The 573,469-nt window shown below is 37.9% G+C and overlaps 7 protein-coding genes, 1 non-coding gene and 5 pseudogenes across 19 annotated transcripts; 6 read left to right on the forward strand and 7 right to left on the reverse strand.

Moving 5' to 3' along the window:
- Positions 1–573: 573 nt before the first annotated feature.
- On the reverse strand, positions 574–39,162 carry LOC123811228 (histone-lysine N-methyltransferase SETD1A-like). Its single transcript, XM_045827261.1, has 3 exons — positions 39,081–39,162; positions 20,666–21,298; positions 574–1,701 (listed from the first exon to the last, which is right to left on the reverse strand). The coding sequence occupies exons 1-3, from the start codon at positions 39,160–39,162 to the stop codon at positions 1,685–1,687; spliced, it is 732 nt and encodes a 243-aa protein (XP_045683217.1). The 3' UTR covers positions 574–1,684.
- Positions 17,026–17,214, reverse strand: LOC123812315. The gene has a single exon (XR_006784584.1). It is a non-coding gene; the product is annotated as a U2 spliceosomal RNA (small nuclear RNA).
- KMT2E (lysine methyltransferase 2E (inactive)) lies at positions 21,148–109,030 on the forward strand. 4 transcript variants are annotated; one of them, XM_045828323.1, is made up of 27 exons: positions 21,149–21,281; positions 43,400–43,472; positions 46,397–46,581; positions 68,280–68,394; positions 69,451–69,680; positions 72,962–73,042; positions 77,035–77,093; positions 78,213–78,385; positions 78,777–78,815; positions 81,729–81,959; positions 82,081–82,211; positions 83,234–83,351; positions 84,623–84,732; positions 88,339–88,603; positions 89,510–89,608; positions 98,401–98,565; positions 99,135–99,443; positions 100,925–101,179; positions 101,345–101,489; positions 102,032–102,282; positions 102,658–102,714; positions 102,851–103,414; positions 104,386–104,672; positions 105,455–105,543; positions 105,653–105,778; positions 105,989–106,086; positions 106,779–109,030. In XM_045828323.1, the coding sequence occupies exons 3-27, from the start codon at positions 46,511–46,513 to the stop codon at positions 108,282–108,284; spliced, it is 5,574 nt and encodes a 1,857-aa protein (XP_045684279.1). In that variant the 5' UTR covers positions 21,149–21,281; positions 43,400–43,472; positions 46,397–46,510; the 3' UTR covers positions 108,285–109,030. The 4 variants fall into 4 exon arrangements, with proteins under 4 accessions (XP_045684280.1, XP_045684279.1, XP_045684281.1 ...); XM_045828324.1 differs by lacking the exon at positions 43,400–43,472 and having other exon boundaries at positions 21,148–21,281; XM_045828325.1 differs by lacking the exon at positions 105,653–105,778.
- Positions 109,031–111,332: 2,302 nt separating this feature from the next.
- SRPK2 (SRSF protein kinase 2) lies at positions 111,333–354,792 on the reverse strand. Of its 7 annotated transcripts, XM_045828329.1 has the most exons (18): positions 354,620–354,730; positions 354,475–354,529; positions 258,229–258,292; positions 184,492–184,643; positions 155,876–155,984; positions 155,121–155,208; positions 154,800–154,887; positions 149,673–149,779; positions 137,256–137,421; positions 135,464–135,489; positions 133,755–134,001; positions 132,659–133,138; positions 127,322–127,422; positions 127,104–127,211; positions 122,348–122,417; positions 121,637–121,729; positions 121,165–121,257; positions 111,333–112,984 (listed from the first exon to the last, which is right to left on the reverse strand). In XM_045828329.1, the coding sequence occupies exons 3-18, from the start codon at positions 258,264–258,266 to the stop codon at positions 112,800–112,802; spliced, it is 2,151 nt and encodes a 716-aa protein (XP_045684285.1). In that variant the 5' UTR covers positions 258,267–258,292; positions 354,475–354,529; positions 354,620–354,730; the 3' UTR covers positions 111,333–112,799. The 7 variants fall into 7 exon arrangements, with proteins under 7 accessions (XP_045684285.1, XP_045684283.1, XP_045684290.1 ...); XM_045828327.1 differs by lacking the exon at positions 258,229–258,292 and having other exon boundaries at positions 354,620–354,792; XM_045828334.1 differs by lacking the exons at positions 121,165–121,257; positions 258,229–258,292 and having other exon boundaries at positions 354,620–354,792.
- On the reverse strand, positions 228,251–228,508 carry LOC123812071 (annotated as a pseudogene).
- Positions 332,779–333,639, forward strand: LOC123812073 (annotated as a pseudogene).
- Positions 336,153–348,256, forward strand: LOC123812076 (annotated as a pseudogene).
- Positions 354,793–396,940: 42,148 nt separating the features above from the next.
- Positions 396,941–397,512, forward strand: LOC123811964 (60S ribosomal protein L12-like). Its single transcript, XM_045828512.1, is given in 2 exon segments — positions 396,941–397,286; positions 397,289–397,512. Coding segments are annotated over 2 exon segments (495 nt in total). The 5' UTR covers positions 396,941–397,015.
- Positions 397,513–411,745: 14,233 nt separating this feature from the next.
- Positions 411,746–419,738, forward strand: LOC123811970 (annotated as a pseudogene).
- Positions 419,739–465,893: 46,155 nt separating this feature from the next.
- On the reverse strand, positions 465,894–528,902 carry PUS7 (pseudouridine synthase 7). Of its 2 annotated transcripts, XM_045828840.1 has the most exons (17): positions 528,675–528,795; positions 527,167–527,297; positions 518,062–518,494; positions 514,074–514,158; positions 513,839–513,940; positions 513,260–513,404; positions 506,365–506,476; positions 504,414–504,491; positions 489,164–489,292; positions 488,374–488,499; positions 482,723–482,784; positions 481,493–481,653; positions 480,266–480,392; positions 474,272–474,373; positions 468,026–468,155; positions 467,567–467,658; positions 465,894–466,983 (listed from the first exon to the last, which is right to left on the reverse strand). In XM_045828840.1, exons 2-17 carry the CDS (start codon positions 527,201–527,203, stop codon positions 466,847–466,849), a joined length of 2,058 nt encoding a protein of 685 aa, XP_045684796.1. In that variant the 5' UTR covers positions 527,204–527,297; positions 528,675–528,795; the 3' UTR covers positions 465,894–466,846. The 2 variants fall into 2 exon arrangements, with proteins under 2 accessions (XP_045684796.1, XP_045684795.1); XM_045828839.1 differs by lacking the exon at positions 527,167–527,297 and having other exon boundaries at positions 528,675–528,902.
- A 2,126-nt stretch (positions 528,903–531,028) lies between these two features.
- Positions 531,029–562,400, forward strand: RINT1 (RAD50 interactor 1). 2 transcript variants are annotated; one of them, XM_045828595.1, is made up of 15 exons: positions 531,029–531,177; positions 531,630–531,675; positions 536,969–537,153; positions 540,314–540,555; positions 547,148–547,321; positions 547,420–547,569; positions 548,083–548,239; positions 550,453–550,563; positions 550,656–550,881; positions 551,360–551,497; positions 552,914–553,113; positions 559,050–559,264; positions 560,027–560,207; positions 560,284–560,402; positions 561,464–562,400. In XM_045828595.1, exons 1-15 carry the CDS (start codon positions 531,136–531,138, stop codon positions 561,654–561,656), a joined length of 2,379 nt encoding a protein of 792 aa, XP_045684551.1. In that variant the 5' UTR covers positions 531,029–531,135; the 3' UTR covers positions 561,657–562,400. The 2 variants fall into 2 exon arrangements, with proteins under 2 accessions (XP_045684551.1, XP_045684552.1); XM_045828596.1 differs by lacking the exons at positions 531,029–531,177; positions 531,630–531,675; positions 536,969–537,153; positions 540,314–540,555; positions 547,148–547,321 and having other exon boundaries at positions 547,484–547,569; positions 548,085–548,239.
- EFCAB10 (EF-hand calcium binding domain 10) lies at positions 561,768–563,987 on the reverse strand. Its single transcript, XM_045828597.1, has 4 exons — positions 563,828–563,987; positions 563,140–563,304; positions 562,945–563,032; positions 561,768–561,842 (listed from the first exon to the last, which is right to left on the reverse strand). The coding sequence occupies exons 1-4, from the start codon at positions 563,943–563,945 to the stop codon at positions 561,806–561,808; spliced, it is 408 nt and encodes a 135-aa protein (XP_045684553.1). The 5' UTR covers positions 563,946–563,987; the 3' UTR covers positions 561,768–561,805.
- A 2,707-nt stretch (positions 563,988–566,694) lies between these two features.
- LOC123811229 lies at positions 566,695–569,449 on the reverse strand (annotated as a pseudogene).
- Positions 569,450–573,469: the final 4,020 nt, after the last annotated feature.

Consider the following 573,469-nt stretch of genomic DNA (forward strand, 5'->3'; position numbering starts at 1 on the left):
CTGGCTACTTAAACAGAGGTCAAATCACTTGTTGGGCAAACTAATGTGTGCATACAGAGGGACACCTTGGGTTTTAGGCAAATTCTAAATTCTATTAATCTCCATTAATATTTGTTAAACTTAGGTTGAATGGAGCAAGACTGACAATTTTGATAGCTTATACAGATATACCTACTTTCAAGATTTACAGTGTTTGGGGGGCATTTTAATGGGATGCTACTATTTGGCACTTGTATAAATTATGGTTCTAGGAACAGTGATACTTATACTTAAATTGAGTCTCTAAGGGCAAAAGAAAAGATAAATAACAAAGGAAGGCTGTTATTCCATCCTTATTTCTGCCTTTGGGTGCTTATATATAATCTTATTTATCACTCTAGCCGCTTGTAAATTACTACTCACTGCCTCTTTGAAGAGTAAGAATGATGAACACAGTAGAATGTTGGGACTAAATGCCATACCTCTTTTGTCCCTACGGTCATGAATAAAATTTCTTCCCACCTCACAATTCTTTGTTATCTGTATAGAAGGCAATAGAGTTACAGTTGTTCAAATGGAAAAAAGACATGCAGGTTATGATTATTACAGTAGCTTTATTAACGCAAAAGAAATGTCACAACACACTTAGGTACAATCTCATGACTGCTCTAATTGCCGGCCTTCATTATTTACACATTCTTGTAGTCTACTTGCTATATTTGAGCACACTTTAGCACAGAGTTCTTTATTGTCATCGATTTCTTGACATGCTTCTCTTATGCAGCAAATCATATCATCCATAGTACGTGGTTTTCGTGAAAAGACTTTATCTTTGACAACACCCCAAAAGAAGAAGTCCATTGGGGTGAGGTCTGGTGATCGTGGTGGCCATTCCACTGGCCCTTGTTGACCTATCCACCTGTTGGGTAATTGTTCATCAAGAAACTCATGCACTGTTATGGCACAGTGTGGATGAGCTTCATCTTGTTGAAAGAAGTAGTCATCATTATCATGTTGTCTCTGTAACTGTGGTAAAACAGTGTCCCTTAGCATGTTAAGGTAGAGATCATGGGTAACAGTTGTATGAAAAAAAATAGGTCCAAGTACCCCTTTACATGAAAATCCAGCCCAAACTGTAACCCCTGGCTCATTTACCTGTCCTTCTATCATTACATGGGGATTTTCTCTTGAATAGTAGACACAGTTGTGTCGACATACAGCACCTGAAAGTTTAAAATGAGCTTCATCAGACCATGTAATTTTATCAATGATGCTATTGCCTTGTCTTTCTTCATTGAGAACCACTTCACAGAATTGTAAACGGCGATCTGTATCATCCTCTAGTAACCCATGAAGCAATCTTGGTCGATACATTTTCAAACCTAAACGTTGCATAATACGACTCAAAGATCTACAGGAAATGCCTAACTCAATAGAAGCTCTTTGTTTTGATTTTTTGGGACTCTCCGTAAATGCCTGACTTACTAACATTTCATTTTCCTGGGTGGTGATACTGACTGGCCGACCACTTTTTGGAGCATTACAGATGGACCCAGTTTTATCAAATTTATCACGTATTCTGTAAATTGTTTGTCTACTTGGTGAAGGTGTATCAAATTCTTCAGCCCACTTCTGTCTAACCTTTTCAGCATTCTCTGTCTTCCAGTATTGTTTAAGTATCCACTTTCGTTGTTCGTTGGTTAAATTACCAGCCATCATAACCTAAAAGATAATCATAAGGACACAAAATAACAATAAGACAAATAATAAAATTAATACAATAGTCCTGACTGGTGTGGTTCAGTGGGATGAATGCTGGACTATGAACCAGAGGTCATTGGTTCAATTCCCACTTAGGGCACATGCCTAGGTTGTGGGCTAGGTCCCCAGCTGGGGGTGCGTGAGGCAACTGATCTATGCATCACTTGCACATAGAAGATGTCTCTCTCTCTCTCTCCCCCTTCTAAAATAGTCTTCAAAAAAATAATAAAAGGATAAACTTCTGCATACTCACAACTGTAGACTTGTTTTTTAATTTATTTTTTAGGGTGAAAGAGAGGGAGAGAAACATCCATCAGTTGCCTCGCATACCTCCAACTGGGGACCTGGTCCATAACCCAGACATATGCCCTGATTGGGAATCTAGCAGGTAACCTTTTGGTTCGCAGACCTGTGCTCAATCCACCAAGCCACACCAGCCAGGGCTGTAAACTTACTTTTGCCCACCTCTTAAATGCAACTGTGTTGTCTTTGTGCCTTTCAGATTATAGAATCCCATAGCTAAAGGCTAAGCTAGCACAATACCTTGGTTTTCTATGAATGAGATTTCTGTGGTTCCTATCTTCTAGCCAGTGAAACACAGCCAAGGCACTAGGCTTAGCAGTATCAGCAGGGGAAGACCTGGTTGAGCATTAACTTTGATCTAGGGGAAATTAAATTGTACATTTTCTATTACTGGTTAATATCTTCTGGATAATATAGTGACCATGGTGGGAGTTATTCAAGACTAAAAGATACCTGTTAGTATTCTCAGAAACAATCACAGAAATGCACAAAATCAGTTTGTCACCATCTTGATGAAAGAATGAGTTTTTTGTGCTGTTTACTGTATTTTTTCATATGTATCTCCACATACTTTGTCTATATTAGTGACTTGCTGAACTAATTTTTAGTTGTTTACATTTAGCTTTTATATAATTTAAAAATCAAAATGATTATTAACTAATCAAAGGTGGGGACTTCAAATATATGGATCAAAATACCCAACTTTAAAAAAATGTTTTGCTGAATTATGTATTTTTATTTAAAACATTTTTAATTTCTTTCAACTATAGCTGGTACTCAGTATTATATTAGTTTCAGGTGTCCAACAGAGTGGTTGGACATTTATATAACTTATGAAGTAATACCCCAACAAGAAGATACCTAACTTTGTTAATAAGCAAGTAGATGTCTCTCAGGCTAAAGGCACAGTAGACAAGTTGAAACACGGTATGTTAAAAAAAAAAAATGTCATTCAATTATGAAGACAAGACACATATCTCCTTGGCCAGTTCATTGCCTTCAAAGAGGCTGACCACTTATAAGTTTTATTACATTCATAGAATTACCTGGTGAACATGATATCAAAATATATGTGTGAAATTATGACAATACTGTATTTACTATCATTAGGACTGGAATGTTTTATATTGAAGTGGATTCTTTAAAAAGTCCTAGCTCATGACACCTAAATTCTTAAGATCTACTACTCTTACATTACTAGTATTAACTGAAGTGATGCTGCTTTCTACTCTGAGTTACACTTCTGGAGATTAAAGTCACTGGTTTCACCTTTAAGGGAAAACAGTAACCTTATAAAAGAACACATTGTCTAAACATCTTAACAATAATTAGTTGTAAAAGTAGTGGGATGAAATGTCACTATGTTTAAAATATGCTGATAGCTAGTTCCTCCCCTTTAAGGATGTTCATATATATATTAAAAGTGGGGAGGAACTTAGAAATAAGGCTTCTTTTTCACAACAAACTTAGACATTCCTACAAACAGACAGAGGTTCCTAGGCTAACAAGACTTGGCCCATATTTACTATAGAAAAAATGGTCAGTCCATCAGAATATTCTTAAAAAAATTATTATTATTTTTTTAGAGAGATGGGAAGGGAGGGAGAAAGAGAAGGGAAACAACATTCGGTTGCCTCTTGCATGCCCCCAACAGGGGACCTGACCTGCAACCCAGGCATGTGTCCCAACTGGGAATCGAACTGGCGACTTTTCAGTTTGAAGGATGATGCCCAACCTATTGAGGCACACCAGTCAGGGCTCTAAATTTTTAAAGAACAATTGATTTTGCTGTTCTGATAAAATTTCCAAGAAGAAATGTAAGAAATGGTTCAGGATTATTATCTCCAAGATTCTCAGGTTGGAGAGGTAAATATTACAATAATACTCCCTCCAAAAGAAATGGAAAAACAAACAAACAAACAAAAAAAACCAACAACAACAAAAAGAAGTACTGTCCTTGCACTATAGCTCTATATAGGCATTTTAGTGAAAAGCCTCATTCCATATTTTTCAAAGTAGCGTTTTCATGAAAAGTACCTGAGGATGAGAGGCTTGTAAAAATGCAGATTCCTGCATCACACTAAGTAGCTCAGCATATGGCTCTTCAGGAATTGCTACATTCTAAGAGAATTATGAATGATGATACCTACCATTTTATTTTGGGGAACACTGGGTGTGGAGCCCAGGAATGTATAGTTTAATAAGCTTCCCAGATAATTATGGTGATCAACTGGCATGAAGTATTTTAACATACCCAGAGCAGGAAAATTAATTAAAAAAAAATACAAAAACCCTTGGTAGCCATGACCTATAACCCTAAGTGTAAGAATTTGCCTCCAGTGAAAATTTGTTAGATATGGATGCCCAGCCAAGTTCTGGAAGTAAATACATTATATAACCAGTCTATTTTTCCATCCTCACCTGAGGATATTTTTTGAAAAATTGCGTTTATATAGAGAGGAAAGGAAAGGAAAATACATTGCTGTGAGTGAGGAACATTGATTGCTTGCCTTCTCATATATGCCCTGACCAGTAACTGAACCCACAATCTGGGCATGTGTCCTGATGAGGAATCAAATTCGCCACCCATTTGGTTTATGGGATGACACTCCAGCCAGCTGAGCCACACCAGGGAAGGCTCTACTAGTTCTTTATGTAAGTACCTTCAACTAACACTTAGAAATCTAAGAAATTTGTTATTTGTGTAACAGAATATATCAACTCGTTTAATGTTGCATATCTTAGAAGTAACTTTTAGTGCCAAACCTTCCCAAAGAATACAGAATGGCTTGTGTTTGTGTGTGTGTGGGGGATACTTGTTAGCACATTGATGGATTCAACTTTATATAAAAATGGGTATTAACAAAATAATCTGTTGATTATAAACAATTCAGGATTGAAGCTAAATAACTTTCCATGCAGAGATAAGCATCTATCCTGTTAAATTAGCCATAGGAAAGTTCTCTCCTCTAATGTATCTATGTTAAAGTACCTTTACAGTTATATTATTATACATTGGTAAAACACGTTAAACTTGAAAAAATAAGAATTTATAACCAAACATCAAAAGACAGATAAGAATCTTCAATTTGCCCAAAATAATTTGACACTTTTTGAGACGAGGTTTTTATCTGCAATGGATGAAGTACCAGTATATGTTTCACTGAGCATTGTTAGTCCCTCAATATAATTATGAGGGATGAAACCTAAGAACAGATGTCCAATTATGTTCCTGATTTTTTCCCCTAGAATAAGGATGGCTTTGCTCTTATGCACAAATCATTAACAATTTTAAGTTTCCTAACTTGTAGCTACAAAAATACATCTCCAACCCTTTCTTTCTCTTCACAATTTAAGTTTAGTAGCTATTTTGCAGACTTAAACTTACACCGAAAGAGACCTAATTAATTATTTTAAACATTTACTTGAGCATTTACCATGTCCTAGGTGTTAATGTAAGTACTATGCATTCATCTGAGGGAGACACACTGTTAAGTTAAATACTGTACTTTAGGGGCTCACATTTTATCAGGGTGAGGAAATTCTATATAGTTATAAACAAACTGCAATAAGTGCTGTCAATAGAGCTGGGGAAAAGGTACAGGGAATTATGAAGAACAATGGGCTTCTTGAAAAAGTACCAGGGAAAACTTCATAGAGGAAGACACTTGAACTGAAGGATGCATTCACAAGGCAGAGGGGGATATTCCATGGAGAGATGATAGTGTATATAAAAGAAAAGAGGTCAGAGACCACAAGGTAAGATTGTGGAACTGAAAGATGGAACTGAAAGCAGTAATAGAATGGGTGGGAGCAAAAAGAAGGAGCACTGGAAATTTTATTGGAAACAGGCAGGAACCAGATTACAGGAGGCCTGGTATGCCATCCTAAGGAGCATGGACTCCAATCAGCATTTCAAGACCAGATTCACATTTTAATAAAATCACCTTGAAGGATGACAGATGGATTAGAAGGACTAAGATTAATGCTGGAGTAGGCCAGGTAACCACACACACACACACCAACACCTCATTTATTTGGCAATTATTTGGGCAAATGCCTCAACTAATGGAGAGGCATCTGTGAAGGTGGGGAGGCTGATCTAGAAACAAAGTTAGAATGCACATTACTTAGGGACATAATGGGCACGGGTGTTAAAGGATAGTTTGTATTCCATTTTTAGTTAATTTACAAGCATTTTCCCATACCACTACAAACTAGACCATCTTTGAAGAAAGTGTTTTCTGGTAACACATGCTTATTGTAAAAAATCCACCTGTAAGCCTACATATGAACTAAGAGAACCACTGAAAGCATTCTACTTTATTTCCTTGACCCATTTCTACGAAACACAATATACAAAAGCCCCACAAAATTTTAATTGTTCTCATATTTTTACCATTTTTTGTAGTATGTTATGCTTTGAAATAGTTATTTGAAAATAATTTTAATGACTATTCATGGACTTACGTCTTTATTTGCTGTTAATAACAGTTTCAAAACCAACTGTTAGGTATGGTGTTGCTATTTAGAGAACTAAAACTGGCAACTACATTGGTTTCCAAATTTCTTATCATTTGATTCACTCAAGAACTCCAAGAGTCTGGAAACCAATGGATTTGATTCGCTCTAAAGCCCTGCCAACTCTTTCATTGTAGTTTGCCTCTCATATATACTGGATTGCTACATTCTTATCAAAAGACCCATAAGAGTTTCATAATTATTTTGCTTTGTTGAAAGCAACTTTGTTTAGACAGGGATACAGCATGTGAGCTCCCCATCCTCACCCTCCACCTTAATCATTTTCTTACAAAGACTCCTTTAAGACACCAGACCTAATTTATGAAGCAAATCTTGGTTTAGGAACAACAAATCTAAACTTCTTGTTGTGAAGCTATCTAGTTGCTGACTGCTACTAATATATAAGGGAGTAGTTACCCATACATCTTGACAAAGACTGTTTATTACAATTAACAATTACCCTGTTCTTGTTAGTACCTTTCTTCCAAACACGCAAAGCCTTCTGGTACACAGTGTCTCCTTAATGTGTAGTAACAACAGAAATAGCAAGCAAGGAAGTAAGTTCTACTAGCGAATGGAGAGGGATTACTGGATGATCTCTGCTGACTGCAGTTATAGTAATTATGGAGGTTACGTGTGGTGGTTAAGCCCTTTCATTTCATTCCAAAGGGCATGAAAAATCAAACTGTAAAGGATGAAACTACATTCAAATAATTGGTGATGTCAAAACTCTTTCTACTCCCTCAGTCAAAAGGGATCCATACTTTATACATTTACCTTCATCTGAACATCCCAGAGCACCAAGTTCTCTGGGCTGGCAGTAATTACTGAGTTGTAAAATACCAAGTTTTAGGACTGTTATGAAGAAACCCTTTACAACTAGAATTCCTTTTCAAAGAACTGAATTAAAAACACAAATGAATGCTTAGCTGTTCTCTTCTGATCTCTGTAAAGCCTTACTCCATAACTTGATTTTGTAATCTGGTTCTTTCATTTTATTTGGCTAATTTTTATTTTAAAGATATTTATTCCAGAGAACATATGACCTCTTTCACTGTTTTAAAAATGGAAGATGTAACCTAAATATCGATATTTTGGGGGAACATATGATGACAAGGGCTGACAGGGGAAAAAATTAAGTTTATGCATAGAAAATCAAGCAGTTGCTTCTTTTCTGCAATTAACTGATTATACCAAGCACCTGTATAGAAAACCTGAACATGTGTTTAAAGGGATTTAACCTTTTAAAAAAACTTATTACACTTTGATCTAGGCCTTCAATGAAACTACTCTCATAATTTAGTCCTGTGGTAATTCCTACATAGCTGACAGAGGAAAAAGGCAGAGATACACAAAAATAGCTGTATGTCATAGCTCTTAAGGTATTACAATCATTTTGATTTTCGTGACAGAAACCTCACTCTATTACTTCCAATGTTGTGTTTTTAATTTAAGAGAAACTATTTGGACCTAAAGCTATGAATTAGGAAGTTATCTACCCAAGTGCTATTTAAGGCCAGTTTACTTTGTAGCTCAATATGAGGGAAGTTTAAATCTTAATTTTCCTCTCAATTTAGTCTAACTGCTGGCCAACTTTACAGAGACTGAGGGCTTTCATAACACTTTGGTACACATCTGTTTGTAGAAGGGTATATACACTGTTGCATTAGCTGCATAAATTGTACCCAGGTGGGGAGGGCTGAAGGGCAGGATCGCTTTGTAAATTATGTTAACTGTCTAACCCAGGGGTGTCAAATGCATTTTCACCAGGGGGCCACACTGGCCTCATGGTTGCCTTCAAAGGGCCAAATGTAATTTCAACTCCTTAACAGTTAAGGAGTAGTTACACTTATACAGTCCTTAAATTACATTCAGGCCTTTAAAGGCAACTGCGAGACCGATGTGGCCCCCAGTAAAAATGCATTTGACACCCCTGGTCTAACCACTCTGCTGAATACCTGAACTAATGTAAAATATTGACTATCAACTGTAAGAGAGAAAAAAAAAAGAGGGAAGCCTACAGAGTATAGAGGTGGAAAAGAAGGAGAGAGCAGTAAGAATGGGAACCAAAAATTAGGGGTCTATTCCATGTTAATAATCCCTCAGGGGAGCAAGACAGTATACTGAAAACAAAAATGAATGACTTATTTAACATTAAGCATTTATTAAGTGACTGGATTCATATAAGAATGGAAAAAAATTTGATCACACCTAGGAAAATCAAGTACTTAAATCTTAATTATCTCAATGGTTATCAATTTCCTCATTTGTAAAGAGGACCAGATCAAAAGTCTCTTTATCACTAAAAAGGCAAAGATAATGCAACTTTAGCAGACATATATTAAATATCAGTGGCATTCATTTTTAGCTAGTTCTGATCTTTACCTATCTGTAGATGTTTGAAAATTATGAATTTGATGTCTAAAGTGTTATATCCCTAAAAAAGAACCCCCCCCCAAAAAAAACCCAAAACAGTTTTAAGCACATAATACAAATATATACAAACCAGACACTTGTACCATATTTAATGATACAAGGACTTAGGTATTTATTAGAAGAAAACCTTAAAAATTCAACGTGAAACCTGTGTTTAGTTTCAAACAGGTCTTATGTTTTAGACGGGCTTCTTCTGTAAAGTAGAAAAACTACCAAGTTAAAAACCAATGAAGTTGATAAAACAATATGTGGGGAATACAGATATTTTGTAACTTGAAAGCACTAAATCAAACATTTATTTTTACTGTATCTCAAGGTTGATGGAAACTAAGTGGTCAAAATGTATAACATGGAAATTTCCCAGGCAAGAAATAATTCCAAAATAAACTAGCCATTTACAGAACTTTATATAAAGAAAAAAAATGATACCATACTATCATCTTTCCTCTTCAAATTCAGTAATTTCATTGGCTCTTACTATATAAGTTGCTTCTTTTAATAAGGCATACTCCCAGATCTATAAAGGGGTGAGATATGAATATCAAGTTCTTTTAAAATATACACTATAAATGCAGAGAACATCAAGTCACCTGGGAATTCCAATCAGCACTGTCTATGCATGACTATTTTCAAGTCAATCACTATAGCTTTCTTTTTTTCATTTTAAAGATTTTATTTATTTTTAGAGAGAGGGGAAGAGGAGGAGAGAAACATCAATGTGTGATTGCCTCTCATGTGGCCCCCTACTGGGGACCTGGCTGGCAACCAAGGCATGTGCCCCAACTGGGAATGGAATCAGCGACCCTTTCTTTGTTTGCAGGCCCTCGCTCAATCCACTGAGCCACACCAGCCAGGGCACAATCACTACTACTTTCTTATAGCAGTAGTTTTGTGTGGTCAGATAGTGTTCTGTTTAACACTAACATCTTGGTCATAAAAGAGTAACACACACGTTACACAGTCTGATTGTTATGATTTCTGCTGACTGCCAAAATGTGCATAAGCTGTCCTTAAAGCCATAAAAATGCATTTTACACAGGCATAATGAATTTAAGATGAACAAAAATGATAACCTGAAATGTGAAGTATTTTAATAGATTTTTTGGGCCTAGAATTTTGATAAGGTGTCAGGATGCAGCAAAAATACAAGTTCTGGCTTTTGCTATAAATAGGTATAAACATAGGGTGCCTGTGCTACATGGATTCTCAGCATAAAACTTGAAATGTCAGACTTCCCTTAAATTCATGTTTATTAACAGCAATGGCTATCAACCGAAATATTCTGCCATCAATTTATGCATCCAACTGACTTGCTAATATTACCATAAACTAATGCTAGAGCAAAATTTTCAGATACTTGGCATCAAATCAGATTATGTTTTGATAAAGCAGACACATATATGCCCTGCCTGGTGTGGCTCAGTGGATTGAGCGCTGGCCTGCAAACCACAGAGTCACCGGTTTGATTCCCAGTCAGGGCACATGCTTCGGTTGCAGGCCAGGTTTCCTGGTGTGGGGTGCATAAGAGGCAACCACACATTGATGTTTCTCTTTGTCTTTCCCTCCCTTTCCCTCTGCCTAAAAATAAATAAATAAAATCTTTAAAAAAAGACACATATTTGATAAAATAGGAACAAAAACTAACTGCCTATTGTATACCAGGAACTTTGCATATTTGCTACAAAGATGACACCACCTATCCAAATCTCACAGACTAACAGAAAGAAGCAATAACATGACTGTGATAGGTACAGAAATAACAAAGAAAAAGGGGATGTCTCATTTTCTGGTGATAAAGATAATTAAGAGTTTACTACAAATCAGTGATTAGTCCTGGATCTTTTATATCTCATTTAATCTCTAAGCATTGCGATGAAGCAATTAAAATTTTACCTATTCTATGGATTATTAAACTGAGGCCCAGAAAACAAACTACTTAACTTCTTAAAGAGGAAGAGCAAATATTCAAACTTGGGTCATTTTAACTTCAGTGGTGTCCATGAGGCTCATAAGGAAGAGCAAGGATCTTGCTTGTCATAGGGTATTTGGACTTGATCTTCAAATTGTTGGTGAATTAAGTGTTTTAAGCACAAAAAATTGTTTTAAAAAGATGTTTAATTACATGAATTAAGCCAAAAGGGTAGAACTATTAACCAAAAAAGGAAATATAGTGAATGGTACCTTGGCACTTGTTAATTCATTCTAGAACTTGTGATAAGTGCTGAAACCAATGAGTAACGAACAAATTCCCCACCCCCCCAAAATAATTAGAAATAATTCATGAAAGTTCCCCAGAACATTCACATTTTTAATGGACTAAGTAATGAGGTTGTTCTGTAATACAGAACCCTAAAACTAAAGACATGGATTTAAAAAAAAAAAAAGCAATAAATTACATATAAATAAAACTTCACTTCACTTTACCTGTACTGAGAGTTCCTGGAATAATGGGATGATGGTGAGGTGGAGGAGGAGGAGAAGGTGAGGGGTTAATTGTTGGAAGAGGAGTCCTCTTCCAAGATAATTTCAGATGCTCTCTCAGGGATTTCTTCTGTTTTCTGTCTCTTGGCTTCACTGAACACTGTTGGAGATTCGGATTTAGGGCGTTTCACTTAAAACCTATCAAGAGAAACTTGTTTTTGTCTATGTTTCAAAATGTTTCTAAAGTGTGACATTGTCTGTTCATTAAAGAGGTCCACATTTCGGCTTGCTAGGGCTTTGTCTGGGTGATACTTTTCCACAAAGTTTTGAACTTCAATCCATTTACTGCACATTTCTTTTATCAGTGCAGTAGATGCTTCCTCCCTTCCCTCCTCCTCATCTGAAGAAATTTCCTCAGCCACTATCTGTTGCTGCTTCTTTTGAAGTTCCTGTAGCTCCTTTGTGCTGAGCTCTGCTCTGTGCTCCTGTGCTAACACTTTAACATCTTCACCATTGACCTCTCCACACCTCGACATATGAATGCCAATTCTCTTTTTAAATTTATCAAACCATCCACGACTGGCTTTAAACACTTCAGTGCTTGCACCACTTGTTCCAGGCTTGTCTTTTAATAGATCAGCATGCAACTGCCTAGCTTTCTCACAAATTATTGCTTCAGAAATGCTGTCACCTGCTGATTGTTTTTCATTAATCCAGATATAAAGCAGTTTTTCAACTTCTTCCAATGTCTGTGAACGTTGCTTACTCACAGACTTTACACCTTTGGCAACACTAGCTGCTTTAATTGCTTCCTTATTTCTCACTATTGTAGAGATCGTCGTTCTCGGCATCTTGAACATTAGAGCAATATCAGTCACACCCATACCACTCTCATACTTAGCTATGATCTCTTTTTTCTTTTCGATTGTGGTTCTTATTAACTGCCTTTTAGGCTTAGTGGTATCACCCTTAACCTTTTTGCAACCCATGATTATCACTAAAGTGCACAAAAGTACAAGACAATAATGACGAATACGTGGGGGTTCTGTACTGTTGGTGAGCTACCATGAGATTGATGGGTCGACTTCTGTTTCATCCACAGAGAGGGGTGCCAAGTGACAAGCAAGCGATGAGTGATGAAACATTTTCTCTTGCAGGGCAGTGTTGTAACTCATACAAGTTTTAGCAAGTGTGCTGAGTCCCGAAACATTTTTTTTCTCGTCAAAATGCAACGAGTACAGGGTTTGACGAGTTCTGAAGCCGACTAGTACCGAGGTATGACTGCATAAGGAGAAAAGTTGAGAGAGAAAAGAAGTTGTTTTGAATTTGTTTAATTTTAAGTATCTATATTTAGTAGTTCTATCTGAGTACAGAGGTTATAAATTCTGAAGTCATCAATAGGTAAAGGTGTGGGAACTGATTAACATAATTGATGAAAAGGTGGCTGGGGACAACACTAGGAACAACCAAAATTAAGCAGAAGAAAGCAACTACAGTCACACCTCGGTACCCATCAGCTTCAAAACTCAGCAAACCCTGTACTCAGTTGCATTTTGATGAGAAAAAAATGTTTCAGCACTTGGCATTTGCTGGGGACTTGTTGCACTTGTTAGAACTTGTATGAGTCAGGATGCTGCCCCACAAGAGAAAAGTGCCTGGCAAGACAAAGTGCTCCATTGTTCAGTACTCATCAGTTTTGGTTTTTGGTACTTGTCATGAGTTCTGGAATGAATTAACTACGAGTACCAAGGTACCACTGTAATGAAAACAGGAAGGACAGAAGTAGCAAGTAGCAAAGGATATTAGTATATAAACCAAAAAGTTTTAATAAGGTATAGTCTAAGTAATTAAATGTTATAGGTTATATAAGACCACCCACATCTGGAGCACATTAAAATATAGAACTTTCACAAAATGTTAAAAAGGTAAATACTGTATTTTGCTGTGTATAATATGCTCCCATGTATATGCACACCCACATTTTTGTGCACATCATACATGGGATTATTATACCTATAGTATGTAATTATTATACCCATGCAAATGCACATCCTTATTTTCCCTCAAACATTTAGGCAAAAAAGTACACATTTTATTCAGTAAAATATGGTTATTACATATAATCTTTCATTATTTCCCAGGAATACCAAAATTTACACAGAAGGCTGAATTTGTAGGGGGAAAAATGGGGGGGGGGGGGGGACTAGTTCACTTTTAGTTAAAAAATCCAAAGGTGGCACAAGTGAACCCTTGACTTCAAATGTCATTGTTAGAATATCTCTTCTCCCAGCCATTTAATTTTCTAAAGTATTTTTCAATCACTCACTTGACATATCCTCTTTATCTTTTTAACTCCCATTTGCCCTTTAACTGGCCATAAAGTGAGAACATGAGAATAAAGACAGAAAGTAGCCACAGAATGTCTTGCATAATGTGGTTAGGTGTGTGTAGGACACTGAGATGTCTAAACTACCACATTATTGTTATCATATGAACCTGAGAAAAGTATTTTTGTGCCTTTTCAGTTTCCACTCTTGTACAGAATGATAAAAAGTAATTTGGCATTTCTTTCTTACCTACAAGTTTCTTCAGGAATGAGCTGTCACCTTAGGAAAGCCTTCTTTCATTAAACATTTAAATACTAGGGATTAAACTAAACTGGAGGAATAGATCCTCTCTTTTCCTAAAGACACTAAAGTTTATCAGAAAGACATTTGGAACCAGGCACTGGGCATAATGTATGGAAAGTATATGATAAAGAAGTTTAGAATTTCCTGCTAGGAGTTGCCAAATTCTGACCCTGCTGTAATAATTTAAGCATTTAACAAAAAAGTAGCAATTTCCCCAAATTTAGAGTTAAACCACCTCATGTGCTCACAAAGCATTTATGTAACTTTGCCCTTAGGAATCAAGTCACTGGTGATAGAAGCAACCTAGTTTGAGAGGGTTAAACAAGTACATGGTTTTCACAACTTTTCAAACTGATTTACACTATTTTACTTTCTATGGAGGAGGAAAACTTCCTTAGGTAGAGAATCCTACAATAAAGCAGAAAACTTGGCTCAAAAAATTTTCTACTCCTTATAGAATTTAATTTTAACAAAGACTTAAACATGCTACCTATCATTTTTGTGCTTTATAGAATCATCTAGTGAAAGGTATTTCTTAGAATAGTCATGAATAAAATACTACTATTCTTACTATGGCTAACCAGACACAGTTAAATATGTACCAGCATGTAATTTAGTTATTAAAAACAAAAACAAAAAGAAATAGAGTCCTTTCCTTTTCCTAGGTCTAAAATGTGGACATGCCAGCTTTCTTGCTGGATTTGTCCATTAAATCTACTCAGCTTTGACTTTCATCTTTGAAAACTACCAAATCTCAAATAATTATTTTTCTTGAAAGTCAGTCTTTTCTCATCTCTAGGCAAGCAGCATGAATGTTTCTGCAATGTCTTGTGTACCTCCTTAAAATCTATCATTCCTATTCTCTCATTCAGGCTCTTCTTACTTTATCTCAATTTCCCTCAGGAGAAATATAGGTAAGATTTAGAACAAGTTCTAACACACTTCACTGTCCTGTTGTCTCCATTCAAACACTATAAGCAAGGCAAGAAATACGAACTTTGGTGAAGTCAGGGAGTCAGCTGTTATCATTTAACTGTGATAAAGTATATGTAATAGTATCAAACATGTTTCTGGGCAGAAAGCACTCTTTGTGGGGGGTGAGGAGAGTCACTAGCAGTTAACAATTTCTAGTCTGTCCTTAAATCAAACTTCCCAATAATTCCCCTCCATTCTCAGTAAACTAGTATGAATTGACCCGATGTGGCATACCCTGCTAATTAAAACACACACACACCCCCACCCCCCCCAAACCTTGTTATTCCTCAGTCCTTGGAATTCCAACTGTTATAACCCTCACTTATTACCTAGTTATCTTTCCTTTCTTTCTTTGATGTTAACTGTCAGCAAAAAATCGAAGTGGCATTAAAATTTAAGCTAGGTTTAAAAGGGAGAATAAAGGCTGGGAGAAATCAGCAAGTAAATATTTAATAAATATAAAATCTTCAAAGGTTCTAATTACTGAGTTTATCTTGTCAAAACCCAACTGAAAATGTAAGGGGCTAGGAATTGTTTTGTGTGTTTTAGACATTGTAGGGATGCAAATTATGACTGAAATTAGAGCTGGAGGTTCAACCAGCAACTGGAGGAGAAAAACATTATAGTTTTAAATTTGAGACACAAGTATCAGTATACTTTGGGAGGGGCACTTTTCAGTTATATGAATCACTGTTTATTAACTAGGTTGATATACAATTATTTTGGACCAGTACCACATCAAAATTTGTTTATTGAAGATATATCCTATACCTCAGACAATGCTGACTGCCACTGTTTTGCGGTGTGTTTACAAAAAAGGATGAAACAAAAAACCCAAACCCAATTTTTTAAATAAAAGGTCCAATGCAAGATAAATGCTGCATACTTCAATGCTTATGGCAAATATATTCATTGAAGAAAAAGGCCATAAAATACTTTTTTTTTAAAAACAACAAAAAAAAATCATGAGCTCAAAATAGGAATAAACTAGTTACCCTCAAAATTTTGTTCTGTTTAAACCACCACTCACTTCTCCAAGCAAATGAAGGACCACTGGTAGATTTTACAGCTCTTCTACACTGGCTCTGCTTTTAGATTTGACACTGTGTTACACAGTAAAAGACCCTTTTTACTAAATCTACTGTTAAATCAGTCCAGAGAACGGTGGGCTCTATAAGCCTTTTTTTTTTTTTTTTGCTAGCTTATTTGCTTCATTTAGGTAGAAACAATACTATTAGTGTCTCCAGTTTCCAGATGAAATTCCATATTTGAAGATGTTTTAAACTTGAACTAAACATAAACAGTCAATAGGGAGACTATGGGCCTAATCTTTTTGGATAGCAGAAGGCAGGTAACTTTGAAAATGTTTTTTGAATACTTAGGAATAAATGTATTACTTCTCTCTTAAGAAAAATAATTTGAGTTGATTCAAGGTATCCACAACCCTTGAAAGTTTTCAATACTATTTATAAATATGGATTTCAGGTTTAGTGTTCATGTAAGGAACCCCTTGCTGAGGAAAAGATAGCATTTCACTCACTTTTCAGGAAGTTAAACTTATCAGGCTGTATACATTGTTTAACCCTAACATTTTAAAGTGTATTTAATGATTTAATTTCAAACTATTCTCAGATATAAATCTTTTCATTCCACATTTAGAGGACACTGAAGTCGGCTGGGGATGGAGCAGAGGAAAATTTCATGTAGAAACAAAATCCAATTAAGTCACAGATGATTCAAAATATTTTTACTTTGAACTTGGCACTAACCAATGACAAGAAAAGTGATGAAAATAATTAAACTCAAGGGCATAACAACCTGAGTCCTCCAATATCAGAGCAAGCAGTGCTACACACCTGGATAAACCCTAAATGCATCAAGGAATTATACAACCTACAAAAATCTCTGGTTTTACATACTGTTGGAATTCTGTAGGTTAAAATGTCCTCTCGATTTGAGAAATATGGATGTCGACTAAAATTAAGGCCAGTTTTTTTTCCCTTGGTACTCCATTCCCGTAAGTACTGCAATACCCTGTTGATATGCAGAATGGACAGAGCAAGTCCCTATTCCATCTCCCTGCTCCAGAAATATATTTAATATACTCTCCTTGGATAGAAAAGGTCAGATATGAAACTGATAAGAACAGATATGACACTTGATCTTAGCCAAAAGGCTGAGAAGCAAAAAGGCCAGTTTTTTTTCTTTCCATCTTTTTGGGGGCAGAACTATCTCTGTCCCATCAGCTGGGTCCAATTTCCTACCCATCTTTTAAGAGAAGACCTTGCCCCTGGCCTCCCTAATCTTTCATTTCTTCTCTAAACTCTGATGGTCAAACATTTTTTTTAAGTGAAATTATTTTACAGTTTGGACTGTATGGTACAATAGTAAAGTGTTATCAATCTCTAAAGAAGTGTGTACACCTGAATATCAACAAAGTGTCAAGCATTGGGTTAGGTCACCAATATAAAGACTGGCTTATTTTACTTGGAAATAGTGATTCAGAAGAGTTTCAGAGACAAAGGCTCAAGCTGTATTAACTAAAAGCAGGAAGAAGCACTTCAGACAGTTGTGAACACAGGCACTGAAGATATGAAATAGCACACTATTTAGAGATGGTATTCAGTTTAGCCCATCAGGGTTAGATTTGAAGAGTAATAGGGAAAGGAAGGTTGGGGCATGATTTCCTAAGATAATGAAATATGAGAAGTGAAATAAATTTTCTGAGAGAATAGGTGAAGAAAATTCTTAGGAATCAAGTACTAAGCTTAATGTTTTTTACAGGAGTTTAGGAAACCTGTGGCCCCTGTACATTCCATCTGAAGCTCTGAGATGAAAATGTAGGAATTATCCAGGAACAGGCACCAATGAAATTGCCGCCAAACATAAAAAGCAGTTAAGTTAGTCAAAGAAAGTTAGTAATTGCAAATAGTTATTTTCATAAGCTGCCTCTTTTCCTTATAAAGGCACACAAAAACTAGGAACTGTCTAAAAATTACATTAAAAAACCTGACATCATATTTACTCCCTCTTCTCTAAGCAAGAATAAAAGTTGCTGAGATGGTAGTTCAGACAACTCACATACAATAGACCACTGAAGCTATTCACGAGTCCTTATAGGAAAAACACCCATTTATATTCGGAGTGAACAAAAATTGATTAATCACTGGCTTTTCAGTTCATTCCCATTGTTAACTTCACTAAAAAAAAAAAAAGCCACAAAAATGAGGAAGGACTTAAGTATACACGAATTAATTAAAAATATCAATCTTGTTTTTAACCTACCAAGCCCACAACTAACATTAAAGGAACCAGCGCAACCTTAACCCTAAGTTAAACTTATCTTTTCAGGTCCAGTAAACATCTCCTGGCATCAAATAGGAGTGGCACTGTCAAAAAAAAACAAGCCAGGCTTCAGATGCAAACGTCCTAGCTGAAAAATTCCCAATTCTCGCAGACACTGGAGAATTATTTTAAATCTTCACTCTTTCAGTTGATGGCCTCTATACTAGCTTAGCCAAGTGGGAATAATCAAAATGAGTGTCTCTTACTGCATCTGCCAAGTTAGACCTTAGGAAATCGTGAACTGCTGGAGATCTTCACTTAGCAAGGTTTCAGAAACTAAAACTGAAGCTCACACTTCGACAAAAGTGATTTAAAGTAGTAAGTTTTAACGTTCATAATGGTGCAGGAATCTTAAAATTTACCTAGTGATTATAACTTCCTTTAAGAAAACTAGTTAAGAGGGCGACAGAACGACAACATAAAAGTATCGAAAACAGCTTTAAAACTTCAGATTACACTAGCAGTTTTTATTGCGTATTACTAATGATGCCTAAACTTAAACAGAAAAGCAAATACATTGGTAAGATTGCACATTGTTACAGAATATACAGATAAGAAAGATACGCGAAGAAAGTACGGATGGGAGGTACAGAAAGTTTGAAAAGGGCCCTCCAAATACCGATGACATAATTCCATGGTTTCTTGTCACTTTTAGAAAATTAAAAGGGGTTCCTGAGTGTTCTTTAAACCTGCTTCCAAATTTAGGGACCATTTCTTACTTGGATCTGAGAAACTGTACGTTTTCTCAGAAAATAATTGATACTCCTAGCGTTGTGGCCCAGGAGCTAGTCTCTCCTTTTCATTCAGTCTAGTGGCCCTCAAGGAGTCAGTTGCTTCAGATTTCCACATTAGGGACCTGCCACATTACGTAAGTATACTTTGCAAGGAGATAAGTAGATAACAAAACAGGGAGTCAAACCTCCTCCATCAGCCGTCACACCCGGTAAGGAGTGTCCCTCCGGGGGCTCCCCGCATTCCCCCCCCCCGCCCCCGTGTCGCAGCAGTAAACTGTATGGGGGAGGGGACGCACTCTCAAACAGTCATCTCTTCCTCTTCAGGCCGCCAAGGCCGACCGCACCAGTCTCCTCCGCCCAAGCCCTTTCCCCTCCCCCGCCCCAGCCTGGGACTGAGCCAAACCCCACAGGAATGCAGCCCAGTCACATGCGTTGCGGCGGCGGCGACGGCGGACGTGCCTCTCCCCCCGCGCCCCAAGGAGACCCAGCGCCATCTTGCCCTGACGCAGTTACAAAAGTCACGGAAAAAATTGTGTCTCCTCCTCCGCGCCAGCGCCCTAAAGTTCCGCAGAGGCCGAGCCGGGGCCCTCACCTCGCGCAGGGACAGGAGAAAATGTCAGGGAAGAGCCTTGAGATTCCCTTCGCCACTGCTTGGGTTCCACATCGCCGGGGCAGCAACGAACTCCACCGTCACTTCTCCCTCTCTGCCTTTGCAACAGCCTCCCCCAACCACTGTCGCCCTACCCGCTGCTGCAGCATGAGGTCATCGCTAGCCAATCACAACGCGCCCGACAAAACACATCAAGCGCTAATTGGCTGCATGAACCACCTCTGCCTCTCCCCACTCCGCCTACCAAAGGCTTCGGGTCGCAGTGAGGCAAGGACAAGACGGAAACCGCCATTTCGGGGAAAGACCCCGAAAACAGGAGCGGGAACCACCGTGCCATTTTAGTGGGGGGAAACCCAAGTTTTTTTATTTGGTCTTGCCCTTTTTTTCTTCGAGATAACCGTCTGCCCCTCCCCCATTGAACCAGTCACATAAAAAGAATTCCCTCTCCCGTCCCGCATTGTCCCGCTGGCGGGGAAGTCCGTCCCTGGGGCGAAAAGAAGTAGAAGACAGCGACGGGAACTGCAACGACAGCGTTTTACCCCGATACACGGTGGCAGGGAGGCGGCGCTGACGGTGGCTGTATTTTTCTTGCTCCTTCACCCCCCCGACCTCTTCCGTTTCTCGCTCCTCCATCAGGACGGCTCTGGCCTCGCCAGCTCCTCTTTTATCCGGTGCCCGGAGCCTGCGCACTGGATCCTTCTCAGCCCCTAGTGGGTGTCGATTTACACCCTAACCGAGTTCAAGCTGCACTGGAGGCCTGAAGGGGGGAGGGGGGGGGAAGGCGAAGACTGGGACTGAGGTGGTTTGAGGAGTGGGGGAGAGTGCATTGATTTAGGAGGGAGATGGGAGGGGTGGTCCTTCCCAGGGCCTACAGTCATTCTCCCACCGTGTCGTGGCGTACCCAAGCTCAACGATAGGGATAGGGAAAAGGGGTAAAGAACCAATCTCACCAAATACCGAAATTTCCCCAAACCTTCGGTGAATTGTTGAATGTATCTTTTGTGAAAAAGACATATTCTGTCCACTTCTCCGCCTCCCGTTGCCTATCTTGGGACTTCGAGAAATGCAACGGCTGAGGGCGGCAGCCCACAAGCAAAATGGCGGCGGGCACCTTCGTCCCCACCCCCTCTGCCCCTGCGGAGCGGGGCGGGCGGGCCCCGTGCACTGGCCGCCGCCGCCGCGGCCGCCGCCGCCGCCGTCGCCGCCGCGGCCGCCGCCGCCGTCGCCGCCATTTTCCCAGAGCAAGAGGCAGTGACACTGAGCGGGCGCAGGGGGCCGAATCGGAGACCGTACCTGAGCTCGGGAGCGGCAACAGAAAGGACATAGACACTCTGAGCAGCTTCGCCGTGGCCTCTGCGTTCCTATTGACTGCCTGAGTGCCCCCTCCCCTACCTCTCGGTTGCTGAAGAGGCTGCGCGCTGCTGTTTGGGGAGGGGGTGTGTGGAGCCGGGTCCTGTGTCCGCAGTGTCTGCTGTCGGGTGGTCGTCTGATCGTGGAGGTGTGGAGAGACTGCTTGGTGGTCGAACAAATAACGGGGTTCGGGTCTCTGGTGTGTGAACAGCACAGGTCAGTGCCTGTCGTCTCTTTGGGAGTTCATGGGGCTTAAGGGGTGAAGGGACGTGTGTTTCCAGGGGGAAGGGGCCTTCTCATCTTTATCCTCTCGGAGGGGGAGTCGACGTTGACTCTCAGATGCCTTGGTTGGGGCAAGACTTGGCTTATTTGAATAGAATTTATTCTTTCTCTTCCCTCTCCTTAGAAAGGGAGCATTATGGCGGGTTTTAGGGTTGGGGAAGGAGAAACTGGCAGTTAAACCCCCTTGAGAGTGGGAGTTAGGGAGGGGGTGTACTCCTCCTTGGCAGCGGGTTAAGGCTGCTTGGGTGAGGAGAGAGGCTTGTGACTGTTAGGGTTTGTGTCGAAGTGGTCCCGGTAGCTGCCAGCCCTCCCTTCCCTCCACCGCATCTTGTTCAGGTACTAAAAAAATATCTAGGCCTCATTTTCTTCTTCCATTTATTCACTGCCAGCCTCCGGTATAATTTTATCAGTACGAAGGGGGTTAAGAGAACGCCCTGGGTCTCTATCTCCCTTTGTGGGAAAACGAGACGGCTTCTCATCCTCTCCGGGAGAAGGTAAACCCGCCCCTGAGGTGGTCACCCCAGTACCCAGCCTTCTCAGTCTCCTCCCCCACTCCTGTTGTGGTTATCGCTGTCCTTTACTGTACCAGAGCCTTAGAATCCACAATATGGCACATTTCAGAAAAGCTTATTTTGACCAAGGGATCGGCACAAACACTGGCAGCAGGCACAGAAGAGAAACAAACGGTTCACTGTGCTAAACGGGGGAGGAGGGAGAGAAAAAACAATCCGGAGTGCCCTCTTCCACTGCCCTTAGTTTCGTGGAGATCCGTTTTTGCTAGACTGTGTCTTAAAAACGATACCATTTAAAGTCAAAGAAATCGCTAGAGTTAGCTTTAGAGTAAACCCCGTTTTTTCTGATTGCCCCTTTTTAGTGATGTGAATAACGTAAAGTGTTTGGAGTTCTGGAGACCTTGGAGAGAATTAGGTGAGGTGCATTAAGTTCTAGGCTGGAGATACCAATACCTAATTGGAAAGTAGTCCGTTTTTCCTTTTAATTTCCAAGATGGGGAGTAAAAAGTGAAATATCCCTCTTTTGTCCTTTACAGATTCTAAAAATGGCGGCCCCAGGCTGATGTTGTGGTAATCTAATCAGCTCGGGTCCTCCACACCCCATGCAGTGCGTTTGTCTGCAGCATATTACAGGCTTATTATGTTTACATGGAAAGACTGGGCTTTTTTTCTTCCCTAAACCGTTTACAAAAATGTGTTGATTTTACTGCAAATTGCAATGCTGTGTTTTAGTTTATTGATTTTATTGCTTTTTCCTGAGAGGCAAATAAAATGACACCACTTTGGGAAAAAATAACACTCAGGTAGTCTTAGAAATTTCAATAGTGAGGCTAGCTACTCTTAAACATGAAAAAAATTATTCGGGCACAAATAATAGTTTTTGTTCAGTTTAATCCAAGCATCTTTTAGTCAGTATACCAAAGTAAATTAAAATGCTTAATAAGTGTGTAAGGGCAACCTATTTTGTATGACTAGAGGTTTCAAACTAGAGTGAAATTGTTTTTCACCCATTTCTTGACCAATTTTGTGAATTTCAGCTTTTGTACTCTCACATTAATTTTTAGGGAGCTGTACAAACAAGCCTAAACCTGTTACTTCACAGGGTGTGGAGACGCTTGTTTTTCTCACTATTAAAGTTTGCATTCATTTTCTGCATATATTCCTTAAGACTTTTGTAAGCTAATTGTGTATTTTTTTGATAAAATGAAGCTCCATGCGTTGCTGTCTCTTAATATGTTCTTATGGAATACTATCATGATTATGTAGGTAAAGGTTTTAGTTCTTCATCCTCCTCACCCCCCACCACATGCCCATTTATCTATTATGGGATGTAGAATTTAGTCAGCTTTAATCGACTTTAAATAAAAGCCATACTGTATTAGGGTCTTGAATTCACTTTGTGCTAATTTCAGCATCTTATAGATTGAGGCAGAAAATTAAATGTCGTTGAACTGTATTTTTTAAAGTGTGAATGATGATTTCACCTCTTTAGTGGGAGGTTGATCTTTTTGGCCTGAACTAAGCAGTGAGATATGAGTGGGCAATTAATGGCATTTAATGACCATTCTGATTGTGAAGCAACTGAAAGATGAGTGCCTTTCAATCCAGTAGTACTTCAAAAGGTTGGAGAGTATACACCCTTTCATGATTCTCTTATTCTATTGTAAATTATGCTCTAAAATATTTACAGTGGAAAAGAGAATCATGAAGTTCATATATGAACTAGATTTACAAATTTCTATGCTGTAGATAACTGTAGAGATAACTGGCACAGGGAGTTTTATCATGGAAAACTAAGCACATAACCTTACTTAGAGTCTCTGAAATACTTCATTATAAAGTGAAATGTTGAGTTGTGTTGGGATTTGTGATATGCTGACTGATCATGTAAGTCTAGATCCTTAACTGTTGTGTCAAGATTATGCATTTTAAAGACTAAGTGGTTAAAAACTGTGGTTAAGAAGGTTGGTACTTTAAACTTACTATCTAATATGGGAAATTTAGTTAATGTAGCCATAGAAGGAAACACTGTGTATACCATGTTTTTCTTGAGAGTGACCTTGGTCAGGCCTAGACACGTAAAGCATTTGAACTTACTTGGCTTCAAACAACATCAAGTTAGAAATTATAAGAAAAGCTGCCTTCATTCTGCTAGTTTTCTTCATACTGGCTTGCTTCATTGCTTTGATTTTGTTTCTTTTTGTTTTAATGTTTTGGATCCTGTAAAATGAGACTTGCTTTTTTTAGTATATTGTACTTTATTTTAAATGGTTACTTTATAAATAACATGACTATAAATGTTTGGTTTTTATTAATGTACACCCCAGTTGATTATGCTTTATGTTAGGATTGTCGAGGTAAATTTTTTAAAGGGTTAGGCATTAATTTTGTTGCCAGAGTTTTGAAATGTTTGGTCCCTTGGGGGAAAACTAGTCAAATGGTCTTTGTTCTTAGGATAGTTGAGTTTCAGGGATTAGTTATCTGTTTAAGTGGATTTATAGAAAATCGTAATGTAATTGGAGAGTAAACTTTATTTTTAGAGACTACATTTTGATCATACTTCCCTTTTGTTGTCAGTATGAGTTATAGGATCCCCTTGATCTCATTTTAAGTTTAGAACCTTTTAGAGGGCTTCTCCATTTTTCTTCAGTTTTTCAGGTCTCTGATAACTCTCCTACAATTTTGGCTTCTCTGTCTGTCTTCCTCACAACTTCTAGTCAGAAATTTTTTACCATATATACCACAGCAAGTTCTAAGATGTTTTCGATCTAAAAATAAAGAAGTGAGGAGAAAGCCAATTAATGAGTTAGGAGAAATTCTTCCCAGCATACATACCTTAGTGGTCATATTAAAATTATAACTTCTTAAATTGGTTTCTTATTTCTAAGAATAATATATGTATTTTCATGCATCAAATTCTTAAACCTATGGTTTTATTTTTAAAAGTGATTATGTACATCCTAAAGCTCTGCTTTTTTGGGAATTCACTACTGGGAATTAAATGTGTACTGCCATTGTGTCTTTGAAATGTATACAACCAATTGTACTTTGAAGAGCTATCAAAAACTGCTTAAGAAATGTTACAATGGAATTTTCATAGAAGATGCTATATTTATTTTTAAAATATGTTAATAATGTGTAATAACTTTTTTAGCAGATGGTAAGTGCCCAATTTTTTGTTGAATTTAAAACTTTTGTTTAAGTGAACACATTTACATCTCAAACATTCATGGTGATCAGGGGACTATTTTCAATACTTGTATCCAGTGAGACTTTTTAATGTTGAATATAGAATTATTTTAACTTTACAGTAAGATCATTTTTGTTCACTGGCAAAATAAAAAGGATATGATTTGAGATGTTGCTGTATAAATGTTAGCTGGCTTTTCGTCTGGGTTTAATACTGCAGTGGCTCACTATCTCTTTTCTAACTTACACAAGTTGGGGGAGTATATAGAGACTACATTTTTATTAATATTGAAAGGATAATATTTTCTATTACTTAAAATTTATTTAATATGAAAGATTAATATTAGTGGTTAAAATTCTTTTTAAGTGCAGTAAATTTGAAGTAGATGGTATTTGACTATAAAAAAATTGCTGTTGCAACTAGTGAGTTTTATTAAGAGGTAGGAATTAACCAAAATAATTTTTTTTGTTATTGTGAACACTTATGCTAAATGCTACATTAAAAATCAAGTGCTGGTGACTCAGGCTTAGTTAAATTTATTTGTGTCTTCAAGGATATGAAAAGATTTGTATTAATCATTGGTAACTTGTGCTTTTTTACTTAAATCAGAGTCAAGAGAACAGTGGTCTTATGTTTCACTTAATATGAAATCAGTTTTTTCCCCTTATGGGGAAAAAATCAAATTTTTCCATAATCAAATTTCATAAATCAAATTTTATTCTTAGAAGTTTAGGAAAGCCATTTTTGTATTTTAGGTGAATTTTACAACATCAAAAATCTGATTTGGTTATTTACCTAAACCGTTTTGATGTTAGTCAATGCAACAGGTCAGTCACAGATTATTTTTAATTAAACATTTATTTTTGCATTTAAAACTCACATTTAAATTCTCAAATGTGAAATATAGGTTTAAGAAAGGCCCTGTTTACAGATCAACATGAGAAACAAATGATTGTGCAGCTTTCTTTATTCTAGTTATACAACTGAAGAAGAGTTTTCTAGCAATTCTTAGATGATTGCTCAATTACAGTTAATCCAAAGTAATAAACATTCTTGGTCCCTAAGTTTGTTATTGAGAAAGATAATATTGAGTAATCACACCTGTGTTATATAGCCTATGTGATTGCAGCACTTAAGGTCTGAGCTTGTGGCAGAAAGCAAAGTAATAGAACAGCAGGATTGAATTAGTTTTGGTTAGTAGTAGCTATACTGTAATTTTAAAGTTCAAGTTCACATAATTATGTTATCTAACATTCTACCTGAGACCAGAAAAATTTTTTATATCTGTGTTGACTTTTGTTTTCAAAGGATATTGAAAACATCATTCTTACTTAAAGACTTAAATAGAATTTACCCAGATTTCCATTTTTTCCACTGTTGGTCTAAGAATAAGGTGAAGCCTAGTGTCTGGTTTTTAGCATAAAGTGAGGAATGTGATTAGAAGAAGTAACATCACTTTTATGGTATGGTCAGGAAAATAGTTTTGTTTTTTCAGAAGTTCACACAGCAGGAGACTTTCTGTGAGAAAGATACAGTCTTCTAATATATATACTTTTTTAAAATTTTTTTTAGAGAAGGGAAGGGAGAGAGAAAAAAGGAAAGAAACATCTATCAGTTGCCTCTTGAATGCCCCCAACTGGGGACCTGGCCTGCAACCCAGGCAGGTGCCCTGACCTAGAATTGAACCAGTGACCTTTCGGTTCTCAGGCAGGCCAGCACTCAATCCACTGAACCACACCAGCCAGTGCTTCTAACAAGTTCTTATTTCACAGACTAATGATAAAATTTAATAGTTTCTACTTTTGAGTTTACAGAGAGACCTTGAATTGCTCATACCCGGTTTTGTGTTGTTTAAAGAAAGATAGGGTTCAGGAATTTGAAAACGCATTTCCTCTTCAATGATGTGCCAAAAGACGGGAAGATTCTTGATGTGAATGATTTAGGACTATAGCGATAAATTGATGGGGGAGTGGGGTGTGGTGTCTGAGGTTAGTCTGTCTGATACAAAGTTACTCTTCACCAAAAAAGATTGTTTCTTTTGGAATTACTTGTGTTTCTGCTTCTCTTTAAAGGAAGGTGTATAATTGGTTGAATTGACACAGCCTTGTTACATCTTTTCATTAAGCCCCTACCAAAACAATATTTGTTTTTATTAAATTTATTGGGATGACATTGTTTAATGAAATTATGTAGATTTCAGATGCACAAGTTTGTAATACATCAACTGTATATTGTATTGTGTGGTCACTACCCCAAGTCAAGTCTCCTATCACGATTTATCCCCCGCACACATGTGTAGACAGAAGATTAATTTAGGTACTATTTGTTTGGCACCATTTATTTCTGTTTCTCAAAATCCTGTTGTTAATAGGGTTTGTTTGGCTACCAGCAATAAATCAGCTCCAACTAGTTTAAGATTAGTTATAAGATTATAGGGAAATCTCACAGACTTTATTAGAAGAAAGTACAGTTGGGCCTCAAGAATTGGCAAAGTATCAGAGCCACTCACTATTCTCCATCTTGATCCTTCTAATTAACTGTGACTAGTTGGGATAGGGTGTGTATTTATGGTGTGTGTGTGTGTGTGTGTGTGTGTGTGTGTGGAGGGTGGGTTGTTTCCTTGGATGGACAACAAGAGAACGACACTTCTAATTCATCTGTAAATTAATGGCTTTTTTCACAGATGTATTTGGGAGGGGCTCTTAAACTAACTAGAATCAAACTGATGCTTCTGTTTATATAAAAATATACATATATATGTTGAGGGATGCTTTTAAAATAACCTTTTTTATTTTAATTTTTTTATTTTCAAATAATTTTAAACTTACAGAAAAATTTAAACATCCCTTGTACCCTTAACCCATATCTCTTTTTTTAACATTTTGTCACACTTGCTTTATTATTCTCTGTGCATAAATATAAACAAATTTGAGTCATTTGAGAGTAGATTGCATATTATCATGCCCTCTCACAGCCCTTAATACATTTCATTTGCATTTTGTAAGAACAAATATTTTAGGTATCCAGAGTAGTTAAATTCAGGAAATTTAGCATTGATATAACACATTAAATTAGTCTATTGTCCATCGTCCATTTTTATCAATGGTCCCAATTATGCCCTTTATTAGCAATTTTTTTTTCTGGTACACTAGCTACTCCAGGGTCACAGATTGCATTTAGTTCTGAGGTCTCTTTAATTTCCTTTAATCTGGAAGAGTTCTTTGGCCTTTCTCTGTCTTTTGTGATAGTGGCAGGCTAGTTGTTTATACAGTGCCCCTCATTTTGGGTTTGTCTAAGATTTCTTCATAATTAGATTCAGATTTTGCAGTTTTGGCTGGAAAACTAATAATATATGTGTTTTTGTCATCTTGAGGCACTTGATTTCTTTTACTCCTTACCCATATGTTCATTTTGATTGCTTGATTAAGGATTAAGTAGTTTCTCCATTGTCTATATCAGTGTTTCTTTTGTCATTATTAAGTACTTTCTGGGTAAATAGTTTGAGATTGTGTAAATATTCCATTCCTTGTCTCTCTGAGATTTAATGTCTATTGATGATTCTTTTCTGAGTAAGTTTTTGCTGTGGTGGTTACAAATATACCAGGATTTTTAGCAGTGGTTTGTTTCTGGGTAATTGGGATTGTGGAAGTTTTATTATTTTTTTTCTCTTCTGGTTTTTTTGTAATGCATGTGGGTCACTTTTGTAATCACAACAAGTAAAAGAAATTTTGAGGAGGAAAAGTATAGATAATTTAGATAGTATTTCTGCACAGTTGTCTATTTAAATGGGATTTAAAATAATTGTTTGAATGATGGTCTAATTTGAAATCCAGAACACAGAAATTAAGTATCAATACTTAGATTGTTAAATTATTTTTTAATGACATAGTTCCAGTTCCTCATTTAGTTTTTAGAATTATTGCTAAATGAGCCCTGAGTTATACTTGTTTAGGTTTATGATTTGCTACTAATGCTAGCAGTTTGATATCTAACAAAAGCTGAAAATATGTATTTTAATTATTGTGCTATTCCCCTTCCTCCATTACAACAATTCTTCAGGTTAATTTTTTTAAAATATTTTTTTCTGAAATGATTGAGACAGGCTCTTTATATATATATGTGCAAGTCATTTCTTTTTAAAAAGGGGTTGGTGAGATGGTACACTGAATACGGCAGAGCATCAAACATCTGTAACTCATAGGACAAGGTAGTATATATTTTTTTGAAACTTGTAATTAAAGAAATACATACCCATTGTAGAGAAGTTCAGAAGGACAAGAGACAAGAAACAGCAAAAACATTTATTTAGACTTTAATTACATTATAATGATACTTTTATGAATTTAGCATATTTGCTTTCAGTGATAGCAAAATATTAGTAGTGAATTTGGATGATAATTTGAATTTCATACTGATTCAGGCCCTGGGTAACATTGAATGAAAATTATTAATTTAATTTCTTTGGAATTTTCAGAGACTGAGAAGAAAACTTTGAGAATCGTGAATACTTGTAGAGTGGAGATTATTATAGTCTCTAAAATTTAAAATGTTGTGAGAAAATGAAGATAAAGCATATTTCAGAATAGTGAGTATCAATGAGAGAATACAGCAGATTCTTAGCATTTTATAGGTGTTTAATTAGCTTAAAAATTAGTTGAATCAACTGTATCTGTCTTAAGAGAATAAAAGTTCAGTTTGTAGCACTACCAAATCTATCCCATCATTTCCTTTTTAAAAAAAATGTATTGTGTGAGCCCTGGCTGGTGTGGCTCATTGGATTGAGTGCCTGCCTGCAAACCAAAGGGTTCCCAGTTGAATTCCCAGTCAGGGCACATGCCTGGGTTGTGGGCCAGGTCCCCAGTGTGTGGGGGGGTGGGGGTCAGGGGTCATAACCATTCATTGATATTTCTGTCCCTTTCTCCCTCCATTTCTCTAAAAATAAATAAAGAAAAAAAAAGTATTGGGTGAAAGGTGGAAAAACAAAAAACAAGTTCCATGATGAACTGTAGACTCTTCTTTTACACCAGAACCCCTGTCCTGGTGATTAAAGTTAAGAAACTAGAGTCAGAATGACTTGTGAAATATTTTTTTTTAATATTTCTCATTGTGGCCTTATTGTGCTTATTAAAATGAACATTCTTGGCCTCCCTTCCAGACCTACATAATTACATCTAGTGGGGCATTGAATTGGCATTTTAGTACTAATCTCAGCTGATTTTTACAATGTTCTAGCTCTTCCCTTTTATTTTACAAGTAAAGTGTGTCCCAGGGAGGTTAAATAAATTTCCCAAGGTCATACAGTTAAGTTGTGGTTGATTAAGGATTAAAATTTAGGTTCTCATACTTGATGCTTTATACTTTTCTAAGAAAACATGCTGACTCCCCCCTTGAGAAGCCAAGACACTATTTTTGGATCCTCTGAATAAGGGAGTACTGGTCTTTGTACAATATCATGTGACAGACCTTCTATATTTAGTGCTTCTGTACATTCCAATTCAAGATGATATGTTGGTTTTTCTAGAACCCATGTGTTATTTGGTAAAAAGTTTTGGATTGGAATTATAGCAATACAAATTAGGATCAAGTTGTGGTGAGCCTTGAATCTAGGATAAGAATATGGACTCTGGGAGAACTACTGTCAAATGAGCTTCGGGGAGTGACATACTGGAACATACTTATTTAACCCCCCCCCCCCCCATTTCTTAAGATTATGAAAGTAATGAAAATAATTCAAAGAGTACTTCTTAGAGGCAGTATTGCCTGAAACTTAAGAGTAGAAACTCTAGGGCAACACTGCTTTGGTTTGACTGTACTCACACCAGGTTGCACTTCTGTATGACTTTTGGGCAAGCTACTTACCTTTTTGTGCCTTAATTTCTTGATCTACAAAATGAAGATAATAATAGATTCTACCTTATACAGTTGTTTTGAGAATTAAACAACTTAATATGTATAATAATTAGTAGTAAGCTCTACAGCTGTAGACATGTAGCTGTTTCTAGAAGAGTCTGATTCCCATCCCTAGTGTTTCTCATATGCTGAATATGTATGTATACATACATATATGTATAAATATATATTTATTTTTTAAAAAATATTTTATTACTTTTAGAGAGGGGAAAGGAGGGAGAAAGAGATGGAGGGAAACATCACTGTGCGGCTGCCTCTCACATGCCCCCCACTGGAGACCTGCCCTGTAACCCAGGCATGTGCCCTAGACTGGGAATCGAACCAGCGACCCTTTGGTTCACAGGGTGAACCAAATCAATTGAGTGCAGGGTAGGTTGGCACTCAGTCCACTGAGACACACCAGCCAGGGCTAAGATATACATTTATATATATAATTTTTTATGGTTCTTTGTTGACTCTCTGACTTTGATGAACTTGGAGATTTCTAGTCCCCATTTTTTAATATATAAATTCAGATTTCTTTTTTTAATCTAAAACAGAATGGATCCTATGATATTCTGTAGCTCTATTCATTTAGTATTCTGGAAATCTAAAAGTTCTCTTTTAGAATCAGACTCTGGTTTGTACAGTGGGGTTTATAGGACCAGATCTAGTTGAAATGACAGATTTCGTGTCCCTGGAATTTAACAGATACGTTGAAGTGTCAAGATTTAGTAACTTTGTTATCTTAAGAGATTTAAAGACATTGATTTATTTTTAGAGAGAGGGGAAGGAAAGGAGAAAGAGAGGAAGAAAAACATTGATGTGAGAGAGAGACATTGATTGCTTGCCTCTCATATGTGCCCAGACTGGCTTTGTGGACCTTTGCTTTGTGGACTAGGCTCAACCAGCTGAGTCACACCAGTCAGAGCTCTTGTGAGATTTAAATTGTTCTCCTCTGCTAGGAATTATACTCTATGAATCCTGAAACACCAATTCAAAAGAATCTATGCACCCCAATGTTCACAGCAGCGTTATTTACAATAGCCAAGCGCTGGAAACCGCCTAAGTGCCCATCCCCAAATGAGTGAGTCAAAAAACTGTGGTACATTTACACAATGGAATACTACACAGCAGAAAGAAAGTAGGAACTCCTATCTTTCTCAACAGCATGGATGGAACTAGAGAGCAGTGAAATAAGCCATGCAGTGAAAGACAAATACCATATGATCTCACCTATTAGTGAAACCTAATCAACAAAATGAGTGAGCAAAATAGAATCAGAGACATAGAAATAAAGAACAAACTGACAGTGATGGGGGGGGTAGGGGGATTACAGGGGAAAGAAAGGGAGGGGTCAAGTCAGGGAACATGTATAAAGGACCCATGAACAAAGACAACAGTGGGCGGGGGTGCGGGAAGATAGAATATAGGAGAGGGGAGTGGGCAGGGCAGGGGAGAGCAATGGGGGAAAAATGGGGACAACTGTCATTGAATAACAATAAAATTTTTTGTTAAATTGTTGTTTTCTTTTGGACCAGTCTAATCCTGATAATAAAGTAGATTCATTGAGTGGCAAACAGTTAAATGCCCTCTATGTGAAGTATCCTGGTAGCTAGTAATTTTGGCTTGCTGACCTTGCACATATTTCCTAAGGGAAGTTACTGATAATTGTGTTGGCTAATATCCCTGGATCATTTTGTGGAGTTTTTAAGTTTTAGTCTTTAATTGTTTAGTGTATTGTAATCTATTTGCCTTATGTTAATAGTAACCTATTAGTTATATATTAATTAATAACTGCTTGAGTTTTGAATTCTGAGTTAAAACTGATGGATTTTTTAACTACTGGTTTATATTTTGATGCTTTATTTTGAAACAGCTGTTAGATGCGTAGTTTCCACAATTAAATCATCTACTTCACCCTATAACAAGCACTATATATGATATGTGTGATATGTATATATTACCTCTGAAGCTTAGAACACAGTGGCTAAGATCCCACCAAAGTTGAGAAGGAAAAGAAAAGTTGAGAAGGAAAGAGAGAGGGAAAGAAACATGGATGTGAGAGAGACACACTGATTGGTTGCCCCTTGTACACATGCCAACCGGGACTGAACCCTCAACACAGGCATGTGCCCTGACTGGGAACCAAACCCACGACCTTTCAGTTCACAGGATGGTGCTCCAACTAACTGAGCCACACTGGTGAGGATTCTGGCAAACATTTTTGATAAATATATATCCTATATATAGCTGGGCATAGGAAATCAATCAGAAATGAATATTTAAATCCAAGATGAATGGAGAGTCATAATGGGCAGGATTGACCCTTGTGGGATAACCACAGCTTGGGATAATAAGGGAAAGAGAAGCAATTAGGAGGGAAAAAAAGGTTCCAGAAGGAAATCAATCACTAACATTCGTCAGTGGCAGGTATTTTGTTTTGTATTGTTTTGCTTTTGATATATGTTCATGTTCATCTAAAAGGGGAAGAGGGAGATTGAATGTGTTAAAGAGTATGTTTTAATCAAGATCAACTTAGGTGGTATCTTAGGCACTGTGTTCAAGGCTCTAGAGCTATTTTACAGGGCCCAGCAGAAGTAATGTCTGCTCAAGTGTGGTTGGTAGAGTAATATGGGTATAATAATTTATAGTTTTAATTTGAATATTTCACCTAAAATGTCATATGGTGTGCTTTAGTGTGATATTGTTGTTACAGATTTACATGTTTATGATTTTGTAATAAAAAAGGGACATAATTTGTGCTGAACCCAGTATAAATATCTTAGTGCTTGCTGTTGGGTGAAGTAGATGATTTAATTGTAGAAACTATGCATCTAACAGCTGTTTCAAAATAAAGTGTCAAAATATAAACAGTGATTAAAAATTATACATTATTTAGGAGGTTACAAAGGGAAGAGATTAGTGTGGAGTAAGTTTTACAGCTGGAATAGTTTTTTGAATTAACCTGGTCAGATTTTTGTTTATAGATTAGGAAACAGTCCTCAGGAGGTTCATCTACTACAGACCTCAAAAGCTAGTTTTGTGGCATTGGTGTTTAAGTTGGGATGTCAAGAAGGTTTCAGGAAAGCATTGGTACTTAAGTGATCCTTGCAAGTTTAATAAGATATTTATTTGGTGGGATGGATATAAATAAAAATAACTTTAGAAAGTTTAAGCAAGGATATACCAATAGTAGGAAAGAAACTGGCATAATCAAGAGATTTATATATTTGAATAATATGGAATTAAGTTAACCTGGTAAGTTCCAAGATTAGGAACTTGACTGAGTACTGTGAGATACTATGCTCTTTTGAAGAGGGCAAAGTTAGGAAACTAGTGGGTTTGAATTATATGCTGTTCAGTGTTTAAGCAGCTGTAAAATAGAGCACTGAAGTGAATGTCCACCCCCTACCCCCCACCCCCTGCCTTTTTTAAAATAAGACATCTGGGTCACAGCCCAGACCTACTAAATCAGTATCTCTGAGGTGAAGACTAGGAATATGTCAATTTTAAACTGTGAACTTCAGGTACATGAAAAATAGCAGTCTGTGGGTCTGTGTTTGAGAACCACTGGTTTAAAGGTCAAGTTAGATTACAGAGAGACCACTTAGAAAATTATTCTGGTAGCCTTGGTCTGAGGTAAAATGTAGATGGATCAGAAAGATTTGTTTAAACTCTATTAGATTTGAGGTACAGTGTTTTTAGATAGGGAAAGAAGAAGACTCAAGTCCTCTAGTCTAAAAGAAATGGTTCAAAATAGTTATAGAAGAAATAGATAATTCTGGAGTATGAGTAGTATATTATTTTACTTGAGATTAGAGTAAAGATTGAGAGAATAAAAGTATTACCAATTTTGTTGTAGTCAAAAAGGATGCCTTACTTGGCAGCATACATATTTGAATGCAAAAAAAGCAAGAATAAACCACCTTATTAATAGTTTATATAAGAGCCCTGGCTGGTGTGGCTCAGTGGATTGAGTGCTGGCCTGTGAACCAAAGGTTCTCTGGTTCGATTCCCAGTCAGGGAACATTCCTGGGTTGCGGGCCAGGTCCCCAATAGAGGGTATGTGAGAGACAACCACATATTGGTGTTTCTTTCCCGTCTTCCTCCCATTCCCTCTCTCTAAAAACGAGTAAAAATCTTTTTAAAAATAGTCTGTATAAGAGATGTATGTGACTAAAAGGTATATGCAGGAATTTTGTTGTTTTGTTTTATTTTTAATTGCAACCAACTTAACACTACTTTTTTGGAAGAGTATTGTTTTCTTCCAGTGATATTTTCATACTTTTCTCCAGAAAGCCTTAGGCTTTTCATGGAACTTAACTGTTATGTGGAGGATGTGCAAGCAGGAACATACCCTTACCACCCTCTTTAATGACAGGCAGAAAAATATCATAATAAATATGAGGTACAAATGCTTTCTATACCCATTATCAGACATCACTAATCACTTGTGGCCTTCATTGGTAAAAGCATAGGAGATTAAACTATTTTTTCATTCTAGATTCAAAATAGATGCTTATATTTCTGTGTATGGTATCATTTGTAGGGAAGTTTCTATCAGTAGTCAAAAAAAGTTTGAAAGTCACCATAGTAATGTAATTTGTAAAATAAATTTGTAATTTTGAGGTAATTTTAGATTCACATGCAGTTGTAAGGTATAATACAGAGAAACTCTATGTATCCTTTGTCCAGTTTCCTCAACAGTAACATCTTCTAAAAACAAATAGATTCATGACCAGAATATTTTTTTGCCCAGATATTATATTTTTTATTGAATTTATTGGGGTGGGATTGGTTCATAAGACCATACAGGTTTCAAGTGTACAACTCAACAAGACACTGCATTGTGTGCCTGTCAGTCAAAAGAAAGTCTCTTTTTGTCCTCACTTATCTCCTTTGCCCACTTCCATCTACCCTCACCCCGTTTTCCCTCTCGCTGTCACCACACTGTTGTCTGTGTCTGTGATCATATATACACATATATATATTTTGCCTAATTTCGTCATCTTCTTTCATCCAGCCCCCAAACCCCGCCCCCGACAGCTGTCAGTCTGTTTCATGTATCCATGCCTGTTTCTGTTTTGTTTGCATGACCAGAATATTGACATTAATAATGACCCACCCATTTTTGTTCAGATTTCCCCAGTTTAATTTTTAGTTGGGTGTATGTGTATATTTGTCACATGTGTAGGTTCCTATATCCACTGCCACAGTTAAGATATAGAACAGTTCCATCACCACAAGGATCTCTGGTATTGCCCTCTTGTAACTATATTAATCTGTTTTTCTTTTCTATAATTTATCATTGAAGAAATGGTATATATGTGGAATCATATATAGTATATGACCTTTTGGGATTGGCTTTTTGCCCCCACTGAGCATAATTTCTTTGAGATTTATCTAAGCTGTTGTGTGTATCAGTTGTTTCTTCCTTTATGTTGCTAAGTAGTGTTCTTATTTTCCTATTTGGTAGTTACCACATAGAATATGGAGCTTCAGAATTTTCCTTTCAAGTATATAGAACATGCTATCTCTCATTTCTCCTGTTAATCTCCCTGACTCTGTTTTCTCCTACTATCTCAATCCCCAGCTCTCCCAGGTCTTCCGAAAGTACAATTCAAAACTTCCTCATGCAGATAACAATATTATCTTTTACCTGAAGTTTTAGAATCCATTAGGTATGTGGTGTTATACCTTATAGTGCTCCCTACCTTTTTAAGTAAAAGTAAATTTTTTGTGATTATTATGAGTTTGAAAATTCTTTTTCTTCTGCAGTTGTATGGTGAGCAGTATATTCTAAGATATATAGTTGTGGGCAATATGGCAAGTAAAAAGTGGGAATAGGTAACTTTTTTTTCTTTTTAAAAATCCTCACCTGAGGATATGTTTATTGATTTTTTTAGAGAGAGAGAAACATCGATGTGAGAGAGAAACATTGATTGGTTGCTTCCTGTATGTGCCCTGACTAGGAATTGAACCCACAGCCTTTTAGTGTACGGGACAACCCTCCACCCAACTGAGCCACCCAGCCAGGGCAATAGGTAACTGTTTCAGAATGAAATCACTTTTTTTAGTTTTATTCTTTGGTACATACAAAGACTAAACTCATTCAACAGTTTTGCATGTGTAGGAAAAAAATTGTATATTTATACCTGTAAAATCTGATCTAACCAGATTTTAACCACTGAATTGCCACTTGCATGAAAGTCCACATTTTACTAGATTTTACAACAGATTTTAGTGATCTCCAACACTTTGGGACATGACAAATGTTAATAAAAAATAATAGCAATGGTGCATAAGCAACTGGATAGTATTGAAATTAATTATGTTAATTTGAGGGTGTTTTAGGGTTGTGATGGAATATTCCAGTACTTTAGCTAGTTGCAGAATTAGGGTTTAGAATAGCTTCCCCAAAACCCTGGTAGAAAGATACTGCCTTAAAAAATGCAAACCAAATAGTTCACTGTATCATATTCATACATATATATTTTGAATTAATGGACTTTATTTTTTAGAGCAATTTAAGGTTTACCTCAGAATTGAGTGGAAAGTACAGACTTCCCATATACCTCCTCCCCACACACAGGCACAGCCTTGCCCACCATCAACATTCTTCATCGTTATGGTACATTTGTCATATTCAGTGAACCAACATTGACACATCCTTATCAACCAAAGTGTGTGGTTTTACATTATGGTTCACTCCTTGTGTTCATGTATTTTTTTTTTAAGGTCATTCTTCTTGATACTTTACTTTGATTCTAATATCAAATCTATAGTGAGCTTAAAGGTATAGTAAACTGGGCTACAAGGTAAACTGATATGGAGTTCTAAAAACTGGTTGATTTAGGAAAGTGCATCCTTCATTCTTGATTATACAGGGATGATTTGGTGCTTATTGGGTATTATCGTAAGGAGTGTCATTGGTTTATTTATTTATATTTAATCTTTATTGTATTTTTTCCATTACCATTTAGCCCACTTATAACCCCCTCCCACCAGCAATCACCACACTGTTGTCCATGTCTTGAGTCCTTTTTCCATTTTGCTCCTTGGTATATCCTTTAAAGAGTTTAATCTTATCAAGCCAATCTGTTTTGGCAAAAAAAAAAAAAAATCTGTAAAAAGGGTTTCAGGGTCTGTATGGCCTATGTACCGTATTTTGCCATGTATAATGCGTTCCCATGTTTTTGGCCCAAACTTTGAGGAAAAAATCTTTCATTTTCATTTTTTAATTCAATTTTTTTTGTTTATTTGTATTTAGGATTATAAATACAGGATTAGGATTACAACAGAGATTATTGTATTCCAGGGTATAATTTTGCATATGGACATCATCATTGCTTTCTAGAGTTATACTTTTAATGCATAAGCATAAAAAGAGAATTAAAAACATTTATATAGGTATGGAATTAGTACACTATAATATACACCCTTAATTTTCCCTCAAGAATTTGGGGGGAAAAGTGCACATTATACATGGCAAAATTTAACTGTTACTCTGTATACAGATTTTTAGCTTAAGATAATAACTGAAATGGTGTTTTTGGAGTTTGTAATAAAGAGGTTTGACTGTTGACTCCCCCTGCCTCCCCCAATGTTACTGAGTTGGCCAAAAATTTCATTTGGTTTTAAAGTAAAAATAAAAGACATTTTTCATTTTCTCCAATAATTTTGTTAAACAACATATTCACCATTTTGGTCTACAGCCTTCTGTCATCTTTTAGGCAACTTCATAATTTCGTCTTCCCCAATTTTTTATCTTTTTGAAGAAAGAACTGTTTAAGGTGCCTTTTGCAGTCTTCAGGGAATTGAAATGTTTTCCATTAAGGGAATTTTATACAGACCAAAATAAGTGGAAATCTGAAGGTATGGTGTCTGGTGAATACAGTAAATGAATCAGAACTTCCTAGCCAAGCTGTAACAGTTTTTGCCTGGTCATCAAAGAAACATGTGGTCTTGTGTTATCCTGATGGAAGATTACATGTTTTCTGTTGGCTAATTTCAGATGTTTTTCATTGAGTGCTGCTTTCAGTTGGTCTAGTTGGGAGCAGTACTTGTTGGAACTAATTGTTTGGTTTTCTGGACTGAGCTCATAAAGCAGACTTTCCAGTCCTACCATATACACATTACCTTCCTTGGATGAAGACCAGCCTTTGGTATGTGTGGTTGGTGGTGGTTCATTTCTCTTGCCCCTGGATCTCTTCTGTTCCATGTTATTGTAGAGTATCCACTTTCCATCACCCATCACAATTTGTTTTAAAAAACAGAACTTTTTGTTACATTTAAGTAGAGAGTCACATGTGGAAATATGGTCAAGAAGGTTGTTTTTGTTTTTTTTGGTGTTTTTTTTTTCACTTAAGTGGAACCCAAATATCGAAGCAATTAACACAACCAAGCTGGTGCAGATGATTTTCAGTGCTTGATTTGGATATTTTGAGAATGTTGGTTGTCTCCCGTGTGGTATAACATTGATTGCTCTCAATTAATGCCTCAAATGATTCCTGTCAACTTCACCTGGTCTGTCCGATTGTGGAGCATCTTCCAGTGAGAAATCTCCAGCATGAAACTTGGCAAACCACTTTGGACATGTTTGATCAGTCATAGTACCTTCTCCATACACTGCACAAATCTTTTTTTTTTTTTTTTTGAGTTCCAGTTGTGTTTTTACCTTTCTTAAAATAATAAAGCATAATATGCCAACAATGTTGCTTATTTTCTTCCATTTTCAATATTAACATGGCTACACAAGAATTCATCAATTTTGATGCTGGTTTTTGTTTTTTTTAATGCACGCTGACATGACAGCTGTCACAATACAATCTAACAATTGTTTTGAATAAGTTAAAGACAACTAAGGACCACTAGAGCCATCTTATGGAAAAAACCTGATTGAACTATTTGGCCAGCCCGATATTTTGTTAGTTTCACTTGTACAGAACAGTGGTTAGGCAGTGTGTAATAAAGAGGTTTGTCTGTTGCCCTGGCTGGGTGGCTCAGTTAGTTGGAGTGTTGTCTCCTACACCAAAAGGTTGTGGGTTCAGTTCCAAGTTAGGGCAGATACCAAGGTGCAGGTTGGTCCCTGGTCAGGGTGCATACAGGAGGCAACCAGTTGATGTTCTTTCTCTCTTCCTCCCCTTAACCCCCAGACTTGGTTCCTCGGTTCCTCTCTCAGTAACATCAGTAAACATTGTCTGGAATGGATCAGAACTTCTTAATAGTGTACTTGAACTTCATAAATATAATAAATGAGAATTGTTCTCTAATACTTATCTTTTAATGACTAAATATGTATGTAATTCTCAGAAATCTTACCTGGTTATCATAGAAAACACTTAAGTGCCATACACAATCCTTAAAACAATTCAGATATACTGTGTTCTATGATTATTCCTATTTACAAATGAGGAACTAAGGCTTCAAAAGAATAAGTAACCATTATTGATAAGTGACAGATTTTGAAAGCTGAATGGTTGTTACTTTGATACTGAATTTTATGTAGTTACAGTTGAGTGGAATTTTACTAAACATGATAGTGAAACTGTAAAACTTTTCTAATTAAAAACTTTTTAAAGATTGTATTTATTTATTTTTAGAGAAAGGTGAAGGGAAGGAGAGAGGGAGAGAAACACCAGTGTGTGGTTGCCTCTTGCACACCCCCTTCCGGGGACCTGGCCCGCAACCCAGGCGTGTGCTGTGACTGGGAATCAAACTGGTGACCCTTTGGTTCTCAGCCCATGATCAGTCCACTGAGCTACACCAGCCAGGGCAAAATAGTGAAACTCTCATAGGACAAGAAAATGTGCTTTTTGAACATTTATATATAGGTTTTCATTTTTCTTTTCTTAATTGAATTTATTGGGGTAGCACTGGGTAACAAATTTGTACAGGTTTCAGGTGCTCAGTTCTATAACACATTATCTACACACTGTATTGTGTGTTTACTACCCAAAGTCATGTCTCTGTCCATCAACATTTATCCCCCCATACCTTCTTCCACCTCCTCTCAACTCCCAAGGTCCACTAACAGTAACCTGACTATGAAAAGACAGATTTTTTTAGAGATTTTATTTGCTAAAAAAATATTAGTATAAGTTGAATTGGTGAAATTCTTTGTCTCCAGGGGCCAAATGGCTATTTAAGGGAGCCTCAAGTTAAAATTATTTTGAGTTAATATTTAAATGGGTAGATTGATGGTCTTTGCTTCACAAATAGTTCTGTTTAGAAGTAAGGGGATATACTTAAGCATACATTAGTAAATCTCAAATTTGGAGCATGGTTCCCTTAATTTATGGATTGTTTTTAATTCACTAGTGAGGTATGTGTTCCTGTCAATATATGAAATTTGAAGATCTGTATTTTTCTATTATGTGATTAGCACTAACCCTGAAATACTTTAAACACAAATTTTAGACTTGAAATCCATGCATCTCTACCTTTGCAGTGTTTTAATTCATTGTTATGGAATGTGTTTAAGTTTATAAGTAGATCGGGTTTGGGGGAGGAACAAGGTGGGTTTTGATTATGTTTCATTTAGTGTGCCAGATGTTCTGGAGTGAGACATTTATGTATTTATTTAATTTCTCCTCTTTTTGAGAAAGGCAGTTGTCAGTTTTTTACCCATAATTGTAAATTCTAGATTATTTATTTTACCAGTCATCTGGCAAATTTTAATTTCAAGCATACTAATGTGTTGGTTATGGAATCAGACTGCCAGGGGTCAAATCCTGATTCTACTATTTATTAGCTGTGGAACTTTATGCATGTTTAACCTCTCTGCCTTAGTTGTAAAATGGGGGTAATAAACATACAACATAGGCTCTTTGTAAGGATTAAGCATTGTAGCACTGAGTGTGTTAGAACTGTTATAACCTCAGTTGAGAAGGATTTGAGTATCAGGTTAGTGCTCATACAGCACTGTCTGATACTAATATTAATACTAATACCCAATTGGAGCTCATAATTCATTCCATTGTCAATCTTTTTTGGCTTTTTAGAGTCTGATATTTATTCCTTTGTTTTGATTATCCGGAATAATTCTGTTAATGTACTTGGACTAAGATTTAACTGTAAGATTATCAACCTAACTAACCCATTTAAGTTGAAGCCCAGAATAGTGAAGTGACTTTCCCAAAGTTTCATAGATAGTAACTTGGTAATAGATCCTGAGCAGCAAGTATTCTTTTTATTATACCTTAGCTACTATAAACAAAAAACCTTTTTTAAAAAAAGATTTTTATTTACTTTTTTAGAGAGAGGGGAAGAGAGGGAGAGAAACATTGATGTGCGAGAGATACATTGATTGGTTGCCTCTCACAATCCCCCAATTGGGGATCCTGGCCCGCAATCCAGGCGTGTGCCCTGACTGGGAATTGAACCAGTAACCTTTTGGTACATAGGCCAGCACTCAATCTACTGAACCATACCAGCCAGAGCTAAATAAAAAAATCTTAAATGAATAATGAGGGCAGTTTTATTTCTGATTTAAAATGAAGTCTCTGGTTTGTGGTCCCTTACAATTTCTTTCAACTTTCTTTATTTCATTTCTGTTAGTAGTTCAGCTCAAAATTAACCCACCTATTCTCTTAGTGATATATGTCCAAATACAAACATTGACTTAACTTTAAATATTTGTTGAGCTCTGGGTAAGGTGCTTATCAAGGACAGAAAGATGGTAATAACTGACCTTTTCCTCAAAGAGATTATTTTAGATTGGGCATTTTTATTTGTAATTTTGGAAGATAAAAGTCCTCATTTCCATCCTGTCTGCCTTTGGGTATCATATTAATCTTTTCAGCAATATATTTTTGTTTTCTGAGCTTTTTAACATGGCCATAAAAGCAGCTTTAGTCTTCCAGTCTTTCTGATAGTGTTTTTTTTAATCCTCACCTGAGGATATGTTTATTGATTTATTGATTTATTGATTTATTTATTGTGAGAGAGCAATAGAGACATTGATATGAGAAACAATCATCTGTTGCCTCCAGTATGCACCCCTACTAGGGATAGAACTCATAACCTAGTTACGTGCCCTGACTGGGAATTGAACTTGCAACCTTTTGGTGTATGGCATGATGCTCCAACCAACTGAGCCTCCCTGCCAGGATTGATAGAATGTTTTCTAGTTTAATGGCTTTCCTTGCCTCTAACTTGTTTTTCCTAATTTAGGGTTTTGTTTTGGCATCATTGCCAATGCTTTGCTAAATCTGTTTTTAATATTGTATTTTCCAGTTTGTTTTTTTGTTTGATTTGGTTTCTAGCTTTAATTGTTGCCTTTACTTGTGTTTACGTTTATATGTCTAAAAAAGTAAAGAATATATTTATCTTTTTAAGAATTAGCTGCTGTCTTTGTATGAGTCCCTTTGATTTTAGGGGCCACATTAGATGAAAGTACCTATAATTTTATGCCATTTAAAAACAGCTCAATACTCCTATGTTCACTTGGTTTCTAGGTCTATTCTGGATAGCAGGTTTTGTGAAGACATTTATTCTTTCTTGGACCTCAGATTTACCAGACATCTCATGGTATTTGCTTTTATATTATTTTTTAATGGCTGCCATTTATTCTCAATGTATTTTGTATATATTTTACTTGCCAGTTGGATAACCAGGAGTTTTTTGTTTTTTGTTTGTGTTTTTTTTTTTATTCACATACAAGATGTGAAAACTTTGTGCTAATTGTTTGGATTGTATTGAATTGGTTTTCCTCTAGTTGTACCTGTGTTATAAGCTCACGTTTTTTCTGTTTATTTCATTGGTTTTCTCTTTTTTCTTTTTATTTTTTTAAGGCACAATGATTTAACTCTAATGAATTTATGATTTTATTAAGTATCACCTGGGGTTTTAAACAGTGAGCTTTTTTGGCTGTAGAGTTTTTTGGTATTAATGAATATAGTAAAATTATTTGCCAATTTGTGGTCTCAAGAGACGTGACCCCTTGTCTTCTGATCTTCTTGTGAGTTCTTCCCTATTGAAGCAAACTCAGTCTGTGATTCTGTTTCACATATGGTGATGTGTCTTTATCCTGGGGATGACCTGTGTTTTTTAGAGATGCTTTTCTGTAGAGGTGTCATATAGTTGTTTTATAGCACTTAATTGTATAGGTTGATAACTCATTTGATAAATGAGGCCAGCACTACAGTTTTATTCTGGTGCTCTAATTCATTCACCAATCCTTTGTAGAGTGCCTGTTATGTCCCAGGCACTGTGTGGAGTTTGAGAGACAGGCAGCAATCACACAAATATAAGCCATTGTCTGAAATAGGCTTATGGCAAACTCTCCGCTGCTATTTAAAAACAACTTAATTGTAGTGTTTATTGAGGATTGTATATTTATTCAATATATACAAATAGGGTATGCTGCTAGTACATATTTAAAAAGATTCTTTTAGGTTGGAAATATTACTCAGTTACCTAAAAGAATGCATAATGATTTGATTTCTGCTTTCCTTTTTCTGCCTCTGTTTCTAAAAAAAAAAAAAGCACAGCTAAATATTTAACAACATATACCTAAAATACAAGATTTTCAATGAATTTAACATAAAGATAAGCTGAGTGAAAAATATCTACCATCTAGAAGCTACCAAAAGGAAGAAAAATATTTTTAAAAATTGCAGTTGTTACCTGTTGTTAGGTCCGAGCCTTCAGCATTTTAGAGAAACACATAATTATTTAATATTTGAATAGAACAAACTTAGAGTTTTGTATATGGCTTGCATTTTGTCATTTAGAAATTTTATAGCTTTGTGTAGGCTAATAAATATGGCTTTTATGAAGTAATTAATATGGTGATAAGTGCAGAAAAGAATGTAGGACAACTTTTTCTTTTTCTCCCTCTGCTTTGTTTTTAGAGGATGATTTTAATTTGATGGAACAAGCCATAAAAATGTGGCATGTAGAAACCATAATTACTTTGTTTTCAAAACTATTAGAAGATTCTCTTTAAATGAGAACTAGAGAGTTTTCCTATCCACATTTGTGTGTGTGTGTGTGTGTGTGTGTGTGTGTGATAATATAAGAGTAACTCTTCATATGTGGCTACTACTTACTGATTGCTAAATATGTGTAATGCAACATATGAAGTACTTTGCATTGGTTATTTTCTTTTTTTTCCACAGAAGCACTAAGAGGATAAATCCCCATTTTATAAATTAGGAACCTGATGCCTAAAGAGGTTCAGGGGTTATGTTTTAAACTTTTAGGTGCAATTGCCTATTATTATATATTTTTATAATAACTTGTAACCTAGTAGCTCTCCCTGAGTCATATATGGTTTAAAAGTAAAGACTAGTATTCTTGTGGAATTCAAACCACAATTACCACCTTGTTTTCCTATTTTGGTATTTTCCCTCATAAGGAATGAGCTCACAGTCTGCATCATCTTTCAAATAGGAATTAACCTGAGTAGGAACTCTCAAGTTTACTTGTAAATATTAAAGATAAATACAAGAACTACTATTTGAAGAAATTGCTTTTCAGCATTTCAGGTATAACATGACAGGGTTCTGACTGTTGTTCTTTTCATGTTTATAGGATTATCTCCATCTGTTTTGGTCCTGATTTGTACTATATCATTGCTGAAAAGATTTTGAGTAGTTATTTCACAAACTGTACATATAGCAAGTGTTATACAGTGAGTTTAGATTTTAAAAATTGATGTTGAAGTTGAATATATTTTTGTCATTATGGTAAATTTGTTTTACAAAATATCCCAAGCATATGTTCTCTCTAGAACTAATCGTCTGTGATAATGACATAGAGAACCCCCTCAATGTACATGTGTTTCTGTAGTATGGAAAATAGTCAACCATTGTAAAGCAGTTGGTTTTATTACAAATAAAATAGCTTTCCTTTTCTATATACTTAAATAATAGCATGGAATTGGTCCGAATCCTGTTTTATCTCTTAGGCTGAGCAGCCTTGGTTAAGTTATTTAACTTTTCTTGCTGTTGTGCTCCTCAGTGGCAAAATGGAGATCCATATCTCAGAGTTGTGGGGATTAAATAGATCATCCATGTAAAAGCTTAGTATGGTGCTTAGTCCATAGTAAGTACTCAATATTTGTTTATTTTTAGATCACACTGAATCAAGAAGACTTATTTTTTTTGGATACTAGTGCTATAAGAAATTACATTTATTTTTTAAAATGAATAATATAATATTTGTTTGTTTTTCATTAAGCAGTATAAATAGTGATCTTCCTTTTGGCAGCCTAAATTCATTTCCTAAGGAAGATTATGAATCATTTTTTTGACCACAGTCACATAATGTAATTCTAGGAAAATAAATATAGTAGAGATTTCCTGAGCATATTGTAATGTATATCAATATTTTAATAAAGAATGCTTTCCTTATGTTTTTTACTTACTATTAATTGTTATAGTATGACTGTTGCTGGGAATAGAAAGATGATTTTTTAAAACTTTTTGGTTCCCTTTTCTTTTAAACAGGGTTTGTGGATGCACTTAGATGTTTGCAATGAGCACTGTGGCTGGCATGCCCCAGTGTTTTGGATACCAATGCATAGGACTCCATAGTAATCGAATTTATCAGAGGCGAACGTCATGAGCATAGTGATCCCATTGGGGGTCGATACAGCAGAAACGTCATACTTGGAAATGGCTGCAGGCTCGGAGTAAGTATTTTAAGGTATTTTTGAATAGGGAAAGGCAAAATATTTCATACAGTTATTTTAGCATAACAAAGTAGTGCTTGATTTGCGTTTATATTTTTCTCATTTTAGACCCTTGGCTAAAATAAAATACCAGACGATTAAAGGCAAAAATTCCTTTAACTAAAATTATTTTATAATAACTTTTGAGTCAAAATGGTGTATCTTTTTCTAAGTCTTTTTTAAAAATGTACTGATTTTCAGAGAGAGAGAGAGAGAGAGAAACATCAGTTTGTTGTTCCACTTATTTATGCATTCATTGGTTGATTCTTGTATGTGCCCTGACTGGGAATTGAACTCAGAACTTTGGTGTATTGGGACAGTGCTATAACCAACAGAGTTGAAAAACAAAATTCCAGCCATTTATTTCTTTTTTCTTTTTCTTTTTCTTTTTCTTTTTTCATCCTTGACTGAGGATATGTTTATTGATTTTAGAGGGGAAGGAATGGATTCAGAGAGAAAGAGATATAATGAGTTGCATCCTGTACACACCTCAGCTGGGGATCTAACCTGCAACATAGGTATGTGCTCTGACTGGCAATCAAACCCACAGCCTTTTGGTGTATGGGATGATGCTCCAACCAACTGAGCCACCCAGCCAGGGCTCAAGCCATTTTTTAAAATAAGAAAAAGGGGATGTTTTCTGCTGGATGATGATTTTGATATTTTTTGCTTTTATGGGAGCCATTTCTAATGGATTCAGTGACAGGTTCTTACTTTGCTTCCAGGCTATTTGGTCTAGGCAGTTGTATGGATAGATTTTGTTTTATCTTGGGTTTGAATGACCAGCCACTTTGACACTAAGTTATTGCTGTGAAGATTGATTGATTATTTGTTTTTGGGAATTGTAAGGGATTCAAGTGATAATGTTAGAAGTTGAAGGATGGAACGATGGATATGTTTGTTCTCTGATTCAGTATATAGTTGCTTAATGGGACTCTTACTGACCAGAAAGTTAACTTAAGTTTTTTAAAAAAGGAAATTTATTTTAGGGTTGCTAGAACTGGTATATGGAAAGGATGAAAATTCTTGTTCTTTTGCTGGCATTTCCAGTGGCATAGAAGTATTTTTACCACTGCTTCTTATGCTGTCAGGAAAGACAGAGATGGTATCTAATATTCTTAAAATGTACTATACAGTTTATCTAACTGTATGATTATTGTAATTTTTAAGAGCCATTTTTTTTTGTGCTATGTATGAGTTATTTTTATTGTAAAATAATAGATTTCCAGAGCAGGTACTCTTGTGACAGTTGATTGCTGTCCAAATAGGGCCACTACTAAGAAAGGAAAGAACCTGGAAGCAGGGCTTGAGAGGCAAGGGCTTGAGTTCCAAGTCTGAAGTACTAGTCTTAATATAAAGCATCTTATAGATGCAAATCCATATCTAATAATAGTTACAGGCATTTATCAGTAATAATCAAGGATTTTTTTGCACCTTTGACAGAATTTTTTAAAATTAGCCTTTTAAGCAATTAATACAAGATAGAATTCATGAAATGTTATTTATATACTAGATAGTAACTTGTTTAGTACACCATGTGAGATACACATGTGCCTTCTTTGAATGTCTGATATGGCTACTATAAATAATTCATAAATTGAATCTCTTCATAAATTCAAGAAATTAAATTATGAAAACCATAAAATTATACAGTTAAAAGAGAATGAATAATACACAGAAAGAGACCAGTATAGGGAATAGTTTCCTACCTATTTTCTTTATTAAATATATTTATAAAGTATTAATGGAATATAAGTATGTTTTATATTATGGAGCCAAATCTTTTCTGATGTAAATAGGGTCATTTTTATTACAGAAAAATTATCAAGCTTGTCGGTAATTACAGAATGACTATCTTTGAAGAAGTATTTTGTTTTAGGAAATTTTGTTTTTGTATTCTGCATACAGGTGTATGCCACTTGGGCATAGTTCCCCCACTCAGTGCACACAGAGTATAGCTGGTAACAATTTTTACTCTGGGACAACCATTAGACTTTTTTGTTTTTTTTGGTTTAATTTATGAATTTTTAAATTCTCTTTTTAAATATAAAACCTGGGAGTTTGAAAAAACAAAACTTAAATCCTGGAAGCTTGGAAAAAACCATAAATCACTTTTTTCCCCTTTTGACAGAAACATAAAGCTTTTGGAGCTGTTTCAGAAAAGGTTTTTATTTATTTACTATTTATTTATAATTCTCACCCGAGGATTAGAGAGAAAGGAAGGGGTGGGGAGAGAGAAACATTGATCAGTTGCCTCCTGTACACACCCCAACTGGGGATGGAACCTGCAACCTACATATGTGTCCTGACTGGGAATCGAGTCTGCCACCTTTTGGTGTACAGAATGATGCTCTCACCCACTGAACCACCTGGTCAGTGTTGGTTTTATAAGAACCTTTGATACAATTAACATGTTGCTTTCTTTCAATTTCAAAAACACAATCAAAAGATAACTATAGTTGTGTAAGATGCAGACTGCTGGAGGATGGGGTGCATGGGACTTCCATGTACATTTCTTTGTAAACCTCCTGTGAAGCTACATAATTATTTGAAAGTAAAATGTTTTTTAAAAAGAGAAGATTACATTTTGTACTCATGTGACTATATACTGTTAATAATTATATGTTTGTTAGGGTTTTTTTTTAATCCTTGCCCAAGGATACATTTATTGATTTTTTTAGAGAGAGAGAGAGAGGGACAGAGACAGAGAGACATTGATGTGAGAGAGAAACTGGACCCGTATACTCCCCGACTGGGGACCAAATCCGCAACCTAGGTATGTGCTCTGACTGGGAATTGAACCCGAGACCTTCTGTGCACGGGAGGATGCTCCAACCAACCAAGCCACTCTGGCCAGGGCTATGTTAGTTACTTTAAAACAGAACAAAAAAAATTGTACTGCTAAAATACAGTGTATCACTAATAAATTACACTAATTTAAGATTTAGGAGGTACTTCTTTAGTTTTTGGAAGATTTTATTTATTTATTTTTAGAGAGAGGGAAGGGAAGGAGAAAGAGAGGGAGAGAAACATCAATGTGTGGTTGCCTCTTGCACCCCGCCCCCACCCCCAGGGACCTGGCCTGCAACCCAGGCATGTGGCCTGACTAGGAATGGAACTGAGGAACCTTTAGGTTGCAGGCCGCACTCAATCCATTGAGCCACACCGGCCAAGGCCAGGTACTTAGTTACTATTTATTGAGTGAATTAATGTACTGGACCAAATTTATACTCTTCTAAGGCTAAAAAGAAATTTTTTTTTTGATTACTTAGATTCCATCTAGTCTAGCTGTAGCATCTTATAGATAGGAAATTGAAGGTCTAGTTTAAGATCAGTGAAGAATGGATTTGTTAAATTGTTTCAGTATTTCCATATTCAGTAACATTTGCTCTTGGATTATTGTGTTTCTAAAATACAAGTCATTATTCTCACCAAGTCCAATTTTTTCTTTGTTACATACGTGTTTTCCTCTCATCACTAAGTTTTGAAAAGCTTGGGTTTGTTTTGGCTTTCCTTTAGAGTTAAGGAGCTTGTATTTTACTCCTTTTTCTTTACTACCTTGCTAAGAATTGACTTTTCCTGAATATTTGGACTAAAAAAAAGTTGTAAAATACTTGAGGAATACCTGATTAGTGAATATTAATAGGCTATGATTTAGGGATATCTGTTTTAATAAGAAGATTAAAATTTTGTTTTACTAGCCTAAGCTTTTTCTTAAGCAATTATAAACATTTTCATAGTCAAATTTAACAGATGTTTTATTTAAAAGTAACTTTTTACTATATATATATATAGATATAACAAATCAACCTAGACGTTGGTGAATCAACCTAGAAATGGAGAAGCCAGTGGCTATAGTTGAGACTCTAACATACCCTAAAAAGCTGCATATTAGCCACTCTTAGATCTCGGCAGGAAGCTTTGATGTCTATTTTGTTTGTCCTGAGATTTGAAAAATACCAGAACAACATACAGAGTAACGTAATGACTGACTGGTTTTTTCACTAGTATTTGGTGTAATCCTTGGTATAGTTGAAAATGTGAATGAGTAAGGATATATAGAGAAAACTATAAATATAGTTTATAGTTTTGAGTATAAATATTTTTAAAAACTTGATAAGCAAAATGATAACAACTGGAATACCTTTCTTACCAGGAAGCTATATTTGTCAAGTTTTTAAATTAACTGCATGTCCATAAATGAGGCTAATACTAGAAGTAGACTTTTTCCTTCTACATGCATTCATAGGATAATACCAACAATCCAAGAAATAGCACATTTTGGATCATCATTTATAAGCATCAAGTTTGTGGAGAATGGTATTCTAGAGGTTCAGGTTACAAAGGTGAAGTGTAAGCTTTTATCCTCACTCTTAAGGAAATTATAATTAGATGGAAAGTCAGAAGTTTAGATCAGAACTGTGTAGTAGAAATATAATGTGAGATATATGTATACTTTAAAATTTTCTAGTAGCCATATTAAAAAGGTTTTTAAAAAGTGAGAATAATTTTGTTAAATCTTTTATTTAACTGACTATATCCAGAGTATTATCATTTTAACATCTAGTCAGTATAAAAATACTAATGAAATATTTTGTGTTTTATTTTTCACACTAAGTGTTTAAAATCTAGTATGTATTTTATACTTCCAGCACTTGTCATTTTTAACTGGCCACATTTCAAGGGCTCAGTAGCATCTATGTGTAGTGGCTTACTGTATTGGATGGAGAAGCTGTAGGCTGAGGAATAAAGGGGTAGGACTCAGAGGAGAAGAGAACAGTGAAGCCTAAGCTAGTTTCAACAGTTGCAAAAGTGAGATCATAACAGTCTACCTTCTTCTGAATAAGAAAGATACAGATATAGCTATTATGTAGATGTTCTCAATTTATAGGTGAGGGGACTGAAGTCACTGAGCAGATAAATGGCAGAGGCAAAATTTAATGATGTGTTGATTTTAGGCCTTTTCTGTCACAGTTTCTTTACTATACTAATATTACAAAGAATGATTTCTCTAATGTAACTACCTTGTTTTGATGTATGGTTTTATATAAGTAGTAGTTTCAGTTTTAGAAGTAGTAAATTCAACATAATAAATGACTGTAATAACAATCATATTTTCAGGCCTTTGTACAAGATAAGGAATGTAAAAGAAAACCTAGAGTCTATTATCACTGGATTGGATAGGAAAATTGAACCAGAGGTCAGCTGTTTATGAGAATTGTATGTTTTTTATCTTCTATTCTTTTTTACTTCTTTACTTCTGTCATTCGAACCATCTGAATTCCTAAATTGATTAAATAAGAAAAAAAAAAAGATGAGAAACTCTTCTGGAGCTGGAAAGTGGGAAGAGATATAAATGGGGAATGTTACATTTCTTCTTTCCTAGACTTTTTTTGAAAGAAAAGCCAAATTGCTTTTCCCTCTCAGAGACTGGGAGCATGATTGCAAATATTGTATTCCCTTTAATATTGTTACTACCAAATATTCCTTGGTCTCATTCGAAATCATTATATTGAGCTTTTTATATAAGTAAGTGTGTTTTAGGATGAGATGGACAAATTAGTAAATGTGACATGTGTAAGTTAAAGGTGAACTATTTTGAAGGGAGGGCTCTTAGTACTGTGCCTGGCAATGTAGCATACGCTAATTTGTTGACTGAGAGTATTAAAGTGAGAGATCTGAGTTTTCAGTTATGTCTGCCACTGACATACTAGTGAGCCCTTTAAATTTTTTTTGAACTTTGTGAACTTTGGTATCTTTATTTGAAAAAGAGAGCTTGGATTGAAGTATTAATGTGATTCTTTTGGACTCCAAATTTCTGAAATTCATTTCATTTTCACCACTTGTGTTTTGCTGTAGTATTTGATAGTGATTTCAGTGTCACTAGAGCCACCTGCTGACAGAATTTATTAAATTGTTGAAGTGGTTGGGTGCTTTTAGCCTGAATTTATATGACTGAAGACACTAAAATATTTTGTGTATAATAAAATGTTTCTAGTAACTTATTTGTTCAATTTTCACTAATACTTAATATTTGTGTTTATGATTCTTTACACTTAATCCATTATCAAGAAACTAATACTTTCTGCTGCTTTTAACATAGTGATTTGCTTATCCTAATTAGGAAGTACTTCCACTTAAATGTGGTTTTGTCTTAATATTCCGAAAGTTTTTTTAAGTAATGTCCTAGCATTGTTTAGAACTATTCTTAGAATTATGCTGAATTTCTCATGTGTTTCATACTAATTTTTTTCACTTGTGATAGTGAATACAGAGCTCAGTATACCCATACAGTGTATAAGACCTCTTAATCTTCTCAGTAAAAAGTCAGGCAGGTATTATTCCTGTTTTACAAAAGAAATTCAGCTCAAGGAAATAACAGATTTACCTAAGGTTACATAATTAGTAAAAAGTAGAGGTAGCTGTGAACCCAGGGTTGCTTAGATCTAGATCCATGCTGCCACATAGGTCTGAAGAGCCAGGTTTTTGTTAAAGAGAGTTAAATGAAGTAAAATGCCCCATGTGATAAACTGAGGACATTTGTTAAATGAAACCTGGTATCCATTTAAAAAAAACTCCTTGTATGCTTGTAATGTATGTAATTAAGATGTCTTTGAAAAATAATAGGTTTATAACAGGGACAAAAGAAATGGAAAGTTTTTATCACATATCTGAAGAACCCATGTGAAGAACTCATGGAGATCCTTTATACCCATTACTGTTGGGAGCCAGTTTATCCATGTGCTATTATGATACCCAAGTGTGTGTTATTGAATATTTTAATATTAAAAGTAAAATTAGAGGTTTCATCTAAAACACTGGTATAAACTTCTCATTGAAATCAGACTATATTTTGAAAGTTTATACAGGGAAGAGATTAAATTTTTGATAAGGAAGAAGGAAATCATAAAAGTTCAATTTCTGAGGAATTACAGCTTATTAAATTATTCTATAAACTTTTTCCTCTCTAAATGCCTTTTAATTTAAGGAATAGCACTTTTCTATTTTTTAGATCTTCAGTTCACCTAACTTAAATGTCTGCACTAACCATGTATAATATGGCTTGGATGATAATTTCTGATGGCTTTTTAAAGAGTAAGGATTTTTTATATAAAAAATTAAAATTAAAATTTGTAAAGTGGCTCAAGAAAAATGTGGCAACATAGGTAGATTACTGTACAAAATGGTAATTGTTCTCTGTCTTCTAAGTTTTTGACAATAATTTAAAACTAAAACATTTTAAAATAGCCTGTTTTTGTTTTTCACAATGGAAATATTACATAAAGAAATAATTTTAATGACCAAAAATGTTCTCCATATTTATAAAGTTTGTGAAGTAATGAAAATTAAACTGGCATATATTTATGATAACCCGAACTCAAAGGCTTTGTGTAACTTCTTTATTGAAGTTGTATGTCGCTTAATAAAGCGACACATACTACCATTTTGTAATACAAAAATGAGGTAAAGCTATTTACCTTATTAAGTCACTAATCCATGGGCATAAATAGTACATTTCGAAGGTATAGTGGGGACAATTGAAGTTTGGTGGGGAAAGTACTAGACCAACTTAAAAGAGATCTGGGCTTTAATATTTTCTTTGCCATTATAACACCATGTGACTTAAAATTGAATTCATTTAACAAATGTAGAAACTGAGACCCAGAGGATTTTATATGGCATGTCCCAAGGATATACAGTGAGTTAGTGACAGTTAGAGCTTGAATCTAGAGTTTGTGACACTTAGATCAGTTATCTTGTCTCTGAAACTGGAGATTGGACGATACAATCTTTAAAATACCTTCAAGGACACTGTCTGAACATCACTTTTGAGCAGGATAGATTCTGTTTTCCTGAACAGTTCCTGTCCTGCAGCACCCTGTCCCACACCAAGCAGGACTTCAGTTGACTCTCTACCCCTAGCTTCATGACATCATTGTCTAGGGGTCTAGGAACTGCTCTCCACCCTATACCTATCTAGCCTCAGCAGGGACAGATCTACTGCCACCAGTTCTAGGCTAGAACAAATCTACTTCCAGTCTGAGAAAGGGAAGCGATACCCTGACACTCCCTTAGGGCCAGGTACAGACCAACCCTATCACATCTTTGTTCTACCTGCTTTACTTACCAAATCTTAGCAACAGCATTTTATATTCTCCAGGCCCCCAACATCACCTTATGGGTCTAGGTAGGGCTTGGGAGTGACTAATTTAGATTAAATCTTGACTTTTCTGTCAGTATTATCTGTGCTTCTCATTCCTGTAATCCCTTGAGCACTGTCTAAATTGTAGGGCCATTCAGATGCTTGAATCCTTTCATTGTTCTCCCTTTTATTCTTCCTCCTGCTGGGTATAATTTGGCTTTTATAGTACTTTTAGAACGCTAGTAGCTATTAGCATCTAAGCTAATGCATAGTTTTCAGGCCTTATGTTCTTGTTCTCTTAGTACGATTTGTTATATTAACTCTTTGTAGTTTTGACTTTGATGGTTTTTCTTTTAATTATAGTAAAATGCATTTAACATAAAATTTACCATTTTAACTATTTTTAAGAATATAGTGGCATTAAGTACTATCAGTGTTTTGTAGCCCTCACTACTGTGTCCAAACTTTTGTAATTCCAGACAGAAACTTTGTACTAATTAAACAGCCTCTTTTTTTCTCCAGGTACCAGTGCCTGGTAGCCTCTATTTTTATTGTCTGTCTCTATTTGCCTATTATAGATACCTTATATAAATGGAGTCATAAAATGTTTACTCTTTTGTTTCTGGCTTATTTCATTTAGCATAATATTTTCTAGGTTCATCAATGTTGTAGCATGTATCAGAATTCCATTGCTTTTTATGGCTGAATAATATTCCATTTGCCTTGTACAATTCATTGTCTACATAGAAGTTAATGTGATGTACCATATTTTGTTTATCTGTTCATTTATTGAGGGACAGTTGAGATATTTTTACCTTTTGGCTATTGTAAGTAATGCTGCTATAGATATTGGTATACAAGTTTCTGTTTAAATCCTTGATTTCAGTTCTTATGGGTATATAATTTAGGAGTATTGCTGGGTCATAGGGTAATTCTGTTTAACATTTTGAGAAATCACCATACTGTTTTCCATCTGGTTTTTATTTTTTAATCTCCTTTGTAAATGTTTCTTCTCCTGTTTCTTAAATATTTATGTTTTCTAGAAGTCTGTACTTAGTTTACTTTGTAAATTGTCCTGGAGGTTTCATTTACTTCTATAGCTTTCACTGTTTCCAACATGCTCATGATTTCCAAATTATCCTTAACCTAATTCTGTCTCATGTGCTCCACCCATGCAGCCCTCTGCATTACTAGGCCTTTTAATTTAGATATGACTATAAAGTGCATGTCTGTTGTAGAAAATACTGTTTTACTTTCTAGATTGTTTTGGAATTTAAAATTAAATTTAGAGCTATGGTCAACAAACTTTTTCTGTGAAAGGCCAGAGAGCAAAGGAGGCTAAAGGAGGTTTACAGTTGTGAGTATAGGAAACAGAGAGTTTATTCTTGTAATTATTTATTAATTACTGAATTATTTTCCATATGAACAACTATAAACCTACTTTTCACCACCTTGAATTTTACAGTTTTAGAATTACATAATACATGTAAAGGGCTATTGAACAAAATGTCCCTTGTATGTAAAGAAAAATCTTACACTATTTATGTGATTTCAATGAGTTGAATGCTACAGTTCTTTAAAGTAGCAGTTCTAGTTAGTGCCTATTTCAGGAACCTGGGTAACATACTAAAAGGCAGTAGGAAACCAGCAGAATTAAAACAGCAACTAAAAAAGGAGACAGATTGAAATTTATTACATATATTATCTGAGGGACTGTGTACCAACCACAGTAGAATACATTAGGACAGAATGTAGAAGCAGGAGGGATATAAAATTCTCCAAAATTAGAATTTTAACAAGTGGTGGTATTTTTACAAGTCATTGTATTTTCACTAGGATATTTTATTTTATTTTTTAATTTAATCTTTATTGTATTTTTCCCACTACCATTTAGTCCCCTTATATTCCTTTCCCCACAGCATTCACCAAACTGTTGACCATGTCTGTGAGTCCTTTTTCCTTTTTGCTCAATCCCTCTATCCCTAATCCAACCCCCAGCTGTCATCCTGCTCTCCATCTATGAGTCTGTCCCCATTTTCCTTGTTAGTTCAGTTCATTAGATTCCACATATGAGTGAAATCATACCATATTTGTCTTTCTCTGACTGGCTTCTTTCACCTAGCATAATATTCTCCGGGTCCATCCATTACTGTTGCAAAGGGTAAAAGTTTGTTCTTTTTTCTGTCCAAGTAGTATTCCATTGTGTAAATGTCCCACAGTTGTTTTATCCACTCATCTACTGATGAACATTTTGGGCTGCTTTCATATCTTGGCAATTGTAACTAATGTTGCAGTGAACATAAGGGTGCTTATGTTCTTTTGAATTAGTGTTTTGAGTTCTTTCATATATATTCCCAGAAGTGAGATAGCTGGGTCAAAGGCAGCTCCATTTGTAAAATTTTTGAGGTATCTCCATTCTGCTTTCTACATTGGCTGCACCAATCTGCATTCCCACCAACAATGTTCCCCTTTCTCCAATGTCCTAGCCAGCATTTTTTGTATGTTGATTTATGCATGATAGCCATTCTGACAGGTATGAGATGATACCTCACTGGTGTTTTAAGTTTGTTTTTCTTTGATGATTAACAATGTTGAGTATCTTTTCATACGTCTGTTGGCCATCTGTATGTCCTCTTTGGAGAAGTGTCTATTCAGGTCCTTTATCCACTTTTTAATTGGGTTTTTTTGGTGTTGAGTTTTGTAAGTTCTTACAAATTTTGGATATTAATCCCTTATCAGATGTATCAGCGAATATGTTCTCCCATACTGTGGGTTGTCTTTATATTTTGTGGATGATTTCCTTTGTTGTGTAAAAACTTTTTAGTTTGATGTAGTCCCATTGGTTTATTTTTTCTTTTGTTTCTCTTGCCTGGGGAGATATATTTGATAAAATATTGCCACAAGCAATGTGTGAGTTTGCTGCCTCTGTTTTCTTCTGTGAATTTTATGGTTTTGGGTCTAACATTTAAGTCTTCGATGCATTTTGAATTTATTCTTGTGTGTGATGTAAGAACATGATCTAGTTTCATTTTTCTGCATGTACCTGGCCAATTCCCCAACACCATTTATTGCATAAACTATCTTTAGCTCATTGTATGTGCTTGTTTTCTCTGTTGAATATTTATTGACTATAAAGTTGTGAGTTCATTTATGGGCTCTCTATTCTGTTCCATTGAACTCTGTGTCTGTTTTTATGCTAGTACCATACTGTTTTGATTACTATCGCTTTTTAGTATAGATTGATACTAGGTACTGTGATTCTTCTGACCTTGTTCTTTTTTCTCAGGATTACTGTTGCTATGTGGGGTCTTTTGTGCTTCCATGTAAATTTTTGAAATAATTTCTTCTAGTTCTGTGAGATACGTCGTTGGAATTTTGATGGGAATTGCGTTGGATCTATAGATTGCTTTGGTTAGTACGACCATTTTAATGATGTTAATTCTTACTATCCATGAACACAGTATGTGCTTCCACTTATTTGTATCTTCAGTTTTTTCCTCCAGTGTCTTACAATTTTCCAAGTACAGGTCTTTTACATTTTTGGTTAGGTTTATTCCTAGGTATTTCATTCTTTTTGAAGCAATTGAGAATGAGGTTGTTTTCTTAATTTCCTGTTCTGTAAGTTCATTACTGGCATATAAAAATGCATCTGGTTTCCAGTTATTAACTTTTCATCCTGCTATTTCGCTGAATTCATTTCTTAGTTCTTGTAGTTTCTTGGTGGAATCTTTTGGGTTCTCTATGTATAGTATCATATTATCTGCAAATAAAGACCATTTTACTTCTTCCTTTCCAATTTGGATGCCTTTTATTTTTTTCTTTTTCTCTGATTGCTGTGGCCAGGACATCTAGTACCATGTGGAATAGGAGAGGTGAAAGTGGACATCCCTCTCTTGTTCCTTATCTTACGGGGAATACTTGTAGTTTTGCCCATTGATTATGATGCTGGCAGTGGGTTTTTTATAACTGGCCTTTATTATGTTTAGGTATGTTCCCTCCATTCCCACTTTGCTGAGAGTTTTTATCATAAATGGCTGATGGATTTTATCAAATGCTTTTTCTGCATCTATTGATATGATCACATGTTTTATCCTCATTTTGTTTCTGTGGTGAATCATATTTATTGATTTGTTAATGTTATACTAACCTTGCATTCCCAGGGTAAACTCCACTTGATCATGATCTTTTTGATACATTGCTGTATTCAGTTTCTAATATTTAATTAAGTATTTTAGTGGCTATGTTCATCAGAGATACTGGCTTATAATTTTCTTTATAGTGTTTTATCTGGTTTTGGAATTAGGATAATGCTGGTCTCATAAAATGAGTTTGGGAGCCTTCCTTTCTCTTGAATTTTATGAAATAGTTTGAGAAGGCTAGGTGTTAGTTTTCCTCGGAATGTTTGGTAAAATTCACCTGTGAAGCCGTCCCGTCCAGGGCTTTTGTTTGTTGGGAGTTTTTTTTGATTACTGCTTCAATTTTACTAGGTGTAATCTGTCTATTCAGATTCTCTCATTCTTCCTGATTAAGTTTTGGAAGATTTTATGTTTATAGGAATTTATTCATTTTATTCAGGTTGTCTAGTTTGTTGGCATATAGTTGTTCATAATATTTTCTTAAAATCCTTTGCATTTCTTTGGTGTCAATTGTTATTTCTCCTTTTTTGTTTCTGATTTTATTTATTTGGGTCCTCTCTCTTTTTTTCTTGATGAATCTGGTTAAAGGTTTGTCAATCTTGTTTATCTTTTCAAAGACCCAGCTCTTAGATTCATTGATCGTTTGTATAATTTTTTTAGAGTCTATTTCATTTATTTCTGATCTGATATTTATTATTTCCTTCCTTATACTCACTTTGGGCTTTGTTTGTTGTTGTTTTTCAAGTTCTTTTAAGTGTAAAGTTAGATTGTTTATTTGAATTTTTTCTTTTTGAGATAAGCCTATAATGCTGTGAATATCACTTTTAGGATTGCTTTCCCAGTGTCCTACAGATTTGGGGTTGTTGTATCATCATTTTCATTTGTTTCAAGGAATCATTTGATTTCTTCTTTGATCTCATTGTGGACCCATTCATTGTTTAAGAACATGTTATTTAACTTCCATATCTTTGTGTGTTTTTCAGTGTTCTTGTGATTGATTTCTAATTTTATAGCATTGTGGTCAGAGAAGATGCTTGATATGATTTCAGCCTTGAATTTATTGAGACTTGTTTTGTGTCCTAATATGTGGTCTATCCTAGAAAACATTCCATGTGCACTTGAAAAGCACGTATATTGTGCTCCTTTTGGGTGAGATGCTCTGAAGATATTAGTTAAATCCATTTGACCTAGTGCACAGGTGGCAAGCACAAGGCCCAAAAGCTGAATACTGCCCCCTCCACCTTGTTTTATCCAACCTGGAACCTTGTTTCTACCCAGTGGCAGCACCGAGCTCTTGCTTAACTGTTAAGGAGTAGTTATATTTATATATAACAGTCCTACAGTTACATTTGACCCTTTGAAGGCAACCATGAGGCTGATTTGGTCCCCAGTGAAAATGAGTTTGACACCCCTGATCTAGTGTGTCATTTAAGGCTGCTGTCTCCTGGTTGATTTTCTGTCTGGAAGATCTACCCTTTGAAAATCAGTGTGATTTTGAAATCCCTGACTGTGACTGTATTTCTGTCATTGCACCTTGGGGAAGTTCAAAACTGTGGCATCCACATCAAGTGTTTATAGTTTCCCACTCCAGATGTAATTAATTTACCAATCAAGGGCCATTTTTGTTAATGTGCCTAGCAATACATGCAATTACTTTATCAGTTTTTTGGGGGGGGGAACAGAAGTAGAAAATAAACTGAAGGTCACAGTCACATGCAGAAGAGGAAAGGGTTTTGTTAAGCATTTACCCATACCCCTTTTTTTTTTGTAGCATTACCCTCTCCTTGCCGTTTATGGTGGTTTTTGTGTACTTGTCTCTTTTTGCTAACCTGCTGCTCCTCCTGAGATCAAAAACTCTTTGAGGAATATGAGTGTGTTTTATAATCCTTTATTCTTTCTAGCATCTAACAAGGTACCTTAAACATGTGGTGAGCATTATCATAGAACTAATTCTTGAATTACAGTTTGTGTGCTCTTTTGACTGTAAGGTAAGTCCACCAGAAAACTTAGACAAAAATTCTGTGAATGGGATTTATAGATGCAAACAAAGTGTAGGTTAAACTTTTTGGATGAAGTGATAAAAACACAGTGGTGCCCTCCAGCATTACTAAAGTTACTCTTATTTTTAATACCTATATGGCTTCTTTGAAATAGGTACTGCAAAATGATATATCTAGATTCATTCTTCAACTACTGAAAGGTTATTTTAATGGTGGTAAGATACAGATTTGAGAAGACTGAGTTAGCAGAAAATGGCAAATATTTTACTATGAGGTAAGGTCAGAAATACTAAGATAAGGTCATTTCTTGATTTTGGTATATAGTAAACTGCTATGTCAAGCAAAATGATCATCATCATGAGATGACTTTTGTACAGAACACTGCTAAATCCAGCTAATAATGGTCATTATCACTTTGTACAGAGTATATTATACTCATGACTAGAGTGTCCTGCCTGCCTGTCTGACATACCTTATTGAAGGAAAAAATGGATCTGAAGAAGGATAATTGATCACTAGCACTTAAGGGCTGTGTTATAATGATAGTTAATAGGATTGAGAACTGTGTCTTGTGAAACAGATAGTTCGGTGGAGGTATGAGTGAAGCCATCTATATGGATAGGTTCTTAGTCACCTAATCTTAAAACATAAAAACAACGAAGTGCCTTTTAGAGTGTTAAAGAGAGTAACTGAAGACAATAAAGTATTCCTTACAAAGGTTCTGAGTATAATAGTCACTTTTCTCCAAGGAGCACATACTACTTCGTAGTTCATCATGTTGGATAACTAGACTGTGTGAACAATGAATTTAATGCATTGTCAGATCTTGCTAATATACATAAACCCTACATATATACTGTATTAAGTATTCCATAAAATTATGTTGATTTTTCATTGACATGCTTAAGGCTTAACATACCTTTGTATAGTCCTTTAAAAATCTTTGAAGCCAGAAACTTTAAAATTATTAATTTAAAAACAATTTAAACATTTAAAATTTTTCTGCTGCCAATGACAGTGATTCCTTGCTTATCTTTTGTATTGAAATTAGGATGGTTTAAGCAGTTATTGGAACTAAAACGAGAATGTTAATCCCATTCTATTATACCATTTCTATCTATTTCCTATTTTGCTTGTAGTAAATCTTTTCTACAGTAATAGGTCCTTGACTCCTGGAGCTTACAATGTCATTAAAAGAGACAAGGAAGGAAAGTACAGAAAAGGAATGTATGTATATTACTTTGCGTTCCTATTAGATTAATGATACATAAATATACGATGTAACAATACAATTTATTTTATTTTCCTGATTAATGTCCTGCATCACCACGACATTAAATTTTGAATTTTGAAACCTTATTATAACAACATTACAGATTTATGGTTACACATTACATTTCTTGATGTAAAGTTTAGTGTTTTAGTATGTGAAAAATTCATATGTATGGCCCTGGCTGGTGTAGCTCAGTGGATTGAGCACAGGCTACAAACCAAAGGTTTGGCAGTTCAGTTCCCAGTCAGGGCACATGCCTAGGCTGTGGGCCAGGCCACCAGTAGGGAATGCTTGAGAGGCAGCCACACATTGATATTTCTCTCCCTCTCTTTTTCCTTCCCTTCCCCTCTCTACAAAATAAATAAAATCTTTAAAAAAATTCATATGTATGTATAGACTCAACTTTAAGAAAATATATTTTAAAAATCTGCTTTACAAAAGGGTTACAAAGGAACCACTTTATTTCAAGGCACTTATTTCAATATAATTTTGGGAGTTATAGGAGTATACTTTAAAATGAATAAACTTTATAAGGAGTTTACTTTGACACATATTTATTCCTCCATTAAATGATTTTAATATAACAATGATTTGATACTTTGCAAATTTAGTGATTTTTTTAGAATAGATGTAGCTAGACTCAGACTGAGAACCACTCTATTTGGAAGCTTGAATTACTGTGGAGGTAAGGTCTTAAAATAATTTAAAAGCAACTTCAGACTGAATATTCCTAATAATACCTGAGAGGTATTTCTGAGGAGATAAGTAGTTACACATCTGTATAATTCATAATAGTTGAGAAAATGCATTTTCAGATTCTTTGTATGATTTGAGCTTTATTCTGTATTGCTAGGAAGAAGGTGAAGCACAGGTATATGTAATTCCACTTTACAAATAAAAGTTTAAGTTCAGAAAGGTGAATACCCAGCTATATCCATCAAATGGCCAGCCTCAGACATATAAGTCCCAATTCGGTATTCTTTCTACTAGAGAAAACTTGTTAATTTTGATGGAGTCTAGGAGAGAAAATAATAAATGCGTGTGAGAAGGTAGTTGACAGCATGTAAGTAATAAATGAATAATACAGTAAATAAGTGCTATAGGAATCCATAGGAATTATAAAACTATGATGAGTTGAAGCAATCAGGAAAGTTCTCCTTAAAGAGCACTTTGAAGTGAGCCTTGAGAAAAGTGTTGAAATTAAAGAAGTGTTAAGAGAGATTCCACAGATAGAGGTTTAGAAATAGAAATACCCAGTACATATTCCTGATGTGGGAGAAAAGGAGATAGTAGACCATTCTTTTAGGTACCCACTGTATAAAGGACATTAAATGTAAGATTAAAAGAAAAACTTGGGGAACTTAAAAAATGTTTTTTAAATAAACAAATACAGCAGTAGGGAAAGCAGTATTACTCCCAAGTGGCCATTACTCAGCCTTAGGAGTATTCACAATTTTGCCAATCTTTTCTCTATTCCACAGTTTTTTTAAAGTATTTAAGAACAAATTCTGTGTCTTTTTAGTTATATATTGCAGTGTACATCACTAAGAGATAGGGACTTTTTTTAAAACCACAATACTGTTATCTCAAAGAACAATTAAGAATACTTTTTAAATATAAAATACCCTTAAAATACCAGTTTATTTTCAGACTTTCCTCACTCATCTCAAAAATGTGTTTTTGCAATTGGTGTGTTTAAATTGGGATCCAAACAGGATGCACATATTGTGTTTGACTGAAATATCTTTTGAATCTGTCTTTTGAATGTGCTTTTCATCTGTGACAACCATTTAGATTTGTTTTCCCTTATATCAGTTGAAGAAACTGGATCATTTGGCCTATAGAAGTTTCAACATTCTGAATTTGGTGTCATGTAGTATTCTACCTGGCATTTAGATCTAGAGATGATTAGCTTCAAATTCCCCACCCCCAACCTTTTCTCTCATTTTTCTTTTTAGCATGATATTTTCTATGTGGGGCTTTATACTTTATATTGTATGACATTAGGAGAGGCACATAAAACTTGATTGTCTAACTTCCAGTGAAGATAGGAATGATGAATAGGCCTTTATAAACCTTATCCTTTAAACAGCTTTCAACCTTTTTCAAGGTGTTAGTTTCTGTACTTATTTCTTGCCTAAATCTGTTTTTTGTTGAGGGTTGAAGATTGGTGATTTTTCTAATTTGGTCATTTCTTCTGCATTTATTAGCTGGTATGGAACTTCCAAAAGAAGCAGTCAGTACCCAAGTGTTGGCTTAGTTAACAAGAGAGTATACTACTTTATTTTTATTTTTATTTTTTTTTTAATTCCTCACCCAAGGACATGCTTATTGATTTTAGAGAAAGAGGAAAAGAGGGGTTGTGGTGGGGGCTGGGGAGAGATAGAAAGAAAGAAACATCGATCTGTTGCCTCTTGTACAGGCCCAGACCAGAGACGAAACATATGACCTAGGCATGTGCCCTGCCTGGGAATTGAACCCATGACTTTTTGGTTTGTGGGACAGTGCTCCAGCCAGCTCAGCCACACCAGCTAGGGCAAGAGCATACTTCTTAATTCAGTTTTAGAGCCAAGTTGCATATTAGAATCTCTTTTGGTGCATTTAGTTCCTCTACTTATGGGAAACAATTCAAAGTTTTGAAAAAGTGAGTTCATATACAGATTCTGGTGGTTTTGACCATTTGACCATACCTTATTGCTTATATATTGAGAATACTCTAATTGATTGTCATTTTTGAACAGTTTGAATTTACAGACTAGAATGGTATCTTTTGGGCAGTTTCATAGGTAAAAAGATTATCTTTTTGGGAATGATTACTGTCTTACTGATTTAAGAACATATACAAAGCAATATATGAATGAGTACAAATACCACACACTCTTTGAAAAGTGACATTGAAATTATGTAAGTGAAATTTTATTTATAGGATGAACACAGCACCATGGTTTATGTTTTGATACAAAATTATTTGTAGAAATAGAAATACCATGCTAATGTAGTTTCTTACTTGATGATAAATGCTGTACCTGTATATTAGCTGAGTATTTATGTGAATATATGTAAATTGTCTAGAGCACTGTAGCAACTTTTACACAAAATTTATTATTGCATAGTCTCTCTAGTCCTGTTATTAAAGTTTATTAAAAGTTTGTGATAATATTTCAGCAGATTTTGAGGAAAATTCCTATGGCCTGAATATAGTGATTTTATTAGTATGAATTTCTATTGAGCTGTTCATCAATACATAAATATGATAGGTTTGCTTGGATTTAATGAATCATTTTTTTATTGATTGGGCATTGGAATGATTTTTGCTCTTCACATCTAGTTTTCTATAATTAGTTTATGAGTAGTATTTCCCTGAACATCTCAATTCTGAGGTTCTTTAGTAGGGGATTACTTTCTTAGGATAAATTTCTAAAGATGGGAATACTCAATCAAAGGATACTTGACTTTGGTATTCATCACAGCATTGTTTTCAGATTTATTATGTTCTGGCATTGCAGAGCTTTGAGGATATTTATCAGCATGGGACTTTTAAAGAGTACTTCTATGGATATTTGTTGCCCTGTTACTTAAAGAAAAATGCTATCTTATGTTTCAGGAAAATCCTTAAAATATATCAAATTTTTTATATAATTGTTAACCTTTTAAAAATTACTTTTAGTAAGAAATGTCATTAGAAATGAGCATCTTGGTAAAGTTTCTCTGCCTTCTTACATTGCCAGCTTGTCAGTACCACAGCTTTAATTTGAATCATGAGGTTATGCAGGGCGTTTGTGACTTGTTTATATGCTTGCACTGCAAGTTTTATTTTTATTTCTAACTGTTAGTTACTCCATACTATCAAAGTTTTTGCCATACTCTTTAGTAATACATTCAGAGTTTACTCTAAATCCTTAAGAGTGAATTTTTCTGGCCACAATTGCTACACGTAGCTTTAATAATAGTAATGTAGGTCAGGAATTGCTAAAACTCCACTTCCTCCTCCTCCTATGTAATTTTTAAAGAATTCGGAAGGAATAAGATGTTGTAATCAAAGGTAGTTAGGCAGCATCTATCTATTTTATTTGCATTTTTCCCTTTGTTTAGTATATCTACTTCCAGGAATCCAGGTTGTGGAAATACCACCATGTATGCAGAACAGATACATGGAAGGGTGTACAATTGCAGTGATGTCTTTAACAGTGAAAAATAGAAACAATTAAATATCCAACAATAGGGAAATTGTTAAGCAAGTTGTGATACATTCATACAATGAAATAAGCAATTATTCCCAGATACATATTGACACTGAAAACTGGAAGAAGCAAAGTGTGAATCATATAGTATACATTGCCAGTTTTTACAAAACAACTGTTAGATATATTTATGAATAGGTTTAGAGGAGGATACACAGCATCTTAATATGGGTATGTCTGGGGTTTGGATGAAGGCATGGTCTTTCATTTTCTTATGTGCCTCTGTATTTTATATTATAAGCATGTATAATTTTAAAATTAAAAATATTTCTATTTAAAGAGAATGAATAGGTGAATTTTTAATACAACAGCATAGATATTAGGTGAGTACTTGTTTTCAGACTATTAGGTGAGTACTTGTTTTCAGAACATTTTGGAGACTCTTCCTTTGTAATCTCCTTCAGACCATTTTACAACCTGAGTTTGTGCCTCCCTCTCTCTACTGAGTGTAGCACACTGGGTCTCCCAGCATTGGCAACATGGAGCTAAGCTGAGACTGTGCAAGTAATGAGTAAAAGGCAGGCAGTATATCAAGAAGTAGTTGACTATAGAAATATGACGAATTAGAGAGTGTAATTGCATTAAGAAGTCTTAGACCATGAAGAATGCAAATTGTACTAAGTTCTACATAAAGTTTTGGATAAGAGATAGAATAAGGGTTATTATGAAGAAAAGTCATCTCAAGTGGTGGTTATTGGTAAGAATAAAGGCATGGAAATGAGTCATGTTGCGAGTATGCAAAGGAGAAGTTAATTTTAGTGTGAACTGTCCTCAGAAGTAGGTTCAGCACCCATGTTGATTGATAGAAATTACCGGAATAGGGCTCAGGAGGATTGATATGACTAAAGAAGTTGAGAGAGTGAGGTATATAAATGTTAGGCCAAGGAGCTTACAAATCAACCACCATGGGTGAGTTGTTACTACCAGTTGTATCAGTAGTTGGCCAAGTCACCATCACAACCATTACCAGGCCAGACCTGCTGATCTTATACTACCTAAGGCTGTTGCTTGTATTTTTTAATAAGCAAGCTTTGGTTTAGTGTGAGATTCCTATTTCTTAGCTTTACTAGTATTTCCAAGATTTACTGTATCTTTTCACACTATAACACGTACAGATGTTGCTTGACTTACAATGAGCTTAGGTCCTGATAAACCCTTAATAAGTTAAAAATATCATTAGTCAAAAATGTATTTAATATACCTGGCCTATCAAACATCATAGCTTAGCCTAGCTGGTTTCTATTGAATACATACTGTTTTCTAATGTTTGTAAAGTCGAAAAATCATAAATTGAACCACTGTAAATTGGGACCATCTGTAGTTTTACATAAGTGAAATGTATACTTCACATTCAAATTGGGGTCCGTATAGTCAGTGTGCCCTTAGTCCAGTTTAAATTATTTCTACCACTTTTACCTACCCTTATGCTTAGCATCCCCTGTATCACTGACTGTATTATATAACATTTAATCTTTAGTAATATTTTTTAATGATAGAGAAACTATATTTGAACTCGAAAGGGACATTTATTTTACTTAAGCAAAAGCTTTGTTATGATACGGAATTTAGATAGGATATATCTTATCCACAGGGTGCCTGTCTAGTATAAAAAATATTTTATTGGCAATGACAGAAGAAAAAAATGACTCTCAGTTAAAAAAAAAAAGGCAACCAATCGATGTTTCTCTCTCATATTGATGTTTCTCTCCCTTTCTTTCTTCCTCCTTTCCCCTCTCTCCAAAAATAAATAAATACCATCTTGAAAAACTTTGTGTATAGCCAATAAAATTAGTGTTTATAATTTTAAATTGATTAAAAGGAAAAGAATAAATGGAATTCTCCTTGATGCAACTTTTTTCCCTCCAGACCAGAATCTGTAGAAGCTAGCCCTGTGGTAGTTGAGAAATCCAACAGTTACCCCCACCAGTTATATACCAGCAGCTCGCATCATTCACACAGTTACATTGGTTTGCCCTATGCGGTAAGTGTCAAGCATTTCTCTAGAAGGGTATTTTTTGTATCTAGAGGTTGAAAGTATGTGTGTGGTATTAAGGTGTGCTTAAAACTGAGTACTTAAAAGGCATACTTGTTTTATACTAATCTAAACAGGTATATAATTTATAGTTTAATATTTCATTGTTCTAACTATTGAAGGGATTAAAATTTAAGGGGAACTCTTTAGAGGTGTTATTATTACTATTATTTTTATTTTGTGCTATTAGTAGCTTGGTGTTAAAGTCTATTCTTCATAAAAAGACTGTAGGTAGAATTGTACTATCTACCAATAATTTTAAGTTACAGAGTAATTCTTATAGAAAATGATATAGTTACCGTTTATTGAGCACTTATGTGCCAGACTCTGGTAAGAATTTTTACATATAATACCTCATTTAATCTACAGAAAAAACTTCATGAGATAGATATAATTTTCATTTCTACTTCATAGCTGAGAAAATGAAAGCTTATCTGAGTTAACTCATTCAATATTGCATAGCTAGTAAGAGGCAGAACTTAGATTGGAACAGTTGCAAAACTGGACACATATGTGATATTGAGGTACAATTATGAGAGATTTTTATTACCCTGGCCAGCATAAAAAACACTCAATTTTTAAAAATCTCCTATTAATACTTTATAGTGATAATGTCTTTTGTAGTTGTTTTGTTATTCTTTAGCCTCTTCATTCCTGAGTTTCTTGTTTTGTTTTCTTTACTTCTCACATTTTGCACCTTCTTTTATCTTGAAAGTGGAGATATGTGACTATAGGACTATGAGGATATCCTCTAATTTGGGGGTTGAGGGAGTGGAGTTTGAAGGAAATCATTATGAGGTGACCAAGGTTGTAGACTGACATTTTTACTTAGTAGTATAGTTTAATATTTAGTTTCACCAAGTCATTATTTTAGAGCTGTTATGGAAGAAATGGGCCAATTTCATATCTCTTGAATATTCAAATTAAGGATTGAATTTTAACTTGCTTATTAGCTCATATCATTGTTGAAATTACATTGTGCTGTATTTATGTTCAATAATCCAGGACCATAATTATGGTGCTCGTCCTCCTCCAACACCTCCGGCCTCCCCTCCTCCATCAGTTCTTATTAGCAAAAATGAAGTAGGCATATTTACCACTCCTAATTTTGATGAAACTTCCAGTGCTACTACAATCAGCACATCTGAGGATGGAAGTTATGGTACTGATGTAACCAGGTGTATATGCGGTTTTACACATGATGATGGATACATGATCTGTTGTGACAAATGCAGGTAAAATATTTCACACCACTAGTTTATTTTTGTTTAATGAATGCACTTTAAAATGAGACTTCTGCTACTATCATTGCAGTCTGTTTTGTTCCTAAAAAAGCCCCTATGGGAAAAAGCTATCTTAAAGTTGATTAGAACTCCTTATTATTAATGGAGTATTAGGCAGTCAGTTTTGATAATTATTCACATAGGATCACATCTCTCTTTTCACTCATGTAATAGTAATATAACTACATAACTAGTAGACAAGATAGAAATGAGAGGAGAATTGAGTCCTTTGTATTTCCTTTGGAATTATTTGTGCTGTGTAATCAACTGTGATTTTCCAGTTTGGGGGAAATTATACATTTTGATTGATGTTTGTTTGACCTGACTCTCTCACCTCCTTTTGACTTGAACCTTGCAGCACTCTGGAGTCTCCTTGAACCAGAACCACAGTCTCCCCTCCCCCAACCCTGGTTCAACCACCAAGAAAGACCTCTTCCCCTAGAGAAGGTGTGATTGGGACAGAAAGTGGGGCTTTGTTTTCTTTTTTCTTTCTTTTTTTGTTCTGTTTTTCTTTTTTTGGTGGGAGGGAGTTGGGGAGGATGGAGAGGGAACAGTAGGATTTCAGCTTGAAAGTTACTGAGTCCATCCCCCGCATAGTGTGGGAGTATTTAAGTAGTGCACTGTAGAAGTTAAGAAATTTTGATAGCTTTACAGAATTCCCTGGGTCTGGTCTTTATGGCATAGCTTTGTTACTTATTTGAAATAGTCCAGCATATATAAATATTTGAGTGTGAGTATAAATATGCATCCCACAGCCAAATATAAGTTAGTTTGCATTATTTTGTAATAGTGTTCCCATTTATTAGGTTAAGTTATTAGGGCTTGGGTGTTATTGATTATAAACATGCAGTTAGGGTTATATTTCCAAAAGTTCATTTACCTGTCTTTGCTAAAAGGGGAAAAGTAGCTTTAAGTGAAATATGAAATTTGATATCATTTTTAAGGGAAGTTTGTTACTTTAATATTTGAGTGACTATTAATAAAACCATATTGTGGTACTCTTCAAATTTAAAAATAAATTATCATTTCCTGTGACACCTGTCAGTACCATCAGCAGTCACTTAAGTAAATTTATTCATGAGGTAAATTTAAAAATAACCAGTATTAACTTGTTTTCCTCATTATTTTTAATTAGCTACTTATTAGAAAATATCAATTCATATTTTAACCAGTAATGTAAAAGTGGTTTCTTTCAACTGGTTTTGTCTAATGTGACAGATTACATACCATTTTCAATGTTTTTACTTTAATGCACAATCTAAACAGTGGTTTTTTGGTTTTTTTTTTTTGGTTTAATTACAACGATCTATATATAATATAGTTATCCCTACTAGAAAATAGTGAAATAGTCTTTAGGATTTATACTTATCTATAAATTTTTAAAGGACCAATTTACCCTTTTTGGGTTACTCAAGGTATTTGCTTTTCAGTGTTCTCTTTGTTAGGAATCTATTTTTTTATCATTCTGTTTTTCTGCTTCACCTGTAGTGTATAGCAGGGCTTAATCATTTCTCCTCTGTTCTCGTTTGACATTGCTTCTATGTATTTTCATGTTTCTGTTGCCCATACTCATCTCTTTCAAGTGTGACTCAGATCATTTACTCATTTTCTAGTTTTTTTTCTTCTGTTGTCTGCATGACATCATTGCTTCCCCCCCAAGTTTAAATTAGTAATTTGTTATTCTGACCATCCTTGTTAGGTGCTCTGCCTTTTGTTTTGTTTTGTTTTGTTTTTTTGCTTTCCCCCCACATCTTTGATATGTACATATCATTGCCTTCCACATTCTACCAGTTCTTGTCCCAAGGTTCTCAATTAAGAAGTGAAGAACAGTATGATAACTTTAATAGCTTTGTATGTTAGAAGTGGCTAATTACTATATAAAAGATTAAGGCTTTTTAGAAACAGGCATATATATCAATTTTAGACCAATCAAAATCTTGGCAATAAAATACAATAATAATAACATAGAGAAGTTTGCCTCAATCTAGACCATGTATTCCATTAAAAATAATTAGAGAACAGAGAACAGATTTAATCTCTGTCCTCATGGAATGTTTATTGGATTCTTTAACTTCATGTTCTCTGCCATCATTCTAGTTCTGTCTTTTAACTCAGGTCTGGAATTTTGCTAAAGCCTCTTGTTTTTTCTGCTTTCAGTTTTTTTCAGAAGTATTTTTTAATTTATTGATTTCAGAGTGATGAAGGAAGGTGGGGAGAGAGAGAGAAACATCTGTTCATTGTTCCACTTATTGATGCATTCATAGGTTGGTTCTTGTATGTCCCCTGACAAGGGATCAAGCCTGCCACCTTGGTGTATCAGGACAGCGCTCTAACCAACTGAGCTACTTGGCCACAGCTTGCTTTCAGTTTTACTTTTTTGAATTTACAGTGTGTATCATCAAAGCATCTAGTTATTACCTGTTGCCAGTTAGAGGAAATCTACACACATCTTGACATTCCAAGTCTTATATAATCTGACTACACATTACTAATCTGTGTTCATCCTTCTCTGTTTTTCAAAATGAACATTCCTCTTCATAGATGTTAAGCACTTTCTGGCTGTTGCTCCTCCTACCTGCCTACTTGAAGAAAACATTGCTACAATAACGAATCTTTTCTTCCTAATTTCCTAAACAAGGTTCTGTTTAAGTTCACTGTTCTCCAGGGTGCTTTTTCCATTAACTCCAAGTAGTGTGGCCTTCTCTACTTTGTGATTGCTAATATTTATAATGTATATATTTTACAGTTTAAAATTATATTTTCTTTACAAACTTTCATTATATATAATATCTTAAATTTGCCCTCTTTTAAAAAAGATTTATTTATTTTTAGAGAATGGGGAAGGGAGGGAGAAAGAGAGGGAGAGAAACAACAATGTACAAGAGAAACATCAATCGGCTGCCCCCACACTCACACCCCCAACTGGGGGCTTGGCCCTACAACCCAGACATGTGCTCTGACCAGGGATTGAACCAGAGACCCTTCAGTCTGTGGGAGGACGCCCTCCCTACTGAGCTACACCAATCAAGGGCTGTCCTCTTGGTTTTACATCTCAAAGTTTTATCTCCCTCAGGATCTATTTTAATGAATTTCTCACAGCACATTTTGGTACTTTTACAGTACTAAAGTCAAAGTAGGCACCTAAGTAGTAGTTAAATGGAATATCAGATCTTCATTGAAGGATGATTTTAAAAATACTTTATATGTTCTGCTGTTTTTTTTTTCTTTTTAAGTGTTTGGCAACATATTGACTGCATGGGGATTGATAGGCAGCATATTCCTGATACATATCTATGTGAACGTTGTCAGCCTCGGTAAGTTGTACATACCAATAAAATTGCCAATAATTTTACTTAGATAATCTTTAGTTAATAGAAGTTATGTATGGATTCTAGATTAAAAAATGAATGGATATGTTATCAATTCTAGATACACTTTTCATTTTTATGGGGTATTTTTTTTTTTGCATTCTGACACCTCTAAAATCAGGAAAAATCTTCCCATTGGTTTACTGTGTAGCATTTTTACTTTATTAATGATGCATAAAGTAATAGTGCATCTTCTAAGTGGTGGCATGTTTTTTCACTGGAATGCACTATGTTAAAGAGTTACTAGGAGGACATTGCCTTAGTTTACAGAATTTTGTAAATTGATACTATCTTTCCACCTGTTGCAGTAATGTGTTCCCCCTGACCCATTTTGGTGTTTTTAAAAAATCTTTTTATTATGGACATTTTAAACCTGTATAAAAATAAAATACTATAATGAACTTGCATATTTCCACCACCCTTCTTCAACAATTGTCAGCAATCTCTTTTCATTTATATTGCCATGTGTTTCTTCTCCCCTTCTATTTTAATGTAAATCCCAGATATATTATTCCATTCATATATATGTATTTAAATATATATTTATTTATGTATATGTATATAAAAGAATTATTTTAAAATAATCATGACCATAAAACCATTATCATACATGGAACAAAATCTATTATCTTTTAGCCACTGCTAAAATGCTGATTGATTGATATACATCTCCTAAGTCCAGAGTAATCTAAACCTACTCCTCTTACCCCACCAACCCCAGTCTCCTTTAAAGTCATTCTTTACATCCATTAATTTATTAAGGGTTGCACGTTAGTGACTTGTTAATTTTATTGCTCATCACTTATTAGCTGAAATATTTCTATAGAAAAACATGTCCCCATACTAACTGTTCAGTTCTTTTAAGGTATATTTCAATGAAGAAAGGCAGGATGGATGCTTTGGATTCTTAGCCTCTATTTACCAGTTTTTAGAATAATGAAAAAAGATTTTAAGTATCATTATGAACTCAGAGATTGAAATGTACTGGATGTCAGTCTATTAGATCTTTATTGATGTTCAAATTTTGCCCTATTTTTGGTTGATGGGAACTTCTTCAGGTTGGCTCTCGGGTCATTTTGACCGTACCCTAGTACTGCTTGATAGTTTTTGTGCTACCTGATAATGACAAGATGTCTCAAGCTTATCTTATACTTCTGTTCCCCAAAATCAGAATTGGTTTTCAAGATCAGAATCTCAAAGAGGTAGCCATGCTTCTTCCTATTAGATTGATCACTGTTCCCACATCTGTTTTAGCAGACAAAGCTAGGAAATGTTTTGTCTCTTTATTTTTAAGATAAAATACATCAGTTTATACTGATAATTGCAATTAAATTTCGGAATACAGGGAAAAGGAATACATTTTATTTAACCTTCTTTGTACTGAGATAAAGTTGGTATATAATGTTACGTAAGTTTCAGGTGTACCTCATTGTAATTTCACATCTGTATGCCACTTAACCATTTCTCTGTTTCATCTATATCTCCTTTTATCCTAGTTCTCAATAACACAGACATTAATGTAATTAGAATAGCATAATTACTGGTATTCACTTTCTTAATCCCATAGAACACAACAGTCTCAATTGTAGTAATGCCAATGCTAGTACCAACAATATGATTAGGTAAAACAGTTTAGATTTTTTATTCCTTAGTTTTCCCAAAGGATTTATTGTTAATTTATTGTATTTAAAGTCTCCTGAGAAAATTGTACTTTGTGGTTATAACACCAACTGGATACAGAGTTACGTTGATTTTATTAGTTTTATTTTGATTTTTAAAAATTAGACCTTCTAGTTGTAAATTCATATGCAGTTGTGAAGTAATAAAGAGATCCTGTGTATCCCTCACCAGTTTTTCCCAGTAATATCCTACAAAACTATCAATACGGTACAACAAGAATATTGACAAAAAATTTTCATCACAAGGATCCCTCATGTTGTCTTTTATAGTGATGCCAACTTCCCACCAGGAGGTGGGTAGTTGCCCCTCCCGTCCCTGACCTCTGGTATCCATTGATCTAAACTCAATTTCTGTAATTTGTCATTTCAAGAATTTTACATGAATAGAATCATACAGTTAGGACCTTTGGGGACTGGCTTTTTTTACTCAGTGCAATTCCCTGGAGAGCAGCCAATTTGCTGCGCACATCAGTATTTCATTCTTTTTTACCGATGAGTAGTGTTCTGTGGTATATATATATATATACCACAGTTTGTTTAACCATTCACCCATTAAAAAACATTGGGTTATTTCTATTTTTTGATTGTTACAAATGAAGTTGATAGGAACATTTGTGTATAGGTTTTGAACCTAAGTTTTGTTTTCTCTGGGATAAATGCCTGAGAGTGAAATTGCTTAGTCATATGTTAGTTTAATACGATATTATGGAACTTTTTTGTAGAGTAGTTGTACCAGTTTACATTCCTACCAGAAATATATGAGTAATCCTATAGTTGTTTTATTTTTAAGGATTACTTTTTATACTGTATTTCTGTAATTATATATTCGTATAATTATTCAAGAAGAGTCCCATCATTCGGAAGTCACATATTTAAAATAAAGTATATTCAAGTAAGTCTAATTTCTGTCCCTGTTCCTTGTACCCCCAAAATAACAATTTTTAAAAAATACCATTTTTCCATTGTTTTCTTACTAGAATCAGATATGTATGTATTTATTTGTATTCCCCTCCTTACCTAGGTAAGCAGTATCATATAGAGTTTTTGCCACATTTCTTTTTTTCTCTTAAAAATATATGCTGAAGATCACTAAATAGTATATAGAGATTGACTCATTTCTCTCTGTTGCTTCAAGGTCGTCCATTTTTTTCATGTACTGTAGTTTATTCATCCAGTCCCCTTTGAATGGACATTTGAGTTGTTTCCAGTCTTTTGTCATTGCAAATAGAAACAAGATTGTTCAATAAAAGGGCAAATATAAATGCAAAGTTTTGTTAGATATCACCAAATTTCCCTCCATTAGGAGCTGTACCATTTTGAATTCCCACCAATAATGGATAAGCATGTCTATTTTCCCAAGCCTCACAATAGAGTGTTTGACAGACTTGGATTTGCCAGTTTAACTAGGTGAGAAATGGTAATCTTAGTGTTATACTTTCCATTTCTTTACTATAAGTGAGGCTTTTCTGAGTGATTTTGTTTTACTTGATAAGACCAAGGATTTTTTGATGGGGTAAATATCTGTTGATGAATTCAGTAAGAGTTGGTTAAAAACTCACCTGTAGGTAGGGCAGTCTGTTGAGCAATTTCTGCTTATCTCATTCTGTGCTGACTAGGATAGTTATCAGTGATGCAATAGGATAGTTACTGTACATATCCTAGTAGACCTAAGGCAAGCCTGTTACTGTGCTGTAGGCATTTCAGTCTAGAGCCCTTATTCTTCCATCTAAAAATAATAATCTAGTGTTATTTGACCTCTAGACTAATAAGTTAGAGAGTAAAACATGAGGGAGAGAAGTAAAACAATTACTATTTATGATGTAATGTATTTTATGAGTAGAGGCTGGAAGAGGTTAATGAAATATTTTACTTAATTGTTAAACGTTTAGCATTTATTATTTCAAAAGTGAAAATAATTTTAGGCAAATGGTATAATGCAAATAGATTCTAATTTAGTATCATACATTTCTTTTAAGAAATTTAATTTGTAATTTTTGTTACATATGTTGCATTAACATTTTTTCCAGACTTGCTTTAAATATTAAATATTCAATTGTAGTGACTAAACTGGCATCAAATGCTAATAATGCTAGATCAAGTTCAGTGCAAGGCAAGGGATAGGACATATATTTTATACTGTTGGTTTTCCAGTGAGACTATTAGAGAATTTGTAAGTTTATCACATTAAAAACAAATTTGCTTTATATCTAAATTCACGAAAGTTTGATAAATAATAATCATATTAATATTTTAATGTAGGAGTTTGGATAAAGAGAGGGCGGTGCTACTACAACGTCGGAAAAGGGAAAATTTGTCAGGTGGGTGAAAAGGATCTGTACTGAATTAGGATTAGTGTGATTGAGAGAATAAGTGGCTTGCATATTTTTAGTTGTATGTAAACACTTTACTTGATGTATATTGATTATATATAATTTACCATCTCAAATACAGATTTTAAATGTGGAAACTAGAGGACACTAAAATAAAAATTTTAAATCATTCATAGCTTTCTACATATAGGTAACCTATTGATTTAAAGAAGTTAAAATATATTTGCTCTTCAGAAAGATGGGGATCCATCAGTTTATGATTTGGAATCATGTTCCTTTCATTTTTAGGAACAGAATTTAGAAGTATAACATTTGATACAACTTTCATTTTAGTTTAAAACATGTTGATGCCAATATAGGTGGTTTTTTGTTTTGGGGTTTGTTTTTTTTTTTTAAGTTTTATTTATTTTTAGACAGAAGGGAAGGGAAGGAGAAAGAGAGGGAGAGAAACATCAATGTGTGGTTGCTTCTCACGTGTCCCCAACTGGGGACCTGGCCTGCAACCCAGCCATGTGCCCGGACTGGGAATCCAACTAGTGACCCCTCAGTTCACAGGCCGGTGCTCAATCCACTGAGCCAACACCAGCCAGGGCAAGGTGTATTTGAATAACAAAAAGTTTATTGAACTACTCTTGTTTGATTGACATTTGAGTTATTTCTAGTATTTTTTGTTTTTAATACAAATAGTACCTTCAACAAAACCGTCTTGGATAAGTCTTTTGTCTTTTACCATTTTCTCTTTGGATTGATCCCTAGAAATGGGAGTGTTGGGTGAACAGGTTAGTGTACATACAATTTTTCTAGATCTGGCTACCTTTTGGAGTGAATTTTGAATTTCCACTGGCAATGTATGCTGTGTATTTCCCACAGTCACTCCAGCTCAGTGTGTTGTCAGACTTTTATATCCTTTCTAGTTTAATGTATGACTACTGACATTTGTAGTTTGCATTTCAAGGTATCTTAATATGAATGAAGTAAGTGAGGAAGTGAAAAAAAAAGTTTATTCTTCAGAAAGATGGATATATAATAGTTTCTCATGTGGAATGCTCTTTCATTGTTTGAAATAGAAGTATTTTACATGCATTAATTTTTATTTTGCTTTTGAAGATGGTGATACTAGTGCAACTGAGAGTGGTGATGAGGTTCCTGTGGAATTATATACTGCATTTCAACATACCCCAACATCACTTACTTTAACTGCTTCAAGAGTTTCTAAGGTTAATGATAAAAGAAGGAAAAAAAGTGGGGAGAAAGAACAAAACATTTCAAAATGTAAAAAAGTAAGTTTTCATTTTTCATTTTTTTAGATGAGTAAGAAAGTGGTGGGAGCTGAAAGGAATTTTACAGGAACTACTGTATTTTTTATATCCTTTCAATGTTTAGCAAATGTTTTTCTATGGTTGTAATGGTGATCACACAGAAAACTTAGACTTTTTGTTAGCATTATATCATAAGCATATTTCATGTTCTTACATAGTCTGTATTCTATTTTTAATAGCAGAATAGTATTCTGGTAGATGACTTTATTTACTTAAACATTTCCCTAGTTTTTGTGATATTGGTTACACCAAAGTTTTTGTTACTGTGAGACTTCAGTAAAAAGCTGCAGTAAACCGACTGATTCTTAAGTTTTAATTATATCCAAAACTCAAGAATTCCATTTTATTTCAGGCCTTTCGTGAAGGATCTAGGAAATCATCAAGAGTTAAGGTAAACATGTTAAATTTAAACCCTTAATAGCAGCTGTCAATTATTCAGGAGTTTACTGTTACTTGTTCATAATTTTTGTGCTTTTTTCATTTGTATGTAATTTCATTGCTTATTGTTTTTATCAGAATTGGAGCCATAGAGAATTCTAATCGGATAAATATACCACTCTGAGTTTATTAACACTGTTTAAAAACAGCCAAAATGAGGTGATATATCAGCAATTTCTAATATTAAAATTTTGAGTATCTGAATTTCAGTTATTGCATTCCATGTCCCCAGTACATTAGGTGTTAATATACTAGACATATGAATGCAAAATCACATTTGGAATTTGAAAATTTGATTCTTTGCATAGTTCAGATTCCAGTGATTTAGTTATCAGTTGTTATAAAATAGTATAAAATCATCATAGATCCACCATGTAAGACTAGTCACTTATATCTTGAATTAATTACAATAAATCCTCAATTTTGTAGATGCTAAGATTGCTGAAAGAAGCAAGGTTCCCCACCCCTGCCTCCCTCTAAGAGATAGGTTTGTGTTGAATCACAGAGGTCAGCTGTACAGTGTTACTATAGTTTTTAAATTAGGCAGTAAAGACTAGTGGGTTTTTCACATTGTCAGATGTTAAAATAGGATGTGGGGAGCATGTTACAGTATATCTGTTATTCACATGGTATGATTATTCATAATAACTATTCATAATAATTCATTATTTCACATGCCTAGAAAACAAACCATTAAACAGTTGTACAATGATTATTTTTGGGTATTTTCGTCTTTCTTAAGAATGTTAATGCATGGTGTCACTCAGCATACATTAAAGTTTCATGACATGTTCTTTGTATTACAGTTAGGATTTTATACTTACTATGTTAAACTTGGTTTTATGGTATTTTCTCTGACACAGAATAGATTTGAAAAAGTTTTTGGATTAAGCTGTTAGAAAAATTGGTACTCCAGCAATTCTCCTTTCTTCCCAATTTATCTAATCACTTCAATAGCAGGCCTAATGAGGAAGAAGCATATTTTACTTAGCTGAAATATTTTCATTTATTACATAGAGTGGTGAGTCTTTGCGCACTTTTAAAAATAGCTTTTTCTTACCTTGAAGATATCTTTAAAATCATTACAGTTTTAATCTATAATTCTCTAGCATTTATAAGGTTCAAGAAATATAGAAGAGCTGTATTAAAGATATACCATGTCAGTATAGAGGGTTTTTTTCGGGGGGGCAGCAGGGGGAGATGCAAAACAGAAAAATTTGAAAACTGGATAGATGTCTTTTAAAAAGCTGAGAGAAGACTTAACATGTAGTGTCTCATTTGTATATCTGTTCTATATCAAGTAATCATTATGGTGTAGAATAGGTAAGTACATAAAATATCAATTAGTGAAATCTATCCCCACCAAATAGTTGAGCAACTTACTATATAGTTGATGCCGGGGTTACAGATGTCAACTCCCTATGCAGTTAAAAATTCGAGTATAACTCTAGACTCCCCCAAAACTTAAGTTGTCATTTAATGTCCGAGGAGACTTGGTTCCAGGGTGCTCCACAGATATCAAGTCCCCTATATAAGATGGCATAGATCAGTGCATATAGTCAGGCCCCTGCATCCACAGACTCCCAACCATAGATTGAAAACAACATAGGTATTTATTGAAAAAAATCCACATATAAGTGGAACACAATTCAAACCTGTGTTCATGGTTCAATTGTAAGTTGCTTTACTGTAGAAAAGAATATGGAAGGTTGACTGATAGTAAATTTTAGTGTTTCTTTATACATGTAAATGTCTAACAGGATATATAAGGGTCTTTGTGAAATCTGTATATGATGTTAAAATTTCATTTATTTATAGATAATGTCAGTCTCTAAAATAAAAAATTTCACATGCTGCCTTTTAGGTTGTTCATATAGAAAAAAATTGTTTTTCAAAGTTTCATATTGTAGAAAGAAAACAATGAATAACATTTACACCTAAATTGAAATTTCACATGTTAAATGTTATAAATTTGAATTATGCTAGTAATAAGATAAAATATATGTTCTTGTTATCAGCATTAATTGATTTTTATCCAAAGATTGCAAGAAAGAGTTATTCATGGGAGTTCTGGTTTTAATAAATTTTTTAAATGTAACTGTGCTTTTCTATAAATTGCATCTCAGTGAAAAAAAATTCCCCATTTTGTTTTGTAACATTAAGAAGAAAGGCATTTATTCTTATCTTACAGGTTTTAATAGGGGCTATAGAGGAGGAGTAAGCACTTAAGCTTGAAGGTCCTTGCCCTCATTATGACCCTTGAATTTAGGCTATGGACCATTTTGATCATTTCACATTCTGTAAAAAATTCACATGTCAGATTTATACTGTGGACAACTGGAATTACACTAAGATATCAAAATACATTTTTGTTATAAAACGTTAAAATTTTAGTATATAAAAATAAGTTTATACTTAATATGCAGTATGCGTAGTTTACATAATAATCACACATTTATCCAGTTCAATAGAACTGTCAGTACAGAATAGATATTGTCAGTCTCTAAAATAAAAAATTTCATTTGCTATCTTTTTTTAACTATTAGCTGACAGTGACTACAAATCTTTGGGTTTGCAATTTTATTGATAGCCTCCATTAGCTACAGTAGTGACAATGAAACTTGAATTTCTACTATTCCAAGTTAACTCGGCTTTCTTTGGTTTTCCAACTCATGTTTGTGTAGCATGCAGTATAAAAATGTAGTAAGCTGCTCATTTATGGTCGTCTCTTCACTAGGACCAACTTAGCCTAATATCATTTCTAGTTTATATTTTGTTTGGATTGTTATTTATTTTGTGCATATTATGTGTGTACATATAAATACTTTAAGTCCAGATATTGATGCTTAGTTTGCTGTGATTTTAGGGTTCAGCTCCAGAGATTGATCCGTCATCTGATGGTTCAAATTTTGGATGGGAAACAAAAATCAAAGCATGGATGGATCGATATGAAGAGGCAAATAATAACCAGTATAGCGAGAGTGTTCAGAGGGAGGCACAAAGAATAGCTCTGAGATTAGGCAATGGAAATGACAAAAAAGAGATAAATAAATCAAATCTGAATACCAACAATTTGCTCTTCAAACCCCCTGTAGAGGTAAATATATATATCATTTGCCAAAAAGTAATAAAACAAAACCCTTTTTCTACTGTATATCTTAAGTAGTTAGATTAAAGGAATTCAGGTTTAATTAATCTTAATATTTCTCTGATTTTAGAGCCATATACAAAAAAATAAGAAAATTCTGAAATCTGCAAAAGATTTGCCTCCTGATTCACTTATCATTGAATATAGAGGGAAATTTATGCTAAGAGAACAATTTGAAGCAAATGGATATTTCTTTAAGAGGTATGTTCATTTATTTCTCCATAGTAGTTTTCTATTGTTATATATTGAATTTTGGCTATTTTAGCGAGATGCTCTGTTTATATGTACTTTGTTTTCATAAGTGATCATTTTATATTTAAAATTGTAGTGTAGTTGAACAGTGACCTTTGAACTATAATAAAACATAACATAAAAATGCAGAGATATATTCATCAGTCTCTTACCCATTTTTATTTTGCTGACACAAAAAAAAATCTACTTCAAAGATAAACTGCAGCAATATAGGTGTATGTTAATTAAAAACTAGATTACCTGAAATTAAAGGAACTGTATCAATCCAGGACCTTTCCTAATTTCTTACAATTGCTAGAACTTGAAAAGACCATTAGTGACTGTCACAGGCAAAAACCGCTTCCTCTTAATTAGTTTTGATTTGGTTTTACATCATTGCCACCATTTTCAACTTGCACTTTTCTGGGTGTGGAATGGCTTTGGAGACCTTTTCTGTGGTTTGTAATTTTGGGGGGAAATTGATGCGATCCTGTCATAGCCATGCTTTGCTGAGGTATAGAAGTATTATGTTTGTATCTCTAGGGAGATAACATTTTCTGTCTGTATACTAAAGTTATTAAAAATATTTCTTGTTTATATTTCTTGTTGTTTCTTGAGTTTTTACTTAAGATACAAAAGATATAGGGGACTCCTTCCCTTTTATGTAGCAGATTTGACTGAAATAGTTATAAATGAAACACTTAAATGCACTATGAGATGGGGACTTTAAAGCCATCCAGTTATGAGTACTTGCTTTTTATGTTTCTTTGTAAATTTGAGTTTCCACCTCCAATTAATTACCTTTGATTTATGTAAGGTTATAGGAACAGATAAAAATATTACTAGCATGAACTAACCTGTGGTTAAGAATAGGTTCTGTTATCAAACTGCTTTATAATTCAACTCTTGGCTTTACTACTTACTGTGAGTCTTTTAGAAGTTTCCTTAAATTCAAAATACTAATAGTTTATAATACATTTCTTTCTTTGTAGACCATACCCTTTTGTGTTATTCTATTCTAAATTTCATGGGCTAGAAATGTGTGTTGATGCAAGGACTTTTGGGAATGAGGCTCGGTTCATTAGGCGTTCTTGTACACCCAATGCAGAGGTAAGCTTATAGAAACCTTTTTTCGAGATCGGTTGGGGGTGTGTGCAACCTGAGTATTAACCCCCAGTACTTTGGGATAGCTTAAAAACACTTATTAACCATTGATGCATTTTATACTACAGCATCTTTCCATTGTGAAAAGTTAGGTGATACTGGCTTTGTACTCTTAAAAATTAATACTTTGCACATTAAAGAAATTGTGATGTTCCTTCTAAGAGGAAATATTAGAGCTTCTATTTATCCTAGAAGCTCTATAAATGTGGGTCAAATACATGTTCTGATTTGATCAAGATAGATAACAAAACCAAAAGCTGAAATAGCTTTTGTACATGCTACAATAAAATTGTGTTTTAATGTGGAAAAATACACTTTTAATTTTGTAGTTTTATAGTATTAGTTAAGAATGTGGATTTTGAAGCCAGACTTACTAGATTCATGCCTTCTCATTGACTAACTCAATTTACAACCTTGTCTATGCTTCAGTTTTATCTGTAAAAAGGAGTTGTCATGTAGAGTACCTAGAACAGTGTCTGTCGTAGAAAAGTATAGGGTTAACTGTACCGTTATTGCATTTTATCAAATCAAAGATACTGTCACTTTAAAAACTCCCAATTTCGGAAAGCATTATGCTAAGCGAAGCAAGCCAGGCAGTGAAAGACAAATACCATATGATCTCACCTTTAATAGGAACCTAAACAACAAAACAAAGAAACAGGCAAAATATAACCAAAGATACTGAAACAGCGGACAGGCTGACAGTGACCACAGGGGAGAGAAGAGGGAATTTCAGGGGACAATGGGAAGGGTTTACAGGAACAAATTTAAAGGACACATGGACAAAAACTAGGGGGAGGGTGGTAATGGGAGGGAGGGAAGTGGGGAGGGTTGGGAGGAGGGGCTGGCTTGGGAGTAAAAGGGAGAAAACTGTACTTGAACAATGATTAAAATAAAATAAAATAAAAAAACCCTCCCAATTTCAGAGATACTAAAAGGTGAAAAAATATGCATTGTAGAGTTGATGAAATATGGTTTCTTTTTAATACTTCATAGTGGGTTGTAGAGTTTACATCAAACTTGCATTGATGTTATCTTTTTCTCAGTTGATAACCACTGATTTATAGTTACAAGTCTTGTAATTAATGCCATATTTTCTATGTTGTATTTGTGAATTACTTTGAAGAGTTTTCAAAATTGTAGGATAAGATGCTTCTAAGGGTAGAAAATAACCTATAGAAATATCTTTTTATAGACGTTACTCTTTTAATTAACAGGTGAGGCATGAGATTGAAGATGGAACCATACATCTTTACATTTATTCTATACAAAGTATTCCCAAGGGAACTGAAATTACTATTGCCTTTGATTTTGATTATGGGAACTGGTAAGTTCAAATCTGTAAATACGTTATCTGTTGTTTCAAAATAGTTCCTTAATGTCCTCAAAAAACTAGTTTGTCTTTTTTTTTATAGCTTTTTATTTTTTTTTTATCATAAGACAAAGAACTTGAAAACAAGCAGTTTGGTATCCAGATCCATTACAGCAATGCTGCTTAGTTCTTTTATAAACTTTCCTTAATTACTATTGTAATGAAAATGCTAATGGAAATTGTGATTGGTAATCCTAATTCAGCCATACAACACTGACCTTGTTTTGTTTCATTTTTTTTTTAAAGATTTTATTTATTTTTAGAGAAAGGAGAAGGGAGGGAGAAAGGGTGAGAAACATCAATGTGAGAGAGAAGCATCAGTCTCTTTGTTGCTTCTAGTGTGTGACCTGACCAGGAATCAAACCAGTGACCTTTTGCTTTGCAGGGTGATGCCCAGCCAACTGAGCCACACCAGTCAGGGCAAACTTTCCCTTTTTGATTACTTTGTTTATGTAGAATTTCACTTCTATTTTTTATTTAAGTATAATTGGTATACAGTATTTTATTAGTTATATTAGTTTCAAGTGTTCCATATACTGATTCAGCATTTTTTACCTTACAATGTGATCAGCCCACTAATTCTAGTAATACATCATGCATACATCACAATATTATTGACTATTTTCCTTCACCTTTTTCACCTATCCCTCTACCCTCCTCCCCTCTGGGAACCATCCCTTTAGTCTCTGTATCTGAGTCTGTTTTTGCTTTGTTTTTTTATTTTTTAGATTCCATATGTATTTTTGATGAGTTTCCAAACTGTTTTTCATCGTCACACCAATTTGCAGCCCCAATGACAGTGTAAAAGGGTTCCCTTTTCTCCACATCTTCCCCAACATATTATTTGTTGATTTTTTGATAATAGCCATTCTGACTGTTGTGAGGTGGTATCTCACTGATTTGCATTTTCCTTCGATTAGTAATGTTGAGCATCTTTTCATACATCTATTGGCCATCTATATGTCTTCTTTCTTTGGAGAAATGTGTTCTCATGTCCCCTGCCCATTTTTTTATTGGATTTTTTTTTTTTTAAGTGTTGTGAGTTCCTTAATGTATTTTGGCTGTCAACCCCTTATTTGATATACCATTTGCAAATTTCTTCTCCCTTTTGGTAGTCTTTTTGTTTTGTTGATGGTTTCCTTCACTGTGCAGAAGCTTTTCAATTTGCTGAAGTCCCCATTTGTTTATTTTTGCTTTTGTTTCACTTGCTCAAGTGGACATATCCAAAAAGATAACACTCAGACTGATGTCAGATAGTTTACTACCTCTGTTTTCTTTCAGGAGTTGTATGATTTCAGGCCTTACATTTAAGTCTTCAATCCATTTTGAGTTTATTTTTGTATATGTTGTAAGAGAGTTGTCCAGTTTTCCCAACACTACTTGTTGAAGCTTTCATTTCTCCATTTTATGTTCTTGCCTCCTTTGTCCTTAAATAGAACTAATATTTTCTATACTTTTTAATTAAATGTAAATTATAATCTGATTTTGCATTCATCTTTTCTTGTTTATTTTGTGATTCGGTTCTATTGCTGATTGCAGCTCTAGTTCATTTCTTTTCAGTGTTGATGGTATTTGTCTATTCCACTATTGGTGGACATTTAGATTTATAAACAATGCTCCTATGGCTTGTTTGCATATATACATGTTCTCTCCATGGTGGGACCTACGGGTAGAATTGCTGGGTTGTAGAATGTGCACAGCCTCAGTTTATATTAAACGTAGGGGAATGACCAGTTCATATTCCCAGTTTTACTTACTTGCTCCACTTTACTGTAAAAGTTTAAAAATTGATGCTAATCCATGTGAAATGGCATCTTTTTATATTTTAAATTACATTATCCTTGATTATGAACCTAAGGATCTTTTAATCTGTGATTGTGGCTTTTCTATCTCGTGAATTGCCTAATCATCTCTTCATGTTTTCTGTTGGGTAGTCTTTCTCTTACTGGCTTCTGGGGCGAGGGGGGGCATTATAAGCATTTCAGTTCACTTCCTCCTATTCTGTATTTTATTTTTTAAATTTTGTGTGGTACCATATTTAAATTGCGGTAGTTTTTAATGTTCATTTTGGTTTCAGTCAATGAGAACTCTTCAGTATGCATCTCTATTTGATTGTTAGATTTATTACAATATTTCAAGTGTTTCCTTTTTGGCCCTTTCTCCCCTAGATGGTGGAAAATTTAAGAAAATGGCTCTGTGCTTATTGCTTTCAGAGACTGTATTCCATAATGGTTAATACAAGCTTTTTATAATCTGTCTGGTTTCCAATTCTAGCTTGGTCACTTACTAGCTATGTAACCTTGGACCAGTTTCTTGATCTCTTTGTGCCTCAGTACCTCATATATACTGTGAGAATAATACTAACCTTACGGATTTTTTTGAAGATTCAATGAGTTAACGTGTTTAAAAGTTCCCCACACAAAATAAGTAGCTTAATACACACTAGCTGTCGCCATCATTATTTGTACTCCTGTTATCCTGAAATCAAAGAAGACATCTAAAAAGAGTTTCAAATTAGTTCATATTAACACCTAATTTGGGGAGATGGGAGGTGTAGACCAGAAGTATTTGAATTCTCTCGAATTTCATAGAATTAGGCATTTTGACCTGTACCTTTCTACTAGTGTTGAAAGTGAATGAGTAGGAGTATTAGAAACTTGTGAAAGTCAATTATTTTTATTGTCAAACATTAAGCTACTTAATACATGCAAAGTGGGAGGCTTTTTTTTCTTGGCTTAATGTGGGTTTGGGTATTTAGTCTGTGTTCTAGATATGAACTAAATCTTGATTGTAGGGATAGAGATCAGAGCATTATGAAATATTGAGAGATGAAAAGTGTGGGCTCTAGACTTGGATCTGAATGCCATCCCTGCCACTTACTTATGAACTGTGTGACTTTGGGCAAGGTACTGTCTCTCTCTGTGCTTTAATTTTATCTGTAAAATGAGAGTAACAATTATCACTACTGTGAAGATGAAAGATAGTAATTTTTCAAGCTTCCATTTGAAAGAGGGAACACTTAAAGAGGGGCAAAAGGAAGTGTTACCTGAATTTTTTTTCAGGGTAGGTTTTTAAAGAAACCTGGTTATTGAAACAATTTATGAAGTATGAGAAAGACCAGTTAAGTTTTGGTATTTATTATATCTAGCATTTTTTAATTTAGGTCAAATTTAGGGTCAGTATTTTGTCATTTATATGATTGTATATACTTTATAACATTCTGGGGCCACTGAAATAAGTATGGTTTTTGCTTTAATGTGAGCCACAGTATCATTTTACTGAAACAAATTCAATTTTAATTTATTGGAGTTTTTTTTCCTATCAACCATTACTAGTTATCCTTATGATTACAATTGAAGGCCCAGAAATCAACTTTTATTACATTGCTTTTATAATAAAATTTTTGTGATAGTTACCAGGAATGCAAATTTAATGAAAAGGAAAGATTGTTTAGTTAGTAGTAGTAGTATACAATTTTGTGGCCTTGCAGCTTAAAATGGATTAGAAAATCTTATAGTTTTCTTATGTCTTGAATAAATATTTAACTGGTTCTCTTTCCAGTAAGTACAAGGTGGATTGTGCATGCCTCAAAGAAAATCCAGAGTGCCCTGTTCTAAAACGTAGTTCTGAGTCCACGGAAAACATCAACAGTGGTTATGAGACCAGAAGGAAAAAAGGAAAAAAAGAAAAGGATATTCCAAAAGAAAAAGATACACAAAACCAAAATATTACTTTGGATTGTGAAGGAACAACACATAAAATGAAGAGCCCAGATACTAAACAGAGAAAGCTTTCTCCACTGAGACTATCAGTATCAAATAATCAGGTACTGAACTGTGTGCGCTCTGCTGATTCTTAATGAAAGAAGTTAACTAAGAAAAATAATTTGTCATATTTGAACCTTTATGTAAAATGGTTTAAAATTTTTAAGTCCATTCTGTTATTTAATGAAGTACTTATAAATGTAAAATACAGATTCTGCTTGAATTTAAACAGTATTTGTTAAACTACTAAGAAACTACTCACCCAGCAAATTCTTACAGAATATAAGATTTAGCTAATACTGGGTATTTTAGAAAATTCTTCCAGATTGCAGTGTCCTTATATTCATAGTAAGTGTTTTTATTTAATACTTTAAGCCATAAAATTTTCCTTCCTTTAATATTTGGGACATACTACATCAGTGTCAGACAATTTTCTTAAAAAACAGAAGATAATTTGGGGGAAAGGATTTGGCCTACACTTTTGCCCTTTCAGGAAACACTTTGTTGTATGCTCTCTAAACAAATGGAAGGAGGGACCATTTTAAAAGTAAAAATTAAGTCATGTTTTTTAACCATCTCTGGGAATAATTTTCCTGAAGTTTTAAATTGAAAATTTATCAAGCACTTGGCATTTATAGATACTGGGTTTTATGAAATAATTTATGTTTATGTTTTGGGAAGAATATAAATGTAAGGCTATCCTAACATATTTGACCTTCTAGGCTCTATGGATAAGAACATTGACTAGAACTTATCAAAAACTTGACTAGAACATTGACTAAAGCAAACGTATTTGATTTTGAAAAACCTTGAAGGAGGAAACCAGTTTCAAATTTCTGAAATGAATTTAAGTAGGCTTATGATTTTTATGTAGAATTCATTGTGGTTGAAAGACCTTTAAAATAGTCTAGTGCCCTAGTTGTATCGAGAGTAGTAGTTTCCATAAATAAATTATTTCAATCTTTCAGGAACCAGATTTTATTGATGATATAGAGGAAAAAACTCCCATTAGCAATGAAGTAGAAATGGAATCAGAGGAGCAGATTGCAGAAAGGAAAAGGAAGATGGTAAGTTGGGAAGCTAGTAGCTGCTTCATGCTGTCACTTGGGGTTAGTGACAGCTGTTTTTTAATTGTTGCTGCTTTTAAGAGGGCTTGTGCAGTGTTCTTCTGTTTGAAGTTAGCAAACATCATATGCCACTGAACATTTGTTTGGCTTTGTCATTACCATTCAAGTTATTCCACTAATCTTTTGTATTTTTATTGATGTTCATTAGACACTTTAGAATGTATGGCATTTAAGAAATTTTTTAACTTTATGAAGCTGAGAACTACTAATAAATTTTAATTCCAGAGTAACCGATGCAAAATGTCTTTCATCAGCTAAAATGTATCATTTCTCTTAATTTACTGTAAAACAAAAATGAAATTTTAATAGCACCAAATAAATGGTTTATGCAAAAAAAAAAAACTTCACTGTTTGGTAGCTACTATTTCTGAAACACACCCCTATCATAAGGTTTTCATTAAAATAAGTTTAATATCCTTATATTTGAAAATATTTTATCTGTATTTTAACTAGGACAAGATATTTTCTCCATGTTTGTTTAGCAGTCAATACAATGTTTAGGCCACTTAAAGTATTATTGTATAGCTTGAAAGACTTGAAAATGACTTTACACAACTAATGATCTTAGTATGGGTTTTCTGCAGTCCCTTTTATTTTATAAGCTCTCTTCTTTACTGTTGTAGAGATTTTCATGCTGTATTCCATGGAATCTCAGGTCATATACTTAGGAGTGGGGTCTTTGGAAGTAGGTTATTATAGGCCTATTTAATATGTTTGTTTTCTGTTTTATTGTCTTGATCATTTCTCTTTTACTGATTCATCGTTGGTGTTCAAAATTGTGGAAGCAACGCAGAGCTGTTTTATAGCCTCAGGAATTAAGATAGAGATAGGAGAAAAGAAAAACAAATACAGGAGAGAATATTGGAGGAGGTTGGTTATTTAAACAAAAAGTTCTTCCTCTATGCAAAAGAATTATACTGTTTGGCAAGATTCAGTTACAGCTAAATCACCTCTGCCTACTGAAATTACCCTTTCTTGACTGGATTTTCACATTGTTCATTCCACAATTGACACAGTCTTATATTTGCACTAATTTTGCAGGAACTTTTGGAATACCAATTTAGGGCACCACTGGTTTCTGTATGAGGCATATGTCTGGTAGGAGGAACCTTTTTAACAAGTGGTTTTAAGGGCTATAACAACTGCTTTGAAAAATATGAAATTAAAAAACCTGGAGATTTGTTTTGTGTCCATATATTTTATTCAGATTTCATTGTCTGTTTTAAAAGTTTATATGACTATGGGGCTACTTTATATTTTTTAGAGGTAGAGAGGGAGAAACATCAATGTGTGGCTACGTCTCACACGCCCTCAACCAAGGACCCGGCCCACAAACCAGGCATGTGCCCTGACCAGGAATCAAACCAGCAAGCTTTTGGTTTGCAGGACAACACCCAACCCATGGAACCACACCAGTTAGTGCTATGGGGCTACTTTTAAAATATATTCTTCTATCAATGCTGAAGAAAGTAGTGGCACTTAGAACATCCTCATTTTCAGATTCCAGAAGAAAATAAACACACCATTTTGCTGATGTTGAACATGGTGGAACTTTGGATAGACAAACAAAAAAGCTTACTTGGGAATCCATTTTTGGTTCTGATTTGGCCTGTTAGGATGCCATGTTAATACAGAAGAATACTTCATTTTATATCCATTGTAGCGTATTTATTTTAATATTGTATCTCAGTGACCTGGCTGTGCAACTGAGTATTTTTCATAGGAATAAAATGTGGAAAACTTGAAAAGGGGTAAACATTTAGAATTTGATATTTTAAAGGGAGAAAAAATATTCCAAAATCTTGGGATTCTGGACCTATAAGCCCTCAAAGTCACTTGCTATATTATTTCTAATTGCTGCATTTGCTTTGATGTTTCAATTACAGAATTTTTAGATACTCAAATAAAAATGCAGAAGTATGCATCCTGGGATTCTTAACATTTGGTATGGTTGTTTCTCCCTGCCAAAACATTAGTATTAGTGAGGGCAAAAATGGTTGGTTTTGAAAGTTTAAGTAGTAATCAGCATTTATTTTTCTAGTGTTTGACTTCTGTATTGGTACTAGTCAGAAAGATAAGGTGAACTCATTAGCAGCTTATGTCAATCTGATTTAAATCTTCTCCTGTGATGGGTCACTTTATCTTTATGGGATATAACAGGAAATACTAGTTCTTCTGTATGTTCATGATTGGTATGTAGAAGGAGTCAGTCATATGCTCGTCACAGATAAATACCATTTGGTGTCCAAATTCAAACATACTAAAGCCCATCATTTTGTAGTATAGCTTTAACCATGTATGAAATTGTTGATTTGACCAGTTTTACCTACACAAATGGCAATTTCACATAAAACCTAATATTTAGCATTTTGCTCCATCTCCAAAAATTGCACCAGTGGATAGAAATGTGATAATAGCTCATAGCAGGTGGATCAGAGACCATTGCATAAACTAGGTGGTATTCATGATGGACCTTATGAGTAGAGTTTAACGTGAAGGTGAGCTTAGAGTTAAATTGTATGGAATTGAACAGATGGTTGTAATTCTCTAGGGGAAGTAGCCTGGAGGTAAAAATATGATAAATCATATTTGGCTGAAATTATATGGTGGTATTTGCAGAGGAAGGGCAGGCAGAGGGAGATAAGGTTGGTTGATTTCATGAAGGAATATTTATTCAGATTTTACTATATGGCCTGGGTAGAAAGCTATTCTTAACATTTTCTTTTTTACTCAATTATATTTTGTCTCTCCTTTTTCCCCTTAAAAAGTTGTTTCCTGCTTTTAAAAGTAATTGTGGCTAAATGGTATGGAACTGAAAACATGGTTATGGACATTTCATTTTTAGCTAGTAAGAAATACTTTTTAGGCAGTGGGTTGGAATTGACTTGGGAAGATTCTTATAATTAGCCTAATTAAGTTATTGCATTTGAAGCACAGTAGGCTGTTTATACTCACCCGAGTCCAAAACCAGGGCACTATTCAATAGACTCCCCCAGGTACATCTTATTAAAGGTAAAGAGTGTGTGTAGAAGGGGCTTAGATACTGGGAAGCTCACCTTGTTTAATTAACAAGTGATGAATTAAAATATAAAACCTTTAAAAGATTTAAGTTAAAAAGGCTTGTTCCTTCCCTCCATTTAAAATTAATAAAAAGAACCTTCTTTATAGTATCTTTAATCTTTCTTTAAATATCTTCAATATATTAAAATTTCAAAAAATTTTCCATAACCTTATGGAAAGACTGTCTTGGGAATGGAGTCTTGATTAATATTTGATGGGCTATTATGGTCAGATTGCCTAAATTGGTGTCCATAGTAGGTGGACCATAGTAGGTCCATAGTGGGATAGAAATTACAGGAACAAAAGGGATATGCAACCACCTAGGTATGAGATCTTGACCTTGTCAAGCAGCTAGGATAATCTAGAATTAGTTGTATTCTCACTAGAATATAAACTACATAAAACAATTTATAGTTTCATTGTCACAGACCCAATTCCTGTGGGCAAGTAGATGATCAGTAAATGAATCCACTGAATATTTTATATGGCAGGCATTTGAGGCAAGATATAGGCTTGTGAGTGTGAACTAAACAAACCTTCCTTATAGTTCACTCAGGTTGTGCCCTGAATACCTTGCCAGGATGCAGGATTCCTCATTATCTTGTCAGCCCTCATCCTTCACTTAAAAACTATTCCACAGAACTCAAATTTAGGATGTTTTGTGAAAAAGCTCTGTGGCCAATTGAGTTCAGTAAATGGCATACTATGTCCTCAACTTTGAGATTCCCAATATACATGGTGTGTTTAAAAACAAGAAATTGTTAGCATTTTCTCAACTCATACACCCTTGCAACTTTTTTTTTTGTGGTGACACCTTTTTTCTTTAAAAGATTTTATTTCTAGAGAGACGGGAAGGGAAGGAAAAAGAGAGGGAGTGAAACACTGATGTGAGAGAAACATCAATCTGTTGCCTCTCTCGTGCCTCCCAACTGCAAACCAAATCTGTAACCCAGGCATGTACGCTGACCGGGAATTAAATCAGGGACCTTTTGTTCTGTGGGTTGATGCCCAACCAACTGAGCAACTCTGGTCAGCGCTGTGGTGACACTTTTAACATCCCATAAATTTTTATTCCATGGAACACACAGTCTGAGAAAACACTATAGATTCCATGATGTTACCAATGCCTGTAGGAAGTGACATAAGAAGAGTAGAAGATGCAAAAGAAATTTTAAAAATAAAATTAGAATTTGTTGCTAGAAAAGTTATCTGATGACACTGTATTTATTATTCATCTTTTCTCGTCTTATAGCATGATTGAGTTGATGCTGATTACTGATTTTAATCTTCTAAGGTCCTCTTTTTCTCTCACCATAGTTTAGGAATTATATTTCTAAAGAGCAAAAGGGAACTTATTTTTACAAGTATTCTGTTCAAACACAATGAGGAAGTTTAGCTTTAGCTGCCCTGTAATAAAGATTGCCAGAATCTTGTTTAAATACTGAAAGTGATATGCCTTCCAATAACAATGACACATGCTTTATGTAATGTATACACAATTCTTAAAATTTTGTTTCCTACATACTGAGCACCATCTATGGCACTAGGTGAACAAAGAAAGCCAACATCCTTGTTCTGGAGAAGCTTTCAAGGGAGGATGGGGTGCAGGGAATAATAATATGAACATCAGATAGGAAAAAGTACCACAAGGATAAACTTAAACTTTATCATGTGGTAAAGAAATGTAGATACCGTCATCAGCCTTTCTTACTCTTTTGGAATGATTTTATTGGTAACCAGTCTTGCCTTTTTTTATTTTATTTTTAAAAAAGGTTTTAGTTACTTATTTTTAGGGGAAGGGAGGAAGAGAGAGAAACACTGATGTGTGGTTGCCTCTTGAGCGCCCCCAACTGGGGACCTGGCCCGCAACCCAGGCATGTCCCGACTGGGAATCGAACTGGCAACCCTTTCATTCACAGTACGGCTCTGAATCCACTGAGCCACAGCAGCTAGGGCGTATTTTCAAAAAAATGAATATAATCTCTAATCCCTATTCAAAAGGATAAGGAAAGTTACTTGAGCAAGGAATCTTCTAATTTCTCTAGTTCACTAAAGTCTGTAGAGTAGGATAATATGGAAAGTTGGCCCTGCCCTTTCCCCTTCATTTATTATTATTTTTTAAAGATTTTATTTTTAGAGAAAGGGGAAGGGTGTGAGAGGGAGGAAACACTGATGTGCAAGAGATACATCAATTGGTTGCCTCTCACACGCCCCCAGCCAGGGGCCTGGCCTCCAACCCAGGCATGTGCCCTGACTGGGAATCGAACCAGCAACCTTGCAGTTCGCAGGCCAGCACTCAGTCCACTGAGCCACACCAGCCAAGGGTTCCTTTCATTTAAAAGGAAGTTTTGTTGTTGCTGTTTTTAAGAAAGCCCCTTCCTGTCCAGTAAGGTAAAAAATTGAAGCACAACTCCCTAGATGATTGTGTTTTCCTTCTCAATCTTTACACACTACTAGTAAATATCCTGTGAAGGCTACTATGTATGGAACATCCACAGTATGTAAGCTTACATTTATTGAGTTTCAAATGACCAGATATCTTTAATTGGGATGAATTGTAACAACTTATTGAGTGAGGTATATTTTTTGTTTCAATATTATAAAAAATTTTAATTCATGTTCTGTATTATATAATCTTTAAACTATATTAACATTAGGTTTCTCACATTTGTTGAATAGGAGGCTTAGATAATCTCCACAGTTTTTTTCCAAGTATAAAATTGTATGAAGCCAAATCTGTGCTCTGCATTGAAGCAGATTTGAAATAAAAATTCTGAAAATTTTCCTTAAGTGATACAATCCTATAAAGGAATATTACTAAGCAGATATTTTTGCTTATAGGAAATTACTATATATTTGCTTTTGTATAACTATAAATTATGATGTGTCATAAAAGCAGCCTGTAAGTAGAGCTCAGTAGAGTCCTTCATAGTTTAGTTTAGCACCCAACACTCTAGCATTAACAGTGTTTCAAGAAATAATGTAGTATTCCTGAATGTCAACTGTATCTGATTCTAATATTGTCAGGGTCTCTATTGTCCAGCTCACAGTAAATAAAATGACTTTGAGGTGTGGACAAAGATTGGCTTGAAATGAGTCATGGTTATAGAATATACAGGTCTTAGTAGTAGCCTTTTGTGACAAGTATGACCTAAACTACATCAAGCACAGATGTCAGGGTCTACGGGCAGTCTGCTGGGATTAATTAGGACTTCAATCTCTCTAATTCCCTAAACGGCTGTTATTAGTTCAAGTTATATACAAAATTGTTATTTTCCTGTTAGATCTGCCACATGGGTGGTAAATTTTCAATCATTAAATAGATACTGCATATCTGGTTATGCATCAAAGAATGCAGTAGATGGAGTAATGAATATAGAAGCTAAATGACATGAACCTTAGGAATTTAAAATAAAAGTAGATTAAGTACACTGATTTTCCTCATGTAGAAAATCAGACATCATACATTTCCAACATTTGTGTTTTAAGATGAAACTGGATTAAAGCTATTAGGGTATTAGGTGCTTTCAGTTAACATTTGTAGTAAATGAGAAACAGTTAGGCTTTATTTTGTTTTATGCCGAGTGTCAGTGGCTGTTAATTAGAAAGAGTAAATCAGGAGCCAGGAAACTTGGATAGTAATTATGGCACTGCCTTTGAGTGAGTCACTCAATGCACATGGGCTTGGATTTCTTAAGCAGCATAGGACTATATTCAAGTTATAGGACTGTATTCAAGGACTGTATTATTTTTTTAAAGATCCTAACCAGCTCGGAAAGATTATGAGTTATCTCCAAATAAAGGATTTTGCTTTGACTATGAATTAGTTGTGTTGTTTGAAAGAGAGTTGAGTTTTTAATTGAATGAGTTTCGTCTTTCTACCAAATAGTTTTCTCTCTGACCCTCACATTCACCAATCCAAAAAAGTGAATACTGGACTATGTTAAGGAAACTACTTTTGGCATACATCATATTCATCATAGAAAATCCTGGATAATCATGATGTAGAACATATCTTCATTGGGTGCCTGGCTTGTAATTTTTTAACACATAAAATGATCCTTGCTAAGGCAAACTGAAGTTTGTTTCTTGAAGAATGTACTCTTCCCAGATGTAAAATTTTTTAAAGAGATAAACACAAAATAATAATTACTTTTGTCTCCCCCCCTCCACCCATCCTCATTGAACAGGAGGAGCAATTATGAAAATTACCTTTTTCAGTTACTCTAGATTTCTAAATTTAGGGTTTTAGAAAAGCCCTGATATATGGAGACATGGATTTTTATAGAGAGCCATAAAATAAAAGGCTTGGATAAAATGATTTTAAAAGACCAGGGAGGAATTTTCTAAGGAAGAAATTCAGCTGAAAACTCCCAGTTCTAGTAAAAAGACTTTTTTTTTTTAACTTGTGCTATTTATTTAAGATGCAGGTATGTATTTATGAACAAGTAATCTTACCTCTTTGGACCTGTTTCCTTACCTGTGAAATAAAAGGAGCAAGGATAACACATTTTGTGAGTGACACATTTGCAGTATGGCAATTTAACTACCTAGAAACTTATAGGTAATATTATAGTTTTGTTGACATACTACTTTGTTTCCTTACTGAATAACAAAGAAAAAGTATACAGAAGAGTAAGCAATAGGTTCCATTGTGTGTTTGATGCTTGCTTGCCTCTCTGCTTATAACTACTAGAACTAAAGCTCCCACATGGTAAAGACCATGCAGCCAGACCCCGAGTTTCTGTTCTTTCTCCCCTACATCAATGGCAACAGAGGAGGAAACACAAGGGATCTGAGCCTCACGACATGTTTTTTTGATGTGGAGAACTGGACAGCTGACAGACATGCTTCCAGTTTCTGGCTGAAACTGAAGCATTTGTCAGACCCGCTGGCCAAGTCTCTGGGTCTTAGTTTCACTATTTTCTCTCCAAAGAGAACTGATGCTCAAAGGAACTCTTCATGTTTCTCAGTCCCTGTCTTGAACTCTAAGTGTAAGAGAGCAGAAGATAGAGGAATGCCTTATTAGAATATAAGAGGGTAGCAGAGCCAAAGTAAAAGCAAAATTAACATGTATAGAATGCCTACTGTTTTCCAAGTACTGTTGAAAAACGTAATACCTATTTTCTACTTGAAATCAGTAACAATTCAGTAAAGTGTATTATACCTCACATTTTATAAGAGGCTCAGAAGGTTAACGTTCAGTTCCCTAGGATCATGAAGGTAATGACTGGTAAGAGCCATAATTTGAACCTGGGACTTCACCCCACAGTATCCTGCTACCACATGTCAATAATATATGCACTTCAGTTTATAGGAATTTAATCTTTTCAACATAGGGATTTTAAATCTTAAAAAAGGCAGACTTTTGTATTATTGAGGAAAACAATTTTCAGTTCGGTAAAGCAATATAAGATCTTTTTTGAGGCTTTCTGGTTTGCTTTGATTTACCTATAATCATCCAAGTGTTACGTTAATGTCAGAACTTAGCTGAGGTGTTTGGGAATCTGAAATACTTCAAAATGAATATAAATGTGTTTCCCCTGCCATCAATAGAAATGTTTTGCTAACAATATCATAAAATCTTTTTTAAATTTGCCATAAACATTTGGACTTTTGAATTTTACTTCAGAGCAATGATATTTATGTCATCTGAAATTTAAATTTCATAGACAAGAGAAGAAAGGAAAATGGAAGCAATTCTGCAAGCTTTTGCCAGATTGGAAAAAAGAGAGAAAAGAAGAGAACAAGCTTTGGAAAGGATCAGCACAGCCAAAACTGAAGTTAAAACAGAATGTAAAGATGCACAGATTATTAGTGATGCTGAAGTTATTCAGGTATTATTATTCAGATCCAGTTATATTTTCACCTTTAAACACTAATAAAATTTGCACACCCAACTTAATTACATTTATAAAGAATTTTTAATGTCTGATAATAGCCTTTCTTTTAAAAAAACTTATTTTGAGAGGGGGGAAGGCAGGGAGAAAGAGAGGAAGAGAAACATCAATGTGTGTGAGAAACATCAGTCAGTTCCCTGTTGCACGTGCCCCCACTGGGGACTGAACCTGTCACCCAGGCATGTGCCCTGACTGGGAATCAAACCTGCGACCTTTCTTTCAATTTGTAAGATGACCCCAACCAGCTGTTACAACAGAAATAATAGGGCTGGTGTTAGCCTGTCAATAGCATTTTTCAAATCCTATGAGAATTCAGACTTGAGACATAAGACTGCTTGTTTTGTTTTTCAGAGTAAGAATATTTTTAATTATATCAACTTAGTATATGTTGAAGTTCATAAGTTTGGGGAAGTTAGCTTCTGAAATACATTAGTGCTGTTAGAGTTTAACTTCTCACTTATGTAAGCATAGTGTTAAAAGTTCCATTCTGTTGTATTTTGAATTAGGAACAAGCAAAAGAAGAAACTGCTAGCAAGCCAACTCCTGCCAAAGTGAATAGAACAAAACAGAGAAAAAGTTTTTCTCGCAGTAGGACTCACATTGGACAGCAGCGTCGGAGACACAGAACTGTCAGCATGTGTTCGGATATCCAGCCATCTTCTCCTGATATAGAAGTTACTTCACAACAAAATGATATTGAAAATACTGTACTTGCAATAGAGCAAGAAACTGAAACTGCACTTACAGAAATAATTACTGAATCTGAAGTTCCAGCACTTAATAAATGTCCTACAAAGTACCCCAAAACAAAGAAGGTATGAATCCCAATGAACGTAAGAACTATTTCCTAACACCTGTCTTATGTTAAATATGTAACATCTCATAAGAAAGAGGCATAGTTTTTATACTTTTTAGCTAAGAATGAGAATTGCAAAACTATACAATCAGTTAATATAAACATTTGCATTACTGTTATGGAAGCAGTGATAATACTGAGTCTGTCAAGGCTTGGTTTTACTATTGCAATTCAGGATTTCTTTAAATAATTTTGCCTACCCTTTGTACTAAATTTACACTTACCAGAAGTAACTGGTTTTAGATGTTATTTCTTTTTGGGGTCTTTGTTTTTTTAATATATATTACATGCAGATTATAAGAATTAAATGTGAAGAAGTTCTGGATTTCCATAGAATATACTAAGAACATTAAAATTTATAAGAAAGAATAGTTTTGGACCAATTAATACAAAGATCTTTGAAAACTTACTGTCAAATTTAATGAAGCAGTTATGGGAAACTATTTACTGAAAACCAACCTGAGTATAGAAATAACAGAACATCTTTTGTGAAGCTTCTGGGTTTTTTTTTTTTTTTTCCATTTTCAAATAGAGTACAGTAGACTGGATAGAGCAGAGAGATAGATAATAAATGTATCCTCATACACTTCTGTATCAAAATACTTTCAAACTTGTCTTTGTTCTTAACAAATTCAGTACTTTGTAGGTACTACGAAACCATGAGGAGTATACTTAGTAAAACATCTAGAGTGAACCCTGGAGTACACTTTAATGGTAGGCCAGAGGGTTAGTTGGAGATAAGATCTAAACACAGTTCTGTTTCATTTGAAGTTTGTGTTCTCCTTACTGTCTCACAGATCATGGTCAAACCAACCATTACTTGTGTTGACAATGAGCAGTTATTTTTACCCACTTTTGAAGGACAAAAAGTAACAGAAAATTTTCTTTGTGATTTTGATTAGTGGAAGGAAAACTCATGTTTAAAAAAGAAGCTACTTTCTTGATTAGTTATAATATCATCCCTGCTTGTTAATTATTACCCAACTAAATGATTAGGAATTTAAATAAATTTATAGCACCACAGTCACACACCTTTAATCAGTAGTGATTGTCAATGCTGACAGCTTTTTTTTTTTTTAATGTATATGCACTAGTCTCATCTGGAGATTCTAATGGGCAGCCAAGTAGAAAAGCACCACCCCAAATGAGAATTTTCTAACAAAGCAATGTAAATTTTATACCTATAATAGAAGCAGTAACAAACCTAAATTTTGTGTTTATAAGATGGTGCTGAAGTGTCTTAGATTTTACTGTTTTATGAAAGTTACTGTATATTTTGTGTGAAAAAAAATTAGGATTAAGAGTAGTGGTAACCAAGGAAATGTACAGTGACGTTGATTTTGGGGGACATCATTTTAGGCAACACATTCATTTCAAATTGTGTATTAGAATATCGTATTGGAGAATCTGTATAGTGATCCAAATTTTTCTCTTCTCTAGCACTTGGTCAATGAGTGGTTAAGTGAGAAGAATGAGAAGACAGGAAAACCTTCAGAAAGCCTTTCAGAAAGGCCTCTGCGCATAACCACGGATCCTGAAGTGTTAGCTACACAGCTTAATTCTCTACCAGGTCTCGCGTACAGTCCCCATGTGTACTCTACTCCAAAGCACTATATTAGATTTACTTCACCATTCCTTTCAGAAAAAAGGAGAAGAAAAGAACCTACTGAAAACATTTCGGGCTCATGCAAGAAGGTAAACTTTTTTGGGATATAAAAATCTGTGATGAGCCCAATGTCAGTCTCATTGCTCACTACTATTCCTGGTAGTGAAACGGCTTTTGGAATCAGCTCTACAGTCATAGGCTATATAAACAGTGACAAATCAATTTCTTCTCATTTATTGCTTAATGTATTTCAGCGATGGTTGAAACAAGCTCTAGAAGAAGAAAACTCAACAATTTTACATAGATTTAGTTTATCCTGTCAAGAAAGATCCAGAAGTCCTACAGTCAATGGTGAAAATAAAAGTCCATTACTATTAAATGAAAGCTGTTCCCTTCCAGGTACCATTTTTTCAGTGTTGTTTTAATGTGAAGAATATGGCCAGATGTGTATTATATAAACAGGCATATTCCAGTTATTATGATATACTTTACAAAAGAAGCAGTTTATTACATATGTTTTCATTTCTGTCCTCTAACCTTTTGGATGAAGATAGGCATGAAAGCCTTAATTTGCAGTACCATTAATGTTGGAGCTAATGGTTGAATTTTTGGACTATATTTGACTTTTGGGTTGGCTGCTTTTCAGATTTAAAAAGTAAAAAGGATTCTTACAAATCAGTTAAATTAACATCTCTACTTCTAAGATTTCTTAGAGACCCCGTAGACCTGTAAGCCTTCTGGCAAGATAATGCATACTAACAGTAAAATTAATTATTTACTAAGTTGGGGGGGGTAGGGAGAGAGTGCTTCATATTAGTAATATATTTAAAAACCCTGAACTTGTTTGGGGATGAAAGTCATCATTATTACTATTGTTGAAGTTTTGATCTTCATAAGAAATACCAACAGTATTATTTCTTATAAATTCTTTCACCCAACAGATTTAACTACACCACTAAAAAAACGAAGACTTTATCAGTTGCTAGATTCTGCTTACTCAGAAACCTCCACACCCACTCCTTCACCTTATGCTACACCAACTCACATAGATATTACGTCCACGGACCCATCATTTGCCACTCCTCCACGAATAAAATCAGATGATGAAACTTGTAGAAATGGTTATAAGCCCATATATTCACCAGTTACCCCAGTAACTCCTGGCACACCAGGAAATACCATGCACTTTGAGGTGAGAAATTTAAAGAAAAAAAAATTAACCCATGGGGATGGGAATGTTTTAATAGCTTGTATTTTCTGACTTTAATAACTGGTTTAGTGAAATTAGAGTTTTTAAGAAACTAAGAAAATTTAGAGCATACAGTTATATAAATGTTAACTTTTTTGTTTACTAAAATGAATGTAATTTTCATCTTATTGATACAGAGGTCAGACTCAGTGACTGTATATCAAATTGACCTTAAAGCAAATAATCTTATGATAAATGGAAATAAAGCTTAAAACCAAAGTTTATGTACTAGTTTCTCATTTTGTTTTCATTTCTACAAATATCAAGGATTTAGTTACATATTTTAACTTTCAATTGTAATTATTTCTTTTTATATAGAATATTTCTTCCCCAGAAAGTTCTCCAGAAATTAAGAGACGCACTTATAGTCAAGAGGTAAGGGGTTGTTATTCAAGTATTCAAAAAGGTTATTTAAATTGGCGATTTTTCCTTAATATCGTTACTCTGCTTTAATAATTAGTATCAATCTCAAGATGTGGTTGTGTAACTTTTTTTTTTATTCTGTAAACAGGGATATGACAGACCTTCAACCATGTTAACATTGGGGCCTTTTAGAAATTCTAATTTAACTGAACTGGGTCTGCAAGAAATAAAGACTATTGGTTATACCAGCCCTAGGAGTAGGACTGAAGTGAACAGGCAGTGCCCTGGAGAAAAGGAATCTGTCTCAGACCTTCAACTGGGGCTTGATGCAATCGAGCAAACTGCCTTACATAAAAGCATGGAAACACCTACACACGACAGGACTGATTCTAACAGCCAACTGGAATCTTCTCACTCTGGACGGGGTACAATATATTCTTCCTGGGTAAAGAGTCCTGACAGAACAGGCGTTAACTTCTCAATAAACTCTAACTTGAGGGACCTGACACCCTCACATCAGTTGGAGGTTGGAGGAGGCTTCCGAATAAGTGAGTCAAAGTGCCTGATGCAGGATGATACTAGAGGCATGTTTATGGAAACACCTGTGTTTTGTACTTCAGAAGATGGGCTTGTATCTGGTTTCGGACGGACTGTTAATGACAATTTGATCGACGGAAGTTGCACTCCCCAGAATCCACCACAAAAGAAAAAGGTTACAAATTTAAAGATTTATAGTCCTTTTAATAGTGTTTTTTTTCATTCTCCTCCTGAGGGTAATAACTAGCTTTTATATGTATTATGTAAGGCATTCATATGGTTATTCAAGTTGAATTTTTGATATGTACATTTTTAAACCTTTTGTAAATGTCCAGTTAATTAGAAAATGTCAGCAGAGAAGTAAAACACTGTAGCCATGTGGAAAATTTCTTACAATGAGCATGGTTTCAGAGATCAAAATCTTGAGATGATTATTTTAACCAAAAGAGTAATCCCTACCAAATAAACAAAGTTGTATAATATTTGTGTTACCTTTATTTTACATAGAATAGGTAGTCTTGCATAAAAAAATGCCTCTTTCCACAGTATTACTTGTATTTTGAATAAGTATTATATAAATAATTCCCTGACTTACCACCATCATTCATTTGGCATACGTAGCAAGACAATTAGAATGCCTTATTTCAGAGGAATGGGAGAAACTACAACACATATTTTATTTGTTAATAGGCTTATTGCTTTATAAGTCAAAGAATTTTAGTGATGTGTGCTTTTAATTTTTATAACAGAGTCCAGTTGGCAACTTTGTGGGAAGCAATGTAGTATAGTGGAAAGAGCACGGGCTTTCAAGTAAGACCTAGGTTCGAATCCCGGCTCCAACACTCACCAGCTGTGTGACCTTGAGTGAGTGAGTTACTCAATTTCCTCATCTGTAAAATGGGGATGATAATATACCTATTTCATAGGGTTGTTGTGAGGATTAAATGAGATAATGTATGTAAATCATTAAATATAATGCCTGGCATATAGCAGGCATTTGATAATTATTATTATTGTTATTTGTTCAAAATCAAATTATTTTACATAATTTTCCTAATATAAATGTAGTAATTCTCTTTATAAAGAATAGATTGACTAACCTATAAAACAAGAATAAAAGATTTCCTTTTCTTTATCTTTCTTAAGGTTTCTCTATTAGAATACCGTAAAAGACAACGTGAAGCTAGGAAAAGTGGCTCTAAGACAGAACACTTTCCATTGGTTAGTGTATCACCTCAAGCAAGTGGAAACTTGAGCAACAATGGTGATGGGTGTGCCACCAGGAGTGAAAATGGGGAGCAGATAGAAAGCACTGCTGGCCTACCTTTACCAACACCAGCTACAGTTTATAATGCTTCTTCAGAAGAAACCAGCAATAACTGTGCAGTTAAGGAAGTTTCTGCCACTGAGAAGAATGAACCAGAAGTTCAGTGGTAAGCCTGTTTAAAAAACTAATTGGTAACTTGAAAACTACAAGTAGAATACCTTATAATTAAAATAGTCTTCATTATGTAAATATTTGAAGTATGCTATTCTGAAAAGAACAAGGTTTTGTTAATGTTTTTCTCTTAAAGATAAGCAAATAGAGGTTTACGGACATAATTTTCAAAAATCCTCTTCCAGTTACACATTTGTCTGCGTTGTTAAAGGTCCATTGTGTTTACTCCTGGACAGTTTTCACATAAAGATTCCTCTCCAAAGAACCTTTATCATAGTCTATATCTTGTAGTTTCTTTACCAATTACCTTGAAAGAACCAAGTATAGTGTTTCTTCAGTAGGAGCAGGTGGCTGTAGGAGGGTCTTGACAAAGGGCAGGAGACCACATTCACTTTGCTCCTTGGTCCCCCCTTGCCCCTGGGAGCTTCCTGCTGACTTTACGATTCAGACACAAGGTAATTTGTACAGTATATTTGGTAACCTGAAGTGACATTCTGAATGTTAATACACTCCCCTCCAACGCCCCCTGCTCCTTTTCACTAAGAAATTGATTAAAACAAAGGAATAGAGTCTGAGTACCTCAAATAAATGAGGAGAAAATCTCAGTTTTGAAAGCTGTTAAGGGGGTGGGAGGTACTGTTTTCAAAGCTGAACACCAAAGTTTTTTCCCAAAAGAACAAAAAGTCTTGCTCTAAGAGGGCATGTTTTGACCATCAAGGACAAAGAATAATCTAACTATCAGTAGCTTCTTTGAATTAATGATATTTTATTTGAAAGGACTGCCTCAACTTCAGTGGAGCAGGTGAGAGAAAGGAGTTACCAGAGAGCTTTACTTCTCAGTGATCACCGAAAAGATAAGGATAGTGGTAAGTGAGCTTGTTCTGTTGCCAAAAAGTGGAGTCAGCTAATCACTGTGCACCCTCGTTCTTTGCAGTTCTAATGTTCTCTTTGGGTGTGCTTCTGCTTCATCTCTAGGGGGAGAATCACCATGTGTCCCATGTTCACCGAGTCATGTTCTGTCTTCACCTTCATCTCATTCAAATCACATTCCCCAGTTGCAACCCAAGGGCCCAGTCCCTTCTTTCAGTGAACTAATGGAAGGTCAGTACGCAGATGACCTATCAGGGTTGTGGTTTTAAGTCAGAAAGGAGAGGGTCTTTATAAAAAGTTGGTTTGAATAGTAGAATGCACAGTGCTTCATAGTGTTAGTAAAAAGGCAATTTAACACTTACTATACTTTTGGAAAAGTATAGTTTTTTGGAAAATTTCATGGAACTTTGCACTTAACTTATACTTTTTTCTGCTTTACAGATCCTGATCCTGAAAACCTAGAACCCATGACTGTAAATGAATGTCCATCCCCAGATATTTCTCAAAATACTTGTAAAAGCCCTCCAAAAATGAGCAAGGTAATAACATTGACCTTCGAACATGGCCATTCAGAAAAGTGGATGGTAACATGCACACAGATTTTTCTGCTGTGTTAAATAATCAGTTTGTAATTTCTGGACACTTTTCCTGTTAATATTTGATTAAATTTTCTAATGCTGTAAATGTACTTCAGTAGATTTACATTTTCTCCAAGAATACTACCCCTATTTTATTGCTATTTAGGAAATTCATAGTCTTTTCATGAAATTCTCTAAAGATTACATTCATTTAAAATAAATGCTTTCTCCATCCTGGATCATGAAGATGTGATCATTTGTGAAAGATGTTACAACCAGAATGGTTTGGGGGGAATAGCTTTATTTACCCTAACCAATTTATCATAGGTTGGGTGTAGAGGTTTCAGTCATAGAATTGAAACTTGGTAAGTGTTTAGAGTTATTAGAGTCATTAGAGTTCTTCCACAGTTAAGTCCCCAAAACAGGTATCATTGCTGAGGGGAAAAAAGCAGGTTAAATTTAAAGATCATTATTTCCTTGTCTTAAATAAAAATTAAACCAGGAAAATTCAGTTAAAGCCTATTTATTACTATAACTTCTTGAATTACCTAAATATCCCAATCCTCTATAATTAACAAACTTCAATATATTTTATAAAACTGTTTCTTAAAGTTTATGTAAATAGTTTATATGATTTGTTTTTCTTTTCATAGCCTGGTTCACCGGGACCTGTAATTCCTGTTCAACCACATGGGAAAATACTCACAAAATCAGATTCCCAGTGGGAGGCAACAGGTATTGTGGCAGAAGCTGAGAATGGTGTTCACCTGAAAACAGAACTCCAACAAAAACAGCTATTAAATAATACCCAAGCACTTTCAAAGAATCATCCTCCTCAGCCACTTGCTCGTAATTCATCTGAGCAGCTTTCACAAAAGCTGTCCTCTGCACCAGTGAAGTTGCACTGTCCTCCATCACCTCATGTAGAAAACCCTCCAAAGTCATCTACGCCTCATACCCCTGTCCAGCACGGTTATCTTTCACCAAAGCCTCCTTCACAGCAGTTAGGATCTCCCTACCGGCCTCACCATTCACAGTCACCTCAAGTTGGAACACCTCAGCGAGAGCCTCAGAGGAACTTTTATCCAGCAGCACAGAACCTTCAAGCCAACACTCAGCAGGCAACTTCCGGAGCGTTATTTACACAGACACCCTCAGGACAATCTTCGGCAACCTATAGTCCGTTTAACCAACAAAGTCTGAACAACACAGCACCACCCCCTCCACCCCCTCCGCCTCCTTCTTCTTCCTATTATCAAAACCAGCAGCCCTCTGCAAACTTTCAGAATTATAATCAGCTTAAAGGTAGTCTTTCCCAACAAACTGTGTTTACATCAGGACCAAATCAAGCACTTCCTGGCACCACAAGCCAGCAAACAGTTCCAGGACACCATGTCACTCCAGGGCATTTTTTGCCTTCTCAGAACCCTACTATTCACCATCCAACTTCCGCTGCTGTTGTCCCACCCCCTCCTCCACCTCCACCTGCTCCAGGACCACACCTTGTACAACAGCCAAGTTCCCATCAGCAACACTCTGTAGCACATGTAGTAGGGCCTGTTCATGCTGTCACCCCTGGGTCACATATTCATGCTCAAGCTGCTGGACACCATTTGCCACCACCCCCTCCACCTCCTGGTCCTGCCCCTCATCACCATCCACCACCCCATCCTTCCACAGGACTCCAAGGTCTACAAGCACAACACCAGCATGTTGTAAATTCAGCACCACCCCCCCCACCACCTCCTCCGCCTTCCAGTGTTTTGGCTTCTGGGCATCATACCACATCAGCTCAAGCCTTACACCATCCACCTCATCAAGGACCTCCACTTTTTCCTTCAAGTGCTCATCCAGCTGTACCACCGTATCCCTCACAGGCTACACATCACACCACTTTGGGACCGGGAGCCCAACACCAGCCTTCTGGAACAGGGCCACATTGTCCATTACCAGTCGCAGGTCCTCATCTCCAGCCCCAAGGACCAAACAGTATTCCAACACCTGCTTCAGGGTTCTGTCCTCATCCTGGCTCTGTGGCTCTGCCACATGGGGTTCAAGGACCTCAGCAGGCATCTCCAGTGCCTGGACAGATTCCAGTTCACAGAGCACAGGTGCCACCAACATTTCAGAACAATTACCATGGTTCAGGGTGGCATTAAAATGGACTCCCAAAAACATTTTTTAAAAATGTTCCTGTAAGATAAACTGTATATTTCATATGTACCTGTTAAGGTACTTTTTAAAGCTTGTACATGAAACTTTGTATTAAAACAAATGAAAAACAAACACCAGTGCTCTTTCATTGTATCTTTCCCATTTTTGCCTTTTCAGATTCCTTTAAAAATGTGCTATTAAGCCAGTATTAGGTATCTTTATTTTGTAAGCAAACATTCCAGCTGTTTTCCTGGCAGAATTGATGCTACATTCTGTTGCAGTTAAATTCATTTAGTAAATGTTTTCTATATTATTTTATACATATGCATTAAGTACAGAGCTAAGCAATGGCAGTATGAGGATTTTCTTTTTTTCCTTCAGCAATTCTGTGAGTGCATCTTAGATATGAAAAATGCAATACAAATTTTTATAGTTTGGTGTGAACATGGCTCTTTTTGTTTTATCAGTTATTTGCAAGCAAAATGTAATTTAATGTATAGATGATTTTTAATGTCTTCTGACAAACTGTAAATACTGCATTTCCTTTGCGTATATAATTGCTTACAGCTTTTTTCATTTGATATATAGCATTGTACATATTACAAGTCTTTGCAAAACTGTGTGATCTTTGTGAAAGTAGTACAGTATATGGCCTTTAATTTTTTTTATTTTAAATATACTGTCACACTGAAGCACTGGTTGGGCATTTTAATTCATGTTAATAAATCACAATTATGTCAGTTTTACCAAATTGTCTTGTATAGCTTCTGAGATTGGGGTCTGTTTAAGCAAGTGCTTTTTTATGAAAGTTTTCTTTTTTTGGATACAGTTTATAAGTAGCCTTCCATTTTCTTTAGCAGCTACTACCTCAGTTGGACTGTAGCAAGATCAGGAGGCAGTAAGGACTGTTGTGTAATGTCCCTGCTTGTCATTCCTGCAGGAGCAAGAAACATAGGAAACATGTAAATGCTCCATATGTCTGCCCTCATGCAAAATGAACCCATACCCTTAAAGCATCACACAAGATATAGTTATACATCTCAATTTACACCAACTGTTTGACAATATGGAGTACCTGTCTAAATACACGGGAACATCTAATTTGTATGTTTTAAAACATGTCCTGTTGGTTAATCAAAATTGTTTAAAACCTTAAATTAACATTTACTGTCTAGCTATGACATCTGAAAAAGACATTTAAAAAATTTGGGTATACAAAACTGAAGTGTAAAGGCATTATTCTTAGATCTTTCAAGTGAAATGAAAATGGCCTCACAAGTGAATTTTACTGCTGAAATATAAAATGTTAGTAATTTTGGTAAAATAAAAAAATTCTTTTGTCCTCAGGAGGATTAAGTATAACTAATAGTAATGGCACTATTTGTGAACACTTTTTTCATCATCCAGTTACTTGACACAATTTTGCACAGTATACAAATACTGTGCACTGGAGAAGAAAAAAGTCAACAGACTAAAATGACTAGGATTTGGCAGTAATGTAAGTTATGTTTTACACTTCAAAGCTTCATTTCCTTTTGGAAATTAGCCTATGATAGTACATTAATACAGCTGCATTTAGGGATCAATCCTAATCAGCTTCAAGTTTTAAAAGAATGTGGGTTAACCTTACCATCATTGCCTTTATCAAACAAAAGTCTACTTTATCAAAAGAAGCACTTGGCCAAAAGGAAATGGCTCCATATCATCCATCCTGATAGTTTCTGACACTACAGCTAAGTTAAGCATAGTGAAGTATCAATATTCATCTCTTTAAAGGATTTATTCCTCACAAATTTGCCTACTATATAAATAATATATGCAGAATCTCTTCTGTTAACTGCAGATTTTTATTTAATTCTTTGACTCCATAATACTGTCCTTTACCTCAAGTACTGGCCTTTACCAAAAATTAAAGTTAAAAATATTCATGGAAGAAAAAAAAGTGGAATTTAAGAATTTCGACTGTTCATACAAATGGAAGCTCTCTACCTCTGTAGGAAGCAGTACTTAGTTAATTACATATGATCCAGGCACAGGCAGAAGCAGGTTAATAAATCAGTTTTCACCTAAAAATTATGCTTTTTTGAAGCTCTTATATCCTCCTTTTCTCTGCCTTTGGGCAATTCTAATTTCCAGACAGTCAGCTTCTGAACCTACTATAATCACATACATGATCCACTGCTTGTCATTTCCATGAAGACTCCACATGGACTAGAGGAAAAGATAGAACATTCAACTAAAATCACTGGACTGGCTATAGTGTTTTTCATAACTAGCAGTTCTCACTTAGCTTATATGCATTATCATTAAGCCACCAAGAATCTGCTAAAAACCATACTATACCTAATACAAATGTATATTCCTTATAGAACAATTGGTTTTTACATTGTAAACTAGTTAGGCTATTTTATCATAAAGGACAGATCTTACAAAATTCATAACAGTTTATTTTCTAACAGCTGAAACTGCATTAGATTAATTTCATTCAAGTGTGCTATAGCCCTGATAAAATTCTTTAGAGATTTACAGAAGACATAAAATATACTCTGTGGGTCTTATAAGAATGGTTCCAGTGGAAATGGTAGTCACCATCTGTCATAGAACCCACATGGTAACTCAAAGCCTCACTAGAAAAACTTAGAAGCACAATTCATAAATGAGGGTATGTATGATCCACCTCACACTGACATGTGATACAGTGCTAACTCCAAAGAGGACTATGTGTCTTATTCCCTCACAGTGAACACTGTTAGAAAATTTATAATGCTCAGTGTAATTAATGTTTTTCATAAAACAAATGAAAAAGGATCGTTGAAATTCTAGGCATTAAATCTATATACTACAGCATTTTTTCTAAATCCACATTCTATATCCTTGTAAGACAATGAGTAATTTCCTTGTATAAAGCCTACTTCTCATGTTACAGAACTACATTTCCTGCAGTGATAGTGCTGGTATTTCCTTTAGTTTTGGGTACACTACACTGAATGGATAGTAAATGTTGGTTCTATCGATTCAAATACAGGCCAATGACCAAGGCAATGTCTGGAAAAAAAACCTGAAAACACTTTAATTTTTAAAACAACCGCAAGCACCTCAAACAATGGATTGTTGTTACAACACTTGTTATCTTTTCACAATCTAGTTATTGCAAAGGCATATGGATAAATTGTTAATGGACAAAGTCAAGAAAAAGGAGGCACCTTAATAAATGTAAAATTAAAAAAACAACAACTGGCAGTCAATCCACTGACTCCTAAAAGAGGCTAAATATACCTTTTTGTATTACATTCTAAAATTGTATTGCCTACTATGGTTTGTGTCTTGGATTCTACAATTTTAAGGAAACGCATAAACAAAATTGTGTGCAACCTGCGAAGGGAAATCATTTTCTCAACTTCAGTGCATAGAAAGACAACCAAAAAGCTAGTAAAATTGGCTATAGTTACACACAAAAATGCCTATGGAATGTATGCGCTCACTGTTACCTCCAAAGTGTGCGTTAGTGTTCTTTCTGCCCATTGTGCACTGAAAATTGTATATACCATACCTTGGTTCTAGACAAATATGAGCAAGATTTTCCAAAAAATATATATATATTTTCATTCCACACACCAAACGTATTTCTCTTGTCCAGTTTAATCTATGTAGACTTTAACTTACAGTGTTTGCAGGAGGCAACACCACATGGTACCGGGCCATCTCATTTTTAAAGGGGAATTTCTCTTTTCTTTTAAAAGTACTTTTAAAATATGCAAAAATAGGAAGGGGAATGCTAAACTATAATACATACTTCAGAGTGGGAAGTATGTTTTTTCCTTCTTTAAAATGCCATATAAGGAATGACATAACCCAGAGCCACTTTGTTTAAAATCCCATGAAAAAGGACTGTTACGGAATGAAAAGTTTGTACAACTCCTTGGAGCTAAGTCTGCTACATGCAACTTAGGCTACAAAGCACTCAAGACTTGGTAGCTTTTCTGAAATTGGAATTCCCATCCTATATTTAATGGAAATTAACATTTACAGGGTGCATTTACATACACTATAATACAGGAATGATGTCCCTTTGCCAGAAGATAAAATTGTACATTTCCTTGCTATTTCTTGGTTCCAACTTGATAATTTCTTAAGATTGTAAATTATATAGTATTAGGCTAAAATATTTCTTCATAAATAGTTACAAAACCTGCCAAAACACAAGGGGGAAAGTTTTGTCGTTCAAAAAAACCCCTGACATTTGAATGTCACACAACACAAGAAACAATGCTTAGAGACGTGTTATTGTTTCCAGAAGAAAGTGGATCAGTAAACTACTAAGCTGAAGACAAAGGACTACCCTTCCCCAGGATCACAGTGCACAAAAGCAGAATGTCAAACAACAGTACCTCAAAGCAAAATAAAGGTCTGAGGATGAAGCCAGCTCACTTGTAATCCTGTTAAAAGAATGAGAGTCACCATTTAGGTCCAATGTACTGGGAAACATTTGCTAGCTCAGAATGCTGTATTTGTAGAATCTGCTAAGAATTCAACCAAGGGTGCCGAAGGCATTCGCCAGCTGAAGCGCGTTTTTCAGGAACCATTTCTAACATTGGAATCAGGAAATCTGTAAACTGTGCAGCATCTTCATGGGGCCACCCATACTTTTCCACAAGTACATCAAAGAGGCTCCAGGGCTTCAGCTTGGTGATGTGCCGCAGTTCTCCTACAGGGAAGAAACAGGCACTGTCAAGAGAGCTCCAAATCTGCATTTCCCATGTTCATTCCAGGCAGGCTCTTTTCAACGAAGCAGATACCTACCTGCTCAACACTATGCAACAATAAAGCCAGCCAGCTTTTCTCCTCAAGAACCATTAAATGTATCACCAAGTGTGTTATATTTCAAGTAAGCTCGTCAAATGTAATTAAATAGGCACTGACTTAAAAGGGCTAGTTCATTCACAAAAATTCTAGGTTTCTTTAAATAAGCAGAGCCCAGGATGTTTTCATTCACAAAGACTGAGGCACTCCCACTCCAGCTTGGTATCCTTTGCAACTTGCAAATTCTTTGGACCACTATTTCGCATGTTACCATGCAAAGAAAAAGGAATCTTTTCCTCTAGAACAGGCTATTTGAGAGAACTTCCTGTGATGCTAGAGATGCAGAACTTCATCTGTTCTGTCCAACAGGGTAGCTGCTCCCTCTGTGTGGCTTCTCAGTACTTGAAATGTGGTTGGTATGACTAAAGTTTTAATTCAAGTGTAAGTAGCCACAAGTAGCTAGTGGCAACTATACCAGACAGCACAGATCCATACCAACCTGAGTCAAATACCACTCATTTCTGCACATTGTAAAATCTAAGCTATCAGGGCATCAATGTGCAAACCTTGAAGTTACTCTTTTCAGAATGTGCTTAGCTGCAGTATATTATATATGTGACAGAATGACCAACAAGGCAGGAAATGGTTTGAAACTATAAAAGTCTTTTTCATAACAGGAGAAAAAGTTACCTTTTAGCCAAACTGCCATAGGATGTGTCATTATGAATAACTCATTTTCTCTGTTAGAAGTTTTTATAGGACACCCCTGCCCAAAGAGAAGCCTCATTGGGTGCCCCTCAGTGCCTGCCAAAGCAGCTTCCAAAGAAAGCTGCACCCCATTCCACATACCCTCTCGGGCCCAGAGCATGTCCTGCAACCAGCACAGAGCTGAAGCATGCCCAGCCCCCAGTGGGCACAGCCATGCGGGGGCCAGTTTCTCTCTCCACTTTCACCTACAATCTGACCAACACAGTGAATTTTCACAGTGATAGGCAGTAACAGAGACTCAGTTCTCTGCTTACAGGTCTTCTCGGGAGGCTTGGTTTGTTCTACCCACTTACTCAGCTCAATTTAGAAATACACTTTTCCTATAAAAGAACATCTCATAAAATTACAAACACAAAAGGAGAAATGACCTGTAATCCCAACCCACCAGGACTTTTTCTTTTGGCCTATACTCTTCCAATGTATGCGCTTATGAACTGCCATGTCTACTGAGTTGTAATCGTGATGTGCACAGAGTTCTGAATAAAAACATCTTTACAGAAAGTTTCTTGTTAAAGAAGCTGGTTATAAAATAAGCTTTCTGGCTCCAATGTGAGGCCTGGGGATGGAGTTAAGCTCAGCTTCCAGACTGCGGTCAGGCCTGGGTTTACAGTAGGGTAGTGGACCCGCCTTCCATGAGAACAAAGTCTGTGCAATCCCTGAATGTCCATTCCCTTTCCCCCACTTCTAGGAATCTGGCCTAAGGAAATAAAGCTGGCATCCACCACCCACCCCCAAAATATGCTCACTGCAAAATTATACATATGTTCAAAATTTTAAATGCTCAGTAACAGAAGAATGGTGGTTTGAAAAAAAACACAAGCAACCATGGTACACCCATTTGATGAATATTATTTACTACTACTAGATAATATGGGAGGAAATTTTGTGGTAAAATATTTGGTAGTAAAAGAAGTCAAAACTCTGTTCTACACACAATCACAACAGTGATCTTCAAAGTGCTCACTAAAGATATAAAGCAGGTGCCCCAAACACCAGCTTTATTATAAGGTTGTTTCTTTCTGCATTTTCTATAATGCAGCTCTATTGATTCTGTTGTTTTTAAAGATTTTATTTATCTACCTTCAGAGAGAGGGAAAGGGAGGGAGAAAGACAGAAACGTTGATGTATGAGAGATACATGGATCTGTTTCCTCTTGCACACCCCCAACTGGCCACCTGGCTGGCAACCCAGGCATGTGCCCTGACTGGGAATTGAATCAGTGGCTGGCACTCACTCCACTGAGCTACACGAGCCAGGGCTCTATTGATTTTATAGTGACTGTTCATCTCACCCAAGCAAGGATAAAGCAAACTGAGAAAGCTCTCACGTAACATGCTAAAACAAGCTCTCTAGGAAGAGAAGAGAGCTTTATTTATACTCATCTACTCTGACTTGGAATAAAGACCAGTACTTTTCAGGTTTGGGAATGAATGCAACTACTGAGAAGCACTATCTGCTCAGAACAACAAAGAAATGTAGTCCTGAAGGTGTCAGTTTTCACTAACTAAAATCCATCACGAGGCATGAAAGTATGCACAATCTTCAGTGAAGAGAGAAGTGGTTTACCCCAAAGATGACTTAAAATCTTCATAAGAATGATCTAAACAATTCAATTCTGAGAGGCTGTGAAAAACTATTGAGACCTAACTAGCACCACTATAAACTGACAAAAATATTACCCCAAACAACCTAAAATATCTAACATACTTTGACCAGGTAATCACACATAAAAAAACTATGCAAACATGCTGTCTAGAACAGGACAATATGCAAAATAATCCTAAACACCAGTAGGTACTGCATACATAATAACATTGCAATATAACAGAACACTGAATCGCCTCTGAAGAGAATATGTGGATTATGTGGACAGTTGGAAACAATACATAATGCCAAGAAAAAACAAAATAAATTTGCCTAGGCCCTATGATTGTAAGTGTACATTCTTACATGTAATTCAATGATAAGAAATGTGATCTTACAACTAGTTGAAGGGTACTTAAAAACAAAACCTAAGCCCCCAAACGTGTACACCTACCACTAGCACAAATGCCAAACCCAGGCTCATCTGACGAGCCAGGGCCTCGAGTCCCTTTACCAGCCCCAGCCCCTCGGATGACACACTAGAAACAGCAACCTGCACTACCACCGCTACTTACTATAAAAAATAAAGAAAGAAGATCAGTGGCTCCCTCACAAGGTAAAGAATTTTTGCCTTGACAATGTTTTCTCTTAGGAAAATAATACAAAGATTTGTTCTGCTGAAACAAATTTTGCAAGTATCCAGACACTTAATTGTGGCAGTCTGTGCTTTTTAAGCCATTTCCAGCCTTTCTCCCTTCCTCGCCATCAGCTCTCACACAAATGTGTACAAACAAGAGACTAACAAAGGTGCTCACCAGATGGGGGCCCTGCCACCAGTGCAGCCCTCAGCAGCCCCTGGGCTACGCTCTGGAGCAGGGTTACTTGGACAGGCCTCCGAAATGAGGAACTGGCCCTGGGGGAAGGCTCCTCCTCAGGAGCGAAGGCCTCGAGACTAAGACTGTATTTGCCATCCTAGATTATTAGGTTACTTTTTTAGGAAAAAGTTAAGCACTTCCACTATACATCTCGTAGATATTATTTTAAGAGATTTGTAAAGGGAAATATATTACTTTGCCCATGAAATGATAATATTCCACAATTAAACATACAAGCATTGAGGTTTCACACCACACATGGGGGACTACGAAGGCAAAGCCTGGTGCAGTGTTTAAGCAAATACTGGTAACTAGAGAAAACAACATAATATGAAATTTATTAAATTTCAATAGCACACACAGAAAGGAAACCTATCAGATAAATTTACTGGTACAAAGACACAAAACACAAAATTTGAACACATTCCTACAAAGTACATGTAGGTAAATACCTGAGTTCAGATTCTGTTTAAACTGTTATCTCCTCCACACACAAAATTTAACTCAAAATGGATCACAGACCTAAATGTAAGATCTAAAACAGAAAAGCCTTAGACGAAAACAGAATGAATCTTTGTGACCCTGAAGTAGGCAGCATGGTTCTTAGGTATGACATTAAAAGTACAGTAACCAAAAACAGGGAGAAAATTGGACTTCATCAAAATGAAAACTTTTGTATTTCAGTTGTCACACATGTGCATTCACATGTCCACACAAAAACTTGTACATGAATGTTCAAAGAAATATTATTAATAGCAGCTAGAAAGTGGAAACAACCCAAATGCCCATTAACTAGAAACCAAATACGGCTGGTCCACACAGGAATGAATGACGCACGGACGTGTTATTAAAAGGCTGTTATAAAAAGTTGGAACATGCCCTGGCTGGCGTAGCTCAGTGGATTGAGCACGGGCTGCGAACCAAAGTGTCGCAGGTTCGATTCCCAGTCAAGGTACATGCCTGGGTTGCAGGCCATGACCCCCGGCAACCGCACATTGATGTTTCTCTCTCTATCTCTATCTCCCTCCCTTCCCTCTCTAAAAATAAATAAATAAAACCTTAAAAAAAATTCTCTCCTTAAAAAAAAAAAGTTGGTACAAAACATACAACAAAATAACTTTAAAAGAATTCCAATGTGTTAATGTATACAATAAAAACAAGCATTTCACTAATAGGTCATAAAAAATGACAGGAATAAGTGGGATGAAGTATAATAGAATTTACTTGAACCTGTAGCAATAGTTTCTTTTTTACATTATGTGCTCAAATTAAAAAATAAATGAGTAAAATAGTAATTCAACCCTATGATCAGTTGTGGCTTATGGTTTGTTATTTTCCAAATCCCTTCACGGGGAGTTCTAGGCCACTACAGTCGGCCTCCAGGGCGCAATCACTCTCACACCCTGTCCTCTGCTGCCACTCTGGCTGGGGGTGGGGCCTTCTCCTGCAGCCCCAGAGCAGGTGGTGGGGCTAGTGCAGGTGAAAGCAGGTGCTCTGGGAAATGATGCCAGGAGGCAGGTGGGGGTGGGGGGCGTCCCTGGAGCCACCCCAGGCAGAGTGACACTTAGTGTTGCCCTGTTCCTAGCTCACACAGGCTTCCATCCAAAACAATGGCTGGATCCAGGTTAATGTTTTTAAATCGGATAACTAAATACTGACTTAAATGGCTTTTCCCCCCCGTAAGCCAGGCTCTGAGAACCCAGCAGGAACTCACACAGACCGATCCCTGCTCTCACAGAGCTCTGCTTCTGGGAAGAGCTTAGCACTGAGAAGGAAAACCAGACTTTTTATAACCCAGAAGTAATGTTTAAGAATAAGCTGCAGTTAAAATACTAATAGTTTAAAAGTTTCAAGACCCACTAATACGGAGAAACAGGTCTAGTTATTTCAAGAGTCAAACTCATGCTGAGATCAGTCCTAAGAGCCTGTCTGCACACCAGGCACCTAACAGGAAAGGGCCCGAATTATAAATGAGAAGATGTCCCTCAGCTACACTTGATTTTTAGCTTTCACACGCAGACTCAACTCTTGCTCCCTCGACTCACAGTGGGGAGAAATCTGCTTCCCACAGAGAGCAGGAAAATCTGTCGTTTACTCCGCTACAATGCTGGCTGCTTTCCAATGTAACGTTTGCAAAGTAATGGTTTTCAATTTTGCTTTTCTTGTTATCAGTTCTGGCACAAAGGTATTTTAGGGAAAAAATGTAAATGAATACCTTATCCCATTCTTTCCAAAATGTACACAGTATGTCTGGAAAGAGTCCAGCCACTGTTCATATAACAAGAACAGTTTGTGTGACATCAATATAACCTGGCAGCCAAGGAGAGTGGACTGGAATGCATGGGTAAACAATGATGACTTCACTGTACTAGTCAGTGGGGGTGGTAGACACTGTTGAGTGAGCATGTGTACTATGTGGCCGTTGCATTTGAAATGACTGGGCGCATAGAACAATGAATCTGCATCAGATTTTGCGTTAAGTTTGAACATTCCTCCACAGAAACTATTCAGATGATTCAGAAGGCCACAGCTATGGGCAACTGGTGATTGGCAGCTTCATCATGACATCATGCCTGCTCATGTATCATGTCTCATGCAGTTTTTTGACGAAACAATAAATCACCCAGGTGAGAGCCCCTACAGCCCAGATTTGGCACCCTGTGACTTCTGGCTTTTCCCAAAACTAAAATCACCTTTGAGAGGGAAGAGATTTCACACCTTCAATGAGATTCAAGAAAATTATGATGGGGCAGCTGACGGCAGTTGGGAGAACTGTGTGAGGTCCCAAGGTGCTAAATTTGGAGGGGACTGAAGCATCTCTATCCTACATACAATGTTTCTTGTATCTTCTTTGATAAGTGTCTCTATTTTTCATAGAGGCTGATACAAATGGCTGGATACCTTCTGGACGTGTCCCCTCCCCCTCACGCACGAAGCTTCGTTTGTGTGTAGGCCGGGAAGGGCACAGATCACACACATCACTCAGGGAGGCACGCCCAGACGCCTCTTTCATGCAACACATTATGCCCCTCAGCCTGAAATCTATTTTCATGATGGCCCTCATTCATCATAATATTCTTCCCATAACTTCTGTAAAAACCCTACCTCCCTTCTGATTTTCATTGTTATTATAGATAAACAATAATTAGGAAAAAACTTAAGCCCCAAATCCCAGTCATTTTAGGGGATTTCTTGCCAAATCATCAATTCTCCTTTACATCCAAAGGAAGGAAAAAAATGACTGTAGTTATCACAGTAACACCGAATCAGATGTTTTTGTCTGTCTACACCAAGAATGCTAAATGCATTTCAACTCCGCAGGTCACCTTTAAACAAGCAAGTAGGCAAGTTCTCAAGCGCATGTTCGATAATGACGTGTGATGGAACAGTAGGTTCTGAACAAGAACGTGAAGCTTCGTTTGTGTGTAGGCCGGGAAGGGCACAGATCACAAGTTGCCCCAGGTGCAAGAGTGCTGATGGAAAGGTCAACCTGAAAGCCCACTTTCAGCACAAAGGGCCACAGGACAGGGAGCTCTGAGCTGAAACCAATCCCCCATCCAGTATCAGTTCACTACGCATCAGTCACCGACCTGTCCTCTGAAGAAAGCCCTTGCCAAATGAGGTGAGGAGAGGGTGTCAGACCGACAGCTGCTTCTGAGCTGGAATTCAGCAAGTGCTGTCCCTGGAGGAGTGCAGCAAAGCCTAACAAGCATGACACCTCAGGGCAGCTGCCACTTAGGGCACAGATGACCTCAGGATGCTCAGAGAGGCCCTTACAGATAACTTGGGCCTGTGTGTGAGAGTTTGCATGTGGGGCGCAGAACTTTCTACCTTGCTCCTGTGACCCAGACTTGAAGAGCAGCTTCTGGGAACTGAAGTTAATGCAGTTGTCTGAAGAATAGTTTTCTATAACAATTTTTTTCTTGTGATAAGCCTTAAAAAAGTAGTAAGAAAATAACTGTGCCTAATTACATATGTCACAGGTTGTCCACCGGGTGGCCCCAAAAGCTGGGTGCTGTGGTGCGTGTGCTCAGGTAGGTGGAGCAGGAAACCACCATCTCTGCAGGGCTTGTTCCCAGGCCTCCGGTGCTTAACAGGAAGCGCTACTCTACAAGGATTCCTCACCTCACAGGAAAGTAAGAAGTCAGACTGGCGCTCCAAATCCAGCTACAGCAGGGGAGAAGGAATATCTGGGACTTGCAAGGATTTCTACAAACTCCATGTCCTGCTCACACCAACTTTAAAAGTTCTTTAACAGTGTGTCAACCAAAAAACAAATCTTACACTGAAAAGGCATGAATTAAGAGGGCCAGCTATGCTCACACAGAAGAATATGGCCCTGGGGAGAGGTTCTTTAAATATAACACAGAGTAAGGTACTGCAATGAGAGAACAGGATTTGATCTGCAAGAATGTGAGGCATGCAGGATCCCACAGGCTTACACCCTCTAGATCAAAGAGGATGTCAATGGACATTCGCTCGGTCCAGTCTCTAGGCCACTTCTGCTCCAGTGCAGAAACAATCTAGCTCCATGAGCAACATGGAAAAGGTAAAGATATGTTTAGCTGGTTTTTAGAAATCACTTAATTCTTTTTCATAAATAATACACAGACTGGTACTGAGAGCAGGAGAGAAGAGGTGTGGGATAGGTCGAGGGTTTTCGGGAGGCCATCTCTTACAGAATTCTCCATCCACAGACATCAGCTGGTTCACTCAGGCTGATTTCTTGGGAGCTGCTTTTAGCAGAATTCCCTGGTTGTAAAAGTCCAGATTTTTCTCCAATGCCCAAATGCAAAAGCATAATTTCTCCTTCTGGGAGAGGATTATGCTGAAATTAGTGTTGCATAAATACCGTTACCTTTTCTGGTGAAAAACTCCTTGGAATATTTCCCCAACATAGCGTATTTTCGAGGAACTTTCCCCAGCAGTTCAATGATCAATGCTATGTGATCTGCATTGGGAAACATTGCCAGCAAAACAGAAACACACGACAGTTTAATCAGTACACTGCATGCAGACACTGCCACCGCCCGCGCAGACAGAAACAGAGAGCGACCTGAACAATCAAAAGCACCGGCTCTGCCCTTGTGGCCGGATGCAGGCACCCAGTGGAAGAGGGCACTGCAGAGGAGCTGACGCACAGCACAGGGTGACCATGGCACTGGGCCAAATGCAGTCTTCCCTCTCAACTTTTAAATCAGCACAGGAATTCTGCTGGGTTGTTTTTTAAATTTAGGAGAAATGCCTTTGTCATCATTAATGCTGCAATCAGCAGCTGCTATTCCATTTCTGTCTGCATCGTGGCGCTTTTCAAAAAGAAGAGGTACTACCTCTGCGATTGAAGAATTCCCGAGAGTATTTTCCAGATAGAGCAAAGTGCCTCGGGATACTGCCTAGCAGCTCTATGATGTGGGCTATGTGGTCTATGGAGGAGAGAAAACAGGACATGGGAGTGGGAGGGGCAGAGGAAGGGTGGGGATAAAAGAAGAGGGAAAAAAATCGAAATTAGTGAAAACTCAGAAACAGATCCAAATCAACAATGTTTGCAGCACATCCATGCAGAGGCTTCTGGGACCGGCAGGCCTCAGGTACCACCTGGAGCATTACTAGCAACTGATGCCAGCTCACCCCAGGCCACCCCAGCATTGCAAACAACTAAGCATGGAAGTGGCCAGGTCTACAGATGGAATTCAAGTCAGAGTTCCCTGGTTTTCAACTCAGCTCCCAAAAAGGAGAGAAAAACAAACAGCAGCTCAGTGGGCAAAAGGACCACAGAGATATGGAGAGGCTTCGGGGCCTGTAGGGCCGGGGTGGCAGGAGGGAGGGTTCTCTGGGTGCTGCCCCTGCCTGGAGGCTCTGCCCATTCACTGCCAATGAGGGTGCTTCAAGCTCAAATGAATTAAAAAAAAAAGCAAGCATCGGAATTTGGTATTTGAAAACCAGTACGTAGCTCTGTTTCAGTACAAACACAACAATACTCTCCAGAACTTCAGGACCCTCAAGAGACCCAGACTAAAGCATTCGGCAGGCACACTACTCACCTTCATCTCTGGAATAGTCCTCTCCAGAATGCGGCTCAAACAAATAATCTCCCGTTGCCAGCTCAAACGCCTAGGACACAACAGAGGGCATGCTAAGCACTTCAGAGACTGGCTCCCGAGTCACCAAGTGTTTCTCCTTGTGTAAGAGACCTACATTTTATAAGGATCTGTATCAAACCAAAGAACCACCTAAACAGGCCCAACACCAAATTTATTCTTCCTTCCAGAAAGTTCAAAGATTCAGAAACAGTCTTACATCTCCTCTACTGAAGATGAAAGGGGCTAGGCACTCTCTTCATTTTGCAAGAGGCGAACTAGACACATCTGTGTACCCACAAGCAGCTGTGAGGAGGCCTGGCTGGACCTCTGCCCTTGGCCCCTAATAGCAGCACGAGGACTCAGTTCAGGCCCAGGCCTGTCTGACACCCGAGCCAGCCTTCACCCAGGGGACTAGCCTGGCCCCTGGACAATGGGTGCTGCCGCTCTCTTAAAGCCGAGACCTCCAAATCCTAGTAAACCCAGGGGGCTACTTTCAGCATCTCCTCATCATTGCATTCATTTCTGACTCAACAAAAGGAACACCTAAAGCCTGAGAAGCCCCTCTTGCTCTGTTCCCTGGGGCCTGGAGAAACCAGATCACGGTGCAATGCCTCCCAAGGAGGGCAAGGAAAGCTGGCTCCCTGGGTGACCACAGCCTGCTCCCAGCATACCAGAGTGGGGGAGGCCATTTGTCCCCACTTCCACCAGGTGTTCTCTCTCTCTCTCTCTCTCTCTCTCTCTCTCTCTCACACACACACACACACACACACACACACACACACAGGACTATGAGTTTAATTTGGTAACAATATATAGATGGCAACTGCTATTGCTCTGATCAAGTAGGTTTTAAAAACAAAACTAAACAGGATAAGCTAGATTCCATCTTTGGTTTTTACCATACTAACTTCTACTCTGTGTCAGCTCTTGCAATTCTGAAAGGTGCTGGGGGACTCACCTTCCACTGATGCCGGTGGATCCAGGACTATGGCGCTCCCCACCCCACCAGGCACTACCATCCCAACTCCCGGCCTGGTGAGCTGTCACAGCACTGACCTACTCTCCTTCTGTCTTTGAGCACACTGCGGGGGAGGCACCCCCGGGAAGGCTTGTCTACCTGCACTGAGGCCTTCTCCCAGGACTCTATACAAACCCCGGGTTGGTGCTCTGAGCCCAGGACCACCAGTACATGAACTCAGGATCCCTGCCCGAGCCACACCTGAGTCTGAGAAGGCCCTGGCCATGTCAAGTCTCAGCACAGGGTAAGGTGCTGCCCCGGTGCTGCAGTGCCTGAGAACGTCCTCACCTGGGGCCTCCCCTCTCCACCTACTAAGCAGTAAAGACACTGGGCCAATGCCAGGTCAAGGTAAAAAACCTCACAGTTGGCTGCAAGTCCAAGGGGAACAACTGGATTACAAACTGAATGGCGGGAAGAAATCTTCCTCACGTAGGACACAATCGATTTTATAACCATACAAGAGGAAAAGGTGAAATTTTAATGGGGAAAGGCCCAAGGAGCTGCATGGCAAGATGCTCCCAGGAGAAGGCCGGCTGCTTGGTAACCCTTCCGGGGTGCTTGCTCACTGTTCTAATTAATCTTCAAAAATATTTCAGGACCAACCTCTGCTCTCAGATTCTGGGGAGCTGTACATATTTCATGCAGCCTAACACTAAGATGTCAGCTGAGTCTTCTCTGAAAGATAACCATTTTGATTAGCACCCACATATTTCCAAGGAAATCCTTAAGTCAAAAGAGCCTATCAATGAAATGGTTGAAAAGATAAAGGAAGAGAACAGGATGAAGGCTCCTATCATGTTATCCAGTCCTGGTTCTCCGCAGAGTAAGGAGATTTCCTTGACAAACAGGACAGGCACAACAAGGCGAACACACATGACCTCTGCTCTTTGTGACCTAATTTTGTGCTGGCAGCTCTGAAGCCGTGAGAGAGGGCCCCTTTCCACTCAGTCAGTTACTCCCACTGCAACCTTGATAATTAGTATTTATTTTTAGTAATTGGGAAAGAACTTGGGATTCTTCCCTCTATACTTGGCCTGATGCCCTCAGAGGGCCTTCCCTTGGACCAACCTCTGCTCTCAGATTCTGGGGAGGTCCCTTTGTTGAAAAGCCCTGTCATGCTGAAGTGCCCTATTCTGAATAAATAAGGTCACCTGTGAGTAATGTGACCAGTGCTAAAGAAGGTTCGTGAAATCTGTCAGACGGGCTTTTCTTGTTTCTATGGCACTCACTCTGGCTCACGACGGAATCCATAAAAAGACACCTGGTCAGGGCCTCTGACACACAGATGCAGAGGAGCTGCCACCACCACCCATACAGAGTTATTACATCACATGCACTAGGCCTGGAGGGGCCCCGAAGCTTAAGAAAAGGAAAAAAGATTCAACACCTGCTGTCTCCCAGCGACTCTGCCTCATTTTGTTGTCTTCCCCAAGGGAGGGAGCTCTGCTCGGGCAGCACTGGAGGCCCTTCTGGGGAGCAGGGCGCTGCCACTGCAGTCTCCTGACGACCCAACTCAGGTGCAACACTCAGAGGGTGCTGGGCGTCATTCCAGTTTGGAATCATGAAGTTATATAACATACTGTTGTATTTTTAAATGTTGATAAAAAGGTAGGGGCGGGGAAACACTGCCTCATCTTTACCAGGTTCTCCAGTTGGAACAAAGAGACTCCCAGCCACGACCTTCAGGGATAAGGGATGAAAGTGCGGAATGAAGGCTTGCCCCTTCCAGAAAAATCGCCCTTTTGACAAAAATTAAAAAATTTGACAAAATTTTAACAACTCTCATGAGCAGCCCTGGGAGCACTGAGGGAGCTTATGTTTAATTTCCCGAGATTGTGGGGGTGGGTGGAGAGCTGGTGAAAGGAGACAGTGAATGCGCTTCCTCAGGAGTCACTGATATTCGCAGCAACAGCAGGAGCCCGCAGGACCAGAAACCGTGTGGAGGCAGGTTCTCATCTAACTGAAGGCAGGACAGAGGCTCTGGTGCAACACTGCACTGACAGCTCCTCCACTGTCCTACTACATCTGAGATCTTGTCCTATTTTTCTGGTTATATCACCAAAATTTAACACCCCAAATTACAGGCACAGGAAAGCAGAATTGAAAATGTTCTCAGAGTCTAATTCAGGGCGGCCCTGATATGGCCCCTTCTGTGTTGCTGGGGACAAGTCAGCCTTGAGCTCCCCCCATCCCGAAGTGGAACATCTGTCCCCTGCAGCTCGAAGTGTTCAAAGTGTTTCCTCTCTCTACTGACTGCCCCTCGGCTTCCCAGCCCCTCCGCCCTCCGGAGTCACGCAGAGTGACTCTATTCCTCTCCACAGTAGTCTCTACATTCAAAGAAACCACCCCATTTCCACCAATTCTTTTAAACATTCTTTTCCATACCCAGTCACAGCAGGGACTTAGTTTTTGATACTTACTGAAAAACTTAAATTTTAAAATTATCTGTCAGAGCAATATGGGAAGAGAAAGGCACAGTATTTCAGTTCTACTTGGCCATATCTGTTGCCTCATGATGCTAATTTGAAAGACACAAAATACCTACTTTTTTCATATTATTTTAGCACTATTAATAATGCTTTTACTTTAGCATTAGGGGACTAACAATCCAACAAAATCAGTTGTTATATTGGCCTTTGAATAACAGTATGTTTAATCATTCAGCATTTTTCAAATAAGACAAGTGCCAAGCTTCACACACATGCTCTTGTATTTTAACATCAAAAGAGAATTTGGGAAAAAATATGAAATAAGAGAAGCAGAAAACACTACCCTTATCATATCTCTCTCTCTCTCTCTCTCTCTCTCTCTCTCTCTCTCTCTCCTTTCCAACACAGGACTACAAAGCCCAGCCCATGAAGAGGAAAGTGCTGAACTGGCCAGGAAAGAGAAGCTGAAATGGGCTTGTGGAGGAAGGACCACTCATGCTCATCAATTCACACGAAAGAAGTGAGACAAAAGTGCACTGGTGGAGCCTGGGGAGAGTCTAGACACAACTACACATGTGTGATGCACAAAGACAGCAGTGAAGTGGACGACACACCGGGGCAGGCGGCATCCTGAGGCCCTGAGGAAAGATCGCTGTGTGCTCTGCGGGAGCAGACTCGGTCAGGGAAGCATATGCAGCTGCTGGTATTCCAAAGCGAATGGAGGGCCCACAGCAATAAGCCAGAATATTCTCTAGATTTTACTTCATAAAAGAAGAGAGATGAAACATTGGTAGATGGGTAATCCTTCCCTCTCGAATAAGGACATAAGGTCTGTCAGAGGATACCAGGAAGGACTACAGCCTTTCAGCCTCAGACAGTCACAGCTGTCTCATCTTCCTCTACAGCATGAGTGAAGGATGAAGCTGTGTGCAACCTGCAAGCTTTCAGGAACCAGAAGGCATGAGCTGAAGTCATTTTGCCACCACAGCAGAGGGTCTGGTTCTTAGGGACATGGGTGGCCTACACAGGGCCTCAGGAAGAGATCATCTCTGACAAGACCAAACCAAAGCAAACCAACTCAAGGACATGCCTGAGAAGAGTTCTTCCAATTCCGGAGACACCCATGGCAGCAACCTTCCCCTCACCCATTCCATGGCAGACACCTTCCCAGTGAAAAGCTTCAGGCCACATGCACCAGTGAGGCCACCCCATCACGAGCACTCAAGTGATGAGCCTTTACAGGGAAGAAAGTGGCCACGGCCATTCTTACCATACACGCTGTGCTCCAAATGTCAGCAGGTGTACTGTAACCTGCTCCTATTAAAACCTCTATGGATCTATACTGCCGTGTCTGGATATCTTCGGTGAAGTGTTTATGCTGAAACGGAACAGACTGCATTACATCGGAGAAACACACTAAAAACGAAATAAAGTATCTTCTAATGCATGATCACAACCAAAATGTTTTAGAAAGAAAATTCTACTTACCACCCAACAAGCATTTCCCAGGTCAGCAATTTTAACTCTAATTTTATCGGCATTCCGTGGATCCAGGGGATTCACCAACAGGTCGGCCGCCCGGGTTTTTGCTGGCATGAGCAAACAACAGGACAGTTAGTGCGTGAAATAAGTGGTTTGTGTGTGTGCACACAACGTTTGTTGGGCACAGAGCCTCCTTTTCTAGAAAAGCGAGGGCATGCTTATTTAGGCCTGGAATCCTGTAAGTTGAACTAAACAGAATGCAAGTCTGCAGTCTCCACCTCTGGAAAACACTGCACAGGAGGGAACAAACTGGGCCGTGCAGAGACCTCGCAGACACTGCCTTGCCCTTTTTCCTTTGTCCTTGATTCCTTCAACTCTTGGGTCAGCCCTGCCCCGCCCCCTTCTGTATGTTCCTAGCTGCTCACCTTACGAGAGCCCACTCCCTGACGGACCCCATCAGCTCGTTTGTGCGTCAGTACACAGAATGTAACAGCAGGGAGCTCGCTGCCCGGGGTGGTCATCCTTTCCGAGAGACACACTGTTCATCCAGCACCCACACCCCTGTCCCTCCCTCTGCTTGGGTTGGCCTCAAGGGTTAGATGGTGGCCGATTTACAAACACAGATTAAACTAATCAATCCTGGTTTAGCTTTGAACAAGAAATATTTCAGGAGAGGTTTTATGAGACAGCTTGGTTCTTAAGGGCAAACCTCTGAGCTCCTTCATGATGGTCCTGTCAAATAAGCAGGCCCCTCCCGACCCCAGCAAGGCCCTGAGAGGGTCTCAGCAGCAGGCCAAGGGCCAGGCTGCTCAGGGCTCCTGGGACAAATAGCTTCCCGCACAAGTTCAGACCAGGCCTGCACCAAGTAGTTAACCAGGGGCCAAGAGACAAAGAAAAATAACTCAGTGAGGCCCAGACAGAAATCCTGAAGTTCAGTTAGCACCTTCATCGAACCTCAAACTGACCTACACGCTCAGATTTCGGGAAAGGATGAGATACACCCATGGCTTTGCTTTTAGAATTCTGAAGTGGTAGTTAAAGACTAAACAGAAAAGTCCGCTCAATGCAGAACATTAAACGTCCTTTTGTTCACTCAAAGCTGGGAACTGCTAAAACGAACCAAACTTCCTTTTGGCTACATCTGTGCTGTAACGCTGCAGCACAGAAGGTGGCTGGCTCCTCTCACCCCATCAAGCAGGAAGGCCAGGCTGTGCTCACTGTTAGCAGGGCAGTGTGTAGACAAGGCACCCAGGACCCAGAGAACTGACACAGGTCCCCTGGAGGGGCCAGATGATGCAGAAAGAACTCTCGGTAACGTCTGGATCCTCTAGACCCCTCCCTCAGGCTGTGCATCAACCCAGGCTGGCCAGGCACACATGTTACCTTTTTGCTCTCTGCCCTATGTCCACTTCCCTCTTTGTAAAAAGACTGATCCACTATCAAAGGCCAGATAGGAGCTGAGAAGAAGAAACACAGAAAACTCAGAAATGAGAAGGAAAGTCCAGAGAGCTAGCCACACATGGATGCAAAATGTACAGGCTACATGGAGAATGGGTTGAGAAGAGAGTTCCAGGAGAAACATAAAAATGCTGACCCAATGGATAGATGGGCAGCAGGGAAAATGACTAAATAAATCCTCATGCCATGTGATCAAGGAAAATCAGTAGGCAGGAAAGTGAAATTTGAGGATTATGGAACTGGGTTCAAATCTAAGTTTCAACACTGACAAGTTTTAAGACTCTGGCAAATGACTTCAACTATTTGAGACTCAGTAAAAGGCAGGAAGAGGAAGGGATCACTCCACTCCTCCCTCGCCCCAACACACACTCATTCTCGTGCTCGCTCACTCTCTCTCCTACACAGGAGAGCCAAGGCTGCTCAGCTGGCCAGCTCCCGAGGTTCTACATCAGCCAGACCACCCGCCTCCAAGGCTGAAGCGTCTCACTGGCCAGTGAAGGACCAACTCTCCCCTTCATGATATGCTGTTATCCTCCTGGCTCAGGTTTGTAAATAGTGACACACCTCACAAACGGCACTATGGAATTTACCTTAAAAATGTAATTGTCTAAGAACATAGAGAAAGTGGAAGAGAATTTGCCTACATCTCTGACTTTCTTGTCTCGGTGTGATAATGACCTCTGCTAGGGTACTTGACTGCAATAGTCCAAAGAGCCCATTTAAACACAGGGACACTCGTACCTGCTGCGGAATCTGACCAACATTATCTTTGCACCGAGGAGGGAGTGGAGAGTGGGAAGAGAGAGGTGAGGAGACCTCACTTCAGGAAGGGCTGAGGACCTTAAGTCATTTCTGATAAACCAGTCTCTAGGTGATGTTGTGTTCAACCCACATGAAGCCACCGCCCAGAGCGGTGAAACAGTCACCCTCGCTTATCTGCAAGGCACTACCCTAGGCCTGCACTGATACTCTGCAGTTTAAACATCCTTACGTGGGAGGCAGGAGTAGCCTCACAACATGCACATTCAGCACAGGCCCAAGTAGCAAAACTAGAAGATTCAATGCCCAAATCTGACCCATTCATTCACCAAGTATTCACTGAATCCATTCTTTGTTCCAGGTGCTGTCCTGGCACTGGGAACAGTGTAAACAAGACATAAGAGGTTCCCCCACCACACCCCAAATACCCCAAATTGGGACACTCATGAACTGGCTGGGAATATGGGCAATTAAGTAATTACAATGACTCATATACCATGTCAGGTGGCTGTATATGCTGAAGAAAAACAAAGCAAAGAAATAAGATGGACAATGATGAGGGTGTTCAGGGAAGGTGTTTTCTGAGAAGGTATTCCTTGAGGAGAGGCCTGAATACAGGGGGGAATGGGGGAAGAAGCTCTGGGCAGAGGAGAGAGCAAGGACGAAGTGCACAGAGGCACAAACAAGCACACCGGTACTCTGGAGAAACTTGAGAAAGAAGCCAGTGTGGGAGGTGCAGAAGGAGCACAGGAGAGAGACAAAGGGGATGTTGGGAGAGAGGAGACGCAGCTGCCTGGGAACAGACTGGAGAGAGCTCATAAGCTTTAGGGAGCTCGCCTCTGGGTGCTATTCTAAGTGGGAATATACTGGAGATGGGGGTGGGAGGGAATGACAGAATGAGCTTTAAAAAGTTCTCTGTCTGAGCTGCTCTACAGAGAACAGCCTGGGAAGCAGGAGTCAAAGTGAGACGAGCAGGGAGCCTGTGTCACAGCAGCCTAGGCAAGGGCTAATGGTCACATGGGTCACTATCAGGTAAGAGTGAAAGGACTCAAAGTATACCAACATACTTGCAGGTAAGGCCAATAACACCACTCTGCTCCAGGGTCTTTGTCCTTCAGATGTGACGAGCCAGGATCCAGTCTAAGGCTATAGCAGCTAATAATCCAAGAGGAATCTTGCTTCCTCTTCTCAGCCTTCAATGGCTACCAAATTACTCTAGGGAAAAGTGCACATTTTTCTAGCCTGGTATGTAAGTTCTTCCTCAATCTTCTGGCCTGGTCTTTTCTTTAACTATTCCCTAATGTATACACTCTGCTGTAATGACAAGGATCTACACAGATTCTAAATAAAGCTTGTTTCTCTTGCCTCATATTCATATAATGCCAAGTGGACATCTACCAGCCATCAGGCCACACCCTTTCCATGCTGGAGGATGCCCATGGTTATGAAACCACCAGGCTGAAACCAGGACTGAGTGCCTCCAAACAAACGAGTGGATCAGGAGGTCCTGTCCCTGCTATGTCCCTAGAACTTAACAATACAGAAAACATCTGCTTGCTAAGAGACTGGGATCAGTGAAAATAAACAGACCTCCTATTTTTCCCTGATTCATGCAACAGACAGGGTGCAGGGGACGGAATGTGTGTTGGAGAGAATAAAACTTAGATTGTAAGTTTTTACAATCTAAGATTGTAAGATAGAAAAAGGTGGGAGAAAGGGAAGAATAGAAGAATATAACCAGCTATTACTGATTTGTTTGTTCATTACTCAACAAATATTTATCCTAGCATCACATGCTGAGGATATAAAGAGAAAAATACATAGCACTTTCAAAGAGTTTACATTCTAGTAAAGAGAAAGGTAATGGAAATGAATGACCACACTGTTAAGAAAGGTATGACCAGCGGAAAAAGAGGGGAAAGGGAACAGGCTGCCAGGGAACACAGGGAAGACTTGTGTTTGAGCTGCTACCTAGCAAAAAGATGAAAGTTTGCCAAAGGGATGGACAATGGATAAACAGGAGGAAGCATTCCAAGCCGGAGGAAGAGCATAAGCAAAGGTACAGAAGCATGAGCAAACATGCCCTATGCACACAGATACTCTTTAGTATGTCTTGCAAATAAACCAGGAAGAGGCTATGCTATCCCTGGTGACCAAAAGTGTCAGAAGCAGTGTGATGGTAGTGTGAGAATAAAGAAGACACACACGGAGGTGAGTTCTTCCTTAGATGAACCTATGTCCCAGGTGAAAGCATCTTGTAAGTACCTTTTAAAAGTTCTGCTCACAGTAGAGGTAAACAGGATGAGAATATGTTTACTTGAGTTAAAAAAACAAACAAACAAACCCACATCTTTAGGAAGATTCGCTACAGCCAATGAGTAGCAGAGGCAGCTCTGTAGGTCTCCCACCCGCTACAATGAAAGGGGCTGCAAAACTGGTTGGGCAAGTGGCAGGGCTGGCTCATCAACAGACTCCGCATGGGTTATAAACACTCTTGTCAGCAGAGGAGGTCCCTGAGCTTTCCAGTGTGGGACAGAACAGAAGCCCGATGCCCAGTGCTTGTACTGGTAGAGATATGTCATGTGGCATTTGCTCCCAAGTAAGGGTTTGATGTAAGTCACCATCACATGTAAATCTCTGCCACTTCCTTTAAAATTTCAACAGCTGAGTCCTATAATCAGGAACAGATATCCCAATAAAGACATCTCTTCCTCCATATAAACAAAGAGCAGGCATATACTTCCTTGAATAGAAATGAAACAAATCAAAAACTAAATGTTATACTACCAGATGGAAGTACAAATTATAAATTAAACTACCCATTCTAGAAAGCTACAGGTGTTAAGTTCTTAGACTTGGAAGATTCTGCAAATGTATCATGTCACTAACTAAATACAGAAACAGTGAGAGATGTTCAGAAATGGGATCTGATATGCAGAGGGCAAGGAAAAGTGGAGCAGAATCTATTTTTCATACATATTCAAGAGTACAAAAGTACAAAAATGAAAATGGGTAGTACATACATATAAGGCTTTACCACCTCTAGCCAATTCCCTTCACAGCATTTGTTAGGTGTGTGACACTCAGGCCACTGAAAGCAGATACCTGATGGGGAGGGACACTTACTCTTTGGCAAATCCCCAGTGCTGGAGGCTGAAACCGTCCTGCTTCGGTCATGGGACGGACTGCTCTCTTCATGCTCAGTAAGTGGGGATCCCTCGGAAGGTGCAGAGCCACAAGCCACAGGTTCTAAGGGCCCAGAGAACAGTGATGTGGAAAACTCTGGAAACTGTGACTCAGATATTTTATGTCGTCCATTTGGCAATTCCCCATTGAATTGTTCATAGGAGCTGCTATATGTGTAATCGCTTTCTGCATTTGGCTCATCAAGGTTGTATTCCTCAGGATTTGGGCAATCTTCTTCATCATCGTCTTCATCATCCAGCTGCTGTTCCAGTAGGAACGGGCCATTCTCAATATGGCCATTGGTTTTGGGTGATTCAATCCATGTAGGATCTATGTTCTCAAGTTCCTGTTCAACATCTTCGTCTTTCTCAATGTTTTCTTTCTCAGCATCTTCTTTCTCTTCCTGATCCTCAGCTTCACCTTAAAAAGTTGATGAGTTAAGAATTAGGATTTATTACTCTTCTTAACACAGTGGCACGAAGCACTTATCTCCTTCAACAAGAGGTATTTCTGAATGTGCTTAACATTCGTACTACATAGCAAACACAGCCTGGCTCTCAGGATAATGTCCTCAGGTTTTCAAAATCTCATTTTTCATTTGTTAAACAACTGGTCTACTCTTATTAGAAAAAGTTAGTTTGGGAGGGAAATGACTATAGTAGCTCCATTTCCATTTCTACCATCTCCTCTACAATTTTCACAAAAGGTTTCCTGGGTACATTACTACTATTAAGTAAAAGTTTAATTAAAAAATAAAAGGCAATCATTAGCATGACAGGGACATGGAGTTTCTTAGATATTTTCCATTTTTAAAAAAACTTTTGAAATATTAACATATTTCTGGCATACATTTTACAAATGAACTACCAGGCTGTTCTCCATATTCCCAAATAAGGAGTTAAAGAGAATCATCCTCATATCCCAAGCAACAGCACCAAGTCAACCTTGTGATGACCTGGGGGTGGGAGTGGGGTGAGCACCCTATTAATGAAGCCCCTGGGCCCTCTCCACAGCCCCTCCTTAGGATTTCACTGACCACTGTCGCGTGCAGTCTCTCCCTCAGCAGCCTCCTCTAATCCTGCAGTTTTTAGTTTCACCTCTGGGCGGTATTCATCATCTTGCTCATTGGAAGGTACAGCTGATGTGACATTTTCTTCTATTATTTTCCTTTCAGCTTCGCGCTCCAGTTCTTCTATTTCCTGCAGGCGCTTTTCCAGTAACTCAGCCTGCCTTTTCTGTTTCTTTTTCAGTTTTTTCTTTTTGTTTTTAGAAATTTTTCCTATCTACAACATGTTAAGAAAATACCACAGGTCAGATTGCTTATTTTGAAAGCACTACACAATAATATTAAGTGCAGACAGCATGGCAAATGCTGATACAGTCTGTTTTTCGGGTTTATTCAATTAAAATCACATGCGGGGACATGAGATCCACCTGGTAGCCAGGGTTACAATCAAACCAGAAAAAAAGGAACCAGTGTAATATCAAATAATTGGGACTGGGACTGCTACTAGGTCCTGCCCTCACAGGGATATATAGCTTAATTCCACATGAGTCTTTTTCATTCAAACTCTGAGAGTAGCTGAATATGCAGGGATACTCTACCCTTTAAACGAGAAGCACCTCTTGGAGTTTTACATACTGCTGCCTGTATACGAAGTAACAACATCCCCTCTCCTTACTGTCTTAGCAAGCTGTCTGTCCAAAAAGAAATGCCTGATGAAACGTGCATTTTATTCACGGCTGGTCAACAGCACTATTTGTGTTTGGGTCTCACACACTGGGCTGTTATCAACTGCCAAGACTGCATGAATATAAGAAATGAGCATATGAAGGAAAGGGAAAAAAAAGCCATTTCAGTCTGCCTTCAGTCACAGCCATCTGACTCGGGAAGAGCAAGCCTCCAGTTCTCACAGACTCAATGATCAAAAGGAGCTGTTGCAGGCACAGGAGAACCGTGGGAAATGGCTTGGCAAGTCGCAGCCCTAGTTGAGCAGGGGGGGCATCACTATTATAGCTCCCTCTTGTACTGGGACTTCCATTCCAAACTAAGGGCTGCTGGCAGCACTTGGAATTTTTGTACATTTCCTTTCAAATAATTTTGGTTCATAAAGCTCTTTTAAAAATTTGTAGGTGACCCATCAACTCAAGATATTCTATCCTCTTCTGGAACCAAGCCGAGTTTGGGTCTTTTGCAGTAGGATTTAATTCCAAGCAGCCTGCTTCGTTTAACTGGACTTACTGTTTTCACAGGACCAAAACATAGACAATGCTCTTTCATGCAGCTACTGGATGGAAAAAGACTAGAACAGCTTCAGAAATGCAGGTCATTGGGAAGCCAATGAGAAATAAGGTAAAGTGTTTCCAGAATAATCACACTTCAAACTCTACCTCTATTATCTCGCATCTCACCAGGCCTAGCCAAAAGTGCTCCAGAAAAGTATGTAAGGAAAATGTAAGTCCAACTTGGACAACTCCACTTGGAACACTAAAGACCAGTTCAACTTACCAAAACAGTGTGTCTCACACACTCAAGGATACACATCATTTGCAAACATACTTGTCTTTTACATTAATATACACTAAGATATCTGTGATTGAAAAAGGGACCAAAAAAAAAACAAACACCTACAACCAATTCCCCCAAACAACCCTTCAATGAAAAATTGTTACAGAAAGAAACAAACTATGTCAAAATTTGAAAAGTTCAATAATAAATAGGTGCTTTAAGTGTTAAGTACTTACAGGTTTCTGCTGTGGAGCGGTACTCACTAAAACAAAGTAAGACAAAATGACTGTTTAGAGGAAAATTGATACATATCTTTATGTAGGTAATTTGAATTGTAAGATGAAATAATTACAGTCTTTTAATGGCTATACAACTTCTATAACTGTTAAATACGAGAGCTTCTGATTCAAAGAGACTTGAAGTATGTTAATCCAATTCAAAGAAATGACTGGTTCTTTAAAAGCATAGCAGTAATTGTTCAATATAGACCATTTCTCTTATTTTTCTAAAATTAAATAACCATTGATTTCAAAAACAGCTATCCCAAAGCCCTGACTAATCATTTAAGAAAATGGAGAAGAGAACTCTTTGAATGAAATTTGTTTTATAAATAACGAAATAAACAATTTAGATGTACATCTATGTTTGAAAACTATTTAGCAAGTTTGTACAACTAAAGTAAATGAAATTCTGCAGTAAATATCCCAGAAATCAAATGACCAGACCATGCCAACCTCAAAAACTTGACAGACTATATGGTTCCATGATCTGAAAAAAACACCCTGATGGTAGCAAAGAAGATTCAGAGGTGCTGCATCTCCCAAGAGCAAAGGCAGTCACAGGGCTGTGGCCTTTAGCCTACACTCCTGCCTGACAACACGCTAGCACACACATGCCATGAAGAGAGGGTGCGAGCACAGTCTACAGTTCACTGCCATCATTACAGTAAGTGACAATCAGAAATAAAACTCCATATGCCAATACTGAAGGCACTTGGTCTTTTCCCACCCTGGGATCTTCTGTGACTGAGTCCAAATCCACCAGGTAGACTCTGACTGATGTTGCTATTCTAATTGGAGACTAGCAAGCATTCTAACAAACCTGAAGCCAGAAAAAAATCTGATGACTACAAGTTGGGTACACGAAACCTACTACTATATATATACTCTTCTGCAGAGAAGTGGGCAACAAACAAAAATGTTCAAGTGTAGATGAAGCAGCAGGTAAGGATTTAAGTGACCTTTTAAGGGAGAACAAAGTTAATTCAAATATTAAAGTATATGAGGTGGGACCCTAAAAAATGGAATTTATTTATTAGAAATTGTGTATTTATTCTTACACATTTAAATTTCAGTCACCTTCAAAGTACTCTCCATTTGATGCAATACACATACCAAGATGTTTTTTCCACTGCTCAAAATAGGTTTTTGAACTTATTGATTCTGATACCTTTTAGTGTTTCTGCCAGTTTTTGTTTCGCCTCTTCCACATCAGCAAAACAGTTACTTTTGAGGGACTTTTTCATCCAGGGAAACAAAAAAAATGCTCAGGCCAAGACTGGGTGAATCTGGGGCAATGGGGCAGGGTGGTTTGGAAATGCTGTTTTGGTCAAAGGCTGTTGAACACTCAGCTTGGTGTGATCAAGTGCACTGGTAAATCACCCATCATGAAATGAGTAACCGCGTTGAAAGTCTTCAGAAAATATTCACTGAGGCCGGACGGAGCCTCTCACAATAAAGCCAGCTGGTACACTGATACAGATGGGTTTCTATGACACTCACCTAGCGGGGAAGCCTGTATTATAAGGGCCTGTCCTCCAGAAGACAATTCTGGCTTTTTTGGGTCTCCCTTATAATTTAATTGAGATATCTTCCTTCTCAAGAAAAAAAGTCTAGCTATTTCTATCAATCAGGCTTTTACAAAAATTCCTGGTATGTACACATTTGCCTACAGTGCCTTCAGCGTACAATTTTGCAGGCTCTCAAATGTCTTCAACAGCCTGAAACAAAGCTGGCTTGGCTTCCTCACCTGCAGACCCAGAAGGAGGAGGAGCTCCGGCTTTCTGCCACTCAGTGGCCTCGGCTGCCATTCTTCTCACATATGCATCATCCACACACATCAAGATGTTTTCCGGCTTTATGTCAGTATGAATGATCTTGCACTTACTGTGTAGATAATCTAACCCCTGAAGTACCTGATGACAGTAAAATCAAGAGAGGAGATGAGTTATTTATACCTTTATTACTCAACGTTAATTTGTAGAATAGGTAATATTTGTCACAAGGAACAAAATTTAACAGAAAAGGATATTTAGTAAAAATACCCCCCACCCCCAGCTCTTTCCCACTAGTGACCACTGTGTATCATTCTGGAGATAACTTATGTTCAGAGTAACAAATGCATCTCTATATACATCTCTATGTACACTTTTTAAATAATGTTATTGAGATGTTAAATTACATACCATACGATTCACCCTTTTAAGTGTACTACTCAGTGGTATTTAGATGTACAATCAACACTTCCGTCACCCAAAACAGAAACACTGTACTCACTGGCAGTCACTCTCCATCCCCTCCAAACCCCCACAGCCTGGGCAACCACTAATGCACTTTTTCTCTTATTCCAAACATTTTACATAAATGAAATGATATCAAGTGGTCTTTTGTAACTGGTATAATATTTTCAAGGTTCATCCATATGTAGGATGTATCAATACTTCATCATTTCTTTTAATTGCCAAGTAATGTTCCACTGGATATACCAACTTGTGTCTAGCCATTCACTTGAAGGACATTTGGGGTTTTTCCACTTTTGGACTATTATAAATAGTATTGCCATGAACATTCACATACAAGTTTGTGTTGATACATGCTTTTATTTTTCTTCGGCATATACCTAGAAATGCAATTGTTGGGTCACAGAGTAACTCTCCACTTAGCAATTCAATGAATCGCAGAACTGTTTTATGTAGTGGCTATACCACTTTACATTCCCAGCAGCCATGTCTGAGGGTCCCGATGTCTTCATCACGGCCAACACCTGTTCTTTTTTTTTTATTTCAGTGACTACAGTGAGTAAGAAGGGTGTACCTCATTAATCTGCATTTCTATGATAGCTAATGATATGCATACATTTTTAATATTGTAGGAGAGGAGGTCCAAGTTTTCCTGGACTTACATATCCATTCAAGATGATTTTTTTTCAATTCTTTCCATAAACCATTATATTTAAAATAACGATCACGAGTGAAGGGGGAGACTTCTGGCAAGATGGAGGAATAGGTGGACGCACCGTACCTCCTCGCACAACCAAGAATAGAACAACAATAATTTACAGACAGAATATTACTCAGAACTGATAGATGATTTGTCTGAATGGAAGTCAGACAGCCAAGAAGTAGACCTGTACATCCAGACTGGTAGGGGACGATGAGCCCGGCGGGCGCAGGGCTGGCGCAGGTTGGCGGCACGCGGAGGTCGGGGAAAATCTGGCGCAAAATCGGCGCAACAGCCATCTGGGGCGCAAGAACGCAGCGGTGATCCCTGAGTGCGCAAGCTGCGGCTGGGGGACCCAGTGAGGTAGCGATTGTGGACCAGGGCAGAGCTCACAACCCAGGATCGCACAGAAGGGCTCAGCCCAGGAGAACGGAACTACCGCCATTGTCCCCTCCCATCCCTGCTCCGGCCCCCATATACAAAGTCACAATCTAGTGACTGGGGTGCCCAGCCCCGGTGAACATCTAAGGCTCCGCCCCCCCCACCGTAACAACAGCGACCAGACGGAAAAAAAAAAAAAAAAAGGATAGACAGGGAAAGACATAAGACATATTTCCAACAGAACAGATCAGTCCCCCAGGACTCATCCTTTTGAGCGACCAAGAAATAGCCAATCTATCAGATGCACAGTTCAAAACACTGGTGATCAGAAAGCTCACGGAATTGGTTGACTTTGGGTGCAATTTAGATGAAAGGATGCAGGTTACCATAAAAGAGATGCAGGAAGATACGCGGAGGAGAGCCAATAGTGAAAGGAAGGAATCTGAGTCTCAAAACAATACAGTGGACCAGAAGGAAGATAGAATCAACCAAGCAGGAAAGCATGATGAAATAAGAATTCAAAAAATCGAGGAAAAGCTTAAGAGCATCCAGGACACCTTTAAACGTTCCAACATCCGAATTATAGGGGTACCAGAAGGGGAGGAGCAATAAGTGGAAAAGTTATTTGAACAAATAATGATTTTTTTCAATTCTTTCCATAAACCATTATATTTAAAATAACGATCACAAGTGAAGGGGGAGACTTAGCAAAAGGAGAACTTCCCCAATCTGGCAAAGGGAACAGCCTTCCAAGAAATCCAAGAAGCTCAGAGAGCCCCAAAGAAGTTGGACCCAAGAAGAAACACACCAAGGCACATCATAATTACATTAGTCAAGGTAAAAACGAAGGAGAGAATCCTAGAAGCAGCAAGAGATAAGGGGACAGTAACCTACAAAGGAGTTCCCATCAGACTGTCAGCTGATTTCTCAAAAGAGACCTTACAGGCAAGAAGGGGCTGGAAAGAAATATTCCAAGTCATGAAAGACAAGGACCTACATCCCAAATTGCTCTATCCAGCAAAGCTCTCATTTAGAATGGAAGGGAAGATAAAGTGCTTTTCAGATAAGGTCAAATTAAAGGAGTTCATAACCACCAAGCCCTTATTTTATGAAATGCTAAAGGGACTTATCTAAGAAAAGAAGATAAAAAAAAACATGTATAGTAAAAGGACAGCAAACTCACAATTATTAACAACCACACCTAAAGTAAAACCAAAAGAAACTAAGTAAACAACTAGAACAGGAACAGAACCACAGAAATGGAGGGCACATGGAGGGCTAGCAGCAGGGGGGGTGGGAGGAGGAGAGGGGGGAAAAGGTATAGAGAATAAGTAGCATAGAATGTAGGCTGAAAATAGATAGGGGGAGGGCAAGAATAGTACGGGAACTGTAGAAGCTAAAGAACTCATAAGTATGACACATGGACATGAACTAAAGGGGGGAACGTGGGTGGGAGAGGGGGTACAGGGTGGAGGGGAGAGAAGGGGGAAATGGGACAACTGTAATAGCATAATCAATAAAATATATTTTAAAAATACCTAAAAAAATAAATAAAATAAAATAAAATAACGATCACAATAAAAAATAAAGAAAATAAAAATATAGATCATGTTCCTATGCATTAGAAATTGCAAATGCTCAATAAATATTGACATTTAATAAATATCATTCAAACATTTTAAGTCATACAGGGGTCTTGTCCACAATAGACAAGAAAGGGGGGAAAAGAGAAGCCAAAGATCAAATAACACGGCACTAGAAAGTGAGAGTTCAGAGGTTTCAAAAGGAAAATGGAAAAAGAAAGACCTGTCTCTCAAACAGGATGAAAATCCTTCAACTAATCTTTTTTCCCTCCTTGTCTAGCCCCACACTGTACTATCTGTTTGATACATAGCAATAAACAGAGTTCCCTGTCTTCATGGGGCTGATAGTCAATGCGTTATCACAGAGCTTACCATTTCATGCCAGGGGGATAGAAGGGACTGGCAAACAAAAAACAAAAACAAAACAAAAAAACAAGCTGAATCATAGGCACAGCAAACACAATATAATATGTGGATGAGTTCTGAATAAGCAGTGCCAGTAAATGTCAACGCTTTTCTTAAAGTATCTTTTCACCACTATCCCATCCTTCAAGTAGCCTTTATTTTTCCATTTTAGGATTTTCGCAGTTCTTGAGTTATTTTACCATGTGGGAAGCTGCACAGGTAAGAGTTCATGTGATTCACTATCCAAATGTGTTCATGGGCATTCTTTATGACAGTGAGGCACTCCAGAGGAGCAAAGTGTTCTCAGCAAGAATTTAAGATTCCAGATTTTAAAAATATTGCTATTGCATTCAACTGGACAAACTTCCCTTAAGAAGCATAGCTTATAGCACCTGACTGTAAAAACAAGCAAAAGAGTTCACCACTGAACAAATTAAGTTAATTAAGATAATGCAAATCATTAAAGGAAAGAAAACCATTAAGAGACATAGCATTAAAATACAACCTTGGTAGTCACACTGTTCCAAAACTGCTGCTCAATCATTCATTCACTGTGCAAGTTACTGCTAAGCTCATTCATTTACTGGGCAAGGTCTTTAAGCTATCTGACCTTCCATTTTCATGTCTATAAAATGGAGGGGACATATCTATTAGAAATAATCTGTGGGACACACAAAAACAAGGTATATCTTAGAGGAAGCTCAAAATAAGTGGTACAACTAAAGTAAGTCAGAAGACTTGTACTGACATTGACTAAATAACTATAACTCTGCTAAGTCACTTATTAAACTTCTCTAGTCTCATTTCTCCCATCTCTAATATGAACGGGCTCTGCTTGGTAACTTCCATGGTAGTAAAATTCCATAATCTGATTCCATAATTTCTTTTAATTCTATTTATTATACTATTTTAAAAAATCTTTAGCTATAAGCTAAGAAGAATGGCTTTATTTTTTAAAATGTCATTTCTGTTATCAGCCAGTGAAGTTAAAAGCACTAAAGCAGCCCAGAATCCTGAATCCAGCAATGAATAATCTTATAACCACTTACGCAGATTATGATGATGCAAAAAAAATTAAAATCAATGAATCAGGCTTCATGCTCAAGCATAGATTTCCTCTTGCAAATTATGAAAAACAGTTAAAGGAGCCTTACTTCATTTGTCAAATCATAGTTTTTCTTTCTTGCCTAAAACATACATACTTGGCCTCGGCAGCAGGAGGCAGCAGAGGCTGCAGAGATCCTTGAAAACTGAGACCAATCTAATCACAGATGGGCCAGAAACAGAGCTACATCCGCTTCAGAGAGTTAACACCCTCCTAGGGCGTGGGCCAGTTTTCTCCATGGAAGTCAGGCCTGCAGGGCAGCAGCCACGCAGAAGTGAAAGCAGAGCCCAGGGCTGGGAGCAAGAGAGGCCCAGTCCTTGGTCAGGAATTAACTAGCCAAGGTTGACAGCAAATTCCTTCTCTCAAGTTCAGCAGTAAAATAAGCAGTTTGGTCAAGACAGCCTCTAAGGTTTTTTTCTATACACTTAAGAACTGTACCAGAGATCATCTATTGCTGGTGTTAGCAACACAGATCTACTCTTTTCCACCACAGCTTGCTGGAAACAGGTCCCGTGGCCTTGCAGATAGAAAAGGAGGAGTAAGCTGAGAGTAATGTGGAGACTTCTCTCTTGTGTGTCTCCCTGGTCCTGCACATGCCCCATCCACAGCGATGCTTCCCCCAAATCCTAAACTGCAGAGAGAAACATAACCAGAGCAATTTTCCAAATTATTTTATGACTCCAGTCACAACATGGGGACTTTCTTCCTCCCCCCTGAACAAAGGACATGGTGTGGAGATCTGGCCTACCTCTCATTCTGTGTGGTAAGGCCTTGCTGATGCAGCTCCAAGGGAACCCCACCAGCAACCAGATGAATGGGCTGGGCAGCAGAGGCTGGCCCTGAGCAAGAGCACTTCAAGAGATACTGGTTCCTGGTAGACATGGAGGTGACACCAAAGGGACTCTCTGTAGCCCAGAAACTTTCTTACTAGAAAAGCTAAAGATTCTTACTAGAAAAGCATTAGATTCTTCTTCCTCACTAAGACAGATCTGAGATAAACTGTACACACTGCTTCTGACAAACATCACGTTAAACTGAATGGAGAAGTGTGGGAAATAGCTGCTACAATATGAGAGGACAAGAACTATATACTCCGACCCAAGTTTTAGTGGACACTGTCTTTGATCACCTAACGTGATCCTAAAATAGCCCTCCACACTCTGCTCTTTCTGACTAGTGAAAACTAATGAGAAAACCCAGCAGCTCTGCTTCTGAATATAGTCAGGAAAGAACATAAATCCACCGTGCCCAGCATTTAGGCTGCACAAAGTAATGAGTTGGGAAAGAGGCTTAACTCCATTGAAAGGGAGTGACTTCACCGTATTTGTTACTTGAGAACCCAACATTCTAAGGAGAATTCCTAGTAAAGAATTATGTATACCACCACACCAAACCATTCCAAGAATATAAATGTTTATCAATTTAAAATTAATCTTCTCAGCTAAAATTCAACAACATTGGCTTGACCATAATGAATTCACTGACAACTAAGACCAGTGGAATAATTAAAATGATAAGTAAATATTAAGTGTAGGTAAAATCCTTCAGTGACAACCGGAGAGTCAGCCTGCTGGGTGGAGCCACAGCTCTTGTTGTGTCTACAGGGTCCACTGCCCTGCAAGAGGAAGGTTTGGAAAACACTGTGTTTTAAAAGTCCCGTTAGCTTTCATATTGCAGCACATATTACAAATTATAAATTACCTCTTAAATAAAACTGAATGGCTATACTTTTAAACAATCGAATTGCCAGCCCTACTATTAAAGCAAAAACAAAAACCACTTACCACAGACACATGAATGCACACTTTTCACAAATGCATGCTATAATGGAAAATGCTCCCAAATCCATCTATGCAGACTTTTCACACATGAAAGACAGCATAGACGCAGAAGTTGTACACATGGAGTCCAACCTTGGCCCCAGCACACACGGGGACCGTGGGACCTGGGAGGCCTTCGTCCTGCCTGTGCAAGGCCTTCAGTGAGGTGCAGACAGCACCACCTGGGCCTCGTCAGGCTGTGCTGAGGACTAGCCAGCATAACACAAACAAAGCACTTACAACAGCGAGTGCCTGAAAGGGCATAACAAATGTCAATGACTATCATAACAGAAAATAAGAATAATTTAAAAATTCAGGTGACTTTGTAACAATACTGGAAAAACGAGCAGTTAGAAAGTCACCAAAATCAGGGTCTTGCCCTTATTAGCCTTCACTAAGTGGCAAGCAGTCACTTCTTCACAGGGTTTCTGATTTAAACCATAAAGTTTTAAAATGTAAGATGTCAGCCACTGTTTCAATTACATAAGAAAGTCAAAACTGCTCTTAAAAAACAGCAGAGGTGTTTAAAGAAAACTGTACCACAAATAACAAATACTGCCAACAAAAGCACTGCTTTTCCTCTTTCAGCTTCAAAAATAAAAGCTAGATATAAAATAGACCTCAATAAAGCTGACTTCAAAAGAAACAAAGAAATGAAAGCTGTGGGGCAAATAGACAACCACAGGACTCCACTCTTGAGGCCAGAGACACAGCAGGTGCCCGTGGGAAGGGGGCGGGCGGGGCAAGGCGCCACGCTGCCACCATAGCACACAGCACCGTCACCACATGCAGCCAGGATGGCGATTTTCTGACCGGGCACACAACGCCACCACGGTGAAGTGAGGACAGCTAAGCACTGATCAAAGCATTGATAACAGTGTATAGGGGGCCCTGGAAATGTAATCGATTTGTCATTACTTTTAGAAAATAAATAAGTGGTAACATTTCAAGCCTGTCAAATCACAGGTCAGCCATTCTATAAAGTCAGATTAAGAGGAACATGCACTTCGTCTTTCATTTAAGAAGCGACAGAGATGTGAAAATGACGACACATGACCTGTAACTCTGAGGTGCTCCGGATGCAGCTGGAGAGACATGATGGCTACTTGTTCTGGTCACAGTGCTGGATGCTTCTTCACACACTAGTCCCTCAGAATTAATCTCCACAAGAAAGCCACAAATTATGTATTATCATTCTTATTATACAAATGAGGAAGCAGACTCATAGAGACAAAGTAAAAACAGTTAAGTGCCAAAGTTAGAATATGAAATTAAATCTATTGCTAAGGCATGTCTAGTGGTTCTCAATGAGAGGGGGTCTTGCCTTCCTGAGCACATCTGATAAAGTTCAGACTCACTTTTAACTGTCACAACTGAGGTGGTGGTGGCTGATACAGTCACCTAGTGGGTAAGGCCAGAGATGCTGCTAAACACCCTACAATCATAGAACAGGTCCCTACAATAAAGAACTATCAGGTCCAGAATGTCATCACAGTGCCACGGTTGAAACACTTTGGCCTGTAAGACCCTGCAATTGTTAGGAAAGAACCAAATGCAGGCCACAGGCACCCTGAAGAGGGAAATACACCACTCTTAACTGGGGAGTATGAGAAGCCTTCTTCACAGAAGTGGTATTTTGGTTGACTCGTTAGCTAAAACATCGGTAGAAAAGAAAGCACGGTATTTTCAGCAGCCTAGGACAAAAGAAATTATCAAAGATGTGGAGCTAAAAAACAGCAAGGTGAGTACTCTCTCTATAATACTTACTACCAAAGAAAACTAGTAAAAATCTATGACTAAAAATTCTGGTACACTGGCATGTATTTATAAATGTTTGGGACATCTTTGCATATTCGTAAGAAATGAGTGATTTGGTTGACTCCAGGACGGAAATTGGGTACCTGAAAGACATATTTTAGAGCGGTTATGTGTATTACCTATTTAAAAAATTAATTAATTGACAAAAATCTGCCTGCCAGGATATAAGAAATGAACTAGGGTTTGTAAGGAAAAATTGGGCTGACACCAGATGGCAGAAGAAGGAAGAACAGTTTTAACTCTTATTGAACATAGGCCAAGTATGATTCAAACAAATTATACGCCACTTGGCAAAAAGCATGAACTTTAAAGCCATACCAGCTGGGTTTGAATTCCTGCTAGACCACTTAATACTCTTTAAGTTAATTCCTGACTAGGGGCAAGTAGCTTAACCCCTCTATGCCTCAGTTCTACTTACATGAAATCAGGGAAGTAAAAATACCTATTTTGCATTTACTGTGAGAATCCAGTGAATTAAAATTTGCAAAGTCCTTAGAACTATGGCACACAGTAAGCACTGAATAAATATTTGCAATTATTAATAGGGGGATCCCTTTACATCTTAAAAATCTATTAAGGATATTACATTTATTATCCTCATTTATTTATGATGAGATTGTGGCCTAAGGAGGCTAAGTTGGCCAAAGTCCTTTTGCTAAGGGACTTTATCACTCCATATATTGTTATATGAAAGTCAAGAAGGTTAAGCTTTAGACAACAGGCAACAGGAAACCACTAGAGGTTTCTATATGAGGAGTATGAATTATTAAAGCACAATTTCACTTGGAAAGGTAGCTGCCAATGGAAAGGAGACTGAACTGAAACAGGCGAGTAGAAGTCGGGCCAGACCCCAGGAGAGCAGAGAAGTCTACAAGCCCAGGAGGGTGGCCGCAATACAGAGAACATCAGTGTAAGAGACGTGGCACAGGAGGGACTGGAAAAGCACAGCCGGCAACAGAGCCACAGGGATGATGGGCACGAGGTCAGCTACACCTGACTGTGAAGGCGAAGGGGGCACATGGAAAGACTGTTAAAAAGGTGGCCCTGCCATGTCTTGTGTTCTAGGAAAGGACACACCTGTGAAGGTCTATTAATGAAGGATCTTCCCAGAATAACCCAGGCATCAGAAATACAAAACCCACAAGCTGAAATCAGAGGGAACAAAGGGACATTCAGGTACATAGATTATTAACAGGGAAATATGATAATTTACCACTTTGAAGCTAAAAGTTTAGGGAAAAATATCCAGAGTCCATAACAGTATTTTTCTTAAATAAACTTAAAGATGGGTTTTAGCCTAAAACAAAACTTCTCACAAATTCTAAAAGAACTAGTGTAGACTATATAAAATCAAAATTTCATCTTGTAATTTTTCTAGAACAGTAAAGCACAAGAACCCTTCAGTGTCCAAACCACTGTACATGAATCACAGGAGGATAATACATTCATTAAATCACTTCTTCAATCAGCAAGTATGCATTAAAGTTCCATCAGATTCCAAGATTTCACTTTTAGGTTTACAACTCTCTTACTGGGTTGCCCAAAAAGTCTGTATGTTTTTTTCCAAAAAGTAAAGGACACATTTTCCATTTTCACCAATAACTTTATTTATTTGGATATTTTGAGTATGTATGCATCTCCCGTGTGGTACAACATTGACTGTTCTCAATTGATGTCTATATGATTTGAAGGCTATCACCTTCAACTGGTCTATGCAACTGTGGAGCATCATCCAGTGACAGATCTCCAGCATGAAACTTGGCAAACCACTTTTGACTCATTCAGTTACACACACCATCTCCAAACACTGCACAAATCTTTTTTTTCATTTCTGTTGCATTTTTACCTTTCTTGAAATAAGAAAGCACACAATATGCCAAAATGTTGCATATTTTCTTCCATCTTCAATATTAAAATGGTTACACAAAAATTCACCAATTTTGATAAGTTCTTTTTTATTTTTTAAAAAGACTTTATTTATTTATCCTTAGAGAGAGGGGAACGAAGGGAGAAAGGAGAGAAACATCAATGTGTGGTTGCTTCTCACACATCCCCCGCTGGGGACCTGGTCTACAACCCATGCATGTGCCCTGACTGGGAATTGAATTGGCAACCTTTCAGTTTGCAGGGTGGCACTCAATCCACTGAGCTACACCAGTCAGAGCATTGTAAGTTCTTTTTAAAAATACACACTAATATGACAGCTGTCACAATATAATCTAAAAAAAATTGTTTTAAAGTTAAAGACAACTAAGGGCTACTAAAGCATTTCATGGGGGAAAAAACCAAATAAACTTTTTGGCCAACCCAACACTTGTTAAGAAAGGCTAGATTTTGTTTCCCCATTTTGGAATACAAGATATACATCAATGATTCGTCTGCTAATTCATTCTCTTGCACAGCTGAGCTCAAGTTGTGGTGACTTAGTCACCTTGGACTACAATAAACATCTTTGAAAGTACAGGGGTTCAAGGGAATAATATCAGTAGAACCTGTATGAAATATATGCATGATGGTATTTCTAAAATTACTTATTTTTATTATAATATGTAAATCTTTTTATATTTTTAGGGTTTAATCAAAGATAATTAAGAATTTTTTTAGAGTTTTGACAAGGTGATAGTTTCAAAGTTGCTACTAATATAAATACTAAAGTGGCATTTGGGGATCAAGTAACTCCAAGCAACATATTAGTTTTCCCCCAACCACATATCTTGTAAAGGAAAAGTATTGTTTTTTTTACATGAGATATTAGCCATGTTAAAATAATGAATTAAAATGCTACTATCCAAAATCTGAAAGGGAACAGACATGTAAGTAAACAAAAGCTACCCAGAAGCCTATAGTAGGCATGAGCAGGCACTGAACAGAATGCTGCATATCAGCACCTCACTGAGTAGGCCAATGCAGAAAGCCCTTCTGTCTCCAACCCCTCTCCTGAAGTATCATCTATAATATTGGAAGACAAGCCGCCAATTTATAATATATAAAAGGAAAGAAAATAAAGAGATGAATACACAGGCTGAATAAACATAGTTACCTACACACAATTTCAAAAGCAAGATATAGGATGCTTTCATTAAACAAATTTTATCAAGTTATTTTATTAAATGGTTTTAAAACCTACTTATACACATGTATGGAAATATTATGTACAATTGTTAAGAAGGTTCTTTAATAGGCCCCTTCCTTCGGGATTTACAATTGTAAATCATTTCCTGATTCTTTTCCTATTTAAGATTTTGGACAAAGGCCTCTATTTCAGGTCTGGAACCCTCAGGCAGATCTAGTTCGAGATGCAGACCTGGGGGAAAGGGACTAGCTCCAAACCACTTAGTCCTCTTCTCCAGCAAACCAAAGAACCTCCTTGATCTATACATTACTCTGAAGGGGTAAATCCACAGTAATTACCTATTATACCAGAATAGGTAACCCAGGATAAGTCATTATCTGCAACATTCCTAATTTTAGGCTGTAAGGGCAATGAGTGGAATACAGTGACATATTCCATACAGAAAGATGAATCTGGTAAATTCTAAATAGGAGACCTTCCACATATGTATACTTCCATTTTACAAATACTTGCTAGAGCATCAGTACTGAACCAGACTCCAGTTGAACATTTCCTTTTGTCAAAGCAATTGAACAAAACAGAAATCTAATGTAGTACTCCCTATGTAACAAATATTCCTTATTATCTGTCATTTACTGTCTTCCAATATCTAGAAACAGCAGATAAACACACATTTTTTATTTCTTTTGAATTAGTTTCTAAGGAACGAAGGGGGACACTTTATAATATAATACAGGATAAAACAAGTTTTCACTACACCATATCACTACTTTAAAAAGATCAATATGCCCAAAGAAATGTGTGCCTGATATTTACTTATTCCTTCCTTTACAAAACAGAATGGCATATCATTAAATATAAAACTGATTTAATGAGTTCAAAATGTTATGTACTATAATATATATGTCTATGGTTTAAAAACAAAAATTATATATACTAAAGTATATATGTACTTGTGTGTTTTAAAAAAACAAAACAGGAATTCATGTTGAAAGTCTAGCCAGTTAGATACTGGGTGTGGGGCTGCCCTCGTGAGCCTCACCTGTCGAATGATGCTCTTCACACAACGTACTGGAAGGCCTTGATAGTTGGACTTGATGATCCACTTGAGGAGATGGTGGCCAAGCACTTCGAAGACCATGCAGACATCTGAGACCTGGGGTTAAGGATCACTTGTGGATACATTTCCTAGAGTGATACAATTAGTAAAAGCAGCATCACCATGGCAACATCAATACTTTCAATAATATCAAAAGTGGTAATTTGCTATTTCCCATCTAAATAAAACAATCTAACGTTTACTAAGTACATATTATGTGCCATATATGATTTAATGTGTACTTTTAACAACCTTAGGAAATAATGTACTAACCTCCACACAGAAACAAGGAGAGCAAGCCTCGGCTGAAAGAACTGTCCAGTGCTACAGTCTGAAGGTGGCAGCACCATGAATCAACCCCACACTCCCCTGTGCTCTCCTGCATCTTAGCACACTCCTCTAGGATAATCAGCCTTAGTGAAAATGAGCAAGACTAGAACCTCACAGTAATTAATAAGAAATAAAATCAAAACTACCATCTTAAATGTCCTTCCTGCCTGCATAAATTTCTACTCTGTAGATCACATGAAACACTTTATAAAATAGAAAATTACCAAACACAGGGAAGACGTTTAATCTTTACCTTCAATAGTATCTTTCACAGTGTAACTAGATCGATTTTAATACTATAGGCAATTTTTAAAAATGTACAATGACAATTTAAGACATGGTATTAAGACCAACCTATAATAATGAAATCTAAGGATCCTGGGGATTTTTTAAAAACAAAAATTCTGCCAACCACTGACACTCCAGGACTATGGCCCACCATACAAATATGTTTATGTCATTAATACAGGAAGATTTAAAATGGCTCTGAAGCCATCTGAGAATATTTTACTCATCCCTGGAAGCCTATAGATAGGTCATTAAAGAAGGTTAGTTGATTTAATGTTTTACAATACCTACATCATCAGAATAACTACTACTTTAAATATTTTTAAGAAACGTATTTCTACAATGGTGGAGAAGATGTGAACTACGGATTTATTTATTTATTTATTTATTTTTAAAGATTTTATTTATTTATTTTTAGAGAGGGAAGGGAGGGAGAAAGAGAGAGAGAAACATCAATGTGCGGTTGCTGGGGACCTGGCCTGCAACCCAGGCATGTGCCCCACTGGGAATCGAACCTGTGATGCTTTGGTTCGCAGCCCGAGCTCAATCCACTGAGCTACACCAGCCAGGGCTGAACTACAGATTTATGTACAGACAATCTAACACCAGAAATTTCTAAATATTTCCCAGGCATATTACAAACAGTGGCAAACTAAGGACTGCACTTAGTAACAGACACAGAGCCAAAGCCCAGGATTTCTAAATGACCGACCTACATCATCTCAATCCACTGACAAATCTAAACTGTGATGGTTTCTTATTTCACAGTATGAACAGTCACTAGAATGTATATATTTTTAAAAACTCCATTTACCTACACATCAGGTAGATTCTCCAAAGAAATTACCTCCCCTGTCAGCAGTCCCAGAAACTGCCTGACACATCTGATGTAAGAGGAGGAGGGGCTGCCCTGCCTACCCATAAACTGGCAGGCGCAGTTGGAAAGCAGGGGCAGAGAAGGATGAGCTCTACCTTTCCATCTATCAAAAGGGGAAAAATGCACCCAGCAGTTGCAGAAGTGATACTGACACAAACAGTGAAGTGGCATTAGCAGTCACTGGTACCTGCTAGTAGCACCTGAGTCTGATCCCTAGAAGAAATGCAGACATACCTCGTATTATTGTACTTCACAGGTGTTACGTTTTTGTTGTTTTTTATTTTTTACAAATTGAAGGCAAGACTTCCTCTACCAATGAAAAGATCACAACTCACTTTACTGCGGTGGTTGGGAAGTGAACTGGCAATATCTCTGAGGTATGCTCGCACAAAAACCTCAAATATGTAGGATATGAGGGGAGTACTTCCCTAAAAAATGAAGACTTAGCAGATGAAGAAACAGAATGTCATTCTGCAGTTTAAGTTCAGATTCAGCTTTGTCCTCAGGCTTCTGGAGCTTGAGCAGGACAAACACCAAAATGTTGAATCTGTTCCAGACATGATGTAAAGATCAGGAAGAAGACCATGGCTCTTGACACATCCCTGGCACTCATCAGTCACAGGGCTCAATATTCCTGAACCTTGAGAGATGAAGGTATAGTAGCCCTCCCTTATCCAATAGAAATAAGTTCCAAGACGCCCAGTAGATGCCCGAAACCACATGCAGTACCAAATCCTATATGTACTATGCTTTTTCCTATACATATATATCTATGATGTTTAATACAGAAGTTAGGCAATATAAGAGATTTACAATAACTAATGATATCATAGAACAATTGTAATAATATACTGTAATAACTGTTATGTGAATCTGGTCTCTCTCAAAATACCTTAATGTGCTGTACTTGGTCTTCTTGTGATGATATAATATTGAAATACAATGCCTATGTGATGAGATGAGCTGAGGTGAATGGCATGGCATTAGGCAATTATAGAATGCAAGCACTATGACATCACCACAGTCAATCTGATAAACAAGACAGCTAGCAACTAAGGGGCGAGTAGTATATACAGCAGGGATATGCTAGACAAAGGGATGATTCAAGTTCCAGGATAGATCAAGAAAGGGTGAGATTTTACCATGCTACTACTCAGAAGGGTGCCCAATTTATGAATTACTTTAGGAATTTTCCAGTTAACATTTTCAGAATGCAGGTAAAAACCTCAGATATGGGGGGACTGATGTATCACCTGCCTCAGGAAAATAAAAGGCTATCTTAGAGGATCCAACAGGAAAATATGGAAAGAGCACTACCAATACTACCTGGATAAAATGTAGTATCTCTTCTTTCCATTTATGCTATCAGCTCAGTCCTATTGATCCCGGATTACTCCACCGTCACTGACCAGAGGCTGCCCTTTATCAATGCCCCAGGCAGAGGGAGGGTGAAGAGAACACTTTCCACAACCCCTAATCACCACCTCCTGAGCACCCCACCCGCCCCCACTAACTAACAAGAATGCAAACTTACCAACCAGTAACCCAATCAAAAGTGATAATCTCAAAAAAAAAAAAAAAAGGGGGGGGGAGGGTCATAAGACACCTTTAGTTCTACCTTCTTACTAGACACATTTCTAATAGGACCTAGAGTTGGAACAAAGCCCTCTCTATTTTAAAAGCAAAAAGAACTAACATTACCACTAAGAAACTTCATCTTTCAAAAACCATTCATTTCCGGCAAGATAATTCATTTTGAGAAAATTAAACTATTTTAATGAAAAAGTTAAAAAAGTAAATTGAACAATTTAAACAATTAAAGCAAGATGATGTGGACTTACAAGGAAGAGATGATTCTGAGGGGAAAATAACCTTGTTTGTTGGAATGTGATTCGGGCAAGTCTTTAAAAAAGTCCTTTTTCCATTACACAGGAATTTTGTATCAAACATGACATAATACCAAGAAATTACTTTTATTTTATTTGATGAGTTTTGTGATCTTTTTAAGTCTGTATGTTTTTCAAAGATGCAAATGTCAGTTTGCATCTTTGAAATAAAAGAATATGACTTCTAGGATTTGTTTTGAAATAATTCACAAGAGATAAAGGGTATATAAAGGACTATAGCCAGACAATGATAACTACTGAATTTGGGTGATAGAGTTACAGAAATTCACTGTAGTACCCTCTCTAATTTTATGCATGTCAAGAACTTTACATTATAAACATTTCTGAAGAAAAACAATGAAGGTCTCTTTCTACTAAGGACTGGCCTATGTCAGATTTAATAACAAGTATAGAAAATGTATCACTTTGAGACAGGTTGGTAAACAGGGACAAATGGGATAGGAAAATGAGACAGGTAGTTAACTGGCCAAGCAGTTTACGGGCCTTCCAGTAAATCCCAAAATCCTATCTTCTGTAACCAAGGACAATAAGAGTAAATAGTTTATACATCTCTTCCCCAACAAAGGTTAACAGCTTAAATCACCTTACTCAGAGAGGTAGATAGTAAAAATCCAATTACTGCCATTTGCCCAGCACACACAAGGACAGATGAAGTTAAGGGAATAAATCTCATTTTGGCACATCAGCATAAGGGTGATGAATATTCTATTGAGATCCTCTGCTAAGATCTCCCCCTAAACTCCCTCCCAGCAAAGGACAGAGCACACACCTTTCTTCCCCCACAGACCTGCATCTCCTAAACTCTGAGGGTCCCCATGAGACTTGGAACCAGGGAAGCAATGGACAGTGCATGGTAGCTCAATGGGGCCAACCCCTATCCTGTCTCCAAAGCCTCTTTTTTTTTCACTTCCCAGTGCGCCAAAGAGGCCCCACCAGACTCTCTTCTTGTTGCTTCTACTGTAAATCCTTCCTTTGTTTCACTATCCCCAGCTTTAATAAACATACTCTCAAAATCACCTGAACTCACACTGTAAAATCTTTTCTATACAAAGTCAAGAATCCACACACTATAGGCCAGCCCAAGGCAGACCAGCTCTGGACCGGCCACCTTTCTGGTAACTAGTTTCACCAAACTTCCCCAAGTAGACAAACAAAACAAAACAAAACCAACATACTTCCATATTTACCTAACAGAAAGATGGTACTCCTCAGGATCGAGTGTGACTTTGCCATGTTGATCTTAGCAGAGCTAGTTTTCCTTTTATTGACTCAAGAAATTCTTTGCAGCTACTGAATGATACCTAGCCTTTCTGTGCAAATTTTTAAAAGTTTAAAGCAAAAAGAAGTGCTGGTGTATGCTTTCATCTACCTCTGCCAAAATAAACTTCACTCGAATTAACAAAATAAGATTAGTAATTAATTCTATCTGAAAATCAAGTTAAGTGCTGTAAAAATAACTTTATAAGCTGTTACTACACCAAATACCCCAAAAGGCCCTCGCAGAGCACTCTAGGCCTATCATTCTACAACCCTCCGTGACAACACTAGAGGCTTGAAGTGGAGAGTGACACAGCAAGAGCTTGAAACATCCCCATTTTTCAAAAGCCTATAGAAAAACTACAGTATAATGCAGCCATTAGGAAGCAATAGGACTGTCAGAAAGGATATGTATTCCATTCATCCCTGAAATCTTGAAGTCATCAATTAGCTGTACTACCATGTCTTTATTTGGGTCACTGGGATCACTTTCTCGAACCTATGGAAAGAAAAGTGAATCAAGAACAGAAATGTTTAAGACTGAAAGTCATTTCCATTATACCAGCCAAAACAGTTTTAATATAAGTGAGATGGTTTTTAAAACAAAAGATTCAGTATTTGAACTTATAAAACATAAAATCAATGTCAATTTAGTAAAACCCAGAAAAATACCTCTGTAAAATTTTAAGTCATTAATGTGTCTTCTTTCATTTATAGTTTTGCAATACTTACACATTTGAGCAATTTTATTTCATCCAAGGCTGTCTCCGTATAATGCTGGGCACTCTTTACAACTTTCATTGCAACAAATCTTTTCCCCCTTTAAAAAAATGCAAAATTTAAATAATATTATAAGCAGAAGTAATCATAATGAAATCTATCCAATAAATAGATTTAATAAGCTTTCCATTATAATAGTGCTTTTCAAATTGTGAGGCAATAATTCACCACTAGGATAATGTGTCAAACCAATCTTTTTGTTTTGTGTTGCTTTTTTCCTTCATAAAAATAAACTAGAAACTGTTGTTCATCACATATAGTAAGGGTAAGTAATATCTTGTAACATTTTTGTTTCAGTATGCACACACACAAAACACACATATGTTTGTACTGGGTAGCAATGGTATTTTATGTTACAGGTCACAGCTTTAAAATCAGTCAGAAACCACTGATTTGAAAGGCCAATATGTTATTCTATATTTAAATGTTTTTCTGGTATGGATGAATTATTGGGGAAAAAATGATCCTGATGTAATTTAAATGCATAAGCCTCAGATATAAAGGCAGAAGAAAGTTAGTATTTTAAGATAACAGGAAAATGAACTCCAAACTAAGGGGGAAAATGTCTAGCTATGGCAGGGCAGGCCTGTGCTAGGCAGTTACGATGCACAAAAGACACAGGTGTGCCCCTCAGCCATCCCTTGTTGTAAAATGAAGATGTTGAACTAGACTAGGAGTCATGTGCACACATGACAAGGAACACTTACTGCATATCCCAGCACAGCCAGACAGTAGAGAAGTGTCCCCATCCTAGCTTCCTAATAACATGGTATCGGCCATTGAAGAGGTCTCCAATTTTCACTGGATGATAGCCACCTTTTATTAAAAAAAATTTTAATTTCAGAAAAACAGTAATAGAATCTCTTCCTCTGTCAGTTCTTGATGCCATTAAAGAAAGCTGTCAATAATAAAATCAGATTAAAATACATTTAATAATACAATGTTTTTCAAGAATATGTTTCATCAGAAAAAAAATGTCCATTGCCTTTTTACTAACTTAACACTAAAAGGAAAGAAAACAAAACTAGCATTGTTCAAGTACAAATTAGGGGCACTCTGCTAGGCACTTCATTCTCAAAACTACGCTCCATGAAGCTGAAGTAAAGTGAAATATGTTGCAGGTGTTTCACAGGCAAAGCAGGGGAGGGGCAAGGAAGAAAAAAGTTCCATTTGGGGAAACGAGAAGTTAACGCAAAGCAGATTTCTTGACCAGAGTGGTTTTCAGGGCCCAATGTCTTCACTCACAGGGAAAACCTCTGAGAGGAGAACATGCTGCAAATTCCAGGCGTATTTGCTAATGAAACCATTTCACCAAAGAACAAGTCACGTTTCATAACACAAAGTATTTAGGAAACACTGAGTAGATGGTGTTATTCCTACACTGATGAAGTGGGCAGTCTGAGAGTAAGTATTTAGAGCTAGAAACTGGCTCTGACTCCAAAGTCCATGCTCTGTTTATTCGCCAGTGAGAAACTGTTACTCCCTGTGTAACAACTGGAGGACTGTTTACAGTCAGTACACAGAGAACACTTGACGGCTCAACTGAAAGCCATTTATGCCCTGGATGGGCTGCTCAGTTGGTTAGAGCATCGACCCCATACACCAAGGTTGCAGTTCTATCTCTAATCAGGGCAAACGCAAGAAGCAATCAATGAGTGAAACAGCAAATTGATGTTTCTCTCTAACACTCAGGAACTAAAAACATTTAAAGGAAAACCCATTTACTACTTAACTGCATATTATTGCTAACCTTAAAGTCTCTAAATCTAAAAAACAATGTAATTATGCATAAAGAAAACAAACTTCTATCCCTATTGTATGTTTCAGACTTAAATTCTCAAACAGCCAAAGTATGTACATGTGAATAAAAATACAGGAGCACTGCTCAGTGTGATAGCCACATGAGGACAGCTGTTCCTTTGCTCAACGGGACCTTGAAAGTTGAACCACAGAAATTACCAGTTTAGTCCAGTTCTCTCAAGAACCCACAAGATAGCTAAGAATATTGTGGCTAAAAACAGGACAACTAAACAAGGGACATAATAATAATTTTTATACAAATATAAAAACGGAAAGTCCTAAACACTTATCCTAACTTTTATTTTGAAAATTTGACATACATTTTTCAAATTTATATTCCAGAATTCTCATATTCAAACCCCCAGATTGTTACAGAAAACAACTCTCCTCTGACCATTTTCGATCTCTTCTCACAGAACGGTAACGAGCACTCATGCTGCCAGACGGGATCAGGGCAGGCCATACTGGTCCACCCAACACCCAGAGAAAACGGACACTTCAGTAACTCTCAGAAAATGTTCCAGTTCCCTGGGATTAGCAATACCCCATTGGCCTGTAGTAAGGTCTAGCACACAAGGAATCCTGAGAACAGTCACAGACTAGACAAGGACCCCTCCTCCTTGTGCTGCTTCATCAGCAGGCAGCACAGGACACAGGATGACAACAGTGCTGGCCCTGAACCCTGCGCAGGCCATCAGGCAGAGCACCAGAGAGGGTCAAGCACTCGAAGATAATACGACTTAGGGGTCTGGTTGTTGTATCTGTACCTCACTATACTACTTAATAAAAACCACTAATGTCTCCTGTAAGTTTTCCTTTTATTCTTAAAAAAATAAAAATTATATTATATTACAAACATGAGAGAACAAGAATGGACTGCTAAGTAATCATTAAGTTCACTGCTCTGGTTTCTTCTCCAACTCCTATTCCTCCACTGCACCCAAGAAAACTATAAAGTTCTACCTATACTATTCATAAGGCTCTAGGGAAGACAATTCTAAACCTGTTTTTGGCTGTTTGGGGGGAACTGTTGGCTGAAAATAAAGAAGATTCCTTTTCCTTGCCAAGCAAAAAATAGGTTCAATTTGTAAGAGAGAATCAAAAGTTCAGAACTGTATCACAGACAATAGTCTAGAAGAATTTTAAGCAAAGTCCATTAAAGATAAAGTATTAATATAAATAATATTTTTGGCTGACCCCAGTTTCTCAGCCTCCTGATGGTGACACTTTCAAAAGACTAAAGAAAGATTTGAGAATCACCTCTAACAGAGTCATAAAAAAGGAACAGTGGTAAAAAGAAATTTGTTCACAAAATGATAACACAGGCAGATGTTAAGTCAGTGAAGACTTCAATACTTACTCCCTTTCCCCCAAATTAATAGAACAAACAGAGTAGCAGTAAGGATATGGAAGAGTTGAATACAATATCACCCACTTCACATAACTGACATTTCCAGGACACTCAACAGCAAATAGTATTTTCAAGTACATGGAAAATTTACCAACACAGACCACATACTGGGCCATAAAACAAGCCTCACTAGAAACTAAAAGATTCCAGTCACATAAAGCATATTTTCAGATGACAAGGAAATTAAATTAGAAACCACTAAGAGAATATGCCCAAACTGGGAGGAGACTAACACACTTCAAAATAACCCATGGGATAAAAAAGAAATCTAAAGGAAATAATAAAGATTTTACACTACATGAAAATGAAAATATAATACAGCAGAATCTGTGAAATGCTGCTACAGCAGAACTCAGAGGAAAATGTAGAGCACTAAATGCCTTTATTAGAAAAGAAGATCTCAAATCAATGTCCTCAAGTTTTGACCTTAAAAACTAGAAGAGCGAATGTAACCCAAAGTTAACAGAAGGAATAATCAATATATAAGCCATAATCAGTAGAATAAAAAGCATAAAAACAGCCCTGGCTGGGTAGTTCAGCTGGTTGGCAAGTCATCCCCTACAGCAAAAGGTTGCGAGTTTGATCCCAGTTCAGGGCACATGCCTGGGTTGCCGGTTGGATCCCCAGTGGGGGCACGTATGGAGGCAATCTATCGATGTTTCTCTCTCACATTGATGATCCTCTCTCTAAAATCAATAAACATATCCTCAGATGAGGATTTTTTTAAAGCATGAAAACAGTAGTGAAAAAAAATCCACGAAACCAAAAGTTAGTTCTTTGAGAAAATTAAGATAAAGCAATTGAGATAAAACATTAGCAATTTTTCAAAAACGCTAAATGTTAATTTAGCTTCCTCCTCAATGGAAGAGATGCAGGAATTCCCTCCACTATTCCTTGGACAATACTGTGTGTTTGGGAATTTCCGTAATAAAAAAATGCCACTTTTAACCCATCTCATTGCAAAGGTACGCTGGCGCGAGAAACCCTCTAGAGATTAGGGACTGGGTAATTCCAAGCACTTGGCAGCAAAGGAGAGAGAGGTTCTGCAACATGACCAGATCATGCATGTGGGTGGGACCCCACTTTTTCTAAAATAAACTGTAAAAATAGATTAAGAGGGAAAAGAAAATAAAAGCCTAGTCAAAGCCCACTCTAGATGCTTGGCATGTATGATGTCATTTATAGCACACAGTACTGGGGTGTTTCACTGTCACTCTCTCTGAACAAGTGGACCAGTGCAGGCCTGGTGAGGCCATGCACGGGCCCGGGGCCACTCAGGAAGGAAACACTGGAGTCAGGATTAGAATCAGGATTTGCCAGATTCTAAAACTCTGCTGCCTCTGCTATACCAAGTTTTGATGTTAATCCACCAGCTAAATTATGTCCCCTTTTTCTTCATTGACTAGAATTCTAACATGAATTAAATGTATGGTGCTGTGCAGGAACAGTAAGGAGCTCTGAAATAAATTAAAAACTCACTTTAAATATCAATTTTCTCAATAGAGGACAGTAAAAATACTGCCAGAGTTAGAAATGGTTTGCCTGCCAATGATTCATAAGAACCTATTATATTCGGCTTTCATAAACAAAATTTTACAACCAGTCTTTAATAACCATAATTTAGGTTACAAAACATGAGGATGTTACTGATTTAAAATTTTACCACACACACTTCCTAAAATTTGACAGCCACATTTCTTAAGTTGTGAAAAATGTTTGTAGATGATATCAAGTAAAAATGTTGAAACTAAAGAAAACACTATTCTCCTCATTAGTAAAGTACAATTTAAATCACACGCTCCAGTAGAAACATTAATATTACTAAACACAAAATGGAAGCAGGGGGGGAAAAAGCCCTAGAATCCACCAAAAATAAAAATAAAAATAAAAATAAAAATAAAAATAAAAAGCAATAATGAAGCCTCAGACACAACTATTAAACTTGAGGAGGAGGGAGGTGGTCAAAAGCAGTCAATCACAGAAATAGTCATTTAAAACTTCTTGCATGTAAATTAATCTCTATTACTGCATCAAATATTCCCTATACAACCAATGAATAGACAAGAGCTCTAGGGGGGAAACCAGAGCAAAGGACAATGCTCTCCACAACAGGGTTCCTATTTATCTATGACCTAAGGACATAACAACAAAATTTACTTGGGCGTAAGATAAATGTGATGGATGCAGAAAACAATTATGCAGGAGGGCTACAGAGATTTGAATAGAGTTCATGGACTGAAAAAACCTGCATATTTGAAATGTTAATCATTTTAAGCCTTTACCAGCTGCCAATTACTTACACAGATTTGTACATAAACTCAGGAATGCTGATTTGAATCATAGCATAAGCCTTTATTAGCTATGTGACACTGAGCAAATTACTTTATTTCTCTGGGTACGTGCCCCTACCTCACTCACTCAGAACCACACTCGACACAAATTAAGTGCCCACGCAACTGTTTACCGTTATTCTGCCATTACTCAACCTACTGCAACTAATGACACAAATTCATGAGTCAGCAGACCAGGGTTAAATGCACTGTTTATTCCTATTTAAGATGGAAAACTGACTGGCCCAAAGTGTAATCTGATTTATTAAAATAGCTCAATTAACAAAAAGGTTTTGATATTCCAACTATGATGATGATTTATCGTTGTCAAATATCAAAGATGAGAAAGAAATTAACTTGTCTTTATTAATGATTTAGCCAAACATTAAAATATTCTCATAAGAGAATCAAGACTTTCAAACATTCAAATTTAATGTCACTTCCCAAGAGATACAAAGACTGTGGTTATAAAGATTGTGGCTGCTATTTTGGGTGCACTCTTTCACACTCTCTCTGCTAAAGTAGCCTCCTGTATTATGAACAATTAGTCAGTCCTATGGAGAGGCCCCTGTGGCAAGGAGCTGAAGCTTCTGGTGAAGACCAGTAAGGAACTGAGCCAACCACCACTTGCATGAGAAGGAAAGCAGATCCTCCAAGTCCAGTCAGGCCTTCCAGTGCTGCACCCCAAGGTGACAACTTGATTGTAACTTCATGACAGACCAGATGCAGAGCTAACCATATTTCTGCAAACTTTTTGAATAGACATTGATGGCCTTTGTTACAGATGATCTTTCAAAGTGCACAACCTTGGGAAAAAGACATATTATCTCCCTCTGGAGAAGAGGACAGATTGATTAGCTGTCCAGTATCATAAACACTTCCCCAGGAACAGAGTTTGGCAGGTTTGGTTGCAGGCCTTCAGAAAAGAGTGGGATTTCCTACATTTAGAATTCCTTAGCAATGATACAAAACAAAGGTGTGCAAATCATCCACCTAGGCCTGCTCCCTCATGGCTCCTGTTAGATTTGGAGGGCAAAGGAAACTAGTATGAACATCAGGTGCATGATGCTTACAGAGCTGTGAGGAGAGCAGTGCTTTGTCTTTGACTCACAAGTTTTATGTCTTCTGCAAGCATCCATGAAACAGTGGCCAACTAACCTGTTGGCTTGCAAGAAGGTTAAAATCTCAGAAAGGTCTTGGTTCATGGTAAAATTAACTTTGGCACCAGGAAAAGACTCATTTACAATGGCTGGTTTGTTTTCATCTCATGTAAACTGTCCATCTTAGAATCACTGCATTTCCTTCCTTGCTCTGATAACTAAGAAACCTAAAGGGAAATTTGCAACACTCTCAATTTGTACATATCTCTATTAATAAATTTGTATGTATGAAACCTTAATCTGACTTTCTTTAATTATTTCCACTATATATTTCCCTCATCTACTTGTCTATTGTATTCTGTGTATTTATTTGTAAAATGTCTCAAGTATGTAAAGTGTTGGGATACAAATAACAGCGACTTATCCCCTGGGATAAGCTGGCTCAAAGAATGCTCCCTCTTAGGAAGCATTTCTTGGTTTTCCTGGCTGAGGAGGACACCCCTTCCCCCTGCTTCTTTTCTGTACCTCAATAATGCCTCATTATGTTCTATTACATGTCTGTTACAAAACACAATACAACATATTTCCATTATTCATATTCTCATGTGTTTTTCCCAGAAGATTATACGCTTTGAGAACAGGGACAGTACTCCTAGCATACAATACCTGAATCACAACAGACAAATACATGAGAAAGTATAAGAATATGACACAGGAGAGATAGAAGTGAAATGTGAGGGAAGTTGTTCTCTGTTCTGTGGTATGATGTGAGGGAAAAGTAGAAAAGGCTTCCCAGGATAAAATAAGGGCTAAAATTAATCTGAGCCCTGACCAGTGTGGCTCAGTTGGTTGAGTGTCGTCCTGCAAAGTGAAAGGTCGCCGGTTCAATTCCAGGTCAGGGTGTGTACCTGAGTTGTAGGCCAGGCCCCAGTTGGGGTGTGTGCGAGAAGCAACCCATCAATGCTTTTCTTATACATCAACATTTCTCTCCTCTTTCTCCCTCCCTTCCCTCTCTGTAAAAATAAATAAATATCTTTTTTAAGAAAATTAATCTGTGTTAATATTATACTCTAATATAAAAACAGGACGGCCCAGAAGGAAGACGAGATGACATGAAAGAAATTACAACAGCAAGCACTCATGTTTACAGTATACAGTAAAATAAACAGTTCTGAGTAGTAGCACATTGGGATCAAACTGGGGAAAGCCTTGAGAATTGTGCAAGCCTAGACTTTCATTGCTAACTAGAAAGATACTTAGCAATACAGTACATCCTTAGACAATTTCCTGTCATTTCTCATGATCATATGGGAAAAAAAGAATAATCTAAATGCATCCCAAGTACTATGATATAAAAACACTGCTAAGAGAACTGTATAGTAGAAAAATTACACTTTTTCTGCATTACAAAATCAAAATGTGTAGTACTGAAGGCAAGCTGGTAAGAAGGATAATATTTATAAGATATTGAACACAGCAATCATGGGATCCACAAACATTTAGGAGGATAAAAGTACACTAATAGCATAATACATTTACACAATTAGAATCTGATTCTAGACAAAAATCAAATAAAAATTAAAAAGGATTTCTTCTCCCTTTATAATCAGTAATTGAGGTTTCTTCCTATTTCAGTGCTAAAATTCTGCAGCTACAGCAAAATTTTCTAAAATATACTGATGTTAACATTCCTACTTTTCTAGAAGATTCCCTCAAGAATGATAGAGCTCCCTGCTAGAAATGCAAGTCACAGTCAGGGGCAAGCAAGAATCTAAATGCCCAATCTCTACACTGTCGAACAACCCTGAATCATTTCTCTATCTAGTCAGAATGCTTTAGAGCACAGCATTTCAAATGCACTTGGGGGGGTGGGGGTGGTGGTGATTAGTAGTTGTTCTTAAAACAAACGAGTTAACATCAGATTATAAATGGCCAATGGCTGTTTTCAAGAGACCAAGTCTAGACGTACTTGACTGTGATTTGAGTCACAAGTTTTCTCATATGTACACAAACTAAGTGCTTGATTTCAGTGAAATTATTTTGAACATACTACTACACTACAAATCTCAGAGTTAATAGACTCATTTTGTATCCATTACCAACACTTTCCATTGTTTCCTAAGTACATAGTATCAGAAACAGACCCTTTGTTCCTCCAGTATATCTTTTTTTTAAAAAAAGATTTTATTTATTTATTTTTAGAGGGGGAAGGGAGGGAGGGAGAAAGAAACATCAATGTGCGGTTGCTGGGGGTTATGGCCTGCAACCCAGGCATGTACTTTGACTGGGAATCGAACCTGTGACACTTTGGTTCACAGCCCGCACTTCTTCAGTATATCTTTGATAGAAAATCTAGACTACTGCTCCATTAAATGTATTACAAAAATTTTACCTTTAAATTTTAAAAATACAGTCCATGAAAACTAAACACACGTTGTTCAAAGTCCATCTGACTATCTAATTATTACGCCTACTGTATGCTGTGCAAGGACGTCCACACTTTTGGTGTCTCTGGACCATACTGAAAGAAGAGCTGTCTTGGGCCATTGAGATGTTGTGATTCCGTGACATTGCTACATGTAATCACAAAAAGATCTCGTAATGTTTTAAATAAATTTACGATTTTGTGTTGGGCCACATTCACACCACCCCGCGCCAGGGGCTGGATGCCTCTGCCAGTGTAAGGTAAGTATTTCAGAGGTTTAATTTTGTCTATTTATTAATGAAATCAGTCTTTATACCTATGCCTCTGCATTGATCTTCATTGGGACCTTTATAACTGAACGTCAGTTTGAACAAATAGAAAATCTTTGACTCAGATCTTATTTCCTTGAGTTAGTCGAATATATTATTCTGTCTTTTGGCCTAAAGTGTTGATATACAAAACCTTGATAACAAGCTGACCTCCCACCAATAAGACACATGGTCTTCATGTCCACAAATTTTATCACTGCATGAAGCAGACCAAAACTGCAGCATTTATTGGAATTTTATAACTTTTTTATGTCTTTTTTCTTGTTTTAAGCCTTCTCCTTGTTTCGTGTGCAAGGAAAGAGTAAATAGATATTATCTGAGATCCTAAATGGGGATTCTCTCCACAGTAAACAGTACTTGGACAATATTGATTTCTCTCAAAGATTCTGGGTTCATTTCTTGATTCTTATTGGTTCTGGATAAGTAAAAATACAATACACTAAATTATGAACTTGTAAAAACAATTGATCTTGGAATGAGAAAGTCTTACTTGTATAAATGTAGAAATCAGAACACACGAGAAATACTGAGATCTCTTTACAACTAAAAAAATTTTTGCTACCAACTAAAAACCTTCCACAGTAAAAACTCTTAAAGAAGTTCCCTGGGTACTTAAAACCAAAGGCCATAATTATACACACTAAGCATAAAAATATAACTGAAAGATTAACTTATTTCAAAAAGTCAGACCTACTACTGTTTTTTTAAATATATTTTATTGATTATGCTATTATAGCTGACCCATTCCCCTCCCCCACTTATTCCCCTCCACCCTGCACACCCCCTCCTACCCACATTCCCCCTCTTTAGTTCATTTCCATGGGTCATAAATACAAGTTCTTTGGCTTCTACATTTTCTATACCATTCTTAACCTCCCCCTGTCTATTTTCTACCTACCATTTATGCTACTTATTCTCTGTAACTTTTCCCCCTCTCTCCCCCTCCCACTCCCCTGCTGATAACCCACCATATGATCTCCATTTCTGTGGTTCTGTTCCTGTTCTAGTTGTTTGCTTAATCTGTTGTTTTTGTTTTTGTTTTAGGTGTGGTTGTTAATAATTATGAGTTTATTGTCATTTTACTGTCCATATTTTTTACCTTCTTTTCCTTAGATAAATCTCTTTAACCTTTCACATAATAAGGGCTTGGTGATAATGAACTCCTTTATTTGACATTATCTGAGAAGCACTTTATCTGCCCTTCCATTCTAAATGATAGCTTTGCTGGATAGAGTCACCTTGGATGTAGGCTCTTGCCTTTCATGTCTTGGAATACTTCTTTCCAGCCCCTTCTTGCCTCCAAGGTTTCTTTTGAGAAATCAGCTGATAGCCTTATGGGCACTCCTTTGTAGGTAACTCTCTCCTTTCCTCTTGCTGCTTTTAAGATCCTCTCCTTCTCTTTAACTTTGGCTAATGTAATTGTGATGTGCCTTGTTGTGTTCCTCCATGGTTCCAACTTCTTTGGGACTCTCTGAGCTTCCTGGACTTCCTAGAAGTCTATTTCCTTTGCCAGATTGGGAAGTTCTCCTTCATTATTTGTTCAAGTAAGTTTCCAGTTTGTTGCTCTTCCTCTTCTCCTTCTGGTACCCCCTATGATTTGGATGTTGGAACGTTTAAAGATGTCTTGGAGGTTGCTAAGCCTCTCTTCATTTTTGTGAATTCTTGTTTCTTCATTCTTTTCTGGTTGAATGTTTGTTTCTTCCTTCTGGTCCACTCGATTGATTTGAGTCACAGTTTCCTTCCCATCACTATTGGTTCCCTGTGCATTTTCCTTCATTTCTCTTATCGTAGCCTGCATTTTTCCATCTAATTTGCAACCATATTCAACCAATTCTGTTAGCATCCTGATCAGCAGTGTTTTGAACTGTGCATCTGATAGGTTGTCTATCTCTTTGTCACTTAGTTGTATTTTTTCTGTAGCTTTGATCTGTTCTTTCATTTGGGCCATTTTTTTTCCTCTCGGCATGCCTGTAAGGTATAAGGGGCAGAGCCTTAGGTGTTCACCAGGAGGGGGGCAACCCACATCACTGTGTTGTGATGCTGTATGTGGGGCAGGGGGTCTGAGAGGGAACAATGGTGCCTGCTCTGCTCTCTGCCAGTTTTCAGTCACTTCACCTGCTACCCACAAGCAAATTGGGCTCTTCTGGTGCTGACTCCCAGGTAAGTGGGTTTGTGTACGTTCTAGGACCCTGTGGGTCTCTCCAACGAACTTGCCTGTGAGGCTGGGGGTTTCTCCTGCAGCCTCAACCCCACAGGTGTTTTCAACCAGAGGTTTGAGGCTTTATTTCCCCATGCTGGAACCCTGGGTTGTGCAGTCTGTCTTGCTCCCCAGTTGTTCCTCCCGGTTTATCTGCACATGAATGTGGGACCGCCCAGTCCTCCCGCTGCCTTGCTGTGAGTCCTCTCCACTCAGCTATTCAGCTCCACCCCTCCTACAGGTCTGGATGAATGTTTCTTCTTTAACTCTTTGGTTGTTGGACTTCCATACAGTTTGATTTTCTCTCCATTCTGGTTGCTTTTTGTCTTTAAATTGTTGTTGTGCAAGGAGGCACAGCGTGTCTACCTACACCTCCATCTTGGCCAGAAGTCCCTACTGTTGTTTTTGGCTCCTTTGAGATCATGAGGGTATGAGGCGGTACGACAGCACATAGCAATATCTCACCACAGAACTACAGGCAAGTTCCCATGTATATGTTACATCTCTTGTAAAAATGAATCCAAGTTCTCAATTATCCTAAAGAAATCAAAAAATGATAAAAGAGGCCCTGACCAGGTGGCTCAGTTGGGTGGAGCGTCATCCCGTGCACCAAAAAGTTATAGGTTCAATCCCCAGTTGAAGCTTGAACAGGTGGGTAACTGATCAATGTTTCTCTCACATGGATGCTCCTCTCTCTCTCTCCCCCTCTCTCCCTCTCTCCCTCTCTGCCCTTCCCTCCCTTCCTCTCTCTCTAAAATCAATGAACATATCCTTGGTGAAGATTTTTTTAAAAGGGTAAAAGAACACAGGTCCTAAAATAAATTACTACAAATGCACTAAGTAAAAGGTCTCTAACATATACATGCATAGGGAAATAAACCAGATTTTTTAACTCATTCCAAAGCCCTATACCTCGTTTTGCAGTCCAAGAGTCTTTCTTATGCTTTCCAGCTTAACCATCATAGGAAAGTCTGACTCATGTACCAACTTGTACACAGTCCTACGTTAGGCACCCGATAAAGCAACTTAGATATAGTTAGTGGACTTTAGGCGTAGGGCTTATATAAACTATGCCAGACAAAAAAATTATTAGATGAAATTATGTCCTAGGAAAACCGGTTACATGATTATACCAAAACAATAAATATAACTAAACATTTTTGTAGTTTGCAACATCTTTTTATTAATTGCTTGTGACATTCTTCTGACAGAATGTATCCTGCAAAGACGGCTGCAACAGTACCTTCCAAACCACCTGCTTTGCCAGAATCCTAAAGTTCTACTCCTCCTCCTTATAAATCTGTGGGCTTCTGCTGTGCTTCTAACCAACAGAATGTAACGGAAGTGACTGTGTGATTTCTGAGGCTTCCACTTTGTAAAGCAGACATTTATTTTTGAAGCTCTGACTCTGAGGACACCATATTGTGAGGAGGTAGAGCCACAGAAGGGGCTTCAGCTGGCAGTCCTACTCTTCCAGTCCTTCTAACCCAGGGGCCAGACATGTCGTGAACTTTCAGATGATACTAGTCCCCAGCCACTGAGTCACCTTAAGCCTTTGTGATGTCTCAGTGGAGGCCCCCAGGTATCATGAAGCATGGCAAAATATACGAACTTTGCCCTTTCTAAGTTCCTGATCCACAAAAACATAAGCAAAATAAAGTTAGCTTAAGGCTGCTAAGTTTTGTGGTAATTCATCATGCAAGAATAATAGCCAGAACAATACTTACTCTGCTTGCCACAATGTCTATGCAAAACTTCCTTCACTGTTCTCTGAAAAAGATGGGACCTCAATCTTTTCAAGACAAGCCCACTATCTCCAAAAAAACCCACTCACTTGCTAGTCCTTCAAACTCTCAGATTTTTTTTACTTCTGCCTAGAAATATGCTCAGGTATCCTGTTCTAAAATTAACTGTCCATTGTCCATCTGTGACTCCACCCTCCTCAAGCTACAATCTTCACCAAAAATCAGTTACGCTCTCTCAAGTACACCTTGATATTCACATGATTCATCACTACCCTTGACTGATGGGTCACTAAGAACCCTCCCCACAGATAGATTCACTGGCCCTTTCTCAGCCTTTCCCCTCCTCAAACTGTGGCTAACTAAATACCATTATTATTAATTCCTTCCTTCTTGAAAACTCTACCTTTTATGCTTCTGACCTAATAGTCTTCAGGAGAATACCACTCTATCAGTGTGTTACTAATATAGAAATAAATTACAACTTTCCTAGGGAAGAATTCTGGTTTGGAAGTCTGCTGATATTCAGATTTAAAGGTTCATAGTGAATACAGGTGGTGCAGTCAACAGAGCTGAGAAGACTACTGAGATAATCAATTACAGTGAAAATAGGTAAAATGATTTTAATTAGCACAGAAAAGGGCAAAAAGAAGTATAATCAAGATACGATGATGAAAGTGTAATTAGGACTTCTGGCCAAGACAGAGGCATAGGTAGACACATTGTGCCTCCTCGCACAACCAAAAGAAGGACAACAAATTCAAAAACTGAAAACCAGAAGTGACAGAAAATCAAACTGTATGGAAGTCCAACAACCAAAGAGTTAAAGAAGAAACATTCATCCAGACCTGTAGGAGGGGTGGAGCTGAATAGCTGAGTGGAGAGGACTCACAGCAAGGCAGCGGGAGGACTGGGCGGTCCCACATTCATGTGCAGATAAACCGGGAGGAACAACTGGGGAGCAAGACAGACTGCACAACCCAGGGTTCCAGCATGGGGAAATAAAGCCTCAAACCTCTGGTTGAAAACACCTGTGGGGTTGAGGCTGCAGGAGAAACCCCCAGCCTCACAGGCAAGTTCGTTGGAGAGACCCACAGGGTCCTAGAACGTACACAAACCCACTTACCTGGGAGTCAGCACCAGAAGAGCCCAATTTGCTTGTGGGTAGCAGGTGAAGTGACTGAAAACTGGCAGAGAGCAGAGCAGGCACCATTGTTCCCTCTCAGACCCCTGCCCCACATACAGCATCACAACACAGTGATGTGGGTTGCCCCCTCCTGGTGAACACCTAAGGCTCTGCCCCTTATACCTTACAGGCATGCCGAGAGGAAAAAAAATGGCCCAAATGAAAGAACAGATCAAAGCTACAGAAAAAATACAACTAAGTGACAAAGAGATAGACAACCTATCAGATGCACAGTTCAAAACACTGCTGATCAGGATGCTAACAGAATTGGTTGAATATGGTTGCAAATTAGATGGAAAAATGCAGGCTACGATAAGAGAAATGAAGGAAAATGCACAGGGAACCAATAGTGATGGGAAGGAAACTGTGACTCAAATCAATCGAGTGGACCAGAAGGAAGAAACAAACATTCAACCAGAAAAGAATGAAGAAACAAGAATTCACAAAAATGAAGAGAGGCTTAGCAACCTCCAAGACATCTTTAAACGTTCCAACATCCAAATCATAGGGGTACCAGAAGGAGAAGAGGAAGAGCAACAAACTGGAAACTTACTTGAACAAATAATGAAGGAGAACTTCCCAATCTGGCAAAGGAAATAGACTTCTAGGAAGTCCAGGAAGCTCAGAGAGTCCCAAAGAAGTTGGAACCATGGAGGAACACAACAAGGCACATCACAATTACACTAGCCAAAGTTAAAGAGAAGGAGAGGATCTTAAAAGCAGCAAGAGGAAAGGAGAGAGTTACCTACAAAGGAGTGCCCATAAGGCTATCAGCTGATTTCTCAAAAGAAACCTTGGAGGCAAGAAGGGGCTGGAAAGAAGTATTCCAAGTCATGAAAGACAAGAGCCTACATCCAAGGTGACTCTATCCAGCAAAGCTATCATTTAGAATGGAAGGGCAGATAAAGTGCTTCTCAGATAATGTCAAATAAAGGAGTTCATTATCACCAAGCCCTTATTATGTGAAAGGTTAAAGAGATTTATCTAAGGAAAAGAAGAGCAAAAATATGAAGGGTAAAATGACAACAAACTCAGTTATTAACAACCAAACCTAAAAAAAAAATAACAAAAACAAAAACAAACTAAGCAAACTAGAACAGAAACAGACTCACAGAAATGGACATCACATGCAGGGTTATCAGCAGGGGAGTGGGAGGGGGAGAGAGGGGGAAAAGTTACAGAGAATAAGTAGCATAAATGGTAGGTAGAAAATAGACAGGGGGAGATTAAGAGTGGTATAGAAAATGTAGAAGCCAAAGAACTTATATATGTGACCGACGGACCTGAACTTAAAGGGGGGAATGCAGGTGGGAGGAGGTATGCTGGGCAGAAGTGAATGATAGGGGGAAAATGGGACAACTGTAATAGCATAATCAATAAAATACATTTTTAAAAAGTATAATAAAAATCTAAAACTTCATTAAAAAAACAAATACAAGATCACATGACACAAAATTTCGTTTAAAAAATCCAATGGTCAATAAAAAAGAACAATTTTTTAATATTAAATACAAAGGGCCAATCTTACTAATAATTAAATGAGTAATATAAAAACAGAGATTACTGGTGATACCATGTGAAGACACAGCTAATAGTGCTACATGCAATCATACTCATGTGCTTCTGCTAAGTGTACAAATCAGGATAATCATTCTGAGGAGCAACTGATGACATGACTCAAAATGAAAACGGTTATGCTTCCAGCTAATCATGTCTACACATCTGTGCTCATCTGCACACAAACCTGTAAGATGAATACACAAGGAGTTCCCAGCAGCATTATTTACAGTAGTGAAAACTGAGAACACATAAATGTCTAATTATTACAAAGCTAGTTCAAGTAGACACTTAGAATAGAATATTAAGCACAAAACAATGGTGCAAAACTCTGTTTAGATTTATGGAAATACATTCGTGGAAATTACTGGAAGAAAATAGTAATATGAAAGAGCATGCACAGATCAATGTTGTTTATGGTGGTCACACACATACAATGCACTTATATACACACACATCTCTGGGAGGATACTTATGAAAACGTGTAAACACCTTTAACTTACACTAGGGAAGTAGACAGTGTAATAGAATATCAGAAGTAAAAAATGAGAAGTTTACCTTTTTGCTTAGTCTCTATTTGGTCTTAAGTTTATAACATTATCATACATCACTTTTATTAGAACTTTTGGAACAAATAAGTGCACACGTGTGTGTGTGTGTATTCTGCAATACAAGTTTAAATAAGTAGCTACAGGAATACATTAATAAGGTCACTTACAATTGCAGGTATAAACCTCAATTCATACACTGCTTCCCAATGTCCAAAGCCAACAAGGAAATGGTCACACAGCAGTCACAGTGTTAAAAAGATTGATAACAAATCAGGAGAAGGTAGCAGTACAGCTTTTTGGGGTACTAAGAGTGGAGAAAAGCTCTCTCTCATAAAACTTCATAAGTAAAACTACACATGTTATCCTGAACCACAGCTCAGCAACCAAGTGTGTGCACATGTGTGCATGCACACACACAACACAGCCACTCCAAAGAAGATATGAAAACAGCCAATGAGCACATGAAAAGATAACATCAATAGTCATTTGGGCCCTGGCTGGCATAGCTCAGTGGATTGAGCGCGGGCTGGGAACCAAAGTGTCCCAGGTTCGATTCCCAGCCAGGGTACATGCCTGGGTTGCAGGCCATAACCCCCAGCAACCGCACATTGATGTCTCTGTCTCTCTCTCTGTCTCTCTCTCTATCTCCCTCCCTTCCCTCTCTAAAAATAAGTAAATAAAATCTTTTAAAAAAATAGTCATTTGGGAAATCACAATGAGTCTTCCAACTTACTAGGATGGCTAAGATAAATGAGTAAATGTTGGCAGAGATATGGAGAAATTTAACCCTCACCAATGGTTGATGGAAAGTAAAGTGATATAGCTGCTTTGGAAAAACAGCTCCTCGAAGGTAAGCATGAAATTACAATACAACCTAACAATTCCACTTATAGGTATAATACCCAAGAAAATGAAAACATATGCCCACTCAAAAATTCATACAAATGTTCACAGCAGCATATTCATAATAGCCAAAAAAGTGAAAACAACCCAAATATATACCAACTGATGAATGGATAAATAAAATGTGATATATTAAACCACAGATGTATTCAGTATAAAATGTGTTCAAGTATTAATACATGCTGTGAAATGGGAGGGTATGAAAACATGGTAAGAAGCCATAAACAAATGACTACATATTGTATGATTCTAGCTGTATACAATGTCCAGAGTAAGCAAATCCATCGAGACAGAAAGTATGTTAGTGGCTGCCAGAGGGGGAAACAGGGACTGACCACTAATGAACATGTTTCTTTTAGGGAGTAATACAAATGTTCCGGGATTAGATGGCAGTAATAGTTGCACAGTGAATACACTATAAACCAGTTAACTGTATGTTTTGAAGGGGTGAATTTACATAATCAATAAAAAATCCTATATGAGGGGGAAACCAGCAAGTTTTCAACTACTGCTTCCTAGGCAATATAAATAGACCTCCCCACTCCTTGGTCCAAAAAAATAGCCTTATAATAAAATCTGAAACTTCTTTATTTCATTTCAATCTTTTTAATTCCAGATTGAAAGAGGATCTAATAATGAGAGATATGAAAATCATCATGATTCTATCCAATCCAGAATATCAATACTAAGCAAGAAAACTGGATAAGGAACTTTAAGGATACAGTCCTTTTTTATACTAGCCTCAAGGAGCAAGTAAAAGAGAAAAGAGACAACAATTCTGTTATTATAAACTTCAAAGTTCTAAGAGACTAGATCTTAATTGTTCCTAACACAAAAAAGAAATAATCATATGATGTAATAAAAGTGTCAGCTAACACTAAGGTGGTCATCACATTAATATATAAATATATCAAATCAATACCTCATCTTATATAGTGTTTAACAATATCTCAGTAAAAATAAATTTTAAAAGAGAAAATAAATTACTCCAATACTGTCCCATTACTAGGTCTTATTGGTAAATGTTCTTAGAATCCTACCTTAGATCCCAAATAAGAATCAAACATGCCTGAGCCTGCCAAGGGAATTGGTGGATAGCCCAAAGGAGCTGGTATGCAAAAAAAAAAAGATTTACAAAAGTGTTTCAGTTTGGAGCCAAAAGAAGAAAAAAGACAATAAAGGAAAAGGAATTTTAAGTGCCAGTGAGCCTATATACAGAGATGGGGGAAGGATGGGACAGAAAATGAGTAATAGTGAGCCATCACACTGTCTGTGAACTCTGTCTAAAATCAGGCTCCAGGGGATACATGTAAGTCCAGGAAGTGCAGAGTCCCAAACAAGATGAACCCAGAAAGGTCCATATCAAGACACATCATAATTAAAATGCCAAAGGTTAAAGCCAAAGAAAGAATCTTCAAAGCTGCAAGAAAAAGACAGTTAGTTGCCTACAAGGGAGCTCCCATAAGACTGTCAGCTGATTTCTCAACAAAAATATTGCAGGCCAGAAGGGATTAGCAAGAAATATTCAAACCATAAATATTTAAAGTGATGAAAAACAAGGAACCTACAACCAAGATTACTCTATCTAGCAAAGCTATCATTTAGAATCAAAGGACAGAGAAAGACCCTTTCAGACAAGAAAAAAGTAAAGGAGTTCATCATCATCAAACCAGTATGATATAAAATGTTAAAGGGTTTTCTTTAAGAAGAAAAATAAATAAAAAATTTAAACAAAACAATAAAAATACATATCTAGCAACAATTGAACCTTAAAAACAAAACAAACAAGTAGAACACAAACTCATAGATACAGAGAACATTCTGATGGCTGCCAGGTGGGAGGGGAACTAGGGAAAGGGTGAAAAAGGTGCAGGGATTAAGTACAAATGCAGTCACAGGCATGTAGAGTACAGCATAGGGAACAGAGTCAATCATATTCTAATAACTATGTGTGGTGTCTGATGCGTACGAGATGTATCGGGATGATCATGTAGTATGTTATGTAATGTCTAATCACTGAGGTGTATACCTGGAACTAATATGATAATGTATGTCAACTGTAATTGAAAAATAAACATGATTTAAAAATGGAAATACACACACACACCAGAGCAGGGGTGCAGGCCCGTGGAGAAGGGCTGCGGCATGGCTGGAGGAACTGTTTCTGCAAAGGGCGTGCAGAGGTGCAGTGGAATAGGCAGTGCTGCACAGACACCTGGAGGACAAAGTGCAGAGAGAGGAGGTATTTGGTCTGGTTGCTCTCACTACTCTTATGTTACACAATCCTTCTCTCTGGCACTGATTGTAGCAGAAACAGCCCCAGAAGCATAGACAAGAGCATTCTCATAGAGGTAATTGGCAGCACCCTCAGAAGCAAGAGCAGGAAGGAACATCATGACTGACCTAACCTGGTAACTCAGCCCAGATCCTGCAGCGCCCTCCTCTGGGGACAGATGTCCAAATCTAAACCGGCCGACTACTGGGGGGCTGACATGTAGGGACAAGGACCACAAACATTTTGAATGATTGCAAAGAAGACTCATCTGCACCTAAAAAATGTAAAATTCAGGTAATACAACCAAGTATGTTCAGTAATTTTCACTCCGAATAACTAAGCTGCCATCTTTTCAGTTCCTTGATCTGTTCCCTGTCAAGCTGGACACACGTCCTTGGTTGTTCTCCTACCTCCCTAACTGCTATGTCTGTTTCTTTCAATTTGTTCTTTCTCCCCTTGTATTACATTAAATTTCTCAGAGGCTGGTCACTGAACAGCCTCTCCTCATCTTTTTTATTCACTTAACACCCCTCACATGATTTGTTTCCTATCAAATCTATAATACTTCTATAAAGTTTAGGAGTAGTCCACAAGACCCCACTTTTGACAGAACTGCAGAGTGAAGGAGTTCCAAAGACCACTGTTACTGCTGACACCAACTGCAAGTTCAGGGGTTCTGAACACCATGCTCAGTTTCAGTAATTAATAACTTGTGAGAACTCACTGAAAGCTATTATACTGATACTTGCAGTTTATTATGGTATAAGGACTACAGATTAAAATTAGTCAAGGGAAGAGATGTATGGGGCCAGAGGATCCAGCTGTCTTCCTCTCCCAGTGGAGTTAAGGACAATGCACACAGAGTGCTGCCAACGAGAGAAGCTCACCCCGCCCTGAGTCCAGAGTTTGTACTGGGGATCCATTAAGTAAATATGGTTGACTGGCTAAGTGGCTGACCTCAGTTTCCACACCCTCCCCAAAAGCACATTAGTAGACTATCTATTAGTAGCAATGTTAAATTCTTTGCTATATGATGTGCTTGCTCTCTCTCTCCTGCACCCCAGATTCATATTTCTAGCTGCCTGTTTCATATCTTCACCATTACCTTTAAACTCAAATAAAGTCAAACTCATCAAAATTTTCCCAGACCAACTGTGATTTCACTGTACCTGGTAATAGTGCCAAATCCATTTCTTTCCAATAAGGAATTGAGGCAGTTTATATAACCACAATACAACCAAATCGGAAGGAAACTGGGGTAAAGAAAAAGTAGTTCAGAAAGAGTAAAACAGAACAATGGTGTGGTGAAGTTAGTACACAGGATGCAATGCTGTAAATTGTTGTTCACTTGTTGCTGCTGAGTTGTACACTTGGTTCTGAGTTTTTTTAATATCCAAACAATATCCAAAACAAAGAAGAAATGACAAGCAGTTTCAAAATTCAGAGTTTATTTTTTAAAAAGGATGCATAAAAAAACACTATTCTTCCAGTCACTCCAGAGTTCAAGACTTAAGTTTTTCATTGTTGCCTTTATATACAATCATTTGTCAAATGATAAAAATGCTACTTTGTGATACTGTTGGCTTTTCTGTCCTTTCATATACATATGTTTATTTATGTCTTCTCTCCAACTCCAATCACTCAAGATTCACATATTAATCTTTCTTAAATACATCACTTCCTTATTCAAAGTCTACTGTGGTTCCTCAGTGCTAAGTTCTTCTTTTCTAAACAGTTTTATTTTCTATTTACAAAAAATATGACCCTGGTTGGCATAGCTCAGTGGAGTGAGCATGGGCTGCAAACCAAAGTGTCACAGGTTCAATTCCCAGTCAGGGTACATGCCTGGGTTGCAGGCTATGACCCCCAGCAACCGCACATTGATGTTTCTCTCTCTCTCTTTCTCCCTCCCCTCCCTCTCTAAAAATAAATAAAATAAAATCTTTAAAAAATATATATGCTCCATAAAGAAAACAAAAATAATACTGAGATAAAGGCACACACGCTATAGAAATTCTATAATCTAGATATAACTAGCCACTGCAGTTTCTGAAATTGCAGTAAAATATCTTACGTGCACAATTCCTTGATATTTGACAAACATACATGCCCTAATCAAGAATAAGAATATTTCTCCAAAACCTCCCTGGCAAGTCCTTTCAGCTATATTACAAGTATTTTCTCTAGTCTGAAGTTGGCCTTTCATTTCAAAACATGTCTTTTAACTGCTTTTTGTCACCAGCATTGCTGAAGTGGTAATTTCTAAGATACAATACAACCAAATTGGAAGGAAACTGGGGCAAAGAAAAAGTAGTTCAGAAAGAGTAAAACAGGACAATGGTGTGGTGAAGCACATACTACTCATCCAAGGGTCAAGTATTAATAAAAGGGAAATGAACATTTCCACTGGCCTCCGGCTGAGCCTCCTACATGTAATTCTTTGATAAAATTTTAGAAATTAATTAAATACCATAATCTCCTGCAATGTATATAATTGTTCCTCAAGATAAAGTTCATTCAGTATTCACAAATAGTAAATGTAGCAAAAAAAGTTTTAATTAGCAAAGGTTTTTTATTTTGATGAAATCCAATTTATTAATTTTCTTATTTTGTAGTTAATACTTTTTGTACACTCTCTAAGAAATCTTCCCCTTCTCTAAGGTTGTAAAGATGTTCCCCTACCTTTTTCTTTTTATAAACTTTATTCTTTTAAGCTTTACATTTAAATCCATAATCTACCATAACTAATAAAGACATCTTTTAAAAGACCTATACATTTACTGTAAGATCAGAAATAAGACAAAAATGCCCACTCTTATCACTTCTTTTCAACCTTGTGCACACAGCAATGAAGCACGAAAGAAAAATAAAATGCATAAAAAGATAAAGGAGAAACTACTTGCACTGAAATAATGATTGTGTGTGCAGAAAAGCCAAAGAAATCTACACATACACACAAACTACTGCTTGCCTTTGGGTGTGTTTTTCAAAATGTGTATTACTAAGTGGTGTTTTAATCCACATCAAAACTTATCTTCATGGTTGCTTTCTATTTGATAGTCCTAAACTCCGGGTCCATTTATTAGGAAAACAAAAGCACGTAGAACTTCTCAGAGACCCCTTCCCTGTCTCCTGGATTTAGCCAGATCACCATCACTCTCAGCTGGCAAGGCCCAGTTACATTTTCTAAGAGGTCTTGTCTTTTACCTCTGACCACATACCACCTCATTCCTTTTAAGCCCTCACAAATTTCCCCCTTCTCACTTTTGTAGTTAATTAACCACACAATAGTGGTAAAAAGGTATATTTCAGTAATTTCTTTATCTAATCTATTCATTCAGTCAATATCCAGAGATTATTCTATCCAGGTGCTAGTAACAGAGTGGGAAAGGCTCTGCCATTGAGTTTATATTCTAGTGGCAAAGTCATGAAGCCATGAACTCCTAGAAAGGAGGGGCTCTTTCTCATTTACTTTTATATTCCTTTGGTAAATTCCAAGGTATTACACATAGTAAAGCCTCAAAGAGTTCAAGTGCATGCTAACTAAAGCTCACTGATCAACATCCTAGTCAACAGTAACTCACAGCACCAACAAGTGTCAGAATCTCCTCAGTCTCCATGAAAGAAACATAATGAGGCCTTAATAATTCAACAGCATCTATTACTTTGTTCATATAGATAAACCGAGTTTCCTTTTAAGGCTTCAAGGAAGCCAAATTAAGCCAATTAATTTTAAAAACACATGCAACACGGTGAATTAAGTATGTGTACAGTGTAGTTTTAAGGAAAAGAACTGTGAATGCATAAAGGTTATCTGTTTCTCTTCAAAAAGAACAGACATGAAAGACTACAGAAAACACCTGAGCTGCAGGACACCATTTCTAAGGCAACCTTGCATAAGGTATATTATTTTCTTAAAAATGAAAAAAAACCCCGAAGCTATAAAATAGTAATGTCATAGATTGTGGACAAGGCCAATGAGAACTTATAACCACCAACATTAAGCTCTGATTTATTAAAATTCATCCAGTCTGTGTGCAAACATTTATATGCTTATACTATTGTTTTGAAGAAGATATTTCTAAATTTTGAAAGAAATAAACTGTGTTCCACTGTGTATAACATATAACAAATCTGGAGCATTATGGATAATTTTTAAGGCAGAAACAAAGTATCTGTACTCTAACTGGGTGCCCTCCATGGCATATCAAGCTCCTTATCTAACATGCCTCCTCAGAGACACAAGTGCTGTCACTGCTGTCTATCCCTGAGCTGCAGCTTACCACTAGAGACAATCCTTTCAGCCTCTGAAATATCTTTATTGTGCTGTGGATAGTTCAAATGTAGTGGGGTTAACAAAATGCATAGCCCTTGACCACAGGCAATCTTTAAGACTGGTGAAGGAATAACAAATGAACACAGAAATAAATATATAATTCTAAACAGTGATGAGGACAGGGCGTTATGGCAGATAGTTCTGTGAGTGGTATAGTGAGGGGTCTAAGATGTGATCCCTAAGATGTGATTCCTAAGATGTGATTAGGGATTAAAAGAAGGCCTTTCTAAGAAAATAACACGTTTTAGTACCAAGTCAGATCATAATTATGTTGAAATTGATGTCTCCAGAAAAAAAAATGATGAAATTGTAAAATGTGCAAATTATCTACAAGTAATTTAGAAGAGCCACAAAAACAGGATCTCTGAGGAGCCAGTCATTGCAGGCAGCATGATGTAACAAAGAATTGTTCCTATTGTCACCATGTACTGGTCCTCGTAGCAAATATGTGCTGAAGGTTCTGAAAAAATTCTGGAACATAGGTAATTCAAAGCAGTCACTTCTCTTACACAGTGAATCAGTCATAGAGTAACAAGTACAGGGAAGGGTCACTTCTGTGGAGTATAAGAGAAATTGTACATGCCTTAGACGAGCCAGCCTTAGCTTCAATGTGCAGAAATACCACCTAATGAACTTGTTAAACATTTGGAGTCTGGGTCCTACCCCCAGGGACTCGAAGGCAGGATTTACAGTACAGCCAAGGAGTGCTTACCAGGCACCCACAGAGATTCTGCTGCAGGTGGTAAAAAGGTCGCACTCTGAAAACCCACATTCCACTAAAATCTCCTCACAGGAGGAGGTTTTGCACTGGCAAGGCTTTATGCTCAAGCTCACGAGAGAGCACACATTACACAAGGGCCTCCTGGAAGTGTTTGTTTACAGGCTGACCCATTACCTGACCCTCCTTATCCTCTAGGCTTGGAAGCAGAAGTCTGAGTAAACTGGAAGCCTGCTGTTACAGTTCCTGCCCCAGATAATTGAGGGAGGTGACAAGGAAATAAGACAGGAAGAGAGAAAAGCAATGCTGACAGCTCTCTCTCTCTGCAGAGGCTAGGGAAACAAACCCACCACAGCCAGGCAGTTAGACCATGAAGGGAACCAGCATGAATGGGTACAGCATCAAAGTCCAGATGGGAACACAGCTGAGAGGAGAATGATGGAACAAAGACAGGGTAGAAGACAGTAAAATTCATACTTCTGAAAAAACTTCTGTGTGTCAAAGTAGTATGCCACATACTTTACATATTTTTCTCATTTTATTCTTCATAAAATCTTAGGTGATAAGATGGTATTATACATTATACTAAAGAGGTACTGTATCATAGATGAAGGAACTAAAGCCTAGGAGGTAAGAAACTCATCCAAGGATACAGAGTTAAGGAGCCAGGTTTTGAGCCCAGGTTTCTCAGACACCAAAGTCCATGATTCTCTTGGATTCAGTGGGAGAGCTAAAAAGAAGATGGGCAGGAACAAGCTGGATAAGAATTAAAGAAGAGCTCCACACCAAAGAGAATGACAAGTAGAAAGAAGCAACAATCATTAGCAGTATTAAAACTTTAAATAGTGGCCTTTTGTTTAAATGTCTGAGGTTTCACAAGTTTTGAATGGGAAACAATTTTAGGTAAAGAGGTAAAAAGTTAAGATGAAATTTAGCTGATCATAAATGATGCAGAATGGCAATGCCCCAAATGCGTTCTACAGCTGTTTGTGGAACTGTGACTCCACCCCCCACCGTATCTATGCATTTCCTGTGACAAACAAATATTTCTTTTGTAAAAAGATAAAATATGTGTTATGTTTTGTCGCTGTTGTTGTTTACTTTGAGAGTACTGTGGGGCAAAGGTTCCCCAGAAATGAGTCAAAGAAAACCAGGGGACCAGGTGAAGTGATAGACAAGAGAGACAAGACACCTCAACAGCTTAAGTAAAACAGCCTTAAACAGTGAAAGTCATCCTGCCCCTTCACCCTTCCTGAACAATTCAGTCCACAGCCATTAAAAAGGGACAAGCAACAAAACATGTCTAAGTACAAGTTTGATGAGGAAAGGGAAGAGATGCCCAGTGACAGCAATGGGTGACTCATTACATACAAGGGAATTAATCAGATCAGTAAATATGATGAGGATAATGACAGCCTAGTCTCTTACTGTCAAAGAAAGAAATTACAAATATAGAAAGGGAGAAAATTGGGCTGACTCCTCTGGTATTAGAGTGAAATTAGAGATATCAGATTAAGCTCATGGATTTTAGTATGTACATAAATACAGAAATGCAGACAGAGAGAGGTATAGAAACGTAAAACAAGTGTGTATGTGTTTGTGTACCTCTGAGCAATCTGGAAGCAATGACACCTCAATAGCAATAATCACATGTAATGGCCCAGGTCTTGCTTTCTAAATACTATTCTCCACTTGTAGAAAGAGCTGATTATAGGGCTGGAGCTGGAAAAATTCAAGATTGTACTTGAAAGTAAGAAAGTGTTCAAAGGATGACAGGGACATTTCAAAAGAATGTAGAACCAACCTGAAGGGGCTCCTAACAGCCAAATTTGGGGTAATCCAAACACCAAAACAAAAAAGGAGAATAATTGATTATAACTGGCTGAGTAACAGGGAAATCCATGAATGAGTCCATCTGAGACAGAAAGACAGAGAGATGAACCAGAGGGATAGATGGGTTAGAGGGAGAAAAAGAAAAGGAAGAAAGAAGTTGATTTGCTGATTAAAGGATACTTAAATAGTAACTCTCAACAAAATGCTTATGAATTACCAGGGAGAAAGAGTAGCTTCAGGTTGCAGATACTCAGCAGACACCATCTTAAACAAGTGATTGACCTCAACTGTAACGGTATAAATCAAAACCATGCACTACCTGAAAAGATTTTTTTAATACTGAAAATTAAGAAACATATTATAAAACAACCAGTCTACAATGTTCAAAACGTTGTAAAAGTCCAGAAGAGACTAAGGAACTGACTAAAGAAACAAGAAAACAAAATGTAACGTGACTCTTCAAAAGTTAGTTTTCACATAAAGAACAATATTGGGCAACTGGCAAAACCTAAATAGGATCTGAGGATTGAATGATAGAAATAAATCAACACTAACTTCCTGATCTTGGTGGTTGTATTGTGGTTACATAGGAGAATGTACTAGATTGCAGGCAAAATATACTAAAGTATACAGGATTGATAAAGCATCATGTTGGTAACTTAAACTCACCTAGTTTCAGAGGAGGTGGGAAGTTCCCTGTTCTATTCAGAGGGAAGAGAAGAGAAGCCGGGGAGAGGGCCGCAGTTCTCCTACCAGGCATTCCCAATTCCACGGACTCCTCACATGCATTTATGTCAGTTATCTTAGATAACCTATTATGGTCTATAGCACAAAATTCAGAGAATGGCAGCTGTTGCATGTATGTTAATCAGAGGCACAGTTACTTACAAAGTTAGAGGTAAGAGTGAGTTGAATGTAAGAAGAGAACCTTACCATCTCTAACATGCCCTATGAGGCTGACCTAATACTCTTAAGATGTTTCAAGTTCAGTGAATATTACCAAGAATCAGACCCAACTGTGGAGTTCTTCATTCACAGCCCTGTAATTTGGCCTGGAGTACCCACAGAGCTGATTCGCAGAGGTGGTATGGGGATGAGAGTACTGGTTACATCTCCTGATCCATCATCTCCTGCCAGGTGCAAAGCAAGCCGTTCTCATTCCCACATGGTGAATGAAGCCTGTGTGCTGAAGATAACTGTTCCTACAGGTGACCTCAATGCTGTGCATAAGCAGCAAAATCAAAAGACAACTGTCCACATCTCCTCTTCAAACTTAATTTCCAAGTCAAGAAATGCAGATTAAGAAGGAAGATGAAAAACATCATCTTTTTACCTTCCCAAACTGTCTCTGTACCTTCTTTTTCATAGTAGATGGCACAAACCTTTAGGGTCATAATCATTACTCATACAAATGCTAAAGACCCACAATCCTTTTTCTAAGGAAAACACAGTCTGCACATAGAAACCCATACCTATGGAGCAATCAGGTTAGAGTGAAGATTAGTTCTTAAACTTTCAAAGCAGAATGGTAACTTTCTCTCCCTCTTAATGGTAACTAAAAAGTACAATGTTCCTTAACTAACACACAAATGGCCTGCAATCACTAAATAAATTCATACAAGGATATTATAGAGCCAAAGATTCGTTAATGCTTTATGGCCTGAATGTGTGCATCTTCTGCCATATAGTCTTGCGCTGCACAGAATCTGACTTACTTTTCCCTTTATCTGTAGTAAGTGTCTCATCAAATGTTCAGAAGCTCAGAATCCCAGAGACTGATAATTTTCTATTAGAGGTAATTGAAGTCCAAATGAGTAGTTAGGTAACAAAGAGGCAGCTGAATAGACACAGCAGCCTTCCTTCCTCCTAGATTCTCAAGCATCCAGTGTACACAAAGTATGGAGTCTGGATCACATTGTTCTCAATTTTCACCACACAACATGCTTGCCTTTTAGGGGTTTACTATATGCTCTTGGTCTTTACAAAGCCTTATACAAGAGCACCCTAATAGAACAATTTCTGTCTTCTGTGAAATCATAGCTGAAAGCATAATCCACTATGCCACACAATGGTAGAACCCACAGAATGTCTTTTTCATTGAGTACAATGCCAGGAAAAAACTCTGTCTCTATAAACAAATGAGCAGGCTTTCTTTCCACAGACGATGAGCACTATGTAATTCAATGCTTTACAGACAAAGGAGCAGTTCCTTGCTAGTCTTAGCAGCCAGAAAACTTAAAGCCAAGTGCAGTGAACAACATTATATTGTCTCCCCTCAGGAACCTGGCACCTTCTACTCTATGTGTTCTTTTTGGATGGGTATTATGCTTTTATCTTTAATTGTCCTGCTTTATACTATCTTTAATTCTATCAGCACATTTAAATACACCTGTAAGTACCCAGAGTATGTATGTATATATTATGTATATTTTCTCTCTCTCAACAATTTTCCTCCTGATACTGCTTACATACTCGGGTATCATTCAATATTTAATGATCTAAGAATTTAAAATAATAATGACACCAAGAGGCTAATTTAATAAAGACCAAGTAATCTGAATCATTAACTCCCCTTGTCCATTCCTAAAATAAATCATAGAGGGGCTCAGCAGGGAAGGCAAGCACAACACCTTTACAGTAGTCTGCGGGGTCCTCCTGCTCCTCATCATCTGAGCCCAGGATCTCCTCCTCTGGCTCTGGAGGCGTGGGGTCTGGTAGAGGTGGCGGTGGTGGCGGAGGTGGCGGTGGAGTAACTAAGGGAGCTTTCTGTTGAGGCTCCGGCCTGAAACAGCAGAAAGAAAATTCTGACTTAGAAGCAAATCTTGCATTGTGGAGAAACTTGAGTTTCTTAATATGGAAAATTAACAGAACTTATACACTAAGCAGAAATGTTGACTGATGTCACTTCATCCATTTTAACTTAACTCAAGTAATGTTTCAACACAGGCCAGGAGGGAAAAAACCACCCTTACTAGCCAATGCCGTATTTTTCGGACTATAAGACGTACCCTTGCCCCTCGAAATTTGGGAGGAATAATGGTTGTTAATGCTGCTGTTGAGTTCTGTTTGCATTTACATTGGTGAAATATTATGTTATTTATGTTATTAAATGTTTTACCACATTTTTTGCTTCAATTTTTTCCCCTATTTTCTTCCTCTAAAATCTAAGTGCGTCTTATGGGCCGAAAAATATGGCGCCCTTGTGTTTTTTACAGGCACATTTTCACCCCGAGCTTCGATATTATTTAAGTCCTGATAATATTATAAAATGTAAGTAAAATAAAGGGGTATCCCCCATTATATACAAGCACATCCCACAGAGATTATAAAAAGACATGAGAGCAGTCCTGACCTGATAAAGGGGCTTATTTTCCATTATTTTAAATCAGAGTTTCTTTTCCTACAAAAATAGTAAAAATGTGCTCAGGTATCCTGAGTAACTCATAAAAGCTGGCTAAAATATAACTGTAGCTGATATATGGTTATTTTCATTACAGAATTCAGTTATCTATTAACCCTGTTTATCAAAAACACTGCCCCAATTTGGAAATTAAAGAAAATGCCCACTATCAGTATAATACAAATACAGTTCATTCATTAAAGTAAGGTCTGCAATGGTCATTTGTAATTGTCACAAAAAAGCTAAATGATATATAGTATGCTCTTACAAAGAATAGGAAAACCTATAATACAAAAAAACAAAAAAGCTTAAGAGGTTACAGCTATAAACCTTTCAGCTATCTGGAATCACTCAAGAACATACTAAGTGCATACTATACAATTTAACTGCTATGTCTAACTGGGTCCCGGTGGGAGAACTTGAACCTAAAGTCCTAACTTTGGTGCCAGAAGCACATCTCTCCATTAAGCCACAAGCTGCCCTAACAATGGGACCACCATTGCTCTCCAGGGCTGGTCAGAACTGTGGGGGAAAGGGTCAGGCTGACAGGTGTGTTCCCAGGAGCAATTCAGTAGGAGGTCTCTAGGGGAACCCCTAGGCCCTTAGGTGGTGGACAACTGACATTCGGGGGGGGGGGGGCCTGTGCAGTATTCATCTTCTGCACAATGGAAGACTGGTTCCAGTCTCTCTCCTCACTGCAGTACGCAGTCTAAGGCACAGAGCCAAAGCTCACTGTTGAGCCCTAGAACCTGGAGAGGGTCAGCTGTCATAGGATGCAAGTGTACACCTAGAGCTGGCACTAAGAGGCAAGAACAGAGGAGTTGCCCTACTGCCCCTTTCTAAGGTATACCTCTAAATTCTTGCCAGTCTAAGAGTCCCCAAATAGCCCTTACTACACTGACTTCAGCCTAAATTAGCTACAGCTGATTTATGTGGTTTCCTACCAAAAACTCAAACTGCCACAAGCAATGAAGGAGAGAAGGGTGAAAGGCAGCGGAGGAGACACTAGCAGTCATGAGGAAGGGGTGGGGATCATACCCCATTAGTAACCTTAATGGCAAATGCTGTCAAGTATGACTAAATACTTATAAAAAGAATGTTTATCAACCAAAAATGACTTGTATTGATTTCTACATGCTAGAATGTACAAAGACTCAAAGTTACAGCTCCCTGGTTAGCAGACATTGGAGCAGGGTGGTGATGGCACTCCTGAGTGAACCATCCCTCCTGATGGAGAAATGAAAGGGAATATCACAACCAAACACCCACATCACTGCCAGAACACAGCCCAAAATTCCAGCAGACCTTGTGGAAGTGCAATCACCTTTCTAGCAGCCTTGCAAATATGTGTTCTCTGAACAAACATGCCCTCAACTGAAAGTAGAATTGTCCCAGGCAAAGGAGAGACCTGGCAAAGGGGAGGCAGGGCACCAGCAGCAGCTCTGCCACTTCCCCAGAGGCAAGAGGAAGTGAGAGACACAGTTTTCAGCAGTGTGGGTGGAATCTCTCTACCTGACACATTGGCTCCAACAGAAATACTTTGAAAGTTGGCTATTTCTTCCTTAGAAACTGTATGAAAAAAGAAGTCTCTAAATGTAAAAGAAAAACAAGTTACATTCCTTGCAGAAACCATGTAACAAGTAATGGAAGGAGAACTGGAGGGTTTTGTTCTATAGTGTGGGGCATCTTGTGCTCAACACGACCAACATTTGGGCCAGACAACTCATGGTCATGGGGGCTGTTTTGTATGCTGCAGATGCTGTCAGCATCCCTGGCCTCTACCATTACAGTCAGTAGCACAAACACACCAACCTCTAGTTGTGATCATCAAAACTGTGTCCCAACACTGACCAATTCCCTGGTGCAAAATCATGCCTACATGTTCTCAAGTAGTATTTTCTATATGAAGCTTTACCTCAACGGGGTAGAATGTAAAAAGAGAGGAGATTCTAATTTTCACATCCCATTTTTCTCTTGTGGGAGGTTCAAGAACCTTTGTCAGAATGCATGTCTCTCAATTATTCTTTATCCGTTTGGTGAGTTGCCTGTGTTGGTCAACAAAGTTCTCAGACCCTCTGGTCTCAGAGAGCATGCACTTCTCATCCCACCAGTGAGGGTCCCATTGAGCAAGCAGATAAAAAGCTCCCCTCAGAGCCACAGGTATCAAGTTAAAGGGAGGTGTCAGGGTACACTGAAGTAGAAAGGAAGTTGAGTAATGTTGATGCAGTATTTCAACTGATTATCTATCAAAACATCCAGAACTGTGCCGTTCAGCACAGCAGCCAATGGCCCCATGTGGGTTCTAAATGTGGCTACTCCAAACTGAGGTATGCTCTAAGTGTAAAATATGTACTGAATTTTCCAAGATTTAGTTAAAAAATGTAAAATATTTTATTAATAATTTTATTTTATAACATGTTAAAATGATATTTTAGATTAAATGAAAAATTAAAAATAAATTTAACTGATTCTTTTTACTTTTGTTAATGTAGCTACTAGAATACTTTGGAGGCTACAATTGTACTGAATAGCACTACTCTAGACCCTTCAGATTCACCAATACCAAAGAGGAAGCTTGACCTCAAAAATCAGAGATTCCTGATCACACAAGTGATTGTTATTTTTTCCAAGGCTTCTAGTAACCTGCTTTACATTAGTTATCGTCAAGTCTCAAATCACTCAATTCATCATAGTAAGATTCAACACAATGTAAACTGTCAAATGTTATAACCCCAATCCATGATTCTTATTCATCCCACCACCCCTGTTACTGCTTACCACACAGGAAACAAGTAAATCTGTCTTAAGAAAGATGTATGCAAGACAGAACAACAGCACATCATCTTCAAGGCTGGCTTTTTCAAACTGGTTTCTGGTAGTTTCTACAGTACTTCAAAGCCTGATTAAATCTTAATTGTTAAAAAAATCAAGGGGTGACAGGTTATCCTACCAAATATATAGTCATGAAATAAACTTAATCAATCAATTTTTATGAAAACCAGCAAGAAGTTATCTCATGTGAGAACCACTAGAAACATGTAAGAAGCCCTGAAGGGAAGACCCATAAATAATTTTGACAAGGGTGCCAACACCTTGTCAAACAAATGGTACTGGAACAAATGAATATTAGTGCATTAAAAATTAAAGTTGTAACTCTACTTCCCACATACATATTAATTCAAAATGAATTAAAGACCTAAATGAAGGAACAAAAACTGTAAAACTTGCAGGAAAAAATATACAAACAAATCTTCATTACTTTAGGTTAGGCACTGTTTGTTAGATATAACACTAGACTTGAAAAACAATAAACTAGATGATCAAAATTAAGAACTTTTGTGTTTCAAAGGGCATCATTAAGAAGTAAAGGACATCCCACAGAATGGAAGAAAATACCTACAAATCATGCAACTGATAGGGACTTATATCTAAAATTTGAAAAGAACTCTTACAACTCAATAATAAAAAAAAATAAACCAATTTAAAAAGAAGAAAAAGACTAAAACAGACATTTCTGCAAAGAAAATGTAAAAATGACCAATAAGCACATGAAAAGATGTTCAACATCATTAGTCATTTGGGAAAAGGAAATCAAAACCACAATGAGATACCACTGTCAAGGATGAAAAAATTGGAACCCTCATATGTTGTAGCAAGAGTGTAACATGGCACAGCTCTTTTGGAATACCTGAAAGTTCCTAAAAAGTTTAAGTTTAAAGTTACCATATCATCCAATTCTACTCCTAGGTATAAACCCAGAAGAAATGAAACCATACAGGGTGGGTAAAGTAGATTTACAATTGTGAATATGCAAAATAGTTTATTCTGGTATTATTGTGTTATTTTATTATTATTTTTATTTTTATTTTTATTATTTCATATCCTTATTTATGATTTATCTTTCAGGTAATGACTTTTTCCATACAAACAACTGTAAACCTATGTTTGCACACACTGTATGTCCCACAAAACCTTCTGCAAAGATGCCCATTGCAGCATGATTCATGAAGAAAGCAGAAATAACCTGAATGTGCATCAACTGATAAATAAAATGTGTTAGATCCCTACCATGTAATGTCATTCAACAATAAAAAATGAAATACTGATTCATGTCATGTATATCATCCTTAAAAGCATTACACTAAGTGAAAAATGCCAGTTACAAAAGATGACACGTTGTATGATTCCATTTTATATCAAAATGTTCAAAATCAGCAAATGTATAGAGGAAACTAATGTTTGCTTAGGGCTGGGAGTAGGAGAAAGGAGACATGGGGATTGACTGTTAATAGGAGCAGGGTTTCTCTAAGAGGATAAAAATGTTCTCACATGGTGATGGTTACACAACCCTGTGAACATATTAAAGAAATGTACACTGTAAACATGTAAGTTGTATGGTATGTGGATTATACCTCAAAAACCTGTTTTTAAAAAGCAAAAGCCTATACAACTATATAATATACTTTAATGTCCACTTTACACCTTTATAAAGTATATGCTTCCAAGAGAAAATAGAAATATCTACATTTAAACAATCTCTGTGCGTGGTCTTTTTTACAGCTGCCTCAACCGTATTTCCTGTGAAAAGCAGTATGTAGTTGCGTAAAAAGTAAACTCAGAGTCTATCTAATTGACCAAAGTTTACACAAGGCACTAATTTGAGAACATGTTCTCATGTAACACGAAACATACCACCTCAGTGACTGGAATAAAAAATTTAGAAAGCAAAATTCCAACTAGTCATTTACATAACTATTAACTAATCATTACCCCAAATAGAGGATATCACAAAAATGCAATTTAATAAGAAACCCACAAAATATTTTGCTTTAAACATATTACTAAGATTATTCTGTCATGCTTACCTACTACATATTATATTTTTCATGTACATTTGCTCTATCAGAAAAGGGAGGACAAGCGAAACCCTAAAGAAATGCATTCATCATCTGCTCTAAATTGCCATGGTAACTGGGTGGGAGTTCCAATTTCCTTTCAGCTATTTCTTTTGAGTAGAGAAAAAGACAAATAAACTTCACATTTGGAAGGAGAAAAAAAAATCCTTGGTATCAGCCTAAATAGCAACTGACACAATTTAAGAAATTTTCATTCAATTACTATTTAACCAAAATAAAAGGAGTTCCAAATGAATCACTTTAGGCAGCATTCTAGGGATATCACATAAACTCACATTTCTTTTCCTTCCTTTTCTGTGTCCACCACCTAATCTAAAATTCACTCTCTTCTCTCCCTTCTTCTCATTCTCCCTCTCTCAGTGGTAACTGCTAGCCTGAGAAATATACAATCTGGCATTTCTTCTTAAGGATAGACTCAATCAATATATACTTTCTCTCAAAATAGTTTATCTAAAAAGGCTTGCTGTAACATTGAGTACAGCCACACAGCTAGGGAGGAAAAAGCCATAATGATCTCATTCATTCCTCTCTAATGAAAAGAGAATTTCTAAACTCTGTGTAAATCAAACCTAAATGGGAAGTGTCTGCTGTGGTAGCCAGCATTCTAAAATGAGCCCCAATGATCCTCATCCTCACCCTTGTATAATTAATCCCTGGTCTCCTGAGTGTGGGGAGACCCTGTGAATGCCATATCACTCTCATAATTACATTATGTTATATGGCAAAAGGTGGGCCTGACTTAACCACATGAGCCTTTAAAAGTAGAGGGTTTTCTCCAGCTGCTCATGGATCAAAGAGATGTGTTTGGGCTGGCCTGGATGAAAGCAAACATCCATGTGTGAACTGCCCATTTATTAGGGCCACAAAGCAAGGTGGCTCTAGGCGTGAGAAAGATCCCCAGACAACAGCTAAGGATAGCAAGAACTAATTAGTTCTGTCAATGATGAGTGATTCTGGAAGAGGGCTTGAAGCCCTAAATGAGAACTGCAGCCTAAGCCATCAGCTAGATTTCAATCCAGTGACTATCCAGTGCTGTGCTGTGTAGCCCTAACTTCTGACCTAGATAGCTGTGAGTTAGTAAGTAGGTACTGCTAAATGTGTGGTAATTTGTTGTGTGGCAATAAAGATTAAATACAGATACCAAGTTCTCAATAAGTGTTAGAGTAGTTCGTGTTAAATTATCAGATTTTGGTCTCAAGAGTGAGATCTTGGTTTGTTTGTTTGTTTTTTTTTAATGATTGGTCAGAGAAACTAAGAAGCTGGGTAATCAATCAGGATTGAAAGCCAATTCTCTTTTGCACCTAAGCAAGTTAAAATATAAAAAAAAACCTTATTCCCCAAATTCCAACAGAATGACACTTAGATTTCCTTACTTTCAAAAATTGCATTATTGTTTTAGAATATGGAACACAGCCAACTAAAAGTTAGCAAAGATGTAAGTAAACCATACCTGCTTCTCAACTAATTCACATTTTAGACAACAAAGGGGCTGACATAGCTACATCTTATGCCACTGATACTATTAATATTTTGTAAAATATTTGTGGGCCCTGGCAAAAAACGTTATTACTACTCAAGTGGAGAAAGACTGATAGAAAAGTTTAAACCAAAGAGCTCAAAGGCATGTAAAATGACATCCAGTGATTCCACAAAGACTCAGAAGAGTGTCTATGGCACATCAAGAAGTAAACCAGGAACCAAGGGAGCACAGCACTGGGAGATGGATGGTCTAGAAAGGGGAGAGAAATGCACACAAATACAAGGCCCAGGAAACAAGGTGACCAGAGGTACAAAGGCCTCCAGCAGTCTGGTGTGGCTGCAGACAGGGAAGACCTTCAGCAGCAGTCAGGTCACTAATGAATGAACCACAGTTCCAAGGAGTTTGGACCCTATCCTTATGGCAAGTAGGCACCATTGAAATGCAATTTTAGGACCAGAGATTTGCTTTCTGCGAATAACATATGGAATTATTGCACAGAACGTGTAGAAAGGATATAAGCTGGAGCAAGGAAACCAGTGAGGAGATAAGTCCAGGGACGAGATAAAATCCTGAACTCAGAACCTGGTAGTTCATTTGCTGGAGGTGTGTGTTTGTCTCCTAGATTTCTGGTAGTAAGCAGAGAACCAAGCAGAAGGAAGAAGGGTCTTCAGAGAAAATGTACTCTGCCTTAAGCTCATCTGAGTTTGAGGAGCAGTGTAGAAATACAGCAGATTGTTTGATATGTGGAATCTATAGCTAAAAAATAAATGTTTTGGCTGCAAATACAAGCAGAGGTCATATGCAAGCAGTTGTGAGCCAACCCCTTTCCAAGCATGTTTGAGTGCCAAGGATAAATGAGCAATGAAAGCCAAGGGCAGAGCCTCTTTCGAAGCCAAAGTACACGGTTATTATTCAAGCCACCAACAAAATCTAGACTTCCTGGCTCAAGCAATGTATAGGCAATGACCCATATTATAAACATCAATATCAATTCATAAATTTCAAGTGAAGGTTTTAGAGAAATATAGGTATAAAAACCTCATGAAAGCCAACCTTTTACGTTAGGATGACATTTACATATAATAAGAATTAGCAAACTAAGGACTCACATGAAATTATATGTAAAAGCTCTATGAGCCACCCGAAGGCAGGTGGGTGCACATTACACTGCAAAAAACAAACAAAAAAACCTGTTTACTGAGAATTCATGTTGATGAAATTTACCATAACCACTAAAGATTGCCTCATACTCCTCAGGAAATAATGCAAAATGTAACACTCTGGACAAGGTTTCTGCAAATCTCCACAAGTTTTAAATCTAAAAGCAACTACAATTATACAATACAATGGCCACTAGCCAAATTAATTAAAACAAAATAAAACTAAAATTCAGTTATTCAGTCACTCTAGCTGCATTTTAAGTGCTCACACCCACAGATGACCAGTGGTTCCGGCGGGAGCAGTACAGACACAGTACATTTCTATCATCACAGAAAGTGCTATTGGACAGCACTGCTCAGGGCTACAGCAGCATGAACCTATTCCAGTCTATTATTATTTTTATTATGTAAGTAAGATTAACTGAAAAAGTTTGGAACATTTTTTATCAGCCAGCTATTGGAAGTTTTAAAATAAGCTGTAAAATGATAAACAGAAAGGGTATACCCATTTTAAATTTGCTAGATGATTCTCAACACACTACCTTACTGGGACTCACCTTAATGATTTACTCACAGAGACAATGTCTATAAAAATCAAAGTACTGGGACCTAAAAGTCCATCAGTAGGAGACTTTTTGATAACATTTGATAGACTATGGCACAGGCATATAATATAATTCTGCTAAAAGTAATAAAGCAAGTGAAATTAAGAAAATTCCATTTATAACAGCATAAAATAATAAAATACTTAGGATTAAATTGAATAAAATAAGTTCAAAACTTATGCTGTGAAAACTAAAAAAACATTATTAAAAGGAGTTAAAGAAGATCTAAATAAGTAGAAAGACATTCCATATTCACGTACTGGAGATTTAACACTGTTAAAATGACAATATGCCCCAAAGCTACCTACAGATTCAATTCAATCCCTATCAAAATACCTATTGGCTTCTACACAAAAAATGGCAAGCCATTCCTAAATTGCACATGGAAATGCAAAGACCCAGAATAGCCAAAACAAACTTGAAAAAGAACAAAATTGGGAAACTCACATTTCTTGACTTCAAAACTTCCTACAAAGTTACAGTAATCAAGACAATGTGGTAACTGGCATAAAGATGGACATCAATGGGAACAGAGGGTACAGAAATAAATGTTCACACTACAGTCAACTGGTTTTTGACAACAGTGCCAAGACAATTCAATGGGAAAAGAACAGTCTTTTAAAAAAATGGTGATGATACAACTGAATATCCACATGTCAAAAATAAAACTGGGCCCTGGCTGGGTAGCTCAGTTGGCTAGAACTTCATCCTGATATGCCAGGGTTGCAAGTTTGACCTCTGGTCAGGGCATATACAAGAATCAACCAATGAATGCATCAATAAGTAGAACAAACTGATGCTTCTCTCTCCCTTCCTCTCTCTCTAAAAATCAATTTAAAAAAAGAAATAATAAAACTGGACTCCTAATTCACACCATACACATAATTAATTCATAACAGTTCACAGGCCTAAACATTAAAAGCTGAAAAACTATATAAAATTAGAAAAGATGTACATCATTAGCCATCAGAAGAATAAAAAATCAAAACCACAATGAGCTACCACTTCACACCCACTGGGATGGCAATAATCAGAAAGAAGATAATAACAAGTGATGGCAAGGATATACAAAAATTAGAACCCTTACACACTGCTTATGAGAAAGAAAAATGTTGCAACCATTTTGAAAAAGTTGAGACAGTTTATCAAGGGGTTAAAGAGTTACCATTATGACCCAGCAAGTCCACTCTTAAGTTTGTAAACAAGACAAATAAAAACATACATCAAAACAAAATCCTGTATATAAGTGTTCATAGCATTATTATTCATAATAGCCAAAAATAGAAAACAATCTCCATGTCCATTAACTAATGAATAAATAAATAAAATGGTGGTATAGCCATATTATAGAATATTACTCAACAATAAAAAGAGATGACAATAAAAAGGAATGAAGTACTGATAGATGCTATAACATGGATGATCCTTGAAAAATTATGGTAAATCAAAGAAATCAGTCACTAAAGATCATATTTAATGATTCCATTTATTTGTGATTCCCAGAATAGACTGGAAGCAGATTAGTAGCTGCTAATGGCTAAGGGGATGGGAAGAAATGGGGGTGACTACTCAAGTGTTCAGGATTTCTTTAGGGAGTGATGGAAATATTCTAAAATATTTTAGGTGGCTGGTGATGGCCACAAAACTGTGAGTACACTGAAAAACCTGTGAACTGTACCATTTTAAATGGGTAAATTATATGGAATGTGGATTGTTTCTCAGTAAAGTTGTTACACAGAATAATCAGGCAGTTCTCTGTGTGCTAATATGAAGAGTGTACCATTGATGAATGAAAAGGTGCAGAGCATTTGTGTATGGCATATATCACTTGTTTTATAGACATAGAAAACATGTGCCTCGCATTCACAGAATGGAGTAATAAGAAAGTGACAGTAACAGCCCTCTCCAGGAAAAGAAACTCAATGACTATTGATCAGACTTTTTAAATTTAGTATCATGTATATGACTACTGGAGTAAATTAATTTATAAAGACAGAAAAGGGAAATAAGGAAAGAGAAAGTAGCTGCTGGGAAAGTGGTTCATTTCTATGACACCCCCTCACCACCCTCGCCTCCCAGCACCTGGGGATAAGTTACTGAAGAACAAGAAAGTGGACTGTCTAGGGCAGCGCCTTTCAGCCATTTTCACCTCACGGCACATGTAAAGTAATTACTACAATTCTGCAGCACACCAAGAAATACAGTTTTCACCAATCTGACAAAAAATAGGTATCATTTTAATTTTAATTCATTCACACCAGATGGCTATTGTTGTGCTGGATGTTGTCATTTTTTAATTTGACAACGCCAGGGAAAAGAGGTCAATGCCCTGATAGTCAAGTATTGCATGTTTTAAAATCTGTGTGAAAATCACTGGTCTGGGACATGGGTAGGCCGCACCTAATTCTATTTTAGAGTTAGAACAAAAGTCAAAGTGCAAACATGTAACTGTCCAGCAGAAAGGCTATGGGTTAGGTTTGAATATTAGTTCCATCACTTAAAAATCCATGAAAACTCAAGCCAGGGACAACTTCTCTAGGCCTCTAGTAAAACTCAGAGGGTTGTGATAATTATAAATGATGTGTATGTGATAGGCAGTCAGAAAAGATTAATCCTCACCTTTCTATCCTTCTGGTGTGTGATCTTGTGAGTGATCTGTTGGGGTGTACTTACTACTCACAGTTGGAGCCCTGAGTAATAAGTACAACCCCAACAGATCACTCATAAGACAGCTACCAGCCCTCTGGCTCTCTCTGTTCATTCATGAGGGTCCTAACACAAGGGTCACCACCAGTCCGACCTCCTAACCCTTCTGCTTCTCAACACATGTATTTTATAATCACAATTAGTTAAGAAATTTAAGTTTCATGAGGATCTCTATTGTTAATTATCATGTATTTCTCACAAGGCAATCTGACAAAATGGATTATACTACTCTTATAATCATCTCTGAAGTATATCTAACATGGATTTTTAAAAACTTAACAAGCAATCAGATTGCTTCATAAATATTCTCTAATTTTAAACGCCTGACTTGTTCTAAAGGTCTTTTTTTTAACAAGTACAAAGTTAAGCCCAGTCCTCAGACTTTCTTGTGAACTAGGGTTCCACACAGTGGATGTTGTTACACAACAAAACTGCTCCTGTCTTAACAAAACTTGTAATTGCTGGCACACAGTTTTGGTCATCTGAAGATTTATTAGTCCTTTGCAATACAGTCTGCCTCTGAAACTTTCTAATTTCATTCATACATATTCTCAAATTTTAAAGGGCTTAATTTTTGAAGACAGGTATTTCAATTAGCACTAATGCCAACCTTATTTACCGGAATTGTGTATAAGGTTCTTCAAAGATGTTGAAGCACATTAGTATTAGTCTTTTAAGAGTGGTCATTTTCAGAGATTGGTGGCTACCTAAAGAAGCCATCAGAAAAACATTTTCTAAGGAAATGAGATTCTGGAAGCACCAAATCCAATCCTAATGAGATAGGGCTCAAGAATAAGGTGAGAGTAGGTTATACTCCAACTAAGCAAACTGGTATTCAAGGAAAGGCTCAACCAGGAAACTAGGCAGCCAGGGCCAGCCAGTGAGTGAGACTTGGGACACCATACATGCACTTCTTCAGACTGGAAAGAAAGGGGAAATCTGCCCTAAGAATTTTTGAACTCAAGCTTCCCCTCAAGCAGAGTTAGCATTTGAATCTATTATTAAAAATAATAATGGAAAATCCCCAAGCCAAGAAATTAATTTAAGTGTTTCTGGGTCATTGCCATCCCATGGATTGTGGAGTAAATAAAAACAAATCCTCTTAGGAGAAATGTACTCTTGACCAGGGTTCCTTGGCAATCTAAGCAATTAAGACTGGACAAATGTAATTTAACAAATTTTTTTTCATATTACTAAATAAACTAGAAAACAACAGCCTAAAAGCAAGCCCCAAAAGATTAATAAACAGCAAAAATAGACTTCAGATACTAGTATTAGGAAGAGACTATAAAATAAGTATGTTCATAATGTTGATACAAGTGAAGGACATTAAAGCATGAGCAGGAAAAAAGACTTGAAATTTGTTGATTAGACAACAAATAATAAGAGACTGGAAGATGGATCTGAAGAAATCATCTAGGATGTTACACAGAAAATAAAGAGATTGAAAATATGAAAGAGTGAGAGCTAGCCTTGACTGGTAAGGCTCAGTCAATTGGGCGACGTCTCACAAAGCAAAAGATTGCCAGTTTAATTACTGGTCGGGGCACATGCCTGGGTTGCAGGCCTGGTCAGGGCCCAGGAGAGTGGCCACCGATAGATGATGTTTTTCTCATGTATTGATGTTTCTCTCTCTCTTTTTCTCCTTCCATTCCCCTTTCTCCAAAATTAAATAAATAAAATCTTTCTTAACAGGACTGAGAACTAAAGTAGTGAATGAAGTCTAACCTATCTACTATTTGTGGTTCTTGGAGAAGGGAGAAAGGGGGTCTGTTAGAAGAAATAATAGCTAAGGACTGCCCAGAATTGATAAAGAACATATGTCTCAAATTCTGACAGCATAAAATGAGTTAGATAAAGAGAAATACTCAGTATAGCAAAACTGAAGAACCCCAAAGTAAAAAGAAAAAATGGTGGGGGTGGGTGAGTCACTCAGACTTTTCCATGTAGGAATGACAATTACACTGTCACCAGACCTCTCAAAAGAAAACATGGAAGTCAAACCACAGTAGTTTAAAATCATCAAAGTACTAAGAGCCAATAACTGACATTCTCAGTTGTGTATCTGGCTAAAAAAAATACATATACATAAAGCAAACAAAAATACTTTAAAACAAAAAAACTTGAGTTTAACATTCACAGACTTCTAAATAAACATCTAAATTTCTTATCAACTACTTTATAAACATAAACTTCTATATTTCCAAAAGACAGAAAATGATTAGGAAGGTCTAAATTATAGAAAATGGTGATTCATAACTAACTGGTAAATACTAATAAATCAAAACAAACATTGAACGTGTAGCTCCAGCTGGCAATAAATACATTACTTAAAATAGCAATATTTTATAAAGAAGCTTTTCAACAGTCCTATTCTGAGCACTATACTCATAATTAACTCATTTATCCTCAAACAACTCTGAGATAAGTGCCATTATTCACTCCATTTTCACCAATGAGGATAATGAGGAACAGAGCTATAAAACATGTTCAAAGTCACACAACTAGAGAGTAGAGAGCCAGGAAGGAAGCTTGCCCTACTAATCAGCAACTGGAAGCAGTGAAACGCTTTAAGATGAACTTTGTCAGATCAAATCTCCTGCTGTACCAGTACTCAGTGGAGAAGGCTGGACAATGGCCGACAATGGAGCTGAGTTTGAAAAGGAAACATTTAGGAAGCACATCCATGGACATGAGATGGTCGTCTGTGGTACTTATATCCACTTACACAATTCAGACTTCTCCAATAACAGAGTGTGACTCACAAGCCTGAGGGGAGGCTGAAGAATGTTCATGTTTGGTAAGCACCCCAGGAGGCTCTGATGTGAGTCCCCACTTTAACAATCATTACACTGTATGCATTGTTCTACACCATTTTATACATAAGGTGCTTGAGCATCCTCAGGTTTTAGAACTGGTCCTGGAACCAATTCCCCGGATACTAAAGGATAGTATACATGAACATGTAACTACTATAACCACTACATGTAAGTCTATTGGACTTTAATGAACTTTTAAATAAGAAAAATCATGTTCATGTACAGTTTGGATATTAGTTGTCAAGAAAATCCTTAGACAAAAGTGCCGGTTTCAAGCTCTCCAAAAGACGATGGTAAAAAGGATAAAATATGGTTAAACAATGGAAAAACTATTCAGTAATAACAAGACAAAACAATAAATGCAACACGAATGAACTCAAAAGCATTGTGCTAAGTGAAAGAAGTCAAACACAAATGACTATATAGTATATGTGTCCATTTTAAAAAGGCACAACTACATTGCCAGGTGCTAAGGAGTGGGGGCAGGTACTGACTACCAGGGAACTGTGGGTGCTGATAAAATGTTACCTTGTGATTGTGACTGTGCTTATACCACGTATGTGTAGATACAACTCACTGAATTGTATATCTAAGATTGGTGCATTTTTACTTTAAGTAAATTATATTTTAATAAAGCTGATTCAAAAAAGACCATCATAGCCACCAGTTAGTTCTCCCACGTGAGCTGCTCTAAACATATGCTGTCCCCATACTCCAACTGGTGAAGGCCCAATGCTTTTAGATATCAAATAGAAAATCCTGCAAACCTCTCCTCAAGTCAGTGATATCATTGATAATAACATAGAAAACTCAGTCCTAATCTTCATGGCCTAGTTTTAAACCACAGACTACCCTGCAAGGGTAGTAATGAACTGATGAAAAACCAAAAGCTTTAGAGCTGAATATAAGAAGAGCCTTACCTAAGGTGGAAGAGAAATTCAAAACGTAAGATGGTGCTAAGACTAGCACCCATGAAACCAAATACTGCAAATTACTCTTTCATTCACAGACAACACGATACCATCTCTGTGCAAGTTTATCTGCCAACTAAAGACTGTCCTGAAACACCAAATCCATCTCTCCGACACAGCAAGGGACTAAGGTACTCCACCAGCCTGAGTATCCCACCAATTTATGTCAAAGAGAACCTGTGAGACTATGATATTCTCTCCTTCCTTTGTGTCATAAATTTTATGATTCTACCCTAAAGTTCCAAATTCTGTATGATTACCCAAGACAGAGAGATACCTCATTTATGTGATCAATAAATACTTACCAAACACCATTTCACTGCTAAAAATGAGTAAAATATGGTTCTTCATTCATGGAACCAGGAGTCTAACAGATTAGATCAGAGATGTATACAAATAATGATATAAAACAAGGCAGACAGCAGCTTGATGATATTACTTCCTTAATTAACTCAATATATTTCAAGGTATACAGTTTCTGGCACTGTTTTCTTTTTTCAATTGATTTTAGAGACAAGGACAAGAAGAGCGTTGGGAGAGATGGGGGGGAGGGGGAGAGAGAGGCAGCGACGTCAATTTGTTATTCTGCTTACTGATGCATTTACTGGTTGATTCTTGTATGTGCCCAGACCAGGGATCTAATCTGCAACTCTGACACATAGGGGCGATGCTCTAACCAACTGAGGACCTAGCCATGGCTCTCGCACTGTTACAATGTTCAGGGGACGCAAGGACAAGAACAAAACACAAAGAAAGGCAGAAATGCTCTCTCTGGCTAGTTAAGTCCCCAAAAAATTATTGCTTAGAGAAAGGGACAACTGAGGTTGATATATGAATAAGAAAAGGTTCTAACTAGGGAAAGGGCTTTTGAAGCGAGAGGAACTGCATTAATGAGCATTGGTATGGCAGCTGAAAAGGGCATGTCCAGCTTTGCTGATATACAAGGAGCCCACAGAAGAATATTGACAGAAATGCCAGATTTTTACACCCTTGAGTATAAATTTTGGAGTTTATTTCTGGTAGGATATAAAATGCCATGCAAAATTTAACTTATCTTAGAAGCCATATACAATAGTTCTTGAAAATGAATATATAGCATAATCATATGGAAGCTTTTTCAAAAAACAAAAGCCTAGAACCACAAGATTCTGACTGAATCTGTCTGGAATGTGGCCTGGGCACAAGTCGTAGGAGACTGATACACACCCATGGTTAAGAGTCCAGACTGTAAGGAGTCATTACCAGCTCTAAAAGGCATCCAGAAATGCTTGTGATTCAAATACATACAAAAAAGAAAAGCAGATATAATAGATACAGGCAAAGAAAGGCAGATACAAATAAGAATTTCTAATGCTCCAAAGATGTCAAGCTTAGTGTTTCGACTTTAATAAACATGTTTCTTAAAAAATTATTACACTAACCACAATCTGTTTCAATCACCTACTTCAAAGACAATAGGAAAGTTAAAATCAAGGAATAAGAAATTCAACAACTTTTAGAAAACAAAATGAATGGATGAGATAACAACCAGGAAGAATATAAGCAGCTACAACCAAATGTGACTGACCAGAAATGCACACTGACCAGAAAGTGTCCACTCTGGAACACCAGAGCCTCAGAATCACAGCCAAAGGCAAAGGCAGGGGAGGTGTCAGGGGTGGGGAAGGGGATGCTGCTGAGCACAGAGCTCATCGGGATGGAGCCACGGCTCCCTCTCCACATAACCCCCTACTCTGCTCCACTTCCTGTATACCCAGACTGCACTCTTTCCTGAGGTGAAGAATGGACACTTGGCACAGAAGGTATGGTAAGGTTTTGAGAGGAGAAAGAATTCTGATGATGAATACTGAGAATCTCAGATCTACTCCACTCTACTCCCAGAACATAAGGCCAGCTCCTCTCTCATCCCTGGACAGGAACACGGAGAATTCTTCATTAAAGAAACTGAAGAGCTGTACTCAAACAAGGCCCATACATAATTACAATAGAATTCTCTTTTTAAATACCTCTCCTGAAAACTAGTAGTCCGTGAAGAACATGTCTTGACAAAGGGTGACCAGCTCCTATACCCAGGTTGCTTTCAGACTTTCCATAGTGCTGGGTGCCACTCACTCTTTACTAGGTATGATGTTGGGTAGATAATGGAGGAAAAGAGGCATTATGCCTTAATGCTTGTGTACTTAGTGATAGTATTTCTATGGATGAGGAGTTCATGAGTAAAGAATCCTACTAATGACTCAGTTATAAACTGATGGCAAGAACAGGCAAAAATTCCCAACAAGCACATACTTGACCTAGAGGCATACAAACTAAATAGTTTATTCATCACTGATTAGGGAGAGCTTTAGAAACTCAATACTAAATACAGCCTCTCCCAACGGGTGGAGTTTAAATGCAGCAAAAAAAAAATAATAATAATGTTTTCTATTCTGAATGATTTACATGATTTTGTTTCTACCAATTTCTTGGATCCGTATATCGTTTTGACAGTCTAACTTACAATACCTAGCTAAAATAAAAAATTCTCAATGGTTTGGTAGTATATAAAACACATCACAAAAAAAAATCCAAAATCAGAATACCATTCTAGTGTAATCTTAATGCATTGTTTTCACTACAAGTCACCTTAATCACTTTGTCCATTAAGACACCCAGGTTCCCAGCCCTGATTTTGTCATCCCTGATGACAAATGAGTCTAATTTGTTTCAAAGGGTATCTTGAGTTGTTTACAATGTTTTAAAGGAACACGGGAGGAGAAGAAACAACAATATAACATGTGCCAAATAATAATCCTTTAAAATTAGAGAGAGAGAAGGGTAGAAATTGATCAAATGAATTCTAAGACATTAATTTTATTTATTACTTTTAAAGTTTATTTATTTACCTTTAGAGAGGGGAAGAGAGGGAGAAAGGGGAGAGACATCAACATGCCAGAGATACATGGATCAGCTGCCTCTCACACACCCCCTGCTGGAGACCTGGCCTGCAACCCAGGCATGTGCCCTGACTGGGAATCAAACCAGTGACCTTTTGGTTCGCAGGCCAGCACTCAATCCACTGAGCCACACCAGCCAGGGCAAAACATTAATTTAAAAAAATATTAGCAGTATTTATTTGGTAGTCAGAAAATGAATTTCTTGTAAGTGAAATGATCTCAGAAAGAGATTTACTAATCCCACTCAACATCTTTTGATAAAAACCTCTAAAACATATTACACTATTGTCTTAGTCCTCTTATCTTTACAAATTATTTTAATCTTTTTGACAAAACTGGACAAGTATGTAGTTAGTCATTAAAAGCAAAATATTCAAAGTTCACAGACCTGATTTAACTTCCAGCTCCATCAGTGTGAGCCCTGTGCCCTTGAACAAGTTATTTCACCTTTCTCCAGCTACAACAGCCCTCATGCCCTTGTTTGGGTCCCAGAAGCATTTGCAGTGGCCTACTGAATGCATGTGCAGAAAACCTGCACATTTCTTCTGGAATCTCAACCAACATCAAACCAAAGCCAAATGCTACTTTCACCCCAAACACACCTGATTGCTAACCATACCTTGACTATTCTCTTGCTATCCATCCCTGATTCCTGATGCTGCTCCCCCATACTCACCCCCGACTTAAATGCCGTCCTTCAGCATCCATCTCTGATGGCACGACTTCCTCCCCATTCAACCCTTTACCAGAGCCAACTCGCCAAAACAGTGACATGACCTATAGTTTTTCTGCTTGAAAAGTAGTATTTACAACTTCTGGCAAGATGGAGGCATAGGTGGACGCACCATACCTCCACGCACAACCAAGATTAGAACAACAATTTAGAGGCAGAAAAAACACCCAGAACTGACCGAGAATTTATCTGAATGGAAGTCAGACAGCCAAGAAGTTGAAGTAGACCCATTCATCTGGACCGGTAGGAGGGGCGGAGAGGAGTAGCCAGGCGCCAGTCGAGGTGCGTGGAGAAAGGGGAGAACTGGGCACATAAGGCAACCCGGGAGCGAGTAAGGCATCCGGGACATGCAAGGTTGTAGCGGGTGGACCCTGAGTGTGCAGGCAGCAGCTGGCAGACCCAGTGGGGCGGCGATTGTGGACCAGGGCAGAGCGCGCGGCCCAGGATCCCAGGGAAGGAACTGAGGTCCCCGGAGAACAGAGCTACTGCCATTGTTCCCTCCTGCCCCAGCCCCCACCCCACATACAATGTCACAATCTAGCCACTGGGGTGCCCAGCCCCAGTGAACACCTAAGGCTCCGCCCCTCACTGTAACAGGAGCGACCAGACCAAAAGAGAGAGAGAGAGAGAGAGAGAGAGAGAGAGAGAGAGAGAGAGAGAGAGAGAAAGAAAGACAGACATGTCTCAAACAGAAAAACAGATCAATGCCCCAGGGCTCATGCTTTTGAGCAACCAAGAGATAGCCAATCTATCAGATGCACAGTTCAAAACACTGGTGATCAGGAAGCTCACAGAATTAATTGATTTGGGGCACAAATTACATGAAAAAATGCAGGATACCATAAAAGAGATGAAGGAAGATGCACAGAGAACCAATAGTGATGGGAAGGAAACTGGGTATCAAAACAATAGAGTGGACCAGAAGGAAAAAAAAAACAACCAAACAGGAAAGAATGAAGAAATAAGAATTAAAAAAAAAAATGAGAAGCTTAGGAACCTCCAGGACATCTTTAAACATTCCAACATCCGAATTATAGGGGTACCAGAAGGGGAAGAGGAAAAGCAACAGATTGAACATGTATTTGAACAAATAATAAAGGAGAACTTCCCCATTCTGGCAAAGGAAATAGACTTCCAGGAAATTCAGGAAGCTCAGAGAGGCCCCAAAGAAGTTGGACCCAAGAAGAAACACACCAAGGCACATCATAATTACATTAGCCAAGGTGAAAATGAAGGAGAGAATCCTAGAAGCAGCAAGAGATAAGGGGACAGTAATCTACAAAGGAGTTCCCATCAGACTGCCAGCTGATTTCTCAAAAGAGACCTTACAGGCAAGAAGGGGCTGGAAAGAAATATTCCAAGTCATGAAAGACAAGGACCTACATCCCAGATTACTCTATCCAGCAAAACTTTCATTTAGAATGGAAGGGCAGATAAAGTGCTTCTCAGATAAGGTCAAGTTAAAGGAGTTCATCATCACCAAGCCCTTATTTTATGAAATGTTCAAGGGACTTATCTAAGAAAAGAAGATAAAGAAAAAAACATGTATAGTAAAAGGACAGCAAACTCACAATTATTAACAACCACACCTAAAGCAAAACCAAAAGAAACTAAGCAAACAACTAGAACAGGAACAGAACCACAGAAATGGAGATCACATGGAGGGTTAGCAACAGGGGAGTGGGAGGAGGAGAGAGGGGGAAAAGGTACAGAGAATAAGTAGCATAGATGGTAGGTTGAAAATAGATAGGGGGAGGGTAAGAATAGTATGGGAAAAGTAGAAGCTAAAGAACTTATAAGTATGACACATGGACATAACTAAAGGGGGGGGATATGGGTGGAAGAGGGTGTACAGGGTGGAGGGGAGTGAAGGGGGGAAATGGGATAACTGTAATAGCATAACCAATAAAATATATTAAAAAAATAAAAAAGAAAGAAAGAAAGAAAAGTAGTATTTATTTTCCTAAAGATTACAAAAATACCTGTTCGTTACTTAAAATATGTAAATGACAGAACTATAAAGAAATTAATTGTCAGTAGTTACAAAACAGTCACAAAGATGTAAAGTACAGTATAGAGAATATAGTCAATAACTATGTATGGTGGCAGGGGAAAATATCAGGGGGACCATGAAATGCAGGATTCCCTAACCACTATGTTGTACACCTGAAACTAATACAAAATATTAAATGAAAACTGTAATTGAAAATGAAAAGTTCATTTTTAAAAGAAGGCCAAATAAGGTACATGGAAACTTTCAATAAATGAGTAAATTACAAGGGCTGCCACCCAAAACTGCATTTATTTATTTAAAAAATTGTGTACTTATTTTTACATATTTAAACTTCAGTCACCTTCAAAGCACATTCCATTTGATGCAGTACACTTATCGACTTTTTTTCCACTGCTCAAAACAGTTTCAGAACTCATCGATTTTGATGCCTTTTAGTGTTTCTGCCATTTTTTGTGTTGCCTCCTATACATTTTGGCAAAACATTTCCCTCTGAAGACTTGTCTCATCTGGGAAAACAAAAAAGTTGTGGGAGGCGAGATCATGAACAGGGAGGGTAGGACACAGGGTACCCTGGGGACATGCTGGTTTTGGTCAAAAACTGCTTGAATACTCAGCACAGGTGTGGGCAGGTGCACTTGTAAATCACCCATCATGAGACAGGCAAAAGGTGCTGAAAGAGTTTTCAAAAAAAAATCACTGAAGCTGAACTCAGTCTCTCACAACACCAGCTGGTACACTGATACAGATGGGTTCCTAGAACACTCACCTAGTGAGGGAAGCTTGTACTACAAGGGGCCTGCCCTCCAGAAGATAATTACAGGGTTGTTGTTTTTTTTTGTTTCCCCTCATATTACTCCAAATCATGGAAAGAGGTCTAAGAAACCATAGAATTATATATTGTTATTTAATACATACATTATATGTAATATTAAATATGTATTATTCAATATTAAATATATACTATTCTTATTCTGTATAAAACCTTATTTAAAGGGCAGGTTAAAAAAGTTATGCATTAAAAAAGAAAAAAACAAACTAATTGTTTGCAAGTATAGTATCCAGAGATAAATCATAGTATCTCTGCATATTTATTCCCAGCTTTTACCCAGGTATATTTTACATAACTTGAGATCATTCTTTTCATAAGCATTTTTTTCCTCTAAGTATTACTGCAACAAACAAAGATGACTTCGTCATACAGACCTACCAAAATTACTTAACCATTTGATTTCAGCTTTGGGAGAATGTATACAATATTGTGAAAAACATCTTCAGTCACACATCATTGCCTGCATTTTACAAATCATTTTCCTGGGTCATAGAATCAGGAGTAAATTATCAGGTCAAAGATTGTACACACTTAAAAACGCAAATACTACCAGTCTGCTATACAGAAATCTGTACAAGTTACACTGCCTCAGTAGTTCAACTGCTTGAGATGGGCTCCTGCCTACACTCTATTGGGAACATCCCACCAACAAAAGAAAGGGTTCTTTCCCTGCAGTGGTTCAAAACTTCACTTATAAAGAGCATTCCTTGCTGTAAAAACAATAAATTCACTATAATCAGTAAAGTCTGAAATTTAAAATCCAAAGTAAGATTTGATCAAACAACTGAGGCCAATATTCTAACAACTTAAACATTTTAAGCATAAAGTAGTTTATTAACAGCAAATTTATTGGTAAGTTTTAAGGCTTCTATTTTCTCACCAGCTTCAGTATCTATTCTGGGTATTGCTAACTCTTTAAACACTTTTATCCCCCCCCCCTCCTTGTTAAGTTTTCTATCATTACTTACACTTTTTTTAAAGGAGCATTCTGGTATAAATACTGAATTGAATCAATAGCAACTGAATTTTAAAAACACACTTCCAAAAGATTTGCACTGTGTGTAACTATATCTTTGCAGGCCACTTATTTAATAGTTCTATGTTTGTTTCATCATGAATAAGATTGATGTAACCCCTAATCTCATGGAGTATTTTGTTGGAACAGTTCTGAAATCAGAACAAGGAAGTTTATAATTTTACTGGTGGACAAAACCAGCTAAGCCCTAGTTTTTGCTATGAGCCAGGCACTATTCTAAATGGTTTCACATTTATTCAAATAAATTTTTAAACTAATTTTTTTAAAGGCACAAATAGTAGAGAAGAAATTTTCTCTACTGATGCCATTACCCTTTGTGGCAAAGAGCCCAAGTGCAGGATAAAGAGGGTGGGGTCCACCACTGACTACACACAGACACCCCCCACTCCCCCCACCCCGCCTCACCCCGCCCCACCCAACCCCACACCTTTCGCAGCCCTGGGCCTCTCAGTTCGGAAAAGGCTTGTTCAGACCATGTGATTTCACAACACTACCTGCCCAGAACAGACTCAAAGGCAGTAATTCCAAAAAACGGGCTCTCTCCCCACATCCTGATAACCCCAGAACAACACAGAATTGAAGCCTGTTCCTTCACAGTGTCTCCCTGCCAGACCTCTCTACATGAATTTATCTCCCATTTCATCTCAGCCTTGCCCTTCTACCTCATAAAAGCCATTCTTCCTTACTCCAGCTTGCCAAATCATACTCTTCCTTCAACAACCAAATCAAGCTTGATCAACTAACTCCCTGTGAAGTGTCTGTGTCTTCCATAGATCTTGACTACAATGCTCCCTTCAGTCCCTCTTGCGTTTTAACTAACTGCATAAAGTTTCCTCTCCCACTGAGAGGTTTTACCACTTCTTCCATGCCACCCAATTCCTGATCTGGTACCTTGCACATGATAAAATTTCAAAACTGTATTCTTACTCTTGCCCATATTTTAGATAGTTAAGATGAAGAACAAAAAAATTCTGGAAAACTGAGTTTTTCCTAAACAGGTATTTAATCTGTAAGGTAAAGAATATAACAAATGTTCAAACATTAATTTAAATACAGGGATGGGCAAAAGTTGGTTTATAGTTGTGAGTACACCTATTTATTCTTGTATTATTTATTATTGTTTTACAACTGTAAACCTACTTTTGTCCACCCCTGTATATGAAATTACTTGCTTATTTTATTTTTTAAAGATTTTATTTATTTTATCTTTAGAGAGAGAGGGACAGAAGAGGAGCTACATCAATGTGAGAGAGAAACAACATCAGAAACATTGACCAGGGAACCCACTACCCAGGCATGTGCCCTGACCAGGAGTCAAACCAGCAACTTTTCGCTTTGCAGGACAACACCCAATTAACTGAGCCACACCAGTCAGGGCATTTCCTTATTTTAAAGGAGTATCTACTAAATCCTTTCCTATCCTTAATTTTAAAAAATAAATTAAATGTCAAGCACAATAAAATTATTTACCTTATCATTCTGGATAATATATACGTGAGCTCTTTAAAGCAAAAAGCCTTATCTGCAAATCCCATCAGTACCATGTAAGAGCCTGATGGTGAAGGGGTCAACACAAACAAAGCTCATGCCATCACATGCACTATGTTGAGGAGCATTCCAAACTGAGAATCACTGTCTGTTTTCTTATTATTCATTAAAATACACTTCTAAGAGTGATATTTTGTCTTCAGAAAGTAGTAATTGACCTTCAAAAGACACTAAAAACTGTAAAAGACTCATATGTCCAGGATGCTGGTCAAGTACCTTCATTCAACAAGTATTTCTAAAAGATCAACTGCGTTCCATGCATTAGACTGGGCACTACACTGATTTACAAACAAGGGGAAACAATTTCCAATGAGGAAACACAAACAATGGCCAGATTTGTTTGCATTAATGACTACTAACATGTTACCTCTTCGATGATTTTTTAAGCAATAGCTTAGAGAAGCAAATTAGGTTTTTATTCCACTAGCAGGTGCATGCCCAGCATGTTCTCACAGAAAAAGTTTATATTATGGCTTCAGTTGGAATTATCAACTTTGGGTTTTATCAAACTTCTTTCATGTGGAAAAGAGGACAATAAAGTAATAAAAGCATAAACACAAAGCCGGCTTCCTGAAACCAGTTGTAACAAACAGAAATTAAAACTATAGACCTAGGAAATGGTGGTATTACTTTTAAAATTATTGTAAAGTTTAAGAAAGCTAACTCATGAAGAAAAAAAACTCAACATCTAATGGTACATCTAAGGTCCTGTAAACATTTATAAATTGTATTATGAGGAGAAACCAATTTTCTATTATCATTATTTCAAGTAACTCCATTACTCTTCAAACAGGTATGGGGTCCTTCAGTATCTGGTTTCTGTGGGGGATGAGTTCCAAGACCCCTGCAGATACCAAAATCCCCAGATGCTCCAGTCCATTATATAAAATGGCACGGTATTTGCATATAGCCTATGCATATCCTCTCATATACTTTAAATCATCTCTAGGCTATATATAATACCTAATATGATATAAATGCTATGTAACAGTTGTTATACTGCATTGTTTAGGCAATGACAAGAAAAAATGTATGTACATGTTCAGTACAGACACAACCACTGTAAACCTAACCACATAGGTCACATCAGCAACAATACACACATAACTTTTTTCTCCAAATATTTTCAGTCAGCTGTTGGTTGAATCTGCTGATATGGAACCCATGGACACAGAGGGCCAACTATACTTTGTTAGACAATCTTAGCACCTTTCTTTCTTCCATCTTTAAACAGAAAATAACTTTTTAAATTAAAACCAAACTGAAAAATAAATACTCCTCTGTAAATAAAAGTAATTATAAAGTTTTAGTGCTTTCAAAAACCATGCTAAAAATTAGCAAAATAGTCATCTTCCTATAGAAAACTGACTTCTCGTTGAGTTCCCCACATTTACCACCTATGACCTAATACAACACTTTGCTTTCCCCTCCCAGGGAAGAGAACCATCATCTGTTATATGCCTCAGTGGTGACCAGGGAAGCCTCGGAGTTATCCACAACTTCAGCCCATTGCCCCTAAATCTGACTGGCCACCAATGAACAGGCCTGCCTCTTTGATATCTACAGATTCTGCCATTTCCACATTTCACTTGTGGCCTGCTGTGTACAGGCCACAAACACCCTCAAGTGAATCATTACATTTCCCTCAGCCTCCACTCACCCAGTATATGTCCCACCCTGTAGTGAGGGTGATCTTTCAAGAACCCAACTGTGAGCTTCTCAGCCCCTTCTCAAACCCTTCAACCAACATGATAAAGCAAAGTATTCTTAGTATGATAAATACAACTCCGACAATCTGAGCCCTGCTTAGAGCTCTAGCCTTGTCTCAACCCCTTTCTTTTTTCTTTTTCTACCTCTTTTTTAACATATTCCATTCCCAACATACAAAATAGGTATATCCACCTGCAATGTTAACCAACCTTAACATTTAGTTGTATCAGCATCAAACCTTTTAAAATTAAGGACTAATTTATCACAGAGTTGAAGATGCCCCCCACCCCCAATTCCTTTCCCCTCTTTCTACAGGTAACAGGTATTCTAAAATTAAAATTCATCATTCAATGCATGTTTTTATGCATTAACCATATAGCTTACACCAATAAACATTATATTGTATTATACTCTATGTGTCATTCTGTAATTTATTTTTCACTCAATTTGTCTTCTCAGATTTATTCATTGGTGAGGGAGATAATTCCAGTTCTCATGTTGATTATCCAACAGTATTACACTGTCAGAATACTCACCAGTCTATTGAGCCCTTTTCTTAATGAATGTTTTGAATATAACACTTTACATTATTAAAAACAGGCTAAAATTTTCACACATATCACTTTGTACACATGCACAACAATTTCTCAAAGGCAGTCTTTGTTAAGTTACATTCAGCAACTCATGAAATCAATATTGTAGGTCACAGACAGTATTTTATTAAAAATGGAATAAAGAAGAAAATACCTAAGTTTGTTTCACGTAGTAGGACTACTGTTTCTTTTCAATATATTTCAGTTATACACAAACTGACCTGTATTTGTATTGAGTCAAAAAGAATAAAGCATGGAACCCACTACTTGAAGGTGTATATATAGAAGCAAAAACTACAATGAGTAGAATATGCACATCTTCAATTCTGATAACCTGATAATTTACATAATTTATCCACCTCGTATTTTTCTTCAAAGTGTGAGGTAGAGGTCTAATATTAGTTTATTCCATATGGATAACCAAACTATCAGTTAAAATTCGTCTTGTCATTATCCTTATTGTATTTCATGAAGTTGGTATGTTGAACTACTATGTAAAGTAAACTAAACATCCTCCCTGGTCAGAAAAAGTTTCAAATGTTTATTTGTTAAGTCAAAGTTAAACTTTTCATGAGAAAAAGCCCTAATCTCAAGACACATGAGTTTAAATATAAAAAGGGTGTTGAGTGTCAAATCAACTGATTCCCTTTCCTTTCCAAAGCTTTCATAATCATGTTAATAAAAGTTAAATTTACCTAGAACACTGCCATCAACCAAAAATTGTCAATAAAGTTTGGCTTGCTCTTCTGCCTTGTAAAGGCAGTAAATGATCACTTTCATTTAAAACTAGCAACTAGCCTCTCTCCATTCTCACTGGACAGTCATTGCTGCTACTAACCCTGGAGCAGGCTACAGAGAGCTGCCAAACAGCAGTCAGGATCTCCTGCCTCAGTCACTTTCTATTTAAGACTCATATTTGAAAGCATGAGCTTTTGCCATCTGTGTCACATTCTGGATGAAGGGTGGCAGGGCTTTCCAATCATCTGCCAGCCTCTCAGGCTGATGACAGCCACCATACTCCCCTACTCAAAGTCACTCTTAAGTATGACACATAGTTTACATTTTTATTCAGAACATCTCAAACCTTCTCAGCCATTTTTCCATTATAATTACAGATATAGAAATTTAATTTTATTTATAAAGTTAATAGGCTGTGTCTAGAAAGCAAGTGCTCTTAAGACTGTGGAGAAAACAGAAAATAAATCATTAAAAGTATTTACCAAAAATATATTGTACTTATTTCTTACAAAATTTCTTACAACTGAATTCATACTTAAAAAAAAAAAGTAATATATCAGTGAGGTTCTGTACCTGTGCTGCCTAGAACCTGTGTAAGGTAGACACCAGCCACATGTGGTTAGTTAAATTTAACTTTTAATTAATTAAAAATAAATGAACCAAAAACCCAGCAGTCTTACCAACTGTATCTCACGTGCTCAACAGCAACAGTCGGGGGGAGGGTGGCAGAATTGCCACACTGGACAGAACACTTCCATTACCACAGAAAGCTCTACTGAACAATGCTGCTGGGAAACTTAAGTTATAAACTATGTTAATAAAATTATCTTTAAAATAAAGCTTTTTACCACAAAGAACAAAATTCTATTGAGCCTCAGAATCTAAAGCCCTCCAAAATATGTTAATAGCTATGTCAAAAGATTAAATCTATTTTCAATATAAATATAAAATTATACTTGCCTGTGAAGCTTTTAGGATACTATTGTATTTATATATTTTCCAGTATACAAAATAGAATTTTTTTCACTTGATTATTTTAAAAAAAGCACTATTTATATTCAAGGATTAAGTAAAATTCATGCTTAAAAGATACCCATGTCACCAGCAGCAAAGAACTCACCTTCAAAGAAAAAGCGCCCCCACTTCAAGTTTAGGGTTAAATCAAAAGAATACACTGATTGAGATATAAAGGAAAGAGAGCAGTAATCTAGTTCAGCTGCACTCAGGAGCAAGTCACTTCTCATCTCTGGCCTTCTCTACCTTTCTGTGTTAAGACTACAGGAAACACCTTGTAGTAAGAATTAGGTGCATGTCCCTTTTTCCCCTAGAATCAGAAGCACATAATTCCCAAACCCAATAATAAAGGCAAGTAAATAACTCTTAAAACTTAGTAACAAAAAATGGCTTAATTTAAAATTGAGCAAAGGATCTCATTATATCGCCAAAGACAATATACAAATGGTCAAGCAGCACATGATAATAAGTATGATGGTCAACATCATTAGCCATCAGGGACAAAAAAAAAAAAAAAAGAAAAAGAAAAGAAAGAAAACCACGAGTTGCCACTTCACACCTAATAGGATGGCTATAATAAAAATAAAGACAGATAATAACAAGTGTTGGCAAGGATGTGGAGAAATTGGAAATCTCTCACATTACAGTTGAGAATGTAACGGGGGGGTGAGGGGGGGAGAAGTCACTTTAGAAAATAATCCTGAGGGGAAGATGGCGGCTTTGCTCTAGGCAACGTGTATCTCGGCTTCTGTGAAGAGGAGGGAAACTCGCGGTTCGGTGGAGAAGCAGAGCAAGTGGACTAGGTTACCGAATCACTTTTGAAAGCAGGACATCAAAAATTATTGCGATTACTGAAAAACCAGACGGTAAGGAGAGTGCTCCAGGACAAAAGGGACCTAGGGATCAGCGCGGGGACTAGGGGTGTGCAGTCCCCAGGCCTGGTGCTCCCGGGTCTGCCTCGGGGCTCCCGGGAGAGGGGAGTCACTGCTCCCTCCCCTGGATACGGGGGTTGAGCAACTCCAGGGGAGAGCTTGTTGCTTGAAGGCACAGATTGGCCAGTTGGACTGGGAGGGAATCACCCAGGGACTATGAACACCCACCCAGAGACCTGAGAGAAGTGAGGGCCTCCAGCCGGAATGACCAGGGGCAGCCTGGAAGAGCACCCGCACCCCTACCCTGGTGGAAGTGCAGATCGGTGGAGAGCACAGAGCCGGGAGGGGCTCAGGCATTTTCAGGTCTCAGGAGCCAGCAGTTCTGATCTGGGAAAGTGTGCGCCCCATCGGGAATCTTGACTCATGCGCTGTGATCCCGGAAGGGAAGCGGTGCTTAGTGCCTTCCTATAGCCCAAATCTCAAAAGTTCGGTGAAGGGGCCCTTTTATGACTCTCAGGGAGGGCACAGTGAATCCCAAAACGTCGTGGTGCCTCCTGAGATCATAGAGCTGGAACCCTGCAGGGACCCCGGAGTCCGGAAGAACGCGGCAGTGAGCTCCGGAGAGCCAGTGTGCTCGGGAGCACCCAGGGTTCCTGAGAGACTTGCTGAGATCTGGCTGGGAGAGAGAGAAGCATTTCAAAGGTCCCTCAGCCAGCTGAAGCCAGCAAGATCAGAAAAACTGGTCTGGCCAGTTAGAAACCAACAAGAGGTTTTTTTATTTTGTTTGGTTTGGTTTGGTTTTTGTGGCTGTTGTTGGATGATTGATTTTATCTTGTGTTTTAAGTGACATTTTATTTTTCAATTATTACTATTTTTATATCTCGCAATCCCTTGTGTTACTCTTCCATTCATCCTAATAATATTCTTTCCACTCCAAATTTATCTCTCCTGCACTCCATCTTCTGCTTTTCTTTCCTTTTTTTTTCTTGCAAGTTACTGTAAACTTGTATTATCTTTTTCTCACCTTTCTGACATTTTTTATTTTAATAATATTTTGGTATTTTTTCTTTTTGTATAATCTTCTTTGCTTGGCTGGTTAAACTGTCATTTGATAGGTTCCCCCTGGTATCTTAGTCACAGTGTGTTGATAATTTACTATCCTTCATCTGTGTTCCATTAATACACCTCTCAAGGTTCTATATTCTTTATTTTTGTTATCTAGATCTTATCGATTCTGCCACAAGACTGTCACTTTATTATTACTGTTAATAAGACCTAGTCCTTACAATTGTAAATACTACTCAACACCCCTACCTGATCTCAGCCCACTTTGCAATTTCCTGAACTATACTATTGTGGGGGTTCTCTCTATTCTTTTACACACTACTACTATATACTAATCTTTAATCCAACCCTACCTTAGAATCTGACCTCCCACAGCCTCACAGCTTTCTAGATCCAACTATCAATCCTCTCGTCCCCAATAAGAGTCTTACTCTCTTTCCATCCTTTCTAAAACATGGATAGTGGGGTGAAGGATCACAGTTAACACTATAAGAAGCCAAAGGATAACCCATCTCTTCTCTACTGGCTGCTAATGTAAATATCATAGTACACTGTCTTGCTGTCTTAAACCATTTCGCCTTACTCCTCCAACTGATCACAAAAAAAAAGAGTAGGGGGAAGCTGTAAACACCAGGATACACGAAGGAGATTGCACCACTGAATCCCACAAGTATTCTACCACAAAAGTTCACACCATAATTGCAGGGAACCAGAACGGATCAATTTAAGAAACAGAGGCTAACAAGAAGAAACCCACGAACAATGAGAAAACAAAGAAGCAACCCCCAATTGAAGGGAAACGAGGAAGCCTCAGGAAAAATGCTAAATGAAATAGAGGCAGCTCAACTATCAGATAGTGAGTTCAAAACAATGATTATCAGGAAGTTCAATGAACTCACAATGAGCTATCAGAAATTAGAGGGAAACTACATCAATCTCACTGCAAACTATATAAACATGAAAAAGGAAATAGAAACTTTCAACAAAGGCCAACAGGAAATGAAGAATACAGTCTCTGAACTGAAGAACACAGTAAAAGGAATGAAAAGCAGGATCGATGAAGCAGAAGATTGGATTAGCGAGCTAGAGGACGAAGTGGAAAACAACATCCAGAAAGAGCAAGAAAAGGAACAGAGGCTCAGAAAGAATGAAGAAGGATGAAGAGAAATGCAAGACAATATGAAACGTAATAATATCAGTATAATAGGGATACCAGAAGGAGAAGAAGAAGAACAAGGGATCGAAAACCTAGTCGAAAAAGTAATGAAGGAGAACTTCCCTAATTTGATGAGAGAAAAAGTCACACAAATCCAGGAAAAACAGAAAGTCCCAATCAAGAGGAACCCAAAGAGACCCACCTCAAGGCACATCATAATTAAAATGGCAAAATTTCAAGACAAAGAGAGAATCTTAAAGGCAGCAAGGGAGAAACAGGAAGTAACATACAAGGGAGCCCCAATAAGGCTAACAGCTGACTTCTCAATGGAAACACTTCAAGCCAGAAGAGAATGGCAAGAAATACTCCAGGTAATGAGAACCAGAGGTCTGCAACCAAGGCTACTTTATCCAGCTAGGCTCTAAATCAAGATAGAAGGCCAAATAAGAAGCTTCCCAGACAAAAGAAGTCTAAAAGAATACACCTCCACCAAACCAGCTCTGCAAGAGATTCTAAAGGGACTGCTTTAAGGAAGGGAAGGAAAAGAGAGAGAGAGGAATACACGTGCATAAAAGACAATGAATAAGTACCTATCAATAATAACCTTAAACATAAATGGATTAAATGCTCCAATCAAAAGACATAGAATAGCTGAGTGGATAAGAAAAAATGACCCACATATATGCTGTCTACAAGAAACCCACCTCAGGATAAAAGACCTACACAGGCTGAAAGTGAAGGGCTGGAAACAAATCTTCCAAGCAAATGGACAGGGGAAAAAAGCCAGAATAGCAATACTCATATCAGACAAAATAGACGTCCAAAAAAGGGCCATAAAGAGAGACCCAGAAGGTCACTTCATAATACTCAAGGGAAGAATCCACCAAGAAGACATAAATATTGTAAATATATATGCACGCAACATAGGAGCACCCAAATACATAAAGAAAATCTTAGAGGACTTCAAGAAAGATATGGACAGCAACACAATTATAGTGGGAGATTTTAACACCCCACTATCAAAAATGGACAGATCTTCTAAACAAAATATCAACAAAGACATTGTGGCATTGAACAATACCCTTGATGAAATGGACTTTACTGATATATACAGAGCCCTCCATCCAAAAGAAGCTAAATATACATTCTTTTCAAATGTACACGGAACATTTTCAAAGACAGAACACATGACAGGAGACAAAACAAGCCTCAACAATTTCAAGAAAATTGAAATCATACCAAGCATTTTCTCAGACCACAAGGGACTGAAGCTAGAAACCAACCCGAAGGAAAAAAACCCAAAACACTCAAAATCATGGAGATTAAATAACATGCTATTAAACAATGAATGGGTCAAGAATGATATTAGGGAAGAAGTCAAAAGGTTTCTGGAAACAAATGAAAACGAACTCACAACAACCCAAAACTTATGGGACACAGCCAAGGCAGTCCTGAGAGGGAAGTTCATAGCGATACAGGCCCACCTAAAAAGGTTAGAAACTTTCCAAACAAACAACCTAACCCTACGTCTACAAGAACTCGAGGAACAACAACAAAGACAGCCCAGAGCAAGCAGAAGGAAGGAAATAACCAAGATCAGAGCAGAATTAAATGACATAGAGACTAAAAGCACAATTCTAAGGATCAATGAATCCAAGAGCTGGTTCTTTGAAAAGATAAACAAAATTGACAAGCCTTTAAACAGATTCATCAAGAAAAAGAGAGAGAAAACCCAAATAAACACAATCAGAAATGAAAGAGGAGAGATTACAACAGATACCACAGAAATACAAAGGACTGCAAGAAATTACTACGAAGAACTGTATGCCAAGAAATTTGAAAACCTAGGTGAAATGGACAACTTTCTAGAAAAATATAATCTTCCAAAACTCAATGAAAAAGAAGCATAAAGCCTGAACAGACCAATAACAACAAAAGAAACTGAAGCAGTAATCAAAAAACTCCCAACACACAAAAGCCCTGGACTGGATGGTTTCACAAGAGAATTCTACAAAGCATTTAAGGAAGAGCTAACCCCTATCCTTCACAGACTATTCCAAAAAATCCAAAAAGATGGGAGTCTCCCAAACTCTTTTTATGAGGCCAACATCATCCTAATTCCAAAACCAGATAAAGACACAACAAAGAAAGAAAACTTCAGGCCAATATCACTGATGAACATTGACGCAAAAATCCTCAACAAAATACTGGCAAACTGCATCCAACCATACATTGAAAAGATCATACACCATGACCAAGTGGGATTCATTCCAGGGATGCAAGGTTGTTTCAATATTCGCAAATCAGTAAATGTAATACATCACATAAACAAAAGCAAAGACAAAAACCACATGATCATATCAATTGATGCAGAAAAAGCATTTGATAAGGTACAGCACACATTCATGATAAAAACACTCGGCAAAGTGGGAATAGAAGGAGCATTCCTCAACATACTAAAGGCCATATATGAGAGACCTACAGCCAACATCATTCTCAATGGCCAAAAATTAAAATCTTTTCCACTAAGATCAGGAAAAAGACAAGGCTGTCCACTTTCACCACTTCTATTCAATATAGTACTGGAAGTTTTAGCCACAGCAATCAGACAAGAAAAAGAAATAAAAGGCATCCAAATCGGAAAGGAGGAAACGAAACTGTCACTGTTTGCAGATGACATGATAGTATACATAGAAACTCCTACAGACTCCACCAAAAAACTGCTTGACCTAATAAATGAATTTGGCAAAACAGCGGGATACAAAGTCAATATCCAGAAATCAAAGGCATTTCTGTACACCAACAATGAAACAGCAGAAGCAGAGATCAAAGAAAAAATCCCATTTGAAACAGCAAAAAGAAAAATAAAGTATCTAGGAATAAACCTAACCAAAGAGGTAAAAGACCTGTGTTCAGAAAACTACATAACACTCAGGAAAGAAATCAAGGAAGACACAAACAAATGGAAACATATACCGTGTTCATGGATTGGAAGAATTAATATCATCAAAATGTCCATACTACCCAAAGCAATTTACACATTCAATACAATTCCTATTAAAGTACCAATGGCATATTTCACAGACATAGAATAAACACTTCAAAAATTTATATGGGATCATAAATGACCCTGAATAGCTGCTGCAATTTTGAGAAAGAAGAGTAAAGTAGGAGGGATCACAATACCCGACACTAAACTATACTACAAGGCCACTGTAATCAAAACAGCCTGGTACTGGCATAAAAACAGGCACATAGACCAATGGAACAGAACAGAGAGCCCAGAAATAAGCCCAAGTCTCTATGGTCAATTAATATTTGACAAAGGAGGCAGCAACATAAAATGGAGTAAAAATAGTCTCTTCAAGAAATGGTGTTGGGAGAACTGGACAGCCACGTGCAAAAAAATGAAACTTGAACACCAACTTACACCATATACAAAAATAAATTCAAGGTGGATAAAAGACTTAAATATAAAACGTGACACCATTAAAGTCCTAGAGGAGAACATAGGTAGGAAAATCTCAGATATTTCACGCAGAAACTTTTTTACTGACATGTCTCCTAGAGCAAGGGGTGTAAAGGAAAGAATAAACAAATGGGACCTCATCAAAATTAAAAGCTTCTGCACAGCTAAAGAAAATAGTATCAAAATTAAAAGAGAACCAACTATATGGGAAAACATATTTGCCAATGATATCTCAGACAAGGGTTTAATCTCCAAAATATATAAAGAACTTACAAGACTGAACTCTAAGACAAGGAATCCAATTAAAAAGTGGGCAAAGGACTTGAAACAGACACTTCTCCAAGGAGGACATACATAAAATCCAAAGACACATGAAACGACGTTCAATATCGCTAGCTATCAGAGAGATGCAAATTAAAACCACAATAAGATACCACTTCACACCAGTCAGATGGCCATCATAAACAAAGCAACAAACAAGTGTTGGAGAGGTTGTGAAGAAAAGGGGTCCCTAGTGCACTGTTGGTGGGACTGCAGACTGGTATAACCACTATGGAAAGCAGTATGGAACTTCCTCAGAAAACTAAAAATGGATCTGCTTTTTGGCCCTGCAATTCCACTGCTGGGACTCTATCCTAAGAACACTAAAACACCAATCCAAAAGAACCTGTGCATCCCAATGTTCATAGCAGCACAATTTACAATAGCTAGATGCTGGAAGCAACCAAGATGCCCATCAGTAAATGAATGGATCAAAACTCTATGGTACATTTACACAATGGAATTCTATGCAGCAGAAAGAAAGAAGGAGCTCCTACCCTTTGCAACAGCATGGATGGAGCTGGAAAACATTATGCTAAGCGAAACAAGCCAGGCAGTGAAAGACAAATACCATATGATCTCACCTTTAACAGGAACCTAAATAACAAAACAAAGAAACAAGCAAAATATAACCAAAGACACTGAAATAGAGGCCAGGCTGACAGTGCCCACAGAAGAGAGTAGAGGGAATTTAAGGGGACAGTGGGAAGGGTTCACGGGAACAAACTTAAAGGACACATGGTAAAAAACTAGGGGGTGGGTGGTAATGGGAGGGAAGTGGGGAGGGGTGGCTGGACTGGGAGTAAAAAGGAGAAAACTGTATTTGAACAATGATTAAAATAAAATTTAACAAAAAAGAAAATCCTGCAGTTTCTATGAAAGATTAAAGAGAAAAATTACCATTTGACAGTAATTTCCCTTCTAAATCTATACCCAAAAGATACAAAAACATATATACATGCAAAAATTCTGTATGAAATGTTCATAGCAACATCACTTAAACCTGTCAAAAAGTGGAAAAAAACAAATGTCCATCAACTGAGGAATGTATAAACAAAATGTAGTATATGTACACAAGAAAGCAGTATTCAGCAATAGAAATGCAATACTGATATATGTATGCTACAATGTGCATGCCTCCTTGAAAACACTATGAAATATCAGAGAAGCCAGTAACCAAAGACACTGTGTTGTATGCTTCCATTTCCACAAAATGTACAAAATAGGCAAATTCGTAAAGAAAAAGCAAGTCATTGGTTGCCTATGTTTGGGTGACTGATGGGAAATAGGAAATGATTTCACAAGCATACGGATTTTTTTTGAGGCAATAAAAATGTTCTAAAATGGATTGTAGTCATGATTACACAACTATGAAAATAAACCAAAAATCACTGGCTTGTACTCTTTAAATTGCCAACCTCTGTGCTTGCTGTTTGAATTAGAGCTCAATGAAAACATATGTTTATGTACATGTAAAACTTAAACTCATAGCTTATCAAGTTTATACTAACCTTGCATTGTTCTATTTAGGCTTATTAAGAGAGATGGGGATACCAGCCAAATCAAGTGAGTCACATAATGAGCCAGAGAGCATGACAAAAATCAAAAAGGATCTGAGCCCAGGCCTGACTGGGCTCTATCCCAAGACTTTATCAATGGTAAAGAGGCTTACCTCTCCCAAAATCATACGCTTGAGTTAGAAGATGATTCCCCAGTTCTCCCCTCAGGGCCCCCAAAGAAAAACATCTGTTATTTAACAACCTCATCCAGAAAAATTTCAAGATACTGGGTTGGCCAAAAAGTTTGTTTTTTTTTTTCTGTAAAATAAAAAACACAGTTTTCATTTTCAATAACTTTATTGATTTAGATATCTGCAGTATGTTGGCTCCCAGTGGTATAATGTTAATTGTTCTCTATTAACATCTTGATTCAATCACTATCAACTTCAATTGGTCTACCTGACCATGGAGCACTGACCAGTGAGAAATCTCCAGCACAAAACTTTGCAAACCACTTTGGACACATTCGATCAGTCACAGCACCTTCCCCATACACTGCACAAATCTTTTTTTGTTTTAGTTGCATTTTTACCTTTTTTAAAATAATAAAACATAACATGCCAAAAATATTGCATATTTTCTTCCATCTTCTATATTAAAATGGCTACACAAAAGTTCACCAATTTGCTAAGTTTTTTTTTTAATGTACACTGATATAGCAGCTGTCACAATAAAATCTAACAAAATTGTCTGAATGAAGTTAAAGACAACTAGAGCCATTTTATGGAAAAATCCAAATGACCTTTCTGGCTAACCCAATACAAAGACACCAAGTTCACAGATTGTGGCACTGACATATAATTAATAATTTCAATATCAGTTTGTTGAGTTTTACTGGCTCAATGTACATTACAGATGTATAGTCCTTTTTTTCCCCGTTTTTCCTACCTTGGGGTCCAAGTTCATACCTTAAGTTTGAATATAAAAGTTTTTCAGAAACACTTATGAATTTGAAACAATTAAGACTCATCCTCAAATTCCTCAACACCCCCAAAGATACTATGGTCCCTTCCCAAAGTGTAAAAATCTTTCTTTCAACAATGCAACTACTCCTATTCCTACAACTTCAAAAACCAAGTTAATGGTGCTTCACAATCCAGAATTCTTCTCACAACTCAGCAACCATTACACATCACAGATGTTCTTCACCTCCCATTTAGATTCACTTTACTATGCCCTCAGGAGTCCTCAAAAAAAATAACCTATTTATGTATTACTAATTTCATAAAAGTCTGCAAGAAAAGAACCACTTTCTATTTCAGGCAGGTACTAGAGAACACATAAATGCCTGTGACAAAACCACCAGTATTAAAAAAATAACAAGTTGTTGTTATAAGATAACTGGATATCCACTTGCAAAAGAATGGAGTTGGATCCTTATATTCCTCAAAAAAGATTTAAAATGTAAGGCATAAAACTATAAAACCTAGTAGAAAACATATGGGAAAATCTACATAACACTGGTCTTAGCTATTTCATAATTTCATTGAGTCTGACACTCAAAACTCAGGCAATGAAAGAACAAAACTGACAAGTGGGGCTGTATCAAACTAAAAAGCTTCTGCACAAGAAAAATATCTATTTTAGAAGTATTACATGTAATTATAACAACAGAGATTAAATGAGTGCTAGATGTTGTCCTGAGCACTTGACATCTGTTCACTCAGTTGATCCTCCTCAAAGCTTTTACTATTCTCCTCCACTTTACAGAACAGGAAACTGAAGCCTATTTGACCTAAGTCTGGCAACTGGGGGAGTCAGAATCATATCAAGGAAAAGAATGAAACAAACATTCAAAAAAAGCATTTAACAAGCCTTACATTAAAATTAATTCTCCCTACCCCACCCTCTTACCCACTTTTCCTTTGAATTCAGTTTTATATCCTTACCTCATCTGCTGCCAGAACAAACACCATATGACACAGAGTGCTAGTAAAGGAAAATTTTTATCTAGAACCTTTATTGCCATTAATTGAACCAGTAACTTTAAACTGTATTTTTTTTAGATTTTATTTACTTTTTATTTTTAGAGAGAGGAGAAGGAAGGGAGAAAGAGGGAGAGAAACATCTATACATGAGAGATACATTGATTGGTTGCCTCTCACACTCCTCAAACTGGGGAGCTGGCCTGCAACCCAGGCATGTGCCCTGACTGGGAATTGAACCAGCAACCTTTTGGTTTGCAGTCCGGCACATAATCCACTGAGCTACGCCGGCCAGGGCTAAACAGTACTTTTTAAAGTACAGAATATATTAAGAAAAACATTAATATTTTAATATGTATTTATTATTGCATGGTTCTTCTGTCACTATTCAACATTAAAGGCACCAAAAATACAGTAATGTAATCTCCTCATCCACATTATGCATTCAGTGGGAGACAAGGGTCAAAATTAAGAAACTATAGTACACTTTATTATATGTAATTATACAGAAAATGCAATGTACTACACTAATACAAAACAGTTCTGAGAGGCCAAAAATATTTTTAAAAATAGTACCCACTGAAATCCACAGAAAAGCGAGTAAGCAGTAAATGGGGAATAAGGAAATGACAAAACCACAGGTGCTTTAGAAGGGTTAGTCTGGCACATTCAAGTATGATGAATAGAGGAACAGAGATATACCCAGAGTGAACTGTTTCCCTGTAAAAGGTATATATACCAATGACATGCCCTTAATACTTCTCATATTTGTTTCAGTTTTTAAAAACAACCATACACATAAAGGTGTATGAAATGGGTACATTCCTACTGATGATGAATGTTGGGAACCGCCCTGACTGGTATTAGAAGCTGAGACCCCCGCCTAGGCTAAAGCTAAGGGAACGCCCTTGGAACCGTGAGCCGGCAAGGAGAAAAAAGCTTGTCTCCCTGGCAGTAATGCTGTTTCTGCTGCGGAACCCCCAAAAAAGCTTGGTCGGTTAGCCAAAGACGGGTAAGATTCCCCACGGGGGGAACAACCCAAGCCAGGCACGATCACTTTTGGGAGGCCCCCCCCCCAAAAGAAGGACTTGGGGGGCTGCAGCAAAAGGGGGTGATGGACCCTCACTCCTCGGCTTTGACAAAGTCTGAGTTCTCAGCGTCCGGAAGAAAATCTCCTTATCTCTCGGTGGCTTTAGTTCCCGCGCTCCACCTAAGCCTGAAACAATGACGGGGAAGTACAGCTCGGTACTGGGAAGTGCGGATTCCCGGGGTGATCAGGCCTAAGAAAGAACATGTAAATTACTGTGAAACCTTCTTTGTCCAAGAATGCTCTTAGTTGAATGAGGAGGGTCTTAGGAGGAAGCTAGTTTGTTCCTCAGCCTTACAGCTCTTTGACCCCCAACTCAATAGACTGGCAGAGCTCTTTGTTTTCTATATTCCTTACTTCCCCTAATGAGTATTGTACGTTACCTGAGTTATTATGTAGCATGAGCCTAATAAAAGCAGGTATGGACGGTGGATCAGCGCGCTCCCCACTAGGGGGGGTGGCCATTCTGTCCCTACTTCCCCACAGAAACTGGTTTGTCTCTGTGCATGTGTGTTTTTTCTCGCGTATTGTCGAGCCATCCACAGTGTGCCGTGGTCACTGCTGGCCGGTGACCCACGCGCAACAGATGAATATAAAACTGGTAAAGTAACTGGGAAATACATATCAAGAACCTTAAAAATCGTCCTAACTTGCAATCCTTAGAAATTTATCCATGGAAAACAATCCAAGCATTTTTCAGTTAAAAGAGGTAAACAACATTTATCAAGAATCACTGTTTATAGTTAACAAATATATTACAGGGCCCTATGAGTCATACATTCTCGAATTCATTTTAAAATAAGATATATTTTTTAAATGATGTTTAAAAAGAGTTTGAAATACAACATTAAAGCAAAATGGCAATATAAAAAACTGTAAAAGATTGTTAGTATTCAAATACTTGTTATCTAAAGTCTCTAAAGTGGTGAGGTTGCAAAAAGGAAGTAAATAACACAACAACATTCATGAATGAACTGACCAGTCACAAAATTAAATCCTATTCTAGTACCTTTCTCTACTTGGAAAAAAATAAACACAGACTTGTTTAATGGAGGCACAGATCAATTAGTGAGCCTTTCACTGAAACAAAGCACTAACAACACAACACATGTACAATTCAATACAACTGAAAACCTTGAAAATATGGTAAGATTTCATGGTGACTATAAAATAGATGTTGACTTTAAAAACAGGCGAAGCTACCGACAATAACAACCTAGAAGACCAAGTAAAAATTATAGAAGACAAAACTAACATAATACATTAACAGGTATTCAAAAGAATACAACTTGTATACTAAAGATTAAGGAGAGATCACTGGAAAAAGAGATGAAATGCTCAACTACTTTCACAAATAAGGCTCTCTTAATAATTCCTCTAAAATTCATATATGAAGTGAAAAATACCTGGAGGGAGGGGTGGATACTGCACCAGAAACAACATTTGAGCCATTCTTTGTTCATTCTGTGAACTGGCTTTACAGCTGCAACAATGGTAAGTTTTATACAGAATAAAATAAAATAAATTTAATTTTAATAACATAATTATTTTTATATCAATATAAATCCCAGTTAAACCTTTATCACTAATGATGTGAAATTTAGAGCCCTCCTTAATACAGATTCACATTAACATTTTTCCTATTCCAGTAACGGAAAGATAAACTCAATTACACAAAAATAAAAAATAGATAAGAAAAAGACTATGAAATATACCAGTATTGCCACTGAAATGTGAGACTATGGGTAATTATTTTAAAGGTTAGAATTAAACAAGTACTGTTTGAAACAATGGAAATATATTAGTAAGTAATTAAGATTTTGAAACATATGCTAATATTTCATCTATGGATTCCTATTGCTTTTTTATCTATCCATGGATAACGGGGTCTAAATTAGAGAGAAATCTCTCTATCTCATTTAAGAAATATACCCCGGGTCCTTATGATGTACTGAGACAAAAGTGAATAGTATTTTTTCTTTTAGATTTGAAGTGCTGTATTAACACATTGCATACCGCATAGAAATCTCTAACATATATGCCAGGGACCGCACATTTTTGGGCAAACTGCACATTATTTAAATCATCATAACTACAGATCATAATGCACTTGAGGTGTTCTTTTTCAATAATTATAACATTTATATTTACAAAAACAATTAGACAACTACTTAAACAATTAAAGTTCCTAGTACTTTTTAACGTATGGTACTGTGTAAAACATTTTCCTCTATGAAGAGGGACCAAACAAAATTTACATAAGTATCTAGATTCACTCCTTTTTCCATGGGCAGCACAAACTCTGCAGGCTCTAGTAGGAAATTTTTTCTTTCCACTCGCTGGAATACACGTAGGTTCACGCTGCTTCATATCACCTGACAACCTTTTGGGTGGATCTTTACGAGGTGCTCTCCTTGCATCCCAGGGGAAGGGCCAAACAGGAGAGCCTTCATTATTTTCATCCGTTATCCAGTCTCTCGCCACTGCCACCAATAGCAGAAACTGTTCTTCATTTCCTCTTGGCCCTTGTTGATAGTTTCTATTTCCTTTTTCATGCTGATATCGTTTGCAGTGAGCTCATTGTAGATTCCCTGTAGTTTCTGGTAGCTCATTGTGAGCTCATTGAGCTTCCTGACAATCATTGCTTTGAACTCAGTATCTGATAGTTGAGTTGCCTCTATTTCATTTAGCATTCTTTCTGAGGCTTCCTCCTTTCCTTTCATTTGGGAATTGTTTCTTTGTCTTCCCATTGTTTGTGAGACTCTTCAGATAGCAGAAACTGTTTATACTTCATTTTTGCTTGTGGATTGAGGCATGCAAAACACTAGAAAACTCATGAGCGGTCCTTAACAGACGGCGCGCGAGAAAACTGGTGAGCGGTACGCAATGTGTTAAAAAACAAAAATATAGTTTGAATTTTAGGGTAATTAAAATATGAAAAAACATAGGATTATCATTTTATAATTGTTCTGTTTGCTCTTTTCATTTTAAGTATGTAATTTTATTTAGAGAATGACAGCTAGTCAAACTTATGCTTAAAACATTTATCCATACTTAACCAGAGAGGTCACAGAGACTACCACACCAGTTGGCTATTCTACACCCTTTTATTTTAAATATGAACATTTTCCCAATACTGCTCAAGCCACATCTCATTTATCTTCCTCCTTAGAACTGCACAGGCTTGTTTTAAATAGCTTAAAAATGTGTAATAAACTACAGAGTCCATTAAGAGTAGATGTGTTCTGGTTAATCCTCAAAATGGTGTGGCCAGAGATAAAACAAGTATTACATATGAATGTAATCTTTATCAACAAAAATTGAACTTTTCTAATAAAAAAGCTAGTCTAATATATGGTCTCATTTTACAAAGACATATCTCTTCCAAATCTCAGTGAAAGGAACATGAATAATTTACCAATTTTTTCTACTATGTGCCTTAAAGATACTTCATTAAAAACTGGTATCGGACACAACAAAATGACATTTGCAGAATGTAATATTGCAATGACAGTACTGAGATTGTTACAAACTCTTTGAGTATTAAATAGTTACACCCTGATTATATAGAACATTCATCCAATAATAAAATAGTGAACAGCAGGTGGAAATTGATCCCATTCGATATTCAGAGATAAAGCTAACCATTCTTTCCATTATTTTCTGCAGATAAGTCTCCCTCTTATATTGAAATCTGTTGGGAATTAAATCCAGGTAGTCTTCCAAACTACTGTATGGAGAAGATGCTGAAGTGCATCACTATACAGCATACTGCAACAGAAGGACTCCTCTGTTCAACAATTCTGGCGCACTTCCAAAATACACCCAACAACCCAGTTTTATTTCCGTCCAGGAAACTGGGTGCCAATGATCAGATATAAGCACAGGCACATACAAGCAGCAAGATTACCGTCAACTGACTCTGAAAGTTGAAAATGGCAGAGATAGTGGAGGCCAGTGGAGGCCAGTGAAGCCCCAGCCACATCTCCCTTCTGGGTCTGGGTCGAAAAAAGCATGTCAAATAGTAAGGATCTGTGCCACTTCATTCAGTACTTATTACCATCTAGCAAGCCATTCTCTTCAATTTATGGAAATTAAGATTAAGTAACTTTCCCCAGGTTAGAAAACTAAATAATACATAAGCCATCCTTCAAACCAAGACAGCCTACAAAGCCCATACTTGTTAAATTTAGTTATGCATTCTAAAAAGAGAGACTTAAGCCCTGGCTGTTGTGGCTCAGTAAACTGAGTGCCGGCTGGTGAACCAAAGGGTCACTGGTTCAATTCGCAGTCAGGATACATGCCTGGGCTGTAGGCGAGTTCCCCAGTAGGTGTGTGAGGCAACCACACACTGAGGTTTCTCTCCCTCTTGTTCTCCTTCCCTTCTCCTCTCTAAAGATAAATTAAAATCTTAAAAGAGAGAGACTTAAAATAACTTACATGTCAGAAGAACTAAAGAAGCCAAAAGAATCCACCAAAGCAATGAAAAGAGGTGCACTAATGTGGTATGTACTAGATGCTTTAGGAGGTACTCCTAAAATGGTAGAAAAATGGTACTCTTAACCTTGAAATGGGAAAGAAAACAGGCCTAGCAGACATGGGGACAAGATGATAAAAGAGTTTCACAAAGCCTTGGCTGGTGTAGCTCAGTGGATTGAGTGCAGTCTACGAACCAAAGGGTCACTGGTTCAATTCCTAGTCAGGGCACATGCCTGGGTTGCAGGCCAGGTCCCTAGTGGGGGCCACATGAGAGGCAACCACACATGATGTTTCTCTTCCTTTCTCCTTCCCTTCCCCTCTTTCTAAAAATTTAAAAAAAAAAAAAGTTTCACAGAACACAAGAACCTCACAAGGAGGGAAAAAGGGCAGAGAGGACAATGTAGTTTTTTGGAAACTGCAAATATTATCTGGCAATTGCTCCCCCCAAATTTTGGCGAACTTTTTTAGGTATAGAGATAAAACAGTCAAATATTTACTTATAATATTTAATTTTAATATAAGTATACATTTAAATCCATGTTATAAAATTTTATTTAGAAAGACTTTTTCTCACGTTCATGAGGCAATTCTATTCAAATGATTCACTCACATCTTTGTTACACTGTACTGATAAATAAAGCCACTTCTTTAGTCTAAAAGTCAAGTTTTCCAAAATATAGCATCTTCATTTCCAGGTTGTTTGAGATAAATTGTTATCATTTTTATTTAAGTATACATGATACTGCCACTGGAACTATTACCTATCCCAAATGCAAAATAATTATTTATTCAAGTCAGTTTTTCTATTTGATTTTACATGCACACACGATCTGGAAAACAGAATTACAAAATTGGTGTTAAAATGCTTTTGCCTTTCTCACTACTTTCACTAGTAAATTCTAAAAATATTTGAAACTAAACACTGATTAAAATCATGTTACTTTATCATATTAATATGTCATCGCAAAGAGTTCTTGGCTGTTCAAAATAAAGCCATTGAGATAGCTTTAAACATCTAATTTACTAAGATGTTTAGTGTGTTTCTCTGGAGGATGAATTCTTAGGAAGATGAGCTCTCACCTCACATTCCAGCAATCACAGCACTCCTGGATTAACCTCTGTGTGCAAGGGGCACCACGGGGCACTTTGCCTGGACCAGTGGTTCTCAAATTTGGCATATATCATAATCTCCCAAAAAGCTAATTAAAGCACAGACTCCTGGGATCCATACCAGGGTTTCTGATCCCATGGAATAAGGTAGAGTCTGAGAAGTCACTTTGTTTTTTAAGAGAGAGAGGAAGGGAAGGGGATGAAAGGAGGAAGAGGAAGTAAGAGAGAGAGAGAGACAGAGACAGAGAGAAAGGCAGGCAGACAGACACCGATCTGTTGCCTCTGTGTCCTGACCGGGGATCAAACCTGCAACCTCTTGGTGCAATGGACAATACTCCAACCAACTGAGCCACCGGGCCAGGAGTAAGAAGTCACATTTTTAAAAAGTTCCCAGGTGGTACCCATGCTGCTGGTCCAGATACCTCACTTTGAACCAGATTATGCTAAACCTTGTTCATCATTTTAATGGTTTAGATTTTACTCTCAGGCTATAGGAAGTCACTGAAAAGTTTCAAGCAGTGAAACGATATTACAAGATTTGTGGTTTCTAAAATGTCACTCTGACAGCAACATGAAGAACGGAGCTTTCACAAATAACATATTTCATGTATTCTAATATGTCTATTTTTTACATGTATAATTTCTAATAGCAAAATGCAGTTTGCAAGCAATGGTGTATCATACTGTAGTTTAATAGGCAGTGAATTTCCTTTCTTAGTGGTAAATAATGGTGTGTATTGTAACTTACAGGTGGCTAATTTACTGAAAAACAGTACATATTATTTCTTCTCATGGTACTATAAAGGGAAAGTAGTTTTTATCCCCATTTTAGGACTATATAAGAGATCCACTCCCATTCCAGATCACACAGATCTTAAACAGCAGGTCCAAAATTACAAACCCAAAAATTCTGACATATAAGTCAAACATCTTTCCTCTCACATGATACTCTTACCGTAACAACCTGTAGGTTACTTGCCAGAGAGAAACAAAGGAGATGAGGGCAACAGAACCAAGAGAAGATTTTATGGGTATAAGGTGTAAAATACCAAATTTAAGCAATTAAGATGAATGGCTTTAAGATTCTTATTGAGAAACTATCAATAAATGAAAACCACCAAATGGACCACCTCCACACATGTAGAGCGAAAATCAAACAGCAGTCTGGGAACACTGTCTCACACAGTGCTGTAAGGTGCAAAAGATGGACACAGGTTTGAAGATTCACTTTAAATTATAGTAGGTGATGCCCTGAAGTGAGGTTTGTATCAAGGTGAGTCCTGAGCCTGGAGAGCCACCAGAATACCACACACCTTCAGCTTTTTTCTAAGAGACTACCAGAACCCCAGGACATTTCAGTAACAAACAGCAACAATTCTCAAAAAACCCATAAACTTTGTTTTTGATCACATTTGTTTGAAAAGGTGTGACTTTTTGAAATACCATTCTGTAGGTTGCCAAAATGATTTTTAATTTTAAAACTTAAAGGAAAAAAATTAAAATAGAAAATATAACAAATATTTGCCATACCATTTTACATATCCCCACTTCCTACTGCCAGTCTACCAATGGAAGACCCACTAAATTATGCAATCTGTTCAGCACATTCTGGAAAGCACACTTACACCTTTATTTGGGTCATTTAGATGTTCTAGTTCCTAGGAGAAGAATGTGCAAATATTCTCCTTCATCAAACAGATCGCCCTTACTAAAACAACGGAAAGTTCAGAAAAGTGAACTATCTGAGCTAATAATTATTCTGGGGCCCAGACAGTTTTCATCTCTGAAAGGAATTCTAAATATACTACTTAAATCTCACATTCAACTTCTGACTAGAAAAAAGCAAAAGACTTAAAAAAGAAACCATGAAGCTTTTGCTCTAACCATCATTATGTTAAAAAAAAAATGAATACCATGACTGACAAGTTGAAAGTTGTCATGGATGGTGTCTACCACCAGACGTGAAACATGTAGGTGCTGTATTAAAGCTGCAAGCTGAACTTTAAGAACCTAAGAAAGCACATTGGAGTAACCAGCAAGATATTTCTATTTTGCCTACTTGGTATTATGTTCATTATAAATGTTTAAGTCTTGGACTGGTTGTGGGGAAAGCATTTGTTTATTTATTTTTCCATTGCTTTGAGAGAGGAAGGGGGAGGGAGATAAAAGGAGGGGCATTGATGAGAGAGAAAAACATCAGTTGGTTGCCTCCAGGATACACCCCGACTGGGTTCCGAACCCGAAACCTAGGCATGTGCCCTGACAGGGGCTGGAACCCACAACCTTTCAGTTTACAGGACAATGATCCAACCAACTGAGCCACAGCAGCCCAGGCTGCAAAAGCATTTAAATGTTAACAGCCAATAACAGCAGCAGTACATTCTGACAATGAAAACACTAAAAAAGCTACAGTATTATTAGGTTTGACACAGCTCATGAGCAAAATAACCCAGAGTTAAAAGCAAGGCATATAGCTAAATCAGCCCCTCCGTAAATAACTATTCCTCCAACCAGACAAATGACAAGGGGTTCTAGGTAATGGCTAAATTTTGCTGGGTAAAGCAACAGCAAAGCAACATTAATTGGGGCTCCAACTAGTGGCAATTAACAATCATTTTCAAGTCAAAGCAAATTCTCTTTAAAGGCCCTGTGTGCCTCCTTCAAATTCTTAATAGATGGATATCAAGATAACTAGACTATCGTTATTTTTCTCATCCCTTTTAGGTTGTGAGCAGATAGTAAGAAAGGGAGTCACCATAAACCATAAAGCATCTTGGAGTGGAAGATGTGGTCTGTCTGGGAGACCAAGGCACAGGCCCTCGGCCCAGGCTCAGCTTGGAAGACGACCACTCTGAAGGACAGGCTCAAGGTACCAGGCAGCAAACTCATAGCTAGAGGGTCCCAGCTACATAGGTAGGGTGTGTCCAGTAGCCACGGTGCCCCAAGACTATCCCAGTAGCATGACAGTGGCTGCTGCCTCTCCATCTGTTCCCTAGCTTTTCTGTTGTTCCACTGCCTACTTCAATCATTCCAATAAAGTTTATCTCTAGTTAAAAGAGCGACTGTCAGGGCAGGTGGAAATGGGAGGGAGGTGGGAAGGGATGGGTGGGTGGGCTGGGATGGGAGTAAAGAACAGAAAACTGTACTTGAACAATTAAAATAAAATAAAATAAAAAGCCACAGTCAGTTTGTATTACTTGGAATGCAGAAGCCTGATAAGGCTTAATCATTACACAGTCTATATTTTTGTTAAAATTAAACAATTTTTGAAAAATTGTTTAGTTGTTTTACTTTGTTTTTAGTAACAAAATCATCTTACTTAGTAGAGACTTAGAAAATAGATAAGTACAATGAAGAAAGTGACATCATTTATAACCCCACCACTTACACAGAAACAACCTAAACCATTTTGGAGCACATCTTTCCAAGCTTTCTGCCAGAATGGACATTTTGACTCCTGAGAAAAAAGGTGTGGACGCAGTAACTGCACTGGAGAGCTATGGCATCATTAAGCCAGAGTGATCGCCTAATCCATCAAAAAATGTACTTGTGAGAGTGAAAAGGCTTCTTTCCCTCCCTCCTCTATTAATAAGTCAAGAAAACACATAAATTGGAGCTATCCCAGGCAAACTCAAGTGTATAGTTGCTCTGCATACTTGAATAATGTGACCTACTGGTTATGAACCCCTACTCTGGAAATAGTCCTGTTCATCAGAAGAGACTATGAATAATAAATTCTTACCTAGCATGATTTATCACTTGGCAGAAAGGGGAACAAGAAGATCAACTTATGTTTTAACCAAACCAAATTTTTAATTAAAACTTTCAAAACAAAAAATTACACTTTAATTAGTATTAGCAAATACAAAATATAGCTATCACTCCTTCCTTCTCAACTTAGAAAAAATGTTGATACAATTTGACTTTGCACAGGAAGTAAGCCCACACTGAATATCTTCCCTGAATTATCAAGGCACCACTGAAGCAGTACATTCAGTTTGTCACCCCCCAAATAATACATCTTTTGGGGGGTTTCCCCCTATACCTGAGCCAGACCCCTTAAGAAGGCTGGAGAGGGAAAATAGCCTGAACATCAAAATATATTGTTTCAAATAAACTCTTAGGATTCGACAACATGTAATGGGAAGACAGTAAAAACTAAAAACATAATTAACAAAATCTAGGTAGAGTGAGATATAGAAAGAGTACTCTACAGTATAAAGCAACAACAGAAAAAGCTTTAAAGTATGAAAAATCATGGAACAGATTTAAATGCAGTGGTACATGATCATAAGAATTAGAAAGCTAGAGTTCCCTGAGATTAATTTTTTCTCCCCTTTTAAACTAGAAACTTTGCTTTTAGCCTTGGTCAGCAACTGCTCTTTATTTCCTCACCTCTTTTCTTCGTATTCTTTGTTAAAAATGAACCCTGCTTTCATTTTGCATCTCCACCAATCATATTTTACCTACAGTAAAATAAGTTCAACCTCTAGAGCAAATACACTGAGCACAGACTAAAAAGGTCAGAAGTAAATAGCTTATAAACTTATTTTTATCCTTTTATGGAGCAATAGTGAAATAATTTTTATATACAAACAGTCCCACAAAGCAAAGGGTCGCTGGTTAGATCCCAGTCCAGGCACATGCCTGGGTTGAGGGTTCGGTTCCCAGCTAGGGAGCATAACAAGAGGCAACCAATAGGTGTTTCTCTCTCACAATGATGTTTCTCTCCCTCTCTCTTCCCCTAGCTTCTCCTCGCTCTAAAATTTTTTTTGAAAGTTATTTAAACTGAGTCCCAACAACACAGAAAAGGTATAAAAATGTCATTTAAAGTGCCATATATTCTTCCTTGTTTACAATGTTCTTTACATATAAATCCTAGAAACCACAAACAGGCAGGGAGGGAGGGAGAGAGGGAAAAAATTTAACTTTGAAAGAGTAAACATAGACATATAGGGTGATCTAACATCTGATCTTTGAACCCCACTTGTCTCTAAAAGGGGAAAGATCTCTGGGCAATGACAAAGAACACTATTCCAAAAATACATTTTTCTCATATGTTGTTTTATACATATGCTCTTGATTTATTGTAGGCGTTTATTTTTTTGAAGTTTTATTTACTTATTTTTTAGAAAGAAGGGAAGGGAGGGAGAGAGGGAGAGAAACATCACTGTGTGGTTGCTTTTCCTGTGCCCCCTACTGGGGACCTGGCCCACGGCCAAGGCATGTGCCCAGACTGGAAATCGAACCCATGGCCCTTTGTTTCACAGGCCCATGCTCAATCCACTGAGTCACACCAGCCAGGGCTATTGTATGCCTTTAATTACTACAATTAAATTATTAACCTGATATTTATCAAGTATTTTTAATTACTTAAATTATTAACCAGATTATTTATCAAGTATTTTTACCATACATTTTTACCAAATATTAAGCTAAATGTTTCAGATGCTTAAAGTAACCTTTGCCAAGACAATTCCAGTTCACAGCCTATAATGCTTTATTTTTATCATTTGTTTATTTGCCTTTTACAGAATGTTCAAGAATCATCTTGCCAAATTGGAGGAAGAGTTTAAGGGCAAAAATATGTAAAAACTGTAAGTGAAAGTACAAAAATGTCAGAATACAAAACAAAGTAACTTTTTAAAGAGATTGTGTGGTAAAGAAGGGATGTAAATGTTTTTTATAATTTTGCTTTTGAGAAATCTAATTCTGATATCAAAATTAGATAAAGACAAATTATGGTGCATAACAGGACTTTTAGGCTGAATTTGGACATTTCTTCTCTGCAGCATATACCTAGATCATTTATTGAATGGTTATCTTGTCCTAGACACTTGATGTATATGATTTCAGGTAAATTTCATGATTACCCAACTTGTATGCATCATTTTATATGCTTCATACAGATACAGAAACTGGGGGCCAGTCAACGTTTCCCACTTACCCAAGGTAAAGCAATTCAGCAAACCAGCTCATTCGAAAATCTGGTCTGGTTACAAAGCATGCGATCATTTCTCTATGCCAAATTTCCTCTTATAAACAGTACCACCCACCACCTCTTGAGCATACATTTTACATTTATTATCTCCTTAAATCCTCACAATTCCCTGTGAGGTCAGCATTATCACTTTTATTTTAAAGATCAGGAAAACGTATAGACTTAAAAGAAATTAGGTAGCTTGTCAGGATTTAGCTTCTGAACCATGCCTCCAAAATCCATATATTCTTTCCAATATATCTTGCTGCTTTCAGTTCCATAATTCTATAAATCATCACCAGACAAGCCCTTCCTTTATCGGAAATGGTGACTCTTGTACAGGATGAAGATGAAGTTAGGGGAGTTCCAGCCAAGATGGAGGCGTGGGTAGAAACCCTTTGCTTCATCACACAACCAAAAGGAGGATAACAACCAATCTAAAATCAATAAACAACCAAAAGCACCAGAAAATCAAACTGCATGGAACTCTGACAACCAATTAAATTGGAATTAAAGAAAAAAATCAACCAGAACAACAAGATGGGTAAGGCAACAGACCTTGGGGGCCAACTCAGAAAAACCCTGAGACGCGGCACACCGTGGGGGTGGGACTGGCTGCTGAGCTCCAGGCTGCACAGGAGGGGCTGAGTAAGGGGGGAACTGAGACTCAGAGCTGACTGTGGGCTACAGCTGGGGTTGTCCCAGTGGGAGAAACTCCCAGTCTCACATGAGTCCATTGAAAAATGTGCTAGAGATGAGTATGTGAGCCACACTGTTCCCTCTCTGGTCCCTCCCCCACAACACAGCAAGGAGGGTTGCCCTGCCTTGGTGAATACCCGAGGCCCCCCACCCCTTACAACCTACCAGCTGTGCCAAGACAAAGAAATATGGCCCAAATAAATGAAAGAACAGAGCAAAGCCTCAGAAAGAGAACTAAGCGAGGAGGAGATCACCAACCTACCTGATGGAGAATTTAAAGCCCTGGTAATCAATATGCTCACAGATCTGATTGAGCTTGGTTGAAAAATGAAAAAACAACTGAAAGATACCCAAAGTGAAATAAAGCAGAATATTCAGGGAACCAAAAGTGACAGGAAGGAAACCAAGACTCAAAGCAACTGTTTGGAACATAAGGAAAAAATAAACATCCATCCAGAAGAAAAGGAAGAAACAAGAACTCAGAAAAGTGAAAAGAGCCTTACAAACTTCTGGGACAACCTGAAACATTCAAATATCAGAATTACAGGCATGCTAGAAGGAGAAGAACAATAGCAAGAAATTGAAAACTTATCTGAACAAATAATGAAGGAAAATTTCCCCAATCTGGTCAAGGAAATAGACTTCCAGGAAGCCCAGAGAGTCCCAGCGAAGTTGGACCCAAAGAGGAACACACCAAGGCACATCAACATTAAGTTACCCAAGTTTAAAGATAAAGAGAGAATCCTAAAAGAAGCAAGTGGAAAGGAGACAGTTACCTAACAAAGGGGTCTCCATAAGACTATCAGCTGATTTCTCAAAAGAAACCCTGCAGGCAAGAAGGGGCTGGAAAGAAGTATTCAAAGTCATGAAAGGTAAGGACCTACAGTGGATTGAGCATGGGCTGTGAACCAAAGTGTCGCAGGTTCAATTCCCAGTCAGGGTACATGCCTAGGTTGCAGGCCATGACCCCCAGCAACCCCACATTGATGTTTCTCTCTCTCTCTCTCTCTATCTCCCTCCCTTCCCTCTCTAAAAATAAATAAATAAAATCTTTTTTAAAAAAAGTTTTCATTAAAAAAAAGAATGAGAGGGCAGATAAAGTGCTTCTCAGATAAGGTCAAGTTAAAGGAGTTAATCATCACCAAGTCATTATTATGTGAAATGTTAAAGGGACTTACCTAAGAAAAAGATCAAAAATATGAACAGTAAAATGACAACTCAGAACTATGAACAAATGAATCTAAAACAAAAGAGCAAACAACCAGAACAGGAACAGAATCAGAGAAATGGACAGCACACAGAGGGAGTTCAGTGGGAAAGAGGAAGGGAGGAATGGGGGGGAAGGTACAGGGTAGAAGCATAATTGGTAGGCATAAAATAGATGGGGAGATATAAAAAATGGTATAGGAAACAGAGGACTCAAAGAATTTATATGTACAACCCATGGACATGAACAAAGTGGGGGGAAATGCTGGAGGGTTGGGGGGTCAGGGTGGAGTGGGGATAAAGGGGCAAAATTTGGGAAAACTGTAACAGTATAATCAATAAAAAATACTTTTTTAAAAAAGATCAAGTTAGACATGATCTTTTGTTTCCACTGCAACTCTTCTCCCTCCCTTCACACTGCTCCCAGCATTATAACCAGACAACTTCTCAAGAAAGTACATTTTCAGTCATTCCCTCCACAACCCCTTTCAAGCAGATAAATGAAAAGGCTTAAAAATAGTAAAAGGAAATCTCCACCCCCCACCAGGAAATGGTCATCAGGACTACTGTCAACAGTCTGCCATATTCTGCATAACCTTACTCCAAACCCAAAGACCAAATCTTTAATTTTTTTAAGTAAAAAATTAAGTATTTCCTACCATCATTTCCAAATGGTACCATTATCACCTGGCTGAGTGTGGGAAACATTTCTAGGTCTGGTATTTCATCTATACAATAAACGACATGATCTTGAATGGCCCTTCCATTTTAGAGATCTAAGTTATCTGATGTATACCCCCCTCTTCCTACGTCTGCTTCCAAGGAAGAGACTGGAAATTTACTGGGCAAGGCATAGGGTGTAGTAGATAAAGCCCCACAGTATATATATAGCAAGGTAACCATTTTTAGGTACCACTATATACACAAAGATCTACTCACAGGCACACACACAAACTCTAATTTGAAACAAGCAACAGAAAACAATCCAGAGCTTGTGCTTTGCCAACCCAAAATGAATGATCTATTTTTAGCTCAAATCCACTCAAGAGAGGACTGAGACTGGTCTGCAGCAGCCAACTGGACAGCTCAACAGCCACTGGGCTCACTAGTGAGGCTTAAGGCACGCTGGATCTCCTATTCTTAAAAGTACCCTTTGGCTTGACTAAAGCTGTAAATTCAGTGTAAGGACAGAAAGCTATGAAGGCTTAAAGCTTGACAAGGGAGTAGTATTTCAATACATAATTCTACTTCTGTATTTTACCTATTCTGATAAGAAGGTATGGCCATGGCTCAAAAAGCCTGGACATCTTTACATTCATTCTAATCTTAATTTTCCAAGTCTGGATGAGTCATTTTACAGGTCAGCAACTGACACAGGAGCAAAGTTGACAAGATTAAAATTAAAACCCTAAATTTACTTGTGAAACAAACTTAGATAATAAATGGTGAATTCAGGTCTGTGAACAAAGTTGAGAATTTTAAAGTACACTCAGAATTTGAAGAAAGGTACAGAATTTTCTATTTTAATTACAAAGAATATATTATCTCTACATTACAGCCCATTTAATAAATACCTGCAGTTCATCAGATAACCTAAATATAAATGTGAGAACTGGTACAAACAAAATTTTCTCAATTCAATCTAGGGAGCTCTGCTAGTATTCCAGCTGCTGGCATCACTCAGATATAAGGGAAAGAGCAGGAGACAGATGGGTGGCCTACACTGAAGTCCCAACTCTGCCATTCATTAGCTGTGTGTGTGCCTCCAAGGCTCTGGGGCTCATGGCCCATGGGCAATTCAAACATCAGGTAGGTGTTTCTAGAAGGATAGTACTACCAAAAAGAAGCTGCTCAGTGAAAGCAATGGGAGTCCTTTAAGGTTTCTGAGCCCAGGCAGGCTTGTTAAAACAGCTACAAAAACAATTATTTAGCAAAGTTTTTCAAAAGAGAGTGATACAAAATACTGTCCAGTATTTTCTGGGGGGAAGACGGGACAATTTTTTCTTAGAGAAAATGTCCACACCAATTGGCAAGTCAAAGTCTTTATTCAAATAATCATTTGTACCTACTATGTAGGCTAGATGATGTGCTAGGTACCAGGAACATGAAGACAGATAAAACACTGTTTCTCATGGTCTAGTGACAGGCAGCTTCTCAGTACAGATGTATAAATAGCATACTGGGAGGAAAACACAGGAGAAGGGGCCTCTGCAGGAGAGGGAGGCTCAAAACTGAGAAAGTGAGGTCCAGGCAGAGGGCAGGCCCTGTCATGAAGGCTGACAGGACCAATGATGGTGGATCAGTAGAAGCTCCAGATTAAGAGCACCAGACTGGGGAGGACATTTCTTAAGCTACAGTGCAAGTCTCTTTGAGGAATAGTGTTCCTGGAGGTGGTATTAAGGGCAAAGGGAAGAGGTTAGTGGCAGTCAGGAAAGAGACTAAGCAGCACTGGAGGCCAGAGGTGAGGAATAGCTGAATAAAAGCAGTACAACAAAGGCAGATGAGAGCAGACAGGTCTGTAAAGGACTTGTGCAAAGGAATCAATAGGCCTAGTGATCAAGTAGATGAGAACTGAAAGGAAAAATAAGACAATGCTGAGGCTTTGAATCCATGGAGTTACAAACATTCACTTTCTAAAATTAAATTAAGCAAGCTGACAAAACTTTAGAGGCAGTAGGGCCTGCCCAGTCACGGTGAGCCTCACGGTTACAGAGCCTGCCAGGTGAGAAGAGCATGAGCAAGAAGTCTGGCAGACAGAGGACTGAGGCTCCACCAGCTGCTGCAAAGAAAAGCCTGAAAGTTACAAATACACATCAGCAAAAACCCTCACTATTTGCCTGACTAAGAGTAGGGGACTTCCTTCTACCCTTATATAGACTTTACAGTTTCCTGTTAGCTTCTACTGTCTTTCAAAAATATTTAAGATGTCCATTTAAACCCAGAGAAGCAGGTTACCCAAGGATAATTTTTGTCCTGGGCCCAGAGCCCCTATGGGTAGCCATAAACCAAAAGAATTGTTTATTCCCTCTCCCACTCCCCTACTACAACTCCCCCTACAAGAGATTGGCCATATAACCTACCTATCAGCACAGTCAGGAAACACTAAAGGAAATAATAAGTTTGTTTTAGGACAGGTTGAATTTGAGGTCTCAACAGAATTTAGGTATTAATGTAAAGTAGGCAGCTAGATAATCTGTAGCTCAGTATAAAGAGTTAGAGATATAAATTTGGAGTCTCATCAGCACACAAATGGTATTCAACACCATGGAAACGAAGAAAGTGCATATAAGAAGAGCAGGCCTAGAACAGAGACCCTGGGAGCAGGGGTGCTGACATTTGGATTAAAAAAAAACAAACAAAGAAACCGAGAAGGATCACTTTTAGTGCTTCATCTTCTGTCCCAAATTCTTCCCTAACCAAAGACATACACCTTTTGTATTAAACATATCTACACATTCTACAACCAGGTATTTTCAATACTAAAGACTATCAACTACAAAGTTTACCAATTTAGACAGGCATCTAGTAAGTGAAGGCAATCTTTCACATGCCCTGAACTGTCAGGAGAAAAGGGACTGACTGTACATCAGTGCATCTGCTGATAAGGGACATTTCCAGACAGAGGAGGCCTCTCCCGTTATGTGAGTTGTTCACAGCTGAAATACCTTTAGAATCAGCTAGGTGAGCGTGCAGCATTAAGATGCACAAGAATAAATTTTGGGTCCTGGTTCTACTGGAGTGGGCCTGAATCTCCCTTATGGGCATTCAAATTCAGTGTTTTGTAGAGAAAACAGAAGGGCCCAGTACTTGCAGTACCATGTGAACTGGCAATCAAAATCATGTCTCCATGGGCTCGTAACTACAGCACAAGTCTTCATGCTAACAAATCTTTCTTTTATTGTATATTACCAAAGTCTTTCTTCCTGCCATTAAACATTTTTCTCTACAGATAAAGCGCAAGTACACTGTGTTGTAAAAGGGGGCACTTTTTAAACTGATTAGCTCTATGACTTTGGGTAAGTTGTCACTGGTAAGAGATAATGAGGACTAACTGAAAGAGGGCTCAAAAAAGGTTCCAAACTCAGTGAATGTTAGGCATTAATGACAGATGAGAAAGAAGAAGAGGAGAATGATATGAAGTTAATGATGATAACCTTATGCACATCACTGATATCAAAGTGTTATTAATGTCTAACATTAATGTAGAATTGTGTACGTACCATACCAAAAGGCTAAGCCTTTTGTTGGCTTCTCACTTGATTGTTCAAAGATTTTAACTACAAAATATGACGATTTAACAGTGCCTAACAAAATGTATTAAACAGCAACTAAAATGAAAAAGTTTAATTCTTGGTATCTGAACTGACTGAAGACAACCTTTTTTACCATCTCCTGAGAAGGTTGCTGCCACTTAAAGGAAACAGATTTTGTTGGGGGAAGGGGGAGTCAGAGTCACATTTACATTTAAACGCGTCCTCCTGTCAAAGAAATTGCATAGTTCTCTTCAAACAGAGATTTGGGGTTAAAAATCTTTATATCAAACCAGGATGAGCAAGAAAAGGGTAGAAAATAGCAAAAAAAAAGTGAATTCTGCCCACATGTGCTCATTATATTTACTCTGTTTCAAGGCCAAGGCTGGCACTCCTAATCTATTTGCCTTCTTGATGCTCACATATTGAAGTTACTGGAGAAAGACCTAAAGATGAAGAGCACATACTCTCACTAAATGCACTCGGCCTGACTCAAGACCCCTTGTACATGAAAGTGCTTGGCATCTTTGGTATCCAGAACCTGAGGCACAGAGGTCAGAGCTACAAAACAAGGCTTTTAGAGCACCTTGACCACAAACTGGTTACGCGGCACTGTGAAATCATATACGTGGTGTTCTTATCTACAAAGTGGGAAAAAGAACCACCTACCCTACACATCTACAAGGATTTTTTTTAAAGATTTTATTTAGTTATTTTTAGAGAGGGAAGGGAGGGAGATAGAGAGAGAGAGAGAGAGAAACATCAATGTGTGGTTGCTGGGGGTTATGGCCTGCAACCCAGGCATGTACCCTGGCTGGGAATCAAACCTGGGACACTTTGGTTCCCAGCCCGTGCTCAATCCACTGAGCTACGCCAGCCAGGGTACAAGGATTTTTTTAAAACTAAACTAAACTAGTAGTGAACTGGAGAATATGCTGTAAAACAAAAGGCATTTAAGTTATTTCCTCCATGCTCTTTGACTAGAGTGGTGCTAATAAAACTACTATATAATTTAAAATACTAGTACTAATACAATTTAAAATAAGCATTCTTGATGTTCTTAAAGGAGAGAAAAAAAAACTGGTCAAATCAATTCCTTTGTTCAATGTTTCAATACTCTAAATTCCAATCGTACCTGGAACCTTAGATAAATCACATCGCCATTTGAGGTACCAGTTTTCATTATGTATAAAACAAGATTGGGGGACAAACTGAACCTCCCAAGTTCAAGTCTTGCTATGATGCTTTTATCATTCTGTTCATCTACATATGCCTGGTCAAAGGAACTAGTTAAATGCTTTAGATTAGTTTATAGAAATGAATCATTAGAACTGAATTGCTATAGGGTGAGTGGAGGAGGGCAAAGAGGAAAAAGAATTGGGACAACTGTAATAGAATAAACAATAAAAAAAAAAAAGAACCAAACCACAGCATTGACAAATGTACTTTTACTTTCCACAATCTCAAATATATTAAAGTTTGAGGGAACATAAGAATTTAGACAATGTGGTGATTCCTCCAACATTCTTTTCAACAGTATGACTTGGAATTATGATGACACATGATGTATAAATCTTCAATTTCCTTCTATAAGCTCTTGTTGCCCACGTGCCTCTAAAAGTTTAACCATATCACAGAGCTAAGTGTTTTCCTAGTGTTTAAAAATACATTATTTTGTTTTTATACACCCTTAAATGCAAACACTGCAAGAAAAGCAACACTGATGTGCTGCATCACTGCTGAAAAGGCTGGCTGTGCTGGACTTACTGGGGATCACAATGTCGGTCACTAAATTATAACTTCACATTTGGAGATATGCCAGTTTTACTTTACACACACGCACAGCATGATGCCACTGGACACTTAGTGGGGAATTTTAGGTCAAAACTACAGAAAGTACCCAATCAAATCAAGGAACCAGACAGAACCTCATCTTTAGAAAAAGCTACCTTCAGTAGATTCACTTTTAAAACATTAAAGTTTGAAGAAATTTCTTGGAAAGTGCTTGATTCACATTCATCTAAAAGTATTCTACAAATAGATCCACCATAATAATTTTGTCCTGAGAATCAGAAGGCCTTTTTAATGTTCTCTGTAAAATCTGTGATTTCATTAAACAACTGGGTAGATGAACAGCAGCTAAGTTTTATTTACTGCTATGATAATCAGTTCAATTTTCATCACTAGCCATTAAATAGTTTATAGTAACTCTGAGAGAAACAGAGAATAACTGCCGTATTTTTCTTCAGGGCAGGTGGACTGCTGCTAAGCAGGGCCTAAGCAGACACTGGAAACATGACTGACATTAGGGCAGAACAGCAGCAGAAGCTACTCAGGGGCACAAGCAGTGAAGGAACAGGAAGTAAGGATGAGCCACCAGACATTGCACAACTCATTACAAACACAATTACTTGACTTGTTTACTTTGAAATAAATATTTGCATCTATATTGAAATGGATGGGTACCAAGGTATCACCACAGCAGTAAACCAATACACTCTCTCACTTCAACTACAAAAGCCCAGACAGTCCTAAACTGAGGAAAAAATCACATATAACAGACCAAGGTGTTTATTATATTATAGGCAGCCAAGGATTCCTCTAAAGTCATCTTTCATTTATTCAAACACCAACTGTCAAATTATAACTGAAAACCTAGAAAAATGAAAACATTATTTTAATCTCTTAAGAAAATGAAAAGGAGTGAGCTGAACAACAACAAAAATTGTTCCTTCACAGTTCTAAGTTTAATGCCATCAGACTTCCCTTTCAATAAATAGATGTAACAACATTCAACCTAACTGTAAACCTCTTCAGGACCACATTAAAGAGGCTCCTCCTGCAGGCTAAGGACTATCCTGGCCCCGAAAACAAGATGTCCTTTTTGATTCTGGGTCCAAAGAGTGTAACAATAATTAGTAGTAAACCTTGTCAGAAAAAAACAGGCTGGTGAAGGGGACAAGAACTGATTTTCAAGTCAGCGTTTTGGATTTTGTGTGTGTGTGCACACTCTGGCTAAAACAGGTATGAGAAGAACTAAGTGAGAACAATCTGTGCCCTTGTGTGTGTGTAGTGAATACCATAAACTATAACTCATCTACTTATCTTTATTTCTTTAATCAGATTAATACACTTAGAAGTCTATCTATCTCATCTTATCTCTTCCTTTAAAACCAAAGATTCAGAAAACTAAATTGTTTTTACAATTAACAGACACTGCTAAATTAGCAGAATATTAAAAAGACTTAAAATTCAGTTAAGTAATGTGATGGCAGATAATTAATGGCATTCTTCTCCCTTAAAGGGGAAAAAATAACCTTATCAAAGAACAAATAACTAGAGCATACAATTCCTTCCAAATTACCAATCTGAATTAAAATAAAGGAAATAAAACTGTATAATATTGTCAGCATAGGAAGAGAGATATAATAAAAATGGGATAGATGGAGCTTAGGAAAGAAAAATAACAATGAAGAAAATACACTTTTATAAATGAAAAAAGGTTAAAATAACAAGACTTCATTGGCATTCTTGTCTGAAAATAAAGTTTAGTGGTTTTTAAATTTTAAATTAAAATTAAATTAAATTTTAAATTTAAATTTTGTTCTTCAGCCATGTAGCCACATTTCAAATGCTCAGTTAACCATGTCTATTTTATGGATCCTTCTAGATCATTGCAGGAAGTCTATTGTACAGCACTGGCATAGATTATTTCAAACAATTTATGTAAGTGACACTTCATATATCAAAGACTTTTTTCCCAAATTGACAGAACATTTTCAGACAAACATTTCAAATTATTAACTATAAATCAGAAATCCTGTCATGATTATCATACATAACACAAAAAATTCCTGAAGGCTCAATAAGCCAATCACCTGTCTTTACAAAGAAACATCTCTACCCATCTAAACAAATAAGGGACCACCCTCTTTTTAAAGCCTTGGAGAGAAATATATTTCATACCCTCTCTTGATAATCCATTTCAATGTTTAATATAGCATCAAGGAATTCATCTGCCCACTGTCATTCAAATGGTAAATACTGCTATAATTTTCCAGCCATTTCTAGAGCAAGTAAGTAACATTCTGCCGCCAACTGCAGCATATGATGCAACCCATCCATTCTAGATGGGAAAATGCATTTCTTTAGACTTTCTTAAGACCCTAATTTATACCTACAGGAGCATGTACACGGTCTGAACATAGGCATAACATCTTCCTTCAATGGCTCTTGGTAAATTTCAGCATAAAGTTCAAAATCTAACCACTAAATCCTTGCTACCCGGGTACAAACAACCCCCCCTCCCCCTCTCTCACCTATTTTTCCATCCTTTCCCCCACCTCTTCCCCAAGTCTTATGGAATTTCACTCTCTTACATGCTGTTTCCTCAGCTTGCAATGGCTACCTGAGGATGTGGGCTTTAGATTCCAGTCTTCCTGCTGTGCAAGGCACACTCCTGCCTCCCCCACCCAACCCCAAAATCTAGCAAGAAAGATATATTTTGCCAAAAGGAAGATTTTGACCAAAAAGGTGATTAAATTTTGCAATAAAGTCAGTGAATACTTAACATCTACAAGACCTTGTTTTAACAAGGGAGGTTGGGGAATATTAATTCCTGAACATCTTTCATAAAAAAGGAAACCATCTATGTTTAATGTTTTGTCATCTGTCTGAAGTTTGTCATGTAACTTCTTGAAATCCCCTACAAAATTAAGATTCATTAGCATAAACACTAAATGTACCCTAGGAGGTTCCTAATGCATGACTGAAAACAAGAACATACTGTGTCTTGTATCTTGTTCAAGTTGTATCGACTTCGCTTTCACTTATTTATACATACCCTATGAAACAATGAAGGTACCACAGTAACATTTGGCTTTACTACAGGAAAGAAAGAGCTAAGGAGCAGAGGGACTAGTAAGTCAACACTGTCTAGCATATTGTTCGATGTTATGTTTACAATACTCAAAAAGAGACTATTTTGAGAACCCCAACTGAGGGTGTAAGGAGAAAGGTCCTTTATACACTGCCTGTGAGAGTGCAAAGCCGTGCCTTCCTGGAGAAACTTTAATATTCATTATCAAAAAGCCTTACACATTGGCTTTGCAAGTGATTGCATTTCTAAGACCAAGCTCAATAAATAAAATTATGGTACATCTATCCACAGCATAGACTCAGTCCTATGCAGCCTTTAAAAATGATACTATTTTTAAAATAATGCTATAGATTATTTAATATGAAAAATTGGGCATGTTAAATGTAAGAAACCAATTACAAAATAATCTGTCAGTATGATACTGGATTTTCTTGTTGGTAATGATGTTAAAATATATCTACTCTATTTTTATATATCTACTTCCACTGAAACAAAAAACAAAATAAAAAATTAATGATGACTGACCTTTAATGATAAAAGCATGCTGCTTTTTGTATTCTTTTAATCTGAATTTTCTAAAGTAAATTAACATACCTTCTGAGATATGTGAAAAAGGTTATATTAAATAATCATAATTCAGTTAGAGAAAAGGTTTGGTTCTCCTACAGAAACTAGTATATTTTCTTCTTATAGATAATAAGAGCAATGTTACTTTTTTCTTTAGTTTGGCTGTCAAGAAACCTAAAGCCAAACTTGAGAGTCACTTTTTTTAGTAGCTGTAAGGCAAATGCCACATATCTGGGTGTGCACCTGGCTCTCTTCCATCATAACCTTCTACCCTGACCTGCATTTTCTCTGACCCTTTCTCTACTGCACTGGAGGTAGTCTTCTAACTGGACTCAAAGTCTTTAATGGGGAGAGGGCTGTGGGAAAGGAGGGAAAAAAAAGATGGAAAAAAGGGAAAACAGAAAGAGAATGAGGTGGCATCTATGCAAACAGACCACTGTTCCACTTCTGTAACTTTCAGATTATTTTACTAAAGTTTAAGTTCTACCACAATCAGTATTTAATAAATATTCATATAATAAATAAGTAAAAATAACAACTACCCAGTTTAAGAAATTACTATTTGGGGGGGCCCTTCCCACTCCACACAGTTAATATCTTACTAAATGCTGGTCTTAGCATGTGGTTATTGAAGCAGTCATCACTGGTGTTTCTGCATATTTAAAATGTCAAAAACACCCAGAGATATACATACTCCTTAGCATGACAAAATTTGACTTATGTGCCTTCAATCTGCAGATATTGCTTAGTACTTTTAGGATTTGAAATTCCTTTACAGTAAGTCTGTACAGGGCGATTGCTTACAAACTGTGAATCAATGTGCTACAGCACAGCAGAAAAATGTTACCATGAGCTGAATGTGGATAGCAGGTACTCGGCTCGTTCATTTTTGTTTTGGTTTAATTTGCACCATCATTTAAAATAAGAGAGATCTGACATTAAAAAACAAAAACAAACAAAAAAACCCCCTTCAACTTCTAAAAATCACAGGAGCTGGCAAAAGACCTGTATTCAACACTAGTAATCAGCAGCTACCTCTTTAAATGGAGCTGTGGTCTCCAGTTGTCTAGAGTCTCCATCTGGCCCTCACCACTCATTTAAGTGGCCTTTAGTGAGCAAGACGTTTGTAACCCCTTCACCACAGCTCTAGTCTTCACCACAGCTCCCCCAAAATACAGTTGCTGGTTATGTGTAATTCTTTCAAGGAGTACAAAGGGGCTCCTACTATGAAGTGCCCATGATACAGGGCCTCAGCACTCACAGAGGTAAGCCACCTACCAAAGCTTCTTCTTTAAAGATCCTATGCTTTCTGTCCTCCCTTTGCAGTTCCCTAAATTCCAAATCACTGCACGCTAGCAAATAGCAACTGCTAATAAATGTTGGATGGATGGACAGATGATGAATGGATGACAAATGTAATCTACACTAAAATTAGTCTTAACTCCTTCCAGCTACTGGCAAATAAAGAATCCTATTACAAAGGAAATCTGCAATATGATTGTTATAACTACAGTTATTTTTGTCCTGGCTGGGTAGCTCAGTTAGTTGGAGCACTGCAAAAGGCTGAAGGTTTGATCCCCAGTCAGGGCACATACTTGGGTTGCAGGTTCAATCCCCCACAAAAACGCATACGGGAGGCAACCAACTGATGTTTCTCTTTCTCTCCCTCAAAATCAATACACATATCCTCCAGTGAGGATTTTCTAAAAAGTAGAACTATCTTTTTTCATTGTACAACAGTCATTATTATTCTTATAATAGCTGCTCACATTTGTTCAAAACTTCCCTAATCTACCATTTGGGGGAAGGCGGGGGCTCTCCAAGTGAAAAGTGTATGCCACTGTTAATACATTGTGTTGGCCAAAAAGTTCATTTGGTCTATGTAAAACTAAAAGACACATTTTCCATTTTTGCTAACAACTTTATTGAACAACATATTCACCATTTTGTTCCAGTACCTTCTGCCATCTTTCAAGCAACCTCATATTTCCAATCTTCTCAAAACTGTATCTTTTTGAGCAAAGAACTGTTCCAGGTACCTTTTGCAGTCTTTCAGGGAATTGAAATTTTTTCCATTAAGACAATTTTGTTCAGACCAAATAAATGAAAATCCAAAGGTGCAGTGTCTGATGAATACAGCAGATGATTCAGAACTTCCTAGCCAAGCTGTTAACAGTCTTTTCCTGGTCATCAAAGAGACATGCAGTCTTGCATTTTCCTGATGTTAAGATTATGCGTTTTCTGTTGACTAATTCCAGACACTCTTCATCAAGTACTGCTTTAAGTTGGTCTAATTAGAAGCAGTATTTAGGAAGTAATCATTTGGTTTTCCAGAAGGAGCTCATGATAGAGGACTCCCTCAGTCCCACCATATACACAACATCACCTTCTTTGGATGAAGAACAGCCTTTGGTATGGTTGATTGGTGGTGCTTCATTTCATTGCCCCACAATCTATTCCTTTCCACATTATTGTAAAGTATCCACTTTTCATCACCCATCACAGTTTGTTCAAAAAATGGAATGTTTTCATTATGTTTAGAGAATCACATGTGGAAATACCACCAAGGTTTTGTTCACTTATGTGGAACCCAACATCAAAGTGATTAACATAACCAAGGCGGTGCAAATGATTTTCAAGGCTTGACTTGGATACTTTGAGTATGTCGGCTATCTCCCCTGTGGTATAATGTTGATGGTTCTCAACTAATGTTTCATTTGATCGCTACCAACTTCAATTGGTCTACCCGACCATGGAGCATCATCCAGCGGGAAATCTCCAGCATGAAACTTCACAAACCACTTTTGGCACATTTGATCAGTCACAGCACCTTCTCCATACACGACACAAATCATTTTTTGCATTTCAGTTCTGTTTTTACCTTTCTTGAAATAATAAAGCAAAATATGCCAAATATGTTGCATACTTCCTTCCATCTTCAATGTTAAATGGCTACACAAAAATTCACCAATTTTAATAATTTTTTAAATGCATGCTGATATGACAGCTGTCACAATACAATCCAGAAAAACTGTTTTGAATGAAATTAAAGACAACTAGCATTTACCAGAGCCATCTTACAGGGGAAACCAAATGAACTTTTTGGCCAACCCAATACAAAATGCTCTTAGGTGATACTTAGGATTTGGTATTGAACTAAAATTAATCACATACTGAGAAAGTTACTCCTTTCCCAAGGTTCTTTCCATCTGAGTATATCAAAGAACAGGTCTTACTTTGGTGCTAACACATTTTTAAGCTCCTTTATGAGACTTGCCAGTTTAATTTCCCTTGTAAACAGAGAAGCATATGGCTCAAGCCTGAAGCCGTTATCAGACAACAGAATCTAGACAGGATTTAACAGTAATTCTTTTTAAAGGCAAATGATACTGACTCTTTGGTTCTGATAAAGATACTAACATTCATTTTTTAAAAAATAACTTTAAAAAGGCTTTATAAGGGGATACTGCAACCATGCAGGGGGCAGTGTAGAATCACTCTGTAAGTTATATAAATGTCTAACCACTATACTGTGCTGTACACCTGAAACTAATATAAATAATATTAAATGCCAAGTGTAATTGAAAAAAGTTAAGGCACTATAAAATTGTGTTACATACACTTTACCACAATTAAAGATAAACTAAAAAGCAAGATGTTAAGTAAATTAACAGCAGAGGGTGAAGTACAGCCATGACAACAGCACCAAGGTAATACACTAAATCCTGACATTTGGGAAATACATGGCTATGGTATGATACTACTAGTTTGGCACAGAGACATAAAGTGTTCAAATTTACTTTAATTCCATTGTACATTAAAAGAACGTATGTATATATAAATATATATGTACACTGTACATAAAAATATATGTAATAATGAACTGTGCATTTTTATGACAGAAAACCTAAAATTTGTACCTTTAACACTTTATAACAGTAAAATTAGCCTGTGACTATAATTGACTACATCTGATTTTATATATAGACTATGTATGACTATACATGGCTATAATTTATTAATCTATGCCAATACCATAAAAAGAGATGACTTCCTATACTGTAAAAGTCTTACCACAAAGTTCATAACTTGTAAGTTGCAAATGATTATATAAAATAAAACTATTTTGTGAGAAAAGCACTTCTTTATTTGAGATCCTAAGTTGGGGCTCATAGTAAGTAAACCAGTAAGTGAACCATATGTCATTGATACTCCTCACTGTCAAACAGCAGCTGTGACAAATGCTACAAAGGAGAGGTACATGTTTCTGTAAGGGCTTGTAATAGGCGTAATTTGACCTAGGCAGGGCTTCCTTGTGATGAGAGGGGTGTCAACAGCAAAACAACAGGCAGGAGAGACACGACCAAAGTCAGAGGACTCTGAGACTAGGCTAGAGAGTTCAGATGCTCACTGGCATGGATATGGAGTTTACCTTTATGCCAAGAACAATGGGAAGACAGCCAAAGGGCTTCAAAGCAGAGTGACCTGTGCTCTGAAAGTTTGCTCTGGCCGTAATGTGGCAACCAGCCAAAGAGGAAATCAGAAAACAGGACCAAAAATTAAATTGATAACAAAGAAAATAATTGAGAAACTCCTGCACCTAGACCAAATAATGACCCACAGAAAGGAAACTCAAATAACTCTCCAGTTTTTTTTAAACTGAAATTAAAAGATAACACACTTTTATTTAGAGGCATATGACAGAAAAATTTCAAAGACTATAAACAATACAAAATTTAACACTTGGAACATGTCAAAAATGTCTTAATTTCCTGGTTAGACCTAAGGAGGCCTCCCTCCCGCCAGGGTTTTCAAGTGAAGAAGGCGAGCTCTTGAAGGGGTTCCCAAGGGTGGATGGCTGAGTACCAAGAACTGAGGCTCTGATCACTTACCCACTTCACAACCCAAACATTTTTTCTGTTTTACATGATAGCCTTCTAATAGGTTTAAGTGAAGAAATAGTTATGCTATTGAAACCAAGTCAGAAAATCAGCATTAACACCAGAGGCCTCAAGGACCCAGTTAAGAGATTAGAATCCTTAGTGAGAGAGTAGTGCCTCAGATAACTACTACACCCTGTGGTTCCTGTTTGGGCTAAGCTTCTAATTCTCATCTCCTTCTTGGAAGTCAATACTCAGAAATACTCCCCTATCTGCTTGTAATCCTCCTCAAAAATGTTCCATCTCTGGGTCACATTGGCACACCCACCAGAATGCTAAAAGAGAGACAGGAAAAGAAGAGAGAGAATGGGGTAAGAGAAAGGAAGAGAAAGAATACACAGGAGCGAGTTGACAAGGACCTGGAGCACAGCTGGTCAGAGTGCAGATTCGCACATTCACTTTGGAAAACTGGCAATGTCCACTAAAGCTCAGCAACTGCACTCCTAGAACACACAAATGGACAAATGGACAAATGCATGCATAGGTCCATTAACCAAAATGTTTACAAATGCTCACAGCAGCACGATTTCTAATAGCCACAAACTGCAAACATTCCACATGCTTATCAATAGAAGAATGGATTAAAAAAGTGAGATATATTCATATGGTAAATACAGTAATGAGACTGAGTGAACTACAACCACACACAAAAACATGGATGAATCTCACATAGGTAACAGAGGGAGAAGACAGACCAAGAGGGTATACAGAGAGTTTTTATTTATATATAATGTTCAAAAACAGACACAACTCAAAAGTCATGTAGAAATAATCTCAATCTTTACCTTAATACTAAAACCTGAATTGAATCAAGACTTAAATATTAAAAGCCCCAAACTTCTATAATTAAACCTAGCAGAAAACCTTAGTGACCTTGGGCTTGGCAAAGATTTCTCAGATACACATAAAATATAAACTGCTAAAAGAAAAAAAATCAATAAATTGGATTTCATAATCATCTATATGACCTGTGCACTTTCCCATATATATCTCCAATTAAAAAATTACAAAAAAATAAATAAAAACAAAAGAAGGCATAAGAACGGAGTGAAGGGAAGACAACACAATCAGCCACTGTCATCTCATCTCACCACTCAGGAAAAAATACACACAACCTAAATACATCCATCTACAAACAGAGACACAAAGCCCACAGTGGCAGAGTAGGGGTTGGAAAGGAAAACAGTTCTCAGTGACTGTCTGTCTTGCCCTTTGAGCTGGCATGGCGTGGGGGTGGGGGAGAGGTGGGAGTGTGAGGAGGAGTACAATGGAGGATCTTCTACAAAGTCTGGCTCTCCTCCCATGACTACTTAGTTCACCACAGACACATGGAGAAAATAAAATATACCCTGGCCCTGCATCCTTTTCCACTGAATATCCTTTATTCCCTTCTGTCTTCACCTCCCATTCTTTTTTTTTCCTCCTCCCTTACTCCTTATTCTTTCAGGATTCTTTTTTCTTTCTGAACCACACATCATTATCATATGCCCTTTACTCTTCACTTTAAGAGTCTCCAAAATAAGAAAAGGAATTTAAAACACACGTACAAAATAGCACAGGTTCTTTACCTGTTTCAAATGTCCTTTTACTGGGGGAGGGACAACATACAATCCCTATTACTTCACACCAATCCCATTTATACAGCACTGTTAAAATATAGGCCACAGTGTAAATATTTTTATACTTTCTTCCTCTCACCCTTCTCTTGAAAACAGTAGCTAGCAATTTGCCAATTCAAATATGTGCTAGCTATGTGAGATGAGAATTATCTTGGCTACTATTTCTTCTTTATTCTAGTATAAGGACCCCTTTTAACACCAAAAAAAAGTCAAAAAACAAACACACACAAAAAAATGATCCTTTTAGTTTCTATTCCCTGAGAAAATGCAAACCTCGTAGGCACTGATATTTAGTTAACTTTGGACTGACTGTAAAGTCTATTAATTACAAAAACAGCCATTTACATTTACACTGAACAACAGCAGGTGCGTGCAATGCTTAGTATGAGTGTAGAGTCTCAGCTTCTCCAGCCCCTCAACTAACAAACTGCTCAGCCCTTCCTGGAGTCGGTCTAGATGGGCTGGGATCGTGGCTCTGTGCACTCTGGGATCACCTCTTGTACACTGAGTCATCCAATTTTGTTCATGAGTTAACTCCTGGAGAAGTAGCAATACAGTTTGACAATAATTTTAGTACAGCAAAGTGCTTTCTGTCCATTCAGGATCTTTCTGGGATGATTTGTCTAAGTCCTCCCAGCAGCCATTTCTAATTGCGTCCTCTCTCCTCACTTGAAACTGGTATCTAAAAATATTTTATAGATGATTTCCATCTTTTCAATAGCTGTTATTGTTATTACTACTCCAGTAACTCCTCTTCCCCACAAATTTCCAAATTCCAGGAGTGTTATAGATTGGAAAAGGCAAGAAACAAAAATTTGAAAACCTAGATTTTGCATCAAATATATACTTTTTTTTACATAAAATCCAGTAGATGAGGAAGTAAAACTGTGTCACTCTGTCCTAACATATTGAAGATGAATACATCCTTTCATTCAACAGGCACTCAATTTAAAAAAAATACTAGTAGTAATATTTATTCATAGAATATCTTGAAACAGGTAATATCTACCTCTTACCAGGCAATAACATATAAATCAGGCATCCTTTTCCTAAAATTCCTTCAATAACATTCTTTGTCCTTAATTTTAAAAATACATCAAGTTGACATTTTTATCTCTCTCCAAAATATAAAACACTCAAAAAAGTAATTTTTGTCACCCCATTGGTTTTCATCCTATGAGTCTGCTGTTCTGAAGAGAACAGTACTATACCTCATGCCTCCCTACAAAATGGCATTTGTTGGACCTCCATTCTTTTGTTAAAGGTGAATATGTAATTGCAAGTTTCACTGTAGTATTGAGATCTGTTAGAGAATGTTTTCTAATCTAGCACCCTGCAAAAACCTCCAAAATTCCATTATCACATTGTGAATCATATTTGTATTTTTCAGTGAAAAATAATTGAGTCTAAAAAAAGTTAGGTTTTTTTGTTTCGCTTTTCCCATTTTACAAAATTGTCTAAAAATTTTTTTTTCCAATAAATACTAGGTATCACAAGACTAGAAATTCCCGTGAAGGAATTCAGGTTATATATGAGAGATAAAAAAAATTATTAGTAACAGCACATCACTGTTGTTACAAGTGTCGTTTCTCCACTTGCTTCCCTGAAATACCAAAAGACCATTCTACACAGCAGTGAGCAAAACTAATGGTGGCAAATAACTTGGTTTTTTACAAACAAGTAGCTTTTCCCTTTTTAAAGAAGACTGGGTTTCTTCATCCTTCCTACCAATAAACAGTAATGGAAATAGTGACCATCTGAACTTCCAAGTATCTTTAAGACTCAGGTCATGCCTCAAGCAATTAATTAAAAAAAAAAAAAAAAGAAACCAGTCAAAGACTTTTAAAATTTAGGTAACTAGTGAATAAGGACTTAAAGAATGTGGTGATAATGCTACATGACACTACAAGCTATTAAATTCCTGGCAGGATATAGTGCTACTAGGCCATAAATTTCTTTCTAACTCTAATTCTTGTTTTTCAGATTCTTCCAAACAAATTTAAAAGACAAATGAGTTGACTATTCATCATTGTATGACTTTAAAAACAGGGAGGGGGACTTCTATTTTTACTATATTTATATTAATAAAACAATTTCTATGTTTGCAAAGTGTTAGCTGACCCATAAACCACATTCATCACTAATTAAGTCAGCATATCTTAACTTTCAAATATATGTGTAAGATATATGGAGTATCAAACAAGGCAAGAATAACAAACAAAACAAGCAAGCTCTGGTAACACTGTATATCAAGTTGTTATAAGCATAACAACTGATTTCTAAACTTTAAAATCATGGCCACATGCATCCTCTCTTTTGATCAAAAATAACCACAAGAGCTTAGGTAAAATTAATGATAATAAAAAATAATTAAATAAATGTAATCACCAAAATATTTTAAGACTCTTTCCATAAAAGAATGTATTTTAACCATCAAAAACCTCCCTCATTCCTAATTTCTCAATAATGAGTCTATTCTGTTCAACCCTCAATTTATCAATAGAGAATTCATGCTACTCAAAACAGTCAACATAATTATTGCTGTGATCCCATTAAGAATGCTCTTCCTAGACCATTCACTATTTACACAACCACCCTCTCGCCTTCCCATCACCACCATTTTACTGGCAGAACATTCACAAGGCTAAAGATTATTTTCATCTCAGCAAATAGAATGCTTAAGAACGAATGGCTAGCCACAAACCAGAAGACAGAACTACATAAAAATAAACATTAATGTGCCTAAATTTTTCTTTTTTCAATCTCTAAAGAAAGCAGTAACATCATCCATATCTGTAATGCCCTGAGTTATAGCCAGGAGCCCTTCACCTAATTATACTAATAAATTGATTTAATGTCATCATTTTGTCATCAGATCGTGTTCTCCATACACTAGTGTACTTTAATTAAATCCCTTTAACCATGTTAGGTTCTTCACATGTTTTTCCCAGTGTTTTTCCTACATCATTCCTTACTCCCAAGTCATTTCTCCATCATGTTTTCCTAAATATTAAATCTATGAACAAAAAAGATAACCCTGAAAACTAACTACAGAAAAGATAAATCAACACACCTAAAATACAAAATACCAACATTACATATAAACTATTAGGTTATCAAGAGAAAGATAAGTATCAACTATATGTCCAAGGACCCCAATTTAACACATTATGTAGTATACAAAATTTTGGTAAACAGAAGTGAACACAATAATCACATAGCAAAATAGGCAACTATAGGCTCATTTCTGACCTGAGATAAAAATACCATTAATTCTATTTATTAAGTAAATTGCCATTTTAAGGAACTATCTCCTTACTGGTAAATCATTTGATTGACAGATAAAATAATTGCTTTAAAAATACTTGAGTCATTTTGTCCTTACCTGCAGGCATGAACCATTACTGCATGCAGTGACTGTTCCATTTCCTAGCACAGACTTGAAGAAGCATCATATCTCTTTCAGAATGTGACTAATCTGTGGGTTTGCAATTCCTAAGCTATTTACAAATGACACTCCCTTTCCACATAAGAAAATGTTTATTACAACCAAAAGTCAAGTATTTTTAACCTAGATCTTACAAATAGTGTCGGTAATTTTGTGTAGCAACAATGTCAAAATACAGAGAGAAAAATCTAATACTAGCATTTCCTTTAAAGAAGCAAGAGTTGTTTGTTTTTTAGCCAAGTAAATTATATTTTAAAGCCTTCAACAGCTGTCATACATCAACCAGCAGTCTGCTGTGTTATGGTGTGCATGCTGCAGCTGATTAGGCTTCACTATGTTTTTTTAAAAAATCAATTACCCTTTGTAAAAGCAGAACGGCTTGCCCAAATACACATCTTCAATACAGCACAATGACCAGCATGCAGTACAATACATTATATAGCAAACTTGACAAGAGAAAAATATGTCCTGGTTTGTTTCTTAGCAATGCTACACCATTAATTGTTCATGCAAGAGATGTAGCTGTACCTTTCTGAAGAGGACGACTTCTCAGAGTTAACTGACATCAGCAGCTCAATCTTCTGCTTGATTTCTGGAAAAATCAGAAAATATTCACAACCAAGATTGCCTGCCCTTGCTTTCAAGTCTTATATCAAGAGCTTTTTCTTCTCTAATCCCTTTTGTTCAAAATGAGGCCACAAGATTCGCAGTAGTTCTGTTAGGACTGGGATTCAATGGTGCTATAAAGGGAAAAAGCTCCAGAGGCATCAGGCCTCGCTAAACTATGCACATGACTGTTTATGAAAGCAGGAAGTACCATTTCTTTTAAGCAGAGGGGTGTTTTTTTTTTTTTTAAGGTAGAACTAGCCTGGCTCTACATGAAGATTTTAAATGTAGCAAATTAAAATATAAACAAGAATTGCTAACAACTAGATTCAACATACTAAATAATTTGAGACTCCTGGGTAATAAAGTTACAGGCTGTAATGAACAGATATGCAACCCTTAGTTACTTCTGTTTTGCCAGCCCTGAAAAATATGGCTCAGTGAATCATTTTTGTCACTTAAGAATGAAATAGTAAACCAGAACCCTAATTTATAGATTAAAACTTAATGTTCATTATAATTTCCTGACTATGTTTAATTAAAGATATATTTATTATCTATTCCCTAACTCCTTTCGAGAAAGACTTGTATTTTACACCTTAATTTTCCTCTCCTCCTTCACATACACCACAAGTGAACAGCAACACCCAGTTACCTAGCATATAATCTACTTCTCCTTTTAGGAAAGAACTGATAATGCCACCTCAAACAGCAATGTACGCACCAATTCAACTTAATTAAAAGATAATTGTCTCATACTGATTTGGGAAAACGGTAGTAGACAAAAAGGGAAGAAGAAGTAAAAATAACAGGGAGAGGGGAAAAAAGAAGGAAAATAACTAATGATTAACCTAAAGCACATAATTTTACATAAATAAAACTGGCATGGTCTTATTAGCCATGCTATTTCGCAAGTAAACCTGTTTTCCTTTTTGTAACTGGGTTTTCCTATTCATAATTAAAAGCTCACATACCAAAAATAAAAGTATATTTCAATAGTTTGAGTTTTTTTAAGGGTAAAACAAATTTCAAGTTCTACAAGTCTTGAATAGAATATAAAAGAATATGAGAAAATGTGATGAAAAAAGGAATAAATATTAGTTGCATAAAATACAATGGTCCTGTACATGAATATCTTCTTCATGCTGTTACAAGAAGGATTTTTTCAAGTTGCTTAAGCTTACAACTTCATCCAATGGGCATGATAAAATTGGTATGAATACCCAGAGAACAGAATCTACCACAGGTTAGAGCCAAACCAGCTACCCCCTGGGGAGAGCACATAGCACTGTGGTAAACTGAGATGATGATAATGAAACTTACCTTGAGGATTCTTACATGTATTACAAAGCCTGGCACCTACTACTATAGTGAACACTCAGTAATGCCCCTCTGCCAGATTAAAAAGAGCCCTGTGTTTAAGAGGTCACTCAGGCTCTGCCACCAAGTAGCCTTGGATTTAAAAGCAGGCATGTCCCTCATTTGATTGCCACATGACCTTGAGGAAATTATTCAAACTCTCTAAGCCTCTATCTCAAGGATGTCAAGCTCATTTTCACCAGGGGCCACATCAGCCTCATGGTTGCCTTCAAAGGGCCGAATGTAATTTCAACTCCTTAACAGTTAAGGAGTAGTTACATTTATACAGTCCTAAAATTACATTCGGCCCTTTGAAGGCAACCTCGAGGCTGATGTGGCCCCCAGTGAAAATGAGTTTGACACACCTGCTCTATCTTCTCTTCTATGAAATGGGAATAATGGGCTGGCCAAAAATTTCATTTAGTTTTTTCCGTATGATGGCTCTAGTAGTCACCTAGATTACTGATCTTTAGCTGATGATTAGTGATCTTTACTGATGATTAGTGATCTTTAACTTCAATCAAAACAATTGTTAGATTGTATTGTGATAGCTGTCATATCAATGTGCATTTAAAAAAGAAACATCAAAATTGATGAATTTTTTTGCAGCCATTTTAATATTGAAGATGGAAGAAAATAGGCAACATTTTGGCATAATATGCTTTATTATTTCAAGAAAGGTAAAAATACAACTGAAACACAAAAAACGATTTGTGCCGTGTATGGGGGAGGTCTGGGACTGATTAACCATGTCAAAAATGGTTTGCAAAGTTCTTGGCCAAATAATTCTTTGCTGTAGGGCTGTCTTATGCATTGCAAGACGTTTAGCAGCACCCCTGGCCTCTACACAATAGAAGCCAATAGTGGGATATAGCTGACATACTCAAAATATCCAAATCAATTAAGTTATTGGTGAAAACAAAAATTTGTCTTTTATTTTCTGGGAAAAAAACCATACAGACTTTTTGACCAACCCAGTCATTTCTATGTGAAGAACTGTTATGAATATATAATGAAATAATCCATGAAAGTTGTGTAGTCTCATACTTGGCACATAAACTCGCTCTACCTGCTGTTGGTAGCTAGTGCCTAGCAAAGGACAGTAATCCTAAATAAATATTTTTGAATGGGTTAACGAGGTATAAATACTAGCTTTGTACCATTTTAAATAGCTTTTCCAGAGTTTTAATCCACCCTCTCCCTCTTACTACTGGCCTCAGCAGGTACCTTTTTATCACTAGAGTGTTATATATATGTGGAAATTTACATTTAACCCATGTCTCAGTCTCCCTATGTAGAGAATTTTTCCTAGTTAATCAACCAGCCACTTCAGAAATGAGGTTACACTTGAATCTGTCTTCATTGTGGCAATTTTTCATCCCCAAAAAACAAAAGTTCACACTTCAGTATATCTATATAAAAGTTGTACACTGAACCTGAAAGACCCCCAAGATTAAACTAAACAGCTCTGATGAAGTTTATGCCCATCTTATCATATCAGGAAGGTAAGTTAAAGCTCTAAAGCATCTTATATCTGGTGACTTTGGGATCTCCAGACCAAACAGTTTCAAATAATTCATGAAAAGGTTTCTAACATTTTCTTCAACCCTTCAGATTTGTTTACAACTCCATAAGGACTGAAAGGTTCAAGAATGTTCACAAATACTGTTAATACCATATCCTTGGAGCACTGCATTCCATCTATGCTACCATCTACTCAATACCTTATTAATACCATCCATGGGTCTGATTACTCCCTACAGTCTTGAAGAACTCCAAAAGCCATGTCACTAAGTTAATTCTACCATGATATCTGCCGTAACTTTCAGGGACTTTGATGCTCATGCTGATATGACTTCCTTAGCCTGTTGGCTAAGGACCATGGCCTCCTCCATAATCTCCCCATAGTCTCTTGAACCTCTGATCACTTGAGTCATCTACTCCCATGACCACACTCAGTACACTGCAAATATTTCCCCAAAATCAACGGATTGTTTTTCTATTTCATTCATAGTATTTCGGCCCCTATACTTTATTTCTCTTCATTTAAGTCTACTAATCTTTTCCTTTATGAATTATGTCTTCCTATTAAGCTGACTTTTCCCACACCAAAAATTTTTTCATTGTTATCATATCATCCTCTAATATGCTTTGTAATTTTATTTTGCATGTAAATCTTGGACTTTTCTAGAATTTATTTGGGTCTATGAATTGATGAAGACTTCCAGTATGCTTTTAAAGGTCACATTTTAAAACCTTACACTCTACTTCACCTCCACCAATTCTCAATTATTCTACATGAACCATATGAATTTATAAAGAAAAAATTTAAAGAAGAAAAAAATAAACTGATGGCAATAACATTATCTTCTCCAAAAGATTACTGTCTCTTGAGACCTAACGCTAAATTTCCAAGGACCTAGCAACCCAAGCAGAACATTTCAGCCTTCTTTTAAATCAGTTTCTTAAATGCTCTTTTCTTATATCTCCAATCAATTAAAATCATCACAATTAGTTGGCTTTCTTAATTAAAATAACTGTTAGGTATGTAACATCATACCCTTCTTATTCATCACCCTATACACCAAGAAAGAAAAACTAATTCACGGGGATTTCCCCCAGTAATTCTCTTCTATCCCATATACAGACCTTTATGATACTCTTATTCTCATTATACTCACTTTAAAAGATACTCAAATTCCTTGTAAAGATGAGTAGTTTAACTCTTCAGTTACAGCTTAATGTCTAATATTTCACTTTCCACTCAGTCACATGACTTTGGAGAATCCTGGAACACGGCTATGAGTCCAGACCTGAGCCAATCCCTATGAACCCTGACCAGGAAAAGCAGTTACCAGTAACTACTATCAAAACTAAGTCCAATATGGAAGGTGCTTCCAAGACTCAAGAGAGTCTAAAAGAAACACTGGGCAGCCCTGAATTCACCTAATATTCTAAGAGCAATAACAGCCTAAGACTGACACAGAGATGCCAGAGAGATGACAGGCTCCCATGTCCTTTAGATCACTAAACACCAAGCATGAGCTCACATAGTACCCTTACTTTCATAACATGGAAATTAATAAGATAGTAATTGGGAAAATAGCTCTAACTAAACTTTTAGACTTACATCCTTTTGCCATGAATGTTATTCCAACAGATTTACTAAACTTCCTGTCACCTGTCATATTCATTACATGATTATCCACAAATCTGATTTTTTGGGGTATATATGGAGGACTTTTTATTTATTTACTTATTTATTTATTATTTTATACAGAAGGGAAGGGAGAGGGAGAAAAGGAGAAACACCAATGTGAGAAACATCTATCAGAGATGCCTCTGGTACAAGCCCCCACTGGGGCCCGAACCTGCAACCCAAGAACATGCCCTGACCCGCCCTGACCAGGAATCTAACCTTTTGGTTTATGGGACTACACTCCAACCCAGTGAGCCACACCAGCCAAGGCTAAGAAGGACTTTTTAGAAATTACTGCCTATATATTAACATATTTGGAGGCAGTTCAGGCTACAATAAACAGGTATGTATGTGCTCAGGTTACCTCAAATTATAGGATAATACTGCAAAAATAGAAAAATGCCTAAGAACCAGAATCTTGTTCAGAAGGAAGGGCAGCTCTTTAAACTCAGTTTTTGTTATCAAATGCTCAGAGCAACTGTTACCCACCTTAATGTTTCACTGTTCTGGAACATCAACTGCTCTCTGATCCTAAGTCCTTTTCTCCCATCACCACCAACTGCTTCTCCTCTCTATTTCACTTGTTCAGGTTCTGCTGCCTTAGGGTGCATATGTAGGGCTTTCTCTCTTGGTGTCTCCAATTTAAGTTTAGTAATATTCTTAAGGACTCCCATTTAAATGCAAAACAGGGCCTGCAGACAGTTCTCTGGCTCTGATGGCAATACCTGATACTGCCATCTGAGATCAAGAAGTATAGAGATTCTGGGTCAAATTCAAGAAACTGACACGTAACAGACCCCATAAAGGGTCAGGAGTAAAAGCAAGCTCTCTGAAACATCTACAAACATCAACAACACCCTGAAGATCAGTCTAGCCTAAAAAGGAGTTCTTGTTACTCTAGCATTCAGTATTAAAGTCTTCTCTATTATGCGAACACACAGAAAAGTAAAAATTGTACAAACAAGAATAATTAGTGAACAAAACCCTGTCCTTAATTATCAGCAGGCTCTATCCCCCCTATCAAATGCCTTCTCTGTCAGTCTCTCACTGATGGTCACACAATCCAACAACTCAAACAAAATGCAAATCCAGAGCCAAGTGAAAACAAAAATTCTGCAAGGAAAGATGTAACAGCTGACAGAGTTGACAGACGATACTTAGGAAAAGTTAGAATCCCAAGAAAATCCACTGACGAAGATATAAAAGGACTTAGGAATATTAGTAACTAATAAGAAAAATTAATGAGAACAGTAATATTATAAATGTCTCTAGAATGATAATTATTTGATTATCAACAAAGACAAACGGGTAAAAAATTTTAACACTCTTAAATAGTCTGCAAAAATATCCTTCATTATAATTACATTATTACTTAAAAGCTACCCAATCATATTATACAAAACTTAGTATGAAAAATGTATGCCAAAAACAATCAAGACAATACATTCTTTGTTCATTCTAAAACTCAGTACATATTTTTCAATTACAACTTAAGCTAAACTTACTTTTAGATTTTGATTTTATATTTCAAAACAAAAACCTCAATTTCACCCTCTGTTCCTTAAAAGTAGTCATTCCCAGTATCAAATTATCTCCTGCCATAATTCCTAAACAGAATTACTTATGCTCCTAAATATGATACAGAGCCAGGCAACCACAAAGTTCACTCCAAACTCTACACTGAGGCAGAGGTGGGGTGAGGACTGAAGGAGGAGGAAGTAATCTCAGGCTGGTGACATTTCTGGTCTAGAGATTTCAAGGTAGCTTCTGCTGATACTTATCAAAAACTTCATTTACTAGAGGAAATGTTTTTCCTTCTGTCACTTTTGAAACTATTATTCTGAGTACAATTTATAAGCCAAAAAAAATACTAGGTGTTTTTTTAAAAACATTTGCTATTGATTTCCAAATTATAGCAAGAAAAGTGGCTCAATACCCTCAAATTGGGATTCCCATCCTCACCCACCCCATGGAAGCCAGCAAGCAAGAAGGCAGAGAAAAGAAGAGACAGTTGCTTGGGCCCAAGACCCCAGATCACCCATCCCCACACCATACGGAGCATGATAAAACTTTCCAGTTCTGCATAGAGTATGTTCCCATTGTTTTGTTATTTTGTTGTTAAGAAAATTTCAGGAACAACTAAATACAAAAATGCATTCAAGTATAAAAATATTAATGTTTAAATAATTTCCTAATTTTTTTAGCCTCACAATGAAATTAATCCGAAAACTGTCTACAGGTTTCTCACCACAGCAGAACATCATTAATAGTTAATTCAGCCACTAAACAGAACAAAGGCACTCTTACCCTGACTCTGTTAGAGAGAGAGAAGAAACACAAGTTCTTAGATAACTGAGCTGTTGTTACACTCAGACTGAGATCCAATGCTCTGTTCGTCGTGAGGCTAAGTTTTAAAGCTATCTGTTTTACACTTACAAAATAAATATCACTTGTGTATTTTCTGAAACAGTATATGAATTTTAGAAATTGCATCACAGAACACTCAGAAAAGTATCTCATAACTAATTTAACAATTAGTTATAGTAATTTTTCAAAATAGATATTAATATACAACTGAAACACTTGGTTCTCTAATATTGTGACTTAAATTTTATAAATTAGGGCACTTTAATTTCACTTAATTTTATCATATAAAAGGCTATGAGTTCACCAACACAATGGATTCCCACTTTCCAACTCCTTTAGTAAAGCTAAGGCCCACCACTCAACCATCCTAAAAAGAAACTTCAGTACATTAAGAGGTGGCAAAATTATTGTGCAAGGCTTATTTACACATGTAAGAACAATCCATGTCAAAATATGTGAGGATAAGGAGGAATTAGTGTCCCTATCTCCCAATCCACATTAGCTTTCAAACTTAATAACTGAAATTAATGTGATGTAGTCCAATTTTTCCACCCTCCTACTTTCCTTCAGTACCAACAGATACTAAGCTAGGTGATACCTAAGCAGGAAAGAGTGTATCACAAAAATATGTAAGACAAAATTCCTTCCCTCAGAGAGCCCGCAGTCTAATATTTAACATTTAGCTTGAACCATTTGAATGAGTTTATTTAATCCTCACAACTGGAAAATAGGTATTTAATTTCCATTTTACATGTGCAGAAACTGAAGCTTTGAAAATTTAAGAAATTTGCTCAAGGTTCCAGAGCTAAACAATTCCATTTACAGCTGCATAAAAAAAACAAATGAATACAATAATTAAGAACAAATTTAACCAAGGAGGTGAGAGACTTGTACACGGAAAACTACAAAACAGTATTGAAAGAAATTAAAGACCTAAATAAAGATAAAGACATCTGTGTTTATGGACTGGAAGACTTACTATAATTAAGATGGCAATACTCCCCCAAATTGATCTGTAGATTCATACAATCACTATCAAAATTCCAACTGCCTTTTTAGCAGAAATAGGCAAGCTGATCCTAAAATTCATATGGAAATGCAAAGAAGCTTGAATAGCTAAAACAATCTAGAAAAAAAAGAAGAGTTGAAGTACTCACATCTCAGTTTCAAAACTTATACAAAGCTATAGTAATCAAAACAGTGTGGAACTGGCATACAGACAGACACACAGATCAACAGAATAGAATTAGAGTCGATAAACAAACCCTCACATTGCAATCAACTGATTTTTAACAAGAGTGCGAAAGCCATTCAATGACCAAAAAGTCTTTTCAAAAGATAGTGATAAATAACTGTATAGTCATTTCCAAAGAAATAAAGCTGAGCTCCAACCTCACACCATAAACAAAAATTAACTCAAAATGGATCAAAGACCTGAATATAAAGGTTAAAACTGTAAAATTAACATAAAATTTAAAAAAAAAACTCTTAAAAGGAAATACAGTTGTAAATCTTCATGATTTTGGATTAGGCTAGAAAAATCTTAAATATAATACCAAAAGCACAAGGAACAAAAGAACAGATAAACTGAACATCTTAAGAATTTAAAGCTTTGGGGAATCAAAAGATGCTATTCAAGAAAAAAGACAATTCATAGAATGAGAGAAAATATATTTCCAATTCATGTGTCTGATAAAACACTAGCATCTAGAGTATATAAAGAACTCTTACAACTCAATAATTTAAAAACCCAAAAACCCAATTTAAAAATGGGCAAAGGATTTAAGCAGGTATTTCTCCAAAGAAATACAAATGAGCCTGAGCAGGTTAGATGTCGCCCTAAAAAAATGAAAGGTCACCGGTTTGATTCCTGGTCAGGGCATGTGCCTAGGTTGTGGACCAGGTCCCTGGTTGAGGGCATGTGAGAGGCAACAGATGGATGTTTCTCTCCCACCTTTCCCTTCTCTCTAAAATAAATAAATAAAATCTTTAAAAAAATACAAATGGCCACGAAAAGGTATTTATGCACATGAAATGATAATCAACATTATTTGTCATTATGGAACTGCAAATCAAAACAAAAATGAAATATCACTTTATACCTATTAGGACAGGTACAAACAAAAAGATATTAATGAGTATGGGCAAGGATATGAAGATTGTGAACCTTTATGCATTGCTGATGAGAATGTCAAATGGTACTGCTGCTTTGGAAACAGTCTGGCAGTTCTTTAAAAAGTTAAACAGTTACCCTATGACCCAAGAATTCCACTCCTTGGTATATACCTAAGACAAGTGAAAACATATGTTCATACTCTTCACACAAAATCTTGTATACAAATGTTCATAATAGTGTTATTCATAACAACCAAAAAGTAGAAACAACCTGTATGTCCATCAACTGATGAACAGAAAAACAAAACGCAGTGTTTCCATTCATAAAAGAATGCAGTACTGACATACACAACCACATGAATAAATCTTGAAAACATTATAGAGAGTAAAACAAGTCATACACAAAATACACATTGTATGATTCTTTTTATATGAAATGTCCACAACAGTAAAATTTAGAGAGACAAAAATTAAATCTAGGGCTGAGAGGAGGAGTAACAAGGAGTGACTGCTAACACACACTTGTTTCTTTTTGTGGTGATGAAAACATTCAGGGATTAGATAATTACAAGTATGCTAAAAGTCATGAGTTGTGCACTGTAAAACAGTTAAAAAGGTGACTTATGTGGATTTTATTTATTGTTTAAAAATAGATTCCAGAGTTAGTAAGGGACTGAGCTGGATGAGAACCCAAGCGGTCCAGCTTCCAAAGCCTAGCTCCACAGCTGTGCTGCGAAGCCTGCAAGGAAGAAGTGACCAGTCCACAGGGGAAAGGGAATAGTCAGAGAAAGCATTTGGGCTTGGTTAAAAAGTTTAGAAAGACTTTGCCAAGTGAAGAAATGCCACTCCAAACAGGAAAAAGGTACAAGCTACAGAGAACCCTATCATGTGGGCCATCCAAGTTGTTGTGGTGACTGGTGAGAGAGAGGTACGTACCAACAGGAAATGAATCCAGAGATACCAGCAGGTGCCTGTTCCTAGAGCATCTTCATGCCATACAACGTTAAGTCCTGGTATTACCTAGAGAAGATATATAAGAAACTACACCGCCTAAGCTAAAATAAGAGGTGAATAAAATTGCAGGTGAATGCAATTTAGAATTTTATAAATGTTAGGTCATGCTGAGGAGAAAATATTAAACTTCATGGAACTATTTATAAGGCTCATCAATTCTCCATAATTCATTTTGCCTATATACCCACATAGTATCCCCTCAGGAAGTTTGCCAATTTTCACTTTTCTTATTTATAAATCCTAAAATTCTCACCTCAAGCATCAGTCATCCCTGATTTCTATAAAAATCTCTAACAGCAGCAAGCAACAGTAAAGTCTACTTTCAAGGCTTTGTTGCTTTACAAAATGTTATCAAGTACCACAATCACTTTGGTAAAACAGACTGAGGCTACTTTATTCCTATCTTGCTGTCTGCGAGATTTCTCACTAATTATACAAACATGAAATCTGAACTGGTTCTCCATTTTAATATGTAACAATAAAAAATAAATAATAATAATATGTAACAATCAACATAGAGATCCTTAAACATATCAAGAACATCTTAGCTATCTTTGTTATATCCAAGTGACCTTAAGTAAGTGTTCCAGAGTACAAATTCTTTATCTGTATCAACTTTTGCCATGTATTGAGTTGCTGGGTTTTGGTCACTTAGAAATATTTTAAGCATGAAATAATGCCTAAGTATTAAGACACTGGGAATAATAGTATCTCTATTTTTAGTAAACAGAAACAATTAACAAAAACTAATATTTCATACTAACTACAATGTGTAAGGCACTCTTCTATTTGCTTTATATATAATAATTCTCTTAATACTCCCATGTCCCTGTAAGATAAATACTATCATTACCCCCATTTTCCAGATAGGAAAACTGAGGTAAAGAAAGGCTAAACAACTTGGTTCATAAAACTAGTATGGTAAAGAGGAATCTGAACCCTGGGGGCCTATGCATAGGATCTGGGCCCTCAACCACTATGCTCTATGTGTGTCTGATTTAGAATCTCCTCAAATTTTTTTGTAATAAGAAAACTTTAAACACTTATATATATTAATATTTATGAAAATTATAACACAATCCTACAAATTCAGTCCTATTCAGACTTTGTGTTTATAATCTTGCTGTCCCCTCCCCCTAAAAGTAATTTCTTTCTTCTCCCTCTTAATCTTAAAATGACACCTTACTACACCTATACACTGTACTAAGTGCTTGGGGGGATTCAAAAGTTACTAACTTACATTAAGCATCTAGAGAAAATCAAATTATTCTGCTATATTTGACTACATTTTATAGGGTAAAGTTAGGCACTGAACTGATACCTAAGAAAGTCTTAGAGTATATATCTTGTATTTAATTTTCATCTTCCTACCAAAGGCCATTACTGATTCGCAGACTTAGTAAACCACTCTCTTGAGTTGATAACACCTAAAAAGTCCTAGAGATAATCCTGATATACAAGCTGGGGTTGAAAATAACTGTTCGTACTTGGACTCTATCCTCTCTGTATAACTAAAATGACAATATTACAAATGCATAATTCATTTCACAAGCATAATTAATTAGCCAAACAATATTCTATTTATTGACCTAAACATAGGGAGTGCTAGATAGTTACAACCCAGTAATTCCACTTTTTCCAAATCTAAGCTAGAAAAACATTCACCTGTGTCCTAGGAGAGTCACACAAAGAATCTATTCATAATCCTGTATGCAACAGCAAATAGTGGATAACAATGCAATTGTTAAATCAACTATGGCAATTCATAATACACAGCATTAGAAAAGAATGAGGTAGGTCTGGCTACATGTTCTAAATAATTTCCAAAACTAAGAAAAAAAATGCAGCTTACATAAATCCACACAATACAGTACTTTTGTTATAGACACAGATTTTCATAGGTGCATTTACACATATATACAGAGATCCCTCACCTATCACAGGAGTTACATTCCAGAGACCCCGGCTTAAAGAATACTTTAAAAGAGACCCCCATGAACTTAAAGCCTGTGATACAGTGAAGCTACAATAAGTGAACCACGATATAGCGAGGGACAACTGTACATATGCACATAAGTAAAATATAAAGTTGGACAATAATATATTCCAAAATGACTGGACAGAGGTTTTCTGTACATCTAGAGATAGGGCACAGAATGAAGAATGCTAGTCAGGGGAATTTTACCTTTATCTGCACTTAAAATTTTTATAGGTATTATTTGTGTAATTAAAATAATTGTCTTAAATAAAATATTACCAAAGGATACTCCATTTAAAACAAATCCCTTTTGTGGTTACACAGCTTTCAAATGGACACTCTGCAGAAAGACTTCCATCACACTGTTATAAAAAGCCTCCAAAATGCCAATTTTCACTTTTAAGTAAGATTCACAGTTTAATCAAGGTCAAAGCAATGTTCTGTTGGAATTCTGAGAGTGTTATACTGAAGAAGAAGGGAAAAAAAGAACTAAGTTCTTCTGCCACTGTTCAATCATAAGAAAGGGAGTTTCATAAGGGTTGTACAATTGGCCTTTAAAACTAGCTTTAAAAACTAAATTCAGTCTGTCCCTTCTAACTGTAGCATAAACAGGCTCTTAAAACAAAATAGCTGAAATAAAATGGTGAGCTTTAAAAAAAAACCTGTATGTATTAATTTAGCAGCCAAAAAATGATCAAGTCTCAAATAATGGATGGACTATGCTTAAGAAAGATATGCAAATGCTGTAGAATCAGAGAATCCCACAGATGGAGCTAAATATAAAAACTACGTTTTATAAGCAGAGCCATCAGAACATTAGGGTTCTTTTATCAGACATGCAAAGAAAAAAGACGTGTACTCAAGAAGCTAGTGTCAAATGCCAGGGCAATTGCATAGCAAGAAGCTTCCCACAGCAGAAGCACAGCAATAAAGAGGCAAGTATAAAATGGCTCAAGAAATCAGAGTTTTCAGAAATTACAGTCTTGCATTAAGAACAAGACAAAACAAAACAAAACAAAACAAAACAAAAAAACCTTGCCCTGGCCAGTATGGCTCAGCTGGTTGGAGCATACTCCTGGAAATCAAAAGGTTCCAGGTTCGATCCCCATTTAGGGTACATACCTTGGTTGTTTGGTCCCCAGCTGGGACTTGTCCAGGAGGCAACCAATTGGTGTTTCTCTCTCACTGATTCCTCTCTCCCTCCCCCACACCTCTTCTCTCTCTAAAAGCACTGAAAAAATACCCTCAGGTAAGGATAAGATAAAAATAAATTTAAATAAAAATAAAATAACAACTTCCTTCTGGTATTAACATTATCTATTTAAATAACAAAAATTGTTCCTCAATTTATACTAGCCTTTAGCTCATCTGAAGTACCTAACTTTTTTTCCTAAAGCCTGTCTAAAATTTGGACTGAGACAACAAGAAAATGGTAGGGGAGAGAAGGGAGAGGGATGTTATTTGGACTGATATTCTATTTCTTCAGTTAGAGAGTGGGTATCCAGGTGCCTGTTTTATTATTCTTTAAACTTAATTCATATTTCATATTTTAGATCAGAAGAATAATTAAAAGACATCCCAAGGGCAAACATGGAACACCATTTATGCTAAAATGACTGCCTAGTCACCAGGTTTTTCCAATGCTCTCACAACATGGTCTCTTCTTTATTTCCTCCTCTGAAATACAGGTAAACCTCAGCTACCAGGGCTTCAGGGAATGAGTATTTCTGGATAGCCACGTGTTTGTTAGAGTTGAAAGATTACTCATCCCAAGCCATTCTAGAATGAAACATTCATGTTTGATTAGAAGATAACATAAGCATAGTAAGAAGTTTCTTAGCTACCTCAAAGCCTTTCATTACAGGCACTACTTTGGTTTTCCTGGGGCCTCTGAATAGTAGCTGAAGGTTTGCTTCTGTGCCAAGGGCTGCAGATTAGGACAGTGCTTTTTGCTTGGTACTGCTTTTCTGTTTTGTCCCTTAGTCGGCCATACGTCTCTATAGGTGTGCATGCCTAACTGGCTCATTCTAACCTGCTGAAGAAACTATAAGTAGTTTCCTACACTGCACATAAAGCTTTCCTTACTCTATACCAGTTGAATGTTTATGAGTCTCACATCAAGGCTCATATGTAAAGGGTTCTAGTCTTTTGAGGGTCCCATTACCACAGTACATTTGCTTCTATCATCTGCTTTATTCTTTCCCAAGTGATCAGCTCTAAACTGCAGCTTCCACATGGAATATAAACATATGCCAGGCTTCTCTGTGTGACAGTGGCAACAATAACCCCTGCTTTGTATTATGACAACAACTCTTGAATTTGGCAAGGATTACATATCATCATCTTCATAAAAATACTGCAAGGCAGATACAAAATATGGGCTCTACTTTACAGATGAGTAAAGAAGGGGGAAAGCCTAGAAAGGAAGGCAGTATGTTTAAAGTCATCCAGCTATTAAGTGGCACAGAACCTGGCTCCAGATCTAAACTCTAAAGACAATGCTATTACCAAACTGACATAATCTCTTAGTTTCAGAAATCCAATTCCTGAGGCAGGGATTGTATTATTCCAATTTATCTCATCTAGCCAGGCTATGCTCTCCACAAGATGCAGGATCACCTACAGCTGCCTGCACTGGGGCCAGGGTGCACACCTAATTCAGCCCCTTCAGTGACCGCCCACACAACAAAGCCTCATTCAAAAAGGGCTGCCAGTGGGCACTTCCAGTCTACATCCCCTCCCATCCGCCCCTTGTTTCTAACTGCCAGGAGGGTTAGAAGAGTGTGTGACATAAATGAGCATAATCCCCAAAACTCAAGGAGTAGGAATGAAAAGGAAAAATTCCAATTTGGACAAGTTTTTCACCAAGCCACACAATACCCACTGCAAATTTGTTTGGTTCTACTCATTATTTGAATTTTTCCACTCAAAATGTTAATTACCTACAGTTTACCAGCACTGTATTTGGAGTAGTGTGAATTAAAAATCCTGTGGATTGAGCGTGGGCTGTGAACCAAAGTGTCCGCAGGTTCGATTTCCAGTCAGGGCACATGCCTGGGTTGCAGGCCAGGGCCCCCAGCAACCACACATTGATGTTTCTCTCTCTCTCTCTCTCCCTCCCTCCCTTCCCTCTCTAAAAATAAATAAATAAAATCTTTAAAAAAATAATCCTGTCACAAAGTTCCTATAGTCTTCTTATCACAGATTGAGGTAAGAAGAATTTTTTACTACATATTTCTTCCTCTAAAGGCTCCTATCCCTCTGAAGTTTGAAACAAGAGAAAAGCTATATTTGGGTCTTTGTCCATTTTTAAATACCTTTTTTTTCCCTATGGCTGATGAGTATATTTTTATCTTTCGGCAAATTTTACTTTTTAAAAAAACGCTGTGCTGTTAGTAATCTTAAATAATGCTTCCTTAATTCTAGACCTACAATGTCCAATACACTAGCTAGTGTATGGCTAGTCACTAGCCATAGTCAGCTACTGAGCACTGAATTGTGGGTACTCCAGAGATGTGGTTAATAAAAAAATAGAATGAAAAATATTAATATTTTATACAGATTATATCTTTATAGGACAGTATTTTTATATACTGGGTTAAATATGTTATTAGATTTATGGGATATTGTTCAGCTGCAAAAAAAGAATGAAATTCTGACACATGCCCCAACATGGATGAATCCTGAAAACATGCTAAATGAAATAAACCAGACACAAAAAGGATAATATTATATAATTCCACTTCTTACCTAGGATAAGCAAGTTAATGAAGACAAAAAACCTAACAGAGGTTACCAGGAGCTGTCGGAAGGGGAACTGGGGAGTTATAATTCAGGTTCTACAGAGAAGAAGCCTTTCTCAGGTAGTGAGAGACTGCAAAAACTACCTCAAATTCTCAGTAGAAAGAGACTATTAGCAGATCAGGTCACGGTTTTGAGTACCTCTAATTTAACCCCACAAGGAGAAAAGTCAAGTACAATGGTTTACTACCATCAAGTTTAAAAGATAAATTTTATTATTCTCTTACTAAAGAATAGATCTGAAGATGACAAGAATACTCTGTGAAACTTCATAATCATTTCTGTAAACCATTCCACAAGTGCTTTTTAACAAGCATCTTCAAAATACTCTGACAAGCACAATAAGCTTTGTGCTGAGAGCACTTCCCTATACAAAAGAAACAATGTTACGAAAGTAACTACACAGAGAGCAAACAAGTTGCTGTTCTTTTGATGTATACATTCAGTCCTCTAAATTTACTAGTTTCCAAATTTTAGTTTATAACCACATTCCCTGGCTTCTAATTTAAGAGATACATTTAGTTTTGTCTCATATGTATTTAGGCAAGGAAACGGTTTTGCACCTCTGAACTAAAAGAGGGTGTGCTGTAACAAATTATTTCCAACTAGTTTATGAGTCTTTAGAAGACTGATTCCACACGTACCAAGCATATTTACTAAAAATCAAATATACATAAAGTATAAAACAGAGGAATTACAAGGAAACAAGAAAGGGAAAAAGACCATGAAAGTTCAGTAGCTTAGGGGAAATATATTGTAGCCATTTTCATATTTAAACATTCAAGGAAGGCTTGCAAAACTATTATTCACTGAGAAAAATAATAACAATAAAAGCAGCTAACGCTAATGCTGAGGTCACTAAATGCTACCTGTTGTGGAGGCCTTCCATTTATTAGCTCATTTAATCCAAAGCCCTCCATATACTGTACTTTATCACCCCTTGTTTTTTGATGAGGAAACAAGAGGCATAGAGAACTTAAATAATTTTGCCTGAGGTCAGACAGTCCTTGGCTATGCACTTCTAGAAAAGACTGGGTATTCCAAGGTCCACACTACAACCCCCTGAAAGGGCTTCAGACCTTACTGCAGTCTGGCAAACTGCTTCCCGAAGCCTGCAAAGTTTTACCAAGCTTTAACAAAGTTAACAAAACCTTTGCTAAATCATCTATAGCAATTACCTTTGTTTTATTTTTAATTAAGGTGTAATTTATACATTATAAAACTCACCCTTTAGTGTTCAGTTCTGCAAGTGTTCTGTGGGGAATAAACACAGCCACTGTTATGGTAGAAGTCGGTGTGAGTGCTGGGGAATCTCCCCCACTGGTCAAAGTGGCGGCAGGGGGAGGTTCTTACATGAGCTTAACAAAAGCTAGAGGTATGAATGGGTAGGGCCAAAACAGAGAAAAAGCTAGAATAATGACCAGATAGGGGGAAAAAAAGCAAAAGCCCTCCCCTCCCTACCCCTGTAAGAACCTTGGGACGGAGCTGAGAGACTGAGATGGTCTTTGAGACAGGAGTTGTATGGCACCTGAATAAGCCTCTTCCCTTTTGACCAGCACCTAACTCACAAGTTTGGCTTTTGTGGTGGCAGGTGGCAGAACCTCCAGTTGTTTTTTTTTTCAGTTACATAACCACCCCCACAGACAAGATAGGGAAGAGTTCCAATGCCCAGAACAATTCCTCAACCCACTCCAGAGCCAACCCCTCTCCCACCCCAGGTTCTACCAATGTTGATCTATTTTCTGTCACTATAATAATCTTGCCTTACTTGCCTGTGGCTGGGTAGGTTGGAGCAATGTCCCCTAAACCAAAAGGTCACATACGGTTCCCATTCAAAGCACACGCCTGGGTTGCATGTTCAGTCCCCATTAGGGGTGTGTGCAGGGTGCACCAATTGTGTTTCTCTCTCACATCAATAATTCTCTCCCTCTCTCTTCCCCTTCTCTCTTAAAAAAATATTCAATAAGCATGTCCTCAGGTGAGGATAACATCAACAACATCATCATCATCATCATCATCATCATCATCATCATCATCATCATCTTGCCTTTTCCTTTACAGAAGCAACTATACAGTCTGTATGCTTTAAAGTCTGACTTCATCCACTTAGTACAATACATTTTAGATTCAACCATCTGTTACAATGGTAACAGTAGTTCATACTTTTATTGCTGAGCACTTTCCATTACACAGATGTATCACAGCTTATCCATTCATCAGTTGAGAGAAATATAAATCTTTCCCATTTTTTGGCAAGTGTTTATAAAAAGCTGCTATTAAAAAAAGGTTTTGTATGAGCATAAGTTGTTATTTCACTTGGGTAAAGCCCAAGAGTGGGTCATATGGTTATGTGTGAGAGCTCCAGTGGCTCCATAAGCTCACCAGCACTTGGTACAGTTTCTTTTATTTATGTATTTATTATTTATTTATTCCCATTGACATTTAGTCCCCTTTACCCACCTGCCCCCCAGCAACCATCACATTGTTGTCCATGCCCATGTGTTCAATCTCTCCACCCTCTACTGCCCCTCCCCCAGAGCTGTCATCTGCTCTCCATCTATAAGTCTCTGTTTTCCTTGTTAGTTCAGTTTGTTCATTGCATTCCACATATGAGTGAAATCATACGGTATTTGTCTTTCTCTGATTGGCTTATTTCACTCAGTATAATGTTCCCCAGGTCCATCCACACTGTTGCAAAGAATAAAATTTCCTTCTTTTTTAGAGCTGAGTAGAATTCTATTATGTAAATGTCCCATAGTTGTTTTAGCCTCTCACCTACTGACAGACACTTAAGCTGTTTCTTATCTTGGCAATTGTAAATAATGCTGCGATGAACATATGGGTGCTTATGTTCCTTTGAATTAGTGTTTTGGGTTCCTTCAGATACATTCCCGGAAATGGAATCACTGGGTCAAAAGGAAGATCCATTTTAATTTTAATTTTTAATTTTTTGAGGAATCTCCATACTGCTTTCCACAGTGACTGCACCAATCTGCATTCCCACCAACAGTGCAAAAGTGTTCCCCCTTCTCCACATCCTCACCAACAGTTGTTTGTTGATTTACTGATGGCAGCCATTCTGACAGGTATGAAATGATACCGTGTTGTGGTTTTCATTTGCATTTCTCTGATGATTAGTGATGTTAAGCATCTTTTCATATGTCTATTGGCCATCTATATGTCCTCTTTGCACAAGTGTCTATTCAGACCCTTTGCCCATTTTTTAATTGGGTTGTTTGGTTTTTTTGGTGGTGAGTTTTGTAAGTTCTTTATAAATTTTGGATATTAACCCCTTATCAGATGTATTAGAGAATATAGTCTCCCCTCCTGTGGGTAGTCTTATTTTGTTGATGGTTTCCTTTGCAGTGCAAAAACCTTTTAGTTTAATGTAATCCCATTTTTTTCTTTGGTTTCCCTTGCCTAGTGAGTTCTACCTGATGAAATACTGCTACGAGTAATGTCTGAGATTTTGCTACCTATGTTTTCTTTTACAATTTCTATGGTTTGAAGTCTAACATTTATGTCTTTGACCCATTTTGAATTTATTCTTGTGTGAGGTGTTAAGAAGATGGTCTAGTTTCATTGTTCTGCACTTATCTGTCCAGTTTTCCCAACACCATTTATTAAGTAAACTATTTGCACCTCATTTTATGTGCTTGCTTCCTCTGTCGAATATTGACTACAAAGGTGTAAGTTTATTTCTGGGCTCTCTATTTTGTTCCACTGATTTATGTGTCTGTTTTTATGCCTGAACCATGCTGTTTTGATTAATATGGCTTTATAGTATACTCTGGTATTAGGTAGCATGATTCCTCTGACTTTGTTCCTCTTTCTCAAGATTGCTGTTGCTATGGGGGGCCTTTTGTGGTTCCATATAGATTTTTGAAATATCTAGTTCTGTGAAATACATTGTTGGAATCTTGATAGGAATTGCATTGAATCTATAGATCGCTTTGGGTAGTATGGACATTTTAATGATGTTAATTCTTCCTATCCATGAACACAGTATGTGCTTCCACTTATTTGTATCTTCTTCACTTTCCTTCTTCAGTGTCTTATAATTTTCTGACTACAGGTCTTTTACATCTTTGGTTAGGTTTAGTCCTAGGTTTTTTATTGTTTTTTTAAGCAATTGTGAATGGGACTATTTTCTTAATTTCTGTCAGTTTCTTTCTATTTTAACCATTCTACTAGGTGTATACAGGTATCTCATGATTTAATTTACATTTTCCTAATGACTGATAAAATGGAACATCTTGTTATGTGCTTATTTGTCATTTATACATCTTCTTTAATAAAATATGAGATCTTGTTGACCACTTTTTAATTGGTGTTGTTTCCTATCAGTGAGCTTGAAAAGTTTTTTATATATTCTGAGTAAATGTCTTATACCACACATGTAATTTGCAATTACTTTCTATCAGCTTATGGCTTCTTTTTTTGTTATCTTAAAGGTATCTTTCAAAGTAAAGACTCTGATAGAAGTTCAGGTTATCTTTTTTTAATGGACCATGCTTTTGGTATCATATATAAGAAATTTTTGCCTAATTCATGTCTCAAAAGTGTTCTCCTAATGTTTTCTTCTGGTAATTTGTAGTTCTACATTTAAGTCTATAATCCATTTTGGGTTGGTTTTTGTATATTGTTCAGGGATCAACTTTTTTGTTTGTTTGTTTTTACTGCCTGATCCAATATTCTGGCCCTTATAACAGTATTTGACAAATGTTCTCTGAGCACTATATGTGGCCTAGGGATATAAGAGGACGTAGACTAATACAGGAAAGAGTAACATACTCAACTCACTAATGCAAGGATGAGCAGTGTAAAAACAGAGTTAGTCCAGTATAATGGCAAGAGAAGGCACTCAGCAGCTAACATTTAGGAGGGGTGGTATTTACTGTGAGGAATAGTTAACCGGGCAGAGAAAAACATTCTAGGAAGAGGAAATACCACAGCAATATACAAGGTTATGAGAAAATAAGGCTTGCACCGGAAATAGTGGAAGGAGGGAGATTCTTCTTGACCATTTTTATATTCATGGCAGACACGTCTGCATGCTAGCATTTTTGGCAGGATTATTTCAGGGCACTAAAGAGCTAAAGAGCCCACTAAACAAGAACGAAATTCAATTCAGTCATTACTACTACAGTAGAATGGCCTTCAGTATACTGCAATCAGGATAAGCTTCCAACTCCCAGCCTAAAAGAGGTGGTCCTTGGCCCTCCCCTCAACTGACTCCACACCAGCCCAGCAGGAAAGAGAAGTACAGGGCCCTTCCCAAAATAGCCTGCTTCCTCCAGGAAGCCTTCACTTGGCCTCTATCACACTGATCTCTTGCCAAGAGAACCAGTAACAGTACCATTCAGCTTGAACAGCTTACCCACCTTCCCAGAACGCGTTACAGCTCAGTTAGCCGGGGTTACCTACATCACCAGCACCAATAATCTGCCCTAATTTCTCAGCCCCCTCCCCTGACCCTCAAAGACTCTGCCACAGTACCCAGTGGAACTTAAGAATCATCAGCAAGTCCCTACATCCGCTGCCAGTCTCTAAGAGTACTGCTTCTTGCTCTGGCTAGTGTGTCTCAGTCAGTTGGTGTGTCATCCCATACACTGAAAGTTTGTGGGTTTGATTCCAGGTCAGAGCACGTATCTAGTTTTAAGATTCGATCCTCAGTTGGGGCACATAAAGGAGGCAAATGATACATCTCTCTCTCTCTCTCAATATATTTTAATTAAAAAAATAAAAATAAAATAAAAGGGCTGCTTCTTGCCCTAACTGGACTGGCTGTCCCTGAGGACATGACTTATTCCACAGGCCCTGAGAAAAAGGCCCTTGTTACTCTAATGTCCCTCATTTGGCAGGGCCTGGATAGAGGCAGGGCTACTCTTCTCATTTGTCCCCACAGTGTCACTTTCCCATTTGTAAGACTGATAAGAGAAGGTTCATTGGGAAAGTCTCATACTTCAAGTAAAGTTCAAGTTCCTCATAAGCCTTTCAATTAAAGGTTTCATACCATCTTAACATTTTCAAGAGGATTTTCTCCATCTAAACATTTTGAATTTTTTTTGCACATGAATACTTTTTATATAACCAGGGGAAAATGAGCCACAAATCAAAAAATGAATCCACAGAGAAGATAATAGTAATTTTTAAAAAGGAGATTTCTATAATCACATGACTATTCCATTCACATTAAAACACTTGTAATTGAAGTTGCTGTTGTTGTTGTTTTAAATTCATGTACAAAGAACTTCTATTCTGCGATAAGGTAGATATCTGCAACGACCCATTCACAGAAGTTCACTTAGTCCAACTTAATGAAGCATATGTCCTTCAAGTAGTGACGGAAATACTAGCGATACATACTGAGGTCATATTTCCAGATCAGACCATGCAGATTTGAGTAGATGTGGCAAAACCAGAACCCTGGCTGAATTTTCTCAGATGGCTCCAGCAGAGCTGCCAGTGCAATGAGGCCAAAAGGACCACCTATATAATTTTTAATGAAATATTTCCCATACAGCCCATAGGTAGGATGAAGAATAAAACTTCTGTTTTAAGAACTTCATATTTTATCTTTTTTCTAAAGATTTTATTTATTTATTTTAGACAGAGGAGAAGGAAGAGAGAAAGAGAGAGGAACATCAATGCGTGGTTGCCTGCCGAGCGCCCCTTACTGGGGACCTGACCTGGCCTGCAACCCAGGCATGTGCCCTGTGTGGAAATCGAACCGGTGACCCTTTGGTTCACTGGCTGATTCTCAATCCACTGAGCCACACCAGCCAGGGCACATTTTATTAATCTTTTTGAAAAGAAATGTTGGTGTGCTAACTTTTCAGAAATTTAAAATAAATGATCATGAACCTTGTTAAGTCAATTGCCATCCGGATAAAACTGTCTATATTCGTATCAGCAAAGCTTTACATTTGTTATTTGCAGAACACTTCCTTTAACTCAAACACTACCACTTTCTTCTTCTATCTCTAACTTTGACTAGAACTTCACCTATGCCTTGTGCCCCAAACCCCAAAACACACTGCCACAGAGTCTACCATGGGGGAGTAGTCCAGTGACTGGAAGGTTGCTAAAGAATCACAGATTTTTAGAGTTGAAGACCTCAGAGGTCATCTGATCCTGTCTGTCACATCTATGTTTGCAAGATTCATCTTTCCTCATCTTCTGCTTTGGCCACAGCCCTTGATGACAAGGTGCCCTCTCTATATTGCTAAGACCTCAAACACAATACCTTTGACACAATAGGCACTCAATCCAAGTTCCTCTAAAGATTAGCAAATTAACAGGTAATTCTCAGTTATCATTCTTCCCAAATTCTATAGTATCTGACACTCACACACCCTTCTCCCCCCAGCTTTTATTCCTCTTTCCACATCTTCTCTCAATTATCTCTGTAATCCTAAACACTTCACAGAGAGTGTGAGATGCTGCATCCAGCACTGGACTGAGAGTCATAACACCTGGGTTCAATCCTTGTTAGCCCTGCACAGTTTAGGAAAGATGGCTAAATTTGTTAAGCCTGTTTTCTGATCTTTGAAATTTGAAATTTCGTGCCATGATATTCTGTAATTGTTTTCTACTTAACCCTTTTATTTTCTCATTTTTAAGGTCTACCCCAGAAATTAAAACCTAAAGAACACTACACCTAACATACCTATTTCTAGTTAAGAAAAATTAGTGCATTTTGATTACCTTGAAGAGGAGCTTTTTAAACTTTTAAAGAGGAACTTGAAAAAAATAGAAATACTAACCTTTCATTGCACTGTACCATGGGCATAAAGAGAGATGCAACAGTCCCACAGAAGCACAGCCCAGTCTGATACAATGCCTTCTAGGAGGGTGAGGCACCAAAAGAGCTTAGCTTAATACATTCATAAATTTCAGAATATGACAACATGAATGGACTACATGCCCATCATGCAATCCTTCACAGAAATATTTATTTCCACTGAGCTTTAAAGAGTTTGCATGTGGCAGAGAGCTGACTGTGAGACTTGCTGATAAGATCTTGGAGCACAGTTATCAAATGCTCACCCATCAACAGGCAGTGATGGGCCACAGGCAACTCTTGATTTAGACCAGCCCTCTGTCCCACAAGACCTAACAGCTCCTGGAACTCTCCACAGAGTACAATTTCTGTTTGCTCCAAAGTTTTAAGTAGAATACAGAGCCCACAACAAGGGGACATTTTTTTAATTTTAAATATTCACCAGTATAAAATAAGACAGTATGTTGGGAGAATCACCTATATGTAGGAAGAGCTGGAGGTGATTAGATTCAAGCTGAATATCTATGTGGCCTCTATGGTCACTATAGGAAGAATAAGGAGCCCTAAGTCAAGATGATCAGGTAGCAGACTTGCAATGAACATGTGCTAATTCTGGTGCACAATCTCAGCCAGTCCTCTCATCTGCAATAACAGTATTCTGACTTTTACTTAGGAACCCACTCCTCTCCAACACTCACATTTCCAGTGAAGCTGCCACCAACACAGGCATCTAAATGAATGCCTGTACCCCATTCCCCATGGAATGGTGGATTCAGTAGAAAATAACCTAAGCTACTCCCATCTCAATAAATCTTAGACTACAGCACAAACACATACACAAGTCTAAAATATTTCCAAAGAAAAAATGATCACTTCTTCAAGCCACAACAAGCACATTAGGATACCACCATAAAGGAAATATGATACCATAAGGAATAGAGAAACTCTGTTTCAACCTAACTTAAACATACAAATTAACTTAAAAGACAAAATATTAGAATAAAAACTAATAGTAAATATTTAAGTATGACTTTTATAGCTACATATCTTACATCATTACTATGACAAATTAATGTTTCAACACAGACACAAATGTAACTATAAAATATTCCTAATTTTTAGGCAGAGGAAATCATTTAGGAAAACAAAGGAACAGGCAGAGGAGGAATGTGTTGTAACTGTTTCATGTGCAACAATTATTTTCAAAGCCAAAACACAAGTGGTGGAGACAAATGCATGTATAAGCTCTATGTTAATATAAAATTTAAAATGACTTTACTAAGAAAAATTTAACATTTACTTTTGTGGCATCAAAGCCACAAGTAAAATATATATGGAAATGAAGAGGGGAAACTCTTAGTTTGCAAGTTACCCTCTAAGAAAATTAAAGAAAGTATGACTGACTCATTCATGGCATCACCTATGTACTGAAAAAAATCCAAGTCAGAGTCAGAAAACTGAGGTTTAAACTTTGAATTGATTCCTTAAATGAAGTCTCATACTCCACAAGTTCTGTTTCCTCATCTACAAAGAGCTGTCAAGGTAATAATTTGATTCATCCAAGTGAATGATAATGCAGGAAAATCAGACCACAAGAAAAGCTGGCAGAGAGGTGGGTGGTTCAGAGGAGGTGACAAATAAATATTTGAGAAATTGGTGAAGATTGCTGCAAGCATTTCACTAACAGATAAAGAGCAGTTAGAACCTGTTCTTTTGAGAAAATTAGTAGAGCTAATGATAAAAGTTTTCCTTATGACCTGAAAACAGAACTTTGTTGCAGTTCAGCCCAAGAAAACATCCATATCAGAGTCACAAGTGAGGACAATGTAAGCTTGTTTATTTGATCTCAATGGCACTGCTAATGCAGAAGCATCCCACAAAGCCCGAGTCAATTGAGCCCATTGTTCCAGCCAGTTAGATGTAACAAGGAGTTAACTGTGTGGCTCAGAAACTGGTTTCATCCTCCTGAAAACATTCTGGCTCATAGTGCAAGAGTCAAAAACAATAAACCAAAAGCTCTAACACCCAGATTGCCTATCCAGGTTATTCACCAGACTTGGCACTCAAGGACTATTGGCCAGTGCCAAAAATTCATTCTAACATCAAAGGATAAAAATTTATGACCAGTGAACATATTCAAACCCTAAAGGTGTAAAGACCTTGGGGTACAATGGCAGCATTGTTGGAGTAAATACACACCATGTAAAAGCCAGATTCATTTCAACTTAAGACTGGCAAGTGTATTTATAAAGAAGCCTTACTCAGACCATAGAAACTGGAAGAAGTGCCACCTTAAATTCTTTCTGGAGTAAGGCAAGACAAGCACATGCATACTAAGGTAAACTTAAATTCTCATTAATATCCTAATCCTGAGTAAGATAACTAACAGTAAGAAAAACTGACAAACTCATCTATTTGGTCTATCTTTTTCATTTTAGTATTGTGACCTACAGGAATCCAGAGACTAATGCTACACAGAGCAATTCACTCTGGGCCCCTCAGGACTCCCTGGCCCCAGCTAACCATTGGTGATTGCTACCCACAGATCCCAAAGACTAAGGACACCTCCTTGCTAAAACAAAACAAAACAACCCTACAAGCATTCCTAGACTAAAGATAAATCAAAAAGTATATGATTTTAAAACCAAACTACCACCACATAGCTAAAGAAAATCCCTGACTCCATAGAAAAATATAAAACAGAACTCTAGTCTAGACGCTACAAGTGTCTAGGCTGTGTCAATAAATAACTATCGCTCAGAATGCTTTAGATCAAGTACCTGTTTTAATAGATTTCTAGGTTCTTTGGGATTCTAAAGATATCGGTGGAAAGAATATAAAATAATTACAAATAATCCTGCTGCCTGTTACTTTATCAGTACAGCCGTATACAAATGACCATGAAAAGGAATTAATACTTAGTTTATTCTGAGAAATAACTTTTAACAAAAAGTTTCTTCCAGATAAACTATGTTCTTTTCCTTATTCTTGTGTTATTTTAGTTGTCTTTTGTATCATTTGGGGGACAGTCCTGAATTACCCAAAAGATGACGCACAGTGTAGGAAAAACAAAAAACACATCTATCCTCTTAGGTACAGTGACCAGGGCCTGCAAATCAAAGTGATAAAGGACAGATTAACAGAAGAAAAAAAAGTTTATTTATACATGAAGTACACATACACACAGGAAAACTCAGTGATGAGCAACTCAAAGAGATGGGTAGAACGTAAGGCCTATATACCATCTTAATGAAAAGTGATCAAGTATGGAGAAAAGGCCAAACAAAGGCAAAGGGGTTTGCGGCCTTCTGTGGGTGGAGTGTTGGGAGGATATGTGAGAATATGAGTAGGATAAGTACAGTAAGTACGATTGCTTAGTTGGTTTTTCATGCAATTAAGAGTCATTCTCTTCCAAGTATGGGAAAGGGAAAAACTTATGTCCTGTTTTTACACAGAAAGAGAGAAAGCAGAGAACTAATTACCTTCAGCCCAAAAGAAACTTTGTGTCAAAGTGACATATTTTGCAGTGACATATTCTGTTCCCCTTCAACATGTTTAAGAAGCAAACAAAAGAGGAGTACCAAAAAAATTTGAAAAATGCTCTTTTATTTAAGACTGCTGTTTTATATACTTTTTTAAATCCATGAGTAATCCATGGATCTTACTCTTAATCCATAAGTAAGAGTGATAATTCTGCTGGACTTCTTTTATTCAGTTTGCATTTCAGTATTGTCATTTATCATTTTGCAGGGTGATAAATGAAAGCACTGTGCTTTAGGCTTTTAAGAACTTAAGCCCTGGAGGGCCATCTATCTCTGTACCCCCTTCATACTTTTAAATAAACTTATAAAAAATACAAGTTTCAGAACATTAATGAAAGTCAGAATAACTTTGAAATTATATATTGCAAAGGACATATTGCTAGAACCAAACTGTTTAAGTAGAAATTTTTAAACTTAAAAGAACACACCACATCTTCTAGTCTTTTAAACCAGCAAACAACAATTCATTTAAAATTTCATGAAGGAAAGTGGAAAGGAGTTTTCTACCCTTAAATAAGCAGCAGGATATTACTCTGCCTGAACAAAGCAAAAACAGTCTTGTAGAAATACATGTTGGCTAACTGCTATCCTCCTGTGGGCAACATGCCACCTTTAGATGGAAAAGCATTTAACCAAGACACTCATTTACAAATGTCCTGATCTGCAATCCATTTTAATGAAGTATACATCTCTAACTTAAGTAGAAAAAAAAAGACTCTTAAGAAAATGACCCTGGCTATTGTGGCTCAGTGAATTAAATGCCGGCCTGCAAACCAAAGGGTGCCTGGTTCAATTTCCAGTCAGGGCACATGCCCAGGTTGCAGGCCAGGTACTGGGGGCTGGGGAGGCGGGGGGGGGGGGGGGCTGCGGCGGCACATGAGAGGGTACCACCTGTTGATGTTTCTCCGCCTCTCTTTCTCCCGCCCTTCCCCTATCTAAAAATAATAAATAAAATCTTTAAAAAATTTTTAAAAAGATAATGAGACACAAATGTCATAAATATCTCAGAATTAAAACACTATCACAGGAGCTTTTACGTCAAAGAAAATAATAACCAAGAAGAGGGAAATATGACTATAATGCTGAAAACAAGAAATGTTTGAGCACAAACTTACAGTGTGATTATAAAAACGCAAACTCACAGATGATAGTCTGGTCTCAAATCATCATGCCACCCTAGCTCTTCTGACAACAGAATACAATCCTTCCCCTCTTAATTTACCACTCTGCTTAGTGGAGAAAGAGACTGGGTATCAAGACAGGTGCCAGTGAACATAGTGTGGAAACACAAAGGCCTCCACTCAAAAGGAGGTCTTAGTTTAAGGGTCAGATTTTATAATGGAAAATGGTTAATATACCTTGGAGAAAGACTTAACCAGGACGATCCTAATACAAGTGGAGGTATGTGGGAACACATGTATGTGTCATCAATTAAACTAATTTATTTTAGTGCTATTTTTGCAGAGCTATTTTACTACTAAAACATTTATAAGTACAGTGGCTGTTCCATCTGCCATGTTGGGTACAAAGAGGCTTTTCTTCATGTATTAAGAAAGCCTTATTGTTAAAAAAGAATTCTGTGATCTTTTAAAAACTATAAACAAATAATAAACAAAAAAGGCATATAAAAATCAAACATTTCCAATGGATGAGTAAATCGGTAGCCTTAAGATTAAGATTCTGATAAATACCAACAAATAAAAGGAAAGGAGATAAGTCTCCTACCACCCTTTACAGAAGGCAGTGCCGTCCACTTGGCAAAGGAGGTCTTGTTTACACTCTCCTGCTGTTTCCAAGTATGATTTAAATCTGGCTTTTTATAGTGTACTTTTTTACACAGGAAAAAAAATGAACCCTTGTGAAAAAGTAACAAATATATATCTCTATGAATGCCCAAGCATAGTGCCTTCTAAAAGTCTTTAGTAAATAAAAGTACGATGTAACACAGAATCCAGATAAATTTATATTCAAAGTGGTGATATAAGTAGTAAGTCAGTGGGTAGATTTTTTTCTTCTTTCTACATTTCTGAATTTCCCTACAGTTCACTATAAATATATATTTTATAATCAGATTATATACTCTATTTTTTATAATCAAAATAGTATTTTAGCAATGAAGTGGGATAAACCATGGTGATTAAGAGTATGGCTTCTAGCTGACTACCTAGACTTGAACAACAGCCCTTGAAACTCAAATTGCTCATGTCCCTAACCATCATTTACAAAGACAGAATAACAACAAGAATTCCTACCTCACCAGACTGTAGTGAGAATGACACTTGATAACATATGCAAAAGTGCTTTGCAAAGTGCTTGGTGAAGTGGAAGACCTTAATAAATACTAGCTAATCACTATATTGCCACAGTCGTAGCCTTATCACCCAAAATCCAAATATATAAGACTTTTGTTGCTATACCAGGAGATCATAACAATATATGATACTGTTTTCATAGAAAAGTAACTGTACAAAAGGGAATTAAAAAATACACTAGGAACAAACCCTACCCTCCTTTCACCAACAACAAGCATATGTGGAACAGACTGAGATGGCACCTGAGCATTTTTGTTCTCCCTTTTCCCATTTCACCTTTCAGGCATCCATGTCCTCAGAGGGCTTCAGAAAACCCATGCTGACTGTTTTTATGTATAAAAATGTTCATACAATTTATATGAAAAGTACTGTATGCAAGGGGGGCATGAGAGGAATTTATTTATAAAATATAGTGTATTTATTCTTACATGTTTAAACTTCAGTCACCTTCAAAGTACTTTCCATTTGATGCAATACACATACCAAGATGTTTTTTCCACTGCTCAAAACAATTTTTGAACTCATTGATTTTGATGTCTTTCAGTGCTTCTGCCATTTTTTGTTCTACCTGTTACACATCAGCAAAACTTGAAGACTTTTCATCTGGAGAAACAAAAAAAGTCACTTGGGGTGACACCAGGTGAATACAGAGGGTGGGGCATGGGTCATGCCATTTTTCGTCAAAAACTACTGAACACTCAGCATGCTGTAGGCAGGTGTGTTTGTAAATGACCCATCATGAAATGGGCGAACATGCTGAGGCTTCAAAATAAATTCACTGAAGCTGAACTCAGTCTCTCACAACAGTATCAGTTGGTGCACTGATACAGATGGGTTCCTAGAACACTCACCTAGCAAGGGAAGCCTGTACTACAAGAGGCCTGCCCTCCAGAAGATAATTCTGGGTTTTTCTGGGTGCCCCCCTGTACTATAACTCCTTTTTAGGGCAACCAACAGATGCACGCAATTAGCTTCAGGAATGGTCGACATGTAATGACTTTCACTTAATTGTATAGACTTTAATTTTTACCCTGATGATCACCTAAAAAGATATAATGCAAAATTCTTATTGTGATTTGAAGCTCAATGGCATTCTTCTGTTTTGGAAGCTTTCTACTTATAATAATTACACATAAGGTAACAGAAATTTCACTAAGAGTTCTTATTTGTGAATTTCTTCATTAATTAAAATAGTAATAGCAAAAGCAATGTGTACCAATCATTTATTAAATACCAAACACTATTGTAAACATTACATACAATAATTTTATTTACTCTATGGAATGCTTTGAGGTAAACATTTTTAGGATTCCCAGGTACAGTTGACAAAACTAAAGCACAGAGAGGGGAAGTGGCAAATCTCATGACTGAAACTCAGACCTTACCTCTTGCTTTAAACCACAGGATGGTCTCAGTTTGATGTCTGGTATAACTACTTCCCATTGGCAGGGCCACTTCAGGAGTGCCTAAAGCACCTGACATCTATATCTTGAACGTATTGGAGAGCAGAAAGGGATAATCATGAGTTTCTGCTTTTTTAAAAAAGATTTTATTTCTTTTTAGAGAAAGGGAAGGGAGAGAGAAAAGGGGAGAGAAATGTCAATATGTGGTGGCCTCCTGCACCCCCTACTGGGGACCTGGCTGGCAACGCAGGTATGTGCCCTTGACAGGGAATTGAACATGAAACCCTTTGCTTTGCATGCTGGCGCCCAATCCACTGAGCCACACCAGCCAGGGCAATTTCTGCTTTTCAACCAAAAAGATTATTTTTTCCACAGAGAAAAATGAGAGAATTTTACCATTTCCTTTACTCAATTTGCATAGTAGCTTATTAGGATGATACTGTCAGCCACAGTATTTCCAGTAATAATTCATTTTTATCTGAAAAGCAGTTTTGTAATTAACCTAAGTACTTAAATGACTGATAAAGTCATCCAAAAGAAACAGGTAAAATGTTTCCCTCTAATCATTCATTTTAATGGAAGCCCTCACCATTTCTACCCCTACTATCTCACACTTCTCTAATCCTCAACCCACAATGATGCAGGGCCAAGTTCTGAAAACAAAAAACTGATCCCATTATTGCCCTGCTGAAAACGCTTCACATCCTGCAGCTACAGTACTTTGCTTTGGGGCTTGTGATCAGTCCCCTATGAAAAAGAGTCATGGACCATGGCCCCCCAAAATAGGCCCACATATTTTACATACAGTCACACCAAGAACGCAATTTATTCAATGCCTTAAAATTCAAAACATAAGTAACAAAATTCCATTTTAATATTGTAAAGGAATTAAAGATTTCTAATAGGCAAGTCCATAAATAAGTACAAAATGTTGACTTTCACCAAAAAAATCATGTATCAGCATACAGATTACATGTCAAAAATTTTGAAAGGGACTTAAGGAACTTCAGATCGATCAACATTCCTGTAACTAAACATTTCATTTTATTTGGGCCTGTGTCATTAGGACACTCAAGTCATCCTGCTAACGTCCTTGGAAATTCAACTCATTGGCATTTTGCATATATTTTAGTTGTGTATGTATGAAAGTTCAAGGCTCTAGCCTAGAGCTGCAGAAACATGCCAGGAACCAAAATTCAAACTGTCTGCTGCCTACCTTCTACCAAACCTGACACAGACAGATATGGTTGCAGGGCATGCAATCCACTCTTCCTCTAAATGGGGGATCTTATCCTACGTGTCCCAAGGGGACAGCAGGTAACATAAGTGAAGCAGGTTTCCTGTAAGAGGAGAGGGGTAGGACTAAGACAAACCATCTAAAAGGGGAAAAAGCCACAGCCTAGGTACAGTGAACAGACACAGTGAAAGAAGGTAGATGCAGGGTGGTCAGATAGCCTCATCTTTTTCAGAATATAGAAACAGGGGTTTTTATGTGAAATACTCTGAGTTGCTAAACATTGTGAGGCACACTGAACACATCTACAGATGTGCTTCAACCCACATCCACCAGTTTGCACCTAATGATAATAGAGATCCTAATTATTCATTTGACAGGAATTGGTGCCAACCTTGTGCATACATTCTGCTAAGCAAGGGGACAAACAATGAAGAAGTCTCAGTCTGGGTCCTCATCCAGTGAAGGAGAAAAGCATACAATATAATGCCATAAACACTGTGGCCAAAGCAATGACAGAGCCAGGTAGAGGCACGAAAGATGCAGAGTCAGCACAGAAAGAGTGCAAGAAGTCATCCTCATAGGAGTATATCTGGGATGAATCCTAGTAAGACTGAGCCAAACAGAAAGCAAAATGCAAAAGTCCAGGCTGCAGTGGAACGAACAGTAATGCAAAGTGTAAGGCTAGAGAAAGGAGGCTGGAATGTGTCCTGGTGAGTCCAAGACCTGGAAAGGATAGGATGGGACAGGATGGGACAGGATGAGACAGGATGGGACAGGATGGGACAGGATGGGGATGATGGGATGAGATAGGAGAGCAGGGACACCTGACCCGCTGAATCAAGTGAAATTCAGGGAAGAGGAATGGAATGAACACAAATGCAGGTAGCAGATAAAACCATGAGAATGGATCATACATCGATGTGGAGAAAGCAGCAAATGTGACAAATGCATTCAGAATTTCCATTAATATTGTAGTAAAACTTTCTCTTTACTAATATGTCATAAATGTAAAACATGAAAATAGTCATAAACAAACAAAATTTGTATCACCCATAATCCTACACTAACTGCTGTATACACCTTTCCTAGAAATATCCAGTAATACTCTCCTCCCCTGTCTTCACTCTACATACTTCCTCTTGATCCTAATTTGTACCTACTTAGACTGCTCCATCTTGGCACATCTGTATCATAAGCCTCCACAAACGTTAGGTGAAATAAACAGAGCATAAAAAACTAAGTTTTGTCTCAATTTGAAAAGCCAAACATACCTTTCAACAAATACACAATATTTATGTCAACCGCTTCAGCCTTTTCACAATAGCACAAGCCAGAAAGAGAGATCTTCTCTATTCTTTTCCACTAGAGACCCCACACTGTAGAAGTGGCTTTGCTCTGCACAGCATACGACCCTGCTTAACTTCTCTAGTTGACTAAAAGCTTCAATAAAAGTAAAGAGCTAGTCTGTGCATCAAAGGACATTACCAAGAAAGTGAAAACAATCTACAAAATGGGAAAAAATATATGCAAATCATATCTGATAAGCGTCTACTATCCAGAACATATAAAGAACTTGTATAACTCAACAGAAAGACAAATAACCCAATTAAAAGATGAATAAGAAACTTGAAAAGACATTTGGAAAAAGAGGATATAAAAATAGCCAATAAGCACATGAAAAGATGTTTAACATCATTAGTCATTAGGAAAATGCAAATAAAAACCACAAGGTACTTCTTTCACCCCATTAGGCTGGCTATAGTCAAAAATATAAAAAGTGCCCTGACCAGTGTGCTCAGTGGGTTGCACATCTTCCTGCAAAGCAAAAGGTCATGGGTTTGATTCCTGCTTAGGGCACATGCCTGGGTTGCAGGCCAGGTCCCTGTTGGGGGCGTGCAAAAGGCAACTAATCAGTGTTTCTCTCCCACATCGATTATTTCTCACACTCTTTCTTCCTCCCTTCCCCTCTCTCTAAAAAATAAATAAAATCTTTAAATATATAAATATATATAAAATATATAAAAAGTAAGTGTTACAAAAGATATACAGAAACTAGAACCCTGGTAAATTGATGGTAGGACTGTAAAATGGTTTAGTAACTACAGAAAACAGTTTGGTAATTTCTCAAAATATTAAACACATAGAACTGTCCCATGACCCAGAAGCTTCACTCCTAGGTAAAAGAAGTCTGTCTGGAAAAAGTCCAGCCACTGTTAATACATGAGAATGGTTTGCGTGACATCGATGTAACCTGGCAGCCATGGAGAGTGGACTGGAATGCGTATGTGTGAAAAATGACAACTTTACTGTACTAGTCTGCTGGAGTGGCAGACGCCGTTGAGTGAGCATGTGTACTGTGTAGCCATCACATCCAAAATGACTGAGTGAGTACAGCAACGAATCTGCATCATATTTTGGGTTAAGCTTGAACATTCCTCCATGGAAACTCTTCAGATGATTCAGAAGGCTGCAGCTATGGGCAACTGGTGACTGACAGCTTCATCGTGACAGTGCGCCCGCTCATGTATCATGTCTCACACAGAGACTTTTGGCAAAACATCAAGTCACCCACATGACTCAGTCCCCCTACAGCCCAGATTTCGCGCCCTGTGCCTTCTGCCTTTTCCCAAAACTAAAATCACCCTTGAAAAGGAAGAGATTTCAGAACATCAATGAGATTCAGGAAAACATGACAGGGATGCTGACGGTGATTGGAAGAACTGTGTGAGGTCCCAAGGTGCCTACTTTGAAGGGGACTGAGGCATCATTGTCCTGTATATAGTGTATCTTGTATCTTCTTCAATAAATCACTATTTTTCATACTACATGGCTGGCTACCTTCTGGACATTGTGTATCCAAAAGAAGTGAAAACAAGTACTCAAATCCTTGTACATAATTGTTCCTAGTAGCACTATTTGCAATAGCCAAAAAAGTGGAAAAAACCCAAATGTGCATCAATGGATGTATAAATAAAGTATGGTATATATGTGCAGTTAAACAATTATTCAGCCATAAAAAGGAATGAAGTCTGACACATGCTACAACATGGAACCTGGAGGACATATGCTAAGTGACATAAGTCAACCACAAAAAGACAAATGCAGTATGATTCTTCCTATACCAGGTACCTGGAGTAGTCAAGTTCATAGAAAGGAGAATGGTGGTTGCTAGGGGCTGGGGAGAGAGGAAAACAGGGAGTTGTCATTTAATGGGCACACAATTTCAGGCTGGCAAAGTGAAAGGCGTTCTGGAGATCAGCTGCTCAACAATGTGAGTGTACTCAGCTGTATATTTAAAAATGATTAAGATGGTGAATTTTATATTATGTGTATTTTGCCAATTTTTTTTAATTTTTAAAGAATGAAGTGTTGGCGCATGCTACAAAGTGGACGAACCTTAAAAACATTAGCCTAAGTGAAAAAAAACGGACACAAAAGGTCACATACTGTATGAAGTTTCCAGAATAAGTAAATCCAAAGATGAAAAAAAAAAAGCAGATTAGTGGTTGCCAGAAGCTGGGGGGAGTGAGAATGGGGGAAAACTGCTAATAACATGGGTTTCTTCATGGGGTGACGAAAATATTCTTGAATCAGGTAACAGTGATGGTAGTACAATTATGTGATACACTAAAACCAACCAAATTATATAGTTTTAATGGGTGGATTTTATAATATGTAAATTATATTTTAATTTTTTACATATGTTCAATAAAGAAGCTGCTCTTCTGGAGCTACAGTGCCATATAAAATAACAAAACCAAAACTCTACTGGCCAAATGATATTTTCCCACATTTCCACCTTCATAAGTTAAATGCACATACCAGTTTTCTTATGTAAATTAACACAATTTTCTTTACTTCTCTTTGCCTTTCAGACTGATGGATGAGCAGCTTTGCCACAGGGCTCTGGGACTCCCTGGAAGTCCTGACGGACGACCACACCTAAGCTTGTCTTTCCTGGACCCTGGACCCCACCCTCACTGACCACAGAGAAGCCCATTTAGTCTCTTCTACCACAGACTGGCCTCACTGCTGCTCTCATGTCTGCTGTGTCTTCTGCTCTGCTGTCACCTTCCCTTTTCTGTTCCGCTGGCCACTCCTGTGTCGCAGCCAGGCTCCGCACAGATAAATCTGTTAGCCTGTGCCCTACCTACAGTATGGCCAGGGGACAACCTCTGCCTTCTTTTCACCTCTGCCTTAAAAAAACCCTGACAATCATTGTTTTCGTTATTATTTTCCACTTGACATAGTTCAATTAAAATCATATTCATAAGGATTATGTACATAAAATAAGTATGAAATGACATTCTCTCTGAAATTTTAAGGAATCTATGAGCCTTCTAGAAAATATGCCTAACATATTATCTTAATAAAGATAGCTTACAAATCAGAAATATTTCTTGGTTTTATGGTCTGAAGCCAAAATTATATGAAACTTAACTAAAGGCTCCTTGCTTTTCTTTTTTCTTCCATTGCTGTTTGTGCTCAGGAGTTGCTTTGTTTGCTAACAAGTTTTATGAGCTCTAATGCTAGAAGGGGTTAAAAAAGAAAGTGAAAAAAATGTTCTGAAAACAAGGGAGGAAAGGAGAGGAGGAAGAAACTGTTTCAAGTTCCCACACAGTTTTCAAAAGGCCAAGCCTGAGGGACACACTCAGTTCAGCCAGCCAAACCAGAAGAAGCGGATTCTGACCTGCAGGGTCATCCAACCTGCCACCTAGGATGGCTATGAATGTGGCCCAGCAGAAAGAAACAAAGATTCTTGGGTAAATTTACTTAAAAAAAATTCTTTTTTGCTCATCAGCTTTCATTAGTGTTTGTGTATTTAATGTGTGGCCCAAGGCAACTCTTCTTCTTCCAGTGTGGTCCAGAGACACCAAAAGGTTGGACACCCAAGGAATATAAAAGGCCAGCTAAGGGGTTTCTCTGAGCAAGAAGCTCAGAGAAACAACAACAAACAGAAAAAAAGGAGGGAAAGTAGGAAAGGGCCAAGGGAAAGGCAAACCAAACCCCAAGGAAGCAAATCTTTATGAACAGAACAAATCCCTCCCTGTGTCCACACTCGGACATCTGGTTACAATGACAGGTAGAGAAGCACACACTATATTTCAGAGAGCTTTGAATCAGTAGACATCGCAACATTCTGACTTTCAAGGTAGGATTACCTGGTCCTATGGACAGGTCAATCTTTGCTGTAGCTATTATCACTGTGATTAAAGCACCTTACATTTGAATAGTCCTTTACTGATTGCAAAGTTCATTTAAATTGAAACTCATAATTATTCAAGGAAAGAGAGAGAATATCATCATCAATTTGCAAATGGAAGGTCTTCTGACTTTACTGATCTCTCCACTATGGACTATTGTGTGACTCCTCTGACCACTGTCAGGGGAAATGTGCATTCTGCTATGTATAAAAGAGTATGTACAGTACATATATGCAAGTTAAATAGCACAATTATAAAGCAAACAATAGCAGACCAATCCCCTGAAAGGTATCCATCTGATTATCCTTGGGAAGACAAGGAAGGGAATTAAGAGTAATCAGTCCTACAGGGTATTAGGCAGGAAGGAAACAAAGATTCTTGGGTTTTGTTTTCTTTTTAAATGGGGAAAAGGCACGAACAGGGAAAAAAAGTCAATGAAAAGGGAGAGACTAAAGCTGTGAACTTCAACATCCACTCTGGTAAGGTTAAAGTAATTTCATTGAGATGTGTTTACTGAGCCCTGTCCACTTATTCAGGTACTACCCAAGATGCTGATGATGATCTTGCCATGTCTCTCCAACCCTGGAGAGCTGAACTCCTTCTTAGAAGTAGCATGCACGGACCTATGCATTTCTAAAATCTCACCGAATTACATTACCACCAAATGATAAAAGAGGTCTTTTACTTCCCCAAAGGAGGGTGCCATGTGCTCCTCTATGCACCACCAGTAAATTCTCACAGCCATCAGTACTTCAAGGAAAAAAGCCAGAGGAGTTGCTTCTTCAAAGACCACAAACTCCTGGGATTGAAAATTTGGAGCCTTTCACTTCACAGTAAGAAATATCTTTCCTACAAGTTTCACTGCAGGACAGGTTGCCATTTCAACCACAGCATTATTTTTGTCACATGTACACAGTTCCTCCAAATTAGAACCTAATTCCATCTTAAAACACTGAGCACATTTCTGAGCTCCATTTTCAACTACTCTTTCAGGAGAAGTTCCTTCTCTACCCACACACTCAGATAACAGCCCTACTTTACACCTCCATGGTTTGTTTTTGGTCCAAAAAAGGCAAGATTTTTATCTTACAGACTCTAGGGGCAAACTATTCTGTTCACTAATGCCTAACTAGTACAATCATTAGTACTATCATGTAACCTAGTTTTATTTTCTCCAGAGCATTTATCTAAAATTATTTATTCAGGGTAACTACTGTATGCCTAGCACAATGAATGAACAGTTAATCAAATATTTGTTGCACTGACCAATATCAAATTAATTAACAATACTCTCCAGGAATCTTCAGTGAGCCTCCCACTCTTCAAGGCATCTCAGAAGACAAGGCTCAATTCCAGAGTGTTTCTTCAACTCTTATGTTTTAAAAAGAGAGAAAAAATCCAAATAGCAAAAACAGGCAAAGCAAAAAAACTGGAAATTTATAAATGAAAAAAGTAGAAATAGCTAATCAATATAAAGGGGAAAGTTTGACCTCACTTGTAATGAAACAAGCATAAATTAAAATAGCGATTTATTGCCCTGGCTGAGAAGCTCAGGTGATTAGTGTCGTCCAGATACACCAAGGTTGTGGGTTTGATCCCTGGTCTCGGCACACACCAGAATCCATCAGTGAAGGCATAAGTAAGTGGAATAACAAATCGATGATTCATTCATTCATTCATTCATTCATTTTCTCATTTTCTTTCACTCTCTCTCTGTCCCCCTTCCCTCTCTCTCAAAATAAATAAATAATGAAATAATGACCTATATGTTTTCACTGCACTGTCCAGGACTCACAGAGTTTAATAACACGACTTCGGAAAGTATAAACTGGCAAAACCTTCCAAAGGTCAATTAAGAAATATACATACTTTTTTTATCATTGTTCAGTTAGTTGTCTGCATTTCCTCCCCACCACTCCTTCCCACCCCAGCCAAACCCACCTCTCTCCCCCTTGCTTCCACCTTCCCCTTTGTTTCTGTCCTTGTGTCCTTTATAGTAGGTTCCTGAAAACCATTTTCCCCACTATCCCCTCCCACCTTCCCTCTGGTTTACTGTCAGACTGTTCTTACTTTCAGTGTCTCTGGTTATATTTTGCTTGCTTTTTTCTTTTGTTGATTATGTTTCAGTTAAAGGTGAGATCATATGGTATTTGGCTTAAAGAAATATACATATACTTTCAAAATACTTTAATTGATTTAGTAATCTGAAATCTAGAAGTTCATATTCCCGAAATTTTATGTTCGTTAAGTGTCCATTACAACATTAAATATAACAGAAAAAAATCTGCTAACAAAGTTCCAACTATGTAAAACATTAAATAAGCTATTCAAATTTAGTAAAATTTCATTAAATGATCATTTATACAAAGAATACTTATGAAAAATAGAATACACTTTGGTATATATTGGTGACCTTCTAAAAAGACATAACAAGGCCCTGGCTGGTGTGGCTCAGTGGATTGAGCACTGGCCTGTGAACTAAAGGGTCTCTGGTTTGATTCCCACTCAGGGCACATGCCTGGGTTTCGGGTCAGGTCCCCAGTAGGGGGCATGTGGGAGGCAACCACACACTGATGTTTCTCTCCTTCTCTTTCTCCCTCCCTTCCCTTCTGTCTAAAAATAAATAAAATCTTTAAAAAAATAACAAAATGAGATACATCAATTTTCTAATAACGAAACATACATAAAGGAAGCTAGAAAGATCAACACCAAAACATTTTTAACCCCTAATTATTGCAGTTAAGTATTTTTCCCTTTATACTCCTTTGTAAATTCAAATTTTCTTGCAATAAACACATATTACTTTTGCATCTGGAAAAATAACATACCACACATGCCATTAGCTAAACTGACTAAAAGGAATAACACTAACTCTAGTAAAACACTGGGCAACTCATTTAAGCTCTCTGGGTCTGTTTTTTCAGAGATAAAATTCAGAAGCTGAGCTAGCTGAGTGGTTTTCAAACTGTGAAATTATTCATGTAAAGTGTGTTGGTACCTGGCCCAAAATGAACACTCTATACATGTTAATGTCGATTATTACTATTAACCAAGGGCTCATAGCAACGACAAATAGAACCTACCAAGGAAGCAGGGGAATTCCAAATCCACAACTCTCATTTCAACCATTTATTTGCCTCTTATGCTTTAAATACTGGACTCCAGGATACCATTTCAATTAAAGAAAAGGGTCTGCTATTTTCAAGTTGTAAAACCAGTTGACTAAATGATCCCTAAAGTCCCTTGCACTATGATGTCATTCTAAATATTACACATCTGTATCTTCATTACTTCAGCAAGTTAGCAATATTCTCAGTGAACAAACACACAAATAATAAAAATCCAAATTAACTGTATTCGGCATGGTTCTAATATACTGCAAAATAGATTGTTTTCCTCCTAACCCATGTTCAAATTATAGATATGAGTCACTAAAATTTTTCTGAAATTACGTCTTACTTGGTATCCTGAAACTCCGAGTCTTTTTATGTAAAGCAAAGTGGTGTACTAAATGAAAAGACCTCTTTTAAGTAATCTTAAAAGTGTGCCTTTTAACTTGAACAGAAAGAGTTCTTTAAAAGCAGTGGGAACTACCTCTCAAATTACTATTCCAAAAGGCCTGGGAAGTAACAGTAACTTATGTAGTCTACCCACTACTAAATCAAGACACTCAAGGACTACATGAAACACTGTATTTATTCACTTGTACTCCTTACCCTCTAAGAACTTCAACAGCAAACTAATACAAATAACTCTAAAACCAGAGAGCCCACCAGATAACCTATGTTCCTGACTTCTAGCTTTGGCAATATTTAATTCTTTGACCTTTTTCCAATTTTACTAATGAGATCCAAGATCGAGAAAATATCAGTTGTTTCCATGACCATCTCTCTAATCAAGGTTCCTATTATTCTTAATAGTAAAAGGTAAGTAACAGGATAATGAAGAAACTACTAGGACAAAGGAAATACAAGGTCAGGGCAACAGTTAACCTGACCTTTGGATCAGACAACTGTTCTCAATCCAGGATGTTACATCCATCTGGATGCAAGTGTGGCTGAGGAAAGAGCACAGGGACTTCGATTTCACCCAGAGTTTAGTTTCAACCCACTAGACACTATTTACGTGTTCTCTTACCTATTTACCTGAGACTATATATATAACCTCACAGTATGTTTACCTCATTTGCAAATAAAGGACAACAATTAACTAGTTCACAGGGCAGTCACTTGAGGCTTAGATAAGAATGAATAATAGGAAAGTCATGGACTGCTTGCTCCCTCCCTACTCCATTATATCTGAAAATTAGACTCTGTGATTTGATTCTTTTTCTTCCCCTAGGAGACAGAAAAATTGCCACAGCAATTCAATAGTGAGAGTGTCCATCCCTCCTAGCAACTAAAAATATGGTCCACCAATCTCAAAAGACCAAAACTATTTTAATATTCTGACCTTTTCACTTGTGTTGACATTTGTACTAACAATATAAAAGGGTACGAAGATATTTCAGTGGTGAGTACAAGTGCTGGTGGTACCTCAGCACCAATCAAGGTAGTGGCCCTAAACTGAGCTGTACTGACAAGGACTCACAGATAAAATAGTGCCAGTTTCACTCAGGTTGTTCTTGAGGAAGCAGTAAACATATAATTAAATATCAGCCCTGTACACATTCTGTCTGATAAAATAAAAAGCACTTCTGCTGTGTATAATGTACACTTCTCAAGGAAAAACACTTGTGCAGTTGTTTTCGCTGTTGAGTAGAACTAAGTTTTCCAGAGAACACCTTTCTTACTTGACTGACAGACAAGCCATGGTTACTCCAAATTGGTAGCAGCAGACATATTTTCAAAATAAATGAAATGAAGCTGTTGCTTTAAAGAACATAGGGCACAGGATGGGTTTAAGGATTTTTTTCCCACATATTTCAGGCAAAGCAACATACTGCAACAGCCTGAAGACAGAAGCATATACAGTCATACCTTGGTACTTGTTGGCTTCAGAGCTATCAAATGCACCTTGACAAGAAAAAAAGGTTCAGTACTCGGCACTTGCTCACCACTCATCACACTTTCTAGAACCTCTATGAGTCATGACTATTACACAGGAGAAAATGTGTCACCAGTGGCCATGTACTTGCCACTCATCAGAATGAATTAACGAGTACTGAGGTACTACGGTATAAGAAATCAGCTTCTATTAAGCCAGGCACTAATGAGATTTTTTGTTTTGCTTAATTTTTCACTTCAAAATGTGCTGTTTATGTTAGCATGCAATGGATTTGCCACTGTTCTCTTAAATAAATTAACATTTTTAAGTTTAATTTCCAATACATTAAGTATCAACAGATTAAAAACTACATTAAAAAAAGTTCTTTGGTCTTCTCAATTATTTTTAAGAGTCTAAGAGTCCTGAGAACAACAAAAAAACAAACAATCCAATTAAAAAATAAGCAGAGGACCTGAACAGACACTTCTCCCAAGAAGACACACAAATGACCAAGAGATCCATAAAAAGATATTCAACTTCACTAGCTATCAAGGAAATGGAAATCAAAACTGCAATGAGATACCACCTCACACCTGTTAGAATGGCCATTCTCAACAAGCAATAACAAGTGTTGGAGAGGTCATAGATAAAAAGGAACCCTTACTCACTGTTGGTAGCAATGTAAACTGGCACAGCCACTATGGAAAACAGTATGGAGGCTCCTCAAAAAATTAAGAAAAGTTACCATATGACCCAGTAATTCTTCTTCTGGGTATCTACCTGAGAATTTTGAAAATATTTATTCATAAAGAGATACATGTACCCTTATGTTCACTGTGAGACAGGACAATTAAGAAGCTAGGAAAATTCCTGGGCAAGTGGAATGGGGAAACTGAGACAAGAAAATTAAACAAGGCCAAACATTTTGAGCAATTAACAGCCAGTTGGTGAATCACAATCATTTTCTTCCCCAACCAAGGACACTTGAGAATAAATGGTTTATCCTCTCCCCCTGAACTAGAGAATACATGGCCTCCCTGGTCATAAACCACAGGTGTCTGGGAAGAGAGGAATGCTAATGCAATTGGAGACACAACTCCAGAACAAAGGCAACCAGCTTAGGAAGAAGCTGCAGGACTTCACTTTCAGCTCCCCCTCCTGAAAGTAACATCATGTCTGCGCTCCCCCTAAGAATTTACCCCTCCCAGATCCCCACATTTCCCCTATATAAACTTGTTTCTGAAAGCTCAAGGTGGATGTTAGTGTTTTTTCCCACCACCTTCTCAGACTGTCGGCCTCTGATATTAATAAAGCACAATTATAATCCAATGTCTGTCTTTGTTTTTTGGCTGAGCAGTGACTGAGGCGGCACAAGCCAGGGGGACTTGGCTGCCTTTTGGTTTCACTGCAGCATTATTCACAGTGGCCACGACATGGAAATGACCAAAGTGTCCTTCAATAGATGATGTGTATATATATGCAACAGAATATGATCAGCCGTAAGAAAAGATGAAATATTTCCATTTGCGACAATACGAATGGATCTTGAGAACATCACACTAAGTAAAATAAGATGGAAAAAGTCAAGAATCAGGATTTCACTCGTATGTGGGCTAGAAATCTGAAAGCAACAAACGAACAAACAAGACCAACAAAAACTCACAGACACAGACAACAGTAAGGTGATTACCAGAGGAAAGGGGGATTGGAGGAGGTGGTAAAGGGGGCCAAATATATGACAGGAGGAGATCTGACTTTGGGTGGTAAACACACAATGCAAAGTACCGATGATGTATCACAGACTTGTACACTTGATACCTATATAATTTTATTAACCAATATCACCCCAATACATTTACTTCTTTTAAAAAGTTCTAAATTACGAGTCCTGAGATCAAAAGGTTTGAGATCACTGTCTATACCATTACCAAGTTCCTTTGGGTTATCTGAATACTTGGAAATGTTACTCAGCACCTGAGCCTTTTATATGTTCATTCTGTCACATTTGTAAAATTAAAGAACTTTACACACTAACCTTACTTTTAATTTACCCTTCAGGTGTCACTACAGTAGCTTAATTAACCTTTTTAACCTCACCACCACGACCACCACCACCACCACCTCCTCCTCCTTAGAGAACAACAAGTAATGCTGTTACCCTCTCAGAGACAAAACTCAAGCACTTTAGAATGCATTCAGTTCCTGGGTTCAAGGACAATATCTCTCAGTCTCTGCTCCTAGACCCCAGTATATGAAATCCTGGCACGGCAGAGCAGGGAGGTATCAGGACTTCACAGGTCCAGTATTTAACCATGTGCTGTACTCCAAATACAGTCACAAATCAAATTATTACAAGTCAACTTATAAAACATTAACTTACATGCATGAGTAAAATTCATGTTTTTAAACAAAACCTAGGCAATATTCTCAAGTAAACCAAGGAGTCAAATCCCAACTAAAATAAACACAAGTCCAAAAGAGTGAAAATGAAATCTGGCATATAAAAAAACTGCTTGATTTACTCAGTATTTCAAAACTGACTGACAGTCAACAGTTTGAAAAAAACCTATGTTCACAATATCACCATTTACATGTCTCTAATTTCTTGAAAATGTTACTAATACACTATTTTAAAATTCTGCACATCCTAATCAAAGGCTTAATTTAATACTACAAGTGTCCTTTTCAATATAGCAGAGTTATAATCAAAATAAAATTATTTGCTATTAAACATTAGTCACTGAGAATATAGGGGTTTCAGTACAACAGCCTCCAGGCATTTATGGCTTTACACACATTTTTTTTCATTATTGCTAACATTCATAAGCAATATTATTAAAGCTTAAAATTACTTTCCTCTCTTCTACATTCTTGAAACTTATTTAAGAAACATATTAATGATTAACAAGCTTTAGTTTTTACTTTAAACATCCACTCTTAAATGTAATCCAGGAAGGGGGATGGAAGGAGGGAATAGCATGGGTTGCTTTTAAAAATTTTTTCCAGTTACTTTTCCAAATAATCAAGAGGTCTTTTTCTAGTAATCTAGTTCATAAAATCTTTAGTTATATTTTCTTTTGAGCTGCACTATTGTCTATAGGTTCGTTTGCTGTATATATAAGGCAAATTAATTTTCAAAAGAGTAAAAGCAACAACTATGCTTTAGAATACACAAACACACATTCTTTCTCTCACTCACAATCACACAAACACCCACACATATCCCTAACAAGGGACAAGAATAAACCTTGGAAGCCAACATTCATATTTTGCTCAGCACTTCTCACACCTTAATTTTTCTAACACAAAAATTGTGCTAATTTAATCACTGGTAAAAGAAAAATGGGAGTTATACATGCAAAATGTTAATGTTAAATACAAAACAAATTTATCAATATGCTTTTAGTGTTTTGCATTTTAAAAAATATTAGTTTATTCTGAAATTTATTCACAAGATAATTATTAATAAGTTTTCAGAAAAAGCAACCAGTAAGCCCACTTCCACCATACTGAACTAACAGGCTAACAAAACAGATCTTATAGCAGGACTCAAATGCCAAAATAAAATCAGTAATAATTTAACCACTTACTTTAAAATAAGGTTATATTTATAGAGCTAATTTTGCATTCAAATGACAGATCCCTATTTACCACCAAAAGCCAGACCATGACCCACCCCAAATACCTTCTCATACAATTCTTTCTTAGTAAATTTTCAGTAAACCCATACACATATACACAGAAGTTAAAAGTTAACCTACCAAGACCATTCAAGGAAGAAAGAATAGTCTCTTCAATAAATGGTGCTGGGGCAAAGAATACCCACATTTCAAAACATTTACGCTGAACTTACACCTTGCTTAGAGTATAAATAGTGACTCAAAATGGATTAACAACCTAAACATAAGAGCTAAAACCATAAAGCTCTAAGAAAATACAGGGGTAGCCCTGGCTGGTGTGGCTCAGTGGATTGAGTCTCAGCCTGCGAACCAAAGGGTCACTGGTTCAATTCCCAGTCAGAGTACATGCCTGGGTTGTGGGCCGGGTCCCCAGTAGGAGGCACTCAAGAGGCAATCATACTGATGTTTCTCTCCCTCTCTTTCTCCGTTCCCATCAAGAAAGAAAGATTGAAAAGAGAGAGAGAAAGATTGAAAAGAAAAAAGAAAAAGAAAAAGAAGAGAAGAGAGGAGAAGAGAAGAGAAGAGAAGAGAAGAGAAGAGAAGAGAAGAGAAGAGAAGAGAAGAGAAGAAGAAAGAAAATAAAAAGATTGAGGTCTTGAATCTGGCATCAGGTTTTAAGATTATTCAAACAAAAGCCTGTACAACAAAAGAAAAAACACCAAATCAATTAAACTTAATCAAAATTAAAAAATGTCTGCAGCAAAGGGTATTATAAAGTGAAAGACAACCTTAAGGAGAGAAAAATATTAATAAATTATATTATCTGTAAGGGTCTAGTACCTAGATTACATAACACAATCAGCAACAAAAAGACAATACAATTTAAAATTGGTCATCTAATTTAAATAGACATTTCACCAAATATATGTAAATGGCCAACGAGTATATGAAAAGATGCTCAGCATCATTAATCATTAAGAGAATGAAAATAAAAACCAAAATAAGGTATCACTTCACACCCACCAGGACAGCTATAACTTTAAACAGGAGAAAGAAAAGAAAAAAATGAAACTAGCAAGTGCTGGCAAAAATGTGGAGAAACCTCAGGCCTTGCTGGAGGGAATATCAAATAGTTTTGCCTTGGGAAAAACAGTTTGGTGGTTCCTCAAAAACTGAAATGTAGCATTATAATATGACTTAGCCCTTCAACTCCTAGGTATATCACCAAAAGAAGTGAAAACTGGTACTCAAATACATACATACATGTTCATAGCATTATTCACAACAGCCAAAAAACGTAAACAACCTAAATCTCTATCAATAGAGAAATGGATAAATTGTGACATATACATATAATGTGTTATCACTCAGCCATAAAAGAAATGAAGCACTGATCCATCCTATAACTGGATAAACCTCAGAAACATGCAAAGTAAAAAGCAGCCAGACACAAACAGTTACATACTGAGCAACTCCACTACATAAAATATCCAAAATAGGTAAATCCACAGAGACGAAATGCAGATCGGTGGTATACCACCAGGGCTTGGAAGGGCAATGGGAAGTGACCACATAATAGATAAGGGGTTTCTTTTGGGGTGATGAAACATTTTGGAAATAGAACTGGTGGCTGCACAACATTGTGAATGTGCTAACTGCCAGTAAACTGTTTACTTTAAAGTGATTAGTTTTGTTGTATAAATTTCATATTTAAAAAAATATGCACAGGTGTCTCCTTTGCTGGGCTATATATATATATATCTATTTCAGCCAAGAATATGCTCTGCCCCACTCAGTGGTCCCCTCTTAGAGCTCTGGCTCACAGCCTCAATGCAGCCAGAGATAAAACCATGGGTCAAAAATGACCCATGAAAAAGAAAAAAAAAAGCCAGTAAGAATATGCATTTACATAAACACTGAAATTTTAAGAAAAAAGCTAAAGAAAAGTATGCACTATACACTAAAATGTCCTTAACAAAATTCATAAACAAATGAAGGTGAAGCCTTCTGTGAACACAGGCAGTGACAAATACTTAAGTCTGCATTACTACCAACGTTAGAAAATGTCAAGCAGAATCAACTTTCCCCTGAAAGTTTCAAACTTCAAACCACAAGGCATAACTAACTGCACAGAAATTTCTCTGCAACATCTACCCATATTTCATATTTGAAACATTGCAGACAGTCCATTACTTTTTCAAGGGCTAAATCTTAATGCAAATAAAATTATAATACCAGGACTGTTCAGAATGTTAAGAACAATGAAGTCTGTTACAATATAACTTACTCAGCAACAAAATGCACAAGATGCTACATAATAACACAGAACATACAGGAACAGTGTTTCTTGCCTTTAGAGTGAATATTTTAAGGAAAAAATGGAACATTGTACATTAATTTCCAAAAAGTAAAAACATATCTATAGTATATATAATATTATATGGCTGTATCTTTAACACTATAGTACTGATTTGAGGAGACATCACTCACACCTTCCCCTTGGTGGAACCAAGCTAACCAGCTAGGTAAGCTTTTTTCCAAGATAAGAAATGCCAACTCCCGTGGCCCTGTGAACCAAAGCGTCACTGGTTCAATTCCCAGTCAGGACACATGCCTGGGTTGCAGGCCAGGTCCCCAGTAGTGGGGGGTGAGAGGCCAACCACACATTGATGTTTTCATTCCCTCCCTTTCTCCCTTCCCCTCTCTCTAAAAATAAATAAAATCTTAAAAAAAAAAGAAATGCCAACTCCAATAAGAACAATTAATACAAATTTTTATAAGAATTCAAACTGTCTTTCCTTCAAAGTACTGGGTTGGCCAAAAAGTTCGTTTAGTTTTTTCTGTACAATGGCTCTAGTCGTGCCTAGTTGTCTTTAACTTCATTCGAAACAATTTTGTTAGATTGTGTGGTGACAGCTATCATATCAGAGTACATTTTTTAAAAATTTACCAAAATTGGTGACTTTTTGTGTGTAGCCATTTTAATATGGAAGATGGAAGAAAATAAGCAACATTTTTGGCATTTCATGCTTTATCATTTCAAGAAAGATAAAAACACAACTGGAACACAACAAAAGATTTGTGCAGTGTATGGAGAAGGTGTGTGACTGATCAGACGTGTTAAAAGTGGTTTGAGAAGTATGTTTGGTAACTACTGACATTCTGGCCAAATATTTCTTTGCTGTGGGGCTGTCTTATGCATTGGAAGATATTTAGCAACATCTTTGGCCTCTTCCCACTAGAAGCCAATAGTGGGAGATAGCTGACATACTCAAAATATCCAAATCAATAAAGTTATTGGTGAAAACAAAAAAATGTGTCTTTTCTGGAAAAAAGCCATATGGACTCTTTGGCCAACACAATACTTTGACCAAATGACTCCTAACTGAAAAACCAATCAATATTCAGCATGAATAAGCAAGGCTGGTACACCCTTTGACTGGTGGGGAAGGGAATGCTACCAACATTTATTGGTTACATCCATCAGATATCATGCCTGTAGTTTTCACATCTGTTACCAATTATTACCCAACAATCACATTACTACTATTGTAAAGTCTACCATGTACACTTAAGTAGGTATATTAGGAAGTTTAACTGAAGCTAATTACCAGTAACAATTACTTACAGGCGGTTCCATTCAATCAAGACTTATAAATCCCAACTATATAGCCTTACAAAAGGGCAGTTGTCAACATCCCTACATACATTGTACTAATGTGATAATCAAGTGATCCATATCTTCATCCAAGTCAATGATAAAAGCATTTAACAAAATGGGAACAAAAACAAAGTACTTCATCTCACCACTAACAGACTCTTCAGAAGTTAGTGATTAAATCATTAATACTTTTGGAGAACAGGTATGAAAAAGTATGTAGGTATGTAATTACATGAACATTTCTCCAGCTCTTCAACAAAATGCCATGAGAGTCTATCACATGCTGAAAGCAAGAGCTGGTATGGCTAAAGCAGTATGTTGGTCCCCCAAAACAGAATCTCTGCTCTCCCCTCTGGACACCTCTTCACACTGATCAAACTTTTAACAACCCACACCAGGTCACCCATTAGAAAAATCCTATCTTCACACTTCTTGGGTTCTGACTCCTATGGCAGCTGCCATGCCCTGCCAACACAGACACTCTGTCTCAGGCCACCTTCCTCATCCTACTCCTACTCACACATTCTGCTCTGGGTCATGACAGTCGTTCCCCCTCGCCCCCCCCCCCCCGCAACCAATGAGTGTCTACCTTGCTCAGCTTTAAGACCAAATTGTTCAGGAAGAGAGGGAAGGATCACTTCTAAATGAGCACAGATTATTTCATTCCTTTGCTCACAAGTCTCCAATAACATTTTAATCTTTCTCAGAATAAAATCCAAACTCTCTTCCATGGCCCACTAGATCCTATAAATCTGTCCCTACCTGTCTACATCACTTAAAGTGATCTATGCTTACTGGCTTTTGATTTTGGTTTTCAAACATACTAAACTCTCTCTCACCTCAGGGTCTTGACAATCTGTGTTTCATTGCTTTGAAAGCTCTCCCACTTTCCCAAATCTACAAGGTCTCAGTTCAACATTATTTCCTTAGAGACTTTTCCCAGTCCCTTCCCCACCCACCATCCCCTCATCCCTATCTATCTCCTTGCCTTTATCTTCTTTACAACACTTAGGACTATCTGATATCATAATAATATGTACTTATTTATAACACACAAGGACAGAACACTTTATTACTGTATCCTCATAGCTGCAAGAGTACTTAGCACAAAGGAGGCACTGAATGTCTGCATAATGGCTGAATTCTTCAAGAACCCATCTTGGTGACACGAAATCAATTAATCATAATGACACAGGGCTCTAAAGGATACTATTAACTTGCAGTAATTCTGAGCAGTGTTCATGTTAGGTTTACCTTCTCTTTTTCACAGATAGACAAGGCTCAGAAAAGTGTAACGATTTGCCCAACATTACACAGCCATAATTGACAAAATCAAGATTGGAACTCAGACCTGGGAAGTACTGGGTTGGCCCAAAAGTTTGTTCAGTTTTCCCATAACATGGCTCTAGTAGCGCTTACTTGTCTTTAACTTCATTAGAAACAATTTTGTTAGACTGTATTGTGATAGCTGTCATATCAGTGTGCATTTTTAAAAAACTTATTGAAACTGGTAAATTTTTGTGTAGCCATTTTAATATCAAAAATAGAAGAAACTACACCACATTTTCAGCATATTATGCTTTATCATTTCAAGAAAGGTAAAAACACAACTAAAATACACACAAAAAAGATATGTGCAGTGTATAGAGAAGGTGCTGTGACTGATCAAACATGTCAGAAGTGGATTGCGAAGTTTCATGCTGAAGACTTCTTGCTGGACGACAACACTCCATGGTCAGGTAGACCAGCCGAAGTTGATAGTGATCAAGTTGAGCCATTAATTGAGAACAATCAATGATATACCACACACAAGATAGCTGACATACTCAAAATATCCAAATCAATAACATTACTGGTGAAATTGAAAACTGTGCCTTTTATTTTAGAGAGAAAACTACAGACTTTTTGGTCAACCTAATACTGTTACACCATGCAAGGCCCTCTGCGTGTACACCACAAGTCAATCACCCTCATAATCCCCAACATCCTTCCCTTCAACTTCCAGAATTACTGGAATGTTTCAAAAAAAAAAAAACAGCTAGAGGTACATAAATACTATAATTTCCAGCCCTACCTACAAATTTATGTCTTACTGAAAGCATAATGCATGCACCTCCTACCATCTGTTTCTGTTACAGTGTGGACTAGAGATGTTTAATAAATTTTTTTTTTTTAGTGAGAGGGGAAAGGAAGGAGAAAGACAGGGAGAGAAACATCAATGTGAGACAAACATTAACTGGCTGCCTTCCATATGAGTACCCACTAGGGGCTGAACCAGCAAACCACCAGATATGTGCCCTGACCAAGAACTGAACTGTTGGTCTGCTTTGCAGGACAACACCTAACCGCCTGAGCCAAAACAGTTATGGCAAAAATGTTTACATTTTTACATAGTTGGGAGAAAAAAATCAAAAGAATAATATTTTATGACATTAAAAATTTGAAGTTTGGTGTCCACAAAGTCTGACTGAAACACCATCACACTTGTTCATTTCTTTACTATCCATGGCTGCTTTTGCTCCACAACGGCAGGGTTGTAACAGTTGAGAAAGGGATCATGTGGCCTAGAAAGCCTGAAATATTATAGGTTCCTTACAGAAAAATTTTGTCAACCATTGCCATAATGTCCTGATTTTGCACCTCTCCCCAACATCTTAACCTCCAAGAAACATTCCCTGACCTTCATCCTGCCAAGTTTGGATAAGGTTTTCCTATAGCACTCGATTCTTCTGCAATCACTTTGCATCCACTTTAAGATGCTTAATTGTCTGTTACACACCCAACTCCCCAACTAGATTACAAGATGATGGAGAGTGAGGCCCACAATGGCTTGTTCATCATCACATTCCCAGTCCCTAGCAATGCACATCTATAGTAGGTACCCAATACTTATGAATGAATGAAAAGGACAGAAGTACAGAATTTGGATGAGCTCATCTAAACAAGTCTCAAATTTACAAGAGCTTCTTCTAGAAGACACCAGAAACACCGATTATCAGACTTCCAAAGGAGACTTACAAATGACTCTCTCTTGGCTCATTCCAGTCATAAACCCCAACATCATACAAAATGGATAAGGGCAGGACAGCAGAATTGGGGAGTGGGAGAGGAGGGGGCTTTATATTCATCTGCAACCAACTAACCAAATGTATTAACAACAATAACAAAAGCAGAAACAATTTAGAATCCCAGGCTCAGATATAAGTTCACATAATACAAATTTACAGGATGGGCTACTCCCCAGTTTCAACCACCCCCTACAAAAAATTGTTGTCTTCCACAATGCCCACAATATGTAAAGATTTTCATGTCATGCTGCCTATTAGTCATCTAATTTATTCACTCACCTTACAAGAAATATCTTTTAAAAATACAAATAGATCTAAAAAGCTAAAGAAAATAAAATCTCATGCATTAATATGGACTAAATAAAGTAGTTCTAATAAGAGGGGAAAAAAAGAGTTGGCATTTTAAGATGAAGTCCTCAAGGACTGAGGCAGACTTAGATAAGATTCTGTACCAGGGAGTTGGGTTATAGGAAATAACCTAACTCTAGGGAAAACTGAACACTGAGAGGAGGGAGGAAGGAGAAAAGGAGGGAAGGCAGGAGGGAGGGAAAACAGGAAAGAGAAGACATACACATGTATCAACAATATGTGGTACAGGAAAACTTTCACAAACAGTATTATGTTTTTATCATTCATCAAACCTTCTGGTGCAATGTTGTCTACTTGATATGACCAATGACTCTAATGCATTTATAACATTACAACCTATGAATACAATACCCACTGATAAACACTGGTTTTTCCCAATTTTTTCTATCACACAGTGCTACAAAGTTTCTGGGATTTTTTTTAAGTGTAAGCTTATTTTTATTTAGATAAATAATATTACTTATAAACCAGAAGATTATTAAACTTATACTAAAGCAAGGCAAAAATAATGCCCCAAATAATGATTATTTGTCTACAACAAATCACTTGGCTTTTAACTACAACTACAAATTAATCATCCAACTATCAAAACAGAGATCCAAATGGCAGCGGATTAGGTGTAAACTGCACTAACCTCCTTCTAGGGCCAGATGGAATTACAACTAAATTAACAAAAATGATCCTGAATAGCCAACTGAACACTAGCTGGAGAGAAGGGTTATAACCAAGGACTTACAGAAGAAGCCACATCAAGACTGGCAAAAGTGCAGAGGCACGAGAGCACTGACTGGGTTCCCATAGGCAGCTGAAGTTCCAGAGGGCTATTTCAGTGAGGGGGGTAGGAAGGGGTGGGGGGTGGCATTACCACTAAGAAGTGTGGGGTCTAACCCCCAAGCTAGGCTCCCTAACCTAGAGCACCAGAACTTCTAAAGGTGCCCACTTAACATCCCAGCTGTGAAAAGCAGTGGGGTTTCTGTCCACCAGAGACAGCTAGAGATGCAGCCACCACTTAAAGGGCCAAAGCATAGAATTTTGTGTACAGCCACTCACCCGGGGCTCCAGTGGAGAGATGGAAGAACAGACTATAACCACATGAAAAGAGTCTGTGATTGTGTTTCGGGAAGAGAGCTGAAGGTCAGCTGCCAGGATCCCTGTGCGCGGTCACTTCCCCATACTACAGAAGCTATCTTTCTCAGGAAGAGCACTCCCCTCACCAAGGCACCAGCGTGAAGGGAAGGAATAGCTCCTTTGGTCGAGCTAACCCTCTCATCCCACCCTGTGGAGCTTCAGCTCTGCTAAGGAGTACAGCTAGAAGCTCTTTCAGTAATTAAACCTGACAGCCTCCAAGAGCAGATGGATCTCTGGGTTCTTCGAGACTATTGCTGACCTGCCCCCTGGGAGCAGTGCTTGGTAATTGCCAGCCTAGGTACATAAGTAGGCCATATCCACACACACCCAGGCCCAGCAGAGGGAGCCACAAGCTGTGGATCACTGATAGCTCCAAACAGGTTGTCCAGGGACAATCACAGGCAGTGTCTGACACAGGCCTGCAATAGAGTCTTTGCAGATTTACCTAATACATAGAAATAAACACAAAAAGGCAGCCAAAATGGGGAGACAAAGAAACAAACCCCAAATGAAAGAACAAGAGAATTCTCCAGAAGAAAAGCTAAACGAAATGAAGGCAAGCAATCCATCAGATATAAAGTTCAAAGTAATAATAATAATAATGATGCTCAACAATATGAAAAAGGACATAGAAACCATTAAAAAGGACATGTCAAAAATAATGACTACAATATGTGAAATAATACACTAGAAGGAATAAACAGTAGGTTAGATGAAGTAGAGGATCAAATTAGAAATTTGGAAGAAAAAGCAGAAAAAAAAAATACCCATCAGAACAGCAAAAAGAGAAAAGAATTTTAAAAATAGGATATTTTAAGGGACCTTTGGGACAATATGAAGCACAACAAAATCTGCATAATGGGGTAACAGAAGGAAAATAGAGAGCAAGAGATTGAGAACCTATTTGATGAAATAATGACCAAAAATTTCCCTAATTGTGAAGGAAAAAGACACAAAAGTCCAGGAAGCACAGAGAGTCCCAAAGGAGATGGACCCAAAGAGTCCCACTCCAAGACACATCATAATGAAAATGGCAAAGCTTAAAGACAAGGAGAGATTCATAAAAGCTGCAGGAGAAAGGCACTTAGTTACCTATAAGGGAACTCCTTTATCAGAAATCAGTCTGTCATCTGATTTCTCAACAGAAACATTTTAAGACAAAGGGATTAGAATTAAATATTAAAAGTGATGAAGAGTAAGGACCTACAACAAAGGCTACTTTACCTAGCAAGGCTGTCATTTAAAAGCGAAGGAGAGATAAAGAGCTTCCCAAAAAATACAATTAAAAAAAAAAAGCCTTCCAGACTAGAGAAATAAAACTGTCATTATTTGCAGATGACATGATACTGTATAGAGAGAACCCTAAAAAGTCCACCAAAAAAACTACTAAAACTGATCAATGAATTTAGTAAAGTAGTAGGACACAAAACTGATATCCAGAAATCAGGTGTATTTTTATATGCCAATAATGAACAATCAGAAAGGGTGGTTAAGAAAACAATCCCATTCACAACTGCTTCAAAAAGAATAAAATACGCAGGAATAAATTTAATCAAGAATGTAAAAGACCTATACTCGGAAAATTCTAAGACACTGAAGAAAGAAACTGAAGAGGATATAAACAAGTGGAAGCACATACAGTGTGTTCATGGGTAGGAAGAATTAACATTATTAAAATGGCCATACTACCCAAAGCAATCTACAGATTCAATACAATTTCTATCAAGATACCAACGGCATATTTCACAGAACTAGAACAAATATTCCAAAAATTTATATGGAACCACAAAAAGACCTTGAATAGCAACAGCAATCTTGAGAAAGAAGAACAAAATTGGAGGAATCACACTATCTAATATCAAAATATCTATAAGGCCTTGGTAATCAAAACAGCATGGTACTGGCATAAAAGCAGAAACACAGATTAATGAAACAAAATAGAGAGCCCCAAAATAAACCCATGCCTTTATAGTCAATTAATATTTGACAAAGGAGGCGAAAATATACAACAGACTAAAGATAGTTTATTCAATAAACAGTGTTGGGAAAATTGGATAGATATGTGCAGAAAAATGAAATTAGGCCACCTTCTCATGCCGCAAGAATAAACTCAAAATGTATTAAAGACTTAAATGTTACACTCAAAATCACAGAAAGCCTAGAAGAAAAAATAGGAAGTAAAATCTTGGACATTTCTTGTAGCAACATTTTTTCTGATGTATCTCCTCAGACTAAAAATACGAAAGAAAAAGTAAACAAATGGAACTGCATCAAACTAAAAAGTTTTTGCACAGCAAAGGAAGTCATCAACAAAATAAAAAGACAACGCACTGAATGGGAGAACATATTCAATGGTACATCTGATAAGGAGTTAATATCCAAAATTTATAAAGAACTTTTAAAACTCAACACCAAAAAAAAACAATCCAATTAAAAAATGGGCAAAGGGCCTGAACAGACACTTCTCCAAAGAGGACATACAGCTGCCAATAGACATATGAAAAGATGCTCAACATCACTATCACAGAAATGCAAATTAAAATCACGATCAGATACCACCACACACCAGTCAGAATGGTTATCATCAATAAATCAACAAACAAGTGTTGGTGAAGATGTGGAGAAAGAGGAACCTTCATGCACTGCTGGTGGAAATGCAGATTGGTGCAGCCACTGTGGAAAGCTCTATGGAGTTACCTCAAAAAATTAAAATGGAACTGCCTTATGACCCAGCAATTCCACTTCTGGGAATTTATCCAAAGAAATCTGAAACACTAATTAGAAAGAATATATACACCCCTGTGTTCACTGCAGTGTTATTTGTAATAGCCAAGATTTGGAAGCAGCCCAAGTGTCCATCAGAAGATGAATGGAAAAAACAGCTATGGTACATTTACACTGTGAAATTAGTACTCAAGTGTAAGAGAGAGAGACAGAGAGAGACAGAGAGACAGGGAGAGAGAGAGAGAGATGGAGAGAGAGAGAAAGGAAGGAGAAAAGGGAGGAAGGGAGGAAGGGAGGGCAGGAAAAGAGAAAAAAACATTTTAACATTTGAGACAGGAGACAGCATGGATGGACCTGGAGAACATTATACTAAGTGAAATAAGCCAATCAGAGAAAGACAAATACCATATGATTTCACTCATGTGAAATCTAATGAACTGAACAAACAAGCAAAATAAAGACAGACTCACAGATACAGAGTAGGCTGACAGCCCCAGGGGGTGGGGGGGGGGAGGAGTGGGTGTTGAAGGGAGTGCAAGGATACAGCAAAAAAAAAAAAAAAAAAGAAAGAAAGAAAGAAACAAAAGAGAAAGGAAAAAACTCATTAAAAGGGACAATAGTGTGATGACCATGGGGGAGCGGGTGGAGGAGGCTATAGGAGAATAAATGGTAAAGTAAAAAACACAATAAAAATACTGTAAAAACTCCATCACAGCTTTAAAATGAACTATAATAATCATATAAAAATAAAAATTGTATCAATTTTTCAGGTTAAGACGAATATATAAAGGACATAAACACAAAATGTTTATTTTTGGAAGAAATCAAATGTACCCTGTTTATGACTTATACTATTTTTCCTGAAATGTTCTTAAAAATAAATTCAGATACTGATTTGTTGCCACCTACTGGTTAAATTCATATTTGAATATTATTTCATATCTAATATTTACTACAGTTCACATAAAACGGAGTGGAAAATATCTTAGTAATGCTCTTTATGAAAATTTTACTAAACTACTTTGATAAATTCAGCCTTGGAGAAGTTTTTAAAGCTACAGCATGTTAATGCTATCTTGACTTTTAACAATATCCTCACATAAAAATTTACATTAGTGACCCCGGATGGTGTGGCTCAGTGAACTGAGCACCAGCCTGTGAACCAAAAGGTCACTAGTTCAATAATACCCAGTCAGGGTATATGCCTGGGTTGCAGCCAGGTCCCCCGCTGGGAGTGTGCAAGGGGCAACCGATCGATGTCTCTCTTGCACACTGATGTTTCTCTCCCTCTCTCTCTGCCTTCCCCATGTCTCAATAAACAAATAACTAAAATCCTTTAAAAAATGGTTAAAAAGTTTTTCATTAGTGTATTGGAACTGTTTTAAAACTAAAATACCATCATAATTTGTGAGAAATATAGTTTTATTTAATTAACTTCAAAATTTTTTTTATAATCAAATATTTATTGTGCCAGTTCTCCCAAATATTGGGATTATAGAGCTTAGAGTATTGCCATCTTTTTACAAAATAAAAAAATTCCATGTATCATTTATTTCGCATTTTAAATGTTACTCTACAGCAGTCCCTACTCCTTACTCCTTTTTTTTAACACACAATTCATTCAGGTTCATTGTCCCATTCCACTGGTTTTTAAAACCAAATTTAAAAAGCAAAATAAACAAATGTAACACATGGACTTGTTTTTGGATCCCAATTCTAACAAATCAGCAATAAAAAGTAACTGAAGAAATGTACATATACACTGGGTTTTAGATGACAAAAAAATTTGTTAATTTTATTAGACATAATGCATTGTGGTATAAGAAAATATACACAGTGATTGATTGCTACAGACTGATTGTGTGCCCCCACATTGAAGCCCTAATCCCCACTGTGATGGTATTTGGAGATGGGGCCTTTGGTAAGTAATCTGGTTTGGAGGAGGTCATGGGCAGCCTTATGATGGTATTACTACCCTTTCAAGAAGAGAGATCAAAGAACTTAACTATCTCACTTTCCAAGGTAGACTCAGCATGAAGTAGGCCATCTGCAAGCTAGGAAGAGGGCCTTCACCAGAGCCCAACCAATTTGGCACCCCGATCTTGGACTTCAAGCCTCCAGAACTCTGAAGAAAGAAGTGTATTTCTATTGTTTAAGACACCCAGTTATCATTATTTTGTTATAGCAGCCTGGGCTGCGACGGTAAATAAGGATGAAATAATATATCTGCTCTTAAATATATTCACAAAAAAGGGAAACAGACACAAAAAATTGAGCTAATTTTAATCACTGAATTAAGTGACAGGTACTTGAAATTTATTATGCTATCAGCTCAACCTCTAACTTTGAAATTTCTCATAATTAAAAAAAAACCCTTTAAATCTAATTACTATAACCAAAACATGAAAATAAGTTTTTACTTAAGATAAACAAAGTACTAATCTAATATTATTATGAGGCAAAAGTAAATGACTTGAAATTTTATCTTTGAATAAATTGTTACAAGATTTTTAAAGTGATCTGTCTCACCTAAGAGTCTCAGGGACTGACATTAACCAACCACTCATGTTCTAATTAAGTAAATTGTCCAACTTATCTGCTTAAATGTCCTCAATCACAAAAAAGAATTATTATTTTTGGATCCTACTGTATATAGGATTTTTTTAAAGATTTTATTTATTTATTTTTAGAGAGGGAAGGGAGGGAGAGAGAGAGAGAGAGAAACATCAATGTGCAGTTGCCGGGGGTCATGGCCTGCAACCCAGGCATGTACCCTGACTGGGAATCGAACCTGCGACACTTTGGTTCACAGCCCGCGCTCAATCCACTGAGCTACGCCAGCCAGGGTAGGATTTTTTAAATTACATATCCAATAGGTTATTGCTGAAATTTTTCAATTTTTTTGTTTGGAACAGTTCACTCTTTTAAACTCTACTTGATTATAATAATTTTCAAAATAGTCTTGGATTTTGCAAGTAGTCTATCATCTGAAAATAATACCTTTGCTTCCTTCTAATTTGTATAAGTTCTGTTTTAGTTTTCTTGTCAGACTGCACTAACATTTCTAGAATAACACTACACAACAATGAAGAACAGTCAACCATATCTTGTTCCTGATTTTAATGGGAATGGTAACATTTATAACATTTACCATGATCACAGCTATCATGTCAAGACTCATTTTTTCTTAATGATTTTAAGAAAGTGTCTTTGTATTCCTATTTTACAAAGAATTTTCAACAGAGACATATTCAAACTTGCTCCTCCACTCCATTCTTGCATTAATTAGTCATGGAAGTCCTGTTCGCCAACAAAAACTAGTAAGTGTAATTTTATCTTTTAGTAAAAAGATTTCAGACAACTTTTGGGGATCTTCAGGTTTATTTCAGTCACATAAAATGATATTTTTAGACCAGATTTATACTCCCAAAATAGCCCTTCACTAGAAAGAAAAGCAAAGAAATATAATGGAAACCCAGATAAAATAATATGTATAAAAAGTCCATACATATCAGTTTTTAAAACAATTCTGAGCCCTTAGCCTAAGCTACTTGGGAGAAAGGTTAAACATTAATGTGTTATAACCAACTTCATTCGGGGAAAAAAAGGAGGAGAAAAGTTAGAAAGTTACAGGGGAGCTCACAGAACTAAAGGGAAGGCTAAATATCTAGGGATAAAAAGGTTAGGAAGTAAGCATCCTGGACAACCTCCAAGCCTCATTTGGCCCCTGTTCCTGGAGGGCAGTTCTTCAGTCACTTGGCACAGGATTCAAATTCCAGGAAGGAAATGTCACATTTAGATTGTCAGGTATCTGCCTCTGGACTAAGGAAGCACAGAGGATACCCTGCATCCCTCTACTGGCACTTCCCCTAGCATTCTCAATACTGCAGGATTCAGAAAAATGAAATTAGGGTGTTCTATTCAAAAGATAATGAATGATGAACAGCAAAGAAACAACACAGCTCCCAAGCAAAGTGAAGTCTGTACTTTGAAACACATGACTTTTCTAACTCATATTCAGGAAATCAAAAACCTTTGACATAAAGCAATAAAACCACATAAGAAATATGTAACACAGGAGAAAGTACATAGCAGTCCAATTTCTTTTTTTCTTAATTATGAAGGGTCTTTTTATATTATGAGATGGAAAGAGAACCAAAGACAGAAACAGAAAGAAATTATACAGAAAACTGTGTAGAAAATATTAGAAAGTTATGGAAAGAACCAGAAAAAAGATACCCAGGAAATAAAGAATTCCAAAAAGAACCTTGTGGTCTACTGTGTCAAGTGTTGCTGGAAGGTCAAATTAGCTAAGAACTTAAAAATTCATTAAATTTAGTAATTAAGAGGGTTTTTTGACCTTCAGAGTTAATAAACTATAAGTTAAGCTATAAGTTAAGTTATAAGTTAAGCTATTAATTGGTCAAACTATAAGTTTGACCAACTAATTATTTTTTATATAACAACCACATAAAGCACTTACTATCTCCCAGGAGCTGTTCTAAAAGCTTTACAAATACTAACACATTTAATCTTTACAATAACCCATAAAGTAAGAATAGTATGATTCCCTTTTTACAGGTATGGAAATGTGGGCACAGAAGTGCCAAAAATTTGCTGAAGAACACATAGCTAGCAAATAATGGAACTACATTCAAAACCAGGCAGTCTGACCCTAGAATTCACTCTTTTAACCACTGCTTATACAAAGTAAAAATAGAGTGAGATTTTTTGTAAATGGCAGCAATTTAATTAAACCTGGTTATGGATATGAGAAAGGAGCTAGAGAAAAGAAAGGCATTAAAAATAAAAGAAAGATAACAGTCAATGAACACATTCCCTATCCCAGAGGCAATAGAAAAGATGGACTTAAGAGTGCAACTGGAGACACTCCCGGTCAAGATGGTGGCGTAGGTAAACACGGCTGCCTTCTCACACAGGCAATCAAAATTAAAACTAAACTATGGAACAACCATCACTCAGAACTGTCAGAAACTGAGCTGAATGGAAGTTTTACAAGTACAGAATTAAAGAAGAAACCACATCAAGACTGGTAGTAGGGGCAGAGATGCAGAACAGGCTGGTCTCACACCCACATGTGGTGGATAAAAATCAGCAGGGGTATCTCAGGAGCAAGGGGCTGTAGCCTCACACCAGGCCCAGCAGCCCAGGGTTGCAGTGACAAGGTAAGTCTCCATAACTTCTGGCTGTAAAACTCAATGGAGATTGAGGTTGAGGAAAACAGAAACTTCTGGAATCCCAGGCAATACTTCTTAAAGGGCACACACACAGACTTACTTGGACTCACTCCCTCTGAACCCAGCACCAGGGCAGGAGATTGAAAGGCATCAGAGACATATGGGAAGGAACTGAATTATCCAGCATCAGGGCAAGAGCTTGGGGTCAGCTTTCTCCCAGACAGAAAGGCAGGCAGAGACCACTGTTCTTTTTCTGAGCCCTCCTCCCACATGGCCAGCAGGCAGGCACCATATATGAGTCTCCGTCAACTTACCTCACACTGTTTGGCCCACCCTGGTGATTCCCTGAGGCCATGTCCCATTCTGATGCCCTACTCCTCCCAACTTCCAGGATAACCCAAGCTGTTTCTTGTGGTCTTTCCATACAAATGCCTTGTCTTGGCCCATGCTTCAGATTTTCCTAATTTCTCTCAAAACAAGAAGCACCTGACCTCAGTGAGCCCTGTATCTCTCACTTAAGTACCCCAGGCCTGGCACTAGCAGCACTCAGTTCACAGCTTGGCCTCTCCTGGGCAAGAGAAAGGCAGTTTGTTACCTACAAGGGATCCCCCATAAAACTTGTCAGCTGATTTCCAAACCCAGAACAATCCCAGCACAACCATCTGCAGATCACTTTGTAGCTAATACTGTGTGACCCCAGACAGAACTTAGGCAGTGTGGCTGACCTTGGACGTGCCAACAGCAATGAAGGCTCAACTGCAAGGGGAGGGTATACAAAGCCCACACAGTGGGTGGACCTTCAGTATCTAACTTAAATAACTGGAGAGGCTGTGCCACTGGACCCTACAGGACACCTACTACATTAAGCCACTCTATCAGGCCTGACAGATGTAGTAGCTCTACCTGATACATAAAGAACAGAACAAAACAGTAGAAAAAGAACTAAAGAAAATGGAGATAAGCAACCTATCAGATGAAGAGTTCAAAACACTGGTTATAGGATGCTCAAGGAACTTAGTGAGAACTTCAACAACATAAAAAAGATCCAGTCAAAATGAAGGATACACTAAATGAAATAAAGAACAATTTATAGGGAATCAACAGTAGAATGGATGGAACTGAGAATTATATCAGCGATTTGGAACATAAGAAAGCAAAAAACAACCAATCAGAACAGTGAAAAGAGGAAAGAATCCCCCCAAATTAAGATAGTGTAAGGAGCCTCTGGAACAACTTCAAACATAACAACATTCGCATCCTAGGGGTGCCAGAAGCAGAAGAGAAAGAGCAAGAAATTAGAAACCTATTTGAAAAAGTAATGACAGAAAACTTCGCTGACTTGGTGAAAGAAATAGACATACAAGTCCAATAAGCACAGAGAGCCCCAAACAAGATGGACCCAAAGAGGCCTACTCAAAGACACATCATAATTAAAAGGCCAAAGGTTAAATACAAAAAGAGAATCTTAGCAACAAGAGAAAGGCAGTTTATTACCTAAGGGATCCCCCATAAGAGTTGTCAGCTGATTTCTCAAAAGAAACTTTGCAAGCTAGAAGGGACTGGCAAGAAATATTCATATTCAAAGTCCTGAAAAGCAAGGACCTACAACCAAGATTACTCTACCCAGCAAAGCTATCATTTAGAACCAAATGACAGAAAAAGAGCTTTCCAAATAAGAAAAAGCAAAAGGAGCTCATGACAACTAAACCAGTATTACATGAAATGTTAAAGGATCTTCTTTAAAAAGAATAAGATTAAAAATATGAACAATAAAATGGCAATAAATACGTATCTGTCAACAACTGAATCAGCCCTGGCTGGTGTGGCTCAGTGGATTGAGTGCAGGCCTGTGAACCAAAGGGTCACCGGTTTGATTCCCAGTCAGGGCACATGCCTGGGTTACGGCCAGTTCCCCATTAAGGGGCGCAAGAGAGGCAACCATACATTGATGTTTCTCTCCCTCTCTTTCTCCCTCCCTTCCCCTCTCTAAAAATAAATAAAATCTTTTTTAAAAAGTTAATCAAAATGGCAGAGAATTATCCAGCATCAAGAAATATAAAACACTGAAAGCATATAACTAAGCCTGGATATATTCTGATGATATAAAAAGTCATTGGCATACTTTTTAAAAATTGAATCAAAAAAATAAAATAAACAAGCAGAACAGGAACAGAATCATAAGATACAGAGAATGTTTTGATGGTTGCCCAATGAAAAGGGGGTCCAAGGGGATGGGTGAAAAAGGTGAAGTGATTAAGAAATACAAACTGGTAGTTACAGAATAATCATGGAGATGGAAAGTACAGCATAGAAAATAGAGTAGCGAGAACATATATGCAGGACCAATAACATGGACAATGGTGTGGAGATTGCCAGAGGAGGTGGTGGTGGTGGCGGAGGCTGGTAGAGGAGGACTAAGGGGTGAAATCTGGGAGAACTGTAATAGCATAAACAATAAAATACAATTTTTTAAAGTGCAATTGGAAGAACTTGTGTGGAGTAAGAGTGAAAATAAATGTACAACAAAAGTAGAATCTTAATATATGAAAAACTTCCTATGTATTACACAAGCTTTCCCATGTCCCGCCTTCAGGCTGTGGGTATCACTAGGAATTACATTCATAACAATAACTCAGATTTTGATGGTTTCTACTTCCACATGTTTTTTGAACCTCAACCACCTCAAATATGTTTCCCCTAATACCTCCAGGCTGGGGAGGGTCTTTCATAAATGTAATCACAAATAATCCAATTAGCTGCCATGTATAACCTGATAGTTCTTTCCTTTTCTCTTCCTCTGGTCTCCTTTTCTTGGTACCATCATGTCTTCCAGGCCCCATCATCTTTATTTATTGATATGCTCATATGATTTTTCTTCTTTAGCTTATTGATATGGTGGATTACATGAATAGATTTTTAAATCACCTGCTCTAATAGAACACAATTCAAATATCTTGCTTCCTTGGAATGATTTCTTTGAACATAATTGCTGAATTATATATGGGAGCACCATAAAGATATGAACACTACAGTCCAATTTCTTAATAATCCTTCATTTCCTTACTTCTTTCTGATTGCCATGCAGAGATGTAATTAGACATACCTTGCCAAACTGTAATAAAGCCCCCAAACTGAATTATTTCTTTATCAAACTTTCCCTGGACTCTAAGACATAATTAAATAATTTCTTTCCAAAGGCTATCCTTTCTAAGCTTATTCTTATTTAAAGTAAACAACTTGAAGAATGTATGATACAGTGTCCTTCAATTAATGCTTGATATGGACTACTAGTCTAAACACTTCACAGATATCAAATTAACCCTCACAGCCTTCTCAACCAGTTAGAAGTGATTTCTATGCCCCTCACCAGCCACACCCAATGCCCATGGACATCTCACTATGTTTGAAGACTTTTTCATTGTCAGGCTGAGCAGCCAAGACTGGCATCTATAGTGCCAAAGTCAAGAAACACTGCCTCTAACCATTCTTCATTTTACTGATGAAAACAAGTTCAGAGACTGAGTGATTTTTGCCCAATCTGTGTCACACAAAAAAATCACAAAGCTACAATTTAAATCCCAATCTAATTCTGGAATTCACAATTATGACCATGATTTATGTAAGTTGTAATTATAATAAAGTAAAAAAATAAATAAAAAAATAGACACCAGTAATAACAGCATCAAAAATATTAAATTCTTAGGGATAAATCTAACAAAAGATGTGCAAGACCTATACATTGAAAATTACAAAATGTTGCTGAAAGAAACTACAGACAACTTAAATGAATATAGAAATATATCAAGCGCAAGAACCAAAGACATTATATTGTTAACATTTCTATTCTCTCCAAATTTATTTATAGATTTAACACAATCCTAATCAAACTAAACACTTTTTGGTAAAAACTGATGAGTCAATCCTAAAATTCATGGAGAGATACAAAAGACCTAGAATTATAAAATAAAAATAAATAAAAAAAGTTTGATAAAGGACAAATCTGAAAGACATACCACCTGGCATCAAGAGTCATTAAAGCTATAATAATCAAAACAGTGTGGCATCAAGACAAAAAGATCAACAGAAAAGAGTCAAGTCCATAAACAGAACACAATTTTCAACCAAGATAAAAAACCAATTCAATAAAGAAAGGATAATATTCTTTATAAAAACTTCTGTAAAATAAAAAGTTCTGGAAAATTGGACACCTGTTTTTTAAAAAATGATCTTTGGTCCACAAAGGTAATTGTTCTGTTTCAGGCACAAACATTAGCTCAAAATGGAAAAAGTAAAAGTTAAAACTATAAACATCCAGAAGAAAACCTAACACTATCTTTGTGAGATTGGGTTGGGCACAGATAGCTTAAAATCAATACTAAACGCACATGCACAAGAGAAAATTTTGGTAAACTGGACTTCATCAAGATAAGAACTTCTGTTCTTCAAAAGATTATCAAGAAAATGAAAAGACAAACTATAGAATGGCTTGTAAATCACGCAACTGATAAAGGACTTGTACCCAGAATATGGAGAAGAATTCTCAAAGCTCAATAATAAGCAAGCAACCCAATTTGTTATAATTGTTGAAAATTTTAAACAAGAATTATGCCCCAAAGAAAATCTAAAGATAGCAAATAAGCACATGAAAACATGCTCAGCAGCATTACTTATTAGAAAATGCAAATTTAAAACATGAGATATGACCACACATCTATTAGAACACCAAATTTTTTTTTTAAATAAAGGCCATGCCAAGTGTTGGCAGGGATATGAAGGAAATGACATTTTTAAACATATCTAGCAGGGGAAAAATGGTGCAGCCACTCTAGGAAACATTTGGCACTTGTGGAAAAAAAATTAAGGTACATCTATTATATGATCCAGCCATCCCACACCTATTTACCCAAAAGCAATGAAAGCTATGTCCATATAAAGGCATAGACACAAATGTTCACCACAGCTTTTTTCTTTATCCTCACCTGAGGACATGCTTATTAATTTTAGAAAGAAGGAGAGGGTGAGAAACATCGATGTAAGTAAGATCAATCGGTTGCCTCTATCAAGTGCCCCAACTGGGAACTGAACCCACAACCTAGTTTATATGCCCTGACTGGGAAACAAACCCACAACCAGGCTTATAGGACAATGCTTCAACTGAGCCACACCAGCAGGACATCACATAAAGGCCAAAAATTGAAAATGAAGGTCCATCAACAAATATAAATAAATTGTGGTATATCAGTACAATGTGATCCCAATCAGCAAGAAAAAGGATTAAAATGCTGACACAATGGATAAATATCAAAAAAAAATATGCTGAATAAAAGCAAGACTCAACAGGAGGCACAATGTATGGCTCCACTGGATAAATTTTAGAAAATGCAAACTAAGCTACATGATAGACGATCAATGGTTGTACAATAAACTGGACTGGGAAATAAAAAGACAGAAGGGAAGGATTACAAAGTAGCAGGAGAATATCTGAGGGAGTAATGGAAATGTTTATAATCAAGACTGCAGTTATGGTTTCACAGGTGTATTCATACATCAGAAACATAAATGTGTGCAGTTTACTGTATGTCAATTATATGTCAATCAATGGTAAAAATCTAAAACAAAAACAAAGTATGAAGAAAAACGAAAACAGAAATAGAAACTTGGGTTCATTCCCAACACTTTCATTATTAAAATATGCCAAATAAAGATGTGCATCATTTATTTCACATGTAATTCCAAAAGGGTCTGTAGTAGTATATAAAAGTAGAATAGTAAAACCATTCAACAAAACAGTAAAACTGTAACAAATCAGAATTTGAGAACAAGATTTCAAGAAGTACAAAAAGGAAATCATGTATAAAATTTACTTCTTTCCTAAAGTAAAGCAAACTTTAATTTTGTTCACGCAAATATCACTTTGCATATTCTATAATTTAACACAACTTACTTTATAGCTCCTCATTTTTCATACTCTTTATCCCATGTGTCAGGAGTTTTGTTTCCATTTCCAAATTCTTTCTTTTCCTACTGCTACTGTCCAAAGTCTGAAGTCTCACCAATTCAAGTAATTTCTGGAATAAGGCTGAATTCATATTACTATAACAGCCTCTTAGCTTACCTTACTACCTCAAATTTCTCCTCATTCCAATGCATTCTGGAAAATTCACTTTCCTGATGAAGAATCTTAAAATTACTGATGCTCAAGCCACACATCAAGGCCTTCAAAACCTGCATTCACCTTATCCACACCCATAAATCCAGCCATAGTCATCCACCCCACCTTCAGTGCAACCTGGACTCTGAATCTCTGTGGGTAGGGCCAAAAGAGTTTTAGCCCAGATGAATCTTACAAGATTTTAAAATGCACTGGTATAAGAAAGTATCTTTCATAATATAAATGTTGCCTAACACCCTGGTCTCATCTCCTAACACTTTCCCACAAAGACATTAAATTCTGAACATACCAAATTATTTGCGGAATCGTCTTGTTCCCTTGACTCCATGCCTTTTTCCACATGCTGCTCTTCTCATTGGAACCTCAGACACTCTCCCTACTCCTCCCACACAGCTCCCACATACCCCAGCTATAAATTTGACCTGGATGTGGAAAAGCAGGTAAGCTCCAAATCAACAAAGAAGGAGGCACATAATAAAATGGTATAAAAGCATAGAACAGGAAAAAGACAGACAGAGCTAAAAAGAGGTTAGGGAATAAATTCATCTTCTGAAGCCCAAATACAAATGACATATTCTTAATGTGTAACCAGCCTTTGCTAAAGACCCTGAAAACACTTTCTCCAAGCCTAAACCTGCTCTCAAGTGGCCTTGAGGGTAAAATGTTTCACAAGTTAATGAACTAAAGACCATAGGGAGGCATTGAGAGGTGGAGGAAGAAGCCTGTGAGGATGCCTTCAATGATACATGAGTCTCAATAATACTGCTGCAAAATGGTAAATGTGTGTACAATTCATGATAATTAAGATGAACACAATATTTTATCAGTACCTAAGTCTTAAAAATTGGGCCACGTAAGGAAGGCAACAGATCGATGTTTCTCTCCCTCTCTTTCTCCCTCCACTCCCCTCTCTCTAAAAATAAATAAAATCTTTGAAAGTATTTACTGTATTAAAAGCTGGGGGGAGGGGAATGGGGTTCCTCCTGGGATGACTCACATAGGGTTTTAAAATTTTTACAACATTCAAGAAATGAATATTTTTCATCATCAGTTACTATTTCAACCTTCTTATTAAACTTTAAACTACTCTTAACTGTATCTTCAATATTCTCAACTGCAACATTTCATTGTCCTGGAAAGAAAAGAATTCTGAACATCATTCTGATTATCACATAACTCTTTCAAGTGGAAAATGACTCCTCTCTGTCACCTCTGCCCAGTACCTGGCATATAGAAGGCACTCCAAAAAGTGTTGCATGAGAGGTCAATGAACTCTATGTCTCTCCAGTACTGCCAAAAACAATACAAAAGCCACATTCCAACTCACAGCTATGGCATTCATGAAGCTTCAAATTTCTGCTGCTCCCCTTTTTTTTTAAATAACCAAATGTTTATTTTTTCTTCATCCTCACCCAAACACATGCTTATAGATTTTACAGAGAGGCAAGGAAAGGGACAAAGAGAGGGAAAGAAACATCAATGCGAAAGAGAAACATCGACTGGTTGTCTTTCGTATGCGTCCCAACGTGGAACCAAACCAAAATCTAGGCATATGCCCTGATGGAATCAAACCCGTGACCTTTTGCTTTGCAGGATGATACCCAAGCAACTGAACCACACCATCCAGCGTTCTGCTGCTTATTTTTTATGGCACTCTTAGAAAGTAAATGGTGGTTCGCCAAGGATACAATGAGAGCAAAAGAGTTGTGGTTAAACAGGTGTAGAGTTTTGGTTTTATAACATGAAAAAGTTCTAGAATTGTGTTATACAAAAATATGCAGTCCTGGCTGAATGGCTCACTTGGTTAGAGCATTGTTCCTTGCACCAAAAGGATGCCAGTCCAATTCCCAGTCAGGGCACATGCCTAGGTAGCGGGTTCAATCCCACATTGAGGCGCATTTGGGAGACAACCAATCAATGTTTCTCTCTCACATTAATGTCTCTCTCTCCCCACTGCCCTTCCTCTCTCTCTAAAACCAATGAAAACACGTCCTCGGGTGAGGATTTTAAAAAATGTGCATATAGTTAACACTACTGTACTGTACATTTAAAATGGATAACATGGTAAATTTTAGGTAGTGTTTATTTTCCACAATAAAAAAAGTATGGAGACTTCCAGCCAAGATGGAGGTGTAGGTAGACACACTGTGCCTCCTCACACAACCAAAATAAGGTCAGCAACAATTTAGAAATAAGATAACAACCAGATCTCACAGAAAATTGAACTGTATGGAAGTCAGACAACCAAGGAGTTAAAATATACACATTCATCCAGACCGGTAGGAGGGGTGGAGTCCAGCAGTCGGGCTGAGAGAGATGGCAGCACAAAAAGCAGTGGCACCCGGCGAATAACACATCCCAGGAGCATAAGGCATCCTGAGCACAAGACCTCAGCAGGCCAGGCGGCTGGCAGACCCAGTGAGGCAGCAACTGTGAAGCGAGGCACTGCAAGCAAGGTGCCTGGCTGTCCAGACCATATTTGCAAGCAGATAAAGCAGGCGAAATTGGGCAGTGAAACAGACCCCGCAACCCAGGGTCCTAGCACCGGGAAATAGAACCTCGGGACACTGATTGAAGACACCTATGGGGGTTGAGGCACAGGGAGAGACTCTCAGCCTCACAGGAGAGTGCATTGGAGAGACCCACAGGGTCCTAGAACATAAACAAGCCCACCCATACAGGAATCAGCACTGCAAAGGCCCAGTTAGCTTGGGGGAAGTGGAAGAAGGGACTGAAATCTGACAGAGAAAGGAGCAAGTGCCACTGTTTCCTCTTGGAGCTCGCCCCCACATACAACGTCACAACACAGCAACTGGGTTGCCCTGCCCTGGAGAACACTTAGGGCTCCACCCCTCACTATGTAACAGGTGTGACCAGACCCCCCCCCCAAAAAAAATGGCTCAAATGGAAGTACAAATGAAAGCTCCAGAGCCAGTACTTTTAAGTGACCAAGAGATAGCCAACCTATCAGATGCACAGTTCAAAGCACTGATGACCAGGATGCTCACAGAACTGGCTGAATTTGGTCACAAATTAGATGAACAAATGAAGGCTACGCTAAGTGAAATGAAGGAAAATGCACAGGGAGCCACTAGTGATGGGGAGGAAACTGGGACTCAAATCAATAGAGTGGACCAGAAGGAAGAAAGAAACCACACAGAAAAGAATGGAGAAATAAGAATTCAACAAAATGAGGAGAGGCTTAGGAACCTCCAGGACATCTTTAAACATTCCAACATCCGAATTATAGGGGTACCAGAAGGGGAAGAGGAAGAGCAACAAGTGGATAAGTTATCTGAACAAATAATAAAGGAGAAATTCCCCAATCCGGCAAAGGAAATAGACTTCCAGGAAATCCAGGAAGCTCAGAGAGCCCCAAACAAGTTGGACCCAAGGAGGAACACACCAAAGCACATCATAATTACATTAGCCAAGATAAAAATGAAGGAGAGAATCCTAGAAGCAGCAAGAGATAAGGAGACAGTTACCTACAAAGGAGTTCCCATCAGATTGTCAGCTGATTTCTCAAAAGAAACCTTGCAGGCAAGAAGGGGCTGGGAAGAAGTAATCCAAGTCATGAAAGGCAAGGACCTACATCCCAGATTGCTCTATCCAGCAAAGCTTTCATTTAGAATGGAAGGGCAGATAAAGTGCTTCTCAGATAAGGTCAAGTTAAAAGAGTTCATCATCACCAAGCCCTTATTATATGAAATGTTAAAGTGACTTAGCTAAGAAAAAGAAGATTAAAAACATGTACAGTAAAATGACAGCAAACTCACAATTATTAACAACCACACCTAAAACAAAAAACCAAAAACAAAAACAAACTAAGCAATCAACTAGAACAGGAGCAGAACCACAGAAATGGAGATCACATGGAGGGTTAGCAACAGGGGAGTGGGAGGAGGAGAGAGGGGGAAAAGGTACAGAGAATAAGTAGCATGGATGGTAGGTAAAAAATAGACTGGGGAGGATAAGAATAGTATGGGTTATGTAGAAGCTAAAGAACGTATGACACATAGACATGAACTAAAGGGGGGGAATGTGGGTGGGAGGTGTACAGGGTGGAAGGGAGTAAGGGGGGAAATGGGACAATGGTAATAGCATAATCAATAAAATATTTTTTTAAAGTATGCATAAAGTAGTTCTCATAGATGACAGAAAACTGGCTGTAAACCAAACCTGATGTAAGTTTTCCAAAAGAGAACTGAAGCCCTGACCAGTGTGGCTCAGTTGGTTTTGCATCATCCCATAGAAAGGTTTGTTGGTTTTAGTCTCGGTCAAGGGTACATGCCTGGGTTGCAGATTCGGTCCCCAGTCAGGACACATGTGAGAGGCAATCAATGGATACTTCTCTCTCATATCGGTATTTCTCTCCCTCTCTTTCTGCCTCCCTTCCTCTCCCTCTAAATATAAATAAATAGATTTTTTAAGAGAGAACTTAGAACTCCTAATGTATAAATTATTTACAATCATCTCCAAAGAGGAATCCATAATATTTTGCTACTACTGAAACTTTCTTTTAAATATTATATGAAATAAGATATCTGGGAACCTTCACAAAGATATGTACTACAAATATATTTTAACAATACATACAATTTGTACTTTTCAACTATAACAAGTAGCAGTGCAATAAATCTTAACTCAGTCATCTTAAAAATTAAAAATCAATTGTCATCTTAAAAATTAAAAATCAACTGTTGTCACAGTAGTGCCTCATAAGAAAATGTTTAGTACAACTCTGGTGTCTGATAGTACAGAATATGAATCTGGGATTGAAAAGTTCTGGAGATGGATGGTGGTGATGACTGCAAAACAATGTGAATGTACTTAATGACAATGAACTGTATGTACACTTAAAAATGGTTAAAATAATGTCTTCCTTATGTATATTTCACAATAAAAACAAAAACAAACTCTGATTTCAATAAGAATTAAGAGGAGGATATGTATGTTATTTGTACTATTAGAAAAACTCACATGCAGTAACCTGCAATTAACTCTAAACTATCACTAACAGACATCCCAAAAGTTTCAATTATTCATAAAAAATACAAGTACATTGCAATTGAAAATTTTCCTTCAAACAAAAAATTAGAAAACCCAAAACATTTTCAAATTATCCCATACAAATGAAACATATTAATATCAATGAGACTATAACTGCTTGACCCAGTAATTCACTATTTAATACAGAATAGTTTGAAACATTTTCTAACCAAGCCAGTTCTGTACAATTGGGTGATATATTTTTTAAAACAGAAGGTTTTCTTTAAAGAAACATATTTGAGCTTGCCATGAAGTAATGGGAGGGAGGGCAGCAGTAATAACACCACTGAAGTACATCCATACCTTAATACCCTATATAATCAGGAATCCTTCAAAAATAACCATGTGAAAGTCTAGGGCCAAATACTGGCTAAAGCCCAAGAAAGAAAGAGCAGAAAAGACTCAACCAGAAAGGAAAGAGTCTTAAAGTTATTATTTATTCAGTAATACCTGGCCTAATATGTGCAGCTGTTATGCTAAATGTGTATATCACATGAATTCTTATTTAATCCTCACAGTAACCCCATGAGATATTTTAATTAATCCTGTTACACAAATGAGGAAACTGAGGCAGTTAGCCTTAAAAAACATGCTAAAAAACCCTGGCAGGTGAGGATCAGTGGACTGAGTACAGGTCTGCAAACCAAAAGGTCACCAGTTCAATTCCCAGTCAGAGCACATGCCTGGGTTTTGTGGGCCAGGTCCCTGGCTGGGGCATGTGGTAGGCAGCCAATCGATGTTCCTCTCCCTCTGTTTCCCTCCCTTTCCCTCTCTAAAAATAAATAAATAAAATCTAAAAGAAGCAGCAGCAGCATGACCTGGACTAAAGGGCAATTTCTCAGTTTCAGTTTTGCCATCTGTAATAAGACAGATAATAACTTCATTCTAAATACCTTCACCATTTTACAATACTCTCTCCATTTACCTTTCCTGTTAGAGTCACTATTAGGATTCAGTGAAAGAATGTGTCCAGAACTCCATGATGCCTAACAGGCAGTGAAGGTTCAATAAATGTTCACCGTTAATTATTTCTTTAATCTGCCCTTCCTTAGCAGCCTACCCCAGACTTACAATCATGCATTAAAAATCCACCAATTCTCTCCTTCCTGCACTACCCAGAGAGGGGCTCATACAGCATTGTTCTCAGTTCCCAAGTAACTTAGCAGAAACTTTCACAATGTCCAAAGGTCTCGATGTCCTGCAAATGGACGAGGAGGATGTCCTCAAATTCCTTCCACAGGAACCTATTTAGGTCGCACCAACCTTGACTTCCAAATGGAGCAAGACATCTACAAAAGGAAAAGTGATGGCATCTACATCATAAATCTGAAGAGAACCCACAAGAAGTTCTGCTGGCAGCCCGTCCTGTTGCCGCCACTGAGAACGCCACTGATGTCAGTGTCACATCATCCAGAAACACTGGCCAGTGAGCTGTGCTGAAGTCTGCTGCTGCCACTGGAGCCACTCCCACTGCCGGCTGCTTCACTAACCAGATCCAGGAGGCCTTCCTGGAGCCGAGACGTCCTGTGGTTACTGATCCTAGGCCTAACCACCAGCCTCTCATGGAGGCGTCCAATGTTAACCTGCCTGCCATTGTTCTGTGTAACGCACTCTCCTCTGGACTATGTGGACATCACCATCCTTTGCAATGATAAGGTGGGTCACTCAGGGGGTCTGATGTGGTGGATGCTGGCCCAGGAAGTTCTGCACATGCGCAGCACCATCTCCCGTGAACACCGATGGGAGGTCCTGTCTGATCTCTACTGCTACAGAGATCCTGAAGAAATTGAGAAGGAAAAGCAGGCCACTGCTGAAAAGGCTGTGACCAAGGAGGAATTTCAGGATGAACAGACAGCTCCAGCTCCCAAGTTCACTGCTGCACAGCCTGAGGTTACTGACTGGTCTGAAGGCACAGGTGCCCTCTGTGCCTGTTCAGCAGGTTCCCACTGAAGACTGGAGCACTCAGCCTGCCACTGGAGACTGATCTGCAGCCCCCACTGCACAGGCCACTGAATGGGTAGGAACAACCCCTAAGTAATCTTAAGCTGGTTTCCACAAACTCTTAACAGAATAGAAATAAGGGTAATGGAAAATAAACAGTTTCTTAAACACACACAAACACATACACACACACACACACACACACACACACTTCTCAAGAGGGGCTTACTCCATTACTCAATGACGTTTGTCTTTTTTAACCAGTCTTCACTTATTCCTATGTTGCATACAACATTCATCTAAAAGAAGGGAACACTGTCCCTCCCCTTCTTTGCTTTCAGAGAAAGAACTAATAACATGGTTCTCCTCAGGTCTCTCTGCTACTCCTCCCCTTGCCCCTTCAAAATGTAGGTTGTCCTTGAAGATTTCTCCTTGGACCTCATCTCTCTCTTTTTTTAGGATTTTATTTACTTATTTTTAGAGAAAAGGGAAGGGAAGAACAGAGAGAAAGAGAGAAACATCAATGGGAAAGAGAAGTATCAATTGATTGCCTCTCATTTGCACCCCAACTGGGGACCAAACCCACAACCCAGACACATGCCCTGACCGGGAATCAAACGGGCAACCTTTCCCTTTGTGGGACAACACACAACCAACTGAGCCACACTGATCAGGGTGGTCTTTGTCTCTTAATTCTCACAGCTTCAATGATGACCTTTCTGCAGATGACTGACTCCTAAATGTGTGACAGACTCTATCTCTCATCTGAGTCACAGACCCCAATCTCCCCAGCTCAACAACCCCATATGAGTATCTCGCAAGTATCTCACACTCAACAAAATCCAAATATTTTCCCTCTCCCCCTAATTCCTTACATTTTTTTCTTCCTTCCCTACCCAAACCTGCTATTTCTCCTGTGGTCACTAACAGACAAAAATCTTCAAAGTCAGAGAGTAAGATATCCAAAGTCATGTTAAAATCTTCCCCTTTTGCTTTAGACAAATGTATCCAGGACTGTGCTGGGTGCCAGGGACACATGGCAAGCAGGACACAGCTAACTCACACACGGTCTAGCACACTTCTAACCACCTGCCAAGTCCTAATAATTCCATCTGTGGACACTCACATATCTATCCTCTCCCTTCCATTCCTCACACAATCACCCATCTTCTCACACCTGGATCACTGTGAAAGCACGCTAAAATTTATCTCCAAATCTTCACTTTCTGCCATCTCAATCTACCCCTCACATAGCACCCATTATCTTTCTCAAATAGGTGATTGTGCTACTCAGCTCCTCAAAAGTCTTCAATGGTCCCCAATGCTTACAGAGGTGGTCAGAATTCCCTAACATTACCTTGATGGTGTGTCATGATTCTTCCACTTGAATCACCATCTGCATCCTGCTGTGCACTCCACATGTACGCTGAGACATTCAAGACATCTCACTCTCTCCCCAACACTCATACCTATTCACCAGCTATTCCTTCAGAATGTAATGGTCTCCACAAAAATTCCTTGGTTAGTCAGCAGAATAACTGATCCTTCCCATATTTTACACAGCACAATTCCTGTACTTCTATTTGCTTTCAATCTCTTCCACTTTTTATCACTGTTAGTTATTTACTTGCCTGTCTGTGAGTAAATCATCAATCCCTGGCTGCCACTAATTAACTTGACAATCTTAAGTAAGATACCAAATTATCTGAGGTCCACTGTTCTCATCACTAAAGTGCAGGGGTTAGATTAAGCAACTGCTAAGGAACTCCCAACTCCAAAGTTCCATTAAGAATGAGTCTTATTTATCTTTGAAACAAAGCAGTAAGCACATCTCTAAGCTTGGACTTGGTAGTCAGACAACTGGTTCTGAATCCCAGCTCTGAACTCACCAACTCTCAACAATGGGCTACTGTTTAAAGTTCCTATGCCTTGGTTTCTCACCTGCAAAATGAGAATAACAGTGTTATCTGCTAGAATTCTTTGTTTTTTATTTTTTAACTAACAGCTTTAGTTACTTATAATTCCATTTAAAGTATGCAACTCATTGACTTTCAATACGTTCACAGAGTCATACAACAATCACCACAATTTTAGAATAGCTGAATCACCCCAAAAAGAAACTTGTATTAAGCAACGATCACCCCCATTTCCCCTACCCCACAGGCAATCACTACTCTACTTTCCATCCCTATGGATTTTCCTATTCTAGACATTTCATGTCAGTGGAATAATATATGATTATTTATGACTGTCTTTCATTTAGCATAATGTCTTCAAGGTACATATATGTTATACCATGTAACAGTATTTCATTCTTTTTATTGCTGAATAATATTCCATTGTGTGAATATACTACATTAGGTTAATACAGTCATTGGTTAAAGGACATCTGGGTTGTTTCCAGCTGGACACTATGATTAATGCTGATCTTATAATTTTAAGTAATAAAAAATCCAATTCAACCTGGCTTACACAAATAAGTAAAAGTCCTCCATGTAGCCCTTGTTTCAGACACAGTCAGGGCTTGAACATCATCATCAGGGCTGTTTTTCTCCACTTCTTGGCTAGGCTCTGTTCTCTGTTCATTTTCAGAAACTGCCCAGTGACAAAATGGCTTTGATAACTTCATTTCACTTCCTCAGAGTCAAGCCAATAGAAGAAGCAAAAGCCTCTTCCAGATCCTCAAGCCAAAGACCAGGGATTACCTCTGGGTAAGATCTCTAACTGTGACCCACAAGCAAAAACACTATCTGATATGGGCTAGCCTCTATCCCTGGAGGGTAAGGGGAAGCACGAAAGACCCCAAATGATGTGAACCAAAAATAAATGAGATAATCCCCACATAAAAACTGGGGCCTCTTTCGAGTAGCATAAACAGATTTCAGACAGCCGAAAATTTTTTAAAAAGCCCAATCCAAGAGCTGTTGTGAGAATTATAGATGATAAATACATATTAACCATTTAATATTATATAATGTCTAACACACGGTAAGTCCTTAATAAATGTTAGCTGCTATATTAACTAGTATTTGTATTAGATAAAGCACATTAAATTTGATGGACTTTAAAGGAAAAAAAGCCAATTTTATACAGCCTAATATCATGTATATTCAGCTTAAAAATAAGGTATGTTCAACCAATATTTGCTTTTTCATAGTAAAATGTAAGACTGCATCTGTATCAAAAACAAGGAATGAACCCTGTCCAGCTGGCTAGAGCATCTTTCAGATATGCCAAGGTTGCAGGTTCAATCCCCAGTCAGGGCATGTACAAGAATCAACAAATGAATGTGACACTTATTTTCAAAATGTTTAAAACTTCAGGTTATAGAGTCAAAGATCTCTACTTTAAGAGGAATTTCTCTGGTCTTGTAGAAAACATGAGAGGTAAAGTATAGCAAACAGGATGTTTCTGAGACCAGCAGTGCTACAGAACATTTCCTACCCTAAGAACACTCCAGTTAATGAGACTGATAGCCACCCTAGTCCTTTATTAGTCAAAGTTATCAATTCAATCTATTAAGAAATCTTTTCATGAGGAAAACATCTCTTTGAGGTCTTATAAGGTAACAGGAAGCTAGAATTGCCTTCACAAAAAGTGATTTTTTCAATCATGCCCAAAATACATTTATTTCATCCAATAAGGGATATACCAAATGTTTATTTCCCTCTTAGGCTCTGCCTAAATGTGTTTTTAAAAATAAAAAATAAATTTAAATAACTAGTACTGGTATCACCAATTTCTTTTATCACTTTTAGTCTTCTCCCTGTCCCCTTATATTCTAGCTTTAAATTACAGACCTAATACAGAATATCTCCAGCATGATTTCTAGATCTGATGGTAATTTCACTGCTATAATTAATTCACTTTAGGACCCATGCTTAGACAATATATTTCCTATATATATAACACAGGAGTTAGCCCTGGCTGGTGTAGCTCAGTGGATTGAGCAGTGGCCTGTGAACCAAAGGGTCGAAGGTTCAATTCCCAGTCAGGGCATATGCCTAGGTTGTAGGCCAGGTCCCTGGTAGGGGGCCCTCAAGAGGCAACCACACACTGATGTTTCTCTCCCTCTCTTTCCCCCTCCCTTCCCTCTCTAAAAACAAGTAAAAATAAAAACCATAAGGAGTTTAACCATAAACCATTTACCATTAACCATTTAAAAATAAAAAGCCAAAGGACTTATTAGTGAAGAAAAAAGATTTATGCTGCCCAAAGTGAACATAGGCATAAACATATTTAGATGTTTGAGAAAAATTTTTAATTCCACTGCTTTCCTTTTTTCCTATTATAAAAATCCAAAAAAATACAACTGAAACACCATAAAATAACTAATAGCTGCCACTTACTGAGTAATACACCACAAAGTTAAGTATTAGCTCATTTAATTCTCACATTTGCTCTGAGAGGTAAATACTGATAGTTCTATTCTAGGATGAAAAAAAAATTGAGCCTTAGAAAAATTACACAACTTGTCTAACACCACTAACAGAAATAATGCCTTGAAAACTTGGCCCCTGGTTAGCTGTCTCTGACAGCAATATTAATCAGCCTCAGCAAAGAATATTCAAAGATAAATCAGACTTTGGGAAGATGGGAAACCATTAAACCTTCTTTGGTAAGTTTGGAAAGTAAAATAGCCCTTGCCTACACAAAGTAACAAGATTCAAACTTTCAGAAAATAAAGTTACAAAGCCTCAGATCCTCTCAAGGTAAATTTATCCTCAAGTGTCCCTTAACTTGATCACAAATACACTGCAGAAAGTAGGCATCAGTGGAGCTAAGGGAAAGAGGAGAACCGTTCTGCTATTACTGTTATACCTATAGGGTGCTGGTTACTATGTAAGCTTGCATGGGTGTCCAACCTTTTGGCATCTCTGGGCCACACTGGAGGAAAGAGTTGTATGTTACACATTAAATACACAAACACTAATGAAAACAAAACAAAAAACCCTCATGTTTTAAGTTAGTTAATGATTTTGTGTTGGGCTGCATTCATAGCCATCCTGGACTGCATGTGGCCCACAAGCCATGGGGGCTGGGCACTCCTGAAAGGATACTGAAAGCCTTAGTCTCACAGCAACTAAAAAACAAGACAACAAATAAGTTTTTAAAGCTAAGACAGAAAACACAGTTACATCTTTTTGTGAACTGTTTTAGTGTGTACAAATATTTTCTACATAAAGCATCTTCTACCTCACTCCTACCATATGTGCAAATGACAAAATAGTCCAGGCCCGGATACACACTTATCCAAGGAGGACATACAGAGGGCCCAGAGACATATAAAATGATGCTCAGAATCACTAGCCATCAGAGAGATGCAAGTTAAAACCACAATGAGATAGCAATCCACACCAGTCAGAATGGCCATCATAAACAAATCAACAAACAGTTAAGTGCTGGCAGTGTTGTGGAGAAAAGACAGAACCCTAGGGCACTGTTGGTGGGAATGCAGACTGGTGCAGCCTCTTTGGAAAACAGGTTGGAATTTCCTCAAGATACTAAAAATGGAACTGCCTTTTGACCCAGCAACTCCACTGCTGCATTTATACCCCAAGAATCCTGAAACACTAATTGAAAAGAACCTATGCACCCCAATGTTCATAGCAGCGCAATTTACAATAGCCAAGTGCTGGAAGCAGCCTAGGTGCCCATCAGTAAATGAGTAAGTGAATCAATAAACAATGGTACACTTACATAATGGAATACTACATAGCAGAAAGAAGGAGCTCCTACCCTTTGTGACAGCATGGATGAAACTGGAGAGCATTATGCTAAGTAAAGTAAGCCAGGCAGTGAAAGACAAATACCATATGATCTCACCTATAAGTGGAACCTAATTAACAAAACAAACTGGCAAACAAAATATAGCTGGAGACATTGAAAGTGACAACAAATTGACAGTAAACAGAGGAGGGGTGAGAGGGAAATAACATGGGAAAGAAGGGAAAGGGATGTAAATGAATATGTATGAGGGACCCATGGATGGAGCCAAAGGGGGGTGGGATTGAGGGTAGGAGGTGGGCATGGGTAGGGTGGGGAAAAGTGGTAGTGGGAAAATGGAGACAACTGTATTTGAACATCAATTTAAAAAAGTAAAAAAAAAAAAAGTCCAGGCCCGTGTGACATGTTAAGGGTAGTCTCCATTCAAAGAAAGAGAGTATGTTTTCACTTTCTTTGACAGTAAATGGAAGAATTTTAAAAAGTTCTTGCAGTAATCTGTCTTTGGGGGCTATAAACTTTTTATTTTCTGTATCAGTTCCAAAATGGCTTATCTTTCTGCAGAGTAAATGGTAGTTTCAAAGACCACAGAATCAGAATCCAGGACTCCAAGCCAGCACTCTACATGGGCTCAGGAAGTAAACAGATAAGAGACCTTAACCAAGTAACTGCTTCTTCAGGCCCTCATTTCTCCTTCACTGAAATTTCTCCACTGATGAACACCTGAAGAACTTTCAGTCATATCCCAAGAAGCTGCCTTGGGAGTACCACAGTAAATGAGGGGAAGGGCCATGCCCTCACCTCACCTGCCAATTCTCCGAGAATGAAGCTGCTTTTCCACTTTACATGTAATAGAGTTTTATGAAAAATTTTATCTTAAAACCATTCTGCTACTACAAAGTAAGGGTGAAAAACACTTGTCCAGGTGCTCACTAAGGTCTCTACCACTGTATTGTATTTTCAGATCTACAGCCTTATGCGGTATGATATCTGTGAAAGATGTGATGTAGCCAATTTTATATTAATGCTGCAAGTAATATTCAGTTACACCCTATTTTATGATAAAACACACCATGTACCCACCCCAAAAAAATCTTTCAATGGGGTATTATAGAAATGAAAATAATCAATAGGATAAAATCTCTAGGTAAGTGGTTGGCAGCAGAAACACTAGTTGCAACCTTTGTTCCCTAGATGCTAAAAGTAACGACAGGATCTGGTGACCAAAGGCACCCAGTCACAGGATTCCCAAGAGCCAGGAATCTTTTCTAAGTGAATTGTCCATCTTATCGCTTCCATATCTCAATTAAACTTCTGCTCCCTGGGGTTTTAATGGTACCTCTGAGTTAAAGTCTCTCTTTACCTCCTCTCCTACCCCATCTAGTGTATCTGCAGAGTTCACACAATCTATCCAGGATCACACATACTGAATATATCAGTAGTTCTGGGGATACGGGCACCTATACCCTACGTTCAGCTAAGGTGAGTAAGTCTTGTGTGTTACAACATATCAGCATTTTACAATCTCATCCAAATGATCCCTTTTATCCCTATCCTTTTAGGCACCACATTCTAAGATACTGACTTGAGAATTATAATGCCTAAAAATATTTATATTAATAATTTATCCAAGAGATAACTGAAATAAATGCACTCCAGAGTTTATAAAGCAATTATTAATTTTAAACTTATCAGCAAAGCAATTTGACTACAAAGATATTCAATGTGGAGCTGAATTCAAATATTGGAAGCAAAACATTACATATATATCTTGCAGGATTTACCTTATAAAACTAAGAGCGAAATATAAAATATCATATATGCCCAAGCATAAGCCACAGACTTTTCTCAAATTATCCCTCAAAAATGGAGTAGTTTCCTTATATTCTAATTTTACATAGCCTTTATTACGATAAGGCTTTATTACTTATTCTGCTCTTTCAATTCTTATTTTTAACATAATAAAGCAAAAAAAATATTTGAGACAAGAGGAAATGAAAAATCAAAATAACAGTAATGCCAGGCTTGATGCAGATGGTAAGAAAATGTGGCTATGGCCCAGGGAAGACCTGGTCAGACTGAGAAAAGAGGGGAGAAGGGATGAAACGCTCTTCACTAAGAATTATTTGTGGGAACTGCCTGAAGTCAATATTAATTTGAGAAGCTTAGAGACTTCAACACAATTAAATCCATTTCAAAGGAGGCCAATAAATTCAACACCTTTTTGCAATTAATCCTCAAGATATGATTTTATTAACACTGTACACAAGGCATTTTTTAAATTGCTCTAAAAAGCAAGTAAATTAGCCCTGGACAGGTTGCTCAGTTGGTTGGAGCATCATCCCACGCACCAAAAGGTTGCAAGTTCGACCTCCATCAGGACACATACCTAGGTTGCAGGTTTGATCCCCAGTCAGGGTGCATACAAGAGGCACCCGATCAATATTTCTCTCCTACTCTCTCCGCTCCCCTTTCCCTCTCTAAAATCAATAAACATATTCTCAGATGAGGATTTTTTTTAAACCTTTAATCTGGTACAAAGGCAAAAATTTCTTTAGTAGTCAGTCACCAATGCAAATAATACTATGTGCCTATAATAGATGGGACAATGACAGGCAAATTCTTTATAAATTGTCAAGTTTTTTTTTTTAATAAAAAAAGGAAAAAGTACTAGCCCCTGAAATATGAAGGCCGTCTAAATTAACAAATCTAATAATCTTTTCTCAAATCTCATTCTCCTTGGATTTTTGTCCCATTTATTTATCCTCTTGAAGCTGATCATCAGCTTCCTTTCCTTTATTTTGCTCCAACAGTCATTTTCCCCAGCCATCTTCTATCTTCTTCCCCTCAATAAGCTGATCTTGCTGTTCTAATGGTCCTCAAATGTGTATTTTAATTCCCAGCCTTCCACCTGCACACCAACTCCCCAGCAGGGGTGTCCAGCCGTTTGGTGTCCCTGGGTCACATTGGAAGAAGAGTTGTCTTGGGCCACACTAAATACACTGCAACATGTAATCACAAAAAAAATATCATGTTTTAAGCAAATGTATGATTTTGCATTGGGCTGCATTCACAGCCATTCTGAGCAGCATGTGGCAGCCCACAGGCCACAGGTTGGACACCCTACCCCAATAACATACTTCCTTCCACCCTTTGGGTAAATGACACTTCAAACTCTGTGCCTAAAACAAAATTCTTTCTCCAAAAAACTTCCCCCCACTTCTTATTCTTCATTAAGTGTAACATTTTCACACTTCTGCCAATTTTTTAAATGGCTTTTCTCTTCATGTCCCCTAATTAATTAGTTCTAATCCTGTTGATTCTTCTTTAAGACAGCTTTCCAAAATTTGGGAGCCTTCGAAAGTTCACTTTTACTATTTCCATTTCTAGGACTATGTATAGTCTTAGAAAATCCGAAATGCAGACAAAGATACTCATTGAAGTATTACAACACCAGAAAATTGGAAACACTTGTCTAGCAATAGAGAAATGTTTGAGCAAATTAAAGTAAATTAGAATGTTATACTCACTAATAATTGGTTATAAAAACTTTTTAAAGACATTAAAAATGCATATGATGAAATGTTAAGTAAGGAAAGCAGGATATAAAATCATATATAGGAGATGATTAAGTAAATAACAAAAAACAGGGATTTAAAAAAAAAGACTAGGAGAAAATATACCAAAATATTAACAAGGCACTGCCTGTGCATATCTTGCTGGATGGTGAGAATATAAGTCATTTTTGTTATTTTCTTTATATATTTCTATGATTTGCAATAATAGTGCATATTTATAAAAACAGGGGAAACAGAATTTTTTAAGTGTGTTTCAAATTCAAGACCTGTGGTCTCCTTAAATTAATCTACAAATTCATGGTTATCTCTACACAAATGGCAAAAACAAACTGGGGCAGGAACTTGGAAATATGATTTTAATGAATAAATATGCAAAAATAGCCTCAGAACCTGAAAACAAGATTAACAAGGTGTGTGTGGGGAGTATGGAAGAGTCCTTGCCCTACCAAACACTTAAATGCATTCAAACTACAGCAATTAAAACATGACACCAGAACAGTAACAGAGAAGTCAATACAATCATACTCAAGTACATGTGAAAATGCAATTAAGTGGGGACAACTGGATAAATCATTTAGAAAAATAAGACAGGAACAACAGCCTAATAACCACAGTCAACCTTTACTGCATACCTACCACAGGCAGTTCTCCTGGCTCTCCTGTTTCTCTGGCTCCTCCTTTGTCAACCCTGCCCATGCTATCTTCCCTTTACCTTCAACACCTTCAGCAAGTTGCCACCAATAGCTATACCCAAACAACTCCCAATTTACATCTCCTAACCAGGGCTCACCCGGGTGCTTCAGCTGCAAACACTGACCAACATCTGTTACTGGGAGTCAACAAACACCTCAACAGCCAGACCAAAGATCATTAGCTCTTCCCAAACCTGCTGTGATTCCCTATCTTGAGGAATGGCAACACTCTCCACAAGTTTAGCTAATTCAAAAACCTGGGATCCATCCTAAACCCTTCCCACTCTCCTTCCACATTAAACTGGAAACTAAATCCTGTGATTTCCACTCCCTTAATATCCATCAGTCTCACGAAGCCTCCTGCAACAGTTCCTAAGGATCTGGCTTCTGAACTCTCCACACAGTAGCTGGAGTAATCTTTTTCTAAAAATCTCAGTTTGCCTCTTAACAGCTCCCCAAGGCCTCTGGAGAATTCCTCAGTGCCTCACTGCTTACCACAGCTACTTGACATTCCAGGTAAACAAGTATGCGATTTTACACCTCCACACGTTTACACCAAACGCAGTGCGGCTTGTGCCTGGAAAGCCCTCACCCTGCCCCATCTTACACACTTGGCAAATCATTACTGGCTTTCTGAGACAGAGTTTAACAGAACTCTGTGAATCTACTAAAAACTACTGAATTATACTTTAAGTAGATGAACTGTATGGCATGTGAATTATATATCAATAGAACTATCATAACTATAAGAAAAGACAACACAATTTTTTTAAGTAGGCCAAAGACAAAACAGGCACTTTACAAAATAGAACTTCAAATGACTGATAAACATATGAAAACATTCAAAACCACCACTCAGGAAAATGCAAATTAAATCCACAATGAGGTATCAATACATGCCCAGAATAGCAAAAATTAGAAAGAATAATACTATCAAGTCTGACAAAGATGTAAAGTGACTGAAACTGTCATACATTACTGGTAGGAGTATAAAGAAGTTTGATGAAAATTATTTCGTAATAAAATGGGGGGGGGAATTATCTTTGCAATCAGTACGGCCACTAAGCATTCCCTATTCTATAACCTATCAATTCCACTACTAGGGCATACTCCCCAAGAGAAATGAGTGCACAGTCCACAAAAGACATTTACAAGAATGTTTACAGCTTGCTTTATTCATAATGATTAAAAACTGAAGAAAATACTCTACCGAGGAATAGGTAAGTAAATTGTGGTACATTCATTCAATGAAATACTACAGAGTATTAACAATGAACTAAAGGTACTAATGGTACCTGAAACAACATGGGCACATCTCACAAATATTACATTGAGTGAAAATCAGACACAGGACTATATAATTTCATTAAGTGCAAGAACAGGCAAAACTAATCAATAACGGTATCAACCAAGTGGTCCCTGGGTAACAGGGTCAAGATTGGAGAGAGGGGACTTCCGGCCAAGATGGAGGCACAGGTAGATACACTGTGCCTCCTTGCACAACCAAAAGGACAACAACAAATTTAAAAGCAAAAACCACCAGAAATGCCAGAAAATCAAACTGTATGAAAGTCTGACAACCAAGAAGTTAAAGAAGGAACATTCACCCAGACCAGTACCAGGGGTGGAGACAGGAAGAGGGATGGAGAGGACTCGAGACAAGGCAAGGCGGTGGCTGGCAGACCAGAAAAGGCGGCAACTGGCAGAGCGGGTGGTCCAACATATGCATGAGGATAAACGGGGAGGAACAACTGGGGAGCGAGAGAGATCGCAATCCAGGGTTCTAGCACAGGGAAATAAAGTTTCAAAAACTCTGACTGAAAAAACCTGTGGGGGTTGAGGTGGCAGGAGAAACACCCTGTCTCACAGGAGAGTTCGCTGGAGAGACCCACAGGGTCCTAGAATGTACACAAACCCACCCACCCAGGGAATCAGGACCAGGAGGGCCCGATTTGCTTGTGGGTAGTGGAAGAAGTGACTGCAAGCCTGCAGAGAGCTGAACAAGTGGCACTGTTACCTCTCAGACCCCTCCCCCACAATGCAGTGACCTGTTGCCCCACCCTGTCAAGTACCCGAGACTCAGCTGCTTCCTAGGTAACAGGCACACCAAGACAAAAATAAGAGATGCAAATGAAAGAGATCAAAGCTCCAGAAAAAATACAACTAAATGACTAAGAAATAGCCAACCTATCAAATGCACAGTTCAAAACACTGGTAATCAGTATACTCACAGAATTGGCTGAGTATTATCACAAAATAGAAGAAAAAATGAAGGCAATGCTAAGTGAAATAAAGGAAAATGTACAGGAAGCCAACATCAACAGTTTGGACCAGAAGGAAGAAATTAACATTCAACCAGAATAGAATGAAAAAACAAGAATTCAAAAAAAAATGAGGAGGCTGAGAAACCTCCAGGACAACTTTATACATTCCAAATTCCAAATCATAGGGGTGCCACAAGGAGAAGAGGAAGAGCTAGAAATTGGAAACTTATTTCAAAAAATAATGGAGGAGGACTCCCCCAACCTGGCAAAGGAAACAGACTTCCAGAAGTCCAGGAAGCTCAGGGAGTCCCAAAGAAGTTGGACCCAAGGAAGCGTACACCAAGGCTCATAATTACATTATGCAAGACTGAATACAAGGAGAGAATATTAAAAACAGCAAGAGAAAAGGAGGGAGTTACCTACAAAGGAGTTCCCATGACTATGAGCTGATTTCTCAAAAGAAATCTTGCAGGCAAGAGGAGGCTGGAAAGAAGTATTCTAAGTCATGAAAGGCAAGGACCTATATCCAAGATTACTCTACCCAGCAAAGCTATCATTTAGAATGGAAGGGCAGATAAAGTGCTTCCCAGATAAGGTCAAGTTAAAGGTATTCATCATCACCAAGCCCTTATTTATGAAATGGTAAAGGGATCTACTAAGAAAAAGATAAAAAATATGAACAGTAAAATGACAGCAAACTCACAATTATTAACAACCACACCTAAAGCAAAACCAAAAGAAACTAAGCAAACAACTAGAACAGGAACAAAACCACAGAAATGGAGATCACATGGAGGGTTATCAATGGGAGTGGGAGGGGGAGAGACGGGGAAAAGGTACAGAGAATAAGTAGCATAGATGGTAGGTAGAAAATAGACAGGGGGAGGTTAAGAACAGTATGGGAAATGTAGAAGCCAAAGAACTTATGACACATGGACATGAACTAAAGGGGAGGAATGTGGGTGGGAGGGGTATGCAGGACAGAGGGGAATAAAGGCGAGGATGAGACAACTGTAATAACATAATCAATAAAATATATTTAAAAATAAAAAAATAAAAAATAAAAGATTGGAGAGAGGCTTAAAGACTCTTATGGAGTACTGAAAGGGTCTATATTTTGATCTAGGTGGTGGTTATAAGGGTATTAATATGTAAAAATCATCAAGCTGTACACTTAAGATTAGTGATTGCACTTCCCTAATTTACTATACACATACAGCATATGTATATATACTACAATCCAATTTTTAAAAAACAAAAATATGCACGTGTAGACTATAATGAACGGTACTGTAGTATATACCTGGAAGTTGTTGCGAGTACAGCTTATATGTTATCACTACCAAAAAAAAAATGGTAATTATGTGAGAGGACACAGGTGGTAACTACCCTTATTGTGGTGCTCATTTCACAATATGTACGTGGACCAAATCATTATGTTGTACACCTTAAACTTATATGTGGCAACAATATCTCAGTAAAGCTGGAAAAAATATGCACAAAGAATATAACAAATATATATACACATATATACACTACTTTTTAAATTTTTAAGAAACAAAAATAAGCGTAAGTAAAAGGATAATATGCCAGAATAATTGGTGGAGCTACCACTGATGATTTAAGACTTTCTTTAAATTGTTCTGTACTGCCTGAATTTTCCACCATGACCATATTACTTTTATCATTTTTTAAAAACAGATCCAAGAGAGCAACAGAGTAAGTAAAAGCTATATACTCAACTCCTCCCAGGACCAAATTGGAATTACAACTAAATTACAGAACAATCAAGCTCAATAACCAACTGAAGACTAGCTGAAGAAAAGTCTTATAACCAAGGATTTACAGAAGCCACATAAACACTGGCTATGGAGTTACTACTGCTAAAGACACTGGCTATGGAGTTACTACTGCACACAAGCCATCAGGTAACACATAGTTGGTGTTCATGTCTCATGGCATCCTGGATAAAATCTGTGGGACCCTGCATAATGATGAAAAATCAGATATGCAATCTTATGATACCATATTCCAGATTTCCAACAATCCAAACTGCTGCCACGTTAAGGATAAAGCCAAAGTCATCATCATCCAGGCCTGCAGAGGTGCTAACAGTGGACAGCTATGGGTCAGTGACTCTCTAAGAGCCCTCAGAAGACAGCTCTGCACAGTCTCCAGGTGACCTGAAGGAGGAATGATGTCCACAAGACCCACATGGAGAAGGATTTTGTTGCTCTCTGCTCCTCAATCCCACATGTTTCCTAGAGAAGTGCAAGTGGTTCTCTCTTTATCACACAACTCAGAAATTATGTTCAAAACATTCTTGGTGTTGTCATCTGACAGAAATGTTTGTGATGGTTCAACAATCACCTGAAGAACCAGGTGTTAAGGCCCACATGTCCTCACCTGAAAGATAAACTACATGCAGATATTTTTACCTCCTTCTGGGAAACTAAAATTAGAAATCTCAGGAGTCCAGCCCTCATATATATACTTCCTGAAGAAAATGTGCCAGTCCAACATTATTTTAAAAATAATTTTGTATTTCAATACAGGAAAAAATTTAAAATAAAAAACAAAGTTATTTCATTGTAACAAGAATAATGCTAAAATCAAACAAGGTTTCTTCCTAAAGCCTTCCCTTACCAATCAAAGCATCATGGTACCTAAATCTTAGAGTACACATCACACTGTCCTGCAATGGTGTTGACCATGCAATCTCTCCTACTTGCTTGCAGTACAGAGCTTTACTTATCTTAATCTTCCTAGCATCCAATACACTGCCTAGCATTACGTATCTGCAATATTTGGTATCTGCTTCATATGTGTTTATTGTACTGAATTGCACTTCTGGTGAGCACAAATGTTTGTTATATAAACAAATGTGTAATGAAACAAGAAGTCAAAAATAAGTGATTACCTCCCAAGGGAGGTTTTCCAAAGTTACTGGCTTGTGAGCTTGACTTGATGCTATAGGGAAGAGTTGAGGCTTACCTAATAAAAGATATAAACTTGTACCACAGCATTCCTAAATTGTTGCACCTGTGATTCACTGACCTAGTGCCACCAATCACACGCCTATTATTTTCTTCAACAGTCAGAACCCATACCACAGAAAATAGATAAGCAATAACCTACAGGATCCAACCTACCAACAAAGTCAAAAGTCCAAAAGATACAGTGCAGAATCCCATCACCAACAGCACACATACAGATTGTGAATATCAATCACATAGAGAAAAAAAAAAGAGAGAGGGACAGACCAAGTTGCTAATTGCTAGAAAGTCAAAATACAAATAAGTCCTCCAGCAACACACTCTTAGGTATCTGCCCTACAGAAATAGAAATATGTTCACATAACCTGTACACAAATGTGGAGCAGCTTTATTTGTAAGAATGAAAAACTAGAAACTATCCAAATGTCCTTAAACAAGTGAATGGATAAAGAAACTATAGTACATTCACACCATGAAATTCTCAGCAATAAGGAATGAACTAGTTACTGATACAACAGGGTTGAGTATCAAGGGCACTACCCAGAGTGAAAAAAAAGTGAATCTTCAAAGGTTACATGCTATATAATCCCATTTACATAACATTCTCAAAGTAGGGAAATTTTATTGGAGAACAGGTCAGTACCTGCCAGGGGTTAGGATTGGGAGGGTCGGAGCATTCTAGGATAACAAGAAAGAGTTTCTTTGTGGTGATGAAACAGTTCTGCACCCCATTTGAGGTAACTGATTACACAAATCTACACAAGTGGTAACATCTGACAAAACTATACACACACATACACACACACACACACACACACAAAATGCATGTAAAAACTGGTGAAATTTTATTTGAGTTCATAGTATTAAGTTGGCCAAAAAGTTCGTTTGGTTTTTATCTGTAAGATGGCTCTAATAGAGCTTAGTTGTCTTTAACTTCATTCAAAACAATTTTGTTAGATTGTATTGTGAGAGCTGTCATATCAGTGTGCATTTTATTAAAAATTTATCAAAATTGGTGAATTTTTGTGTAGCCACTTTAATATTAAAGATGGAAGAAAATACACATTTTTATATTATGCTTTAATCTTTCAAGAAAGGTAAAAAAACGCAACTGAAGCACAAAAAAAAAAGGTTTGTATTTGTGCAGTGTATGTGGAAAGTGCTGTGGCTGATCAAACCTGTCAGAAGTGGTCTCCAAAGTTTCATGCTGGAGATTTCTCACTGGGCAATGCTCCCCGGTCAGGAAGACCAGTTAAAGTTGATAGCAATTAAATCGAGACATTGAGAGCAATCAATGTTATACCATAAGGAAGATAGCCAACATACTTAAAATATCCAGATCAATAAAGTTACTGGTGAAAATGAATAACGTGTCTTTCATTTTACAGAAAAAACTAAATGGACTTTTTGGCCAACACAGTATTATGCCAATGTCAAGCTCCTGGTTTTGACAATGACCTATAGTTATACAAGATATCACCACTAGGGGAAGCTGGATGAAACAGAACTGGCTTAATTCATTAAAAGCTCACGGAACTAAACTTAAACTAAAATGAATGAAGAGCCCTGACCAGTAGGGCTCGGTTGGTTGGGCGTCATCCCAAAAAGTGAAAGGTTACAGGTTCAATCCCGGATCAGGGCACATGCCTGGGTTACGGGTTCAGTCCAATCAGGGCATATGAGAGAGGCAACCAACCAGTGTTTCTCTCACATATAGACGTTTCTCTCCCTCTCTTTCTCCCACCCTTCCCCTCTCTAAAAATAAATAATAAAATAAAATTCTTAAAAATAAAATGAATGAAGAGCCAGCTTGCACATACAAGTATGTAATGATAAAAGTAGAACAGATTACATCAAACCAAGTACCAGGGAAATTTGTACTCTTTTTGCAACTTCTTGGGAGTCATATTATTTCAAAATAAAAGAATTTTATTAAAAAATAAAGGAGTTAAAAAATAATTTATAACAAAAAATGGAAAGAGCCCAAATGTCCATCAATGGATAAATGGGTAAAGTGTGCTATACCAATACAAGAAACATTATTTAGCAATATAAAGGCATGTAGTACCAATACATGTTACATGGATGAACCTTAAAAACATTATACTAAGTGAAAAAAATTAGAAATTAGACCATATATTGTATGATTCCATTGATATAAAATTCCAAACAGATAAGTTCACAGAGGCAAAAAAATAAACTAGTAGTTGCTGGGGACAGGGAAGAATGGGGAGTAATTGCTAAATAAGTACAGAGTTTCTTTGGGAGGATGATGAAAATGTTCTTGACTTAGATAATATTGATGGTTACAAAACTTTATGAATATATAAAAAACCAGTGAATTATAAATTTTAAAAGATAAACTTTGTTACATAAATTACACCTCAATAAAAGTTACCTGTAGGAAAAAAGTCAACAAATAAAAAATACCTTTTAAAGGTTCATATATACACATGCCCCAAAGCCACAATCTATCACAAGCCATGTGATTTAGCTAATTCTTAAGATTCAGGACTGAATGACACTGTGGTCCTTCCTGATGCTGGTCACTCACAATCAGCACAATTAGTAATTGGCAAACTAACTCATTGGAACAATAAGACTAGTTTAAAATTTAGACTCTGCTAAGTAGGGATAGCTTAATCTTACTTCTGACTACTACAAGTTCTAGATACTAAGAAATGGAATGACCTAATTCATAAAAGCTCACAGAATTAAACTAAACTAAAATGAATGAAGAGCCAGTTTGCACATACAAATATGACACAAGTAGTCATTTATATCAAACCAGGCCCATGTAGTCACATAGTAAAAATTCAAGTTTGACAGTCATTATATTAATACAGTTTAAATTTAGCCCTAGTACATATGCCTTTTCCACCCCTAAAAACACTGGTCATTAGGAAACCTGAATTCTGGATCAAACTAAGTTAATTGCATGACCTTAACCTCTGTCAGAGCTGCCTGTAAAATGAGTAGTACACCTCAGACTCCCAGACTCCTGAGGTCTCTTCCACCACCTCTTCTCTCTAGCACCACTCCTTTCATCCTAAAACAAGTCATCATTCTCCTAATGGCCTATAAGGTCAGGCCTTCCTCACTCTGACTCCTCCACCCTCCCATCACCATTCTTTTCTGTAGTACCCCAGGCCCCTGACCTTAGGGTTCCTCCAACATTCCTAGCCCATTGCTCCCCAGAACTTTACCACATTCCCTCATTCCAACTTTGGTTTAATGTCATCTCAGACAGTTGTGTGCGGACCCTAGTCCCAGGCTGCCTTGATTCAGTTTAGCAGCTGGGCATGTTCCTTACTCATGCTGTGTCCCCATTTCCTGGTCTGTAAAATGATGGTAACAACAATGTCTACCTCAAAGGTAGAGTGACAGGCAGGTTCAAATGCCATCACTATTACTTAAGGAGCCTCATCTTAATATTCTCCATATACCATAGCACTATCTGAAATCAGCACCTTTGTCATCCTTGGGGAGAAGTTCTGTTCCTCTTATTCAAAGCTCTATCACCACCTCCTAGGAAAGGCATGCAAATAATGTCAAATACATGCAGAAATAAATATCAAGCATTCCTTTAAAAATAATGTCTTGATTCAAAGAATCAAGTCTTGGCTTTAGGCCCTGGCCAGATAGCACAGTTGGTTAGGGCATCATCCCAATACATCAAGGTTGTGGGTTTGATCCCCGGTCAGAGCACATACAAGAATCAACCAATGAATGCCTAAATAAGTGGAACAACAAATTGATGTGTGTGTGTGTGTGTGTGTGTGTCTCTAAAATCAATCAATAAATTTTTTAATGACATTGCCTAATCAAACAGTTACATAACTGGCCTGATCTCCTCTTGCTAATTACCTTGCAGATCAACCAGTTCTTTTAGGCATTGGCTGGGGGAAGGGGGGGGGCAGTCCCTCAAATCTTATCACATAAAAACAACAGACAATTGAAGAAACTGACTGATTAATCTGTGGGAGTAACAACTGAATATTGTGGATATATGCTAATTCTTCATAAACATACCACATAAATTCCAACCACAGCACACCAAAAAAGCCTGGCTCTTGGCCATTAGGAAAGCCATTCCCTGAAGTACTTACACACACACACACACACACACACACACACACACACACAGAATCCTCCCCCAAATCCCAGGCATGCTTTTTTCAATTCCTTTTCACATTTCTGAACTTAATGGGCTATGGGGAAATAAAAGTTGTGATTAAAACCCAATACTTAGGATCCTAAACATTACAGTTCTCCTTTCTTATTGGCTAAACTTGCATCACTCACCAAATGAAATACCAAATTTGAGGTTCTGATTGAGTGGAAAGCTAGCATTAATTTTTTTAAACATCTAAAACTACCAAATATTCCATTCCGGTTCCTCCCCCCAGTCCCCCAGTTTCTTTCCCTAAGGAAGGCATTATGTGGATACCCACATTTTGTGGAATCTTGAACGTACTCACAAATTATATTCTGTTTTGAGTGAACAAAAATCCTGTCATGATATACCACATTAGCAATGATTTAGGTAGTTTTCATAGATGCCACCAGTGAGTATGAAATGCCCTAGGCAGAGACCAAGGTGAATGGGAAAGAAGAAAGTCTAGAAATGCTGCAGGGTAGTCCCCTAAAGGAAACAAAAAAACTAAAAATGCTTCATGATTTTATTTAAAAATGATCATGGACTGTCATTCCGCATAGTACCAAAATTACCACAGAATGTTTCTTATTCAAAAGGAAAAGCAAAGCCACGAATCTAAAAGGAGTGGCAGATTTTCTTAAATTAAGGGGAAAAAAGGAAAAAGAAAGAGGTGGCGGCGCTCTGCAGCCTCGAGCAGCTCTCCAGGAAAGGCTTCTTGGACGCCGGCCGCTCTCACTCCGATCTGCGGCCGGGCTGGAGGTGGCAGGCAGCTGGCATGCTTTAAATATCACCACCCTATTCATCAACTCCGAGCACAATGAGGGCCGGGAAGCCGCGCCGGCGACAGCCAGAACACACACCCACCCGTCCCGTGCAACAGTCACGCTCGGCCCAAGCACAAAGTTTCGAATACAAACCTGAGCGCCCAAACGCAGAGGTCTCGGCGCTGAACTCGCGCCAGGTACAAGGCAGAGGTGAACCTCTATAGACAACCGGCTCGGGTTTTCAGCAGAAAGGCTGAGAGACAGGAGCCAGGGAGGACAGGCGAAAAGGACACGCAGAAATACACTCACTCCCTCCTCTCCCGCACACTCCGCCTCTCTTTTTCTCCAGCCCCAAAGCCCAGGTGGGAGCGGCTAAGCAGCCTCAAGCCCCACAAGGCTTGCCGGAGCCGCGTCCCTTCCAGCAAGGGCCCACGACCCTACGGCCAGTTCTGCACGCAAAGGGTGGTGCGCACGCCCGACGCCCCTTCACCCGCCTGCCCCGTCAGCCACGGCGATGGGGGGGGGGGGGCCCGGGAGCTCTGGGAACTGGCCGCCGCCGGCTTGCGCGCGCCCTCCCCGGTAAGCCCCCCTCCCCCCCAGGCAGCCCGCCGGGCGTGGAGGCGGCGAAGCACCCGAGTCCCTGGGGATCAGCCCCGCCTCCGGCCCTTGGGATCCGGGCAACATCCCCAGCGTAGTGGCGGGCTGCCCCCGACCGTGCAAGGGTCACGCTCGGCCCGAGCGCAGAGTGGACTCACTTTTTCGGATGTTTCTCTCTTTTCGGCCTCCGCTTTCGGGCCTGAATGGCCAGCACTGGGGAAAGAGAAGAGACACATTAACGGTCGGGCTGGCTGGCCTGCCGGGCCGCGTGGCGGGGAAGAGGGATCGCCGCGGGCCACTCACCTTTCCGGGAGCTCATCCCAACGCAGCGGAAGCGGGGCGGGGGTCTTCGCGGCAGCAGTGGCGACGCGCGAGCCAAACCGGGCTGCAGCCTCCACTCGTTCCGCCAGCCGGGAGGAGGCGGGAACAGCGCCTGCGCCACCGACACAGCGGCTCCCGCGGGGGGCACAACAAGACCCGCCCCCGGCCGGCCCCGCCCCCACCCGCCCGGTGGGGTCCGGGCCCAGACACTAGTGCTCTGCCGTGCGTCCCGCACCCAGCTGCCCTCCCCACTGGTGCAGAAGCGACACCCCCCCTACTACGACCACTGATGCTCGGGCCCTCGGCCTCCTCGCACTAGCCCACGACTCGGGCCTCCGCCTCCTGCGCCCCGTGGCTAGCGCCGGCCTCCAGCCTCTCCAGGGCACCCTGAGCGCGCGACCCTCCCTCTTCAGCCGCAGCCTCACCCCTACGCACCCCAGCTGGTGGCGCCGCCCGCCTCTCCATGAGCCTCTCCTTGGCCAGCGTCTCCGCGGGTCTCACACCACTGTTCTTCGAGCGGCCTTTTCTCCCCCTTTGCTCCTCTACATCCTTGCATCCCCAAGAGCACAGCTTCCTCCTTTCCGGCGGGTGTGGAAAGGTCACTGGACCAAGAGCTGGGAGACCTGGGTCCTTCACTAGGTGTGTGACCTTGGAAAAGTCATCTTATCTCACCATTACCTATCCCACAGGATTGCTTGAGTTTAATGAAGGAATAACTGCAAATAGCATGGAAAGTATAATGAAGTTTTTGCATGTGAATTAAATACTATGTGCACTACTGTTTAACCCAACAATACCGAAAATACTATAATTACTTTCTTCATCTTACAATAAAGAAACTGAATCTTAAAGAGGCTGAACAGTTTACCCAGCTAGGATTCAAATTTAGGCCTAGCTGTCTCCAAGCTCTTTCCACATACCATGCTTCCTAATAAAGATGTAGATCAAGTTGATAACGGGATGAAATAACTGCAGTGTTCCTTTGTTTCTTTAAATAACTATAATATTTTTGAAGGATAGTCATCCTGACCATTTTACTCTCACTTTGCTTACACAACTGTATTTTTATTTGATTAAAGTAGCTTAGTCTTCATTTGAAATATGCTAAACTCTACATATCAGAAAACAGTACTTAGACTTGAAGAGCTTTTTACTTTCTCAACTCAATATTTTCTATTAAAAAATATCAAATCTACAGAAAAATTACAAAAAATATAATGAATACCCATAGTAACCCTCTATTCACCAATTTTTAACATTTCACTACATTTGCTTTCCCTCTGTAAATGTGGGGTTAGGAGAATGTTTTGGTTTTGCTGCATCGTTTGAGTTTTTTGCAGACATTGTTACCCTTTACTCCTAAATATTTCAGTAAATATGTACTAAGAACAAAGATTCTCCTACATAATCAGAATTCTATTATCACTCCAAGAAAATATAAAATTAATATAATACTATTATTTGTAATATACCAAGGCCATATTCAAATTTTCAAAATGTCTTTTAGCTGACTCTTTTTCCAATCCAGAATACAATCAAGGATCATGTGTTGCATTTAGCTGTCTTGTATTTTAAAACTCCTTTAGTCTAGAATAGTCCCTGGTTTTGTTTTTTTCCAGTACAACATTGACTGTTTTGAAGAATCCAATTCTACTGTTTTGCAGAATGTTCCTCAGTTTTTCCCTATTAGATTCAAGTTAAATAATTGTATCAGGTATACTACATATGTAGATAATACTGTGTCAGTACATTGTGTCAGGATGCAGGACAGATATCATGTCAGTTTGTTCATTATTGCTGATGTTACATTTAATCATTTCATGGTGAAGTCACCTTTTTCCCTTTTTATTTAAAAAGTAGCCTGTGTAAAAAATGGACAAAAGACTCAAGAAATAGAAATTTCTCCAAAGAAGATGTATAAATGCCAACAAGTGCATGACAATATGCTCCACATTGTTAGAGAAATGCAAAGTAAAAACATGAAATACTATTTCACGTCTGCTAGAAAGACTTTAACTTTTTTAGGAGAAAGTAATTGTAAAGGATGTAGAGACATTGGACTCCTCATACATTGCTGGTAGAAATGTAAAATGATGTAATCACTCTGGAAAATAGTTTCAAGTTTCCTCAAGAAGCTAACCATAGAATTATCAGCAATTCTACTCCTAGGTATATATCCAAAAGAATTGAAAACGGGTAGTCAGACAAATCCTTGTACACAAATGTTCTGAGTAGTATGAATCACAGTACCCAAAAGGTTAGAAACCCAAATATCCATGAGTGCATGAGTAGATAAAAAAAAAACTGTGACAGAGACCTACAGTGAAATATTTTCCAGCCATAAGAAAGAATGAAGTACTGATGATGTATGCATCAGTGTGGATGAACCTCAAAAACATTATGCCACGTGAAAGAAGCCAGGCACTAAAGGTCCCATATTGTAGGACGCTATTTATAGGAAACATCCAGAATGAACAAATCCACAGAAAACAGATTGGTGGTGGCCAATGTCTGGGGGGAGAAGAAATGAGGAGCAACTGCTTAATGGGCAGAGAGTTTTATTTTGTAGTAAGAAAAATGTTTTGGCACTAGATTGAGGTGGTAAATGTACTAAATGCCACTGAATTGTTCATTATAAAATGTTTAACTTCACATTATATAAATTTCACCTCAATTTTGAAAATAGCTATCTGTGGGGTGTGAGTGTGCTTCCCCAAGAATGTTTTACTCTGTGTTCTAGCCTCCACTGATGATGCTTGCCTGAATCAAGTATTACTATAGTTGTTGTAGAATAATATTATAATCCTATCATTTCACCTGTTCTATCTATTTTAATTGACACTTGTATATGAAGAATAGCTTTCATTTCTCCTGCAATGCCTTTGTTTTCTGTTTGGAACTTGTTTTATGGTTTTGATTTTGGTATCAATATTGACAGTAGTTACTATCACTTTGATTTTTAATTCTTGAACTATCCCATATTTGACTAGGAAAGACACTTTAAACTTGCAATGTCCTTTGGATATGTACCAATCAGTTTTTGAGCACCTCTTTATATTCTGACATTTGATGTTCCAAGAAACTTTGTGCTTTTCCTAACTAGGTCACGGAACTAGCTATTTCTTGAGTCTTGGCTTATTATACAAGGCGATTAGAAGCTTTGAAGCCAAAGAAATCTGATTTGAAACCAGTTTTTTAGTATTTTAACAGCTTTATTGAGACATAATTCATATACCATACAATTCACCCACTTAAAGTAAAAAATAAAATAATGATTTTCCATATATTCACATGGTTGTGCGGCTGCCACCACATCCTAATTTTAAAACACTTTTATTCCTCCTAAAGGAAACTCCATACCCATTAGCAGCCACCCCCTATTTTCCCCCAACCTCTCCTTGCCCAAGCCCTAGGCAACCACTAGGATTCTCACTCTCTATAGACTATTCTGTGCAGGTCATATAAACACAATTATACAACATGTGTCCTTTGTGACTGCCTTCTTTCACTTAGCATAATGTTGAAACCAGTTTCGGCTACTTAATTTCTGTATGTCCTTGGGAAAGTTACTTAATTACAACATCCAGAAAATAGTAATAATATTAATACCAACTTTCCTAGATCAATATGATAATGAAATAAGATAAGAAAATATTCAATAGACAGGAATTATCATTAGCACTGGTTGAGAAACACTACCCCATCTGCTGAATCTCGAGCATTCATTTTTTCCACAAATACTTACGAAACACCTATTACATAGTAGGTATTATCCTAGGCATTATTCCATAATAGTGCACTAAGCACACAAAAATCAAATAAATATGTGAAATACACACTATGCTTACTAGATGGCAATAATATCTATGAAAAGTACACATATACACACACAAAACCCAGCAACCTTCCAGGAAGGTGTTTAGGAAAGGTCTAACTGACAAGGTAACACAATTAGCCCTGTCTGGTGTGGTTCAGTGGGTTGGACATTGCCCAGCAAACTGAAAGGTCTATTCCCAATCAGGGCATATGCCTAGCTTGCAGGCCAGGTCCCTGGTTGGGGACATGTGAGAGTGAGAGGCAACAAGAGGCAAGCAATGGATGTTTCTTGCCCTCCCTTCCCGTCTCTCTAAAAATAAATAAATAAAATCTTTTTTTAAAAGGTAGCATTTAAAGACCTTAAAATGATCTCATCAGTCATTATATTTCTATCAACTAGGAGAGAACTATACTCGCCACCTAGAATATTTGTAATGTTCATTAAAATACACCAACCTAATTAGCAACAAACACCTTTACATACATTATATTAGATGCTTAAAAAAGAATAATAAATTATAGACCTACTCTCTGTCAATATGGAAATTAAAAATTTCTTTAAGATGCGTTATAACTTAGAATGACATTTTAAAGGAAATACAAAAAAGGATAATAGTAATAGAGTATGAATTTAATATTTTTATTTTACCATCATTTATTGCTACATGAATCAATTATGTGGCCCTGTCCAGGTAGCTCAGTTGGCATAAGAGCATTGGCCAACATGTCAAAATTGCATGTTCAATTCCTAGTCAGGGTACATATAAGAAGCAACCAATAAATGCATAAATAAGTGGAACGGCAAATTGATGTTTGTCTGTCTGTTTCTCTCTCTCTCTTCCCCCCTCCCTCTCTCTGTCTCTAAAAATCAATAAATAAAAATTTAAAAATCAATAAATAAAAATAAAATATCAAGTATGTGAATTACTATTATTAAGAAGGGGAACTAATACCCTGGCCAGTGTGTCTCAGTTGGGTGGAGCATCGTCACATAACTGAAAGGTTGCATGTTAGATTCGCAGTTGCAGATTCGGTCCCAGGTCGGGCCTCATAGGATCAAGTAACTAATCAATCCTTCTCTCTTGCATCAATGTTTCTCTTTCTCCGTTCCTTTCTCTCTTCCTCTCTCTCTAAAAGAAGTGAAAAAATGTCCTCTGGTGAGGATAAAAATTGAAAAATAATAAAAAGGAGAAGTAGCCCTGGCCAGGAAGCTCAGTTGGTTAGAGCATTGTCCCCATACACCAAGACTGTAGATTCCATCCCCAGTCAGGGCACATGTAAGAATCAACCAATGAATGCATATATAAATGGAACAATAAATTGATGTTTCTCTCCCTCTCTCTCTCCCTCTCTCTCTCTCTCTCTCTCTCTTCCTCTCTCTCTAAAACCAATAAATAATTTTTTTAAAAAGCGTGCAAGTATTAGAACTGTATATACTTTCTTCTCAATAACTTTCCAAAAGAAGTGAAAATGGAAGTACACATGCATTTTTCCCCTAACCTAGCTCAGCAAAATTCAAGAAAAATGTATCGATTAATTTTTACCAAATGCAAGAGAAAACTAATGAATGCTGTAAATCCAATTGCACTTTTACATTACCAAGTTGAGCTACTAAATCATGTTGTATCTTAGAAGGTATATGTAGTATATCATAGAGTTGCAAACAGATTTCAAGGTCACATAATCCATCTGGGAGGCTTTAGTGGGTGAGAACCCAGACTCCATTTTAAGTTCTCTCCAATGCTTTTAAATTTTTAGAGAAGTTTCTTTATATCTAATATACATTTTCTATTATGATTCTTAAGCCTGTCTATTGTTATTTCATTAGAGCATATTTCTTAGTGGCACTAGCATCATCATAACAGCAGTGTAACACAGAAATTAGTGTACAGAGCAGTAAAGCCAGACTTCCAAAGATCAAATCCTAGTTCTACCATTAGCTAGCTGGGTAACCTTGGGCAAGTTACTCAGTGCCTCAGTTTCCTGATCTGCAAAATGTAGACAATAATATCACCTACCTTTACATTTGTTGTGAGGATTAGTTGTTTCACATAAAATGCTTATAGAAGGGATGTAAGTGTTTGGTAAGTATTAGCTATTATACATATGTACATTAACACATGTATAATTTATCTATGGCTGCATAACAAGTTTCTCCCAAAATGAACAACTGAAAACCAAAAACATTTGTCATCTCACAATTTCTGTGGTCCAGGAATTTGGAAGCAGTTTATCTGGAGAGTTAAGATGTTACCTGGCACTACAGTCATCTAAAGGCTTGAGTAAGGCTGAAAGGTCTGTTACCAAGATGGCTACTCAGGCGGCTGTTAGCCCCAGGCCTCAGGCCCTTGGTAGGTCTTACAAAGAGGCCTCTCTTCCCCTGCCTGGATCTTTCTATAGGGCTGCTCCAGTGTCTGCCTTTCTCCAGAAGGAATGGTCCAAGAAAGACCAAAGAGGAAACTGCAATGCTTTTTATAATCTACACGCAGAAGTCAAAATCTATCAATTCCATCACATTATATTCATTAGAAACAAGCATAGCACATGATCAGAGAAGGAAAGTAAAACCAGTTCTTTCTTTTTCTTTTTTATTGAATGTATTGTGGTGACACTGGTTAATAAAAATATATAGGTTTCAGGTGTACAATTCTTTAATAGATCATCTGTGTATTGTATAGTATTCACAACCCCAAGTCAAATCTCCTTCCATCATCATTTGTATCCCCTATACCTTCTTCTACCATCCCCTACCCCTTTTTCCTTCTGGTTGGTAATCACCATACTGTTGGCTATGTCTGTGAATTATTTATTTTTGCTTAATCCCCTCAAATTTTTTACCCCACCCCATGATGCCTTCCTCACTGACAGCTATCAGTCTGTTCTGTATCCATGAATCTGTTGCTATTTTGTTTGTTAATTTATTTTGTTCATTAGATTCCACATATGCATGAAGTTATATGGAACTTGTCTTTCTCTGACTGGCTTAATTCACTTAGCATAATACAATTCGAGTTATCCATGCTGTAACAACAGGTAAGCGTGTTACTGTAGACATTCAGTAGGTGCCCTGGAAAGTATTTCCTATTGGCCAAGATGGTACAGGGGGCGGTCCTTACACTGAACACACCAAAAGCTAGAAATATTAATAGATAGGACCTAAGCCCTTGAAAGCTAGAAAGATGAATGGACAGGTTCCAAGCATGCTGAAAGCTAGAAAGATGAACAGATAAGCCCACAGTGTGCCAAAAGATATCTATAAAAAAGAAACCCTCCATCTTCTATCCCTATAAGAACCACAAGCCTGAGCAAGGGGATGATCTTTGACATGGGGAGTCCACAATTCACACAGGTTGCATGACCCCTGAATAAAGCTCTTTCCTTTTGTACCAACACCTGTCTCACAGATACAGCTTTCCTTGCAGCAGGCAGCAGAACCCACTTATTCCATTACAAGATTTCCTTCTTTTTTTTTTTTAAAGCCAAGTAGAATTCCATTGAGTATATGCATCTAGGTTTTTTTGACCACTCATCCACTGATAGACACTTGAGCTATTTCCAAACTGTGGCTTTTGTAAATAATGCTGCAATGAACATATAAATGCATATATTCTTTTGAATCAGTGTTTTGGGTTTCTTCACATATACAAGTAGAGACAGAAGTGGAATCACTGGGTCACAGGAAGTTCCATTTTTAATTTTGTGAAGTAACTCCATCCATACTGCTTTCCACAGTGGCTATACCAACCTGCATCCCACCAACAGTGCTCAAGTGTTCCCTTTTCTCCACATCTTCACCAGCACTTTTTGTTTTTTGATTTATTGATGATAGCCATTCTGACAGATGCAAGGTGACATTAATTTGTGTTTCTCTTGTGTTGAGCATGTTTTCATATGCCAATTGGTCATTTGTATGTCCTCTTTGGAGAAGTGTCTATTCAGGTCCTTTGCTCACTTCTAAATTGCATTTTTTTTTGGTGTTGAGTTTTTATAAGTTCTGTATAAATTTTGGATATTAACCCCTTATCAAATGGGTTATTGGTGAATATGTTCTCCCATTCATTGGGTTGTCTTTTCATTTTCTTGATGGCTTCCTTTGCTGGACAAAAACTTTTTAGTTTGATGTAGTCCCATTTGTTTATTTATTTTGGGGGTTCCCTTGCCCAAGGCAATATATCAGGAGAAAACATTGCTATGAGATATATCCAAGATTTTACTGGTTATGTTTTCTTCTAGGATTTTTATGGTTTTGAGTCTAACAGTTAAGACTTTAATCCATTTTAAGTTTATTCTTGTTTACTATGTAACAAGGTGGTTTATTTATTTTTTTGCACATATCTTTCCAATTTTACCAACATCATTTATTGAATAGACTATCTTTACCCCAATGTATGTTGTTGCCTCATTTATCAAAAAACATTAATTGACTAAAAGGTGTGGGTTTATTTCCTAGCTCTCTATTCTGTTCCATTGATCTATATGTCTGTTTATGCCAGTACCATGCTGTTTTGATTTCTATGGGCTTGTGGTATAGTTTGATAGAAGGTTAGTGTGATTCCTCCCACTTTGTTAGTCTTTCTCAAGATTGCTGTGACTATTTGGGGTATTTGGGGTACCATATTCATTTTTGGCATATTGTAGTTCTGTGAAATACTTGGTATCTTGATAGGAATTGCATTGAATCTAGATTGCTATGGGTAGTATGAATATTTTAATGATGTTAATTCTTCCTATCCATGGACACGATGTATGCTTCCACCTATTTGTATCTTCTTCTGTTTCTTTCTTCAGTGTTTTAAAAAATTTCAAGTACAGGTCTTCTACATCCTTGGTTAAATTTATTCCTATGTATTTTATTTGTTTTGAAGCAATTGTTAATGAGATTGTTTTATTATTATTAATGAGTTTCCCTTTCTGATAGTTCATAATTGGCATATAAAAATGCAACTGATTTCTGGATATTTACTTTGCATCGTGCTACTTTGCTGAATTCATCAATCAGTTCTAGTAGTTTTCTGGTAGAATCTTTAGGGTGCTCTATGTACAGTATTATGTCATCTACGAATAGTGACAGTTTTACTTCTTCCTTTTCAATTCAGATGCCTTTATTTCTTCTTTTTGTCTGATTGCTGTGGCTAGGACTTCCAGTACTATGTTGCATAAGAGAGGTGAAAGTAGGCATCCCTGCCTTGTTCCTGATCTCAAGAGAAACACTTGTACTGCTTGCCCATTGAGTTGGCTGTGGTATTATCATATATACCACCTTTATTATTTTGAGATATGTTCTCTTTATTTCCATTTTGCTAAGGATTTTTGTCATAAATCTGTGCTGGATTTTATCAAATGCTTTCTCTGCCTTTATTGATTTGATCATGTGGTTTTTACCCTTCTTTTGTTTATGTGGTGTATCATGTTTATAGATTTGCAGATACTGTACCAACCTTGCATTCCTGGAATAAATTCCACTTGGTCATGGTGTATGATCATTGTAATATATTACTGTATCCAGTTTGCTAATATTTTGTTGAGGATTTTAGCATCCATGCTTATCAGTGGTGTTGGCCTATAATTTCCTTTTTTATAGTGTCTTTATCTGGTTTTGGAATTAAGATAATTTTGGTCTCATAAAATGAACTTGGGACTCTTTCCTCTTCTTGAATTTTTTGGAATACTTTGAGAAGGATAGGTGTTAGGTCTTCTTTGAATGTTTGGTAAAATTTTGCCTGTGAAGCCATCCAGTTGAGGACTTCTCTTTGTTGGGAGTTTTTTGATAACCAGTTCATTTTCACTAGGTGTGATCTGTCTATTCAGATTATCTGATACTTCCTGATTCAGTTTTGGGAGATTATATGCTTCTAGAAATTTATCCATTTCATCCAGATTGTCCAATTTTCTGGCATATATTTTTTGTAATATTTTCTTACAATCCTTTGTATTTTGGGGGGGGTCAGTTGTTACTTCTCTTTCATTTCTGATTTTATTTGGGTCCTCCCTCTTTTTTTCTTGATGAGCCTGCTTACAGTTTTGTCAATATTGTTTATCTTTTCAAAAAACCAGCTCTTGTTTTCATGGATCTTTTGTATTTTAGTCTCTATTTCATTTATTTTTGATCTGATCTTTATGATTTCCTTCCTTCTACTCACTCTGGGTTTTGTTTGTTATTCTTTTTCAAATTCCTTAGAGTGTAAAGGTAGATTATTTATTTGATGTTTTTCTTGTTTCTTGAGATAGGCCTTCATGCTATGAATTTTGCTCTTAGGATGGCTCTTGCTATGTCTCATACATTTTGGGTTGTTTTGTTCTCATTTTCATTTGTTTCAAGGTATCTGGGATTTCTTCCTTGATCACATTATTAACATATTTATTATTTAGTAACATGCTATTTAGCTTCTGTGTCTTTCTGTGTTTTCCATTTTTTTTCTTTTTATTGATTTGTAGTTTTATACCATTATGGTCAGGGAAGATGCTTGATATGATTTTAATCTCTTAAATCTAACAAGACTTGTTTTGTGTCCTAATATGTGGTCTATTTTAGAAAACGTTCCAAGTACACTTGAAAAGAATTCATATTCTGCTTCTTTGGGATGAAGTGCTCTGAAGAAATCAATTAAATCCATATGATCTAGTGTGTCACTTAAGACCACCATTTCCTTGTTAATTTTCTCTTTGGAAAATGTATCCATTTATGTCAATGGGATGATAAAATCCCCTACTATGGCTTTATTACTGTAAATCTCTCCCTTTATGTCTTCAAGGTTTGCTTTACATATTTTGGTACTCCTGTATTGGGTACATAAAAGTTTACAAGAGTTATACCCTCTTGTTGGATTGCTCCCATTATCACTGTGTAGGCTTTCTTTGTCTCTTACTATAGCTTTTAAAGTCTATTTTATGAGATATAGCCATTGCTACCGCAGCTTTTTTTCCTTTCCCATTTGCATGAACTATCTTTTCTCTACCCCTTTACTTTTAGTCTTTCTGTATCTTTCATTCTGAGGTGGGTCCCTAGTAGATAGCACATATATGGGTCTTGTTTTCCTATCCATTTAGCTACCCCATGTCTTTTGATTGGAGCATTAAAGGCATTTACATTTAAACTGATTATTGATAGGTACATACTTATTGCCATTTTATTCTTTTAACTATGTTCCTTTTTCCTCCTCCTCCTCCTTCTCCTCCACCTTCTTTTTCAAGCTGGCCCTTTAACGTTTCTTGTAATGCCCATTTGTCAGCAATGAACTCCATTAACTTTTTCTTCTCTGGGGAGCACTTTATTTCTCCCTCAATTTTAAATGATAGCCTTGCTGGGTAAAATAGTCTTGGTTGTAGGTCCTCACTGTTCATCACTTTGAATATTTCATGCCAACCCCTTCTGATCTGAAATGTTTCTGTTCAGAAATCAGCTGACAGTCTTATGGGAGCTCCCTTATGTGTACTGTCTTTCTCTTGTAAATTTAAGATTCTCTCTTTGTCTCCAAACTTTGCCAATTTAATTATGATGTTTCTTATTGTCAACCTCTTTGGGTTCATCTTATTTGGGATTGTATGCAGTTCCTGAACTTGTATACCTTTTTCCATCACCAGGTTAGGGCAGGTTTTGGTCATTGTTTCTTTAGATAGGTCCTTGATCCTTTGCTATCTCTCTTCTCCTATGATGCTAATATTGTTATGCTTCATGTTGTCTGAAAAGTTACTTAAACTATTTTAATGTTCATGGATTGGAAGAATTAATATCATCAAAATGTCCATACTACCCAAAGCACTTTACACATTCAATGCAATTCCTATTGAAGTACCAATGGCATATTTCACAGAAATAGAACAAACACTTCAAAAATTTATATGGAATTATAAACAACCCCGAATAGCTGCTGCAATTTTGAGAAAGAAGAGTAAAGGAGGAGGGATCACAATACCCGACACTAAACTATACTACAAGGCCACTGTAATCAAAGCAGCCTGGTACTGGCATTAAAAACAGGCACATAGACCAATGGAAAAGAACAGAGAGCCCAGAAATAAGCCCAAGTCTCTATGGTCAATTAATATTTGACAAAAGAGGCAGCAACATAAAATGGAGTAAAAATAGTCTCTTCAAGAAATGGTGTTGGGAGAACTGGACAGCCACGTGCAAAAAAATGAAACTTGAGCACCAACTTACACCATATACAAAAATAAATTCAAGGTGGATAAAAGACTTAAATATAAAACGTGACACCATTAAAGTCCTAGAGGAGAACGTAGGTAGGAAAATCTCAGATATTTCATGAAGAAACTTTTTACTGACTTGTCCCCTAGAGCAAGGGACATAAAGGAAAGAATAAACAAATGGGACCTCATCAAAATTAAAAGCTTCTGCACAGCTAAAGAAAATAGTATCAAAATTAAAAGAGAACCAACTGTATGGGAAAACATATTTGCCAATGATACATCAGACAAGGGTTTAATCTCCAAAATATATAAAGAACTTACAAGACTGCACTCTAAGAAGACAAGGAATCCAATTAAAAAATGGGCAAAGGACTTGAACAGACACTTCTCCAAGGAGGGCATACAGAGGATCCAAAGACACATGAAACGATGTTCAATATCGCTAGCTATCAGAGAGATGCAAATTAAAACCACAATGAGATACCACTTCACACCAGACAGAATGGCCATCATAAACAAAGCAACAAACAACAAGTGTTGGAGAGGATGTGGAGAAAAGGGATCCCTAGTGCACTGCTGGTGGGACTGCAGACTGGTGCAACCACTATGGAAAGCAGTATGGAACTTCCTCAGAAAACTAAAAATGGATCTGCCTTTTGACCCTGCAATTCCACTGCTGGGACTCTATCCTAAGAATACTAAAACACCAATCAAAAGAACCTGTGCATCCCAATGTTCATAGCAGCACAATTTACAATAGCTAGATGCTGGAAGCAACCAAGATGCCCATCAGTAAATGAATGGATCAAAAAACTATGGTACATTTACACAATGGAATTCTATGCAGCAGAAAGAAAGAAGGAGCTCCTACCCTTTGCAACAGCGTGGATGGAGCTGGAAAACATTATGCTAAGCGAAACAAGCCAGGCAGTGAAAGACAAATACCATATGATCTCACCTTTAACAGGAACCTAAATAACAAAACAAAGAAACAAGCAAAAATATAACCAAAGACACTGAAATAGAGGCCAGGCTGACAGTGCCCACAAAAGAGAGTAGAGGGAATTTAAGGGGACAGTGGGAAGGGTTCACAGGAACAAACTTAAAGGACACATGGTCATAAACTAAGGGGAGGGTGGTAATGGGAGGGAAGTGGGGAGGGGTGGGAGGGGGGACTGGATTGGGAGTAAAAAGGAGAAAACTGTATTTGAACAATGATTAAAATAAAAAAAAACTATTTTAATGTTTTAAAGCTCTTTTTTCCTTTTGCTGCTCTAATTGGGTGTTTGTTTCTACCTTGTCTTCCAAATCGCTGATTTATCCTCTATTTCATATAACCAACTCTTTATTCCTTCCAGTTTATTCTTCAATTCAGATATTGCATTCTTTATGTTTTTGTTATTTACTGACTGTGTGTGTGTGTGTGTGTGTGTGTGAGAGAGAGAGAGAGAGAGAGAGAGAGAGAGAGAGAGAGATGACAATTCATTGTTCCATTTATGTATGCATTCATTGGTTGATTCTTCCATGTGCCCTTACCAGATCAAACCTGCAACCTTAGTGTATCAGTACAATGCTCTGACCAAGTGAGCTACCTAGCCTGGGCTGTATTCTTCACTTATGACTGGTCTTTTTTTATGGTTTCAATGTTCTTTTTCATGCTGTTGCACATCCTTATAACCATTACTTTGAACTCTATACCTGATAAATTGTTTGTCTCCATTTTATTTAATTATTTTTCTGAGAATTTCTCCCATTCTTTCATTTGGCATTTTTTAAAATTATATTTTACTGATTATGCTATTACAGCCATCCTGACTTTTCCCTCTTTTCCCCCCTCCCCCCCACATCCCCTACTCCCTCAGACATCCCTCACCATAGTTCATGTCCATGGGTCATGTGTATAAGTACTTTGGCAACTCCATTTTCTATACTGTATTTTACATCCCCATGGCTATTCAGTAACTACCTATTTGTATTTCTTCATCTCATCACCTCTTCATCCACTGTTGCCCTCCCCAACCCATCAGGCAACCATCTAGTAACTAACTTCTTTTCTCTTGCTGCTTTTAAGAGTATCTCTTTATCTCTAATCTTTGGCCTTTTAATAGTGATGTGTCTTGGAGTGGGCCTCTTTACATCCATCATAACTGGGACTCTCTGTGCTTCCAGGACTTGCATATCTATTTCCTTCACCATGTTAGGGATGTTTTCTTTCACTGTTTTTTCAGATAGTTTTCCAATTTCTTGCTCTTTCTCTTCTCATTCTGGTACCCCTATAATGCAAGTGTTGAACCTCTTGAAGTTGTCTCAGAGGCTGTTAACACTATCCTCATTTTTTTTTTATTCTTTTTTCTTCTTCTTGTCCTCATAGGTTGTTTTTTGCTTCCTTATGTTTCAAATCATGGATTGGCTTGTGGCTTTATCCACTCTGCTGTTGTTTCCCTGTAAATTGCTCTTTATTTCAGTTAGTGTATCCTTCATTTCTGACTGGTTGTTCTTTACACTGCTGAAGTCCTCACTAAATTCCTTGAGCATCCTTATGAACTATGTCTTGAACTCTGCATCTGTTAAGAGTTCTCATCTCAACTTCATTTAGCTCTTTTTCTGGAGTTTTGATCTGTTCTTTCATTTAGGCCATGTTTCTTTGTCTCTAATTTTGGCAGCCTCCCTGTGTTTGTTTCCATGGTAGAGCTGCTTTGACTCTGTGTCTTGGTACTGTGGCCTAATGTAGTAGTTGTCCTGAAGGGTCCAGTGGCACAGCCTAAGCTACCACCCAAACTCAGTACTTGAGGTGCACTCTTTGTGTGGGCTGAGTACATCCTCCTCACATAGTTGAGCCTTGGTTGCTGTTGGCAGTTCAATGGGAAGAACTTATCCAGGCCAGTCAGCTGCAGGGATTGGCTGTGACCACTGACCACCAATGTCTGCCCTCCATGGAGGATGAGCTGTGCAAGGGCATGGTGCTGGGCTCTGACATGGTCTGTAGCTGTCCACTGGGTGCACTGGCTCTTGGGCATCCAGGGTGGTGCAGCCCAAGGTCAGCCCCCACATATGTTTTGCCTAGGGCACCCTGCTTGAACCTTAAAGCAGTCTGAGATGGCTGTTACTTGTGCTGGCCTGGGAGATTCCCAGGTGAATCCTAGCTGTGAATCTAATCTGGCTGTAGCTAGGGCTCACTGAAGCCAGCTGTCCCTTTTTTGATAGGATTTAGGAGCCAAGACTATCCATTCTTATGGAAAAGCAGCTTGAGCTGGGCCGTAAATTTGGTGGGGTAGAGCCTGTGAGGATCTCTAAGGCAGGTCAGTGTTAGTCAGGTTGATGGAGTCTCAGATATGGCACCAGCTTGCCAGCTCTGTGTGGGGAGGGTTTACAAAAGTGATAATGGCTTCTGTTCACCTTGATGCCAGACACTTCAGTTTCTCTCTGTATACCACTGGTGTCTTTCAAGGTGCTACCCTGGTGCTGCAGCTCAGAGGGAGTAAGTCTGAGTAGGTGAGTCCATGTGTGGGATCTTTAAGAGGAACTGCTTGGAGGTCTAGCAGTTTCTCCCACCAACTCAATCCCTGCTGGTTTTTGCAGTCAAAAGTGGGGACTTATCTTCTTGGCACTGGAATCCTGGTCTGGGGGGAGGCCTTGGGTCTCCTTGCTCCTGAGATATCTCTTCTGAATTTTTATCCACATGTTTGTGGGACCAGCCCATTCTGTGTCTGCACCCCTCCTACCAGTCCATATGGATGTGGTTTCCTTAATTCCATAGTTGTCAGAGTTCCATTCTACTTAATTTCATAGTTGTCAGACTTCCATTCAGCTCATTTTCTGATGTTTCTGAGTGATGGTTGTTCTATATTTTAGTTGTAATTTTGATATGTGTAAAGAGGCAAGTTATGTCTGCCGATGCTGCCATCTTGGCTGGAGTGGGGCATTTTCTTTGTCTCTTCATTTTGGCTACCTCTTTGTGTTTGTTTTTATACATTAGCTAGATCTACTATGACTTCTAGTTTTCCTTTGGTGACCTTATGTAGTAGGTGTCCTGTGAGGCCCAGTGGTGCAGTCCCCTTGATTACCTGAGCAGGGTGCTCGAGAAGTCTCCCTTGTGTGGATTATGTGAGTCCTTCTGTTGTAATTAAGTCTTGATTGATATTGGCCCATTCATCCCTGGAACTGACCCTCAGGCTAGGTGACTATGACGCTCAACCCTAATTGCACTGTGCAAGCTACTATGCGAGAGCTGACCACATGAAGCAGAATCACCTCAGCAGTGTTTGGTGTCTGCCAAAATCTGTCTCTGTATATGTCACTTATGAAGTTAATTGGATCCTGCTCTGATGCTGTCTGAATATGACCACTAAGTTTGTTGGTTCTGTGTCTCTTTAGATGAACTCTGCTGCATACTAATATAGATGCTTCCTGTGACTGGCCCTTAGCAACCTGTATGGAGCTACAAGTGATCCACAGTTTGTTGCTGCCCCTGCTCGTCCTGGGTGCATGCAGGATGAACCAGGCTGTGCACCAAGGCTGGCTTTACCAGCAGCAGGCCCAAGAACAGGTCAGAAAAAGTCCCAAGGCACCCTGAGATTCATCTCTGCCTGTCTCCATGGGCTAGCTGTTTCTTACTCTCAGTCACTGAAAGAACCTCTGGCGGTATTCAAGTTGCATGAGGTAGGTTCATAGTAAGTCACCAGGTAGGGGTAAGTGGTTGTCCTGTGAAGGGGAGGAGCTGATCAGGCTTCAGGGAAGGTGGGGTGTTGTGGCACCCTGGTTCAGAGTCAGACAACTCTGTCTGTCCTGGATTTTGCCCCTATCTTTGTAGGGCAGAGCTACTAAGAATTGGGCAGGTGGGGTCTGTGGAGCCTGGGGAGTGGGTTGGCCACAAGTAAGGAGGGTAGTCCTAGAGGGGGGGAATGGCTCTCACCAAAGTCACTCAACTGCCGCTGACACCCCATGAGTCTGCCCAGACCTGTACACACTGGACAAATCTGGCTCCTTAACTGGGTGTAAGCTCTGTAGAGTTGTGGGAAACATAGTTCAGAGGGTGAGGCTATTGCTTTCCCTCAGACTGATACCATGGAGGGGAGTGCCATACCCAAGAAAGACGGCATGTGCTATATGGAAGAATGACTCAGCTCAGGGATCCTGGTGGCTATTCCTTCAACTCTCTCCCCAGAACCACAAGCCCCAGACTCTCTTTATACAACTCTAGGACTACTCTAGGACTCTAATCCTGTCCATCCTCCCTCTGCTAGAGCCCAGGTTGAGTGACTGTAAACAAAATTTTGTGTGTTGGTCCCTTAAGAGGATGCCTCTATCTCTAATGGACTCTTATGTCTCCCTGACTGACAGAAACTCCACTGGTTTTCACAGCCCAATGTTATGTGTGCATCTCTTCTTGGCTGTGGTGTTCTGAGTTTGGGAGCCCTACTCGGGGTTTAGACCCCATGCTTCTCAGGGGGAATCCTCACAGCCAAGACATTGCTCTGGAACATCAGCCACTGCCCGTGGTAGCAGGACCAGCCCTTTTTGTGCCTCTGCCCTTCCTACAAGTCTCAATGTTACTGCTTTTCAGCTAGTCTGAAGTTGGTTATTCAGGATGATTGTTTTATAATTTAGTGGTAATACCAGTTTGGTCCTCTGAGAAGGTGAGTGTAGCTTTCACCTACTTTGCTGCCATCTTGAATTGCCCCAAAACACTTTTTTTTTCCTGCAGAATTACTTCCTAAGGGGAGAATTACCAGAGAATGTGTGGACATATTCTTAAACCACTACAAGAGGACATTCCTTCTTTCCTTTAGTGCCTCTGATTTGCCAGTGAGAATCTTAGAGACTTCTTATTGAGCAATTGCCTAAACATTAGAAATTAAAGGTAATTTTCAGCTTAACATCTAGACTAAAGAAAAGGGAATTCAGCCCTGGTTGATGTGGCTCAGTGATTTGAGTGCTGGCCTGTGAACCAAAGGGTCGCTAGTTCGATTCCCAATTAGGCCATATGCCTGGGTTGCAGGCCAGGTCCCCGTTGGGGGATACTTGAGAGGCAACCATACATTGATGTTTCTCTCCCTGTCTTTCTCTCTCCCTTCCCCTCTCTCTGAAAATAAAAGAATAAAATATTTTCTTTAAAAAAAGCAAAGAGAGTAGAAACTAGATAGGTCATCTAGAGGAAATCAATAATAATTAAATTTGTTATAAATAAAATGCCTACTGTATATAAGGCTGTTACATGAGCTAGAATTTAAAAAAAAAGATCCTAAATATTTGCCCAGGACTGTATTAGAATGGATTTATAATATTGACTAATATGCCAGCACATATCTAATTAAATTAAATGGTCTGGTGATGATAAACAATGCTGAGCTTTCTCACCCTGGACCCTTTCTTTCAAACATTTAGACATGGATATAGCCATGACAGAATCCTCATCTCTCAAATATTTGAACTCTCTGAGTATAAGAATTTGGTTTTCCATTGCATTGTAATTGATTTTTAAAATCCAGTGTAGCCCTGGCTGGTATGACTTGGTTGGAGTGCCATCCTGTAAACCAAAAGGTTGTGGTTTCAATTTCTAGTCAGGGCAGATAACTCAGTTGTGGGTTTAGTCCCCAGTCAGAGTGTGTATGAGAAGCAACTGATCAATGGTTCTCTTTCACATTGATGTTTCTTTCCTTCTCTCTCTTCCTTCTTTCCCCTCTCTCTAAAATCAATAACCATGTCCTCGAGTGAGAATTTTTAAAATCCAATATAAAATCTAATATAAAAATAAACCGAGTATGATTTTGCTTACAGTTAAACATGTATTCTGTTCTAGCATAATTCAAAATCAATTCTTCAAAAGTGTATATTTTTGCCCGGGCCAGTAGCTCAGTTGGTTAGAGCATCATGACCATATATCGAAGTTGTGGTATCAATCCCCAATCAGGGCACATACAAGAAGCAACCAATGGCCCTGGCTGTTGTGGCTCAGTGGATTGAGTGCTCGCCTGAGAACCAAAAGGTTGCTAATTCAATTCCCAGTCAGGGCACATACCTAAGTTGTGGGCCAGGTACCCAGTTGAAGGTTGCGAGAGGCAACCAATAGATGTATCTCTTGCACATTGGTATTTCTCTCCCTGTCTTTCTCCCTCCCTTTCCCTCTCTCTAAAAATAAATAGCCTTGGCTGGTGGAGATCAGTGGGTTGAACACCAGCCTGTGAACTGAAAAGTCACTGGTTCAATTCCCAGTCAGGGCACATTTTTAAAATTTTTATTGTTACTATGCATAATATATGCATATGCATAAATCATCAGGATACAGTAAAGGAGAGACAGCTGTGTTTAAAAATATTAAACATTACCAATATCTCAAAAGCCCCCCTTGTCTCAACTCAGTTACTACTCCCATGAAGTAACCTTTATTCCAACACAGATGATTAGTCTTCCTGGTTTTTAGTTTATATGGAAATAGAATCATCCACTTTTTAATATTTGCATCTAGCTTCTTTTGCTCAACATTAGTGAGACTGAGTCAGGTGCTGAGTGCAGTAATTTTTCATTTGTTGTATAGCATTCCATTTTATTAATATACCACTTTATTTTAACCCACTGGTGACATTTATTAAACTACTTACTTTTAACCCAAAATTCACACTTCTGTTCTTAGCTTTGTAATGAGGTAGCTGTGTGACTAAGCTAACATTGTTCCTTTGCCAAAGAGCTCCAATTAATTCTGTCAGTTGGGGGCACTAGACAGAGACAGAAAGTCTGGGGAAGTGAGAAGGGACTTGTTACTGCTGCCTGGCACTACTATCATTCCAGCACAAGCCCTTTATAGCAGTAGTTTGTCCCAATCTCAAGTTTTATAGTGCTGCTCAAACCAGCCTCATGTACTCCTTTAAAAGGATAATCAGTACCTGGCAGTAGCCCTCCTCAGACATCTGGGTCCCAGCTCCCTACTCTATACTTCTAGTGTCTCATAAACCCACCTATTTATTTTGTTACCCAGCCCTAGAGATGGTGCTGATTCCTACATTGTTACTGTTACCTCAGCATCCCATTGACCCTCTTTTAGTTTTCCAGTACCTATTCAACCAAACCACATACATACATATTTATGTTTTGTTTACATAACTGATCTAAAAGCAGTAAAAAAGTAAAATAATTTGGTTTTCTCTCTAGACGGTAATGTATACATGATTCTACCAGTAATGGGTAATTGAGTTGTCTCCAGACTGGGCTATTATGACTAGTGTTGCTAAAATGTTCTTGTATATATCTTTTGGTGAATGCAATATGCCTTAAGATGTAATTGCTAAGTCATAGGGTATAATGTGTGTTCACTTTTTGCAGAAATTCCCAAAAAGTTTCCCAGAGTGGCTGTAATAATAATTGCATTGATCTTGAGGCATTCCCAGAATCTCACACCTGATCCTCAGAACTTTTAAAATTTAGGTTACAGCCAATAAACTCCACACTATTGTAAGGTAATCTCTACTTCCAAATTTTTATGTTGCAATCTTAAAAAAAAAACTACACAATGTTGTTTGAGAACATACTTTGTGTCCTTTTTTTTTCTTCCTTTAAAAAAACCAGATTTTATTTATTTATTTATTTATTTTTAGAGAGAGAGGAAGGGAGGGAGAAAGAGAGAGAGAGAGACATCAATGTGTGGTTACCTCTCACCTGGCCCCCACTGGGGACCTGGCACACAACCCAGGCATGTGCCCTGACTGGGAATTGAACTGACAACCCTTTGGTTCGAAGCCCATGCTCAATCCACCAAGCTACACCCACCAGAGTGTGTCCATTTTTTCTTTACTCTCTTGTACAATTTACTTTTTTAATTTTTAATTATATTTTATTGATTATGCTCTTACAGTTGTCCCAATTTTCCCCCCATTACCCTTCTCCACCCAGGACCCCCCACTCCCTTAGGCAATTCCCACACCATTGTTCATGTTCATTGTTCATGTCATGCATAGGTTCTTTGGTACTCCATTTCCTGTACTGTAGTTTACATTCCTATGCCTTTTCTGTAACTACCTATTTGTACTTGTTAATCCCCTCACACCTTCACCCATACCCTCATACCCACCCCCCTTCTGGCCACCATGAAAAACTCCTTCTGTATCCATAATTATGTCTCTGTTCTTCTGGTCTGCTTAGTTTGTTTTTTACATTCCATTGTTTATTGATATGTATTTGTTCCATTTTATTGTTCATTGTTTTGATCTTCATTTTCTTAAATAAGTCCCTTTAACATTTCATATAATAATGGTTTAGTGATGATGAACTCCTTCAGTTTTTTCTTGGCTTGGGAAACTCTTTATCTGCCCTTCAATTCTAAATGATATTTTTCCTGGGTAGAGCAATCTTGACTATAGGTCCCTGCTTTTCATGACTTTGAATATTTCTTACCAGTCCCTTCTAGCCTGCAAAGTTTATTTTGAGAAATCAGCTGATAGTCTTACAGGAATTCCCCTGTAGGAAACTAACTTCTTTTCTCTTGCTGCTTTTAAGATTCTCTCTTTATCTTTAAACTTTGACATTTTAATTATGATGTGTCTTGGAGTGTGCCTCTTTGCATCCATCTTGTTTGGGACTCTCTGTGCTTCCTGGACTTGTGTGTCTATTTTCCTCACCAAATTAGTGAAGTCTTCTTTCATTTTTTTTTCAAATAGATTTCCAATTTCTTGCTCTTTCTCTTCTCCTTCTGGCACCCCTATGATGTGAATGTTGGATTGCTTGAAGTTGTCCCAGAAGCTGTTTACACTATCCTCATCTTTTCTTGTATTTATTTCTTGTTGTTTTGATTGGTTGTTTTTTGCTCCCTTATGTTCCAAATCATTGATTTGATTCTCAGCTTCATCCACTCTATTGTTGTTTCCCTGTAAATTGTTCTTTATTTCAATTTGTGTATCCTTCATTTCTTACTGGATCTTTTTTATCCTTCATTTCTTACTGGATCTTTTTATACTGAGTTCCTCACTAAGTCCCTTAAGCATCCTTATAACTGGTGTTTTGAGCTCTGTATCTGATAGATTATTTATTTCAATTTTGTTTAGTTCTATTTCTGAAGTTTTGATCTGTTCTTTCATTTGTGCCATGTTTCTTTTTTTCCTCATTTTGGCAGCATCCTTGTGTTTGTTTCTATATATTAGGTAGTGTTGCTATGACTCCCTGTCTTGGTAACATGACCTATTGTAGTAGGTGTCCTATAGGGTCAAGCGGCACAACCTCCCTTACCACCCAAGCTGGGTATTTGAGGTGTGCCCTTCATGTGGACTGAGTACAGTCTCATCTTGTAATTGATCCTTGATTTCTGGCACATCAGTGGGAGGGATTACCCAGGCCAGTTAGTTGCAAGGTCTGGTGGTAACCACTGACCCTCAACCTCTGCCTTCTGTTGAGGATCAGCTGTGCAAGGGCAGGGTGGTGTTGCTCTGGTGTGGTCTGTAGTTGTCCACTGGGTGCACAAGTCTGTGTTTTCCTCGGTGGTGCAGGCCAAGGTTATCTTCCACCTGTGTTTTGCCTGGGGCCACCCTGCCTGAGCTATAAAGCAATCTGAGATGCCTGTTACTTGTGCTGGCCTTGGAGATTCCCAGGTGAAGCCAAGCTGCAAATCTAGGCTGGTTGCTGATAATGCCAGGCCTGCGGCCACTTACCAAGTGGTCTGGTGGGCTGGGGTCTCCCTGAGTGGCTGTTGTTTATTTGGGAGGATTTAGGAAGTTGTGAAGCATGATCTAAGACCAGCCATTCACATGGAAAACCAGCTTGGATGGGCCCATAAGTTGGTGGGCCAGAGTCTCTGAGGATCTCCAGGACTGAGCAAACAGCATTAGCCACCATTATTATATGATGGATATGGCCGCAACCTGCAAGCTCTGTGGCTCTGTGGGGGTAGTGTTCAGAAAAAGGACAATGGTCCTCCCTTCTGTCCTGAAGAAGTCTGTCCCCCAGCTTTCACCTTGATGCTAGACACTTCAGTTCCTCCCCATATGCCACTGGTGCCTTTCAAGCTGATACACCAGTGCTGGAGCTCAAAGGGAGTTAGTCTGTGTAAGTCCATATGTAGATTCTCTAAGAGGAACTGCTTGGGACTCCAGAAGTTTCTTCATTGACTCTACCCACACCGGTTTTTGAAGCCATAAGTTATGGGGGTAATCTTCCTGGCATTAGAAACCTGGGCTGGAGCCCTGATGTGGTGCTAGGACTCCTCCCTCCTGAGATATCCCTCCCAAGTTTTATCCACCACATGTGGATGTGGGACCAGACCATTCTATGTCTCTACCTCTCCTACAGCTCTGCATGGATGTGGTTTCCTTAATTCTGTAGTTGTCTGACTTTTATTCAACTTGATTTTTGACAGTTCTGAGTAATGGTTGTTCTATATTTTTGTTTGAATTTTGATATGGTTTTGTAAGGAGGTGAGCCATGTTTACCTATGCTGCCATCTTGACCAGAAGTTTCTCTTTTTCACCACTTTGTATCCTGAATTCCTCTATCGTAATAGGTGGTGTTGAATAAATAATAAGTGGACATTTAAATTTCTTCTTTTGTACTTTTGAACTAATGTAAAATGGTAATATAAATTGGGTCATTCCTACCTAGGAAATAGTTAGTAACCTAGTGTGAATCCACGGGACCACTGTGCATGAACAGGACTCAGTGTCCATAGGTTGCTTCTGTTGCCCTGCAAGACTGATTTTTCTTCTCTTAGACCACTTACATGAATTGATTCAAGAGCAGATCCAACACAATGTTGGCAGGGGCTCTGCTCACGGACTGGGTCAGCATTGTGTCTGGCACATCTACCTCATCATTCAAACCCACTCTCAAAAACCTAATAGAAATCCCAAAATGAATTGAACCCCCTTGAGATTTATGCTTAGCGTAACTCAGACTTCAGGTTGCTCCCCTCAGACCTCAGTGATGTTTTAAGAATTACCTATGCAAGTCCCAAGGCAAACAGCCCACATGTGCAGACTCTACCTGAAACCTTCACAAGATGAACACCCAAGAACCAACAGGTCTTTAGGACTTGGTAGAACTCAGGGTTCCTAACTTGAGCTGACCATGGAAAAAAAGTAGCAGCTTGCTAAAAGATATGAATATAGGGGGTTGATGACCATCTAGCAATCTTTTTAAATTTTAAACAGTATTTTTTTCCAGAAAGAGGGGAAGGGAGAGAGGAAGAAGGGGAGAGAAACATCAATGTGAGAGAGAAACATCAATCTGTTGCCTCTCACACGTGCCCCAACCAGGGACCAAACCTGCAGCCTAGGTATGTGTCCTGACAGGGAATCGAATCAGTGATTTTTGGCTTTGCAGGACAATGCCCAACCTACTGACCAACACAGGTCAGGGCACCATCTAGCAATCTTAAATCCCCTTGAAAAAAATTAGGGCAGAGGGAAAAGGGAGGAAAGTAAAGCCAACATATAGATTTATTTGTTGAATAATCTTTATGTTATCTAGAAAACAGTTTTAAATTGCATAAACCTATTTTTACATAATACTGATTGTTGGAGTGATGTTCTTTTTACAGTAATATAACTTTATCAATGGTTCATTAACAGAGTACTCAAAACAATTCATAAATTGGAGATTTTTAATTGACATAATGATAAGGAATAGCTATTAATGACAGACAATTATATTTTTGAATCTCTGAGTATGTAAGACATGTTTTTGGGACTCATTACAGGCAGTGAATTATAGCAAAGGGATGTCTTTTCACATGTACTATTTGTCATCAGAGAGAAAACTAACATGTTCTGGTGTCATTGTGCAAGGTGAAAAAAGTACCTACTATTTCTGACTTCTCAAACTTTTCTTCAGTTTTCATTCTTTCCCTTTCCCATCTAATGCTAGATTCAGTCACCTAATAGCTAAAGAATCTAGTCATCAAAAGTTTGGTATTGCCTCAGTTGTCTGTTGCTGCATAACCTATTTAGTAGCTTAAAACAACAATGATTTATTCTTTCTCACAATTCTGTGGGTTCCCTGGGTGGTTCCTCTTCTGGTTTCATCTGGGCTCTCTCATGCTGCTGCATCTATCTAGTGGGTCTGCTGGAGCTGGAGGGCCCAAGATGCATCCCAATCCATATATCTTGGGCCTCGAAACAACTGGAAGGCTGGGACCTCCCTACATGTGGCCTTTCATCATTAATTAATTTATATGGACTTCTTTACATGGTGAGTCCCAACTGTGTAGGCTCCAGAACTCACACAATGTCATTTCCACAATATTCTATTGGTTTAAGCAAATCCTAAGGTCAGATTCATTATGAGAGGCAATCGTGTAAAACGTGATTCATTGAGTTCATTGTGTAACAATTTAATATATATGTATATCCTGTTGGACTTCATTTGAGGTACATTTGCCAATGTACCTAAGACTGCAAGGTCAGTTGGTCAACAATTTATTTTGAGCAACAACAAGGGAAAAAACAATAGGCTAGGAATATACATTACATATATTTTGCAATCTCTGGCTATAAGAATGCTTTAAAATCTATTTTTGTTAAGATTTTTTATTTATTTATTTTTAGAGAGAGGAAGGGAGTCAGAAAGAGAGGTAGAGAAACATCAATGTGAGAGGGAAGCACCAATTGGCTGCCTCTCGCATATGACCCGACAAGGGACCAAACAGGTGACACTTTGCTTTTGCAGGACGATGCCCAACCAACTAAGCCACACTGTTCAGGGTAAATCTATTTTTTTATCCTCACTCAAGGATATGTTCATTGATTTTAGAGAGAGAGGAAGCGAGGAGAAAAGAGAGAAAGAAACACCCATCTGAGAGAGAAACATCCCCAGTCACAGATCACAACAACCTAGGTATGTGCCCTGATTAGGAATCAAATCTGAAAACTTTTGGTGTACAGGATGATGCTCCAATAAACTGAGCAACCTGGCCAGGGCTCAAATTGTTTTAAAAAAATTTTTTTTAAATCACCCTGTGAAATAGGTAAGGGTGTATATCCCTGTGGTATAACTAGATATCTATTTGGCCTTTGCTTCTGGTTCTTGACACAGAGTTCCTAAAACCTTTGGAATTGCCTGAGTAATAGGAGTGTCTTTGTTATTCATAGTAAGCCCCTTCAGATCATACCTGCCCAATCTAGAGTAGGGCCCTTGCATAACATCAAGATAAGGCTGGTCACCAGAAAGACCACATGATGAGAATGTTGGAACTTGCAATCCTGCCCTTGACCTGCTGGAGGGTAGAACAGCTGGAGATTGAGCCCTATAAAAACTTTTGAAGGTGCTGGAAGGAGGTGCCCAGAAAGGGCATGGAAGTTCTGTGTGCCTCACCACCTAATACATTGTCCAGTGCATCTGTTCTCTTTGGCTGTTTTTGAGTTGTGTACTTTCTAACTAGTAAAATGCCTTCCTGAGCTTTCCTAGCAAATTATCGAACCTGAGGAGGTGGCTGTGGAAACCCCTGTTTTATAGCCAGTCAGAAGCATGGGTGGTCTCTCCAGGACTTGCAACAGGTATCTGAAGCTGAAGGGTGGGGGCACAGTCTTGTGAAACTGAGCCCTTATTCTGTGGGGTCTGCACTAACTGCAAGTAGTCTCAGAATTGAGCTGAATTGCTGAACACCCAGTTGGTGTCCTGAGGACCAGGAATTTGTTGTTAGCATGAAAATCAACCCAGAATCCCCATTTTGCAGTGGGAAGGAGAGCTAGGATACATTAAATCCTTTGATTCAATGTAAACTTCTTTTTTCACATTGGTTCTTCCTATTTAAAAAACAAAACATTATTTTATGAATCATAAGACATTGCCTATGCCCTCTTTGTAGGTGTGAAAGAACTAGAGACCATTAAACCTAAAACCAAAAGAGAAAAAAATGAAGAGTACGAGTTCTCATTATAGTCACATCAGTAGGCAGACTCTACAGCTGCAACAACAATTTCTGGAGGGAATCAAATCTCTTATAACCCAATCCAGAGTTCCGAGGAGAAAACTAAGTTGACACTTATATGTTCATACTATATATACACATATAGTGTTACAGAAATTAGATATCTAAGCTGTCTAAAAACAAATAAACTAAGTATTTTGAGAGCAAATTTATCTGCTAATAATTCCTGACAAGCATTGAAATCAATTTAGAGGAGATAATGATGCCAGAAGGGTCCAGAAAATGAGTTATGCTGAGATATATAAGAACACTTTACCGCCCTGGCTGGCGTAGCTCAGTGGATTGAGCGCGGGCTGCGAACCAAAGTGTCGCAGTTCAATTTCCAGTCAGGGTACATGCCTGGGTTGCAGGCCATGACCCTCAGCAACCGCACATTGATGTTTCTCTCTCTCTCTCTCTTTCTCCCTCCCTTCCCTCTCTGAAAATAAATAAATAAAATCTTTAAAAAGAGGGGGGGAAAAGAACATTTTACTATGAATATTTCTAGTGGGATAAGGTCTGAAAAACTGACCAATATTCTCTAAAAGCACAAACAAGGCAGTTTTACAATGACAAGCTACAATAACAGAATATCACCCTACACATTCATTTTCCAGTGCACTTTGGAGCTCTTCTCACTTGAAGCACCTTGGAGAGAAGTTTGGATTTTTATTTTTTTGTTTTGTTTTGTTTTTCCATTAGTCTCAGCAGCTTTCCAGAATCTTGTTTAGGATTCTCTTAGACTCTATGTGGCTTAAGGACATGTTCCTTCAATTGTTCATGTTAAATATTAAAGTAAAACTGTCTTCTAAGTAGTTTTTCACCTTGATTGTTTAACTACATAAACTTAAGGCTTTTAAAACTGTAAATGTATAAGCCAGGGAAAACAGGTAAAAACAGTTTCACCCTTAAGTTACAAGATTACTATAATGTCTTTCAGTGGTTAGCTAGTCTCCTAATACCCAGTCTTCCTCACTACAGTTATCCTGTGCTACTACCACTATAGTCAGACTTTCCTCACACCCTGCTTCAGACTTCTCACTGCTAATCATAGCCTTCTAGAAACTTGAGTTCCATAGCCCTAATGGAAGAAAAAGCTTGTTCTTATTTCCCTTGAGGCACCCTTACACTTCTCGTTTGTCCTGTACCAACTCCCTCCAGTAGCCGACATTACTGGACACCTCTCTGGAAACCATCTTCTTTTCCTTCATGCTGGCAGAGCTTTTTGTTTGTTAGTTTCTGTGTCCACCATCCCTCCATGATTTGAGTACATTTTAATTGCTCTAAATGAGTGGTTTTTCAAACATTTTGGTATCAGGATCTCTTGACACTCTAAAAATGGTTGAGAACTTCAAAGAACTTTTGTGTTATATATCACTACTCATATTAGAAATTGAAACCAGAAAATATTTGTTAATTAATTTTAAAATAACTGTAGTATGCCCACTATATGTTAATTTAAATAACATATTTTAATGAAGAAAACCCCTATATTCTCCAAAATAAAACATTTAGTTGAAAGAGCAGCACTGTTTTACATTTTTTTGCAAATCTCTGACTTAACAGAAGACAGAATCTCATATCTGCCCCTACATTCAATTCATTGCTATCCCATGCCAGGTAGCCTCTGGAAGACTACACTGTCCACTCCTGAGAGAATGATAATGAAAAGGAAAATGTGAAAAATGAAAATAGACTACCTAAAACGATCTCCAGAGCTTCCCAATCATGATGGTCCCTTAGGGAAAGTATGTGACCCAGTCCTTAATGAGACATAAAGGGGACCTCTTCTAGAGGGCTTTTGGGAAAGGTTTCTTTGCCCTTGAGAGAGAGACAGAAAGAGAGAGAGAGAGAGAGAGAGGCAAAGAGAGAGAGGCTTATCAGTCAATGATTGGTTTAAGAATAGAAACCACTCTAAATATATTCAAACAAAATGGGATTTAACACAGAATATGAGATGCTTAGAAAGTCATTGAAAGGGCTGAAAGATTAGACATCAGAGGGGTGCCACTGGACTTCGTTCAATACCACATCACTGTAGCTTCAATTCAAAGATTAAAAAGCCATTCAGAGGTATGTCCCCTGACCTAGAATTTAACCCTCAGCCTCTTGGTGTACAGGATGACACTGCAACCAACTGAGCCACACAGGCCAGTGCGTAATCATATCACTTTTGAGCCATCATAGCTGTCAGCAGCCTGTTATTTTAACAAGAAAAAAAATTAAGGATATCTGGTTGGTGCAAGCTATTCTCTAGTCATCTATCTTATCTCCCTACTACAGCTGTTATTTTTGCCATGTTGCCAAACCACAGTTACTCTCTTGGGAGAAACATATTATGTCTGGATTCACAGCCACAGAAAAAGATGTAGGTGCAAAGTACCTACATCTGGGTGTAGATGTCAGGGTGAGGACGGCGGATGGAGGCAGTCATGCACCAGAAGAATGTACAGCCTCTGTCCTGCAATGTGCATGTGCATGTACTCATGAACTCATGACTAACTTACTTCCATTTTTCTCTAGTGGGTCCCCATGCTCCTGCCAGGTTTCATACTGATAGTGCTGAGGAAGACAGGAATTTGCTGTTAAGATTTTTCATGGGTGTGTTCTGGGAGGGGCTTGTAGCTGTCCTTCCTATGTTCATAAATACAGTATTTTCCATGAAAAAGAAAAAAAGAAACAGCCAATGAATGCATAAATATATAGAACAACAAATCAATGTTTTGCTCCTTTCCTTTCTCTCTCTCTATATCAATAAATTTAAAAGAACGTTATTTAAGAAAAGTAAATTATAAAAAAATAAATAAACAAAAAATAAAAAGCATAAGATCTAACCACATTGGGGCCTCATTCCCACAAACAGCATACATTCTCTTGTTTGCCAGAAACCTCACACAATGACGTTCAGGATAGGTAATATAGCCAGGCTGCTCTCATTTCAAGCTTGTGTACACTACTTTGTGCTCTTGGACAAGTAATGTATTCTCTCTGTGCCACAATTTCCTCATCTGTAAAATGGGAATTGTAATAGTATCTATGAAAATGAGTTATTGAGAGAATTAAATAAGTCAAAATAATTCAAGTGCCTACAAGATTGCTGAGCACATAATAAGGGCTATATATTTGTATATGTTTGTAATCAGTGTTGTCATCATCAGTATCATTTCCTTGGCTCCTATGAGAATTTGAATTTACCATCCCTGGCTCAGACTCTCGAACTTTTATTATTTACCTTCACATATTTTTTACCTTCAAATGCAGTTTATCAGGTCCCAACCCAACCCTGTTCAATGGGTTCAATTTGGGAGATGTGTGTTTTAACATACAACCTGATGGTCAAACATTTTCTAATATTGCACCCCATTGATATGCAACATTTGAACAAATTAACTTCATGTGCTTTACTTTTTATACAACTATTATATAAATTATGGGACCAATATTTTATTAGGAAGATGGCCATGTGACAGTGAAGGCAGAGATAACAAGCCAAGAAATGCCAAAGCTTGTGGGCAGCAGCAAGAAGGTAAGAAGTGACAAGGAAGGATCCTTCCCTGGTACCTTCACAAGGAGCATGGCCCTGCTGACACTTGATTTTGGACTTCTAGCCTTCAGACCTGTGAGGAAATACATTTCTGATGTTTTAAGCCACCCAGTTTGTTATAGCAGCCCTAGGAAACTAATGAAAGGCCCATGGTTGAAGAGGTCTTTTGGGTCTTTGAGGAAAAGATCTGAGAACAGAGAGGGAAAGACAAATTTCAGGCAATGCTCTTCAGTTTTGCCTTGCAACATTTACTACTAGCATACCTCATAATTCTATGTTACATTCTTAGTAATTAATATTAATAATTTATTTTTATGTTTCCTTTACCTTACTGTTAACCTAAAAACAAAAGGTCTTTCAACCCTGGCTGGTGTGGCTCAGCGGATTAAGCACCAGTCTGTGAAACAAAGGGTCACTGGTTCGATTCCCAGTCCCAGGCACATGCCTGGGTTGCAGGTCAGGTCCCTAGTGGGGGGGCATGTGAGAGGCAACCACACGTTGATGTTTCTCTCCCTTCCTCTCTGCCTAAAAATAAATAAATAATTTTAAAAAATAAACAAAAATAATATGCCTTTTAAAGTGAGAGGCAACAGCCCTTGACAGGTAGCTCAGATGGTTAGAGTACAGCCCCAATACACCAAGGTTGCGGGTTCCATCTATAGTCAGGGCACATTCAAGAATCAACCAATGAATGCATAGATAGGTGGAATGACAAATCCATGTTTCCTTCTCTCTCTCTATCTATCTACCACCCTCCCTCTCTCTAAAATCAATAAATTTATTTTTTAAGTGATAGGTAACAAGCATTTATTTGAGATCAGAGAGAGGGAGAAGAGAATAGCTATTCAGGAAGCATTGATTCAGGCAGAATACCAGATAGTGTTCCAATTAGGAGTCAAAGGCAAGGGGTATTTACAAGAAAGGAAAAGGAGATAATTACATCAGTAGAAGGAAGGCATTTCCATTGGTGCAGGTAACATAACATAGTGATGTTTGTTCTAGAGAATGTTTTTAATTTTCAGTCAGATAGTTATCAGTCTGGCAGTAATAATATCTGCTTTCTCATAATCTCTATAAACAGTTCTTTGGGATACAATGTTGGCCCAGTCCAAAAGTTATTTTGCTCTGTTTTAACATTCTAAAAGTTTGAGGAATAAGACATGCAAAGGTAGTTCCTTTGGGATGGAAGCTCCAACTCCTTTTTAAAATGGCACTTTTTAATCTTCTAATAATTTATTTACTAATTATTTACTTTCTTTATCCTGCTTATATTTGTCATCTCTTTAACAATCAAAGCAAAACTCCTATTCTTTATTGTGTATTTCACATATATTAGTTGTGACTCAGCAAATGTGTGGCCTCAGTAAATATTTGTTTACTAATTAAAAGATAAGAAAAGTCTTCTAAAGAATTCATATCACAGAGAGCCTTTCATTTCTGCAGCTTAGAGAATCCACTTAAAGAAATTCTTTGCTCTGACTGGTGTGGTTCAGATGGTTGGGTGTCATTCCACAAAGAAAAAAGTCACAGGTTCAATTCCCACTCAGGACACATGCCTGGGTTGTGTGCAAGCAACTGATTGATATTTCTCTCCCTCTCTTTCTTCCTCCCTTTCCTTTTCTCTAAAAATAAATAAAATCTTTTTTTAAAGTTCTCTTTTATGTTGAGTATGTGTTGACTTTAATGTTTTTTTATCAATAAAATTGAGTAAAAACACTTCCACTTGGTAAGAGTTTTTGCCTATTACTTTTTCCCCTTAGGGTATTTAAAAATGGCTTAAATGGTTTAAATGACTTCATTATTTAGAATATATCATACTGTGTCATTTTAAGTGAAATAAAACATTTAAAGAAATTTCATCAATATTAGATCTAAAAAACCCAGACTTCTCCTTTCCCCTACTTTTTTTTTTTTTAGGTGAAAGCACATTTTATTTATTTTTTCTTTTTTTTTTAAATATATTTTATTGATTGTTATTATAGTTGTCCCATTTTTCCCCTTCACTCCCCTCCACCCTGCACCCCCCTCCCACCCACATTCCCCCCTTTAGTTCTTGTCCATGTGTCATACTTATAAGTTCTTTAGCTTCTACATTTCCTATACTATTCTTACCCTCCCCCTGTCTATTTTCTACCTACCATCTATGCTACTTATTCTCTGTACCTTTTCCTCCTCTCTCCTCCTCCCACTCCCGTTGCTAACCCTCCATGTGATCTCCATTTCTGTGGTTCTGTTCCTGTTCTAGTTGGTTGCTTAATTTGTTTTTGCTTTTGTTTTAGGTGTGGTTGTTAATAATTGTGAGTTTGCTGTCATTTTACTGTACATGTTTTTTAATCTTCTTTTTCTTAGATAAATCCTTTTAACATTTCATATAATAAGGGCTTGGTGATGATGAATTTCTTTGACTTGACCGCTTTGCTGAGACCCCCCTCTGCCCGGCTGCTGGACTCCGCCCCTCCTACTGGTTGGATGAATGTGTCTACTTTAATCCTTGATTGTCAAACTTCCTTACAGTTCAATTTTCTTTCGGTACTGGTTGGTTTTTGTTTCTAAATTGTTGTCCTTCTTTTGGTTGTGCAAGGAGGCACAGTATGTCTACCTATCCCTGCATCTTGGCTGGAAGTCTCCTTCCTACTTTTATATGGGAGATGTGAAGACACTATTTGTTCAAAGGAAGTTTTTAAGAAAAAAGTGCCAACCCTCTGATAACATTTTTGTGTGCAGTTAAGCTTAAACTTTTTTGTCAAAAAGAGTAAATAAATTCAGACAAGTTTCTGTAAATTGTTGTGGCACTGTTCATTTTTAAGTCTGTATTGCATTACATATTTATTTAATAAGTTAATAGCATAAGTATATTTATCATAAATTATACTTAAATTAAAATTAGGAGGGAAGTGTCATTTAAACTATCATGTTGAATTCAATACTGTGTCAGAAACCTGGTCTGTGCAGCAGGCCAATTGATTTGCCAACCCAGCTCTGCCACTCCCTAGCAGTGACTGCAAACAAGCAATTTAATCTTTCTAGATCTCAGTCTCGTTCTCTGTAACAAGAGACTGGCAATACTTGCCTCATATAGTTTTTGTTGTTTTGTAAAGAATAAAGATAATTTGTGATAGGCACCTAGCACAGTGCTTAAAATATAAGGTCAATGATAGAAATTATTATTATTATTATTATTTAGAGTGAGGGGGAAGGGGGAGAGAGCGAGATCAATTTGTTGTTTTTCTTATTTATGCGTTCATTGGTTGACTCTTCTATATATCCTGACTGGGAATTGAACCCACAACCTTAGTGTATTGGGAAGATGCTCCAACCAACTGAGCTACCTGGCCAGGGGATAAGTTATTAATAGCAGTAGTAATTCAACCGGATGTAAAGTTTAAAGATAAAATATGAAAGTCCTAAAGTGCCATATAAGTCAACAATGATTCCCTTGGCTAGTTAGAATATTTATCCTAACAGTGGTAGTGAAGATTTTACATAAAGCATTTGTCATGACTTTGCCTGAAAAGGTTGACCACATTTACAGAATTAAAGTTTAGGATTTCATATTAGTTAATTTCCCTGAATTATTCTTTAATATATGTGGTGTTTTGATCATTATACTATCCCTACTAGTAATATGCTCCATAAATGTACCTACTTTGTGGCATAAATAACTAATGCATACATGCTTATGTAATTCTTAGTGGCATAAAACATTTTAAACAGAGATGAAGTGTTGGTCTTTATTTACTCATGAAAAAATCTATAAATTAAGAATATCTGAATGATAATGAAAGATAAACTGAGATCCATTAAGATTTTGGAGAACGTATTTGAGCAAACATCAATTCAATGGAGCAGTGCCAAATCAAGAATGGCTAGGAGAGCAGTTTTTAAAGAACAAAAAGAAGCAAAGCAAGGAAATTATTTAATTGACTATAGGTTAGTTTGCCTTATCTGTGAAAGCCTAATCGGCTTTGTGACTGGTAGTTCTTAGGTTTCAATTTTTTAACCTTCAGGCAGTTACAGAAATTGACTCTGGCTGGGTTTCGGATTGCTTAGGTAGGCTACCGGGCCATTTGAGTCAGCTCAGTATAATGGTGTCCTTGTTTTATTACTTTAACAATGATAATGTTATGTAAAATATCTAAAAATTAGCTGCTATTCTTTAACCAAAAAAACATTTAGCTGTGTGGACAAGAAGAGTGTTCTGTTAAAAACAACCCCCAAAACCTGACAAGTCCAGTGATGGAAAGTGGCCTCACAGGGTGATACAATCATAAATTCCTAACTGGGCAGGTGATGATAGGTGGTAAAATTATATGCCCCAGGCATATAACTTTTATAGTAAAAGGATATTTTTGACTTAAACAAGCCCTGTCCATTGTTTTTGTGCATCTAGGTTAACACACCTTTGAAATGTCAGAAGCAATCCTCTTTTCCAGACCCCTCAAAGGGGTACATAATATTGTTAACTATCCTCAGTTTCTCCCACCTTCAGGAAATCTTCCTTACATTAAAAAAAAGCTTTAAAACTGTCATCAGTTTGGCCCAAATAAATTCTTATAAAATTTTTCTATAGGTTTGCATGTTCTTACATCAATAGCAGGTAGTTTGGGGTAAAGGTTGTGAACATTTAAAAATTATAATGACTATAAAATATTCTACACTGAGTTCTAAGTTGAGAAACTGTCTGAAGACCAATGTTTGTATGAGGAATTACTTAAAAAAGATAGCATGAAATTATTTTGAATAATAATTCTGGTTGTTAGAAAGTCTGGTGTTCCCAGACCCAATTCCAACACAGACGTGGAAGGGGTAAGTTCCCCTAAACCAACAATTCTCAGAACACCAGCAAGTTATCCAAAAATTCCACTTAAGATTCCTGGTCAAGATGGAGGCATAGGTAAACACACTTCACCTCCCTGCATGACTACAGAAAAAGTTACAACCAGACATCAAAACAAATATCACACAGAACTATCAGAGCATCAAGCTGTATGGAAGTCTGACCATGAAGGATTTAAAGAAGACACTTTCATCCAGACAAGTAGGAGGGGCAGAGACCTGGCATGGCACAGAGGGGTGGCAGAATGGGTGGTCCCGCATTCATGTGTGGTGGGTAAAAATTGGGAAGCATACACTGAGAATGAGGGATCCCAGACCCAGGCCAGATGACTCAGCCCAGGGTTCCAGCACCAGGAAGATAAATCCCCATAATTTCTGGCTGTAAAAATCAGTGGGGGTTGGGGCGATGGAAGAGACTGCTGGATTTTCAGGGGATTCCTCTTAAAGGGCCTGCACAGGCTTAGAACTTACACAGATTGATCCCTTCTGGGATTTGGCATCAGAGAAACAGCTGTAAGGGCACCAGCTGCATACTGGGAGAAAGTGAAGTGACTGGAAACAAGGCGAGTGTGGGGCAAACCTCCAGAAGCCAGGCAGCATTGTCCCCTCTCTGAGCCCTGCCCCTGCACAGAGCCACAATACAATGAAGTGGGTTGCCCTGCCCTAGTGATTACGAAAGACTCCACTGCACATACTTTACAGGTGCTTTTTCTACAATAGGCCACCCTACTAAGACAGGGGGTCAAAACAGCTTTACTTAATACACAGAAACAAACAAGGAGACTGCCAAATTGAGGAGACAAAGAAATATGGCCCAAATGAAAGAACAGAACAAAACCCCACAAAAAGAAATAAATGAAGGAGCAACTATAAAGGACATATAGACAAAACTAGGGTGGGGTGGAAGCAGGCGGGGGGAGGTGAGGATGACTGAGGTCAGTGGGAGTGGTGAGGAGTAAATGCAGACAACTGTACTTGAACAACAATAAAATAACTTTTAAAAAAGAAAGAAATGAAATGGATAATTAAGCTATCAAATGCAGAGTTCAAAACACTGGTTATCAGGGTGCTCAAAGATCACATTGAGTATGGCAACAACATAGAAAAGACCCAGGCAGAAATGAAGGTTACATTAAGTGAAATTAAAAAAAAATGCTACAAGGAACCAACAGTGATGGGGATGAAGCCAACACTGAAATCAATGATTTGGGAATATAAGGAAGAAATAAGCATTCAAGCAGAACAGCAAGAAGAAAAAAGAACTTTAAAAAACAAGGATAGTTTTGAGCCTCTGAGACATCTCCAAATGTACCAATATCTGAATCATGTGGATGCCAGAAGGAAAAGAGTAAGAGTAAGAAACTGAAAACTTATTGAAAGAATAATGAAAGGAAACTTCCTTAATTTGGTGAAGGAAATAAACACACAAGTCCAGGAATCACAGAAAGGCCAAACAATTTGGATCCAAAGAGGACCACACTAAAGCACATCATAATTAAAATACCAAAGGTTAAAGATACACAAAGAATATTTTATTTTTATTTTATTTTATTTTATTTTATTTTATTTTATTTTATTTTATTTTATTTTATTTTATTTTATTTTATTTTATATTTTTAGACATAGGGGAAGGGAAGGTTTGTCTCATGTGTCACCTAACAGGGGAACTGGCCTGAACCCCAGGCATGTGCCCTAGACTGGGAATCAAACTAGGGACCTTTTGATTCGCAAGCCAGCACTCAACCACTGAGCCACACCAGCCAGGGCAATAAACAAAGAATCTTAAAACCAACAAGAGAAAAGCAGAGGGTTACCTATAAAGGAGTTCCCATAAGACTGTCAACTGATTTCTCAAAAGAAGCTTTGCAGGTTAGCAGGGACTACAAGAAGTATTCACAGTGATGAAAAGCAAGGAGCTACAACCTAGATTATTCTATCCAGGTATCATTTATAATTGAAGGGCAGATAAAGTGCTTCCCAGCCAAGGTAAAGCTAAAGGAGTTCATCATCACCAAGCCATTATTACATGAAATGTTAAAGGAACTTCTTTAAAAAAAAAAGATAAAAACTATGAACATTAAAATGGCAACAAATTCACAACTATCAACAACTGAATCTAAAAAACAAACCATACAAACAACCAGAAGAGGAACAGAATCATTGATATGGAGATCAATTGGTGGGTTATCAGCTGGGAGGGGAAGGGTGAGAACAGGGGAAAAGGTGCAGGGATTAAGAAGCATAAATTGGTGGGAATGAAATAGACAGGGGATGTTAAGAATAGTACAGGAAATGGAGAAGCCAAAGAACTTCTATGTGTGACCCATGGACATGAGCTGGGGTGGGGAGGTGGATTGCTGGAGGAAATGGGGGTACTAGGCAGAAGGGGACAAAGAGAAAAATTGGGACAACTGTAATAGCATAATCAATAAAATACATTAAAAAAAGAATTCAACTTAATTTTGATGCTATCTCCTTGGAGATTCCACAGGTTAAGGATTCAGGCATACAAGACTTCCCACCTTCCATACACTTCAGACATGAGCTGTAAACTCAGGCTCCTTGTACTCTGACCGACTGGCTAAAGATGGGATGTTTTTATGATCCCCTCAACTCAGGATACTAATCAAATGTTTAGGTTGCAAACTGTAGTTTTGATCTACTGGCTATAAATCAGAGGTTCCCACAACTCCCTCCTTGGGTTTGATTCATTTGCTAAAATGGCTTATAGTGTTGCAGGAACTCAAGAGTTACAAAAGTTTTAGTTTTAAGTTATAGTTAATATGCATAGTAATTAATGTATGTACAAAGCTATTGCCCCAGGAACTGAAGGTATGACCTGCCCTGACTCCAGGAGACCACAAGCAATTTGACCTTTGTGCCCCAGGAGAAGTACAAGCAATAAAGATGGTATCTGGGCCTTTGTGTTCCAGGCAGAGATACCTACAGCCCAGGAACAGATAAAGAATCACAGGTCAAGAGATAAAAGGATGCTAGGGAAATTATCAAACTGCAGCTTTTATCTGATTACAATTTTGCCTGCATTCCAAACCTATTACTTTCTTTTTTCCTGAATTCCAGCCCCCTTAGCTGAACTTTTTCTTCTTATAAAAAAAGGTTGGCTTAAAATGAAATGTAAGGTGGTCTTTTTGGATACATAACCTGTATCTTCTCAGTTTGCCAGCCATTTGAATAAAGCGCCTATAACAATTCAATCTTTGTCTACTTATTGGCTCTGGTAGTAACAGGCATCATGCATGCCAACTTTTCCAGTTTCAGCAGAACTCAGAGAAACATGTTACTTTCTAGATCACTGGTTATTCTAAAAGGACATAACCAAGAAACAGCCAGATGGAAAAGATACATAGGACAAGGTATGGGGGCTGGGGGTGGAGCTTCCATGCCTTCTCTGGGCACTGCATTCCCCCAGTACTTCCATGTGCTCACCAGCATAGAGGCTCTTCAAACCCTAAACCCCATCCTCTAGGATTTTTAGGGAGGCCTCATTCCATAGTCATGATTGGTTAAATTATTGGCCATTGTCAATTAATTCAACCTCCAGCCCCTCTTTCCTCCTTGGAGGGTGGGAATGAGACTGAAAGTTTCAGTTCTGTAATCACATAGTGCGTTCTCCAGGCAGCTAGCTTCCATCCTCAGTGAAAAGACAAAGCCTGTGCCATTTGCTATCATGGTACCATTTGCTGAGCAAGCCTATGACCATGTTAAACATGTCTGCCATTTTACTCTTCTGAGCTTATTTCCCCGGGACTGGAAAACAAGTTGAAAAACAAGAACAGAACATGACTAACCACCCCCCACAGCTACAAGCAAAAAATAACATTAGAGCAAACTGCAGGTTCTGTGAAATCAGTGGAAACCTCCTGTGTTACAACGCCCCTAACAGCCCAGCAGCCACATAACAGCAACTCCCCGTTTTATAATCCAGTAAAAACTCAGAGCCCTATATCTCACTCCTGGTGTATCTCTCCACACTTAAGCCCCTTTACTCTCTTGGAAAGTGAATAAAACTTTGCTCTCTGAATTTTCATCTCTTGTGAATTCTTTCACAGCCTGTGTCACTGGCCACCCTAGTGTTTTGGTGGTCCCTATGGGGACATTCTCTATTTCTCCCTCTCCTTTGCTTCCTGAGACTTACAACTAGCAGAGCGGTGGGCAGTGGAAGCTTGTCCCAGGCTTATCCTCTAAGCTCATCTCTGTGAGGTTTGGAGAGAGGATTCTAATCCTTTTCCATCTCTCTGGACACTGTGGAGAGCCTCCTTCTCACCTCCTACACAGCCAGCAATTGATAAGTCTCTCTGAATCTCAGGATGAAAACATTAGCTTTGTTGAAAGTGATAGCTTAGTACTCCTCCCCTCCTCACTGTTATAAATCCTGTCACTGTGTTTATCGCTTTCCCAGGGTGTTGTCGGCAAGGGAAGCCTCCAACCATTTTCATGCTGAGTTCAGTCTGCTCTCAGACACATCAACAGCTGACTCTGGGACAGATCTTTCCTCGCTCTACCTTCAGGCTTGAGGATGCTCAACTCTGATGGCAGATCTCTAGGTCATTTGAATTGGGGGTGCCCTGAAGAGGATTGAAAAATCCTTTCCCTACCCTGCTTCATTCACATCCCTGAGATATCCTTCTCTTTTCTTTTTCACTATGGGCAATATTCAATCAGCCCCACCCAAGAACACCCCATTGGGAATGTCTACTTAAGAACTTCAAGGTTCTGGGACTTATCAATGTCAAGCCCAAGTGCTTGATTCTCTATTGCCATATGGCCTGCCCCAGTATAAACTGGGTAACCAGAAGGTTTGGCCCACAGACAGATCTCTTAACTATAACAAACAGTGTTCTCCAACTTGACTTTTACAGTCACCATCTCGATCCCATACTTTAATTCTTGAGAGGAGGAGACAAGATTTTAACTTCAGCAGGAATTCCAGGCCTCTTTCTCCTAACTATGCCTCTTCATTCAAATTTGCCTCACTCATAAGTTTATCTCCCTCTTTTTCTACCATGAAATTGTGTTTATAAAAGTCAATATAAGGAGTACTGGCTGCTTACTTTTTTTTTTAATCATTGGAAATTGAGGTTTCTAAGAGTTAAAATTTCAAATTAAATTGGAAAGAAATTGTATGGTTTTAGTAATAGAAGGCATAAAGCATGGAGATGCAATTTTGAAGGGCAAGGATAGGAACTAAGTTATTCTAAAGATGGTTATTTCTGAATAGATAAGAATGTTTGTGAAAGTTATATAAAGGTTTATAGAAGCTTGTAGAAGGTTGTAAAGAAAGAAACCTCAGTCAGACTCTAATACCCCTTCCTCCACCTAATTTCTCTCTGGTGACATTATTTGATGCCTCTGGTGGTACCTGGAGCTGTTTTCATTCTCAAACATGTTTTCTCTCTCTGCTTGCCACAGTGGCTGTCTCAAATGTGCTTTCTATTGAGTCCCCTGTCTGAGTGGGTTAAATCCATTCCCAGGGCATCTGGCTGGTGCTCTTGTCATTGGTAAGGTCACCCTCAGGCACAGGGTAAACACATCCATCTTTTTGTATTTCTCTGCTGGTGTGGACTATAACTCCAAGTCCTCCATCTGCAACATTTATCTTCTGTTCCTGGATTTCTGACGTTTCCAGGACCCAGAGCAGCCCCTCCCAGGCTCTTCTCTGCTACTTGATTCCTTGGATTGAAGCCAAGACTTTCTTTATTTCCACCACTCATTTACAGTCATCAGGTCTTCCTGCTTGGTATTTAGGACCTTCCATCTCCTTTTCCAGTTCTTAAAAGTTGTCAAAAGCAAATGAGAGAGCAAAAAGGAAAAAGGACTCACAGACAATGACAACAGTGTGGTGGTTGCTGGGGGGAGGGGGTATAAGGGGACTCAGTGGCAATGGAAAAAATACAATAAAGATTAAATTTAAAAAACAAATGAGAAAAATCTGTGCTTTCTCTACAAAAATTAGTAATTCAAATTATGTGTATGGTCTTTTATGTGATGTGTGTTTATCTATTACATGTAGTGCACTTTCTGCCTCTGGATGGCATAACCAGGGTGTAAGGTTTTATTGACCTAAAGAAATTAAGTACTGATATAAATTACACAGGATCCTGTGATTTGGACAAACTAATATCAAAACTGGTTTTAAATTTGGTTAATTTTTTAGAGTTATTACCAAAAAATATGTTGTTTTTATCATAAGGTTATGTTATGAGCTTTTCATTAAACTTGTTTGACAACCTTTCCAAAGTTTAAATTTTAAGAGACCTTTCAACTGAGAAATGACTTTGGGTTGTTCCAATGGGCCCTGAAATATCTCCAGGATAAAAAAGAAGTTTCTGAACTAATTAAGCCTATTTAATATGCTTAAAATTACTTGGAAAGCTTTGCCAGATAGAATAATAATATGTTCTGTTTATATACATATATTTTTATCAATAAGATATTCTAGAAATTTCAAACTGCCCTAGGAAGAAACCCAAAAATTCAAAGCTAAGTTTACACAGTAAACTCTCAGGGGTATCAGGTGTCCTCTGTTAGTGACACCAGCCAAGCTAAGAATGATGGTTCCCTGAGGGGACATCAAGCAGTAGTACTCTGGATATTTGTGACCCACAAATTGGGAATTTATGAATTGTTTTCAATGCTCAATACACACTTCTGATAAGTCATGTACAGCAAGCATTTGAAAACCTTGAGTACTGCTTGGTTTTTTATATATATTGAGATTGTGTGTTAAATCTAAAAATACAGGCTCTATATTGTTCTTTTATATCATTTCATAGTAATTATTACTTACCAACAAATTGTTACCTTGAAATATTATATTTTACAAAGAAACAAAGTTCTTTATCAATTGTATTTCAATCAAACCTGTAACCATGTCATTTTATTTGTTATTTATAAACAGTCGTTTTAATCTAATGTATTTGCAAATATATTGTCTTTGGAAAAGTTCATAAAAAAATCTGACTTACTCTAAATTACAGGTATCTAAGTAGGTCATATCTTTGAAATAAATGAAGATTTATAGAACCCTAAAGAATAACTGGATTTCTTTCTGCTTTCAGCTCAGAGGAAGCTAAGGTTCAACTTTCTTTGGTCCTCCGGAATCCAGGCTCATCCCACACCAGCTGTCTCCACCATGCCTCTGAAGTTCAACCCCAATGAGATAAAAGTTGTTTACCTGAGGTGCATTGGAGGTGAAGTCAGTGCCAAGTCTGCCCTGGCCCCCAAGTTCGGCCCCCTGGGCCTGTCTCCAAAAAAGGTTGGTGATGACATCGTCAAAGCAACCAGTGACTGGAAGGGTCTGAGTATTACAGTGAAACTGACCATTCAGAGCAGACAGACCCAGACTGAGGTAGTGCCTTCTGCCTCTGCCCTGATCATAAAAGCCCTCAAAGAACCACCATAGTCTGAAAGAAGCAAAAAAGCATTAAGCACAATGGAAATATCACTTTTCATGAGATCATCAACACTGCCCGACAGATGTGGCACCAGTCTTTAGCTAGAGAACTCTCTGGAACCATTGAAGAGATCCTGGGGGCTGCCCAGTCTGTGGGCTGCAGTGTCAATGGCTGCCACCCTTATGACATCATAGATGACATGAACAGTGGTGTGGTGGAATGCCCAGCTAGTTAAGAACTACAAAGGAAAATTTTCAATTAAAGATCATTTGACAACCAAAAAAGGAAAAGAATAACTGGATTCATGGAAATATGGCAAGTAACCAAGACAAACAAAATTGGTTATATGGGACTAAGTGAACTTACTGAGGATAATTATTATTCTTATGACTTTTTTCAAAATATTGCTAATTTTAAATCATTTTGTTTTCTAGCTATAAGGAAACTTGGTGTTTTTTCCTAAAGCAATTCCATGTTATACCTTCATAAGCAATATTAAAACATTTATATTTTTCACCCTACCTAATCTCTCCAGAATTCAGCAGCTCTTAATCAGTGAGTATTATTTTCATGGCAATACATTTGTTTGCATAAATCTAATAGGAATCTGTTATGTTTATAGTAGCAACAGTTTCCGAATGTGGCTTTAATAACCCAGTCTTTGTTTGGAATGTTATGATCGAAAGAGTCATGCCTGGACTCTGGATGTCACCAGAAAGCTTTGAGGAATTAAGATTGGCTTTTGAAGCCAATAAGAGCCCCTTGAAGAAATAGCCTGGTGCCTTGCTTTGTCATGTGATTCATGGCAGTCTTTCTAGCTAAGGGAGAAATATTTCTTTCCTGAAAGATGGCAAGGAAGGAAACTGAAGACATTTTGGGGACCTCAAAAACTTGAGGAATCCACCCAAACCTATAGTATTGCAAGCAAAGCCAGATGGCAACTGTGCCCTGAAGGGCTAAGTAAAGTTCAGTCAAGGATCCTTGTGAAATTCCAGCAAATCAGATATGAAAAAGCCTATATGATCAATTACCATTCTTGTTGTGTTCATGCAAATAATCAGGCCAAATTGAAACTGGACTTAATGCAGGCTCTTTAATAAAAAATGAGGGTTAAATTTTAGAGATAAAAATTGTATCTCATTGGAAATCACAATGCTAAGTTGTCACCCACAAACTGAATTAAGTCCTAATTTTTCTAGTTTTCTTCCAAGGCACATATCAACCAGGGGGAATGCAGTCTCAAATCAGGATCTTAACTGGGTCTATCAAACTGGGACACATGAAAGACAAGAGGGAGAGAATAAAAATTCTACCTTTTCTTAGGGGCAATTAACTGAAACTCTACAAAAGTGCACACACATTGACCCTGAGTCTTCTGAGGGCCACACACTTCTGGGGATGCTTTTTTTCTAGCAGGCAACTACAGACATCAGGAAAATGCTACAAAAACTAGCCTTGGGACCCCAGACCCCCAGTGACTGGCTGCTAGAAACACTTTTCAATGTCTTTAATAATCAAGACAGGGCAGAAGGAGAGCACAAAGCCAACAGATAGGAACAAAAGACTCACTTGTCAGCCACAGCTTTAAACTCTATGCCAACTCAAGGTCACCAGCCCCCCCCCCCCCACGACTGCAAGGACAACAAAGGGGTAGGGCTATTCCTACAGGCAAGGAGGATACTGGAATGGAGTGACTACAGAAAATTAAGCTCAAATACCTCCAGAACTGTTCACCCTCTGGAAGAGGGAAGGCCATTGAAAAGGTGAGTGTTCTAGGCTCTGAAGGAAACCTAGTGACTCCAAAAGTTGATGGTGTCCAAAGCCTCTCATAACCCCCACCAACCATCTCATCATCACACTAGAGGAGCCTCAGGTGACTCTTGATGAGGAAGGTCAGCTGATTATAGTTTATAAGATATGGGGGCTTCTTGCTCTACTCTGATCCACTCACTAGCACCTCTTCCTTCCAAAACCTGTTTGATTACTGGGGTAAAGGGGCATCCTCAATGCTACCATTTCACACCACCCCTCAGCTGCTGCATCAGGAGGATTTGACTGGTGGGATTTTAAGGCCAATATCTGGTCCTGGTTTTCCTGGCTTATTCCCTTCCTAATTCCCTACACCTATTGTAGGTGTAGGACCTACAATAACCTGGCTACTGTAATTATGATGTGCCTTTGTGTGTTCCTCCTTGGGCCCAACTTCTTTGGGACTCTATGAGCTTCCTGGAATTATATGTCTATTTCCTTCTCCAGACGAGAGAAGTTTTCTTTCATTATTTTTTCAAATAGGTTTTCAATTTCTTGCTCTTCCTCTTCTTTTTCTGGTACCCATATGATTCAGTTGTTGGAAGGTTTAAAGTTGTCCTAGAGGTTTCTCAGCCTCTCCTCATTTTTTTGAATTCTTGTTACTTCATTCTGTTCTGTTTGGTTGTTTATTTCTTCCTTCTGGTCCACATCATTGATTTGAGTCCTGGTTTCCTTCCTGTCACTGTATTTTTCTTTATTTCACTTTGCATAGCTTTCACTTCTTCCTCTATTTTTTTACCATATTCAGTAATTTCTGTGAGCATTTGATTACCAGTGTTTTGAACTATGCATCTGATAGGTTGGCTATCTCTTCATCGCTTAGTTCTTTTTCTGGAGTTTCGATCTGTTCTTTCATTTCAGCCACATTTTTTGTCTTGGTAGAGCTATTACATGGTAAAGGGCAGAGCCTTAGGTATTCACCTGGGCAGGGTAACACACTTTGGCTGCACTGTGGCCCTGTATGTGGGGGAGGGGTCAGAGAGGAAATAATGCCACTTGCTCAGCTCTCACCCCAATTTCAAGAGACTGGCAGTTTCTTCCACTATCACCACCCCCACAGGTTTTTACAGCCAAGGGTTCTGAGACTGTGTTTTGCCCACACTGTAACCCTGGTTTGTGTAGTCTGTCTCACTCCCATTTTTCCTCACAGTTTTTTCACACAGAAATATGGGACCACCCTGTCTGCCAGCCACCACCTTGCCACATGTCCTCTCCACCACAGTTGCCTGTTTCTGATGCTCCTACCAGTCTGAATGAATGTTTCTTCTTTAATTGCTTGGTTGTCAGACTTCCATACAGTTCCACTTTCTGGAAGTTCTACTTGTTTTTTGTTTTTAAATTGGTTGTTTCCTTCTTTTGGTTGTGCAAGGAGATGAAGCATATCTACCTATACCTCCATCTTGGCCAGAACCCTTTGTGAATTCTTTAACAGCTTGTGTCACCAGCCATCCTAATACTCAGGTGCTTCCCAGTCACCTCACTCACATAATAAAAGACTTTATCACTCTCAACACAGAAAATTCAAAGTTTGAGAGCCTTGAGTCAGGAACTGGAAGACCAAATATAAATATAAAATATATTTTTGATCATCTGAATCCTGTCCAAAAAACAAATTTTAACTGAGTAAATTTGAAGACCTAATTGGCTTTCTTAAGCAATTTATGAATCAGAAAGCATCCCACCTAGCAACTAGAAGGGCACTCTGAATTGTCCAAAATGGAAGGACTTTTGTTTTTGTTTTTGATTTTTCATGAAGAAGGGTGGAGCAAGGGAACCATTAACAAAATAAGTCCCTATTGGGACATTTATTCTTTGGGGGAAAAGTAGAGAAAGGGTGTAGATTGCCTCTTTTTCCATGGGTGATAGAAATGGCCTATATGACAGATTACCTTACTGGATCTGGAGCAGAATACCCCAAACTGGTTGATTCAGATTTGTGCTTATGAGAGAGGTTGAAACTGTACTTAGATCAGTTATTAAATCTAGGTTTGCTATCATGAGCTTTTAGCACAAGTGATGCTATTTTGGGTCTGTGGTCATTCTTTAACATGACCAAAAGTATATATAATCAATATACTCCTTAGAAATCACAATGTCATTGTGAAGGAGGAATGCAACTTGGTTTATAATATTTTCAGTTCTTTTTAAATTTTTTAAATTATATGTTATTGCTTATGCTATTACAGTTGTCCTGATATTTCCTCCTTTACTCCCCTCCAACCAGGACCCTCCACTCCCTCAGATAATCCCCACACCATTGTTCATGTCCATGGGTTGTGTATATAAGTTCTTTGGCTACTCCATTACATATACTGTACTTTACATCCCCATTGTCATTCTGTTACTATCTATTTGTACTTCTTAATCCCCTCATCTCTTCATCCATTCCTTCATACCCACCTCCCATCTGGCAACTATCAAAACACTCTCCATATCCATGATTCTCTCTGTGTTCTTCTTGTTGCTTAGTTTATTTTTTAGATTCAATTGTTAATAGCTATGTATTTGTTGCCATTTTATTGTTCATAGTTTTGATCTTCTTTTTGTTAAATAAGTCCCTTTAGCATTTCATATAATAATGGTTTGGTGATAATGAACTCCTTTAGTTTTTTCTTTCTGGGAAGCCCTTCATCTGCCCTTCCATTCTAAATGATAGCTCTGCTGGGTAGAGCAATCTTGGCTGTAGGTCCCTGTTTTTCATGACTTTCAATATTTTTTGCTAGTCCCTTCTAACCTGCAATATTTCATTTGAGAATCAGCTGACAGTCTTATGGGAATTTCCCTGTACATAACTAACTTCTTTTCTTTTGCTTCTTTTCAGATTCTCTCTTTATCTTTAACCTTTGACATTTTCATTATGATGTGTCTTAGAGTGGGCCTCTTTGCATCCATCTTGTTTGGGACTCTGTACTTCCTAAACTTGCATGTCTATTTTGCTCAACAAATTAGGGAAGTTTTCTTTCATTGGTTTTTCTAATAGATTTCCAATTTTTTACTCTTTCTTTTCTATTTCTAGCACCCCCTAGGATACAAATGTTGGAATACCTGAAGTTGTCCCAGATGCTGCGTATACCATCCTCATTTAAAAAATTTTTTTGGATTCTCTTTTCTTCTTGTTGTTCTGATTGGTTGGTATTTGCTTTCTTCTGTTCCAAATCATTGATTTGATTCTCAGTTTCGTCTGGAGTCTCTGGAGATCTCCAAGGCAGGTCAAAGAGTATTAGCCAGGTTGATGGAGTCTCAGATATGGCACCAGCTTGCCAGCTCTGTGGGGGAAGGGCTTAGGAAACAGACAATGGCCCCTGCTCACCTTGATGCCAGACACATCAGTTTCTTTCTGAATGCTACTGATGCCTTTCAAGCTGTTACCCTGGTGCTGAAGTTCAGAGGGATTGAGTCTGAATAGCTAAGTCCCTGTGTGGGTTCTTTAAGAGGAACTGCTTTGGGTGCCAAAATTTATTTATTTGTTTGTTTGTTTATTTTTTACATATTTTATTTATTCATTTTTAGAGAGAGGGGAAGGGAAAGAGAAAGAGAAGGAAAGAAACATCAATGTGTGGTTGCCTCTCACATGCCCCATATTGAGGACTTGGCCCACAACTCAGGCATGTACCCTGACTGGGAATTGAACTGGCTACCCTTTTGTTTGCAGTCTGATGCTCAGTCCACTGAGCCACACCAGCCAGGGCTAGTTTCCTCCAATGGCTCAATCCCCGCTGGTTTTTGCAGCCAGAAATTGTGGGAACTTATACTCCTAGCACTGGAATCCTGGCCTAGGTGTCCTGCTGTGGGGCTGGGACTCCTTGCTCCTGAGATATCCCTCCTGAATTTTTATCCATCATACGTGGGTGAGAGACCAGCCCATTCCATGTCTGCTCTCCTCCTACTACTCTGGATAGATATGGTTTCTTTAATTCCATAGTTGTTAGACTTCCATTTAACTCAATTTCTGATAGTTCTGAGTGATGGTTTTTGTATATTTTAGTTGTAATTTTGATGTGATTATGCGAAGAGGTGAGTAATGTCTGTCTGTGCTGCCATCTTGACTGGAAGTCTTATATATTCATTTCTAATTTTTTAAATACATATATTTTTTTACCCTCACCCCAAAACATTTTGTTTTTCATTGCTTTTATTAAGAGAGGATGAGAGAGAGGAATGGAGAGAGAGAAACATTGAGGTGAGAGAGAAGCATCAGTTGGTTGCCTCCCAAATGTGTCTGGAATGGGGATTATACACTTCTGGACTCTAGTGGGAATCAAACCTGCAACCTAGGAATGTGCCCAGAATCAAACCCACAACTTTTTGGTTAGGAGATGATGCTCCAATGAAGTAAGCCACACTGGCCAGGATTTCAGTTTTAATTGTTTAAAAATATTGTCCAAAACACAGAAATAAGGCAAAGAGACAGCAGCATGTCCCTCTGAAGCACTGTTTAATAGGCCCATCAAAGTATTTTTTAATAATTTAGGGTCCAGGGATCAGCTCACTTTTTTTCTGTAAAGAACCAAATAGCAAATATCAGATTTTTGTTTAATTACAATTATTAAAAAATATAAAAGCTATTTTTAACTCATGAGCTACAACCTAATGGCCAATAGCTAAATGTGGCTGGCTAACACCCAGTCTGCAGACCTCATTCTAGGAGAAGTACCTTTGATTGTCTCAATATTGAGAAAAACCTACATTTTATAAATTCACATTAACTTGTAGAGTTTTTTCTCCAGTAGAGATAAAAATAACTTTTCTGGCAGAAATATAACACTAAAGTTATGGTTTTATTGTCATATGATATTAACCATATTTGTATCTAACAGAACAATCTTTTTCTTTTAAATTAAATGTTTAATTTTGAGATTATTATAGATTTACGTTTAGTTTTAAGAAATAAAACAGAAAGACACTGTACTCTTTACCCAGTGGTGGTGATAATGGTACCAAGTGTTAGACTAGTGGAGTTAGACCAAACCTTTATTCAGCAACCTTAGCACTTGAGTTCTGGCTAAGAAAGAATTCAGAGTCAAATTCAAACTATACAAGAAAGTTTATTTAGAAAGTCACAGAGGTAGGAGAAGTGAGTTGTAAAACAAATAGGCTCAGGCAACAGCTCAGAAGTAAAAGAAGAGGCCCTTAGAGCTTAGGTGAGAAAAGGGTGAGGGTAAAGGTAATGCACTTGAAGGGAAGAGGAAAGGGTTGGAAAAGGCTCCTGCATGCTTTGGAGAGGGACAGCACACTGGGTCCTCTGTCCTAAAGACGTTTAAGGGTGGGGATTTTAGGAGAGGTCCCAGGGGAGGGGCTCTATAGAATATTCATCAGCTTTCCAAGTGTGTCCTTTTAGGGTTGTAGTTTCCACTGAATGGTAGGTGCCAGGGCAGAAGGTCATTAGTCAACATAGCTGGCTCTGATGTCAGCCATGGCACTGCTTGTCTGGTTTTGCTGCTTTTCTGGGCCTGGAGCTGAAACACAGCTGAGGCCTAGATGTATTTGATGTGGGTCAGAACCTCACTCTCCTGAAGGCTTAATACTTAAGGGCTATTCTCCAGACCTCTTGTTAGTTCCCCTTTAAGGGGGTCTAACCCACGTGACTAGCAACATGCCAGGGAAAGAAAGGTCAAGGGAGGGTCTTAACAGCATGACCAATGATGTGTTAAGGGAGAAAAGGTTACCATTAAGGTGGGGTCCTTGTTTTCACAGTTTTGCCCCTTGCTAGGCCCCTGGACTTTCTGTACCTGCCCCATTGTCTTTGCTCTGCTCATGTCTAACTACCTACCACAACAACGTCTTGCAAGACTATAGTACAATATCACACCCAGGATATTATTTGGTAGAGTCAAAATACAGAGAATTTCCATCACCACTAGGATCCCTCAGTTAGCCATTTTACAGTCACACCCACTTTCCTCAAGACCTCACCTACATCTTAAACCCTGCCAGCCATTAATTTGTTCTCCATTTCTGTACATCTTTAAGTATATTATATAAGAGAATCATAAACTGTGTAATCACTTAGGATTGACTTTTTCACGCTATAATTTTCTGGAGATTCATTCAGGTGAAAGGTAAACACTCTTACTTAAAATTCCTTGTTGAAGGGCCCATTAATATCCGGTTCTTCAAGTGCTCTTTGAGTCAGCCTTACTATTCTATTTGTCCCCTCACTAGTGAGTTGGAAAAAAAAAACTTGGCTGTGTGTTCATTCTCTCTTTGTATGAGTTCTCTAACTTTTTGAAAGTAATACTTTGACATAATTACTTATCCTGTGATTGCCCCCAGAAGACAGTTCCCACTTGGCTCAGTTTTTTCCTTTTTCTTTTTGAAAATGTGTATCTCGTCAGAAAAGATCATATCACCTTTCTATCCTTCAGTCACAATAAATACATAATTTGCTTTGTTTGAATTTCAAAGTAATGATAAGAAACATCGTCTCCAGTGACAGGTCATTTCTGTGAGATTTTGGGGTGAGTTAAAAGGAAAGAAATTTTTTAAACAACACTTTTATCTTAAGCCGCTGGTTCTTTTATATTTTTATTTTTTAAGCAAAGCTTCCAACAATATATCAAAAGAGAGACTTATAAGAGCAGACTGACAGTGACGAGAGGGGAGGGGATTATAGGGGCAAAGGGTGAAGGGTTTGCAGGAACAACTATAAAGGACACATGGACAATAACAAGGTGGGGTGGAAACAGGGGAGGGAGGGGGAGGACTGGGGTCATGGGAGGGGTGGGGGAAAAGGCAGAAAAGTTTACTAGAAGAACAATAAAAAAAGGTTTTTTTTAAAAAGAGAGGCTTATGAGTAATTGGTCAAAAAAACCCAAGTGTCTTTCAGACTTTGATTTTTGCTTCTAGTGAGAAGCAGGTAGTTTATGATAGATCATCACTTAATAGAAAAGGTATGTTTTCTCAGACAGGAAGATTAGAAGCCATTTAGCCCACTGCATTCTTTTGGCGCATTACAATATAAACCTTCTTTTTAAAAAACCAAACAACAAAAATTTACACATAAGAAAGAATAGTATAACAAACCCCCATATAACCATCATTTAAATTCACTATTAGTAATATTTGGCCAATCTTGCTTTAAACATACCCATCACTTCCCCTAATTCAGCAAATACCATTTAATTTCATCCATAAATACTTCAGTATGTATCTGTAAGAGTTTTGACTCTTTTAAATATAACAATCCCATAATTACAAAGAAAAATAGTAATAATTCCTTAACATTATCCAATATCCAGTTTGTATTCAATTGTTCCCCATTGTCTTAAGCTTCTTTTTTTTTTCCAAATGATTGGAAATAGGATCTAAACAAAATCTTTGTGTATATTTGGTTGATTTTTAATGTGACTTATATACTTATTTATTTTGTAACAGTTATATAAAGGTAAAATTGATATACATAAATAAACTCTGCATATTAAAGTGAATAATTTGATAAGGTTTGACATATTACCATAACAAAGATGATAAACATATCCATCACCCCCAAAAGTTTCCTCCTGCCCTTTAATAATCCTTCCTTCCCAATCTTTCTGCACATTCTCATCCCTAAGCAACCACTGATTTACTTTCTATAGATTAGTTTTCATTTTCTAAAATGTCTTAAAAATAAAATCATAGCATATGTATTCTTTTCTGATCTGGCTTCATTCCCTCAGCATAATTCCCTTAAAAAATTTTTTTTACTGTTGTTCAATTACAGTTGTCCCCATTTCCCCCCATTACTCTCCCCTGTCCAACCCTCCACAACTGTCCTACATTCAATCCTCCCCTCCCCTTGTCCTTGTTGAAGGGTCCTTTATACATGTTCCTGGACTTGACCCTTTCCCTTCTTTCCCCCATTATCTACCTCCCTACTCCCATCTGGTCACTGTCAGTTTGTTCTTTATTTCTATATTTCTGGTTCTATTTTACTAGTTTGTTTGTTTTGTTCATTAATTTACACTTATAGGTGAGATCATATGGTATTTGTCTTTCACCACCTGGCTTATTTCACTTAGCATAATACTCTCCACTTCCAGCCATGCTGTCATGAAGGATAGGAGTTCCTTCTTTCTTTTGGCTGCATAGTATTCCATTGTGTAAATGCACCACAGTTGTTTCATCCACTCATTTACTGATGGGCACTTAGGCTATTTCCAGCACTTGGCTATTGTAAATAATGCTGCTATGAACATTGGGGTGCATAGGTTCTTTTGAATTGGTGCTTCAGGGTTCTTACAATATAATCCTGGCAATGGAACTGCCAGCTCAAAAGGCAGTTCCATTTTTAGTTTTCTGAGGAAATTCCATACTGTTTTCTACAGTGGCTGCACCAGTCTGCGTTCCCACCAACAGTGCACTACGATTCCCTTTTTTCCACAACCTTGCTAGCACTTGTTTTTGAGATTCCTCTTTATTGCACAGTAAAATTACATTGTATGGATGTATCACACTTTTTATATTGATTCACCTATAGAAGGGTACTTGGGTTGTTTCCACTTTGGGGCTATTACAAATAAAGCTGCTTTGTATAGCTGTGTAAAAGACTTTATATATATATGCACTTGTATTTCTCTTTGGTAAATACATAGTACAATCACTGGGTCATATGGTAGGTATGGGTTCAGATTTTAAGACAGCCTGGCTATATCGCTCAATTGATTAGAGCATAGTCCTGTAAACCAAGGTTATGGGTTTGATCCCTCATCAGGACACATATAAGAATTGACCAAATCCATCTTTCTCTCTCTCTATTTTCCTCTCTGCCTCAAAAAAATCAATAAGTAGCCCTGGCTGGCATAGCTCAGTGGATTGAGCATGGGCTGTGAACTAAAGCATCGCAGGTTCGATTCCCAGTCAGGGCACATGCTTGCATTGCAGGCCAGGTCCCCAGTGAGGGCCACATGAGAGGCAACCAAACATTGATGTTTCTCTCTCTCTCTCCCTCGCTTCCCCTCTCTAAAAATAAATAAATAAAATCTTTTTAAAAAATCAATAAGTAAAAAGAGACTACCAACTTGTTTTCCAAAGTAGTTGTACCAATTTACAGTCTCTCCAGCAAGAGTATGAGCGCTATGAAGCTCCACATTTTCATCAACATTTTCTATGCTCAGTCTTTTACATTTTACATAGTCAAATTTCACTTATATTGAAAATATTAAAAAACAGAACTAATAAGTAAACAAAACAGAAACAGACCCATGGATACAGAGAATAAGCCAATATGTGCCAAAGGGATGGCCTGTGGAGGGATTGGGGCTGGGGGTGAAGATAGTGAATCAGAGGAATTGCCTCCTGAAGAAAGCAACAAAACAACAACAAAAACAGAGGTCAAAGAAAGATTCTTAGTTGGTGTGAGTGCATGAGCAACCTTGACTTTTAAAAATACGTGCATATAGTCCCTGGCTAGGTAGCTTAGTAGATTAGAGCATCGTTCTGATATGCCAAGGTTGGGGGTTCCATTTCCAGTAAGGGCATGCACAAGAATCAACCAATGAATGCATAAATAAGTGGAATGACAAATTGATGTTTGTTTTTCTCTCCCCCAAAAAATCAATAAATGAAAACAATTTTAAATACATGCAAGTAGATAAAAATAATATATTTTATTACTATATTAGAATTTATATTAGATAATAATATTATATTAGAAGGACAGTATTTTTTTAAAAATCCAATTTTATATATTCTAGTAGGTGAAGTTCTATTGTCCAACCACATTTATTTAAGGCCACAGTCTTTCTAATCTTCAATGAAACAGCATACAGTGGGGCTACCAGTCAAGATGACAGCTTAGGCAAACATGGCTTGCCTCTTCGCACAACCACATCAAAATTACAACTACAGAAGAACAACTATCTCCCAGACCCTTCAGAAATCAAGTTCAATAGAAGTTTGACAACTATGGAACTAAAGAAACCACATCCATTGAGACCAGTAGGAGAGGTACAGATGCAGAATGGGCTGGTCTCACCCATGTGTGGTGTATAAAAATTCAGGAGTGAAATCCTAGGAGTGAGGAGTCCCAGCCCCACACCAGACCCCCCCCCCCCCAACTCAGGGTTCCAGTGCCAGGCATATAAGTTCCCACAACTTCTGTCTGCAAAAACCAGCAGGGACTGAGTTGGTGGAAGAAACTTGTGTATCCCTGAGCAATTCCTCTTTAAAAATCCACACATGGACTCACTTACTCAGATTCACTCCTTCTCAGCTCCAACATCTTGAAAGGCACCAGTGGCATTCTGGGAGAGGCTGAAGTATCTGGCCTCAAAGTGAGTAGATGCCATTGTACCTGTTCTGAGCCACCCCCCCCGCACAGAGCCACAGAGCCGGCAGTCTGATGTCATTATTGAGACTCCATCAACCTGGCTAACACTATTTGACCTGCCTTGGAGATCCACAGAGACTCTACCTCACCCATCATATGGGCTGACCCAAGCTTCTCTTTCATATGAATGGCTGGTCTTGGCTCATGCTTCACAACTTCCTAAATCCTCTCAAACAAACAATAGCTGTGTCCAGTGAAATCCAGGCCAGGCACTAGGAGCAGCCTGATTAGTTTCACAGCTTGGCTTCACCTGGGAAACTCCAAACCCAGCACAATTAGCAGCCATCTTAGATTGCTTTATAACTCACAGGCAAAACACAGGTTGGGGCTGACCTTGGTCTGCACCACCTGGGAAACCCCAGGGCCAGTGTACCCAGTTGACAGTTACAGAACACATTGGAGGACAACCACCCTGCTCCTGTACAAGTGATCCTCCAAGGAGGACACAGGTTGGTGGTCAGTGGTCACAGCCAATTGTTGCAGTTGACTAGCCTGGGTAAATCATTCCCATTGATCTACCAAAAGCAACCAAGGCTGTTGTTTGGCAACCAGTGCAAGTAGGACGGTGTACTCAGCCCACATGAAGGGTGCATCTTGAATGCCCAGTTTGGGTAATAGAGGAGGCTGTGCCACTGGACCCTACAGGACACTTACTAAATTAGGGCACACTACCAAGACACAGAATCAAAGCAACTCTGCCTAACTCATAGAAACAAACACAGGGAGGCTGCCAAAATAAGGAGACAAAGAAACATGGCCCAAATGAAAGAACAGATCAATACTCCAGAAAAAGAAATAAAGATAAGCAATCTATCGGATGCAGAGTTCAAAACACTGGTTATAAGGATGCTCATGGAACTTAGTGAGGACCTCAGCAGCATAGAAAAGATCTAGTAAGAAATGAAGCATACACTAATTGAAATAAAGAACAATTTAAAGGGGAACAACAGTAGAGTGGATGAAGCCAAGAATCAAATCAATGATTGGAACATAATGAAGCAAAAAACAATGAATCAGAACAGAACAAAAAATAAAAAAAAGAGGGTAGTATAAACAGCTTCTGGGACTTCAAGAGGCCCAACATTCACATCATAGGGGTGCCAGAGGAGAAGAGAAAAAGCAAGAAATTGGAAATCTATTTGAAAAACAAATAAAACTTCCCTAATTTGATGAAGGAAATAGATATGCAAGTCCAGGAAAAACAGAGAGTATCAATCAAATTGGACCCAAAGAGGACTACACCAAGACACATCATAGTTAAAATGCCAAAGGTTAAAGATAAACAGGAAATCTTAAAAGTGGTAAGAGAAAAGCAGAGAGTTACCTGTAATAGAGTTCCCATAGGACTGTCAGTTGATTTCTCAAAAGAAATCTTGCAGGCAAGAAGGGGCTGGAAAGAAGTATTCGAAGTCATGAAAAGCAGGGATCTACAACCTATATTATTCTACCCAGCTATCATTTAGAATGGAAGGACAGATAAAGTGCTTCCCAACAAGGTAAAACTAAAGGAGTTCATCATCACCAAGCCATTACTACATGAAATGTAAAGGGACTTACTTAAGAAAAGGAAGAAGAGGAAAACTATGAACATTAGAATGACAACAAATTCACAACTATCAATAACTGAATGTAAAAAATAAAAACAAACAAACAAAAAACCAAACTAAGCAAAAAAACAGAACAAGTACAGAATTATAGGTATGGGGATCATTTGGAAGATTATCAGCTGGGAGGGGGGAGGGGGAGAAAGGGGGAAATATTGTATGGATCAAGAAGCATAATTGGTAAAAAAAAAATAGGGCAACATTAAGAATCGTATAGGAAAGGCAGAAGCCAAAACACGCATGTGACCCATGGATGCGAATTAAGGCAGGGAAGGGGGAAGAGAGGGCATTGCTGGAGAGAAGGGAGGTACTGTGCAAAGGGGGTAAAGGGAAAAATATTCAGATGACTGTAACACCATAATCAATAAAATATACTTTAAAAATAAAAATAAAATATAAATTAAAAAAAAACAGCATACAGCAACAGATTGAATGCAAAAGCAGATATGAGCCCAGGCCAGCGGAGGCAACAGTGGCTTCTCCAGCCTGTGCTGCAGCCTGTGCCCTCTCCAGCCATCCACCCCAAGGTGAGAACTGGAGCTCTTTCCCTGCATCTTCCTCCTCCTCCTCCTCTTCCACCTTCCCCTTCCTCCTTCACCAACACAGGGGGCTCCCTCCCCTTCCTTCCTGATCCTATTGTTTGCCCCACCTTCACCCCACCCCCTCCTTTCTACCCCTCCCGCCTGCAGCTTTTGGCTTTCATTCATTCCCTGCCCCCCAACCAATAACCAAAGACTTAACCACCCTAAGTCCAGCTCCCCAGAACACTGCTCATCATAGACACCAGTGTGATTGAAGGTGTATTAAACATCACTCTCACCACCTGGCTTCTTATGCATGGAAAAGGAGCTGACAGTATCATCAGAAAGGAGAGTCATTTAAGAAGATACCCAAGTAGAATGGTGCAACATCTCTTAAGGAAGTTGTCCTGAAAGAATTATAACTTTGACTAGACCTTCCAATGCCATCTTTTGAGCCTTTGCTATGATCATTGACAACCTGGAAGAGGACATCAGCAGTTCCATGGCCAATAGCACAGTTGCCAGTAGATCCCCAGTCACCCTGAGGCTGGTGGTCCTGCTAGTCAGTGTGTCTCTCTCATTGACAAAGGTGGTTGCCATGTCAAGGACATAGCAATTACAGGGGCCCAGGTCCAGGTGGCAGTGGATATGCTCCACATATCAACTGAGTGGGCCATCACTATTGCATGACCATCCCATAGCCATCCAGTTCCCTGGTCATTTTGCAGGTGGCCAGGACAGGTGCAGGCAGGACAGGCAGCGACAGCGTGAGCTTTCTCCGTACTACCCTGTCCCTGTGCCTCAACCCTGATCTGGAAGGACCACCTCTAAAGGCCTATACCATTCAAGGACAGTATTCTATTCCACAGCCAGATTTGACCAAGCTGCACCAGTTGGTAATGCAACAGTCTCATTTTCTCATGATGCATGGCAACACCAAATTCAATAGCATCGAAACCAGTTCTCTACAGGTGAAAAGCTATTGGAGTTTGGATGCATCCGCTCAGACTATTTCTCATGAACTCATCATTCCAAATGATTTGATTGGCTGCATAATCCATGTCAAGGCACCACAATAAGATCCGTCTGATGCCTGGGTTGCAGGTCAAAATTGCAACCCAGTTAAAGGGATGTGCTGATAGGCCGGCTACCATCACTGGATCTGCTACCAGAATTAGCCTGGCTCAATACCTAATGAATATCAGGCAATCTTTGGGATACATGTTGCGTGGGGAGGAGCTAGAACAATGCAGATTCATCCATAATCACTTTCTGCTATTCACCACCATCCATGATCCAGCTGTGTAGTTTCTGAACAGTCAGCAATTCCAGGTTTTAAATAGTTTTTAAATTTTAAGTTTCTATGCACTTTATCATCCACTCATGATTACTTTTAAAAAGATTTTATTTATTTTTAGAGAAAGGGGGAGAGAAACGTCAATGTGAGAGAGAAATATCATGTGAGAGAAACATCAATAAGTTGCTTCTTGCTTGCCCCCAAACAGGTGCCTGGCCAGTAATCCAAGCATGTGCCCTGACCAGAAATCTAACGAGTGACCTTTCAGTTTGCAGGACCACACCTAATCCACTGGGCCACACCAGCTACAGCTCAGTTGTGATTTTTAAATTAAGCCATTTTAATTCCTTTATCTGTTCAGCTGTTAATGCTGAGATCCATATGTATTTTTATAAGTTTTTCCCTGTTGGGATTTCTTTTTTGGCTCATGTTTATCTTTGTCATGTAAATGTAAAGCTGGAATATTAATACGTATCAGTTTAGTTCTCTTTTTAAAAATATATTATATTGATTACAGTATTACAGTTGTCCATTTACCCCCCTTTATTTGCCTCCAACCTGCACACCCCCTCCCACCCCTATTCCCCACCTTTAGTTCATGTCCATGGGTCATACATATAGGTTCTTTACCTTCTATATTTCCTATACTATTCTTAACCTCCCACTGTCTATTTTCTATCTATCATTTTTGTTTATTCCTTATTCTGTGTTCCTTCTTCCCCTCCCCCTCCCCTCCCCCGCTGATGACCCTCCATGTGATCTCCATTTCTGAGATTCTGTTCCTGTTCTAGTTGTTTGCTTAGTTTGTTTTAGTTTTTGTTCTTAGGTTCAGTTGTTCATAGTTGTGAGTTTGTTGTCATTATACTGTTCATATTTTGATCATCTTCTTTTTCTTAGATAGGTCCCTTTAACATTTCATATGATAAGGGCTGGGTGATGATGAAACCCTTTAACTTCACCTTATCTGGGAAGTACTTTATCTGCCCTTCCATTCTAAATGATAACTTTGCTGGTTAGAGTAATCTTGAATGTAGGTCCTTGCCTTTCATGATTTGGAATACTTCTTTCCAGCCCCTTCTTGCCTGCAAGGTTTCTTGGGAGAAATCAGCTGATAGTCTTATGGGAACTCCTCTGTAGATAACTGTCGTTTGCTGCTTTTAAGATTTTCTCCTTATCTTTAATCTTGGGTAGTGTAATTATGATGTGCCTTGGTGCATGCTTTCTTGGGTCCAACTTCTTTGGGACTCTCTGAGCTTCTTGGACTTCCTGAAAGTCTATTTCCTTTGCCAGATTGTAGAAGTTCTCCATTATTTTTTCACATAAGTTTTTCATTTCTTGCTCTTCCTCTTCTCCTGACACCCCTATGATTTGAATGTTGGAACATTTAAAGTTGTCCTGGAAGTTCCTAAGCTTCTCCTCATTTTTTTGAATTCTAGTTTCTTCATTCTGTTCTGGTTGAACAGAACACAACACTGTTGGTCCCTGTACATTTTTCTTTATTTCACATAATGCAACCTTCACTGCTGCCTGGGTCTTTTTTATGCTGTTGAAGTACTCAGTAAGTTCCTGGAGCATCCTGATAACCAGTGTTTTGAACTGTGTGTCTGATAGATTGGCTCTCTCTTTGTCACTTAGTTGTATTTTTTCTGGAGCTTTGAACTGTTTTTTCATTTGGGGTCATTTTTTTTTTTTTTTGTCTCAGTGGGCTTGTTACATAGTAAGGGGCGGAGCCTTAGTTGTTCACCAGGGCAGAGAAACCCATGTGGCTGCATTGTGATGCTGTATGTGGGCGAGGGGTCCAAAAGGGAGCAGTGCCACTTGCTGTGCTCTCTGTGGGTTTTCAGTCACTTCCCTGGCTACCCACAATCAAATTGGGCTGTTCTGGTGCTAATTCCCAGGTAGGTGGGTTTATATACACTCTAGGACCCTGTGGGTCTCTCCAATGAACTCTCTTGTGAGGCTGGGAGTTTCTCCCACTGCCATCTCAACCCCCACATGTTTTAGAGGCTTTAGAGCCCCACAGTCAGAAGCTTTGAGGCTTTATTTCCCTGCACTGGAACCCTGGGTTGTGCGGTCTGTCTCACTCCCTAGGTGTTTCTCCAGGTTTATCTGCACATGAGTTTGGGGCCACCCAGTCTACAAGCCACTGCCTTGCCATGAGTTCTCTCCATCCAGCTGTGTGTTTCCGCCCCTCCTACCGGTCTGGATGAATATTTCTTCTTTAACTCCTTGGCTGTCAGACTTCCCTACAGTTTGATTTTCTGTCAGTTCTTTTTGTTTTTAAATTTGTCATTGTCCTTCTTTAGGTTGTGCAAGGAGGCACAATGTGTCTACCTATACCTCCATCTTAGCCAGAAGTCTCTACGATACCCTAGTTCTCTAATACTAGTAATTTTTCAAAAAAAAAAAAATAGAAGATAGACTGGGAAAAAAGCAGATATGAGAATGCAGCTATTTTCTATTAGCTCAGACATCAAAGAAACTTGGAAAAATGTAAAACTATGCCATTCTTCTAATTATTTTGGTCTTGGAAAATATAGTTGTTTCTGTGAAAGTATAATATGTAATGGGTTTATTATTTTTTAAGATAAAATTCATGCAAAATAAAATTTACCATTTTTACCATTTTGAAGCGAACAATTCAGTGGCTTTTATTATATTCAAAATCTTGTGCAACTATCACCACCATCTAATTACAGAACATTTCTTTCACCCCAAAAAGAAACCCTATAACTTCCAATTTTCACTTTACTCATTTCTGGCAACAACCAATGTATTTTCTGCCTCTATGAATTTACCTATTCTGGACATTTCATTTAACTGGAATCATACAATATGAGGCCTTTTGTGTCTGGCTTCTTTCACTTAGCATTATGTTTTCAAAGTTTATCCATATTGTTACATGTATAGTACTTCATTCCTTTTTATGGCTTGATAATATTCCATGTATGATATATAACATTTTGTTTAGTCATTCATCAGTTGATAGACATGTAGATTGTTTCCACTTTTTGGTTGTTTTAAATAATGCTTCTGTTAACATTTATGCCTAAGTATTTGTGTGAACATATGTTTTCATTTCTCTTAGGTGTATAGCTAGGAGTGGAATTGCTGAGTTCTTTGTTAACTCTGTGTTTAACTCTTTGAGGAACTGCCAAACTGTTTTCCACAGCAGTTGTACCATTTTACATTTCCCCACCTCCGGCAAAGTATGAGGGTTCCAATTTCTTTACATCTGTGCCAGTACTTTATTATTATTATTATTATTATTATTATTATTATTATTTTAAAGATTTTATTTATTTATTTTTAGAGAGAGGGAAAGGGGGGATAAAGAGAGGGAGAACAACAGCAATGTGATAGGGAAATATCAATCGGTCACCTCTCATACATCCCAGTGATGGTAGGATGTGCCCTGACCAGGAATAGAACCATCAACTTTTTGCTTTACAGGAGGACACCCAAACCACTGAGCCACACTGGTCAGGGCCACATTATTATTATTATTATTATTATTATTATTATCATTATATTTTTAATGATGGCTATCCTAGTGGATGTGAAGTGGCATCAATTGTGCCTTTGCTTTGATTTTTTCTGACTGCTAATGATGTTGAGCATCTTTTCCTGTGCAAATTCGTAATCTGTACTTCTTCTTTGCAAAAATGTCTATTCAAATCCTTTGCCCATTTTTAAATTAGGTTGTTTCTTTCCTATTGTTGAGTTGTAAGGGTTATTTTTGTGTTTTGGGTACTAAACCTTTATCAGATATATGACTTGCAAATATTTTTCTTACATTCTGTGAGTTGTCTTTTCACTTTCTTGGTAGTGTCCTATGATGGAAAAGTGTTTTATATTTTTGATGAAGTCCAATTTGTCTACTTTTTCATTTATTCTTATGCTTTTAGTGTCATATCTAAGAAACTGTTTCCTAATCCAAGGTAATAAAGTTCTACACCTATACTTTCTTCTAAGAGTTTTACAATTTCAACTCTTACATTTATAAATTTAATCCATTTTGTGTGAATTTTTGTATAGGTATGAGGCAGAGGTCCAACTTTGTGTTTTTGCATGAGAATACTGTCAAAGAAAAAATTATCCTGACACTTGGTAAAGACAATAAGAAAGACTTTATCCAGAAGACTACTGCAATAAGGTTTTGCAATAGGAGAAAGAGATTGAACTCAACTCTAAATACAATATGGAAAAGTTGGGGATTTATAACTCCAAGGAGTAGGAAGGAGGGGGTCAGGAGATAGACAATTACTAAAAGAAAGCTTCTGGTCAAGATGTCGAAGTAGGTAAACATTGTGCTTGCCTCCTCCCATGACCACATCAAAATTACAACTAAAGCAAAACAACCACCGAAAGTCTATCTGAACGGATGTTCTATAACTAAGGATATACAGAAGAAGCCACATCAGGGCTGATAGGAGGGGTGAAACTCAGACTGGTCTGGTCCTACACCCACGTGCGGTGCTTAAAAATCAGTAGAGAGATCTCAGCTGCAGAGGTTCTCCCTGAGGAGTGAGAGGTCTCAGTGCAGGGAAGAGAAGTCCCCATAACTTCTGGCTATAAAAACCAGTGGAGATTGGGGTTGGGCAAGATGGAGGACTTCTGGAGCCCCGCACATTCCTTTTAAAGGGTCCAAGCAGAGACTTATGGCTAATGGATTCACTGGCTGTGAGCTCTAGCACTGGGGTGCCAGCTCGAAAAACACCAGCAACACCACTGGGGAGGAACTGAATTTTCTGGCTTTAGGGCAAGGACTGGAGGGGCAACTTTCTTCCAGACAAAAGTGCTGTCAGAGACCATTGTTCACTTGTTGATCCAAGCTTATCCAGCCTGTTTGTACAGGGAGGCACCGAATCTAATTCTCCATCAACATAACTAACACATTTTGTCCCACCCTGAGACCCCACCCAACCTGATTATTGGCCTCACCCAAGCTGCTTCCAGAGGCTTTTGCTTACAAATGGACTGTCTTAGCTCATGCTATGGATTTCTGTAAAATCTCTCAAAAGTTCACAAATCTCAAATAAGCATCATCTGGCATCTTCACACCTGTACCTCTTGCTAAGAAGCCTCGAACCTAGTACTAGTGGCAGCTGGCCTCAGTTTACAGCTTAGCCTACTCCAGGCATATCTAAGTCCAGGACAAGTGGCAACCATCTACAGATCACTTTGTAGCTTATACCAAGTGGCCCAGGGTAAGGGCACAAGCAGTAGTTGACCTTGGCCTACATGTCAACGCTTTGCAAGAGGCCCCAAACGAACATCTGGTAGCCAGCTTCATATCACACCAGAGTACCATTCAACCACCTCCACATACTACTCACCCAAAGGGCAAACTCAGCAGGTACCAGAGTCCCACTAAAGTAAATTCTACTTCATAAGGTCAGCCCCTGCACAATAACTTCTCCCCCTTCTATAGTCAGGGCCAGTACTTACAACCAATAAATCTGGGGTTCAATACCTCCTGTTTATGTGCAAAGAGTAATCAAGGTTCAACTACAACATAAAGTGCACACAACCCACACAAAGGACAAACTTGGAGCACTCAGTTCAGGTGACCAGGGACACCTACTACATAAGGCTACTCTACCAAGCCTGGAGATGTAGCAGCTTTGCCAAATACATAGAAACAAACACAGGGAGGCAGCCAAAATGAGGAGACAAAGAAACATGTCCCAAATGAAAGAAAAAAAAAAAAAAACTCCAGAAAAACAACTAAACAAAATGGAGACAAGCAATCTACCAGATCCACAGTTCAAAACACTGGTTATAAGGTGTTCAATGATTTCAGTGAGAAGTTCAATACAGAGATAGGAAACATTAAAATGGGGATAGGAACATTAAAAAAATAGAAATGAATAATACAATAACTGAAGTGAAGAAAACATTAGAGGAAATCAACAGTATCTGAAGCAGAAGATCAAATCAGCAATTTAGAAGATAGATTGCAGGAAACACCCAATCAGAACAACAACAACAAAAAAGATTCTCCCCCAAAATGCTGATACTTTAACTGGGAGAACATCATGCATACCAGCATTCACATCATAGGGGAACTAGAAAGAGAAGAGAGAGAGCAAGGAATTGAAAACCTATATGAAAAAATAATGAGCTGAAACTTTCCTAAACTAGTGAAGAAAATAGACATACAGGCCTGGGAAGTACAGAGAGTCCCAAACAAGATGAACCAAAGAGGCCCACATCAAGACACATCACAATTAAAGTGCAAAAGGTTAAAAGACAAAGCAAAAATCTTAAAAGCAGCCATAGGAAAGTAGTTAGTCACCTAAAAGAAAGCTCCCATACAACTCTAAGCTATTCTCTCAACAGACATTTTGCAGGCCAGAAGGTACTGACACAAAATGTTCAAAGTGATGAAAAGCAAAGATGTACAGCCAAGATTACTCTACCAAGCACAGCTATCATTTAGAATTGAAGAATGTATTAAGAGCTTCTGATACAAGAAAAAGCTAAAAGAGTTAATCACATCAAATGAGTATAAGAAGAAATGTTCAAGGGATTTTTAAGAGGAAGATAAAAATATGAATAATAAAATGGCCATAAATACATATCTATCAACAATAACTTTAAATGTAAATGAATTAAATGCTTCAGTCAAAAGACAAAGGGTGGCTGAATGGATAAGAAAACAAGAAGACTCTTACATATGTTGCTTACTAGAGACTCACTTCATATCTAAAGGCATGCACAGATTGAAAGTAAAGGGACAGAAAAGTTATTTCATGAAAATGGTACAAAAAAAAAAAAGCTGTTGCAGCAATACTTGTACCAGACAAAATAGTCATGAAAACAAAGGCTGTAACAATAGACAAATAAGGACCCAGTAACTTCTCTTCTGGGTATTTATCCAAAGAAACCTAAAGGGCTTCCAGCCAAGATGGAGGCATAGGTAGACATACTTTGCCTCCTCGCACAACCAAAGGAAGGACAACAACATGTTTAAAAACAAAAAATAATCAGAACTGCCAGAAAATCAAACTGTATGGAAGTCCAACAACTGAGGAGTTAAAGAAGCATTCATTCAGATTTGTAAGGAGGAATGGAGATGGGCAGCTGTGGCAGAGAGGACATGGGGCAAGGTGGCCGTTGGCAGACTGGATGAGGTGGTGACTGAGTGCAGATAAACTGGGAGGAACAACTGGGGAGTGAGACAGACCACGTAACCCAGGTTTCCAGTGCGGGGAAATAAAACCTCAAAATCTGACTGAAAAAACTTGTGGAGGCAGCAGGAGAAACTCTGAGCCTCATATGAGCCTCATATGAGAGTTCATTGGAGAGACCCACAGGATCTTAGAACATACACAAACCCACCAATTCAGGAATCAGCATCAGGATGGCCCAATTTGCTTGTGGGTAGCGAGTGAAGTGACTGAAAGCCAGCAGAGAGCTGAAGCAGCAGCATTCTTCCCTCTCAGACCCCTCCCCCACAGACAGAACCACAACACAGCAAAATGGGTTGCCCCACCTTGGTGAATACCTAAGGCTCTGCCCCTTGCTACAACAGGCATGCTGAACAAAACAATATGGCCCAAATGAAAGAATAGATCAAAGCTCCAAAAATAGAACTAAGCAATGAAGAGATGGCCAACCTATCAGATGCATAGTTCAAAACACTGATAATCAGGATGCTCACAGAAATGGTTGAGTAAGGTCGCAAAATAGAGGAAGAAGTGAAGGCTATGCAAAGTGAAATAAAGGAAAATGTATGGGGAACCAGCAGTGAAGGGAAGGATACTGGGGCTCAAATCAATGATTTGGACCACAAAAAAGAAATTAACATTCAACCAGAACAAACTGAAGAAAGAAAAATTCAAAAAAATGAGGAGAAGCTGAGAAACCTCCAGAACAACTTTAAATATTTCAACATCTGAATCATAGGGGTGCCAGAGGGAGAAGAGGAAGAGCAAGAAATGGAAAACTTATTTGAAAAAATAATGGAGAACTTCTACAATCTGGCAAAGGAAACAGACTTTCAGGAAGTTCAAGAAGCTCAGAGAGTCCCAAAGAAGTTGGACCCAAGGAAGCACGCACCAAGGCACATCATAATTACACTACTCAAGATTAAAGATAAGGAGAGAATCTTAAAAGCAGCAAACGACAGTTACCTACAGAGGAGTTCCCATAAGACTATCAGCTGATTTCTCCCAAGAAACCTTGCAGGCAAGAAGGGGCTGGAAAGAAGTATTCCAAATCATGAAAGGCAAGGACCTACATTCAAGATTACTCTAACCAGCAAAGTTATCATTTAGAATGGAAGGGCAGATAAAGTACTTCCCAGATAAGGTGAAGTTAAAGGGTTTCATCATCACCCAGCCCTTATCATATGAAATGTTAAAGGGACCTATCTAAGAAAAAGAAGATGATCAAAATATGAACAGTATAATGACAACAAACTCACAACTATGAACAACTGAACCTAAGAACAAAAACTAAAACAAACTAAGCAAACAATTAGAACAGGAACAGAATCACAGAAATGAAGATCACATGAAAGTTATCAGCTAGGAGGGGGAGGAGGGAAGATGGAGGAAAATGTACAGGGAATAAGAAGCATAAATGGTAGGTACAAAATAGACAGGGCGCTCTGGCTGGTGTGGCTCAGTGGATTGAGCATTGGCCTGCAAACCAAAGGGTCACTGGTTTAATTCCCAGTCAGGGCACATGCCTGGGTTGCAGGCCAAGTTCCCTGGTATGGGGCGTAAGAGAGGCAGCAGCACATTGATATTTCTCTCCCTCTCCTTCTCCCTTCTCTCTTCACTGTCTAAAAATAAATAAATAAAATCTTTTAAAAAATAGACAGGGGGAGGTCAAGAATAGTATGGGAAATGGAGAAGCCAAAGAACTTACATATATGACTTATGGACATGAACTAAGGTGGGAGAATGCAGGTGGGAGGAGTGGTGCAGGGCAGAGGGGAATATAGGGGAGAGAAAAAATAGGACAACTATAATAGCATAATCAATAAAATGTATTAAAAAATAAAAATAAATTAAAAATATAAAAAACAAAGAAATCCAAATATTAATTATAAAGACATATGCATCCATATGTTCATTGCAGCTTTACTTACAATAGCCAAGATATAGAAGTAACCTAAGTGTTCATCAATAGATAAATAGATAAAGAATGACATATACATACACACACACAAAATGGAATTTTACTCAGCCATAAAAAAGAATAAAATCTTGCCATCTGTAACAGCATGGATGGACCTAGAGGGTATTATGCTGAGTGAAATACATCAGGTAGAGAAAGACAAATATCATGATTTCTTACATGTGGAATCTAAAAAATCAAATAAATGAATGTAGATACAGACAACAGAATGATAGTTGCCAGATACTAGGGAGTTTGGGAGGCTGGGTGAAAAAGATGAAGGGATTAGGAAGTGCAGATTGGTAGTTACAGAGTAATCATGGGGATGGAAAGTGTAGCATAGTGAATATAGTCAATAATATTATAATAAGTATGTATGGTGCCAGGTGGGCACTAGACTTATTGGGGTGATCACTTTGTAAGTTAGATAAAAGTCTAACTGTACTGTACACCTGAAACTAATATAATATTGTACGTCAACTGTAATTGAAAAATAAAAAAATATTTTTAAAAAATGAGAAGAAAATTAGAAAAAGGAAACTGCAAGGGAAAGGAGGGTATTCATGCTAAAGCCAGTCCAGATGATAAGATATAACCTGAGGAATGATAAGAGAATAAGGAATTTGATTAGATATGGAGTGTGGGGCTGTTCTTTCTAGACTGAATTAAAAGATTCTTATTAAAACTGGGCAATGCAGGCCCAACAAAAATGAACACTGAAAGTTGAGGTTTTGAGGCTCAGAGGCTCAGAGCAGCCTGAGATAGGTCAAGAACACAATCCTTCAATACACAGTTGTCTCAGCACCACATGTTGAAAAGATCCTCCGTTCCCCATTTAGTGAGCTTGGAACACTGCCCAAAATCAATTGACCATAGATGTATGGATTTATTTCTGGACTCTCAATTTCACTCCATTGATCTAAATGTGTGTCCTTGCCTGGTTGGTGTAGCACAATGGATTGAGCATGGGCTGCGAACCAAGGGATTGTCAGTTTGAATCCCAGTAGGGCACATGACTGGGTTGTGGGCCAGGTCCTTGGTATAGGTCCCTGGTACAGGGTGCACGAGAGGCAATCACACATTGATAATCCTCTCCCTCTCATTCTCCTTCTCTTCACCTCTCTCTAAAAACGAGTAAATAAAATCTTTTAAAAAATTAAAAAAAAATAAATGTGTATCCTTATGCCAATACCACACTTGTTTGTGTGGTATTTTACTGTAGCTTTGTAGTAGGTTTTGAAATCAGGAAGTATGAGTCTTCCAACTTTGATTTTAATTTTTCAAGATTGTTTTGGCTATTTGGGGTTCTTTGCATTTCTATATACATTTTAGGAACAGCTTATCATTCTACAAAAAAGGAAATTGGAATTTTGATAGGGATTATATTGAATCTGTAAATCTACTTGGTGATTATTGTCAAAAGTTATTATTACAAATATTGCATAGTGTCTGCTTCATTATTCTACTCATAAATGAAATTCATTGATTATATAATTTCTCCTCAAATATAATTTCATATAGGATCAAGATAATGCTCCAAGTATGATAAGCAGAAATAAAGGACTATCCAGATGTGGCTATACAAGAAGGCTTAATGAAATAATTAGATACTTGCACCTTAATGTAGAATCACAGTAAATGGGACAGCTACTAACACAAGAGTAATACAGGTGTGTTGTGTGGTGAGTTGAACAACCAGCATGATGTTGACATTGGTGATGTGGTTTTCTGAAATGGTGAAAAATTCTTGCTGAAGTTCAGAATGTAACAATCAAATCTTCCTTTCATATACATGATAATTGTATTCTTGGAAAATTCAGGGTATATTAAAAACATGCAAAAATACTTGTGTTTATTTGTATAATAAAGTTTTTTTTCTGGGCTCACATATGTGAACAGGTTTTGTACCCACACCTGAGAGGACATTTGAAAGTTGTGTGGGGTGAACAACAAGACTTCATTTGGCATGAATGTCCCTGGTCTCCATGCATTAACAAACAGCCTAATCACTGTGACAACTGACAACATCCTTACACATTTTCAAAACTCTGAGAGGGCAGTACTGACTCTTTGAGAACCCAGGTATAGAGGAAAGAACACTGAACTAGGAGTGGGAGACCAGAGGGTACTCACTGTGGCTCAAGTCAACTTGCTGGTCTGGGTTTCATTTCCTTACCTGGAAAATGGTGTAATCCTACTGGTTGAGAAAGTATAGCTGCTAAGAGCTATAGCCATGTCTCCCTCTACTGGCAGATATAGTAACTTAAACGTCAACAAAAGATTCTGATCCTTACAGTGTAGTTGTCACCTTTTAGAATTTATAAACCCCACACAAAATGTTGACCAATTAAATAAAGTAGACAGCCTGTGTTTCGAATGTTGGTTACCATCTTCATTTTCCCATGTCATATCCATGTGTGACCAACTTAGCACATGTCATATGAATATCACAACATCCAATTTTTCTTGTCCAAAAAATCATAACTTCATCTAATTATTACTATTCTCATGATTTTTTGTATTTTTATAAGTTACTTTAAATGCTTTTGGAACAGTTTCTGTGTTATTTTAAAACTATTTTAGTTCGATTCCCAGTCAGGGTACATGCCTGGGTTGCAGGCCATAACCCCCAGCAGCCACACATTGATGTTTCTCTCTCTCTCTCTCCCCTTCCTCCCTTCCCTCTCTAAAAATAAATAAATAAATAAATAAATAAATAAAAATCTTAAAAAAAACAGAGGTGTGGGGAACCATCCTGATAAACACATTTTAAATTATAGTTATGCATGCAAGTTTAAATTATAGTTATGCATGCAAGTTAAAAAGAAAAAAAAAGGAGAAAGAACTGAAGTACCACTGAAGGGTAGAAAATGAAAAATGAAAGTCTCTCCTTCACTCCCAGATCCAGGTACAGAGACAACCTCTGTTCATAGTTTCTGGTTTTAATTCTTTAGTTCATTATCACTATAGCATGAAATAAAACTTTTTCATTTTTTTATCCTGACTTACTAACTTTAGACTATTTTAAAAAATATTTTATTTGAGAAAGAGAGGGAGAAAAACACTGATGTAAGAGAGAAATATCAATCAGCTTCCTCTTATATGGGTCCACCCCAACTGGAACTGAACCCACAACCCAGGCATATGATCTGACTGGGAATCAAACCAGTGACTTTTTGCTTTTCAGGATGATGCCCAACCAACTGAGCCACACCGGTCAGGGCTAATCTGTATTTTTTTTATAAATAACTTATATTATAACACATCCTCCTGCCTCTGCCCATTTACCTCCCAGTAGTTCTAGTTGGCTTTTACCAGGATATTTCTATTTCTCCTTGTCTTTAAATATTATGTGAAGTCATCTATTTCTTAGATTATAAATGTCAGATTATATCTATTGACTTCCATCTATGAAAAATCAGTAAATTAATGCATTTATTTTTTATCTATTTCCATTTTTTGCTATAGCATTATCTTCCTTTGTCAAGACATAATATTAATACAATGTTTATCTACTTAAATCTAAATTTAAATTCCCTCTTTTCTAGGGCAAGCCACATATGTTTTTCCTCAGTGCCTTTTCATTCGCTCTTAATGGCTCACTCTCACTTGTTTTGGATATCAGCTCAGATGCCACCTCCGCAAAGGTGCCTTCCCTGACCAACTAATCTAAAAGAGCAACCTTGGCTCCCAGTGTGTCTCAGTTGGTTGGGTGTTGTCCTGCAAAGCAAAAGGTTGCCAGTTCAATTCCCAGTCAAGGGCACTTGCCTGGGTTGTGAGTTCTTACACATTGATGGATGTTTCTCTCTTTCTTTCTCCCTCCCTTCCCCTCTCTCTAAAAATAAACAAACAAAATCTTAAAAAAAAAGAACAACCCTTCCCCTCTACTCGTTTCACTCTATTCTCTTACTCCATTTAATTCATAGCATTTATCATGATTTAACATTCTATATTTAAGTGTTTACTGTGTGTCTGTTCACCAGAAAGTGAGTCTGTGTGGGGAGTTTTGTTGTGTTCACTCAACATTCCCAGCGCCGAGAGCAGTTCCTGGCCAATAGGTAGGTGCTCAGTAAACATTTGTTGATTGAGTAAGTCCTAAAAAAGGAAAAGCACAGAAGTAGTGTCATAAAGCCTATAAACACACAAGTGTCAACATTATAGAGACAAACAATGTATGGGAAGGAATATAAAATAAAAATATAACACTGTGTAATTAACATTTTGATAATCAAAGGAGAATCTTCCAAATATCAATTTCTAATATATCATCTTTTATTTCTACTATCATTAACTGTATTTTATTGTACTTTAGTTTCCAACTGCTACTTCCATGCCATCTTCCTTTTGGATATATTTTGATTTTGCTGGAAAATCTCATCAAAAAATTTCTCAGGTAGGGAAACAGACTTTTTGGATATCCATATTTCTGAAAAGATTTTTATTTTGCCCTCATATTTGATTTATACCTTAGTAAGTATAGAATTTTAGGTTCTAACACTTCTCTTTTCAATCTTTGAAGACATTGCTCCAGTGTGTGCCAGCATTTGATGATATGAAACTGGAAATCAGTCCCATTTGAATACTCTGCATGTGTCCTGGATTTTCGCTGACCTCTCTGGAAGATTTTTGGATTTCTGAAATTTTGTCAGAATGTATAAGCCTTTCTAATTAGTCCTGCTTGATACTTAATGAGACGTATTTTTCTTGTTAGAGGAAATTTTCTATTATGTATTTCCCCACTCTTTCCTCCTCGTTCTCTCCTCCTTCATGTTGATGATACTCTACCTATTGTCTTTTTTATTTCTGTTCAGAGAGGCTTCCTCAGCGTTGTTCTCCCAATTAGTCAGGCTTCAGCTAATCCATTTTATTATTCTCTACTCTATTACATTTTGTTGGCAATTGCCTTTTCAGTTGTCCAATTAATCTTTCACTGTATACTTTTTGTTTGATAGATGCACTGTCCTCTGACAACAGTGGTCCTGCCTTCTCCTTGTGGGATATATTCCAAAACCCTCAGTAGATGCCTGAAACATACATACCTATGATAAAGTTTAGTTTATACAATAGGCAGAGTAAAAGATTAATAGCAATATCTAATGATAAAATAGGGCAATTATAATAATTACTGTAATAAAAGTTATGTGAATGTGGTCTCTCTCAAAATATTGTATTGTATCCACACTCCTTTTTGTGATAATGAGGGATGATAAAATACCTATGTGGTGACATGTTGTGACAGGAATGACATAGGCATTGTGGTGTAACATTAGGCTCCTTCTGACTGTGTATCAGCAGGATTATCTGCTTTGGGTGGTCCTGGATCATTAAACCACGATGACTGACCATGGGTAACTGAAACAAAGGAAAGAGGACAAGAGGGGACTGCTGTATACTAATTAGGACAGTGTCAAATTCTTTTCTGTTTCTAGAGTAATCTATGTCTCCTATAGGGTCCATTACTCAGTTTGTTCAGCTTGGTCCCTTCTCCATGGTCCCAGGATGCTGCTGCCTTTCCTCCTATCTATTGATCTCTGACATTCACTGAGATGCAGTAACAAAGACCTCCATTAATTAGTCTAGGTTGCAGTGGGTGTAGGTTTTTTAAGGAGTGATCTCTGTCTTTCAGCTTGCCTTCCAGCATGCCTCATTAAAAGATGTGTGGGTGAGGAGCCAGCAGGCAGGCTGGGGAATCCCACAATCACCAAATTAAAAAGGGCTGTACTTTGGATGGAGCAGGTTTAGTGTGTTTCTCTCCTAAGCAGAGCAGGTTTTCCCTCCTCCCCACTGGCATCTTCCGTGGAGTTCTGAAGTCAGCTCAGGCTCTGCTCTCCTTCACCCAAGCGTGAAGAACACTTCACAGGTGCCCTTCTTAGGCCACCTACCTACATTCTTTAGAGAGCTGTTCACTGGTTTTATACAAAGAACAAAAGTACTTGGAACAGGGCCTAATGCTTTACAAAGTGTTTAACAAATATTTGTTGAACAAATGATGGAGCACAATGGGGGAGGGGACAAACTGCCCCTGCAATTTCAAGCATGTTTATGTAATGAGTTATCCTGAAGATGGCTTCCAGGCCAGCCCTGCTTTTTGTATTTTCCTATTGAATTTGTTGAGGTGACATTGGCTAATAAAATCATATAGGTTTCAAGTGTATAATTCTATAATACATCATCTGTATATTGTACTGTGTGCTCACCACCTCATCTTTATATTTGTTGACTTCAAACTTGGCAATTGCCAAGATTTCTTTTATTACATATGGTGTGTTGGACTAAGTGCAATTTCCTCTTCTTGTTCTCTTTCAATGTGATCCCACCTGCTCACTCTCCCCTATAATTCTATAATTCAGTGAGACCTTGGGAGATAAAGAAGATAGATGCATGTGCTCAGTCTGCCATATTAAACCAGAAGTATATCTGAAAGTATAGCTACTAAAAAATTGGAGTTTAAAAACATTTGTTAAGTCTTCATAAGGTAGAAAATATAAAATTTAGTACAGATTTTTCTACTTATTATATAGTAATATTTTATTTGGAAATTAGGAAAATAGTGATATAAGTTCATTGAAAACTTGCTAAAAATTAGTGGGAAATAAGTTAAAGATCTTTTGCTTATGCTTTTAATAGAATCACAAAAATTTAGTATCACACCCACTTAATACTTTTTAAAATATATTTTATTGATTATGCTATTACAGTTGTCCCATTCTCCCCCCTTTATTCCCCTCTGCCCTGCACACCCTCTCCCACCCACATTCCCCCCTTGAGTTCATGTCCATGGGTCATATATATAAGTTCTTTGGCTTTACATTTCCTATACTATTTTTAACCTCCCACTGTCTATCTTCTACCTACCATTTATGCTACTTATTCTCTGTGCCTTTCCCCCTTTCTCCCCCCATCCATTCCCCTGCTGATAACCCTCCATGTGGTCTCCATTTCCGTGGTTCTATTCCTGTTCTAGTTGTTTGCTTTTTTTGTTTATTATTGTTTTAGGTTTGGTTGTTAATAACTGTGAGTTTGTTGTCACTTTACTGTTCATATTTTTATCTTTTTCTTAGATAAGTCCCTTTAACATTTCATATAATAAGGGCTTGGTGATGATGAACTCCTTTAACTTGACCTTATCTGAGAAGCACTTTATCTGCCCTTCCATTCTAAATGATAACTTTGCTGGATAGAGTAATCTTGGCTGTGGGTCCTTGCCTTTCATGATTTGGAATACTTCTTTTCAGCCCCCTCTTGCCTGTAAGATTTCTTTGGAGAAATCATCTGTTAGTCTTATGGGAACTCCTCTGTAGGTAACTGTCTCCATTTCTCTTGCTGCTTTTAAGATTCTCTCCTTATCTTTAATCTTGGGTAGTGTAATTATGATGTGTCTTGGTGCGTGCTTCCTTGAGTCCAACTTCTTTGGGACTCTCTGAGCTTCCTGGACTTTCTGATAGTCTATTTCCTTTGCCAGATTGGGGAAGTTCTTCTTTATTATTTGTTGAAATAAGTTTTCCATTTCTTGCTCTTCCTCTTCTCCTTCTGGTACCTATGATTTGGATGTTGGAATGTTTAAAGTTGTCCTGGAGGTTGCTAAGCCTCTCCTCATTTTTTTGAATTCTTGTTTCTTCATTCTGTTCTGGCCAAATGTTAATTTATTCCTTGTGGTCCAAATCATTGATTTGAGTCCCAGTTTCCTTCCCTTCTCTGCTGGTTCCCTGTACATTTTCTTTTATTTCACTCAGCATAGCCTTCATTTTTTCATCTAGTTTGCAACCACATTCAACCTATTCTGTCAGCATCCTGATTACCAGTGTTTTGAACTGTGCATTTGATAGGTTGGCTATCTTTTCATCACTTAGGTGTTTTTTTTTCTGGAGCTTTGATTTGTTCTTTCATTTGGGCCATTATTTTTTGTCTCAGTGAACATGTTATGTAGTAATGGGTAGAGCCTTAGGTGTTCACCAGGGTGGGGCAACCCATGTTGCTGCATTGGGACACTGTATGTGGGAGAGGGATCCAAGAGTGCCACTTGCTCTACTCTTTGCAGGTTTTCAGTCACTTCCCCTGCTACCCACAATTAAACTGAGCCCTTCTGGTGCTGATTCCCAAGTGGGTGGGCTTGTGTACGTTCTAGGACCCTGTGGGTCTCCCCAGTGAACTCTCCTATGAGGCTGGGAGTTTCTCCCACTGCCGCTTCAACACCCACAGCAGTTTTCAATCAGAGATTTGAGGCTTTATTTCCCTGCACTGAAAGTCTGGGTTATGCGGTCTGTCTTGCTCCCCATTTGTTTTTCCTGGGTTATCTGCATGCAAATGTGGGACTGCCTGGTCCTCAAGCTGCTGCCTTGCCAGGTCCACTAGCTACCTCTTTGCTGATCCCAGTCCTCCAGCTGCCGCCTTGCTGTGAGTCCTCTTCACCCTACTGCCCATCTCCACCTCTCCTACCAGTCTGGATGAATGATTCTTCTTCAACTTCTTGGTTGTCGACTTCCATACAGTTTGATTTTCTGTCAGGTCTGTTGTTGTTTTTTTTTAATTTGTTGTGGTCCTTCTTTTGGTTGTGTGTGTCTACCTATACCTCCATCTTGGCTGGAAGTCCCACTTAATATATTTTTATTGAAGAAAAGGAGTGATCATGAATAATAGATGAAATTTCAGGACTCCCAAGGAAAATACAGTTTTGTTGATTGAATATAAAATTCATTTGAGATGAGTTAGCTTTTAAAGAGAAAAGACGTATAGAGAAATAAAGTGGAAGAATAAGTTGCAGCATAGTATTATTCACATATTATACCCACATTAAAAATATTTACGTGTGTATATATGTATAGAGGTATATACATACACATATTAATACAGATATATGTACACATATAAACAGAAAAAATAAAAAAAAATCATAGCACACCAATAACAGCAGTTATTATAGAAGGTTTAGGACTAATACAATGGTGATCGAGAAGCTCTAGCTTCATAAAATTTATTCTGAGTAGGAGGAACTAATTATGTATAACATATGTTTAACTTTAACAAGTACATACTGGGGGACTTTCAGTTCATTTCTGATATGTAAACATTTTGAAAGTTATCACTCATGTCTTTATACAAAAAAAGCTGAACTGAAAATCAGTTACTTTAATGACTATTCTTGGAGCCATGACAGAAATTAGGTTGCATGAAAAAGTGTCACGTCAGAATCTTGAGAGACAGAACACAGAGAATCACAGGCTAGATCCCATAAAATGGAGCACAAGTTGCTGGTGCCATGAACTAGTAGGAAAACTAAAATGGTAACTTTGATGAATTGCTAGAGCCTGGGTGTGGACTAGTGTTAGAGTGAGACCTCCTAGACACTATAGTCTGAATTTCCTGGAAACCCACTAGGATTTCCTTACGAAGAGAAGAAGAAACACTTGGGTTGCTGGCAGGGGGAGAGTGAAAGTAACTCTTCTGAAGTATACCCAGAGAGTTCTCCATAACAAAGGCCTGTACAGCAAGAGAAAAATACTTTACCAGAGCCTTATCTGATGGGGTGTGGGGGGGGATTACCTAAATCGAGCCCCCTCTATCCTTCCTTGCTCACCTAAGGGGAAAAAAGTGCTGAAAAACACATGTGAAAATCACAGCTCAGGGACACAGGCACACTGAAAGACTGAGATTTAACCATAGGATTATAGAACATTTCCCCAATCCCTTAGCACATCAAGAGAGCTACAGTATTAAACAGTGAATTTCAGCTGAAAGATCTGCAAGATGCAGATTCTATTTAAGGAGTTTTCAGGGAATCATGAAGACAGTAGAGACAAAAAGAAGAACGCTAGAGGGAATGAAATCCTCTGAAGCCTACAGCTACTGCAAATATGAAACATAGACCAATTCCTAGACAGAGTAACATAAAACCTCCCAGTGAACACCTACTTATCTTAGTTCCTTTACCTGATACATGATATCTGGCTTTCAACAAAAATTTATAAGACACATTAAGTTTTAAGGTAAAAAAAAAAACAGTCTGAAGAGGCAAAAGAAAGCTTTAGAACCAGATTCAGATATGGCACCGATTTGGGAATTTAAAATAACTATGACTGCTCTGGCTGACTGACTCAGTTGGTAGGATTGTTGTCCTGGGCACCAAAAGGTTGCAGGTTTGATCCCCAAACATGGTAGGCACATATCTAGGTTGCGGGTTCGATTCATGGTCAGGATGCATACGGGCGGCAGCCAATCAATGTTTCTCTCTCCCATTGATATCTCTCTCTCTTTCTCTTTCTCTCTTCCCCCTTCCCTGTCTCTCTAAAACCAATAAAAACATATCTTCAGGTGAGGATTTAAAAAAATAACTATGATTACTGCTAAAGGTCCTAATGGAAAAAGTACATAACCTGTAAGAATAGGCAGTTAATGTAAGCAGAGAGATGAAAACATTAAGAAAGAAGAAAAAAATGCTAAAAATTAAAAAAAACACTAATAAAAATGAAGACTGCCTTTGATGGGGTCATCAATCACCTGGATGAAATAAAAAAAAGAATCAGTGAGCTTGGAGATATGTTAATAGAAACTTCCCAAACTGAAATGCAAAGAAAAAATAATGAAAAAACAAGGAGCTCCAACCCTTTGCAACAACATGGATGGAGCTGGAAAACATTATGCTAAGCAAAGTAAGCCAGGCAGTGAAAGACAAATACCATATGATCTCACCTTTAACAGGAACCTAAACAACAAAAGAAACAAATAAGCAAAATATAGCCAAAGACACTGAATTAGAGAACAGGCTGACAGTGACCAGAGGGGAGAGGGGAGGAAATTTCAGGGGAGAATGGGAAGGATTTACAGAAACAAATATAAAGGACACATGGACAAAAACTAGGGGGAGTGGAAATGGGAGGGAGGTGGGGAGCAATGGGTGGGTGGGCTGGAATGAGAGTAAAGGACAGAAAACTGTACTTGAACAATGATTAAAATAAAATTAATAATAATAATAATATTGAAAAAAAACAAAACAAAACAAAACAATAAAACCCAGAATAGAAAATCTAAGAATTGTGGGACAATTTCAAAAGATGTAACATAATTAGAATACCAGGAGAAGAAAGAACAAAACAGAAGAGATATCTGAAATTGAAATGGCCAAGACTGTCCCAAACCTAATGACTGACACCAACTACAGTCTCAGGAAACCAAGCAGAGAACACCAAACAGTAAATAACATAAAAGCTACATTTAAGCACATCATTTTCAAACTACAGAAAACCAAGAACAAAGAGAAAATCATGAAAGAAGCCACAGAAGAAAAAAACCTTACCTATAGAGGAACAAGGATAATAATTACATTGGCCTTCTCATCAGAATTAATGAAAGTAAGAAGGAGGTAGAATGAAATATTTCACATATTGAAAAAAAAATCCACCACCTAGAATTTTATATGCAGTGAAATCATCCAGCAAAAGTGAAGGCTAAATAAAGACTTTCTTAGGCAAAACAAACAAACAAACAAACAAACAAACAAAATTCATTACCAGCAGACTTGTCCTACAAGAAATGTTAAAAGAAGTTATTTAGAAAGAAGAAAAATTACACAAGTCAGAAACCTAAATGTTCATAAAGAAAGGAAGAGCACTGGAGAAGGAATAAATAAACATGAAGTATAGCCTTTTATATTTCTTATTCTTAATCTAATAAATAACTCCATTTAAAGTAATAATAGTAACAGTAGATTGGGTGATTATAGTATATGGAAAAGTGAAATGGTTCTGGCCAGGTAGCTCAGTTGGCTAGAGCATCATCCTCATATTCCAAGGTTGTGGGTTCAGTTCCTGGTCAGGGAACATACAAGAATCATCTGAGTGCATAAATAAGTGGGACAACAAATCAATGTTTCTATCTCTATCTCTCTTCTCTTTCCCCTCTCTCTCTAAAATCAATAAATAAAAAATGTTTAAGCCTTTATAAAAAAGAAAGTGAAATGAATAAAGGCAATGTTATAAGGGACAATATAAATATATTGGGAAAACAGTATTTTACAGTATCTGTACTATCCGTGAAGTACCTTCACTAACCATGAAGCAGTATAGTGTTATCTGAAAGTGGACTTAGATTAGTTACACATGTGTATTGTAAATTTTAGGATAATTAGTAAATTAAAAAAATAAAATAATTTACAATGCTTAATAAAAACCACAGAAGGCTGAAAAGGGAAGAAAAAGGAATGAAGAACAAGTACAACAAACTGAAAAAAATAGGTATTAATCCTACTATATCAATATTCAATTTAAATGTGAATTATCTAATATACAAATTAACAGATATTGTCATACTGGGTCTAAAAAACAAGACCTAACTCTATGTTGTCCAAAAGAAAACCATGTTAAATATAAAGACATAGGTTAACATAAAGGGATAAAAAAGATATACCATGCTAACACTAAATTTTTAAAAACTAGAGTAGCTATATTAATTTCAGACAAAGCAGAGTTCAGAGAAAGAAAAATTATTGAGATAAGGAGAGACATTATATACTTACAAGTGGTCAATTCTTCAAGAAGACATAATAGTCTTCAACAACTATGTACCTAACAACAGTGTATCAAAATATGTGAGATGAAACTGATGGGAATGTGAGGAGAAAAATAAAAATCCACTATTGTTTTTAAAGATGTCAACCTTTCTCTTTAGTAATCAATTGATCCTGAAGGCAGAAAATCAGTAAGGATATAGTTGACCCGAACAGCACCATCAGTAAACTTGGTCTGACATTTACAGAATATTTCATCCAAAACCAACAGAACACACATTCTTCTCAAACTCACATGGAACACTCACCAAGATAACTCACATTCTGGGCCAAAAAACCAACTTGAGGGAATTAAAAAAAAAAGAAAGAAATCAGAGCACAATAAAATCAATAGAAATCAGCAACAGAAAGAAAGCTAGAATTCCCAACATATTTGGAGATTAAACAAAGCTAAATAACATATTGGTTAAAGAAGAAGTTACAAGGTAAGTATAAAAATACTTTGAACTAAATGAAAATGAAAAACAACTTATCGACATTTGTGGGCTGCAGCAAAACATTGCTTAGCAAAAAATTTACAACATTAAACATTTATTTTAGGAAAGAAGAAGTACTAAAATCAATAATCTAAGCTTCCGTATCAAGAAACTAGAGAAAGAAAAGCAATTTATGTCTAAAGCAAGCAAAGAAAAGAAATAGTAAACAAATTAGAGAATTCAGTGAAATAGATAAAAGAAAAAAGCAATGAATGTAAAACCTGATTGTCTGAGGAAAATAATAGGGGACTTCTCATCAAGATGGTGGTATAAGATAAACATGGCTCACCTCCTTGCACAACCACATCAAAATTACAACTAAATTATAGAAAAACCATGACTTGGAGCCAGCAGAAATTAAGCTGAATGGAACTTCAACAACTATCGAATTTAAGAAACCACACTCATCCAGACTGGTGGGAGGGGTGGAGATACCAAACAGGCTGGTCCCATGTCCATGTGTGGTAGATAAAAATTCAGGAGGGGTATCTTGGGAGGGAGGAGTCCCAGCCCTACACCAGGTCCCCCAGCCCAAGGTACCAGTGCCAGGAAGATAAGTCCCTATAGCTTCTGGCTATAAAAACCAGCAGTGTTTGAGTCAATGGAAGAAACTTCTGGAATCCCAGTCAGATCCTTTTAAAGAACCCATACATGAACTTTGACTCACTCCCTCTGAGCTCCAGCACCAGGATAGCAGCTTGGAAGGCACTAGTGGCATACAGGGAGGAACGGAGAGGTTGGCATCAAGGTGAAAGGTGGGGGACAGCTTTCTCTCAGATTGAAAGGTGGGCAGAGCCACAGAGCTGGCAAGGGGTGCCATATCTGAGACTCCATAAACCTAGAGATGCCCTGAGGCTCCATCCTGCCCAACTTACAGTTGTTAACAGTACCTTTTTCATATGAATGCCTGGTCTTGGCTCATGCTTCACAACTTCCTAAATCCTTTCAAACAAGGAACAGTTGGCTTCAGTGAGCTTCCAACCTCCATACCTATTGCTCATTGGCCCCAGGCACGGCACTAGCAGCAGTCAGCCTAGATTCACAGCATGGCTTTTCCTGGGAATCTCCAAGGTCAGCACAAGTATAGCAGCCATCTCAGATTGCTTTATAGCTGAGGCAGGGTGACCCCAGGCAAAACACTTGTGGGGGCTGACATTGGCCTACACCACCCAGGATACCCCAGAACCAGTGCACTCAGTTGACAACTCAGACCACATCATAGCACCGTCACCCTGTGCCTGCACAGCTGATCCACCACAGAGGACTGAGGTTGGTGGTCAGTGGTCACAGAGAATCTTGCAACTGACTGGCCTGGGTAAATCCCTCATATAGACCTGCCAACAGCAACCAAGGCAACTACAAGAGGAGGGTGTACTCAGCCCACACAAAGGGCACACCTCAAGTACCCATTTGGGTGATAGCTTATGCTGTGCCACTGGCCCCTACAAAATACCTACTATATTATGCCACACTACCAAGACAGGGAGTCATAGAAGCTCTACCTAATACATAGAAACAAACACACAGTGGCTGCCAAAACAAGGAGACAAAGAAACATGGCCCAAACAAAAGAACAGATCAAAACTCCAGAAAGAAAAAGAGCTAAATGAAGTTGACATAAGCAATCTAATAGATGCAGAGTTCAAAACACTGTTCATAAGGATGCTCAAGGAATTTAGTAAATTTTTTTATGCTGAGAAGCAGCATAAAAAAGATCCATTCAGAAATGAAGGGGACTTCCAACCAAGATGGAGGTGTAGGTAGACACACTGTGTCTCCTCGAACAATGAAAATAAGGACAACAAAAATATAGAAACAAAAAAACAACCAGTACTGACAGAAAATTGAACTGTATGGAAGTCCAACAACCAAGAAGTTAAAATAGACACATTCACCCAGACCAGTAGGAGGAGCGGAGTTGGGCAGCTGGATGGAGAGGGGATGAGGCAAAAAAAAGCAGTGGCTGGTAGACCCCAGTGGGCACGCAACGCAGCAGCGGGCAGACCCAGTGAGGTGGTAGATTGTGGAGGGGAGCGGTGCACAAGGTGGCTGGCAGAACCAGACGGTCCCACATTCACGCACAGATAAACCAGGCAAAACTGGGGAGCAAGACAGACTGCACAACCCAGGGCTCCAGCTCAGGGAAATAAAGTCTCAAAACACAGATTGAAAACACCTGTGGGGGTTGAGGTGTCAGGAGACACTCTCTGCCTCATAGGAGAGTTCGTTGGAGAGACGCACAGGGTCCTAGAATGTACACAAACCCACCTACACGGGAATCAGCACCAGAAGGGCCCAGTTTGCTTGGGTGAAGCAGGGGAAGTGACTGAAATCCGACAGAGAGTGGAGCAAGCACCATTGTTCCCTCTTGGACCCCTTCCCCACATACAGTGTCCCAATCCAGCAAGTGGGTTGCCCTACCTGGTGAATACATAAGGCTCTGTCCCTCACTATGTAACAGGGGTGTCAAGACAAAAAAAAAAAAGGCCCAAACAAAAGAACAGATCAAAGCTCCAGAAGAAATACAACTAAGTGATGAAGAGGTAGCCAACCTATCAGATGCACAGTTCAAAGCACTGGTGACCAGGATGCCCACAGAATTGGTTAAATTTGGATGCAAATTAGATGCAAAAATGAAGGCTATGCTAAGTGAAAGAAATGAAAATGTACAGGGAACCAATAGTGATAGGAAAGAAACTGGGACTCAAATCAATGGAGTGGACCAGAAGGAAGAAAGAAATAACCAAACAGAAAAGAATGAAGCAACAAGAATTTTTAAAAAATGAGGAGAGGCTTAGGAACCTCCAGGACATCTTTAAATGTTCCAACATCTGAATTATAGGTGTACCAGAAGGGGAAGAGGAAGAACAACAAGTGGAAAAGTTATCTGAACAAATAATAAAGGAGAACTTCCCCAATCTGGCAAAGGAAATAGACTATCAGAAAGTCCAGGAAGCTCAGAGAGTCCCAAAGAAGTTGGGCCCAAGGAGAAACACACCAAGGCACATCATAATTACATTACCCAAGATTAAAATGAAGGAGAGAATCCTAGAAGCAGCAAGAGATAAGGAGACAGTTACCTACAAAGGAGTTCCCATCAGACTGTCAGCTGATTTCTCAAAAGAGACCTTACAGGCAAAAAGGGGCTAGAAAGAAGTATTCCAAGTCATGAAAGGCAAGGACCTACATCCAAGATTGTTCTATCCAGCAAAGCTTTCATTTAGAATGGAAGGGCAGATAAAGTGCTTCTCAGATAAGGTCAAGTTAAAAGAGTTCATCATCACCAAGCCCTTATTATATGAAATGTTAAAGTGACTTAGCTAAGAAAAAGAAGATTAAAAACATGTACAGTAAAATGACAGCAAACTCACAATTATTAACAACCACACCTAAAACAAAAAGAAAAGGAAACTAAGCAAACAACTAGAACAGGAACAGAACCACAGAAATGGAGATCATATGGAGGGTTATCAATAGGGGAGTGGGAGGAGGAGAGAACAGGTAAGGGTACAGAGAATAAGTAGCATAAGTTGTAGGTAGGAAATAGATGTGGGAGAGTAAGTATAGTATAGAAAATGTAGAAGCTAAAGAACTTATATGTAGGACCCATGGACATGAACTAAAGTGGGGAAATGTGGGTGGGAGAGGGTGTGCAGGGTGGAGGGGAGTGAAGGGGGTAAAATGGGACAACTGTAATAGCATAATCAATAAAATGTATTAGAGAAAAGAACTGAAGGATACATTAGTTGAAGTGATGAACAATTTGCAGGGAAACAACAGTAGAGTGAATAAAGCTGAGAATCAAATCAATGATTTGGAACATAAGGAAGCAAAAAACAACCAATCAGAACAACAGCAAGAAAAAAAGAATAAAAAAGAGCAAGGATGGTATAAGCAGTCTCTGGGACAACTTCATGCACTCCAACATTTGCATCATAGGGATGACAGGAGAAGAAAAAGAGCAAGAAATTGGAAATGTATTTGAAAAAACAATGAAAGAAAACTTTACTAATTTGGTGAAGGAAATAAACACACAAGTTCAGGAAGCACAGAGAGTCCCAAACAAAATGGATGCAGAGACCCACTCCAAAGCACATCATAATTAAAATGCTATGGAGTAAAGATAAAGAGAGAATCTTAAAAGCATCAAGAGAAAAGCAGATAATTACCTACACAGGAGTTCCCATAAGACTGTGAGCTGATTTCTCAAAAGAATCTTTGCAGGTTACAAGAAACTAGCAAGAAATAATCAAAGTCATGAAAAGCAGGAATCTACAGCCAAGACTGCTCTACCCAGCAAAGATATCATTTAGAATTGAAGGGCAGATAAAGAGCTTCCCAGAGAAGAAAAAACTAAAGGAATTCATCATCACCAAACCATTATTCTTTTTTAATTTTATTTATTTATTTTTAGAGAGAGTAGATGGGAGAAAGAAAGAGAGATAGAGAAACAAAAGTGTGTGAGAGAAACATTGATGGGTTGCCTTCTGGCCCACAAGTTAGGCTGTGTCGTGACTGGTAATTGAACCGGCGATCCTTTGGTTTGCAGGTGGGTACTCAATTCACTGAACCACACTAGCCAGGACCAAATCATTATTATATGAAATGTTAAAGAGATTTATTTAAGAAAAAGAAGATCAAAACTATAAACAATAGCCCTGGCTGGTGTAGCTCAGTGAGTTGAGCGTAGGCTGAGAACCAAAGGGCCACCAGTTCAATTCCCAGTCAGGGCACGTACCTGGGTTGCAGGCCAGGTCCCCAGCAGGGGCCTCATGAGAGGCAACCACACATTGATACTTATCTCCCTCTCTTTTTCCCTCCCTTCCCCTCTTTCTAAATATAAATAAATAAAATAAACTATACACAATAAAATGGCAAAAATACATATCTATTAACAATTGAATCTAAAAAACAAACCAAGCAAACAAGAAGAACAGGGACAAATACAGAAAGTGTTTTGATGGTTGCCAGATGGCAGGGGTATGTGGGAGAATGGGTAAAGAGGTGAGAAGATTAAGAAGTACAAATAGAAAGTAACAGAATAGCCATGGGGATGTAAAATACAGTATAGGAAATGAACTAGTCAAAGAACTTATATACCAATTACCCATGGACATGAACAATTGTGTGGAGATTGCCTGAAGGAGTGAGGGGTGCTGGGAGGAGGGGGGCAAAAGGGAACATTGGGACAACTGTAATAGCATAATCAATAAAATACAATTTAAAATAATGAAAAAAGTTGATTGTTTGAAAAAACACATGGTGAATGCTTAAACATTAGTTTTGGTGATTTTGTAAAAAAGCATACATATTAAAAGCCCTAGATGGGTGGCTCAGTTGATTGGAACACCATCCTGTACACCAAAAGGTTGCAGGTTTGATTCCTAGTGAGGACATACACCTACGTTGTGGATTCAATCTCAGGGCATGCACTGCAGGCAACTGATGGATTTTTTTCCCCTCTCTCTGTCACCTTTTCTCTCTCTCTAATATCAAGAAATATAACCTCGGGTTAGGATTTTCAGAAGAAATCCATATCCCTGGCCAGGTAGCTCATTTGGTTGAAGCATTGTCCTACACACAAAAAAGGCTGTGGGTTCAAACCACAGTCAGGGCACATACTTAGGTTGCAGGTTTGATCTCTGGTCTGGGAGTGTATTGACGTTTCTCTCTCTCTCTCTTCCTCTCTCTATAAAGTCAATAAGCATAATCTCAGATGAAGAGTTTTTAAAAAATTAGGAAATCTTTTAGAAAGCAATATAAGATGAGTTATAAGTAAAATAATTTTCAGTGTTTTGTGTTAATATTTAGTTTTGCCATTAAGATTTTATTGGACCATGATTGAATATTTTCTGGTTTTATAAGTATAGCTGGTCAGTGTAGTTACATCTTTTTAGTTATGTCTTTGCTAAGCCTAAAATTAGAAAATTACATGCCTAAGGAGAAGTATCTTCTTAATATTTTGTGTTACAAACTTTTCATTCAAAAGTTTGTAAAAACTATCTCCACTCTTGACTATCCACTTAACAAATTTTCTATTTTCTGTTTATTTTCCAGAGGTTTATTATACTGCTGGGTTTCCCTTTCCAAGCATTCCTTCAGATTGTTTTTCTCCTGCCATCAGTTGGTATGTGCACAGGAAGGAAACACTGGACAAACTGATTTCAGGAGTTCCTTGAGGGCAAGACCTACTTGAAGACATCAACACAGTGCTTTCCATATACTTGGAATGCAATAAACATTTACAGAGTGAGTGATGCATGATATTTTTTCCTACAAAAAAAAGCTAAATCTAATTTTGGACTTTCAATTTTTGGAGTTAACCTTTGACTACCTCCTAATTAGTGTACAGGGAGTTGGCTGTAAGAAGCCAAATGGCCCAAGAAAGAATCACATAGACTTTTAGCTCCACTTTATTTAGACAGATAAAATTGGGATCAACTAAGACACTATCATCTTTCCAAACAGGTAAGCAAATAGAATGAAAGTAGCTTCTTTGCTAAATGAAGCAGCTCTGTGTCCTGTGGGCAAAGGTTCTTGGTAGTGAAACATTTTTGTCTTGGTCAAAACAGGTAATAAGATCTGATATAGTGAGAATTATTTTTGTAAACAGCAAGAGAGGAATGTAGAAACAGGATGACTGTGACCAGTAAAGAGCAGTCATGGGTGGGGTGTGCGAGCAACAGGGTGTATGTTATTTGTTATTTGTATAAACAGTTCTCAGAGGACAAGGATATAGTTGCTCTGAGTTGAAACAAAAGTGTTCTCAAGTGCTCCTAAGTGACTTTCATTCTGGAAAGTTAAGGTTGGGAAATTCTTGCCCTTAACCTTGAGCTATCCCCGTCATGAAAATCTACTTGTGGGTTATCTTGCTGTCACCAGTGATACTCTAAGCTCATGTGTATCAACACTATAGTCTTTCCTATAAGCCAGTCTCCAGCCTTTGTCACAGACTGGAGGCACCTATACAGCCACCAGCCCTATAGGCAACACAAACAACAAGGAATAAAAGTGAGTGAACACAGGTGACAGTGCTATTCATGCAGCTTTTATTAATGCAGATTCAACCCAACTCTATAATAACCCAATAACAATAATAATCACTCAGAAACAATCAGCAGTACCATCACACAAGAGAATTAGGAGATAACAAACCCGAATCCCAAGAGTTCAGATTAGGTCCAGGACCAGGAGACAGCTAGTCAGCATCTTGCAAGGCAGAGTCTATAGTGGCTTCAGAGTGAGCTACAGCAGTGTCTATCAGAGCAGGGGGGTGTGGTTTTATAAGTATAAAATACTCCCCCTCAGCTGTCTCAGATCCTCTTGGCTGTCTCAGCTATCTGTTCACAGGCTTTTGCACTCATAACTCTTGTATGATGCAGTGTTGCATCAGCCTTTGATTAACACATGCTATTTTTTGCCACCTTTATAAGTATGTGTTGATTATGTTGCTCTACTGCACATGCCCTGAGAGGGTAGTGTTGCCCTTCGGATAAGTACAGATTGTCTATGTCTCTCTATTGTGCATACTCTGAGAGGGTGGTGTTATGGTTCAGATAAGCATGTGTTGTCTACCATGTTGTGCTGCATGGGCTTGAGGGGTTGCATCATCCCTCTGGATCATTGCTCTAATATGCATATTCTAAACATGGCTTCTTTTCTTTTTTAAGATTTTTATTTATTTATTTTTAGAGAGAGAGGAAAGGAGAAAGAAAGGGAGAGAAATATCAATGTGTGTTTGCCTCTTGCACACCCATCACTGGGCACCTGGCCCACAACCTAGGCATGTGCCCTGAATGGTAATCAAACTGGTGACACCTTGGTTCACAGGCTGACACTCAATCCACTGAGCCACACCAGCCAGGGCAAAATATGGCTTCTTAGTTAACAGGACTGATGCCATCTCAGTTGAGTGCTGCTCTCCACATTTGGACACCTAGTTTATAAACAAAAACTCAACTCCTGTAGCTTTTTAAAAAAATTTAATAGAATATCTTTTTTAAAAAAGATTTTGTTTATTTTTAGACAGAGGGGAAGGGAGGGAGAAAGAGAGGGAGAGAAACATTAATGTGTGGTTGCCTCTTCTTCATCCCCAACTGAGGATCTGGCCCGCAACCCAGGCATGTGCCCTGACTGAGAATTGAACTGGTGACCCTTTGATTTGCAGGCTGGCACACAATCCACTGAGCCACACCATCCAGGACAAGAAGAATATCCCCTGCAGCCTTTAAAACTCAGCCCTTAAGAAAGTGAAAAGAACCCACAGAATGGAAGAAAAATTTTGCCAATTATATATCTGATAATGTATCTAGAAAATGTAAAGAACTCTTGCGACTCAACAACAGAAAGACAACCTGATTTGAAAATGGGCCCACAATATGAATAGATGTATCTCAAAAAAACACAGAAAAATGGCCAATATGCACACAAAGAAGATGTTCAACACAATTAGTCATAAAGAAAAATGCAAATCAAAACCACAGTATGTCAGCTACAATTAAAAATAATATAAAAGTTAAAGAAACCTATAAGATACAACTTAGCAACTGCTAGGATGGCTATCATCAAAGAGACAGATAACAAATGTTGGTGACAATGTGGATAATTGAAATCCTCATATGCTTCTGGTAGAAATGAAAACTGGGGTAGTAACTTTGGAAAACAGTCTGGTGGTTCTTCAAATGATTAAACACAGAATTACCATATGACCTGGCAATTCTACTCCTAGCTATATACCCCAAATAAATGAAAACATATGTCCACATAATGCTTACAAAAATGCTTAATGCATAATGTGGACAAAAATGCTTACAGCAGCATTGTTCCTGATAGACAACAAGTGGAAACAACCCAAACATTTATCTACTAATGAATGGATAAACAAAATGTGATATATTCACACTTGGAATATCATTTAGCTATAAAAAGGAATGAAGTACTACCACATGCAACTTGAAAACCTTATGCTAAGTGAAAAAAGTCAGTCACAAAAGACCACACATTTTATAATTTTGTTTATATGAATGACCAGATACGCAAATCTACAGACACTAAAAGTAGTTCTTGCCAGGGAAGCAAGTGGTTGCCAGGAGCCAGTCTAGGATGGGAATGAAAAATGACTATTGATGAGTATGGGATTTTTTTTTTGAGGTGATCAAAGTATAAAATTGATTGTGTTGGTAGCAAAACTCTATGCTACATATTGAAAACCTTTCAATTGCACACTTTAAATGAGTGAACTGTATGGTATGTGAATTATATCTCAACAAAACTGTTACTAAAAACAAATAAGACAAAAACCTCAGCCCTGCTTTGTCACCTTACCACCCAGCTTTAGGTGTCAGCCAGTCGCACAATCCTCATTCTCATCCCTGAAACCTCAATGTATATTCCATGAATTTAGAATTTAAAATCTAAGTAGAGGCTGCATTAAGGAGTAGCTCTGTATTATGTAGAGAAGAGAAAAAATTGGAGGGTATTGTCAGAACTGCTTAAAGAAATTTCAAACATCCTGAAATAGTTCAGAACCTATTAACAATCGTGTTTGTTGTGCATTCCCACAGCAAAAAATATTCCCAATCCCCATGAAACTTCATAATCTAGTAAGCATTTCAAAATCACATTTAACTAGCCTTACTTCCAACTTACATATTCCCAATTTTATAAATTAAACTTCAATACTCAAGACAAATTTACCATTATACCAGTGACATGCAAAAAAGTAGTGATCTTTCTACAAGTTCACTGTCTAATTGGTAGACATTGGCCATATGTGGCTATTGAGCACCAGATATGTAGCTAGCTCAGGTTAAGATATATGAGAAGTGTAAAATATACACTGGATTTTAAAGACAGTATATAAATGAGAATGTAAAATATTTATCTTTTATATTAATTACATTTTAAAATGATGTTTTGGATATACTGGTTTAAAAATAGGCATGATTAAAATTAATCTCATCTGCTTCATTTTGTTTTCTTATTTTGGCTACTCAAAAATTTTAAATCACATATCCAGCTTACATTATATTTCTATTGGAGAGTTGCTCTAGAGAAATATTTAGGGCTTTTGAGGGGAAAGTAAGTATGCATTAGAGGACAAAGCCTTGGAAAATACAGTATAGGATATATAGTCAATAATATTATAATAACTATATATAACACCAGTTGGGTACTGGAAATATCAGGGGGAACACTTTCTAAAGTACAATTACCTAACCACTATGCTGTACACCCAAAACTAATATGACATAACAGTGGGCTGGGCACCATCCCACAAACTGAAAGGTCACCAGTTTGATTCCTGGTCAGGGCACATGCCTGGGTTGCAGTCCAGGTCCTGGGTTGGGGCATGCAAGAGGCAACCAATTGATGTTTCTCTCTCACAGTGATGTTTCTCTTTCTCTTCTTCTCTCACCCTACCCCTCTTTCTAAAATAAGTAAATAAACTCTCTTTTTAAGAGATTTTATTTATTTATTTTTAGAGAGGGAAGGGAGGGAGAAAGAGAGAGAGAGAAACATCAATGTGTGGTTGCTGGGGATCATGGCCTGCAGCCCAGGCATGTACCCTGACTGGGAATCGAACCTGCGACACTTTGGTTCGCAGCCCATGTTCAATCCACTGAGCTATGCCAGCCAGACATAAACTTTTTAAAAATAATATTAAATGTAAACTGTAAGTTTTAAATTTTTAAAATTAAAAAAGAAAAATTTAGTTAAGAAATATATACATTTAAATTAAAAATATATATAGAATACTACCCAAAGCAATTTATAGATTCAATGCAATCCCTATCAAATTACCAATGGCATATTTCACAGATATAGAATAAACATTTCAAAAATTATATGGAACCATAAACAACCCCAAAGAGCCTCACCAATTTTGAGAAAGAAGAACGAAATAGGAGGGATCACAATACCTGGTACCAAACTGTATTACAAGGCCATTGGAATCAAAACAGCCTGGTACCGGAGTAAGAGCAGACACATAGACCAATGGAACAGAATAGAGAGCCCAGAATCAACCCAAGTCTCTATGGTGAATTAATATTTGACAAAGTGGGAAGTAGCATAAAATGCAGTAAAAATAGCCTCTTCAACAAATGGTGTTGGAAGCTCTGGACAGCTACATGCAAACAAATGAAACTCGATCACCAAACTTACACCATACACAAAAATAAACTCAAGGTGGATAAAAGACTTAAATATAAGTCATGACACCATAAAACTTCTAGAGGAAAACATCAGCAAGAAAATCTCAGACATTCCATGCAGCACTATTTTCACTGATATGTCCCCTAAAGCAAGGGGCATAAAGGAAAGAATAAACAAATGGGACCTCATCAAATTAAAAAAGTTCTGCATGGCTAAAGAAAACACTAAAATGAAAAGAGAACCAACTATATGGGAAAATATATTTGCCAATGATATCTCAGGCAAAGGTTTGATTTCCAAAATATATAAAGAGCTCACATGACTCCACTCTAGGAAGACAAACAACCCAATCAAAAATTGGGCAAAAGTACTGAACAGACACTTCTCCAAAGAGGACATACAGAGGGCCCAGAGACATATGAAAAGATGCTCAGCATCACTAGCCATCAGAGAGATGCAAATTAAAAACACAATCAGATACCACTTCACACCGGTGAGAATGGCCATCACAAATAAATCAACAAACAAGTGTTGAAGAGGATGTGAAGAAAAAGGAACCCTAGTGCACTGTTGGTGGGAATGCAGACTGGTGCAGCCACTGTGGAAAACAGTATGGAATTTCCTCAGAAAACTAAAAATGGAACTACCTTTTGACCCAGCAATTCCACTGCTGGGATAATATCCTAAGAACCCTGAAACACCAATCCAAAAGAACTTATGCACCCCAATGTTGAGAGCAGCACAATTTATAATAGCCAAGAGCTAGAAGCAACCTAAGTGCCCATCAGTAAATGAGTGGATCAAAAAACTATGGTACATTTATACAATGTAATTCTATGCAGCAGAAAGAAAGAAGGAGCTCCTATTCTTTGTGACAGCATGGATGGAACTGGAGAGCTAAGCCAGGCAGTGAGGACAAATACTGTATATCACCTTTAACTAGAACATAATTAACAAAAGAAAAAAGCAAACAAAATATAACCAGAGACATTGAAATTAAGAACTATCTGACAGTAACCGAGGGGAGGTGGGAGAGGATAATGGGAGGAAAGGGGGAGGAATTGCCAGGAACAACTATAAAGGACACATGGACAAAACTAAGTGGGGGTGGAAGCAAGGGAGGGAGGAGGGTTTGGCTGGGGTGGGAGGAGAGTGGTGGGGAGTAATGCAGACAACTGTAATTGAACAATAATAAAATAATTTTTAAAAAATTAAAAAATAGACTGGAATGAATAAGAAATTACTTGATTAAAATAATGACAGAAAGTAGGTAAATATGATTTTGTAAAAGAAAAAAACTACAAGTCTACAAAATAGTCTACACCACTTAGGATAATCATTCCATTTAAATAATCTCTCAATAAAAATGCTCTAGTTCAGAAATACAATTTAGAATGCTATATTATCTATTGCATTGTTTATGCAATTCTTTTGATGGAAACTGTTCTCCCTTAAAAAGCCCTAGAGGACATATTTTGTTTACTTTGCTTCTACTCCTTCTGTTTCTTAACACCTACATTATACATTTAAATTCTTTTCCATCAATTTTCAAAAAATATACTATTTTGTGTCTCATTATATAATTTTTGAACTATTAACTTTCCTTAGATTATGTACTAAATTAATTGCCACAGGACATTATATCTTTCATTTTTGTTCCTGTATGCTTAACATACCATAAATATCTCTAAACAGATCATTGAATAAGAAATTGTTTCCTTTGGGGAGTATTTTTCACAACCAGAAATTAATAAAAGCCAGGGTTCAATTTTAATTACATGGAAATTATTAATGAAATCTATAAAGTGATGTCAAAAACATTGCTATAAAAGAGTGCCTTTCTCATTTAGAAACCTGCTATTATCTTTCATTTCTTATGAGAGCAAACCCTCCACTCCAGTCATAGCAATAAATCCTCCTTCTCTGAAGCTGTCCTACTGCACTTTCTACTACCCAGTAACATTCTCAACATGAGGATTTATGAATTCAGATAAATCATCTCTTATCTCTGTGGAACTTTAAATACATCTCTCTGCTTTCCTCTCACACATTAAATGTCCTCATTTTTTCCCTCTTCACTTAAAGATAATCTGCCCGTTACTGAAGGATTATTTCCAGTTCTAATTGCTTCAAGAAGCATGCCTTGATAATTCCCAATAACGTTTTTCTTCTTATCTTCTTAACTCTCCATAGAGATTATTTTCTTTAAAATATGTTTGGAATTTGATTATATTGAACTTTATAGGTCTTTAATTTGCTTTAAAAATTCTATATTACTTATGTATTCATGTTGTCCTCAACAAGATTATTAATTTCTAGAAGTCAGATATTATGTCATATGCAATGTTCGTGTCTCCTATAGGTTTTAGAAATTGCCACAATTAAGTCATCAAAAAACTCAAATTGGTTATGAATTAGTTGTTTATGTACAATGACAGATGAACTAGATTCATGTGGCTGGGAAAATTAAAATATAATTCTTTAAATGAAAGTACTCTATGTGTTGAAAGGGAATAAAAGAATAGATTTAAGTAATGGTATGAAAACATGAGTGCTAAGACAAAAAAAGACTGAGTCTATGGAAGTGAGAGATTTAAAAATGTTTGTAGAAGCTCTTTTGTAAGTTTTTAAAGGCAAGGCATGTTTTATGCCCTGAAATTATTTCCATGTGGTTCTCTTGTAGGGGGTGGCATTTATTTGTGGTCTCTGTATATCTATCATGTTTTACGATTATATGCTTTAAACCAATTGCAGGATTGCTATTATATTTGTAGACAATTGAAGAGAACTGAATTTAAAATGGTCAAGATAACTTTCTGTGTATTAGATATTAATCTCTAAAAGTGCTATTCAGCATGTTTTTAGATGAGGTACATGATTTGTATACTAACTCAGAGAAGGCTGGCAGCCCTGTCTGTCAGTTACTCTGTCATCAGTCTGTTCTTTATTCTGTAATGCATGATTAACTTAAATTACTAATTAAAACAGTAATTATTGCTAGTGATGAATGTCCAATAATAAAGACTATTTTCTTTTCTTTTTTTTCTTTTAATTATTTTATTGTTGTTCAGGTACAGTTGTCTGCATTTACCCCCACCATTTCCCCCACCCCAGTCATCCCCACCTCCCTTCCCTGATTCCACCCTCCTTTGGTTTTGTGCACATGTCCTTTATAGTTGTTCCTGAAAACTCTTCCCCTTTTCTGCCCACTATCCCCTCCCACCTCCCCTCTGGTTACTGTCAGATTGTTCTTCATTTCAATGTCTCTAGTTATATTGAGATTATTTTCTATTTGAGTGCAAGAAAGAGAATACCAGAATTTAAACAACCCTGCATAATTTTCAGAGATTTAATGACCTTATGCCCTTTTTTCAAACTGTTATAGTGCTTTCTAAATTGAGTGTTATGACACATGATATTTGGTCAAAATACATAAAAAATATGATCCCATACACATGAACATATTTGGAGGACTTGTAGGCTAATTTATTATTTGTGGCTAATTGAACTGGAAAACTTATCGTGGTAAAACCTGATGTTTGTTTAGCTTATAATTAGGGACACGTTTATGTATTCCATTAGTGTTCTGTGGAGCTTGTATGTTGTCTGGCACCATTTAGGTAGCATGATCACTGCGCTGAGCTTGACAAAGTAGAAGTACTCCACAAGATAATTGCTTTCAGATCTGATAGCTTCTGGCACTGTCTATTGATTGTAATCCAATTAACTAGTTCTGCTAGTATAAAATCCTTCTGCTTTTCACAATCTGAATAATTATAAACTATATATTATAGCAGTTGGAATAAATATACATTTCACAGTTGAAAAGTAAGACTGCTAATAATAGGTGGCAAACTACCTGCAATAAGATCAGAAATAAAGGATTGATCTGATTTGACAGCAATGCCTAAAAGTAGCTGGAAAAATGAAAGGGAATTCATAGGAAAACTGTCTGAGTCTGTGATTATGGGGGTGGCTGTTAGAGGGTCATGGCTGAAATGCAATTATACATAAAGAAACCTGGAGACAAGACCATACATGGTAAGCTCCCCCATACTACCTTTGGAGAATAAAAATGTTCTTCTGAATAGCTTATTAGATGAAAAATAAGAAACAAGAGTCTGGAGTGCCTGGCTAGTCCAGACCATTTTGATGGGAGAAATGCCCTATCACTGTGGGAAAAAGTGATTACTGACAGGCCAGTTTAGCTTTATACCACATGACCTTTCTTTTGGACACATGTGCTTGGATCAATGTGGACACCCAAATCCAGGACAATTCAATTTTATGCAGGTCTGCAGGAGAAATCAGATTCTATCTCAGAAAATTATGTTAAAATGCACTACAACTGCGAGCCCATAAATGGATCTTGAAATAAAATGCCAACGCTGGAATAATCGCACTTGGCCATGTGTGCAGTGATGAGAGAAAATTAATTCTTCATAGAAAATCAGTTCATTTCAATCAGAATTGAAAATATTTGAAGAGTAGTTTGTGGCTTGAAAGAAGTGTGAAAAAAATAGGCACTCAATTATTTATATATGTAGTATCACTCATAGAAATTTCTATAGAGTTATATGCCTTTAATAGAGCATTTAATGCATGAATTCACTAATTTTTCCGTAGGCACAGCATAGTGTGTATTTACTTCCCGGAAACCCTTAGGTTGAAGAAATTCATGCCAATTTTTAAAAAGAGGCCCTGGATGGGTAGAGCTCAGTTAGTTGGAACGTTATCCCAAAACACCAAGTTTGCAGGTTTGATACCTGCAAACACACATATGTCAGCACACATACAAGAATCAACCAATGAATGCATAAATAAGTGGAATGACAACAATTCCTCTCTCTCTCTCTCTAATCAGTTTTTTAAAAAATAGCATAAATTTTTAAGAAGAAATATTTGCAGATATTTTTCATGAAATGCTGTTATACATGAGGTCTGTCCAGAAGGCATCCAGTCATGTAATATGAAAAATAGAGACATTTATTAAAGAAGATACAAGAAACATTGTACATAGGACAGTGACACATCAGTATCCTTCAAAGCAGGTACCTCAGGACCTCATCTGGTTCTCCCAGTCACCATTAGCTGCCCCTTCATATTTTCCTGAATCTCATTAACAGTTTGAAATCTCTTCCCTTTCAAAGGTGATTTTAGTTTTGGGAAAAGCCAGAAATCTCAGGGTGCCAAATCTGGACTGTAGGAGTGCTGGGTCATATGAGTGATTTGATGTTTTGCCAAAACACTCTGCACAAGACATGATGCATGAGCAGGTACGTTGTCATGATGAAGCAGCCAGTCACCAGTTGCTCATAGCTGCAGCCTTCTGAATCATCTGAATAGTTTCCATGGAGGAAAGTTCAAGCTTAATGCAAAATTTGATGCAGATTCATTGCTCCACTTGCTCAGTCATTTTGAATGTGATGGCCACAGTACACGTGCTCACTGAACAGTGTCTAACACCCCCACTGACTAGTACAGTGAAGTCATCATTGTTCACGCATGTGCTTTCCAGTCCACTCTCCTTGGCTGCCAGGTTACAGTGATGTTGTGCAAACCATTGTCGTTATATTAACAATGGCTAGACTTTTTCCAGACAGACCTCATACTTACTAGTCAACATTTTTCACTATACTTTTACTATAGTGTGCATATATATACATATCTATTTCTATATAATTATAATTGTTATGAATAAAATATATATTATATAGAAAATATATATATTATATACACATATATTATTTATACATATATATCCTGAATATTTTATTCAGTCTTTAAGACCTATCTCACCTACTGTGTGTGGTCCTTTGAAAAATTTCAATTCAGTACCTTAAACCTTTGAATTGTTTCTTTGAATCTGTCACATGTATGCATGTGGTATTCCTTCATACATAGACCCAGGGGTTCTCTTCTATGGGTTTTCCCAGGCTTGTTTCTCTATGTCCTCCAGCCAAAAAGGAAGCCTCTAGGTTTCATGGTTTTAATTTTCCTACTGCTTCATGACTTTGTTCACCCTCAGTGAAAATCCATTAAAAAGAAGGCACAGGAAACACATGGTGGCAATTACTGATCCAAATTTCAAGTTGCCTCAATAATCTGCTTCTTTATGTTGACACTATAGAATTAGGAGATTCTATAGAATTCTATAGAATTTTATGTTTTATAAAAAATAAAATGTAGCCCTGGCTGGTGTGGCTCAGTGGTTGAGTGCCAGCCTGAGAATCAAAGGGTTACTGGTTCGATACCCAATCAGGGCATATGCCTGAGTTGCAGGCCAGGTCCCCAGTATGGGGTGTGTAAGAAGCAATCACACATTGATGTTTCTCTCCTCTCTCTCTCTTTCTCCCTTCCCCTCTCTAAAAAATAAATAAATAAAACATTAAAAATAAAATAAAATAAAATGTAGAATTTTATTTGTACATTTTTAGCTATTATAATTAGGAGAACCTTTTAGGATGGAGCAATGCCACCATACCAGAAGCAGAAATGCAGCATTCCTCTGTAAAATTATATCAGTACATTTAGTTTTATGACATATCTTTAGGAGTTAACTAGGTAAATCACTGAGCATATAATTTTAAAATTCTTGCCATGAAAGAATAATACATCATTTTATACTTCCCTCAACACTTTGTAAAATTTCTCTTTTCTTACATTTTCTTTCTTTTTTGAATGATTATTTTTATCCTATTTTTCCCATTACAATTTACCCCCTTAGACCCCTTCCCCGTGTGCAATCCCACCACACAGTTGTCCATGCCTGTGAGTTCTTTTTCCATTTTGATTGATCCTTGTTTTCCTGCATTTTCATCAGTGATGGATTTTATCAAGCTTTATCATTTTTGTCAGTTCAAGAGAAGGAAACTAATAGCTTATCATTGCTTTGCATTCTATTTCCTGATTACAAATGATGTTGGTGACTGTTTCTAATACTTTTTATCAAATTGTCTGGTCACAACATTCTGTTCCTTCTCTTTTTTGTAAGCCTCTGACACAGAGAGTTTATTTGGAAATATTTCTCAATCCATGAGAAAATATAATGAATGTTGTAAGCAATTCCCTTCTCATTTTATTTTTCATTATTCCTATTTTACTACATTTTTTCTCCCTGGATATCTGCTGTCAACTCCTTGTTTGATTCTTCAGGGATCTCACACCAATATTTGGTGAATGAAGTTTCATATGGGTATTTTATTAAATATATATACACATAGAAAATGTTGTTTTGGGTAATATATATTTGAATGTATGTAAGAAATGTTATGTTATAGCTCTCATAGATTTTGTAATGTTTTGAGTCAACATAGTTTTAAAAAAATCTATTGGGGTGACATTGCTTAGTAGGGTCATGTAAGTATCAAGTGTACATTTCTATGATTCATGATCTATATATTACATTATGTGCCCACCATCCAAAGTCAAACCATTTTCCATCACCATCTATTTGGTCCTCTTTCCTACCCCCACCCCCCTTTATTCTGGTAACCACCATACTGTTGTCTGTGTGTCTATGAGTTTCAGCTTTATATTTCACATATGAGTGAAGTCATGGTTCTTAGCTTTTTCTGAATGATTTATGTTGCTTAGCATAATATTCTCAAGGTCCGTCCATGTTGCAAATGGCAGTATTTTGTCTTTTCTTATGGCTGAGTAGTATTCCTTAGTATACATATGTACCACATCTTCTTTATCTGATCATTTATTGCAGGACACTTTGGTTGTGTGCATGTCTTGGCCACTGAATAATGCTGTAATGAACAGAAAGGTGCATATCTTTTTGTGAATACATGTTTTTAAATTGTTCAGGTTGGTATCCATGAGGGGAATTGCTGGGTCACATGGTAACTCTATTCTTAATTTTTTGAGGACCCACCAGACTGTTTTCCGTAGTGGCTGTACCAGTTTACATTCTTACCAGCAGTGAATGAGGGTTCCCTTTCCTCCACAACTTCTCCAACACTAGTTATTTCAAATCTTGTTGATAGTAGCAGTTCTAACAGGTATGAGGTGCTATCTCATTGCAGTTTTGATTTGCATTTCCCTAATAGCTAGTAAAGTTGAGCATCTTTTCAAACATCTGTTAGCCATTTGTATGTCTTGTTGGGAGAGGTGGCTGTTCAGGTCCTCTGCCCATTTTTTAATTTGATTGTTTGTTTGGTATTACATTTATGAGTTCTTTATATATTTTGTATATGAATCCCTTGTCAGTGCTATTGTTTGCAAATATCATCTCCCATTTGGTTGGATGCCTTTTTGTTTTGTTGTTTGTATCTTTACTGTGCATAAGCTTTTCAGTTTGATATAGTTCCATTCATTCTTGACTTTGGGGTCAAATTCATAAAATGTTCTCCATGACCAAGGTCCATAAGTTTAGTACCTATGTTTACTTCTATGTATTTATTGTTTCAGATCTTGTATTTAGGTTTGTGATTCATTTTGAATTAGATTTTGTACATGTGGACAAACTGTAGTCTAGTTTTATTCTTTTGCATGTGTCTTTCTGATTTTCCCAGCACTATTTATTGAAGACACTTTCTTTTCTTCATTGTGTATTTTTGGTCCTTTTGTCAAAAAGTATTTGCATGCATATATTTGCATGCAAAAGTATTTGCATATATATATATTTATATGGTTTATTTCTGGGCTGTCAATTCTGTTCCAGTGGTCTGTGGGTCTGTTTTTTTGTTTTTGTCTTTGTTTTTGTTTTTGTTTTTTTGCCAATACCACCCTGTTTTGATTATCATAGCTCTGTAGTATAATTTGAAGTAAGGTGGTGTAATACATCTGAATTCATTCTTTTTTCTCAGGACTATTTTGGCTATTCAGGGTCTTTGGTGGCTCTATACAAATGTGGTGATTTTTTGTTTTATTTCTTTAAAAAATGACATTGGGATTTTGAAGGGGATTGCATTAAATCTGTATATTGCTTTGGGTAATATGACCATTTTAACTATGTTGATTCTTCCAATCCATGAATACAGAATATCTTTCCCATTTCTTTGTCTTTTTCAATATCTTTTAATAATGTATTGTAGTTTTCAGTATACTCCTCATATAGGTCCTTCACATTTTGTAATTTTATTCCTAGGCATTTTATTCTTTTGGTTGCAGTTGCAAAAGGAATTGGTTGGGGTTTTTTTTTTTTTTCATTTCTTTTTCTGAAAGACCATTGTTAGTATATAGAAAAACAGATTTTTGTGCATTGATTCTGTATTCTGAAACTTTACTGTATTTGTTTACTTTTTAAAAATAGTTTTATGGTGGAGTCTTTAGGGTTCTCTACAGAATCATGTCATCTGCAAAAATTGATACTTTTATCTTTTCTTCCCAATTTGGATGCCTTTTCTTTCTTTCTTTTTTAAATTGTATTTATTTATCTTTAGAGAGAGGGGAAGGGCAGGAAAAAGAGGAAGAGAAACACCAATGTTTGGTTGCCTCTCGTTTGCCCCCAAATGGGGACTGGTCCACACCCAGTGTATGACTCTTATTTCTTTCTCTTGCCTGATTACTCTGGCTAGGACTTCCCAAACAAGGGTGGTTTCTTGTTCCTGATTTTACAAGAAAAGATTTCAGGTTTGTACCCAATGGTGGCCATGGGTTTATCATATATGGCCTTTATTATATTGAGATACTCTCCTTCTATGCCTATTTTATTGAGTGTATTAACCATAAACAGTTGATGTATCTTATCAAATATTTTCTCTGTCTATTGATAAGGTCATATGACTTTTATCCTTTGTTAATGTGCATTACATTGACCAATTTACATACATGGCACCATCTTTGTATCTTTGAAATGAACCCCACTTGATAGCGATGTATTTTTTTAATGTATTGTGCATTTGAGTTGCTGGTGTTTTGTTTAAGATTTTGCATCTGTATTAATCAGAGATATTGGTCTGTAGTTTTCTTTTTTTGTGTTATCCTTGCCAGGTTTTGGTATCTGAGTTATGTTGGCCTCCTAAAATATGTTAGGATATATTGCCTTTTCTTCAAATTTTTGAATAGTTTGAGAAGGATGGTATCAAAACTTTTAAAAATATTTGGCAGAATTAACGAGTGAAGTCATTTAGTCCTGGCGTTCTATTTTTGGAGAGGTTTTTGATGGTTGTTTCAATTTCCTTGCTGTTTCTTGGTCTGTTTAGATTTTCTAATTCTTATGATTCAGTCTAATAAGGTTATATACTTTTAGGAAGTTATCCATTTTTTCTACGTTATTGAATTTCATGGCATATAGTCTTTTGTAGTATTCTAATATGGTCCTTTGTATATCTGTGATGTCTCTGGTAATTTCTTCTCTATCATTTCTGGTATTTATCCTTTTTCTTTTTTTTCCTTAGTCTAGCAGGGGTTCATAAATGTTATTAACCTCTTCAAAGGAGCAGCTCTTTTTTATATTAATTTTTATAGTCTTTTTGTTCTTTTTTTTTCACATACCTATCCTCACAGGCACTATTTTTTAAATATATTTCATTGATTATGCTATTGTTACAGAACAAACAAGGGGGGGCCTGAGACGATATAAAGAAGCCCCTAGGTCCGTTATGTCTGCCGCCAGAGGAAAGACGTCTCTCAATGCCAGAGATTTGTGAAAAGGAAAGGAAACGTTTATTTAATGCTATACAAACTTAAAGTAGGGACCTAATGTCTTCACCAAAAATCCTAAAGTCCCTTAAAGCACCCACAAACAGACACAGTCCTTCCTTCCTTCCCCCTTTGCCCAGTCCAGAGTACCATATCTCCTAAAGCTGCGGGGGTCCCTACTCTGGCAAAGGCACGTGTCCTCTCTGCCCGGACCACAGGAGTCCCCACTCTGCCAGAGCTGCGTGGTTCTCTCCCTCAGGGTCGCGAGAGTCTTCACTCTGCTAAAGCTGTGTGGTTCTCTCTAGCAGGGCTGCGCACGGTTCTCCCCCTCAAATGGCTGCCGCGTCTCGGTTTAAATCCCAGCGCCAATCTTCCTCTGAAGCCCCATTTCCAGCTCCTCTCACAATTGGCTACAACTGCCAGATTCTGGGCAGGTGTGGCCCTGTAGTGTGGAGCAAATTATCTCCAGGGTCTTCTTATTACAGATCCCTATTTGAGGCTCCTCTCTTGGCTGCACCCTGTTACACTCTCACAATTGGCTACAGCTGCCAGATTCTGGGCAGGTGTGGCCCCGTGGTGTGGAGCCAATTATCTCCAGGCTCTTTTGGATCTTATTACAGATCCCTATTTGAGGCTCCCCTCTTGGCTGCACCCTGTTACACTATTACAGTTTTTCCATTTCCCTCCTTCACTCCCCTCCAGCCTGCACACCCTCTCCCACCCACATTCCCCACCTTTAGTTCATGTCCATGGGTCCTACATATAAGTTCTTTAGCTTCTACATTTCCTATACTATTCTTACTCTCCCCCTGTCTATGTTCTACCTACCATCTATGCTACTTATTCTCTGTACCTTTACCTGATCTCTCCTCCTCCCACTCCCCTGCTGATAACCCTCCATGTAATCTCCATTTCTGTGGTTCTCTTCCTGTTCTAGTTGTTGGCTTAGTTTCCTTTTTCTTTTTGTTTCAGGTGTGATGGTTAATAATTGTGTTTGCTGTCATTTTACTGTTCATATTTTTTATCTTCTTTTTCTTAGATAAATCCCTTTACCATTTCATATAATAAGGGCTTGGTGATGATGAACTCCTTTATCTTAACTTATTTGAGAAGCACTTTATCTGCCCTTTTATTCTAAATGAAAGCTTTGCTGGATAGGGTAATCTTGGATGTAGGTTCTTGCCTTTCATGACTTGGAATACTTCTTTCCAGCCCCTTCTTGCCTGTAAGGTCTCTTTTGAGAAATCAGCTGACAGTCTGATGGGAACTCCTTTGTAGGTAACTGTCTCCATTTCTCTTGCTGCTTTTAGGATTCTTTCCTTCTCTTTCATCTTGGGTAATGTAATTATGATGTGCCTTGGTGTATTCCTCCTTGGGTCCAACTTCTTTGGGACTTCCTGGACTTTCTGGAAGTCTATTTCCTTTGCCAGATTGGGGAAGTTCTCCTTTATTATTTATTCAGATAACTTTTCCACTTGTTGCTCTTCCTCTTCTCCTTCTGATACCCCTATAATGGGATGTTGGGACATTTAAAGATATCCTGGAGGTTCCCAAGACTCTCCTCATTTTTTAAAATTCTTGTTTCTTCATTCTGTCCCAAGTCAATGTTTATTTCTTCCTTCTGCTCCAAATCATTGATTTGAGTCCCAGTTTCCTTTCCTTCACTGTTGGTTCTCTATATATTTTTCTTTATTTCACTTTGCACAGCCTTCACTTTTTCCTCTCTTTTGTGACCATACTCAACCAATTCTATGATCATCCTGATCACCAGTGTTTTGAACTGTGCATCTGATAGGTTGGCTATCTCTTCATCATTTAGTTCTATTTTTGGGAGTTTTGAACTGTTCTTTCATTTGGGTTGTATTTTTTTTTTTTATCTCGGCACACCTGTTAAGTAGTAAGGAGTGGAGCCTTAGGTATTTGCCAGTGTGGGGTAACCCATGTTGCTGCATTGTGGCCATGTCTGTGGGGGAGGGGTGGAGAGGGAACAATGGTGTTTGCTCAGCTCTTGGCCAGCTCTCAGTCACTTCTCCCCCACCCAAAAGCAAATTGGGCTTTTCTGGTGCTGATTCCCAGGTGGGTGGGTTTGTGTACATTCTAGGATGTACATTCTAGGATCCTGTGGGTGTCTCCAACCAACTCTCCTGTGAGACTAGGAGTTTCTTCTTCTGCCACCACCCCCACAAATTTTTATAGCCAGAGATTTTCAGGTCTTTTCCTTCACTGGAACCCTGGGTTGCATGGTCTGTCTCGGTCCCCGATTTTTCCCCCTGGTTTATCTGCACGTAAATGTGGGACCGCCTGGTTTGCCAGCTGCTACCTTGCTCTCCCAGTCCTACTCCAGCTACTGCTATGCTGGGTGTCCTGTCTGCCCTAGCTGCTCGTCTCTGCCCCTCCACTAGTCTGAATGAATGTTTCTTCTTTAACTCCTGGCTGTACTTCCATACAGTTTGATTTTCTGGCAGCTCTGGTTATTTTTTGTTTTTAAATTTGTTGTTGTCCTTCCTTTCTTTGGTTGTGGGAGGAGGCAAAGCGTATCTACTTACACCACCATGTTGGCTGGAAGTCAGTTTGCTTTTAGATTCAGTTGTTGATAGTTATGTATTTATTGCCATTTATTGCTCATAGTTTTGATCATCTTCTTTTTCTTAAGTAAGTCTCTTTAACATTTCATGTAATAAGAGCTTAGTGATGATGAACTCCTTTAGTTTTTTCTTGTCTGGGAAGTTCTTTATCTGCACTTCATTGTAAATGATACCTTTGCTGGGTAGAGCAGTCTTGGCTGTAAGTCCCCACTTTACATGACTTTGAATACTTCTTGCCAATCCCTTCTAGCCTGCAAAGTTTCTTTTGAGAAATCAGCTGACAGTCTAATGGGAACTCCCCTGTAGGTAACTAACTGCTTTACTCTTGCTGCTTTTAAGATTCTCTCCTTATCTTTAACCTGTGGCATTTTAATTATGATGTATCTTGGAGTGGGCCTTTTGCATCCATATTGTGTGGGACTCTCTGTGCTTACTAAACTTGTATATTTATTTCCTCCACCCATCTAGGGAAGTTTTCTTTTATTGTTTTTTTCAAATAGATTTCCAATTTCTTGCTCTTTCTCCTCTCCTTCTGGTAGCCCTATGATACCAATGTTGGAATGCTTGAAGGTGCCCCAGAGACAGCTTACACTATGCAGTTTTTTTGGATTGTTTCTTCTTCTCGTTGTTCTGATTGGTTTTCACTTCATTATGTTCCAAATCATTGATTTGATTTTCACCTTAATCCACTCTGCTGTTGTTTCCCTGTAAATTGTTCTTTATTTTGACTAGTGTATCTTTCACTTCTGAATGGATATTTTTTGTGCTGTTGAGGTCCTCACTAAGTTCCTTGAGCATCCTTATAACCTGTGTTTTGAATTCAGGTTATCAGATAAGCATATGATAGATTTCTTATCTCCATTTCACCTAGTTCTTTTTCTGGAGTTTTGATCTTTTCTTTCATTTGTGCCATATTTCTTTGTCTCCTCATTTTGGCAGCCTCCCTGTGTTTCTTTCTATGTATCAGGTGGAATTGCTATGACTCCATGTTTTGCTAGTGTGGCCTAATGTAGTAGGTGTCCTATAGGGTCCAGTGGCACAGCTTCCCTGGTTACCCAAGCTGAAGAGTCAAGGTATGCCCTTCATGTGGGTTCAGTACATCCTCCTCTTGTAGTTGAAACTTGATTGCTGTTGGCAGGTTAATGGGAGAGATTTACCCAGGCCAGTCAGCTGCAAGGACTGGCAGTGACCACTGACCACCGATCTCCACTCTCCGTGGAGTATCAGCTGTGCAGGGCAGGGTGATGGTGCTCTGATGTGATCTGTAGCTGTCCACTGGGTGTGCAGGTTCTGGGGTTCCCCAGGTAGTGCAGGCCAAGGTCAGCCCAGACCTGTGTTCTGCCCAGGGTCACCCTACACGAGCTATAAAGCAATCTGAGATGGCTGCTACTTGTGCTCAGATTAGAGATTCCCAGGTGAAGTGAGACTGTGAATCTAGACTGGCTGTTGCCAGTGCTAGGCCTGAGGTCCAATAAGCAAGACGTATGGGGGCTGGGGGCTCCCTGAGACAAACTGTTGCTTGTTTGAGAGGATTAAGGAAGTTGTGAAGTCTGAGTCAAGACCAGCCATTCATATGGAAAAGTCACTATTAACAGCTTGAGTGGGCCTGTAAATTGTATGGGATGGAGTCTCAGGTGATCACCAGGACAGGGCAAACAGTGTTAGCCAGATTAGTGGAGTCTCATACATGACATCCACCTGCTGGCTCTGTGGTTCTATGGAGGGAGGGTTCAGAAAAGGGACAAGGCCTCTGCCAGCCTATCTGTCTGACAGAAAGCTGTCCCCCAGTTCTCACCCTGATTTCAAACACATCAGTTCTCCCCTGTATATCACTGGTGACTTTCAAGCTGCTACGCCAGTGCTGGAGCTCAGAAGTGTCTGAATAAGTCTGTCTGAGGATTATTTAAGAAATGCTTGGGACTCTCTAAGTTTCTTCCACCAACTCAGTCCCCACCAGTTTTTACAGCTCGAAGTTATGGGGACTTACCTTCCTGACACTGGAACCCTGGGCTAGGTGGCCTGGTGTGGGGCTGGGACTCCTGATTCCTGAGATATCCCTCCCAAATTTGTATCCACCACACTTGAGTGTGGGACCAATCCGTTCACTGTGTCCTACTTGGATAGATGTGGTTTCTTTAATTCTGTAGTTGTCAGACTTTCATTCAACTCAATTTCTACTGGTTCTGAGTGATGGTTGTTCTATAGTTGTAATTTTGATGTAGTTGTGTGAAGAGGTGAGCCGTGTTTACCTACACCTGTCTCTTGACAAGAAGTCTCTTAAGATTGGTTTTAGTAATCTTTGGACAAGGTGTCCGGATGACAGAAAAGGCAGTAAAAGAGGAAAAAAGATTATGGGTGACACCAAAGAAATCCAGAAAATGAAAAACACAAAAGTGAGTTTAAGGAAGACTGCTAGAGTAATCTGTTTCAAGCGGGAACTTTTTTTTTATCCTCACCTGAGGACTTTTTTTTGTTTGTTTTTTAGAGAGGGGGTGAGGAGTGAGAGACAGAAACATCAATGTGAGGTAGAAACATCAATTGACTACCTTCTCATATGTGCCCCAACCAGGGATCAAACCTGCAACCTGAGTATATGCCCTGACCAGGAATTGAACCTGCAAACTTTGAGTCTACAGGATGATGCTCCAACCAACTGAGCCACATCAGCCAGGGCTCAGGTGGGATTTTTTTTTAAGATTTTATTTTTTGAGTGAGGGGAACGTAGGGAGAGAGAGAGAAACATCAATGTGTGAGAGAAACATTGATCAGTAGCCTTCCACCCAAGCCCAGATTGGAGAATGAACTTGCAACCTGGGCATATGCCCTGACCAGGAATCAAGTTGGCAACCTTCAACTTTGCAGGAAAACTCCCAACCGAGCCACATTGGTCAAGGCCAAGTGGGAACTCTTTGGATCATCAATGTGAACCCTAGATCTAACTGCAATGTAATCCTATTTGCACACATTGAACATGCTTTAATTGGTCATTTGCCTTTAATCATTAGCATTGCATCTGTGTGTCACACCTGATGAATGCATACTCCTGTGAATCTCCCCTCTGGCTTTTTTACCTAGAGCTGTGCTGTCCAGTTATGAAACAGTTGAATTGTGGCTCCTGAGACCAAGGAGCCAAACTTTAAATATTAGCCAACTTGGATTTAAATTAACTGCATGTGGCTAGTGGCTGCTGTGTTGGCTAGCCCAAGTCTAGAGCCTGCTTCCCTGTGTGTGGTGTCCAGACCACCAGCACACATGCTGTCTGGGAATTTGTTAGAAATGCTGTACTTCTTTTCATTTTATTTTTTCAATTCATTTAATTCCATATTATTTTATATTGGTTTCAGGTGTACAGCAGAATGCTGATAATCATATACTTTAAAAAGTGTTCCCTTTGATATTTCCAGTACCCACCTGGCACCATAGTTATTAATATTATCAACTATATCCCCATGCTGTATGTTATATCCCCATGACTATTTTGTAACTACCAATTTGCATTTCTTAGTCCTTTCATCTCTTCTACCCAGTCCCCCATTCCCCCTCCCCTCTGGCAACCACCAGTCCACTCTGTGTCTGAGTCTGTTTCAATTTTGTTTACTCTAGATCCCACATATCAGTAAAATCAATAAGGTAATCATCTGTTTCCAACTTATTTTACTGAGTATAACACCTTTTAGGTCCATCCATGCTGTTCCAGATAGTAAGATTTTATTCTCTTTTATGGCCAAGTAATAGTCCATTGTACATGTGTAGCACAGCTTTTTAATCCACTCTTCTATTGGGCACTTGGGTTGCTTTCACAGCTTGTCTATTGTAAATAGGGGTGATATATTCTTTCAAATTAGTGTTTTGTGTTTTTTGGGATATATTCCCCAAAATGGTAATACTGGGTCATAACGCCATTTTTACTATTTTGAGGTATCTCCATACTGTTTTCCATAGTGGCTGCATCAATCCGCATTCCCACCAAAGGGTTCCCTTTTCTCCCTTCTCACCTGCATTTGTCATTTGTGTATTTACTGATGACTGCTATTCTGACTGAGAGAGAATATCCCATTGCAGTTTTAATTTGCATATCTCCGAGTTAGTAATGTTGAGCATCTTTTTATGTCTATTGGCCATCTCTATGTTCTCTTTAAGAAAATGTCTGTTCAGTTCCTCTGTTCATTTTTTAACTGGATTTTTTTCTGGTGTTCTGTATGTGTTTATTTTGTAAATTTTGTATATTAAACCTTTATCAAGAATATCATTGGCGAATTTCTCCCCGTTCAGTAGGTTGTCTTTCCATCACTGATGGTTTCCTTTGCTATGCAAAAACTTTTCATACTTCCAACTTTGTTCTTTATCAAGATTGCTTACATTATTCAGTCTTTGTGGTTCCATACACATTTTTGGGTTCTTTGTTCTAGTTGTGTGAAATATGCTATTTTTTTATAGGAATTGTGAGAAACCAGTATTTCTGACTCCATGTGGAATTCCTGAAATATCAGCAGTGTAACAAGATTGCCAGGTAATTCCTATGTGCATTGAAGCTTGGAAAGCACTTACCTAGAGTAGGTCTTACTTGAATACTCTGAAGTCCATAAAATTGTATAAAAATTTCAAGTGTACAAAATTTACTATGTATGCAAATATACCATGCATGCATGCACGTATACACATATACACATGAGAGAGTACCCCCAAACCTTTGAATTATCTTCTGGAGGGGGAGCCCCTTGTAGCACAGGCTTCCCCCAGTAGGTGAATGTTCTAGGAACCCATCTGTGTACCAGCTGGTGGTGTTGTGGAAGGCCGCATTGGATTTCAGTATCTTTGGAAGACTCTTTGTACACTTTCGCCCATTTCATGGTGGGTGATTTATGAGTACTCCTGCCCACTCTGCAGAGTGTTTGCATGACCCCCGTGCCCTACCCACCCTATTCACCCAATCTTGCCCTGAGTGACTTTTTTTTGTTGTTTCCCTGGGTGAAAAATGTCCTCAAAGGGAAACGTTTTGCCGATGTGGAAGAGGTTAAACAAAAAAGTTTAGTGCAGAAGCACTAAAAGACATCAATCAATGAATTCAAAACTGTTTTGAGCAGTGGAAAAAAAATCTCAATAAGTGTATTGCATCAAATGGAGAGTACTTTGAAGGTGACTACAGTTTAAACATATAAGACTAAATATACAATTTTTTATGAATATAAAATCCCCTCCATTTTGGGGGTTGTCCCCTTATATATACAGAAATTATACTTTTCCCTTTCCTTCGCCTTAGGGACTGTTCATATTTTTTCCCTCAGATTTTCCAAGGAATTTATGATCCAAAACTGAAGAATTTTTATCCTACAGAAACAAAGCCCTATAAAGCAGATTTCACTGAACAAAGAAAAAGCTTAAAGTTATCCTTTGCCATACAAGCACATTTTTCATTCCATGAAGGTCAGAATCCGGCCACCCTTGGCTCTGTATTTGTTCCACTGTGCTTTCATTTATGTGTGTGTGATAACTACATGGTATACTCTACTAGACTGTTTTTGTTTCAAAATACCACATATAGACATATCAATATAGGCTACAAGTTAATACAACATTTATATATATTCTATTTTGTAGGATACATACACACCTCCTTATTTCTTTGTGTAGAGTTGGCCACAAAATGCATTTCTGTGTAAATACAAGTTTGTGCTGCCTGGAATACTGGTGAAGGTTTAAGTACTAATGTACTATTGCAGCTGTTACCAATTTTTCGGTTGACTCAGGAATCAACCAGGAATCTTGTAAATTAGTATAATGGCAGTCTATCTACCACATGAAACCATGAATAAAAAGATAATCACATGAACTTAATTATTGAGCTTACTTTTCTATTAGTCAATAGTGCTGGTTTTACATTACAGTAAAATTGATAATCCTTTCTTTTAGCAAAAATATAGGAAATGATACCATATTGAGGATAAGATTGTGGTTGCTTTCAGGCTTTGTAAATTTGCCTTAGAGAAACTGCCATTTGTCAAAAACAAGAAAATGTCTCAGCATCTATGCTAAGGCAATGATTTACTTCAAGTTGCCCAAGTCCCTAGAGTTAGATGACAGGTTTCCAAGTCTAAAAATAATTTTAAGAATCCACCTAGAATCATTGTTTTCCCACTAGTGTTTAAGAACAGACACAACCTGGTAGTTGACTAATGTTGCCAAGAAAGTGAACTCATCACACAGAACTGCATTTCCCAGATGAGGGAAAACATAAGTTCAGCCTCACAAATGTCATTAACACTCCCACTCTGTGATATTCCTGGTAGGGTAGCTTTTCTCTACCCCATTCTTTCCCACTCTAGAAAGCACACTGGAAGGCAAGTGAATGGTGCTAGTACTTGAATCTAGTCTAATAGTCTATTAGTTATACACCTTAATACTCAATAATATTATTCTCATACTCACACCTGATCATGACTCACCTTTGCATCAGCACCATTTCTGAGGATCGTTCATTCGTTCCTTGTCTTCAGTCAGGGCTATGATTATCATTTGGCACTCAGTTTTAGATATTTATTTGATTTCTTAATATAACCAGTAGAAAGGAGTTTTAAAAATATTTATTATATTTGGTTTTAGAAATAATAGAAAATAAAAATTGGTACAATTATGCCACAGACCCTGGGAAAGGCATATTTATCTTTGCACACCAGAGAAGAGTTTTATGCAATGCTAGAAATGGAAACACCTAAGCAGTTGGTGGCAAAGGTTAATGCTGCTAAGAGGAGCCCTTGTAAATTTTTTAAGTTTTCTTCTCTGCTGTCATTTATTTTTGGGCAAATACCAGTCCAGTGGAAAGAGTTCTGAACATAAAAGGCACCTAGAGTAAAAATTAGACCTTAACTAATAAAAATAGGTACACATGTTTACATCAAGAAAAAAGACCCCATAGATGCAACTCTCCTGCAAGACAATGATACTATAATGCAAAAGCCACTGCAGCTAAAAATTCTAAAAACAATTTCCTAAACCTGATATATAAGCTAGATAATGACAATCACTTTTGTGTTCATAAATCTGGAGATGTTTTATCATCATTTAAATAGGCATGAGTGCTATATTAATATATTAATAGGTCAGGGGTGCTCTAGTTATTTATCTATCATCAAGATTTGTTTTGTTGTATTTTCTCTTAAAATGCATTATTGTGTACTCCTTTCGTGGGTGTTAAAAATTCCTATTGCCCTTCAAGAATGTAGCAAAACCTAAAACTGCTACTTTAAATCTCTTTTTAAATTATAAAGCCAGTAACAGTGACATTTTATTATGACTTAAGCACCTGAAATATATTGTGACCAATTTATATTCTCTGAGCTAGAATTAGGATCCTCAGGATTTGTATATGTGTATAAACACTGCAAATTAAGCTAATAAAAACTTGAAAAAATACAAATAATCTTTTACTACAAAGATCCAAAATCCACTATGGGTCTGTACTAAGAGAAAGGTGAGTAGGAAGCCAGCAAACCCTTGTCTAAACTCTGTAATCTGGGGGCAAAGGACTCAGCGGAGCCAGGTGGTATTGAGCTGGGTCTGGTTCTTGATGCTGGTATCCATTTTCAGTACTTCTCGAATGGCCATGGTAGCATAAGTAGAAGGAGGAAGAGAAAAATCCATCTTCAGAGCTCTGTATTTGCCTTCTGTCAGGCAAGCGAGAAAAGAACAGTCAGAAAAGTAGGGCAGCCCCAGACTGATTGGGGCATAATTGAACAAAAGAATTGTGCTCTTTTCCCCAGGCTGCTTCTTCCCAGGGGGCCTTGGAGAATGAGCCAGGGAAATAAGAGGTCTGTGGAACCATCGTAAAAAGGGCAGATGACAGAATACCACAGGAGAGAAATGCAAGTAAAATAAAAAAAAAAAAAAATTGGAGCACAGGGTGAAGACAGATAAAAGAATGGCACAAGAATTTGACAATGACAATGTAAATTTAATGTTTTAGACTCTCTTCCTGGATTTTCATTTACCTTTGCTAATTGTCTATGGGGATGGGGAGGAAACATTTAATCACCTAAAATCAAAGTCTTCTCTGTCACTCATTTCCAGTGGATTTACTGTTTTAATCACTGACCTCCAGCTATAATCACAAAACTGAGATGACAAAACACAAAACAGAAATTACAGAGTGGGTGGGAAGTGGTGGTAGTTAGAAGAGATTTTCAAAAAATGTTTTTGTATGGGAAATATGTCCAAGTTGACACAGACCTGAAGGCTGAGCAAACTTACCAGAAGCAAAAACTGGTGGTGGTTTCCCTTCTAGGTTGTCCACGTCTGTGTTGAAGAGTGGAATTTTAGGGTCGTCATATGCAACAACTTCCCTTTAAAACATGTAAGTAAAGAAAAGTGTAAATGTGAACTTCCATAAAAGGTCACTCAGCGCCATGTGTTTAGCAAGGAAAATACACAGGCCTATTGCAGACTTCAGTGGAACTATTCAGTAACAGACCAGGGGTGGATTTCATATAGAAATATTGCCTTCATATTATTATATAGCACAGTGACAGATGGTGCTGGCCGATGTAAAATTTATTTCTTGATTTGAAAAATACCCAAAGTAGCAGTAATAGTACTAGTAATAACAACACTTATATACCAGGTTGTAGGCACTGAAATATATATATGTGGTGAAAAAGCATAAATCTCACATAATCATTCAAGTCTATTTCATTCTGGACTGTTACTCACCAGCTGACATTCTGAGGACGAATAATGATCTTTCGGTAGGCCCCTGATAAGGAATAATCTCGAATTTTGTGTCTCATGTTGTCAATATCAAGGTTGTCTGCTGTGAGCATTTCCCTGTAGGCTTCACTAACTAATAAAAAATACAGAAAGTTAGCTGGGATGTAACATGTCAGCAAGCTACCTTGAACTAGACTACAAATAGAGTAATATGTTAATTCCGTTGGATTGCCCTAACAAAATTAGTCATGCTAATTTACAATCCAGCCTAGTCTCTGGAATCAAAATTCGTGACTTACTAACTAGGACTAGGTGCCTCCAACTTAGGTTTGGCTGACTTGTAAGTTATCTTTGCAACCAGCCATAGTATCTGGGGTATAAGGTTCCCAAGCTAGTTACAAAAGGACATTTCATCGGAAGTTACTAAACCACATTTATAGGTGCTCAGAGATGAAAGAGACCACATACTTAAGCCTCAAACTCTTTCTGGCACAAGGTAGTTATAAATAAATGTATAGAGAAAAGAGACCTGGGAAAACCATCTGATTCACCCTGGCAGCACTTGATGTGGAACCCCCTTCCTCACACCTGAGAGATATAGTCCTCCAGCCTGTACTTGCACACTAATATTTAAAGGGAACTACTTTGTTGTGAGGTATGCAATTAGAAAGTTTTCCTGTCCCAAGCTGAAATGTGCTTCCTGTAGCTTGTTGACTGCTCTGAAACAGCAGAATAACTGTCCACTTCCACATGTGTTAACTATGAGACCTTTAAGCCTTATCTTCTCTAGGCCAAAAAATGACTTCAACTGTCCCTCCTTTGACATTTCTGCATTCCCCACTAAATTCCCTTATTGTCTTGAGGCAACAGGCCTCTGTGCAATAGTAATTCCAGATATTTTTTTAAATTGAATTTAAAACCACACAGGTTTAAGTGTACAACTCAAAACATCATCTGCACACTGCATTGTGTGCCCATTGCCCCCTCCTTTGCCCACCTCGCCCTATTCCCTACCCTCTTTTCTCTCTGGGTATCACCACACTCTTGTCTACATCTATGTGTTATATGTATAGGCTAAACCAAAAAGTTCATTTCATTTTTTCTGTACAAAGGCTCTAGTAGTGCTTAGTTGTCTTTAACTTACAAACAATTTTGTTAGACTATTGTAACAGCTGTCATATCAGCATGCATTAAAAAACATCAAAGTTGGTGAATTTTTATGCAGCCATTTTAATACTGAAGATAGAAGATAAGCAACATTTTTGGCATACTATGCTTTATTATTTCAAGAAAGGTAAAAATGCAACTGAAACATAAAAAAAAAATTATGCAGTGTATGGAGAAGGTGCTGTGACTTATCGAACATGTCAAAAGTGGTTTGCAAAGTTTCTTGGTACTATTGACATTTTGGCCAATACTTCTTTGCTGTGGGGCTGTCTTATGCATTGGAAGACGCTTAGCAGCACCCGTGGCCTCTACCCAGTAGAAACCAATAGTGGGAAAAAGCCAACATACTCAAAATATCCAAATCAATAAAGTCTACTGGTGAAAATGAAAAATGAGTCTTTTATTTTACAGAAAAAACTAAACGGACTTTGGAGACAATCCAATATACGGGGTTTTTTATCCTGCTCAATCCTTTTACCTTCTTTCATGCAGAGTCCCCCAACTCTACATCCTTTTTATGCAGACTATGATCAAACTGAGGCTTTTCTATCTATACATTTGATTTTTGAGCATAAATGTAAGAATTTACATTTAACCATATTTCAATGATCTCTGCAGTTCTTTTTAAATATTCATTTTTCATATAATTAATTTGGGTTACAATATTTGCAAATATGATAAAGAGATTTCTTTAGTCAAGGTATTCATAAAAAATGTTGGGTGCACCAGGATCAAGGAAAGACTCCCTAACAACATACTTACCAGGACAACCCCTAAATCAAGCTGTGTGACACCAGTGTGGTAGGCAGTCAGACAGGCACTAGCAGAGCAAGAACGGTAGGCCAGGTAAGAAAGGTCACCAGGACTTGGAAAGCCCCAGGTGCCTCTAAACGAACAATGTAGGGTGGGCCCTTGCTAGCATATCACTCCCCCTAGCATATCACTGGTGATGCAGTTTAGACCCCAAGACTTTTCATATCGCTGGCCATGCAATCTGGATTCTCCTCTGACCTCTGCATGTTGCTAGTCACGTATCAGACTCCCTTAGAGGAGGAACAAATAGAGTCCTGACAGGACCACTCCCTTAAGCATTAAGCCCTTAGGACAATGAAGTTCTAGTAAGCATCAAATAATCTTAGGAACAAGTCCAGGACTTCTGGCCAAGATGGATGTATAAGTAGGCATGCTTTCCCTCTGAACACAACAATAAGAAGGATAACAACCAATCTAAAACCAAAAAACAACCAGAACTGCCAGAAAATCGAACTATATGGAAGTCCAATGAACAAGGATTTAAAGAAAAAACATTCATCCAGATGGGAAGGAAGGGCACAGACAGGCAGCCTGGGTAGAGAGGATGTGCAGCAAGGCAACGGCCAGAAGAACAGGCAGTCCCATATTCACATGTGGCAGATAAAAACTGGGAGGGACAACCAGGGAGTAAGCAATCCCAGCCCCAGGCCCGACCACACAGCCCAGGGTTTCAGCACCAGGATATAAAGCCTCATAACCTCTGGCTGTAAAAACCAGTGGAGGTTATGGTGGCATAACAAGTGTCGGTCTCACAGGAGAATCTGTTTAAAGGGCCTGCAGGGTCCTAGAACGTACACACACCCACCCACTTGGGGAATCAGCACCAGGGCAGCAGCTGGAAGGGCGCCAGTAGCTTATGGGAAGTGGGGGAAATGACTGAAAATGCGGAGAGAGCAGAGCTCTCTGACCCCTCCCTCAAATGCAGCGCCACAAAGTGGCGAGGCAGGTTGCCTCACCCTGGTGAATACCTTAGGCTCTGTCCCTTACAACATTAACAGGTATACTGACTCTGGGAATTAAAACAGCTCTACCAAATACACAGAAGCACAGGGAGGCTGCCAAATCGAGGAGACAAAGAAGTATGGCCCAAATGAAAGAACAGATCAAAACTCCAGAAAAAGAACTAAGTGACAAAGAAATAGCCAACTTATCAGATGCAGAGTTCAAAACACTGGTTATCAGGATGCTCACCGAAATGGATGAGTAAGGTTGCAAAATGGAGGAAAAAGTGGAGACTATGCAAAGTAAAATAAAACAAAATGTACAGGGAACCAACAGTGAAGGGAAGGAAGCTGGGGTTCATATCAATGACTTGGGACAAAAGGAAGAAATAAACATTCACCTGGGACAGAATGAAGAAACAAAAATTCAAAAAAATGAGGAGGCTTAGGAACCTCCAGGACAACTTTAAACGTTCCAACATCCGAAACATAGGGATGCCAGAAGGAGAAGAACAAGAGCAAGAAATTGAAAACTTATTTGAACAAATAATGAAGGACAACTTCCCCAATCTGGCAAAGAAAACAGACTTCTAAGAAGTCCAGGAAACTCAGAGAGTCCCAAAGAAGTTGGACCCAAGGAGGAATACACCAAGGCACATCATAATTACATTACCCAAGATGAAAGAGAAGGAAAGAATCCTAAAAGCTGCAAGAGAAATGGAGATAATTACCTACAAAGGAGTTCCCATCAGACTGTCAGCTGATTTCTCAAAAGAGACCTTACAGGCAAGAAGGGGCTGGAAAGAAGTATTCCAAGTCATGAAAGGCAAGGACCTACATCCAAGATTGCTCTATCCAGCAAAGTTATCATTTAGAATGGAAGGACAGATAAAGTGCTTCCCAGATAAGGTCAAGTTAAAGGAGTTCATCATGACCAAGCCCTTATTGTATGAAATGTTAAAGGGACTTACCTAAAAAAATCTAAGATCAAATCTATAAACAGTAAAATGACAACATACTCACAACTATCAATAACTGAACCTAAAAAAAACAAAACCAAAACCAAAACCAAAGTAAGCAAACAACTACAACAGGAACAGAATCATAGAAATGGAGATCACATGGAGAGTTATCAGTGGGGAGGGGGAGACAGGCGGGAATGGGGGAAAAGGTACAGGGAATAAAAAGCATAAATGGTAGATACAAAATAGGGAGAAATTAAGAATAGTATAGGAAATGAAAAAGCCAAGGAACTTCCATGCACAACCAATGGACATGAACTAAGGGTGGGTAGATTGCTGGAAGGAATGCAGGTACTGGGCAGAAGGGACAAAGGAGAAAAAATGGGACAAGAGTAATAGCATAGTCAATAAAATATACTTAATTTAAAAAATACTCTCAAAAGGAAATATAAGGAACAAAGCCTCAGGTCCGTTGACCATAGAGATAAAGTTTTGGTCATACCAAAGAGATATGACATACCAGACATAACAGAGATAACATCTAGGCCTGTTTTTTAGCTCCATGCTCAGAAAATCAGCAAGGCCAACTAGAGCAACACCATGGCTGACATCAGACCAGCTGTGATGATTCTTGACCCCTTGCCCTGGTGCCAATCAATCAGTAGAGACCATGACCCCATGGAGACACCTGGAAAGCTGATGAATGTTCTGTTGAGATACTCCCGTGGGAACTCCCTTAAGATGCCCAGCTTCAAAAAGCAGATTAAAACCTTCAGGATGTAGGGCCCAGCCCACTTCTTTCCCCAGGGTGGCTCTCTTTCTCTCTCTCTCTGGAGCACGTCTGCACCTTTCCTTTTTCCTTCCCCCAAGCGCGTTTTCTCTTTTTCCTAAGTTCCAAGGGCCAGTCTTTGCCTGTTAACTTGTTTCCTGAGTCCATGCAACCCAGCTGGCTCACTTCGGCAGGGCTCAATTCTTCTACTTCTGTGACTTTCTAAATAAACTTTTGTTCATATTTGAGTCTTGACTCTGAATTCTTTCATAGCCAGAACTTAGGTACTGAGGTTGCTGAACCGAGGTCCCATCGCCAGTAACATTTGGTGCTATTTTGCTGCTAAACAAGTGTGCATGTTATGAATCTACAGGCCTGGATCACCACCCATGCAGTCTGTGAGCTCATGTTTTGGCTGCAAGGTTTTCATGAATGGCTCTGTGAGAGGCTGTGCTGAATTTGTTTTAATTGGTACTAGTCCACGTTTCTGATCCTAAGAGGTACAAGATAAAAGAAAAGAATGTTTCCTTTTTTTCTCTTAGAAAGAGGGCAAATGTGGCTAGGAGCATCTAATTGCCTTCATTTGTACTAGTCCTCCATACTGGTCTCCTCAGTTCCTTACTGTGCCACCAACTCTGCACAGGCAGACAAAACCTGTCCCTTATCTACCTCTCTCATGCATTCTCCCCTTCTCTTCTCTCCTCCTGTCTGACTTCTCAGCAAAGTTGACCTTGCACAAGTACTAAGAGCACAGCAACTCATAAGTTAATCAACAGGTAAATGGCAGATTACCATTTAACTCTTTTATAAGTATTTGCTAATCGAGTGTTAATGTGAATTATTTCATTATTTGTAAAATTTCAAGGAATATAACATTGATAAGTAAAATAATTCTGGCCTCTTGAGAAAAAGGATGTCTTAACAGGAAGACCCCTCCCACAGCCCAGCCTTGGCCAAGGTGACCTCCACTGTCAGTGTCACTAAGTTGGTCTCATGCTCAGAGCTGCTTTCTTTTTAAAAAATTCTGGATCCTTGAACAGTAAAAGCTCCAGTTTCCCCCTATCCTCACCAATGGCATCCGTGAAGGTAACAGAAGTAATTTTTAACAGGCTCTGGGGAATGGGAAATATCCTAACTTTTTAGTTGATAAACTTCTGTGCTTGTTGACTTTTAAAACACAATGAGAAGGTAGTACTTAGATGGCAAAAAAGGTTAAAAAAAAGTCAAGCCATCCATTCGCTTTCTCAAGGAATCTTTCCAAACCCTCTCAATCCTTAGTAAGAACCAGTACTTTTCAAAAATTTAAATAACCCAATAATAACAATAACACCAACACCACCGTGTTTCTTAATTTACATCACCCATCCAAGTGCACACCCCTCTGGGAGACTCCTACAAGTCAACATAATTTATGTATGTTTGACATAAGCATTTTTCAAATCTGATGGATAGCAGAGTTCTAAAAATCTATTTAAAAATACTTTTTTTTTCTTTCCCTAGGCTGCCAGTGACTTAGGTTAGACTTTGCCTTATATCCCCTCACACAGCCTTAATTATGTAGACTTTGTTTATCTGTTTCCCCATATAGGGAACTTACTTTTATGCTTTGGGTAGATAACATCAAAACCAGGCAAGGGCATTACCACATCATGGATGGAGTAACTGTTAACATCTTCTTCCTCAATATAGGTGGCTGTGGCTAAAAATTCACAAATGAATAAAATAAGAAAATAGGCAATATTTTCATGAACTCAATCTTCTAAAATTATACATATCTAAGCAATCAGAAGTGCAAGATGGTATAGTTCTGTGGCCTACAAAGCTTAAAGAAATTAAGTTGCAATATATACCATTCTTCTTTCTACTTTACCCAAGAAACAAAAATCACAGATTTACAAAAAGTACAAACTTAAAACTTAATTTTCAGCTGTTCCTCATTTTCTGGGAATGCTTGCTTTTGACAATCAGTTCCATTTTCTTATTAAACAACACTATAAAATACTATTTGGAAAGCTATCACAAATTAATACATTTTACTAAAAGAATAAACAATTAAAAAAACCAGTCTGTAGTTGGAGGATAAAATATGGTGGCTCACAGGACATGAAAATACACTGGGTGTGATCAATATTGGGTGAGGAAAAGAACACTTAAAATTTTTTTAAACAAAACTCATGTTTTATTTATGTTGAAATAGATTATATAAATTGGCTTTCTTCACAAAGAACAGCAATATTTTCTGTATTTTTCCCAGAAAACCAGAAAGCACATTTCTGTAGGTTTTCCAGGTTTTGCTTACAAATCAGGAAGAGGCAGTAGATACAGTCATGGAAAAAGACAGAAAGAACAGACTAATCAGTTGTCAGACCCGCAGCCTCTGGTCCTGTCTTGACCAGGAAAGATGAAATGTCCAACATACACCCACCAAAAAGCCTATGAGGACAGAGGCTCCGCAAAGGCATGGAAACAGCAATGACCAGATGTGGAACAACAATGGCAGGTTCCTCCATTCAACCTTTAACATAAGTTGTTCCTTTAAGATCACTGAATAAAAAGATAAAAATTAACACCAAAACCTTCGTTTGGCAGGCTCACATGTTCCTTTCACTGTCTGGTAATTCCCTTAACTTTCATTACAGATTTTTAACAGCATACTTAAAACTTCTGCTATTCAAAGGTCAGTCATGAGCTTCATTGTAAAATTTTATAAAATTGTATTCCTTCCTCTCACACTTTCTCAAAATCTATTTCTTCAAAGAACTGACAACTCAACACCCAACAGCTGGATCCACAGTGTTAACACACGTTACGTCTAATGACTTAACTAAAACAATTCCAAAGTGCCATCAGCAGAGATCACGCAGAAGTATAACAGGGCACTTTCAATGCTGTCTCCTGGAAGAACAGCTAGTTCTCCAAAGCATGAAGAGTTCAAACAGGGCCATTTAAACAGGCAGATTATCAATGGTGAATGTACTCAGGACAGTCAGTCAGTTATTTGACAGTTTATGGTATGATTAAGGGGCCTACATACACCTTACAGCTTTTCTATGTTTTCAAATTTCTTACAGATTTTTTTCAATATAAAATATAAGAGCCTATTTTAAAAGTCTCTCAGGTACTGTCAATGGTTTCTGAAGTTATCTGCAGGAAGCTCTTGGTTGTATGGAATTTGATATGTGTGTCTGCTGTTGGTGGAAATTAGGTTCTCCCATGGTTGTTACTATCACGAGAAAAGCAGTCCAAGGAACCCACACATGGGAGACTGTGGTGGAGCATGATTTATTTGTGTGGGGATAAATAAATAAGGCAACCCAGCTGCCCCGTGGGTTTTTCCCATGCCCCATTTCCCTCTGTCTCACCATGGAAAAAGTTCAACCAGGTCCTCAGCAAGGCCAAGACAAAAGCCAGTGTCCAGAGTTTTTGTTTCATATAAAAGCTTAGTCTTTTGGAGCCTACAGGTGGCTGCTAAGTGGTCTCAGTCCCCATCCAGGTAGCTTAGCTGCTTCAGTGGCAAGAGTCCATGTTGCTGCTGGCCATGTGGCTGCTATGGTTATATGGCTATAGAGAGTGTGACAGCACATCACTGGGTAGGCAAGAGAGACAGCTGAGTCCTTTTTGCACCCATACCATCTAATGCAGGCCTGGCAGCTGCTAGACCCACATGGTCACATGTTCCCGGGCAAGAGCGCATAAAAACAAGTGGGCCAGTGCATCACTGTGTGGGCAAGAGCAAGCAAGCTCTGTATTAAAGGGCAGTCCAGTCCAGCATCTGGCTAGCTCAGCCTGTGTTTTCTGCTGCAGTCCATTTCAGGCTCCCTCCTGAAGACTGCCTTTGGAGTGGCATGGCCACAGGCCACGTGGCTGCTAGGACCACATGACCATGAAGAGAACAGGTGAGTGTGCCATGTCAGTGTGTGTCACAGCAAGAAAGAGCTTTGTTTCCCTAGGGTTATATCCAGGAGCTTCGGTTTGAGATGGACCAGGTACTTTCCTAAAAAGACCAACTTCCCAAGTTTCCATGGGCTTCAGATGGGTCTATACCGTTACTGACAGGACTTCATGGTCCAGCACTTCCCCTTACACACCCCCTGCCCCCAAATCTAGTACCAGAGGCGAGGAGGTCAATGACTAGTTCCCTTTGCTTTCTTTCCTTTATCAATATCTACCTAAGGACCAATAGTAACATGTCCACCATGAAATCCAAATCATGTTTTTTTATCAAAATTTATGTTATAAGTTATTGGACCTTTGGTCTGTCAAGGCATTCCTCAGGTATGCTTGGGGACACTTTCACCCATTTTCATAGCATTCATTCTCAGTCTTCATCACAGGAAGAATACATAGGACCTTCAATGATGCATAAACATTAGGAAAAACTTGATGTTTGGCAGGCAGAGGACTTCATTCATATATAAATGGTGGATGGAAGCTCTATATCTTTCCCTGTGTGTTTCCACTTAATTCTCCAACAGTGCACTGCAGCTGAGTATATCAAAATTGGGCAAGTTGCTTCTGTACGGGTCAGCATGGTGCTCCTCCAATGTATTGCATTTGAGCTCTCCCATGACAGAAGGAACCAGAGATAAGCATTTAAGAGTTCTGAAGTACTGTTCTGATAATGTGTCTTTCAGTTCCTGAATAATGTGTTTCACTGTTGGAACACTTAGAACTTCTTTACAGTAACTCTAAGAGTTCAGCTGAGATTCCAGGTTCCCTTGATGAGCTTTGCAGAATTTTCCAGGGAACTTCATCTGAATATCAAGTTTGGCCGCCAAACTTGTGGCTTCCTCAAACCAAAATTCTTGATAAACTTCAGTATTTTCTATCACTTCATTGAATTAATGCAGCACAGCAGTCAAGCTACTGGCTGCAAAGAAGACATGGGAAATTTGCCGCTGGAGATTTTTTCTAAAAGCTCTTGTAAAGACAGAACACTTTTAAGAATGACAATGGTAATGATGAAACAAAAATCTGTTATTGCACTACAGAGTACAAATGTTTGGCCCGTTAAATAATTATTCCATCAAATATAGTGTCACTATTTATATCATCTATCATAAAACAAGTGCTTGTAGAAGGTCCACTAAAAATTTCAAAAGCATCATGGCTGCCTGTCCACTGAGAATGGTAAATTTCCTTTAGTTCTTTACCCCTTTCTCAATTGTTCTGATAGAGGACAGAAAATACACTGTCAAGCTCTAAAAACAGTTGTGGGAGCTGACAGAAAAAAAAAACCAAATTTCCTCAATTGTTCCTAATTCAACAGACACTCACACAAGTAACAATTTTGCCAACCACACATTTAAGGCACAGGGAGAGCAGATGTGTAGACAGCTTGGGGATATTTCTCTAAGTCTAGAAGCAACAACAGTCATTTTTGAAGAAAATCCACGGGACACAATGTAAGCCTGGGCATGACAATACTCCATGTTTAACCTCCTCTTCTCAGTTATCATAGTGTGAAACTTCACAGCCAAAATTTCAGCATCAGCTTCACCAGATGTGAAGCCCAAAAATTCCTCTCTCAGGTTATAAGATTTGTCAACAAACCTCACCATCATGGGTAGGTGCTCTTCCCCGTTTATGTCCACTGTGTTGTCAGTGATAACTGAAAAGAAGTGAGTGTCCCTCACTTCCTTGGTGGTTTCTTCCCAAATGCAGCTCTCACAGATCTCTAGATTCTGTTTCTGTTGTGGTTTTTAAAATAGATTTTTAAAATGTATTTTTAGAGAGAGGGGAAGGGAGAGAGAGGGGGAAACATCATTGTGTGGTTGCCTCTTGCATGCCCCCTACTGGGGACCTGGCCCACAACCCAGGCATATACCCTGACTGGGAATTGAAGCAGTGACTCTTTGGTTCACAGTCCAGCACTCAGTCTACTGTGCCACACCAGCCAGGGCTCTGTTGTGTTTTTGAATAGAAAAATATGTTGACAGCTGTTGTCTCAAAGCACTTTCTCTGAACCTCTTCACCAGAATTTTTCTGGCACTCCAGCAATACTTCAAAGTTATCAGCCCATCAGTTTCATGTCCATCTAGAGGTATTTTTTGTTTTCCCATAAGAATCAACATTTTGAATAAAGATTTTAAGTATTCTTTGTTTTCCTTCTTTTCAAGGGCTAAATGTCTTCATCCTGTTCTCTACTCCTTTCTTCTGCACTGGAATTCTGAGCAATGCTGTTATTCATTTCTTTATGTTTTTGTTCCTGTTCAGAAGTTTCGTCAACAACTATTTTATTCATTTTCTGTGTGGATTGGTCAAATGACTGGTAAGATCAAATGTTGTTGGTATTGGATTATCTTGAAGAACTGTCTATGAGAACGAGTTCTACAGATCATAGAGGTCTCAGGGTGTTTGGCACATAATTGATCATGTTTATTTAGTTGATCAGGTGTTTCATACTCTACGGCTGCTCTCTCATAATTTCCCTCCCACTTCTGACATCTGGTTGGATCCTGAAAGAACCATAAGAAGGCCAGATCTGACTGCATGCTCTTCTGTGTGCAGTCAGGGGCAGCACAGAAACTTGGCACCTTCATGGGCAGCAGGCCAGCCCAGAGCTCCCTTTCCTGCCTCCCTGGGGCAGCCCGCCCACCTGTTGGGGCCAGCTCAGCAGGACCAGCACACTGGGAGGAAAAATGTTAAATCAGGAAAAAAATAATTCAGGGAATTCAACAGGCACACCTGCAGACGAACAGGCTGTCTTTAGGATAGTAAAGGGCAGTCAGGTATTCTAGAAGAACATGGACTGTGGAAACAGACAGACTGATACTGAATCCCAGGCTTTTCTTTTTTGAACTACCTGTGGAACCCTGGGCAAGTGACTAAACCTCATCTGAAGAACGAAGAGAATGCCTGGCAGTAATAAATATTGTGAGCTTTAGACATGGAGATATAGGTAAAGGGCTTAGCACAAGGGCAGTGCACAGTAATGGCTCAACAGCAAATGGGATTGCCTGGGTGTCTGAGGCACAGAGTGTGCACTAAATGTCCATGTAGGGGTGTCTAACCCGCAGCCCACAGGCCACATGCGGCCCAGGTTGGCTATGAATGCAGCCCAACACAAAATTATAAATTTAGTTAAAACCTTTTTTTGCTCATCAGTTTTTGTTAGTGTTTGTGTACTTAATGCGTGGCCCAAGACAACTCTTCTTTTTCCAGCGTGGCCCAGGGACACCAAAAGGTTGGACACCTCTTAGATCACGGCCCACACATACAGTGAGCTCCAGTCTGGAGTTAAGAAACTTCTTAAAACTGGCCCACAGCCCAGAGGCTGAAGTTCATCCAAAAGCGCAGAGAAGTATTTGCTAGATTCAGATTAAAGCTTGGAATGGGATTTTAAGTAACATTTAGTCCAAATCTTATTCCAGCTGAAAAAAAGGAAAGGCAGGTGCTTACTCAAATCAGAGGTATATTTTTCATTAAAGACACAGATCCACACAGTCCATGTGAGCTGACAGTGTCTTTCCATTTCAAACTTACCAGATATCTCTCCATCTTAATTAGCAGTCAGGCTCAATTTTTAAGAACTGGGATCAAATAACTAGACTCTTGTTTGACTGAATAATGACAATATCTGTCTTTTTACCTCCTTTGAGAACCAGATCCCCTGGAACAGGCTTCAGTCCATACTCTTCTATTCTCTTGCTTACCATGTTATTCCACACATAGCTTTGGTAGCTATGAATATACATTAAGCGATTATTTCTAGGAATCTGGGGGAAAGGGAACAAAAACAGGAAAGAAAAAAAAACACGTTCTAAGTATTTAAGTATGATACTTTCCAAGATATCTCACTTTAGTGGTGACCCTAGTATAAAAAACTCATACCTTAAATCTCCAATATGTAGCAACCAAGGTCAGAGATGGAACCTCTCACACTAAAGTGCTCAAGTGTATCCACAGTGCAAACATTCATGCAGATAAAGCAAACATTATAGAATTTATACTCTGAGTCAAAGACATAGACTTCAAACCCAAGGAATTTACACATCAATTATACAGCCAACAGTGCTTGCTCTTCCACAATTTTAAGTAAAGAGAAAACCTCAATGATTGAACAAACAACTAATTTCATGAAGAATCCTGCTTTTGGGGAAAAGTAAATAAAATAAGACTTAAGAGTTAAACCAGCCTTGGCTGGTGTGGCTGAGTAGACTGAGCGCCGGCCTGCAAACCAGTGGGTCACTGGTTTGATTCCCCATCAGGGCACGTGCCTGGGTTGCAGGGCAGGTTCCCAGTTGGGGGCACACGAGAGGCATCCACACACTGATGTCTCTCTCTCTTTCCTTCCCCTCCCCTCTCTCTAAAAATAAATAAAAGAATTTTTTTTAAAAAGAGTTAAACTTTAGTCTACTCTGGATTATAGCTATCCAAATACTAGTATAGGCGAAATGAAGAAACTAAAGCAAAATGCAATCACTTAGGCCGCTTATAGTGGAAGCTGCTTACTGAGGCAGGTTACAGTTCTGATGCTGGAGAATGATCAAGAAATGAACCCAATAGTGCATTCTGAGTTAGTATCTATTAAAGACAGTTAATTTAAATTAAATTTCCCTGTAGATGATATTTTCCACACTACAGCTCTTCTCATGCCCTCCATGTGAATTATGCTGACATTGCGGGCATCCTCCACCCACTCCCATGAACATTCAGGGTCTGAACAGAAGTCACTCAGGTAATACACCTCTTAGAGATCACCACAGGATCCTCATTTACCTTCTGCTCTTTCCAAATTTAGTAAAGTGTTAAAGATAAAATTTAAAAGCATTAAACCATCTTGAGTCATTTGCCTGACTTTACAAATTGCACTCACTATGCCAAATGCAGAGACTATATTCTTCATTCCATATTTTGAAAGTCCTCGAAGCAGCTGCCCTTCCACACACCTTTTGACAGGTAGTTTTCTGAGGGCAGCAGCTGGGTCTTTGGTCTTCGCCCATTCTTCCCTGCATTTAACCAAGTATCCCTTTTCAGCTGGAGGAGAGAAGAAGCTGTGGTTAAAAAATTTACCCAATAGACAGATGCGTATAACTTAAAATGCTTCATAGAGAACACAAATTAAAAAATGCTGCTTGTAAAAGCTTCTGCTGACCTGAGAACCACCACCAGAAAGTGAAAAGATGGGCAAGTTTATAGGACTAGACGCCTTTGTCATTACCCCAGGATTTAAAGCCAGTTACTGTTCACATCAACCCAGCTGATTCCACATACCACAAAACCTTGGTAGTTCTTTTTTCCTCCTCTTTTTCTATCGTGTTGTCAAATTTAATGGGTTACTTCCCTTAAAATTAAATAATTTTATCTCTTTTTAATTTGCAATTGAATAATTTCCAAAAGTGGGCATAACCATTTTGATGATATGTAGAGTAGTACTTAAATCCTTACTCATATTTTCATATAGTATAATTTCAGAAATAACTTCTGGAAAGTTTTACTGAAGTCTTCAAAGTAAAGATCCTCAACATGCTTTTGCCAAGTTTTTATATTCTATTAACAGTATGCTTTTAAATATTCACCACAAGTGAGCCCTGGCTGGTGTGGCTTAGTGGATTGAGCACTGGCCTGCAAACCAAAAGATCACTGGTTCGATTTCCAGGCAGGGCACATGCTTGGGTTATAGGCCAGGTCCTTGGTTGGGGGCATGTGAAAGGCAACTGATCGATGTTTCTCTCCCACATCTATGTTTCTCTTCGTCTGTCTCCCTTCCTTCCCCCTCTCTAAAAATCAAATCTTAAAAAAAAAAATAGTGAAATGTTTGGATTCCTATGTTTTCAGAGATTTAGTAGTATATGGAGAAAAAGAAATAAATTTATTCATTTGTGGATATATCAGATGAACTAAAAAGCTGAAAACAAGATAGAAATTATAAATCTCAAACATATATAAATCTTATGAAAAAGAAAAATATACTTTTTATTTTATATATTTTTTTAAAAATTCTTAAATAACTACCCTAATTTTCACACATATTTTTATTCATAGCAATTCCATGAATACCTAGCCATATATGCTATTTTTTTCATAACATGAATTTTATTCTCACCTCCAGAACGGGGTTTCAATATCAAATCCATGACTTCAGCCCAGGAATTTTGTAGTATAGCTCTAAAATTAAACAGCATTTAATTTAGTTAATTTTACATCAAGATGAATTCTATATGTAGAAATTTGTGGAGTCAATGTCATATTAACATTATATAATTGCTAAACTTAAAAGTAAACTGAGCCCTGATTGGTGTGGCTCAGTTAGTTGAGCACTGTCCCACAAAGCGAAGGGTCACCAGTTCAATTCCCAGTCAGGGCACGTGCCTGGGTTGTGTGTTTGGTTCCCAGTTGGGGTGTATACGAGAGGCAACCAATCAATGTTCCTTACTTACATCAATGTTTCTCTCCTCCTTCTCCCTCCCTCCCTCTCTCTCTAAAAAGAAATAAAATCTTTTTTTAACTCATAGTTTTTTTTTTAAGATTTTATTTATTTATTTTTAGAGAGGGAAGGGAGGGAGAAAGAGAGAGAGAGAGAGAGAGAAACATCAATGTGCGGTTGCTAGGGGTCATGGCCTGCAACCCAGGCATGTACCCTGACTGGGCATCGAACCTGCGACAGTTTGGTTCACAGCCCGAGCTCAATCCACTGAGCTACGCCAGCCAGGGCTAATAAAATCTTTTTTTTAAAAAAGCAGACTAATTGCTGGACTTCTGGCCAAGATGGAGACATAGGTAGATACACTGTGCCTCCTCACACAACCAAAAGAAGGACAACAACAATTTAAAAACAAAAAAAAAACTAGAACTGACAGAAAATCAAACTGTATGGAAGTCTGACAACCAAGGAGCTAAAGAAGACACACTCATTCAGACTGGTAGGAGGGGTGGAAATGGGCACCTAGAGAGGACTTGTGGTAGGGACCCAGCGCCAAATTGTGGAGTGGGTTGCTCAAGGCTGTAGCGGGCTAGCAAGGCTACGGTGCTTGCTGGTGGAGAAGGCAGTCCCATGTTCACATGCAGATAAACCAGGAGGAACATCTGGGGAGGGAGACAGACCAAGCAACCCAGAGTTTCAGTGCAGGGAAATAAAGCCTCAAACATCTGATTGAAAACACCTGTGGGGGTTGAGACAGCCGTGGGAGAAACTCCCAGCCTCACAGGACAGTTTTTTGGAGAGACCCACAGGATCCTAGAATGTACACAGACCCACCCACCAGGAATCAGCATCAGAAGGGCCCAATTTGCTTGTGAAAAGTGGGGTAAGTGACTGAAAGCCAGTAGAGAGCAGAGCAAGTGCCATTGTTTTCTCTCAGACCCCTTTCTTACATACAGCATCAGAATGCAGTGATGTGGGTTACCCCGCCTGGGTGAACACCTAAGGATGGTGCCCTTCCCACTAAGTAACAGACGTGTAAAGAAAAAAAAATGGCCCAAATGAAAGAACAGACCAAAGCTACATAAAAAATACAATTAAGCGACAAAGAGATAGTCAACCTACTAGATGCACAGTTCAAAACACTGGTGATCAGGATGATCACAGAATTGGTTGAATTTGGTCGCAAATTACATGAAAAAATGAAGGCAATGTTAAGTGAAATAAAAGAAAATGTACAGGGAACCAACAGTGAAGGGAAGGAAACTGGGACTCAAATCAATGATTTGGAGCAGAAGGAAGAAATAAACATTTGTCTGGGACAGAATGAAGAAACAAGAATTCAACAAAATGAGGAGAGGTTTAGGAACCTCCAGGACATCTTTAAACGTTCCAACGTCTGAATTATAGGGGTACCAGAAAAAGAAGAGGAACAGCAACAAGTGGAAAAGTTATCTGAATAAATAATAAAGGAGAACTTCCCCAATCTGGCAAAGGAAATAGACTTCCAGAAAGTCCAGGAAGCTCAGAGTCCCAAAGAAGTTGGACCCAAGGAGGAACACACCAAGGCACATCATAATTACATTACCCAAGATGAAAGAGAAGGAAAGAATCCTAAAAGCTGCAAGAGAAATGGAGACAGTTACCTACAAAGGAGTTCCCATCAGACTGTCAGCTGATTTCTCAAAAGAGACCTTACAGGCAAGAAGGGGCTGGAAAGAAGTATTCCAAGTCATGAAAGACAGGGACCTACATCCAAGATTGCTCTATCCAGCAAAGCTTTCATTTAGAATTCAAGGTCAGATAAAGTGCTTCTCAGATAAGGTCAAGTTAAAGGAGTTCATCATCACCAAGCCCTTATTATATGAAATGGTAAAGGGATTTACCTAAGAAGATAAAAAATACTAACAGTAAAATGACAGCAAACTCACAATTAACAACCACACCTAAAACAAAAATAAAAACTAAGCCAACAACTAGAATAGGAACAGAACCACAGAAATGGAGATCACATGGAGGAATATCAACAGGGGAGTGGGAGGGGGAGAGAGCAGGTAAAGGTACAGAGAATAAGTAGCATAGATGGTAGGTAGAAAATAGACAGGGGGAGGGTAAGAATAGTATAGGAAATATAGAAGCCAAAAAACTTACATGTAGGACCCATAGACATGAACTAAAGGGGAGGAATTTGGGTGGGAGGGGATGTGGAGGGTGGAAGGGAGTGAAGGGGGAAATGGGACAACTGTAATAGTATAATCAATAAAATGTATTTTAAAAAGACACAACTAAATCAAGAATAAAAATATGTTAAAGTGATTTTCTTTGTCCAGTGTCAACATATCTGGTAGAGTTACTGACAGTACTCCGGCGATGGCAGGTAAAAGAGAAGGACTTATAAAATTAACAGAAGACGATGCAACTGCCGCCCAAAACTCATGTTTGATGAAATATCATTGCAGAATACATCAAGAAAATTTTACATAGCACAAAAGCTTTAAAAATGGATGCCATGCAAATCATCAAGACTGTGAATTTCGTAAGAACCAAGGGATTGAACCATTGCTAATTCCAGGAATTCCTTAAAAATATTGATGCTGACTATGGTGACACTGTTTACTTTTCGGAAGTAAGATGGCTAAGTCAAAGCCAAAAGTTGAAAAGATTCTATGATTTGCAACATGTTATCAAGCTGTTTATGGTATCAAAAAATAAATTTGTGTTCGAACTTGATGATAAAAACTGGCTTACAGATTTAGCATTTTCAGTGGGTTTAACTGCTCATTTAAATGAGTTAAACATGTGTCTTCAAGGTGAAAACCAACTTATCAATACCATGTTTCAAACCATAACAGTGATCCAAATGAAACTGAAATTATGGCAAGCTCAAATTAAGGCAAACAATTTTGTGCATTTTGACACACTGGCTAAACACAGTCCTCTGAACTGTGAAAAATATGCAGCCTTGCTTTTTGATTTGATACAAGAATTTGAAAATAGATTTTAAGATTTCCAGGAAAATATTTTGCTATATTTGTGACTCCATTTTCAGTCCACATAAATGTGTTACCTGCCAATTTTCAAATGGAATGCATAGAGCTGCAATCTGACATTCAGCTTAAAGAAAAATTTGATTGTGTCACTTTACTGGACTTTTATAAGTCCTATCTTCCCAGAAACAAATATACCTTGCCTCACAATCACACCTTATTCATGCCACTGCTATTTGGCAGCACCTACAATTACGAACAACTATTTTCAAGAGTGAAACACATTAAGAGTAAAATTAGAACCAAAATATCTGATGAGCACCTTGAGAACTCACTGAGAATCAGAACTACTTCTATCAAACCAGAATCTGATGCACTAGTTTCTCAAATACAATGTCAAACATCCATTAGTTTTATGTTGTCCTCTTTTCTTTTACTTTTATAATAAAAATATATTTTAAAAATCAATGATGCTTTATTACTTAGATATGTACATTATTAATGATCACAACTTGGGAACAGCTTGACGATTTTCAAAGATTATCGAAAGGGCTGTATAATTAGGGTTATTATGTGAAGATATTTTGCTTGTCTGTGGTAGTGGATATCACAAAAATTATGCATGGACCTTTTTTTGATGATCAGTTTTCATTAGTGTTTGTGTATTCAATGTGTGGCCCAAGACACCTCTTCTTCCCATGTGCCCAGAGACACCAAAAGGTTGGATGCCCCCATGTAGAACATCTTTTTGTGTGCATTTGGCTATTAGTCTATGCGCTTTGCAGAAATGTCTATTCAGTTCCCTTGCCTGTTTTTAGATTGGGTTTTTGTCTTTTAGCTTTTAAGTTTTAAGAGTTCTTTAAATATTTTGGATACAAGTCATTCTTTCATCTTTAATCTATAAACTGAGGGCTTGTTTTTTCCAGCTAACAGTGGGCTGCTTTGAAACTAGGGAATATTCTAATGTGAAAATTGTTGGTTTGGAATTCTGAATGAGTTGTATGTTTAAGGCATGCTATGCAATTTTTTTTCCTGGATATATCTGATCTTTTTTCATTGACTATTTTACATTATCTTTGGAGTACAAATCTACAGGATACCATGGCTGTTCTTCCAAATTAGTTCCAATTCAAAGGTTAAAACAGCCTCCCCTTAGATATTCTGTCCTATAATACATTAGCATCCTCACTATCTTTATTAACACCCTCTCATCATTATCAAGATTGAAAACATTATCTTTTATTATCTAATTATTATTGATTATAAATTTTCTTCTGGGCAATAATTTTCTCTCTTGTTAGTATGCTTTAATTTTAAAGTATTACTTTCCACTATGGAGCACTAACTATATTCCAGGCATAGAAACAGGTGCTGCAGAGACATCACCTCACTTCAATTTACCACCTTGTGAGGTCAAATCTGTTTGCTGATGAGTAATCTGAGGCTCAGAACTTTATTGACTGAAGTTTAACCTTCACAGCACTGAAACACTATATGACAGATTTTAACCATTTTGTGCTTTAAAAATTACATGAAAAATGGAACTCATGTAGTCAGCTGGTAGAAGTCAGGAAAATTCATTTCCCAGGACTATAGCTCACCAACTAGTGAGCTCTGCAGACCTCCCTGAGCCTAAATTTCATCTTTGCTAAAACACAAGGAAGAACACAAACTAAGTAATTTCTCATATCACTTCCAATTCCTAACTCCACAATCCCAACTCCCATGTGAATAATAACTTCATGCAGCACAGTCTCTGCTGGACAGCAGTATAGCATAAGTAGGGTTATGAATCCAAGTACTTACCAATGGAATTCCCACCTAGCTAACCCTAGAGCGAATTCCTAATAAGAAAAGTCAATCAGTTCTTAAATTTTACTTCACTAATTACATCCTACAACACTTTCTTTAAGGGTGGGGGAACAGGAGATCCCAATTTAATAAACTGGGAAGCACTTGTTATCACAGAGATTAGAAACTGTGTCATCTCTGTCAGGCCACTCTGGTTCTGAGTTATTCAACTGCTTACTTTGGGGTCACTTACTGAGCCAAGATTTACCTGTAAAAAAGAAAGAACAGAGTCCCTGGATGGGCAATTGGGGATGGAAGAAAACTTACATTTCAGGTTATACCCTTTTGAACTCTGACTTACTATTTTACCTTGTGCATATATTATTTCAAAACAGAACAAAAACTGAAAGGAAGCTGTGGATCAGTTGGTCATCCAAAAGGATGAGAGACACTGGTTTATTTGGCTCACTCATGAGGAAATCCAGAAATAATTAAAAACACCTGATTTTTTTTGTGAGCGAGCTCTTTTAGACAGGAGTTAAGAGGTTTAATACAAACCTTCCAACTTGGTACGTGGGGACGGCTGTAGTTCCAAATCTTTGCATTCCATAGTAGTTAATAAATCCAATCTCCTTGAGAGAGTTCATGGCTTGTTGTACTTGGTCATCAGTTCCTGTTATATTTCTGTAAGGGCCCAAATTATCCAGAGAAAAAAATTTATAGTCAAACACCTTCAGGGATGCACATCATAAATGATATGGCTTGGTTTCCATGCCTTCCCTTTGTTCCTTGCGGCTTTCTCTCTACCTCCTGAGGACTTTGGTATTTTTTTCTTAAACTGTGGTAAAACACACATAACACTGAACTGACCATTTTAGCCATTTTTAAGTATGCAATATAGTGACATTAAATACATTCAGTCTTGTGTAACCTTCAACAACACCCACTTCCAGAGCTTTTTCATTTTCCCAAACTGAAACTCCACACCCATTGAACACTAACTCTCCATCCTCCTCTGCACCCCATCGCAGCTAACATTTCTTCTACTCTCTGTGTCTCTAATTTGCCTATTATAGGTACTGCACATAAATGGAATGATGGGCTCTTTTGTTGTCTTTTACAGAGTGTTTAAAGAGACGGCATCTTTCCAAAGGTCAGGTGCTGAATTTTTAGAGTGTCGGTAAAAACACTACAGCAGTATTTGCTCTCCCAGCTCTATGAGGCCTCACTCTGCCTCACCTTGCTGCCAAGCCTGCTACTACCAGCTCACATGGATTAGCAACTGTTCTGTACAGACTCCTGGTGATCCACCAAGACGCTCTCTGGCCTGCACCCAACAACTCTTTACCTGAGAACGACAGTGAAGTGATTCCCTTGAAGCTCTCCCAATTTCAGAGGGTGTTTCTGATAGCTGAAATTCCCTAGCTTAAAGTTCATCAAGCACTTGTTCAAGTGGGCAAGTCTTTGTGCAGTTATTCTAAAAAAAATAATAAAGAGCAGAGAGAGGACAGTTCAGTATTGCCTGACTAAAACAGTCTTGGTCAACTTACATAGAAAACAGTAGTCTGAAACAAAGCTACACACCAAACTATGATGGCAGGAAAGAAAGGCACTGCAGCTTGCAGGATAGAACTTTTCATTTCTCTCTGGATTATTTCTTTAGCACAATACCTGGTTCTACTGGAAGCATGCAATTTGGGCCATGTTTGTATTCTTAAAGCTGCTTATTATTCATATACATGAGCAATGGGGCAATACCTGAGGAATTTTCTATTTTTGTGTGGGGAAAGGTATGAGAAAGGGGATGAGAGCAGAGAGTAATCCCACACAACTCTCAAGACTGTTATTTAAGCATTTGAAAAAGAGTCAGTAATGTATATTTTTAAAATTTTTATTTATTTATTTTTAAAGAGAGAGGGAGGGAGGGAAACATGAATGCATGAGATTTTCCATCAGCCCGTAACCCAGCCATGTGCCCTGACCCTGGTACCAGGGTCAATTGAACCAGCTTTTTCTTTGCAGGCTGATACTCAATCCACTGAGCCACACAGCCACACCAGCCAGGGCATACATATATGTGTGTGTGTGTGTGTGTGTGTTCACAATCCTACCACAAATCTGTATCTTGCTGCTATCAGTTAAACAGTATTATAAACTTCTGGTCAAGATGGCGTCTTAGGTAAACACAGTACTCACCTTCTCTCACAACCACATCAAAATCACAACTAAACTATAGAATATCACTTAGCCTGAAATCTGACTGAATAGTAGTCCTATACCTAGTAAATTAAAGCAGCTGCCACAATGAGACTGGCAGGAGAAGCAGAGGTGCAGAAAAGACTGGTCTCACACCAACATGTAGTAAATAAAAATCAGGAGGGTTATCTCAGCTGTAGAGGTCCTCCCTGAGGAGCGAGGGGTCCAAGTCCCATAACAGGGCCCCCAGACCAGGGTTCCAGTGCCAGGAAGTGAAGTCTCCGTAACTTCTGACTGTAAAAGCCAGTGGGCATTGAGGTTAAAGTAGACATAGGGTTCCTGGAGTCCCAGGCAATTCCTCTTAAAGGGCCTGTGCACAGACTCACTCTCTCTGAGCTCCAGTGTTGGGGCAGCAGCTTGAAAGGCACCACAAACACACAGGGAGAAACTGAACTGTCTGGCATCAGGGCAAGAGCTGGAGGGGCAGAGACCACTTTTCCTTTGATAAGCCCTCTCCCCACAGGGCCGGCAGGTAAGCACTCCATCTGAGTCTCCATCAGTCTGGCTCACACTGTTTGCCCTGCTCTGGTGACTACCAAAAGGCCCTGTACCAACCAATTTTCAGACCCACCCAAGCTGTTCACAAAGGTTTTTCCATACAAATGGCCTGTCTTGGCTCACACTTCAGATTTTCCTAAAATCCCCCAAACAGGCAGCATCTGGCCTCAGAGAGCCCCATACCTCTCACTAAGTGGCCTCAGGCCTGGCACTAGTAGCAACCATCTTTGCCCGTGCACCTCTAGCCCAGCACCAGCAGCAACCACTGGTGATGACTTTGTATGTCTTGTTTGGTGGCCCTAGGCAGAACACAGGTGGCAACTGATCTTGGCCCAAATCTCCTGTGAGGCACGAGATCCAGCAAACCAGTGGACAGCTTCAAACCATGTCAAAATATTACCACCCAACCACCTCCACAAGCGACACACTGAGGGAGTGAATTCAGCACACACCAGAGTCCCACTGAAGTAAATTCTGCTCTGTGGGTTGACACCCTACAGAGCTGATCCTTGATAGCTGGTCAAAGGTCAGTAGTCACAGCAAGTTGTTGCAGCTGATTGACCTAGGGGCCTTCCCACTGACATGCCAACACAGTCAAGGTAGAACTTCAACAGGAAGGTGTCCACAGCCCACACAAAGGACACAACTTGAGTACCCAGCTTGGCTGATAGGGGAGACTGTGTCACTGGACTCTACATGATACGTACTACATTAGCCTACTCTGCCAAGCCTGGAGACACAGCAGCTCTACCTAATGCAGAGAAACAAACATAGACAGGCTGCCAAGGAGGAGACAAAGAAATGAAAGAACAGAACGAAACTAAACAAAACAAAACAAAACAAAAAACCCTAAACAAAATGGAGACAAGCAATCCACTAGATGCAGAATACAAAACACTGGTTATAAGGATGCTCAATGAACTCACTGAGAATCTCAATAGCATAAAAAAGGGCCAGTCAGAAATGAAGGATACGCTAACTGAAACAAAGAATAATTTACAGGGAACCAACAGTAGAGTAGATGAAGCCAAGAAACTAATCATCAATTTGGAATATAAGGAAGCAAAAAACATCCATCAGAACAGAAAAAAAAAAAAAAAAAGACAGTGTAAGGAGCTTCTGGAATAATTTCAAGCGTACCAACATTTGTATCATGGAGGTGCCAAAAAGAGGAGAGAGCAATAAACTGAAAATCTATCTGAAAAAATAAAGACAGAAAACTTCCCTAACTTGGTGTGGGAAATAGACATACAAGTCCAGGAAGCACAGAGAGTCTCAAACAAGATGGAACCAAAGAAGCCCACACCAAGACACATCATAAAGAAAATACCAAGGATTAAAGACAAAAAGAGAATCTTAAAAGTTGTGCAGTTAGTTACCGACACGGGAGCTCCCATAAGACTGATTTCTTAACAGAAACTTTGCATGCCAGGAGGTATTGGCAAGAAATCTTCAATATTCAAAGTGATGAAAAGAAAGGACCTACAACCAAGATTACTCTACCCAACGGAGCTATCTTTTAGAATCGAAGGACAGGTAAAGAGCTTTCCAGACAAGAAAAAGCTAAGAGTTCATCACCACCAAACCAGTATTACATGAAATGTTAAAGGGTCTTCTTTAAAAACATTTTTTTAAAGATAAAAATATAAACAATAAATGGCAATAAGTACATATGTATCAACAATTGAATCTAAAAAAAATAAACAAACAGACATACACTCACAGATACAGAGGACATTTTGACAGCTGCCAATGGGAAAGGGCTTGGGGGGATGGGTGAAAAAAATGAAGAGATTAAGAATTACAAATTGGTTGTTACAGAATAGTCATGGGGATGCAAAGCACAGCATAGGCAGTATAGTCAATAATACTGTAATAACTATGTGTGGTGTTAGATGGGTGTGACATATCAGGATGGTCACTTAGTTACATAATGTCTAATCACTGGAGTGTACACATGAAATTAATATAATAATGTATGTGAAGTGTAATTGAAAAATTATAAAGGTTTAAAAAACTAAAAACAGATAAAAGAAATTGATTAAGAAAAAAAAGGTAAAACTTATTCTACAGGGCATTTGAGATATTGCTCCCTTGCATATATTTCATTCAAATAAGCTCTTGTAAAAATTCTCAAAAAAAAGAACTGGCCAGTGTGGCTGAGTTAGGTGAGCATCATCCCGCAAAGCAAATGATCACCAATTCCATTCTTGGTCTGGCACATGCCTGTTATGGGTTTGGTCCCCAGTCAGTTGGGGCTTGTGTAAGAAGCAACCAATCGATGTTTCCCTCTCTTTCTCCCTCCCTTCCCCTCTCTCTAAAAATAAATAAATAAAAATCTGTTTAAAAATTAAAATATATACATAAATGATGTTATAAAATTTTCATGAAAAACTCTAATTTCTCTAGTAGTGATATGAGGTCTGTCCTGAGAGTATCCAGCCATGTGCCATGAAAAATTCATTTATTGAGGAACACAGACAACACAAAAAACATTGTACATAGGACAATGATACCTCAGTTCCCTTCAAAGTTATGACCTTCTTGAGGAAATCTGATTCATTGGTAGCAGTTTGAATCAAGCCATTAGCAACTGTAGCATGATGTTCCTTGTGCTCTGGTAGAAGTCCCAGAACAAATTTTACCACACTTTCAGGCCAATATTCTGTGTCAAAATCTCAAACATAGTAGTTTTTCGAATCCTGAGATTAGCTTCTAGTTCTTGTACTGTGAGCCACTGATCTTTGTTGATTGCAGCCCATACATGTTCAACATTCTCAGGTGTTCTGTTTGTTGCAGGCCTTACATAATTTGGATCACTTTCAACAGACTTTCAAAACCATCTTTGAAGCATTCATGCCACACTTTTAATTGCACTGCACTCATTACATCATCCCTGAAAGCCTTCTGAATCATCTGAATAGTTTCTGTGGAGGAATGTTTAAGCTTAGCCCAAAATGTGATGCAGATTTGTTGTTCTACTCACTTAGTCATTTTGAATGCAACGGCCACACAGTACACATGCTCATTCAGAGGCATCCACCACCCCCACTGACTAGTACAGTGAAGTCATCATTGTTCATGCATGTGCCTTCCAGTCCACTCTCCTTGGCTGTCAGATTACATGGATGTTGCACTAACTGTTCTTGTTATATTAACAATGGTTGGACTTTTCCGGAGACCTCATCATATATAGAAATGAATATAGTACTAAAAAGCCTTTGTCCTATCTCTACTTCCTAACACCTCTTCCCACTAGCAGCAAACATTAAGTTTTTGTATATCCTTCAAGAAATAGTTGACATCTATATGTAAGCATATGTGTACTGACTGTACCCTTTTTAGATGCTTTGGTAAGCTTTGAACATGTCATAAATCATAAATATTCTGCTTGATGAATTTTCATAAAGTGAACATAACTATGTACTTCACATCAGATCCTCCCTTTAAAAACAGATTTTGTTACAGTATAAATTGTTTAGCATCTTGCCCTTTTCACTTGAAATGCATATTCGAGATCTGCCTTGTCCATAGTAGTTCTGAAGCTGCCCCTTTCTTTGTGCAGCTGCACAGGATGGCTATCTGACTGTTTATTCGACCAGGCTCTCTGACGGACATTAAATTGCTAGCAACCTTTTATTTTACAAAAAATCCATAGCAAGTATCCTAATATATACCTCTTTGTGCAACTATATTAGTATACATTTGGGTAAATCCCTAGAAGTAGAAAGTGTGGATTCAAAAATTCAACCCCTATTACCTTCTAAAAATGTTATACCAATTTACAGTCACACCATTAATATGTAACTGCCTCATTCCTGTGTCTCCTCACACAGAATATTAATATTTTTGTGCTCTGCAAGTCTGATACATGAAATATAATATTTGTTTCAGTTTTTGTTTGTATGCTCCTTATTGTGAGGTAAAACATTTCTTCATATGTTTAACTGCCTGTTCATCCTGTTACCTATTTATTTGACTATTAATATTTTTCTATTTTCATATATTAAGAAACTCTACCCTTTACCATCTAGTTGTACATTTTTTCTCCCCCACCTTTTGGAAATTTACAATATTTTACAGGTTAGAAAATTTCCCCCAACTTCATGTTAAAAAATCTCAAAACTAAGCCCTGGCTGGCGTAGCTCAGTGGATTGAGCGCGGGCTGGGAACCAAAGTGTCCCAGGTTCGATTCCCAGCCAGAGTACATTCCTGGGTTGCAGGCCATAACCCCCAGCAAACGCACATTGATGTGTCTCTCTCTCTCTCTCTCCCTCTCTCTCTCTCTTTCTCTCTCTCTCTCCCCTCTCTAAAAATAAATAAAAATAAAATCTTTAAAAAAAATCTCAAAACTGAATCTACCTTTCACCAAGATTTATCGATTGTTAACCTTTTCCCAGATTAACTTTAACCTCTTCCATGAACAACCACACTTTACAAATACACACCTACATATATACACAAATGTAAAATCTGCGTATTTTACTAAACTGTTTGAAAGTCAGTTACAGGCTGCAGGACACCTTACCTCTCAGTGACTCCAGTGTGTGTCTCCTCAGAGAAGAGCCTCCTGCTGAACTGCAGTGGTGACTCTCAGAAAGCCAAAGGTGATTCCACACTACTAACATGCAGCTCAATCCAAACTCACCCAATTATCACCATTCAGGTTTTTTTTAAGCTCCTGAAATTCAGGATCTAATCAAGAGCCACATGCTGCAGCTTCGATTGATGTCTATACAGTCTAGATCTGCCTGGCCTTCTATTTCATGTCGCTATCTGACTTGTAGAATCCAGGCCAGCTGTTTTACACAAAGCCTTTCCATCTGGATTTGTCTGGCTGTTTCTTCATATTGAACTCAAGTAAATATTTTGGTAGGAATATTACTTTGGGTGAAACTGTGGCCTTTTCAGTGTACCATAGCCAAAGGCAATGATTCAGGTTGTTCATCACTGATGGCAATAAATCACTGGGTTAGGATGGTATTTGCTAGGCTTTTCCACTGTGACTGTACCTTTCCCTTTGTTTTTAATTAGTAATCTGTGGGTTATTTTTAAAATGTGTGACTATCCTGTTCTCCCAGTCTTTTTCATCCAGCTGTTCGGCTACCCAAGAATAAATGCCACCTGTGTGTAAACAAGTGTTTTTCTATATCTACCATTCTTTAGTTGGCCTTCTTCTGTAAATAAGGACTAAAAAGTAAAATTTCAGTTAAATTCAGGAATCCTTTTAAAATAGCCCTGGGATTTAAGTCATATTTAGAAAGGGTATCCTAAATCCTAATCCTTAGTCAGAAATCATTTCAAAAAAATTATCCCAAGAATATGTAGAGAACTTTTAAAGTTGTTTATAGCAAAAGAGGGTACTTTCAGTTTTGTTTCTTTTTGGCTTACAGAAATGATGCACTTTCTAGACGTCTCCTTCAGTGCAGTGTTGGCCTGCATGCATTCACCAAGACACTAATCTTCACTGCTGGTCTCTCACAAGTTTCCACTGGCTGCGGCGACACATAAAGGAACTCTGAGCACTGTTGTTTCAGGGGCTCCGACCAGGACTTTCTGTTTCTCTCTCCCTAGTCAACTTCTGATGCCAAAAGTGGCTCAATTACTGTAGACAGGAGTGGGAGTGGGTCATGTTGACTTGGGGAGATTTCCTACTCTTGCCCTGTTTTAAATTATGGAGTCTCCTTATTCTAGGCAAGAAGGGGGCTAAGGAAGGAAGAGGGAAAGTGTTTTTCACACATAAACCAGCAACTGTGTCAACTGCTGTTCAGGAGCTTTGGCTCTGCATTTTGAATTAACAGCATCACACATATCTTTTTGCTTTTTGTTCTTTTTTAAAGGTAGATTGTGCAGCAAAAACACTGTCCCCAGGACATGGCTACAAAAATACATATTTATATTATATTTATAAATCTAAATATATTTACAGTGGTACTGTGGCTGCTGCTGCAGCTTTTTAATTGGTTTTGTTCGTATCTAGCAGTGCTGACACTTTCACACTCAGGAAGACATATAAAAACATTACACTGATTCAGTTATGTTTTAAAAAACTTTTTAAATGAAATACTTTCCTTTTATTTCTCCCCTTTAACATTACAGCTATGTTCAGGTGGCTTACAATATCTATAAACTTCATTTCAGGAGAATAAAGGGGGGGAGCGCTACAGAATTTGCTATAGAAAAGGAGAGCACTGGATCTGATAGAGTTTAGAACCATCTATTTAGAAGTCTGGAGAGCATGTGAAAGCAGAACTTGGAAAGAAACATTGAACATTTTTGCAAACTCCACAGGCTCCTGGACATACCTTCCTGTACCACCCTGTGAGCCTCTTGCACCATGCCCACAGCGGTCACTGTGTGGGCCCCTGCAGCCCACTCCACACCATCAGGTGCCCATATGGATTTTCTGAATTGGGATGGGAGCTGTGGCCATAGTATAAAGATGGAATCCTTAGGGTTAATCTTAGATATCTTAAGATTTTAAGGATACATGAAAGTTTTAAATATTACACACACACACACACAAAAGAAAAGAATTTACACCTATATATTTTGTGATCTGTTCATGTCTTTTTTGTTATTGTTGGGAATTCTTTGAAGCCACACTAAAACAGGGAGGGAGAAGAAAGAAGAAATAACATCTTCTAGAAATTGTGTTATTATTATTGTATTGTTAAGGAATTCACATTCATGACTGTCTTGGAGCCCAGGTGGGGTTAAACAGTGACACATTCTGAGGTAACTGTATCCCTCTGGACTTTCTAATGATAAACTCTACCTCAACTGGAAACCCAGTCTCACGAGGACTCAACGTCTGTCCTCCTACTCCTGGTAGATGCCAAAGCCAACAATATAGGAGGTTTTCTCAGGGGAGAAGACAACTCTGTGTTCCCAGAAGACAAACCTGCTACTTTGCTTTATGAGGCAGATAGCAATCCCAAACCACAGCCAGGCTGGGATGTGCACAGGCCTCACCACAGCTATATTTTTAGGTCTGAACTTTTGATCAACCTGTTATTTATTTAGAATAAGGAACTGGTCCTGGCCGGTGTGGCTCCGTTGATTAGGCATCATTCCACAAAGCGAAGGGCTGCCAGTTCGATTCCCAGTCAGGGCACATGCCTGGTTGGTTGCAGGCCTGATCCCCAGTTGCAGTGTGTGAGAGAGGCAACTGATTGAAGTTTCTCTCACATATCCATGTTTTTCTCCCTCTCTTTCTCCCTGCCTTCACCTCTCTCTAAAAATAAATAAATTCAATCTTTAAAAAACCTTTAGAGCCCTGGCTGGCGTAGCTCAGTGGATTGAGCGTGGGCTGGGAACCAAAGTGTCCCAGGTTCGATTCCCAGCCAGGGTACATGCCTGGGTTGCAGGCCATAACCCCCAACAACCGCACATTGATGTTTCTCTCTCTCTCTCTATCTCCCTCCCTTCCCTCTCTAAAAATAAATAAATAAAATCTTAAAAAAAAAAACCATTTAGAATAGGGAACTGAGGTAAGGAGAAATTTAATTTTCTTCTCAGATGGCTACTCAGTTATCTCAACCACATTCATTGACTCAATCTGCTGATTAATAATGCAACTTTGAATATATACTAACTTTGTAGATGTATCTGTGTCTAATTACTTATTTCTCTGCCAGTATCAAACTGCTTTAATGGCTATATTTCAATAATATGCTTTAACATACACTGAAGCTAATCCTCCTTATTAGTCACTTTTTCCAGAATTTTTATGGCTGGTTTCACACCTTAACTTTCCCACATTAACTTTACAATCAACTTGATTAGTTTAAAAAAAGAAGAGCAACATTCTACTGGTATTTTCATTAGTATCAGCATAAATTTACACATTTATTCAATAAGAAAAAGACATACGTATCCAAGAACAATTTATACCATTCATTTATTCAAGTCTTTTACATTTCTCAGTAGCATTTCAAAGTTTTGTTCAAAGAGATAGCATAGTATATTTTAAAAAAATCTTTGTTACTAGGTACATATCTATTTTTTAACCTTTTCTGTATAACAGATTTTTTTCTGTTGAAATTCCTAACTAGCTATCGCCTGCATATTGATATTTGTACATTAATCTCTCTTACGTTGTGTAACTCCCATTCACCAACCCCCAATGATTGTACCACTGACAAACCACATTCTGGCCATATCTCTTCTAATCTGCATTATAGTATGTCCAGAAAAATGATAAACAGTGGTAATAAGTGTGGTCATCTTCATTTATTTTATTCCTGGCTCTAAATGAAATGCTTCTAGTTAAAGAAGAGTTTAAAGAAGACACTAGCTTTTGATTTGAGATTTTTGTATTTTGTCATGTTAAAATATTTTTATATTGTTAGGACAGTATCGATCTCACTCTAGTAAAGAGGGTTTTGTGGTTTTTTAAAAGATTTTATTTATTTATTTATTTTTAGAGAGGGAAGGGAGGGAGATAGAGAGAGAGAAATATCAATGTGCAGTTGCTGGGGGCCACGGACTGCAACCCAGGCATGTACCCTGGGTGGGAATCGAACCTGCAACACTTTGGTTCACAGCCTGTGCTCAATCCACTGATCTACGCCAGCCAGGGCTGAGATTTTTTTTTTTTAATTAGAAATAATCTACTATGGTTGAAAATAATTCATCAATTGGAATTTACTTACTTATCTAACAATTTTATTTAAGATTCTCCAATTTGGGTCATTTTAAGTTGTTTAAAATTTTTAAAAATTACAAATGATGCTGTATAGTGCATTACTGTGTATAAGGAAGTGCTTTTTCACTTTTTCTAAATTCAGATTTCCTCTGAAAAGACATCTATCTACTCTGAGACTTAGTAGACAAATGGGTGTTGGTGCTTCACTTTGTTGAAGAATACACTTCTCTCTTTACTACTCTAAACTTTGCCAGGGCTTCTTGGCATTGGTCCTTGAGCTCATTCCTGCTGGCTCAGCCTATGAGGAGCCGTGGTCCAGCACTGCCTGGAAATATAGGAGTGGTGCAGTTCTTGGATGTGGATCCTGGGTACTGGGCCTCCATAAAAGGCTGAGTAATGGTAGGTCTAAAGAACCAAAGTAGCCATAGAAAGAGCTCCTGAGGTGCAGGCCTCTGAAGTTCCAACATTACATGAAAGATGAATGGGAAACTTTACTCTATTGTTAAAAATATGCTGTTACTGAGTTAAATAAATGGTTTAAAATTTACCTATGTAAAACCAGCTAGCCGTTTCATCTCACAGTTTTCTCCTTTCTTTGCTGAAAATTTCCCTGTACTTCCTGAAAACACTTAATTCCTTGATGCATTTTCAACCAGCTTACTGGTTTCCTGGTTTAAGGTATGAAGAAGCGGCCTGCTCAAATTTCTTGAGCGGAAAAAAAACTGTCATTGCCCCATTAATTAATATAAATGAAGGAAGCTGGACAGAAAAGTGGGAAAATGGATAAAACTCATAGTTCATTTCCCTCTCTGCCCTCAATTCCTTGTCCAATCCGAGGACTAGACAGGAGTAAAGCAGGTCTGATCCAGCCTCGGGCCCGCTGCTCAGAGGCACGATGTACAGGGACAGTCACAGAATCACAGGGTATAAACTAATCCAGGAATCGAATCCCAAAGAATCTAGAAAGTAGAGGATCAGGATGAACAGAGTGAGGAACCCCTAGGAGGACATAGGCCCTCTCTGGTGAGTTGGAGAAACTTTCTCCATTGCTGGAGAAATGAACAGAATATTTAAGAGTTAGGATGCAAAAAGGAGTCACACAGGTAGCAACGTGGCAGCTGAACTCTGGAAAGACTGTGCACTGTCCCTGACAACGTGGAGGAGCCTGGAAGTGCTATTCTTTTTTTTTTTTAAGTTGAGATAAAATTAGTATGAAACTTATTTTAACCATTATAAAGTATACAATTCAGTGGTTTTTAGTATATTCACAGTTAGACAGTGGTTCAACTGCCACCAATATCTAATTCCGGAACATTTCCATCATTCCCAAAGAAACCATGTACTTAATAAGCCTGTTCTTTCTCCCTGAAGCCCCTGGCAACCACTAATCCACCTTCTCTCTCTATAGTTCCCTATTTTGGACATTTCATATGAATATAATTCATATAATATGCTGTAGTAGAATGTATGAGTAGTTCATTCCTTTTTGTGGGGCTGAATCATATTCTATTGTCTATTCTTGACTATACAACAAACATACATTTCTGAAACCCAATGGCACAGCAGAAAGCAAGAACACACTCAGTTCTTGTTGTTTTAGGTGCTCCCTGAGATGACAATATCTTCATGACATTGTTCACAGTTTTAATTTTGATGTCCCTGGATCAAGCTTTTTGGTTGTGAATTCATAGCAGATTCTGTGAATAACTTGGGAATACCAGAATCTCACTTTTAAACATCAGGAGCCAATGTAAGCAGCATGTTACACAAAAGGCCTTTATTAACAAAGCCAGGGAAATACTGGCTGAGGCTCAGAAAGGAGACTGCAGGGACAGGCTTGAAAAGAAACGAATCATTCTGACTGAGGCCATTCCTGCTTGAGATCCTGTTAAAATTACTAGCTGACTTTGGAGAGCTGCATGAAGCTGAAAATAAATGCAGCTTATCCCCAGGACTGATTGACTCAGCAATAATGAAACTCCTTGCATGGCAGAGTGGGTTTATCCTGTTCAACAGTTCTCAGGGGAAAGGCCAATCTGGCCTGCCCCTCATAACCATTAAGCAAATTGAGGGTGTAGCCTGCATCCGTGAGATAAGTGCTATGTGCTTTCCAAAGGCCAACATTTAGGTGTCTAATGTAGTTTCTTACTAAGTCAACAGGAAGATGATAAAGGCAACAAAGGTCTGAATAACAGATCAGTGTAGAGATCAAGTATGACACACCTGGTGGCTTACCAAGAAGAGAAATAAATAGCTCCACACTTCAAATATTAAAAAATTTCACATGATATAATGCAATATAAATTAATGAGGTACCTAAATTAGTGAGGTGCCTTGAAAAAACTTTTATCCTCACCCAAGAACATTTTCATTTCCTTTTTTAAGGAAGAGAGAGAACGTCTGACATGTGAGAGACACACGGATTGGATGCCTCACACACACCCATACTGGGGATTGTAGCACCCAAGCCTGGACTGGGGAAGAAACTGCAACCTAGGCATATGTCCTGACCGGGCATCAAACCTACAACCTTTTGGTTAGGGGACGATGCTCCAACCATTGAGCCTCACTGGCCAGGACAATGAGGTGCTTATTTTTGACCTTCAAATTAGCAAATGGTTTTTTTAAAAAAGGCATAACACATGCTTGGTAGAATTCTGAAGAAGCAGAATAAAGACGATAGGTACTACCTTTCTACAGGGCAATGAGGCTTTGCTATCAAAAACCTAAAACCTGAAATTTCACACTCCCTTTAAATCAGTAATTCCATTGCTAATATTATCTTAATGAAGTTATCACAGATATGTGCAAAAATTCACCTACTAATGTATGTCTGCCATGGAATTGCTTATAATAGTGAGAAATGGGAAACAATGTAAACATTAAAAAACAAAATAATATATCAGGAGATTTAAAACAGGCGATATATCCATATATTTAAATATCTTTTGTGATATGAGTATGTTTTTATTAACAGGGAAGGAGATGCATTATTTACTGCTCACAAAAAAGGAACGCACTTTTTATAAATATTTTGGTTTACACAGAAGAAAAGAGTCCCCACAAAAAATATACCAAGCTATGAGCAAGGCAATCTCTGAGGAAGTACAATTACAGAAGACCTTGCATTTTTTACCTGGTTTCTTCTGTGCTGAAAACAAAACTAACTAACTTAAGTTTTAATTTGGGTGAAAAATTCACAGAGCCAGCCCCAAAGGACAAGAGTCGACTACAAAACAATTTTAGATACTAATGGGAAAGCAACAACCTTCTTGTCCCACAGAGTATAGAAAGCTTCAGGACACTGTCATTCCCCACCAGTCTTCAGTTTCTGGCCAGCTTGGCCCCTTTCCCACAGAGGCTAATTCAAATCTTCACACTCTTTTCCAGTTCCCTTCTCCACTCCTGCCCCCTTCATTCTCATCAGATGACTCCACATTCCCTGCTTCCCAGGAGGAAAAGAGATTAGGTAGGAAGATAGGAGTACCATCACCTTCAGGTGTTTCCTCCTGCTCTTTCAAACACATCTAGATTTGCACACACCACTAGTAAGTCCAGGAGAGACTCACTCTGCTTTACTACTAACCATACTACTGCCCCAAGGTCAAGGAACAAAAAGACTGGAAAACCCATTATGATGCAATCAGGAGCTCAACCCTGACATTATTTCCAATGAGTCAGAAAAAGCAATGGGAAAGAAGTCAGACTGTAGGCAATTGGGGGGTAAGGAGGAAATGCCACTTTGAATTCATTAAGAAAAGACGGGAATTATGAATAAAGATGTGTATTTAAATGGGTATAGCAAGCAGATTTTATTTTTCATTGTAGGATAATTAACATAAGGAAAACTGTACATATTAAATGTACAAGCTTTAATACGCAAATAGGCCCATGAAAACACGACCACATTCAAGATAATGAACATAGGCATCATCCCCAAGCTTCCTCCTGCCCTTTCTTTCTTCCTCCCAGCATTCCTTACCTCAGGGGTGCACTTCGGTGAAAGCCTGAGTCTGTCTGACGCCACAGAGCTGAATTCATCCTTTCCCGGTTACCTTCACTAAACTGGTTCAGACACCAGTGCTCCCTCCTCAGAATGTGGCAATATTCCCAAGATCTCCAGTTTCACCGACACTGCTTTACCCACAACTCATAAACACTGCTGCACTGCTTAGATCAAGGTCAAGTCCAACATCTTCAACATGACCTACAGGGCACTTCAGAATCTGGATCCTGTTTACCCCTCAGGCCTTATTTCTTGCCGGTGCTCCCACACAGCTATAAAGTACTTGCAGGTACCAAATACGTTATACTTCCCAATTCCTTTCCAGTGTCTTTTCACAGGCCGTTTTCTCAGTCTGGAACAATCCTAGGCCTGTGCCAGCCACAGGGAACTCCCACTCATCCTTCCAGACCAGTGGTTCTCAACCAGGCACAATTTGCCCTTCAAGTGAAAATGCCAACGCCTGGAAACATTTCTGTTTGTCACAACCAGGTGGCAGGGGGGATGCTACTGACATCTAGTGGGTAGAGCACAGCCAGAGCTGCTGCTCAATGTCCTACAAGGCACAGGATGGCTCCCACAATAGAATTAACGTAGCCCAAACGTTAAAGTAAAGAGAGTGAGAAGCCCTGCTCTAGATTAAAACTCTAGCATCCCATTTTCTGTGAAAGCCTTCCCTGGCTGCCCCCCACCCAACAATGAGTCCCATGCTTTGTTGTGAGACTTATTTCAATACCATGAATATACCTCTCTTTCAGTATGGATCGCACTGTGTGGGAAGTTCTGAATTACTTGTCTGCTCTATTAAATAACAGCTTCAGAAGCAGAGACCATCTTTTTCATAGTGTATTTCCAGTGTGTGACAAAAGAGCTCATTCACTGTTGTGTAATCAAATTTTATATAACTTATATTTAATAATGAATGAACAAAAGAGAGAAAAACACTATTCTTTTGGCTCTACCACAAAAAACCCTGAATAATTACAAAAATAATAAAAACCTGTTTAATGTAAAAAACACTAGGAAATATAAATAAGCAAGAAGAAAAAACAAACAGAAAAACAATTTTTAAATAGGCAGAGGCACCATCTAAAGACTGAAGAGATACACTCCACAAAGTAAATTTGAGAGCTCTGAAAGGTGGTCCTGGGATTTCTGTAGTATGAACCCCAACACATACTTTTTACTTACTTGAGAACAGCAATCTCTTGAACAGTAATGGCCCTTTTATCTTTGGTTCCCATGTAGGAGAATATGTTTGGCTTGACTCTGGAAAGATAAAAACAAGACGATCTGAAGTTATATACCACTAGGAAATAATATTTTTCATAATTTAAGACTCAAAATATACTTAAAATCATAATAAATATAATAAAGAGAATTTAAAAATGTGTCCAGTAAAACATAATTAATATGCAAGATAAGAAGGTAAATGATGCCTGAACAGCCCTTGCTGGTGTGGCTCAGTGGATTGAGTGCTGGCCTGTGAACAAGAGGGTTGCTGGTTGGATTCCTAGTCAGGGCACATGCCTGAGTTGCGGGCCAGGTTCCCAGTAGTGGGTGTGTGAGAGGCAACTGATGGGCCAATGATGCCTGAACAACTACCTTCTTGGCGGTGCTCAACTTAGAGCATTTGTGGCTCTAAGTCCATAATGTGCTGCTCAAAGACTTGACTAGCCAATGACAGAAATGAAATAATGTTCCTCCTACTGATTGTATGGGGTGTATGAGATCACATAACTGTGAAGGTAAAGAAAAACTCATTCTAGATATATAATGTCCCACTGTGAAAATTTTGTATCTTTAATTTTTAAAAAATTAATAATGACATGATCTTTCTATAAATACATGGTATATATTTATATAAAAAAGCCAAGTGCTAAAACAGGTATCTAAATAGTTTAGCTATGAAGATTTAAGTCAGCTAATTTACTAGGATATATTTTATAAAAACTGCTCCACACTAACAGGAAAAACCAGAAAAGACTTCTTGAGCTCTGAGCCATCCTCAGCCCAGGTCTCAGAGGAACTCCCTCTACAACTGTCTACAACTCCCATCAGGAACGGTCTATTCTCCCAGGCTCAGGTACAGAGAAGGCACCACCAACTCTCCCCCTGAGAGCTAGCAACTAGGATGAAATAAAGTGTTACCAAACAGGACACAGTCTCCTATGGGCTCCTATGTTTCCCCCCATATTTGTATGTTGATGCTCTGACCCCCAGTACTTCTGAATGCAATTGCATTTGAAGACAGAGCCTGTGAAGAGGTGAAGAAATTAAAATGAGGCCGTTAGGATGGATCCTCATTTAATCTGACTGGTGTTCTAGGAAGAGGAGGAAATCTGGACACACAGAGAGACTCCAGGGACACATGACAAGAGAAAAGGCCACGTAAGGACACAGAAAGAAGGCAGCCACCTGCCAAGGGAAAAAAAAAAAACCACCCAAACCTATAATACTTCAATCTTGAGACTTCTAGCCTCCAGAACTGTGAGAAAATTAGTTTGTTAAGTCATCTAGTCTGCAGTATTTTGTCATGGCAGCCACAACAAATGGACGCACTGTGTAGCACATTTAAACAGGGTTAAATATATGCCAGAAAGCGAATCTGTATTGCATAGAGATTTGCTGTGGTGCCTATACCCATTTCTAAACAAAACCAAAATTCTTTAGCACCTGTTCCATTCTGAGACCCAATCTCTGCTATATTTGCATCTCTGATGAGAAAATCTCAGACAACTGTAATTGAACAATAAAATAATTTAAAAAAGAGAGAGAGAATATCTGACTGGTCTCTGGTTTTCAGTCTAGTCAATCTCCTTACAGTTCAGTAAAGCAAACCTGTGCAGCCAAATCACAGTTCAGGCTTTCAAGGAAAAAAGTTAATTTTTATGTTTAGTTGAATTGACTGGTTACTCTCTACTACATGTGAACTACTGACTTACAGAATTTCACTTTAAATCACTGGCAATATGCAAGGAGGTTAAAAACATTGATTCACCTACTGTCTAAGAAAACTATAATCGGGAAGCATATTTGCTATCTGTTTGCCTATTTTCCTTCTCCTTTTTCATTAGCATGTAAAGAGGAAAATAAATGTCTGTGTTTTGATTTTCTACAGGCACAAGAATAAGATACTAACCTTAAATATTTGGACAGTACATTAATAGCATCCATGGTGTCTTTGTTTTCCTTGTATAGTACAAAGTGGCAGTAACTTCCCCTAGATTTTGGCCAAGAATGTTTTCTTGGATCTTAAAAACAAAAAAAATGAATGTTATATACATTGCAATAAAAGTTATCTCAGTGTTTCCTTATGAAACCTTACAAGCTTATTTTTTGCTGGAGAACCTTTAAGTGAGAGATTAGATCTAGTCTGACAAGAAATACAGGTCAAGTGGTTACAGCTGTGTGCACTACAGGTATTCAACTCTTTGTGATTAGATACTTAACAACACTGTCTGTATTTAAAATCAAAAACTGAATGCAGATGGTGTGATAAGACTAAGACTAACCAATCAGCAGTCTTCACAAAGAAACCCAGAGGAATCCACCACTGCCTAGCCGAGTTGTGTTACAAGCACATGTCTGATGGGTGGGCACCCTGCTCCCCAGCACACATGCCGTCCAGAGGGAACCGTAGTCATGCTGGGCGCTGCGGTCGTGCTTCGCATCCCCAGGTGCTCGCATGTACAGGACGTACAGGACCGATTCCTTAGACGGGCTGGGGGTGAAACTTGTAAGGAATTGCCTCAGTGACACATTTAGATTTTCCAAAGGCTAATACATCACAAAGTATTTAGTACTTTGGTTTTCAGAGCCAGCAGCTGGCATTCAAGACCTAATTGTCATTCTTGGGGAAAGGAAATGTTAAACATTAAGCCAGATTAAGTGTCAACTTTTGAGCCACTGTTACTTAGCTTGTTCAACTTTCTGGAAACTGACCAACATTTCAAGACTTTGGAGAACCTGACTTTTAAAACTTCTTTTAAACGAATATTTTAATTATCCTATAATATAGAAACATATTTAAACAATATTAAGATTTAGACACTTAAGCTGCCCAAAGGGTGTTTCAAAAAATCAGCACTTTGGGAAAAACATGTAAGGCACAACTGCACTTCCCAGACACTGCAGAGTAACCTTCGTAAACCCTGGGCGACACACAGCTGCAGCTGTTCTTTGAACACATCTACTTTACTTGATTTCTGTCACTCCATGAAAGAAAAACTTTAAGAAGCATTTCACATAATCCCTAGAAAAGTCTTCTTTTAAAAATGTTCCTTTGTCTTTGTCCCTAAAATAATCCATTAGCATGAATTCATGCATCCATCTTCAGAAACATAAAAAACTTCTAGTACTGAAGTTACTTCTAGTACCAAAGCTACAATGTAAAGAACAAATGAATCAATACAACATCTGGGAAAACTGCCAGGGCACAAATGCTTAGTGAACTGCTTTTTCTTTCTAATATATATGAATGTGAGTCTTTTCTGTTTTGGACAGAAAAGTATTACAGGTATTTCTTTGGCTCTTGGTGTGAATTCCTCACAACTCATCCTCAGAAAATTGTGAATAGGAATATTATTTTTGGTTTCCCTTCCAGCTCACTACAGTTCAGCAAAGTTGTCTACACTTGGTGCTTGTGACAAAAATCATTGGCATTTCATTTTATCTACATGAAACACCAACTGCTCTTACCTGCTGTAGGTCTGACCTCTGTCCAAATGCACAGCATAAAGAGCACAAGAGAGCAATGTTTAATTTATAATAATATTAAAGTGCTTTAGAGGTGAACATGCAAATGACCGCATGGAAAGTTTCTACCAAGGACTTCTACAGCACCTGGTAGAATGTAGTGGGTTAACAGCCATGTAGACATTAACAATGGAATGTCGCAGAGGCAAACATTGAACAAGGAGAAAACTCACCTAAGGTACAATCTTCCTGTCTTAATCCCACACAATGGCATGTCAGCTCATCCTCAAAGCTGCACTGCCTCTACCCACCAGATGAAGCAAAAGGTTCAAGACTGGATGCAAAATGCTTCCCTACGGAGATTTGTGCTCTTAAATATGGGAGAATATGTACCAAAATGCTCTTGGTGATTAACTTTTGATGGTGAGACTGCAAGTAATTATTGTTTAGCTTTGTATTTTATGACTTGCCTATACTGAGTTATAAAGATTTTTTATTTGAAAAAAATTGAAGTTATTATGGAAAACAGCTCTTGAACCAATAGATTCAAAAGAGATTTAAGAGATGATTTAGCCCTGGGTGGTATGGCTCAGTGGATTGAGTGCTGACCTGTAGACCAAAGGGTCGCCGGTTCAATTCCCAGTCATGGCACAGCCTGGGTTGCTGGCCAGGTCCCCAGCAGGGGGCATGAGACAGGCAACCACACATTGATCTTTCTCTCCCTCTCTTTCTCCCTCCTTCCCCCGCTCTCTAAAAATACATAAAATCTTTAAAAAAGAGAGATGATTTAAAAGACTTATCCACTGAATGCAATGTTCTTACCTTGTTTGTATCATTATTTGAACAAGTATGTAAAAGACACTTTTGAGATAATCAGGGAAAAACTGAACATGCACTGGGTATAAGATATTAAGAACTTGTTGATTTTGTTAGATGTGATAATAGCTTATGGTTACAGTACTTATCTATTAGATACATACTTAAGTATTTATGAGTGAAATGAAGTGCTGTGTAGAACTTTCTTTAAAGCATTCCAATAAGAACAAAAAGTGAGAGGAACAGATCAGACAAAATCAACAGAATATTAATAATCTTGAAGACAAATGATGGGTCCAGTGGAGTCAATATACTACTTCCTTCATTTATGTGTATATCTGAAAGTGTCCATAATAGAAAAGTTAAAAAAATACTTGTGGTCAAAGTTGAAACATACCTACGTTTTCCCTTAACTACCCCATCTGTACATGTATAATAAACTATAATGGCAAGAAATAAATGAAGCCAGAAGATTAAAAAAAAACTAAATGCTATGAACTATGACAACCGAGTATGAGTTTTGGCTCACAGGCATGCATCTTTTATTAGCAAATCCAAGCACTGAGCATGCATACAGTTACCTCCTCTGCAAATAACAAACACAAAGATTCTTTCTCTAAATGTACTCATTATACAAAATAGTACGCACTGATTAACAGAAGAAAATCTGAGTCTCAGCTTCTTTTGGGTAGTTTAACTTTATCAACTCCAGTCCTTAGAATGCTAAAATAGCATATGTGTATAGCTTCACAATTTGAGTGAATTTAAAATAACTTTCAGACATTTTTGAGACACAATGATTTAAAGCTAATACAAAGGATTCTCAGGCTGAGATAATAGGAAGCAGCCTTTTGATGGTTTGCTATGGCAGCCCCAGTCTAGCAGAAATAGAAATCAAGTAAAAGACATGTTCAGGAATATTCATGTACCGCAGACAGAGACCCTTCATGAATAAGGAAGGAAAAAATGTTTGTAGCTCAAGAAAGATGACAGGATTGGGGTAGCATGCAGAACATTCTTTCCTCCTTATTCCAGGCCATTTCCACTGCTGCGCACTGCACACCAACCTTTCAGCTTTCCTGCCAAGGATCCTGCCCCATCCTCAATCTCTCCTCCCAGAATTTTCACCCTCCCTCTGCACTCTTTCCCATCAGTATATCAATATGCTTAGGGCACTCTGAAAGTCTCCCTCTTCTTAACCATGTTCCTTTCCTCTCTCCTCCACTTTATAGCTTATTTGTTAAAGCAGTATGACTGTATTCTGCTGTGTATAATGTGCTCCTGTGTATAATGCACACCCACATTTTATGCACACTATACACAGGATTATTATACCCATCACCATACCCATGGTATTAATCATTATACCCATGTATAATGTGCATCCTTATTTTTCCCTCAAAAAATTGAGCAAAAGAGTGCACATTATACACAGAAAAATCCGCTATTTACTGCTTTTCACCTCAACTGACAGTAAAAACTGGTTTCCAGTCTTATTCCCCTGAAACTGCCCTGGCGGACATTGATGATTTCCATGTTGCTAAAAGCTAATGGACATGTTTGAGTTCTATTTTGCTGGACCTATCTGTAATGTTTTCCACTGCTAACCACTCTGGTTACTAGAATTTCCTCTTCCTGTGATTCCATAACACTAGTCTCTCCCAGAGAGTTCCCTTTTTATCTATCTGGCTCTTCCTCTTGAATCTATATGGATCCCCAGCCCCAGGTATAGGGGATCCATAGAGAGGACTCCCTATACCTGGGAACCATTCATTTCAGAGCCTCTACACATCACACGGCACAGTTTTGTTTTTTTCACTTAAGTCTTTAAAAAGAAGTTCTTAGAGGTATTTGTAATTTTCATTATCTATCTCAAAACATAAATCAATTTACCTGATTAGGTGGCTTATTACATGATAATTTTTTATCATTATCATTACATGATAATTTCAGAAAAATACTCTACATATGCTTTGGTAGGTAAATCAATGTGCCCTGTCTATCAGACTGGATTAACATATAAGATAACATTTTAAGTTAAAATAATTGATAATTTGTAATGTTGGGGCACCATGATATGGAATCTACTATGCCTATGTTTTAGGATGCATGGCTCTATTTGAGAAAACAATTTATATCAGGGTTTGGTAGTAAAGGCACTCCAAAAACATTACAAATTTAGATTAGCAATGAAGATGTAAAAGCTAACTAATTCAAATTCCAGGCAAGGTGGTCCAGCAAAAGAAGCTGTCACTGGTATCAGGTTATATTTGCAGGGACTTACAAACAAGTCTCTGTTTACCAGCTCTCCTCACTCTTCCAATGGTGTTTCTTTCAAGCCACTCTCAGCTCATGGGTGGGGGTCCAGGTCTGTAAAGGATGGTTGCTGGCTCTCAAGAGCCTATCTGAGTCCATGAGGAGGTGGGAGAGAAGGGCTCAGATGGCAGGCCTCTACTCCCCCTTTACTAAATTCCACAAGAGGTTTAGATCTCGGTGCAAGCGTTGATCCAGTCTGACCTGCCCTCCTGCTTCTTTTTAAGTGAGAAATTCATATTTTACTGTAGATGTGCAAAGGGAAATGGGGAGGGGTTGTGTATGTCACACAGAGCTCAGCATCTCATTTGGAAATTCTTAAGGGAATTAAATGGTGGGTATGGCATAAGCTCAGAAAATGTAGATATAGACAGAACATGAGAGATCTGATGCCACTTGCTTGAGAAGAAAGGGTGAGAAAACTGTAATGGCCACTTTAACCTACAAGTACCCTAACTCCTTTCCCTGAAGATCACAAAACCTGACATCCTCTAAAAAATAATGATCAACTGCAAGAGGTAAGTACTCAAAAACAATGCAGGTTTTATCTTTCCAATCTACTTCCTAATGATCACACTCAGCAGAACAAGGTCCTGCCTTTTCTTCTTGCCTTTGCAACAGGGTGACTGACCAGCATGTACTGCCTCTCCACAGGGAACATCCCCCAAGCAGCCCTTCTCAACCTGGGTTCCAAGGCACTTTATTATATGGCTACAGTAGAGGTAGATATTCTACATCTGAAATAGTTACCAGCTATATGACAATCTTGGGGAAATGAAAAGCAGTCACTCAGATCATTTTGCACTGGGCTTAATTCCCTTGAACAACTCTGGCTGAAGAAAGACTGTGAAGGTAATATTTTACACTATGATTCAGGATCAAAGAAACATTCAGTGACCAAGCCATTTGTGGATTTGGAAGTAATTGACAACACATTCACTACAAGTACTTCCAGGTCATTTCATACACTTTTCTTTTTGGTGTCCACTGAGAAATGGCCTCCAATCTCCACCTTCTTCTCCCCACCTGCTCGAGGTTTCTCATTTCTATGTCACCATCCATACTTACTGACTTCACTACATATTTTCCAAGGCACAGCTAAACCTTATTTCTGCCCTCTCATTTCACTAGAACCATAGTTAAAAACAATAAAGCTCTCATCCATTCACTGCATTAACCTAAGGGAATGTGACAAAGCATTAATGCTTTGAACAGCCTTTTTTTAAATATAGTCTTAGAGTTTTGTCCTAACAAATATATCGAGAAGCAATGCTTCACTAATAGGAGCCATTACCAGTAGGGGAAGAGGGTGAGGAAGTAACTTTTTCCTACTGTAATTTTTATTAAAATTTTATCTGCTGACTTGACAAGTAAAAGAAGAAAAATTATCTAATCTTTTTAAGGTTATATGCAACTACATATTTTCATGGCTGTAGAAAACATATTAGAACATAAATAGAGATTTATAGACCACACACTCATTTCAAATGAATGATATGCAACAAAAAATGGGCTTGGTTGGGCAAAGGGGCTTTTTCCTACATATTCCATGCTTTTTGTAAGTGAGTGAAGAAGATGCTCACAGTGGGAAAACAGCATGTCTTTCAATACAGGGGCTTTGCCAAAAGTGTACTACTGAGGTGACAGCAGGTTCTGTCCATCTGAAAGTTTCCTGTTCTTCATTAAGAACACAGAAGGAGTGGATTGAACACGGGCTGCGAACCAGGCATCGCAGGTTCGATTCCCAGTCAGGGCACATGCTTGGGTTGTAGGCCACAGCCCCCAGCAACCGCATGTTGATATCTCTCTCCCCCCCCCCCCCTAAAAATAAATAAATAAAATCTTTAAAAAAAAAAAAAAGAACACAGAAGGAGCAATATCTGTGCATTTTCTTCTTGAATTGCCCCTCAGCCCACTGTGCTCTTCAGGGGACACATCAAATTCCTAAGACGCTCTCTCAGCACCACTGCAATTTCAACAAATTGTTACTCACATAAAAGACATAACGTCCCTCTCAGACAGACATTCTGTAGGATTGCTTTGGCATCTAAAATGATATTATTCACCTTCTTTGAAGGAGTGTCATGATCAACATCCTTTTCTGAACAGCAAAGGAGGCCTTGAATATGACCAGGTGAGGAAAATGGTTAGCGGGATCTGCCTCTCAAGATCGCCCGACAAAAGAAAGGCCAGGTCACTCACACACTTACTTGCCAGAGCCTTTTTCCCAGCTGCATGGTAGGCTACAATATATTTCTTTCCCTCTCTATCCTCTGTTTTTGTCTCTAATCCTGGAAACAGACATTTAATTGCTTGATGGATGATGGTTCTTTTCTCTTTGGTGTCCTCAACAACCTATTAAAAACACAGATCATTACGTCACTTGTTTCTTTTTACTTCTGAATTTTTAGATTTAAACATCTAAAACATCATTCCACGGGGCAGCACCTCTGCTTGCCAGGCTGTGGATGTTGCTGTGGATGTCATTTTCCAGGAGACACTGTATGAATAACAGACACTACAAGGTTTAAAACAATTGATTTCTTTGTTGACTTGTGGGCATATGAAACATTTTTTAAAAACCACTTTTTTTTGGCCATAGCTTATATGGATGCTAGTTACCAGTCACTGATTAAAAACATTTTTTAATGCAATGCCCTTTTAGATCAAATAGGACAGTATCATCCTTTTGTTAACTACTACAATGTTTTCAACAGACACTAACATCTACCCAAAAAGGGGCAATGAAAACCCTATAAAACCTTTGCACATATTTCTGTACTATTTACCTCAATGGCAACACTGGTTTCCTTATTTACAAAAAGCTGAAGCTCTTCTAAACGCTGCTTTTCTTCGGCTGTCAAAACTGTAAATACATCTTCTGAAGGATCCTTTAAAATAACCATAAAAGCTCCCAGTGAGTCTCACACAGAATTCAAGACTTTAAAGCTCTGTATTTCAATGATCTCTAAAAGATGCTATCTTTATACAGAAGGTGACTTTTGCTGGAGAGCTGGCCCCTACCTCCTCATCCACAGGGATGGACAAGTCATCCAAATGGCTGATGCGTCCATCTTTTCCTATTTCATGAACAACGAAGTCAGAGTATCTGATGAAAAGAAAACACAAATTCTCACAGCATTAACATTTTTGTTTCCTGTTAATTTCAGGGAAAAGTTTAGCAAAAGTAAGGATTACTATTGTGCAAAACAAGAAATTCTTTTAAAAAAGTTTTCAATGCAGAGTTATTATTTCTGGCTTCTTAATGAATTTTGAGCCACACCTTAGTTTTGTATCAGAATATGAAGACTCTCTGATACTTTAATATCCACTACACCAACAGATAAGATTATCTAGATGGAAAGTCAACAAAGAAACATCAGCCTTAAATTATACATTAAAACTGATAGACTTAATATTTACAGAACTTTCCATCCTAGAACTGGCACAATACCCATTGTTTCCAAGTGCGCAAGGAATATTCTCAGAGATGGACCATATTTGGGACAAAAAACGAGTCTCAGTAAGTTTAAGAAGACAAATCATATCAAGCATCCTTTTTGTATAAATTGTATGAAACTAGAAATCAACAGTGAGAAGAAAGCTGGGAAAATCACAAATATGTGGAATTTAAACAACATGCTACTGAATAACTACTGGGTCAAGGAAGAAGTAAAAGAAGAAATCAAAAGATACACAGACATAAATAAAAATGAAAATATGACATCCCCCAAATCTTTGAGATACAGCAAAAGTGGTGCTAAGAGGGAAGTTCACAGCAATATAGGTCTGTCTCAAGAAACAAGAAAAATCTCAAACAATCCAACATTATACCTTAAGGAACTAGAAAAATGAGAACAAATAAAGCCCAAAGTCAGGAGAAAGAAGGAAATAAAAATCAGAGGGAAAATAAATGAAATAAAAAACTAAAAGACAATAGAAAATACCAATGAAATGAAGAGCTGTTTCTTTGAAAAGATAAACAAAATTGACCAATCTTTAGCTAGACTCACTAATGAAAAAAAAAGAAGACTCAAAGAAAGTAAAAAATGAAAGTGGAAAAATTACAATGGATACCACAGAAGTACAAAGGATCATACAAGAATACTGTGAAAGGCTACACGCCACCAATCTACAAGAAATGGACAAATTCTTAGAATCATGCAAACTTTCTAGACTGAATCATTAAGAAATAGAAAACCTCAACAGACCAATTCTACTAAGGAAACTAAAACAGGAATAAAAAAACCTCCTCAAAAACAAAAGTCTAGGACCAGAAGGCTACCCTGGTGAATTCTACTAAACATTCAAAGAAAATTTAATACCTATCCTTCTCAAACTCCTATAAAAAACTGAAGAGAAGGAAATGCTTCCTAACTCATTTTACAAGGCCAACATTACCCTGACACCAGAATCAAGCAAGGATAACACACAAAAAAGGAAAACTACAGTATCTCTGATAAACATACAGATGCAAAAATTCTCAACAAAATACTAGCAAATCAAATATAAGAATACATTAAAAGCTTCATAGGCTGTGATCAAGTGAAATTTATTCTCTGGACACAAGAATGGTTTAATCATTCTCAAATCAATAAATATGATACACCACATTAACAAAATGAAGGGTAAAAATCAAATGATCAGCTCAGATGTAGAAAAAGCATTTGACAAGATAAAGTATCCATTTATGATAAACATTCTCAATAAAATGGATAGAGGAAATTATCTTAACATAATAAAGGCTGTATGTGACAACCACACAGCCATCATCATACTCAACAGTGAAAAACTGAAAGCTTTTCCTCTAAGGTCAGGCACAGGACAAGGATCACTCCTGCCACTTTTGTTCAATGTAGTACTGGAAGACGTGGCCAAAGCAATTAGGCAAATTGGAAATGAAGAAGTAAAACTGTCACTACTTTCAAATGACATTTTATATATTGAAAATCCCAAAGACTATACCCAAAACTATTAGAAACAATAAACAAATACAGTAATGTTATAGGATACAAACTCAACATAGAAAAATCTGTTGTTGCTATATACTAAGAACTATCAGAAAAAAATGAAAAAAAAAATTCCATTTACAATTGCAACAAAAAGAATAAAATACCTAACAATAAACTTAACAAAGCAGGTGAAAGACCTGTATGCTAAAAACTACCAGACACTGTTGAAAAAAACTGACGACACAAAGAAATGGAAAGATATTTCATGTTCATGGATTGGAAGAATTAACATTGTAGAAACATCCATATTACCTAAAGCAATCTAAAGATTCAATGCAATCCCCATCAAAATTCCTATGGCATTTTTCTCACAAATAGAACAAAAATCCTAAAACTTCTGAGGAACCACAAAAAAACATAAATAGTAAAAGTAATACTGAGAAAAAAAGAACAAAGCCAGAGATGTTACACTCCCCAATTTCACACTCCAGTACAAAGCTACAGTATTCAAAGCAGTGCAGTACTGGCATAAAACCAGACACACAGACCGATGGAACAGAATGGAGAGCCCAGAAATAAACTCACACTTTATAGACAACTGATTTATGACAAAGGAACCAAGAACATACAACAGAGAAAGGAAAGTCTTCAATAAATGGTGCTGGGAAAACTGGATATATGCAAGGGAATAAAACTAGACCACTATCTTATACCATACTAAAAAAGGAACTCAAAATGAATTAAATACTGGAATGTAAGACCTAAATCATTTAAAATATATATAGAACGAAATATAGGCATTAGCATCTGGACAATGCTTTCAGTGGTATTTTTGTGAATTTGACTCCAAAGGCATGAAAAACAAAACAAAAATAAACAAATGGGACTACATTCTTTTGCACAGCAAAAAAATCCATCAACAAAACAAAAAGGCAACCCACCAAATGGGAGTAGATGTTTGCAAAAAATATTTTGATATGGGGTTAATATCCAAACTACATAAAGAATCATGTAAAACACACACACACACACCCCGATTAAGAGATGGGCAGAGGGTCTGAATAGACACTTTTCTGAGGAAGACATACAGATGGCCAACAGGCACATGAAAAGATGTTTAGCTTCACTAATTAGGGAAATGAAAATGAAAATCACAATGAGATATCACTTTACACCCGTCAGAATGGCTATTATCAAAAACACAAGAAATAACAAGTGTTAGAAAGGTTGTGGAGAAAAGGGAACCCTTGTGTATTGTTTGTGGGAATGTAAATTAGTGTAGCCACCCTGGCTGGTGTGGCTCAGTTGGTTGGGTGTCGTCCTGCAAAGCAAAAGTTTGCCAGTTTGATTCCTAGTCAGGGCACATGCCTGGGTTGTGGGCCAGGTCCCTGGTTGGGGTGTGAGCAAGAGGCAACCATTAAATGTTTCTCTCTCACAGTGATGTCACCCTCTCTAAATAAATAAGTAAGCAAGCAAATAAACAAACAAATAAATAAATAAATAAATAAAATCTTTTTAAAAATTAGTGCAGCCATTATGGAAAACAGTATGCAGGTTCCTCAAAAAATTAAGAACAGAACTACCATGTGATCCAGCAATTCCTTCTTGGGGTATTTATCTGAAGAATAATAAAACACTGACTTGAAAAGATGTATGTACTCCATGTTCACTGCAGTATTATTTACAGTAGATAAGACATGGAAACAACCTAAGTGTCCACACTGACAGATGACTGGTAAAGAAGATGTGGTACATATATATAATGGAGTACTACTCAGCCACAAAAAAAGAGGAAATACTGCCACTCACAACATGTATACATCTTAAGGGTATTATGCTAAATGAAATAAGTCAGACAGAAAAAGACCAAAACTGTATGGATTCACTCATTTTATCTTTAAATGATGCCATGTACTCATTTAGGCAGCTTTCCTCATCCTTTTTGACCATCCATGAAATTAATCCTTGGGAACAGACAGCTAAACAGAAGACTATACTGCTAATTTTTTCCCTAAAGAATGAATATAACTAAAGTAACTTTGTACATAAACTAAAAATACCTTTCTTTTAAGATTCCTGAGAATCCCTGATGAGAGCTTACAAACTTGGTGATCCCAACATCAAGTTCAGTGAGTCCATGCTTCATCATGTCTGCAAAACTCTCAGTCTCCTCCTCCTCATCACCTTCTTCTGAAAAGCCATCTTCCTCCTCCTCTTCCTCTTCTTCCAACTGGGCATCAGAATTGTTTATACTCTTCCCAGCACTTACAGCTTCAGATCGCCCAGGCACATTTTCACAGCTGGGTGTAGAGTTCTTTTCTAGCCCATCCTGACTTTTGGTCAGACAGCATTCTGAGACCTTCTGTCTTTTTGCCTCCTCGGCTGGGGCCAGACTGTCATTATCTTCAACAGCATGGGACCCACGTTTCAGTGACACACCAGTCATTTCTGTCATCTCCATTTTTAAGACTCCAAGAACACATTTAAGAAAACCTTTTAGGAAGACAGAATAGGGAAGTAACAATCACTTCTATAAATACGTGTTTACAAGGGTTTCAGCAAACCAAAATACAGTTAACATTGTTCCCAGGGTCCTAAAAATCATTTATTAAAATAACTCTTCCCAGTGTTTACCTTTGATGGCATAGAAAAATGGCAGAATGCTTCTGCAAAAAATTCGGAAACGCGCATCAAAAGCCTCAAAGATATGTATGCCCTTTGCCACAGAAATACTACTTTCAGGATGTATCTTAAGAAAATTAAGAAAGTGGTTAAAGTTTTAGCAATAAGGATACTCACCTCAGTGCTTTTATATTAACAAAAACCCAGGAACAATAATGCCTTAGGCATATGAACTAAACAATGTGTAGAAGCCGTGTAAACAATATGCAGGAACTGGGAAAAGTGGTACTTCTAGAAGAGGGCATAAGTGGCTGGGGACAACAGGGAGACCTACTGAACACCACAGTTGCACTGCCTGTACCACCTGTATTTTGTCGCATGTTGTTATTTTCCTCTCAAAAAACTGATTGAGAATAGTGTGTAAATACATTTACTAACATAAAACTATTATATACCATATTTTTTTAAAAGGCAAAGGGAATACGGAGTTGATTAATGGGTCCAGAGTTGCAGTTCTGGAAGGTGAAAAAAGAGCTCTGATACTGGTTTCACAACAATGTGAGTGGACTTGACACTATTGAACTGTGCAATTAAAAATGGTTAAGATGATGTTATACCAGGTTTGATGTTATAACATACAAAACACCAAGTTTGTATGTTATGTGTATTTTGCCACAATAAAAAACAGATTATCATTTAACTGGCCTGTACACAATGTGCTGAGAAAAAAATCTAACAAGCTGCTCACTTCCAAGTACAGAGTAGCTTAAGAAAGGGGTTACCTGTGTCAATGAAAGCCAATACATTTATCTGAGACCGCAGATGCCTAATTTGATCTTTTTTGATGCTGTTGATAAAATAAGAATAAAGGTTTTTCCTGTATTAATTATATAGGGAGATACTAAAATGAATATACTAACAAACTTAGTAAACATAGTCATAAATAATGTAAATGAGCAGAAATTAATAATCTATTTCTCTAAGGCTTGGTTAGCAAGGAATCCACCTACAAAAGTATCTACAGCATAATAATAATGATATTGAACTAAAATTTAAGAACCCATATTTAACCTTGTATTTTTAAAAATTGTGTCAAAAATCAAGAATGGAAAGAAATGTAGAGAAAAAGACAAATACTACATGCTAAAAGTAAAAGAAACAAGGATCATAATGGCTACACTAAACAGGAGAAAAGATACAGAAAAATGTTAGTAAATGCAATTACTTTTGAAAGACAAAAAAATTAAATAAAGAAAATGGAAGAAACCAAGAAACTGGAACAGAAGACCAAAACCAGATGCACAAAATTATCTCTAATTCAAGTAAGAAAACATTTATTCTTTATTTATTCTAAGCAAGTAAAAAGAATGCTGGCTTATAAAATGTTAGTGCTATTTCATTCTCACTTTATATCAGCAAAGCTGCCCTCACAGAGCTTGCACACCAGCAAGGGAGACAGAAGAGGTCCAGGGCTTGCTTGGACTATGGAACACACACACAACCTCAGGCAATGCTGGAGGCAACAGTGTCAGAGGAGACAGTCCTTCTAATGGAAGTCAAGAAATGAATACCTGAGCAAAATTCTTAGGAATGAGTAAGGCTGTGGAAAAGGGGAAGGAGGCTGTTGGGGGAAGAGGGCACTGGCTATGCCAAGGCATGGAGGAATGGGGGGCATGGAGCTCTGGAAGAACCCAAGGAGCTCATAACACATTGTGAAGGTACCGCACACAAGGAGTTTGGAGTTAAAGCAACAGAGTGGCTGGAAGCCACACCAGGCTGAATGGAGGAAAGCACATTCTGAAAATCAAACAACCACTAGATTCATGACTTAGAAAGATTTTGTGGTACCCTTTGAGGAAAAACTGGGGTTAGGCTGGAAGACTAGGTAATAGGGTTGAGCTGTAATCAAGGCAATAAATCAGTACAACCTGATCTAAGGCAGAGAAAGGAGGGGTGCACTCAGGAGGTGCTAGGAAGAGGACTAGATGACAAATATGGACAGAAAAAAGAAATACATCAGGATGACTTGGGGTTTCTGCCTTGGGAACATGAAAGAACATGGGGACCCCAGGAAGAGGAGCAGGTGGTGGAAGAAGACAAGCCCACTTACAGTCCTGTGGTGTTGCAGGTATGCAGGGGACATCCAAGAAATGTCCTGCAGCCAGTCACTACATTAGGTCACACAGACTTTTACCCAAAAGCCTCTAACAGTCCCCACAATGATACAAAGTCTTCAGCTGGCATGACAAGATCTACCAGGGCATCCTGATACCCTTCCAGCAAACTGAATCCTCAGCAGAGAGGAAAGCACAAGCAGTAACAGCCACATCTGCACTTGGCTCAGGGACTTTATACTCAGCTGGAGGTCTTCCTCCTCCCCAGTATGCAGAAAATTATTCATCAGGCTCCTTCTCAATAACCCAATCAACAGCTATAAGCCCTGGTGGAAACACCAATTATTTCCTCTGCAGAGAGCCGCTTCATCCTCCTGCTCCAGTACTGACCATCACCCAATGCCACATACCGTTATCCTCCACCTGCCTCCATCAGGCCTAGCCCCAAAAAGTGTCCATTTCCTGTCTGACTGTTCACATATTCTCCAATGAAAGGTCCTCTATACCCATCTCAGATCACCCTGGTGTCTCACCTGTCCTTCAAGACTCATCTGAAGACCACAAGCCCTGACTCTCATATATTCCTGTGTATTAACTCCATGTCTTCCCATTTTACCTCTCTTCATTTACATTACCCATGCAGGTGCCTGAGTACTGTATTTCTCCCTCACCCATTTTCTAGCCATGTAACTGGTCCAGGTAAATTGGTAACTTCTCCAAGACACTGTTCTTCAGCTGTAAAATGGGAATGACAGGTACTTCAAAGGACTGTCATGAAGATTAAATAAGATGATAAACATGGAGTGGCTAGAAGAGTAGGAACTCAATAAACACTAGTCCCCTTTCCTCCCTCAAGAAGTCTGCAGATTCTTTGACGTATTATTTCTTTTGTACATGACAGAGAATCCAGCACAGTGTAACAAGCATCAATAGATATTCGGCAGAATTCCTGAAATAAGTGTCAAAATGATTCCCCATATACAGAGATCAAGGCACATTAAGTACCAAATCCTTAATGAAACAGTGGCCCTGGGCAATAACCATCAATGTCCACTAACATCACAAAAGAAAAACAGCCAGACATTGTGTGCCCCTGAAAACACTTGCTATTATTTATGAAATATTTTTACTGATTGAAACTATGCAGTGGGTGCACAATTCAGTGTGCAGATGATGCTGAATTGTACACTCGAAACCTGTATGGTTTTGTGGACCGATGTCACTCCAATAAATTCAATTTTTTAAAAAGAAACTCTATGTTTAACTACTAGTTTAGATAGCACACAGAGACAGGAGATGTTAAATGCTACCATGGGAAGCAATTGGCAAAATTCTGAATGTGAGAAATTACAAGGACAAAGCCACAGTTCCTTCAACTAATAAATAGCAAAGGGGAAAAAAAGGGGAACCCACAGATAAATCTACAAAGAAATGTAATGGTGGGTCCTTCTTTGGATCCTGAGTTAGGTAAACCAACTGTTATGAGACACCAGGGACCTATACCGAGGGGGATACCCGACGGCAGTAGCAGTACTGTCGACTTTTTAAGGTGAAGCGTTATTGTGGCTACACTTAAAAACAGAATCCTTATGTTTAGAGACACAAACTGAGCTATTTATAGTTGAAAAGATATGAAGTCTGGAATTTGCTTCAGAATAATTTATCAGTGGTGAATGGAAGCAGAATGGCTGCAGATTTGAAACAAGATTGGCCATGAGTTGGTAACTGTTCAAACTGAGTGATGAGAATATGGGGGTGGGGGGTCATTACATCAATCTCTCTATATTTTGTTTGATATTTTTTATAATAAAAAATAAAAGTACAAAGTATAAACAGATGTACAAACTATTCTATTCTGATCAAACCAATTTTTTTTGGTTCTACTGCTCCCTCTCTCCCATCACCTGCTCTTCAAATGTATTGAGATGTCCAGTCCCAAGACACCACCTCTTCCACCTTTACTTCCTCGTTCAAATGCCCAAATTTCAGTAACTCAACACTCTTGCTCACTAGCCCTGCTCCATGACCCTTGCCAAACTTCAACCAAGTACCCATCCGACTGTCTGTGTCTGTACTCCTAACTGCTGCTGGAGGAAATCTCGCCACGCCAGGGGAGTTCCTATCTTATGGCAGCCCTCCATGCTGCCTGGCCCTCCCTAGTCAGCAAGGTCCATTTCCAGTCCTGTTTGCTATTTACAAAGAAAACAGGGATGTTCTGGCAGATATACCTCCCTCTAGAATATTCATAATGAGGAAGGATAGTAAGAAGCTAGAATTCATTGACAAGTAGAATGGGGAAACTGAGAAAGACAGTTACACAGCTGAGCAACTTACAGCCAGATAATAAATTGCAAAGTTTTACCTTCCCTAACCAAGGTGACTTAGAAACAAATGGTTTACACATCCCAGACCATGCAGGGGGGAGATCCATCTTGGTACTGAAGCCTCTTCACATTCTTTGGAGGTGAAACAGACCAGAGAATGATTAGACCGCTCTATACACTCATTTTGATGAATCAGCATATCAAAGACACACCTAAAAAGCTGAATATGCTTTTGAGATCTTCCCCTGAGACCTCCCCCTAAAATTCCAGCCTTTAGAAAATAGATAAAAACCCTAAAGACAAAGGACCCAGTGTGCTCACAATCTCTGGAGCACACTCATGCCTTCCCCTACCCTTTTTTCTTTAGAGATGTATCTTTGCGTACAAAGATGTGTAAGCTTTCTCCTACACTCTAATACTTCCCAGGAGACCTGCAACCAGGAGAGCAGCAGCACTGGCAGCTCATCCCAGGTTAACCCCCTGAAAATGTCTCCAGGAGCCCTCCTTCTGCCTCTGTAACTTGTTTCCTGAGTCCATGAAGCCTTGCTGGCTCACTTCTTCTGCCTCTGTGACTTTTTAAAGAGCCAAGGTGGCCTCACCTCAGCTCACTCCTGTGTTATGATCTTGCCTCTTCCCTCTTACACCCTTCCTGTGTTTCACTGTCCCCAGCTTTAATAACTGCACTCTCAGAACCACCTGGACTCATGTTGTGAAATCTCTCCTGCATGAGTCAACCCCACCCCCCTGCCCCCGACATTCCAGATGGTATGAGGGCAGACCAGCCTGGACCCTGGTCCCTTTCTGGTGAGAAGACCACTTATGACCATTCCCCTTTAATGTGGCAAACCTCTTAACGGAATTCCACACTTACTTTAACACACACTTACTCCACACCACGCACCTCTGTGCCAGGCACTACTCCTGGTACTGTGTCAAGACACAACTTACTGTGAATGGAATAAGTGCCCAACCAGCATTTGCTTCCTTGACCAAATCACAGCCATTCAAGCCTGGTCCCTACCTGACACCTTTTCCCAACACAACAAGGTTCTCTGCTTGAAACTCTCCTCCTCCTTGCTTATCTCCTGCCTCTGGAGAAGCTCTTTCCCCCCTCTTTTTCAGACTGCTGCTTAAATTTGGGCTTCTCCAGGTTCCTTCTCCAATCTTGTCCCCGTCTCATTCCCAAGTGTTCCAGCTAAGACCCCGTTATCTCCATATCCCGTTTCTTCCAGGTCCAAGGCAATCGCAAAGTTAACTAAACAATGATAAAATGTATGCCATGAGTTTGTGCAAACCTCGCTTTAACCCTATGACAGTGCTCATTATCATTCCCATTTTAGCACTAAAATACTGAGGCCCAGAGATGAATAATCTTGGTTCCGTTTACAGAACTAGCAAGAGGTAGAATCAAATGCTCAAATTCAACCTGCCATAAATTGATCTCATCATTTCCCATCACGAATGCACTTCTGTTAAATTGCACCTCTTACCTCAGTGAATGTTACCACCAACTAACTACCACTCACCTGTGTCAGAATACGGGCATCATCCCAACTTCTCATGCTCCCCTACATCTACATCAGTGATTTCATGAATGAAATTCCAGAAGGTTTAGGACAGCACTGTTATGCCTAACATTACTGGAATGAGAATAGTAACAGACCATGGATCTGAAGTATCAGCCACTGGTTTCAACTCTTACTTGGGAAACACCAATTTGTGAGGTATAATGTGGAGACTGATGTATGAGTCGGTTTTGCCATTACTAAGCCACTTAATCTCTGTAAGCTTCAGTTTATTTCTCTGTAAAGCTGAAAAATGATGACTTGTTTAAAGGTCCATAATACCTGTTCCTTCTTAACTGTGGTCATTAGTACTTACTATGGATGGTTTGCACAGTATTATATTTCTGAGTCTGCAGTAAAAACAAAGCTTCTTAAGCTTCTTTTGTTCTCTGGGCTAATGATTAAACATGGTTTTCTCCTTAAAATACCACTTAATTTTAAGAGACCCTCCAAGTACTGCCAACGGCACCAAATACGCCTTTTTGGCAGTCTTTTTCTTGATTCTTGTGGACCCTTGTGTTATCTTTTTCTTGTTATGTAATTGCAAAGACAAGCTCATTAACTAATCTCACTTCTGTTTTCAAATGAAATACTTTTCATTTGTTTGGGATGATGGCCCTGTCACAGACATTTATTATTAGAGTACATATAGCACCAATGATTAAAAATAATTTATGTTTTGCTACGTTCTGTCTGTGGGCCTAGAAGCTGAGAATATACTTACCAAAACAGCTGTGCAAACTTCTACACTAGAAGGGGCAGAACTCAAATTAGTGTTGTTTTCATAAACAGGAACTATATAAAAGGGAAGACTGAAATGGAATATAACTTTTAAATAAGAGGGTGGGAGGGAATCCTGCAAATATAAAAGAAGCTGAGAAATTTCAATCAGGCCCTGGACAGTTGTGGCTCAGATGGTTGGACATCATCCTGCAAACCAAACAGTTGCTGGTACAATTTCCGGCCAGGGCACATGCCTGGGATTCGGGCCAGGTCTTCAGTTGGGGGGGTGGGAGAAATAACTGATCAATGTTTCTCTCGTACATAAATGTTTCTTTCTCCCTCCTTAAGTCTCTCTCTAAAAATAAATAAAATCTTAAAAAAAAAGAATTAAATCAGAAAGATAAAACCCTGATTGCCCCAATGTGATTTCCCTAAGGAAAATCCAAATATCCATGTTTGAGCATTCTACTCAAAGCTAGAAAAAGCAACCAACTTTAAAAAAAAGGGGGGGTTGCTTATGAGGTTTTTAATGGTATTTTTTAAGTTTTAAAGAAATATCATACTGCAGAAATGAAAAAAAAAAAGAAAGCACTGTTTACTTAAAAAAAAAAAAGAAATATCAAACTGTAAATACAGTGCCCATGATAGTAATGACACTATCTCATATGTCAAGTAAAATCTCTATAGATCAGAAGCTTGATTCTATGACTGGGAAAAGGATGAAATTTATTGATACTAAGCCATGAACTTGAAGTCCTACACAATTCTTTGCGGGAAATACTAAAATAATGGTTTTTGTTTCCTTTACACTCCAAATGAGCCAAATGAGTTTAGGAATATTACAATTTCAACAGTATTTAAAAAAAAGATTTTATTTATTTATATTTAGAGAAAGGAAGGGAGGGAGATAGAGAGGAAAAGAAACATCAATGTGTGGTTGCCTCATATACATCCCCCACTGGGGACCTGGTCTGTGACCCAAGCATGTGCCCTGACTGGGAATTGAACTGGTGACCCTTTGGTTTGCAGGCTGGCACTCAGTCCACTCAGCCACACCAGCCAGGACTAACGGTATTTTCAAATCTTTTTCGTTAAGATATCAGATTCACTAATAAGCTGCCTCTACACCCACGACAAAGTTTAACATTTTCAGAATTTTAATACACCATTGACAGTCCCTTAATATTATTTCCTGCAAAATGAACACCTAAAAAAAAGGGTCATATTGATAGGGGACTCAAAACTTGGAAAATTTTAGCTTAAGGTAAATAGCCATAAATCTAGCAAGTAATGCACATGTTAAGCTCTTTGTTTCAGAAACTACAGATAAGGCCCATCTGGCACCTGAGAAAAAGCAGCTGACCTCCTGGGGTGCTGGCTAAAGATTACAGCTTGGAGACATCTGTATGGGGAAGAAGCAGGCGACTACCCTCCCACTTGGAGACAGCTAATTGCCATGGATAGAAGTGCTGCAGCTGGGAACTTCAAGGACTCTCTCACTGACTTCTTTTTTGTCTTCCCCAACCTCCCTTATAAAAGATCTGGCCAGGAAAGAAAGGGGAAGATGGTTTGTTAGGGTATGAACCCGCCATCTTCTCGGATCGTCGGCCATCTGAATAAAGCGTCTATAAAAGATTCAATCACTGTCATTGCTTATTGGATTTGGTAGTGACAGGCAGCCCGAATGCCGTTGTCTTTTCTGGTTAGAATATTAGTCTTAATCATATCTGTATTTCAAAACCCTCCATCATTTCCATTTTTTAAATACTCCTATCCTGCATTCTCTGCAAACTGTCAGTAATCCCTCTAGCACTTACCATCAAAAGCACTTTCTTCAGGGCAGAGCACACTCATTACACTCTACTATGCAAAACTGTAAAGTTTACTTCATTTATTCATTGCACAAATATTTGTTGAGCATCTCTTGTGTCTGGCACTGTTTTAGGCACTGCAGAAAAAAGGAAAATTTCCTACACTTATTGAGCTTACATTTATGTAAGGATATATGGGAGAATAAATTTTTTTAAATGCAAGCATAATAGCTACAAATAAACCTGAGAAACAGGAATTACAGAAAGAGGGGTGCTCTTTGGCGAAGACTCTCCAAGGAGGTGCCTTTGAAGTGATGACTGAAAGAAGAACTAGACATGAAAAGATGTGTGCGAGATGAATTCCAGGCAGCTGGAACAGCGTGTGTAAAGGACTTGAGGTTGGAGAAAACTTAAGTCAACAGAAAGACCAGCTGGGTTGCAACTTCTCTCCTACTTGGGGGCAAAAACTATGTTTTATTAATACTTGTAGGGGCTCAGCCTCTATTAAAAATATGTTCAAAAGGGGTTATTAAATAGTAAATACTGAGTGTTGGCTACTTGCCTAATGACTGAACAAAATCATTGCCTATTCGTCCCCTCTTTGGTATGAGTGTACTGTTGGCTATTTCAGATCCCTCCATTGTCAAGGCATCCGCAAGCCAATGGGGCATGCCTGTCTCACAGACTAGAGACCTGAAGTAAAAGCCTTTAGTAATCCTATACATATTTTAGGAATGGGGGCGAGAAGGTGGTCTAACAAAGGTACCAAATATTTGAAAAACTGAACTCCAAACTCTGCTCCTTGGCAGGAACTAAAACCCAGGCAATGAGGATATACTTTTAAACCTCTCAGTACAAGGCTGGCGGTAAGGACTCAGTACGGACTTCAACAGGAACAGAGAAGCACGTCCACCATCCACTCATTAAACACTGATCCGGCAGAAGTGTCGAAAAACACTCCTGGTTCCCAACCTGTTTGCTCCTACTCTGGGAAACAGCTACAGAACAGGAAGTCACCCAGCACACAGAAGCCATGGCATAAGTAACGATGGGTGGGGAGTACCAGGACGAAGCACGTGGGCTGGACCCTGTAGCAAACCGGCCCAGCGATGTATGGGAGCCGTTAAAGGTTTCGGGATAAAGGCCACTTTTCTCTTCGGGGCAAGAGTTTAGGGAGAGTCTGGAGCAAAGCAAGAAGTGGGAAAGGGACCCTCCGCCGGACAGGGCCACTGGGAGGAAAGAGAACGCAGCAGCGTTCCCTAAAAACCAGCCCCAGTAGTGGGGGCGGGGCTGGCACGACCGAAGCGCAGGTCCCGCCTGGCTCCAGCCGCGCTCCCGCGGGTAGGATCCGTAATGGAGGTTCTGCGGGCGCGCCATGGCCTCAGACCGCGGCTGGAACACCTTCCTGGTCCACACTGCCCCTCCGGGCGGGATGGGGTGTCTGGACGCCGGGTCGGACCGGGCCGAGGGCTGGTGGCGGAGCCCGGGCGGCTGCGCGGAGGCCGCGCACTTACCCGGGGCCCGGGAGCGTGGGCGCGGTGTGGACCGAGCGGCGAGCGGTTGAGTGCACTGCTCCGGGTGTAGGAGGGTGGCAGCGGCGAGAGTCACACGGAAGAGCCAGCTGCAAGAGCGGCCTAACATAGGCAACGCTATCCGCGTCTAGGGCCCACAGCGATCGAGTGGACTCGCCTACGACCAGGCTCGCACACGTGCGGCGCAGGGACGCGCCGATGAGGGCGGGCTCCGCCCCGGGGCGGAGCCGGCCCTCAGCCGCCGGTCCCACCCACTTCCCCGCCGCGGAACCTCTGGAGCAGCCAGTGCGCAGACTTTGGGGCCGCACTCTTTGGCCTTCCATGCTGCGAGGTGGGAAGCTTACGGTGCCACTTTCACTCAGGGAACTTCTCAGCCGGTGGCACCCAGACTTTGGCGAGGGCGAAAAGGGATTTTACAGGCACCAAAGAGTCCTTTACGTGATTTCTAAAGCAGCGATTGCCTTAGGAATTTTAGTTGCATTCTAATAAAGCTTTCTTCCACAGCTGGTACTCTTTCCCACTTCTCCCATTACGTGTTTTCCCCTCCTCAAAGGCAGTCATTTCATCTTTCAACTGGTTATTTTGATATTTATCTTCATTTTCTCTATATTTGTATTGCTATTTCTTGGCTTTTCACTATAAGGTATTATCCTTTGGCTTCAGTTAATGAAAAATAAGGATTTTTGCATCTACAATATGCTATTACAGATCCACTTTTTAAAAGGTTTTCTGTGACAATACAGCACACCTCTTAGTTTCATCTTTCTGAAGATCACTCTCCTGGAGCCTCTGACCTGCACCAGTCTATGTCTACGCACAGTTGTCAGCATCACTTCATTTTTCTTCCCTGTTTGTATCTTGTGTTTCCTATTTCCTATGTCGTCTTTTTTTATTTAGTCCTTCATTTTAGTGGAGTGCAACCTCCAGTAGCTTCCTGAAAAAGAAAAAGTAAATGAAACAAAAAATTTTGAGGTCTTGAATGTCTAAACATACCTTTATTCTTTACCCACATTTGATTGGTAGTTTACTACTCAAGTAAAAAAGTCCAGCTTGAAATAAAATTCTTCTTGAAATTTGATAGAATTGCTCCCATGTCTTCTAGCTTTCTTTGTGACTGTTGAGAAATTGAAAGATATCCTGAGTCTTGACCCTTTGTTTTTCTCTGAAAGCTTAGGGTTGTCTTTTTGCCATCAGTGTTCTGCAGTTTCACAATGATGACCCTTCGGTTTAGTCAACTTTTATTCATTGTGCTGGACACATAGTGGGCCCTTTCAATCTGGCATTCATGACTTTGGAAACATTTTCTTGAATTATTTTGTTGATGATCACTGCTTCCTCTAACATTTGTTATTGTTTTTTCTCTTATTTTTCAGATTTTGGACCCCTTTGAGTGGCCCTGTAATTCGTTATTTTTTCTTTCTTATCTTCATTTCATTGTCCTTTTGCTTTTGCCCCCATCGCCCATTTTCTAACTCTTTCATTGAACTTTTCATTTTTGCTATCATATTTTTGCCTCTGAATGCTTCTTTTTAAATAGTAATCTGTTATTATGGTTGCAATAGTATCTCATATCTCAGGATATTGATTATACATATAATTTTTTTTAAAGTTTCCTCCTCACTGAATGTTTTCTGTTTCCTAAGAGTTGCTGCCCTCCCCCTGTCCCCCACCCCCACCCCGTTTATGTCTCTATGGTGCCACCTTCCATGTAGTTTCTGAAGTTGTCAAATCCCTGGGTCCTCTACTTACCTCTTGCTGTCGGGTAACTCCTGTTCCTTCTCCCCAGCAAAGGGCAGGTTTTGGGGCGACCCCTGCACTGGGTAGAGTGCATATTAGATTCTGCGTCCTTTTCCTCAATTCAGCTTCCAGGACATTTACAACCAGATCTGTACCCTCCCTGCAGGAAATTTTAGGGTCTTCTCTAGTTGACTAATCAGCCTTAAAAGAAAAGATACAAAGATAATCACATTGGAAATACACCAACTAAACGGCCCAACCAAATTACATTAAAGCTACTCAACAAGCCCCTTCACTTCCCCAAACAGATGAAATATCATTTAAAATATAAATCGAAATGATTCATATTGAATTGATGGTGTGGACGAGGGGATACTTTCAAGCTCTATCATTAAGGGTGAGGTAGAGGAGGTTTTACGGAGGTTGGGAAGGACCTCCTTTCTCCGGAGGGCCTCCGGGGAGAGCCGACTTCCAGAGCGGCCTACTCGGCGCCTGACCTGCAGGGGGCGCCACTGCGCACGACCGGCGGCTGCGCGGGAAGGGCCTCTCTGGAAGTAAAGGAAGAAAGCAAAGAGACGGGAGGAAGTCGCTGTGACGCTCAGCCCCGCAGTCTCTGAGGCGGAGCTGGTGTGCTGTCTGGAACCTGACTCCAGGCTCCAGGGCCACGCTGGCTGTGCTTGGAGCCGAGGGCTTGCGAGAAGGCAGGATGCTCCTGGCAGGCCCTATCGGCGAGGGGCCGGCAACCTCGGTGAGGCAGCCCTGGTGGCCCGGGGAGAGACCGCTGGTGACCCAGTGAGGTGGCACAGATCTCGACTTGGGGACATTGTTTCAGTGAGGCAGGCTTGAGGTCGTGGTTCCGGTGGCCTGGGGGAGATGGCCCTTGCAACCTGGTGAGGTGGCATAGACGTACCAGGGGAGGTAGTCCCAATGCGGTAGTTGTGGCGATCCCGGAGAGATGACACATCCTATTGGGGAGGTAGCTCTGGCGGCTGGGCAAGGTAACGCGAGCGGTCCTGGGGAGGTGACTGTGGTGGACGCAGGGAGGTGGCTCTTTTTAGAACCTGGATCAGAGGGCCCTGGCCGCTCAGGAAGGCCCCAGGGGAAGGGGTTTGGGACCAGTGGGTATCCTCCGGGAACCTGGTAAGAGTTCCACTTATCACTTCAGTCTTAATGTGTTTGTCACGCCTGTTCTCCTTCTAGTGCCGCTCTGAAAGTGGTGATGAAAGAAAGGACGTGGAGGAGAAAAGTAAGCAGACTCCATACGCCTTAGCACTGTGTACCAAGCCGTCTCTTTAAACTCAGCCCTCCAGGGTTTGCATCCGAGAAGGGTTATTTATTTACTTATTTATTTAGTTCCTTTCATTCATTCATTTATTATCCCCACCCGAGGATATTTTTTCATTGCTTTTAGAGAAAGGAAGGGACAAAGTAAGGGAGAGAGAGAGAGAAACATCTATTGGTTGCCTTTTGAAAGCACCCTGACCAGGCATCGAATCCGCAACCTTTTGATTATGGGACAATGCTCCAGCCAACTGAACCACCCAGCCAGGCCCCAAGAAAGGTCGTTTAGATGAAGTGTGTGTGTATATTTTCTGTACAGTAAGATTGCAGAGTATTAAATCCTGATTATCATTATACATATATTTTTGTTTTTCTAAAATTATAAAATATGGGATGATATAGGAAAGAACACTTCCTGACCCCAACCTAGTGTACAGACTTGTATGGTTTCACTGGAGTTCTGCCCATCATACTGGATTCATAATAATTGAGGTCTGCCTGTTATTTTAATGAAACACCAACTTAGTAAGCATCAGGAATTTGGAGGGGCTGATGATCTAGGGGAGGTGACCAATGCCTTAATTGGGTGCAAAGGAATCAAATGATCACTGTTCAGTTGTACTTGACCAGTGAATTTGCACTTAAAAATTGATCTGAGAAGAACACAGTGGATAACTTGGTTCCTAGATCTTGGACAGGACAAGGGAGGGGGAAAGATTAATACCTCCATTTCCTGTTAAGGACAGGAGCATATGTCAGGGATGGGGACATTTGTCATTTTACTGCTAAATGTTTACCATTGCTAAACATGGCAGGCTTTTGGACATTAAGGATTCTTCAGGGGCTTTTGAGTGAAATTTATTGGGGGAGGAAGGGAAAAGCATGAAACTGCCATTCTATCAGAAGGATTTTTGTTTTGATCATGGCAAATAGCCTGGGAATGAGAGGTAAAAGGAAGGGTGTCCATGTTATTGTACTATGTTAGCTTTAGGAGCTGGGCTTGCCCTTTACATTGCCTACTGATATAATCTGCATCAGAAAGAAAGCTCTAAGTTGTTCATAGCATTTGACAGATCAGAGCTGCCAAACTCAGCTCCTTTTCCTTAAAGTATTTGAGAGTACCCCATATCTTTCAGTTAAACCCTTCCCTTTTTCACCTTTGCTCGTTCAGATGCCTGGGGGTTGATGCCTGTTGAGATGTCATGTTAATAAAATGATAGACACAGACTGTAGACTTTGTCCTTGGCCCTCCTGTGGTGTGAGCAACTTCTTCACAATTAGCAGTACTCTTTACAAAAAAAAAAACACAACACAGAAAAGGAGAGGTATAAAACCCCATAAGACACTAGTGTGCTATTTTAAAGAATGATATTCAACTAAGAATGTGCTTCATTTAAATGGTAATATCAAAAGGGTATAACTTTTAAAAAAGTGAAGATAGAATTTACTCCCTAAGCTACAGCAACCTTAGCATTCACAAATATTCCCTCTGCATACAGCTGTGTCTGTGTCTGCAGGTATACCACACAACCCACCTGTTTTATTTAAGATACATTTAAAAAAGAAGACATTGTGAGTCCTGTATGTAACAGCAGATGGTTTTCTCTGCTGATATGTGAAAGAGAAGAAAATAAGAATATTGGGTTGAGAGTCAGAACACATGGATTTTAGTCCCATTTACTACCTGTAAGTGTAGGTGGAAAATGTTATAACTTATAGTTGGGAAGTTGAAGCATGGACTTAAAATAGTTTTGCTTCTACCTGCAAGTGGGCTACTGATTCTCATACCATGTGAACAGGATTTCAGTTCTTACAAACTGAATAAAACAAAATTTATTTTGGGGGGTTGAGGAGAGAAACTTACCCAGTACTAAACACACAGGTATATATTTTGTTAATCTTTTTATAAATAGTTAAGCAGTATATGAAAGTTAAATTTTCAGTTTAGGTACATGTTTATTCATATTTTCATTTTAACAAGTGACATGTTTTGTAATGGGGCTGATTGTAATCTAGCCTTTAGTTGTTACTTTCTTGAAACTTCATTTTTTGTAAAGAGCCAATTTCTACAAGGGCAGTTCCAAGGAAAGAAGTGAAGTCCAACCAATACCACTCCCCAGGGAGGCTCTGTATTTCCCCCAATTCTATCTTTCATGCACACACCTTTTTATTATTATTATTATTATTTTTACTGATTAATTTTAGAGAGAGGGAAAATCAATTTTGTTGTTCCACTTACTTATGCATTCATTGGTTGCTTCTTTTATGTGCCCTGACCAGGGATTGAACCCACAACTTTGGTGGATTGGGAAACACTAACCAACTGAGTTACCTGACCAGGGTTCTCCACCCCCCCCGCCAAAAGAAATTATAATAGTCTTTGTTTCTAAATATATGCTAGTTCAATCAAACCTTTAATTTGTTCATAAATTCACCATTAATGGCTTGTTTAGAGAGGACCAAATCCTTCAGGCAAACCTGAAGTAGAGAAATGCACTGTACATTCATGTTTATTCTAATGTTTGGTTTCCATGAAATCCATGCTTACTTTCTCTGGAGCCTTATTTTATAGCATTTATTTTCATTTGGAGATCACTCTAAATTTTTATATTGTTTTTGTTTTCAGTTTTAATTTCTAGGTACTACTCAAATCTAGGGAGATTAGGCCCTGTATATGGGATAATTCAAGTTGTGGGCTGAGTAGAATTGAGCATATTTAATATCAGAGAATTTAATAGCTGCACAGTGAAATGGAAGTACCATTATACCAAGTTTGACCCAAACCTAAACAACTCCAGGAAGAAGCAAACCATAGTAACCAAAAGGGGTTAGCTTACACATGGAAGCAGGTACTTCAAAGAGAAATAGTTTATCTTGGCACACTGGGCTGGGGTGTAGTGGAAGGAGAAAGATACAGCAGCCAACTGTGAGTCATGTTACTCCTACCTTCTTTGCTAAGAAGCAACTGTGAACCTTCAGTTTTCTTTGGGGTTCAGGGCATGGTCAGGAAGCCACCCTGGCACAGACAGTCAGCAAAGGTATAGCTGGAGATACTCTGGAAAAGCAGAGCAGTGCCATTAGTTCATAAATTTAGGACAGTGGAAAATAATTTAATTCCTTTGCAATGGATTACGTGTTTACTAGAAATTTATTTTCTAAATATATTGTTTAAATGAAACTGGCAAATTAGTATAAGGAGTAGACTCTGGGAAATAAGACTTACTAAATGGGATGAGAGCAGAGCTACCCAAAGCTAGTAAGTGTTGCCTCTGCCTCCACACTTCTCCAAGAAATAGCCTCAGGGTTCCAAATCATCTGTTTTTGTCACATTTAATAAGTCCAATGTGAATTAGTTCAAGACTAGTTTATTTGCCGTGAAGACAATCTCACTTTAGACTGTGCAATTTAGTGGATGCATCAGCCATTTAGAGTTTTTCCTTGTATTTTCTCACAGATTTACTTAAAACAATCTTTTTTCTGTTTCTCACATGGACAACTTTTGTACAATGACATTTAAAGGTTTTAAAACATTTTTACTCTTATATAAGGAGTTTTTACTCATTGGTCACCATTTCAAATTTTTTCATATGCTTTAAGTCCTTCAATACTATTTTTTTTTCTTCTTTTAACATCTTGAAACCAGGGTCCTCCTTTGGTATTATTTAGACCATACCATCTGGTTCCTTACAGATTTTGAAAATATATTACTAATTTAATAAAAACAGCACCAATAAAATCAGATTAGACCTTTTTTCCCCCATTAATAAAGTAGATTCCTAAGAAATAAAGTCTTCTGGAAAGTTTAACATCTGTTTGTAACTGCATTATCATGACAACATCTATTAAAACCTGTAGTTATTAGGACTTTAGGAATTTCTCCTTCACTCTGAGGCATTTCCTGAGCTCTTACGCATTTTGTAATACTTGGTCCATAGATTGCTTTATAGCTATTCCTTTGGGCATTTTTGTGTGTGCTATACACACAAAAAATATATGTAGATATACACTAAAATACACCCAAGAGAATATATATATTCTCACACACACATATGCATATATGTGTATACACACTGTATATTCATTTGGGTATTTTTATGTATGTGCATATTTGTGTATGGATATATGTACACACACATACTATATATAATATATAGTATACATGTATATAATATATACCATATATGGATGTTTTACTATATATGGTATATATATTTATACTACATACACGGGCATATTTGTGTATATACATATTTGGGTGTATGTGTACACATATATACTATATTATATAGTATAGTGTGTCTATACAGTACGTACATGTACTATACTATGTGTATACTATGTCGTATATAGTGTATAATATATATATATAGTATAGCATAGTGTATAATATATATAGTGTGTGTATATAGTGTGTGTGTACATATATACATGTATATATGTATGCCAGAAGGTATCCAGCCACGTAATATGAAAAATAGAGACATTTATTGAAGAAAATACAAGCTACAAGAAACATTGTACATAGGACAATGATGCCTCAGTCCCCTTCAAAGTAGGCACCTTAGGACCTCACACAGTTCTTCCAGTCACTGTCAGCTTCCCTGTCGTATTTTCCTGAATCTCATTGATGGTCTGAAATCTCTTCCCTTTCAAAGGTGATTTTGGTTTTGGGAAAAGCCAAAAGTTGTAGGGTGCTAAATCTGGGTTGTAGGGGGTGCTGAGACACCTGGGTGATTCGATGTTTTCCTAAAACACTCTGCACGAGACATGATGCATGAGTGGGTATGTTGTTGTGATAGAGCTGCCAATCACCAGTTGCCCATAGCTCTGGCCTTCTGAATTATCTAAATAGTTTCCGCGGAGGAATGTTCAAGCTTAACACAAAATTTGATGCATATTTGTTGCTCTACTTGCTTAGTCATTTTGAAATCTATGGCCACACAGTAACATGCTCACCCAGCAGCGTCTACTGCCCCCACTGACCAGAACAGTGAAGTTGTCTTTGTTCATGCATGTGCGTTCTTGTCCACTTTTCTTGACTGCCAGGTTACATAGATGTTGCATAAACGGTACTCGTTTTATTAATAGTGGCTGGACATTTTCTGGACAAACCATACATACACTCCATTGGTCATATATAGTTTTTTTCTTTAAATTATTAACTTCTGAAGGTGGATATATTGCCTTGTGTATCTTTTGGATTTCTGTTAACTCTAGATGGTTGCTGGTATTGAATAATTGTTTTTCTTTCATTTTAGGTGACATAAATATTGTAGCTCTTGTTGGAAATGAACAAATCGGTAAAGGTACAGATAATGGTGATCTTCCTTCCTATGTGTCTGCATTTATAGAAAAGGAAGTTGGAAATGACCTTAAATCATTAAAGAAACTTGATAAACTCATAGAACAGATGACGGAAAGTAAAATGCAGTTAGAAGAACAGGCAAGTATTAAAACTCACTGGAATAATATCAGTAGTATACTCATAGTAGTATATACATAGTAGTATACTCATAGTCCAAAAACATGGTAAATTCATTGCACGTATGCACTAATAGGGGAAGAACTTGAAATTAAGTATAACATTAACAATGGTTATTTCTATGTGGTTTTAACATTTATTTTCTTTATATCTTTCTGTATTTTTAAGATTTCTTTACAGTGAACATATTACTTAAAATAATTTTTTTAAAATCCCCATGATTGAAATCTTAAAAAAATAAATGGGTCTCTATACTTGAAACAGTGTTTGCTGAAGATGAGATTTGTATTGTGTAACTACTAAATTGGGTTAAGTACACTCTGCAAGAGTATATTGGTGTGTTAGCTCCAGGTTGTCATTCATTTTATGTTTTCCTTGCTCTAGCACCTCAGGTTTTTCCATCTTCCTGTGCTTTCATCACATGTATTGTTAAGCTTTATGTTTAGCCCAGCCCTGTCCTCTTTTGTACTCCTGTAAGCAAGTTGTTGTGGGCTCTCCTGGAGGAAATTGTACAGCTGAGTGGAGTCATGCAGCCCTTATGTGTGGTCTTCTGTTCCACTGATTGTCCTTTCATGAGAAAGGTGACTCCTCTGCTATTCCTGTCCACTGTTCTTCCAAATTCTCCCCAAGACCTACCCAACCTAGCTGCTCTGTCCTTTTCCCAAACAAAAAACTGTGGCCTTCTAGCATAAATCAATTGCACAGTACCTCAGATTCCACAAACTGACTTGTCATCATTACTACTTCTTAATTCAGCAGAGGATCAAGGAAGGGTAGTCCTTGTGCCCCGATCCTGCCTGCCAGCTCTGTGAACTTGCTTCAGTCTTTCATAATTTTATCCTTTGCTTTTCAAATAGTCCTGTCCCCTCAGCATGTGGAAATACCCAGATCTTTCCCTTAAAACTTAGACAACAAAACACCCTCCCCTTTTTTTAGTAGGCGTTAGTCCCTTCCTTTTACTTTTGGCGTCTTCAGTCAATTTACTTTACATCTGTCTCCACTTCCTACTTTTCTTGTTTTTAAATCCTCACTGAGGATATGTTTATTGATTTTTAAATTTTTTAAAGATTTTTAATTTATTTTAGATAGAAGGGAAGTTGGGGAGAGAAAGAGAAGGAGGGAAACATCGATGTACTAGAGATACATCGATCAGTTGCCTCTTGCACGCCCCCAACTAGTGACTTGGTGTGCAACCCAGGCATGTGCCCTGACTAGAAATTGAACCAGTGACCTTTCAGTTCTCAGATCAGCACTCAACCCACTGAACCACACCAGCCAGGGCTCCACTTCCTAATATTCCATTTGCTCTGTGACCCACTGGAATCAGGCTTGAAACCCTGATGACCATGGAAGCTTTTGCTGAAGTCATCAATTGAACCTTAAATTCAGCATGTCCAAAACTGTACTGATCCATCTCTTAAAATGCTTCTCCGTCTTGGAAAATAGCATCTGTCACTCAGGCCTGAAACCCAGGAGCCTTCCAAGATTGCTCTCCATCGTCTTTACTCTTCCCCAAAACCAAGACATCCGAGTTTTGCTTCCTTAACATCTTCCACCACCTCATTTTAGGGCTTCATTCTCTCTTGCATTTGATGGTAGTGTGCCCTCTATGTATTCTTCATAGTGCCACAGTTTCTTTTTTATTCCTTACAGTAATGTTGTTATATGTAAATAAATCAAATATTATAAAATATAGTTATATAATTAACCTATTTTTTTGTATATGCATAGCTTAACTTTTTAAAAAAGATTTTATTTATTTATTTTAAGACAGGGGAAGGGAGGGGGAAAGAGGGAGAGAAACATCAATGTGTGCTTACCTCTTGTGGGCCCCCTTCTGGGGACCACCTGCAACCCAGGCAGTGCCCTAATTGGGAATAGAACCAGTGACCCTTTGGTTCTCAGGCCGGCACTCAATCCACTGAGCCATGCCTGCATAGCTTAACTTTTTGTGATTAATATAATATGGGCCTTATTTCTCCATCAATATAGGGAGCTACCTATATTGAATATAATTTTTTTAATTTTTTAATATATATTTTATTGATTACTCTATTACAATTGTCCCAATTTTCTCCCCTTTGTCCCCCTCCACCCAGTATCCTCCTTCCCTCAAGCAATTCCCCCCTGCCCCACTTAGTGCATGTACATGGGTCCTGCATGTAAGTTCTTTGGCTTCTGCATTTCCTATACTATTCTTAACCTCCCCATCTATTTTGTTCATACCAATTATGCTTCTTGATCCCTGTGTCATTTCCCCCTTTTTCTCCCTTCCCCGTTTTCCCTTCCTCCTTCCCCCTACCAGCTGATAGCCCTCCATACCTATGATTCTGTTCCTGTTCTGGTTATTTGTTTCACTTGTTTTTTTTTTCTTTTAGATTCAGTTATTGATGGTTGTAAATGTGTTGCCTTTTTTTGTTCATGGTTTTGATCTTTTTTCTTCTTTTTTTTAAAGGATTTTATTTATTTATACAGAGGGGAACAAAGGGAGAAAGAGAAAGAAACATTGATGTGAGAGAGAGATATCAATCAGTTGCCTCTTGCATGCCCCCAACTGGGGACCTGGCCCACAACCCAGGCACGTGCCCTGACTGGGAATCGAACTGGTGACCCATTGTTTGCAGGCTTGTGCTCAGTCTACTGAGCCACACCAGTTAGGGCAGGGTCCCTTTTATTTCATCAATCTACTGTTGTAATATTTGCTGGTATCTTTCTTCCATAATAACTGAGCTTAAGGGCAGATGCTGTGTCTTATTTATGTCTATCCCTAGCACAATGCTTGCTACAGTGTAAGTGTCTAATCAGTGTTGATTAAATTGAAATTCTTCTATAATATTTTTTTATATTGTAGTGATGCCTAATATTTGTATATGTTCTGCCATATGATTGGACTCTCTGAAAGTACTGAGCTTCATGAAGACAGATCCATAGATGCTTACAGGGGGCCAGTGTGGTAACACCTCTTCCTACATAGGTTTTGTAGGTATAGGGTGCAGAAATCAAATCTATCTTTTGATACTTTTAATTGACAATTTTCAATTCTTTTGAAGGTAACAAACTAATAAAAAAGGTTATGAAAATTTTACCTGATTGCCACTGTTTTTGTTTTTGGCATGATCAGGTACTTACAATTTCATCGGAAATCCCTAAAAGAATTCAGAATGCTTTAAAAAATGCAGAAGAGTCAAAGCAATTTCTTAATCAGTTTCTGGAGAAAGAGACTCATCTCTTCAGTTCCATTAATAGTCATTTGCAGACCGCACAGCCCTGGATGGAGGATCTTGGGGCCATGATTAACCAAATTCACGAGATTGAACGGCATCTTGCTTACCTTACATGGATTTCACAAATTGAAGAACTAAGGTAACATTGTCCTCTTTGTTCTCATAATTATTATTTTCCTTTGAGGTTCTGTTATAAAGAGTGCATGTATGCCATTAAATAATTGAGTTAATTAAAGATTATAATAATGTAATTTTACCAGTTATGAAAATAGCATTATGATAATTATTCTTTTATTGTGAATGAACATAAACTTTTCAGGGAGCTAAATTTGCATTTAAAAGAAAGTAATCTAAGTAAAAATTTTAAGTTCTGTAGTTGTATTGTGAACACATGATAAAAATGATTTTTATAATTTCAGATGGATAAAACATCCCCTCAGCATGGTAATATTCCTTTTTACTTTTTGGAGGTTAGTTAATGAGATGGATTGCTTTCACTGTATTTTGAATTTTTTTCAGTGGGAATCATCTATTAATAGGAATAAGTACTCTTAGATGAATAATAGAGTTCTGCTGTAGGTAGGAGGAAAAGTACTGTTTTAATTGATTACATATCACTAGTGGTTGATTGTGTCAGTATTGCTTTTCAAACAAGCTAAATTAACATTTCTGCCTAGACTGGCAGATTATTTGGTTTCATTATATAGTCTCCCAACCTTTCTAAAGTGTACTTTTTGATCCTTGCTTTCTTTTAACTACTCTTCCTTCAAAGCTGTTAACAACCATTGATGTCTGAAAGACTTGAAGGGGAAAAGTCATCCCGAGAGTCTTGATGTCCCATTTTAAATCTGTCATAGTTGAAATAGGTTGTTATTTCTTCCAAAGAGTAACCCAGTGTCACTTTGTCCTGCATATGCTTTCTGGGATTTTAAAGAATTTTACATGTCAGTACAGTATGAAAATCTTTGTTTTGCATACATGTTTTACCTTTACAGAAAACGTGATATGCCTAAGATTATAGTGTTATTAGTGATTCCAGATTGAATTAAGCTTTTTGGAGCATCTCCTTGTTGGGATAAATTATTTGCAGTGAAGGAATTTTATTTTATTTTATTTTTTTATTAAGTATGTTTTATTGATTATGTTACAGAATGGACTTGTTGCAAGGGATGATATACTGTTACCAACTGGATCTTCCCCTCCTCCCAGGGTCCCCCTGTACTAGGTTCGCCTTGCCCACCACCAGGGAATTATAGCTCTCAATGCTAGAGATTGGTGAAAAGGAAAGGAACTGTTTATTTAAAAGTTACACAAACTTAGAGTAATGACTTAATGTCTTCGTTAAACTCCTAAAGTCTCTTAAAACACCCACAAACACACACAGTTCTTCCTTCCCCCCTTTGCCCAGTCCAGGGTGCCATAACTCAGGAAAAGAAATAGAAGTTTGTGGCTCTGGTAGTTCCCAGTCCTTCCCAGTAATCCATACTCGGCTTGCAGGCCTCCCGTGGTTCACTGCACCATCAGCTGTGTCGCCGCTGTGATCTCCAATTCTTAATCCAAACCCACGTGGCACCTTCTCATGGCCCAACAGCTAGAGTCCTTTCACCTATACCTACCAGCATTCCCATATTTTCCAGCTTTTCTGGGCTGCCACAGTAAGTCTGGGCAGGTGTGGCCCTGTGGTGTGGAGCCCAACCATCTCCAGGTTCTCACACAGGTTCTGGAACCAGGGGGAGTTGCCTCCCAGTTATATCCTGGGTTGAAGTCACTCCCATCTGCCTGGCTTAAAGCAAGGCTTAAGGCTGTTTAACATATCCATGAAACCAGTTAAAAGTTATAGATGTGTTAAATGACCATTCTAGAGGTTATTTGCAAAACTGTTGCTTTGCGAAACTCTCAATGGCCCTGCTCCATGTGTCCAATGTCCCCAGACTTGTGGAGGTGAGGACATCCTAAATTTTTAATATTTCCTGGACAACCTGAGTTCTGGACCCCATTACAAATACCTCTTTGTGGGGGGTGCCCTGGCTGTACCCTGTTATAATTATGCCCTATTAGTTCATGTCCATGGGTTGTACATATAAGTTCTTTGGCTTCTACACTTCCCATGCTGTTCTTAACATCCCCCTGTCTGTTTTGTACCTACCAATTATGCTTCTTATTCCCTCTACATTCTCCACCATTCTCCCTCTTCCCCCTCCCCGCTGACAACCTTCCTTGTGATCTTCATCTCTATGATTCTAGTTCTGTTCTAGTTGTTTGCTCAGTTTGTTTTTGTTTTTTTTTTAGATTCAGTTGTTGATAGCTGTTTGTTGTCATTTTACTGTTCATAGTTTGATCATCTTTTTCTTAGATAAGTCCTTTTAACGTCTCATATAATAGGGGCTTGGTGATGATGAACTCCTTTAGCTTGAGCTTGTCTGGGAAGCTCTTTATCTGCCCTTCCATTCTAAGTAATAACTTTGCTGGATAGAGTAATCGTGGATGTAGGTCCTTGCCTTTCATGACTTGGAATACTTCTTTCCAGCCCTTTCTTGCCTGCAATATTTCTTTGAAGAAATCAGCTGACAGTCTTATAGGAACTACTTTGTAGGTAACTGTCTCTTTTTCTCTTGCTGCTTTAAAGATTCTCTATCTTTAAGCTTTGTCATTTTAATTATGATTTGTCTTGGTGTGGCACTTTTTGGGTCCAATTTATTTGGGACACTCTGTGCTTCCTGTACTTGTATGTCTATTCCTTCACCAAATTAGGGAAGTGTTCTTTCATTATTTTTTAATTAAGTTTTCAATTTCTTGCTCTTCTTCTCCTTCTGGCACCCCTATAATTTGGATGTTGGAACGTTTAAAGTTGTTCTAGAGGTTCCTAAGCTTCTCTTCATTTTTTTGAATTCTTGTTTCTGTTCCTGGTGAATTTTTTTTTCTTCCTATTTGTTCCAAATCATTGATTTGAATTCTGGATTACTCCCCTTCCCTGTTGGTTCCCTGTGTGTTTTGCTTCATTTCACTTTGCGTAGTCTTCACTTCTTTATTTTGTGGCCATACTCAATCATTTCTCTGAGCATCCTGATCACCAGTGTTTTGAACTCTGCATTTGACAGGTTGGCTATCTCCATGTCACTTAGTTCTTTTTCTGTAGATCTGTTCTTTGTTTTGGCTATATTTTTTTGTACCCTCAATTTGGCAGCCTCCCTGTGTTTCTGTGTATTAGGTAGAGTTGCTTTGATTCTCCATGTTGGCGCACGTCTTGTGTTGTAAGGGGTAGAACCTTAGGTATTTCCTAGGGTGGGGCAATGGGCTTCACCCAATTGTGGAACTGTATGGGGGGGAGGGGTCAGAGAGGGACCAATGCCACTTCCTTGGATCTTGCCCCATTTCCAGTCACTTCCCCCGCTCCTTGTAAATGACTGGCGCCCTTCTAGCTGTTGCTCTGGTGCTGCTTCCCCAAGTGGGTGAGTTTGTGTACCTTCTAGGACCCTGTAGGCTCTTTAAATGGACTCTCCTGAGAGACTGGCAGTTTCTTCTGTTGTCCCAACCCCCACAGGTTTTTATAGCAAGAGGTTATAAGGCTTTGTTTTTTCCTGGCACTGGAAACCTGGGGCTGCATGGTCTGGCCTAGGGCTGGGATCACAGCTCCCCAGGTGTCCCTCCTGGTTTTTATCTGCTACGTATGAATTTGGGACTGCCTGTTCCTCTGACTGCAGCAGCTGCCTCGCCATGCCATACCAACTCCCCATCTTTGCCCCTCCTACCCATCTGGGTGAATGTTTCTTCTTTAAATCCTTGGTTGTTGGACTTCCATACAGTTCAATTTTGTGGCAGTTTTGGTTGTTTTTCGTTTTTAGATTGGTTGTTATCCTTCTCATGGTTGTGTGAGGAGGCAAAGCGTGTCTACCTATGCCTTCATCTTGGCCAGAAGTCTGCAATGAAGGAATTTTAAACCTTGCTTCAGTTTACTTCTTTTTCCTTGCCCCTCTGCAACAAAATACCAATGGGGTAATATGAAAACCTTTTTAAGTTATTGTAGTAATAGCCTTATTAAATAAAAGCCTGAGCTGTGTAGTAGACAAATAATTTGATTAATAAAAAGAGGACCATGATTATGGGTAGCCTTTTTCTGGTATTGAAATTGTTTAAAAGAATATATACCCAGGGAGTTATATTAGAAGTAGGAATCAAATTCATAATCAAGTAGAGCACAGTTATTTCTCTTTATAATACATGTTCTTTCCTGTAGGTCTTTTGTGATACATATCTATTTATAGCTTTCTTTTCGGTTCCTGAGACTTTCCTTATCTCCTAATTTCCCTTTAATGACCCATTTTTTATTCTGTGGGACTTTCTTTTTTCTTTTTTTAATTAGTTTTATTCTTTCTAGAACTAGCATCTTTTTGTTAACCCCATTTCTTGAATACTATAGTTCACCCATATCGCTATGAATAAGCCCTATGGCCCTGGCTTTTCCTGTGCTCTGTCAGTCATGCTTCAGTGTTGTGTGGGGATGCATTTCATTGTATCCTAGAAGGAGATGCTCCTGTAGTCTGTGGTTATATGTACATTTAAAATTCTCTTGTAACATTTGTACATTTCTTAAACATGGCAGTCTTCCTTTAACATAATGCAACACTTAGTTTGGATTTATATGTCTTTGAAATGGGAAAAACCTTGTACAGAAGCAGTCACTTGTGCATGCTAAACATCAGAACAAGCCCCCAAGAGGAACTACCAGTGCCTTAATGCAGAAACGGTGAATTTACTGATACCCAATTGGGGGGGGGGGGGGACAGAATGTTTGCAATGCTGAGAATAACTATAAAAGGCAAAACTTGTTGGAAACCTTTTTTTTTTTTTAAGATTTTATTTATTTTTTAGAGAGGGCAAGGGAGGAAGACAGAAAGGCAGAGAAACATCAATGTGTGAGAGGTACATCAATTGGTTGCTTCTCACATGCCCTCAACTGGGGACCAGGACACAACCCAGGCATGTGCCCTGACTAGGAATTGAACCAGCGACCTTTCAGTTCACAGACTGGTGCTCAGTCCACTGAGCCACACCAGCCAGGGCAAAATCTGCTGGAAATCTTAATAAAAATTATTAGTAAGTGAGAAGAAAGAAAAGTAAGAGCATCATTGTAGGGGATGGCCAAAAGGGCTGACAGAATAATATAAACATGAGCTTGGTATCCTTGTGTGTCTGAAACAGTGACAGTAGAAAACAAAAGTAGCTTGTGGAGAAAGGAGAGGGAAAAATACTAGTGCATAGTGGAGATGGCAGGGTAGGCTACACATTTCTAATTGTAAGGAGGACTCTGTGCCTAACCTAAGAACATAACTGAAGCAGCACACCAAACCAGAAGCAAGAGTCCTAGCACATTAGTCATCTTCCAGTGCGGTGGCCTAGGGCCCAGGTACAATGTGTATGGGCTGCCTACGGGTGAAGAACTTTAGATTTCCTGCAGGGCGTGACCCCTGAACTGAGATTCATTACTGAAAAGGTTACATTTTGTTCCTTATTCTTAGATGGCGTAAGGTATGGGATATGTTATTTTTATCAAAAGAAATATTTTATTTTAAAATAAAATGTTTTGCTTTATAGAGCCTAAATGGTAGCTCATGGACTGAATTTGTCCTAAAGATATGTTGAATTTGGCTTGTTTTGAATAATTTGAATAATTGGTTTGATTTTATATGAAAATCTTGATTTCTTTCTTCTCTAGAAAAATTTTAAGATTCAGCCACATTAGATCCACACTCCAGTGTGGCAACAATTGGCTAGAGCCTTAGGATGATGCTTTATTCCCCACCCACTTAGCTTTTTAATTTTTTTTTTTATTTTTAAAGATGTTATTTATTTATTTTTAGAGAAAAAAAGGGAGGGAGGAAGAGAGAGAGAGAGAAACATCAATGTGCGGTTGCTGGGGGCCATGGCCTGCAACCCAGGCATGTGCCCTGACTGGGAATCGAATCTGCAGTGCTTTGGTTCACAGCCCACGCTCAATCCACTGAGCTACATATGCTAGCCAGGGCTCCACTTAGCTTTTTTTAATTTAACTTTGCAACCCTTGCTGTCGAGCTTATCTTAAATTTTATCTGGAACTTTTCTAATAGTGATTTGAAAGGCCTGGAGTCTGAGGTGCCACCTCCTTAAGTTTCTTATAATCAAGTTCAGCTGGGTAAAGTAGGTAAGAACTGAAGACTACCTCCCTATCAGTTTGACTCAGCCTGTTGGGTGTCGTCCCACTCCCATTCAGTGTCAGTCCCATCAGGGAGTAGTGTACCAGAAACAAATGATTGATGTTTCTCTGCCTCCCTTCCCCTCTCTCTAAAAACAATTTTTTTAAAAAGCATGAAGACTACCATATTTGATCCTACCAGATGCTACCCATATTATTTAGATTAAGATACTAAAGACTTCTGTAAAAGACAGATTTATCAGAAATGAGTGGTGCCTGAGGGAAAGTGACCCGGGACAAATCTATGCTGTTGGGAAGAGTGGGAAGGAAAAGGTGCAGAGAGGGGTCCTGAACATGGGCTGCTATTCTTGGAAAGGTGCTGAGTTTGAGGACTTCTTGCTCCCAGAGATGTGGGTATCAGGTAAAAAGGCCTGGTGCCTTTGGCGTGGTGCTTATTTCTTCCTTGGATACAATATTATATAACAGAGGAGGGAGAAGCAATTCTTCTGCATTTGGAGTTATTCTGAACTGTCTTTAAAGTTTGCTTTGCCTTATTTTGCAGTGATAACATTCAGCAATACCTAATGACCAATAATGTCCCTGAGGCAGCTTCTACTCTGGTATCTATGGCTGAACTTGACATCAAGCTTCAGGAATCGTCTTGTACTCATCTTCTTAGTTTCATGAGAGCCACTGTTAAATTCTGGCACAAAATTCTCAAAGACAAGCTTACAAGGTAAGGAATTGACTCATGTTTTATGATAATTGCTTTCACATGGTTATTTAGTAATCATTATATTTTACTGAAATATGTGTGTTACTTTTCTGTTACAGTGATTTTGAGGAAGTTTTAGCACAGCTTCATTGGCCATTCATCACATCTTCTCAGTCTCAAACTGTTGGCTTAAGTCGACCAGCCAGTGCTCCTGAGATACATGGTAACCTGGAGACACTATTTTGTCAGCTTCTGAAACTACAAACCTCGTATCTTTGTTGGAGTTAAAACTTACTAAAATTTATTTCTCTTAAGTAGATTTGTGGCTAGAGAGTAAACTTTCTGAAAGTGGACAACAAGTCAAATGGGAGTACTGGGTTTAGACTTGATCTGTATGTGGTCATGGAGTTGTGGCTTGTTTCTGTTCACAGTGAGTTGCATGTGGGTGGGAGGGTGTGGGTCAGCCTGAAATATGTGACTGACCCAAGTTTCACTCACATAGTCTCTTGGGACAAAAAATGGGCAATTGGGAGGAAACCTATTAACTTAGTGTTAATTTAATAAAATGATTACTTGAATGTTTTCTTACTATCTTTTTACTTTAGGAAAGATTAATTCTAATAACATTTTTCATTCATTTTTCTATTTAAACCATATAATGTATGTGTAGATTACATATTATCTATTTTTTATTTAGTATCTTTATTGGAAAAACGTGTCATGTAAATACATACATACATGTATGTATGTGCTTTTCTTTTCCCTTGACTTGACTATGTCAGAGATGAATTATTTACAGAGCCAAAACAACTTCCAGAAAAATACTCTCTTCCTGCATCTTCGTCTGTCATCCTGCCCATCCAGATTATGCTCACTCCCCTTCAGAAGAGGTTCAGGTATCACTTCCGAGGGAACCGACAGACTAATGTTATAAGCAAGGTGTGCTTTGCCAACTTTTGTCCTTGGTCATTATTAATAGCATTTGTTAAGAGTTTCTATACTTTTCCTGGTTTAAGTTAAAATCTGATTCTATTCACATTTCTGTTTTTTCTCTAAAGAGGCAAATTCCTGTTTTGTCACTGTCCTGTATACATATATTTTGGAACTTGTATTGCTACATTGTAGGAATCAGGTCACTCATTATCACATCATGTGACCAGTTTCTCAACTTTCCCCTTGGGTGTGCTGTAGCATTTGCTATGGCACTTTTTACAACTGGATCCACATATAAATTGATCCTTCAGGTTTATAAATAAATCAGAAAGTCAGAAGATAGTAGAGCATTAGCTTTCAAAAAGAGGTGCTGACACTGAAATGATTTGTAGCCATGCACCACAGTATGGGAATAAAGGATGGCAATCACCAGCATTTTAAGGAGGGATTGCATCCATGTGTATTGGGCATATTGATGAGGTTTTTCTTTCATTTAACATGAGAAACAATCATGCATTTGTTTTCAATGCAGTTTGATTGAAATTGTTGAGAATTATAAACTTGTTGCGGGGGGGCTGATACAACCTTATTTATACTTGCATTTTGCTACAACTAATGCATTTCAAGCCCAGAGGGGTTCAGTAAGTGCTTTGAATTAAATGTTATTAAATGCCAGATTACACCAGGCTTTGTATGTGTCATATGTAAATGTAGTTAAAGGTGTTATAGAAGTGTTAACGCATCAAGGGGTAGACGATTATGTTTGCATAGGAAGGAGTAGAGTGGCAATGGATTTTTGGTTCTCAAGTTCAGCTTGTTCCTGTGTATTGGGTTGGCCAAAAAGTTTGTTCATTTTTCTGTACAATGGCTCTAGTAGTGCTTAGTTGTTGTTAACTTCATTTAAAATAATTTTGTGATATAATTTAAAATAATGATTGTGACAGCTGTCATATCAGCTTGCATTAAGCAAAACTTATCAAAATTGGCAAATTTTTATGTAGCCATTTTAATATTGAAAATGAAAGAAAATACACATCTTGGGCATATTATGCTTTATTATTTCAAGAAAGGTTGAAATGCATAAAAAGATTTGTGCAGTGGAGAAGGTGCTGTGACTGCGTGAACATGTCCAAAGTGATTTGTGAAATTTCATGCTGGAGATTTCTTGCTGTATAATGCACCACAGTCAGGTAGACCAGTTGCAATTGATAAAAGAGATCAAATTGAGGCATTAATTGAGAACAATCATGTTACACCACGTGGTAGATAGCCAACATACTCAAAATATCCAAATCAATAAAGTTATTGGTGAAAATGGAAAATGTATCCTTTATTTTATGGAAAAACTAAACAGACTTTTGGCCAACCCAATACTTTACAGTTTTCCTCCTCTTTTGGATGGTGTGTTGGTGGAAAGAAAAGTAGAACCAATAGTAAGTAGTGACACAAAACAATAAATGTAAAGCTGTAGGAGAGGTAGTAATAATTTGAGGTAAGAAAATTGTGCATTGCCTGCTTTTTAAAGTGTGGTTCTTATAGTCCTAGTACTCTGATATCAAGCCTAAATTATGCAGCTTCTGAGATTAGAGATTGCCTCTTACTTATTTTTGTGTTCCTTACATCTAGCACACAACAGGAATTTACCATTCAGTAACTGTTTTTGAATTACTGTCTAGCAAAACTTGGAAGATTTATATTGTAGAATCATCTCTAGGGACAATTTAAAATGCTGCATACTTTACATTTTCTTTTCTATAATTATACCTGTTTTAAGGCACATATAATTTTTGTAATGTAGAACAGCCAGTTTTTTTCTTGATTTATATTTTGGGGAAAAAAAGAAAATAATGTTTAAAAATTATTTTGGAATGTTATTCCCCAAAAAGAAACAATTTAAAAGTCATCAGTTCTTTGTGATACGCATCATTTTGTGTACTTCTAAATGCTAGGTTTTAAATATATATGGCATTGTAAGTTTATGAGTTTATTGATGTAAGCCACATTAGTGGAATTTGTTGGGAGTATATTAGGAAACATTTGATTATTAAGTTTTACATAAGTTTAAAATTCAGAGTAGAAATTGTGTTCTTACATACAGGAATTTTCAACTAATTTTTGTAAGTGTTGTATATATGCAATGGAATACTATAGAGCCATTTAGTTGAAACTTTCTAATTGGCACGACTAAGTAAGTCAAACTGTTTTACTTCTTTCCTTAGCCTGAATGGTACTTGGCTCAGGTGCTTATGTGGATTGGGAACCACACGCAATTTCTGGATGAGAAGATTCAGCCAATATTAGATAAAGTAGGCTCTTCAGTAAATGCAAGGGTAAGAGACTCAATCCTAATCATTACAGTTTGCGTGTCCCTGAGTAACTTCCCATTTATATTATCTTATGCTTGCTTATGTATTTCTTTTAGCTTGAACTTTCTCGGGGCCTTGTGATGCTAGTCCTGGAGAAGTTAGCTGCTGATATTCCTTGTTTGCTCTATGACGACAATCTCTTTTGTCACTTGGTGGATGAGGTGCTGCTGTTTGAAAGGGAACTGCACAGTGTTCATGGCTATCCTGGCACGTTTGCTAATTGTATGCATATTCTGTCAGAGGAAACCTGTTTTCAGAGGTGGTTGACTGTGGAGAGAAAATGTAAGTACTCATGTGGCCATTGGGCGAAGAGAGATGTCTCTTTTTGTACATAGGGATTTTTTTTTTCTCCATATAAGCATTTCTTGGTCAGGGTTTACCAAATGGCCTTCAGAGCCATTTTCTTTTCTTCTTATCAAATGTCAGTTTTTCTGTAATTGCACTCTATCTGTTTCTAGAGTGTAATATTCAAGCCAGTAGAGTATATAGTTACCACTTTATAGATTTTTATATAATTTCTTTTCTTGGTAAAATCATTTTGGATGCAGCTTGTCTAGTCAGCATAACTATTTTGAAAATTTTGGGTGTAGTTGGTAAGAAATACCTTAACTTTGAAATAGAATATGTTAAACATAGTGCAACTAGTAAGAGGTTGTGGATTTGTTTATTTTTAATAGAAAAGTCATCATTCCTAAAAAACTGAATTGAAAAATTAGAAATGACTGTAACTACTTGACATAATTCTTTTTTTGCATATCAGTTGCTCTTCAAAAAATGGACTCAATGCTTTCATCAGAAGCTGCCTGGACATCCCAGTATAAGGATATCACTGATGTGGATGAGATGAAAGTGCCAGACTGTGCAGAGACTTTTATGACACTCCTCTTAGTTATAACTGGTAAGTATAAGTCTCATAAGATAAAACTTTGTTTTGAAAGTACTGGTTCTTTCCATGGTGCTTTTTCAGGTAGTTCAACGAAATTATTATTACTTGGTAGTTATTATAAGATATTTAAATTCAGTTTCTATTTTAGCAGAACTGTACCATAATATCCTAGGTTTCAGATTTTTAATAATTTAAGATCTTAAACATTGGTATATATGAAGGGGAAATTCCTGAATTGTTACATAAAAACAAATAATTTGATTTTATTACCTGAATCCCCCTGCCATTTAGTTTGTATCTTCAGTAAATGGTGATTGACCAAAATTTTAAATATTTCCTTCACTTTGATATATCAAAGATTGTAGAAGAGTAAAATAAAGTAACTTCAAGCATTGTAGTAGTAATTGGAAGGAACTCTTCTTATAGTGCAAGTGTATTCTGGCCAAAGGGAGCATAGCAGCCTCCAGCCCTGGTTAGTGTGTGGCCATCCACATTGCCCTATTGCAGACAGGCCCTCTGGTTCTCCAGGTGCCACCAAACCCTCATTACCACCCTCCTCTTCTGTCTTGTCCATTTCTTGGGCCAGTATATATAACTGAAGAAGTTCATTCCAACCTAGTTAGTAAATAATTTCATATCCTTAAGAAAAATATGAAAACCACAAACACAAAAACATTAGAAAAGTTTACATCTTTTAAATAACTTTTTATTAGGGAAATTTTTGAACATATACAAAAGTAGCATAATATAATGAACCCTCAAGTATCTTTACTAAGATTTAAAACAATTATCACTTTTCCTCGCCAGGTAGCTCATTTGGTTAGAGCATTATCCCAATACCCCAAGGTTATAGGTTCGATCCCCTGTCAGGGCACATATAAAAATCAACCAATGAATGCATGGATAGGTGGATCAACAAATTAATGTTTCTCTTTCTTCCTCTCTCTCTCTCTCAAGTCAATAAATTAAAAAAAAATTATCACTTTTCTATTATATATTTTTCTCCCCAACTCTTTTTTTTTCCTGGAGTATTTTAAAGAACATTTTGACACCTTACCATTTCACCTTTAAATTCTTAAGTAAATATCTCTTTTAACCTGTCCTAGTTCATCCTTCCTCTAAAAAAATGTCATTTTTTAAAGAAATGGAGTGAATTTTTGTAAATAATTATATGCCTTTTAAAAAGTTGAGGCATGATTTACAATATATATACAGTGAAATGCACAGATCTTATGTATATAGTTCAATGAGTTTTGACAAGTACATATACTTGTGAAACCCACAACTTTAGAAAGTATAGAAGTAGATCCATACTTGAATGGTCAGGTGATTTTTGACAAAGGCACCAAAGCATGTCAATGGGAAAACCTGTAACTCTGTCATACAGAATACCAAAACCTTCATATGTCTGGTTAACTTTTTCCACAGACCGGTATAAAAATCTTCCCACAGCTTCTAGAAAGCTGCAGTTCTTGGAGTTACAGAAGGACCTGGTAGATGATTTCAGGATACGACTGACTCAGGTGATGAAAGAAGAGACTAGAGCTTCCCTTGGCTTTCGATACTGTGCGATTCTTAATGCTGTGAACTATATCTCAACAGTACTAGCAGACTGGGCTGACAATGTTGTAAGTTAATGTGCTTTTATATTAAATAACATGTTAGTAGTTTGAACAAGTTTTACCTTTTGAAATGTTGAATCTATAGCAGGCAAAAATACACATTAGGCAGAACAAACTTATTCAAACTGAGGAGGTGTGATTAAAGTACACATTTTTCTCAACCAACTCTAAAACTGTTAAATAATCCTAATATTCTTATAATTGGAAAAGAAAGCCAACATTTCATGAAATAATTGTTTATAAAATGAACCTTTTTTCTCCTTAGGCTTGGAAATATAGGCTTGTTGTATACTTGGAAATATTCATATATGGTGGTAATTGCCATCTCAGAGAAAGATAAGATTGAATAATGGTGTCAAAATCAATAAAATCCAGCACTTTAAGGAAAATAAAATAATACACTTGATACCTCTTGAATACTTTCAAAATTATGAAGAATCACAAATATAGAAACTATTTTTAAACTTTTTATTTCATACATTACAAAATTATTTAATGTTATTTTCAAATATATACAAGAGTAAATAGAATAATAAAATAAATCTGCATATGACTCTTCTTTGTTTTATTTAAACCTCTCCTCCACCCCCCATGTTTATTTTAAAATGAATCTCAGATATCATACTTCTTGGTAAATATTTCAATATATATCTCTAAAAGATAATTCCTTTTAAAAAATATATAACCACAATACTATTATCACATCCAAAAAATTAATTTCTTACAATATTTAAGTTTTAAATAAATTAGGGAGGTATGTTTTAAATAAATTTAAAAATCAAAACCTTGGGTTCAGTTAAGTAATGTAAGGCCTTTTATTTCCAAGAATTTTACTTATCCTTTTCTCTATGCAGATTCCATATGTTGACAGAGTTGGTCTGCCTAAATATATTTATTAAGCGATATATTTATTTTTCCTCTTCTCATTAATCCAAGGAATATATTGGCTGTCAGGGCTTTGGTAACCAGATTTTCCAATATGTACTTCCAGACAAAAGTGAAGAAACTTAATTAGCCTTTATAACTTCACATACATAGATTCATTCCTATAGCTGTTTTAGATATTAAAATGATCTCAGAGGGGCTCCAGGAACTCTTCCTTGGACAAGGTACCCTAAGGTTAGGAATTGCTGTTCTAAGATCATCTGTGTGGATACAAAAATCAACTTAGGTTTTCACCAGCTTGTCCCATGAAAAATGCTTCCACAATAGGAAGCATTAATAGAAAATAAAGATGACCATAAAACAGTGAAATATACATTAAATGGTGAAAACACTAAATATAATAAATATGAAGATACATTATAAATGTAAATTGCAATATATAATTATATCATGAAAAGAAAATAGACAGGAAAATAAAATAAAAACAGTTATACTCAAATATTTGATTTATAGGGATCCCATCCCATAAGTAGAAAAGAGAAAGGAACAGAAACTTTATTTAAAGAAATAATGGCTGAAAACTTTCTTAACCTGGGAAAAGAAGCAGATATCCTGGTCCGGGAAGCACAGAGAGTTCCAAACAAGATGAACTCAAAGAGACTCGCACTAAGACATATTAGAATTAAAATGGCAAAAGTTAAAGAGATAGTCTTGAAGGAAGCAAGAGGAAAAAACAATGAAATCCCATTAGGCTATGAGCAGATTTCTTAGCAGTAACTTTATAGACCAGAGCAGAGTAGCAGAGTATCTTTAAAGTGCTGAAGAAAGAAACCTACAACCTAGAATAATTTACCCAGCAAGGTTTTCACTCAGAATTTAAAGAGAGATGAGAGTTACCAGACAAACAAAAACTAAAGGAGTTCATCGCCATTAAATCAGCTTTACAAGAAATATTAAAGGGTCTTTGTAAAGCAGAAAAGGGAAGACCATTACCAGAAATAAGAAAATATGAGAAAGGGAAACATATCTCACAGGTAAAGCCAAATCAGACACATAAAAAGCTACTATGAAGGTCAAAAGAAAAAAGTATTAAACTCAAACTACAATGAGTAGTCAGGAGATACAAAAAGTTGTAAAACATGACATCAATAACATAAAGCATGGAAGGGGGAGTAAAAATTGTCCAATAGAATGTATTGGGACTTAAACGCCTATTAGCTTAAAATAGATTGCTATAGATATACATGTGAAGCTCATGGTATCCACAAACCAAAAACCTATAAGCAAACAAAGAACAAACAGAAAGGAACCCAAACAAAATAATAAAGAAAAAAAGCAAACACGAGAGATCAAGAGAAGAAAGGAACAAAGGAGAACTATAAAAACAGCCAAAAAACAATGAACAAATGGCAATACTTACTAATAATTATTTTAAATGTAAATGGATTAAATGCCCCAATAAAAAGACTTAGGGTTGCTGAATAGGTTAAAAAACAGGACCTATCTATAGGATTAATTAGAAAACAAGACCCACTCTGGCCGGTGCAGCTCAGTGGATTGAGTGTAGGTCTGTGAACCAAAGGGTACCAGGTTCAATTCCCAGTCAGGTCACATGCCTGGGTTGCGGGCTAGTTCCCCAGCAGGGGGTGCATAAAATGCAACCACACATTGATGTTTCTCTCTTTCTCCCTCCCTTGCCCTCTGTCCAAAAATAAATAAAATCTTAAAAAAACAAAAACAAAAACAAGACCTATCTACAAGAGACTCACTTCAAATTGAAAGATATACAGACTGAAAGTGAAGGGATGGAAAAAGGCATTCCATATAAACAGAAATGAAAAGAAAGCTAAGGTAGGAATAATCATATCAGACAAAACAAACTTTAAAACAAAAAATGTTTTAAAAAGATGAGGAGATAACATAATTATAAAGGGGTCAATCCAAGCAGAGGATGTAACAATTGTAAATAGCTACACACCCAACATATGAGCACCTAACTATATAAAGCAATTATTAGTGGACATAAAGGGAAAAATCCACACTAATAAAATAATAATAGGATTTTAATATCCTATTGTGCACTCACATCAATGGATAGATGATCTAGACAGAAAATTAATAAAGGAATAATGGCCTTAAATGTTACAGTAGGTCAGATTGACTTAATAGATACTTACGGAACATTTCATCCAAAAACTGAAGAATACACATTTTTTTTCAAGTGCACATGGAACATTCTCCAGAAGAGATCATGTATTAGGCCACAAAACAAGACTTAGTAAATTGAAGAATCCTGAATTCATATCAAGCATTTTTCCAACCACAGTGTAGTTGAAACTAGAGATCAACTACAGGAAGAAAACTGGAAAAAACACAAGTACATGGAGACTAACATGCTACTAAACAACCAGTGGCTCAAAGAGGAAATCAAAACAAGAATAAATGAATAAAGGGGAAAGTAAATAAATCAAGCTGTTTACTCTTGGGGTGGGGGAAAGGACAGTAGGGGAACATTTTTCAAGTTTTAACCTAAAACTAAAAACAGATCTAAAATAATATCTGGGCAGTTTTTCAGTAAGGTGAGCAGAAACCAATAATTTTAATTAAAGACTTAAAAGTACCACTTTAAAAATGTAGGTAAGGTAGGGATAGAAAAATTACAGTTAAATAATTACCTGGATTAATTGAGGATTGGTGATAAGTTCATGGTATACTAAGGAAAATGTAATTTTTTAGTGTGCCCACACGAGTCACAAAAATGGACAAGGGAAATTAATTTAAAATTTCTGTACATTGTCAAATAATGCAATAAAAAATAAAAGCAGAAATTACATAGGGAGGAAGTCTAGAAAACATGACAAGAATGTATCTTTAATTATGAATCTATGACAAAAATATAGTACATTGCTAATGCATTATGTAATTTGTTGTATATAGAAGAATTATGTACTGCTAAAACACAAAGAATATATTCCTTTACTGTGAAATTTTTTAAAAAGTCTTTATCTTAAGTACAGGTTATAAACCAAAATAAATAGAAAACAAAAATAAATATACAAATAACAGGTGTAAACAAAATAAAATTAGACACAATCATAGTTTAGTTGGTATTCTTTGGCTGTAACAATAATTATCTAAAACTTTTCTATAAAAATGTTAGCTGAAATCTGTGTGTATATCATTCTGCTGAGCAAGGAAAATAAGACAATTATTTCACAATTATTATTTCAAATAATTATTTCAAAATGAATCCAGGGTAGAGTGTCATGATCAGTGCATTTCTCTTTATGAAGTCACCTAATCAGAAGGCATTAATTCACTGTGTTCTTTTGTGTCATAGTCCTAATTTTAGTAAGTACTTTATTCACTCAGCCCCCACACTGCTCCATTTTTCCCTAAGCTTTTTTAATAATATGAAACAAACTGTCATTCTTGATTCTTGTGTCAGATGATTTAGTAAGAAACTCATTCAGGGAGAGATTTTTAGCTTCAATGAAATATTTGTGGAACATCATTAACTAATTTATTCAGTGCCACAGGCTTTAACAAAGATTGACTGGCCATGATTCGTATCCAAAGAAAATAACCTGATGCTGAAAATTTTTCTGACAATTAACTGTTCTTCTGTCAACAGAGAAATAACCATGCTTTAGAGTTGACTCTTCAAATCATGGATGAATTCTATGTCTTAGTATGTTGTTATGGTACAAATTCTGTTTAATATCAAAAGTTCTTTAATCATCTTCATAGTTCTTCAGTCTGTGAATGCTTTAAATAAAAACCATTAAGGCTTTTCTATTACGTACTTAGGAAAAGAAAAAGGAAAAGTGGACAAGAATTCATCTTCCACTCATTTAGATTCTCTACTGATAGCTGTCTGTCCATCGCCAGATTGTGCTGAGCCGGACATGTCCAGCCATTCAATTCAGAATTAGTTTTTCAGGAGTAGATGATAGAACCCTGATTCATAGACCTAAGTGGGGAGTGAGAAAGTGAGGTATTGGTGTAACTCAAAGGATTAGGCGTGGCTAAAGTTGCCTTCTGGCTTCATTCTCAGACATGCTCTAGTAAGTGTGGCCTCTCACATACCACCACTGAACAATTACTAAGGGTGGCCATCCTCAGCCTCCTGTTAATGGACATTAGGTTCTTTTTAATCTTTTACTAATATCCACAGCATTATAGGGCAGAAAAAATAATACTAACTCTACCTAAAATACCACGGTAAAAATGACATTTTAATTTTCTTAACTCATATCTGCTAGGTTTACTACAGCTTTAAATTTGTCTAGAAAAAGTGAGGAGTACTTAAGGAAGCATGGTAGCCATCAGGGAAATGCAAATTGAAACCACAATGGTATAACACTTCATATAAACTAGGAGGGCTATGATAAAAAAGACACGATAACCATTTTGGGCATGGATGTGGAGAAATTTGAATCCTCACACATGGCTGAAAGGAAAATAAGATGGTGTGGTAGCTGTGGAAAATAGTTTGGCAGTTCTTACATGATCCAGAAGTCTACTCTTAAGTATATAGCTAAGAGAAGTAAAAGCATGTCCACACAGAAACCTGTACACAAATGTTCACAACAGCATTATTCATAACAGGCAAAAAGTGGAAATACCCACTTGCCCATCAAAATGTGGTATATCCATATAATGGAATATTATTTAGCAATCAAAATAAAGTACTAATACATATTACAACATAGATTAACCATGAAAACATACTAAGTGAAAGGAGCTAGTCACAAAGAACCACAAATTGTGTGATTTCATTTATATGAAAGGTCCAGAATAGGCAAATCCACAGAGACAGAAAGAGTGAAGAAGGCATGGGGGATGATGGCTTAGGGTGTGGGGTTTCTTTTTGGAGCAATGAAAATGTTCTAAAACTGCGCATCTCTCACTAACTGACGGTGGTGAGAGATGCGCAACTCTGAATTCAGTAAAAGCCACCGAACTACATACTTCAAATGATTGAATTACATATGAGTTATGTTTAAAGCTGTTAAAAAAGTATCTTAATAAATGTGTTAACATTTTATTTTCAGTTCTTTCTACAACTTCAACAGGCAGCACTGGAGGTCTTTGCAGAGAATAACACTCTCAGCAAATTGCAGCTGGGACAACTAGCCTCTATGGAGAGCTCTGTCTTTGATGACATGATTAACCTGTTAGAGCGTTTAAAGCATGACATGTTGACCCGTCAGGTAGACCATGTTTTTAGAGAAGTTAAAGATGCTGCAAAATTGTATAGAAAAGAAAGGTAAGGCCTCTGTATTTTCTTACAACTCTCAACTCCAGTTTGGTAAAAATTAAAAAATGATATATACAGTCAGATTTTCCAAGGTATTTAGGTAGCACAGAGTTAGGCCTTTTGCACACCAAACTTTTAACTGTTTCTGACAGAACGCTTTCTAAAATATATTCATTCTTAATCAGAATAAATAGACCATAATTTAACCTTCACATGTGTCTGCAAGTACAGAGAGCTGATGTATATGGGTTGAATGGCCTAGCTTGTCACCCATTTTAAAAAGTAAGGTGCTCCTGTCTCCTCTGCATATGTTTGTATTGTCCAGTTTATCCTCCTGTCGTAACTCCTGCGGACCCGTTACCTCTGCCAGACTGAGCTCCTAGCCAGCAGTCAATCTCTTTTTGCTTTAGCACAGTATGAACCAGTTTGGAAGTGTTATTAGTCCATTTCGCTGAAAATTACAGCATAAAATAAGTTAAGTGTCTTAAATATTTTACATTTTCACTTTTATAATTATTCAGTAAGTTATATTTGGGGATTTGAAAATTTAATCTGCCATCATTAAATAAAAGAGTATTTAATTGAGAGCTAAAGTGTAAATATAGGTATATTTATTTTGAGGTTTTAATGTTAGACTGTACATCTTAGCTGAAATGCTCAGGAGTGTACTTACCCAAATTTAAAATTGGTTAAATCTTTAAAAATACAAATTGATGAAAAATTTTATGGTAAAAATTAATGTGCTACAGGCAATGCTGTTCCTCCCCCAAGGTGGTTGTCCCTGCCATCTCAGTCCGAGCAGGCAGTAATGTCCCTGTCCAGCTCAGCCTGCCCCTTACTGCTTGTGCTACGAGACCGTTTACTTCAATTGGAACAGCAGCTTTGCTTCTCTTTATTTAAAATCTTCTGGCAAATGCTTGTAGAGAAACTGGATATATACATCTACCAAGAAGTAAGTAAAGAACAGATTATATTTGGGGGCTGTGAATGATAAAGGCAACTGTGATATGAATTAATCTTTCTTTCAGATCATTCTTGCTAATCACTTCAATGAAGGAGGAGCAGCTCAGTTGCAGTTTGATATGACACGGAATCTTTTCCCTTTGTTCTCCCACTATTGCAAGAGACCAGAAAATTACTTTAAACAGTAAGCTCAGTGGTTAACAATTGATTCTGATGTATGAAATCATTAGAGGAGGTTAAATCCTTTTTTAACAACTTTAGGGTTCCAGTGATGTTAAAATGCAGTATAGCATCAATTAAAAATGTTAAATATTTGTTGTGTATCAAAATAATACAGGATGGGGCAAAAGTAGGTTTACAGTTGTTCATATGGAAAATACAATAATTAATCAATAATATATCAGAATAAACTGTGTTTTGCATACTCACAACTGTAAACCTTTTTCCCTACCCTGTATAAGATTTGACCCATGACCCCAAAAAGTTCACCAGAACTGGATATAAATTATGTGTTGGGCTTTGTTTTCTAGCATTTGGTATAATGCTCAGATTTGCTTATTATTGGGGAAATAAGTAGAAAATGAAAGCAAGTGCAGTTCTGCCATAGTCATTAATATAGGAAATTAAAAATATGTCTGGAACCTAGTAACAGGCCAGGCATGTAGAAAAACTCATTTTATATTAATTTTGGTTCTAAGTATAACTATAAATGCATATGAGAATTCTTAGAAGTATTTTTAGAAATTATTAATGTAAAATTTAAGTTATTTAGGGTGTTTCTGAGATTATAAAATATTCTTTTTAAATTTATAAAATGAAAGATTTTGCTCGAATAAGCTTTCTATTTGTTTTAGTATTCTACATTTCTACTGCTTTCATTTCATATCTTAATTTTCTCTTTTCCCATATCCTAATCTACCTAAAGTCCTAGCTACAGTTAATAGAATGTTAATATCAAATATTGTATTTTGGTAAGTAATAGATACATACTGAAAACAGTGATCCTATTACTTTATATTAATCTGATGAACTATAAATTCTGCACATATACATAGTCCTATATGTTAAAGGAATCAAATAATCCACACATAGTTTTTATTGAGGGCACATGGTCTAATAGTACAGGGAAGCTGTTTAATTTCTCAAAATGAAATTATTATGAATAATGTGGGTGATAAAGATAATAGAGATCTCATTTCCCTCCTGCCTTTTTTTTTTGTGTGTGTGTGTGTGTGTGTATAACAGTGTAAAAGAAGCCTGCATTGTTTTGAATTTGAACATTGGTTCTGCACTGCTTCTGAAAGATGTCCTGCAGTCAGCTCCCGGGGAACCTTCTGCCACAGCAGCATTAAATGAAGTTGGAATTTACAAACTGGCCCAACAAGATGTTGAGATTCTGCTTAATTTGAGGACACACTGGCCTAACACTGGAAAATAATGCATCTTTTGTTTTTGTTTTTGTTTTGTTTTCCTTTTTTGAACAAGAGGAATCCAATTGAATTAAGTTATATGATGAAGTTCCGAATTAATGAAACTGGATAACTGAAAACTTGACAGAATCATTTATTATCTTTGACTTATAGGTTATTAAAATGTTGACCATACTTCCTTAGACCTTCTGTTCCTAAGAAAACAAAAACAGAAAACTCAGAAGCCATGAAAACTCAGAGTTAATTCCATTTACAATACAATGCTGAATATGTCTTGAATAAAATATAAGAGCAGAGACAGTAAATTATAACCAACTTTCAGTTCCCTGTGTTAACTAAGGAAGACTGTTGTGGATAATCAAACCCAGCAAATAAATTTTTAAAAGACTACTTTAGAATGCATGTTTTTAATTGAAGTTCCTATTTAGTTTGGAAATTCACTGTATTTCCCATAAGAAAGCGCATTAAGAGAGAGTGATGAAAACAGAATTGCTCTCATTTTCTATAAATATCCTTCCATTTAAAATACTTCCTAGCTCCATTCCATAGGCAACCTGTACTTTTAGATGAAACATTTCAGGCCACAGCGCTATGCTTCAGTCTTCTCCAGGGTAGGGAATGTAATTAAATTATTTTTGTTTAATATTTATGTGATGATGAGATGCGTATCTTAAACTTTCTGACTTTTCCTTGACCTTGAACTATGTTCATGATTTCTTGATTAATAAATTCTCAGTGAGTAAAACTTTAAACAGAGTTAGGTTAACTAGTCCTTCTACAACTATCAAATTTTGTTCCAGTGTTTTTTTTTTCCTGATTTAGCATTTATTTAATAGTTTTTAGGCTGTAATACTTCAAATCTAAAATTGTCAGTCTGGTGTGCAACCTATGCTATTGAGAAACATGTATTTTTTGATAATTTTGAGAAAATATTTTGGGAGAGATTTCTATTACTCTGTACTTTATACAGAGACTTTCCAACTAGTATATTGAACTCAAAGCTTTTCTGTTAATTCTCCTAGTAAACTGGGGCCTTTCTACCTCATTCCTAGAGAATTGCTGGGGTTTCCCATTGAGAAAAAAAATGAAGCTGCATGGAATGTCCTAACTCTAGCGTTTTCTCCCTCTCCTCTCCCCAGGCTTAGGGACTTTTCTGTCAGCCCTCCCTGTCCTCAATTTCTCATCAACTGAAAGTTTCTAATAAAAAGGTAGGAACTTGTTTTAAAAGGTATTAATTGTACTTCAAAATCATGGCACAATCTTTAATAGTAATATCTCATGAGAAAATGAACTTACACTTCATTCCTGAATTTATCCAAAGTTATTCCATGCCCATCATCTTTTAAAACTTCATCTGCAGTACACAGACCCAGGGTATTTAGGGCTGTAAAAGTCAGAGTGAGAAGGAAAATTTGCAAAGTGAGTATTTTCAGCTAGAGAAACTTAGAGAATGACTACTAATTATTACCTCAATTTGTATTAGACACTAACCTTCTCTGTACTGCACAAACGATATGGTGCCTTTTTTCGAGGTGTCCATCATCTCAAACATAGCCACAATATTAGAGTGATTCATGAAGACAGGAAAAGCCACACCTGTTATTTTGGCAATTCTCAGTCGTTCCAACAGAGATACTAAATACTCTCTTGGTTTATCTGTAAAAGAATAGTTCTGATTCTGTCTGATAGGAAGTTAAAATGCCACACGTGGATATAGCCATTTAACAATTATTAAATACTTCTGGTTCAAGGTGCTGTACTAGGCACTGGGGATATATGCCTAGCTTGTGAGAAAGGTAAGATATTGAAATCCTCATTTCATACGAGTAGTCTGTGCTCTAACACTGATGACTGTATAAAAAAGTCGAGAGACTACACCTAGGCATTTTTATCAAAAAGTTCCGGTAATTCTAACATGCAGACAACAGTTAAACACCCCCCCCCCCCAAACTGAAACATGATGCAGGAAAGAAAGTTCCCAGGCAAAAAGAGTAAAATATAAATAAAAATACTCCGATTGATATAGTCTCCCAATTAGGAAGCATAAATGTTCATTTCTAACAAAAGCAGTATTTGTAGAGGTAGGAGTGAACGCGTGCGCGTGAAGACGGGGCGGTATTTGGGAGGAACGCGGACAGACGGGTGAGACAGAAAGCCGAGTGGTAGGCAAGACCCTTACTGGGCTGGAAAAAGAGCAGGGAGCTGGTGAGATAGTTCAGCAACTCCATAATCCGATGTTTTTTCAAATAATTCTTGGCCTGGAGCTCCCTGCTGCGGAAGCTGCTGCCCGCCTCCATCACTTCGCTACGGGCCGTTGCTAGGCGTCCAAAGAGCGTCAGTTCGGCCCCGCCTCTTCCGCCGGTCACGTGGTAACTCTTGCCCCAGGTTGGGACCCCGTTGAGAAGCTTTACTTCACCCTGCCGGGTGTGATGGGGTGGGGCGAAGGGGCGCGTGAGGCGGAGCGGGGTGTGGGGCAGTCGTGGAGACCTGAGGGAGACTCTTGCGGAGCCCGTTGTAGGCGGACGCTTTTCCCCTCAACCCCGGCGGAGGGCTGGGCCTGATTGTCTTTTCCTGTGCTCACTACTTGTTGATCCACTGAATGAGACCGCGTGTGTTAATAGTAAAGGATGAACTAATAACAGAAGGAGCTTGTGTAATTCTGGAGGTGGTTAGTGGAGAGTCCTAAGCAGCATCCTTGGTACGAGCAGGCTGCAGCTCAGTGCTGGCAGTGAGGCTGAAAGGTAGCCTGTTTTTCTACCCGATTGTGGGTTATGAACCACAATGATCCATGCCTGGATCCTGAGCTTCAACATCTGCTTCGTAACTAGATTGCATTGGCTGGTGTTATGAGGGAAGGTCACTGAGTAAGGTGGGATGCAGGTGGCTAGCAGGGCCTTTCCTCAGTTACTGTTATATTTGCAAAACAAATCTGTAGGCTGGGTCTTCTGTCCTTGTGGGCCAGCTTCTGGAGCCTGTGCCCTTCCCCAGAACAGGCACTTCAAAAAGAGGAAGGACAAAGGGCCACTAAACATATGGAAATAATCTCAGCCTCATCAGCAATCCTATGAACAAATTAAAACAACAAAAAAGTCATTTTATCTAGCAGACTGTAATTAATTATGAAATTCAACAATTTCAAATGCTATAACTAAACAGTCAGTGATGATGGGAATATAAATTTGTGAATTGAAATATCCACTTCGGAAAACGATTTGAAATTATCTTGGTAATATAAACATGTTTCTACACTATGACTCAGAAATTCCCCTCCTAGAGCAACTATTATACATGTGTACCAGGAGATATGTGCAAGAATGTTCACAGCAGCTCTGTTCATAATAGGAAACTGACAACGGCCCGAAGGTCATCCGAGAAGAATGGACTAAAGAAACTAGTATGGCATATAATGGAATACAATAAAGCATTGCAGCAATGTGTTGTAGCTACTTGCAACATTGTCTCAAGAATGTATACTGTATAAATATTTGTTTCAAATTAAACATACAAAAATAAGCAATACATTGTTTATAGATGGAAACATATGTAGGAAATCTTAAGGAATATAAGGGAATTATACTCACAAAATTCAGCATAGTATTTGCCTTGGAGATAAAAGGAAAGGGAATATGTTTATGGAGGGGGACTTCAGGGATAATGGTAATGGGGTTTTTCTCTACCTGAGTGGTGAGTACACACATGCTCATGGATTGTGATTCTTTATACCTTATGTATAAAGATGATAAAGAAATTCTTAAAATCTCAGCATTTAATAATATTTTTAAGCAATTGAAGAAAAGAGGATGGAAAAAGAGGCCAGAAAGTCATTGCCAGGAGACTGAATGAAGCCGGGAACAGAAGAAGGTCTCTGAGGTGCTGGGGACACACATGGTGGGGACTGAACCTTCAGAGGCCTACCTTGAGAATTCTGTGTTCTGAGCATCTGGGAGAACGAGAGATTTTATGGCTGGTGGTTGGGACACTGGCACTAACTTGAGCAAAGAGTGTTGCCAGTGAATGTGGGTTTCTTGCAGTGTTGCAAGGAAAGCAGTCCAGGAGACCTTTCTCTCTTGTGAAAGAGAGTCAGTACTCTCTTTCACAACACACCTCAGGCAACTAGGTCCCCCAAAGCTCCACTTCCTCCAGATATCATGCTAAAGAGAAGTGTCTAGATGCCACCTAGTGGAGTCAGCTATTCTCTGCCAAAGCCATCTCTTAGGCCATTTTGGACTTAATTAATCATCATTCTAACACTTTCTTCTTTGACTCCTTGCCCTTCAGCTCTGTATTATCACTAATCCTTGTAGTGGTTTGGGAGAGTAACTCCAGTGGAAGGCTTTAATGCAGTGGTTCTAAATCAGGACTGCATGTGATAACCACCTGAAGTCCTTTCAGAAGCACTGAGGCTTGGGCCCCATTCCAGGGCCACAAAATTGAACCTGTTGCAATGGGGCCTGAATATTGGGACTTTTATCGTTGTTGTTTTGAACAGTTTTATTGAGATATAACTGACATTTAATAAACTACCTATTTAAGGTGTACTCTTTAAAAAATATATAAAATGTCTATTCATTTATATGGCAAATACTGTCCCCTACCAAAAAACAATGATCTGTGAAGCTTAGCTAGAACATTCATGTGTCTCTGTTTTTGTATTATGTGTTAAAATGATATAGGATGCAGGATGAAAAAATCATTTTAATAGGCATTATTAAATAATTTCACACGTATGTGGAATCCTGGAAAAATAGTTAAAATTATAGATGAACATTAAATGTGGGCACATGAATATTCTGTACATAGCAGTGATTTCTGGTACTCGCTTTCTGTGAATCTTTTTTGTTGTTGTTGCTTAGTTTTTATTTCATAATCATAAACTTAACTCTGCAAACCAGCTAGACTTGGAAGGGGTAGGGAAAACATGGAACCCAATGAACTGTGGTGAGAGCACAAAGATTATAGAACATTCCAAGCAGATGGGGGTGAAGTGGTGCTCTCCTGAGCTACAGAAGGAATGGTCTTGTGGTTAAGATAAAACATAAGTCAAACTTATGAGAGATGTCCACAGTCAGTGATGGTAATCTTCTTGCTGGTCTTGCAATTCCTGGACCCCTAGCTCTCCATGGCTGTCACAACATCCATGCTGTGTTTCACCTAGCTGAAGACCACTTGGTTGCCAACCAGCCACTCAGTCTTGGCAGTGCAGATGAAAAACTTGGGAACTGTTTGTGTTGGGTCCGGCATTTGCTATGGACAAGATGCCAGGACCTGTGTGCTTCAGGACGAAATTCTCAGCATCAAACTTCTCCCCACAGATGAACTTGCTGCCTGTGCCATTGTGGCGTGTGAAGTCACCATCCTGGCACATAACTCCTGGAATAATTCAGTGAAAGCAGGAGTCTTTATAACAAAATCGTTTCTCCCCAGTGCTCAGAGCACAAAAATTTTCTGTTGTTTTTGGAACTTTGTCTGCAAACAGCTCAAAGGAGACGTGGCCCAAAGGCTCGCCAACGGCAGCACTGTCGAAGAACACAGTGGGGTTGACTATGGCTGGGCACAGGAACGTCAGAGGTGGCATCGGTGTCTGCAAGGCTGCTTTCTGTGAATCTTTAAAAACCAAATTCCAGCCCTGGCTGGTATGGCTCAGTGGATTGAGTGCTGTTCTGTGAACCAAAGGGTTGCTGGTTCAATTCCCAGTTAGGGTATATGCCTGGGTTGCAGGCCAGGTCCCCAGTAGGAGGAGGCACATGGGAAGCAACCACACGTTGATATTTCTCTCCCTTTCTTTCCCCCTCCTTTCCCCTCTCTCTAAAAATAAATGAATAAAATCTTTAACAAAAACAAAAAACAATTCCGGCTTAGCTCAGTGGATTGAGCATGGGCTGTGAACCAAAGGGTCACAAGTTCAAATCCCAGTCAGGGAACATGCCTGGGTTGTGGGCCAGGTCCCCAGTGAGGGGCACATTAAGGGCAACCAGCAACCAACCACACACTGATGTTTCTCTCCTTCTCTTTCTCCTTTTCTTCACCTCTCTCTAAAAATGAATAAATAAAATCTTTAGAAAACAACAACAAAAAAACAAACCCAATTCCAAATCTTCCAGCTCCTAGAGAAGGGCTTTCTCCTTTTAAATTTTCCTCAACATATTTTTTCTTAGCTGTTTTCTAGTAGCTGTTTGTTCTTTCAGTTGTTCAATTGCTTTCAGTTTCTTCTTCAGGTTCTTGTTTTTTGTCTATCTCAGGTTCTCCAGAGGTTGACGGAGAGAAAGCATTTTGTACTGAGTTCTGTGGGGCGGAGAAGGTGCCAAATGCAGACTTTCGTCACTTCTTGCTTCCTGCTTTGCATCTCTCTTAGCTTCATGTTTCCTTTGATCTTTAGGGTTGTTTTTGATAATTGCTTAGTTCCTGGTTGTGGTTTTCTACTCTGAGATGGTTTCTCCACATGCAGTTTGGATTGGTGATTGATTTGTTTCTTAAAGCTGGGGGTCTATAAGCTGTCGCAGCTCTAGGTTCTTCACTGGGTATGTCACTTGGAACTGCCTGGTCAGTATTGTTTTTTGGAACCATTCCATCTAAAAATGACTGCCAAGAAACCCACCATAATTCTGCATTTGATGGCACATCCAACTAGTGTAAGACAGAGCCATGTATAATGTCAAACCCCATTATTAACATGTAACCTGGGAGCACACTTGGCTGTTAAAATACGCTCACCCTCTGGGTACCAAGAAAATATGTAGACTTAGAGGCCACTGATTTAGAAATGTTTGTAGTTTTTTAACAGCCTGCACTTCCATTTGTCTCCTCAGATTTCCACATCCGTCTAGTACTAATACATGCCCATGAGGGCTATAGTAGGTTGCAGTATTAGGACCAGTTCCGAAGTCAAACACAGGATCACATTTCAAGTTGAAAACTGTTGCTTTGGCAGGCAGAAAACCATAAATAGCACCAAACTCAGTAGAACTGGAATTCCAAACTATGTCATAAATGGGGCCACTTTCTGGTATTTGAACTACAGTACACACTCCGTTTGTCGCAACACAGTGCAGTGTTTGTTCTCCATCTCAGGAAGCTCCTGTCTTTTCAATATCTTCACTAGCTACTAGCAGCACAGCGGTAGCCTTTTTATTCCGTAGCATTGTAACCTTACCTGTCTTAAAGAAACTTTTATTGGCTAAAACTGCATGAGTTCCGTCAAAGTTGGGATACTGATATAATCTAACAAATACAAGTGAATCCTAACTTCCTGGAACATAAACAGTCACCTTGCATGGTTGGGGTCCAGATGATAACATAAAATCAACTTTTTGCGAATGCAATTTATTTGCAGTTGTATTGAAATTGTTATTTTCAAAGAAGTGTACTTCACTGTTAACATTTGGGCACAGATTGTTTCCTCTTCTGACCAAGATACACAGCAGTTTTGCATCTTTTTCCGAATGAAAGACTTCAAACATATCCCAGTTTTCACACCATGAAGTTGTAGGTTGGGACTCCCCGTTGTGCCATCTTTAGAAGTAGTGTGAGGCCACCACATTGCCAGGACCATGTTTTTTGGTGAAAACTCAAAGCAAACTGCCTTTGGGAGGTTGAAGAGGTGCAATAGTTCCTGGTTAGTGACATTGATAATATTTTTTTCTCTGATATCCCAGGTAAACAAGGTCCCATGCTTACTAAAGGGATTGCAATTTTTCCCAGATTCCCATGGAAACACTGTGCTTTCTGTAAAATGTGGTGGTCCATCCCCCATGTACAGTACCTCTGGTCCTCGTACTGTTAGGAGTGCTGTGGACAGCACCATCTCGTCCTAGGATGTCAGGTGTACTTTTGATGTATGTACATATCCATGAAATCATCACTACATTCCAGATAAAGAACATATCCATCACATCCAAAATTTCCTTGTGTCCCTTTCTAGTTCCTCCCGTGCACCCTTCCTTCACCCTGCCCTCCCCCAATTATCACCAGGCAACTACTGACCTGATATCTTTAGTTTACAATTAGATTACTGATAGATTAGTTTACAATTTCTAGAATTTCATATAAATGGAACCATATAGTATGTATAATTTTTTTTGGTCTGGTGTCCTTCACTCAACATTATTTTTTTGACATTCACCCATGTTGTTGCATGTATCAATATTTCATTCCTCTTTTTGGCTGAGTAAGATTCATGGTATGGATACTCCCCAATTTGTTTATGCATTCACCCACTGGTGGACATTTGTGTTGTTTTCAGTTTGGAGCTTTTACAAATAAACCTGCTACGAACACTTGTGTACAGATCTTTGTGTGGACATATGATTTCATTTCTCTTGGGTAAATAACTAGGAGTGAGATGACTGGATCACATGGTAGGTGTATGTTTAACTTTTTAAGAAACTGCCAAACTGTTTTCCAAAGCGGTTGCACCATTTTAAAACTGGTAGTTAGTAAGGGCTTCACAGGCAATCCTAGTGCAAAGCCCAGACTGACACCCTGAATTATGGCAAGCTGTGAGGATTGAGCTAAGGGTCTGGAGGAGATGTGGATCAAGAGTCTTGAGAGCCTAGGAGCTGCCAGTGTGTGCTCGATATTATAGTGCCACAGCACACTTCAACCCAGGACACACGCTGGAATCTCCTGGGGAGCCTTTAAAAAATATTGTGTCTGCTTCTTCCTCCCTGGGAGAGTCTCATGGAATTCTCTGCGAGCAGTATTCCAAGAAGGAGGGATGCTATCTCAGGCATTACAACTTTTTAACAGATTCCTGAGTGGTTCTAGAGCACAGAGTGACCGACTGCCCTGCTTTACCCAGGGTCATGGGGAAGGGGGGTTTCAATGCATGAAACTTTCCATGATAAAGCTAGGAAAGACCCAGATCAACCTCACACTTGGACCACTAGCATAAGGAGTTTGGGCTTTGGTACTGGATGGATTTGTCAATCTGCCTGTCGACCTTGAAGATATAGTTCAGGGTCAGTGTGTGTGTTTGGGAGGGCATGTATGAAAGGGGAAGTGGGGTCATGGGTGGCCAGAAGGGACTGTGAGCTGATTCCCTCCCTCCATTTTCCATTTCAATCAGAGACAAGTCAGAGATGCCTCAGCCAAGAGTTTTGCTTGCTGTTAAAAGTGAGGGGGAAAAGTATAAAGCACATTTTCCTCTGAGAAAATATATGGTGAGGCAGTGTGATGTAGTGGCCTCTGTTCAGACTGCCTCACTTTTAAAGTGACCACTGACCATTAATAACTATGTGATCTTAGGCAACATAGCTGAATGCCTCAGATTCCTCATGGATATAGTGGGGATGATATCTCTGCTTCACAGGGGATATCTTGAGGATTGAATGAGTTAATATATGTAAAGCTTTTTTTTTAAAGTGGTCCTGGGTGTATATTATGTGCTATGTAAGTGTCTGCTATATTATCTTAATATCTTTGTTAAAATGAGAAGTGGGGAGTCATGACTAAATATAGTCTCTATAACCTTTGTCCACAGGCTCTCCTATTTGGTTTCTCATTGAGAGATTTTTGGGAATAACATTTCAGATTTTATGTTACAGCTTTAAAAACCATAGAATCTTGGTTCGTGTGGCACTGCAGGAGGAACTAAAGGTATATTTAGCATTCAGCGACTCCTCGCTTAATGCTGTTGACAGGTTCTGCGCCTTTAGCAAAACAACGCATAAGGAAACCAGTTTTACCATAGCCAAATTGTGATAAGCAAGTGTTAAGTTCCTATGGCATCTCATCAACATTACATGGAAATGACTTTGAATGAAACGTTATTTGAGGACCTGCTACACACTTAATGTTCTTGTACAAATCATAAGATAGACATTAAGTTTGGAACCTGTTAATTTTAGTTTCACCAAGTTATTTTATTGGTGTGCTGCATTTTAGAGTTTAAAAAAAAACCAAAAAAACAAACCCAGAAGACAGTCTAGTGGTGACACCACATTAGTCTTTCTTTGTGTTAGGCAAGGCTAACACAGGAGCTCACTTCAGCGTTGCAGCTGTGATTTAACAGGTACACAGGGTTCTGTGGAACTCAGTCTCGGAAGTTACAGCTCAGTCTTTGTTAGCTGTAGTATCTCTAAGTCTTTTGTTAACATTTAATTACCTGAGGTAGTGCCAGATCTACTGAGAAGCAGTGTCCAGCTTCTCCTAAAAAGGCAAAAATGCTAAAAAACATTTTAAAACACTAACTTATCCATTTTACAAAAACATGAAAGTGTAGAAAACTTAGAGTGGCTATAGTATAAAAGATGGCAGGAGAAGATGACCTGGTGCAATGGTACCCCCTTAACAACACTCTATTCATTAAAAAAAATTCTGAAATAGTTTAAGACTCACAAGAAATTTCAAAATAGTACAAGGCTCTTCTGTGCACTCTTCAGCTCTTCCCAATGATAGTATCTTACATAACCATGTACATGGTCATTGTCAAACTAGGAAATCAACATTGGTATGACACCACTAACTCAGTTATGGACCTCATTTGGATTTCACCAGTTTTTACATGAAGACTTTTTTTCCTGCTCTGTTTCTAAATTTAGCTTCCATCACACCAAATAGGTCTGGTTAAGCTTTAATTGGGTCCAACAAATTGAAACCCAGAACAAATTTTATGAACAACATTCTTTGAGCTTTCTAAATTGTTTGTATGCAGGACGACCTCAGGAGACCTCCTGTTTACACCATTCACACAGGGAGTCAAGGACCTTTCGAAAGAGGCTTCTCCACTTAGTAGTTCTGTGATCTTGACCAAATTACTTGAACTTTCTAAACGTTGCTCTTCTTACTCTGTGAAATGAGGGTAATAATTTTACCTACTTGATAGAATTATTACAAGGATCATATTTGAAAATATGTGAAACATAATAATGTTACTAGTTTACTGTTACTACTATGACCATTATTAGTACTAGTAATGTGGATGCTATAGCCATCACCACCATCACCATCAGTACCACTGCAACCACCACCAGTGGAATCCCTGTCCTTTTGGTAATTTTCTTGATAGTAGAGCAGCACAGGTATGGCTTAGAGCTGGGAGTCAGCTCTGGGTGCAGCCAGAAGTCTTTATTCTCCTAGTGGCTGGCAGATAGCAGGTTGAATGCTATGGTCTCTCCTGCCTGGGATGGTGGCCAGGTGCATATAATTTAGTCTTCCCTGGCTGAAACTGAGACTGCATTTCCCAAATTACTATTAGTGCATTCATATCTATGGGTTTTGTGAGAAGTCCTGCAACCTAGTCACCCTTGGTATTACCTCTAAGTGGATGAATACATTAGGTTCCAAATGAAACATTTGGACCACAGCCCATAGAGTGGGGATTGCTTATACAAGAAAGAAAATTGTTTGTATGTATTTTTAAAAGATTTTGTTTACTTATTTTTAGAGAGAGGAAAAGAGGGAGAAAGAAAGGGAGAGAAACATCAATTGGTTGCCTCTCAAAATCACCCCAGGATCAAAACTGAAACCCAGGCATGTGCCCTGACTGAGAATCAACACAGCGTCCTCTTGGTTTGTGAGACAGTGCTCCAATTAACTGAGCCAACCAGCCAGGTCTTGCTTGTATATTATTTTTGAAACTAAGACATCCACTTGGCCCCAATGCTATTTTCAATTAGCAACAAGTTTAAAAGAAAAAGTAATAAAAATTGTTGGTTTGAATGTCAGTCATTTCCAAGTGACAGTAAAATTCTCCTTGCTGGCATTACTGGTGGACTAAATAATTTCGTGTAGTTTCGTGTGAACTAATGTAGTATTGCTGGTCATAAGTACATCTGAGTATTAGCCAGAATCAGGTGTGCTGGAACTTGCTTGCCCAGGCTCA

This window comes from Phyllostomus hastatus, unplaced genomic scaffold, assembly GCF_019186645.2.
Source record: "Phyllostomus hastatus isolate PE091 unplaced genomic scaffold, TTU_PhHast_1.1 phas_scaffold_78, whole genome shotgun sequence".
NCBI lineage: Eukaryota > Metazoa > Chordata > Mammalia > Chiroptera > Phyllostomidae > Phyllostomus > Phyllostomus hastatus.

Excerpts from the sequence above, each read along its gene's own strand:
- LOC123811228 (XM_045827261.1), bottom strand. The coding sequence starts at position 39,162 with ATGGAACAGAAGAGATCCAGGGGCAAGAGAAATGAACCACCACCAACC. Across the intron at positions 21,299-39,080 it reads CTGGTCTTCATCCAAGGAAG|AGACGACAGGCACTGACCTG; the intron begins GTAATGTGTATA and ends GAACTCCCAAAG.
- KMT2E (XM_045828324.1), top strand. The coding sequence starts at position 46,511 with ATGAGCATAGTGATCCCATTGGGGGTCGATACAGCAGAAACGTCATAC. Across the intron at positions 68,395-69,450 it reads ACATTGGTTTGCCCTATGCG|GACCATAATTATGGTGCTCG; the intron begins GTAAGTGTCAAG and ends TCAATAATCCAG. Across the intron at positions 102,283-102,657 it reads GAAATACCATGCACTTTGAG|AATATTTCTTCCCCAGAAAG; the intron begins GTGAGAAATTTA and ends CTTTTTATATAG.
- SRPK2 (XM_045828327.1), bottom strand. Across the intron at positions 155,209-155,875 it reads TGGCTGTGCTGGGATATGCA|GGGGAAAAGATTTGTTGCAA; the intron begins GTAAGTGTTCCT and ends ATTTTTTTAAAG. Across the intron at positions 121,258-121,636 it reads GGAATTCTTCAATCGCAGAG|ATCACATAGCATTGATCATT; the intron begins GTAGTACCTCTT and ends TTCCCAATGCAG.
- PUS7 (XM_045828839.1), bottom strand. The coding sequence starts at position 528,801 with ATGTTAGGCCGCTCTTGCAGCTGGCTCTTCCGTGTGACTCTCGCCGCT. Across the intron at positions 481,654-482,722 it reads ATTGAAACCCCGTTCTGGAG|CTGAAAAGGGATACTTGGTT; the intron begins GTGAGAATAAAA and ends TCTCTCCTCCAG. Across the intron at positions 467,659-468,025 it reads CGTCCTCAGAATGTCAGCTG|GGAAGTTGTTGCATATGACG; the intron begins GTGAGTAACAGT and ends CATGTTTTAAAG.
- RINT1 (XM_045828595.1), top strand. The coding sequence starts at position 531,136 with ATGCTCCTGGCAGGCCCTATCGGCGAGGGGCCGGCAACCTCG. Across the intron at positions 537,154-540,313 it reads AAATGCAGTTAGAAGAACAG|GTACTTACAATTTCATCGGA; the intron begins GCAAGTATTAAA and ends TGGCATGATCAG. Across the intron at positions 550,564-550,655 it reads GCTCTTCAGTAAATGCAAGG|CTTGAACTTTCTCGGGGCCT; the intron begins GTAAGAGACTCA and ends TATTTCTTTTAG.
- EFCAB10 (XM_045828597.1), bottom strand. The coding sequence starts at position 563,945 with ATGGAGGCGGGCAGCAGCTTCCGCAGCAGGGAGCTCCAGGCCAAGAAT. Across the intron at positions 563,305-563,827 it reads CCTGCTCTTTTTCCAGCCCA|ATAAACCAAGAGAGTATTTA; the intron begins GTAAGGGTCTTG and ends ATTCTTTTACAG. Across the intron at positions 561,843-562,944 it reads GATAAATTCAGGAATGAAGT|GAACAGAAGGTCTAAGGAAG; the intron begins GTAAGTTCATTT and ends TTGTTTTCTTAG.